The sequence below is a fragment of the Corvus cornix genome, chromosome 14 (assembly GCF_000738735.6).
Source record: "Corvus cornix cornix isolate S_Up_H32 chromosome 14, ASM73873v5, whole genome shotgun sequence".
Lineage (NCBI taxonomy): Eukaryota > Metazoa > Chordata > Aves > Passeriformes > Corvidae > Corvus > Corvus cornix.
Window position 1 is genome coordinate 9,092,575 of NC_046344.1, and position 576,716 is coordinate 9,669,290.

Consider the following 576,716-nt stretch of genomic DNA (forward strand, 5'->3'; position numbering starts at 1 on the left):
CCCATTTAAATAGACACTATGGCACATGAAAACTTCCATTAGATGCAGTCCACATTTAAAATCTAACAAGCATTTAATCCATCTACATAGTTAGAATTCAGGTGGTTGGCATTTTTCCTTTAGCGGAATGTAGGATGACATTTTGAGCTAGTTTTAAGGCTTAACTAGATGCAAAAGACTCCTGTACCCACACTTCTGGAACTAGTCTGGTTCTTTGTGGTTTTGGCTAAGTTTTTAAACAGCATGCATGGGACTGTCATGAATGTCTAAAGGAATTCCAGTTTTAGCTGTACAACTCTGTTCACATAACAGCAAGCAGTCCTAAACATGTCCAAGAGCTTCCTTCCAGTCAACAACACAAAAGTTCTTTGACTGGACTTTGTGCTGCATTGAACACAGCTGATAAGAATATCATGAAACTAAAATAGTGTTAAATATTTGTTAATGTTTAACTGCAGATGATTCCCAGTTTCTATTTAGTATTAGCCTTCCTGATTTAGAAGGCAAATTTATTTCATGGAACAGCAACTGGATTTTCAAAAAGAAAATAGTTACAATACTTACAACAGGTATCATTGCTCCACAGCAAGCACTGTTTCTCTCCTTGTTTGGACACAACATCCCAGTAACCTTCTAGTGCTTTAGTGCTTCTCTGTGCTTAACATCCTCCTTCACTGATGGATCAGCTCCTATATCTAATTTTTAAAACACATATACTATTCATACGAGTAAACTAGTTGGAACTCCACCTAACTTTTAGTGAAGTTGCATTCTAGCTACCATCTTATGCAACAATCATTAAGTACTGATATTGGAATTAAGATTAATTACATTGTAATATACAATGAATGCAAAGCCCTGCTCAGTTCACTCTAGCAATTATTGCAACACTTAAATAGAAAATTTTGTTTTTTCACAGGCTAAGTATGTGAACTACAGATAAAAGTTTTGGCTTAATTTATAGCTGCTACTAATCATTCCACTTATTAAACACCATCTCATAATTCAGTTTATAAGCAAAACTATGGGAAATCAGAAAAAGCAGCTCTCTCTGTTACGAACAATGAAATGGAAAAAAATTCTTGTGAATGAAAATTGATCTACAGGTTTTAAGGGAGGAGCTTGTTTGGTTTGTTTGGGTTTTTTAATCAGACCACTGTAACACCACAGTGGTGTCACATTGCAGCTCCATTAAAAGGAGGAAACAAATTGCATATCCCTCCTAAAAACTGCAGTTAGTAAAGGAGAAATCACATACAGACCTTCAAGTTTAGTGTTCTTCTGATTTGGTTAAAAGAGAGCATTTGGAAAGCATTTAAAAATGAGAATATGCATAGAAAAGAAGTTACTCCAGCAATTTACAAGAAAACACTGAAAGACATTTCAAGAGTTCACAAGGAAGTACAGTCACAGTGTTCTTAGTAAATATTTTCCTTAATTCCACCTCTAGTATTCAATAAGGTGTGGCATAGAACAATTGTGCATTGAAATTTTAAGACCTACCAGTATTTGCTGATGGTGGGATCAAACAGTTCAAAAACAGAGGAACTCATGAGGAATTTCTCCACACAATTTTAGGTTTCATTAGCAATAATATGAATCTTTTGCCAGGTAGTTTGTTAGTATTTTATAAAGCCTTGAAGTACTTGTTAATCAACAGGGTTTCTTTTGGTCATGTTCCCTCCCTCAAATGCTTCAGCATTAGGAAAATAATTTCCAACATCACTGGACTAAAAATGCCTCTTGCAAGAGTCACCATATTACATCATTTGTACCTACGAAGAATGTACTGGTATGCCAACATCACTGGTGTTGTCTACTTATAAAATCTCAGATTCCAGGTTATTTCAAAATAACAATGAAACTTTACAAGAGACACCGTAAATTGTGTATTTACACTATAAATAACTTCTACTACATTTGCAGCTTTGCGTCAATACTTTAATACAGACATCTTAAAAGCACCCTTACAAACAAAAGTATTGCACTGGCATTATAAAAATTCACAGTAAGTTTAACTTCCAGACCTTGGTAAAAAACAGTGCAAGAGCTTTTCATTGTGCAAGAGCTTTTTATCCAAACCTTCCAGGTTATTAAAAATAATAATAATTAAAACAAAACAAAACCAACTATATGACAAGCTGCAGTGATTTTTCAGCAAAGCAGGTTAAATTCTTTTTTAGTTCTCACTTCTTAAAGAGATTTTGTGGGATCTTTCTTTGCCATTTCAAAGTATATCCAGTCCAACACTGAAGTAGGTGTGTTTGGCAGAGATACAGCTCCACATGTCCATTTTATGGAGAGTCCACAATGCTTGCAGAGATTATTCCACAATAAGAGAATCCTATTGCTTTGAGTAGGGAATCTCTTTTCATCATTTGCAGCACTTCCCCCCACTTTTTGGGGCAGTAACGTCAGTAGTTGTGTCTTCAACAGATCCTGAAGATAAAACATTAAGAAAATGTTACTCCAAAATAGTCTTAGAACAGCCATATAACTCTAAAGTGTTACTTAAGATCAATCTTAAAAGTACTTTTCCTCATGTTTAACAGCCAGTTGGGAACCAAAGGAAAGATCCGTCAAGTCACCAGCCCATCTCCAACAGTGGCCAAGTGTGATGTCTCAATAAAGACATAAGAATATGGCACACAAGTAATAACTCCTCAGGATATCATCTCAACTGCCACTTACTGCCCCAGGACTTCCTGAGCCAAACATATTATCTTTACATCTCTTCTGCTTTTTCCTTTGGATTTTTGAATCAGTAAATTTTTACCTGTCCCACTGTCCCATGTCAAATAATCCCACACTTCAATTGCATAGCCTGTGACAGTTTGTTTTTTCCTGCTTTGCCTTGGGAGGCATGCACTTCATACCTTTCCCATACTGACCGTATAGACTTCTAGAACACTTTATACTCTGCGTCTCTTTTCAGGCTTGAGGATCCTAATCTACTTGTTATTCCTTTAATAGAAGCATTCCATATCCTGAGAATTCTCACCTTTCTCAACTATATAATTTTTATGATAGGAAATCAGAACAAAATGCAGCGTTCCTTTAATAACTTGAGGAAGTTACTGCTCAAGAAGGTTTCCAAATGGCCAGTACAGTGAAGGGGGTTGGGGTTTTTTTGGTTTGGTTTTTTCATTTGTTTATTTTTGAATGTATGTGTGTGTGTGGTGGTGGTGGTATTTTTCCTCCTTGTCCAGACAATATCTGCCCAAACATGTTTAACCTGTTTGGTTAAGTTCATAAATATCTCCAGATGGGGAGAGGATTTGGTCTATCAGCAAGGAATGATCTGATTCAGACAGTTGTTTACGAGAAACTCCGAAGTACTTTAGATGAACATACTTCAAAAGGGAACTCTGAATTGTCTTTGAAGGTGAAACCTTCAAAGGTTTGTTTGATTTGTTATGCTTTGTTTCACCTTGCAAGTAAAATCATAGAGAGTTTATGTTACAATATGTAACATAACTGCTATTCACTCTCTCTGTTCTGGTTCCTTCTGAATTACCATTACTGAAGTTTGTTTACTGTAGCAACTGAAGCTGCTATTTACTTGGGATATCTTGTCCTAAATCATTTTATCAATTTATGTATATATGTATATGTGTGTATATATATATATATCCCTATAGGACATATAAATCTAATTACTTAGAATAAATCTTAGAAATAAGACTTGAAATATTTCAAAATAATGAGTAACTTTCACTGCTAGAAGTTCATTACAACAGAATACAGATCCATGTGCACATATTGCATCTACAGAGAGAGCAGATTATCTACTGAGCTCAATACCTGCAATTACCATGATCTTTAGATGAAAATGTTATGCATAGTCATTTATAAATATGAATCTTTCCCTGCAAATACAGACCTGTCAATTTTAGAGCCATTTCAGAAAAAAAAGTCTGAAAATAGAATGACTAATTTTCAACAGCCTGTTTTCTAATTGCAGGCATAGTTAATAATAAACTAAAGAGCAGTAACTAATCTTTGGAAGTTGTATTGCTGCTTTTCTTTCCTGCCTTCTGCAAGTTTTTTATTAAGCAATAATTACCTATACTCAATCTCCCTGCCGTTAAAACTTCCTTTCATGAAAAATTTCATGGCTTTCATGCAAGAAGGCGATTTCCACATGAACTTTTCTGTAAATCAACAGTGTCTTCAGATTTTAATTTCAAGGAGCAGCAGAAAAAGCTGATCTTGCACATAGTGAATCAGAACACTGTTTAGAATCCTCGAACAGTTCGAACACTTGGTACAAAACAGTGTTTAAAGTTGCTTCAGTAGAGGATTTTACATAGTGAAGTGAAAGCTTGACTTTTTTCCTCACACACATTTTCAAGGCATTAAGCATGCTTTTCTTCCTAAATGAACATGCCATATAAATGAACCCACTGGGGATATTTTGAAAAGCTTGATGTTCTTCAACCGTGCTTTGAAATAGGACCTAGATAGTTCCTTTACACATCAGATATTATCACATCTTTTCTAGATGACTGAGGTTCAAGACAAGTAGTTTAACTGATTTATGAATTTATGGGTTTCAACCTCTTACCTACAACTCTGCCCCCAAGTTAAATACAAGTTAGCATTTCACCTTTCTTGTTCTCTAAGGAAGCAACATTTCATGGTGCTAAAGAGGAGGCTTCCCTTCCCAAGAGTTTATGTGGGGTAGTAGTTAATGGCCATTTCTGGCAGCATTTGATTACTGTGAGGACCAGTTCAGAGTGCCACGGCTCCTGTGCTGCTCTCTGACAGCAGCTCTCTGCATGCCAGCTCCACCACACTCCCCGGGCTTTATTCCTGCTCTCCTTTTCCCTTCTTAGACGGCTACAGGAAGCGTCTTCCCTGCCTAATCACATTTGTGCAATCTTTACCATTCCTTTTTTTTCCCGCCTGAGCTGAGAAAGATTCCACACTTTTCTCTTAAGAAGCGTCAGCTGCGAGCAGGCGGTGTAACACAGCAAGTGTTAAACTGAATCTCGGGCAGGAGAGCTCTCCCAAGCTCTAGCCAAAGTTAAAACTCACAGCCGGATTCGCCTCGCTGTCCGTCCCGGGGCCCGTCGCGGCTCTCACCTACCGGGGTCGGCGTGGCGGCCGCGGGGGCCCCCGGCGCGCTGCAGCTCCAGGTCCGCGGGGCGGGCGGGGGCGAGCGCGGCGGTGAGGCGGAGGCTGAGGCCGTGCACCAGCCGCCGAAGCAGCGTGTCCTCGCGGCCCTTGGGCGCCGACAGCCCCACGTCGTCCCGCAGCTCCTCGGGCGGCACCTCCAGGTTGCCCGCGTACCAGAACACCCACCAGACGAGGCTGAGGAAGATGCCGATGCCGCCCGCGTAGATGAGCAGGTCGGAGAAGAACACGTCGGCGAACACGCCGGCCAGCAGCACCGCCAGCCCCAGCGCGTCGAAGGCCAGCGCCAGCCAGAAGGCGGCCACGCAGCGGCCCAGCCCGCCCGGGGCCGCCATCGGGAGCGGCGCCACCGCCGCCTCGGGCCGCGCGCACCTGAGGGCAGGGCCGGGCCGCGCCCTCCCACCCGAGGGCAGGTGAAGGGCACGCCCCCCGCACCTGAGGGCCGCCCAGGCCGCGCCCCCCGCACACCTCAGAGCAAGCCCGGGCCGCGCCTTGTCCCCTCCCGCACCTGCGCGCAGGGGAAGGCGGGCACACGCCGCCCCCACCGGCCCCGCAGAGCCCCCAGACCGCCGCGGTGGGACTCGAAGGCTGATCTGTAGCGACCGATGGTATTTGGGAGCTGAGGGCTCCTTGGGAGTGGTGCACACTGACCTCTTTTTACATTCCCAAGTCCTCAGGCACAAGAACTGTGTTTAGATGTAGGATCTCCTGTGCCTGCTCTCACAAGAGCCTTATATCTAACACCCTATTTAACGATGGCTTAGCCACTGTTCCAGTAACTAGAAATATCAAGCCAACAGGAACTATGACCAGGCCTAATAGCATAGGCACTTTCCACATTTTTGTGGAGGGACAGAGTGCCAAGAATGATGCTGCTGAGGAAGACTCCTCCTCCAGTGACAGTGAGTGCTGTTGGTTTACTGGGATTACAGATTCAATTCCTATAATAGCATTTGGTTCACAAAATAGTTGAAAAGTTTCAAAAAGTTAGGGTTGCAAAAGGGTCAAAAAAAGTTGCCACCACAGATGAAGCAGAATATTTTCATATTCATTAGTGTTTATCACATTTTATTCAGCACCCGCTTGCTTTGTAGGTAGCCAGTACCTTGATATGAGGATGTCCTAAAAAGGAGATGTGGTAGGGTTTTTTGAATGACAAATGAGGCTGGTTACCTCCTATTGATTAATACTGTCTCCTACCACCTTTTTCCTACTTGGAGTTTTTAGCACTAGGACTTTTCAACACAAATCTGCCTTGTATTCTCACTCTGTGGAGGGCAGACAAGTGATCATACAGAGAACAACTGGGCAGTTCTGTAAAATTGCAAATGTATCACCTTTCAGTCCTAAGTATGTATTTTTCATGCCTTTACTGGATGAGTTCACTTGGCTGGCACAACTGGAATTCACATAGCCTTTGGCTTTTCTCAGATGGAAGAACAACGGTTCTGTGACCATCATGCAGGAATACTCTCAACAGTTCTGATAGCAAGAATAAAGCCCAAAACTGAAGGTAAGATTTTCCCTGATGTTGCAAAGTATATATGGTTAAAGGAAAATTGTCTTGTGCCTTTTTAACTCAGCAATACCCTAGGTAAAAACAGCTAAAAATTACAATGTTTGGCTTGGTACCAGGCTGCTAACTTGAATATCTACAGTAAGACCAATAGCTGCCAACCTGTCTTTATTATACTGAACAATTTTTTAAACGATAGCAGCTATTTCACTTTTAAAAGCACACGTAAATTGATGCTCTTGGCATCCATGCTTCTTGCTTCAGAAAGATGGCACTTATTAAAGTATTTTTCAGCCTTTTTTCCCCTAAGATAGCCCCATCTCTGCCCTTTGACACTTGAAAAATTTGAGTGTTTTTGGTTTGGGCCAGGAAAAGATAAAAGGTGATGGGGCCTTTAAGACAGTGAGTATATTTGTACAAGCTTGTACATTAGAAGGAAACCACTGAATCATTACAGATCTTGGTGGAAAAAAAAGCTCTTGGGATGAGATTTCTTAAGAAGGCATTTTACTTCATCAATAAATTCGTTTACTGAAAATACACCACTGAATGATGATATAAAATGTGTTACAACAGACAACGTTCATGCTGACTGTGGCACGCGCACCTTTTTGGGTGCCTGCTTCGGTGATTTTGAAGACTTCCTGGCTGACTGCATTGACTTGCCAGCTTTGGGTGTTGCAAAATACTTTGCTTCAGGCTTTTTTGGAGTCTTTTTCATGTCTTTTTCTTTTATTGTTTCCTTTGGTTTGCTGATCTGCTTGGCCTTTTTGTCTTTTAATGACGTTTGCAAGTCTGCACACTCTTCTGTAACCTCAGGTTTTGATTTTGGAGTCTCCACCACTAGAGACTGTCTCTTTCTCTTACCAAGGGCTGTTTTGGTTTTCTTGCCCAAATTGTCACCTTTTTCTGGACTTGGTTCCATTTTCTGTATTTAACACAAACAAAAAAATTACCATTCCACCCAAAAAACATATTTCCTGTTTTTCAGGAAGAAGGATCAGTGAAAACCATTACAAAATGACAAACACTTTCAGCTGAATTGCGCCCTAATCTACTTGAAGAGTGCTAACAGATACTGTTCCCTAAGGAGCAATGAACAATTTAAACTCTTCAAAATGTCTAGTTTTAACTGAAATGTGAGTTTCTCAATATTACTTAATAATTACCTTCAGGTCAGCTGAACTTGTTGTTTGTATAGGCACTAGTTGTGGAATTTCTTCATCATCATGATCACCTGGTTCTTGGACTATTTCTACTTTTTCTTTTATCACAGGCTCCTGGGTACCAGCAGCAGCTTTACTTTCTGTTGTCACAGTGACTTGACTTGAATTCAGTTTTTTAGCTGTCTTCTTTGCTTTTTTGGGTTTTGCCTTCTAGAAGTAATCAGAAGTACATCTCAGACAAATCCCCATACCATCTCTAAATGTATAATAATTGTTTTAATGTGGTTAAAAATTAGATGGTATAGCAACATTAAAGAGTCTTGTTCAATAGACCTGGACTAATCAACCATATGTAAAATATGAAAAAATGCATTGCAAGCAGAAGGTTATTATAAATAACTCACAACTATATTAATGTCAGATTACAGTCCCTAAGTTAAATATTCATGGTCCAAATTCATTTCAGACAAATGAACACAAGCAGAACTCATTACAAAGGAGTAGCCAACTATTATATTTTTAATGAGTATGAGCTCCCCCTACATATACAAATATACGAGCTTGAGAATTATTCAGATGCCACTGATTAACCAATAAATAACAGATGCATGATCTGAATCCACATATACGTTAATGAGTGTACTTTTGGAAGGCAAATAGGGATAAACAATACCGGCAAAGTTCTAAGAATGAATCTCAGCTCCCTTCAGTTTACGTCTAGAAACACTTTATTTATTTCCAGTTTGCTTTAAAACCTATAAGGGAGTTTTCATAATTTCATTATTATTACTGAGTATTTGAAGCACTGAGACAGGAATGTCTAACCAGTTTTAGCCATAGAAGCCTGGGATCAATTGCTATTACAGTTAAATGCCACATTACAATGCAAAGAAGGAAGACAAAGAACTAGCTGCACCAATTTAATTTATGCAAAGTTTGAAGAAATTTCATTTACCTTTACTTCACTTTTCTTGAGAGATGGCTGTTTGTCAAGCTCATCCAGGTTGGAGATATTTGCAGTATATATTGGGAGTGCAACTGACTTAAGTGTTTTGAGGTGAAGAATTTTTACATTTTTCCATTTCTGCAAAAACAAAATCAGTATATTACGTAAAAATAAGGCAGAAGTATGAACCTATTTGTCTGTAAGTCAGTCAATCAGCAGTACCTTTGGTAACTTGTTATCAATCACTTTTGCTGCTGCAAGGATATTCTCAAGTATCTCATCCACTTTCATCCCAGTGTGACCTATACGTGCTGTACTGAAAGAAGAGAAGGATAATCTGTATATATGGGCAAATAAACTTATTTCAAGTTGCTTGTTTAGTTTAGGCATACCCAGAAATGCAAAAAGCCCAGTCATCTGCAATTAGCTTAATGTTCCTAAAGGAAGGATGGCTATTGCAGAAATCTTCTGTGATAACAGAATAGATTCACATGTATTCATCTTCCCATATTTGGATATGCAACTTCTGCCTTACATTACAAAGCATTACTAACAATTTAGATCATTTTAGATATACAATACATGAAAAAAAATCTTATTAGAACGGAGTATTTTGGAAATAGAAAAGTATTACTAAATTAGATTAAGATTGTACATGCTCTTTGACAGTGACAGGTGCCTAGAAATTCCTTAGGTAAAAGGAAAAAGAGACAAAAAGCCCCAGCTTAACAGTAAAACTTTAATAGAACTACTAAATTAATTATACAGGTTAAGATTCAAAACATGCCCTATTTGGAATGGTGACCCTTAACATCTTTTATTCACATATTAAAGGAATAAAAATAACTCACTTGAAATTCCTACAGTTAAGGTAGAACCACCCTTCAAGTTATGTATTAATCGATTTGTACTTACTAACAGCACCCTTTGCTGTTAACTGGAAGTGTAGTCCCTTGGATATGTTTTTCTAGTTCCTTGGCAAGATTTTTGGCTTTCAGGTTTACAGATAAAGGTGCCCTAAAACAGAAAGGGAGAGGAGTAAAAAAAGGAAACAATTAGAATACCTGAAACAATACCAATTTCCCTGTTACTAAGAAGAATTTGACCTTAAAAAAGATAATGCAAAAATAGATTTACAAAGTTTAAAGACCTACTTTTTCTTTTCATAGAAGTGTTTTCCTAGATGTGAGGGCAAAAGCCTTCTAATTCGGTCATCAGACAGAAAGAGATCAAATCTGTTCAGGAGGCGCCGCTTCGCTTCGAACATTTTATACTCCTTTTTGAGGGTTTTGTAGGAGATGATCTGCAATGCAAGCACCAGTTTAGTCCCCACTGCTGAAAATGCAACCAGAAATGCTTCTCAGAACTGCACAGATTAAGGCTGCATAACTGATAGTCTATCACACTGCATTATTTTAGAATGCTGAAGACAATCAAAAAGTATCCATTTCCTACTGTTTTTAGAATCAAACAATATGGATCTCTTGCATAGAAGCTGAACATCACCAAACAGAACTTCAGTACATGAATAACATCTAAAGGAAGACTAAATATAACAGTAAGTTGTTTTACAATTTTGTTGCTGGTGGCATAAACAATCCAATCCAGCTGCAAAGGGTATAAATATTCAAACACTGTGAGTTTTTCCAGTTGGTTACTCAAACTAAATATTGAACATTTATCTAGAAATTTTATCTGATTATTAAAAATCCTGTTTCAAACTGAAGAAATTGTTCTGAGTAAACTTTGCATTTTAGAAACACCACAGTTTGAGTAGTCATAAAAATCTTACTAGAGAATGTGAATGAGAATTAGAATATTAAACAGCAGAAGGTAACAACTCTTTCTATTCTTTTTGGTGGTATAAAAGGAAAGAAATGACAGTACTGTATTATACCATCAAGGGCCTCTCTTACCTGGCTAATACTTCTGATCCCATTCTGGATTAAAAGTTTCTTGTACAGATTTTCAGTCTGTTCTGCTGATAAATTTGGTTCATCCTTTGTGAACAGGCAAATGTCAGCTGTTTCTGGTCGAATGCCATGGGGCAGTGGTCTACAATGAGAATATGAGATGCATAAAGAATGTCTAATAAGAGAAAGAAGTTTTCTCCAGAACTAGGACTACAACTGAGAGATCAGTACCCTTTAATAACACAGAGAAGTGCCTGTATTTAGACTCTGTTAACTACTAAATATTCGCAGTGGAACCTATACTTGATAAACATACAAAACTGGAAAAGTGAAACCATGGAATACCACGGCTCCAGACACAAGGCGGAATACCTTGTCCTGCCAACAGCCCTTACCACACGGGTCCCAGGAGGAGGACCCTCCATGCTCCTCACCTTATGCCATGGCTACATCCAGTCATTAGACAAAACTTTGTAACACTCGGGCCCTGATAAATGGATGTAAACTTTCTCAATGTAGCACAGCTACAGTTTAAAAGGAGACTTCTAATTCATATTCAGGTTTGCTTACCACACGAAAGAAGTCTTACTAATGATTTGGTGGTGGTGGGTCAAGACACAGAAATTGATCTATTTTCTCAAGCTTAAGGACTGAGAGGCACATATCCTGTAACTGGCAACCCACAGAATCAGTATTCTCCGTGCAAAAAGCTGGCACAGCCCAGCTTCCCGTTATACCGAAAGTACGGATAAAGCAGCGTTCTGACCCCGCAGTTCTTAGTCACGGCACGGGAACTGCCAGGACAGGGCTGCGACAGTCAAATTCCTTACGCTCCGAATCTGCAAAGTGCTCTTTTCCAAGCCAAAGGACACGAGCAACCCCTGTAACCACGCGGCCGGGTATCAATGCCTTACATTCGGATAACTTTTGCCACCTGCGGGACCTTCCAGACCGTCACCAAGAGATGGACGCTCTCGCTCTCGTTGAGGAGCAGCGCGTCTCCCTTGGCCTTGCGTCTGGAGAAAGCCACGAGAGCCTCCACCGCCTTCTTCACCTGCAACGGCACCACAGCGGCAGCAGCCGCACGTCAGGTCAAGCAAGTCAAGCCCGGCCCGGCCGCGCTCCCGCCCGCCCGGCTCCCCGCAGCCCCCGGCCGCAGGAGTTCCCGCCCGGCTCCCCGCAGCCCCCGGCCGCAGGAGTTCCCGCCCGGCTCCCCGCAGCCCCCGGCCGCAGGAGTTCCCGCCCGGCTCCCCGCAGTACCTGGGCACGGTCCAGGCGCTCCTTCCCGCTCGCCATGGTGCCGCCGCTGCCACGTGCGGCCTCCGCGCCTGCGTGCGCGTCGCTTTCCGGGGCACGACGGAGCTCGTCCGGGGCGGGGGAAGTCGGAGGGGCGGGTGCTGGAGTTCGCGGTGCTATTGGTGCTTTCCGCTCTTGCGCTCGGCCGCAGGCGTGCATCGGGGGCGGTGGTGCCCCGCGTGTGCGGGATGTGGCGGGCCCGTCCAGTCCTTGCAGGCACCTTTGCCCCAGCAGGGTCACGGACTAACGGGGCTTGGAGCAGAGCGCCGGAGGCCGTCAGTCCATCCCGCTTCGGCGCCAAGGCCAGCCAGAGGTCAGGCCAAGTTGCTCAGGGCTGTATCCACCGTGTCCTCACGGTGAAAAAAGTTTTGTCGTACTCACCTTGTTTTATTGATGGTGCTGTCCTGGTGCAACCCCGGATGCTGCTGGCCTTCTTTGCCTCCAGGGGTGGCTCATGTTTATCTGGCTGGCCCCCGGGCACTTTCCAGTGTTGCCGCAAGGGGCTGCTCCTTCCCAAATGCAGGTTTGCATTTGCGTTTCTTGAGTATTCACAGGTTTGTGTTGCCAGATCTTTCCAGCCTGTGCAGGTCCCTTTGTTCATGAGGATAGTGATTGGTCCCCTGCAAACTTTATGTGACCATGCTTCACGTCACCGATAGAGATATTAAATAGAACATGTGCCAGGATAAATCTCCATTTGTTACTGGCCTTCGGGTGGAGTATGAGCCATTATTTCTGCCCTCCGAGCGAGCCCTGTTATCCAAACAGTCATTACCCATCTAGTTGGCCACCCATCACACCATTATGTTTAGGAAGAACTGAGCGTTGTCTTCAGATTCCTTCTCTGAAGACTCTCCCTGATCGTACTTCATGTATTACTGTCCTTTTGCACTGGAGTGCTGTCATAAGTTGCCTGCTTAGCCAGGCCAGTCTTCTGATAGATCTACTTGTCCTGAGTATCAGGAGGAACTTTTGTGTGATTGGAGGAGGTTGTCCTTAAAGACCTGCTGCCAGCTTTCCTGAGCTCCTTTGCCCTTCAGAGCTGTGCCCCATGGGATCCTGTCCACTGGTTCTCTGAATAAACCAGTGTCTGTCTCATGGAGTCCAAGGACTGTATTCTGCTGCTCATTTTCCTCATACACTGTCTTGAACATGGCTGTTTCCAGGTTACTACCATTGGGGCAACTGCTGATTATCACGTCAAACCATTTCTTCCTCATGTGTGACTAATAAAGGCAGAACTGCTGCTCTCCTGTTCAGTTTAGAAATGCATTGAATGACTACATGGAAGTAGCTTAATTTTGGAATGCTTATTCCATTGAGTTCCATGCTGGATAAATACATTGTTCTGAGATAAAATCTAGCCTGGAATTATTTGGTCTCATTCTCATAGTGCTGTGCGTGCCCTGGCAGCTTTGGGTTGTCTGCATTCATCACACAGGTAAACTGCTGTCTGGGTAACACAGCTATGCATAACCAGGGCTTAAATACGCATGAAATTAGGAGTCTTAGTCATTCACTCTTCTCTAGATTTTTTTCCTGCTCTTTGCCTTTCTATTTATGGTTTTATTCCTTCTCATCAGATGCCATCCAACAAAATTTGTTGCTCCATCAATGCGGCCAGTGCAAAGAGAAACTAAAATACCCTAGTTTCTTGACAAGCTGCTTTATGTAGTGATTTATATTTTCTTTCTGCTGTTAGTGTCCTTGGAGCAATAGTGGAATAGTGGAATAGTTGATGGCATCAAGACTTGTCCATACTTAGTAAAGAACTATATGGACATACACTGATTTTAAAGAGTGAAAAAAAAAAATCCTGTAAGATGGAAGTTTTCCTTTTCTGTTGTGTTATTTGAACAAAACCAAAACTAAACCAAAACAAAAAAGAAACCGGCTAAGAAAAAGAAAAGCTGTCCTTTGTTGCCATGTTGTTTGAAGTACTGATTAGAAAAATTATTGAAGGTGAGGAACACGCAGGGTAGCCAAAGAGGGCAGACTCATTAAATCCTTTTCAGTACTGGTGGAATTTCTGGATGTGATACTAGCTCTGGTGCTGTAGGTTCTGATAATTGTATTAGCTTTGCTTCTATCTTTGCACATTTTAGGGCAGTTATATTTTAATAAAACATCAACATATTAGTGTGACATGTTAAAACAAAATAGAAGAAGTCAGATGACTGGAACATCTCTCTGAAAATGAGCCACGCTAGTCTTGTAAGATATGATTGAACAGCAAGTTTGAAGACTGACTTTACTGGGTCAGTATAGCATTAATAGGATAAAAATAAAGGGACTATTATTAGTGACTCAAATTCGAATTTTTCACATACCAGTCTCATCCAAGTACTTTTTTCTGAACAATTTTAGGTCTGACATGACTAAATTTTACTAGATGTGGTTTAACTGACTCAGTCTAATAATTTTTTCTTGAAAGGTACTTGGCAAAGCTAACAGAGCTGTCTTGCAAAAATTAAGTTAATCTCTGAATAAGAAATATTTCAGTTTAATATAGCATGCAATGAATATAAACTACAAAAGAGTGCATTTTTAATTTAGCAATGTCATAAATTTACAGTTACTCCTACAAGGAAATCAGGTTTGTTACTTTGATCGGTGTTATTGCTGTACACTGTCCTGCTGTAGCTCTCAATTTAACTTTTTGGATCATGAAAGTATGTGTTTTTCTTTAAGTCATTTGTGTCACTTATTTAAATGCTAAGATTGAAAATAATTGCAAGACGTTCTAGCTCATTACTTATTTAAGATGTTTCTTTCTAAGCCTAATTTTATACTTTCACACAGCAAAAGGGATGTACAAGTAGCAGTTGTTTCTGCTGTAAAGACATCTTTGAGGTCTAAGATTATTCAGGTTTCAGTTTCAGTCTTGTGGTCCTCCAGACTGTTTGATGGCAATGCCAAAATCCCAGGTCTCTGTAAGTGTACTTGCAACAAAAACAGCACAAAGAATATGCAGAGATTAAAACAGGACTAAGAAGTGCCTTACTAAGAGAGCTCAGAAGAGAATCTCCCCTCTAGACCCAGAGTTCAAGCACTGTTTTCTTTAGACTGCATTCCTTTGCAATCCTAGAGTCAGCCTCCAGCTCTAACCTGACACAAGGCTTTGGTGCAAGTAATTCACATATAGCAAGAGGACTGTTCCAAAGGACAGAGGCCCCTGGCACTGAACAAAGTGCAAAGCTTTTGTATTATAATGCTTTGCCTCACATCCCTTCTAGAGGCTTAACAGACAACAGGAACACTGCCTCAAGTACCTTTTAGTCACCCAACATCTATCATGTCTCTTATTACTCTTATTCAGAAGTAATGTGGACTTTTTTGGGTGTATGGAACTGACAGGAGATATAGAAAAATTTACATTGGAAGTTGACACTTTTCAAGAAGGAAGGCCAATGAAAGGATATGTATTATCAAAATAGTTATATATACACAAGACAACAGATTTTGGGTTTGTTAGCATAAATTTCCATTTTATAGTAAGACTAGAATCCTTTCTAGTATTTCTTCAGAGGAAAAGTAGTATCTTGTCAGGTTTATAGTGCGATAAAATAAACACAAGGAAAGAAACAGGTTCACAATATAAAATCTTCAGTAGTAACTCCAGTTTTGTTGGTATATTTTTCTGTACCAAATCCTCTATAGGGTATACAAAAACAGCAGAGTAAGTAAGAGCCTTTAAGTACCAGTTCAGGAGGAAAACAGTCTTGTGTGGAGTACATGTCATCTGCTTTAACAGCGTCATTTCAACAGTCTGCAGTACGAACCGAAAAGCCAGAGGAATACAGAATCAAATACCTGGGACATTGAAACAATCTTTTTTTCATAGGTAATATTCAGTAATAAACACTTATAAAAACACATTTCTCATAATTAACATAATTTTTAATATATGGTGCCATAAGTAGTCTAAAATAGAGGTTCTTCATTGAGCAATTTTCACTGGGCTTTTTATGCCACTGAAAACAATCTGTAGAGGGGCATAAAAGTCATGACCAGCAAATAATCCCCGTGGATAAACCTCTTTCAAGCAGCTATTTTTCTTACAACACTATTACACCATCATCAATAGCTTGCTGTTCAGGAATACAATTTACTACCAGAGTAAGTGTCTCAGGAAACTGGTGTCATCACGTTTGTGGATCAGTTCCTGATTGTCTGCTAAGATGATCAAGGTAGCTGGAATGGTTTCAATAGACAGTTGATGGCAATGTTATTCAACTGATTGCTGTACCTCCCACTACTGTGCTTTACTTCTTGTAGCTTGCAGAAACAAGGAATTATTTTCCTGTTGCCAAATAATTAGTACTGCTGCACGTTCAGATTTTTTTTTCATTTAATTTTTGTTACATATACCAGGGTTTTCAGTTCAAGGACATAAAAGGTCTTAATTTATAGAATAATAACTTATGTTTTTATAAGTTACATCATGGCTAAACACTTAAGCCGTATCTACACTACTAACTTTGGCTGACAATCAGAGAGAAAGGTGTGATCCTCACCAGTACCACACTGCAAATGCCATTATACTGAGGGAAAAAACTCAACTCAGTCCCTCCTTTCTGCAGAAACAGAGTTTTGCTGGTATGAGTTAAAGCTACACCAGGACCCAGGAATACCCTGCCAGTATCCCATGCAAGCACAGTTACCCTGGCAGTACTCCTAGGGGTACTGTATCTTCAATCCAACTTTTATTTCCTCTTTTTTTTTTTCCTCCCTTCCTTTCAACTGTTGTGGTTACATAGCTCCTTTATTTTTGTTTCATCTTCAAAGCAGCATGCCACATTTTCACAAAAGGAAGTATTCAAAATGGTCATTTAAAAAAGTTTATTACATCAGTGAATCAGCAAATAGTATTTATTTCCAACAAAGCCACATTACCTTTTTGTCTTCTTTCATCTAGATTTAGCTGTATTTAATAGTAGCAAAAATGGGACTATAAAATGTAGAATGGAGATGAAATGAAAAAGTTGAGATGTAATCTGAGGACTATTCAAATACAATGTACTTCCAGCTCTTCTACCCAAAATGCAGCCAATTTGTGTAGATTTTTGCTTTACATTTTCATGTATTTGCTATAGAATGCAAATATTTTATACCCAAATAAAAACCTCCTACAGGATAGGAATATCTTTAATTGCATAATGTGGATTCTGTTAATGAATTTGTAATAATACAGCCTCTCCCTTTACAGACAAGGTGACATTAACTGGAATTATGGAAATGGTAATCAAATGCACTAGATGGGATGAATAATGGAAATACTCAGACTTTCTATCTACTGCTATTCCAACCCACCAGATGATTATTCAGTTTAATAATAAATACTCAGTCCAGCCTCAATAATGAAGTTTTAAAATCCCACATTAAGTTTGCTCAACAGTGGAAAACTGATGCTGGAGCATCATGTGGTCTTCAGATGCATTTCAATGCCTTAGAAAAAAAGTTTTAAAGGACCTAACAATTTAGGAATCTAACTAAGTATTCTCCAGTAATGGTCTTTGCCAATTTCAAATCCATGAGCTTACTTCAAGAAAGCAGTCAGATATCTGGAAATCTTGTCGGTCCAGAATATGAACAAGACAGTAAGTGTCCTTGGCTTTTAATTTCTTCATTAGTTTAAGATCCAAGGAACTGTGGGTTTTGTTCACTTGGTAGGGAAAAAAAAAAAGTTACTTTTTAAACCCTGATTTACCAAAAAAATAAAAGCCCAGAGATTTGCAGACATAATAAAATTTATTTAAATTCCATGCATTACGGTAGCTACAAGTGTAGTCATATGAAACTGAAGGACAATAACTTCTTCTGTCCATACAATGTAGCTGTAAGTGAAATGAATGGGAGTTCCACAGTTACAAAGAAACAAACAAAACAAACAAAAAATAATCCCAAAAAAGGTAAATCTGTTTCAGTTTTGAGTTATCTGTCAATTCAGATACAGTCACTAGACTGTAAACTTTTGGGGGAGAAGATGGGCTCACCGATTTTACAGCTGAGAATGTTCAGTTTAAGATATTCTGAAGAAGCTCGGAAGATACCTTTTAATAATTACTACTAATACTCTGGGAAATGAAAAAAATCCCTTAGCCTTCATCCTAATTGTTAGAATCAGGACAGCAATTGCAGACAGTCCATTTTCAAAGTGCAGCTAAATAGGGTTTTATTATGCAGCTCCTTCAAGTTGTACTGAGTAAGCTTTACTTTGAACCAGTATTGCTTTAATTTCTCAAGAAAAACTTCACTGGTCCTCATAAGCTTACACTGCTTTTTGATATGCAAAAATTTACAGACTGTGCTTGATTCTGACCCTCCCATATTTCAGTATGTGCAAACTCTTAGGGATTTAAATAGTCTTTCTCCCTCTCAGTTCAGACTGATCTTTAAAACAGCAAGGATTATCCAGCCCTCTAAATTAAAGACAGGGTGAACTGAGTAATTTATGTAACTGGCACTTTTTAATTGGCCCAGTTCTCCCACAAAATGTAGCTCTTATAAATACTAATAGGCACTATTGCCACAGATTCTCTTATTTTTGCAAATTTCACTGCTTTACTGGTTGTTAGCATTTTCTGCAGTTAAGAATTTAATAATGCTGAATTTTTATAAAGACACAATATGTAGTTCTAGCCTTCAAAATGGACTTACTGTGTCTAGTAATGATGTTAAGTCAACCTAAATTTGCTGAAGATATTAACAAATGTAAAGCTCATGAAGGTGCCACATTTGCATGAATGTTTTTTAATTTTCAGAATGCATTCAAGAAAGGGAAGGGGCAAACCTAATTATTTGAATACAAACTTGGTTGAGTGCCCAATTGCCTCATTTAAAACTGTGTGTGTGGGGAGGCTGAGGAGTTTAGAAAAGTCCAAGTAACCAAATATCTGGGTTACTGGGAAGTTAAAAAGCTAATGCAACTGCGTTACATCTGGATAAAAAACATTATTCAAAAGCAATTCCAATACCGAAAAAGATTTCAAATTGAATAGTTTATTAACATGGTAGTCATCTTTGTAACATGTGCACACACACTCGCACACTCTGAATGATCTGCCTGGAAAAAAGAGGTCTTATTATATTTGCTGGGGGAAATTAAACATTAAAAATCCTTTAGATTTTCATAATTATAGGCAATTATGTCCACATCACTTACAAAGCTATTGCCCAATCTTTCCAAGGAAGCAGAATTTGGGAGAAAAAAAAATTCTTTTTGGGAAAATTCAACAGTGGCATAGCAGAGCTCTCAATATGAGAAAGCTGACATAATGTGGACCTTTGCTGTGAAATTTGTCTTTGCAAAATATGGGGAGAAGTTTATCAATGGGCAGAAAATAAGACGGCGGTGTGAAGTAGGCTTTTGCTGAGTCGATTTTCCTCACAGTATTGTGCGGGGTCATTGAGAAAAATGCTTAGTCCTTCTCTGGAACCAGTTTCAGAACTTTTCCGATTGCAATGGTCTTACCTAAACCAAGGAGACAAACAGCAGAGTTGTATTAACTGTGAAAGGAATGTAGAAGTCTCCAAGAACATGAAAACTTTCCCCAAAATACAGGCTCTCAAGTATTAGAAATCATAGAGAATAAATTATGTTGTAGCATCAGTGTATTTTAAAAGCACGATAAAATCTTTAAAATAGTAAGCCTGCTATTCTGACAGCAAAGAACACAATGTGGATTGTGGAAAGCCTGCTTGTACACTCATCTAAGGAGAAGGCAAGGCAGAGTCACTACCAGATCTGTTCACTGCTTTTCAAGGTAATTTATTTTAAATGCATCCCACAAATCTGGGAGTTTTACCAGGGTGTGCATGAGTTAAAGCCCAACATACAACCCCCCTGATATTTTCTAATTTTAAATAGTGAGACTATGGTATTCATATTGTAGATGGGCATTCCAGGACACATTAAAAAAGCACTGCTGGTAATTTTTCAAATCCAGTCTTTTGTTTCACAGTGCACATTTCTGTACATTATTCAAATAAAACTGGCTCTCTGTTACTAGCAAGGACTCTGCACAATGACAACAATTTGCTTAGATTTACTTTTCCATTGTTACTCAGAGAGTGGCTTTTAATACCTCACTGCCATGCATGAGCTCCAATTTCAAAGCAGTTGTTGCAGCAGTCAGTAACTGCTGCTGAAGCAGCCTTACCCTCATCCCTTAAGGTGAAGCGACCCATCTGAGGGAAATCTTTGAATGTCTCAAGGCAGATCGTTCCTGCTGTCCTTAAACGGGCGATGCAGACTTGATCTTGTTTCACAAAACGGGGCCGTGTCTTACTTTTTTCTCCTGTTTTTTTGTCTACCAAGCAGATTAAGGCCTGTATAAGAAAAAAATTAATAGCTGTGAGTGCTAAAATAAGGACTATTTTTCTTAACAAACAAACGGAATTGGTCTAAGAAAGAATATACAAACAAACAAATATATGAAAAAACTTCCACGATTTATTCCGTCATCACTTACACCACTTTTCAGAAGGCCTATGCTAAAAGTTACAGCCATTTTTGTGTTAGGGCACTGACATTCAAGGCTGGAGCTTTGTTGCATTAGTTGCTCTACAAATGTATGATATGACACAACGCTTCATCCCAACAACTGGATTGTTTGTATTCACATCACAACTTAAAATGACACTTACTGTTATCTCAACTTCTTCAATACAGGTGTGGATGTGCAGCACTGCATTATAACCTGGGCAGATAATGGATTTGTGCTCAATTATCACTATCTGTAAAACAATTCAAAATAAGTGCATTTTTCCTAATTTCAATTATAAAAGAACAGAGAATAATCAATGCAGAACTATATTAAAAAGTCAATTGAACAATATACACACAAATTTTTGTCAAAATTTAGGAGTCACTAACTTGTTTATAATATGAAAGGAAGAAACTGAAGAACTGGCCTGATGAGGTCTTGTTTTCACCATTTTAAGTATCTGAAACTTCACTGAGAAGTTACATTCAAAACAACTTGTATTTTAAAAACTCAAATTAATGATGTAAGTGTTAAGTATATTAAGTTATTGCCAATTTAGAGATAAGAGTAGTGAATAAGAAATCTGAACTGAAACTTCAAACTACTGAAGTTTTAGATTTGGTGGAACAAAATATTTCCATGGTTTTTACCCCTCTATACAGAAATTAAATGTAGTTATTCTACCTGGGCATCAAACGTGCGTCCAGAATGACAAAGGTTGTTGAGATCACAGAGAATAAATCCTGGAAGGATCTCTTCCTCTTCAATTCCCTTCAGTCTGATCTTTAGATTTTCACCTGGGGCTACTGAGTCAGTTTCTACATCATCAGAAAGGATTCCAAGAACTTCCACGTTGTGCTTAAAGAAAACAAAACGTAGTTTTGCATTGTGAATAATTTAGTCTGGTACAAAACTGTAATATAACAGTATTTCAATAAATAACTCCATTACAGTTTAAATTCATTATATTTGGTTCTGTTAAGCTTCAGAACATTTAAAATATTTGAATGATGAGTTACTAATACTTGAATTTTTTAGTTCTTTTTCAAGTTATTTTTCCTGTTTCCTTTGGGGGGGGGGAAGGAAAAAAAAAAAAAAAAGGAAAAGGGGGAAGAAGTAAACCTTTGAGCAATATTAACCCACAGCATGTAAAAGGCTTAGTGGGCCAACTGTACAAACAGAAAATATAACCCAGCTCAAGTGTGATGATTTGTAGTCCAGCAACTGAGTTTACTAAGGCAGGACAACCCAAGTTCTGAATGCTAAGGAGCTACACACACCCCCTGTCCCCAGAAACATCACCCATGCAAAACATGAGAGCTTAGTTGTGTTCAACAGAGCAACAGAACATTTTCTGATTTTAAGTAATGAGTATCTTTAAGAACCAAGCTCTTTTTTTATGGTAGTAAATTTTCTTAGTATCTAAACCTTCCCATACCTTGTTTGGCATCATCACAAGCTGTTGTCCTTTGCAAATAGAGCCTGACTCCAGCTTCCCAAGGACCACAGTGCCCATATCCTTCACAGAAAGAAATCATTACATAGCAGTTGAAAACATTTTCCTAAAGAGTCCGCTCTATTTATGATTTACCTCTAAGTTTGATTACCTAACTCTATGAAGTTATCTAGCACTGCTAGACTTAGTATTTTGGAAATTGTTCTCATGAAAGATTCCAGATTTTAGGAGTTTAATATAATGCCAAAATTATTTAATTCCCCCTCCTGCCTCTGTTCTACAGTTGGAAATGTAACATTAGCAAAGGAAAAAAGATACCCTCTAAAAGTACAGTAAACAGTCCATTTACTACTTTCTGAAAGCAGCCTCTTTATACTTTCTATGTTATTATTTTAATTTGTACCTTATATTTATCCACAATTGGCAGCCTGATTGGTCCATCAACTGAACGGTTGAAGTTTGGCAAATTATCCAGGTATGGAATAAATGGTAATCCACTAAAAGAGCAGAAGGCATTTGTTTCAATTTTGTGAGCACCCTTCCATTTAAAAAAATTACTCAGAACGGATAAATGCAGTCCAACAAAAGGAATAATATTCATCTTGTCATTATTTAGAACAATGACCTCTAAGACAGCTAAATCTATTATAACATCCCATCTGTAGTGTCCACTTCACCCCAGCCAACGTTTAATGCCCAGGAAATGCATGTTTTTAAGTTACATTACAGACATATTTTACACAAATTAATTATTCCTTTGAGAATCGTGACAGATTTGTAATGTATTTTGGAAATACAAAACCATAAGCTAGGTCCAAATGTGATTTCCATTAATACTTTTTAAAGTACACTGAACAACCCCTTCAAACATCACATCCACTGAGAGACATGGCTCGTCCCTAATTACAATACAGCTTCAAGCAAACTGTTCACGTCAAACAACTGCTCATTCTAGCAATGTCAACTGCAGCATCACTGGCAAATTCAAGTGCTCGTAAGGCACTGAACTCACACAGCCAGAACTCTGCTAATATTTTACTAATAATCTTCTGCAATTAGCAAATGCTTTTCATTGGCACATTGCATGGCTGTGTTCTTGTTGCTCTGGCTGTATTTCCTCAAGCACTTTGGCACACAACTACAACATATCACACTCTGCTACTTCCCAGCTTCACTGAAGCATTTACTTTTATTGAAATATAGCAAATATTCAGGTTGCTCAATTTAAGATACATACATATACCAAGGACAGAATTCTGACTGTTCTTTAAGGTTTGCTCCAGTCAGTCCTGAGCAGGGCATGAAATGAATGTCCTTTTTGGGATTGAAGCCAACTTTCTTCAAAAATGGCACCAGTTTCTCTTTACATTCCTCATATCTATTAAAATGACAAGCAGATCAAGGTAAGTTCCACTTATTCCAGCACAACATAATACTGTACTTTAAAAAACCCACAGACATTTCAGTTTCATCAGTTAAGTTACTGTGTGAGCAGCAAGCAAACCTAATAAAGCCTGGAGGCCTATTTGCATCTTTTCCCCAATCTTCCAGCACAGCTCGGTATTGCCTATTCTCCTATTCCCCCTCATTCCTCTGCTCCACAAAGCATCGTCAGTGGTCTCCACACACTTCAATGACAGGGCTGAGTGAGCAGCAGCCCATGCTGGAACTGCTTAAAGCAAGAGATGCAGGCCAGCACAGGAGGACAGAGCACGCAGACACCTACTGAGGTCATGCTGCAGGCTGGCACTTTAGTGCTGGCTTGGTCTCCTCCAATCTCCTATTCAGTTTCTCAGTGTTTCATGCTATTTATTTCTGTCACACTGCCTCCTCTCAGTCAGGGGCGAATTCAATATTGTCAGAAGGTTGCAGCAGGACCAAGACAGAGCAATTGGGCTTGCCTTAGTCTCTTAGTAAAGTAAGCTGACATTCCAAGGTTGCACAGGCCCTCATGGCTTCCCACAAAAACTTCCACAATTCTGGGCACAACACACAGCAGGTTCTCTGACAACTCTAGCAAACTTGACTACTGAAAACACAACCACTTCCTTTTTTAGATTCAGTATAAAGTTTCCAAATCAACAATTAAACTATGCCAGAATGCATGGATTTGTTAGGTAAGTCTGCATGGATCCAAGCAGTTGAAAGTGAATGTTGGAGAGCAGAACTTGCAGCTTAGTACAGAGGCACTGTCCTAGGCACTATGCTTCTGGTTTTCCTGCCAGTTTTATAACCTCTATCTTTAGTCCACCAGTCAACCATTCTTTCAGCAGTAATGGGATACAAAATTACTTTACTGAGGAATTACTTTATTTCAGTATCTGTCAATGAAGATTAGTTTTTTTAATATTAAACTCACCTTTCATTACTCCAGTTTACAGTTGGATCATCCATTTTATTAATAAGAACTATTAAATGCTTTACACCTGCTGTTTTTGCTAGCATGGCATGTTCTCTTGTTTGTCCACCTTTCTCAAATCCAGTTTCAAACTCTCCTTTTCTTGCAGAAATAACCTAATTAAAGATAGTATTTTAATGAAAGTTCTACAAATCTTTCAACAGAACCAGAAACAATCGATAATACTGCCTTATTCAAAAAACTTTGGGTAGTCAGACCTAGTAAAAGCTTTCAAAATGCACTGGTATATCCTCAATATTACCCATTAGTTCTGCACTGACATGTAAAAAAAAAAAAAAAAAAAAAAAAAAATCACATGATAGCTTTAAGAAGCTGTTAAGTTACTCCAAAACCCACTCATCTCAGTAAACTTAACCTTTGAAAATTCTGCCTGCTGTAAGTAACCAAAAGAATAAAGAAACAAACAAAAAATAAAAACCAGAAGCTTAATTCCACAGTACATGCAAAATAAAAGTATCTGATTTGTCCTTACCAGCACAGCAAGATCAGCTTGAGAAGCCCCACCAATCATATTTGGAACAAAGCTCTTGTGTCCAGGAGCATCTAAAATAGTGAAGTGTTTCTTCTCCGTTTCAAAATAGGCACGACCCACTTCTACTGTTTTACCTTTGTCTCGTTCTTCTTGGTTTGTGTCTAAGGCCCATGAAAGGTACCTAAAAAAATCCCAACCCAAATACTCTATTTTTGTATTAATTTTTATTAAATTTTGTATTAATTTTTATTAAATTTATATACAATTTGTTAGTCACAAGACGCCTTTTTTTTTGCTTAATTATTTTAACTACCTCGGCATTGCTAAACTGAAGTATTTTCAAGACCAACAGTCACTTTAACTGACTGTTTTGTGTATACAGTGAGCTGCAGAGCCCATTGCCAGCTCACCTTCACACACCTAGACGGATTCAATTCTAAAAATTCTAGAAACAATTTTCAGTTTCTAAGTTCCTCAGGTATGATCTAACCTCAAATAATTCAAGCTTTGCCTCAGTCTCAAAAACAAAACAATTCCTCCTTCTCAGAATAATTAACTAAAAAATTAGTTCTGATTTGCATATATCATTATTGAGATCTATAATTATTAGTTCTCATTTATTTACACTTATTAAACAGAAGTTGGCTATGAAATAAACACCATCTTTATTCACACTATCTTTGATATTTTTATTATACTGACTCTTGTCCCCTCCTAATTATTTTTCCTACTGGCCACTGACAAAAGTTAGCTTTCAGTTAGATAGATATTTCAAAAAAAAATGTTACTTAGCTCCTTCAGGTTTTTTGAAAATTGGTGAACATAAAGGAGAGAAAAAAAATACTAAGGATAAAAAAAGTGGTAATAACTCCAGTGAACTGGTTTAACATAGCAATATTTTTCACCATTAACAGCAGCTTGTAGACATCTTTAGCTTTTGTTTTGTACTGACTGGGTGATGTCTGAAAAGATGCTGCTGAGCAGGGATCACGGAGGGAGCATCAGGGATTATTAAACATAAAGATGTCCTTTCCAGCTAAAGAGGTTCCCAAGTCAGAGAAAGCACTAAACATTGGGAATTATGGATATATAATCACAGTGTTCCCCTGGCAGCAGCTCTTTGTCACTGACTGAGGTCTGGGTAACCTGCTAGATGGCTTTTGGTGTGTGCCAGGATGTGTGCTCTCAAGTGTTGTGGTCTTTTCCATGGCCTGGGTTTCTGAAAGATTTCAGCCAAGCCAAAGGTCAGGCTTTACTTGGCTAACAAGAGTCAAGTGGGAATTTATGTGTGGCAGCTGGATGGGAAGTCTGTTTGGCACATACAATTTTTAGGGAAAGACACATTTCTGACTGAAATATCAATTCTGCACTACAGCATAGATCTTCCTGAATCACAAAGTGAAACCACTCAAATTTAAAGACTCTGAATATATGAAGTGACCTAGCAATATCTTTGATAATGACAGAGGTACATCATACTTTGTTGCTCATCATGACACATTTTAAAGAATAAAAATAGCATTCATGGAGGTACTTCCTGCAACTCAGTCTCTAAAAGAGAAGAGGGGAAAAGGAAAACTGTTTCTCAAGTGTCCATAGTTTCTGAGGAAAGTCCTGATACATTTATTACTACAGTGAGCTCCATAGTGGGACAATGGTTGCTTGGTGAAAAGAACTATGTCACCCTTTCTATTCCCCTCTCTTACACATGGTACAGTGAGTTCAGGGCAATGCCCATCCCCTGAGAGTTCCACCATTGCTCCACCCCTACGCAAGTCTTTAGGCTGCTCTTTTTCCAGAGCCCTTTGAACTCCTATTATCCTCCAGCCAAAAAGAGACAGCTTTCAAAAGGGAAACCAATTTTGCAGGAGTAGTTTGAAGGAGAAATCAGGCTGCTGCATGTGCTGTATATACACACGCTGCTCCCCCAAAACCCAGCCGACCAAAAGACAACAACAAAACCCAAACCAAACAAGAGACCCGCAAAAAGTCCACCCAGGACAAGAGCATTGTATTGCCTGGAGGAAGCCAGGGCTACTGGGACAGAGACTACAACCAGTTTCATTGCAGTGAAAGAGCAGAGTGTGCTACTATCTTCAGTAAGTTCATACCATGTTTCTCTGTTTTTTTCTTTAGCTTCTCTTTCATATTTTTCAAGTGTTCTTTTGTCAACCATTCCCGTCAAATACCTAAGAGGAGGCAAAATAAAAGTGCAATTTTACATAAAGCAGAAAGATATTTCCAAATAGTTAAATACTTACACAATCCCTACAGATTATTATAATTGGGGAATAAAGATATTAATTTTTTTTAATCTTCACAAAAAGGACAAAGTTTAACCAATAGTATAAAGCAGTTTCAAACTGCATTTTAAAATACAAAGAAAAACAGCCACCTTCTAAGAAAGTGATTAATTTTTAAAATTTGGTAATGTTTGCTTTCGCATAGTTACTTCCATTAAGTGAAAATCCTATAGCAATAAAATTAATCTGCTGGAATTAAGAAATTCCAAAGAATTTCTCAACTGACTGGGATAGTAACATTCTGTTATAAAAGTATTAACATATGCTGATTAAAGCCACAAAGAAAATATTACTCATTTTAATTGATGTTTTTTAATTCACAAGAAGAGGAAATCTAAAAATTTAAGAGTTTCCTTACATTATTTGTCCTCCAATAGTTGACTTGCCAGCATCTAAAAAAAATAAATCCAAGTCATCAACAATTTACAATTCTAGAAAAAGCAAACCATTACAAACTAAGTAATCTTATTTCCAAGAGATTTATTTTTTTAACCATAATCTAAGTTTTTGGAAGCACCTTGCACCTTCCCTTGTTCCTATAATAATTTGTTGCCAATTAAATTACACTTAAATTTGAATATGCTGTTTTCATATTTATAAATTCAGCATTATCCATAACAAAAACCTCTCACCAAGTAGTGATCCAGCTAAAGCAAGGGTCAAGAGCGTGGGAAGCTCTTGCAAAATCCCCTTCCCTGCTTCCTTTATCCCTTGTCCCTAACTAGTGTGCGCTGCTCTTCAATACTGGGATGTACCTCTGCCCACGGCCCCTTTACTTTGTGTGACTCCATTCTGAATTTACCTAAGGACTAAATTACAGTAGTTCTAAGTTGATAAGTAACTACAGAAATGAAAGGACAGAATTTACTGTGTAACTTGTGATTCAATAATTCTTCTCTACTTTTGACACCACCCAAGTTTTTCTGAAGCTTGTCGAAACTATTAAATGAGGATATTTTGCTATAAATACTTCTTTTAACGATGAATTATGTTAACCTATTGTTTGTAATCCTACAAATTTTAGTATTTAGAATAATAATCTAATCTAATAGCAAGAACCCTTTTTATTTAAAATAAGCAGAAAAGAAGCACCGCTTTCTGATTTTGTTCTTTAGATCATGAACACAGATGTGTCACTTCAGCACTCAACAGAGCAGGTACTTGAGAAATCATGAACACACGCACGGTTGTGTCCAAGAGAACACACTCTACCCTTGGCACTCTACCCCAAAAGACCTTTAAATTTTTCATTTTCCAGAGCAGCTTCATTAGAATGAGTGCTTCTGTGAGCCTGAAGACATGGTGAATACGAAGAACAGCATTCGTTTCTAATCCTCTGAGTTCTAGATAATACACAACAGATAGATCCAATTACTTCACCTTCACTTACAACTTACCTACGTGTCCAATGAATACTACATTTACGTGCTCTTTTTTAGGAGCACCTGGAGGTGCTACAACAGATTTCGGTTTTGGTATTTCCTCCTCCTCTTCCATCATTTCCTGAGCGCTCTCTTCAGAAGGCCCTGCATCCCCTGTGGGACCACTTCCTAGCTCTGCTTCACTTGGTTCTTCTTTGTGGTCCCATGACTCTTCCGGGGACATTTCTGTCTCTCCATTTTCCACTAAAAATGAACCAGTTAGATATATTCAAATTGATAAAGAAATTAAAAAGAATTACTCTGGGGAAAAGCCCCTGCCCCACAGATGCAATCACAAGGCTTTAATTACTAGGTCTGTTAACATTTTCCTATAGAAAAAGGGACAACTGCTGCTTGTTTCTGAAATTTTTAATACCAGGAGCTTTCAAGCTAGCTGTGTGCTGACATAAGAAATCTAGAATTCAGAGGGAGTAAGAAACTTCTCTTTTAACAAGGTAACAATTTTACAAAGAAAAAGCAAATCTGAAGATCCACTAAGACCAGCACCGTGGTCTGAATCCACAGACACACACTACCAGATGTTTAAAAAGCAAAGGACAGGGATTACAGTTTAAGTTCACTCAGAAGCCATACAAAAACAATGAGAAAGATACAATTTCCATGTTCTGATTGTTCACATTACTGACCACTTCAAAGTTTTTTGTTAATCACCATTCCACACATTAATGGGGCTATTTTGTAATACAAAATTATTTTTTAATAAAGCAGTGATCATTTTACGGTGTCCAAGTAATCAAATTGCACCTCTTGATGTATACTAGTTTTCAATTACCTCTTTCTTCATCCAAATATAATGAGACAACAAAAACCAGTAAGGACTATTTGTAAGTATGAGGCTCTACTACTTTGTTTGCAGTGATTCAGCAAAAGCACTGCAGTACTACATTATAGTACTATCACAGTGAAAAGGAACAGGTCTCATCTTACCAACAGATTCTGAAATTTCCATGTTAACAGCAGCATTTGAACCTAGGAGAAAAAAAGGGGGAAAAAATGAATCATTAAAGACACATTTTTACCATGATAGTAATCAAGAACAAAGAAAAATGAGTGACTAAATTAATAAAAGGATAGTTCAGTGTTTTGGCACTTGCCAAAGCTTTTCAATATAGAAGTTCATTTTGAAAAGTCTGCTTCACGCTAGTTTTATGATCTTCCATAAGCCACTTTATGAGCCTTTCTCAACTGACCATAAAACTGTAAATAAACACAGATAATCACACTGCCTTACAAGAATAGTATCAGGATAATGAAGAGTGGAAAGGTTCACAGAGATGTTAAAGAGGAGATTATTTGCAATATTTTTTTAAAAATCATGTGTAATGAAGATCACAAAAGCAACTACCTTCACAAGAGGCTGTCTGCTCCTCTGGAGAAGGCTCTACAGGTGCACCTGCAGAGAAAAAAAAGTTTATCTTTTAAAATACAGTGATGTAACCAATTTCCAAACTTTGTTATAAAAGACCATCTCCCAACTTTATCACAAGAAGTATATGGAAAGAAAAACCACTTCCCTCCCCACCAAGCAGTACTAAACACAGCCTCTAAGCAGAAATACTGCTAAAGAACACTGCCCAAATGTGGTGAAATATACCTCTTCTAAAAACAGCCCGTTTTCCCCCCCTGCATGGAAAGATACACTTAGAGCAAGCAATTTTTCTATACATAGTATTTTACCTGCCCATCCTTTTTGAGCATGAGGGTTATTTTTAAGTGTCAGTGTCTAACTGGTGTTTAAAAACATCAAAGCAGTTTCATTGTATCCAAAGACACAATGCCTGTGTGGTGTCAGGCACACAGCTCCTGCTTACAGGCATGTCTATACTGCTCTTGTTCCTCACTTCCACTAAATGTTGAGTAGGAAATAGAAACAAGCTATTAAGAACAAATTCTTAACATCTTCTGTAGTTATCAGGGTCAAGAGATGATAAACTCATTCAGATGTCCGGTAAGTTTGCCAGTCCTCTTAAACACCACAGCACAGTCCCATTACTTGGCGGGCAATCTCAACAGTCATGTGCATGTATCAAAGCCACAAGTATGGGGTTTGGATAAATCACTCAACCCTCTCATGCACTAAACTATGCCACTACGTTTTATACTGAGGTACAAGTAATTATTAAATCTGCTAGGAGTGATACATTCCAATTAACACTTACACCACTCAATGTTTTGGGACATTATTTCACACGATCAAGGGGCCTTCATTAACTATCCCTAAAACCTTAACCTATTTAGTTTTATCTTGGTATAAGTTCAACTTCATAATGCTTTCATTATCTCTTTTTTCAACCACCTACAAAATTCATACCCTCTGTTTAGCTGTACTCCAGCTCTCCTTCAACTGAATTCTAAACACAGATCTTAGAGCATCACTTGCTCTATACGCATGATGGGACCTAAAGATGAAACAAATCCCCTCAAAAGAACAAAACCATACAGAGAAGGACCTGATTCTAAGCCTCTTTGCTTTCGCACTGTTTGCGTATTTGCTGTAGACTTCTCTAAAGTGGAGCAGCGCCGGGAGAGCTGGCAGAGGGCCAGAGGACAGGGCTTTGCAGGCAGGGTGAATGTGGGTCACAGCACAACATCCAGTGGCCAGCAGCAAACTGTGGAGGGGGCACAGCAATGCCTGCCAGGAAACCATTCCCTGCACTCCTGTGTTGGATCAAACATGAGCTACACTCCCAAAAACAAGCCAACAAGACTTTAAGAGAATGATTTAATATAGTCAGTAAAAGCATGAGAATAGAATACCCTTAGATCTTTTTTAAGAAATGATATATTACTCCTATTTGGCAGCTGGAAAACCCTCAAATCAGCCCATTCGTGAGTGTGGTAAGCAGGTGGCAGAAAATCTAGGCATGAACCTAAAGCCTCCATTTTGTAGCACATCAGAAGATTGTTGGTTATTTCACATGTACTGTGGTTGGGATGCATAAATATTTTAATTATAAGATCATTTCAACAAGCTTTTGATTTCACTCCAGAAGTTTGTGTATAATGAAAAATGTATCAAATGGCAGTATTAATGCACTTGCCTTGAAACAAAAGTTCTACAAGTGGTCGGAGAATTAGTTAATTTCTTAGAAATATATTGTCAATCAACAGCATTCATATAAACTCAGTTTTTACTTTCTGGCCTGCAATACAGCAGGTATGCAGTCAGAAAAAAATGTTTCTTTACAACAAACAGAGGAGGTTGAAAAAAGATCCCTCTGTAAATTTAGCACAAGTCTAGCACATGAGAGTCAGTAAGACGGTTTGTGCATGGATGCTCAAGAGTACTAGTGTCACAAAAGCAGGGGTGTAACAGATATTCAGCTATAACCAGAGTCATTTATTAAACTCTGGTCACTTTGGTACACAAGTTGCAGACATGCTTTGGAAGAGGACTCTGAATTATATCAAACATATACTGTTTCTTCAAAGCAGAAAGAAACATAAACCACTCTCTAAAAAAATTATTGTTAAGAAATCAAGTAAATACAGAACCTTAATTTCAAAACTAACATGCTCTAAGTGACAAAAATAAACACTCTCCTCAGTAACTGTTTACTTCTGATAAACAATTTCAGGTTATGTCAGGTTATTTCAGACAAAGGCTCAGATTTACCATTTACTCTGTGTGAGAGTGAACAGACTGCCTGAAATGTGCCTTGAGACCATCACCTGAAAAGAAGGATACAATCCTACTGCTTCCTTAGACCACAGGGCTGGCACATTTTGGTCTGTCACTCCTTCTCATTTGTGAAGGTCATTCAGATAGGAATCTTCCATATGAGAGGGTTTCAAAATGTACTTTGTAGGAAATCTGGTTTTAAAGTCAGGACACGCTTTAAGTGACGCCAATTTTTTATGTAATGCCTCAGATTACTGGATTTACATGTGATAAGCAACTGTTAGATTTTACACAGCATCCTCCATACTCCATCTCTCTATCAAGCTCTAAGTCAAGAACTGCTGTTGCAACCTCATCCATGCTATGACATGGAGTGAGTGGTTTATCTTTAGTCCTGCTCAGCATCAAAGCCTTAGGACATTTTTTGGAATATCTTTGTTGTCAATGCCAAAGGCAAAAATGGATACACAAGCTGCACTTATCTACTAGTGCCATTAGACAACGACATTATGTAACTCAGAGTCTTGTCTGGATAAGGTAATTGTGGGTTTTTTTTAATGTAAAAGTCACAGGAAGAATATGGACACTACCAACACAGAGTCCAAAACTCCACAACTTTTAAAACATGGTGATCAATCCCTTTAAAATACAGTTCACGTCCTAAAGAAATTCCTAAATAATCCACTCTGCCTAGTTCATGCACACAGCATTCTACTGCAGCTGATGAGTTTGTTGCATATCACACCAAGTTTTGTACTTGTATGCATTTTTGTTGTACAATAACTAAAGCTGCACAGGTAGAACAAATTTGAAGTTATCATCCAACCTCTGAAAATATTGTTTTAAAAGAGTATAAGCCAGGAACTTTGCAGCATTAACATATTAGAATGCTTGTAAATAAATTATAGAAAATTGCTTTTTAAATAAATTTATATTAGAATGTAGCAAGTTTTTAATATATAGAACAGGTACAGCTGGCAAAGTAGGAATCAGTATTAGAACTCTGGTTAAAATACAGTATTAAAGTCAAACTCAACCTCTAAGCCATAGTGACAATCTCCATCTTTACACAAACTTCAGTGTTTACCAGATGCACAGAAGAAGGTGATAAAGGTCTCCACACAACAAGAACTGCTCAGTGGTTAACTGGTAATTAATTCCTCAGCAGCAGTTACCTGAGCCACAATGCAAATGCATAGAGCTGATGTGAGCCATAAATTTGGTGCAATACACAGCAGCACTCACAGCTCCAAGCCCGCTCTGCTGCTGGAGTGATAAGAACCCAGCCAGGACTGGAACCTGACAACTGGGGTAGACTACAGGGTTAATGAAACTCTGCACCACGGAGCAGAGAAATTAAAAAAAAAAAAAAAAAAGGCAAAAAAGAAAAAAAAGGCAAATTCAGCCTGAAATAAACATCTTATCTGCAAAACTTAGATGGTCTGTATAGTGGATTTGTTATTCCTTCTCTAATATAGGCATCAAGTTCCTTCACAGGAATTCCTGAAAGGCTGAAGAGTGAAGAAACACATGACACCCACCTTAGGATTCCCATCACCTTTTTGTAGGTGTGATTCCAATACCTGAGTTCAGCACATATTTACACAACAATCATGCAGTCTCAGTGGTTTTCATGCATTACATAACAGATGTTTGCCCCCCCCCCTTTTTTTTTAAAATGAAAGCATAAAGGGAATTACATCAGAGTAAAGAAATAAAAGTTTGCATCAAACACACACAGCATGAGAAGCAGAATAAAAAAATCTCCAAGAGATTCTTAGTTAACAAAAACACACAAAAATGACTTCAAATACAAATAAGTTCTACAGCTAAACGAAGTGTTTTATATTCAATAGTTAAAAATATACAGAAAGAAAAGGTTTTCAGGAGTTCACTGTAAGGTAGTTGTTTTGAAAGTTAAACCCAAAATTATGTTGTTCTCCTCTCTACCCTGCTTCATATTCTATGCCCCAGCTTCACCAGTGGACACACCAGTTTTTAAAATGCACCAATGCAAGAGCAGCTTTAATAGTTTAACATGACTGTAAAATTCACAAAAAAAAAATAGCACTTGTTCCATATTCATAGGGTTTTATTACATGTTAGCCTAGTAAAAGACCCACCTTCTTCTTTCCCCCCTGAGGACACACCTTAAGTTTATCTTATCTAAACTTGACATGCTTCTTAACAACTAAGTTTAAGAAAGCTTATAGGGATTTTCAGGGACTATATTGAAACCTCCTTTTACTTAAGGCCAAGTATTTGTGCTCAGTTGATAACTGGATTTTTAAGACAGATAATCAAGAAATCAAGCTCAGTATTTCAACAGTTCAGGATTCCATTCTGACAGAGATCTCTCATAACCCAATAATTTTAGAATAACCCCTATTTTTAGTATTGCATCACCTGTCCTAAACTAACTTTTGTACCAAAATTCAATCAGTCATTTTCCTACAGACCTCTTCAAAACATCATCATTAATTTAATAGATTAAATTATAACTCCTTTATTCATTCATAATAAAAAACAAAATAAAACCATCTTTCTATCTTAGCTTCATACAATCAGCTGCTTCTTTTGCTTGCATGTCTCTCATTACAAAACAGGAGAAAAATTCCAAAATTCCTTAAGTGGAACTGTAAAACCAGATTATAAATAGAATCCAAGAATTATCCCAATTTATTTTTGTGTTCATTTTGATAGAGCAATCAAGTTTTAGGATAACATCATGTTTTCAGACACATTCAAGCAGTAGCCCAAAGCAGAGTGCCAAACACATGGTCAGCAGGCTGCCTGTAGCCTCCACGACAGTTCATGCAGTCCACAGCCAACTCCCAGTGGTCTGTGTGTCTTTTACTGGAGTCATGCGAGGCCACAAGGGTGATGAATTATTCTAACAGCAGCAACACAATCCTGGACACCTTCCTGGGGACATTTTAGATGTACACAAAGGACATCTGTGTAACACATTGGCACCTTGAGTACATCACACAAGTATTCTATATCTGATTACCTGTCAGTGCCAAGACATCCAGCTCTGCACTAACTGCTCTAAAAGCGGTTGTGCAGCTCATCTGTCTAGAGAAGCTGATACAGAAGACTGGTCTAGATAGTCAAGTGACAACTCAAATCAAGATTTTCAGATAAGAAGAATTTATCCCATACACTGGCACTCACAATACAACGCTGATTTGCTGCCATGTGAGCAGTTCAAGTTTGCAGTTCTGAAGGATTAACAGTAGCACTACCAACACGTGTGAGGAAATCATCACCACATGGCTGTTTCAAGGCTGACATGGATGAACCATGTAACCCTTTAACACAACAGCTTCTTGAATGGTGGGCTACTAGTTTTAGACAAGGCTTTCTCAGCAAGTTCATATGCAAAGTCTCTTGAGGACTGAGATGTTGAAGAGTCTTACAGTGTAAAATGAGATAACAGGCTTTGGGGAACGCAGTGGTACAGATAACTCATCATCTTGCTCTGGAAACTACAGGTCTCAGAACCGAAATAGAAGATACTGAAACTCTGCCTCCCATGTCTGACTGACACATGGACATCCCAGCGCTACAAGGTCAGAAAAAATGAGGGCAGGGAAAAGCAGGAAGAAAAATGCTCTATCCATTTATTTACAGCGCTTGAGGGCTGAAGATGTCCAGCTGCTTGAATGCAACTGTTTCAGAAGTGACTACTGCAGGCAAGTGAAGATATTTAGGGAGTGAAGCAAACAGGGGCACTGAATCTTAAACCAGATGTTTGCTTGGCTCAGGACTGTAGGTGCAAGTTGTTTAAATTGCAGTCATTAACAAAGACATTCAGAAATTTACTTGAAGTCACTAAGAGAACTACTAAATGAAACAGTAGCCCTAATACCACCAAAAGGATAAAAGCTCTTTCCTTACACCAGCTGCTATGTGTCACACATTTTATTCTTGTTACTTTTGTACTAATGATGCTTTTTCTCTTGCTACTACCACTGCATACTTCAAATCAGTGAACAATTCAGGTTGGAAGGGATCCCAGGAGTTAGCTAGTTTAGTCTCCTGCTCCAAGCAGTTGACAATGAATACTTAAAAATTATTTCTGAAAGTAAAACTAACATAAAATATAGTAAAAGACCATACAAAGAAGCTGTGATCAATTTTACCAAGAATCCTGTGAGTAATCAAGAACTATGACAAAAATTGAACCATAAAAATTGATTGACACTGCATTTTCAGAAATGTGTCAATTCTTTCACACCCAATTAAAAAAAAAAAATAGAAATCTTGTTAATCAGGAGTTGGTGTTAACTATTCCCTCTGAAGCATGCCTTGATACAGAAACAAAGAAAAAGCCACCCAAATGTAATTATCTTTTACATACAACTACAAAATTAATAAAACACAATACAAAAAGAAGTCATAGATGCTAAAGAAGAGTGAAGTGACAAGGCACAGTTGTGACTATGAACGTTTAGAGGCCCTAACACAATCTACTATAATTTCATTAAGTATCACACCTGGCCTCAATTTAGTTGAGTTTGCTAGTTCGGCAACTCCCAGAAACTCTCCCTAGAGTACAACCTGTCTGTGACACCCTCCCAGTTCACCTGTCAGACAGAAAACTAAAAAGTCTTCATTTCACATTTCCAATAGAATCCAACAATGAGATTTTACACAAACAAGTGTGACTTGGACACAATTTGATAAAAGCTAGACCCCACAGCTACAACACTTGGAACATACCAGTTTTCATATATTCCTTAGGTTCAAAAATGTAAATAATATGCTTTCCCCATATAATCAAATGATAATTTAATTTGAAATTAATTCTGAAACTATCTGCGATCAAAAATTGTATTGGTGGCAAACATGAGGCAGCTTTTTTCCTACTATACAATTTCCAATCAAAAGAAAGCATGTGTAAACCAGAAGTTTTAAAGTAAGCTATTAGGAATGCAGGTCTCAGGAGTTTCCCAGTTTTAGAAAGTTAACATCTTATTCCATAAATGGCTTCTGAGAGTGTTCCTTCTGTGCTCCAAACATAAGTGACAGGAATTTTATTCAAATTACTAGGAACATTAAGTTAGTGTGCATAAAAGGAAACCCTATTACACACTACAGGCACACAACTGAATCAATCCTGTGGAATTTTTTATATGCCATGCTGCTACTACACATTTATGCTGATCTATAATGTCCTCTGAATTACTGAGGAATTATGACTTCAACAAAACCTCACCAAGAGAAAGTTCCAAGAAGAAAAGCATTACTAGAACTTAACTTTAGGCCAGTGAAACTCCTTTAGTGATACCCAACTTCTTAGATTTCTCAAGGTTTAGATTTTTAGATTTCTCAAGGTTTAGATTTAGCTTCTTCCCACTACAAACCACATAATGAAGAATGAGTGCCACAGAGCACCTAATTCCCTATGGGAACAAAAGCAAACTGGGTTGCTGAAAAGTAACCTATTCAGCACCACTGTCTAATCACATGTTGTTCTGACTTATTTTCAGAGCAAGCTCCACCTAGTTCCTCCAGCCAGGAAAGTAGCTGTCACCTTATACAAATATCTGCAAAGAGAAGACTGTCAATTACCTTCTGTAACCAAGTACATCAGACCTGGAAGAGTATCTAACAGGTACAGTATTCCAGTTAGGAAAGAAATTTAATTTTTATTAACTGCAGATTTTTGTCTGCCTAATCTCAGGGATATTGAAGCTACTTAGAGAAACTCAAAATCCTAAACCTTAAAGAAGATATAGCAATCAAGGTGAATTCAAACCAGGCAGATTATAGCACTATATAGGAAATGTACTCAGCAACTAAGATGCAAAGCAAAGCTGTCCTGATCACTCCAGATGACCAGACATCTTTCAGTAAAGTCAACCCTAATTTCTGGAAAGAAAAAGCTCATCACAGGCCTCAGAAGTAGCAAAAGAGTGGAGAAAAGGAGAGTGAAGAAATAAATATAATGAGTAGGTGAGGAGATGTATTTTAAATTCCTACCAAAAAAATTAACTACAGGAAGCCTTACATGAAACCTTACAATAGCAGCCAGGGAAAAAAAAAATCAAAATTATTCTAATAATATTCAAAACACCAAGAAAGCTTTCAGTCATAGTATTGATTACACAGTTAAAAACCCCAAACCTTCGATTCAGATTGCAGTATCTGAAAAATACAGGAGTGGATTTTGAAGATTAGTCACAGGTGCACCACTTGTTCATCATAGGCCCAAGCTACCCAGTCTACCTCTACACCTGTGAACTTTAACATATACATTTATTCTAAATGGAATTCAAGAGTCTGCCCATGGCTTCTCTGAAATTTATTTTAATGCACTTAGACACTGCTTGCCTGCACAGTACATGAGTTACAGTTTCTGCTAAAAATCAGGAGTGCTGAACAGCTGTAGAGAACATATAATCGAACATAAGGAACAGGTTAATATTTTGTTACAAAAATATTAAAGCTTCATATATAAAAGTTAGAGATTTTAGTTATTAACAACTATTAACTTTAGATACTAGGGAGAGCAAGTAATATATTAAGGCAAAGCACAATAAATAAGCCAAAACCAACAGGAAATCATGCCAAATACAATGTAACAAGTAGTGTCTTTAGTGAAATTAAATTACTAGATAAATACCTGAAACACTAATTTCTTTCATGTTATATCAATAGGGATACAGAAAATTCTCGGAAAAATTAGGAAGATCTCAAATTCCCTAGCTGCAGAAGTGACATTAAAACACTACCACCAAGTTAACCAGCATGTCTGATGTTTGGGAGAACCTTCAGTTTGGAGCTGGAAATGAAAAAGTAGCTCCCCTTTAATTTCCCATATGCAAAGTAAATCTAGTATAAACACTGGTTGCGTACACAAAGAACCTTTGAAATTAAAAGCAGGGTAAATTTCAAGTTATTCCATCAGCTGAGGCCAGCTGGACAAAACTCCCTTCCCTACTAATCCTTTATCGGCATTATGTTAGAAAAAAAAAAAAATTACTTGATATAATCTTCAAAAAGACACTTAAGATACATCTGAGCCACTGGTGGCTGAAGCAGTGCTTTTCTCCCCAGCAACACTAAATTTATTATCTCCAAAATATTCAACAACTCCTATAGTGTTATATGTTATATATTATATATGTTATATTTATTTTATATATTATAGGAAGAGCAGAGCTATGTGGTTTTTTCTCATCATGGGTGACCCTTTGCGAGCAGACGTCCCAGAGAAACGCACACGAGATCCACACTGAGCCAGAGCACCCCAGTTACTGCTGCTCCCTGGGCACAGCACCCGCACCCTGCGCGGCCCCGCAGCCCAGCCCGCAGAGAGCCCGCACCCCCGGGCCTCACCCCAGCGGGGGCCCCCAAGAACTCGGGGGCTGCCTCGGGCACCGACACCCGCTCCCCTCCGGTGTTCCACGGCCCCCAACGCCCCTTCCCCAACCCCTCTCTGCGCAGAGCTTCCCCGGCCGTGCTCCCCCCTCCCCCCGCCCGCCGGCGAGACCCTCCCGCGGTCGGACCCTGCTCCTGCCCCGTGCCGTGACCCACGCCCCTGACCCCTCGGGCCGCCCCCCAGCCCGGTTCCTCGCCCGCCCCGCGTGGCCCTTACCCCGGCCCCGGCGGGCCAGGCACCCTCGCCCCGCGCCTTCCCAACATGGCCCCCATCCCTCCCTGCCTCCCTCGCCCTCCGCGGTGCCAGCCCCGCGGTTACCGAGCGGCGGCGGGGGCGGGAGGCCAGGCGGGGGCGAGGGCGGCGGCAGGCCGGGCGCCGGGCCGCCCCGCAGGAAGGACGGCACGAACTCGGCGGCGTGGACGTTGGGCACGAAGGGCTTGGCGTTGACGTTCAGCTGCCGGCTGAAGGCCGCCCCGAGCAGCTCCTGCTGCGCCTCGGCCTCCGCGGCCGGCGGGGCGCAGCCCGGGCCGGCGCCGCTGCCCGGCTCGATGTCCGCCTGGTCCCAGCAGTCGGGAGCCGAGTCGCTGCTGCTCCCGCTGCCGCTCCCGTTCGCCTCCATTTTGTGGCGGCCCCACAAGGCTCCGCGGCCCCGAAGCGTCTCCCGGGTGAGGGGGGAGCCGGCGGCGGCACCGACTCAGCACTCGCTCCGCCGATTCCGCGTGTGCTCCGCCGCTCCGACGCGAGCGCAGTTGGCCTCCCGGGCCGCCGTACCCCCTCCCGGCAGCCTCTCCTACCGCCATTTTAGTAGTTTTTATCTCCCCCGGCCCGCATTCTGTCGCACGTCCGAGGCGCGGCGTAAGAACTACAATACCCGTCACACCCCGCGCGCGCACCCGCGGCCGTCCTCCCGAGGACAGACGGGAAATGGAGTTGCCTGCGTTCCTTGCGCGCTCAGGAACTGCAACTCCCGGCGGCCTCCGCGCGCGCCGTGTGTCCCTGCCGGCCCCGCCCCCTTTTCCAGGGGGATGCGGGACACGGAGTTGGCGCGAGCGCCTGAGGCGGGACGGGAAGTGCCCGGGTCAGCTCCCATCGGTGCAAAACTGCACCGAGCCCGACCTGGAGAGCGGAGGTACAGGGCAGTGGCGGCATCCGCGCTGGCTCAGCAGAGCTCCCAGTGAAGCTGTGGGAGCACACGCCCTCCCACGGGATGCAAGAGGGAACGCTGCCGTACCTGTTCAGCCAAAAGTGGACAGGATGCATGGAAAATTCCAATTTTGGTAATTCTACAGGACACTTTGACTTGGTTGTTATAATTTTAAAAACCCATCCAGTTAAGCCAGAGGCAGTAGGACTTTCTAAATACTGAGGCTGCTCTACTTGTATGACTTAGAAGTTTTTAAAACAAAACCTCAACAAACGAGCCCAAAAAAAAATTGCTTGAAATTACATATCTTTGGAGGAAACAGCAAGGAACAGAGGGGAAACAAGTAGATTTTGGTTACTGGGCTTGCACGAGGCTGTGGCAGCATTTTGTAAGTTAAAGTGTGTTTATAAGTACACAAAGCAAATACTTGGGAGAAAGGAGTTCTTGGAGTGCTGACATGCGAGGACCGAGTCATCTACAGCATTATTCACATTAGAACACTGTAGGACAGCTTACAGAGTTGTTTTGAAAACAGCTGGGCTTTCGAACTAGAGATGAAAGATTTCTGTTTGGTACAGAATCCAGTGCAGTTTTGGTTGAACAAAAACTCTCCTGAAGGGGCATTTGTGTAACGTAACCCTGACACAAGAACCAGAGGGTTTCTGGCTGCACACCAGCAGCAACATGTGGGCCTTTACAAGTGAAAACTTCTACATATGTTAATGGATATAGGGACTTCCAACTGATCACATCCAGGGAATACACTAGTGTGCAGGGTAGCTCTTCGAAAAAAAACCAAAAATAATAATAATAAAAAAATCCCCACTAACTTTGGAAGAAAAAGTATCACTTATAATGAGAGACTAAAAGCCTCTGCTAAGTGGAAACCTTTCCTTCAAGTACCACCAAGAGCTTACCTTCACCACAGCCTAAGAATGAGTTTTAAAGAACTTGTGAAAGCTACTCTCTTTCTGCCACAGAGTTACTTTCCAGTTTTCAGACAATGTCAGTCTCTATTTTTCAAACTGAATGTAATTAAGGAAGAGTTTCACCTGTGCTACTATTTTAATGTTTGGAATTCTGTCAAACTACAAGTAAGTCCCAGCTGTGTGTGGCAATCATGTTTCTGTTTAACAAAAAGAAAAGTAGTATGCAGTGCATTGTTTGGGTTTGTTTTCTTTTAGTTCTAACCTTGCTTGTAGGTGACATTTATTAACCAGGAGGTGTCTGATACGCTTCATACAGTATGGAAACAAGATAACACCATTTCAAACAATGAAGCTCATGGGTTACTAGTGTTGAATAATATATAAAACTCTGGTGGAAAGCAAGCTGCATGCGTTCTGCTGACAGAGTGACTTGTTACTGAACACTTTTTACTGTCACTATGAGCGTTTAACAGCTCAGGTTTATAATGACTGCAACGCTGTACTGCAAGCTTGTGTTTTGCTTGAGCCCTGACACAGGTCAGGAAAGCCTTAACTGGAGGCAGGTGCTGCATTTTCAGAGCAATTAAGACTTACCTTAAGATGACCAGCACACAAAACACAGAGACAGCAGTTCTTGCACACATTTTGGCATTCCTTAAAAAAACTTTTTGAAGGTTCTTTCTGATGGCTCCTGAAGCACTGAGTTGTGACAATTTTTTTTTTTTTTTTTTGTGTGTGTGTGTGTGGGGAGTAAGGCCAAATATGCATTTGATCAGAGGTGCAGAAGTGCATATTACTACTGATTTCAGGGGAAAAGAATTAGTTGTATTTCACAACCTTTCTTCCTTCCTTGACAGGTACTTATTTCCTAGGTACTTGCTAGGATATAAACAATTAGTCCACAGAATTTCGGAAGATGCCAGATGTCCTTCAGAGTGTACAAACCTGTTTTGCAGGCTGTCACGCATAGGAATTGTGTAAACTCAAACACTAAATTTTTAACAGGGTTAGCAGTTTGTTTTTCCACTGAGGAACAGCTGGTACTTGAAACAAAACCTAAGTGGAACTATGATAATTTTACTGGCAAAATATCTACTGGAGTGTAAATGGTCCTGTTTGCTTGAGGTTATAAAGCATTATAAAAGCTTTTCGTGTTTAAATCTCTTCTGCATCAAATGTTTAGAATAAATATACTAGCTCTTAATTTAATAAATAATAAAATGCTTTTCTTATTGAGAACCACCCATATAAATCCATCCTCGTATTGTGACTGACTTAAGTGATCAAAACTGCTTAGAAAATAGGAGTCTGGCCCAGTTTAGGGTTAACATGTGAGGACTGGGGTGCAGAGATTGTTCCCCACACAGCTGCAGTTCTACCATCCTTGTGCTGCCTCTGAGCTGTGTTAGACCCTGTGCCGAGTCTGTCCAACTCATTAAATTTAGTGACAGGACAATCCACTTTCTTTTTCCTCCTGGGCTGCTCAGATGAATCAAATAAGAGGCACTTGACACATGCCAGGGCTGGTGTAAAGTAAGAATGGGGAACAGGACTTATTTTTTGGTGAGAGCAAGTTATGCATACCATAAACTATCCCAAGGCAGCTTCACCACTAATTTGCAGCCTGTGGTGAGTCAGTCCTGTAGCAGTGAAATGGAGGGCCCCATTCCTATGATATGAGGAATAGTGGCCTGTACTTTGGTGGTAATTTCCACCCGAGCTCCCACAAGCACTTTACAGCCTGGCAGGTACACCTATGAAACACCAATGCTTTAGCCACGTGAACTGAAGCAGAAGAGAAAGATGTATTTCATTGAAGGCTCCAAACAGTTTAACAGCTTCAAGCAGTTACTTGCTCAGCACCAACAGGTAAGTTTATTAAATTCCATAAACTACCAACAGCCTTAAAATGGAAGAAGAGTTGTTTTAGGGTGCTGGGTTATGATTGAATTGACTCAGTTTACCTTGACATCAGGTATCTTCCTGAGCTACTGCAACATGGGAAAGAAACATTTTGGCTGAGACTGGGAGGAGCAGGAAAGGAATGCAACTTCCCTTTCTGGTGTGGCAGCAAGCTGGGATTTGAGTGACACACTGTGAGCCATGCCCTGAAATTTAAAGGTATTCAAATATGTACAGTAGTTACTCACCTAAATGAGTAGCCTGATATTTAGAATTGCTTTGAAGTCAGAAAGAGCCTTTACAAACAAAGCCAAAGGAACAAGTTATTTGCTTAGGAGAAAAAAAAGACGAGGTAAATTATTAGAAGTTTGACTAGGTGCCAGGAGTTTATAAACCAATTTTCTTAAACTCTGGCAAATTCTAGGTAGTCTGTGGAGATGTAGCTGAAAACTAGAGAATAGAAAACACAACTATGTTTCAGCATGATGGCTTCATTAAGAACCAAGTCTGTCTAAGCTTTACTGGTGCTCCTGGAAGTGTAAGTGAATAAAGAGGCTTTTATATTTACACAAGACCATGTCTAATCCAAGCTAAGATATCTTGCCCTGGAAACATCTTTTTACTGATTTGTTGTTCCAACACTGCTATTTAACAAATACTCTTTCTGGCCCATTCTCTCCCTGTGCTGGACACTGGCAGAACTGCAGTCCATGAATTCTCTCACAGAAATGTATTCGAAGCTATTTCATTGGAAGAGTTTCAAATAAAAGTCTTCTTTGGTTTTCCCAATGTAGCACCAGAGCATAAGCTCTATTTCACAGTCCAGTTGTAGAATGACTCCAAGTCTGCAAAGGAATTTAGAACTTGCCTAACACACATTTCATTGTGGGTTGGCAATGAGTACTCTGGAGCTGGATTCTTCTTTTTGAGGGCTCCAATCTAGAGTTAAAGCCTTTTTTAATCACTCCTTTTGGAGCAATTAAACACATACTGCAGGCTTCAAAAAGGGCATAAAATTAATTGGTTTTGCTTTAGATAGCAAAAGAAATACATGGATTGCTATACTAAAATGCCAGTTTATAATTCTCTGTGTCCATCTCCTCAGCTCTCAAACACTTCACATGCTCAGCTCATTATTTTTGAAAATAGTCATGTGTGTCTCTCACTTCTATGTGTATACACAACCTTTATTCCCTTTGATTGTGTATTTCTAAAAATAAAGACTGAAAGGTTTTTTTTGCAAGTGCCATCCCTTTTTTTCAGGTGACTCTAACTGGAGGCTCAGAGTTCTCAGCTGAGTGATCTATTGCGTAGTTACCCTGGATTTTTCAGATATCAGAGATCTGTAGGTTGGGTTCTCATTGGATCTTTGTTCACGGTGCCTCTCTTTGAATGCACAGGCAGAGCAGTTCCTCCTTAGACAGAATTTATTCTGTGGTTTTGATACCATGAGACTCCAGACAGAAAAATAGGAGGAGGAGAGTAGTTTAGGTAAGTAGTTTCCCCGTCAAAACTGTTACGTGTGTGGGTTTCTTGCTATCAAAGCTCAAATTAAACAAAGATGGGGATTTAGATCTGCACATTGTGAAGAACCTATGCATAGTTTATAAACCTTATGACAGTTAAAAATGTTGTAAATAACAGAGGGATTGCTTAATGTGGAAGGAATATGCTGAGCAAAGAATGGGCATCCAAGGAAGGGAAGAATGAGATCACTGTAATGATGCAAACAGTGACTGAGTTAGGACTAGGAAGGTTAGAGAGGAGGGAATCTAGTTTGAAGAAAGGCAGACACTGTGTGGTTTCAGAGATCTGAAAGCCAGGTGGATTGGTGGGAGGAGGCATCATGTCAATCAAAATACTGAAGCAGCTGAAAATAACTCTTGTTAAGTACAATCCAGACCTCTGTTTATCTGTTCTTATGCTTTCTTCTAGATTAGCAATATTTTGATTAGAAAATTAACCTTTTGCTTCCTTAGAAGCAGCATGGCCAGCAGGATCAGGGCAGTGACTGTCACTGCTGAGGCCACACCTCGAGTGCTGTGTCCAGTTCTGGGCCCCCTCATGACCAGAAGGACATGATGTGCTGGATCATGTCCTGAGAAAGGCAGTGGAGCTGGGGAAGGGGCTGGAGCACAAGTCTGATGAGGAGTGGCTGAGTATTAACACACAGTTTATTCACACCCTTTCTTATTGCAGTGGCTCCCTGACATGGAGAAGCTCTGAGCTGACATGCCTACTGCTGGATACCATAATAAATCTAGGCCAGATCTCCTGCCTTATAAACACGGTAAGAGTTTTATAACACTTAAGTTTTATATGGAAAGTTTTACATGCTGACTGTCTGTCTCAAGGGAGGGGGGGAATAGAAAACTGGTTCCATGTGGGATTTTCATGTTCTTTCTTTTCACCTTTTTAATTCTCTGGAATTCCAGTTGAGGGAGCATGTTGTCCATTAGAGATCCCTTAAGATTTTAGTTTCAGTAATGACTAAAGCAGAATGGCATTATTGTTATGAAGAAAGAATAACAGTGTCATGGGATTTTTAAAGCTGTTCTTCTATGGCTAGTTAACATGTTAACATTGTTGCAGAAAATAATTACTTCATTATGGAATTGTGAGAATGAAATAGTGAGCTTGTTTCTAAATAGGCTTAATTACTCTAGAAGTATTCTGTGCCAGTATTCTTATTCCAGAGACAGCAATTTGCATGGGGAATTATTCTGGAGCAGTGGTGACTAAATCAATTACAATTTCCCTCCTGTCTTGAGAGAGAGCACACATTGGCTCTGTGATGCTGTACATGAGAATTTGAAAAAAGTGAATGTGTGCTACTCAAACCTCTGAATAGCTAGAGAATTCGGCTAAAATTACCAGAAGAAAAATTCTTGTTAGACTTTAGCATATGCCAAACACTTCACATCATTCATAGTTGTTCATGCACATTTATTTTTCTTGTAACTTCATTACTCCTGTTGGAATTACACCACTGATGATTTTTAGTTTTTGTCCACCTGCAAAGCTACTAAAATAGTAGCATGTAGGAGATTATTTTTCCAACAAAAAATGTAAGTACTTACATTAAGAAATTTAGAAATAAATTATGTTTGCATTCTGTAAAAACTATTGTACCAACATAAAAATGTCACTGGCATTCTAACAACATTGGCTTAATCCAAACTCGCTTGCTCGATTACTGTTTTATGCATTGCCCTTAGTAGTTACATAACTATTTTGGCACATGTGGAATGTCAGAAAAATGAAAGGTATCTTCTTTCCCCCAAGGGTTTGTAGTCTACTAGCACTGCTTTCCTGGGCTATGCACTTCCTCTGTTCCATAAGCTGGTTCCTAGCTAAGTTAGCTTTGAATACAGTAGGGGATACAGAAGCTGTCTGTCATTTAATTGACTGTGTTTATACCATTGTTATTTTAATCACTATTTTAAAGGAACATTTTTCTCTTCTGTTGTTTTGCTCCTTAATCCATTTTGGAAATACGTGATGTAGCACCAGCAACATCACTCTTTTCAAAGCTGCGGTCTAATTAAAACGTGCTGAACCAAACAGGCAAAATCCACATTGTTCTTGTTTTTGCTCTCTGTGCAAATGACATTAAACAATATTTTGTCTAAGAGCAGCATTGTTCTGTGCAGCTTGTAAAAGTTAATGAACATGATGAACTCTTTATAGCTCCATTTTGTTATTTACTAGCAGTGTGTACCCCATTCCTAGAACAGCTTATCTCCTTCCAGCCGTACAGTTAAAGCATGCGCTTCACAAAACGTGGATTTCTGAAAATAACTGTTTCAGAAAGTTTTAACACTTTTTTAGGAGATGACTCTCTGTAAAACTGCTGTTCCTTAAAGTGCAATAACTTCTGAGAAGAAAGAGTGGAGTTTTTTGGTATGTACATCGATCTCACAGATTCGTAGGATTGTTGAGGTGAGGTGATTTATAAGAGACTTTTTGGGGGGAATTTATTCTGTAAATAGCTTTAGAGAATTGGACAGAACTCAGATCAAGCCTGTACTATAAGATTTGACAGTGTAGGTCAGTTGCCTTAGTGAGTGGGAAAAAAAGAGCTGTGCTAGCACAAAACCATCAATGTAGAAGCAACTATACAACCAGAAGAATTCCTTTGTCAGCCTCGCTAATGTTGTTTGTGAAGGGAACGTTACAGTCCTAGCAGAAAACCCTCTTTCTCTTGCTAAGTGCTATGTAATTATGCCAGCAGAATTTCTGAAGTACAGTCAGGCAAAAAAGCTGGCATGAGCACGAACAGAGAAACCCTGAAGCAGTGCCAGAACAAAACTTTGTTGCTGAAGTTATGTGTGGTAAATAGACCTCAAGTTATTGTTCTGTGACAGATGAATTTCAATCTTTATGTTTAATAATTGACATGATGATAATACTTACTTTGATTTTCCATTCAGAGTTTTCATTTTGTTATTTTGGCTTAGACACTCACAACAGCTTTTTTCAAATTAAATAGTGAAAGATAAAATTTTTCTTACCTTTTCCAGGTGACTGATTTCTGTCACATAATATCAATTCAACATGTTAGAAATAAGAACTGACTAGGATTTCTGGAAGTCTTTGGTTTCTCCAGATGTTTAAGGAAACCAACAGTCAAATTTGGGTTCATGGCAGGGAAATGCTCTGGCTGGATGTTCAGTGCTTAGTGTGCCCATATTCTGCCAGAGCAGCATGGAACTGGAGGTGTTCTGCTCGCATGGGAGAAGGCTGTAAGTCTGAAACGTGTGTGTATGTGTACAACTCCAAAGAACCACCTCCTGGTCTGTGCTGGGCTGTACTCCCTTCACCTGTACTCCCTTCACCAGTAAAAATGATTTGATTTCTTGAAATCCTGTTCAGCAATTTGATACCCTACTAGAACTGACAGTGTGTTTAAACCATTCTTCTAAACAACAAACAGATGTTTTACTGCTTCCCAATGTAGATTTGAAGTTCAGAGAGTTGTCAGTGGTTGACAATCACATTAGGAGAGCAAAGAAACACAGTTCATACAGTTCTTTACAAATTGTCTCCAGGTGTCACTCCTGAGTCAGACAGAAACATTTTAGAAACAAATCTGAGAATTGGTTTTCCTTTTCTTTTTTTCCTTCCTGTTGTTTCTGCTGTTGATACTTCTCTTCTTGCATTTCTTTCCCATTGTTCTCTGTAATGATGCCAACTCCAGCAGGCCAACTTAACTTGTCTGAATTATTCTTAGAGGATATCTTGGGAAGTTTTTGAACTTCAGTTACAGTAATATAACTGCAGAAATACCTCCCTGGCAATACTTAATGATTTACAGTTAAATGATTATTGTAGTTGATAAATAATTTCTTATTTTGTACAACTCTGCTAATTTCTGCCTTTTGAAGCAAAATCAAATGACAAGAAGAGAGCATTTAATAGCATCAACACATAACTATTTGGAAAGCCAGTGAAAACTCTGTAAATCCCATAACTGAAAAATAGCTGAAATGTAACTTTACTGGTAAAGCCATATATTTATTATTCCCTAAAGGTAAATATCACTGTAGGAGAACCATCATTCCAGTCATCTCATTTTTTTTGGTGTGTTTGCACAGTCTACATAAAACAGTGTTCTGCTTAGAGGATTTAATGTGTATTATACAAGGCAATGGATCAATTATTAACATAACTACAGTTTCTAAGTAACAGTATCCTTTTTATAATGTCACTTAATAATGTATTTATTCTTAATGCTTCTGGGTTTTGTTTCATTCGTTGGCTGAATACAATATTTTACTTTATAAACAGCTTCTCAATTCAGGTATAAAACATCTCATATTAAAGCCACTTGATATCATACACTTCTCCCAAAAAAGTTCTTAAAGGGTTGTTTGTTTGGTTTTTTTTTTTTAATATTTACTTCCTTCTATCAAAATTACTCAAAAATGAAGGTTGCACAAGAACCTTGTTAAGCTAGAAAATGTCTTCCTTACTCCTGGACATAGATTTTGAAATAATGTGTGCTTTAGATCCGTCAGTGGGAACTACTGCTTATCAAGATCTATTGATTACAGTCTTGCTTTCACACCCTTGAGGAGAGGAACTTTTGAATGTTAGGATGTGCAAAAAACAGTGGCAACAGGCCATGACAACTGTAATTCCTCATGGTTTTTTAAACCATTTGCTGCCTGTGTTTTGTCATTACATAGATCACTGGCACTGTATATAGCTAAGGGAAAAGGCCTGGGACTTGTATGGTGGTTGCTTAAAGGAATGAGACATTAGAGACCCTTTACTGTCATTGCTCCCCAGTTTCCAATGTGTGAAAAATGTATTGCTTAATAATCAAGGATTTGTGTTTTGAGGCACATCTATCAAAAAAATTAGTTTATCCTTAAAGGCTGTAAGCTTTAGGAAACAGTAGTCCAACTGTAGAAGGAGAATTACTGCTGCAAGAGATAGCATCATTCTCCAGCGCTCCGATGAAATGAACTGCATTGTGCCTTTTACCTGGGGGGAAGTTTCCTAGGGTTTGATTGAAAATATGAGACTACTTTGTATTTACTTTGTGTCTCACGAGAAATATGTTTGAACTCTAACCAGCCACACAGGAAAACTGTTTCTGGCCAACTGGGAGGGAAAGCATTTCTGCCACAATATCTTATGATCCCATATATACAATCTCAAATAATTAGGCATAAATTAATTTCTACTGTACTTAGAGTTTGACAGGACTTTTCAAATGAAGACATTGGTTCATCAAATGGGGATTCCTGTGGTGGACTTAAGTTTCACATCCCCAGTAGGTAATCAGCTGTTTATCTTTTTTTCTTTTCTGTTTTGTTTCTGGCCTTTTTTCCAGGCCCTAGGAAGTAAAACTCCATTAACTGACTGGATTAATGAATTAAAGCTGCTTGCCATGTGGTCAGGTAAGCCCTCCAGCCCTTTCTTGTGCTTCAGAGTACACAGAGTGAAGAGCAGGACCATCTCTTTCACTAACACCAAGACATTTAATCAGCTTTTCTGTATATAATCTAACCACATATTTGGTGACCTCCATACATAGGCATATTTCCTTGCTTTTAAATCAACATTTCTCTTATTAAGTCCCTTTACAGTTTTTATGAGTAGTACCAATATCATATCAAGTAAGTATCAGTTGCAGGATACATCACAGTAACAAGTAGAGCAGGAGTGCATAACAAAGTCCAACAAAGACAAATGTAGGGTGTTGCACCCATGAAAAAGTAATCCAGAAGTACAGCAAAGGCTGGGATCTTTCACTGAAGTCAATGGATAAAAGCTTAAAGAATTGGATCCAGCTTGTCTGTCCTGAAATTCACTGACTGTACCTGTGGATACCATGAATATACTTTCATGAGTCTCTGCTTTCTTGAGATCACTGTTGAGAATGTGATTGTCCTCTCCATGATTGAAAAGGCTAAAGAGAACCTTAAAAGCAAAACCTGAAATGACTCTGTACATAAAGTACCAAATGGTGCTTCATCAGAAACATGGATGATATTGCAGCCATAACTGAGGCTTCTTCCCCCAGACTATGAACGTATGGAGCAAGTCACAAACAGTTTTATGACTTCAGCACCAGCACTGACTTCCTAGTGATACTTTTGGCATAACCCACAGTCTCTACCCTTATTTTCTTCTGTCACACCTTAATCAGATTTCATCAATTCCTATTTATCCACTAATCTTGAAGAGGGAGAAAAGCCTGTGATAGAAAGCCTTCAGCTGTGCACCTGGCCCATAGAAACAAGTTCAGAAGCCACAGTAAGCATTCCCATCTGATAGAGACTAGAATACAGATCTGTTAGACTGCTCCACTAAAAACAGTTTGTGTATTCCCACATGGTGCATTTTGTGGGAAAATAAGTCTCACAGATAGCAATGTGGTATGAAATTACAGCTCCTTACACAATGTTTTTCTTTTATATTTCTGTTGTCAAAAAGGCAATTAACTTAAATATGATAGAGAGCCTGTAATTCTGATCTGTCTGTGGCAGTGATACTGGATAGAGGCAGTTATTGCTACTTGCTAAAAATTACTGGTTAACTTTGTATTTAAAATAAATTCTATTAGAATAAAACATCAAGATATAAGTTAGATGTGTAAACTATTTTCATTGTGACAATCTGTAGTCAAAGATTTTTATTTTTCCTGTGAGGAAACCAAATACATTTTCAGAAATGTTACATTCACTATGTATACATCTACCTGGCTGGGAAGGAGATGTCCTATAAACCTATTTTTCCAAGATGAATACTGCAGTTTTAGCCCAGTGACAGTTCTGTATTATGGAAAAATAAGTGAAAAATGCAGATAATGTTTTGAATCAAAATTGTAAAATATTAATATAGCTCTTCTTTCATTATTAGAATGTAATCTTATTAAATTTCTCATAGAAATATGGTTATAAGCAAAAAAATAGTTAAAACCCCCAAAATGAACTAAGCAAAAAGGCTAACCAAACCCTAATAGATGATAAATGAGGCTAATTTGGAATTGAGAAGCAATCACCATGAAAAAAACCCATTAAGTTTTAGAGACAAGAACAATTATTATGAACTCCTGTTTGAAGATCTTTCTTTTCTACAGTTTGTAGTATTTAGCACCTGCTCCAGAAATGTCTTCTAAAAATAACCATTTTCTGTTTCAGACAAAATTTACATTGAAAATTATCTCGGTGCAGCTGCTCAGTTTTTCTACAATTGTGAATTGCCAAAAAAGGAACAGCAATTCCTTGGGGACCTCAGAGTTATGTCCTTTTTCTGTAACATGATCCCATGTAGTGGAGCTGTGATGGAAGTCCATTATTACTGCTAACTGTTCTTAGAGCTGCTCAAACTGAGAACTGAGAAGTCCTTTGTAGATGATCCTTGCTCTTTTACACTTTCTGTGGCTTTGTAGTTCCATAATTACTGCCCCTGATGTCACAGTGCCCCAAAAATGAATACTTTGATAATTTGCTGCTCTCTTGTACTCCTTGTCACCTCCGGTGTTCCAGTGCACCACCACCCTCATGTGAAAACTACTGTGAGAAGAGTAAGTAGATTTCTGCAATACTCTGGCTGTGCTGGGCATCTTCATGTTGTATTTTATATTCAAGTTTTATGTGTTGGGTGTTTTCTGTACATTAGTTATTGCTTATGATTAATGTAATGCATCTCTTTTATTTCACAAGGTACCGATTCCAGTGGAATTCTTTGGATTTGTTTGGGCTTAGGTGTGATTTTAATACTCACTCTGTTCACCTTAATGGTCTTGTTTAAATGGAAGCACCTAAAGCAACTAAAAGAAAAACTGGAAAACACAGGTGAATAAATAAGATTATTCAACAAATAATCTTAGATCCTTGTACATTTTAGCTACTCTTACCATGTAAAAACTTGCATATAATTTATATTCCAGATTCTGATGACTGTCTTTGTTGGATTGTTTGGTATTCCTCAAATAGTCTCCATGAAGTTATCATAGTTATTAGGGAATAACTATCCTGATGGTGACTTGCAAAAGCACCAATCTCTCTTTGTTGGTTCTGGATCCAGTCAGGCTTGTTCATACCTGTTGTTCCTACCTGGCTTACTTGCTGCTGTTTGAGAAATCATTTATTAATCCTCAAAAGCAAAATCTTTGTAAGGGTTTCACCCTTTTCTCATTGAATGCAAGAGGAATTCTACCCAGGCAGAGGATACACATTTAATATTAGCTTTTCATTTAATAAGACTTTAAATAATTTTATTTAATATTGTAGTCTGTGAGAAGCATATGTGGTATATTTTGTGAAGGTGAAAAAAAGTATGTTTTTTTTCCATTTTACAAATACTATATTTGTGAGTGTTCAGACAATAAATAACAATTGGTGAGAAAATGTGTTGGATTACTTCAATGCTTATTCTGAATTATAGCAGTTGTATTGTCATAGAACAAAAGATTATCATCTGTAACTACACCTTAAAACTTTCACTATATCTTAAAACTTTCACTAAGGTTAGAACATAGTTGCACCATAATGAAATTTGGATCTTTAATAGATCTTTGTTTGGTATAGCATGATGTATGTACTAAATTAACTTCTGTATATTTACAGACTCCTCTGCGGAGCCGAATAATAGTCTCAAGGATAATACTGAAAGCAGTGTGAATACAGAAGAAATTAGACACACAATTCCAAGTGAAACATTAATGTATTCAGTGGAAGAATGCACTTGCAGTGACTGTGGCTTGGTAAAACCTCAGACTGGCTGTGAAACTTCATTTCCATTACCAGCTACTGAAGAACGAGCTACTGTTCTAGTTACCACCAAATCTTTTGATTATTACAACTACGTTCTGGGTGTTGGATGACTGGGAGAGAAGTGTATTTGTACTGAGTAATAATAAATGAGTTATTCCAGTATAGCTGTTAACCTTAATACTTGCAGTCAGTGGAGAAGGCAGCATGTCATCCTTACCGATCTCCCATCACGCTTTGATTAATATTGTTATATTATTTCTAATTATAGTATTTCATTAGTCAAGCATTTCTACATTATTCTCAAGCACTCAACTAGTTACTGGAATTTTTAATTTCTGAAAGTCCTTACACAGGACAGCTTTATCTGCCTTTAGAGGATGTATCTACTCACACCAGATATATACAAAATAAACAATATGTTTATGTTAGACTCAGATCTTGTGCCAAAAATTACTTGATGGTACACAAGGACTGTTACAAGAGGCAGATGTGAAGACCCACAATACATGCCCAGTCTTGAAAAGAATAATTTCAACACTTGAAATAGGAATGTTCTAAAGATGGATACCTTGTACAGTATGGAAGCCCCAGCGTTCAGCAGGTATCACTGGGTCACCCTTAGAGAGGTTGTGGTGCTGGGGAGCACAGATCATAGAATCACAGAATATCCTGAGTTGGAAGAAACCCTCAAGGATCACTGAAGTCCAGCTCCTGGCCTTCACTGCAATCCCTGCAATCCTGTGTATTTCCTAGTGGTACAAGCTTTCCTTTCAGTGCTAAGTGTTTTCAGACTGAGATTTATTTCTCTTTTACTCATTTCTTTACTTACCATTATTATATTTACAAGCATGGGTGATTAGTCATGCTAGACTACTCTGTGGCCTAAAATTAGAAATATACTTCTGTCACCTTGACTTCCAAGCATTAATGTTGCTTTCCTAATATTAGGCTACAATTTTATTCCTGGAAAACTGCAACAACAGAAGAAACAATCACACAAGCAACCGAAACAACAATCGTCTTTATTTGCAGCTAACTTTCTACTTCAGATTCCTGCATGAATGATGAATTAAAACATTTTACTGCACAAAATCTACGAATGATTACAGTTACAGCATCTTTAAGAGGCTGACACAAAGTTTGGGGCCAGTTGGGAGTTAGGTGGTCTGCATGGTTTTGGCCACACAGAGCCAACACCTTTCAGATAGGCTTAGAGACCTATTAAATTATCATCACTTTGGTTTTTGTTTTTATTTAATGACCCTTTCCGAGCTTTCACCTTGCACAGCACATGCGACAGCAGAGGACACTTTATCTCCACTTTGCTCACCCTTCCTTTCCCGGTGTGCCGTCCCTGTCCCGCAGGATGCCTGTGCCGGGGGGGCTCCGGACGCGCAGCAGCTGCGACAGCTCCGGGGCCGGGCGGCTCCGCGCCGGGGCGCGCTGAGGGCGCGCTGAGCAGCCCCGGGCCGGGAAGCGCTCCGCCGCGCTCCCGGGGCCGTGTTTACCTTCCGGGGCGCCGGGCGGGTTCCGGGGCGGGAGGTGGCTGCCGGCCCGGCCGTGGCTGTGCGGGAGAGCGGTGGCTCCGGCGGACGGAGCCCCGCGGGCACCATGAGCGGTGAGTGCGGCCGGGACAGGCCGGGCCCGGCCCTCCGGGCGCTGTGGGGACTGGCGCGGGCAGAGCGTGCCCGGGGGCCCGAGCGGGAGTGGCCCTGCCCTTGTCCCCCCCCCCCCCGCTTCTCGCTGAGGCACGGAACATTTGGGTCTCTTATAACCACACCCCGTTCCTTATTCCGGCTCCCCAAGTCCCCCCGAAGTGGTGTTTTACCCCGTTTTAAATCCTCTATTCTGCCCTTGAGCGTGGCACTGGCTCACAGCACAAGTGATGCTGGGCTCGGGCATCTGTGTTGTCTCAGCTGTGCAAAATCATAGGAAATAGTCCGGAGGAAATAAATGACCAGGAGAAAATAAGAATTGAAAAAATTTAAAAACATGAACTCAGGAGCATGCAGTCGGTGGGAGAGGTGAGAACCACGACTTGAGGAAAAAGGGTCCCTGTTGCTGTGTCCCTAACTGAGTCCCGGTGAGGATGTGTCTGTTTGGATGCGGTAATTTCTGTGTTAGAGGGAAGTGGTGCGGGGATGTGCTAAATCCTGAGGGTAAATGTGTGTTTAATCCTGAGCTTTCTGAAGTATTTGTCAAGGAAATACTTAAAGCTTTGCATGAGAATTGTGACCTATAAACTACAGGACTGGAGGAAGCAGATCCACTTGAACGGGCTGGCATGGAGAGTTATTTGTTAGGATAGAGAAAGAAAATCTTTAGACTTTTCTTGTAGAGGTAAAGGATAAGTCATACTTAATATGGATTAAAACACATTGGCAAGGGTTTGTTTGGGGCTTTTTGAGAATGGGGGTGCTTTAGTAAAAACTTTGATGGGTCTTTCTGTACAGCTTCAGCAGTGGAAGTTGCAGGCAACGCTCTGCACCTGAGAATTGGATCACGCATTGATCTCCCACCCTGATTTAATACATGTTGATCTTTGTTGCCAAAGGGAGTAAGAAAAAAAACCTGAGGACTTAACTGGAGTAACTAAATGCTACATGTTTATGGAGAGCAGTCATTTCTGAAAGTGAATTGAAAAATAAAACCACTTCACTTGTATTTTTCTTTGTTTTGTTCTCACCTTTATGGAGGGAAGAAAATAGAAGATTTTTTTGGAAGAGATGAGGCAAAAAAGAAGATTATTGTGGGGAAACCTATTGTGAAAAATGCAAGTAACAGTGAAATCTTTCAAAGCATGGGAAAAGAAAGTTCCTCAAATGTTTCAGATCTTGACACAATATAAACTAAATCCTAATTACAAAATTTGTAAGAGTCATCATTTTCATATGGAAAACCTCAGCCCTTCAATGATGAATTCAGACTGGGACTAGCCGTGTGCAAATTAATGCAAATTAGAGCCTAAATCTTCCTAGGAGACTAATCTTTGAGAGCTCTATTTGGATTCTGTCACTCAAAATGCAAGGTAACACTGCATGTGGCCTAAAGCTTCCTTGTGTACTTATTTTTATTACCTTTAATCTTTTTTTTTTTTTTTAAGACGATGAAGAGATACATGTTTATGAGAAGAGAAACATTTAATTAGTTAAAACAGGGTAATACCTAGGGTGACATTAACAGTAGTGTTCAATTGCATGGTAACCACTCATGTATAGCCCCTACCAAGAATTACAAGGTTTTTCCAACAATTTTGCAAGGTAACAAAAAACCCCACTAATGTTGTACTTTGCCAAACATGACTGTTATACAATGTTGTACCGTACTTTTCTAGAATAATATAAGTCAAACTGATCAGAACAGAGAAATATCTGTCATTATCATGCTTGTTTCAGATAAGGGAGATGGCTCATGTTAACATCTCATCAGTTTTAACCATATCCTTCTTTAAGTGCCTGTAACAGCACTGTCTGCACTTATTTCTATGCCCAGTTTTAGCCCTTTTAAGTACAGAGCTGTTCTTAAAATACAGATGGAAGAACTTATTTTCTTAATGGCTATTAGTATGTTTAATGTTTATTTTCTTTAGCTACCGTGTATTTCTAGTGGATGTGCAGGTAACTTCCTGTTGATGTAAGCATTACCTTAATATTACTAATGCTACTTACTAATTACATGCTCATATTTTATTGTACAGTGCTGAATAGGCTAATTTTAAAGGCAAGTAATACAAGGAAACAAGATTTATGTGCTTGTCAGTAATTGGGGGTGTTGTCATTTGTTTAATGACAGTTTCAAAAACTAAAAAATGCAACTCATGGTGGGGCTGAGGCATAGAATCATAATAAAGTAGTATAAGGTAGCATTTAAATTAGGTCTGTGTTTGTTTTATCTTAAACTTGCGCCCTCAGAATGTGTACTAGAGCAAGCAAAAGGGATTGCAGTCTGAAATTTTGCATTCAGGACATAAACGCAAGTTATATAAGAGCAATATGAGATTTATTTATTTTACTTATATGCTGCGTGTAGTGCTGAAGAGAGCTTTACCTAGGAATAACTGGATGAAAATCCTGCTTTCCTTTACTTACACGTCAGTTTGCTGCTGCTGGAGGTGTGGATGTTTGTGTCAGGGTATGGAGAGAAGTTTGTTTTAAAAATAGGAAAGCATGACCTTGAGCAACAGAAAATGAGGAGGGTCACAGAGGCAGGTGCAGTACCTGAGCCTATTTTAAACCCTTTTTGGCTGAGTAGATGGTGGGAGGAGTCCCTTTAAGTTTCTTAGTTTTTGCAACCTTATACTTATGTTTTCACAATTATTTTTAGAGTCATGTATGAACTTCCTTTTTTATTGCAATAGTCTAAATACAGCCTTTTTCTGAGTAACGCTGTTTTTATGCATTCTATGTTTTGTATTTGTATGTGTGTTGCTGCAGTTTTTACTGCTGTTCTGAATAACAAAAAGGTTATTTTAGTCAGTTTGTAATACACTGTTAGTCTTTACATCAGCTGGAGTAGATCACCCTTAATTTGTGCTCTTATCTGAAAAAATGCGCTTTTTTTTCCATAAAGACTTAGTTTAGAAAATGAAGATGTGAAAGAACTAAATTTAGTAGTTAGTTAAATTTGGAGTTAGTAGAGATTTATTTTTACCTTCCACCTCCTTGAAACAAAACCATCACTAAATATACCATATTTTCTAGGCTTGTTACAAAGAAAAATACACCCTCAGCATGAAAAGAGACACAACTTAATCTTTCAGTTAAAAAAAAAAGTTAGACTTTGTGAATGTTCTTTTTCTTCTCCTGTAAAATTTGTGTTAAGCAACAGCAGTCGAGCAATTTTAGATGTTCATTGAAAAGAAACCTCAGCCCAGCCCTCATTAGAGATGGCCTTATAGCCCTGTTAATGGTGAGGGTGATCTGAACTGCTTCAGAAATTATTGGTTGTAATCTCCTGCAGTTGTGATTGTTAGTAGTGCTAATTTACAAGTAAAATGAAGAGAAAATACACATTGCACTCAGTCTGGGTACAGTTAAGGTTGTTTGGTATCATGTGCTTTAGTGGCTTAGAACATCAGTTGGTATAGTGAACATCTGTAGGTATTCTGTATTTAAGCATTTTCTAGTATTGATCACAGTTTGGAATCTAGTTGCAAACCATTTCTGTTACCAAACAGATAAAAAGAGATGTGAATTTAAAAACTTAACATGTATTGCATTTGGAAGACAAACTTGGCCTTCCCACCTACTAATCTTTTCATTTGATAGATGTTTGTCTGGTCATGAAATTATTAATTGCATGCATTTGTTCTGATGTTATCTCAAGCTATCAATATGAAGAGCAATACTGTGTTATACCTCTTCTTGTAGGTATGTGGGTAGTATAAGACTGTAAGGGTAATGAGTTTTGAAACAACAGAGAAAATCTGCAGAGTTGTGTATATTCAGTGTCACTGAACATCCAAGGGCTTGCACTAAAAGTTGGGATTGTTTTCCTTATTTTACAGTTATGTGATTTATTATAAAGCATATGGATACATAGTCATGTATACATCTCCATTTTGGCAATGTATGTGTAGTAAGAACATTGAAAATACTTTAATAAATTGCAATCTCTGAAGCAGCACAAAGTGGAATGGTAGGGATTATATGAATTTAGCCTTATCTTCACACTGGCATAACTGGCATAGTTGTTAGGAAGTTAAAACTCATTTGGTGTGGGGTTTGTTCCTAGAGTCCTGGACTGGCACTGAACATTGTTTGTGTGCACTGGAGTGCTTGACTAACAGTCCCAGACCTCACACATCACATGTCTGCACAGTTTGAGTCAGAGTTCAAAATGGGAAGCACAACTTCTTGAAAACGCACTGTAATCAGCAAAATCAGCATTGTGAAGCTTAGTTAGCAACTATGCATGTTTTTCCTCTTGTTTTCATTATTCTGGCATACTGTGGGGGTTTTCTTCTATTAAATGACTACATGAAACTATATGGAATGTGAATTATATTAATATATTTAGAGATGAATGTATATAATACACTGTATCGGTATAATGTGTATTTGTAGATTATATGAGTATATATACTTAAACAAAGGCAGAATCATTTCAACCAGACAAATTCTGTCTGGTCCTGCTGGTTTAAGAACAAACTGTTTTGAATGGGATTATGAAGATAGGAAATTCTGGGATTTGGACCTCATACTGCCAGATAGCAAGAGGAAGCACATATCTTTGATGTCATCTGTCTTTACTACAGGGCTTAGTGTGTGATGTTTGATTTTCAGTGTCAGGAGGAATTTGCTTGTGCAGAGTTTGGATAATTGGCTTTCAGTCCATATGTACATTGGTTGTATGTTCTTTGAGAGAGAAAGGAGAATAGAATGACCTTAACTCCAGAGATGTCACTGAGGTTTCTGATGGATGTGTTGAACTTAAGCTCAGAATAAAGAAATTACAGAGGAAATGCCGGTTATCTAAAAGATAAATTTTACCATATTCATGGGAGTTTATAAAGGATATTGCAACAAGCAGAGTATTATGCTGTTGTTGAAATAGCTTGAGAAGTTAGAGGTTGTCTTGCATAGTTCCTTATATAGTAACAAAATAGATTTTATAGGTGTTAATCAGAAGAACTATGCTGGTAGTTAAATTTTAAGGGATTTATTGTTAACAGTTGCTCTCTGTTCACCTGACTTAAAACTTTCTGCAGTGAGGTTGTTTGACAGTAAGAAGATACTCCTGCTGTCTCTTCCTTGTTTTCCATTCTTTTCTAGTACTGTGACACTGGTAGTTGTGCAAAGAAGCTCAGGGCATCAGCTGTGCATCAGCTTGAATAATTATGCTGTATTTGATACTGCTGAAATATATATTCAAAATATTACTAAAATAAGAATTTAGATGATATTTGAAACAGTATTGCTGCCTGTTAGGAAAAGGCTGCTTGAAACCTCAAAGCGTAGTTTACACTGTGTCATTTTACTTAGAGAAAATACATTAGTTAATTTAGTGGAATAATTGGCATGGGAAGAATGTTTTCAGGGCCCAAAAGAAAGAAGTTTGTGTTGGCCCAAGTGTATTTATAAACCAATTTATTTTAAAATGATATGATTTTGTTGGATTTCAGGTTCACAGACCAATGACACCAAAAGACAATTTCTTCTAGAACGGCTACTGGATGCAGTTAAACAGGTGAGAAATCCAACACACATTTCTGCAGTGGCTTGCTCAGAGTTGTCACTACTAGAAGGGACTGTCTTTGGTCTTTTTCCTTTTCTTTAACAAAGAAGGAAAAAGAAGAAAAGGAAACAAAGAAGAAACTGTGGCTTTCACATAGTAATACTGAGCATTTTTCTGCTAGCAAACAACTACTATACAGTATTTATTTAAAATTCTTGTTCTGGACAGGTGATATTTGTAATAGATCTATTTTAAATATACATAATACTGTAGAGTATATATTAGGAATATATGTTCTTGTAATCCTGATATGACTGAACTAAATTGCAGTGTACTGCAAAGTGCAATTTAGTTTATGTTTTAGAGTAGCAGGTTCTTTTCTTTGCACGAGATTTTTAGTGAATAGTTAAAATACATGTAAAGATGTGATGTATATATGTATGTCTGTATTTGTGTCAACGGGAAGTTCAGCAAGTAGAATTTCATAGACTGGATTCAATTGGGGAGAGCTTGGGAGGCAAAAGAATGCCTCAGAAGTAAGCCAGTGAAATGTTTTATACAGAGCGGTTCTTCCGTAATTGTAGCGCTGAGCTGGGTAGGAGCAGTGTTTGGTTTTGTGGGTGCACATTTAAAACTCAAAAGTGGTAATTTCCACTCAGTTTTCAATTTATTGAAGGACCTGCAGGTGTGTTGCTCTGGCTAGCAAGGATATATTTGAACTGCAAGAGTAGCCCATTAGTGTAACATAATGCTCTGGAGCACTTTTTGGTTGCAGGTTGTATTTGCCAATGCTTTATTTTGTGCTGCTTCCTTTTTTGATATGACTTTGTTTCTTATATAGAAATACCTCAGAAAACTGAATTTATTTAGTCTAACAAAAAGTTCTTAAAATTTCCTAAAATCTGTTTATTGCAGTGTCAAATACGGTTTGGAGGAAGAAAAGAAATTGCTTCAGACTCTGACAGCAGGTAAAATAGTCTAGGATTAACATGCTTAGAATTTGTATCTTAACGACATAAAATATATGGCACAAAATATTTGACAAGCTCAAAAAATTCCATTGCACAAAAGCTAGGTGATCTGAAACTGAAATAACTTGACTAACAGCCCCTCTAGCAGGTGAGGGTGATTTTTCGAATTGATTGCCAATTCTTCTGAATGTAATCTGTGCCTCAACTTTCAGTCATGATGAGACTGTGGGTATAATCAGATTATACTGCTTGCAAATAATGAAATTACTGCATAGAAGGGATCTTTCGCTGGTTATAAGATAATGGTTCACTTTCCATTCCCTATTCAGAGATCTGGAATAAAGTTGCTCTATAGAAACATAGTTGACTGTTCTTTTCACATGTGTTCATTAAAAATTCTCTTGCAGGGTGACCTGTCTGTGTGCTCAGTTTGAAGCTGTGTTCCAGCATGGCCTGAGGAGGAGCCGGGGATTAGCACTGACAGCAGCAGCAATCAAACAGGCAGCAGGTTTCTCCAGCAAAACTGAAACAGGTAAGTTGCTAATTGTAACTATCCTATTTTAAGTAGTTCATATGTTCAGTCAAGTGATACAATTTCTAGTAGAAGTTTTAAGCATTGCACCAAACTGCAGATGTTGGTAGGATACTTTACACTTGGTGTGTTGTAGAAGTAGCAGTGAAAATGACTGTTGCCTCTTAGTCTAGTTTAACTTGCATTCCAAGTTTCTCTGGAAATGCTGCTGTTAGGAAATCTGCACTTCCTGCTGTTGCATCATGTATAGTGGCAAATTTATTTTGAATTCTGGCAGGGATAAATGTTGTGTAACTCTGCTGTTAAGTTTTTAGAACAGTGTTTTCATTCTTGACCTTGTCTTACTCAGTTCTTTAAATGCCATATTTTATATAGGTCATACATAACTTCTAATTATTGATGTAATTTTAGAAAGTTATATTGCTTTTATTGGTTGGGTTGGTTTTTATTACTTTCTCCACATTTAAAGAAGATTCCTTTATTTTTCTCTTCACCATATTTCTCTCTTTTTAAATCAGAACTATATGAAGACACTGATCAGTTTTTATCAGTATTTGGGAACACCACAAGGAAAGTGTTTCACTGGAAAGAGATATTGTTGCCTTTTAAATGCAACACTTCTGTTTTCTAAAGTAACATGAATTTGTCATTTGCATGTCTCCAAATTATGGAGCTACCTGTTCCTTTGGACCTACCTTCTAACATTTCACATCTGCAGTAACATGGAGTCCTAAAGAAATCTTTTCCTTTCCATAATATGTTTCCAGTTGAACATACGAACCTGTGGATAAAATACTAGCTTAAATGTGCTTTTAAATGTGAATTCTATGTAAAAGTGTCAGATTGAATCCTTTAATTTGTGTGGCTGTTTCAATGAGGTGAAAAATTCTAAGTGCTTAAATAGCCCGAGTTCTGTAGGAATAAATAACCTATTTAACTGGTGGGTTGCACGAAGAGGGTAAATGATTCACCTTTGTTCAAAGTTATATTGTTACCTGTTTGTTTTATAAGTTTGCATGTAAATGCATTCAGGTAGGAACTTAGTGGTTTTCTTAGTGGGGTAGTTGTCATAATTATTATTATAATTATTGTTGTTGTTATTGTTATTATATTTCAGAGCCAGTGTTCTGGTATTATGTGAAAGAAGTCCTGAACAAACACGAGCTGCAGCGCTTCTACTCTCTGAGGGCCATCACTACAGACATTGGCAGAGGCCGGGCTTGGCTGCGCTGTGCATTGAATGAACATTCCCTGGAAAGATATGTTCATATGCTGCTTGCAGATAAGAATCGCCTCAGGTACTGTGTCTGATACCTTTGTAATGCAGGAAATGTATTGACAAATGAAGCACTGTCTGAAACCCCAGGCAGTCAACCAAAAGCCACAGCTGTAGTAGTCCCCCGTATTAATTGCTATGCTCGTCAAGTCACTTAACATCATTTTTTTAAATTTTTGTGGGCCATTAAGATTGTGGCTTGTGCCTATATCAACATGTGACCTCTTCCCTAAATCCCTTACCTATTCTTTCAACAGTTTTGCTCACTGCAGCCTCGACACCGTGCTTTAAGGTGCCTCTCTCATTCCACTAAAATAGTACACAATTGTAGCCTTGTCTGATCAATCCATCACTGGTAATTGCCTGTTGCCTTTTGGAGATGCTCATCCTGCAATTGCAAAGCTCCAGCAGTGCAGCAGCGGGGAGCTGCTGCTGCAGATCCCTGGGAAGTGGTTTGGCAGCGGTTTGTGAACCTTTTGTTACAGTTACTGAGAATAACTTACTAGGCATTGTGAAATCCTAATGTACTTTGGAAGTGCAAAATGCACTTAAGTTCATAAACTGAGTCCTGCCTTTTTCTCATACGTCTTCAACTCCTTTTCTTTATGAAAATTTGAGGTGTTTTCCTTTTTTTTATCAGTAACTCTTGAGCTTGCTCAAACCACTTGATCAAGTCCAGTGGATGCAGCAGAAAGGCATTTTTTCCATTTGCATTGATTAATGGATCTACTGGATAAGATTATTGCCAGAAATGAGTTCATTAGTACCTCCTTTTCATTTCTAGTTTGTTCCAGTCATCTGTAGCTTTCTTGCAAAACAGATTTTGATGAAGTCAAATAAAGACAAATGGAACAATAAAGAAGAAGGTCTGAAAACCATTGTGAGGGAATTAGTGGCTTGGATTGTTATGTCGCTAGTTACTCTCATGCTTGTAGCAATCTTCGCACAGTATCAGGATTATCAGCACACTGTATTGTAATGCTATTTCTAAAAAGCTTTATTCCAGAATATTGGAGATTTAAATGTTACCCAAATTCAAATGGGATTTACAGAATCAGTTTACATCCCCAATTATATGTTTTGGAAACTCGTAAATGAATCTGTCAAAATTATTTAATATATGGATTGAGGGTTTTCTTGCTATATATTTTGTTGTTTAATTACCTGAATGCTGATAGTAAAAATACAGCATTCTGCTACTAGAAAGAACCAACCTTAGAACAACTAAATTTATGTGTTGACAGTGATAAAAGTGGGGTTTTTTTTACATCTGTATTCACAGTTTACTATACCCTAACTATTTAGGGTAATTGGTGTGGGTTTGGGTATTGAAACAGGTCACAGAATAATAGAATATTAGAATTTGGGTTAGAAGGGACCCTTAAAGATTGTGTAGTCCAACCCTCCTGCCATGGGCAGGGACCCCTTTCACCAGACCAGGTTGCTCAAGATAAAGGGAACCTTTTTGTTTGTGTTCATGGGTTCTAAGCTTATATAAAACATCTATACCAGTAGATACAGAGAGATGCTGTGACTGCTAATGCAGTGTGAACCTCCAGGATCTGAGTGGGTTTTTTTCCCCCTAAAAAAGTGCAGAGCTAAAACTAAAGAAAAAAATACTCTTTAGCATGTCTTCTATAGAACTGGCTGAACAGTTATCAATTTCAGAACTGCAGGGAGTTACTGTGACATAAGATTTAATCCTTTGTGATACTACTACTTATTCTTCAGAGTTTTCTTGTCTTTCAGAAGTGAAATATATGTTAGTATAGGACTGCATGTTTTTTTTTTTTCCCTTAAATTACAGTGTCTTCTATGAAGACTGGTCTTTTATGATGGATGAAGAACGTTCTAGTATGATCCCTACAATGGCAGCTGGTAAGACTTTTTCTTCAGCATTACTGCTCTTGGAAAACTACTGCATTTTGGGATGTTACATCTGTTTCTGGTTGTGAGGAACTTCTCTAATACACTGTTTATGTGGACCATGTGTGTCAGAGGCACAGCCAGGGTGAATAGTCAAGGTATTATGCCAATTTATTGCTATGAATTGATGGATTGTTAAAATCCTGGATCTGGCCTTCCTACAATTAAAAAATCTTTCACATAAATATTTTAACTCTTCAGCAGTCAAGGCTAACTTAAAACCAGTGCAATTTAGAGAAAACAAAGTGGGTTATTCCTGACTAGAAAAGAGTAATGATGGAATTTTATAGTAAGATCCAAATTACAGGTAAATACAGGTAAGGAGAGTAAGAATAAGGAATGGTAACAAATAATTTACTTTCCTAGAGTTCAGCCACAGAAGTGATGTATTATTTTATACCCCTTTTCTCAGATACATGGTCACATGCTTCATTCTGCAAGACAAGGTTCATGGGCATTTTTGCTAATAGAATATAGGAACCAACAAATACTAAAGTTGCAGTAAATGGGTTTAAATAAAAGATTATAAATAAATGAGTTCACAGTACTTTTTGATTATTTAATGTGCAGCTGAAGAGCCATCAAGATGAATTCAGAACTGATTGCATCAGCTTGAACATAATCTAGAAAGGAATGAATGGCACATGAGAGAATAAGACTTCATGACTTGGGAACTGTGGGAAATTTTTGGGAAAAATATTTTACATGTCATAGCTTCGTTAATCCTTAGGTTCTATGTTCATAACTTCTGTGTGAAGTATATGGTGCATTTTTGGTCTCTTTTTCCCTCTTTTTTTATCTGAAGGTCTGAACTCCATTCTTTTTGCTATCAACATTGATAATAAGGATTTAAATGGACAGAGCAAATGCACACCCACTGTGTCAGATTTGTTAAAGGAATCCACACAAAATGTAACATCCTTATTGAAAGAGTCCACTCAGGGTGTCAGCAGCCTCCTCCGGGAGATCACTGCCTCATCTGCGGTCTCGATTCTCATAAAACCCGACCAGGACTCTGACCCGCTGCCTGTTCTGTCAAGGAATGTAAATGCTGGTAAGCTTTTATGCAATGTTAGTGCTGTTCAGAAACTTAGAAAATATTCAAGTGTGTTTAAATAACTTTTTAGTTTACTTTTAATGCACTATTATAGAACAGAAGTCTTAAAAATAAATGCACTACACATACAAAGCAGTTGAGTGTGTAAGTAAAAAGCATGAAATTGGAAATACTGGGTGTGAATGCTGGATGGTAACTGTGTATTTCAGCATTCTTGTATCACTGTGAGAGGGAGGCTAAACTGTTTTATTGGTAGTACTTTGCTTGTGACCTGAATTTCAATTTCTTATTCATAAAATTATGCTTGGGAGTTTGTGATGTAATGATTTTTCATTTTAATGTTTTCTTTTGGCATCTTGCCAGTCACACGTACACTGATGTACCTCTGTTGTTATATATCAGATACAAATCTTAGCTTGTAATCTTCAAATAGTGACTGTGTTTACAGTCTGAATTCCTCTGCAAAGCAGATAATTGCTAAAATGAAAATTTACTCATACACTCTTTACCTTTAGAGGTCTTAGTGTTACAACCAGCTTGTATGATGTTAGTTACTAACAAAGACCCAAAATCTTACTCTCTTATAATTTGAAATCAGTCCGTCAAAATGTGATTTTCATTATATGTTTCTGTTCCAAAAATAACAAAGGAATATTTTATTATCTTTGTTTCTGGAAGTTGAGTTAGAAGTTTGTTTTGCTTTGTAAAAGTACAAAACTGCAGGAAGATTTATGTGCTTTTTAATTAAGAAACAAGCTTTGAGTTTAGGCATTAAATTGTTTTGGTTTTGAGAAAAAGGCACAAACTCCACATGTGAATCTGGTCGGAATAGAAGTTGAGATAAATCTGTTTTTTATTGGCATTTAAAACAGACTTCGTCTTAAAAGACAGTTTTTAAAACAAACTCATAGTAAAGCTTTTGTTGTATAGCACTTAAATGAGATTAAAATCGTAGGTGATACTTGACTTGGGATAACTTTGTTAGTATAGAATAGGCTTGCAAGATGAAATAAGATAGTAATTGACCATATGGTGCATATGACTCCACAGCGTGGTGTACTGATGTGTACAGTACATGTGTATACCCAACATGAATGGTACAACTTCCAATAAAATGTCACTTTAAAAAAAATTGAGTTTGTTCAAATGCAATTGTATGTGGAATGTTAGAGCAAGTCAGATGTTTTCATTAAAGTCTGTGTTCTTTGTTGGAATTCTATTTGCAACCAGAATGGGTTTTAACAGCTTCTTTAAAGTATGTTAGTGTGTTTTGTGGATATATAACAGCTGGACTTGAATTAAACAAAGCAATTTAGTCCCAGTGTGAGGTGTCTCGGTGAGTAAATTTCTGATGTTTCTTAGAGTGCTTCAACTTTGCATTTAGCTTCATGTGCACATCAGATTCAGTGAGAATAGGTAATAGTTTAAAAATAAGTGCTGTCACTGAATACATCTGGTGCAATCAGAGAGATTTCATTGTATTTCTAGACCAAGAGCTAATTAGCTGAAAACTGACTGTTCAATTTTTAGAGTACAGGCAAAACTATTTGATTGGGTTGTGGATTTTGTTCGTGTTGTGAGTTTCTTTCTAGTTTTTCCTCTTAAAGTGCTTCATGTTTTCTCTGTTGTGCAGACCTGCTCTGCATTATACACTAGGTGTAGTCCATGGGAGAAAGTGACGGGAAGGCTAACTTATTATTTTAAATTTAATTTCATGAGTTTATAGAACTTTTTTTCCAGTTTCAATTGAATCATGTTATGAATGCATCTCCAAAATATCTTCTAAAAACTGAATTATGTAAGGCATATAAAAGAAAGCTGGTAATTAGAGATTTAAAAGCTCATGTGTATGGAAAGATAATGAATGCCATGTAGATCTAAGTGTTTTTTTAACTAGAGTAATTTAGTACATGAGCTCTTTTAAGGAAAAAACAAGTTTCTTATATTATTTCTCTTTTATAAACTGTGTAAAACTTTGTATTCCTACTAGATGTGAAATGCAAAAAAGATCGAAAAAAGAAGAAGAGAGTGACTAATATTATCTCATTTGATGAAGAGGAAGATGAGCAAAACTTGGGAGATGGCACAAAGACTCTGATTACAGGAGAAAGTTCAGAAGAGAGTGTAGACAAATCTTCAGTTCTTGCATTATCCTCTTCTGAGAGCACTCTTGGTAAAAATCTGAATGGGAGTGAAAGTAACCATTCGTGGAAGAGCAATTCAGTATTCATGAATGGAGAGTATGAATACCAGAAACTGGATGTGAAGAGCATTGATGATGAAGATGCAGATGAGGATGAGCTGTATGGAAAAACATTAGGAAATAAAGGCACAGAAGGTGAAACTGAAGCTTCTGGAAAGTAAGTATTAGTGCAGGAGATAGTGGTGTAAACTTTCCGTGCTTCCTCTCCACCTCTCCCTTTCCTTCATGGCTACTGGCAAATTGATGTGTTGAACTGAACTATAGATCTTCTCTTTTTGTTCCTATCCCGCCTCCCTCACCTTTTTTCCCCCCCTTTTTTTTTTAATCCCTTTTTTTCCCCCTTTTTCCTGCTTAAACAATATGGGCCACTGCAGTGGTGGTATTTTTCTTCTAAGTTTCACTGAAATCCCAAATTTTGAGGTTTCAGACTTCTTGTTCTCCTTGAAGTTCTCAGTTGTTAAAATTGTTGCATGATACAGCCAGGCTATAATTCTGGCCAGCTTGGTATTTCTTTGTTCTTAGTATGATAACAATTCTATTTTGGCTTCACAGTAAAAATGTGTATTTTAAACAGAGTAAGCTTGTTACATCAGAGTAGATAGTTAAACAAGGCAGGACAAAACTGAGAGAGAAAGAATAATTTTAGATACTAATATGCCATCTTTCTTTCTGACACAGAAATTTGTTTAGAGAACAAGGCAAGCACTGCTTGTCTCATCTACTTTGGAATGTCTGATCTTTAATGAATTAATGTATGGCTGACCAAGAAATTGGCAGGCAGATTGAAATAAAGATTTTTCTTGCAGTGGTGTCTCTGAAAGAAATATAAGCATTATGAACGTTAATACTGACTGTATAAATAGATTGTTTTGTTTGTTTGTTTGTTCTAAATAGACCTCATGAAATAGTCACATGCAATTCTCAGATATGCAGTTGGACTCCTCTGCAGGTCCTGAATGATGACTCAGATGTTCTATTTCCTGTCAGTGCTGTTGGCTCTTACTCCCAGACAGGTGGGCATTTGAATTCACAGAATTCCTGCAACCTTTATTCTAACTCAGGCCAATGGTAAGAAATAACGGGATTGTAAAGACATAGGAGATACTGCACAACTGGGATAAAAAGTTCAATTAAAATTTATTCTAGTTCTGAGTCAGAGTTCTCCATCTGAGTAGTCATTTAGTTAAGGAGGATTTATCACTGTCAAAATAAAACAGAGTTTCACTGGGATTAAGCTGTGGTCTTGTATTTTATTAAAGTTTAGGAAAATTGTATAGAAAGTATCCATGTCTGTTTTGTAGATTCCACTAAGCTGCAAGAAGCTCCAAGTATGTTTGAGAACTTGAATTCAAATTAATCTTGACGGATTGGAGAGCAGCTGGAAGCAGTTCAATAGAAGCTGTTAACTTGAAATACAGGATAAGGAATGATTGACTAGGAAATACTTGCTCAGAAAAGGATATGGGAATCATAGAATGGTTTGGGTTGGAAGGGATCTTCAGACATCATTTATTCTAAGACTGGCTTTCTGAGCTCTGAGCACCTGTTGCCAGCTCACATCTAATTTTTCATGTGCTAGTATACTCAGTTTTCTGCAGGTTACAAGCTGATAGCGAATTAACAGAGCCGTACATAAATGAAAGTGTCATTTGTAAATGCAGGCTCCATTGGCTCTGTTGTGGCCTCAGCTGCAGTATTATATGCAGTGAGGGGTACTGCGCTTCAAGGATGATGTGAACCATTTGAAGCAAGCAATAAAAGTGGTCAAGGGAATGGAAAAGAAGACCTGGTGCTTTTACAGTATCTGTATTAGTACCAAAAACAAACAAAAAAATTCCACCAGCCCTCCCCTTCACCCTGTTGATATTTTTCTAGCTGTTCATAAAACATTGCTTCTACAGAACTTTGTGTATACTCATTTCAGTGACCATTTAAAAACTTCTCAGTGGTATTCAAATAATATTTTCATTGTAGAATATTTAATACTTTTTTCATACTCATTATATGTCCAAGAGTTTAAATGGGTTGTTGATTGAAGGCCTGTGAAAAACTGTAATTCAGTTCTGTAAGTTCAGTGATAAAAATGTGAATCATAAAATAATGCTGCACTGCCCTCTGCTGTATTTTAAAATATGTACCTCATAAGAAATGCCAGTGGTTCAAAAAAAAAAAAAAAGTACATTTTAAATTTTTTCTTGTGCTGCCACATTTTTCAGTTTACGAAGGAATGGATTTAGAAAACATTGAGTAGTTTGTGGAATTGTGGTCTCTTAAATGTAATACAGAAACTGTTGGGGAACATCCACAGGTTGAAATCTGGAATACAAGGAAATATTCCTGTTTATGGGGTGTGGTGTGTGGAATGGGAACTCACAGTTGCTGTCAGTAGATGTCATGAGGCATCAGGAACATGAGCTGGGGGTTTTTATCTGAAATCAAAAATCAAGAGTGCAAGCCAAGGCTTGGTTCAGGAGGCAGATGACCAAAGAGGACGTCTGTATATATCGGTGTACATCTGTATGCATAACTGTCACAGGGACTTACTCTTACTAAGAAGGTACCAAAGCCCCTTGTTTCATGTTGCTTCATCTCAGAACTGTTTTGAATGCAATGCTCAGCCTACTGGAGATGGTTAACAGGCCCAGTCAGATCCCTGCTGGGCACAGGACAGATATTTTCTGTCCTCCTTCTGTCCCTCTTTGTGGTCTGTCATGCAAGTCAGAGTGATACAACGTTGGGCTGGTGAAAGGAGTCAGTCCATCAGTGCTAGGAGAAAACCCCACAGACCCTGCTGCCTGCTCTCCTGCTCTCACCTCTCTGAACAGGGAGGAGCTGATGGGGTGTAGGGGAGGCCTGCACTAAGTGCCCGTTGTTCAACCCAAGGCAGTCAGGGAGAGGGATACACATGGATCCAGGCACCCTCTCCTCAGCCACACTGACAATTTGCTGAGATGGAAAGCTGCCTTTGACACTTGTTTGCTTGACTTTGGAAGTTGCACTTGTGCTGGATGAATGATGTTGGAAGGAATGTGCATTAGCTTATTCTGAGGGCAGTCCAGCCCAGTAACTGGCAAGCTCATTAATATCATGATATTTTTGTTCAAACATGCTTAATAAGTTCCTCTAAAATACATAGTTTAACCCAATATTTTGGTATATAGGTCTTAATACTGATAAATAACTTTTTTTTTTTTTTTTTGAAATAGCATAATTTATAGTGTTGTATGTTAATACGTGTTTTCAGTATTAATCTGTTGCAGTGCTCCAGGGATGTGTCAGGGCATATCATATCTCCATGTAACTAGAAATGAGAAAGCCTCCATCAAAATGCAGTTGCTTGGAACAAAAATGGAGTATGTATTTTAGGAACTGAGCTTCAGTAAACTCTACAACTTCAAAAATAAATTTTTTCCTCCATAGACTTTCTGACATAACTCTATTCCCCATTAACTTATTTTCTAGAATTTCTGCTTTTAAAATTTGTGTTATTTAGGATTGTCTTATAGTAACTTTGTAGCCCTTATAGTGAGATGCAGAATACATCAATAAAATATGATTTTTGTTTGTTTCTGTCTGAGCTTCCTTAATGACAGGCTCAGTGATGTGGATGTTTTGCTGCCGACAGTTGTAGATCTGTGGACAGATGCGCATTATTCATGCTTTTTAAACAATATCTCATCTGTCTGATTCCTGATGGTTGGTACAGGGATGTAAGGAGAAGCCATGGTGCTCTCTTAGGAATACAGAAAGCACTGGTGTTTTTGCAAGGTTTCATGTGCTGGGGACTAACCACAAATTCTTCTCCTGCAAGTCACAACCAGATTCGTAGTGAGCATCAGGTGCCATGTGTTGTTTCAGCTCCAGGGGCTTGTGAAAGTGACTTCAGGAAGAAGTCTCCTCATAGCTTTGCAACTCTGTACATATAAAATATAATTTAGGAATTGTGCAATACTCTTTTTTTTTTTTTTTATGATGGCTATGTTCCTAAGAGGCTTGACAATCCTGCTGGCATTTAGGGTGAATTTGCAGAAGCCTATTTTGGAGACAATTAGAAGTGTTTAAAAGCTATAGCAAGTTGAGTGTTTCTGTTTAAAAATGTAACTACCTTACCTCTGGATTTATGTTTTTATTTTATTTTTTTGAGGACTGTAACCCAAAGAAAGTTAATGCTTGTGCATTCTGCTTTAGATAACTTGGAGAATGGAGAGGGGCATGAACATGCTGTTCATCCGGTAGAACTGGTTCCAAGAAGATCTGATCTTCCTTACAGGTATGTGCCAAATATGTTTTTCTTGAAAGAAAAAAGCTTCACCCTATAGCTGCCAACTTATTGTTACCTAATGCACTTAGTACTGGAAAACCAACTACTCATCAGGGTACTTCTGCATATGTTTGGAAAGACAAATGCAAAAAACCTACAATTCCTTTTTTGCAGTTTCAAGTACTGAACTTTTCCTAATTATGTGGAAGAAGTCACACAGAGATGTCAAATAAGAGATGGAGTTGGCCTCCTGGTTTTGAAAATAGGTTTTAAGTTGGTTTTTATGTTATTTTTTTACTATATTCTCCATGGCCTTTTAATTTGGAATTTTTGTGTGTCTTCTTAAATCAGACTCCCAGAAGATACATTAAAGGATTGTTCAACATATTTTGATTAAATATGAGTGAATAGGATAACAATTGTAGTTTCTGGAATGCTTTTTTCTTAAGTTTTGAATTCAGGATTTTGTTTTCTTACATTGATTATCCTGTACTTTTGTGACTAGAGTGGAAGTCAGTCCTCCAGCTCAAGTGAATACTTTAAGCAGTATGTTGCCTTCAGCCACTGTGCCAGAATCCATGACAATTAGTAAGTACTTCCTTGATGTATCTAGATTGATGGAAAGAACTTTGAAGGTCCTGTAACTCTTTCTATTTTTGTTTCAATAAGAGCTGCTTAGAGAGTCATAGAGCACTTAATTTCTGATGTGCTGGTCATGTTAGTAATAACTGCTCTAAAATGATGTTTGTATTGGCAGGTTATGCTTCATTGCAGCTGGATATCCTTATATTAAATGTGGCTTCAGTAGTTAAACGAAAAATAATGATTTGATTAACATCTTTAAATTTCTACAAGCTCTGAAAGCACTGAGGGTTGGTTCTGATGTAGTCTTACTTCTTTTGCCTGTTTTCATTAATGCCTAGTCAGAAACAAGCAAACAAACCCCCCTCTTTCTGTGGTTTTGATATGAAAGTCTGCTCCAAACATAAACACAGGCTTTAATACCTTTAGTTAATATTAAGGGGGAGGACAGTCATGTTTCAGTGGTATTAAGAGTAGAACTAGACAAGATAAAATAGTATTTTCTGCAGAGACAGATTAATAGAAGCACAGGCAGTTTGTTTATCACATATTTATCTTTTTTCTTTGCATAAACTTGTAGAACAAAGACTTAGTTCTTAAACTGTGTCTAAACATGTAAGCCAGTATGTGTTTATATTCCTCACTGTACAGAATGTTCTGTAACTGAACTGGCTTTGTTCCTAAAGCTCTCGGGTGTGTGTTTGTTTCTTCTTATAAATTTCAATATGTACAAGTTTTAAATTATGACATTTGGGAAGTTACAAGTGATGCAGCCAAGATTCTTTTCTGCAATTGATTCATGGAATAATCAAAATGAATGAAATCTTAAGATACTCTAATCTCATTTTCTAAAGTCATATTCAAGTGCTGTGTCAACCTGTGTTAAAGGAGATAAAACAAGCATTTTCACTGGGCAGTGTTTCAGGGTCTGGCACTGGTCTGCTGACTGAGCTTTGCAAAGCTGAAAAATTGTTTCTTGCAAAGTATTTCATGAAGTGGCAAACTAGTTTGAGACTTCTAAGTGCCATAATTGAAGTGTAGAATGGACTTACTGTTATTAGCTACAGTGATACTTTTGTCACTAGATATTCTCTGCTAATATTATTCCTACAATATCCTTTTGTTCTTATTTATTTCTCAGAGAATTGCACAGGGCAATTTTCTGGTGCCTCTGCACTCTGTTGATTCTGCTGTTTGTAGGGGTGTCAGGTACCAGCAGGGGCCGCAGTTGGTCTCCTTCCGTTGCTCAGTTATTTCCCAGTATAGGTAGGAAAGCTATAAAATAGAAAGAAAATCTGGAGATTTTAAATTCTCAATACTTAGCAATTTGTAAATGAAGTGAAAACACAGCATCAACAGAAGCATGCACACTATCATTAGTTTCCCAGGTCAGAGAAGGCTTTGGTGAAAGGAAGGGTGGGAAGCATGTCAAACCCATCTATAAAGCCAGTAGAACACCTAGTAAATAATCTAATCATAATTGTAATTAAAATTCAGCTGACTATAAATTTATAGAATTAGTCAATACCTTTGTAATAGCTGATCCTGGGTATGTTGAATAAAAATGCTTTTTTCAAGTTTGTTATTATTGGTTGTAGATCCTCTGCAGGAGGAATTCAGTGCTATGACAAAGTCTCTCTATTGCAATTAGCAGAAGAATTATTAAATGCTGAGGCTTATAGCTTGGTTGCATAGCAACTGATTCTAACACATCAGGCAGGAAGAATGGAATGCAGTAGTGCAGTGAGAAAAGCTGGGAGGTCTCCAGTGACTGGATTTTTGTCTTTCCTACTTCTGAAGACAAAGCCTGAAATGAATTTTTTAAAATTATATTCTTTTCCTGCTTTCTTGCCAACCTATTAGTATAGTACTAAACTTTTATTACTTCTTTTGATATGCAGGCTAGAAAGGTATGTTATGAGAAGCTGTAATTTAAAATTTCTGCCATTTAAAATAATTTTCCTGAATTGTGTCCTGTGCATTTGTAAGGTATAGGTTAACTTAGCAGCAGATACCTCTCAAAAAATACTAATACCACTCAAGAGAAATCCTAATCCACAGAGCTTTGCTGTTTCTGTTAGGCATAATTTAAGAACTTGCCCTGCTTTGCAGATTGTTTTGTCATAACCAAGTTTATAAAGAGTTAGGTTGGTCAGAAGTTTTCTATTTATGCATCTACTCTACTATGTAATTTTCAGTTTTTAAAAAAGTTGTATTTATCTTATTGAACTTGAATCACAAACAACACTGTGTCAAGAGCTGCCACTGGAAGATTGTATTTTCAGCATTATTTTTCACCAGAACAAGCTGTCCCACCAGCACAAGTCTCCCCATTTTGTTTTTGCCGTAGGAAAAAAAGAAGTTCCAAAGCTTTCATTTTAAAAGGACGCTACTTGTGTTCTTCTTTACAAGGTTCTTTTATTATAGTACTATTTTTAGGAAATAATTGGTAATTTAGTTTTTTCACTATCATTTTCTTCAGTTTTTAAAATTGGGCTTAACCACAAAGGTTAGGAAAGGTTGGAACATTGTACATAATTCCATATTTTTTCATATATTCTTGAGAAATCCCCAAGCTTTTCACAATCACTGAAGAACTTTACTGAATAATCAAACCTCCCTGTTATATTTTTATCCTGGTTGTGTAAGTGAATAAGGTGTATGTTTTTGTACTTTGTGTTTTCTCAATAGCTTCTGGCCTGTTCTGTAACCCAGTTGCCAGAGGTCACTGGCAGATACTAAATTCTTGTGTCTTCTTTGAAAGCAGAGCTGTGGAGGGAGGGTGTTTGTATTTCATCAGGGAGAGGAAAGCTGCAGTTCACTTTACAAGCTTGGTTTTCACCGGGACTCTTCCGTACAGTAGAAGGCCAACACAATTTGTTTCCTACTAAAATTTGCCTTGCGAATAGTGACATGACAGGATAATATTTACAAGATTTTTGAGCACTAAATTAAGCCTTAAAAGGCTGTGTTCATGTAGGTAGCTTAGGGAGCATCAAGCGCTTCATGTCTTTAAAGGTCAGACTTCTGATTTAAGATGTAACTAGTCTGGTGGAAGTTTTATTTGTCTCTGAAAATATCTGTGTAAATTTTCACTCATGAAAATAAAATAAAAAAAAGATTCCTGCAAACTGCTCCCAGCCCACCCTGATATTCTATCTGCAGGATTGCAGAGGAGGCTGCATGACCTTGTGTACTCTGAGGGATGATTTCACTTACAGCTCATTCTTCACAACAGGTGATTGCAAATCATACTTCTCCAATCTTTGGCTAAACAGCAGAAGAGTTGTGAAACTTACGACTTTTCTGGAGGTTGCTGGAAACTGGCAGGTGTTTCTTAAAGCATTATATATTTCATGCTCTGAGTTTGACCTTATGAAAGCTTTCTAGAAGCTAGATTTTGCATGAAGTATGGAATTTAATTAAAAAATGTTTCAGAGCAAATATTCAGTTCATGACTAATTAGGCACCACAGGTTATTTTCAGCAGTAAAAAAAGATTTTCAATGTTTGAAAAAGTGAGGCTTAATATGAAAAAGTTAATTAGTACGTTCCTTGATTTTCATGTTATCTTTTTTTTTTTTTTGCTGATGAAGAAGGGTTTGGAATTATTGGTTTGTACATGGGAATTCCTTTTTCAAGAAGTTGTTGCAAAACTATCTATTAGGAAAAACTTCACAAGTTATCATCTTATCTGTGTCTTTATGGAACTCTGATTATCACTTCACTTTTAGATATGTTGGTGTTGAATGCTGATCCTTAATAACAGTAGTTTACTGCCTTTCATTAATAATACTTTACAGAACATAAATGTCATCAAGCACAAAACAGCTCAGAAGTAGGACATAAAGTCTAACATCAAACACTTCTCTGAAGTAGGAATACTTGGCCACCCTCCCACTGTTTTATTAAAAAAAAAAAAAAAAATAGAAAGGAGGAAGAAAAATTGAGGTTGTATAGTCCAGAAGTCAGAAAATGCCAAATTTATGGTTGCTGCTACAACCCTGACTTTTTTTTTCTAATTTATTCCCTTTTCTAACCCTCACAATGTATGAGACATAAGTCTGCTGGAAAAATTAGGTTATGATCATACACTCATCTTGGAGGCAAGTGTAACAGACAGACAAAAGCTCATGAACTGGGGATATTCTGGCAGGTTTGAAGGGAACCTGCTGCAGTGTATGATACTGGATTTCCTTTGCATTCAGCTGACTGCTCTGACATGCTGCTGAAATTTTTCAGGAAACATAAGTGAAAGTAAGAAATTACAATTTTTGAAAGTTTTAAATATTATACCTGAATTAAATAGGATGGTTTCCTTTTGGTTCTACACAGTTCCTTGCTTCAAAAGATCGTGAAATTAAGGTTTCTGATGTTTTTATTCTTGGTAAATTTTTACTCAATTATACTAATACTGTTTTACTCTTTGTGTTTACTATGGATAGAGAGGTTGAAGAAGCATTGTTGATAAACTGTGTAGTTCTCGTGTTTGTTTTGAGTAATTTATAGAAAATATGACTCCTTAACACTCATCACTTCAAGAAGAGCCAGCATAGCTATAGCCATGGAGCAGTCTCGCTGCTCAGGTAGGCATGGCCTGGACCAGCCTTCTTGGAATTCTGGTCTCTTAGCCCAGACTGGTGGTTTGTGTTGATGCTTTCATCCACACCCACAGTGGTATCTGTAATTGAGCTAAATTAGCAAGAAATATCGAGTATGAAATGTGTTTGCATTTGTGGTCTTAAATTAAGCATTGATTTTTGACCTATATGTGATAATGAAATTTGGAGTTTCTGCTTTGTTGTGTGTCTATAGTATTGTCACTTCCATGGCTCTCAGAAAAATGAGGCAAATGGAAATAAATAAGCAATTTAAAGTCTTCTATTTCAAGAGGCTTTTTTTCTTCTTCTTTTGTGCTAACCATGGTCTTTAGCAGAATCTTGCTTTTGTGCTTCTGCTTGTGTATGTGTGTGGGAGAGGGGAGTGAGAAAAGATGGGATTTCAGGTCTCTACTCATGCAGAAGATTCTGGATGGAATAAGGAAAAGGAGATTAAGTTATTATGCAAGTTAAGGTTACAATTTGAATAGGCTGGTAAAATTGAAATAATGAAGACAATTTACAATAGCTTAGCTGTATAAATGTTAATAAATCAGTACACATTAAGACACTGGGTACACACACAGGCAATTACTGCAGAGTGGGCACCCCAGTGCAAGTGCAGAGCCAGGGCTACAGTAACGTGTCTGAGCAGCAACAGCTTTAATTTATTCAGAGTTAGAGACATAATAGCAACTACTTGTCGATCATGCACTATCATATTTTAATGGCACACTTAAAATATTTCAAATGCCATTGGCTTGATGCGTCCTTGAGGAGGATTCTGAATTCAACATTATAGTTCAAGATCTTTATTTTGTTATGTAAAGCTTAGTGTTGATCCTTTTGCTTGTGTTGTTTATTTGTATGATGCGCTAACATTTACTGGATTATTCTATTTTCCTCATCCATAGAGCAATTGTTTATTTCACAGATAGGCTGATGGATTATCGTCCCTTGTGCTAGGATTTAATACTCAGAAATGTCACTATTTCAGTTTTTCTACAAGATTTGGATTTGTTTTATGGTTTTTTTCCTTTTCTTTTTTTTTAAGGGTTACATGGAGAACCCATAAAAGAGGCCAAGTTACTGTAGAAGAGTAATTATTCTTTCTATGTTGAATTAATGAAGGGCAAACTCCCTCTAATGACCTACTGAAGTGTTTCTTGCTAATATCAGTTAGCTCTTAAGCTGTAATATGGGTATTATGGAATGGGCAGAAAAATGATCATTTACTTTCTTCATGGCCAAAGATGCAGGAATGTTTTGGAAAAAATCTGCCATGAAGAAATTTGGGTTGGCTGATTTCAAATGATACAAAAACTCTGCTGAACCCTGCAGTCCTGCAAGGGTGGGATTAATCTGCAGATTACCAAGGCCAGGCTGGAATTGTGATGTCTGCAGCACTGACTGATACATTTGGTTGACATAATAAAATCTTTTACATTTTATCCACTACTGGAGTTTGTCAAACTCCATCTGGCCCATAGGACAATGTTAAGTTTCTGTTAAATTAGCGAAAAATTCTGTAACTGAAGAAAATATTAAGAAAGATATGGGTAAATCTGGGAACTGAATGTAAAGGGGGAAAAAAGTTGTCCAATGGCTTTGTTTGTTCGAAGAAATCAAGTAATACCAGCTCTAAAAACTGAAAACATACTGAAAACATACCAGTCAGTATTTTTTCAGTAAAAGCACACGAAATTTACTGACATCTGCATTGAATACTTGCAGAACAGAGTTGGCTGATTTATTTATATATAAACATTTCACTTAACTGTTGGGAGGGATGGTTTAATATAATTGTGTCCCTGTAGCACTCATAAAGTTATTGGTTACAATACGTGAAATTGTTAATGAAATTGAGCTGACACTTTTCTGTATGGTATTTGACTGTTCTGGTATCATGTTAAACCTAACCTGAAGGAAATCTTTAAAATTCTAAAATTCTGTCAGTTGGGTTTTTTAAATTTTTATTCTTGATTTAATGGCGGAAAGTATTTTTAAGGTATTTGTAAAAAATAGGATTTTCTAGGAAATGACAAGGTTCAGAAAACCCATCATCTTTAGAGTTGAGCTTGGGAAACAATGCCATGAAGAAGCAATGACATTATCTCTACTCCCATCTCCCTGTAGCAGTTACATTTCCTGTGTCAGGATTTATAGCCAGGGGAAGAAGCAATTTGGAGAAGCTGAACAAGTGACAGTGTGTCTCATTAATATGCATGTAGTGAAAAGGTGCATTCTGCCCTGCATCTGTGGTGAAAACAAAACAGCTGCAACCACAGGCACACTTATAAATATTTGTATTAAAGCCAGATGCAGACTAATTTGATTTGATCAATACTTCTGATGCGGTGTAAAATAACACCGCTTTTGAAAGACTGCTCGAATTAGTGATGAGATTAACAGCATTTTTATGTGCTCTGCTGAATAGCAAATGGTGTTGGCATCATCTTAAGTGTGCTGCCTGTGTACATGACTTCTAGATCTGAAATGAGTGAAAATACACACAGAAATGAATCCTTTTTGTTCTTTCTTCTTAGATGAACTTCGTCAAGCTATCGTGGCCATGATGAATAGAAAGGATGAACTGGAAGAGCAGAATAGGTAGTTTGCTTTTTTTAGTCAAGAGGGACAGTAATTTAAAAAAATACCTGTTCTCTAATACAAGCTGTCCTTTCTGTAAAGCTATAAATAATATTTATGTAACCTTTTTGATGTATATATTATTTTTCTGTGAAAGGTTAATGTAATAATTCAGTATTTAAATGTTGATACTGAAGAATAGTGTTTTTAGGGCAACTTTTTGCTTTTAGTTTGAATCAGATAACTCTTTGTATCTTGTGAGCTTTTGCAGTTGTATTTTTTTCAAAACCAAACCTTACAGCCAAAATTCTGAAACTCTCTTAAGATAGCTTTCCAAATGAGCAAAAGTTTCTCCTAATGCAAATATTCAGAAAGTTTCTGGTTTTCCCCTTCTGGTGAAGCAGTGATGTAGGACGGCTGACAATGTAATGCTGAAAGTGGCTTTCATTTCTGACTATCTTAATGTTCACTTGGGGAAAAATGATGATGTACACGTAGAAATGATCAGCTGCTTATATAAAATGCCATCAAACCTACTTTGTATTTATTTAGTTTATTGAAACACATAGTTAGATGAATGAAAATACAAATGTATTCAATGCTTTAGTAGGACTATTTTGGTAATTTGTATTTTCCTGTAGATATTTTTTATGCTGAGCCTACCAACTGATCCTATTTTCCTGCCTCCTATTCTTCCCACTCCCATAATTGTAAGTTACTGCCTCATTCAGCTTTGTGGGGTTTTTTGGCAGAAGGACCAGGATGCTATGGGTTTTACCATTACGCATCATGCTGACCTTTTCTATCTCATCAAGAGTTTTTACACAGAGGTCTGTGGCAGTGCTCTTGGCAGAGACAAGAGCCCTGCCTGTCTTGCTATAAATATATTGCTTATGGATTATTCCCAAGATGTATGGACTTGCACTGAAGTACTGAAAACAGCTTATGAGCTTTTTTTAAAAAGCAAATTCTTTCTGCGTGATAGCACAGTAGATCCCATAATAGGCTGTACTATGGGCTTGTTGACAAGATAGTAATACAAATTAATAGTAAGCATTTGCAACTGCTTTTTCCTTGTAGCTTTTCATATCTTTGTATAATCAAATCAGGTGAATTTATTACATTGAATAATGAAATTTTAGGATGACATTAATGGTATCATTCAGGCAACCTCCTCTGTGATTCCTAGAGTATACTCTAATTGCCAGGTAGCGTATGCAGTGTTCTAGGAGAGATTCTTGCCTTCTTGCAGGTCCCTGCGAAATCTGCTGGATGCAGAGATGGAGCATTCTGCAGCACTGAGGCAGGAGATGGAGAACTGCAGAAGGAAGGTGGCAGAACAGGAGGAGCGACATGCCACAAAAGTCCAAGCCTTGGCACGGTAAGAAGTGCTGAAAATGTCTCAAAAAGTAACTGCAAGGGAACAAGGGAATAACAGAGTCTGTATACAAGAGAAGTCATTTTCAAAAAGCTAAGTTTGCAGAAGAACGTAAGTGATTTAGGACTAAAAATCCTATTTTAAGCAATAGCTGTTGCTAAACATTATCAGCAAGCAAGTACCAAGTTCTGAAGCGGTGCAGCTGTTTTTCCCATAGCTCTAGGAAGATCAGCTGGAACAGGTTTCTCAGGACCATTTCCAGTCAGGTTTTGGGGAGTGTTATTGGCAGTGACTTGTTGGCAATGCTGTTCCTAGTGGGGTCCAGGCTGCTCATGGCTTTCTTTGCCATGGAGGGGGTGTTGCATGCTCGTGCTCAGCTGCTTGTCCCCCAGGGCTCCCAGATCCTCCTCCACAGAGCTGTTTTACAGCCCTCTAGCATTGTCTGGGTGTCCAGGCTACTTCTCCCCAAATGCAGGACTCTGCATTTACGCTTGTTGAACTTCACAGACATTTTCTGAGTCCAGTTCTCCAGCCTGTCTCAGTCCCCCTGGATGGCAGCACAACCACGCAGTGTCTCTCTGCTCCTCAGTTTGTGTTGTCTATGACCTTGCTGAGGGTGTGCTCTGGCCCAGCATCCAGGTCAGTAATGAAGGTGTTAAACAGCATTGGCCCCAATATTGAGTTGCCTCCAGCTTGACTTTGTGCTACAGTGAAATTGAAAGAATTTTAACGCTCCCCTTGTCTAAACGTGATTCAGCTTAAGAAAGACTTTTGAAGGTAAATGCTGCTGTTACAGTGTGACTTTCTTCTCAAAATTCAAAACAAGCTCTGGAGTAACCATGATGTGTAAGATCTTTACTATATGTGTATAGTAAACAACAAACAATCCAAGAGTTAAATAATCTGCTTTACCCAGAGAGAGGTGTTTGTTTTCTGCATGCACAGGCAGAGTGTTTAGTGTCAGTCACAAAGTACCACAGCTGAGATTCCTATAAGCTTTTTATTACCTATTTGAAATTGTAAATATAAAGCTTTCTTAAAAAAAAGGTATTTAGGATGCTACTAATTCAGCTTTTGATGACACATCAAACCAAACTACTTGCTTTGAGGGAGGGAGAGATATGAATAAGTGGGTTTGACATGCATGTGCTGTAAGGCAATAGAGACAATGCAAATACTTCAGCATTTAATATTCATGTTTCAGGTTATAGGAGTTGTATATTCATATTTCTTTGACTCACCTCCCCCACAATTTTAGAATTTGCAGTGACATATGGGTGAATCAGATATTTGTCATGCACATAGCTCTTTAAAGAATAGATAAGAAGCTTGTATAACAAGACCTGAAGAGATGCTCGCTTAGACTAACGAGGTATTTTTGAACAACCCTGTGTAATTTCTCTTATTGCTATATGGGTGTGTTGTGTTGATTGCTCTTCTGAAAGTCAGTTTGCATTGTCATGTGATAAAAACAGTGTTGGGAGCTGCTTGGGCATGATAAATTCATGTGTCACGGGTTGCTTTGGACTTGGGAGGCATTTCTTTAATGATTCATTGGAACTCGTTTTCTGACATCCTAACATAAGAAACTTCGTATGTAGTTTTTTTGGAATATAGGTTTTTCTTCTAAATTTTTTATTGGTTTACTTTGTATGCTGTAGGTGATGCTGCTGCAATAATGAGAATAGTAAATTTTTAAAATAAATAATATTTTAAATATTATGCTCAAGAAGTTGAGCAAGCTGAATGATCTAAAGAATTTGAAGCAACAAAAAGTTTGGAATTTCTTTGTGAGTGCTGCATAATGCACTAGGTGAGTACGAGGAAACTAAGTTTCAGATATTTTGAAGTAGTGAAATCTTACTGCTTCCCTTGAAAACAATTGATCACATGACCAGAATAGAAAATTTTCCTCAGTTGTAATGTTCTGAATATTTTAAGGCAAGGGAAATCATTCAGTAACAATCTGACTGTTGTGATTTGATGAATGAATGTTTTTCAGATTATGAGAGCTGATAATTTATGTGTGTCCCCAAAGCTCTTTTGAAGAATTTGACATAAATAGCTTCCTGAAGGCTTTGATAACACAAATTTCAGTGACACATCAGTCAGTGCTGAAATGATGGCTTCTGGAAGTCGTCAGTTACTCAGCTGGTCTCCTGGACTCTCCCAAGAGTCTGTGGCCTCCCAGACAAAATGGTAGTTTACTGAGAGACATTTTCCCAAGTTTCCCAATTTCTCTTTGAAAAATGGAAGAAGTCTTACGTCAGTTTAATTTCAAGTAGTGGTAATCTCATTGTTCCATGGGAAATATTTGAATAGTTCTTTCATAACAGTTGTTACATTGTTCCAAAAAGGAGCAGGCTCAGGCTCAGCCTATTTGCCGGTCTTCTGATAGGATACACTAACAGTCTCTCTAATATAATGTTGTCAGCTGGTCTTTTTTTTTTTTTTGTTTTGTTTTGATTTTGGTTTTTTTTGTTCTCATCAATGAACCTTTCTGAAATTGCATGGACGTATTGTGCCAGTGGCTTCTTGGCAATACTAAAGTTTTTTAATTGAGATTCTTTTTTTCTGTGTGGAATACTATTACATCCCTTTGGAGGGCAAAGAAATTTATTGAAGTTGACTGTGAAATTGAATAATCTCAGATTGCATATTCTCAGACTATGTTCAGCAATGTTGGAGGAAAGCATATTACAAAGGGCAGGCTTTGCAGCAAGAAAAGCAGATAGAGAATATGAAAATGCACTCTGTGGGGAAACTGGGGATGAGAATTTGGCTCTACTTCATCTTACACTTCTACATACGTCCTGTTTGCTGTAGATTCTGTAACCTAATCTGCCTCCTCTGTCTACTGTCTGTATTACTTACATCACATTGTGTTTTGATTTGGCATTTTCTGTTATTCTGTTTTACAACACTTCTTTCACAGCCATAGCCCTTCAGTGATGGGTGAAATGATGTGTGGTGCCTCTTGAAATGATTCCATCACTTCCCTTAAGCAGCTTCTTAGAGAGAAGAAAAAATACGTCTTGTTCCTGCTTGTGAAAACTAATTTGAATATTCCTATATTAAAGGACTTTTTCTTCCTGCTTAGTTAGTTGGTGACATGTCACAAGTCATCAGTAGTTGCTATACACGAAAAAAATACTGGAAGTCAGCACATTTAGTGAGGGACAAAGGAGCTTCCTAGAGAGAGCAGGAGGAAGATTATTTGGTAGCAGGGCATCAGCGAGGGCAGGAAGAAGAGAAGTAGCAGTAGCATGGAGAGGAGGAAGAGAAAGAACTCCTAAACAAGGTGATATGATAACCTCCCAGCCTCCGTCTCTGAGTGAGCCCCCAGACAGGGAAAAGGTTTCAGTGATGGCCCTGCTTCAGCTGCAAGCCCCAGCCCATGACAAGCAGTTAAGTTTATCACATTATTCCTCATTGCAGCTTTTTCTGGAGATTGGTTTTATTGTATAATCTCATTATGTTGTATGCAGTTCAACTTCTACTTCAATGAGTAATAACAGTTCTCATTTTCTTTATTTAATTTAGGGTGTATTTGATGACGATTAACTGTGATCTTGCATCTCCTAATAGTAGAATCATTCAGGTTGGAAGACATCTCTGGAAATCCTCTAGCTCAACCTCTGCTTTATATTCTACATATTGTTGCAGGACATTGTTTATTTTAATTCATTCTTAATGCCTACAGGTTTTTTTATTGTTTGGATATTTATTACCTTTATAGTATTTCCTAAAAACCTAAACTTTTTTATCAAAACATAGACATCTGTTGGATTCTTGTAGCTTGTTGATTTGTTTTGTTTTATTTTGTTTTATTTCATTTTTCCCAGTGTTGAATTTAGGAATAAGACACTTTTCTGACATAAGCTTCACAGAAAGCACTTGCTAGAATCTGATATATGTGCCAGAAACTTAATTACATTATTCTTCAGGCCACTATATAACTTGAGATGCATGAGAAATTACTCTTTTTCAAATTCTTTTCTTACCATGCTCATTTTGCAGAAGCCCTAGAGAATTTTTTCAGGCAGCAGATATGTGGTGGAGTTTTGTTTGGGTTTGTTTCTTTCTTTTTTTTCTATTAAGATATAAGAAAATAAATCCTATAATGCCTCTTAATCTGGAACAAAAACTGTATGCTCTATGTTCATTCACTGGACACAAAAAAAGGCAAGTATATGTTTCCTAAATGCAATCTTGTTTTATGCTGCTAAAAGAAATTACCATTTTGACAGAAGTTTTGATTTTCTTTTAGACAAGGTTTCCTTAAATGCTAATTTTTAAATAATGAAATAGAGAGGAAGTGTCATTATTTTTGATTCAAAATTAGGCAGGGAATTGAAGGTATTTGACAACTTACATTTATTATATAATTGATCATTCCTACATATAAGCTATAAAGCTTAATCAACAACGTTCACTAGACCTGCGCTAGTTGAACAAAAGGAGTAACTTGTAGGAATACTTGATTGTCATCCTCTGTCATTGTCATTTTCCCCTATATCAGCTCATATTACCATCTATCTTTCAGCTTATTAAATGGAAGAAGTGATCAGGCAGGGAAGTTTGTTACAACAAATTTGGAGAAGGGTGTGCTTTTAGTGGTGCTGTTCTTCCTTTGTTTTCCTGGCTATTTCAGCCTGATTTTTTTTTTTCTCCCTCTCTATCCCCTTCAACTTGTACTTAGTCTTGTTGCTTATTCTACAGCACAAAATGTGGAACTCTTTGGAGCACTTTAAAGATGCTGAAAACGTGTTGATGTCTGGGCTCATAACAGGTGAACAGTTCTGCTTCAGGTTAGGTGGTATAGTTTGGATACATTGCAGAAGTACAGCTGGGGCCTGCACATAGAAACATTTAACATCCTTCAATGTGCAGATCTGACCTTTAACTCCTGTACAGGAATTTCTCCTCCTGTGAAATGCTCGTTAGGAATATATCTCATTAAATGCCTCTTGAAGTCATTAAAGCCTTTTTAATGAGTGCTTACTAATTCAGATTAAAAGAACTATATAAATTCATATACATCAGGATGGGCCCTCTTTGGAATCCAGCTAAACAGTAGTAATGAGAAAGAGATGTCAAAGAATGAGAAATAATAACCTGATAAAGAGGAATATTAGAAAATTGTGACTGGGCCATAGTATCCTGCTTTGAATTTCAGTCTTTTATCAAAAACCTTAAGTAAATTAAAGTCTTTCTCAACTTCATCTGTACTGTATCAATTTTAAGGCACAGTCGTAAAAAATGGATTTTTTCAATGGCTGTCACAGTACAGACAGAAGGTACTGAATCTATTCTCATATGTAGAAATGGGGTGATAGATGGTTATTTCATGAGAATCCTTAATACTCAACATATTGTAACTGTACACAGTTACTTTCATGCAGACATTTTTACAGTTCTGGTAAGAAACCTTTTTGTTTAGTTGTCACAGAATTTTTTTTCATGAATGAATTATTTAGGTTTGTTTTAATGTAGTATATAGGATTAAAATGTGTTTTTAATGGTTTTTTTTCCCTTACCCTGAGTATCAACATCTACCTCTGGTGGAAAAACTGATTTGTTCTTTGTAGTCTCAGAAATGAAAAATATCATCAAATGCATAAAATCATCAAGGACTTAAAATTCGATTGTTGAGCAATCAATAGTTTCTCAAATATTTAGCAACCTCCTACTAAAATGCGGAATAAAACTGAGGTTACAAAGTTCAGCCAACTGACTTGAAATCCATAGGAATGGGAATATAGTGCCAGTCAAGGCTTCTTATAGGAGCAGTATAGCACTGCTCACAGCAGCAGTTTGTGTGTGTATATATAACATATGTAGATTTTATGTGTGTGTGTATATATAGTATGATAAGGACCATCAAACATACTTGCATGTTTTTTTGAATACTTCTAATTCTTAAATAAATTCCCATAAGTAAAATGCCATTTTTTTTTGTGTATCACCTGTTTACAGCTTTCTGTGCTGTGTTACACGTCCAGGTTCCATCGTGCCTGGAGCACGGCCTTGGCTGGCCCAAATTCCCTCCTCTCTCTAAATACTTGTGGGGTTCCATGCATGTTGTGCTGCATTTGTGGCACCTGCGTATTTCTACCTTGATATTTTCTTAAAGAAGAATAAAAGTTGTTTGAATTCACAGTCTGGAAACACGTTTTAGTTATGTTTCTTCGGTATAAACGTTTCTGTCGTACTCGCTTAACTGAATGGGCTTAGACAGATAATTGAATTTTCAGGTATGTGATTTGTCAGCTTCGTTTAAAATCCAGTTTGAGCCTTTTCTATTTCCCGCCCCCCCCCAAATATAGGCTAAGGTGCTTAATTTTGTTAAGTGGAGCCATGGTAGTGCCTGGTTTGAATACTTGTACACTCCAAAGAGAAATGAGATGGGCACAGGCACTGAAATATGACAGCCGAAGGGATTACCTAAATTTCTTGTCTTATGGTTTTCATTTAGGAATGGTTTGTGGAAAACTTTTGCCTTGAATGTTGTTGCTGAAGTGCTGGCATTTTCTTACAATGATGAAGCCTGTTTCTAGAGCTGAATTATTACTTGCTTGGAATTAGATAGTTGCAAACTACTAAAATAATGATCTCATTTTACATTGGCCTTTCTGAATTTCCTTATGTAGTATCCTATCCTTATGTTTTAGTTGATTGTTGATTTAGATGTTTGTTTGCCATCAATATAGCATATTATAGAAAATTTAAATTAAACAATTAATGGAAAGTTTTTGATTATGAGATAATCTGTTTCACTGATGTGTTTATGTGGTCCTGGAAAACTAATTTTCCTGGTACTCTGCTGTTGATTTAATATTTAAGGTGTAAGTTTTATTTTTTTTCCTTCCATCGTGGTGACACAACTTAGGTAAAGCTCACTATAACAGTCTGTTTGTTTCCATTGAAAGGAACTTTTAATCTATTTTGAGAAAACAATAATATTTATTTATTCTGGTTTTTTTATCAATAGAGAAAATGAGGTGCTAAAAGTGCAACTTAAGAAGTACGTAGGAGCTGTCCAGATGCTCAGAAGAGAAGGTCAAACAGTGGAAGGTAAGGATAAAATTAAGCAGGGGAAGAATCCATGCACAGGGTTTATTTTTCTGTATGCTGCCTTTGAGGGAGTAATATCTCTCAATAGTGAAAATAACATATTTGATATATTTTCCTTTTGAGAAAAATACTGATGTACATTTTTGTACTATTTTTACAGAGCGTTTTCTGGTAGATGAGGTGGTCTTACTTTATTCAATAAGAAATTTTCCAGAAAAAGCTGCCAGATGAAAATTTAGCTTAAATAAAAATCTGTGAATTCATGTGATATTGGAATATAAAAATAAATGTAGTATCTCTAGATTATACTGTTGTTTTGGAGATCAGTATTTGCAGACTGTTTGAAATAGACTCTGTACTGAGTAGTAATGAGCAGATTTTATATCTGAAAGAAAATGAGTAAAGTTATCAGCACTTTTACCTGTTTGTCTTCTGTGGTCTGTGCTAGAAGTATCCATGAGGGGATGAATTGATGTCTTGATTCTGAATCCTTTCCTAGTGGGACCTGCATTTCCACTGGTTACAGAAAGTGTTTAGAGAGCTGAGAGGGGTTTTCAGAAATTGGCACCATCTGTCTAATTTTTTTAATTGTGAATATTTTGGTCATAAAAATGGCTGTATGAATGAATACTACTGCTCTTAGGGTCTAGTCACTGTCCTTATCTGGAATTTCAAAGCTTCATTCATCCCTACAAGGGTATTTGTTAGTGAGAACACATGTTTTTACTTCCGACTTTGCTGGAGTGTAGTGATTCATATTAAGAATTATTCACGAAAACCATGGCTTAAGCTTCCTATAATAGCAGAAATTATCCTTCATTAGGTAGTGACAGTTTCCATGATGAGTATAATTATAGGAAAAGAAAAAAAAATATTCCTAGGCTAGCTATATTCCACCATGTTAAAATTATGCAGATTAGTGAGCGATAAGAATAGAAACTGAGTAGGATGGTCAGATTTTATAGATGAAAAAGGGGGATGGAACAGTACCAACATTTCTAAAAATGAGCACATGTATGCTTTATGCTGGAAGGATATTTAATCAATGCACAGTAATTTTCTATAATATTTATCACTAGTGACCAGAATAAATTTCAGCTACATGCAATATTTGTAATAATTTTTTCTTACATTCTAACTTCACATGTTGTATTTTTATAAAACTAAATTTTTTTCCTCAGCTGCCATTTGAAAATTTAGGTGAAATTTTAGTAGTACTGGGGCCTCTAACTCAAAGTACATAAGCATGTAAATAATCCCTGAGAAGTAGCTGCAAAGAAGGAGTGAAACAAAAAGAGTTGTTTCTTTTACCAGATTTATATAAACTATTGCACCCCTGGTTTGTATACATAATGAGTGATTTTAATGATAATTAATCTTCTGAATGGCATGAAAACAAAAGTCTTAAATGCATTGTAGATTTTAGAACACAGATTTTCTGTGACTATTTTGAAAGAGAATAAATTGGGCTTCTGCTGTTATTTTTATCACTATAAATAATGAAGGCTCTATATGTTTGCTACAATAATCAGATCAAATGCTATTGAGTATGGCTTTTAAATAGTTTCCTAAAATAATAAATGAAACTCAGCTTGATACTTTGCTTTGTGGTGACTTAAAAAGGCCGAAAAACCCCACTCAGCAAATGTGATTATAAATAAATTACCCAAAAGTCAGAATTATCAGCTTTCAAAATGAGTGATCACTGCTGTAGCCTGAGCAGTTGGATATTGGTATTTAAATATTTAATAAATGAGCATCTTGATTTTTCAGCCATCAGCAGGAGTTGGCTCTGTACCATTTTTCAAACCTGCTTAGATAGAATATTTATATAAAAATGCTGATCTTAGAAGTCTGGCTGAAGAACTTGAAGCAACATTTATAAGAAAAAGATCTTAAAATAGCTTTCAAATTCACTTAATAATAAACTTCTAAATTTTTCCTCAAAGCAAGAGTCAGTTCCCAGGCTCAAGAATATTTAGTCAGATAAATTATGGTCTCTCCTATCTACCTTAGAGTTGCTGTGTATATAGTTCAGATTTTGAAGAATGGTGAAAGCATTTGTTCAACTTCTCTTTTATTAGTGCTTTACTTTTATGTGTTAGCTTGTTTTCTTAGAAATTCATGAGCTATGAGGAAAAGTTGAATTAGATTTTGTGTAACTTGGAGGAGATTTACTTAGAATAGGCCTTAAAGTGATCTTCAAATACATAAATGATAGCTGGGAACAGGAATAGAGTAAACTGTAGTTTTCATTCACTACAGATAAAAGAAGTAATGGGCTGACATGGCAGGTGAAGGGAGTTTGATTAACTATCAGGAAAACCTTTGTGAGAAGAATATTTAACTTTAAATAGGTTGTGCAGGGAAGCATGATATCTCCCTTCTTGGAAGTTTCTAGGAATAAATTAGACAATTAACTCTCAGGAATGGAATAACTCCAGCTGATTCTGCTTGATGCAAAATCATGAAATACTGGATGAAGTATGGAATGTTCATTCTCAGCCCTATTTTCTGTAATTTCTATGATATGTAAGCGGTCTATGTAAGTAATACAAAATGATATTTTGGAAGCCCAGTAAAAAAAAGGCTTAAAAGAGAAGCATAAGCTTAATTTTAAAAGACTTTGGGCAGGAATTGCAGGTACTACATACATATATTAGACAGCTGTAGTCACAGAACAGCCAAATGCTTTTAGTTTACGTTTTTTTCTGCTAAGATTCCAGTCTAAATATTTCTTACAAAAAAAGGTCCCTGCAGAATCTGTATTTTAGTACTTGTAATATTGTTTAATATTATGGTCTGTTTCGATATTTTAATAACTGTTTCTTATAGAGCTATTGTTTCTAAACAGGATGTCTTGGATGTTTATGGAATTTAATATTTTAATTTGAGGTATCTCTTTGTTATAGTTCTGCCAAACATTTGGAGCACTGATGGTGAATTTACAATTCCAGAGCAAAAGCAAGTAGAAAACAATGAGGAACTGGCCAGCTCTTACGAAAGGAAATTGATTGAGGTAAAGTTTGTACTGCACAGATTTTATGGAATCATAATTGTAAAACAAGGTTTGAAGCTTAAATAGTTTCTTTGCTTAGTTGGTTTCCCCTCCCCCCCATCCCCCTCCCGGAATGTAAAAGATAAATCTGAATTTTTTTTCTTCAAAAATGAAAAGCCTCAGATATTTAAAAGTACTTTTCCTAACGGGGGTATACTTTTATAAGCTGATATTAAAATGAAGGTTTTAATAAATAAGCAAGTTGCTTAAGGTTATAACTGATGGTGGTGAAGTTGAAAGAATCAGAGACACTAGGTTTGAGGCTTTGTGTAAATTACAGTGCATAATTACAGGTATGGCTGTGTTGGCAGTTGAGCTTTATTTAAAAGAAGGGCATAGTGAATTGTGTAGCTTTTTCTATGCTTTCGTGCTGGTTTCTGATTGCAAACCGTGTTTCATTTTTGTATCGGTTATTGAATACTGCAGTAAGGAAATGTGTGATAGAAGCTACTACTTCTGTTGATATGGCCACGTTAGAAAAAGTTCCTAAGGCAAGATTTACTTTTAAGATTAATGTAAAATTCATTAAAGGAGAAAAAAAGATAGATTAGGGTTTCATCCTAAGTTTAAATACAAATTATTTTCAAGACAAAAGTAATGAAATTTAATATCTAACACCCATATCTCCTATTAAATATTAAAAGAACATTTTTATAGAAAGTAAAACAATTCTATATGTCTTTCCCTTGCCCAAAATACCCTGAAATTTGATATCCACATTAACTGATTAACATGAGATGACTAAAAATGCAGGTCATGGATCAAAGTGCTTAATACAGTTCTTCTAAAACATTCATACTTGGTTATCCTTTTCTCATAGGGCCATGTAAAACTAATGCTCTCCCTGACACTTACCTTTAGTTGAGTTCTTCTGACTCCTTTCCTCTGTTCTGTACCTATCAAAAGATTATCTTAAATAAGAACACACCTAAAATCTCCCTCAGCTTTAAAAGTCTCCTTAGTTGTACCAAGTTTGTTCTGCATGCTCAGGAGTTTGTTGCTGATGCTTCTGAGTTTGTGGCAGAGTCAGGGGTGACACAGCTCCGGATGTCGCCACAGGAGAAGCCTTTTTGGCTTGGTCCTTTGCTGTGAAACATGAAGTGATATTTTCTTTGTCATTTCTCTGGAGACTGCTCTCAAAGGTGGTCGTGCTGGGCAGTGGAACTGCAGTGGTCTCAGGCCCTTAGGTTTTCTTTTGACAGCAGGTGTTTAGAGTTCTCTTAGCGTGGAGCCTCAAGTGTTAGCCTCACTTGACTTTTATTTGGGTTTGTGTTCTTTAAACTGTTTTCTTGTATAGGAAGGAACAAATTTAAATGATCCTCTGTCCAAGGGAAACTTAGCTTATTTATACTTTATTTTTTTGCTTCAAGCATATTGTTATGGAGAAAAACAACTGTGAAGATGATTAAAGTCCCAGTAGGGAAATTTATTGCTTAAGCTTCATTGTGGATTGAGTAAAGGAACAAATGACACAAAATGTAACTGAAAGGGTATAATTATGAGGAGACTTCTTCATTGTTTTAGCAGACTTTGATGCAGGAAAAATTAAAGGAACTTAATATTGTTATTCATCGCTCCTTTTGATTTGCTGTGATGGTAATGCATTTTTCTTTGGCAAGAAAAAATATTGAAGTAACTTAGTTGCTAATAAGTGATATCTGCCGGTTGTCCTTTTGATAATACATAACAAGTGATTTGCTGTTTTATTTGTTGTTAAATTTCCTTTTTATTATTTAACTTTGCTAGGGACACTTATAAATTTTTGCATTACTTGTAGTGTTTTGAGAGAGTTGTTGAACTTACATTTTAATCGAGTCTCCAAGTAGAAAGTTATTTCAAGGACATCCAAATTAGAGGGAGAGAAAATAGTCACATCAGTCTGGATTTGGTTCTTCTAAGAGACAGGCACTGAAAAATCAAACATGATTTCAAATATGTAAACTACTGAGCTTTGTATCAATTCATAAATTTTTATATTGCTTTTGATAACCAATCAACAGCAGTATTGCAGCTTTTCCCTGTGAATTTGCAACTAGTTATGTGCTGTATCTCTGTACCTGAAATGCAAGGAAATTCTGCCTTCCAGCCCACACTCTGTGTAATTAACAGTGACCTGTTAATATTAACCTGATATTCTTAAATGTTACATCACCTAGTTTAAATTGGAATTAGTGGTTAAGCTAGTATGGAAAATAATTTTTCTGAAGTTAATAGTATTATATTACTGTTTGCTCTAGTATATCGTTGGTGGTGTTTAGCTTTTTTTTGCATATGTGTTACAGTGATGAATTACTGGATTTGAAGGACTCCCTCTAATATAAAAAGAAATTGGAAAAGAACACTTGAAGTTCACCTCAAGAAAATTATTTTTATTTTTTACTTATAATCAATGATGTCAGATCCTGGCTTGTCAAATTGAAGCTGTTTTTTTTCTGTTTGCTTTGATTCTGTGAAGGATGCAGGTTTGTGTAGAACAAAGCACAAAATTAAAAGCAGGCACTAAATTAAACTGAATTCAACTGCTTTATTTTGGGGAACTTCCCTGAGGAAGAGGGAGAAGGCAGAGTAATTCAAGAGAAGGAAATAATGAAATTCACAGATAGTAATGAACTGCTTCCAGAAGGGAAATTATGAACTCTTAAGAGATTTGGCAGTAGTTCAAGTCCCTGTGCTGTTGAGGTGCCTGGATTGAAATTCATGTCGTTCAGCTGTGCTTTCGTGCTGTTACTCCGTTGCCTCTACTGTTCTCTACCTTTGGATGGGGGGTATGAGGAGGAGGGAGGCATTCCAAGAGTTGCTGAAACTGAGGAACAGGTTCTTTCTGCTGGGTCAGCCCACTGGAAGGGGCCCAGCAGTGCCCTCTGCGTTCATCTGACTGCTGGAACTTTGCATTCTCGTCATTCCCCAGCCCTGGCACTCTCAGAACATCCTGTATCACCTGATGCTCTCTTGACTTAAAATGCAGAGCACAACCACAGCCACACTTGGTGCCCAAAGAGGCCACTGTTTACCTTTGAGAACAACCTGTGCCACAGCCTAACTCTGGCATTTAGACTCCTCTGACCTCTCACAGATTTGCCTGGAGTGATTGACTTCTAGCTCCAATCCTATTAAAATCCCAATTAAGAGTGAAGAATACACCACTTAAGAATTATTGACAAAGTCTAATGCAGTTTGTGCATTTTGCATTATTCCCAGTTCAAAATATTGTGATTAGTTTGTACCTGTTGAGTGCTGCATTCATCAAAGAATTAAACTGAGAACAGGAGTTAATGAGTGTTTTATTAGAATCAGTTGTCATATGATCTCAACTGACGGGAATAAAATTTGACATGAAGTTGTATTTTGTCCTGTTGAATTCGATATCAGAACTGCATTTCAAGGCATGAGTCAAAATTATAGCAAGGCCTGTTCTTAATGATCAGTTCATACTAATGTATTAGCAGTACTTGGAGAGTATGGTAAAAGAAATTGATATACATTTAAGAAATTACATAGTGTGATTTTTTTTTTTTTTTTTTCCAATTCAGAACATAATTATCCCTTGGCTTTGCTTTCAGGTGGCTGAAATGCATGGGGAGCTGATTGAATTCAATGAGAGGCTGCATCGTGCTTTGATGGCCAAGGAAGCTCTGGTGTCCCAGATGAGACAAGAACTAATTGATCTGAGAGGGCCGGTGAGTATTTGTCTATTGCACTGTAGAATATCCCTCTGGAATAGGCTCAAACCTTACTCATGATGAAATATCTATTAGCTTGTAAGAAGTAACAGACCTGTGAAGAATTGGCTTTGCACAATTCCTTTCCTAACTATCGTAGATTATGCTTCGCATTTTACATTTTCCTTTTAAAGCAAAGATGTCCTTTGATGTTTGTTCTAGCTATAAAATAAGGTAAAAAGCTATTGCTGCTTCAGTTCTAAATGCTCTTGCATTCCAGTTTTCTAGCAACTGCTACTTCCTTTGATTCTACAGGCATTAGTCCATCATGGCATTTTTATGAACTTTTGTACTTATATAATGTTTTGTAAGAGCACAGCTAAAATAAAATGCTCATGTGTCCTTCCCTTAATGGAATTTGGTTGTAAAAGAGGTTCTATGTGCTTTGTATTTTCCTGTAAGTTGCTTATACACACAAAGTACTTTGTTTTAGCATCTTTTGCTTGTAAAGGCCTAATAATGATGTTCTTTCCTGGGTTTTCTATATCTTTCAAACCCTTTTACAAACCCCAACTTGTTTCTTTACAAAACTGTAGCAAATTCTAACATAAAGGACTCACAAAGGTGATACGTTCACAATCCATTTGCAGGATTTTGTTTTTCTCTTATTGTTCGTCAGTAATAGTTGTTATTGGCATTTATAAAATTGAATGTTGAATTGTAATTTCCTTATAATATTATGCTTTCTTAATTGAAAGCATAATAACCAGTGTGTGGAAATTATTTCTGTTTTGTAAATATAGGTCCCTGGAGATCTGAGTCAAACATCTGAAGATCAGAGTTTGTCAGATTTTGAAATGTAAGTTTCATAATTCACAATTTTTCTCTTCATACTGTCTTTATGAGAAAGGAGAATAAGCAAACAGATTCAATAATTTGCTTTTCCTATATTATTTCCAATAACTCCATTCTTAGCTGTGGTGTTCCATTGTTAAAAAGTATGGAGAGCTGCACAGACCATGCCCCAGTGTAGTTAAGAATGCTGAACTCAAGGATTTAGATTTAGGAAGATTCCCTTGGAGTGCTTTTTAAGTGTCCTAGATCTTGGTATTCTGCTGCACCAACAAGTTACTGGTTTTAGTGCTTTGGGTTTGATGGGTGCTGGTTGCTGTTCATCATGTGATGGACTTTCTCATTTTTACAGAATAGCTCCTAATCAATGCTTACAAAAAACCCCAATCCCCAAAACCCCCACAAACAACCCACCCCAGATCATTCTAGACTGTTGTGATTTGGAATTTTGCCTTTAGCAGTCAAACTAATGAATCTTGCTTTTGTGGATGGGGGGGGTGAAAATGTAGCTGATGCGTTTGAATCATAGAAATTTGGAGCTGGGTGACAAAGAGTGGATGGAAATGCCTTCTGCATAATTGTGCAGTGCTCTTCTGTTAGTTAGTGAACTTTAGCTGAGGTTTGTGGCCGAAAATGTTGAATTTGTTGAAGTGAATAATTTTTGTTTCATGTGTATAATCAAATGTTGTCAAATGCATGCTGTGAAAATAAACCCAAACCCCAGAAAACCTGCAGAAGGAATTGTTTCAGCTGGGTTAATTTTAGGGACCATTTTTAGTCCCTGCACGTATAAAAAGTTCAGGCAGAACTCCAATTTTTCTGCTTTCAGATTTTCATTTGAAATGTTGCTCTGTTGATCACTTTGATCATTATCTAAATCATTGCATGTAGTTGCTTTGCAATTCTTATACATAAATATGATTCCCTATTTTAAGTTTTTCCCTCTCCTCCTCAGATCAAATCGTGCTCTTATTAATGTTTGGATTCCCTCAGTCTTTCTGCGTGGAAAAGCTGCCAATGCATTCCATGTTTATCAGGTAAGTGAGACAGCTTAACAGGGATTTTGTGTGAAAGTTTCTGACTGAAGTAGCACATTTTAATAATTTAAAGCTCTTCATGTAATTTCATTAGAGATCAGCTAATGAGCAGCAGCAGTAACTTCATATATATTCATCCATAGGATTGTGTTGATTATTCAAAGAGCATATTTTGAGGGTTGACTGTTAGTAGTTTAATACTTTAAAAGCATGCTAATAAGATGACTCCATTGGTCAGGGAGTGCAACAATTCAATATTAATGAGTAACGCCTTCTTCAATGTGCATGTACATGTTTTACTTCAGTTTTGGGGATAACAATGACCAGAAATGTTGCTTGACAGACAGATGTGGTTTACTGTAGTAGCTCACTTGAAAACAACTTGAATAATGAAACAGTTCTTCACTGTGTGTTATTGAACATGTTCACATTGTGTTCTGCCTTGGGCAGGTCTGAATTTAGGGGTTTGTGCTCCAGCCCAGCTTGTAGTTGAAGCGCTGAAATTTTATACAGTTCCTTGATTCCTGGATTCTTGGTTTCAGAGCAGTGACACCCTCCATGGATAGAATGGCAGGGTGGACTTCAGACACTCTCTAATGTGCTGTCCCAGGTTGTTTGTATTTCTTTATTTGTGGATTGTTAGCAGCTGCAAAATTTCTCCACTTTTGTTTCAGCCACATGTACTTCTCAACAAGATTGCTGAAGCTTGTTAACATTCCTCTCACTCTGAGTGATGTTTTTTTTGTAGAATTTTGAATCATTTATGAAGTGTTGGCAGATAGTTGAAAAATACAGGAAAACACCCACCTTTCGGCCAGTAAAAGACAATGAAAAATAAGACTTGAGGTAATGGAAAGAAAAGCCACCAGGATGGGAACAGTTAGTAATTTGTTCAAAAGCACTGAATAATCAATCAAATTGAGATGCACAGGTGTGTGGAAATCTAACTTGTTGACAAGTGTAATTATTTCTGTCTTCCTGGCTTTCACATATTTCTCCACTCTGCTGTCACTGGCTACACATTCGCAAACCCAGACACAAGTCTGCCATCACAGAAATTCTTAAAAGCATCCATATCTCACCCCACCTGTTACTCTAATGATGTTGCAGATCCATGACCACTAGAAGAGCTCTGCTTTCTACTGCTTCTTTCCTAAGTTGCTCTGTGTTGTTTTTCATCCTGCTTGAGCAGGGAGAGTGGACCAGATGGCCCACTGTGGTCCCTTCCTTACCCATTCTGTAAATTCTTTGGAGAATTTAATGTATTTTTAATTTTACTTGTAACTTGGTATCAAATTAGATTACTAAAGAGTCCGATATTTGTCATGCAGTTTCACTGAACATCACTGTACAAGTGTCGTTGTGAAAGCCTGCAAAGTATGCAGAATTCACATATGCTATAGGTGTTCTGAACATTCAAAAGGAAAAATGTTGAGATAAGCCAAGCTTCCCAATTTGTAAGAGATTCAGAACTTTACCCAAAATCTGCTGATGTGAGTAGATGTTGCTTGTCTTTAATGGAAAACAAAGAACTTGTATTGAAGGCTAAGCCTCTTGAGAACAGGAAAAAAGGAAGCAAAATATTTCTGAAAGATTGGAAATTCTGAATCTACAAAAAGACAATCTTGAGAATTTTATTAGGTTTTTTATGTCTGCAGTATAAAGTCATAATATTGGGCATTCATAGTGTGCAAAACTTTATTTGTGTATTTGAAAAATGTACAAGTTCTTCTGAATATGCTTCATTCATTATCTTTTCACACTTGCAATTCACAATTTTTTTTTAATGTGAAAAGTTAAATATAACTATGTATAACAGAGTGTACTCAGACTAGTTTGTCTTCAGTTACAGAACAGCACAGGATATCATAGAATTTTTCCAACTTTGTCTTTTAATAGTTAAGAGAAAAAGCAACCAAGAATTACCTGTAGAAGTGGCCTAAAACTTCTATAATTCTTGTTAAACTTTGATCATGGCACCTCTTGAGATCTTTCCTTATTAAAGAATTTGTGAATATCATTCCTGCCAGTTTTTGGTCTCAATAACAGGAGTGTCACTGGTTTTCTTCCACTGTGCATCTGAAAGAGAAGCATTTTCCCAAACAGACATATACAATACTGTGATGAAACATTTGAAGTGAGTGCCACATCTCTGATCAGTTATATAGTCATGTGCTTGCTGAATATATATTTTATGTTTTATAGCGACCAGGAAAGCATTAATTTAGAAAACTTCAGAATAGCTTCAGTAACAGCACTGTGCATTTATCTTATTAAATCTCTGCCAAAACACATGCTCCTGATTACAGAGAATTCGATTCAATGTTGAAATTGTGGAAGAGGATATTTACCAGGCTACCAGTATGTCCTGAACAGACCCAGACTGGGAGTGCAATTAGGATAAATGAGTAAGCTCATTTCTGAGAGTCCTTTTATTCATAATAAACATCATTTTTACTGCCTTATCATTTATTTCTCCAGTGGCAGAAAATTAAAATGTATGTATAACTCTTTGTATCAGCTACATGAGAAATGACTTGTGGTATATCAATCTAAAGGAAAGTAGCAATATTACAGAATATTGGTGTGGGTGAGATCATTACCAACACCTTTAGGAGTTCACATTTCTCTTGGGAGTACTTGAGTAAACAGATGTAAAAACTGACTCTTGGTTGTGCTGATTAATTCTGAGAAAAATACATCAAATGAACTTTGGAGAAAGGTAAAGTGTGCCAGCTGGAACAGGCAAAGTTTGAAATTTTGATTTGGTTAAGCATGATTTTTTGATATGCTAAATACTTATGACTGTACTTAAAGCTAATTGGTAATCAGCCCTAAAGTGCTTAACCTGACTGAAAATCAGATCATATGTGTGATACTATCAGGGTAAGATGTTGCTACTAAATGAAGGTGCTACAAAAGGGCATGAGCCTTGACAGTTGGTATTCCAAATGCAGTTCATGTGAGTGTATTTCTGATAGGGCTTTATTTCTTCTGCATTTTCTATTATTAGAAAGCTAAAGAGATTGTCCTTCTCTCCCCTCCTCTAGTGAGCCACCTTGTTAACCTTTGCTGATTTGGAATTGTGTGTTTCTGGAGCACTTCACGTGAAGGAGAGAGCAGGACTATGCCAGGGGAGACTTGCTATGTCACAATTATTGTTGATACACTTTAGAATTGTTGTGCCTCTTCTGTCCCTTTTTGCTTATAAATAGGTATTTTATAGCAGAAAATAAACTGTGTACATATCACTTGCCTTGGAAATAGCCAAAAGAGGGTGGAAAGAATTGCAGAGCATCTTAAGTAGTTTGGAAAACTCAGTTCTACAGTATCTGTCATCTGTTTTCATGGACTTATAAATGCTTCTGAAGAATGTAAGAATTAGGAGAAATTAATATGGGTTGCTGTGCCTCTTCGAAATCAATGCAAATTTTGCACTTGCGCTTCTTGAACCAGGAAAAGAAATGAATGACAAGTTAATTTGTGTATCAGGAGGGTCTGACCGGGACAGGATAAGCATAGACTCCTGCAGGAGTTTTGTTATTGTGCTTGCTTTTAAAAATATAATTTTATTTTTTTAACTTTAATGCAGATTTGTAATGCTGTTTTGAAGGACATTTCAAAGCATTTATTTTTGTGTCATGTTAACATCTGTTTCGGATGTTCAAAATCAGTGCATTTTTCAGTCTTAAAAAAACCCAGATGTTGCTCTTCAGTAAATATAGCAGGAAAAGTTTCCAGCACCAGCATAATTGTCACATAGTTAGAACCATCAAATAGTTTCTTTAATTTTTGTTAAGGATTAAGGATTCTGGACAAGCTCAGAAATAAGGCTGTGGACTACAAAAGCAAGCAGCATTTTATAATGAATCCTATTAGATGTGGAAATTTCAATCAGACCTCTGTATTTGCAGAGTTACAGTGCACTCTTGCAGTAATGTTAAACTGGCAGAATTAACTTAATCTTAAGGATTTAAAAACAAGCTCTGGAAATGTAGCCAAATTTTATGCTCAATTTGAATGGTTGAGTTCAAGGGGACAGTTGTGAGCAGCAGATAATTCAGTGCCCTAGTTTAGCACTGTTACTGTCTTAAAAATTAACAGAGCTGTAGATCTGTATCATTCAACTGTGGATGTTTCAACAATTAGAGGTTGTATAAATTTTAGTGGAAAATATATTTAGAATTGGATGTGCACTTCAGTGCAGTTACTGAGTTCAATTAAAAATATTTTTTCACTTGTTTTCTCAGAACATAAAATAGTAACAGAAAAATGCATATTTTATAATCTCTGTTCACCATGAAGTTGTTATGGGTTGTTCTCATTCTGGATTATTCCTTGTGGAGAATAGCAGATTGTCTGTTTTAAATGAAATGCCAGTAGCAGATCTTATTGAATAAATAAAGAATAAATCTCCACATGCAGTGCACCAGGAATTCAAAAGTGAAAGAGCTGAAAAGTGACTGGTAAATAGCTTCTGGCTTGCATACCAGAGATTTTAAAGTAGCTAATCTGACATAATTTTTAAAAGGATTTAAGGAGGTCTAAAAACCAAGTTGTTACAAATAATTAGGAAAGGGATAAACAAATAGAAAATGCTGTTATGCTGTGTATAATCTCTGGTTTATCTGTGTGCAGTTCTACTCCTCTCTAAAGAAATATATCAACTGCAAATAATATGGATGAGGAAAAAAAATCTTTGTCACTGGAGGAGCATATTAGAAATTCTCAGCTTGCATGAAAGGCAACTGAGAGGGGAGTACAATAACAGTCTTTCAAATCATTAAGGAAATGGAGAGATTTTTAACTGTTTCAAAATGCGAGTTAGAGCATTGATTGAAACTGTTGCATTGCAATTTCAAAACAACTGCATGACAGTGGTTTTCTCCACAATGTATAATTGAGGTGAATACTGAAAGTTTGTGGGTCTAGAAAATAATTGAGCTAATTAAATTGAAGAAAAATCAATCCAAACACAAAGATGTGACTTCTTTCTAAGGAAATCCCTGGATAATGATATTTTGGAATAAAAAATACCACTATACCTTTTGTTCATATTTAAATGTTCTGGATAAAATATATTTCATAATTCTCCAAGGAATTTTCTGAACTGTTGAAATCCATGTCCCTTACTGTAAGAGCACAGTGCAAGAAACTTGGAGGTCATGGTATAACTAAAAATGACTTGCCCTTGCAATGTTATGCTAATAATGACTAATTTAGACCTAAAATGGAAATATTAGGTATGATGATGAAATATCTTTCCTTCCAACTAATGTTTATCTTCCGTGCATGGCAAGCTCATTCTAAATGTCTTCAGAGCACATCCTCTCTTTTTGTACTTGCTCAAGTTTGTTTTGCTTCAGGTTTAGATCTTGACTCCTGTCTTGCCATTCATTAGCACTGACAGATTGCTAGTACAATTAATTTTGCACCTGAGTAGAAAAATTAATTAGATGACCAATTGATGTCTTTATTGCCAATCAACAAATCATAAGGATTGTTTAGACTACACTGGATGAAATTATCCAGGCTGTGACAGGAGCTCAGCCTAGACACTCGTAACCATGTCTTTTAGCAAAAACTTTAGAACAACTGCAGTTAACCAAAAGAAGATTCGGAGGCTTATTCTCTTACAGAGTTTCTGATGGTATTACTGAGTGGCAGACTGATTAGTTATACGCACTACAGGACACAGCCACATATGGACAAACTAATATATTTTGTACAAAGTCACACTTAAGGAAGCCTAGTCTATTAAATTTAAATATTAAGCCACTTTGGAAAGCCAGGGTCATGCTGGCAAAAGTCTTCTCTTCCAAACAACCTGCCTTCTCTAGTTAACTGGTTGCTTTCTGGTGACTGCTATTTGTGATCTCTCCAGTTTGTTGCTCATCTTTTTTGTGTGGCAGGCATTGCTCAGTCAGCCTACCATTAGAAAATAATTTCTTGTCTAAAATATTCATGGGCGTACAGACAGAATCCAGATCAGAATTTTTAAAAAATTGCATTTTCATTTTACCTCTAGATGGTGATAGTTAGATGCATTTTCTTTAGTGTCTGTGAAGCAAGTTGATTATTGCAATAATATTATTTAGTCATATTTCTCCACTGTAGAGTGTCTTATTTTCCGTATACATACGGATTCCACTTTCCTGTGAAGTGTACAGCAAATGCCATTAGTCATGCCTTTTGTAGCTATAATTACCAATGCCTGACACTTAAGATAATGAAACTGAGATTTTATGATTCCTAAGTGATATCAATATTTAAATGGCTTCTTGCAAATCCGCCTTGTTTGCAGAGCAGTGAACACATTATAAACCAAATAAGTTTAAAGATTAATATGCTAATCAGACAGGGCTGTTACCATTTGCATATGAATAGGATGCCCTAAGGCTATAATCAATAAACATTTCTTAAAATTTTTTTGTTCCTTTGACTATCTTTAGTCTTGCTCTTTAGTATTGACTGACATATTTGCTCATAGTATTTCTTTTTATATTACTTTAAATGATGTTTTCAAACCTGATGTTTTCCTCTGCACTTCTCTGTAAAGGAAGAGCAATACGCTTTCCTATGAAAGGGCTTTTGTCAGGATTATTTAGGTTGGAAAACACCTCTAAGATCATTGAGTCTAACTGTTCCCCAGAACTGCCAAGGCCACCACTAACCCATGTCCCCAGAACCCACATCCTCATGGCTTTTAAATTCCTCCAGGAATGGTGACTCCACTTCTGGTGTGGGCAGCCTGTTCCAGTGCTGCACAGCCCTTTCCATGAAGAAGTTTTCCCTAATATTCAGTGTAAACCTCCCCTGGCACAGCCTGAGGCCTTTTGCCCTTGTCCTGTCTCTGTTCCCTGGGGGCAGAACCTGAACCCCACCTAGCTCCAAGCTCCTGTCAGGGAGTTGCAGAGAGCAAGAAGGTCTCCCCTGAGCCCTCTTTTCTCCAGGCTGAGCCCCCCCCAGCTCCCTCAGCTGCTCCCCACAGGACTTGTGCTCCAGACCCTTCCCCAGCTCCATTCCCTTCTCTGGACATGCTCCAGCCCCTCAGTGTCCTTTTTGCAGTGGAGAGGGAAGAATTTTCACAGAAACACAGTATAAAAGAGATGGAGGAGAACAGTATCTGACACCCAAAAATTTTTGAGGGGGAGAGCGCCCAGCAAATTCTTTGGGTGAGAGATGAAACAGGGAAAGCACAGTCCAGGATCTGCCAGCTGGGCCTGTTGACCTTGAATTTAATCACAGGCAAGCATGGCCTTGGTATTTCCTTGAAGGTTGAAAATGGAAGACAATGGACTGGCAGTTAAGAGTTGAAAGGTAAGCAATAAACTGCAAAAATTAAACCCAAATTTGCATTTTATTTTCCTGATACATGATGAATTGGATGACTTCAGCAGCTGCAGCACTAAGCAGGCAAAAAGGAGAAATAAATAGTCTTCTAATCATATTCCATTTCAGTGCAACTCAGGGCAAGTAGAGAAGAAAATGAACTGGAATGATTGGGAGAATTTGAAAGAAAGATGTGGCTCATGGCATTCTGAGAGTGATTTGAGAGTGCATGAGCCAAAAAGGTTGAATATCCCACTTTTTCTGGAGTGGGACCCAAGGATGTATCAAGGAAGCATAAGAGAAAGCATAAAGCAGAAAAAACTTTAAGTAACTGGGGTGGAGGGAGTATACAAAGATAAGATCAGTCTTCAGAGACTTCTATAATTATTTATTTTTCTAAAGGAAACCGTTGTACAGCTTACTACATTGATTTGTTTATTGAAGTGCTGGATGCAAAAATAGTGGGAAATTAGAATTAGAATTTCTGCTTTCAGATTACAACTACTGCAGAAAGAAGCAAATAATTTATAATTTATAATCAATAAATATTTAAAACAAATACGAGTTATGTTATGTGTTGTAGAAACTGATTGATGAGAGAGCCTCCTTCCCCTTGCCTGAGCACCCAAAATATTTCATTTGGAGAAAAAGGCAGCACTATTGTAATTTTACCTATTTTCTTTTCTGCAGAAACTTCTTTCACTGCAGGGGTTGTCATGCATTACAATGACTGTATGGGTTCAAAGTGCATGTTTGTGAAATGACGTTAATTATCTTGGGTTATTATAAGTTGTATTTTGCTGCCAAAAGGAACTTATTATGCTATTGAATGATTTTTTTTTTGGGGGGGTGCTGATTTGATTTGTATATAAAAAGGCAAAAAATACTGATTCAATGCAGCAAAAGTGGAGGCAGTGCTGCCTTTGTTCTTTACTGGCCAGTCACTTTAGTGCTGTTTTGGTAAATAGAAGCAGAACTGTGACTGCAGAAGCACAGTGATCGTTACTCTACATGTCTGTAGTTGAGTGGATAAGCCTAAAATGTGTGACATTTTTTTATTTAGTGGAACAATACTGGCTGTTCTTAAGGTTCATGCTTTGGTATCCATTGTGTCATGTATTTGATACTGTATTGTTCATTTTTATGAACTAGGTAACAGAAACTTGAAGATTTAATGTAAAATATATTCTAGTATTTGTAGTCTTTGTGCAAGTGGATAAAATGGTCATATTGAAATAAAAGCTTATTCACTCTAATTCCTGTTATGTCTCTATGGCACACAAAAAGCTGCTCCTATCACAGCTGAAAAGTTTCATTGTTCCATTTGTTTTTCATTATGCAGAAAATTCTTAAATTGGATCGTTTTGAAAGGGGGAACTTAACCATAAATGCAGGCCTGCAGCTGTCTCAAAATATAACTTGCATTTGTATTCATTTCTCACAATTCAGAGGTAACTTTGGAGAATTGAGCTTGAATTTATATTCCTAACAGAATACCATTGTCCTGAAGTGAAGTCAAATGAAACTGGTTCTTATTTTTTTTTGATTAATACTTTTTACTTCTTCTATAAGTTTTGAGTGCAGAAGTACATAATTTTGATAAAATGTAAGTAGATTGAAATACATCACTCCCATTTCATAGTGTGCTTTTCTAACAGGAAAAAAGATAGTTCCAATCCCCTGAAAACAATTATTTCTTAAATGGTAAACTTTGATGAAAATCTCTTTAACTTCATATTCCTGAATATTTGAGAAGTACTTTAAAGTTGAACCAGAGTTTTAAGAATTAAAAAAACTATATCATCTGAAGTGTAAAACTATGGACCAATGGTTCTCTAAGATTTACAGTGTTATTTAAAAGCAAGTGTAAGGGGAAAACTCACCAGTCAAGCTTAGCTGAGTTAACATTAAAAAATAGTGGTGCCAATTATCATGTTCTGGTTTTGTGTTCATGCTGATTGGGCTGTCCCTACCAAACCAGTTGCTAATTTTCCCTTTTGTTATCACATGCGTGGGCATTACTTTGAAAGGATGTTACAGACAGGAGGATCTCCAAAAAACCCTTTTTTATTAGTGAGGGAAAGGAAGTTAGAATTACAGTAATACAGTAGAATTACAGTAATACAGAAGTAATACTTTTTCTCTCACCCTTTTTTTATCCCCTTGTAATGCTTACTTAGCTGGTAAATGTCACAGTAGCTTCCTTAGTGTGGATCGGTCTCTTTTGCATTCCTTATGCTGTCCAGCACTTTTCTCCTTGCTCAAAACTATGACCTCGTCCAGCCTAGGACTGGTTCTTTACAAATATTCTCAGTATTCTCTATGTCCTTTGAAGTGTTCTGCTGCTGAAATGTCCTGAGTTCTCTTGCATCTTGTGCCATTTTTATATGTGGTTTAGTAGAGTTTTCACTGCTCACCTTCCCTTAACGTTATTCCCTTCCCCCTGGGATGGGCCATGGACTCACAAGGACTTTGACTTCAGCATTTTTGTATTTGTGGAGCTCCCATCAATAGAGTTCTCTATCCTAGAATTCCTTTTTCATTACATATTCAGTCCATCCTTCCAGGAAATGTGAGCCACATTTGCAGGGAAGATTCAGGAGTAACTTCATTTAGGGAATATCCTTCCTGGTGCTTAATCTGGAATTCTACAGCCATGAATGTCATTGCAGCAGAAGAAGGTTCGGTAGTATCTCAGTCAGTATCTCTTGCTGCTGACTGTACTGGAGGGAAAGACACAAAAGTGAATCCTCAATATACCAATCTATATTTTACATCAAAAAAGAAAAGCACCCACGTGGGACTTCTGCAGATCAGAAGGATGAGTGTTGATACAGGCATTTGGTCTGTGTACACTGGAACTGGAGCAAGTTGGAATTTTGGCATTTGGCCTTTATTTTCCTCAGGCTTTTATATGTAAGTGGTAATGACCTGTGTCAATTGGTACCAGTCTGTTACCAGAACTTGCTAACAGCATTTTGGACTCAGAACTGCTTAAAGATTCTTAACCTATTACGAAACTTCTGGCTCAAAATCCAGTACCATGGGAGTAGGATTTTTCATTTCAGTATGCAATCATTAAACTCATGCTTTCACATTGATTCTCAGAAGATTTTTGGCATTTCAGTAATATTAAGTTAGCAGGTAGTAGACTGACAAACACAATATTAAATTACTACTATTACTGCTATTGCTCTCCAAATCTCTGATTTCAGACATGTTTGTGATGAGAAAATCACAGACTAATTCATTAAACATACTTATTAACTAATTTTTTTTCTTAGAGCTTCTGTAAATCAGAGCTACGGAAAGGTTACCAATTGATCTTTACATGGGAGACCCAAGTGGAAAGTGCTCCTAAATTACAAACAGAAGCTACTTAATTAATTTTTTTATATTAAAGACAGTATTAAAGTGAAATCTTTTGTCTACAAATAGATATTCCAGTGGTGATTTTGATTTAGTCCGTACATTTTCATTACTCTGAAAATTATTTAAGTAGGTTAGGAAGTGGATGATATCAGGAAAACAGGGGCATCAGAAAGGAAATGTAATGATCTAAAATTGATCTTTTAAATTGATCTGAAAATAAGCCCAAGAGTAGTCCTTTCAACTTTCTATAACATGACCCTAAGATGACTATATGCCTTCAGTGACTAGACTAGGATAAGTTTATCCAAGTAATTTTATATTTAGTACTTAGTTTGATTTCCTAACAGAATTTGCATTAAGTGTGTAGCAATCCCTTGTCTTGGGAACAGTATTCCCCTCTGAGATAATAAAAGTTTAAATGTGTGCTGCATCATGAGCTTTAATATATTTCATAGTCTATTAGTTGATTTTCAATAAATTCAATATGGCACAGGGCTCCAAATGTTGCATTTGCATGTCTTGCTGTCTAAATGAAATCAGTATCTATGTACATAGAAGAATAGTAAGAAATTTTCCAATGGTTTTATCTAAGAAATTAATCTATGTTTTTGCAGTCCTGAAAAATTTCAATTACAGTGTACAAGATTTCTTAATTAGCTAACTATGGGTTACATCTTAACAGGTAATGTGGAACTGCCTGATTCACCAAATCACATGTGCAAAGATAAGTGCTTAGTTAAGTTAGGATTTCCATATTAAATAACTTAGTTAAAAATAATTTAAGCTTTTTTTTTTTGGTCATCCTTACCCCCCACATGGATCTTGGGAATGTATACAAAATTCTAAACAATATACTGGTTGAAGTGAGAATAGGCAGGGAGAGAGCTTAGAGCTGGGTGAATAAAGATTTTAATATAGTGTTTACTACATTAAATAAATTTGATTAGAATTACGCAGTGTAGTTGCATTTCATTTTTCCTTCATTTGCCTTCAAAGATGTACTCAATGGTTAAAACAGATGGTCCTGTAGGTGCTTAATTATCCTGGCTTTATTTTCAAAGTGGAAAAGAAATCTGAATACTTCTTGCAGACTTACTGCTGTGGTTCCATCATGACACTAGCTGAATTCTTGTTACCAAAACTAGTTGAATTTTTGTTTACATATGCGTATGTAATTCACAATACACTGAATCTTTTAAATTCTCAGATGTGCTAATTTTGGAATTATAGTATTCCTTTTTTGGAGTTATAGTATCCTGTAGAAAATGTATTAGTATTTTCTACACTGAAATATTCTAACTTGACAGAATTTGCATGGTATCTGCATAATATATTGTATTTTGTTGCAAAGAGGCCTCCTATAAATTTGAGAAACTCTAGGCATCTGGAGAGAGAACTTCCAAAAGACCAAGGCATGGGCTGCTTTGGTGGGAGATGTTCACTTCATCTCTGAAATACCACCAGTCCTTAGAAAAATTGAATCTTTTCTCCTAAGGACTTGCAATATCTTGAGGCGAAGGACCATGCTTCAGTCACCAGGAAAAACTGCAATTTAGTGTTGAAATTGGCCACATCAAAATCCAAATTTTATTTTTATCTAGTTTCCACAAAAATACAGCTGTTACTGCCCACTCTGTGTGACAGTGGTTGGTGCTGCTTTTTTACATAAGTGTTTGCCTTACAATTTACTACTAAATTACTGTGGGGTTTTGGAGCAGCAAGGCAAGGCAATGTCATCAGTCCTGTTCCAGCTTAATTTCTGATGTAAAATACTGAGATTATTGACACACACACGCACACACACACACACACACACACGAAAAAAAAAAAAGAATGAATAAGTTACAGATTCCATTGAAGAAGCAAAGGGAAAGGTCACTCTGGATCTTGAGTTCTGATGCTTGGTTTATAGTTTTTGACTTGTGCTGTTTCAGCATTCTTTTAAACTGTGTCATTCCCTAGAAAAGAGTGAAATCTCAGTTTTCTGTAAGTGTATTTCACTTCTGCATGACATTTTCCTAGAGAAAGCGAATGTTTAGCATGTAATTGGTAATAGGCTCATGAAATAATGAGCAGCAAACAAAAACAGAATCACAAAAACTACAGCTGTGTTAAATTATACTTAATGTCCTATACAAGCAGAAAGAATGAACTGTTTTTATTTTCCAAACAATAAAATTTCTAGTTTAGTTTTCAATGTAATTTTGTTAGGAAGTAAATTAAGTTTAATACTTTGGATAAAATTAGGTTTTGCAATTCTGATGCTACAAAGCTAATTTACAAAGTTGAAAAACTGTATTGAGGACATAGAAATCAATTTTATAGTGGTATTAAATTATTTTTTCCTTTGGTCACTGGATGGTGGAATATGCTGGAAACCATGGTAACGAGAAGTGCTGCCATGGTTGCCCCAGAGTCATGTTAAAATGAGCAAGCTGTGTTTGTCTTGATTAGAATAAGAGAAAGAGAGAGAAAGAGGAGGAAAAGGAAGAAGAGAGAGAATGAGGTTAATGACCTGTACAACAGCAAATGCAGAGCCAGACATGGATCTGTGGCTACAGGATCCTGGAACTTGTGGTGCCTCACATGAAAGTGCTGAGCCAGGAGGCTTTAAAGAGTGGAGGACATACATCAGCTCTGTTTGTCTTTACATTATTCCCTTCCCTGTCTGTGTTTTGCAGGTTTATATCAGGATAAAGGATGATGAGTGGAATGTCTATCGAAGGTACGCAGAGTTCAGGAGCTTGCATCATAAATTACAGAATAAATACCAGCAAGTGAGGACTTTTAACTTCCCACCAAAAAAGGCCATTGGAAACAAGGTACTTGAAAGAACTGACAGTATCAGTAAAAGTTGGGGGAAAAACCTCTCTTATCCATACACAAAAAATGAGGTGACTAATAAATGTTTTCACACCTGCTAGACAATACCTGGTATTTTTATAGACTTTCCCCCTACCAGCTGGAGATTCACTGACAGAGGTAATGCACTGGTTTTTCCACTTACTGAAAAGTTTTATTGAATGAAATATTGATGACATACACAAATGTACAAACCCTCAAAAACTGTACTGGACAGCCCTATATGTAAAATGAAGTCTCTACTCCATTTCTCTCCAAAAAATGCCAGCAATTAACATTGGTGAGTAATTCATTAACTATTTCTGTAAATTTCAAAAAGTATCAATCTAAATTCCTTAAATTTCCTTCACTCTTCATCAACAGTTTTAAGTTCTTTTAACCAGCTTTTTAAAGACATTTAGGTGCTTAATTCCTAGAATCTGTGTCTTTGTTTCTTAGCCCTGCCATTTTAAAATGGGAATTTGTGTTTTCCTATCATATAGGGATTTTGAAATGAAACAGTAAATATTGTAGTATGTATATAGTAAATATGTAGTACCATGTAATTAAAACCTTAGTCATCAAAACTTTAAACTGATCAAGAGCTTAAATACACATTGCAATGTACACCACAAGTCCAGGAAGGACTGAGGAGTAATTGAAGTAATTTTCTTTGCAGCATAGGAATTATCTGAAAATTTTATTTAGCTATCACAAGTAAAATCCTGGAGATTTAAATTGTGCCTATGACTAAAACCATCCTTACTAAACTGCTGGGTTCTTAAATTAGAGTTCTTAAGGTTAACAAATTTCTTAGCTTTTACATAGGATTTTCTGGTTTTACTATTTTTTTGCCTTTGTATCACTGAGTTCTTGTATTCAATATTTAAGAAGCTCCAACCGCAGTCATCTGTGTAATCATCATAACACAGCTGACGTAATGACTGCAAAACTCAGATCTTCCTGACATTGTTTTTGGTCTAAGACCACAGTAATACATATATCATTAAAATGCCACAGTCATCCTAATTATATCTGTCATAACTTTGTCTGTATTAGAAAAATCATCTTTGCTAATTTGTATGAAGTAATATAAATTTTCAGAAAGAAATAGAAAAAAAATTAGAAATTCCTTACTGACATTCAGATGTCAGGGAACGTGGATTCTGAATGTTTAAAGGGAGTAACTTTGATTGACTTCCAACGATTTCCCAGCTATTCTGTAAAACCAAATAGGTAAATTTGGCACATGTGAAATGGCAGTGTTGCACATAATCTGGAATGGGTGGTGGTGATACAAATATATACGAAATTTATCAATAAAATCCATAGGTCTGTTTGCTTGGCTTAAGGTCCAGTTAATGTAGTTCACTGCCTGCTGACTGAGGAAATGGAAGTACTTATGAGAGCTTTTCTGCTTTTTTTTTAATCTATTAGAAGATCCTGCATTTTTCATTTAAATTTTAGTGGATGGTTTTGTAATGGAAACCAGGCATTTTCTTCTTTGTTACATAACTAATTCTCCTTTTTTGAAGTGATGGAGTATCACTTCAGTACATTACAAAAGCTGCCTTTTAAGCTTTTTTGATACTCTTTCACCCTTAATTACTTTAAATACTAATTGAATTACAACTTCAGTTGCACAATTGATGCATACAAAATTATCAGTTGAGCAACTCATTAAAAATTTTGCATTGCTTTTTCTTTCAGTGCTTTAGCTTTGAGCCAAAATTCTACCTTAATCTTGCGTAAACTCACAACCACTTATCAGACCTCAGAAAAAGGGTCTTTTCTTTACAGTAAGGAGTGGGTGCCATCCCTTTCACTCCTGAGAGACTCCTATGATGAGGCGTGGGGCAGTGGTGTGGCTGTGAACTTGCAAGTCAGAGAGTGATGCTTTCACCTCAGCTGCACAAGGCTCAGTTTGGCACACAAGAGCTTATTTGCACAGCACATTGTGCAGGCAGATTTTTGTCCTTTTAGTGGCGCTATTTTCTCTGTGTGTCACAGAATGTATTGCCCTTAGGAATTTGTATCATTTTGTGCAGTAGTCCTTGGGAAATAATTGTGCTGTGTGACTGAGATGGTTAAAGGCCCTGAGATGGCCCTGCTTTCCACGGCCAGTTGAAGGTTTAAAATGAAGGTTTAAAAATTCAGTATAAGATTAACTAATTCATGTGGAAATTTCTGTCTCGGAATTCTGCAGAACTTTCAGTTTAGGATGAGAATTTGTGCAGGATATTACACACGGAAATGCTTGGTAATAAACATTAGAAGAGATATTTCCAATACTACTTTTTTCAATAGTGCTTTTTAAATTTAGTTGCTACCAAAGCACATTCACCTTTAGATATGAACTTAGGTTTCAAAAGATATTTTTTCTCTCTGATATTAGTTTTGCTGCTTTTGATAGAATTGGAGCTGTCTTCCCGTTCCTAGATTAATCAATACAATTTTAAATCAGTGCCTAAAGAACAGTTTCAGTAGCTGAATTCTGCTAACAAAAGTATCTCTTACATTAATCTATGGTTTTCATATCCTTTGCAACTCCTCAGTGTTACTAGATTCCCAAATAACATATTGGTAAAAAACAGCCCTCCATGTGTAAATGGCTAAAATTTATTATTTTACAGCTTTTGGAAAAGGGCACTGATGCTTTTATATCCTTCAGGTCACTACCTGGATGAGTTTATTCACTGCATCACTCAATGCACTCTGTACTGTGGGGCTAATGAAGGTGATGTGCTTATTGTAAATGTCAGAGGCATCCAAAGATCTTGCTGTAATTGATACCAGCACTAAATTCCATGTTCAGTTACGTGTCCCAGATTTAGGGAACCTCCAGGATCAGGAGAGGACACCATATTCCTCAGAATGACCTGGAATCACTCCTGCAGACCGACAAAATACTGTCCAGTGCCTTGCTATGCAAAATATTGGAGCTCAGAGGAGGGAACTGAACTAGAAGAGAGTAATGTAGAATAAAATACAGAGAAGTATTAATTTTCATGCATATTTTTCCTGTTTACTGCAATAGAAGTCAAGGAGGTGAGGTTCAAATGCAAAGTTGCAGAGTTTGACATTGGGAAAACGCAAAAAGAAAGCAGAATTTCAGCTGAATGAGGATTTTAAAAAGTCAGAATATCAAATATTATTGCATTTTAGTATTACATTCATCAAGTAGCAGTAGAATTTGAAAATATTTAACAATTATAAACCATTATTATATACCTTAATTTTGATAATTATGTTTTTAATGCACTTTTGCCTTTCCATTGTTTGCCTTCAGTTGGGACATTTATCTTAAAAGTTCATATTCATGCTCTTTCAACAAATTATGTACGTAGGAATAAAAACTAGCTTTAATGCTTGAGGAAACATAAATTTAATATACAGAAAACCAATTAGTTGAAAAATAACTGAAAAGAAGAAAGAATACTGCTTTGGACAAGTAACCTTTTTACAATTACAAAGAAGAGTGTGTATTTGCCTTTCAGTTTGGTAACCTCATTTTCAGCATATTAGTTTAACATTTGAATTTAGTAAGTTAGAACTAAAATAAAGCGGGAAAGAGAATAATTTGTTTTGTATATGTTGCTTTGAATCAAGTTAGATATTTACTGAAGGAAAATAATAATGCTTGCAAGAGTCCATGTATTAATTTTCATATATACTAGGCCCCATGCTGTATATGTTCTACTAAAGATCTTTCAGTTCTGGTGGCAAATATAGTTGTCAAAATCTTTATGAGTAATCCTGGCAAGAATAAGTGTTCTTTCTTCAGTTCATCAATGCTTTTGTTTGAGTAAAACAAGAAATATATTTGTTCCCTTGTGGTGTGTGTATAAGAGAAATGTCATATACTCATCATATATTTTAATTATTTTTAAACTGCAGATCAATTTCTTTAAAACTTACAAATTTTAACTGTATTGTTAATACTTGAAGGGTTCAGTTTTTGTAATTTTAAAACATGCTCACTGTGTATCAGCCTGGTTTGTGATTTGCTCAGTATTTTATATGTAGTTGTATATACCAATATTTGTAATTTCGAACTGATTTTTCTTGCAATAAACAGATTTTTGCCTTTTAGCAAGCCTTCAAGTACTTTGGATGCTTTGAACTCATCCTTCCATTCTCACTGTTTGTCTTTGTGACTGCTGCCTTCCTGTCAGGAATGCCCCAGGACAGGCTGGGTTCCATTGGGCAGCACTCCAGGTCTGCAGTGTGCCCAGTTATGGGAAGCTCATGAGGAGGAGCTTTATCCAGTCACAGCACTTGATTGTAAAGGGTTCCCTGTATGTTTTTGCATAGAAATACGATTTTTTTTCATTTAAGATAACATTTAGCTAAGGAACCTTTGCTGGTGCTGTGTTGGTATCTCTCAAAATAAAGATTAAGTATTAATACATGAATATTTACTGGACTTATTAGTCTAATTTTTTGAATATTGCAGCATCCTTAAAATATCAGTTGCAGCTTCTACATTGGGCAGATTATAGTAATCAAGTAAAGATTTAATTAAGAATCCTCTTGCAATAGTGTTGTCCCAATAGAGGGCATAGCAAAATAGAAATGGTTCTTTAATTCCACTGAAGACCTGAATTCAGTGATTGTCTAAGTGAGGAGAAATTGAATCAGGTAGCTTTGCACTGAGTGCTGACTTGACTGCATGATATCCTCTGCTTTCCTTTAAAACATTGGATACCCCATATGGAAAGAATACACAGCACTTTCCTGAGATCAGAAGAGTGACTTTGCTGTGACTTCTCAGCTGCATTGAGGGAACAATACAGAACTCTAAAATAAGTTTCTGTCTCGGAGAAAACATTGAGAGCAACATAATTCATCATCTTTAGCCCATGCAACTGAAGTCTGTGAGCTATATCTCCGGCCATAGCTTGTTTCATGCCCAAATGTTAGTTCAACAAAATGAATATGTACTTTTCACCTGTCAGTGACTAACCTAAATTGTAGATTAATTTGTATATGTCCCTATTTTAAAAAGTTCAAGAATATTATGTGCATGTATTTTAAAAGATATCTATTTGTATATACACATATATACGAGTATGTACATGGCAGCATCATTTAGGATATATATGAAGCATTTAGGATATATAGGAAGTTGGCTTCTGGAATGTATCTTGTGATTCTGCAAGTTCTGTTCCCCAGGGGCTCTATCCTTCTCTATTTATGTCAGTGGAAATCCTGCCTTTGCTCACAGAGTGCAGATGAATTTCTTTTCTTTTGTTCCCAGCAGCAAAGTTGCCTTTTATCAGTGTTTGGTCTGTTTGCCTGTTGCTGAAGATAGTGAAGAGTTTAAGATAGGATGCAGGATAACTATTTTAGGATTAAAAAGCAGAGAACATAAAGATTTTATTGCAAGTAAAAGAAAACAAGAGAGCTTGCTCTTGTGCTTATAATGTTTATTGGTTTTTAAAGAAGTTTGTCAAGTAAGGAGTTGTCTGGCTCTATGTGTGTATATATATATATATATATATATGTATATATATATATATGAAGTAATTTGAAGCCATTCAAATTAGAGTTTGAGTGTTAATAATTTTGCTCTTATGGGTTTCACATGGCATCATTGATGTGTAACCCCTGTTATGCATTTCCTTCCTGTAAAAGTTAATTGCCATTTTTGGCAAGCAGGACCTGTCTATTCAGAGGCGGTACCCCCTTAAAGCTGCTTTTTAGACCAGGTGATGGAGGAAAGAAAGTCCCTTTGGAAAGGGATGAAAGGAGAAGCAGCAAGATAGGAACAAGACTTCTTAAGGAACACACACACCCCTTCCCTGCAAAATATGTATTTGAAAATAGGAAGTACAACAATTCCTGTTTAACTAGTACATAGACAATAACAGAAGACATATGGAATGTTTGAAAGAGGATGGTGCAGGAAGAATCTTAGGGGAGGAAGTAATTTCATTTTAGATTTCGATGTTTTTCTTTCCAAATTCAGCAAAGCAATTCAGGACATCCTAAAATTTAAGTATGTGTTTGGCTTGCGTTGGAATCAGAAGTACAGATATATGTGCTTTTGTCCTCTGTGGGATGTAGGAGCTCATAGAAACTATCTTTCATCAGATTAATTTGTCAAAGTCAGACTGCCAGGGGGAGCTGAGAAGAAAGCAAAACTTCTGGTTAATGCACTTGGGACAGGGGGCTAAATAATGTTTCTTGGTACTAAGCTTTCATATCCAGTGTCTTCATATGGAATTGGTAGAAAATTATGACTCTCTGATGTTTTGGAATTGGAATACATTTATTAAAGGAGAAAAACTTTGAAAATATAAATCCTCAAGTTATATATTATAAATTTGAAGATTGCTTTCATTAAAGATTGCTTTCATTAATGCTACCTAGGTTGATTTTTGGATGATGTAATATAGAAGCTTAAATTCCATATTATTCTTGATTTTCAAAGTAAGTAGATTTTAATTTTCAACCCTCTTAGTGGTCTTAACTAGCATATTGAGTTATTTTCATACAGTCTTTTGCCTTGTGGGTTACAGGAAAAACTGTAGCTAATATAAATTTGATAGATATGCTTGTGCTGTAGTGTGGGTAAAAGGAAAAGAAATGGATCCATTGTGTTCAAACCAGGAAAGGAACTCAAATTAATCTCATATTTAGCTGAATGTAATAATTCTGTAACATAACACTGGTTTTTATGCCATTTTAAAGCCACAAAAGAAACTTTGTCCTGTAAGTTCACTGTATTACTTTGTAGCTGAAAAGTTCAATTCTCAAAGAACCTTTAAATAGCCTTTGGGATTAAATGAATATGATCTGGTTTTCACATATGTAACTTAACTGTAGTGCCATACAAATAGAAATAAAAATAATGTGACTCCTGGCATAGTCATTAAGATTTCTAGTCACAGCCCACCTGTTTCCTGGCACTGTCACCTGCACACTAAGGGGGAATACAGAGTATTTCAGATTTTGAATCCAGATCCTCTGGGTTTTCTACTGCATAAGACTGCAGTTGATATTTTATGTATACAGCACTTAGAAAAGAGCATTCAGTTCTTCTTCATTTCCATTTTTTTGTCATATCAGTATCTGAGAGAAGAGAAATAAGTCAGCAGGAAATGGTTGGCTTTTATATGACAAATACTTTATAGTAAATGCTTCCCATTGTGTGGTATGAAATGTCTGAGTTACCTGAAACTCGGCATGAAGGTTAAATCGAGCAGAGTGCAGAGCAGCATATTTCATTTTCAGGGCTTTAATTTAAAAGGTAAACAGTTCTCCAGCTCGTGCTTCTCCATCTCCATCAGAATGTCTCACTGAATTAATCTGTTCATTTGGTGCTCAAGGGCACCATTTCAATGAAATAGTGAATTGAGTCGTTTTCTTTTCGAGTTACAAAAATTCCTTGCTAATTGCTGTTGAAGTTTAGGAAGAAGGAATACAGACTATTTAGGGTCTACAAAACAAAACTTTGCCTGTCAAGTGATGTTTTTATTCTTGCTGTCTTGTAATGCTATAATTAAGAGAAGCGATTTATTCTAACAAATTATTGAATATAGAGCCCATAGAAACAGTTCAGATGGTGTTGCTTTGCATCATGACATTATGGGGAAAAAAAGGAAAGTAATTTACATGCTGCTTGGACAACTGCTCGATAAAAATATGGCAGTTTTATAACAACTCATGCGTCATTTAGATATTCTAGTAGCCTCCTGGTATAAAATGAAAACATAAAAATAAATTTTCTAAATTTGTTTCTTATTGTGATGGTGATGCTAAATTACCAAGTTACTTGGATTAATAAACTTCCTTTCAGAGAGATCTTAACAGGGACACCTAATTACAAAAATAAAAGTAAACCCTTCTTGTTTTAAATTTGAAATTTTACCCACATTTTTCCCTTTCCTTACATATCAGTGTGCTTGATTTCACCTCTCTTCTTCTCCCAAAATATATTGTCTTAGAAATATTGGCAAATTTTAATCTTACTTGCTCTACAGCTTTTTGGGCAATTGCATTTACTAAAGATATTCAGTGTTAATTTTTTAAAAAAGAAAACTAAATATTGAATACGTCAGATCGTGTGAAATGCTGGATCCACTTCCTGCATGGAAAATCTGATTTCCTTCATTGCACTGTGTAAAATATCTTTGCCTGAAGGCACAATAAGTAATGGGCAGTTAATATCAATATTCCTCATTAATTAAATTTTTATTTTAGAAAACAGTCATACCATCAGATTGTATCCAAATAAATTTTTTGTTAAAGGAGAATCTAGTCTTTTACCTGGGAGTAAAGTTTTTATTTCCTTATTAATGATTTTTTAAGGGAAAGCATCACTGTAAGGTTATTGTACATATAAGCTTGTATTGTAAGCACTGTATGTACCATGTTTCTAAAGGGTTTTGAGGTGGGGTTTTTTTGTTGTTATTTTAAATTTAGAGTCTGTCTTTATTGGTCTTCAGGGCATTTTCAACCAGATTAAAGAAAGAAATTAAGAAAGAAAACTGCAGTGCTGGAGAGAAGCACTGAACTGAGACACATTTTAACTAATATTGTTGATAGTTATTACTGTAATATAGCCTAGTGAAAAAATGGATCTCAATTTCATGAACTGTTGTGTTGTAGTTTGCAGAATCTCCTGAATAAAATTACAGGGTAGACGGATAATGCTTTATCTGAGGAGAAGACAGAAACCGTGTTTCCCTATTCAATAGCTGAGCAAAAGACTAGCCCTAGGGGTCTTGCTGCAGTTTTTTATTGATGCTTTTTAATTAACAGTTGATTCCTGACCAGTTGACAAATTAACACATGGTTGGCATGTGTCTTTATATAGCAAAATATTTAGATGACACTGGATTTTATTAGCATAACATTACTGAGTTATTTTTCTAGCAGTGGCATTAAGCACAACACTAAAAAGAGATCCATTTTAGATTTATTCTCAAGCTTTCTTTTTTCTGTTGGCATATTTACTGATTTAAATGTTGCTTTGATTAAACTGGTGCTTGACTGAGGGCATTGCAGGACTGTAGCTCACCCTCAGCATGTCTGCTACTGCATGGGTTTGCAGCAATGCCTTTTTCCAGCTACTTTATCTGAAAGCATTGCTTTTCTGGTACCATTGAAATGAACCCAGAGCAGGAGATGGAAATGCATCAGCTATTTGAGTGGAAACACAGAATAATAATTACAATTATGTAGTAAATCTCTGTTTAAAGGAAAATAGATTTCTTTTCAAAACTGACATTTCCTTGATTTCTTCTTTGTATCTCATCCTCTTAAATTCCTGTTTGTTCCACTGAACAGTAGATGTACAAAAAAATCTCATGCTGGGAAGGGGAAAATGGCAATTTCATGTATTGTATACCCCTGTTATGTTGTATAATGCTGGCCTGGTTCTGCCATACAGAAACTGGCAATACAAGTAAGATGGAAATTTTAAGCTTATGTAGTTTCAATAATTTTGAGATGATTTTTGTGTAATATGGTGGTATCTGGTATATTTAGGATTGGAAACTGTACCTTCCTAAAAGTTTTATGATGCAATAGTTACTGAAGGACAGAAGTTATATTTTACTGTGACCTGTGCAAAGGCGTCAATTAACCTGTAAAATGAATATTTGCTATAAAACTTTTAATTACAAACTGGTGAGAATGACTCAGCAATTGAATATTTCATTAGCTCCCATCTCAGCTTCTGATTTCCAGCTTCGTTTTGAGGTTAGCATTTGGTGCCTCATAAATAGATAAAGACTGGTTTGATAATTTTGCTGAGACTGGTTGCCAAGACGGTGGAAAATAATGGGCTACATTAGAATAACCTGAGTTTATTTCTGCATTTGCAAGTTGAACTTTGAATAGCACTATTGTCAGCTTTATTTGGGATAGGATGCGTTGTGTAGTATCAGAGGCTGATTAAAGTCCTAAAGCCATATTTCCTTTTATTTCATATTTCCTTTTATCTTAATTGAGTTACATTGAGCCTTCAGCTGTTTGGTTGTTTGGTTTTGTTTGAGTTATTTTTTCCCTGGTGCTACCAACAGGAGGTTGGTTAAATGATAAGTAATGGTTAGAACCTCAGTGAGTTTGATGTTGATGGCAACAGCACCAAGCCCAGAATCTAAAAGTGTTTTATCTGTCCCTAAATCATGGCAGGTAACCATGGCAATCATAGCATTTCCAAAAGCTCCTGGAAAATATTTGAAACATCTTAAGTGAGCTGTCCCATTAATAATGAAGAATATCAGTGTTTTACCATCTGTTCCATACTAGCAGTGTGTATAAAAGACCAGCAGTTGTGTGAAACAATTTAAACTGCAAGTGGGAATGAACTTGGCTTGTAATGAAAAACTGCAAAACAGCATGACATAAAATATTACCATATAATCAAGCCTCTGCTTCTTAGTTTTACACCTTAACATCATCTTCTAATATATGTTGAGAGTCTCTAAGTTTTCCATTATCAATTACAATTTTCAGAGATTTGTAATTTGATATTAGCATTTTGCTGTGGGCAGAAGAAACGTGGCAAATTGTCAGTCAAAAAAAAATCTCATACAACATTTTGGGAGACATGAATTTCAGATTAAAAATATTTTCCCAGATGTGTTTTGATGCTTCTGTAATCTGAAGGAGGTTTGCTTGTTAACTGAACTTTTGTGGTCTCTTAATCAAAACTGTGTGCTCTTGACCTGTGGGCTAGGAAATTACTTTTACTGTAGTTAGTGCAGAAACAGCAGTAGTTTTATTTTTTTAGAAAATATGCCTAAGAAACTTCAGTGAAATCTTAAAAGTGGGTCTTTATTTAAGTACTGTTACTTTATCTTGCTGTGTATTTGTTTCCCTAAAAATGAAACTATGTAATCTAACCTTTAATAATGTGAAAATGCAAGGGTTTTTTGCAAAATATATGTATTTGTAATTTTAACAGAATTACTTTTTCCTCAAAGTACATTCACATCAAGTGTACATAAATGTGTATCTTGAACCTTAGGGGAAGATCTTTGCTGTTTTCTGTGTGAGTACATATGCAAATGTAGGCTTGTATTGACTCATACAGTCACCAGAGACATGTACTAAAAGTAAGGGGTGGGTGTCACTGATACAAATCCAAATCAAAAAAATTTCTCTTCATTTTTTGCTTGTAAATAGAAGTAGGTGTTTGTTTACGGGTTGGAATGCAAAGTACTACCTAGATTTCTGCTGTGGATAATTGGGCCCAACCAAAAGAAGGTTATAGGTATCTTTTTATAATTTAAGACTGAAAAAATTGGCCAGGCTTTGAGTCAGTTGTGTTTTTCTGTTACCAATTGTTTTGTTTACTATATTGTGACAAAAACTCTTTATTGCTGCAACAGCTTGGCAGTAACCACTTTGTGCTAAAATTGTCGCTCTGAGTAGCCAAAGCACACGTTTCATGATAAAGTGCCGACCTGGAGCTGAATCATTTTGACCTTGGTTTACATTGCTTCTGGTGAGGACAACGAGCCTTAATACATGGTGCAGAATTTCATGGTAGATTGCTTGTTGTTTGTTCTACAGATCAAATTCATGTCAGACTAAAAGAACATTTTTAACTGTTTTCAGGCTGAGTTTTAATTTCTGGGATGTTCTGCCTTTTTCTTGGACAAATGGCAGAAAAATAGCCATATTATAAGCACTAATATGATCAGCTGTAAACAGCAAAAAGTGCATTCCCTAAGCATGTTCTGGCAGTCTTAATTAGAAAAGTTCTTTGTGCCATTGTTTTCTGTAGTCAAGGAGACTCTTTACAGTAACATAAGGGATAGAAAGTACCTACATTCAGCATTTGGCTCCTGTGTCTATAACAGAAGTCCTTTCTATGAAAGGAGGTGTTTTTAGTTAAATACATTGAATACATATGCAGTACAGAAGTCATACTAAAAGAATGCAGCTTCTGCTTAAGAGAAAATTTAAACATAATTGAAATTATTTCACAGAAAATATTGCTGCTGAAGATTTGTGACCAAACAAACTTCAGAACTGAAAAAGTTGATGAATGTGGTATTTAAAAATGGAGGTTCTCTTGTGAGCTTGAAAACATAACTGACAAAAGTGATGAAAGTAGAAGGAAGGAAGTGCAGTGAGGGTGAGGCAGTTCTTGGAAGGGCTCTGAGCTGAGGCTGGGCCTGCCCTGGAACTGGGTCATGGAGCAAAGCAGGATTATTCTTCCCCGATGGCACAGCGCAGCAGGAGCTGGGGAGAGGATGGCTCCAATGGAAATGGGCTCAGGTGCCAAATGTCACCACTGCTCATGTGGGTAAAGCTTCCAGAACCAAAGCTCTTCCACAAACTTTTTCTTCTTCCCAGACATCTCCCATGCATCCCTTTCTTGTCTTCTGCCTCATTCAGCTGGTGGCAGCAAATTAGTGTCCCTCCAATGGGATGATGTGATACTTTAAATCCTTGGAGACGGAAGAGGGGAACACAAGGCTGTTCCTTGACCTTCACCAAAGAATCCAGTGGGAACAAAAATCTTAGTGAAAAGGAAAAAAATAGTAACATAGGTGTTACTCAGTTGTTTAATTAGCGTTGAACAGCACGTTAATTTATTATTATAGTTCCATTTTATGGTAATATTATGTGTCATCACAAATTAAAATGTTTGCTTTAATGTTCCCAACAGCTTGTATAGGCTTCTGTTCCATACATTTGTCCTCCTGCAGCAGGGCAGGGAGAAAGCTCTGCTCTGTTCCAGCAGTAGCTGCTCTCAGCTGTGGGAACTGGGCAAGTGACTCTGCAGAGGGGGTTGGGTGAAGTTCCAACGCAGCAGCTTTGTTGGTTTAGTACAGGATGAGTTTCAAATCACTTGCAACACAACTGGTGTGTGGAGTGTGTGTATGTTGCTGAAAAGCCATGTGACTGATAAAAATGAAATAGCAAACTATGTAATATGTAGGGTACTCGGATCTTAATTGAATTAATTTATTTGATTAATGAATACATTAATCAATTTTGCATTACTTTACTGCATTGAATGAAATGTATTAATCTAGAACTGGAATGTTGAAACAGGACTGGACATCTGTGTAAGTTCATATGTAGAAAACAAAAATAAAATGAATCTGTATATATTTTGGAATTTTGTGAATTTAATTAAACAAGCCCTGCTTAAGTTTTTGGAGTCTGTAAGTATGGATGTCTTCAGCAATTTCTTATGTCTTACTCTGTTATGTCCCTACAATTATGTATAATTTGTTATTCCTAAAAATATTCCTGTTCTTGGTAACCTCTAATGAGAGGGAAGAACGGAACAGCATGTCAGAGAAGGTTCTAGGAATGCTACAGCGAATTCCTCCTGAACTCGAAGGAGCATCCCTGCTTTGATGATGATGTTCTGTTCTGTTTAGGGAAGCAATAACCTTCAGATTTGCATGGCAGCATGGGCTGAACCTTTTCCATACAATGAATTTATTCAGTGTTGTCAAAAGTATTTATGGTGTTTTGTTGGTGGGTTGGTTTTTTTTCCTCCCCCCAAGAAACAAGAATTAATTTCAATGCCTTTTCGTACAGACATAAATAATACAGGTTGAATAGACACATCTTTTAGATAACGGTCATTTTTGAGAGCTGTAATTGTCTAATAATGGGTTTGGCTTTGTGCCTAAAGAACATACTGTGACATTTAAACAGTGCCAGCACTCCTGAGATGGAGTGAGAGAGCAGTGCCAGCACTCCTGAGATGGAACACTCTGGCTGTAGCATAAAGCATCCAGCGCCTGATGTCACTGCAAACCTGTTAGAGCTCCCTGGTACTGGGAAGTGTGTCACCTTTAGATTATAGTTCCCTGCAATTGTGATCCCTCACAGGGAAAGGGTTTAAACTTGATGTAAGTTACAGGATTCATGGCATCTTGCTGGATGTGATAGACTTTTAACTTCTAAGTCCATCAGTGGAATGTGGAGTTTATAGAACTATTTGTCTTATTTGAGCCAACATAGTATAAAATCCTGGATCTGAAATGCTACAGAAACTTCAATAAAACATTTTAATGAGAGTTTTGATATAATGCTTTAAAAAAATCTACTATATGAAGACATAATCAAAATAATAATTTAATAACAGAAAAATGCTGGACTCATCCATTGTGGAGTTTGTGTACCCAAGAGCTGAAAAGTATGAACTGGGGCGACATTGGGGGAGTAAGTCAGCATTTCCTCCTGCAAAGACTGGTAATTCTGGATTTCAAAAAAATTGCATAAATTGTTTTGCCACAGCCTCTGTGCTACTGTTTTGCTCTGCCTCTCTCAGATTGCAGTGGTTTATGGTCCAGAAAAGACAGATTCTGCCAGGGAGAGGATCTGGCATCCTGTCAGTGGATGTTTTTGTAAAACAGGTTTTATTAGGATTCATGATTTTCCTTTATCTCTAAGGACAGAGTCAAGGGGGTTTTGCATATTGCCAACGTATTTATATAGCCATAACAACAGAGATCATCAAAATACCGATTTTTATGCTTACTAGGACTGTTTAGTTACATTATAAAGTTGAGAGACATGTTCTTTGTGCAATTTATATTTTTGCCTCTCTATTTTTAGGATGCAAAGTTTGTAGAAGAGAGACGCAAGCAGCTACAAAATTACCTAAGGAATGTAATGAACAAAATTATTCAAACTGTGCCAGAATTCACAGCCAATCCCAAAAAAGAGACACTTATTCAGCTGATGCCCTTTTTTGTGTAAGTATCCATCAAGTACTCAAGAAAATATTAAGGTTTTTTCATCACAGATTAATTTAAAATATAATGCCAGCATCTCCAAAATCTTTAAAATATTTTGTTTTGGTTTTTTGGGTTTTTTTAATAGAAGGCTCCTGTTCAGATTGCAGATGCTTTTGTTGTATTTAGGAATTTATGACATATAGAGTATTTTTTTGTTTATTTAAAGGGTGACTTTGAATGAAAATCACAGTGTAAAGCTTTCAGAAATACCTAAGTGACTTCAAAATCTGCATCTATACATGCTCTTCAAACATTAGGTGTTTTCAATTTCTTTTATTTGGTCTTTTTTAGTTTTGTTTTGTTTTTGCTTGTGTGGGCTTTGTATTGTTTTTTAATATTTATTTTGGGGGGTGACGGTAGAGCACTGTTAGGGTCCTCACTAACCAAATAAAAAAGCCAAGCTGTTGAACTCTGTCTAGGTGAGTTTTGCAGTCTGCTGATGCATGTTTTGGTTTCATTATGTTAAAGTTGAATATGTTCAAAAATAATTGAACAGTTGCCTGTTAAGCATCTCAAACCCTTTGACATACCATCCTACAAGGGATATAATCTGGTAAAACTGTCCCTTTCTCCTTTAAACTTCATTCTTTATGTATTTGTAAATGATATTTTAAATTATTTAAGAAATAGTATTAATGAAAACTGGTTTTTGAAAGTTCTGTTGTTTCTTTCACTAGTAATTTTTCACTGGAATGGTTTTTTAGTACCATACCTGGGCAAATTATGGATAGATTGAGAACTCATTTACAGTCAGTCCTCATGTTAAATTTGCTGTCCACAAGTCTCTGCACAGGGATTGTGCATCCACGTCTGTGAATCCACAGATAGATTCATTTGCAGCTTCAAGACCAATTTCAAATGAATATATTTCATAGCAGCACACATATTTAGTTGTATTATTGCCTGGTCTTTTGCAGAGTGTGTCAGATTTTCAAGTTGAAATTGCATTTCAAGAAAGCTCTATTTATTAGAAAATGTAATAGATGAGTGGAAGAATGCCAAGATGCATTTTGTGGCATTCATGAATTTCCAATTTTTCTGTGGATTTGAAATCAATTTGATGAGACGTTTTGATGATGGTGTTATAAATGGTGAAGTGATGTTTGTGGGGACAAACTTCTTCAGAGACTTGCCTTTTGCTCCCTAAGAACTTACTGTTGGAGAATTTGACTTAGGGCTGTAAAGATGGAAATGGTTTAAAGTTCCAGTTGAGGGGCCCATGTGTTGCTTTTTGTTGAGTCATTTTAAAGAAGTTATCCTTTATGTTACTTTGGTTTTGTTTTTTAAAGAAGAGGGAGGCAAATACAAAATACATTTGCAATTGTAAAATTTAGTTGTAAATGCAATTATACTCCTTTTCCTGTGGTTTTTTTTTTTTTTTTTAATACACTGTTGTTACAGAAGTAATTTATTACAATATTTTTTGGTTCTACTTTGAGAAATGATATTTCAAGAATAGTGTATTTATAATCTCCTGGCCACTTATGTCAAAAACAGGAGGGGAGAAAAAGCTTCATCTTATACCTCAGCCCTAAACAATTGCTTTCTGATACTTAATAATATTTCTTTTCTAAGGATGTAAGTAGAATTTAAATCTCATATTTTTTGTTTCTTAAAAGAAGTGCCAAGTATGGGGACCTGCACAGGACAAGATTAAAATCACAATCCATGTAATGCATTCTACCACTGCTGCACAAGTCTGAGTGAACACCATTTCCCTCTCATAAAACCCTCCAACTCTATTTCTTCTAATAAATGTAATGTAGGGAGAGATTCAGTTAATTTCAGAAAGAGCAAAGTTTTATTGAGAAGACAGCATGTTTAAGTTCCAATATTCAATGGGTACAATTTAGTTAGTAAAGCATTGTGATACAAAATAATGCAGTTATCTCTAAGGAGAGAGATTTGCTGAAGGAAATTGGCCAACACCATTTATGATCTGTTCCTAAACAGCACTGTGATGCACTGCACTGGTGCTAACCCTGCTTTGGGTGTGCCACAGGTGGCAAAAAATCTGCTTATTTTTAGAGGGGTTTTTTTTGCATTTGGCAATTTCATAACTCTTAACACATTGCATGAGACAATGGACTGGAATGTTCTGTGATATCTGGACATTATGGCAAAGAGATTCTGTTCATATATGTACCTGTGAATTATTTCCTGAGAACTTTTTGTTATATAACAGATGTATCAGCTTTCTCTCTTGGCTAGAGTAGATAGTTCTCTCTGGGAATACTAGTGAGATTCTGGAAAAATTCAGCTGTTGAGCAAAATAACTATATTCCTCACAGACAGCAGCAGACAAAATAGCTTTTTAATGCATTTTACTACTGACATATCAGACTCTTCTGCAGCTAAAGCAGCAGCATTAAATTAATAAAAAGAACTTTTCTAGAATGTGCTCCTTCTATCAGTGTCTGAAAGTGCCATCATTTCTAGGCTATCATTTGAACTCTCTATGGCCTTTATTATTTGAGAGTCATGACCTGGCACTGTTGGTGATTTAAAAAGCATCTGAAAGAAAATGCATTTCAGTTCCACTTCAGATTGCCAACTTCTCCAGTATTATCCTTCCATAATGGATTTTGAGCTTCATCAACAGGAGACCTTAAATATCTTGGAGTCTGTGAATTGTGTATTGCATTCATCAGTTGTAACCTTTGTACTGTACCTTCAATTCTTCTGTTCTGTTAAGTTTAATAATATTTTACTATAAAACACTGTAAATACACGCAAAAATTCTGATATATTTAATTTTTCCTCTGTAGCACAAATGTATGTACAGTTGGTTGCATCTTTATCAATGAAAGAGTATTTGCAAAACATTGAGGTATTAGTCCTAGGACTGTGCAATAGAGAGTAGTGATATTTCAGTGTAGGGGAAAAATTACAGTCTTGATATGCATAAAAAATCTCCAGAGCATTAGATCTGTCTGTTTAGGAAGCAATGAAATATATAAAAAAAAATCTTGAAAGGGTTTCTTCTCACTGCAAAATTAAGTGACCAGGCTTCAGTGTGAAAATGAAAAATCCCATAAAGCTTATGTCTGATTATGCATCCTGTAGATAGAAATTCCAGGGTCAGTCTTAATTAAACACTTTAAAGACCTGGTTGTGGTCCTAGAATATGGTTATGGTGAACAGAACATATGATTAATATCTCTAAGACTGAATCCACTGTTAATTTAATGCCAGAATGAATATTGCCTAAAATTTTTATCGTGAGTTTGTTCCTTTGGGAATTCCTCCCTTCCAAGTGCTGTGGTTCCATACAATCAGGCACAGATCTGACGAGGCAAAACATTTAAATTGATCTGTATGAAACCGCCTGCTACTCTTACAGAGGAAGAAATTGCTTTTATTTTGAAACTCATCTAACAGTTTACAGTACAACAGTGTGAATGAGTTTGCTACATTTCTTCCCATTATGGTATCAAATGCTAGTGGTTACTTGTGGACGTGAATCTTGTTCTGAATCCTTGTGCTGTGAACTGTCATGAATGTATTTTTTCTTTCATCGGTCTCCACCACTTGTAATCTCAGTTTGTATCTTTTTCAGTTTTGATACGGCATTAGCTCAGTCACAGGATTGGTCAAAGAGTTTCCTTTATAGTCCACTTTCATGTCTTAATGTAAAAAATAGATTCTGGCTCTGCTAATTTGTCTGTTTACATGCTGAATAAAAAATTCTTTGCAGTAATAAAATTGACATCACAAGATCAATTTTCCAGTCCATGTGGAGCAGAACCTAAATCAAGAATTGGCACTGCTGAATTAGATTGCTACATCTGCTAACTGGTGAAGGCCTGGCTGCTAATACTTACTTAAATGAACATTTATTTGCATTTATGACTGGTTCATTATGGATAAACAAAGCTTGTTATAACAAGTACACTTGTGGTTTAATCACAATTTTATCAATATGAAAAATGATCACACACACTTAGCTCTTTGTAAATATATACGTATGAAACCAGGAGGGATCTTTGGCAACAAGAATCACAATTTTTTGGACCATATAATTGAGACTTTCAATATAAATCAACATATAGGTTATATGATTTCAAGTATGTAAGAAGCAAAAAGAGCAGTAAATAGTTGTGAAAAGAAACTCTAAAATGCTGTGATGGTCCAACTTTCTGTCTCTGGTTTCTGTTTCAATTGTCCTCATTTTTAAAAAGAGATTTTCTTTCCATCATCCTCATAATGAGCACAAAGTGAAATGCAAAGGACAAACTGAAATGCAAGAAAAATAATAACCCCCCTTTTTTTTCCACTGGGAGGGTGATGGAACCCTCTAACAGTTTGCCCAGAGGTTGCTGACACTCCATGCTTGGATTTGACAGGACACAGCCATGGGCAGCCTTGTGGGGATTGATTCACTTATCTCTGGAGGCGCCTTCCAACCTCTAATAGTCTGTAAATCTGGAATATAATCTCGAGTTGTGTTTTATATCCACCCCACACAAAGAAGTGTTGGCTAAGTTACAGCTGGTCACACAATGTTACCTGTGAGCAAAACAAAGTCTGAGCATGGGAAACTCCTACAACACGGACTCCAGTTTGTAGCTATGCAGAGCTGTTCAGTAAGAATAGTGCCACTTCGTTGGTTCCTTTGCATTGGCAGTGCAAATGTTTGGATTAAAATACATGCAGGAATGATATAAACACAATTTTGTGAATATTTTCGCAGACTGCTCTTCTAAGTACTTTTCTATCTCATATTTTAGGCCACAGGTACGTGCTACAATAGTTCCTAGGTAACAATTTTATGTTCTGCTGAGCTGCAAAGCTGGACATTTATTCTCTTGTGGGAGCTGCTCAAATATATGCTTTAACAAAAGCAGGGAATCTGCTCAGTAAATCATCAGCAGGTTCTGTTGTCTGCGGGATGTGTTTGAACACCAAAGGAGTCATCAGTTCTTCATGATGATTAGAGGATTGTAATTTTCAAAAAATATGTTGTCTTCATTTCCCGTGGCTGACATTACTGGCAGTATATTTGATAGCAGAAGTTGTGTTCTTAGGTGTTTTGTGTCAGTTGTCTTTGAGTCACCAAGTTAAATTGTAATAAAAAAAAATCACTATTTCTACATCTTTCTCATTTTGTAAAATACTTCCACCCTCCTGGAAGGTAAAGTTATGAGAAATGTGATAGAGAGAGACAGATAGGCAAATTTCAGTGCCAACCAATCAGCCACTCAAAAAAGGAATGTCATCCTGGGGATACTCTCAGATTTATTTAGCACTGAACAGCGTTTAAAGCCAAGTATCTGCTTCTGGTCTTGCAGACAACAAAGTTAAAATACTGTGGGAGAATAGATGTTTGTTCTCAAAGAATTGAAGAATTTTGGTTTAGTTTGTATTTGGCAGTTTTCTCATCTCTGATTCAGTTGCAGTGTGGCATTGAGAACTTCTAAACGTGTATATTAGAGGTATGAGAGGCAAAAAGAATATTAACTTCTCTACAATAACATTGCTAGTATTAAAATGTTGCTGTCATGTAGAAATGAAATAAATCTTCTAGGAAAGTTACTGTGATGTACCTGTAAGTGTATTTCTGCATTCATTTTAAAGAAATTGACAATTAACCCTTTCAAAGTTAGTTCTGAGATACTTTAGAAGGATAAAAACATTTTCTCAGACTCAACGTTAACTACAGATTGATGCAACAATGATATTTCATTCAGTAACTGCATCCCCATAAGGGATAGGTCCATATACAGCAGATATGGCACAGAACCAAAACCTTCTCACAGAAACATGAATATTATTTAAAATAAGATTCTTGAATGCAGACATGAATATATTTGCATATGAAGATAGAGGTGCCACCATTCTGCTGTTATTACATCTTCAGATAAACAATAAAATGAAAAACAAACAAGCAATCCCTGAAATGCTGTAAAACAATATTGAAGCAAAGTAAGGAAGTTTTAAATACAATTTTGAATCATTTGATTTCTCAAAAACTGCATTGGTGATGACATGGCACTTCTTAAAGCTGTCAGGGAGCATATCTGTGCCTTCTACTAGAATAAATGGCAGCACTCAGCTAAAGCACCTAAAGTGTTGTGGCCAGGTTTGTGCTGGATTGCACCCCTGAGGTGGCAGCCTGTGTCATCAACTTGGCACTGCATGGCTTCAGGATCTCCTTACCAGATCCCAGGTATGTTGTGTACCAGGAATAAGCACTCTGATAGAATATAGTAAGCACTCCGGAATAAAATTTAAATGAACAAACTGGAAATAGCATTTGCTTAAATATGGGACTTTTAATTAGTAAAGCACCTTCTAATGCCCGAAACATGCTAATGAAACTAATTTATTGCTATGTCAATTGATTGGTCTAATGTGGAGACATTACACAATATTTATCTTTCAGAAGAACTGTGTTGCCAAGCACTGATGATTGTTGAAGTAAAAATATCTTAGATATCTACAATTTCATTATCATGTTCAGTTAATGCAGGAAGTTTCAGTGCAAAAATGTGAAAGTCTTTTGTGGAATTTTTGTTGATGATAGAATTAAAATACTTGAATTTGAGTGGATTGTTTTTAACAAACATGGAGTTGTCTCACTGTTATTCTTGGGTTCTGCATTCCTCACTTTGTTACTGACAGTTTTGGTTTTAGTCTTTCATAACCTATGATGCTTGACATCAGACTTAAAAAAAGCATCATGCTTGTTTTGATCTAAGTGAAATGTGAAGAAGTAGGACAAAAATCGTTTGGTCAAAGTATATGAAAATTCAAACTTTCATCTCTTTCCCTTCTGCAAGAATTGCCTGTTACATTGTGTTTTATGTTTTTGCACATACTGACATTGAAGATGTGTATTACATGGCATTCTTCAAATGTCTTAAATTTTTCCTTTCCCTGCTCTGGGTAGTTGAAAGGGTTTATGAATGTTAGAGGGAAAAGAAGAAAGAAAACAATACATCAGGAGGAATAGAAACAGTGGTAAAGTGGGCAAGAAAATGCAGGAAGAAAGAGACATGGGATGCTTCATGTTAAAAGCAAGATGGGTTGAATACAGTAAGGAACTATGGATAATACTGGTACTTTAGGCTTACTAGATGCACTTGGCTTTATATGGCTGCTTTTACCCAAACATATGAAGATGTTATGATTGTAGGTTTTCATTTTACATCTGGGCTTTGACAGGTGATTTGTGAAATAATTAAAGCTTTGTATAGGACATCAAAGTCTGACACACATTCCCATTGATTATTCAAATCTGTCAGGGAGCACTTATTGCAACTCTGTTGCTCCTTTGCACAGGGTAAAGAGCTGTCCTGCATCCTCTGATTTCATTCAGACCAAAGGTTTGCAAAATTATTTCTTAATTTCTGTTGTTTCTTGATTTCTTACCAGTGGTTTGTCTTTTTAAATGGTCAGAATAGGTGCTAAAATCTATGACCTGAGCTAGGGAAGGATAGTTATCATGGCAATACCATTAGCAGCATTCACAGGCTTCAGACAGTTGCTGTAGATGGAACTATATTCCAAATACCCATCAGCACTTAAGATATTTGCTGATTTCAACTTGGTTCTGCTGTTAGTAGTTTTATGGACCTTAGCAGTCAACTAATTGCTCACTGGAGTTTAAATGACATTTTAAAATCAGGAAGAATATTCTGCAGAGTCCCTAATGATTTACACATATATATATAATTACCAACAAGAAACACCTTTTGTGCAAAAACATTGTAATCCTTTACATGTCAGATAAAAATTAAATAAAGTGAAAATTTGGAATCAGAATATATGTTTTGATATATTTAAAACTATTTTTGTAATTGCTAGCCATCTTCTCAATTGTTAAAGTAAAAAGGATTAGAAAATCTGTTTGGTGTTTTTAGTTCTTTATTTCTCTCCGCTTCATTTCTATAGGTTGTTTCTCTTCCAGCAGTTCGTCTTATTAAATTTGCCAGCAGTGCCCAATGTAAATAAGTTTTATTCAGGCAAAAGGATCTTTTTATGTCTCTTGACTCCAGTTTTCTTCCTTTTGCTCCCCATTTCTTGCTCTCATTTGCATTTTCTCAGTCTTTCAGTTCTAAGGCACTACTGAGTCAAAAGTGTTTGAGTATTCAGAAGTACAATTGAAAGAACTTTGTCCTGCAGGTATGGGTAATAGTGAAGCTATTACAGAAACATGTCCCTCTAAGCTCATCCTAATGAAACACCTCAGCTTCGCAGTGTTCCAGGACAGAAACACCTCAGAGAAAAGGAGTTTTTCATTTTTGTCTTGGTGTGATGCTCAGTAAAGCTGGTGTATCATACAGCAACTCCATAATGCTGAAGGGATTTCTGTATTATATTTATGCCTCACTGTTGAGTCTTACCATTGAAAAAAAAGAATCGACTTCACTTTCAAGTAGTGTGACTTACACCAATTATCATCTCAATAAAGACAGTGAGACTTGCTTTGCTGAGTTAATTGCTATGAATTGTTCATCAGGCATCACAAATAGGTGTTTATGAGCATATTTCCATCAATTAGATTTTTATCATGCTTCTTTATATTCAGAGTGACCTTTACAGTGCTTAAGAGAAGAATAATTTAGTGCATACTGTACAAGGATTGAATACTCTCCAGCCACCATTGGAAACATTTGAGGCCTTGTGATCTTTACAGTTGCCTTGGAATAAACTCTTGTTTCATGCTGCCTGAGAAAATAAGAATTATGTTTAAAATTACTGAAACAAATGAGAGAGAGGCTATGGTATGATATTTCTTTTGCATGTGTAGAAATGTGCAGGAAATGCTCTCCATTGCATTGGTTGAAAAAATGGGGCAAAAGTAGAAAGCAAGTAGATGGACAGCAGCAGTTACAAAGCACCTTTTGTGTTGCTGCTGGTAGCTAACTGGTATATATTGGTTTCCTTTATAACCACAGAATTTATCAAGCTCCAAAACAAGTAGAGATTATGTTGAAAACAGCCATGGTCAATGTTACAGCAAACTTCAGTGCTGTACAAAAGGAGCTTTTAACTGCGCTGTGCATTTTGTGATGTTCGATTCCCATCTGTCTTGTGCAAGGAACTGGCTGGATCAGGATGCTTTTGAATGGCTTTTGTTTTTCATTGGGCTGCATGAATTCTATCATCACCTTCCATCCTTTTTCATCTGAGTTAACAACAGGCTTTGTAATGAAAGATCATTCAGAGGGACGAGTTGTGATTCTCAGCATCCTTCTTCCTTGCTCCTTTGCTGCTTGCCAACAAACTCAGCAAGTCCTTAGCGATAGACAGGGTTTCTAAACTCTGGCGTTTGTGTCTCTAACACATTGAACTTGTAGCAGTGCAAGAAGAGGTTAAGATTTTTCTCATAAAAGAACACAGAGCCAGTTAAAGTTTTGTGTCATTACAGCAGTGATCCTGTTTCCTTGGTTACAAGTCACATGCACTCCCTTGTTAAAAAGTGAATTCTTTATATATTCAGGCATTTCTGTACTGAGCAGGTGTTTCTGAAATTGGTAGAAGAAACGGGCTCTAGAGCCAGGAAAGAAACTTTTAATTCTGAGGTTGGGCACACCATTCCTGTCAGCATATTTACTGCACACTCATGTCTGGCAGGGATTTGCCAAGGTGGATTTGGTTAGCTAAATCAGAAACTATTTCTCATTTTAAACACACACAGGAATTCTGCTTCTATTTTGTCCATACCTAACTCATAAACAATGGATCCAGTATTTTTTTAAAGCTCCTTATGCCATTTTTGGTTCTGGAACAAATTTTTGCATCAGGGCTATGAAAAGTGGAATGCTAGAAATGCTAATATAGTTAAGTGTGCAGGACTTCAAAGTCTTGTCCTCATTCTTGATAGCATATCCCACTTTACTGTGGGATAAGGTATGGAACAATCAGTTTACATTTTTTTTTGTTTTCAGCAATGTTGACAGCCATCTTGAGACCTTTTCTTTGTAGTGTGGTGTGGTTTTCCTAAGTGAATAAAAGAATAAAGATGTTCTTGTCAGACGAGCTGTATGACAGCTGTACCTGACATTCAAATATAGAATTACTGCACCTTTCTTGTAAGCATTGTAGTTTTCTACCAATATTCTCACTTTTTTCCCTTCTGATTATCAGCACTGGTTAATATATTGAGTAAGTGACATGCAGGAATAGAATTAAACCCAAGAAGATGTCATTATCATTACATGTTAGAGTGCACAGCACAGTGTCAAAGTGTTAGTTTAAATTAATTTAACAGCAGTGCATAAAACCAGAAAAGTCCAGATTGCAGCAGTCTTGTAGTTGTTCACTGGAGTCATTCTTTTAATGAGTGACTTGTTCAGTAAGAACTTTCAAGTGAGGTTTTCCGCCAGGAGGAGTGTACTGAAAATACTGGAATTTTTCACGAACTATATTTGGGAAGGTAGAGCAATAGAATAAAAATTTGTCAAATACTGAGTAAGATTTGCTCACTGAGCTTGGGCAGTCCAGTGTCACCCTGCGATTGTGGTCTGGGTGGCTGAAAACCAGAGTGAGTCAACAGGGACTTGAGGCCTATATTGTAATAAAGGAAATGTGAAATGAGGGCAAACTGAAATATGAAACGGGTGAATTGATTTGAAAGAGATAACTTGATGTTAATGGTGGAGGGAATTGGTTTACATGGGGACCTGTGGGAATGATGATTTCTGGACAACAGAGGTTTGACTCACCTATGTAGAATCAACTTAGCACAGGAGTTTGTTGAGAGAATTGGGCATGAACAGGAGCAAACAATAGCTGGGGTTTAGTGAGTGACAGTGTTGTGGCTGTCAATGTGCATTATTATAGAAAGAAAACTGGAGAAGGTAGGGAATACAAGAATAAATGGAGTAAGAGTAGATGAGTGCTGTAAAATGTAATAGCAGCAAGAGAGTGAATGAGACAGTTTGGACTGATTGAAGAGAATGTACATTAAAATGAGGTGAAAAAGGGAAAATGGTAGAAAGGAATGTGAAGAACACTTACACAGGATTTATTTTTCTTTACTGCATTTTATGCACACACAGAAGAAGCCATTTCATTGGAAGTGTATTGGGATTTTCTTTCATTTTTTGAAATGGCCACGGTAGCTGAACTAGCAATGAAAGGTATTCACCATAGGCACAGAATTTTTATTTAAACACTGTGTAGAAGGTATTTTGCCTTCTGAAAACAAGCCTTGAAAAAACATGCATGGGTGATTCTGGTACTTTAGAACATTCTTACTGTGTGTAAAGATTCAACTCCATGTAGGATCTTGGGGTGAGAAGGTCTGGTGCAATGAACATTCTGCATTCAGGTGTTATTCCATGTACAGAGCAAAGTAAATGCCTGGCAAGAGGAGATCCCTCTGCTTTAGTTGTCTGACCAGCTTGGTGGGCATTCAGTGGACCTGTTCTCTGTGTGCTTCAGTGAAACTGCCTCATCCTTTAATCCTCCGCTCTGTAAGCTCCCATTGTCTCCTTTTCATTCCCTGAATATATTTTTGTGAAGTACCTTCAGCATAATTCAGGATGATTTTTTTTTAAGTGCTGGAAATTTGGAAAATGCACAAGCAATCATCATCTATCTTCAACTTCATTGTCTACATACTTTAAAATCAATTTTTGCTCATGTAAACATTTAGTAGATTCTAAAGTAATTTATATGTTGGTCCTCTCCATTCAGCAGTGTATGTACTCTACTCATCCTGAAACTCTAGAATTTGTATTTCCTTAGTAGGAAACAATTTCTTTGTGCAGTTCTAAAGCTCTGCTGTCACTGTTCATTGGTACCAGGATACTGTAAGTGGATATATGAAAGTATGAAATGTGCATGTGTGGGGCATATGCAAATACTCACAAAATTAAATCTAGGTGGCACTTTTAATAATATTTAAAATGCAGGTATTTGTGATATCATCTGTGTCAGTTTACTGTGCTCATTCTTCAGGCCTAAGGTATGAACTCTATGGAATATAGGAACAAGATCCATGTGCCTTGGAGACCCAACCCCGAGGGGACAGGGGACCCTGTTTGGGCAGGGCTGTGGTTGGCTCGGAGCACAGTGGCACCTCGGGCTCATTGTGGCTTTGCCTTTAGCTGTGGGTGCTGCTCAGTCTGGGATAAAGCCCAGCTCAGCCAGGCCTGCCCAGAGTTCAGCCTGCTTGGCAGCCCCACTTCCCAGTCTGTCTCTGTGAAATTCCGTCTCACTGAGAGCTGGGATAGGTGCATTCTGGATTCTCTGTTCAGCAGCTCTGTGCTGGGTTAATGGGCTCTTTGTGCTGTGTTTGTCTCCAGAAGCAATGCCATGGTGTTGTACTTAAATCTTGGATAAAACAAATGTATGTTTTAGTTCTCATGCAAAATGATGAATCAAGAGTTGCAAAGTGTAACCATGAAAACAGTAAAATACAAACCAATGTCTATAAACCTGCTCTCCATTAAACTCATAGCCTGCACCTGATTACTGACAACTGTAAAACATTGACATCGAAATTTTCACATTTGAAAGAGTGTAACATCTCTACAAGATTGATAAAAACTTTTCTAGTAAGCACATAGAACATATTTCTACTTGGATAGCTAAGAAATATAACAGGACATTTCCCTTCTTGCCTTCAAATAATAGTACTTATCAAAGATTCAAATTTTTTTTGTTCATTAACAGAATTACATAATTTGTAAAGGAAACTAAGTCTAATTATTTCTTTTTACTATCTTTGCAATTGTTTAGTTATTTCTTTTTACTATGTAAATCAGTTTCTGGCATGATTGTCTGAGTAGAATTCTTTTTAAAACATCGCTTCAATAACACACCTAATGTAATGAAAAAGTTTTATTTTCTCTGTGTTATCCTACTTTTCCTAGTCAAGGGGACTACATCTGTCTGGACACCTTATTTCCTAGTTATCCTCTCTGTCTGTAACAATTTGCTCCATTATTCTGCTGGAATTGACTTTTTCAGAGGAGGAGAGCACAGAGGAGTTTGCAACTCAGTGAATCAATAGTTGAGATGTGCTAAAATGCTGGGAGTGTAAGCAAGTGCAGATACCTACATGTACTTGCTGTATGACCATGTCTACCTTCCACTGTGTGGGAGCTCTCATACTTGGAACTACCAAAGCTGTGTCTTTTTGTCCCTTTTCAATCAAAGCCCCAAATATTAATACAACTGGGCACATAATTTTCAATATAAAAAGCCCACAAATATATAGAATTATGTTGCATCCTAATGCATATTTTTATGTAGCATCCAAGTCATCAAAGAGCTCCAGACTGGCAAAAAAAAAAAAAGAAATCAAAGTGAATATTTGATGTGAAGATAATTTTCTTCTCAGTGTAATTTTTTAAGCTGAGCAGATGAGAGTACACTAAACTGCCTCTATAGTGACTGGAATGAATGCATAATGGGACATGTGGATGATAAGAGCCATTTACTGCATGGTTGATCAGGACTCGCTCAGGTACCTCACTGTCCTGTGCACACCCCACAGATACCTCTGATGGAGCTGTGTAATGTTCTTTTCACAAAATTTGTCCTTCTTGAGCCTATTTCTTGGCCTTGCCCAAACCTACATGAGTTCCCTGTAATGAAATTGTGATTTTTAAAGCTTACTTTTTGGCCTACTAAATCCTACAAAACAGTTTGTAATATTTATTCTACAGCTGCATTTAAACTAGCTGATCTATAATTGCTTGTTAAGTTTCTCTTTCTGGAGCTTATTTTAAGAAAATTGCCAGCTTTAGATATTCACAGTCAAATCTCAGCATATGAAGATTGCATAACAGCCAGTTCAGGAGATGTATTTTGGAGAGCTCACAGGTAGGGGAAGGGAACCATCTGCAGGTCCTTGACAGAAAACAAGTTTCCAGCAGAAAGTGTTTTGAGCACTGTTGATGTGAACACGTTGTTTTGTAAGAAGCCATCTGGTCAGTCAGAGTGCGAGTGCAGATGGATCCAGGAGCTCGGGGATCCAGAACCCCAAGTTCCTCTCCTGGTCCTCGGGACAAGGCCTTGGGGACTCTCCCTGTGAGGATGTGCTGATGCACTGCAGCCAGCGAGCCTGGATCCCACATCTGAGCTCCTTGTGGGAATGGCACAGTGCTGGAAGGAGGAGAAATTCCCCAAGTTCCATTCTCCATCCAGCTGAAAGCAGGGTGCAGGTAGGTGGGATGGCGTGAGGGCTTGGGGCAGATGGGATGGGCAGATGCTTCCCCTATGGACAAGTTCTCATAACCCACAACTCTTCTAGTGATGTTTTTATAGATTAGAATTTGAAATGTACAACTGAAGAGGGAATTAATTCTTTAAATATATGTTCACAGAATGAACAGAAACTGATTAATGGGACTGAAAGAAACCAAACGAAATAATATCTTATTTATCATATATATTGTAGTTGTAATACATTTAGAGGAGTTGCATAGCATGCAACTGTGGCACTTAAAGATGTTTTTGAAGCCATACTATTGTCACAAAGAGTGAGGTTATTTGTACTCCTGATTTTCTTTGATGTGTTGAAAGGAACTTAAGGGCTTCTCACTCACTTAACCAATCTGCATGCAAAATATATTACATAAATTACACAAGTGTGGCCTGGGTGATGTGACCTGCACAAAACCCCGTCTGGAGTGTTTAATTCTTTACTTAGTAAAATCTTACATAGAATCATGAAACTGACAGACAGAGTTTATGAGATAACTCCTGGTGCAAACAAGTTGCTGAAATTCAGAGTGTATGTTCAAGAGAAGGACTTCAATTTGCCATTTTCAGCTTGAATTCTATTAATAGGGGAAGCTTAATAGAGATACTTGCCAACAATGCAGGCCATCTAAAAATCACTTTTCTTCTACGAGTTTCTAAAATGTGGAAGAACTGAAGAACTTCCAGACCAGCACATGTGCTTTGGATGTACAAAGGCAGCATCTCCAGTAAGAACCGGATTTAGGGGATTTGTTGTTTGGGAAGCCAGGTCTAATTTATATGACCTACCAGGCTGGCTCTGTCTCCTTCAAGTCAGGCATAGAGCACTGTTCTCTCTTCAGTTCCCAAACACCCATTGTCTTATCACCAAACTGCCTTTCTGATACTCTGTGAAATGGAAAATGGCATTTTTCAAGGTATCTGATGCAGAAAAACAATGAATGGCCCCTGTAAGTCCCTGCCTGCTTTCATTCCTGCCTGATGCCTGTCCCAGTGGGACACTGCTGGTGTTTGCACCCTGCACATGAGGCCTTGATGCACAAGGAGCTGCTCTACATTCAGCCAAGGGCCCTTTTCATATTGGGTGGTTCTCTGTGACATCTGCAAACACTTTTGTCACAGGATGGCATTTGCAAACAGTTTTGGTGTGGTGTATTTCTGTAATGCATTGTCAGAGATATTGCAAGCTGAGCTCTCAGACATGAGTTTATGATGTTTGCTCCAGATCCCCTGAAACCTCAATATCTCAGTGCAATTACCCTTGAGAAATCTGTTATGGAGGGGAAAAAAGGGGAATAATTATGGAAAATACATTGTTCTTTAAATCAGAATGAGTGTGTGCAAATGTATTCCCATATGTAAATTTTACATAATTGCTTGAATGGCAGAATTAGTAGAATGGTTTTTAAAAAAATAATTTGCTAATGAAACAACATTATTTTTTTATCTATTAATGTAACTGTTAGATTTAGAGTATTGCAACAAAATACTATAATGCTTATTTCACTGGGAGTAAAACCAAAGATTAAGTTTAATTACTTTTCCGCAGTAGAAGAGACTTTGAGGAATGAAAAAAGCTATGCTGAGAGATGGAAAATAAACTTTATTCCTTCATCTTAGCATATGAAGCAGTAAGGAATACTCATGAAACTGTGGTTTAGAACAATCTGTTTATACATCTTATATTGCAGTCTTCCAGTGCTTATTCATACTCCTTTCTGTGCAACACTGACAGTAATGGAAAAATGGATGCATCCATTCAAATACATAAAGCAAATAATCTTCATAAGAGAGGTATCTTTGTACTTGTGCATGTATTTGGCTTTAATCCAGACCATAACAAGTTTGTTTATGCCCAACTGCACAGTTTTTCAAAAGGAGGTGGGTTATTTCTTTTCCTCATTTGAACTTGTACTGAAAAATATTGCAGCAGCCATCAGTTTCTCATGTGAAAACAGCAGGAATTAGCTACAGGCCATCACTGAAATTCAAAACATCCTACAGAAGCTTTGTTCCTTGGTTTTGCTTATCTGCCAGCTGTAAACATAATCCATTCAATTCTGTTGCTTTTTGGGTTCTATTTTTGTGGTGTATTTTTAATATGTTCGGCACTGCTGTGGTGGTAGCAGAATCCATGAACAGTTAGCTGAATTATCGTAGAATAACTTGGTGTAATTATAGGTACTTGTCTATTAATAACAAAAATTCATACTCTGCAGGCTTTCTTCCCTGCCATAGCCCTTCACATCATTAACCAATGAGTAAAGGAAGTGATTTAGGGTGATTTTTTTTTTACTTTAGACTGTTTCAGACTTCTCCAAATACATCCTCTGTAGGTACAAATTAGGCCAAATGTCAGTTCAGAAATGCCAAATGACCTGAACTCTTGAGGTCTGTGCAGAAATAACAGAGGCAGCTTTCTCACCCAGTGCTGGTTGGTGTGCAGCAGCAGGGATGGCACAGATACTCATCCTCTCCATGCTTCCACTCCCTGTTCCTGCATGGCCCTCACCCCGGGACAACACCCAGCGAGAACGTTGCATATTTACAGCATTGGTCTGACATCAGGCCCTGCTGGTCTGTGAGGATGGAGTCAGAATAGCTGCACATAATACAGATCTGCTTTATAGCTAAACAAGCTTCTTCAGTTTACTCTTGCTCAAATAACCCAATTTTAAACAAAAATTCCAGGAAGGATTGGTACTGGGGTGGCTGGGGTCACCACCTCCAAGAGCAGACCAGAGTAATTTTTCTTCAGATCTTTATGTATTAATTACACAGTGCTCCACAGTTTGATTATATCAACAGCAGTATGAAGGTTTATTTTTAGATTAATATTTTAGAAGTGTAATACAATTACACTTAAGAGTTTAGTAAAAGTTATGATATGTGGTAGAAAGAGACCTGTTAATCTTTAGGTCTGAAAGTTAGAAATATGGGCCTTGCAAACAGCAGAGCCCATTTCTTGCTATTCCATGTGTATCTGGCCTCTGGAATCTTGTTTCTCAAATTTTATTCTTAAGAACTCATAAATTAATTCTTTGTAAGAGATTTAATTTATTAGTCTTAGTACAGTAAATCTGGTAAATCATATATATACACTGAACAGCTCTAAATGTCTGAGTCTGTTAGAAATCTTTCAGTAGAAGACTCCTACATATTAAAAGAGATAAATCCTAAAGCATCAGCTATTGAGAATAGCCAGGTATGACCAAAGGGAAAGAAAATGGGGTTGGTTTGCATTGTCAGGCAGACTGAATATTTTATCATATTTTTACTGCTAGTGCTACAGCAGAGTCAAAATGCATCTAAATCCTCAAGGCTCCAAGAAAATCCAGTGCCCAGCATTTCTAAGTACAGGGCAGGGATAAGATGAAAAGGCTTCCTGTCTGCCTGTGGAGCTGTCACTGCAGTCAGGTTCTGTGTGTAACCTGAGCAGGGCACAAACAGCCTCTCCTCCCTGCTTCTCAGGCCAGCACAGCACCACTGCAGGGGGAACTGCAGGCACACGCTTCACCTCCTGTCTGCTAAGGCTGTTCTCCTGCTGGCAAAGCAGAACTACCCCAACAAAGATAAAATTCTGCATGATCTCACAGCCTTCTGGTACCGTACATGTGCACGTGTGATACTGACCTCTGCACACGGGTGCTTCAGTGAGCTTCTAAACCAGGGACAGGGATTTACTATTTAGTTCAAAGTTTACTTGGAGCCATAAAATGTCCTCTATCAAAGTTGACTGTTCTTCCTAACAGCAAAATCTTCATGTGGCCAAAAGCCACAAAACTCAAAGAAACAAGAAAGGGATTTCATAGGTAAATGAAGAAAGTGCCTGTCTTGTGATCCTGTGATCTTGTGATAGCTTCCTTGTGGGACAAAACTCAGCTGGCCTCCAGAAGCAGATTCTTTGGGCAGCAGTAGCCATTTACAGGCTTCTCCAGGGGCTGAGAACTGAGAAGGCTCAGCAGCTCCTAGCTGCCAGGAATGTCACTCCAGCCCTGGAGCTACACTGCAGTGGCTGCCAGCAGTGGGAGAGTCACGGCTGCTCACTGGTGTCCTGATTTGATTCTTCTCTAATATTCTGGCACAGGAGCAAGCTTATTGCAAATCTGTTTTATTTTTATTTTGAACTCATTGGCAAAGTTCTGAGTTATAGATGGACCAAGATGATATACTTTTTAAAGACTCTGATGATACCTGGAGAGCTGACCCTAGATTTCAGGAGCTCCTGGCCAGCAATGCACCGTGCATTGAACTCCCGCTGGAGTCAGTAGCAGATTTTGCTGCCTGTTAACCTAATTTGGAGTCAGAGAGAAAAAAAAGGATGATCTGCATTTATCATGGACATTTTCTTTTTTTACAGAGAAAATAATTAAAATATGATTAAACAGAAAATGTTATTTTGGTTGCTGATTACTGTGGTCATCTTTTTGCTGGCCAGCCTGATGCTTGTTTAGTTTCTGTCTAATCCATCAAGATTGTTGCATCCCAAGTTGGCTCCCTCAGTCATTTACCAGGCAATGTCATTCTTCCATGAGCTTCCTTTTCTGTCTTGGATTAAATGTAAACATTAGTCCCTGTCTCCATTACCAAGAACAAAGTCAGCATTTCCCTTGTTATTCTGTTGATGGTACTCATTTATTTACATATTTCCCCATCTTGATTACTTTTGTTTATTTAGAGAGTACAGCTCTAATTCCACTATGCCAAGTCTCAACCCTCTCCCTGTGATTATGTTGCCAGGTGCAGATCTACTATTTTCTACGAGCTTATCCAACTCAGTGGAAATTTCTTTTTTATCTTAGGAAAACTAAATAATGGACTAAAATGAAGAACAGTTTAAAAGCTCCCAGGGGTTGAGATTATGGCCTATATTTTTGAGGTTTTTAGGTCATGGATCACTATTTGTATCAAGCTTACAGTTGAAGTGCAATACAATGCCCATAGTATTTAAAAACTAAAACCCAGAAAGAGTGATTGCTGTAGAGCAGTGTTCTTCACATTATCACTGCCACCATATTTTTTAGAAAAGTTGTGATTATAATTCTAGGAGCAGTTTTTAAGTTCGTTCATTTTTTTTATATTCATAGCTGTTATTTTGAATGTGACATTGATTCAAATCTGGATCTGACCCTGAGAATGGTCCCATCAGCTCTCTCTTGCCTTTTGCACATGTTAATATCATGTGTAATCTTCATGAGAAATGAAGATACTTGAGAGAAGCAGCTGATACCTCTTAACTTGATGGAGCAATTAAAACTCAAGCACTTCCTTGGAAGATCAAAACAACATGTTTTGGTTACAACTTTTCTCTCTCATTCCATTGGCTTCTATGGTAATTTTAAAAGAAGGGGCTTGTTCTTAAAAATAAAATAATGATGGTAATTGCTTGTGCAGGTTGGTTTTTATGACGGCAGTTTACTGGCAAAACTCAAAGCAAAGAGAGCTAAGTTTCATTATTCCCTTGGAGATTTTTAAACTCACTGAAAGCTGCACATGGCAGTGCTTTGGGGCAAATATTCCAAATATTGGATCAAAGAAGAGTCAGGGAGCATGGAGGGGACAGAGCCCCTCAGCAGGGACACAGCAGCCAGCTCACTGCACCAGGGCCATTGCCCAGCTCAGAGCTGAAGCACCAGGAGCTGTTTGCTCCCGAGCCCATGGAAAAACAGGAGACTGGTAACTGTGCTGCCTTTCCCAGGTGGTGAAATTAGGTGGAGTTGAAGGCTGAAAGTCTGACATGGTAAAGTAAAGCAGGAATATGAACCAAGTTTTTTATTGCCGTTAATCTCAGTGCTTTAGTGAGCTCAGGATCAGGTAAATGATAGGGAACAGCCAAACTTCCTGCCTTTCAACTGAGCACAGGAATACAAAACCAAAATATATAAATTATAAATACATGTAATTCTGTATTTGGTGATTTCTGTCTTCCTAGTTAGCTGTGCAGGGATTGTTTGCCGGAGCACAGTGTTCGTGCATTCTGTTATTCTGTCTGGGGCATCACATGGACAGTAACCATTCCCAAACACAAGAGGTCATTGTGCAGGAGAAAGCCAAGGAATGAGAATATTAAGTATAAGTATTGCTTAGATGGAAACTGATGAAAGGTCACCTTTGCAGGGTTCTGAGAATTTCCTGAGTGAATGTATAACATAGATATTATTCAGTTATATAACTATGAGATACAGTAACCATCTTGTTATGCCAACTTCAAAGTGAAGTTAGTGGGGAAAAAACATTGCGTCATCAGAGTTATGTACAGTGTCATGGTTTACAGAAAAATTCAAATAACAATGCAGATGTTGATGAAGAAAGTCTTCATGCTGTTATGGAAACTGAATTACAGCATGTGAATGTTCAAGTCAGGGTACTTTGAATTATAACAAATGGAAACACGATTATGTGTCATTATTTCACTGCAAGAAGAGATCAAATACATCATGGGTCTAGAAGTGTGTATGTGGAAGTAGAAGGAGCTGTACATTAACCAACTGGTTGGACAGAATATCAGAATTAATGCTTTTCATTTCTTGAAATTTCATTTCAGATCTAATCTTGATGGGAAATGATTATTCAGTTTGTAACCTGACAACTTTGCTCTACAGGATTTTCAGTGTCAGAGTGTACTATAGAGGGATTCTCTTTCTATTTCTTCTGTTAATAACTGACTCTTTAAACATCCAAATCAGACATTTATATTAACAAATGGAGATCACAGTTTCTCATTAATAATTATATTTTAATTTCTACAAAATTGGGATCAGTGGCAGGAAATGTGTCTCTAATTATTTTTACACTACAACAACTGGAAACAAGGATTTTACCCAGCTGACTGCAAAGCAGGAGTTACTACAGTATGTGAAATTGGTGAATTCAGAATCAGTTAATAATGCCACTAAAGAGGTGTCTTACCTGATTTTAATTGGCAGAAGGTGCTGAGATATGTTGCACTGTCAAGTCAGAATTAGTTCTCAATTGTCTAATAAGGATCTCCTGATATATAGTCTGGGCATTGCTTAACAGTACCGTTTTGAGGAGCTGCCTGCCTGAGCACCACATTAAACATTGAGGTTATAACCAGAATTAGATTAATATAATGACTAACAAAGTATTAATAACACAAGAAGCTGGCAAAAGTCACCAAATTTATCTGGAAGCAAATGCCTTTTTTCATAAGGTGTGTTTAATATAACTCAAGTGAAACTAGAATGTCTCCAGAGAGGCATTTACATGGGAGATAGATCTATAGATAGATACATGAAATGCCTGATCCTGAGCTTTGCTACACTTCCAAGATGTGCTTATTACTTCTGTTCTCTGATCTCTCTCTGATACAAAATTATTTCCAATTGCAGACATGTTATACTATTTTTATCAGAAACTTCTCTCTCTAATTTTATCCTGAAGAATAGGCAGTGAGCTGGGAAATAAATTTCTTCATGTAAACGCTCACAACATCAGCCAAGAGAATACTGAAGTTCCATATGCTGAGTATGTAAAGAAAACCCCACAAAATACAGTTTACATTTGGATACAGGAAGAGCGATAAATCAAAGGTATGAATAAACCAGCAGCTGATGAAAAGGACCGGTTATTTTAAGCTATTTTCTATAGAGGCACCTCAGGCAGAACTTGACACCAAGACAAAATCAATGAAACTGAATCATTTGCCAAACAAACGCTGGGCAGATCAATCAGGAATGCTTAAAAGCTAAACAATGACCCGGTGGGAAGGAGGAATTGATTGCCTCATCAGGTTGCTTTTTTCTTCAGAATGGGCCAAGGTGAGAATGTAGAAAAGAACTTGAGCCTTTAATACGTGGACATTCCACTGCTGAACAGGGCAGTGCTTGGCAAGCCTCTCTGCCTGCCAGGCTCTGCCTAGAAAATTGGACGCTGCTCAGGCTTCTGTGGCTCAGAAGGCAATAGAATGAAAAGCAGAATGTTGTATTAAAGCCAAACAGGGAAAGGTGTAGGCTTAGAGTAAGTGCTTACTTACCTCAGGGACTTGGGGCAGCTGGGCTGGGAGAGTTACTGCAGCACAGCTACTCCCTGGTTTAAAATTTGTATCTTAATCTGAGTAAAACCATCAACTATAGGTGAACCCTAACTCAGCCCCCCCTCCCCCCCCCAACTAACCTAGGGACTATTTTTACTGAATGTGACAAATGAGAGGAATTGCAAACCTTGTAGGTAATGGTGTATTCTTTCTTCTCCATCCCAAACACAGGGTGGCAAAAATAGATTTGTCTCAATTCCACCTTCATGTGCATTTGCCAGAAATACAGACAGGATCATTTTAAGGTCTTCATGCCACTGCCCAAGAGTTCATGGAATATTTGACCAGTTGAACTGTCAGTACATTCTAGAAGCGTCTTGTTTTGTGCCAGAGACTTTATAGGTATCATTCAACCTCAAGGCCACAGCTAAATTATTAAATCTAATAACAGGAGACAGAAAAGATGGGAGAGGAATCTTTTCCTCCTATTTGATTACTGTATGTTTTGGGGGGTTGGTCATTTTGGTAAAAAAGCCAGAGCTGAAGCAGGCAAGTGAGATGGCTGGTTCTCCCATCAGGTTTGGAAAAAAGGAGGACGAAAAGGGGCTGAAAGACTTAAATTTATGACTCCTTTTTAATACTTGAAACTTCTTCCCCCATAGAACATCTGTTTCCATGGAAGTTGATCAATTAAATTTCAGCTCCAGTTCTCATTTCATGCTGAATGCATGAAGATGTAATTCCTCAGATATACATTGATTTCTGTAAACCTGCATTAGATAATGATGTGTCTTAGATTATCATTATAAAAATTAGCTAAGACATTTAAGATAAATTAACCTCTAATTTAGTTATTAGACATATCATGTTGTGGAGTAGCATCATTTACATTAGCAGAATTATTTGCAATTTCTGTCCTTTGCTCACAGACGTTGGTGTTCATGTAATTGCCCTAAATGACCTGATTACCTCAGCCGTGCCTGGTAAGGCAGACTGGTATTAATTCATCTCTCTTCATTTTAGGGGAACTCCTTCTGCCCCTTTTGCCCTTTTCCCTCTGAATAGCTTTGCTCCATGGGCTGGCACTGATGTCGTTTTGGGGACATGCCAGCAGGAGGAGCTTGTGCATTAAAATGTGCTTTCTGTAAAGCAATCACCAAATTACAGTAATTGCGCTTAACTCATGCTCTCTTCTGCAAGGTAAAGCACCTTGTACCTGCCAGGAAGCTCCGTGTGCCTCAGAAAGCCAAAGCTCTGTCAGCACTGGCCATCGTGCTGGTGAATTAACCTATTTTAGATTGAGCAAAGCCCAATGAGGCGAACATTTAAATTTATTCCATTTTATATTTGATATTTAGATTATTTTACGTTTACATTTTCTGAAAAATACATATCTTAAAACAAAATCACAACCCTCTGAAGCCAATGCCACATGCTCTCTTTTACAAGCATTACAGTATCAACACTGCATTGCTCAATTTTATAAATAGTATAAAAATTATGAGTAATAATATTCATGTTACTAAAAGAAATCCATGGTAATGAGCACAGCTGAAATTGGATTCACATGATCAGAATTCTCTACAGCAACTTAGATAGCATTGCTGAGTTTCAGAATCAGAAATCATAGGGCCATGGTTGGAAGTCCAATTATCCTTGGCTACCACGAATTAATAATGTAGGCTAAACTAATTTTTAGACTTTTTATTTTCGTGACAAGACAAACAAGGAACTAAAGATCTAACTTGTTAATCTGGTTATTGAAAAAGAGGAGGATGTATGCCACAAGTATTTTATGCATTTTTTCACACAAAGGACTTCATAGTTACCTTGGAAGACTAAATACTGTAATAGGAATGTGGTAAATCTTGATTTAGGAAAATCCTTTATTATTTTCAATAAAGCTATTTCAGAGTTTTCTGCTTAGAAACTTAGACCAGTTAAATACTCTGCCATTAAAAAAAACCCCACAAAACTTTATTTTCTGTTGCTTAGCATCTGAATTGAACATAACTTTTCTGTAGTTTTTTTCTCTTACCGTTGTGGGAGCGGCTGTGTGTGCACGGTACTTCCAAAGCCAATGGCCAGGGCAGGACAGCTGCCCTTCCTTGCAGAAGTGCTCTGCTGCCTGCAGGTGAATTTTCCACTCAGTCCCAGGACTAGTTAAAGGCTTTTGCTGTGCTAACATCTCTCCCATGTGGGTGCTCAAAACACCTCAGTGGGGCCTGAGTGTGCCTGTGGCTCTGGCAGGAGTGTCTCACCTCTGTGTGAGGAAGGTCACTGCAGGAAAAGGAACTGCAGAGAGAACTTTGGGGATTGTTTTAAAATATATCTGTGTTTGTTTAATATGGCCAGAAGTGCAGATGAGCAATTTTTCCCTCTTGGACTTGTTATCACACTCTGAAGATCGGTATTATAAGGTTTGGGTTTTTCACTTACGAAAATAAGCTTGGCTTTGTATGCTGTGTAATTTTATTGCTTAGTTGAGTTGCTAAATGCAAAAATTAGTTTTATTTTTATTGATGTGTGTGTAAGCAGTTTAATTAAAAACCATGTGGAGTCCTGTAAAAGAATGGCAAAAGTACAATGCTATCCCTTTATACTGTAGTTTTCCGAGGAGTCTATAGCCTGAATATCACCTAGGTAAGCTGGAATTTTCTGTTACTGCTTGTTTTTGAACTTAATGTACTTCTTCTCAGAGTCTTTTCCAAAAGGCTCATTCATGTAAGACTGTAGTCTGTTGTGGGTCAGGAGAGACTGAAGAATTCAGGGATGTATTACCAGTGTACTTCATCATGTAATGATACATCCATCCATGATTAGAGGATTGTTAATTGAGCATCATCCAAGCTCATGTCTATTTTGCTTGTACTTTTATCACTTCAAAATGCTTTTCCCACCATTTCTGAACTGCAACTCATAGAGATCTGCTTTTATCCTGTAACTTACAATCTTCCATAAAGTATTGAAAGTTCTACTAGTTTTCATTTCTGAAAGAGCCCATTTTGTAATTCACACTTGAGATACCAGTAGAAAGAATGCAATTCCGTGATGTTGAAGATGTGTGCTGTACTTTGCAGTCATGTGCCAGGCTCTCATAACATCTGCTTTTTTCATGTTGGAAATACTACACAACAATTTACATATAACATAAATTAGCTGTTCTGTGTTTATTTTTTGTCTCCCTAGTGATATCCCGCCCTCTGGAGAGCCAGTAAGCAAAAGCAATCGCTCAAGAGTGACCACCCGCTTCCCCAAACTGTCCCGCAGCCACCCAAGGGAGCCCCGGAGCCTGGAGCCTCAGAGTGGTGATCTCTGACCCTTCTCCTTAATTGTCACTGTGGGCAGCACGTACTTTAAATTGTTCTGTGATTCCTTCCTAGCCTATATTTATAATTTAAGCTCCTGAAGAGACTACAGCTGCATCAACTTAAATCCTGAAAAGAGACATTCATTACCAAGGGTCATATCCTGATTAACTACTTTGGAAGGCAGTAATCACTTTCTCAAAAGAATACGAGGGCTCTTCACGAGAGCTCAGCAAACTGATCGGCATTTCCTTTGTTTTGTAAAGCGGCACTGCACAAATTCTCCTTTGTTCCTCTGAAGTCCTTCTATCACAATGAATTCCTTGTTTGTATTATGTTGTCCCTTTTTCCATGTACAGTTTTCTGTTCCAGAGAGACATGGGCTTCATGTCAAGACAATTTTTTTTTTCTTAGTAGAACCTTTATGATTATCACTACTTAGTATGTCAGAAGGATGTGCTTAAAAGAACCTCACTAATTTATTACCTTTTGTAAATAGAAAGGCTGGGTTGTTTTGGGTTTTTTTTAATTGTAAACCTCTGACACACAAAGATTTTTAAAAAACTTGACAATGTAGATGATGAGAAAAACATTGCAGGTGAAAAAATAGCTTTTGTACATTTCTAGTTGTATATTCTCAATAGCATTCATTTGTGGGAAGTAAGTCTTTAAAATCAGAGAATGTAATAATTTTTTAGTGAAATTTCAGTCTTGCTATAAGGCAGGTGCAATATTACTCATTTCTACAAACCACCAGAAGGATACACAAAATTAGAATGGTGCAAAACAGTGCTTTTAAGTCTTGGATTATATTTTGTTATTAATTTGTTGTTTATGTTACAGAACAGTCCATCATTAACAGGGCAGGGTGGAATTCTTAATCTGACTTTGTAAAACCCTTCACATGGTGATACTTAAAAATTGCCTGTAATGAAAGTGCCTGTTACCCATCACCTCTTATTGAAAAGTAATTGGTAATGCTACTACTGTAAGAGTAACTAAAGAAGTGACAAGAATTGTTACAAGTGATGGAAGTCCTGACATGGATTAACTGGAATCCAGTTCAGTATCCATTAGCTGCACTGCCGTAGGCAGTTAATTATGTTTTAGCTATCTTCTTCTCTTCATTAAGTTTAAGCAGTATATGTTCAAATTTTCTATCAATTGCATTCTGGTTTTCCTTTATGTAAGAACATCTTTCCTCTCAGAAGTTTTTTGGGATGTTACTTAAATTGATGTATCTTGTCGTTTTATTATCCATTCATTATATTAAATTTTCACATCTTATATTATTCTCCAGGAAAAAAAACCAAGCTGATGATTAATAACAGACTTCATACCTCAGTGCTTTACTAAAGTTTCAGCAAACTGGAACTTGTGTTCTGCAAACCTGTGAGCAGTGTGTGTTGTTCAGGGAGGTCAGTGGTCCAGTCATTTCCAGTGGCATCTCTCAAGTGAGAAGGGCTTTGTTACCCACAGTGAGTGGCATCAGTGGACCAGAGTGCCTGAGTGTGAGCCCCACGTGCTGGATTCCCACCACTGAAATATGCAGCTTTTAGATTGCAGTCAACAGCAAAATGTGGCAGAGAGGAGTGGGATTCACTCTCCAGGTCAGAAATTTCAGTAGGTGAAATCATGTCACAGAAATGAAACCATATTTCTCAGTCAGTAAGAGATCTCAGTTACCACACAGATAAACAGAAAAGCCCAAAGGCCAGCCTGGGAGCTCGCTGCTGTGTGTTCATGAACAGATGAATTACTGTTGGTGTTTTGTGTTAGTTACAGTGGGACACTTACTAAGAAGAAAGGAAAGTGAGTAGATTGACAGTTAAGTAGCTTCTCCAAACTCTTCAGTCTGATGCACTGCTGATGGTTTAGTATGTCTTTTTTGGAAAGAAAAGTAGCTATAGTAATGGTCCCACTTTGAAACAATTTTAACTTATTTTTCAGAAAGTGGAGACTTGGTTAATAAAAATATGGCACATGTACTAACACTGAATCGCAAGTAAATTTGAAAGAAAACACTGTGTGGAAACCTTGGTGATGTATCTGTTACATGAAGCTGTATTCATTTTCAAGAAATAATTCAAAGATTCAAGTACTTCTTATTCAGCAAGTTGCAAATGTAAGAAATTTCATTTACTGCAGACTGAATTTCTTTTTAGTTGTTTAAAAGGAATTTTTTGTATTTGCATTTAGCTCTTAAAATTATTTCATTCCTGATTATCTTGCTTCTTGTAATTTTTTATGTATGTATGTAAATCACATAAAAATACTAAACTTGTTTACCGTATACAAATTGCTCTTTGTTAACTTTAGCTGAATTGTGTATCAGCTCCTAAGATTACAGTCTGCAAACAATGTTCACTTGGTGATACAAGATACCATAATGGGTGCATTACTAATCCATTTAAAAGCTCAGCTGTCATTTCTCTAAAATCCCAGGAAATAATCAAATGAAAGCCTTTCTTCACAAGGTGGCATTCCCACTTTATACCCCTGGTTTTTTTGAAGACTACTGAGGTACTTGCATGAGTGCAAGTAGGTGCCTACTGACAGGAATGCCCAAATTTCTACCACCTCAAGACATTCTGAAAGGCCCTTGCAATCCTATGTATCTGTTAGAAATCCCACTTCTTGTGTTCATTCACCAGAACCAGCAAAGCCTCTTGAAGAAGGTTGGCCCATTGGTATTAAGAATCCTAAGTAGTTATATTATTCTTCTGAAATACCTGTAAGTGTAACCATGATTCTGTCAGTGGAATGATTTTATCAGTTTATCCTGTTCACCCAATTCCATGCAGTTGCAATTTTTGTACATCTCTAAACTTCCTTTGGCTGACTCACATCTTTTAAACCCCCGTCCATGCTCAGTGGGTGGCTCACAAGGAGGTACTGGGTTCATTACTAATGAATTATTAATTAATTCATTACTGACCGTTCCTGCTGGCACCAGTGACCAGTGCTGTATTTGCAGGACAGGGGACTCGTGGCAGGCTGGGTGCTGGAGCTGTTCCTGGGAGCCCTGGGTTGTGGGCTGGTAGAGCCAGCCTAGAGCAGTTTGTGGTCTTGTTTGCATTTCATTCCTGCTTTGTCTTTAGATCCAGGGCTTCTCCTCTGGATCCTTTAGTGACTGTTCAAAATAAACTGTAAAGAAGTGGCACAACTTTTACTGTAATGCTGTTGTCCAGTCACATCCACCATGAACACTTCCCTAAGACACCCAGAGCAGGCAGAACTCTTCCAGCTTTTGCAGATGTGACCATCAGTGTTCCTAGATCGACTGTGGTTTTTCAGAATCTCATTTATTTCGAGATTCTCTCATTCATTATAGAGAGTGCAGTGTGTTGACTTGGCTTTTGCAAATTAAAGTTCTCAATAATAATAATAATAAATCTCCAAGATTTATATGAGGCAAGATATTGACAAACTTATAAAGGCTTAAATTGATATGTCCATTAAGTCACATATTCTTAGGAAGATCATTTTAAAGCCAGTCTTTTTAATGGAATATATTGTTGATGTATTGTTGATGTTGAGTTGTAATCAAATTATACTACCTTAAAGAATCTACTGCAAGTCATAAACCACTGTGATTGAATTAATATGAGTATTTAGAGAAAGAACAGAATGGTACTAAAGATTACTGGCTCAAAATTGTGACCTATTGCTAAGGTGGTTTTTTTTTTTTTTTTTTGACAGTCATGTTTTATTGTACAAAGTAATGTCTACATGGTAGCTGTCAAATTAATTAATAAGAACCTACTAACAAATGCAGTTGACTGACTCAGAGTAGCAAGCTAGTAATAAATGAGACTTGGGGAACCCCCAGTGAACTAATGATGCTTCTGCCAGGACATATTAATGTTTAAGAACCTGGTATTTTGTTACCAGCATTAGTAATTGGTGCTTTTTGGTATTGATGTCATTCTTTTTCCTTCAAAGAATGCAAGGATCTCAGTTCTGCTAGAAGTTTCATGCCATTTCAAAGGTTCAACTCCCCCACCCCAAAATGTTTCTCATCTAATGGCTTGGAATTCTGAGAACAGATAATATATACCTGTGGATAAAAATACAGTTACCTATTTGAAATTGCTATGAGACACCTGTGGAACAGCTGTTTAAAAGAAAAAACCACCACTTTTTGACCTAATCCTGCTGCTATACACCCTTGCAAATCTGGGCTCTTCCAGCTGGAACTCTAGGATATATGAAAAGAAACCTGTTCCACACAAAACCACATTTTATTCCTTGGAAACAACAGTAATGCTTCAGTATTGGATCTTGAGTCAAAAAAAGTGATTAAACAATTCAAGAAAGTAAAGGATTTCTCTCCTTCACTTTCTTTAGGTCGGAGTATTTCAGTCAGCACCCTGTATCACATGGACTATTAACTTGATTATTATTTTGTACGTTTGGTAGTTTCATAGCATTCTGTATTCAAAGAAACACTTTACTATAGGAAAATATCTATATGAAATATAAAATATGTTTAAAAATATCAATTAACCTGCTTCGTGTTTCACATATTGAATGGAAGATAAACCACTTGTTCTACAGTGGTGTGACACTGTACATTTCATTTATTTCTCACTCTGCACTAACTGTGCTTTTATGATCCAGTTATAGAGAACTTAGATTATTTATAAATTCCTTCTACCAAAATAATGAGAGCATACTTCTAATCAATATTAATGGCTTAATTTTTCGTTCATAATGGCATGACTTTATTCTAGACAACAGCATTGAAATGTTTAGAAAGGAATGGCTTTTCCAGATTTACAAATTGCTGCAGATGACCAGACTTAAAAAAGAATATTGATTTTATTGCATCAAAACAGAATTTATTGCACTTCCCTCTAGGGGAATCAGTTCCTTTAACAAGATTTCAGAAATTATCTCCATGCCATGACTGTAGTTAAACTGCGATAAGTGGCTTTTTGAGTATTAATCATTTAAGACACTAAAAATTATAAAAATGTAAGTGTGGTTAAAAATGCAGTTCTGAAAGGCTGTGCTTTCCTTCTTAGTTAACACTGAGATAAAGAACTAAGTGTCTTGGATGTGGGACCACACCTGTTGACAACTGAAGAAGCCGAATTTCCCTTTTGACTTAGGGGAGGGATTTTTTTTGTTGTTGTTACTATTAAACTGTAGAAAAGACATTATTAATTAAGCATATATATGTACAGTATTCAAATAAGTATTAATAAACTGTAATATTATTTTAACTTGCTATGCTAATGTTTACATTATAGAATTTTTAAGCAAATGTATGTATATAAAATTTTCTAAATACTTTCTTCTTGTTTTGGTTTTTTTTGGTTGGTCGGTTGGTTGGTTGGTTTTTTTTTAATATCCTGTGGTAATTTTATTGTAACCTGGTTAAATATGCTACTTTACCAAGAAGAAAATAAAAAATGACATCTTTTCTTTGAAGTAGAGTGTTTATACATCCTGTTTGTCCTATTCAGGTGTTTTGTAATTGCTTCTTTGATTTATGTTCATTTTTTCAATGTGTTTCTAGAGTGATGTATGTACATAACAGACTTTAATTTGTTAAAATCTTACTTCTTCATATGAGAAGTAGTATTTATTGAAAGCCATCCTGAACATTTCAGTTTATAATCACATTAGATAAGCAGGAAGGCAAACAATGCCAGGCAATGCCACTACATTTGTGGTGTTTGGCATTTTTACATTCAGAGTCCACATATGATTGTTTTATTTCCTTTTATTGAGATATGATACAGTTGGCAATTCATATCCAGTTCATAACTGAATGCTTCCATATCATGTGGAAAAGGAAGTTTTAAAAAGGAAGCATCACATGCATTTAATCAATTTCCACCAGACAAAGCTGTAGTTTAACAAAAATAATTTAGTTAGTAGATTCCTCATACTCACAGAATAATCTGCTGGTTAATTCAGTTAAAATTCTTCAAGCCACTACCTTTACAGAGCGATCTAATTAGTTGAACTGTTCATGTTAAAAACAGACACTTATTGTAAAATTTACAGTGATGTTTATCTGCATCTTTTAAAACCCATGGCAGGTTAGGGTTCATTACAGGAGTTAGATAAGAGAACTTTACTTTTAATTAGTCTTGGCAGTCCTTAGGATTTTGTTTTTGCTTGTCATATCTCAGTTATTTAAGATCATAAAGCAAAATTATGCTTATAAACTTTAAATTAATAGTTTCAAGCAATGTGGTTTTTTTCCTTTTCTGTCTGCTTGAGGTACTAGACCACAAATAGCCCCAGGCTGTTGATTGGGACTGTATGGACTCGAGATCTCCCTGCACCAGGGGCAGAGTTTCAGCCTTGCAGAACAAGTGTCTGTTCTGAGTGGGTGTTTCTTGGCCACTTGAGCTTTATTTCCTGCCTAGCAGGGAAAGGTCTGAGCCTTTGAACTGCATGGGAAGGGTAAAATCTGATCATTCGGGGAAAGACAACCAGATTCCCAACCCTGGGCTGGAGAAGGCTGGAAAGAACAGGGTTGATGCTGTAACCCTTTATGTCCTGTACCCCACTGCCTTGTCCAGATGCTGGGATGCTGCTGCTTAATTGCTACTTTTAAAATCCTGGGAAGAACAAGATAATTTAAAGGGACTACTGATTTTTCTGTGCATCCAGGCAAAGATTCAGGTTGCACTTGGGAAATTGTAACAGCTTGGCATTTCTACATGGGCCTACAGAGTTTTTTCTTTTCAGCAAAGGACCTGCAGAGGATTTACTGATTTTTTTTTTTTTTTTTTAATTTCCCTAGAAACTTTAAGGAAATAAGGAAAAAGCTTTGTACAAATGATCTGTCAGAAGAAAGAGCATGTTTAGAGTAAGATTTTTGCTACTGCAGTTTTTCTGAATGACCTTTTAAGTATTGTGAGTGAACTTACTGTATTCCCAAAATTAAAATAGATAGCTGACATTTTGATATATTGCAAGTCGTGCTTGATTTTGTTCTAGAAAATCATCATGCAGATTGTGTGTGTGTGTCATGCCTATTTTCTGAATTATTCTTGCCATTTTTTGACCTGCACTGGGACAGCAGGCTTTTATGATGTGCAATTTCTAAGAATCATGATGATAACTTGCTTTTTATTTCCAATTCAACAATATCCATCCTATTTCCTACATTTTTTAATTTCCCAGTATTTTAAAGATGCTCAGCAAGTGCATATACCTTATTCCATACACTGCATTTGTCATTGCTAAATGTCTTTATTTTTAATGTCACCTTCTAGCCTTACTCATATGCAGCTCATAATTGTTTCAGTCACGTGAGCCCCTCATTAACAGATGTCCTGCCTTCAGAGCTTTGTGCTGAGCAAACTGTTGTGCTCTGGGTGAACCTCTGCACTTGTACTTTGTTCCAAATACCAAGCTTGTGGGGCCTTGGGCTTGGTCATTCTGTGGGAAGCTTTCCATGCTCTTTGTATGCTTGGAGATTCACTCTTTATTTCACACTCACCTGCTTGTGTTGAGCTTTTGCTATTTTTGGGGTCTCTTCTGAATCACTAAGATCTGCCCTTCCCCAGTTTTCTAGAGTTCGTGGCTGACAAATTCACCTTTGCATAGTGCTTCAGCTCTGACTTTAACTACTCCATTTTCCTGTTAAGACTATGTAGGAACCCAGAGTGCCGAGAATATTTCTCTGTTTTGAAGGGTTTTTACCCCCCTGAACAACAGTGTTTTGACTTTCGTCCATGGAAAAAGATTGCCAACTATCAGACAAGAACTAGAAAATACAATGGTGTGAATTAGGTGATAGACTACTATGTAAGATTGTCACAGGGTGAAAAATTCAGAGGTTTTGGGCTTCTCTTTGTAGTGAATAGATAAGAGCAAAAAATATCAAAATGGAGGATTGTTGTTGTCCTCCAAACCTTCTTCTTCTTCTTCTTCTACTACTCCATATTCTGCAGTAAAAGTAATTTGGGATGACTGGACAAAAAATTCCGCAGTTCCTGGCTGTGTTACTGAATAATTGGTAGGAAAGTGAAAATAATATACATTTTTAGTAACCATTGGTTAAATTATCTTTAAAAGGCTGTGTAAATCTTGATAATTAGGCCTTCTCCTGCATTCTCTGCTCTGTGCTGTGTCTGGGTCATGCTAGTGACTCTGTTTCTCTGATAAGACTTAATAAACAACTATCTAGCAGCAGTGAAAGCTGAAAGTCTCCATTTGTCTCTCGAAGTAACTCCTGGCAAGGACTTTAAAAACTCTCTCCCATCAGGAGAGATTTGATTTACAGCACGGATCTGTGTCAAGACTGTTTTCATGATTAATTTTATTCCTGGTGCTGCATATTGTTCAGAAACAGCTGAGGTACATCGAAGGTTTGTTTTAGTCAGTGTGAGTTCTACACTATCAACTTTTTGTGGTCTTGATCCCTGTATGGGCCGTTCACTTAAGAGTTGGACTCCATGATCCTTGTGGGTTCCTTCCAGCTCAGAATATTCTGTGATTCTGTAGATTCTGCATGACAAAAGCCTTAATTATTCCAACTAACATCTTCCAGAGCTGTCAAAAAACAAGGCCTTTCTTTGGGAATTATTGCTATTATAAAATAGATTTCATATTGCTATTACATAGCTTCAGTCTGTGAAAAATATTTACAGGTTAAGTGAATATAGCAAGAAAAGATTTTATCAGGTTAAAACTAATTTTAAATGCCTAATTTTTGTCAGTATTTTGCTTTTTCTTTATTTTATTCCTTATTTTTTCAAGTGCTACTTCATCCATGAAGGAAGACGCTTTAACATGTGCCAATTACACTGACAGTTTCTACATTTCAGTTTCTAGTTGGAAATTAAATTATGTTTATTAACATTCCCAATTTTATATAGAATCATTGGATTATTTAGGTTGGAAAACACCTCTAAGATCATCAGATCCAACTGTTCCCCCAGCACTGCCAAGTCCCTCATTACACCATGTCCTCAAGTGCCATATGCACACAACTTTTAAACCCCTCCAGGGATAGTGATTCTGCCCCTTCCCTGGGCAGCCTGTGCCAGGACTTGACAACCTTTTTGGTTAAGCAATTATTCCTAATATCCAATCTAAATCTTCCTTGGGACAACTTGAGGCCATTTCCCCTCGTTCTGTCACTTGGGAGACTGACACCCCCCCCGGCTGCCCCCTCCTGTCAGGGAGTTGTGCAGAGCCACAAGGTCCCTCCTGAGCCTCCTTTTCTCCAGGCTGAACCCCTTTCCCAGCTCCCTCAGCTGCTCCTGGTGCTCCAGCCCCTTCCCCAGCTCTGTTCCTTTCTCTGGACATGATCCAGCACCTCCATGTCCAGTTCTTGTCATGAAGAGGGGCTCAGAACTGAACACAGGACTTGAGGTGTGGCCTCAGTGCCCAGGACAGGGGGATAGTCACTGCCCTTGTCCTGCTGGCCATGCTGTTCCTAAGAAAATTATCAGCAGTAGCAATCCCCAGGTGCTTTCCAAAGACGGAAGATAGATTTATAAAAAGTAGAAAATCAAATACAATTTAATATAGTTAAGTATCATTCTAGCTACAAATCAAAGCAGGTAACACCTCAGACATCTGTCATTAGAAATATATCTTATCTCCACTGACGTACACAAGGAAGTGTATTTCTTAACTGTAAGACTAAATAAAAAAATAATGTCTTTTATATTTAAGCTGCTGAGCAGTTTGAAGGATCTGCTTTTCAGATCTGAGTTTTAGATACACACTAGGACTTTGTAGCATACAATTTGGCTACTTGCTCAGCTTTATCTTGAAGCAGCTCAAATTCTCAGTGGGCTTTTATTTAATACAGTGATGGAACACACAGTTCTTTGTGCACCCAAAGTGATACGTATGACTTCAAGCAGTTAAAAAGATGAGAGGCATTTTTGCAGTGGTGCTTTAATTTCAAACAATGCGTTAGATATAATTGTCATTTTTGGAAACCATCTGGTTGATATTTTTTAAAGGTGAAAAAAAAAAAGAATTGGCAGATAAGATATATCAGTAACTCTGAGCAGTTGTACTGTATTGGAAAATACAGGGTAATTGGATACCAGGAAAAAGGAAAATAAAAGAAAGCACATGTTCTGACCCATCAAGAAGCAACAGAAAAAGTGATTGAGGAATTCAGTGTAGGAATACATTAAAAAAAGTGTTTAAAATTGTACTACATCAAACTGCCACCATATGTTCCATAATGAGATAAAACAAAGTGGGTAATGGATCTGTTACCGAGTCTGTCAAGCCATAGGACCCTTTGGATATGTCAGTAATTAACAAATAACATCTGCTGTCAACTGCTGTACTTAATCAGCACGGGAAGGGTTCTCCTCGCTGCATGACAGAGGGTACAGTATGATAGTCTGCTTTTCCTTAGGGATTGAAAATGTCTTTGACCACACTGCTGTATGCAGAACTCCTGCTGAGATGTAATTAATGGGAAATCTGGATGTGCAGAAACAGCAGAACACAGCTAGATTGGCACTATCAGTGTGGATGGAGAGCTTTGACTACCTTTGATAATTTTTCTGTCAGATAATTCCTGACGGCTGTAATGCCCTACTGTGTTTACAGATTGCACCTTCAGAGTGGCTGAGCAGCCTTTTCAGATATGCAGAGAGACTGATGATAACCCACTACCTCGTTTAAAGATGCAGAACAGGGATGTTCTTGTTTTGCTGATAACAGGGACACGAAAATGTGTTAAGGCAGACCTCATTAATTGACTCCTTGGTTACAGAGAAACTGTCAAATGCAATGCACCAAGGCACCTTGAGAACCACCATCAATATATGGGAAATTAAAACAATTAAGATTTAAAGATCCCGAATGTCTCAAAGAAGTGAGTTTCAAAACTTCTCTGAGTTGCAGTAGTAGTGGAAGTCTGCAGGAGTTGATCTATTTATCCTACCCATTTCTGAATCCATCCTGTTGTGAGAATTCACAAGGTTCCTCCAGACCAGAGGAATATTGGATGCATTGAAGTAGCTCTGTGCCCTTTAAGTACAGCTGGTACAGAGAAATGGGGATTTGCAAAGCAAAGAGCTGACCTTTCATTCATATCCACATGTTCAAGAATGGATTTAAATACAAATCTTAGAAATCTTATGTCAGAACAACAATTTGAAATAATGAGATTTTCCTTTAATCTTCATCAGGGTTCATTACACAAATAATATAGGATTCATTACATAGATAATGAATATCTAATTAGCTAAAATAATACTCAGAAATATCTAATAGGAGGTGCTTAAGTTGATAAATAATTTTTGTAGATTTAAGTAAATTTGTTTAATCACAATTGGTTGCTGATGCAGCTGTCACTGTGTTGATGTGAGTTTTAAGCATCCCCTCTGCTCTGATCAGACTGGTCTGGGTTGCACAGAATAATTCAGTTTCCGTGATTATCCCTTTGCTCTCCCATGAATTGTGATAAAAAAATAACTGTTTTAACTAAGACAACATAGTATCAAGACAATCATGAAGCTGGACAGCGTGCACAGTCCCATTCTGAGGAGCAGTGTTCCTTTGTCCCTGACTGCTCTGCTTTGCCAACACAGGGAGTTATCTCCCTTCTCTGTCCCATTCAGGTGCGTTAGGAAACATGGAGTCAAACGCCTGTCTTAATTCTTAACCCACCACTGAGAGTAAGTTAAGGCTGAGAATCCTTACTCCAGTTTGTCTTTGCACATTGACTGTTCTGATACCATTTAAAGATCAGAGACCCCTTACGAGTTGCACTTTGGTTGATCAAAAAGAAGGCATTTAAAATATGAAAAATATGCCTGACCTGACAATGTAATTCTATTTAAGAAACAGAAAGTGTGCTGTATAATATATGCAGACACCTCTGTCATGAAGCCTCATGGGGTTTCACACCCAATTATCTGTGACCACCTCTGGTTACCATAGCAATTCTCTCTTAATTAGAAATTCACCCTCAGCTCATGGCCTATCTGTGCTAAAGCATGAAATTCTGCTACACACTTGGGTATTTTATTTATTTGTTTATATATTGACTGTAATTTACTGTGTCAAATGACTCTATATGCAGTAGTACTCTGGATTTTTGACTCGAACATTGATTACAATTGTAATTCTTCAGTGTGTTCTTGACCCACTTTCAGTCTGTGTATAAGGGGCAGGCCACACCAGGAGAGAGGGCAGTGATGCTGAAGGTGTTAATATATGAAATAATATGGTCAGTAAGGTGGAAGCAGCTCTCTGTCTGCTGCTCAAGAGGAAGGACACTGTGAAACTTTCCGCCCGCATTCAGGCTCAAGTTAGTTTTACAACATTTTCAAAAGGAAGGCGTCTCAGCCCATATAGAAGTATTTGATAATGTGTGAAGCTGGCTAGATTTGTGATCATAAGGTGGACAAAAACCACCACAGGGTGTTTTGGTGACAGATGTAAGAGATTTATTCCTGCTCTTAGAAAAGTAAGATGAGGGGAATGAGAATAACTTACATGCAATGTAAGAGGGCAATTCTAAAAGTTGGGCATCGTATCAATGCTTGGGGCACAAGCTCAAAAGCAAAGGGTATGATCCTAAACACTCCCTCCTGTAATCCTGAGGAGAGCAGAGACTCATAATTCTTGGAGTCCAGACCAAAACCATAGTATCAAAAATCTCTGTGGTTTCTAATGTAAGTATAGAGCCTCAAAGTACAAACAACTCTTTCTGAAATAAACAAATCCCCAAACAAAATGCTACAGCACAGATCAGTTCCTTCAAGGGAACAGGACAAGAATAGAACATGATTCAGAAATGTACTCAGATAGTACATTTGTAGGACCAATATAAGAACTTCTGAAGCAGAATAGAACAGAAAAGTAAAGGAGAAACCAGAAGGGACTCATGCATTGCAAGGTCCAGAGAGATTGGTTTCGAATGTTTGTTGCAACATCCAAGGACTACAGGCTTTTAGTCTTTAATCTGGAGTTCTTGGGCTGCAAGAGGTTTAGGACTGTACTTTGAAAATTTGACATAAAATATGAGAGAACTGAGAGAAAGAACATGAAACATTCAGCTTAAAACAGAAGGTTACCCCATCTGCTATCTTTCACAAAGATCTCTATTGCAGGCCCTGAGACATGAGAGAGGCTTTAGCATTTATGTAAACTCATCAGCCAGGTTGGAGGGCAATGCCATGTGGAGAAATTGCCACTTACTGTGTTCTATGAAGCTCATATAAATTCTAATATATCTTACTAATATGTATCATGCTGAGGAGCACAAGCAAAAGTAGTCTTACCTTCTGCCATATATTGCACCATGTCTCCAGATTCTCATGTAATACAGTTTTTTGGTTACTGCTCACAAATGCCAATGTTACATATGAGCAGGACCAGACAAAACACAGCAGAAGAAATCCAAACCAATTTCAGCTTCGTGGTCATGATGTGGATGTTAGGAGATGTCAGCCAGGTGACAGCTGAGCTCTGTCAACTTTTATTTTTTTATTTAGTGCTTCTCCCAGCTTAGTCAAATACTAGATTCTGAACTGATATGCAGTTGTTATTTTTTTCCTGAACATGCCTGGCATAGACAGAAATGGTGTTTTTAATTTAATCTGTCTGAAAACGTTCTTTAAATGAGTAATAAATAGTTCTTAAGAAGCACAAGTAAGTTGGGCAATTGGCATGTATCTTTAATTACAATTTTAGCCTTAATAATTATTCTTGAGTCAGCTGTACAGCATTATTACCATAATCAAACCTGCCCATTTTAAAATCCAATGTCATAGTGCAATTGATTAAGGTAAAATGAATCCAGCAGTAAAGGTAAAATTGATTAAGGTAAAAAAAATCCAGCAGTAAAAGCTTCAGTGACTGCTCAGGAGAGCAGTCAGCATGCATACATATACGTTTGCCAACATTCTCAATATAAACTAAATGACTCGTTATATGGTATCTTTGTTGTGCCTGGATTCTGATTTTCTATGAGTCATGCCTTAATTTACTGAAATAGAATAAGATGAGTAAGAGAGTCAAATCATAGGGAAAAAAGTCTGCAAGCTTCGTAAGGTCCAACACAGTTACAGAGGAGGATTATTCAACTTTTCTGTGCTCTTTATTCACTCTGAATTCAATATCAGAACCCTCCTGCCACTGGATATCTTCTGCAGGCAGGAGTTTTATAAAAACCTCATGAAGAACCAAGGTCAACCTTTATTACAGCATAGACCATAACAGTTTTCTTTCTGATTAACATTTTCTATTGAATTTGGATTCATCCGTAACTGCAAAATTGCATCCCATGTAACACTGTAAAGGCACATAGCACGTCTATGTAATGAAGGGGATAAAAGCAGTTTTCTATTACCACCACATTAAGTTGGGATTGGATTTTGCATTATGAGTTATCATCTTATTTTACATATTGCTAAAGAGAATGTAATGTTCCATTTAGATGTAACTGAGCTGGAATGTGAGAGAATTTCAAGCATTTGTATAAGGAAAAGAGGAGGGAGCACATCTGACATGTTTAGATTTTTAGGTTGCCTTCAATGTATAGCATCCTACAATTATCATACAGATGTTTTTCACTCAGAGGTAAAAACTGTGCAGTACATTTGACTATAGCTGCCATCAGGAATAGTTTGAAAAATCCTTAATTGCAGCATTAAGAAAATGAAATAGCAACAATGTCCTGCAGAGAAGTGTCAAACCTGATAATTCTCTGGCTGTGCAAGGGGCGACCACATACTGATACAGTTCTAAAAGTATAAAGCCATACTAGAGTGATATATTCTTAAGGCTGAAGCTTTTCCTCGAGACTCATTCTTTTTAAATTATTTAGAGTAAAAGGATACTAAAGAATTTATCTACTCAATATCAGAACTAATGGATAAATGGCAATGCTGAAGTTGTAGTTTTATAGCATTTAGTTCAAGATAAGCTACAGTGAAAAGTAATATTTTTAAAATAACAGTTAACAATTTACCTTTGCTCTGATTTGTAAAATCTTTGTCTATTTGTGTTTCAACTATTCATTGTTATACAACTGTTCCCCATGGCCCATGGAAATCAGGTTCAGTCTGAGGTTAAATGGTACCTTGTCAAAGCAGGGATGTGACCCAGGATGAACGAATCGTATGACTCCATTTGTTTTCCCGCTTTGTAAATTTTTTGCCTCTGCATACATGGATACGTAGGAAGAGGAGAGCAGATGTGAGGGAAAGGTCAGGGATGCTGTGAAGTCTTTGAGGCTTTACTTTTACTTCTGAGATTTAGATGCCTCCTTAGTGCAGATACATGAAAACATTCCTCAGTGAACATTGGTGATGTTTATTTTTAGCAAAGTATACGCCAGGAAAGAAGGGAAAGTACAGACCAGGTAGCACGCACATATCAAATGCAAATGCATCCAAATCCAGTGTTGACCCACTGTCAGTGTAATATTCAACTAACAAGAAGATTCCCTCACATATAGACATATTTTCTATATCCATATCAAAGAACTGAATATCTGAAGCTGCTAAACTGAAACAATTTGTGTTTCTGTGTGGGTATGCAGTTTTAGTAAATCCAAATTACAAAGTTTTGCCAGCACACTGGAGAACAGAGAATTGCTTCTTTGTGGCTGCACATCTTTTGTTAGATTTTAGTGTAGAAAATGGTTACAAGTTTGACATTATAACAAAGAATAATCCTATGAACAGTTCAAGTTATTATGTTCTATTAGCTATAAACAAGGGATAAACTGTGATAATTTTCCCATTAGAGGTGGTTAGTTGAGGCTGTAATGGAGTACACAGTATTTTAGAATCAATGCCACCATAGATAACTGTACCTTCTATTGAGAGACATTGAGAAGGATTCCCAGAACTTGGTTTCTCCACATATGCCACATTCCGATGACAAACACCCAGGAAACTCTATCCACGGGCTGAGCTTACAGCTCTTCCCCACAGGTAAAGGAAACCAGCCAGAGTTGCTTTGTCTAACCTGTAGGTTAGAGCTTTACAAGGACATCCAATTAAAGGAAGAAAGTAAAAAAAGCCATGCAATTGGTTACCTTTATTCTGATGTTCAAAATGTTTCCCAGAGTCAAAGTTTATTTTCCTGTTTCCATGTGTGTGTTTTAGACTTGTTTTTCTATGTCTGGCAAACACAGGTGCCAACTGATCATTTTGGAACTGGATCTTGTCTAATGCTTTTCTCGCTCTGGTGTCAGGTTTGTACTTACTGTACTCACATTTTCTTCTGTTTCAGCCTGGCGTTACACAGCTTGGAAAGCAATTTGTCTGGGCTGCTGGCTGGCTGAGCAGTGCATGTGGTGCGTGCTTGATGGCTGGCAAGTTGGCAAGTCATCTCAAGGATACCTGTTCTGCAAGGAAACAGAAAAAGTTGTTGTTAGTGTATCCTTTGAAAGGAAGGCTGGTACCAGCCAGATGTTTGCATGGTGCTGTCTCTTTGTGGTAGTGCAAGAACTCAAAATGGGGCTCACTCCTGTACAGTGAGTAAGAGAGACACTGCCATGGACTACAGCTGCACATAGGCAGTTGGGCAGACACTGTTTAGGAAGGAAGAGGAAAAGGATATTAGGTGGGTAAGGCATGGAACAGATGACATAGAGCTCAAAGTTCATAAAATAAGGTAATTCCAAACCCATCCCTTCAAGAGTATGTTAATTATCTTATAAGCCAATTTTCCTTCTTACTCTCAAGGAAACAGCACATTTTTATGGATGGAGAGGAGTCTAGTTGTGACCTAATGTAAGCTGAAATACACATGAGAGTAAGCTTGAACAATCCAGAAACATTTAAATGGAGATGGTTAAGTGGGGAAGAGCCACATTTGTTGCTCAGGTGATGTTCCCTTGTTTGCAGATCAGAGATCTCATTACAGTCAATTAGTAAAAGGATGGAAATGAGAACAAACAACTTTCACTATTCTTTTTTGTAACAAAGTTGTGCCTGAGAAAAAAGAAATTGACTTCCACGGGTGAAACCTGTGCAAACATATTTCTCCTTCATTAGGCCACTGGTAGAAAGGAATTCCAAGGTATTTCCAAGGAGTTTTTAAGAATCAGCTCATGTTCTGAGGCAAAGCACACCTCACTTTGAGTGGTTACATACACCCTGTACTGCATGGCAGCAGACATGAATGGCATGAAAAAATGTAATTCAGGGAGAAAAGGTGTTTATTCAGCAGTCATACAATTCCAGCGTGGAAGCCACTGGCATAAACAAATGAAAGCAATTTATGTATGTACATAAAGAACATAGTCTGAAATTCCCATTTGTTAAGTGGTATAATATACTACAGAGGCTTTTTTGTGTGAAAGAAAGGCATCAGGAGCAATTCTGAAACATATAAAGCTGACTGATTGTCTATAATGTTCCCCCAAAAAGAGCCATGTGAGAAAACAAGGCATCAGTAAAGGGTATTGTAAAATATATTAAAGCAGCATTCTAACAGAAAACCTGTTGTGTGTTTAGTCCAGTATTTACAAAAGAACTTATGCTCCAGAATTACATTCAAGCAGTAAAACTTTGGGACTTCATTGTTTCCCACTATTCTTAAAGAAGTAATCTTTCTAATTTAAGATACATTAAACCCCTTCAAAATAAAGTTATTCAAGCAGTGATTATTCAGATAGTGAGTTATACTCGAAAGCATTTGTAAGCAGTTGCTCACTGTGTGAAGCAAACACTTTCATTCAGCATGAGAAATGGATGCTTTCCCTCAAGAACTACGTAAAGATAAAATCAGGAAGTGCCACCTACCTTTCATCTATTTTTTGTATTCCCCAGGTCACCTTATTAACATAAATAAAACAGGACTAGTTCTTGGTGGAGATTTATAAAAGTAAGCCTCATTATTTATTTCTTAAGGTATTGGTGAACAGCACAGATAATGTTTCTGCTTGAGACCCTTGCATTTTCGTATTAAACAAAATGGCCTATTTAATTTTGAGACAAGTTTTCAGCAAGTAAAATAAATGCATTCACCATTGTGTAAATTCTGTAAGACTCAAACTTCTCACAGAAATAAAAGTCCATATTGTAAAATACAAAATAGATATGTAATAGAAATAGCATAGCTTAAAGTGTTTAGTTTTTAATGTATTGTGAAACACAAATCAGATATATATTGTCCAAGATGTAAGATTTTGTAACTATATTAAGAACTCTAGCTTCATGCCAATAAAGCCTAAATAATAATAAATAATTAATTTTTAGTAAAGCAACATAATCTGTGTATTAATGTTTTACTATAGTAAATGCTTGGAGAGACAAAGGAATGAACTTTTGGTAGGCAAAGATATGGAGACATTACACTTGCTGGCCAGATCTTAGGTCCCCTTGGAGTTCTGATTTTGTAGCCCATTAAGCACATTCTTGGTTTTCACTTTTCCTAAAGAGCAAGGCACATAAACTCAGCCTGAACTTTGAGGTAACACTTTTGTGGTTTCTTCTTCTTTAATTGAGTCATTTCAGTATGGGCTTATCTGGCTGGTGAAGTAATGGATCTGTTTTCAGGCAGGAAGTGAGTAGCTCATGAGTCAGGTTTACCCAGACCCATGTTAGTGCAGTGCTGCCCCTCCTTCCCTCACCCCAAACTGATTTCACATTGTGTGGAGTGAAAGTTGGCCACAGCTGAAAATTAATCACCTACCAGAGACTAAGCCAAGACAAGATGCCAGATTTGATGGCTTTTGTACTGTCAAAAAAAATCCTGCAAGGGTCTGGAAGCAGCAGGAGTAGCCAAAGTAGAGGAGCCACATCCCTGCCATTTATACTTGAGTTACAACTTGAGTGACAAACTCAGAAAATGCCATGGTTGGGTGACTGAAAAGTGAGCACTAGGAATGCACAGAACAAGAGGAGCATGTTATAATTATGGCTGGTCTGCATAAAAACTGAGAAAAACTACACTGTAGAAGTCAATCAGTCTGTTGTGTAAACCAGAAATCGCCTTGAGCAAGAAAACCTGGAGTAACTTCCACATTAGGAAGCTTAAGCTATAATTTAGCAAAGTTAAAATTCATGTAATCCTATCATCCTTTATAAAACACTGGAATTAATATTGTTTGAGAAAATAAAAAGTTAATCAATATCACACCTACGAAAATTAATACTGTTCACACAAATAAGATCAGCCAAAGGCAGCATGTACATCTTAATCAGGGAACACAAAAGCAAGAGCTCAGGGGGAACCTGGAGTGGTTGTCAAGGAAACAGCTACAAAAACCCCAGTATATGAATTCTGCTGTTAACAAGCAATCAAGGTTCATTAAGACAATACAACTTTTCAAGAGGCAAATTCTGAAAATTAGAACCTCTTCTGAGAATTCCCAGACAACATAAAATTTCGGAAATGTCACATAATTTAGACAAACAGGTGTGATGCAATAAGCAAAAAAACCCTGCAGCATTCTAGATAGCCTGAGCCAGTTGCCACACCTTGCACACAAATTCTGCATATGAGTGGTTGATTTTCCTGAAACAATCTTCACATCCACATGTAAATAAGCACCGATAAGAGTCTGACAGGGACATATTTACTGTAGGTGTTAAATCTGTGCACGGTGCTTGTAAGACAATGTTGAGAGCCAGCACAAGTATTGTACTTTCCCAGTTGTAACAGGCTGGTGGGATGAGGAACTGGCAAAACATTATCAATGTGTATATATTTGCTTGGTTTTTGATTTCACGCACATCTTAACTTTCTGCAGATCAATCTGGAATGTCAGACAACTGCCACACATCATATCCTTTTATATCAGATGCCCTTGGGTTTTGGTCCAATCAATTATTGGTTTCACTTGTGAAAAGCAAATTGAGAGTTCATGAACAAAAATTGAATCTTCAAATTATGTTACTGTCCTGGATATCTGCAGTGTCCAGGGGTCAGCATTAAAGGATGAACTTTGTAAATTGCCCAGTCTAACAAGAAAAAAAGGAAAGTGTCTGGGTTTTTTTTCTTCCCCTCCAATTTGCAGCAGGGCAGTATTACAGCAAGTTGAGAAATTCAAAGTGTTATTGATTGCAACATTTTTTTTCTGCCATCTTCTTTGACAGGTATTTTGGAGCAAGGATATTGGTACCTGAAAAGAGTCTTTTAACTGTAGTCAAAAAACAGTTACCTGGGTAATATTACAGCCCCTGAGTGGCCTCCTCTCGGAGCAGCACATGCGTGCGTTATCTCCGTGGCACAGGAGGAAAGGCTGATATGATAAGGAGTAATGCCAGTTTCCCTGACACATTTTGTGTCATCATCCTGAATTTCACTTCCTCTCGGATACCTGTCAACCACCCCACCTCACCTCACGGAGACAGGGCTGAAACCTGAATAGAGCAACAGGAACACAGACCAATCCTGTGCCCGGAGAGAGCACACAGGAGCGGTGTTTAGAAGTCCCTGTTATCAGGCACTCGGATGAGCTCGGAGGCGGTGGCACAGGTGGCATTTGGCTGCAGGGAAGTGACAGAAAGCACAGACAGGTGAGCGCCTTCCAGCGCCGCTCCGCAGGGACCCGAGCACCCTCAGGTGCCTGGAGCAGTCTCACGTGCCCTTCAGCCGCTCTCTTTGCCAGCTGAAATCAAAGTTTTAGGCTTTGCCACAAGCTTTCCTCCCTGCACAAAGCATCTGCCTCCTTTTTGGCAGCGGAGGGGTTTTCTCCTCTGAAAGGTCACCTCCAGCTCCCAGCCGCTACCGCTGGCTGCCGATCAGCTCTGCTGCGGCTTTTCCCTATTCATCAATATAAAGTTTTCCCATACTCTCTTCCCGTGGGGTGCCCTCCTCCAGCAACCTTCTGTAAATTAAAACCAGGATGATTTTCCCGTGCTCACCCTGCCGCAGTGAACAGTGAGGGGCAGCGGCTGCCCCCGGCACCCCCGCCTCAGCCGCGACTTCCCCGCCTCAGCCCGAGCCGCGGGAGCCGGCGGCCTCCGCAGGGGATGGGAGCTGCGGCGTCTGCGGTGCCAGAACCTCCAGAAAACACAGGTTGCAGCAGATTCCGAGGCTCCCTCCTCGCAGTGCCTCACAGACGTCGTGGGAGTGTAGGGGTGTGCTCGCGTTTCCGTCACAACCGGCCGGGTGCCGGGCCCGGGTTTGTTTCTCACGAGCGGCCCGGCGTTGTCCCGGGGTGCCCGGGTTTGTTTGTCTCACGAGCGGCCCGGCGTTGTCCCGGGGTGCCCGGGTTTGTTTCTCACGAGCGGCCCGGCGTTGTCCCGGGGTGCCCGGGTTTCTCTCAGGAAGGTGTTCCCAGCCTTGGTGGCGGCTGGGTGCGTGTGGACCCCCGGGCCCATCAGTTTCTAGAACCGCCTGAGGGCTCAGCCCTGAGGCCCTGCCCTGACGTGCCCTGCCCGCCTCCCCTGACCTTCCCTGGCACGGAGGATCGTAGTAGGAATAATATTTTAAACCACAGCTTTTAGCCCTAACTTTTGTGCTGCCCGCGGGTGACCCCACCAAGGTTACAGGGCTCTCCGGGGAGAACACGCTGTGGGCAGCAGTGAGCTGCCTTGTCGCCAGCGTGCCGCGGCTGGCCGGGGTGGCTGACGGCTGAGCAGAAAGGCAGCAGATGTTTAATGTCTGTCTGCGAAATGCGAAATGCCACGAGGCTCTTCATTGCTCAGCCCTTTACGGTATTTCCCTTATGGCTGCCTCGCTTCTTTTGTTCTTCCTTGGCAAGCAAAACGAGGAAAGAACTCGTGAATTAATAGAGGAGGAGGTGTCAAAATTTAAATGATTTTTTTCTTGCTAGTATTTACTCAGATTGCAACACTTGTCAGTGAGGAAAGTAATATAGTTACTCATAAAAGAGAAATCCGGAGACTTTTAATGTGAGAATCGGTGAGGCAGAAGGTTCTGGAGGAAACCTGCCTTTTCCCCCACCTCAGGAAGGTCAATAATTAACCTTTGTCCCAAGGGGTGTGAGTCCTTTGCTCTCACCATTAATGTCATTAGCTCATTTGGCAAATGGTTCACTTCTTTTTACAAAATATATAACAAAAATACTTGAATTAACTTCATAATTGATTTTTGAAACTTAAAATCACAGCTCATTTCTAAGCAGGTATTTGTGCTATAGATGAAAACCCTCAAAAAGCCTGGAGACCAGAAACTTTTTAGCTCTTCAAAATTAAGCTAGAAACCTTTGTACTTTCTCTGTTCAGTTCATGTTATAGACTTGATGATCTTTTGTCTTTGAGTATATTCGTTTCTCCCTTGGTACTTTACTTCAGCAGCACTCACCAGGCAAATTAATCTAAAATGAAGTTTACAACCATGTATCTGAAGTTTCCAGGCCTCAGAAGGACTTGATTTGTGTAATGGGAGAGGATTTAATTCAGCTGTAATTTTTCATGCAAGTTTGAGTAGCAGTCCTTCATAATTCTTTAGCCAATTACATCTAACTGCTCACAGATTATGTACTGTATGTGGTTTCAGCTAATTGTACAGCCCCCCATCAAACTGGTGAATACAATTGTCCTCAACTTTTGATAGACTATAGAAGGACAAACAGATATGAATAACTTTCCTGGAATGACAGATGGGACTGCAGCAAGAGACTGCCCATTATATTTCAGTTGCACTGATATGTTATGGATCAGCATTACAAAATAAGCCCATTAACTCTGTGGAGAAAGAGGAAGTCATTGGCAGAGCAAGGAAAAGAATTTATGAATACCATTTCCTAATCCTTCAGTCTAAACACTAAACCCTGTTGTCATTAAGAACTCAAAAATAGAGAATATTGTAATTCCTAAACTGTGATTGTGCATTTTTATTCAAGGTTTACCTCACATATTGTAATGTATTATGGAAGGTGTCAACAAAGCAGAATTTCTTAAAGGAATGACAATCTATCATGCAAAGGCTGCTTTATTTACAGTGCTTGTGACTCAGTGGACTGATGATACTGTCACTTCTTGGAAATTCTAACTGGAAGAAGCTACGAATAAACCAAGTCTCCATCTTGCCATTCATATGCAAGGAATGTGCTATCTGATAAGGGGAAATTATATAACTTTGTAAGCACAGCATTTTTTATGCATCCCTGGAAGCAGTTTTGCCCCCTATTGTTCTCTTTACGGGGCAAGTGAAATGTGCATCAGATACAGGTGCATGTTTAGGCTATACTTTTCTATAGGAGAAACATGAGCCTGACCATCTTTCATTGTGAAGGGTTTTGGACAAGCTCTGCATTTGAAAAAAGAACAGGTGTGAAGTGAATGAAAAATAATGTCTAGACTATGAGGAGTTAATTCATTAGTTCTCAAAACATGGAATAGAAATTGATTCTCAAAACATGGAGCAGAACTCTCCAGCATGTGCTGCAAAGTGGTCTAGAAAGTCTTTCATGGCTTGATCTGCAGCATAATAGCTGTAGAGCAAGAAAATCCTGTGTGGTTCAGGTTCATGGTGTCTGTTATAATTGGTGATTAAAAAACCCCAAACAAACAAACAAACAAACAAGAATACTCAATTATTGTGCTAATTAGTGTAGGGCATACTGCAAACCACCAAGATAACTATGGCTGGTTTAGTTAAGAAAAATGTGGTAAGCATATAGAAAAATTAGATAGAGAGAGAACCTTGCAAAACCCTAAATACTGCATTAAAAATATATAAAGTGAGTCCAGTATTGGCATTCACTGCTTTTAGAGGTGGGAGGATAATTCATCCATTAGGATTCAAGGAGCAGAGGCAGTCACAGGCCATATTTTCTCATTGAGTATTGATGGGCTGTATTTGTACACATTGGTTGGGAGTGTTTTGGATCATTATAGCTATGCCTCTTGTGAAGTGTAGGTGTTTGCATTCCTGACTCGCACAGAGCTGCGAGGGCTTGGAAAAAACTGTCTCTGAGCTGGTGTTGAATGTGCGTGTGTGGGGCTTTCTTTAGCAGAACCAGGAATCTTTGCCAAGCGCTCGGGTAATGAATGAACTTGCTGAAAGCAGAGGATGTAAAGGTTAAATAGAAGAAGGAAGGTAGATCAGGGCATCTTTCTTGAAGGTTAACTGTAGGGGAGTTCAGGGATTCAAGCATTAATCATTGGGTTCTGAGCATGTTTATCATAGGCAGTTATTGGGTACATCACTGCTACCTTTGAAGTGCTATGTCTTCTCTCCTCCTTCACAATAACCCAGGACTGGATGCCAGTTCTCTTCCTTGTTCTCCTGTTTGAAAAGAAAGATTGTGCCTTTCCTCTGAAGAGCATGAAAAGGGTAATTTTCCCCTCTGGCTTTCCTTCTGTACCATTAAAGTAGAGATACTGGGATGACTCCTCTAGAAGACACAGCTCCACCTCTTATTGCCATTCTTTCTATACATAGAAAATCTACTTTTCTGTTTCTCTGGGAGCTTGGGGAGATTTCTTTAGCATTTGAAAATGAAGCATCATTTTCTTTTCCACGTGAGAGTGCCCAACCTGATCTGGCTACAGTAGGAAGGAGGAAGTGCTATAAAACGCTCAGACATGGCATCATAGCCTCTTGATGGATGTTTCCCATGTCAACAACACAATTTGAGACCATTGCCTGAACCCCAGGTATGAATGATTTCATACTTTCAGAGTGACTTGTGAGATTAGTTCTAAAGTCACTTGGTATGAATTTTAAAAAGATAGGGCATGAACAGAAGCAGACTTGCTGTCCTTTGTCTTTTTATATCAGAAAAACCTCTATAAGTAGACCATGGAGAACAGGAATTGTAATGAAATTTGGTGGGTTTTCCAGTTTCTTTAGCTTTTATATTTATTGAGGTGATTCTTATTGGATAAGTCTCTACATAATCATCCTTTTGTAGGGTTTATCTTCCATGTGTTTGGAGTCAGTGTGAGTGGTTTCACAAATATGTCTGGTGTTACCTTTGGACACCACATTTCTTAGACTTTTCATTCTTGCTGTGGTTACTTGGTCATTTTGATGTCTCCTTACACTGGCAATATTTCCAAGCAGTTCTGGAATAGCTAAAGCTAGTGATTTAATTCTGACACTGTTGGTAATGGACACTTAGTTTAGATATATGATTTAATAATAAAGCTGCAGAACAGAGAAGTTCACATATGATTTCTTTTAAAAGAAGCTCTGGTCTTTATAGGGTTTTTGCAAAACATGTACACACTTCCAAATATTAGGTTTTCAGCTGTACAGGGTAGCAGGCTTGCCATTAGCTCTGTTTTCTTGTTTTGCAACAGTAAATAGCAAACTAACTATTAAACTGGAAATGGCAAACAAAAATTGTAAAGGGAGAATATGTGGTGCCAACTCTGGCTTCTGGGGCAGTAGAAGGAAAAAGGGAAAGAAATAAAATATCCAGATTTCCCAGATTTTTATTTCCCCTTCTTGTCCATATGAATGTATTGTAGGATGTAAATCTATTGCTATTATTCCTTTGTCTTTCCAGCTGCCTTGCTTTTTATGACATATGCTGGATTCAAATTTAGACTAAGTTTTGTGACTTCTCTAATCTTTTATTTCAGATTTGCATAAAAACGGTAAATATACAGCCCCAAAAGGAATGCAAATATTACATCTATGTCATAATTAGCATTAAGACATTTAAGAAAAATGGAAAAGGGATTTACGGTTTTGCTATATGAAAAAGCTATTTATCATTATAGATCTTCATTGAAAGTTGTTGTCAGCTGAGTGGTGTTTTTGGAAATTGCACATTAGCGATGAAAGGAAATACACCTCCCTTTTGTCATAAGCTTTCCTTATGACAACAGTGAATTGTCTTGCTCTGTACTGTAGTCTGCTAAGATATCAAATTGGATTTGCTTATTCATCTGTGTGGCAGTTACACTGTGAAGTGTTTCCATCCATTTCACAGAGCCATTAGTAATAACAAAGTGTTGATATATTCAATACTACAAGACAGACTGTCTTACAGTTCCTGTTCTCAGGATGGTGTAGGGTCTGGGAGACTCTTGAAGTGTTCTTAACATTATTTCCATATTCTTTAAATGCGTTGCAAGACTTACTTGGGTTTTAAAAATAAAGAATCTCATCCTCAAGAAACTTAATGTTTTCTTGCAAATTTATTTTAAGATGAAGTGATAAAAATTAGGTGCCTCCTTCAACGAATTTCATTTCAGTTAAAAAAAAAAAAATCTTACAAGAATTATCTTTTGATAGGCTTTTCCCCTGTGCTTGCTGGCTTACAGAAATCTGAGTAGATCTGGTTATCCTATGAGGATTGTGTTTCATGTCTTAGATTTTCCGAGCTGCTTACTGCCTGCAATGGACCTTTCAGACTTTGCATCTTGTAGTATTTTTGTGGTGAAACTGTACTGGAAGAATATTCCTGCAAGATACATTTCTTTTATGCAACTTCAGTACGTGCCCAGTGGTGAGCATGCTAAATTAATTTGGTTGCTTAGATCCACCACCTGGGGTGGATAATGAAACCCTACTGTGTGGAAGAGAGGCAATAACAGTGCACTGTTTGTCAGTCCTCTGTCCATTCCTTAGGAGTTCTGGTGTTGATCATAACACCAATAACAGTAAAAATGCGCAGACAATCTTGTTGGGTGACTGCACAGTAGCATCCCTGTAGTCCTTGTTTTCTGTTTGTGCCGTTGAAATCTCTTTTCTCATGGCATTGTGTTGGGTTTTGAATGCGAGACTCTTATGCTGTACTGTCCCTGTGTTTTTCTAAAGCATCTGCATGCAGTCCCCCTCTGCTAAGTGAATTCTTATGGGGGAAATGGCTCCACTGTTTACTGAACTCCAACTGTTGAATTTTTCTGGAAAATGTCTTTGATATGTAGCAGGGTTTTCCTATAGCAGCTACACAAGCTCTGCCTCGGTGCAAGGGTAGGGAGAGAAGCTTTCCATTGGTATCTTTGTGTTACCTGCAAGCTTCCTGTTGACCTTTTTCTCCTCTGGGGTGGAAAGGGACCAGCTGCATCTGTTAGGTTGATGACACATCTTGGCTGCTGTAGATGGGGGAACAGGATCTGCCCTAGGAGCATATGTGTGAAAGGTGATACAGTCTCGTGCCCAATCTTTGTGCAGACTGCTTTGCCATTCGATGAACATCCAGCCAGTCACTCTTGATAAGTATTGCTGTAAGTGACCTAGAATTTTGGTTTTTTTCATTTCTTTTCCTTTTATAATCAGGCAGGCAGAAACATTTGCTTTGATCAGCCATCTTTCTATTTTCTTATTCCTTTACCCGCAGGTACCAGCTTTTATCATTTCCCACAGCTCTGCGCATACAAACACTATAAACAAGTAGTAAAGTGTCTGAGTCATCAGATATAGTTCCTCAGGGAGTCTTGCAGAAGAGAAGTAGATCCTGATTTTTGCTGCTGTTGCTGTGCTTCTGTTAAGAGCCCCATGACACTGGTCTGGTACTCATTTATAAGGAAAAAAATTCATAACCAGTTGAAGAAATCAGGAAAATCAGAATATTTGTAATCTTCTGGTGGGTCTTATGTGCCTACTAAACAACAGATACATATATAGCAGTAACTCTTTCCCACTGGGTTTTAAAGCAAAAGTGGGAAATAACTGATGTCATTAACAACTACTAAATTTGCATATTTATTATGTTATGCCAATGAAGAGCAGGACTGTGAATAAAGTAATGTTATAACTGGCAAGGGATATTTTTTGGCTGGTGCCCTATGTGGAATCTTATTGCTTTGACAATTGTTGATTTGATGCCTTCCCAAATGCTGCATTTTCAAATAGCTCCTTCCAGGGCAGCCTCCTTAAAGAATTCCCTCGAGATTTGATAGCTCCTGCCATAACACAAATAATGTTTTTGCATCCATTTCTACACAGTGTTCTTTGTATTTGAGAAAGTATCTGAAGTCATACATGGATGAAATATGGAAACATTCAATGAAGGTCCATAAAATTTGTATAGACAATCCTTCTTCCAATCTATTTCTTAAGGTAGCCTTGCAAACTTGTAATGCCTATGTATTCCAGATATTATTTATTATTTCTATTGTTGAAAGAGAATTATTGAGGAGTGAAAAAGAAATCCAGCATTAACCCAATATAATCTTAAAAAAAGTACTTTCTATCTCCAGAAAGCATGGAGACAGATATAGCACGTTGATAAGCACACTAGTGCAGGTGAAATCAGATTTAGCATCAATATCATATGGTCATCAGAATCTGGTGTACTGTAAATTATTAAACGTAATTTTGACAGTTGCTCCCTGCAGCTTGTGGTCTTAAGATGATAAGAGCCTTTAGACAGAAGTCCTTGGCTTGTAATAATTTTATAATGGTGCTGGATGTGCACTGCCTGTGGCAAGGGCACTAACTTAAAAAGAAATCTAGTGAAGTCCAGGACAGAGCAATGAGGAAAGAGTAATTAATATATCATAACTGAGATATTTCTGATGTTAGCTGAAATTTATATGTGACAAATGGAGCAAGAACTGAGAGATCTGCTACAGATTTCAAAAGCTGCCAGTACTGATATTGCTGTTTCTGGGAGATGCCTACCAAAGGATATGGATTCTACGGTCACCCATTTGTAGTGAACTGATTTTCAAAGGTCAGCACTAATGTGACATCTCCCTGTTTTCAGACTGTTGTGTTGTCCAGGTGGTGTAAAAATTAAAATTCTGGTTTGTGTTAGGGAGTTTTAGCAGTACCCTACATGGGACTTTGTAGATTACATGAAGCAAACAAATAATTAAGAAAAAAGACCCTCAGAGCTCTTTCATTTATCTTTTTGCATGTGTGTTTTTTGTTTCTGCAAAATTTATTGGAGAAGAAAGCAAGTCAGAATTTCTTAAGGTTGGCTTAAGGTGTACTCTCAGCAGAGTGTGGTTCTAGCTGTAGGAACTTAATATATATAAATTACTTTTTCCCTTGTCTTGACAAAAAGAATTAGCAGACAAATTTTGTTTGTCTATAATATAAGGCTTTCAGAAGATGAAATACATCTCTTTTTTAAATCCATGGATTCATGCATTCTAGAAGTTTAAAACCGTGGATATTCAAAAGCTGTGATCAGTAGATCAGATTGGCATTCTCTTTGAACAAATAAGAAAGATGAGTTTTAATGATATGAATAAAAATAACTTTCTAACAGGTAGATTCTTACAAAATAACCTTGTCCTCATTTGCTACAAAGGACTTCAAGATCTGTTTCAAGTGGAATGGAATTTTTGGAGTAAAATTCCAGGTAGTTGTAGATGTCGGGACTTCTGTTTTTTGTGGGACATTGTGTTCCAGTTTGCCAACTTAAAGACCAGCAAGAAAATGTCTGCAAAATAACATGGCTACCCAGAGTGTGAAACCAGGTCACTGAACTTCTAATATCATTGTATTTAATAAAAATGGAACAGTGAGTGGAACTGCAATTAGAGGGTGCCAAAGTAAGATTTTATTTTTCATAAATATTTTATGCTGGGTGTCAAGGGAAGAAGAGGTTATGTGTTTATTTCAGCTTAAGTGCATGCTCTGAGCTGGGTCTGGGTAAATGACATCCAGAGGTCTCTTTCAAAATAAAATTTTCTCTGTTTCAGTGGCTGATATATTAACAAGAGCGTCTATATGTATGACGTGTCTGTATGTATGAAACAAAGTGAAATCATGTTTGTTGTATCTTTGCAGACAACAATATGCACAAGTAGGGATTTTGCAGGAATGTTTGTTGCCTCCAGAACATTTCTGTACTTGCACACTGATGTATGAGAACTCATTACTATGGCAGACCAGTTCACGGAGCTCCAGAGAGAACACAGGTAGGCCACACTCCTTGATATAGTTCCCAACAGCTGTGGTAAGTTGTGCTGACTTTCATTCCTTGGTTCATTTAACCTTCTCAGGGTATTCTCAGGCCATCAGCTCTTTAACAAAGCACATTATTGACATTCATCTGCTTTATTATTCCTTGACCATGAAAGACACTGTCTCGGGCACTTCTGCTCAACTTGCTGATGGGCTTTGCTAAACCCTTCCCTTGTGAGTTGATGTCCATTACAATCCTTGCTTACAGAAGGACTTGTCACAGAGTAGGTGAGTCTGGAATCAAAGTTTTAAGATCACTTATCCTGGACTGAAGCCAGGATCTTGGAGCCTTAGGATTTCTTTTTGTTTCTTTCTATTGAAATTAAGCAAACTGAAGTGGCTTTACTGACTTGAGACTTGCATGCATATGAATATGCTACCCAGCAGCAATGTGAAGGACAGTATAACCAGCTACCACATGACATAGCTCTAAAGGTGATATATGAATATGAAATTATTTCAATGATCTAAGGTTTCTTCTTTTTTCCAGCATATCAAAAAGTAGAAGTATTACATGTGCTTAGAGCTCTAATGTGATTATGTCTCCACAGGATACCAGGATTTAATGTATTGCATAGAAACTTTCATGTATAGTATTATGCTCTTGCTTACTGTATTTGCAGTCACGGCTGGGTTGAAAACTTGAACTGACTCTAAAAATAGCACACATTTCCTTTGCATTTTAAAAAAGAGAAAAGTGTTAATTGATCATCATGAAAGAGGTATCACAGTCAATGAGGCACATTGTAGAAGCATAATTAGTCAGAGGATGATCTGGCATGTGCAGGAAGAATCTAACAAATTTATCAGTGTGTCTGAAGCAAGTTAATTTGGCTGCCTTAATCTATGTTTCATATAATCTTTATGACAAAGAGAGTAACCCATTTTAATTTTAATGTTCAAAAAGCCAAGAGAAATTGGCATTAGTTAAAATTAAGAATAGTGGAAATCAGTGAGATAATATCAAAACAGGGCCCTGAAATATTATTCTAGCCTCATTTTTCCAGAAGCCAAAGTAGTAAAAATTCCCAGTAATTCTGTAATTTAGTTATGATCATAAGCACTCTTTAAGTTGGATTAGAAGTGGAGTTCCAGATTAATGTTTCTGATTGCACCCCTTAGGCTGCTTCTTTTTTGCAATATTCAGTTCTGATAGCCCTATATATTGACAGCTCTTGTATATACAAAGGAGAAAGCTATTTGGAGGGCAATGGTTAGGTTCATCCTAATGGATGGTTGTCAAAATTACTTTTCCCTGAGTTCTTGGCCTGTAATTCTCAGTGAACTCAGTGATACTACAGGTCAGTCTCTATTCAAATGAAAACCTCAGTGTCTAAACCTGGACATTTAAAAGCAGAAATGTATAAATATTTTTGAAACATTTAAGTCTCTAAGCCAGAATTTGCTTTCAGGAGTGTCACCTTTCATATGCAGATCTGTTTTCTTCTCTCCTTGCAAAGTAAAAATAACCAATCTTAAGTAACTGCAGATACTACATTGTAGGACTTAAGTAACTGTAATCAGCAGACAAAATAACTTGAAGTTACTCACTTCGATTCTGTTCCTTTGCTCCACAGCACAACGTGGTTGTTGCAGTTCCTGACCATCTTAAAGACACCATTCTGACCCTGTGCAGCTGTCCTGGTCCTTTTAGTGGAGCACTGAGGCTGCCAGAGCTTTCCAAGCCTGGCTCAGGCCGGCAGCTGTCAGGATTTGTAGGTCAGTATCTCCGTCTGCCATAACATCCTCATTGTTTGCCAGGACTTTTCCCTTCTTTGACTGAAGAACTCAAATAGGATGGAATCACAGAGACAAGGAGGGATGGCTGGTGCGTAGCTGACTTTGAAAACCCAGTTATTGACTGGGGCAGCGTGAAGAAAATCAAGCATTTGTTACAGAAATTTTTAAAAATCATTGTAAAAATACCTGGGAAATTTCCTTCTCCCTAAGACAGGCAACTATCTTCTACCACTGGTCATCCCTAAATCTGCTACTAGGTAACTGATGTAGAGGACTAAAAGTGAGGGTAGTCTGTTTGTGTGTTTGAGAAATACTGCAACAGACACAGAGCTTGAAAAACATTTACTGTAAACGTTCTGGACCAGCCAAATGGTTCTGCTGTCCTTTCTGAAACCACACATACACACTGTCCTCCAGAGGTGCTGCTCTATTTTCTCTCTTCAGACCTCAGAGGGATGGAATTTGGGGAGACTGAGAGTGCATTTCCTATTGGCACAGAAATAAATGTCAGGCTGAAAATTCTTCCATTCTATTGAAGAAAACCTATTTTTCACCACAATGGTGGAACAAAGCTTGTACAATTCCTCTTGTATGACTGAGATGTACTCTGTAACATAGAAATCTCAATGCTTCCTGCTGCTTTTAAAATCTGTGCCTCATTTTGACTGTGGGTTTCAGTCTTTTGAACAAATGCTTTATTTTTTTTTCAACTCACTCAATCATCCAGATTTTTTTTGTTGTGTTATACCACCTGGAATGGAAGGAAAGGAAATGTTGACTGAAAACTGCTGTCTGCTAGAGGTGAATTATCAGATCTACGTTTCTTGAGACAAATGTTAAAAAGAGCTTCATAAAGATTTTTACAATTTGTAGCTCAGTGACAAGTTTAATCAATAATAGTGTGAAGGCTTCCAGCTGGGCCTGTCTGCAAAGATCATGGTAGCTGAACGAGGTGTCCCTGGGGTGTGTTGGGCTGGATGACAATGTTGAAGAGGCTGGCTGTACCTTAAAGCACACTCTGGTGTGGTTAAAAAAGTGCATGTGTTGAACACAGATATGAAAAGGCCTTTTTCTCATGTTTCCTCCCTCCATGTGCACACATTTTCAAAAGAAATCTCCACTGCTCTTTGGACAGAGAGTGCTCTGTGCAGCTGGAAGTGCCATCAGGACCACTGATCAGCCTCACACTTAACAATCTGATCAATGTGCTTTATCAACTGTGTTCAGCTCTGGAGCGCTTTCAGGGGCGGGGACTCCTTTGTCAGGATTTCAGCCTGTTATCCCAACAGACCATCTTTGTTTTCAGCAGAAGGCAGTAGGGGATCTGTAGTGTTTCTGGTATCTCAAAGCAGTATTTTGCTTGCTTTCTCCCAGTTTCCCTTAAACAGCATCATCCAGCAGAAAGTGGAAAACCTGCTGCTGAAAATGAAGTCAAAGGCATGAGTGCAACTGTAGTTGGAAGCATCCCTCACTGGGAGTTTCTCTTTGTTAACACCCATGCAGTTATGTGTAAAGATGAGGGGGAGTTCTAATTATGCATTTTCTGAGCATAAGATCATTGACAGCTAATCAGAAATTTCCAAACTTGTTCAGCATTCAAAGACACTTTGTAATGAAATATAAACTTCAAATTTATACCTTTATATCAAACCCTATGTAGCTTCTGTTTTCAGTGGTCTTTAATGAAAAACACACCAGCACTTCAGAGGATTTGAAATGCTGACTAGTTAGTTCCCTCTTGCTCTAATTCCTTCAGAGTAAGCACAAGAGCTTTTAAAGAAAGTTCAACAGTTCAACAATTTAATTCACTAATTAGACCTATGTACATAAATATGTTCCTAGCATTTGATTTGCCTTAGTTCAAAGTAGTAAAGTTCTAATTTAGAAGCAGGGTAAGGAAATACAATTACTTCCATATGTTTTGGTTGAGGCTAAATATTAGGTAATAAATTTCCCAGTACCTTTGCTACTTTTACAATGTGCTTAGTGAAATGTAATGTCCAGGAGCAGAGATGATGACAGGCTGACATTTCTGAATATACCCCTTCCAAATATTTTGATACCAGGTAAAGTAATGAAATTAGGGTATTTTGGAGGATTATGAAGATTTTAATTTCCTTCTCCTTTGATGTCACCTAGAAAGGGGCTAACAATTCCAGCACATCAAAATGTTTTTGAATAAGGTTTCTGAAGGCTTTTAGATTCTTAATTTGAGTGAAATTTGGTTCTACTTTGCAAACGCTGTAAGACTATTCAAACACATAAGGCTTTTTTAACTAAAAAGCTTTCTTTGCTAAATAGTTATTTTTATCAAGACTTTTAATGCATTAAAATGCATTAGTCACATGTCTTGTTCAGAACTCAACACTGAAATATTACCTGCTCAGGGCTGAGGTGATAAAAAGGTGCAATGCACATATTCAGTAGTACATTATGTGCTGTCATGGTACCAGTTTTCAGGCAGAGTTCAGTCAAGGAAAGTTCTGTTTCAGGAATAAAATCTACCTGTTTATCCTTTTTTCTTCCTGCTTCTTTGTTAAGCCTCTGAATGTGGAGAGCTAGCTGGACAATTTCCTTAACAGCTTACCCTGTTCTCTCTGTGATGCTTCAGTGTCTCACCCCATCAAAACCCTATGCACAGTTGGAGGCCCCATTTCTGCAGTGAAAATGCTGGATATAATTTAGTTTTCTGGTAGTATTAAAGTAATGAGTCAAAGATGAGCATAAATGTTGAAGAAAAGGTACTGTGAGTTCCCCAGCTGGGAAATAAATGGTACTGATGGATGTGCTCTATATTTGCAAGGGTTTTATTGTGTTGAGGAATGCAGTTTCTAAGTTGTTTGGTTTTAGCTTGACTGATGTTGTTAGCTGAGAGATTTCACAATAAAGCCATTTTTCACCTCAACCTGGCAAACACTGATGTTTTTAAGAAAATGAGTAGTTACAATTTGTTTAGGTGAACTCTTTCCTATGGCCTCGTACCAGGCCACTGCAGTATTTTCCTACAGAGAAGACAGCTCGTGTCTACAGCCCCAGGTGAGCAGATGGGTCAGTGCAGAATAATAAAGATGTAATTGTAGTCATCCATGCATTCAACATAATAATTAAAAACCCTCAACTTTTGGATTTTTTTAAATTAATAGCGTTTGGAAGTACTTTGCTTAAATGTTTAGAGTAACTTCTACAAATACATTCTTTGTTGCACTAGTATAGAAACTTCTTGCAATGGAGTATTTCTAGCATTGATTTAAAGAAGAAAAAGAGAGAAATATCTGAGAAGAAAGCTATAAAACTGTATTGAGACACCCCAGAAACAGGTACATAAGATATTATATACTTACACAATATAAGTATGTTGCAGCAATTCATGTTCTACTTGTTTCATGTATATAAAGAACTTCAAAAGAAAATTGCAAACTTTTCTCTTGGCCCACAAGGCTGTAAGTTCAGAAGGTAAGAAATAAACCTTATTATTAATTAAGTATTATGTTAAGAATTTGTATACTTAATAACACTTCCAGAACTATCAGGGTACAGTCCTAGTTATAGTCTATATTTTTCAGGGTAAGAAGTGATTTATTGATCTTAAAATATATTAAATGAAAAATTGATCAGACTTGCCAAATCATTCCCTTTATGTATGTTTATTAGTTTGTAATAGGCATAATATTCACCAGCTAGTCTGTGGTGTGTTGGAAGTACTAATGCCACTACTGAGAGTGAACTATGAACTGGATCATTTTTTAATATTATGCTGAAAAATTCTGAGTGTTGCCGTCAAGCATCAGTTTGATCTCTGTCTCATTAGCAGACCTTACTTAAGATGTCATTCATTCAGAGTTCATGGGAGAAATAATTATATATCCTTTGTGTAGTGGCAGTTGGAATGGTAAGAAACCACAAGTGAGCTGAGTGGGAAGATCAGTAAAAATTTACAGCGTACCTGGTAGATGAAGGCATGCACTGAATGTGTGCCTGAAGCTCTGGGTTTGCTCATCTTTGAGACAGAGAGTGACAACAGCCAGAGAAGAATGAGAGAAGTCATCAGTAGTAATGAAAGGATTATCTCCCCAGGAGAAATGGGGATCTTTCCAGTGTAAATAGACAATTTTACTGCAAAGAAATGGTTGGGTTGAACAGTTTCTCATGCTTAAGGACCCAACTAATTCCAGTACTGGCTTGAACTTTACTTAAAAATCAAGAGGTCAACTTCTGTGGCCATGGTTAAGGGAGATTTAATTAATAGAGCTGGAGTCTGAGTCTCTGTCAGATCTCTGTGTCTTAACTATGTTGCCTGGTTTACAGCCAACTACAGTTTTTCTGTTCAGCCTCTGCAGGCTGTGTCCTAATTTCAAAACAATATCTTCACTACATTTCAGTCCCCAAGGGCATGAGCTACACCAGATTTAATTAAAACTGGTAATGCTAATCAGCAGGTCTTCCTGAAACTGAGAGATTTCTCACTGTCCCAAAGTTAAGTGGCTTTTGCCTTCTACCATTGTGGGAAGCACTGAAATAATGCTCCTGGGTGACAGATCCCAGAGTCTGTAGTGCCAGTGTTCTTTACCTGAAATTTGGGAATAGCAGCAAGTTCATTCAGGGATAGTTTGCCTTCAGATACATCAGAGAGGTCGCATAATTGAATTCTGTAACAAATACCCTTTCTACATTTGCATATCATAAAACAACATCAAGACTTTTACTAATGAATATGTGTAAGGAAATAAAAAGAACCTTGAGTAACTTAATGCCCTTCTCTGCACTGAACTGGACAACAATTATCCATTACTGCAGATTTCTGTTCAAGGCTCCGAGACCTTGATTAGCTAGACTGTCCTAACCAGGGCAGGCACCTCTCTGGCACTTATGGTCTGTGCAACTGGATTTTCTTCCCAGGGTGTGCAATATAGGAGGAGAGGTGGAAGTAGAAGCACACTCAAAAGGAAGTAGGAAATGTCCTGAAGTTCAGCAGTTGCAACTAACAATTGAAATCAACAAGGTGACCGAATATTTACTTTGCTGCTTTAAAGAAAGAAGGGGGGGGGGGGAGTGAGGAAGAGGGAAGCAAGTGGAAATAGTAAGCAATAAATGTACATGCTTAAATTTTCACTGCTGTAGTGTTGTGTAAGAGTACAGAAATTTCATGGGTTTTACTTTACTTCCACAGGAAGTTTCATGTTTGTATTTAATTTCTGGGAACCCAAGGGCAAAGCAAAGCAATTAACATGTTGAAGACTTAAAAATAAACTTCAGAAGCTTCAAGTAAAATACCTTTAGCTGATTAGTGTTACAATGCATCTTTAATGAGAAATAAATGAGGATTGCATTGTTTCTTTGGATAAGGAGAGGCATTAGATATCTGCATTGATAATAGAGAGCTTAGAAATAATCTATGAGCTGCTTTTCTAGAAGAAAAATAGGAAACTTCTACATGGCCCAGTGCACAGATAAGAAAAAGAGTGAAACAAATGAACTTGTACAAGTCCTTTCAGTAAAAAGCTCATTGCAAGGTGAATTTTAACATAGTCCCATTGCTCTTTGGATTGTTTAGACTCACTCCTTGATATGTATCCATGTTTCTCTATTTTTGTCCAACTGGTTTTTCTTAAACTCTGATTTTACTAAGAAACTAATTTGTATAAAAAGTGCAGGCTGTAAAATGTAGAATTAATTTTGAATGACCCACATATAAAATACTATCTCCTCTTGTACCCACAGCAAACAAAATTCTATGGAAAACAAGGCTCAGAAATAGACTTTACAAAATATTTATTTATTCTGTCATGGCTGTGCACCAAATAAAGGGAATACAAAAAGTCCTTTGAGTGGGAAGACTGGCAGCATCTATGTTTTAAAATCAAATTAATTTTAAATATGCATGAATTTATTGTCTTGGTTAAGTTGCTGCACAGTAAAAAGGAATGCTGTTCTCTGAACAATAATTCATCTGAGCTCTCAAATTGGGTCACAGTGAACACACAGAATGCTCTGGTATCTTTCTCTTTTACCTTGCTTTCTTGGAAAAGTGATTGAAACTGTAATCATTACTATGTTGAGGCAGTGCACTGATAAAAACCAGTGTTTTTCATAAATGATAGATCCTCTTCTTTAGTCCTGTTTTTGATGGTAATGTATTGTAGAACACCTTAAAGGACAATGTAATAATCTGCAGTCTCAAGAAAATATTCTGAAATGCACTGAATGAGTACAGCAGTCCCAGTTATTGCTCGAGTTTATTTTTGGTAATAAACACTTCACCTTCTCTATACGACTGTGGTAAAATGAAATAAATTTGAATTATTAATATTACAGTATTTTACAGTCATCATATTCCTAAATATGCCAAATAACATTCTAAATATCCCCAAAATGAAGGACTGGGGGTGGGGTGGAGGCAATAATACTGCTCTAAAATCTCATGTGCTACATCACTTCTCTCCAGTTGTATCTCCAATTGCTCCAACAATTGAATAGGTTGGGAAGAGCTTTGTAGAAGGTCATAGCTGTGACCTTGTGAGCCAGAGCAGGAATGCTGTGAATCAGCCAGACCTTTTTATTGGAATATATGCACACTGAAAAAGGTACCATGGGAACTCTGAAGGATCCTCTGCCTGGTGTGAATACGGTGACCACCAGGGCAGCTGGGAAATCTTCCTCTGTGGTGCACGTAAGTGCATAACGTTAACAATATTATACACAGTTGGTGTTTATGTTTTGGGAACAGTGAAAATGTATTGATGTTGAGTTGCTGTGAGTACCCAGCATAGACAAAGGAGTAAATAGTCTGCAGGAGTGTTCCCTTCTCCTAGAGTGTCAGGAGAGGATGGTGCCAGCTTCAGCCAAGGAGGGGACCCAGTAGCACCTGATGGGTTGTTTCCCACTCCTGCTTCATTTCTCACCCGTATCTTCGTGTTCTGATTTCCTGGGGTGACAGCTCAGGCCCTGACCTCTTGCCTTCTGCTCCAAGCTAACTGCACTGAGTTACCTTAGGAATCTTGGTAAAGGAATTCCATGGATTATCACAGTCCTTCTGGCTTCTGCATCAGTTGCAGGACAGAATGAATCCCCTGCTGGAGCTACCTGTCTCAAACTGCAGTCTCTGGTTGTGCATAGTGGGAAAGCAGCTTTTATACAGCTGAAGCAAAGTAAGGTGGCCCTACCTTCTCCTCATTGGCTGAGACAGAGCAAGACTTAGAATTAATAAAAGGGTAAGACTAAGTTCAGCTCAGGCTTTGTAAAAAAGTGGCAGAAGATTCATTATCTTTGTGCTGTGTTCTGTTAGCAGCTTCCTGGCTTCAGTGCTTGCCGGGTTCTGCAAGAACCACATTCTGCTGTGGTAATTTTGTCTCACATGTATCCAAATACAGTCACTGGTGTCCTACCCAGAGTGCTTCTGACCCATTATTCAGGAAATCCCTGGGCAGGCAGGCTGGCCTGTGTAGGGCTGTGGATCTGGGTTTGTTAGAGCAGTATGAGCTACCTTTCTGTATTGCTGTGTCTTTTTTATGTGGAAAAATGTGAGAAAGACTTGAATACAGATAATGCCATTACCAGTTAATTTAAAAGGCCAAATGGTAGTTTCTAACAATGCTATACCTTTCTAAGCAATGTTTGAAAAAGATAAGGATATATTTAGAAGATAGATGTTTCAATTTCTGGCTGCCCAAAAGTGACATAACAACATTATAAATTTAAATAGGCTAAGGCCTTAATGGGTCTCCTAGAGGAAAAGAAAAGGTGTTTATTAGTAGAAATGTACTAAACTATCTGCATTTGACAAAGTGCTAATGGAGGAAATTACTTCTAGAGAAACAAATGAAAATGTCAATTAAAAAAAAGTAATGGCTCTCTGAGTTGTGGGTTGTGGTTTTTGCCTATGGAGTCTTTTAGGGTGTTTTTTCTGAAGAGAAGTGCTGGGTATTTCTGTATTGCTTGAAATGCTTTTGATTTGTCTGTGTTGCCTTAGTTCTGTGAGTTGGGGGTTTTCTGGGGATCCCCCCCACCCCCCCCTTTCTGTATCTGCTGCTGCAGAGTTGTATTTCATTTAGACTCGAAGCTAATTTAATATTCTGGTCTAATGCTTTTTCTCTATGGTATGTTTTGTATGGACCACTTTCCAATGAAGTCCAAGAGCACAGCACCTGCAGCCTAAACCACCTGGCTTTGCACTTCCATACGTGCCAGGGATGTGATGTCAGCAGAGGGCAGGACGAGACATTCCCAGTAACTGCAGAATACTAGTGAAGTGGAAATTCCCTCTTTACAATTCTCTGATGCCAGTCAGCTTCTCTCCCTGGCGACTGGGTATCCTGAGGTGTCAGGTATGTCAGGGTTTGCTTGGCAGGCACACTGGGAACTACTGTGTGAAGGTTGCCCTTGCTTTAAAGGATATTGCTGTGTTCAGCTGGAGTCTGCACAGAAAGGCTCAGGAAGGGCATGAAGAGAAGCAGCCTTTTCCCAGCATTAAGCACAGTGATACGATGAGTGTGAGCCTGCAGTGACACACACACACTTGTGCTGTGACACACAGGGGGAACTGAGCCTTCTAAGCAGTGAAATGTTTAGGTTTTACTGCTGCTGTTTGATTTACTTATGATAGATGTGTCTTCAATTATTTGTCTCATAGCAGAATAAACCCAGTTATCTGAGGATAACGTCTGGAAAAACCAGACACTAGGAACCAAGTTGCTGAGCTGAGGTAAGAAGGGAATCACTGAGCAGTGACCACGGCACAGACTGTCTGCAAATAGGGGTGGCAGGGGAAACTTCACTTCTGCCAGTGTAAAATGTGATTAAGTTCTAACAAGACATCAAGTGTTTAATTTCTGTGTGTAATCTCCAGGAGCTGAATACTGTAGCCCTATAAAAATATTACCTCTATTAAAACCTGCAAGAGGAGATGCTGGGCCCAAATGCACTAAAGGAGAGCATTAGGCAAACAAAAAGTGTACTTATGTCTTAATGACTTTTTGGAAAGGTTCATAAATAGTGTGTTCTTAAATTTGTTGCTTGAAGTGAAGCTGGCAAACCAGGATTTCTCTCAAGGACTTAGTTTTCAGTCATTTCCTCATGTTCATAGGTCTCCACCTCAGGCTGTACTTTATTATGTAGTATTAGGTTACTTTCACAGGTTTCTCTGGTGTTCTAATGTGTTCCACACTTAATAAGAGCCATCAAGGTTCATCTCATCCTTTTACCAGCCTAAGAGAAACCAAAATGAACTGTGGTCACTTGGTGTTTTTTAATCTCTGCCCAGCCTCTCGAGCCCACAGCAACATGAGGACTTCCTTGCTCTCTTGTTTCATCAGCACTTTGAACTGTTAGTGATGTCTTGCTTTAAAGGCAGTCAGATACTGACACTGACAGAGAGTTACAATTACCAGCCCTGCTGGACGTACCGAAATAATGTCCTAAACATCAAAAGATGTTGTTTTAAATTATAATTTAAATAAGGTCTCCATGGGTGAATTGTTTCATAACTTAACATATTTTATTTTTCTTGACATAAACAAGATGAGGCACAGTGACAACAAGGACCTCTGCCACTTCAAATTAGTTAAGGCATCAGTATTAATTCTAAATTAGCTAATTACACTAAGAAAAGTGAGGAAACACAATTTGTCATTTATGCTGGTAAAAACCCACATTCCCAGCTTATTTTTGTAACTTTTTACTACATACAGTAATGTCCAGCCACATACTACAGTTAAATATCCTTCCCATGACTGTGTTATATGACTGGTATGTATGAGACTGTGAAAATGTTCTCTCATTTTCCACATTCTACAGAAAGTGAGATTGAAAACGTTCAACTAAGCAAAGCCAGGTGGAGAATAAAAGCAAAATAATCTCCTTTCTCTCTGAATCCAACATTACCTCTGCTCAAGCTGCTGCCATGGGGCTGCAGTCCCCAGGTAGCCCTGTCCAGCTGCAGGTACAGCCACTTCACTGCTGCAAGGCAATGCTGCAGAGGTGATTTTAGAGTCTCAGCAGTTCCACAAATCAGGCTTGAAGGAGCCTCCTTGATAAACTATTGTGACTAAAATGTAATTAAACTGACTCTTCAGCACAGCATTTCATACCTCTCACCATATTTAAATACCTGTAATACCCTCTAGGGAACACTACTGTATGTGAATACATACATAAAACATGATAGGAGGCATTAATGATACTCACTGTGTTCCTCCCTCCTCAGGTGCCAAAGCTGCACCAGGCTCCAGTTCCAGATAACCAATGGCATGGACTGTAATGTGTTCAACTAAATACTTAAAAACCCAACAGGTATGACTTAATTACATGAAGACTTTATTTTCAACAAATTAGATACACTTGCAAAAAAAGAGGTGGATTGCAGCACATAAACAAATTTATGAATTTGTTTTTAAAGACTTGTTGCAGTGAAGAAAACATACTTTTTAGGGTTTTCAATATTCTGTATATTACAGTAAGGCACTCTACATTGCATTTGGAAATCAAAGCTCTCCCCTTGTCTAGGAATCAATGAAGTGACTTCTGATTACAGTATTCTGTACAGAATATTCTGCCCATGCAATTATTCCAACTTCCATAGCTAGAGCCAGGATATATGTTAACTGAATGGTAGTGAAATTTCAAAACTAAAATAGTTGTTTCACCTTTAGTTTGTCAGTGACATTTATATCAGCCTCATTTACAGACTTTTCATTATATAAAACTATATAATGGAAACTATAAAACTATATAACATTATATAAAACTTTATAACAGATAAAACAGAAACCCAAGCTGTGACTGCAAACCAGAATGTGTCTGCTCTCCTATTGCTCCTGGCTCTGAAGAGCTAAGAAAATAAAGTGTGGGGAATGGGATAAAATATGACACCAAGGGAACAGGATATGATCCAAAAGTTGCTAAAAGTCAGCAGGAGTCTGCTGATTTCAAATGTTTTGAGATTTTTTTCTGTAAAAATGTGCCCCATTCATATTGTCCAGAAGGTAACAGAAATTACTAAATTTATTGATTTTGAAATACCTTCTCCAGTTAAAGGGTTATGCAGACACCAGTTTCTCTGTAATAAGAAAGTATTATCTAGGAGCAAAGTGAAAATTCTCAGAACTGCACTTTTCAATGACACATTACCATATTAGCTCTGCTCTTCTCCCATAGGACCTTCCTCATAGGTCTCATTTTCAAAAAGAAAAACATGTCAACAACTTCCTTGTTATTTAGGATGATAACAAACTGGGAGCTGTTCTGGGACACTGCAGTCAGAAATCTGTAGTTCTGCTTGGGGAAACCTTATGAAACTGTTTATATTTATCTAATATGGAAAAACATCTTTTGACACAGCCTACTTTTGCTTAGCAAGCATATCCAGCAGCTCCTTCTCTATGCCGTGGCTACCCAGTTCAGTTAAGCTGTAGTATCTGTGCACCACCTTCTCCTCTGTCACAACCACCACTCGAAGCCCGTGTGTATCCTGTCCCAGCTGACATCCTATAGCTGATGACACCACCATTTCCAGGCCTTTGTAGGATCCTCCAGCATTCCTATGGTAATGTCCAGAAAATACAGCTCTAATGCCTGTTTAAAAAAAAAAAGACAGAGTATGTATTTAGTTAGCACCTTACAGGTCCCACATTTACCCTCATTCTTTAATGGCTCTTCAAGGATAAAATTACAACTAAACCATTCACACAAACTTGCATTTTAAACAAATAATTAGTAAAGAGTAGCAAATAATTCTAATACTAATAACTAACCAAACTTTATTGTGCTCCACCAGCTGTGTTTAGGGTTACTGGACTCTGAGTTCTTTATGCCCACTAAAAGGTGTGTTTGCTGTCTCCCCACTCCTTTGCCCAGAAAGAAGGGACAGTCCAGAGGTAGCTGATTAAAATTAGATACCTGCCTAGAGAATGATGGTACTGAAACACAGGTTGGAAGACAAAGAGAGTAGAGCTGTATTTGTCAATTAGCATGAAGAAAATTTACTAAGGAGAGCTTAAACTGTACACCAAGGCCAGTGACCTTAAAAAAATAGAAAGGGCAAGACAAACAAAGAAAAGACGTACATGAGAAGGTAAGTTGTAATCATTTCACAAGACACTGAGGGTATCACAGAGGGAACAGAGCCAGGTACATCAAAGAAATCTAATAAAGCAAAAGAAGTTGTGAGTTTTGAAGAGGGAAAGAAGGAGGAGCAGCCAGGAAAGGAAAGGTTCACACCTGCAAGAGTCAGGCTTGGAATGACATGAATTAACATTTATCTGGTATGGTGACAAACAAGGCAGGTTGACTCTGATTCCTTCTATTTTTAATGACTTAAGGCTGTTCTGTTTCATTTTCTTAAAAAAAATAGATTAATTATATTTTGGACTTTATTGGAGTAAAAAAATATGGAATTTTTACAGAAATTTTGATACAATTTGAAATTAAATTAATTGTGTCATCCTCACCTCCAAACCAGTAATTTCCACTTTTTGTTTCTCCTGTCTTGCAAGCATAAACAAACAAATGCTGTATTTGTTTGCATAAACAATACAAAAGCTGTATTTGTTACTCTAAGTGGCCGTTTTGATTGTCTTTACAAGTCAAATTCTTGCTGCCAAATAGATTACTTTCCCCTCCCCATATTTTATAAATTTTAATAAAATGTTTCTATTACTACAAAATAATGAAATCTTGAGTCTGAGTAAAAAAAAAGAGTAATTTTGTTGTTTAGTACTTTCTTTCCTGTCAAAGTTTGCAAAGCTCCTCACAAGAGACTTGGGAATGCAGCTTCCTCTCCAAGAGAGACTGTTCTGCCCTAGACAAAGCTTTTCATTCCCAGCTTATTCCAGCCTCCTTTGCCATTTTGCCTTTCCATGCTCTGCCCATAGGTACATCTGAGCACCACAGTGAACAGCATTCAGAGTTTGGTAAAAAAAATATTAATCAGTTTTCTTGCTAATTTAAGCTAGTACATGTTTTATTTTGAATGAAAATGTGGAGTTAGTATAAATAGCTAATTTTACAAACAGGTTTTGGGATTATGTTTTGGCATGCTTAGTCTAAGGTCCTTGGACCTTTGGTCCAGACTCCTACAGCTTCCTGAAGCTGCATCTAATACTACTTTATACTGTTGTGAAAGAGAAAAATTACTGGACCAGACAGCTAAAAATACTGGAAATTTTGTCGGCACTACAACCTTAAATGACGTTTAAAAAATAAAAAGCTAGCAACAACTGATTTTGCCTTCAGACTGCAGAATTTCTGGAAGATAGCAGAGACAATTCAAAGCCAGAGAGCTGTAATGAGGAACATGCTATAACTTCACATGGAAACCCTTATTTCTCTAGCCAGAAAAAACTTTCCACATTTTCTCCTGCAGTAGACTTAGACCTCTTTCACAGAGATAAAATGAAAAGGGAAGTAGGTGAACCCATCTTAAGACAGCTGGCTAACATCAATCCTTTGCTCTTGTGCGAGTGATCTGAAGACTGATATAAAATATATAAACTTGGTTCAAAGTATAGTTAAAAATTAAGCAGCTTCGAAAGCAAAATATAAATTATTCTGCTGTGTCTCTGGTAAGAGCTATATGGGCTTTCATATTTCAGATCCAAGCCCTTCTCAAACAGCAAATGAGTCAAGGTAGAAAACAGAGAACGAAGCCACCTTGTCACCGAGCAGTGATACATGGGCCTTGTCAGCTCCAGCCTGTCTGTTCCCCTGTTTTAGTGTATCAGGGCTGATTACCCTGCTGCTGGAACCATCCTCTGGCTGCAGCATGAGGTACACTTGTGAGTAAGGCAGCAGGGCAACTTTGGGAGCTTGCTGTGACTCAGCTGTACAAACCCAGCAAAACCGGTGAAGTGTTTTTACATCTTGGGAGAAAGCCAGTTAGAGTCCCTCAAAAGGCAATGGTGGAATATAAAAGTCAGCTGCTACTGTAACAAGGTAACAAGGCCTTTTCAGTATATTCAGTATTCTTCAGGTAAGCAGAACTACTTTAGTCTATGAAAAAGTTAAGAACAAGTAAGAATCATAAACCCATAGTGAGGTCCAAACCCATGTAACACACTTTTAGTACCAGAAATAAGTATTTTAGAAAGGAATTAAGTTCTCTCTTTTTACTGGAAGCATCTGTGTCCTAAAGTAGCATCTTCCCACCATCCAGAGAATTTAACATTTGGGTTTCAAAGAGGAAAAGAACCCAAGACTTTGTGTCATCATATATGTAAACCAAACTCTAAGTGTGATTAGAAGGACAGAGGATACAAAAGTCATAAAGGAACTGTAGTTATGCTAAAGAAAAAAAAATTCCACTTGTCTAATAATTCAAGGGAAAATTTTGAGAAACCCATCCTAGACAGAGACAGACGCAAGTAAAACATTTTGTTTTCAAGACTTCAGTTTTCAGATACCCCTTAGTGCCAGTATAAACTCTTCTTATTGCTGGGTTACAGTATGTTACATCTTGAAGAAGGAAACAAACAGGTCACTGCTGTGTATGGACAGGAGGCTCACTGATGGTGTTTTTCTGCAAGAGCACATTTGTGTTCACTCAACTGTACTGCACCCACTTTGTGGCTTAGCACAAGGAGGAAAGCTGAACCAGTCACTGCAATAATACTAAGATGACAAGCAGGCAATTTACTTTGCTCTTGCTTTTGATCTTTAACATAAAAAGAATCTTAGAGATGTATGCACTCAAATTTAATTTACTAATGTCAGATGTTTTTCTGAAGTAATAATGTCAAGTTGCTAGCAACAGACACCCCTCACCCCCTTGTTTTTCCCCCTAACTCTGTGAGGAAAGAACAGTACCCCAGCAGACCTCAATTTTATAGCCCACTTTAATGCACCCCCAGGTCAGTTAAATGCATCCAGCTATACATGAAAACATACAGTCCCTTCCCACTACAACAAAAGAAAAAAAGTGATTTGTTTTTAATCGCTGGTTTTGTTAAACAGCAGCTGGAAAAAGCATTAATATAAAAGCTGTATGAAATACTGAAAAACTACTGTGTAAATAAATGTCCAAAGAACAGCACCTTCACAAGCATTCATTATTTCATTTTTTATGAAATACACAGTTATTTGAACTGAAATGTGACTGGAGGTTTCACAGTATCCATTTACTAAAAAAAAGCTGGATCCATTACTGCAAGACCCTATTCATACCTAATGGATTATTCATTAAAGAAAAAAGGGATTAAAATCAGAATAAAGTAAAAAGCTGTGCAGACAGTTACTCTAAAACAAAAGCAAAACAATCCACACATCCTTGTCTCCGTGATCATCACCATCATCTAATGTCAGACTGCATAACAACACAACACAGATTACAGAGTATCTGCTAAGGAAGAAAGGTCTAACCTGCCAAATTAATTTTTGATCAGAAAAGGGCAGGCACCACCCAGTGCTGGGTACCAGGTCCTGTTCTGTCTGTGCTAAAACTGTACTTGGATCATGAAAACACCTAAATCCACTGAGTTTCATGCCTGCTACCAAATACGAGTTTTATGAATCAGTCAATATGCAAAAAAAATCAGGGTCTTTGTAAAAAATGGTTTAGATACAGGAATTGCTTTTGATTTTAGTAAACAAAAGCTGTTCTGCTATGCAATTTACCATCATTTTCTTATCAAACACAAAATGTCCTTTTTAGTTCTGATCTGAAAAAGCTGAATCTGAAAGACAAAATGTTTTCCTTTTCCAAAGACCTGATCATAACTCTTTTTCCCTTTAGAAAAATGCATCCCTACTAAAGAATGAAATACCTATTTTGGTAGAAGTTCTTTGACCCTAGAGCAGCCTACTTAGCAAAAATAATTCATGATGTAACAACCAACCCAAACAAGCATTGTTCAAGAGTCATCTGATGAGATGTAATACTTGCATATGCTGATATGCCTTAGACTTTTCATCAGTTCAACCATGAAAGAAGTTAATAAACACTTCGGTTTGATGCTAATTCACACACTGCATTATGGCTCTTGGGGCTGTAAGGCCACACAGTGGCTGTGGCAAGGCAAGAGGGGAGTTCTGGGGAAGGGAATTACCAGCTCAAGCAGTTCAGCATGCTGCCTCTGATGCTACCTGTTTCATAAGCAGAATCTTTAAAGCACAACTCAATTTTGAGAAAATTTCAAACAAAGTTCGTATTTTAATTTGGATACTTTTTCCCAAGTCAAAAACACAGTATGAACACTTGACTCATAGTTTCTGTTGCGGACATTTTTCAACAGGAAATTCAAAAGCACCTCTGAAGACTTTCCTCCCCGCTCTCCTTTCCAGTGTCTGCTTTCTAAAGCCAGCTCATCAAATAAGTAGTGGAGCTTCAGCAAGTTCTTGTTGATTTGCATCTTCCTCACTTTAACAGCTTTGGGAATTTGGACAATTTCTTCCAGCATTTCCCATCTTCTCTTTTTCTGCTGGTTCTCTCTCCAAGCTTTGTAACCCACACCAGCACATCGTATTAAAGGTGTTTTTCTTACAGAAAAGATGCAATGGGTACTGTTCAACTTCCTCACTGGCCTAACAGGAAAAGGTATCACAAGTGTCTGAGACCTGCTCTGGATGCTGCACAGAAAAGGCTGATACAGAAAGGGACCAGGAGGCTCTAGGGGATCCAAGCAAGCTCAGAAGCAGCTGCCTATGTACAACCATCATATCCTCACAGGCTGCAGCAGCTCTGATTTTAAAGAGATTATTCTCTGTAACTGTGGCCATCTTACAGCACTTCTGAGCTCCAAGCAATCCAAAGCAGAGAAATGTTCTGAAAGAAACCAAGTCCTAAATTAAATATTCACCACCTTTTTCAACCCTGGAGATACTGAAGAAAATGAGAAGAAAACTTTAGCTATCCCAGTGCTGTTAGCACACTGTTGACTTTATTTCTGACAAGAATCAGGTGAGAAAATACTTCATTACACAAAAAGAAACTACAACTGAGTATCGTGCAGGAGGCAGTTTGTCTGTCAGCAGAAAATGGCGAGGAATTTTACAGAATTTTAAAAGTGCAGCAGATTCCTTCTACAAATTACCATTTATCACTCAGAAAAACCCTTCCGTGGCACCAGAGGAAAGGGTCAGCATGATTTTGATACAATTGCACTGTAAGAGAACAAAGGCATTTAGCTGTGTCTCATGGATGATTCACCTGGGGGCAACAACATCCCTGTCTTACCATATTGTGCAAGCGTAGTCCTGTAATTCCCAGACTCCTTTCCCTTACTTGGGACTCTACTGCTGTCTTCTGTAGTGTAGAAAAATGTAAGGACATGGAAGACTGGGCATGGTCTCAACTCCATTTGGGCAGGAAAGAAAGGGGACTCTGGTCTGCCTTCACTGTGTGGCCCAACAACAAATCTTTTCTACTCGATGTTTTGACCAGCCTTTCTATTTCAGTAGTTAAATCATGTTCAAGTCTCAATTTAAACATGAAATGCTAGACAAATCATCTTTTTGATTTATTAAACAAACAGGTATATTCTGTAACCATGCAACAGTTAAGATTTTGTGAAATAGGTAACATCTCTTTTCATAAGTTCTTGAAAAATTTACTGTTTTCTAGTTTAATTCAAGAAATACAGACTGAGCCCCAGTCTCCAGGGAAAACTGAGTTGCAATGGCACAGACAGGATGGAAAATAATGCACCCATGTTTACCCTGAAATATAAAAAAAATAACAAAGAAACATGCACCTGGAAAACAATTTTTTCTCACATAATCAGATAATATTGGGTTGTAGTTCACACTTGAACTGGTTTAAATTCCAGGGATGTCTGACTCCAGTGTCTGTAATTACACTCACTTCTATGGCTTGATTCCAAACCCCCCTGAGTTCAGAAGAAGCTGTTTTCCAACTCTAGTTCCAAATGTACAAACCCCATTTTTGAGGCAGGTTTGCTGTGTCCAAAATGTGACTGGCCTTAGCTGGAAATCAAACTGCTCAACCCAGCACTATGGACAGAGTAAAAATATAGGAAAAAAATTACCAATATAAAAATAAACCAAGAAAAGCAAGCAGATTTTCCAAATTAGGAGGAGAATGCCTGGAATAATCAGCATAGGCAATCAGTGGCATGCTTTATTTAGACTGAGCCTTCAATTAAATAAATGCTTTTCTCAGCAAAAGCAAATGAGACTGTAAAAGAAGGAGAAGGCTAAATTAGTGCAATATGAATGACATAATAAATATGTAATGGGTACAGTACAGACCTTGCCTCTCTTCCCATGCTCTCAGTAGAGAATTTTGATGAAAAAAAAGTGGTTCTGACTGAACAATGAAATTTATCACATGGTTCAGATTATCACCTTTTAAGTGCTGATTAGTAAACTGAAGACATGAATCAATGTTCACTGCATTTCATGTACAGATTAATGGCTCTCCACCCAGACTGCAGGTGAAGTTCAAAGCAAACTAAAGAAGGCATTTCTTCACAGAGCTGTGAAACATGAAATTCCCTCCTGCAGACCATTGTGAAAGCTGGCAGTTTTCACAAATCAACTGAACAAATCTAGAGAGGAACCACTAAATTGCATTATGTTGATAACATTAGTATGACACAATAAGTCCTTGAAAGAAAAATTGTTGGAGGTGGGAAGAGGCCTGGAAAGAAATACCATTATGCACTTTTCTATCCTGTGCCCTTCACAAGGGTTTGGGGAGTAGGAGCAGCAGGAGACTGGGCTACTGGGACCCTCATTCTGGTCCTATTACTCTGCTTTTCTGTTAGCTGTCCAAATTTAATGATAAAATTAGATTTTAAACATAATTATGTTTATCCAAAACTCCCTGATTCACCAGACAAACCTCTTGCTTGGTCAAGGACTGAAGAAAGAGGACAGACTGGAAAAAGCTGATCCTAGATACATTTGTCCCCAAAAATTAAGAGAGCTAGAGAGGAGCAGCAGTAGAGCCAAAGTGGAAGTAAACAGGTGGAGAAGCAGTTCTGTAAAGACATGGAATTGTATTGGAGGATCTGAATGTTATCAACACTCTTGTACCCTTTCATACTTTTCAAAGACAGAACCAAACAGCCAGGCACAGGGAGATGCTACCATGAGATGTGTGTGTATACCTCCGCACAGGTAAGAGTACACAGGTGTTTTGTAAAAGGCAGTGTTTCTGGCAAATACAACCATTTGAGTCATATTGGTAAATTGATCTTGAACATTTTCCCTGGAGTATCAGGCACAAACTGGCTTCTCTTTCTTCCTTTCACTTGCAGAGTACAGCTCTGTCTGAAGTGCTGAACAATGTGGTCGGTTCAAGAGCAGTACCTGTTCTCACAACAATTCTGCACTCCAAAATTATATTCTTTCAGCTTCCCTACAAGAGCCACATTAACCATAGGCATTTTTTACTGCACATTTTGTCTCCCCCTGGGCACGTGGTGTACCTCATCTTTCCAAGACTCCAGTGCTACACAACGAATGACAATATTTAGAAGTCTTTGAAAACAAAATCTCTTCAGTGGAATGGAATTGATTTTATCTCATTGCATTTCAGAGTGCTTGCATTGCCTCATCTGCCAAGCAGGTGTTACAGCAGCAAAGATGTGAAAGCACCAGTCACAGCACTGTTAGCAGAACTGCTTGGTGCTCAGGCAGTTCTCAGATCTTGTTATCCAAAAAAAAACCCCAATAATTTCCCGCCAACAGAGCTCCAGTAGAAGGAAATAGTCCCACTGTTAAGCATTGGGGATCAGCACCCTCCCTTTCATAAGCTCTTTGGTCAGCCCTCAGTAACATACAGAATTATTTTGTGTAGCCCTTTTGAAGCTCTCTGTTACCCTTTCTCCTCAGAAGAGCTGTATGAATAAAATAGAACAGAGTAATTACATTGCACAGTTCTTTAAGCATCTCAATAAAAATATCCCATGCAGTCCTGTTTCCAAACATTATCCTGCAAACGTGCAGGAAACCTCTGCCTTAAATTTGCTTTGTGCACTAAAAAATCAGGAGTTTAATGCAGCCGGTGGTCAGTGGGTCTGTGTAAGTGGGAGACAAGATATTATTTTGCACAGTGTATTTATGTCGAAGCTTCTTTCTATAGGACAATACTAAATAGAGCTATATACAAAAGGATTTTAGTGTCACTTGGGTTTCCTGTATAATCAGAGAAACAACAGGCACAGCCAGAGGGTGATTCCAGATCACCTAATTAGAGCACTGATCTAAATAAGCCTTTAGAGGTGCTGTCTCTAGAAGGTCACTCTGTCTTTGAGGTTCATTTTTGTGAATGTCTCTTGTGACCTTTCAGTGGAATTTACTTCCTGGTTTTGTTACTTTTTTCCATTTGAAAGCGATGCTTTCTCAGAGAGCTGACACAAACCCCAAACAGTCCTGGATTGCTGTGTGCTCTAAGGATCAAGAAGAAGCTTTAGCCCAGTGGATAAAACTGATTTCAAAAATTTATCCAAGAAGAAATATTACTTAATGTCCTTACAGATTATACGTATTTTGTACTTGCTGCTGAACTTCTGGAAAAAAAATTTTTAAAGATCTATGTATAAGTGTATCTCCATGCAAGATTTACACTACCATACCTAGGGAACTGTTCTTACACAGAATGTATCAGATGTTGTCACTCTACCTGTGCCATAAGTAAATAATTGCAACCTTGAAAGAGGTTGATCTAAATCACTGAAGTTGAGAGTATTTAAATTATCTTAAATACTGACACATAAGCGCTTACTCACTCAATGTATGGGCTTTGCCAAAATCAAGGTCTCAATGGCAGGAAGATGAAAATATTACTCCCCTGTCAACTCTGATTACACAACAAAGAAAATAATGAAACATAGCATATGTTGTCTGGTAAATTTTAGAAACAACAGCTTTCAACACTCCATGCTTTAATTTTGTGCTCAAATATATCTCAGCTGTGGATGTTCTGAAAGCTGCTTCTTCCTTTAACACTACTCTCCTGTCACAACATTTCTAAGAGGAGAATGTAGATATCACACTCTTTTAATGAGTAAAGGTGTTAGAAGTTATAGCACCTCCAGTCACAAATATAATGAAAAAATACACCATTTAATGAAGTTAGGTTGTTATTTTTGCCCCATGTACATATTAAGTACTTTTAACCACACCTGAAAAATTGCTTTGAAGACACTTAGATGAATTTAAAACTTTTTAATTAAAAGAAGCTGAAGACTGAAGGGAATTTCCTTCTGTATATTTCTATCTCTGGTCTAGTTATTTTCTCTAAGATGCAACATCTCTCAGCTACATAAACCACCTATACTCTTCATCTAACTCTGAAACAAGGTCTTTTTTAACTCTGTTGGTGAAAAAACAGCTATTAATTGAGGTTTTATTCAATAGAGCTCTTAAACAAGTTCACACATTTACTTAAATGCTTTATCTCATTTGTGCCATTAAGAAATGTTTATTACTATATTGTATTAAGTAATGTAAGTAATGTTCAGTGTGTCAGTGATGGTTCTCAGGACAAAAAGTCTTTAAAAGATTGTTTATAGCTCACCAAAAATATCCATACTTTTCAGGTCATAGAAAAAAAAAAATTAACAGCCTAAGAAAATTTTACTGGAATGAGATATGTAGAAAAAAGTAGGTCTTCTATTACATAAACTGCCTAATTTGAAAACTAATTTGCTGCTTATGTTTATCAAAGACACATGACTTGCAGACCAGATTTTTGGCCAGACCATTACTACTTCTTTATTTTCCCTACAATGCTATGAGGAAACCTATTTATATCAGCGCTGTAAAATCCTTAAAAGCTGAATATGCATTTCATGCAGCAGAGTTGAGTGACTGCAGCAGATCTTACAGATGAGAATGTCAGGTCAGCTTTTTCACAGTTCTTGCACATAGGTTTTTTCTGTACTTAACTTCTGCACATAGAAGAGACAAAGCTTTGACAACTTAGGCTAAACTTGCAGAAGTTATACCAATATACCTTCAGAAAGGTATTTCTGCTTAAATTCTAAACTCTGTTCTCAACTGATCTGGTTTTCACTGTGGCCAAAATCACATTTTCAAGGACAATAGTTGTTATAATACATTTAAAAAAAAAAGGTCTAGCTGGATTTCTTAGATATGCAGCTCACAAGTATGGTTTAACTTTGCACAGTAGTAATACATATTTACAAGTGCCAGATTTTCAATTATAAATATTTATCATAAGGACATGATTTTATCTTTAATTAGCCCAACTGTTAAGGACACTTCTAATGTGGGAAATGTAATTCAGTACTTCATACCAGATGTAGCCTCTGCAGCTAGTCTTTTATCTCTGCTTGTAATGAGCAGATACTTACACCAAAACCATTATGTAACATGGGAGTGATTACAAGAGAATAACTACAAAAGATCTGGGCTTTGGAATTAAAATAAGAATGTTCTGAAGTTGCTTACCTCACTTTAACTCACCTGTGCAATATGACCATACTTTAAGCATCTGATTATTTCCTACACATATCCATATGAATTTCTTTGTTCTTGGAAAGACCTGAATTACTAGATTGTCCTTCTTTTCTATCCCTCTCTACCCAGCTGAGTTATAGCTCCGTGTTTGACACTTCCAGAAAAAGTATAAACATGAGAACTGGGATAATTACAGGTTTGATCCTGGGTTATAAACAACTGAAATATGATGTCCATCTAATAATGCCAAACACAGCAACCCCTAAACCATGCATGGTACTGACATAATGACACAACAAACCTTTGGCGTGGTTACAAACACTGAAACAGCAAGAGGCAGAAGGAAGGAAGGAAGGACTGCTGACAGGCTGGAGGAAGAATAGTGGCAGCCTGGTGGTCTCCTAAAAAGGCAGACTGACTTTCTTTTTCCAGAATAAATAGCTATACCTAATATATAAATTTAAAAAAAGCAAAGTAGATTGGGATTTCATTAGCAATATTCTGTGTTTTAATCCTCCAAGAATGTATGAAGTGAACTGGGGGAAAACCAATTTTGTGTCTAATGATGTGCTAAAATTCATTATTCTTTGGCAAAGCAGAGCTTCAGAAAGCAAGTGGTGTCCTTGCATCTCTGTGCTTCTACCCCACCATGCCAACAGCCTCTCTGCAACCCGCTGAGACCTCTGTGGTCTCACAAAGGCTGCTCTTCAACAGAATAATAAAATGGAACAGCACCCGTTACTAAGGAAACTCTGAGCCAACTTTTGATTCAGCTCATTTTTCTCAGCAGTCTGAGTTACTGAGCTGCCTGTTCTCTGTATTCATTTCATTAGCAAAATGTTTGATTATTGGCTTGTGAACGTTACCTATTGAGTCAGTGTATAGTAATAAGCATGCCAAAGATCAGTGTTTAAACAGACTCATTAGGGAACCAAACAACTTATTAGAGATAAGGAACACAAGGAGAAATGATGGAGGGAACAGAAAGGTGGCACAAAGGAGTTTGGGAATTTCTTGCCTGGAGCTGTATTGCTCACTTCCCATTCTGCTCCCTTCCCCCATCATTTGGAGCCTTCCCAACTTTTGGTTAAGCCTCTGGACACCCTTCTAAGAAACACTACAATGTAACAACAGTGTTACAATGAAAGTGTTTTGCATAATTTCTTTTACCTCTTGATTCCCAGTGTTGTCAAATGTTAGTAAACCTACTAGGCAACAGAAAATCCTAATACAGAACTGCTTTAGTTCCCACATTAATGCCAATTTCCTGGGATATGCCCATGAACTAGGATGTGCTGTAGTCCATGGTACACAGGCAGTCACAGCTTCCCAGCTCTCCAAGAGCAACTCTTCCCACTATACTAACACTGACACAAAAATGAAAAAAGATATGAGGTATCTCAGCGTGTCTCCTTATGGGGAAAAAACCCCAGCTGTAAATCTTGAATCTGGAAATATATCTGTGCCCTGGAGAGCCCAGAGAGCTGTGAATTTTGGCCCCACTGATTGGAAACAGTAGGAGATTGAGAGCTTGGAAATTAGGCTGAGTTGGATGAGGCCAGGCTTAACAATTATATGGTAAATTAGGAACATAAAAATTTTGCATTGTTCAGTAATCCAAATAATGTGCTCTCTTACAGATACAGAGACAATGACATTCTGATGCAGCAATGGCAGGATGGCAGGAAATTTTGAGGGACTGGCACACTCCAGGAACATGAAGGCAATTACCAGAAAACAATGGGAACAGCATGGAGGAGTAGCTGTGTACTGTGTCTGTCTCCATGGCGCTCAAGTGGCATCACACAAAGCTGAGGGATTTGGTACAATTACTCATTTAGCACATGCTCCACCTGCCCTTCATCCCAGACGTGGCCCCTATTAGAAACGGATGGGCAAAGCACTGATTTTAGCAGAGCAAGACTTGTTTTAACACTGAATAAATCTGGGGTGCATTACACTCTTGATTTAAAATTGGCTCAGTGTGGGAGAAAGCAACCTCCAAGGTAATTGTGAATTCTGTTTCCATGTTTTATGTAAAACATAAATTCTGTATTTTTCTCCTATGGCAATACCTGATTTTCCACTCTGTAGGCAGGATAAACTCAGGTTGTCTTGTATCTGTCAGTACTTGCAAATGGAACCCTTGCTATTTATGTTAAGGAACTTTTCATGTTTAGCTTTTTACTTTTCAAAGTTTTAGATTTTGTTTAGTACTTTTTACAGGTGACTAGATTCAGTTGATAATTTTGATCTATGGGAAACAATGAGGCTTATAAACTATATTCAAAATTCCTTGAAAACAGTACCATTTAAGTGAAATGTATTTTGTCTGACAGCAGAGCCATTAACAATTTGAAACAAAAATTCAAGAGTGGGAAAGTTTGAGCAAATACCTGCTTTATGAAACTTTTCCATTATCTCCTGACGAACCGATTTATCCAAGTTGAAATAATCATGGTCTTCATCAGGTTTGCTCAGAAATAGAGGGATGTGCTGAAATACAATTATATGCTTGCATTTCTGGTTTGCAGCAACAGCCAGCTGCTCATCAAGCCACGCATCCTGGGCTTGCCTTAACTCAGGGCACTTGGAAGAATCAAAGTATAGCTGAGAATTCAGCACAAGAAAGAAAACACCTCCAACCCAAAAGCTGAAGTAATCATCTCCCCAGTTCTTGCAATAATCATCTATTGTTTCTCTTGTTGGAGTATTGCCAATATCATGATTCCCACTGACGAATACCAGTGGTATGTCCTGGCCAGTGTTTTTCAGAACATCCTTTAAATCTTGCTCTTGGTTTTTCTTCCATCGGCTTCCTAAAGAAAAAAAAAAACACAAAACATTTGAGTGTTTATACTTTCTTTTCCCACCTTCATCGTTAGCTTTTGTTTATGGTGCATAGTAAGAAGATATCCTGTATTAGATGTGATCATGAAAACATCTTCACTTTATCCCTGTACATCCACCCAGCCCTGTCCCTTCCTTACCAAGGCCTCAGCCATTTTCAGTAGCTGGCCTGAAGGCAGGCTCTGGACAGGACCCAGCAGAGAGCACAGCAGTGGGTGATGCCATGGTCACTGCTGTGCACCAAGAGCTTCAGCTGATTCTTTTCATCTATAGACTGATGTTGTGGTGAAAAAATGCAGCAGCCTTGGATGGTGTAACGGCACAAGGGTAAAAACCACGTCAACTTCTGTCTTATATTTTATGGCTGTGCAACAGTTAAAGGTTGTTGGGTTTGAGGGTTTTTTTTTTCATTACAAGAACTATTTTAACAGCAAAAATTTAATCTGTGTCTTGTGGTGACTTATTTATATGATAAGTCTCTTTTAATAATAAGCATGCCAATAATTTAAAAAAAAGGTAATTGTGTACTTTGCTAATTTTCTGCATCTCTGCCTTTATATTAATATGCATATCCATACAGGTACTCTTCAGAAGTCAGGAATTTGTCCCTGCCTAGGAAGATTTATCTTATGGACAGACTTATTTACAATCACTGAAAAAAATTAGAAAGGAAATTTTAAAAGGGAAGTACTTTTCTTCTAATGATGACAGAGGTTTTCCTAGGTTTTCTGAAGACTAATCTTTAACTAGAGGCCATTGATACGATTATTATTAATGAACTAAATGAACATGTGTAAATTGTTTTTGTCCTGCAATACATAACACAGATCTAGCATGGGCCCATTTCACAAATAACAACTCCATTTTTTAAGCAAGAAGCTGTAACAGGATATTTACAAAAACTCTGAATTCACGTTTCTAACATACACTTGCACACAGGTTGATGCCAATCAATCATGTCCTTTTAAACTGTGTTCTACTTTCCTAACTACACACATACCTTATACACAGAAATGCATAAAGGGGTTCCTGTATTGCAACTATGAGATAAAAGGGGTTTTTACCATTTCTTCAAAATACTTACGATGAATATGTTGACAAACACTCACCCTAACAAGTATTTTGTTTTACATACCCTACAGTTACAGGCTTTAGCACCACCTTATTGCTGTTACTAGAATTCTACAGCTTTAGAAAAATACTGAGAAAAAAACCGGTATTAGGTCTAAATTACAACTAAATGTAAAAATATTGATATGAGGCGCATAAAGTCAAACCCCACAACTCTCTTGGGTTTAACTGCTGCAGAGGGTAGAAAGTTATTGTAGGAAAATCTTTGAGCAACTTGACAAATACTGGACATATGTTACCCAGGGGAGTTTAAAAAGTAGTGGAGAGCAGATCACTTTTTGGGGTATATTAATGGTCAATTTAGGCTGTTCTTGTTAAACCCAGAAAAAAACAGGGCAAATAACATCTATATTACTCGGAGAAGCTGAATTTTAAAAAATAAACCCAAAAGTTCAAATGAACTTGGCACACTGCTGTCCATGGGGTAAGGAACCTGGCTGAGAGCACTGCTCTTCCTGCCATTCCCCATTTTCCTATGGAAAGAGTTGGAAATTTCAAGCTCTAAATATGAAAGTGTATGGGAGGGTGGGGAAATGCAAGGGGGAAGGCTCTATTCAGATCTATGTAAACACATTACATCATGTTAAACTCCATGCTATCACTTTGGGAAATTTAGCTAACAGTTGCAGAGTATAAAGACATTTATGCAAAAGTTACAGAAATAATTTGCAGAATTATGTATACCTCTTCCCAGCTGTGAAATTCAAGCTCTAGAGACTAACACTTAGATTGGATTTGTCGACAGCAGGGCACTGATTCCCTCATTTAATGAAATATTATTTCTATAGCAACAGAGAAACATATTCAGTGTTTATTGCAGAAAACAGATTGCTCAAAATGGAAAACAAAGTCTCTGCCCGAGAGCCTAGGAAATCATACTAAGGAAAGACCGGTTTAGAACAACTGCACCTTGGCTTGACCTTTTCTTGGTAGACAGTCAAAACAACTTCAAAAGAAGAGAATCCCACAGAGATAAAGGTGGGAAAAGGTGGAGGAATGTCTCAGGACCCCTTGGTGTAGTGCTGGAGAGGAAGGGCTCAGATGTACCACTGACCCTGAGCTGCACACAATATGTGCCACAAGGAGCCCTCCTGAGGCACCTTCCCCTGACTTTACATCTGAGGTAAGTAACAGGTAAAGAAGATAAAGACAGTGGTAAAGAAGGAAGCCACTTGAAAATTAGTGGTCACTGACACAGCAGAAAAAATATCCTTTTAATCTCTCTCAGGCAGAGAGCTGTAATATTTAATTATTCCAGTTATTATGAAGAACATTTCTATTTGATGACATGTATTTCTTTGGCTTAGAGGGAGCTTTGTTGTAGGTGAATAGGGAAATAATATAGCGCCAAAAGGCAGTGCAAAAAAACTATTTGTGAAGTGCCAGGGTAGGTGCAACTGAAATGAATTTCTGTGATGTTTATCCTGGCATCATGTGCAGTGACATTTTTAAATCCCGGGCCACAATTTTCTGCCTTTATGTTAGGTTGTGTAAATAAAATCTTGCCCTGAGATAAACGACTTCACAAATTAATAGCCCATAAAGGGCAGCATGGCTTTTATGAAAAACATGAAAGTGAGAACTGTTGCTGGTGCAGTTGTGTGCAGTTTTCCACAGCTTCCCAGTCTATCATTTTTGAAAGCTGAGCGATGTGAACAGGAGCATGAAGGTGCAATGCCACCGTGCCTGTTGCATGGCAGCTTTCTGTTGTGTATCACTGCTTGCCTCAACACCTCCGGCGTTGTCCTGCACTGCTTAAAGGAACCAAGACAACCAGCCTTCTTCACACATTGAAAGAGAAGATTTCAAGACAGTATTTTTACAGCATTTTTGCTGAAGCTGGCTTCAGTCAGCAGAATTCACAGATTATTCTGCCAAAGAAATAATCCTTTAGCTACTAATCCTCAGTTACAGTTTCCTTTGGTATTCCACAGAAGGGTGCACCTCTCTAAGAACAGGCTGGGTTTAGTCTTTGTAAGGCACCAGCTATGAAAAACAACTAAAAGCATGGTTTCCCCCACACTGTATCTCCGCAATGCTGATGGCAATTTTTGTATAACACAATCCTTCCCATACAGTAACCTCCACCAACACTGTAACTTTCCCTCCAGAAGTATTCCACATGAAAAATTATCAATAAATAACAACAGCACTGGTTCTTCTACTGATATGAATCAGGAGGGGGAAAGGAGGAGGTTATGATGGCATTATGAGGTGGTACCCCCGGGCATTCCTGGGTTGGTGTTAGAAGTCTAAGTACTCCCCCCAAGGCAGGAGAATCCTTTAGCCCAGACATCTTCAGCCAATTTAGCAATATGCAAAAATGTGGCACAATCATTTCCTGGATTTCTCATTACTTGTTCTCAGTATTTTAATGTATCTTAAGTGTCCCAAACTTAGAGGAGCTACAAACACATTGCTTTTTAACAGAAAGCACAAATTTTCAGTTTGAAGAAGAAAAAAAGAAAAATTAAGTTTTATGCCAGCAACACTCTTGAAAGGCCCTGATATGACAACTGCAATCTGTTTAACATTTAACCCAAGAGACTGACTATCAAAGAACAAGTAAGAGCTAGATTGCAGACAAAAATACTATACAAAATATCAAATAGAAATAGTACCTACATTTGATAAAAGCAAAATAGAAAATGTCAAAACACCACTGATGAAAACAAGATTTAGAAAAACACTGGGCCCATTCCTTCTGTAATTTATGGTATCAGGAGAAGTACTCTGACATCAAAAGACAACTAATTGTTGTTGAAAGCAACCACATGACTGTTTAAAACCAACAACAGACAGATTTATGTATTTTCCTGGGCCTTACAGAGCATCACAACTGCTTAAATTAAAGAGTCTAATTATTTTGAATACTTCCTGTTCTTGAGACATTTGTGCTGTTTTGTATGTTTTCATGACCGTCTGCAGTTGCCCTACTCCTCCTGCATGCCATTTCGTGGACCTCCTCTAGCACTATTCCCTAAATTTCTAGGGAAGAGGGGGGTCCAAGGCTATACTCAAACATGCTTTTTTTTTAGCTGCACTGGAGGAAATGTAATTTCTACCCCCATCTCTGTGGGAAAGCAGCCTCCTCCTCCTGTCAAACCAGGACTGCCTTTCACCTCTGCTCTTGTCTTGGATACCTGGCTGTTGGCTCCAGATTAACAGGGCTACAAGCAAGATCCTACATTGTCCCTGTCTGCTGACCCCTCCCCAGGGGCAGCCCCACTGGTGCCCTGGTCACTTGGAAGACACCACAGGTCCAAACCCAGTGGTATCATCAACACCACATTGTACCTTCCAGGCTCCTTCTGCAGTTGCATCTGATTGCTATGCACTAACATAAACATAAATCTGAGCTCTAATCTTGACACATCTCAAAATACCAATCCACAGCATCCCGTCAGAGCACGGATGCAGATGGAGCTTCCCTACCCCAGAGCTCTGACACTGCTCTTCACTGTGCCACCCCTCTTCTTTCCTGCCCTTCCCCATCAATATGGGTGACCCCTCTTGACTGCCAGGGTCAAACTCTTCCCTCTACTCATCTGTTTACAATTGATCATCCCATAATAGCAGTGATTCTCTTATGGACCATGAGTAGAATGACACACTACGGTCTCCACATTCTTTTTGTCCTAGGATGCTAAAACGTGATAATAGACAGGGCACTGCATAGAAAGGAAAGACCTCTCTGGCCACCGAGTTCAGTCTTACTGGTACTCTTCACCATTTCTTGTTTTAAACTTAAAAGCTTCCCCTCTGGTGTCTGCTGGAATGAACTAATGCAACACACTGCATCATTCCAAATTATTACATGCAAGAATAAGCGGATTCATTTTAATAAATCCATTATGGTCATGTTCTGAAATAGGTTTTTTGTTTTAGTCTGTGCTGTAATAGCTAAAATGACCCCTCTCTCTTCTTTAGACATATATATTTCTAATCTTCAAATAGCCTAAAGACAACTTTATGATGAACAAAAAATTATGCCATTAAAAATAATGTAAATATGACTATATTCATTGCTGAACAAACTGACTGACTACTCAGTCTAACTTACAAAGAACCGCATTTCATTAGTTCCAGTGAAAAGCAGAATCTGGAATACTCATTTGTCTACAGCTGTAAGTGACTTTTTCAGTAAATTTGAAACAAGTAATAATCTACACTGAGACTCAAAAAGTGATCACACGAAAATTTCCCTGCACGAAACCACAAATTAAATCTATAATATAACTTTGGGCATTAAAACAAGAAGAAATTTTAACTCTAGTTTAAGCTAATAATGAAAAATTATTACATTAAAGCAATGACAAAACCCCAAACTGAACAAGGAAGCCTATTAGGGGATCAACTGCTCCTGGTTTCAGTGCACAACATTAAATATAATGACTGCAAATGCTGACATTTTTCTGAGTGCCAGCTACACAGGTGCCCACTTAACAACCTAATTCATGGCATTTACTGCTCCATGTTCTGCTGTGAAAATAAGTATTTGTTGCAGCGGTATAAAGCTGAAAAGATACCTTCCACAAGTATTATCCTTCACTTAAGCTCAACTCTGCTCTTATCCTTACGCATCTCCCAGCAACACAGAGCTGTCACAGCAAGCACAGGCCATCACTGCCTTTGGGTCTGTGCTTCTGATGAAGTCATCACAAACAGGAAAAAACCTCTCAGTGCTACAGTACAAAACCAAACTTGATTAAAAAAACTTAATACAAAGATCTAGTACTTGTACTAGATTTTTAGTACTGATTCTAGTACTTGTATCATAAAATATAAGATCTGAGAAAATTGTGTAACTCATTACGTCTCCAAGATTTTAGTATCTAGAGATATCGATCTGCCAATCAGATTTCTAAGTTTAAGTATAGATGTCATCTAAAATACAAATAAATATATACTTGCTGAAGACGAAACTTTTGCTTCTGCCAGCCCAGTGGTTTCTCTGCAATATGACCCTGTCGGGCGTGCATGGAGATCTCTGATGCTTCCCTACTCTGGGCCGATTAGAGCAAATTTAATTTCACAGTAAGCTGTTTGAGGCTTTGAATGCTCCATTAGGTTTTACTAGAATCAGATAATTACTACAAAATGTTTATTTATGCAACCACAGTGACATTTCTTTAAACAGTTATTATTAGATGTTTAACATATAACGTGCTACTTACTCAAATTCTTAGACATTATTAATTAACATTGGCGTAAGAGTTTGGAGAAGAAAATAGTCAAGAGTCATTTTGGTTTGGATTCCATCCTACCAGGCATATCAGAGTTAGCTTACAATCGCGGAAGAAATGGATGCAGTGAGTTTATTTAGATTAAGCTAGTTTATTGTCAGGAAATTAGGTCACACCTAAGCACTGCCCTATTGATCAGGGAGTGACATATTAATAGACGTTATCTTGCATTCAAATAAATAGAACTTTCACCTATACTTTGATTCAGTATAAACATTTTAAAGCCTCTGCTTCTGCCTTGCACCTAAAAAGTCGATCTGTGTCTTTTCTACTTCATGCTCTATTACAAATCTCCACTGACAAAGATTCAGGAATTTGGATTTAGCTGACAATTTTGCTGAAACTGCAAGCGACACTGGAATACAGCTGCCTCCTCCCCAGCTGTCCCACGCTGCTGGGAGTTAAAAAAATACCTTTTGTTAGTCAAACAAGCAGCCAGTTCAAATGGCAAGAAAAGCAAATATAGTAAAGGTGAAATGCTTACAGCCATTTTTAAAGCTGGAACCATATTTTGAGACACTATTTTTTAACCTGCTCATATGCCTGTTATACAGACAAACCAAACAGCAGCATTCATGCTCTTGCCTTCTAGATATGAAAGGGAATTTTTTGAGAATTAATACATTTTTAGTTAAAATTAAAACTTTAAAAAATATCTCCTTATGTACTTGCCTCACTTAAGGACTAGGAGAGCAGCCTAATTTTATCTGGCCATTTTTTTTTTTAAATTAATGATCCTTTGTTTTAGCAAAATTGGTTATTTAATGGTAGTTTAAAAGCAATATTAAAAGCAGTTCACAGATTTTTTTCCTTTATGGAATGGCTTACAAGATCACTGTATATAGCATTAAGAACTTGAATTGGACCTGACATTTCTCTGTAATTTATTCAGTTCACAAATGTATAAATGGCAGCTTGTGCATTTGCATGCAGATTTCAACATTACATTTGTATCCCATCCTGTGTGCAAAATCCACCAGCAGCAGATCTCCAGCTCCCAACACCTCGGTCCCTGCAGTGTGACCACGCCAGTCCCGTGTGACGCAATAAAGCACGAGTGCAGCACCCACCTTGCCAAGGACAGTGCTCAGCTGGCTGCAAAGTGGCTGAAAATGACAACTCTGTACAGCAAAGGGCTGGGAAATATTTCCTAACAAGGAAGAACACAGATGGGCAAATGACTGTGGACTTTATCAAGCGCAATAAAACTGGGCATTTCCTCAATGTTCATTTTTAGTGGATCCCGGACCATAAGACTACCATAAGGTCAGACTTCTTGGGAGGTACCAACTTCAGCTCTTACACAAACCAAGTATACACTGACCTTTCTTGACCAGCCCAAGATGGTTTTTTAAGTAAGAGAATTCAGAACATTCACAAACAGATTTTAAACAATAATGCTTTGACTAGGAACATTTGCTATGGTGTGTGCTTTCCTCAATTTAGAAAATTAAGCAAATTAAAGACTTTTTTTCAGAGTTACCCTGTAAGATGTTTGCAATATACACTGAAGCCTATGCCTTAAGATTTAGTGTCTATAAAAACTACACTTTTGGAGGGAGTCACGTTAAGGCACTTCATACTTAACAGAAACAAGGGACAAGTATTTTGGACCATGGCAGTTGCACATCAAATTTGGGCATGGGTAAGAAGTTCACAGTAAGTCAGTTAGTGATTCTCCCAGGAGAGAGGATGGCTTCAAATGCTACAGTGATTATAAACAGAAATGAAGCCATACTGCTGTCTGGTCACCGGAACCATCAGCTCTGATGTTGCTCAGCTCTGCAGCTTGTCTATTCTGAACATAAATAACTTCACTCCCCTCTGCAGACGTGTCACAGGGCATAAGAGGGACTAATTGTGTAAGAGCCAGTATGCCCATCTCATCTTGTATTCTGATCACCAAATTGTCAAGCAGGAGTCAAATGGAGAAGTACTGATTTGAAAACCTGTCACTTAATTGCTGTCTAAATGTGAACTCAGAATCCCAACATTTGGCACCTACTTTTAAAAAGCTTGATGCACATCATTGCCTGTTTTATTATATGAAGAAACACTGCATGGGACACAGGATAGGATATATAATTTTGAGGAGACATGCAGCCAGCAGTTTTGCTTTTCACATAAAGAACATACTGTTGCCCAAAATTGTAATTAGCTGAACTGAGCTTTATGGAGGAGTTAGGAGCGTTAGCGGAACGTGCGAATTCGCAGGGGAAAACGCAAAGCAGTGATGCACACACACACACAGAGATACACACAGAGATACACAGAGCACAGCATGCAGGCAGGGGGAGCTGGCTGGCACCAGAGAATGTCCCAGAAGAGCTGGGGCCCCTGGAAGCAGCAGGACAGCCACAAATCCCAGCTGTAGGCAGGGGCCCTCAGTGCTTGAAGCAGAGAAAGCAGGCAGAGAGAAAGAAGAAGGACACCGGGGCAGGGAGAGCACTTGCATCTCCTGCAGTCTCACAGTGATTCTGTCAGTGACAATTCTTTCCCAAATTCATGACTCTGCTTTTTACAGGATGCCAGACATCAAAGGTAAGTCTGTACCTTTCAGCACCCCAAGCTGCTGCAGCTCTGGGGCCTTGCATGGCTGCCTGGCTGCTTTTTCCCCCCATTACACAAAGTAATCTTCTGGCAGCTCTCAAGGCTGCAGTGCTTCAATGACCACGAACACACCAGCAATGAGCTGTGTATAGCTTGGGCACCTCTGTTTTCAGCTGTTCTATTGTCAGGGCCTTTTCTGTCACCTCCTGTTTAAACTATTCACAGTAACAACACATGCCTGGGCTCACAGCCTGAAACAGACATTAGATGGCACAGCAAAAACATAAAAATATGTAACAGACACAATCCTGGAAGATTTTACAATCCAAGTATGGCCCAACAAAGAGCGTGAGAGACACAGACAGCAAGCACATCAAGAAACAGTAAGAAAACATTATTAAATATGACTGCAGCTCTGTAAAGCTGATTGAAACAATCAGATGTTTTAGCTTGTTCCATTTAGAAAAGATACATTTATAAAAGCAAAAATGCTGAAACATGTTATAAGTAATGATTTGAAACCCCTTGATAAAAAAATTTAACAATATAAAACAAAGGTAGAAAAAAAATAGAAATATGTCACTACTTGGGTTGAATTGACAGGAAAGGCTGATGTGAGATTAGAGAGCACTGCATGACCTGGGTAGGGAATGTGTATATTAGAGATTATTATACCTTCACATTAACTAAAGGAATTAGTGCAAGTGTTCACAGTGTATTTCAAGTACCATAATAGTCAATTCCAGTGATTTTGATTTCTTGTAATTTACATATACACACAAATGAATTTAAAACTGCAAGCATAAACATTACTTGCTCACTGATCCATTAGCACACTGCTAACAGATCAAGTTTAATCAAGTTTTAGCAGGTTTTTTGTGATTGTACACATTATAAGACAAGTCTCGTTTCATTTAGTCTCTAAACAGTTACATTTTATTACAGTCAGGGCTAGGTAAGTTTGCAAGAGACTTGCTGTCTTACTTGCTCTTCTACCATGTAGCCAGAACAATGAATGAAAAATAATTAAACACCTGGTCTAAATACATCACATAAATAACTTTCCTGGCTAGAACTATCAAGTTACTGACAGCAGTAGTGTCATTAAAAAAAATGCAGTTAAACAATTTCCCCTGAAGGAATTCAGCCACTTAAAAATAACTGCTGGATTCTCAGCTTCACAGTCTGTGTTTCTTAGTGGCTTCAGCAGGGTGACCTTGGCTGCCAACAGTTGAATTCTCTGCTGCTGTAACAAAAGGTGTTGAAATGCTGACGCTGTTTCCTGGACACCAATCTGCACTCCAGGTATGGGATGGAGAAGGAAGCACAATGTTCATGTTAAACTGGAACAGGAAGGGCAGACAAGAAAGAAGGTGAGGGAGTTTGCCCCACCTTTGGAGGGCACTATTCTGTGGAACAGACACCAGCCTCATTGAACCTGAGTTAGGATCAGGGAAGAGCTCAGCCACTAAAGGTGGGATTTTGCTACAGACCACCCAAAAAGGGCAAAAGAATGGATTAATTCTCCTATGAGCAACTTGCCCTAGCTCTTATGGGATACTAACCTCCCTGACGCCTGCTGACAGCAATCCAGGAGGTCTGGAACCCAGGAGGCAGTCTGCGACAATCCCTTGACACAGACAGGCCAACCAGGGCCTGCTCTCCTGGTCCTACTACTCACAAACACAGGAGTGCTGGGGGACATGTTAATCCTGGCAGCCTTGGCTGTAGCAGTCTCCACGGTGGAGTTCAAGATCCCAAGGGGAGTAGGAAAGGCAGAGAGCACATCTGGGGCCTCAGGACAGCAGACTGGCTTATTCAGGGATCAGCCACACGATCCTGTGTGAGGCTGTTCTGAAAGGTGAAGAGTTCGAGAGAGTTGACAAGTCTTCAAAGACAAGCTCCTCCTAACTCAAGAATGGTCCTTCTGGATACTCAGGGAAGGCAGGGGGAGAGAGAAAAATGTAGACTATAACAAGAATGATCTGGCTAAATGAAGAACTCATGCCTGAGAACCAATGAAAAAAGGACATTAAAGGGAGTTGAAACCAAAGACATACTTGAAAGGAAGAGTACTGAAAAAGTACCTGGGTATGCAGGGCTGCTGTCAGGAAAAGCGCTCTGAGGGCTGAAACTAGCAAAGGGCAGCAAAAGCTTCTACTGCTACTTTAGCAATAAAATAATAAAGAAAATACAGCCCACTGCTGCATGAGGCAGTGACAAGCCACAGGTACTCAGAGCTTCCTTTGCCTGCCAGCACTGAAATGTTCTCCCAGAGCTAAAGGAGCAGAGGAAACGCTGGTGACAGAGCGAGTATCTCCTGGAAAGTTTCAAGCCAAGCCATCCTGTGGGACTGATGAATCCAAGAGTACTGAGAGCGCTGACTGATGTCACTGTGAGGCACTGCTCTATAATCATCAAAGGGCTGTGGAGCTGAGATGTTGCAGTCCGGATGAGTGGAGAACAAGATGGGTGAGGAACTGGCCGTTGGACTGGAACAGGACTGTTGGGCTCGGAGTGTATTAGTAATGGAACAATATGGGAAGCTTTCATAAAACAAAGCAGAAGGTTCCAACTTGATATGAGAAAAATAACACTTTTAGAAATAGATTTCCAGAGTTTTAGAAAAATGCAGTGAAATAAACACATTATCTGATCAACAATATTTTACAGATTACCATTTTTGTCATACTAAATTATATTATACTTGATGCACAAATTATATTATACTAAATGCCTTCAGAAGGAAGTCCTTCACTGTCATGGTGTAGCCAAGCATAAGCATCTATTTCATAGAAATTGTATTCAGTGACATAGCTGCACTATAAGGTATTGCTTGAAATTCCTGATGTGATTGTACCACAATATTAGTGTTACCAAGAATAGATATCCTATTCTTGATTATGTAATCAAGAAAAACTTCTGGAAATAATATTCAGAGTACAAACTACTTTTAATCAGCAGCTAAATACCAAGGTATGATTACTTCGTTGCTCTAATGACATCTGTAATGGATTCCAAGTGCTGTGCCTGATTGCTTCCCAGCTGATCAGGATTCTGTTCATCACTTCTAGCTGCTGGAATTCTAAGATTTCTTGGAGTTCCTCTACAAAAGGCTTCAACACTGGTTAAGCTAAATGACTACAGTATGTGCTTTAAAACAGCCCATCAAAAACTTTACTGTCCATGATAAAATGTTTTAAGAGAAGAGAGGAAGATCTGTGTTGCCCACTCCCTTTTTACTGACAGGCATTGATTAAAAAGCTGTCCTTCTAGGCAACTAATCCAAGACTGTTAAGCCACAGGTATCTGCACCACAGAGCAATTCACTGTTTGCTCTGTCATCCGTTTAGACAGAAAGAAAAAGGGCTGTAAAATTGTACTTTTATGTACAACTTAATGGTTAAATTGTACTTGTATGTTTATCAACACATGGCAGAGCAAGCCATTTGTATAAACACAAAGGCAATAATGAAATAAGTAATTGTTCCAGCTGAATATTCTACAATTCCTTTTAATAGTGCATTTCCTGAACCACTTTATATAACTACATGATAACACAGGCTTGAAAACTATTAACATAATTTCAATCAACAAGAAATTATTAGAGAAGTTAAAATATGGTGGCTCAAGTGAGGTAATCATAGAATCATTTAGCCTGGAAAAGACCCTTAAGTTTACTGAGTAATGAACTGCTCTTTCTTTCAATTTCTTGGAAATTGCACAAGGCAGCTTCAAATATTTATACAAGGCACAGCACATCTATCACACAATGTAGGTGATCTCACCAGTACAATCCACTCCGTTTCTTTCACAAGTGTGTTAGCAAAATGAATAATGCTAATGTTTTGCAAAGCCCTAATTTAAAACATTACCAAGTCTGAGACATACACTGGCAAAAGGGACAATAATGACTACAGAGAACCACCGCTAGAAAAAAAACCCCAACCAAATACAAAAAGTGCCACACAAGACTTATTTACTTCATCCAGCCATTGAGTGCCCAGTGCAAGTCAGAAGATTTGCTGGCTCTTTAGTTCACACTTTAGCTCTGCCAACAGAGAACCCTTAGAATAATGTTGTTTCAAGTCAAAAGATACAAAACTACTCAGAACTTCGACCTGTTTTATGTGTATTTGAGAAATATCTAGGTAAAATAAAACTAACTCAGCTTCCTGGATTACTTAAATTTTTTGAGTGAAAGATCCTTTTCAATAGGATGTATAACACCCATTAATTGTCTTGAATTTTCTTCCTCTTACAAGGGATACTGAAACCAAAATATTTGGAATGCCTACACAAATTAAAAGTCCTAATCAAAATATTTATTAAAACTCTGCTATAGGAAGGACAGATGATTCCCAAATAATGGAAGCGCAGAAGCCAATAAAACTGCATCATGGCATACTTTATGATCAAGCTACTGAGGTGTTACACAGTAGATTCAAACAAGCTTAAATCTGTTGGTTTTTACACTTTCCCACTCTTTCAGTAAAACTGTGTTCTGATCAAAAGAAAGCCTATAAATACTGTCAATCAATTTGACAGCTAAAGTCTTAAAATTAACATTGTGGGACACTGAAGGAATTAGGGAAAGGTCTCCAACGTCCTCAAACCCCTGCTGTGTGAGCAAGGGCTGGGAAGCAGCTCCTCAGGTGCAGGTGGCGTGTGAAGCAGAGTGGAGCACAAGACACAGGATGTTTTCAGGCTCCCTGGGTGGATTGTGGTGCTGGCAGTGAACAGCCAGGGCTGTCTGCAGCTCTGCTGCTTATGAGGGCTAACAAATGTGAGACACTGTGCTTAGATCCGCTTTCCAGACCACTTGTAAGCAGGTAACACCACTTACTTCACTTCCAAGAGAAGTACTTATCTTTCTTGTAACTCACCTTTCTGGATGGTTTGCTGTTCTTCCTCTCAGTGTACACAGAAACACACTGAGCTCAGAGTCCCACAGCCACAGGACAGAATTGCTAAAGCTTGAACTCGCTTACCTTTAGCATTTTAAAAACTTAAATATTTGAATTTATTAAGCACTAGAAAGCTAGAGAATTTTCTGAGCTTTACTCACTTTAGGTACTCAAAAAGCCGTATCTATTTTTTGCTATCTTCTTGGCATTATTTTTCCCCAATGGCTAGAGCCCTTCTTTGCCATCTCAAAGCAATTTGTTTAGGAGAAAGACTTTTATTTCAAAGAAAATTTCCTACTGAAAAGAAAGCAATTAACTAATGAGAGTACAGCCTTAAGATGAATGCTACAGGAAGTCAGATGAAGAAATCAGAATAATATCTCAAGAATCATCTACAAATCACACTTTTTTTCCCCCAAAACAGGAACTAATACTAATGATACTTATGAAAGACTATTCTGAAGTAAAGTCAAGTAAATTAGCCTGACTGCCAATCTGAAATATAAAAAAAAAAAGGAGTTACTACCTCAATTTGGCAGTTTTAATTGCTTTACCTGGCATTCCATGGACAAGGTCCCCACACAGCACAAAGAACTTGGGTTTAGGGTTTAGTTTGTTAACAGCTTGCACTGCTTGCTCTGCTAATTTAATCTCCTCTCCCCATTCATCATCTCCATTATTAGTGTCTCCATGTGTCCAAGCTTTCATCAGTCCAAACTGAGGATCTGCTCCCTGGATGAAGTAGAAGGGCCCCTTCCATTGGTACTCAGCATCTAAGAAGACAAAAGAGGAAAAAAAAACCCAGTAGAGACACTTAAAAGAGAATGAAAGCTTCCACGCATCATTAAATTGATTGTTCTTCACCTCAGTAGGTTGATGCTGCTTTAACGTAAGTACAGAATTCTGTACTCATTCATACAGGACAAATATAAAGGCATAAGTACAAAATTTTCCTCTAATGTGTAGTTGTAATAAATGAAAGTATATTAATCTAATTATGCGACATAGTAATTACAGACTGATTAGAGGAAAAGTATGTGAAGAACTCAGCAAATACTGCTGGAAATTACAAGACTACAACACAGCACAAGTGTGTAACATTAGATTTCAGTTGATTCTTTTAAGACTCCAATTATTGCTTCTTTAATTAACAAGTTAAAACATACACAAGTTTCACATTTTATGGTTCCAGTAGACTTTTTCTTTTCATATTAAGGAGTTATATGCTTTTTGGTGTTATCGTTTTAGAGAAAAGTTGGATGTAGCACATTCAGTTAGAACTGAAGCCACTCAACAGGACCAAGGTCAGCAAACACTAAACCCAGCAACACCAGAATTAGCAGCAACAATGAAAATCCAAATTTATTGCTGCCACAATTGCTCCAAAGACCTATGGCAGAAAGGTGAGAACTCAGAAACAAATTTCCATTGGTAGAGTCAGTGTAGGCAGAGAGTGTGACAGAAACTGTGCTGATACCATTTTACATATACTTCTTTCTCCAATATTGTATTACCAAGTACAACAAACAAAGGGTGATATATGTAAGACTATATATATACGTTTGGAAGAAATGTATATATGTATATACATATATACATTTGGAAGAAAAAATCTCAACACTGGGCAAATAAAATAACAGCTGGCTACAAATTTAAAACAGAAATGGGTAGCCTGTTTCCTAGACTTATGTCCCAAGCTGGAATTGAAGTACAAACATGAGTATGCTGTGGTTGCTCCAGCTGTCTATATGCATTCATTTGCAACCTGAATATTTCAGTTTTGACAGCTGTATTTGGCTTAATACTGTTACTGTCATTGGAGGTATTTTAAACAGAATTTAAGCTGTTAAAAACTCACTGACTACATCCATCTATAGTTGACTCGAAAAAGAAAAGATACAGCAAATTATTTAAAATTAAAATATAATCCACAAATATACTCTCATATCATGTCAGTCTAATCTGAAATTCATTTTGAGGCAAAACTGGTCTTCCAGTAACAGTAGAGAAGTAGCATGTCCACCACATGGATGTACTTTTGACTTCCTTCCACAAGCTCCAGAACTGGAGCTTCACACTTGGCAAAAAGGGGAGTGTGTTTCTTTCAAGGAAGGTTAGAAAACAGAGCTCAGAATTCATCTCTTGCACCATGGATATGGATAGACTGGAGTGAGGGATAAGGAATGTAGGCAACTCCCAAAAGCTGCTTGTAATTGTCATCTGTTGCTATGGCATCAGATCATTTTGCCAAATGAAAGCTTCTGCACTTTAGTTAAACTAACATTTCATTTCTAAACAAAATTATTTATATACCAGCACTGACTTATTCTAAATAATAATCACGTATTTTATAGGCAGAAACTTCCAGCCACTCATCGGCTTTTAATTCTGAAAAAAAATTTACTCTTCCAGTTACACAACTATTCAGGGAAGTGAAATGATCCATCTATCCATGAGTTTGCAGTAGAAACCTTATGGAACTAGTTGAATGCCACAAAGTAATTTAGGTTTTTCTTTTATGACTTCCATGAAAAAATACAACTGCCATAAAAGCAGCTTGCATGATGCAGCAAAGGCACTGTTTGTGCAACTTACAGTTTTTATAAGTGGAAAGCTATAGGAACAATATCAGTCAAGGAAGCTTGCATCAGAAACCCTTTATGACCTCTACAAAACAAAACTGTAAAAAGGGAAATTCTGAAACAGGAACTTGGTTTGGAGGAGTGGCACAATTTATTCATTAAATAGGGAAAAAAGATCAAATCTTTGAACAATATGGCAGGACTTCTAACACCTGCCCTTTTTCCAGCAACTTTATAGACAGTACTGATAAATCAACGCTGAGCAAAATATACTTGTTTTGTATTGTTTAATCCGAAGCTAGTATTTTTACCATAGTAACCTAAGTAAAATGTATTTACATTTATTTATTTTTATAGAAACTACTTTAACAAAAGAGCTAGCAGTTGTTTTTAAAGACTGTGTCTCAAGTATGGACAGACTGTGTTACCCTTTCAGAGCCCCAGGAATGGTGAGTGGTGGCCATAGGCAGCTGGAGCACCTGGAGCAGTCCTGGCTGGTTGGCACAGGCAGCAGGGCTGAACCAGGTCCCAGGGAACAGGGAGCTTTATATAATACTTGAACATAGAAAGATCTGGCAAGCAGACAATGCACTGTCGGGGAGCAGGCAGAGCTGATGCAGAACTGGTGGGAAAGCCAGACTAGGGGTTATTCTAATACATGTTTCATGGATATTTTATTTTCCTTACTTATATTCATGCCAATACAGGAACTCTCTAGGTTTTAAGTACCTGAATGTTTCTAAGACTGTGCACAGATGCTCTGGTTTGAGTGGGTGAGTGATGGTCATGTGAGGCAGAGAGAGAGACTGATAAGATGAATTTCAAAAGAGAAGTTCAGTACACAGACAGAATCAAGAAATGGCAGAAGAAAGGAGAAACAGAAGATGCAGGGGTGGAGGTGGTGAAGAGTGGGGAGAAAAGGAAGGAGATAGGAGGTGAAAAAAGAAAGGAACTGAAAATGATGCAAAGGTATATGCTATATTCTCCTTTAGGAAAGAAAAAGATAAAATGAAGAAAGTGAAGCAGGGACATCAGAAGAGAGCCAGGAATCAGGGCTACATAAATAACATTTACTTAAAATGTTAGTTTAATTAACTGGTTTTAGTCAAATAATTCAGTCAATAGCTGTTTCTGTGGTATTCAATAACTCATCAAATAGCTACAAAAGTAACAGTAAGGTTGAATAAATATTTTCTACCTTTGTCTTGTTATTTGGTAACTCCAACCAAAAACACTAAAAACAAATAATCCTAGTACTTAAACCAAATTCCATTAGCTTATTACTGATCAATTGGTATTCACTGATTTTGTTTCCCATGAAACAAAAGTATATGGGAACAAAATAATGCAAGGACACTGTTTAAACTTACAACTTAACTTTTTCTTTAAAATCAGGGATGTGCTTTAATTACTATAAAGTATTATAAATATAAAAACTGAGTCTCATGATGAGAGTTGTATTAATACAACACCACGAGTGCAAACTTGCACCTGGCACCAATCTTAAGCCTGTTCTGAATTCAGCTGATCCAGGAGGTACTCTAAAGTGCCCTCACTGGTCTGTCTTCAGAGTTGTTTTTGCAAGTTTTTCCTTATCTGTGTAAGCCATAACACCAGTCCAGCTAAAGTTTCAAGTGTTGCTACTAGTGCAATTTCACTAATTCTGCTGAAAACCACAGGACTAGGCCTGCACGAATGCTCTTCCAACAAACCAATATGGTAAGAGGGTAGCAACGAGAAACAGATAGGAAAAGCATCTTCCGCTACCACAGACGGATCCATAAGTCTCCTGCCTTACAATTAAATGGTTTCTCAATGGACCCTGTTCAGATCATTATTCTATACCCTCCTTTTCTCCCTCACCAGCTGCTTGTTGGCAACCACAAAACAGGTACAGTGGCTGTGCAAACAAACCCCGTCTGCCCCGTAAGACAGGCACCACAAACCCCTGTTTGAACCCTTTGGTCTTTGCACTGGATCTCAAGAACAGTGCTCAGCAAAATCATTCTGCTCCCATGCTGGGGGTCTGCCAAAGTCTGGCAGAGGGGAACTAACAAACACCACTGGGCACAAGTGGTGGGAGGGCCAACAGCTGCTTTTGCAGCAATCCCCTAGTCATGATCCAGGTCCCAGATGCTACTTCATAAGGTTTCAATTAAATAACATGTACAATGGCTATCATCCCTTCAACTGTAGCAAATGACTTCTGTGGGAACAACAATAAAAGCATCCTTCTCACTAGGAGCTTCAATTTTCAAGCCTTTAGATGAGCTATGTAGTTGTATCAGACGAAGTGCATGCTAGGTAAAGCAACAGAACATTAGGATTCCATTAATAATTTTTTCTGCCTTCTCCCATCACAAAATCGAATGAAGCTGAGAATGCCCGAAAACTGGCTCTTCATCCCTATAGACATTGAAGCTGTTTGCAACTTTCAGAATTTACCGTAACAAAAAGAAAACACAATTGCAGAACAAAGTTGACAGACTTCTCCAATAACTGACGTACATGCAGTTTCCATTTCTGAAGGACAAACTATGTCTGTGGAGCTGCTTTTACACACCAAGCAACAGAAAACTATTTCAAATCAGTATTGCTTCCAGATCTCCTTAAAAGCACAGCTGATCGCCACAGAAGAAGTCCAACTTCTGAACATGTTGTTATGCCTCAGTTTCAATACCTTCCTACTCTTTTTCTGCTCCCATGCATATCAAAGTACAGATAGAGGATCAATGCAATGTATTTTTAGCAGCATTGGCTGAAAAATGGTGCCAGCTTCTAATTTTATCTAAGGATTAATTCTGTGAAGGACCGAAGTAGTCAGCAGCAATTCACCAGAGAAAACCTCAGCCATGTATTGTGATCACAGGCAAAAAGACACCTCAAGGACTTAGGTGGGATTTCAGCCGAATATCCCAACTTCTAAAGGACAATAGCTAATGTCTTGCTGTGCCTTTATTTCTCCCCTTTTTTCTTTTCCTAGTTTCTCCTTTCTTTTCTTTCCCCATCTCCAAGGACCACAAACACACATCTATTGAGATTGCTCAAAAAAACCACTGGCCTCTGTCAGGCACGTGGTACGGGTGAGATTTCCAGTATTTCCGTGGTGGGATTTTTTTGTAAGTACACTGATTGGGTTCAACAGTATATCGGTGTTTTTCTTCCTCTACACTCTGCAGCATTTAATGGAAACAATTTAGTTATGGAAAGTTACTCCTGTCCATAGTCCCTCTTTAGACACTACTGTGTCAGAGGAGTTTGGACATGGACACATCTCCAAGTGCCTGCTCAGTCCACCATGGGCAGTAACAAACACAAAAATGCCCTCATTGTCACATTGGGTTTGACAGGAGAATCCATATCACTTCTCTGAAAATCAGAGCACAGCAGAAATAGGAACATGGTTCCCTGCCCCGAGTTATCTTTGCCTACAAAGTGTGCCTGTGACTTTTTCTGGGTGAAAGTGAAAGGGAAGCACAACCTTGGTTGTGCTTCCAAAGAAGCTCTATGCAGGAAGGAAAATGGAATCTCTTAAGTGAAGTCAGTATGTATACATCATAGACAACACAAACAGCAACAATTTGTTTTCATTACTCTCAGTCCTGAAATAGCTTCAAAACCAATAAAGGAATTGCACTACATTCTTAATAATTCTTTGTTATATATTAAAATATTATCAATAGATACAGCTTGGAAAACTCATTATTTCTGTATGTCTAAATACAAAAGATTTCAGTCTGAAGAAATGTGCATTTCTTTCAGCTCCTTTTCCATGTGTACCCAAGAGTCTACCAAAGATATGACTACTGAAGGTTCTGCTGAATGACCAAGGCAACCCGCCGTGAAAGGTGCAATTTTATGCGCCAGGGGAAAAACCCCTTCAAAACAGGTATCAAAGTACATTTTCAGAGAGAAAATAAAACCTTTTAAAGAGTAATTATTCCAGAATTATGTACTACAGAAATACTGTCAGTAGAAACACTAAATGACAGAATATGGTTTCTCAAATAAATGAGACAGTGCTACTGTTTTCAAGACATACTTCTAAACTTCTTAGATAACTATCAAGGTAAGAAATGCCCCCTCAGACACAGTTTATTTGTACTGAGGGCTACAGAATCTAAATTCTAGTCATGCCTTATGCCCACCCCCAAATTTAACATGTAAACTCATTACAAAAACTTTACAGCCCAGAACTGTAGGTGTGAAGGGGGGTGGTTTGCATAATGACAAGGTGAAGTCACAGAAAGTTTCTCAAAACCCACGTAAAAATTTCCCTAATTCATATGAGAGTTGGAGACAGTATTGGGAATGGAATATGCAAACTGGGAAGCAGTTCTGATCAGTGCTCAAAAATATTACTGTTGAAGAGCTCTAGAACAGTAATCATAATGTGCCAAGATCCAACACTCCTCTGAAAGCAAGAAATCAACTGCGGTTGTATTTAATTTCAAAGGGAGGCGAATTATATATAATTATGATGCTTTTAAAAAGTGCAAAAATCCTTGAAGGCAGCACGAAAACTATTCAAAGACACTATCCCAGAGGCTCAGACCATATGCACAGCATTTACTAAGAACTTCAGAAAGATCAGAAAGAATCCAGATTGTCTAAACTACTTAAGTAACAGCCATAAGGAGGCTAGTAAGAGCAGGACAGCATCCTTTGAGAAGCTAAAGCATCCAAATAAGAAGAACAGGAAAGATTTTATACGCTGGATGGTTAGATACTAAAGTCCAAGAAGTCAAGCTAAAAAAAGTTAAGAACTGGAAACAGCAAAAATCTGACAACTAAAAAAGCACTTTGTAGGGGAATTAGGAGCAGGTAGCCTGCCAGATGCTCACTAGGGTTAACAGATGTTCCAGACATGCAAGATGCATCCAAAAATAAAGGCTGAAAAGAAGAAAAATAAGGTACATTTTTGCATCTACAGGTATTGTGAGGGAACTTGTGAAGATCTAATGTGAGAATTCTTCCTGACAGCACATCAGATCTGTCTCAAAGCAAAATACCAGTAGATGATTCAACAAATAGACATAGCACTAAAAAACCACTCAGGTGGTTTAGTGCTATGTGGTGGGATTCTATGGATGCAATTAGGTGGCATCCATAGAACTCCTCAAAAGTGAAAACCAGTGAACCCCTGGGGAGTTACTTCATCCTTAAAACTGCCCTTGCTCCAAAGGAACACGGAGGTGGTCACTATTACACCAACATTTAAAAGGGTTTCCTGAGCAAAAGTAGCATCTGTACAGACAAGTGATGGAAATGCTAACCAAGACAGCAGCCACTGTGTTTACTGATTCTTCAGAAAGAGAAATCAACAGCTTTTACAGGGACAAGGGAAATCCACTTGATCCCATCTCCAAGACACATCTAACAGTTACTTGCCAAAGATTCTTAATGAAGCCAAGCTGTCTGGAAATATGAAAGGAAGTCCTTGTATGCACAGAAAACTAGTAAGAGAAACAGAAATGGACAAGACACACAGGCCCCCCCTGGATCTGCACTGGGACCTATATACTGTTCAACAAACTCAAAACAATCTGTCACAGCAACTGAACAGAGAGGAAGTGGAATTTGCTAAAATTAAGCCATTTGGCAGCATGAGAATCAGGCCTGGTTGTGAAGAACTGAGGAGAGACTTCCTATTCAGGGACTGTTCAAAAAAGGATGAACTTCATGCAAAAAAGTACAGGATAGTGCACATGGGTAAAACACCACCAACTTCATGTGAGTTCTAGCAAGTACTACCAAGAAGTCACCTCGACATTCAAAAATGGCAAAAGATCAGAGATTGGAAAGGAATACAGAACAGAGCAAAATGAAAATATGAGAAACAACTGAATAAACTTTGAGAATATGTAAAAGATTGGTGAGGGAGGCATGACAGAGAAACGTAAAATCACACATGGAACTGAGATTGTGAGGATGCAATACTGGTGATTCGCCTGTACCAGACAAAGGTTTTGGAACCATCACCTAAAACTAGCAAAAGACAGGTTCAAACAGACACTTCTCAACCAGTTAAACTGACAGGAGTATCACTTGTTTAGTTACTTGAAAAAAGTGTTCTTCCACTTTCACAGAAATTCTTTGCACAGCATGCTACTGACATACTTGGGACCAAAAAAAATATATATAATAAACCAAAACAAAATAACCCCCTGACTTCTGGAGAGAAGTGGTGAAGACAGCACTCACCCAAACATATGGTCCTGTTTCTTCACTAAAATACAAATAGAAGGAGTAGACAGCTGAAGCAAAATTTCACATGAGTAGAAAAGGGAGCTAATTGATTTTAAAAAGTAAAGCCAAAGCATATAAAGGCCTCTTGCCAATAAGGTAGGGTATTTATACACTGTTTACTACTGTGCTTCATTGATTATATGGATAATTTCAATCCCTCACCTCCAGATTCTCATTCACATGTTCCATACCAAGGGCAGATTACAGCAGGTTACAGGTAAAACCTCCTCATTAAGCAAAAAGCAGACTGAACAAATTACTATTAGGGGAGAGGGTGTGGAAGAGGGACTTTGCAGAAAGGGTAGTAAGAAAAAAAGGAAATTTAGCTCTCAATAGTGGCTTTCAAATTTTAAAAAGAAACAGTGTGACAAGCCATAGCAGTGGCAGTAAATGCTTTATGTGGATACATGTTTAACAGAAGTGAAACCCAAAGACTGAGGAAAGCAATAAAACACAGAGAACTGATGTTCATCTTACACTGCATGAACATTTGCCTCAGTTTTAACAGCCCTTGGTTCTCTTTTCCCCCAATTATTCAGTTATTAAAATGTTGTGTTGCACTTTAGCCTCTTGAGAAAAGGCCAAGTAAATTATTTACAAAAAGTATTGCACCCGAAGATGGTAGCTGGACTATGATAGCCTAACGAATCCTGAACAAGATTAAAAACAACCAACTGGTAGAAAAGTGTTAATTAATATTTAAAGAATTCCAAACAAGGACACTTCAGGAGAAAGAAGCACACCTGGAAAACAGATTCCCAAATGCCATGTTTAAGTAAATGTTCAAGAAGTACTTAGATAAAGCTTTTATTCAGAAAATTTTACACTGCTGTTGAACACTCTTTTTGTCAAAATTTCACTATACAGTTGATGTAACTAGATGGTTTGTCTGCCATCTGTCCCCTCAGCAAATGCTAGGCATTCTGTTCCAAACCAACCAAACCATCTGCAATTAATAGGTTGCCAGAATGACTGTATACATATACTTCACATGCTCTGAGTTGGTGATTTTTCTTTATTTGGCAACAAGCAAAGCCAAATATTTCCAGTGCAACCCAAGAAAAGACCACAGAATTGCTGGGACTTAATAGCCTTGCTGACCTCACCAAACCAATACAATTTGAAATTCATAAATACAGATAAATAAAAGACCTTCCACGCGTGGCCACAGGAAATGATTTCTTAACACAGAGCTCGCTGTGCTGCTGAACACCTTCAGCACACTGTAGAACCTTCATCCTTGGAGGAATTTTACAAACAGGTGCATACACTGAGATGTTCAACGCGTTCAATACGCTCCTCTGTGTCCAGCCACTGGCAAAAACCAGCAGTCACAGGCGGCCGCCGCCTTCGCTTTGGCCTCGTTCCCTTACCCACCTGGCAGGTGTGGAAGCACGTCCGCCTTGGCTGGCTGCAGCCCAGGGTTTGCAGTGCTGCTTCTGCACAGCGGGGCAGGGCCAGGGGAGCACCTGCGCTGCTGACCCTCACCCTGAGCGAGGCTGAGCACCCCAGGGAAAGCAGCATCCTACCTACTTGTGAACCACCCTACGGCTGCCTTTCGTTTGAGCACCATGAACAGTGACCCAGCGGTAACCTGTTAGGTCACCCTACAGGTACCAACACAGGACAGCACAGTGCTGGCGCCAACAGTTTCACAGGCTATGGACACCAGGTTCAGCAGCACGGACAAGCATTTTAAAACGAATCCAGTGTTGGACACTGCTGGCATCTTTATGGGAGCCCGAGCGTGGGGATAAACTTGGGTGGCTCCGGGCGCGCCCCGGCACAGCGGAGGCAGCGGGGCGGCCACAGCCCCGCACCCGTCTGCGCTGCGGCCGCCCAGTGCCTCCAGAGCCCCGCTCCCCACCACGGGCTCCCCGGCGCCAGCAGACGGCCCAGGCCCCGGCACTCCACGCCTCCCCCTCCCCGGCAGCAGCTCCTCCCGCCGCCGGGGAAGCCCCGGGCCTCCCTCCGGACGCCCCTCCCGCCCGGCAGCGCGGGGGGGAAGAGCCCGCAGGCGATGGCGCGGCTCGGCCAGCGCCCCCCATACCTGGGCGGAAGGCGGTCAGAGTCCTGCCGCGAGCTCTCAGGAACACATTCCCCGCCGCCGCCATCGTCCCGGCCCCGCGCGGCCGCTGCCACCGCCGGGCCCGGCCGCCGAGGGGGCGGCACCGCCTCCGCCGGGGGCGGCGCCTGGCGCAGGCGGGAGGCCCCGCGGGCCCGGCCGCTGCGGCCGCGGTGGGGGCTGGGGGCTGGTGTGAGGGCGGCGGGGGTCGGGCAGCGGGGGTCGGCCGGCTCTGGGGCGAGCGGCTCCCCTGGGGCAGCCCTGGGAACGGGGGGTGCTGCGGGGCGGCTCCCGGTCCCGCCATGTGCGGGGGGCGGCTTCGGGTGGAACCTGCCTCGAAGATGTGCTGGCTTTTAAATGAATTATAATAAAGTAATAGATTACGTCATTTTCAGCTCGTTCCTGACCTGCGAACTGAAGCGACCCGGTGTCGTCTAAAAGCATTGGCAGCCTTCCTCTGTTCCTTCATGGGTTGTTCCTCTGGTCAGGTTTCCTCAGCGTTTAAACGTGCTCCCGAATTTAGGTGTCACCAGCAACTACTAGCTGAAAAAAGAAAAGGCAAAATTATGCAGAAAAAGCAAAGGCCCAGCGTCTCCCTGCTGTCAGTGTCCCCAGCCCGGTCTGTCCTGCCCATGGCTGGGCACTGTGGCGGGCACAGACCGGGGCCCATGTGGCTCCTGTTTCTGTCAGAAGCAAGCGACACAGTGAGGTGATGACTGAAATATATGGGTGACCCTTACAAGGCACTGTTTTCTTCATCTCTTCTGACCTAGAATCTCTTTTTGACCCAGCCATACAGGAACAACAATACGGTTGCAGTTTCCCAGTTGAACAGCCAGGACCCCGCTATTCTGAATGGTGCAACATGCAGAGCTCTGAGTGCTCCTATTCATCGTGTGAAATCTGCAGCAAAGTGCTAGATGAGGTTAATACTGTCAACTAAAATGCATTCCTATGGCTAGATGGTTTTTCCATCTGTAAAATGTGGGTATTGTTATCCACAAGTGAAAACAGCTTCTGCAGTCCTCCTTGTAAACTGCTTGATGATCATTAGATGGAAAGTGCTAGGGGAAGTCTTTTTTATTAAGTAGTTTTTGTCAATTCCCCTCTTTTGAGGCAGCATGTGGTATATTAAGCAAATAAAAACTAAAGTGCATTTTTAAGTCTCAGGTGCAGCCTATCTAAATATCCCAACACCATCATAGGAAGAGGTGATCACAGTCTCGTGGTAGAACTGCTCATGCTAATATAAAAACAATTGGCTCAGTCATGCAAAGACATTTTTTACCTTTTATTTTTCTTTTCCATTTTCTTCTCATCTGCTTAATAGGGCTGAGCAGCTATAAACCAGAATATATGACTGCTGCATGACTTCAGCTAAACTCAGGATTAATTTTGCAAGTGAAATAACATCAAGAGCAGACCAAAAAATGTAGATTGTTTTGGCAAGGCAGCATAGTGTGGTTCTGGAGCACAAAGACATGAGATTGTTACCAGCAGCTGAATTACCTTTGTCTTACTTAACCTGGATGTGTTGCTAAAGGCAACCATGTTTCTTGTCAAGTTATGCATGTCTGAAAGATTGAATCAGACCTGGCAGAGATGTGGATCGTAAGATCTTCTAGATTCATCTAAATCTGTAATTTCATAGCTCTTTTTTTCTAGACATGTATAGGGTGCTCTCCTCTACAAAACTCTGTTGTCAGTACTGTATTTGGTGTCTTTGCAGAATGGGTCACGGATGAGCCTCAGGGTGCTCAGCTCTTTCTAGGTGATTATGATGGTGAGTGCAGCCTGCCTATGTTGCCTCCTCTTCAAATGAAATCCCTTCATCTTAGATCACCTTGAGCATTACTTACTGTAATGAGGAGGCCATGAGAAATTTTAATTTTGTAATTTAAACACATTTTCTTGTGATTTTACAGCCTGAGTGCAGAAGTGTTTTCATCTGCAGAAATAAAGGAACATTTGCTTATAAACGTGAGAACTGAGAATCAGGACTGTGTGTTCAGGAGAGGGAATTCAGCTCTCTCCTGCTTCCTTTACTCTGCCAAATTTGAAGTATGCATTTTTGAAGCCAAGCTCATGGACCAAACGCTATACAGCTAAACTCATTTTACTATGACTAAGTCGTTCAAAGTTACTACTGATCTATGTTGGTTTAATTATAGATTTTCATGGACTCATTCCAAATGAGACCTAGATACAGCATCAGAATTTTGTCATAGGACTTGATTTGTTATAAAAAGTGTCATGAATATAATGGCACTGAATAAATATTTTACAGTAGCACGTGTCTCCTCTTATTTATAGAGTGTGAATTGAGATTTTTACTAATTTTATAAAGTTAATGTGAGCATACAGAGGGAAATGTACCATTCTGGGAGGGCATGCAGTATATTGAAAATAAGAGATTAAAAGTGGGAAATGCAGGCATTGAAAATAAAATTCTTATATAAGGTTTAGCTTAGTAAGGACTGTGAATAGAATAGTGCAGATCTGTGGAGTCCAGATCTTGTAAGACTTAACTCGAGCGTGCTTTAGATCATGCTGCCAACACTTACAGTTCTTGGAAGTTCCGAAAAATCCAGTAATAGACATGCTACTTTATTTTTTACTGCAGTTTAAAGTAAGACTCTATGCACCTTGAGAAATCCAGATATAATACTAATAAAACAAGTAAATTATTCTAAAATTTACTACCTCTATTGAGCAATTCAAATAAAGAGCAAAATAGTCAAAGCAGTGGTTGAAGAAGGGGAATCTTTTTTCTAATCTCAGCAAATGACAGCAAAACTTGAAGAGTACAAAAGGTGAAAAGGACATAACAAGGTTACTCTAGACATTGGAATTAAAATTACAAAGCACAGACAGATATGCAGATTTGAAACGAAACCATTTTAATCTTATATATAGAATAGAATGACTGTGTGCCATCTGGAATTCAGGGAATCCAATGAAAGTTGGAGGTGTAAACAACATACACAGCAGTATCAACATCTGTTTTCAGTGCCTGCTGATAGATATGAGTCCTTGAGGGATAAGTTAGACAAAATAATGGAAATTGATAAAACCTGGTGATAGAAAAAGGATCACACATAATTGTATTTGTTTAGAAAGAATATCAATTTACTCATGCTGAAAATAAATGGTGCATACAATGTATTGTCTGTTTTTCATGAATCTCTTCTCCCTTTAAGTCCTTGAACAGGACACCATTCACAGCAGATGCAACATTTTGGAAGGTTTGGCATAGGATACAGCTCCTCTCCTTCCCCAAGAACAGCTAATGGATAAAAATCAGTAGGTTCTGCAAACTTACAGTAGTATCTCATACGAGTACACTCTTATGTCCTGCTCCATTGCTGAGAGTGAGACTCCAGGATGGCTACACCATTATAGGTAAATTTAGCAATCTGAGCCTAAAACATTACAGAATATGATAAAACTTAAGGTCTGATGGATGTTCAATACAAACAAAAAATAATTACTACAATAAAAATGAATTACTGCACTGAAGAGTGCTAGAAATGTTAAAAAAAAGGCTCTGATAATATTCGGCCTTGATACCAAATGGCTTTCAATTTTCAAAGGGCCCACAAAATAATACCAAAAATGTTAAAAATGTTTAGCACAAACCAGCTTAAAAGGATAGGTTGATCAGGACCAATATTTTGTTGCTAGGAAGGGAACAATGATGACATTGATTATTTCCACAGCTAAAAATCCACAGTGTAATTGATTTTTATCTGACTCATTTAGTGTGGGCAGGCTTCATTTGTTCAAGAAACCTGTAATATATTCCTTGAATCACTGTAACTATGAGAGATATAAAAGTTGATGTAATGAGTTAAATACACTATTTAACTCAATTTGTTTTGCACACTGAATTCCAGTTTCTGACACAGATACAGGTTCTATCTGGAGCTACTGCTCATTTTTTAAGATGTCTTGTTCATTTTCTGTGCTCCCAAATATTGAAGAATTCTACTTTATTCAGGGTGCCTCTGACTTTAGAATTCCCTGTCCTGAGATTTCATTTTCAGTTACGCTGAGAACTTGCACCTTTCATTGAATGATTGAGAGCTGGGCTACCAGCAAATTTGAAAGTCGTGACTAGTAAAGACTCCAGTGAATGAGAGAGCCAGACTAGGAGGAATTCTTTGATCTGGTGCTTATCTTTGATACATTCAGTGTCTATTCCTGAAAAATCATGGATATTTGGGTCATGGGTTTGTATTGAAACTGCTAGACACAGAAAAATTGCCTAGGAGTCCATCAGGGCTGGAGCTGAGTGAAAAAAATCAGGGTTTTAGTTGAAGTGTGCATTTCCAAAATGATGCAGAATATTTGTGATTGACTGCCACCTCATCTTGAACTAAGAACTTCCTGACTTAACTGTTCTCCAGAATTTTTCTGTCAGAATTGTGCAGCATTTGCCCTCTGTCTAAAGATTATGATTCCTGCTGCTCATCAAGACCTGTCCAGTTACAAATGGAAAGGAATTAGGAATATAAATAGATTTGAAGAAACTATTTAGTATATATATACACATATATATCTGCATGCTTTTAGAGTACTATGGGTTTCAGGTATACACTGACCTGGTCTAAGAAGAAAATCTAGGTTTAAAAGCTTTTATTTCACAACTTGGTCTCAAATTTGGACTTGTTGGACTTTTCTATTTTAAACAAATAGATTTTCCATTAATGTATAAGCAAAACCTGGAACCTGGAAGAAAAATTAATATTTAGTTTATGTATCTGTATGCATGACTCTGAGATTCCTTTCTCCTTTGCTGATAAATGACATTTTACTAAGAAAAAATACAACCCCTGATGATCATTAACCACACTTGCTATTTCTGCCAAAAAAATCAAAGAAGCAGCAATCTTTCAAGTATTAAAATTCAATAAACAATCAGAGCACTTCGATATTTTTCAACTAGACATACAACAAGGGCACTTGTCTTTTCCTGTTACATTGGTTAACCCAAAAGGTGTTGCAAATGTACTGGATGAATCTCTTTGTTTCCTTACTGAAAGCATACATTTTTTTTTTTTTCCAGACTGGAAAAACTCCTTTTTACATTTCAGCTGACATACAAGCAATTTGGGTGTTTTGAAAAAAACTGATACCTTTTTCTTTCCTTCTATAAAGAGATTTCATCCTCTTTCAGAAAAGGGAAATTTTTGTTTTTTAACCTAAATTTTAACCAAATACATTTTTCAGAAGCACATGTACATCACCATCTGACAGGATATAACAAACTGATATAAAGAAACAGTGGCGTCAGATGACTTTGAGAAAAAAAAGAGTGACTACAAGAAAACTGTGAAAGAGAAACCATTGTCATACCACTTTGCAAAGATGTAGCTTCTGCTAGAGTGGAGTTTGACACCACAGAAATGACAAGGTTCCACATAGGTTTTCTGAAGTGCAAAAGGTAGTTGTACATCAATCAGGCAAATAAATCCTCTTGTGGATTGGCCTTCCTGAGTCCCATTCTGCCACTACTTTCCCCTCAAATACAGCCTAATAAATTGCATCGGTGGTTCAGAGAATCTTTGCTGCTTTGGAGAATGATTTGTTCCCTAAACTCTTCACAGAACTCTTCTACACATTAGGATTCACTCATATTGTGTGCCAGGTTTTGCATGTGAAGTAGATCTTAAAATTGACTTTACCATCTGTGATGTCACTAATATAGCAGTCACTGAACTTCCTGAAATAGGATGACTATGAAGGATGCATCTATTTTGCCACAGATTTCTATAAAACAAAATGTTTTTCAGTAATTAAAGCTGGAGATGAACAAAGGAGGTACTCTGGGAAAAGCGCAGATTAATTTAACCATAAGTGACCCATTTAAGGGTTTTTTCACTCAAGTAATGACTGAAGAAAATGAGTTCAGAGACTGATGAAGGATGTTGAATAGGTAATTATCGCTATTACAAACCTCTTATTTTAATTTGCAGGAAATGTGATTTGAAAATTAAATATTACTTGATTTTTTTTTAGGTTTCAGTATGGACTCTCTTTCAGCTGTGTCTAGCACTTTTGTTTCTCCAAATTTCAAGGACCTTTCTTTTCCCATTAATGATTGTATTAGATAACCAGAAGGGTCCATTTTTCAACAGTATTATCTCAGCAATAAATTACATTTTCCACTTCCCTCAGATTCCTGGTCTAAAAATCTGTAAGTGTTTTACAGGCCTTGGATAAAAACAGATAACGAAAAATCTGGACACAGGTAGAGGCACGCAGAGGCTGATTTATGAGTGAAGACATAACATGCACCACAAAGCTCCTACTTTTAAAATTAATAATAGATGAGGACAAGACTGCATGCCCTACAAGGCAAATGTAATCCACCTGTTCTGTACTACCCTTCACTTCAACTACCAGCTTCCTTCACCGTGTTTGCAATGATTTTTTCAGATTCCTTCCAGTAGTACTTATTTATAACAACCAAGTCAATGACAGCAAACACTGTCTGTATTCCCAGTGTTCTTACAAATTTTTAATGCTCCAGTATTTTTCAAATCTCTGTTACAAATGTAACAGAGTCCAATGTCCCAGCATAAAAATCCAGAATAATTGACACTAGAGAAGTGGCTTTCCCACTCTTTGAATTTCTTCTGGTTTTGAAACAATTGAGAAGTAAAATTTTATTCACGGAAATATTGCTTGGTTTTATTGATCCATTCCTACATTTGCTGCAGGATGATCACAATAAAGATATGTCCCCTGTACATCAAGCAAAATATAGAAATTAACTCAAGTGCCTTTTCTGCAGATGACTTGGAACCATTAAAGATCATTTTGATGTTTGCCAGTTGGTTGCAGGAATACACAGTAAGGAATTGCAGAAGGCTGTGTACAACAGTAGGCTACGAATGAGAAGATGCTACATCCAACCCTTCCAAATATGCTCTGTGGCAAATTAACCCAGTGTCCTTGCAAAATGAACTGTGCCACCCTTTTCTGCTTCAGACTCTAGCTTTAAAATCACACAGAACTAAGACCTTCCTGCTATGAAGCCTTGTCAGGCTCATTCAAAAAGCATGGTGGAGACATTGCACAGTGTCCCAGAGGGGGCCTGAGAGTGAGCAAATGGCACAATGCCAGTCCCACCAAGCAGAGACACTGGGAGGCCATTTGCCTGTAGGGGTGCCCTCACCACGCAGAGATGTAACAAACCCTCTCTAGCCATGACATCTTCACAACACCCACTTGACAACACAGAGTCTGGCCCATGATCCTGAATTTATGCTGTGGTCTTACTTTATAGACCATGGTACTGGAATGAGTGGTAAACCAGAAACAGCTCAAAAATAGTGAAGTGTGATTAGCATTTTTGTTGAATGCAATTGGATGGGTTTGTCAACCATAACAATTTTTTGGAATAATTAACTGTGCTGAATTTTTTGTTAAAATAAAAGCACAACATTCATATGGAGTAATTACTGCAGTGTGAAACATGTTTGAATTAGAACAAGATAACTTTGTCATTGGGTAGGTAAATTCATAGTGCCAGGAAACGTTCTCCTCCCCAGGTTCTAGGAATCATGTTAGGAATAATGTGCCTAACAGTCTTCTGCAGCACACAGTACAAGCTACTATTAATAATATATCTAGAGCTGAACATAAGGTATGGAGGGAGTATTTAAAATGTTTAATTATTCAAATGAAGGAATTAATTGACTGTGCCTTTTTTGCAGTTCCACAGTATTTCTAAACATCATAAGAGCTCAACATGCTAGGAATATAATAATGTATCTGAATCTGCACTTCAGTTTATTCTCCAAGACAAGCACTAAGGAAAAACATTTTAAAATCAGACATTTGGAACAGAGCAACTGACTTTAGGGAAAAAGCATATCTATGTATATATAATGTATATATATACAAAATATGTATATAATATATAAAAACGTGATTGATGAATCTGATTCAATGGGTGAAGATCTTACTATGCCTATTTGATGTACAAAATGTGATGTAATACTGTATCAACAAGCTGCACTTCACTACAATATTTATGACAGTTCCTTTTAAACTCATCAGTTCTCAAGCAATTGTAATCTAGTCTTATCTGCCAGCATATTCTATGATAATTTCTGCAAAAAGTATTAAAGAATTCTGAACTGGTGAGAATTTGCCAGTGCTGAACTTCTAGCAAAATAGCATTCATTATTATATTTCCAGGCTTACCTAGATGGAGATCATTACATTCCTTGCTGGAACAGGCAGGTGGGAAAGCAAATATTCCATTTGCTTCTCTAGAAACCTTCAAGACTAATTTGTCTCCAGAGAAGGTCAAACTTAACTGAAAACCAGGTTGATTTACATATTTATTTTCAGGCAAACTATAGTAAACTATAACTTTTGTCTGCCCTAAGCTTTCTCCAACAAAATTTTTTGGGGCTGAGTAAACTGTTCATATAATGCTAAATTTCTTTCCTGTGCAGGTGCAGTTTTGTAAGCCAGTATTGTTAAACTGGAGTAGGGACCCTCCCACTATGCATTTTAAAGGATTGAGAGATCTGCACGTGGTCTGTTCATGCGCTTGATGTGCCACAATAATTGAAGTCCACCTAGTGTGAAAAAGAATGGAAAGCTTGCCTAGGAACAGGTTGGGAAGCCTTGACCTGAAGAAGTATCTGTTACCTCCCTGTCAGTCAGAAATAATTATGTTATAAACAGGCTGGTACTAGAATTTCCAGTCTTTTCTCAGTCAGAAGAAGTCTGTGTAGTTCTCGTGTTACACTGTCTTTTTCTCCTTCAACTCCTCATTGGGCAAACAGGTAAACTTTCTCTTAAAAAAAGAGGGATCAATTCTTTACTAACAACCAGCAGAGAATACTTTTAAGGTTTCTGCCAGGTTTGCTTAATTGGACTCTTTGGATAAAAAAAAAGCCAGCATAGGGCTATGATAGTAGTCTCAAAGCTCTGATGTTCACACTTCAGCACTAATTTGCTTCTGGATAAACTTTGGTCAATCAAATTTCTGCAACTCAAGCAAATAAAGAATGAAATTCACCCTGGCTGAAAGGAGCCCTGGTCTCATTTAGATCCATTAGAATTTCATCTACTAATATTCTCCCGGTACCTAGTGCTTCATCTTTTGAAATGTAAATGTTTTGGAAGCGTCCAGGTATGTAAATATTTCAGTTGCTCAAGTACTTTCAAAATTAATTTCGCAGTGAAAAATGTTTAATGTTTAATTTTAATACACTCAATGACAGATTTTTAAACCTTTGTTTATAAATGTCTGCTTTCCTTGCGACAAAAATTCTTCTACTTACTCCTAAGAATACTTTGTTCTACTGCACCTGAAAGATTTGCACCTGGTCCATACCCACTCAGCCTTTGACTTATAATGAAGCTATCAGAAAGGGCACAAAGTAGTGTAAAGCACAATGGCATTCTTGTACAGTGGAACTGGAATAAACTGTAAATTTAAAATAGCAGTGTTTACTATTAAAAACTTAGTAAATATCTTGAGAAAGATTTAGTGAATCAATGAGACTGCTATTTTTTTCACACTTTTCCTGTAAGAAAAGAGAATTGTAGTATTTCTGGGTTCTTACATAATCTAGTCTAGCAACAATTTATCTCATCTTCTAGATAAAAAATCAAACCCCTCATTCTTAAATAAACCCTATGTAAACAGAAGAAGTACAAGATAGAAGTTAACTTAGAGGATTTTCTGTTTGAGCTTCTGAACAACGAATCTCACCTGAACAAATATAATAATACTATCCTGGGTAAAACTTTCCTAAACTGACTGACCAGACAGGTAAATAATTTTTTCCCAAGGAGAGCTCACATTTATTTATCAGATAGGGTTTTAGAGGAGTTGGGGTTTTTTCAAGAGAATGATCTATCATATGGGTGTCATTTCTGAAAAAAATCATGCACCTCTTATGCAGTCTAGACTAAACCAAAGTAAAGAGAGCATTTTGTGATTTCTGCAAGTAAATTCCTAAAGACCAACAGGACTCAACAGATTTTTAGGACAAAATCATAAACTTGTTGTGGTGAACACCATGAATGTGGGGGAGGAGGGAGAGGTGCCAGCTGGATCCATCGTCTATCTTGGCATTTATGCTGTGTTCATCACCATGGTATCAAAACACCTTTACAAGTTCTCAGTGTAACCACAGTAAAGGATCTGTAGTTTCTCCTTGTGTCCTAGGAGGGATGGCTTTGTTGTTGCTGCTATTGTTATTATTATTGAACGAGCAGATGAAAATAAGGGATTTTACAGTTTATTCTTAAGGAGTTGAGATTCCTCAGGGAATCAGCTCCACAGCTGTATGTCAGTTGCCAAGAAAATTGTATCTGTACGTGGTATAGAGATGACCCTTCTCTTGTCCCAGAAAATTCCAGCTGTATTTAGTGAAAGGTCATGAAGTCAGTGAGAAGGAGCCCTCATCCTCTTACACAGGGCACAGAGAAGATGCTTAGGATGGATGGAGGCAGGAAGGTGGAAACAAGAGTTGTTGAATACACAGCTGATTTTTCTTGCTTTCCCTAGCAGTGCAGGCAGCTTCCCTGAGCATATGTGCCAAAGAGCTCTCCTTACCCCTGTGCCAGCAGAACGTGCCTCCCTTGGGCTTCCATGGACTGATGCAAAGAGAGACTGAGAGCTGGCCGAATACATTTTCAGGAACATGATGCACAGGAGTTTAAAGCTGTATTGTATGTGGAAACATTATTTGCTTAAATATTTCTACATTTTCTCATAAAATAAGTATCAGAATATGGCCTTTGTATTTTTGTCTTTAACTTTTCCTGTTTTCTTCTTTAGCCTTTAATGTTAGATTTTGGGTTTTCTTTCATTATGAAGAACACTTGCATTATAAAATTACCCCATTGAAAAAAATGGAATATTATGTCCTATAAAGAACATCTCAATGAGAAGAAACTTATAAAATCTTGAGCCTTAGAGTGAAATCTTCTCTCCACTGACTTCAATGGTAATATTCCTGTTAATAATAAGGAGTCAAGACTACGCATACAGCAATCAATAACTAATTAATGATAGTCAACAGACCTAATACTAAAAAAATCCTGTGCAATGAGATAAAAAGACTGAAAACTGGACCCAGGCTGAGGCTTTACATGGATCTATTTCTGATCTTGCTGTGCAAATGTTTTTGTGTTGTCTTTTTTTTTTGTTAACTTGAGCTAAACATTATGACAGAAACAAGTGAGATAATTGGGTATTATGAGATATCTGCTCTTTTTCACTTATGGTCATTTTATGTGTTGAAATATTTGCATTGTTTATGTAGGAAAGTGATCCTATTGTTCAGACATCTAAATTATCTCTTTGTTCATCATATTATCAAGGCTCACTTCAATTGTTCTAGTTTGCATAGAAATTATGAGCAATTTCCTTCTAAATTTTGTTATTTTTTCTTTTTAAAGAAGATCAATCCCTAAATTCACAGGGAGAATTTGTTAAACTGGAAAATCCTATTTAAGCGTTCAAGGTGTATAGAAATGACAAAATTGACTTTAAAGAGGCCAGCTTTTTGTTGGGTGTGTGGGAGTGAATGACAGACTAATTCACACACACACACAAGAAAATTGTGAGTTGTCCTTTTACCAAGTATTCTGTTACAACTGGCCCTATATATGTGTGTGTATCATTTCCATATTACACTGAAATATTCCTTTTAGAGCTTCTTTACATTTTACTCCTAAATTACTTGCCTATATCAATTACGGATTAAACAATCCATTCTGAAACTGTACTCTCAGATACCAGCATCTTGTGATAAAACTTACTGTACTCTGCAATAATCTCCAAAATACGTTTTAGGGAACAGATATCCTAAATATGTTATTAGCATTAGATTATATTTAGCAGGTTAGAGATAATCTGCTGATTTAAGTAAACACTACAACAAAAAGATACCACAAGAGTCTGCTGTCAGCATCTTTTTGCATCACTTCCTAAAACTCCCTGATGTGCATTTCACATTGCAGTTAAAATCCTTTTATTTGTCCTATTATTTGTCCAGCTGTGGGATCACTGCACTTTCACAATAATAAAAAAACCTTTATGCAAATATATGTTATAAAACCACAAAAAATATTAAAAATGTTCTGCTACACATTATTTACTCAAAGCATTAACTTTTCAGTTTAATATTGGCTTTATGCAAAGAGCAATGAAATTAGATTGACACCCTTTCATTCAAGATAGTATAACAGAATACCTAGACAGATGTTCTAGATAGATACTGCATTTATGTAGGTGTAACAGAGTTGCATTGTGATCAGAAATACCAATGATGAATGCTGTTAGCATCAGAATGCTGTCTAGAAAGAAAACATAAATAATGGCATTTGCTCTTCCACCTTGAAATCTTCATGGATTTTTGACCCATCTGTCAGCATACATGATAGGTTATTTCTCCTCGCTGGCTATCATGCTCAAGGACAGAGAAGCAAATCCCTTTGGAGCCAGCTTTAGCACTGCTCTTTACAGTTGGCTGTCAAGTGCAGTCAAGAAGGGACAGTTGCTACCATCTGCCTAAAAGCGCGGTCTGGAACCTGTGTGTGTATTTGTGCACGTCAACAGCTTTCCAACATATGGGCCTAAATTTAGTTTCTGAATTCATTATTGGGCTTTCAAATATGTGACCTGGTTTTCAGATGTACTGACCACTCAGACATCTGGTGGTTTCATGTAAGCTGTGATTATTCAGCATCTCTTGAGCAAAATCACTCAGTACCACTTTCATTTTAAATCAGTGAGAAGACAGTTGCTGAATTTAGTAGATACTCAGTTGGTCTGTGGATGTTTAACCTTTGGCAAGCACATCTGATCCTCTTGGCCAGGCATACAGTCACATAAGTGAATCTGATAGCCACCTGACAACTGGTGACAGTATCACCTGACACTGATAACAGGTGATTTTTAGAAGTAAAAAGGTATCACAGAACTCTGACCGTTATTACTCTTATTTCATCAGTCTCGTGACTTAGCCATTTAAAATCCTGAGGGTCTTTTTAACAGTTAGTATCCTTTAAAAATGGAACTGCCAAGTGAAATTTTCTTATTCATAAATCCGAAAGTTCCTGCATCTATATATTAGTACTATATGTAAGACTCAAAATACATCAAGCTCCTGATGGGCATGTTGTGACAGTGATACAGGGAGACATCATTAAAGCTTATTATCAGGGAAGCACACTAAAAAGGTCTAATTTTCAGCAAGAACTTTCGATTTTGGTTGCTTGACAGAACATTTTGGAAGACATGCAAAATACATGGTGGCTAAAATATTTTGTTAGTTAAGTAATACAGCGAATTTACATTTCTGTGAAGAGCAAATTCTTCACTTCTGAGGTTTACAGCTCACTTCTATAGCCCTTGAGGGTTATTAGTGCTGAAACTGTCAGACTTTGACTCATCAATTTGATTTCTTATTCTGCCTTCCATCCATGGATGTTCTGGGCCTGAAGAATGCACATTGTAGGCTAAACTTGTCTACCTCTTTATCTCAGTTGCTGAGGAGTTTTAGAAGAGGTATTGGTTAGATCAGCTCCTCAGCTGGTCTAACGTATGCCAGAATCAAACAGCAGAAGATCAGAAAATTTTCTCTCCTATGTGTCCTCTTCTGTATCTAAGCACAGCTTCTCTACGTTCAGGCAGAGTATACAGCCTATTATACTCACTTTAACCTTGACAATTTTTAATGCTATTTTAGGCCTGTTTAGAAAGGCTTCCTTTCTGCCTTGAAAAGTTGAACTCATGGGAACAAAGGTGGTTTGCTTTTCAGCTGGAAGGATACAAAAGCAGTTCCAATTTTTTGATCCTGTGTAGCCTTTTTTTTTTTCTTTTTCTTTTTTTTAGTTTTCTTCACAAGATAAAGATTTTGTTGGCACAAGTTTGCAATGATCTGCAGAGCCTACTTTGTCAGCTGCAGTAATCCTCAGACACCCAGTCAATCATTCCAGATCTAAATTCCGTGTCAGTCTAATTTATAACAAGCAGAAACATACCTTGTTCACAGGTACTTACAATACTGCTACAATTCAAAAGTAACATCAGTTTTGCCAAAGAGAAACTGGCTGTCATCTTTCCTTGTTCAGGATCAGAACAGTAGCTGTGCAACAAAACCCGAGGGCACAGCTCATTTTTTAGCTACACTGCTGGAAGCCGCTTTAGACATGTCGACACTATTTTCCAGTGCTGTATACTGAAGACATTTGCACTATACATGTATTTCCTCTTGTATATTTATTTGCAAGTACTCTATTTACCTGCTACATTTATCTGATTTTTTTTCTGGATGTCCTTTGAATTAAGCTGAAGCTACAAGAACTCTCTGGATTTCATGAAATCCACTCCAAATGTGGTTGCTGTTACTGCCTGCCTCAAACCCAAACCATGTAATTACTACAGTTTTGGTTTTACAAGAAGACTGAAGAGAAAAATATTAGGTTATAAAGGTAATTTCTACATTATAGAACTGCAATAAATTATATTCCTTCTCAGTAAGCCATAAAACCAAGTCTCTCGTTGTTTTTCATTCATGCAGCACCTCTCGGCTCACTAAAATCTCTTGATGGTGATCCCTTTGCTATGTGCAAAGTGTATTTTTTGAGACCTGATGACAATAACAAAGAAGTGCTCAATATTTGTGAGATGTTCCCGTTAAAATTGCTATGAATCCATGAAATTATAAGAACAAGCTGCTTCTGTCCTAGTCTGTATGTGCATCTTTTTTAATGAAAAGGGACAGGTTAGTTAGAAGATGTGTGCTCACTATTTATAAAAACAGAAGTATATTTAGTGTCAACACAATGCAGGTTGGGATGTCACACATTGCTGCATTGATATACTAATGATTGCAGTTCTTGGTTAAAAGAGCAAAGGCTTATGAAGTGTTTGCTGTGTAACTAAAACCAAATGCATTTTAACCATCCAGCAAGACAATACCACTGGGGAAGGACACTGCTCACAGAGGAGCAACAGAACTTGGTAGATGCAAATGGGGCTGTCTGATCTATGCTAATTCAAGAACGTAGAGCTATTCAAAACAAACTTCTGTGTTGTGTGATTCAGGGTGTTTACAATATTTGTGAACCATAGGACTTTTTTCAGTATCTATAAACATTATGTCACTTGTAGCCTCTAAAACACACTTCTTTAACTCTTTTTTTAAAGAGTTCTTCAACTCACATCTGCTAAGATACTTCTTTCAGGCCTCAAGCTTCCCTAGTGCTGCCCAGCAGACATCTTCCACCACTGAACTGTTCTTTTAAAGACAGTGATTGCAAACCTGCTGCCACTTGGCCTGGCACAGAACAATCATCACCTCCTCCGTTCTCCAGCCACGATACAGTTTGTATCTACATCCAGACACCCCACTGCAGCATGAAATGACTACCAAGGAAATGGACATTGACTGCCTCATTCCAGTTTCCACATGACATTTCTTATCACAAAATACCTTTCACATCAATACTGCCTGAGATCAGGCCCGTCTAGCTGCTTTTTTTGACAGATATTCACACCTTTGGAATGTCTGTTAATAATGGTGATTGAGCTATAGGGCATTTCTTGGGACTTAATGATTGGCTAGAAAGCTCCATTGACTCAGTGCTCAACAGAAGACTATTCTCTCTGGCAGGTAATCAGTCCCAGGGAAATACTCAAAGGCTGCATCAACATTGTTATTATAAAAAAAAAATTAAATATAGAATTTTGAACATAATAATTGCAATTGCTCCATATGTTCTAGTTGTTCTATACTCTTCATATTTGCCACCACCTCAACATTCAGGTTAACTTACTGACTTTCTCTCCTAATTTTACTCTTCTTTCAAACTCTCTTATTCACATAAAAAACCCTGAAAGAATCAGTTCTATGTACAATTCCACACAGAAATCAATATACAGAGTATGGGTGTATATGCAGCTTCCATGTGACATGAGTATACATTGCTACTGAATTTACCAGAAGAGGAGCCTATTTTCTAGGTTAAAGTTGAACAACAAGCATTTCCATTGATTCACATTGTCTTGGTGAAAACAAGTCAAAGAAATTAGAGGGAAAATATAACAAGAATTTTGTATAAGGTTGCTGCCTAAAATAAGAATTCCACTTAATTAAATGGATATGCACTTGAGTAAAGAGAAGTCTGTAGGTTCAGGTTGAAACATTCATCCTCTCAGTTATTTCAGAGGCAAAGAGCATTCCTTATGGGATAGATCTGTGGAAAAGAAGGTAATTATTACTTGCCTTAAAGCAATGTCAAAAAGAGAAGTCTTGAAATTCTTGAAGTCTTGAAAGTGGAAGATGATGGTGCTAAACTGGGAAATCTTTCATGTTTCTCAACTTGTTAAGCACAACAAATAAATAGACATTTATTGGCTGACTTTATTGAGAAAAGCTGTATAAAATCACAGGATGACCCAAGATGTGCCTCAGTACTGTCTGTAATACTCATTTCTCTCAACTAGTTTTATTTCCATTATAGTATTTAATGGGTTTATATTTTGGTCATACAGGTGTTAGAACTACATGCTATGAAGCCATTAAAGCACACTGCTAGAGGTCTAGTAAAAAGGGCTTGTACCCCAGTCTAGAACAACTCCAGTTCACTATTGGCATTCTAAGACATGGTACAGCTGGAATAACTTCACTGCTAATACAACTAACAGGCAGAGAGAGCATAACAACTAAAGTAACTTATAATTAATTAAGGATAGCATGATTTATGGGTTCTGGGTTCCATGGGTCTGATCCAAAGTCCCTTGGTGCTATACGAAACATTTTTCTCCAGGAGGTTTGATCACCTTGCTGCTTTTCCCAAGCACATGCCACTTAGGTTTGAGTTCTGATCTCATGAACCTGAATCCCACAGATGTCAGGTTCTAGCCTAAATCCCTCTGGCTTCTTTTTTTGTAGGGGAATTCTTAAGGAAAGCCCTAGGAACTCAGCAAAACAAGAAACTTGTACCATATTTAGTCAGGATTAATAACCCCTAAAATAAATCGGGTTTGGATGTTATTATTTCCGCACATGTATAGCACTAATCATGCAAAATATTTAAGCAGCTTTTTAGCCGTCAAATCAACAGGGAAACTTGCATAATCTTAAGTGCTTGACAGACTGGACCTTAAATGTCTCTAGATGCAATAATAAGTATGGAAAAGATTCATTTTGTGCAGTATTTTCAGCACAAACTGCATCACAAAGTGTTAAATAATAAATAATAGCAGAGAGAAGTATACACAAGGGAGGAATTATATGATTTCAGAGGAGACTTGAAAGGGGATGTTGATGAGGTGGAGGTTTTAAGAATTAAATATTAAAACCCCGAAAGGCTTGTTTTTGGCTGGGAATGATTGTCTTTCTCTGCTGAGAAATAAAGGGGCTTTCTAACCTACCTCCTGGACAAAGATGCCAGGCTTACTGTCAAACTGTTCAGTGGAATCATCACTGTACTTAGAGTCTATTTTTAAGAGAAGGCAAAGGATTGCAATTAGCTAACTACAGCCCTCTCCGATTCCAAACGTCTGCTTTGTCCTCTGCCTCACCTTTCTGTTTATTTACCGCGTAACAACTCCACACGGACTTGGCCCAAGTTCCTGAAGAGTGCGAGGGATGCAGAGGGAGAAGGAGGGCAGCCTGGCGTGGCAGAGCCTCAGCACACAGCCTTCCCCAGAGCCAAGGGCAGCCCGCAGGGCCACGGCAAGGCACTCACAGACATGCCCCGAGGAAAAGGGAAGCGGCTTTCAGCACCAACCCACACTGTTAAACCACGCCATAGTGGGCTTATTTCCTACATTTGGTGGCAGCAAAGTATTCAGGATAATGTTATTGCTACTTGCACAGGTTACTGCCGAAACAAACGACAGAGATGAGAGAGTTAAGTAACAGGGATGGAGAGTGAATCATTAAAAAGTCTTTCCCAGAGTCAGTTCTCTGTTTGGGGGAAGTTATTTCAATTCTGTATCTCGCAAACAACGCGCTGCCTCACTGTGTCCTCTGGAGCCAACTGACTGACATTGTAAGGAGATTTTTAAATAAATGATGTGCAAGAGCAGCTCATGTTTAGCAGACAAAGCCCCGGTCGGCAGCACCCTCTGCGAGCACCGCTGTACCTGTGCTCGGTGCGCCGGGGCCAGGGCAGCGCCCGCTCCTGCCCGGCCTTAGCGGAGGTGCGGCCCCATGGACGCCGCTCCGCCCGCGGCACCTGCCTCTGCCGCGCAGGTGAGTGCATCTCCGGAGACCGCTCGGAGAGGAGTTCCCGGGAGAAGGAGCGCTCTACTTAGCGGCAGAGGGGCTCTCCTGCTGCGGAGCTGCCCCCGGCCCGGCTGCCCCTTACCCCGCTCGGCGCGGGGCGGGCTGAGGGAGGGAGGGGACGAGGAGGCGCTCCCGCGCTTTTGGAGACGCACCTGTGGGGAGCGCCCGCCGGGGCGGGAAGTCTCTTATGTAAGGGATGGCGGGGAGCGGGTGAGGGGGGCGAGGTGGGGATTGGCTCTGCGGCGGGGCTGATGCGAGGGAGGCAGGAAGGGAGAAAGGGAGAAGTCGCCGGCCCCTCAGCAGGACTGCCGGGGTGAACAGGCAGACCGGCAGCCCCGTCTCTGGCGCGCAGCTTCCCGTGGGCGCCTCAGAGGACGGGCTGGGCTCTCCGCGCTGCCGCCGCGCTCGCCCGCCCGCCACGGCACATCTCCCATCCCCGCCGGCTGGATGCCGCGGCGGGTCCGTCCAGCCTCCCGCGCCCTGCCCTGGCAGCCCGGCCCCGGCCGGGGCTCGGCGGGCGCCGCGGGTGTCTGAGGGAGTTGTGCGAGAGACCGCGCCGGGCTCCGTGGAGGAGCGGAAGGTGGGTGCCCCCGGCGCCCCACGCTGGCACCAGGCTGAGCGGGGAGGCTCCTCTCTCGCCCTCTCTCCTCCTCCCCGCCCCTGCAGCGCCCTCGCCTCAGCCCTCCCGCTGGCGGCCCCTCCACGCCCCTGTCGCCAGCCCGGCGCGGTGCCCCGCACGCCGCCGCCGCCACCTCCACCCCTCGGTCCTCCTCCTCCTCCTCTTCCTCCTCCTCCTCCTCCTCCCGCGTTCCCTCTCACGCGCACTCCGCTCCACAAGTGCCGCGCGCTCGCTGCTCCGGAGCGGAGCGGGGCCGGGCTGCGGACCCTGCGCGGGGGCTGCGGACCCTGCCCGGCCCGTTCGGGGCTGTCCGTGGTGCTGGAGGCGAGAGCGGGCTGAGCGGACGCCCGGCCCCTGACGGAGCCCCTTTATGTTCAGCTCCTGGCGCAGCGCAGCATCCAGCAGCTCGAGCGGCGGCGGCAGCAGCATCGCTGAGCTGGGGCTGGGAGGCAGAATGGAAGGCTTTATTCGGCTGCTCTTCGGCTACTTGGTGGCGGACCTTCTCACGCTGGTGTGTCGGGCTCAGGAGAAAGCTGGCCAGCAGCTGGGGAGCTTTGTGGTGCTCTCGGGAGGAAACCACTCCAGCCTCGGGGAACAGATAGACCCCTCCGAGCCCCCTCCCACCCCAGACTTCTGCAGGGGCTACTTTGACGTGATGGGGCAGTGGGACCCCCCCTTTAACTGCAGCTCGGGGGAGTTCATCTTCTGCTGTGGCACTTGTGGCTTCAGGTTTTGCTGCAAGTTCAGGAAGACAAGGTTGGATCAAAACACCTGCACAAACTATGAGACGCCGTTGTGGATGAACACTGGGAAGCCTCCTTCCCGCATAGACGACCCTCTACATGACCCTACCAGGGATAAAACCAACCTTATTGTCTACATCATCTGTGGGGTTGTAGCAGTCATGGTGCTGGTGGGGATCTTCACCAAACTAGGGCTGGAGAAGGCACACAGACCCCAGCGGGAGCACATGTCCAGGTAAGGCTGAGTGCCAGGCAGCAGGGTCCCCTTCTCCCCTACCTCCTGCCCAGCCCCTAGAGAGGAGAGAGGAGCCCATGTGTCCCTGCCAAACAAACAACTCCTGCCAGGCAGGCTGCATTCCCCTGCAAGGCGGCTGAGAGAGACCAACTTTGCTGAGCAGAGCTCCTGTGGTGCCCCCAGCCCGGGTTATCACAGAACATGCATATTGAGGAAGACCAGGGATAATTGTGGAGTCTGCTCAGACAGTAGTCCATTTTTATCTGCAGTGCCTGACCCTCTCCCTAACAAGATCCAGCAAGTGTTCCCAGATATACTGTGCATAAATAGAAGAACAAAAAAATTCTGAAACCAGCAACACTGAATTATAGAAAGCCTGATGCGTTCCCTCTTCCAACTGTTTCAAAGATTGGAAAATGTTTTTACTTCTCAACTGAAGGATGTAAACAAATGCCATCTCACCCTCCCTCTCCAGCTGCAAAATGGTTTTGGCAGGACCTTCCCTACTCCCCCAGCCCTTGCAAGTGTGTGAGCTATTTGTAAAATTTCTAAGCTGTGAAAATGAGTCAGGGTGGAAGGGAAGAGGAAGATACAAAAAGGAAAAGCTATTGTAGAATTTCTTAACATTTTTTCAGTTACTGTCGAGAGGTAAAAAATGGAATGTGAAAGTCTTGTCTCATCCATGCATGTGTGTGTTCTAACTCTGTCTCCACGGTGTAATGGCTGAGTTATATCAAAGAGAACCTCCCCCACCTAGAGTTAGCCATGCTGTGTACCATCTACTCCAGATCCTGGCTGCCTAGTGGTGGATAGGCAGGTGGGCAACTCGGGACAGAGCCCAATGGCTTTAACAACATATTCCAAACCCAGATTGTCACAGCAGTTCAAAATCAAGGCATAACACATTTGTCAACTTTGCAGCCTGTCTGATTCTTTATGCTAATCCCAGGCACATGAAAGTAAAGCAGATGGGGGAAAGGCATTAAAAAAGGCAAACAGATCCATTAAAAAGTCTAAATAGATCCCAGCATATTGGGCAACTTAAGTGATGAAATTCAATGAAAGGATACCTTCTACTGGACATGCAGTGTGGCAGAAAGCTTCCTCTTGCCCTGACTGCTAATGGTGTAGCTCACAATCTTTAAAGCTTAGATAAGAATCATCCTTTGAAAGACAGTCCTTTGAAAGACAGTCCAAGAGATCAACTCAACACCTGGAGCCTAATTTTTTACTGAAGTTTCTGCATGACTTTTTGATTAACTGCTTATCCTGAAATGAACAGAGAAAGTCACAGAAATACTACTGCAAATGCATCACCAGTCCATGAGCTATTATTTGCTATTTATAAACTGGCTGATATAGATACGCTTTTACTACTGAGGAAAAAAGCACATTGCAGAAATTTTAGTCAACAGTGTGTGTCAGTGATACTTCTGCAAAGATGGTTTTTGTTGAGCAAGGTATGATAATCCTTTACACGTTTTGAATATAAGTTGAGAAAAATAATACATGGGTCCCAATTTATTTTTTAAATCTTAATCTACTGAGCTAGTTTGGAAAAAGCTCTCTCTTGCTTCAGTCTCTATAGCGTCTTTGTGCAGGCAAAAAAGAAGGGCTCGTAACAGTCACAAAGCCCAGAACACAGTGAAGTTATAGCCATCCCTGCAAATTATGGTATAAATAGGTCCTGTTTCTGTGAGTAGAAATATTTGCTATCTAAAGTACAGGTGTGAAGTATTCTGAAAGGATATTCTGTCTCAGTTTATGGAAATAGAATTATGGGGGATTGGAAAATCATTCTGATATCCTTCAGTTGTGTATGCATAAAGATTAGGTTTCTGAAGTGGATCTTAGCAAAGGTCGTCTGCTACCTTGATTACTTAACAGTGTCTGTGCTTGTACATGAAACTGCTCAAGGCAGGATTATATAGAAACTTGGAAAGTCATGATCACATGGAAAAACAGTCGCCCACTCAGTACACATAATAGCTAGTCATGTTCTGAAAAAGCAGATCTACAGATTTTTTTTTTTTAAAAACCCCAACATTCTCACCCTCCTATTCCAGTTGTGGGATGGGTTTACCATTAATTTGAAAAGGAATTAGATTTGTAAATCCCTTTGGCAATCTAAAAATATATTCATTGAGTGAAGAATTGAAGTAACCTCTTAGTCCTCAAGTGAGTGTTTAACTGAAATATTCAATTCTAGCTCATTTTACACTACTAATGTTCTGAAAAAAGGCTGAAATGCTTAAGAAATAATTTATCTGCTCAAACAGTTAATAGCACCAACAATTAATATAATATGGAGGCTATGTTCATAGTCACCTTCTTTTATAACATTCATCACAATATCAGAGAAACAAAACAAGAAGAACACCTCCTACGTTTTTTTTCTGTACTGAACCTTATTAATAAGCAGAAGTTTAATGCATCGAGAGTGTTAGGTAGGCCAAATCAAAAGTACTAAGTGTTACTCCATTTTGGCTGCCAGAAAGAAACCCAGAGAATTATTTGTCATCTATTTCCTTAGCTAAGATTGTCTCCTTTCCCTTGCCTAGCCAATGGCTACATGAAACATATGAATGCCCTTCATTTCTATGAACACATTCACCTAGGAAAGGGATGGTACTGCTTGTCAAAAAAGACAGTGCCTAATGGAAACAGATTTTTTTAATGGGGGCTGATTTTTTAAGAAAAATGAACAACTGAGTACAACTGGTGTAAATGATATATTTCCATATTTTTCCATTTACTAAAAATATTTAAAAATATGAACAGAGACTTGACACGTGGGAATAAGAACATTGACTTCTAAATAGGAAGCAAAACTGTGCCACACTTTTTAATTCCTTGCATTATTTCATCTTGCAGTCAGTAGATCTTCTGTTCAAGTAAGACAACTTCTTACATACTGGTGTGTTTAAGAGTGGTACAATGTTAATAAAGAAAAGTTTCTTTATTAACTGAGCATAGTTTCTATACAACTGCCTTTCATTAAATTTTGTTTACTACTATACCAAAACAAACCAAGAACACTCCATTAACTTCACTGAATTTTCCTGAAATATTTGACAATGAAAAAAGCATTGTGGAAATGTATTTAATTAGTGAAAACAATCCATAGGAAAAAATTCTGTATTGGGCAAGTCCCTTTAGAAAAGAAGTCAAGACTTGTCCTTTTTTAGAGAGCTTGTTACTTCCTTTTATTTTGAGGAAACTGGCCAGGTATGGCACTGTTGACATTTTCTTTCTGTTGGCACGGAACTCTAAATCTCGAAGATGAAAATTGAGAGGGGAGTACAGTATTAACTCTGCATGGTGTATTTCCTTTTAGACCTCTTATGTTTTGTTTCTCCTCATTTTCAAATTTGTCCCTTGATGTTAAAAGGAGGTAAGTATTCCCTTCAGCTACAGTGTCCAAGACCAAGCAGTAGTAGCAGTACCCAGAGTAGCTCTTCCTTTACGCTCCTGTTTTTGAGGAGAATGGGGAAATCAGATGGTGTAGGAGGGAGCTCTGGCAAAGGGAGGGAACGTGGCAGTGTTGTGCATGAGAGGACACAGATTTGATCTGCCTGCTGAAGCAGACCAGGAGCTTTGTTAGGCATATGAGGGCAGCATGTTCTTGCTGCTTGAGACTACACCAATGGGCCTTCCAGGCTCCATCAGTTCAAGTGGAGAATTCCCTCTCAAAAATGAATAGAATATGAAAAAGCTTTCTTCTCTGTTGCATGGAGGATATTATTCTGTAAATACAACTGCACTTTTGTCTTCTTCTTTAATCCTTGTAAAGAATGTGCAAACAAACCAAGAACTGAAAGGACAATATTTAGAGTCATGCTCTTATGATGTAACTCCTGTTTTTTGAAACAGTGCTTCTGACAGTGTGTTAGCAGCCTTCCAAATATTGTGAACCATCTGAGCTCTTCTTTCTTCCTTCACAAGGAAGAAAGTGCCCAGTGCTGAGCTCAGGAGTGAAGTCTTTTGTTGATCATTCAAGAGACATGTAGTTGGGGCCAAAAATAGCCTGACTTGCCAAAATCCTGAATCCTATGTGTGAAATTATTTCCCTTATGGGTTTTGACCCAGTTTTGGAGGCAAAATATGACAAGTGACCTTTCATGAAATAACCTGTGTTTCAGCTTCTTTCAGCTTGTACCCACAAGGGAAATGCCTGGCTCCACATGCTTTATAACACCTCAAACCAGTATTACATACCCAAAGAGAAAAATCTTATGGCAAGAGAAATGCTGAAGTGTGATACTTGGATAGTTCTGGGCCATGAACTTCTACGTAGGTAACACTTCTCTGCTTTTGTAATATGACAGTCAATATCACTGCACAGGTCTTAATGATACTTTTCCCTGATTAGAAGGTTATCTTGCACTTTGCATTTCCTTAAAAAATCATTCAGTATAACATAGGTGTAGGTAATGACCCTCTGTGTAAGTTTAACATCTCAATGGCACTGACTATAACAATTTCTTCAGATAATTGACAAAATCTAAATGACTCTATTTAGGTGAGACAAATGCATGAAGGTATTATAAAAGTCTCCTGGCCTATGTGGAATTTTTCAAAGCAAACATCTGTTCGAGGATTTTGTCCTGTACTGGGGAACAAGCCTCCCTTTATCCATTTCATTATATGGGCAAATCCCTAAAAGAACAAAATGCAGGTACAGCATTTCCTTTGTACTTCAGTGATACTGAAGCTGCTACACATTTTTAACTTTCTCTGACATCAGTGGAGAATAAGGACATGCTCTAAGTTATATGAGCTATTCTGCCCTGAGAAGATTGTACAGCTTTGGCTAACACAGTATAAACATAGGTGCTGTGTTATTAAAAATAGAACTTGATGGTGAGTAGTTCATCTCTTCTTAATACAGAAGGAGTTGGACAGGTAATTCCTTAAAAACCATTTGAAAAAAGCCATCCTAAAAGATAGCTTAACATTTTTATAGACAGGCAGTAGTTAATCTGCCATCATACACAGTGTTATTTAAAGTCTACAGCAAACAATATTTATCATCAGATTAAGAGCAATGAGGAAAGGATTTCTGAAAATCCACTCTCACAAAGTTGGGAAATACTTAGATCTCACAGTTTTAACTCCCACACTGGAGTAGGATCTTTCATTTACTTTTCTTCCCTTCTCAGAAATGTGTCCAGCTGCCTCTGGAATTAGAATTAATATTTATGTCAATAATTTTCTCTGTATAGAGACGTATTTGCATAAATTGACTGGATATTAATGGTTTTGGTCCCCACTGATTTTAAATTGTTTTGTAATATAATGCTTTCCTTTTGCATAATTTCTACATGTCTTTGTGAGATCTCTTCTGTTGAATTCTTATTATTCTGCTATGTAGGCCAGCTCTGCTATTTCTGCTGTATAAGCACTGCTTCAAATGGGAGCATTACTCTGATACCATTAATCATTTGGTTACTGTCTTCTGACCTTTTACAGGATCAACAGAGTATTCTCTAACATGTTGATAACAACTGTAACTAATATTTTAATAACATAATGTTAGCCATAAACACAAGAAAACATCAGTATTGTTCAGCTGTGTACCCCAGCAATGTTCCAGCAACCTGAAAGCAAGATCCAGCTCAGGATTTCTCTCTGTAACGTAAATGAAGCTTGCTACTTTTTAATATTTAAAAGTATAGTGCTGCTTGATTGAGAAATCATCATGTCACAGAAGTACAGGAGGAGCTAGATGGCACTTGGCATGGCTTTCACCAATGAGTGTGCTTATTTTTATTTATTTATTAGTTTATAAGCTAGTATTTCTTGATGTAGTATCTGGGACACTGTATATAATTTTGCAGAAAATTAAACTAAACTGGGCATAGTGCCCAGAAAATATGTCTGTACCCTCAAAAAATTGCTCAAGAGGTCTAAAAATTAAAAACAATAAAACAAAAAGGAGGTAAATAATGGTCCATGATGCATTGACCTGAATAGAAAAGATTTGCATTGAACCCTGAAGACACTGGTAACACATACTACAGCCTTCCTTTGCCTAAGGCAACAGTTTCTGCAGGTGGGCCAATTATTTCCTAGCGCACAGTAGTTCAGCAGGTATGTTGGCACATAGCTAAGGGCTAATCCTGCTCCTATGGAACTCTGGCAAAATAGCACAGACTCACAGACAGAGTTAGATGTTGCCATGCTGGGAGTTTCAGAGCTTAAAACTTCCTCAGTAACTCTGGATCCACAGAGCTGATCCAGGTGTATGTGTTTATCCGTGTACCTAAGGAGGGACTTACACTCAGCAGGACACTTGACAGTGAAACTGGTCCTTAAACAGTACACCTGTGCAGAATAGGTCTGTCAGACTGCCTGGAGCTCTGCAGAGCAAGCCCACAACCAGCATCAGGCTGGGCCTGGCCTAACTTAGGAACCTTTTGCTTACTCCCTCTTTGCTAGCACAAAGCTTTCATCCTGTTTCTGAACTGGCTTCAAAGGAGCAGCGAGTGTTCCTGTGCAATCTTTGCTCCATGTTAAAGACTAGGACACTCACAGAAATTAGAAAAAGACCTTTTTGATCTCCCCATCTGGATGAGAAATCCTTAAACCCCTGCCCACTGGATTTCTGCATGGAAGATATATGACTTTTCAACTTGAGTGACATTTTTGAATGAAAATTGTGAAGACCACTGTGTTGTGTGTGTTAGTTGCAAATGCATGTGTTAGAATTTCCTTTGTCAGGCCCTGTTGGTAATCTTGGTGTGAAGATAAGCAGTTTGTGAAAGGTGTAGACATGGGCTAGGTGCTGAGCTGCTCAGCTTAACCAAGATGGCAGTAATGTTACTGAGCACATGCAGTGGCAGAACTCTACAAGTCTCAAGGAGATTAAATTATGTTTCTCCAAAGCCAAGACACCTAAAGAACTTAATGTGTTTGTGTGTTTTACTTCTAGCACACTAGACAACCTAAAAAGAGCCTTAGGTGTGAAGTCTCACAATGAATTTACTTCCCTGCATTTACTGTGAAGGGAGCTGGTTTCTCCAGCAGACATTATGATCGACTGCATCTCAAACTGAAATAGATCTTGGCACATATTGTTAACGTCTTAGAGACTTTGCAGATTCATTCTGGTTTTGTTTGGTTTTCAGGGCTCTTGCTGATGTTATGCGACCTCAAGGTCCTTGTACAACAGACCATATGGAAAGAGATCTAAACATTGTAGTACACGTACAACATTATGAAAACATGGAGACGAGACCTCCTCCAAATAACTTACGTAAGTTGCGTTTTAACTTTATCAATATCTGGAATGCTGGCACTGAAATGAGCACTATGAAACTAATATTGTTGAATGTCAAATGAAGATCAACAGTACCTGGGTTCTTGCAAATTATAAATACTCGTTATCTCAGAATCAGAAATATTTATTTTCCTAGTACAGATTATTGCAACACAAAGAGAAATAAATTTTGAATAGGAAAATTGAAAATTAGCTATTACATTTAGTTTTAATTAATTTTCTTGGTTGACTAATATTGGGTTTGTATCTTTGTCTTCTTCTACCTGTTGTTTTTGCTCAGCTAATCAACCTTTGCCTTATTCTGTGTTTTGTTATACCAAAACACAAACTGTTGTGGTTACAGCAAACTTAACATGTTTCATAGGGCTGTAACATCCAGTAGCAAAGTGGTCTCATTAGGCTGTTAGATCATATCCACTAGTAAAATAATTAAATACTTCGCTGGATAGCATCAAGTTGTATGTGGTTTTCATTTTCTCAAGGGAAAGATGAGGAGATTATTATTTTAAGTTTTTCATAATATTTTTATTGTGTACCTGCTATTACATGTTTATGTTATTGAAGGCAAGAAAAAAGTCCACCTTGGAGCTTCAGAGGAGATATGGTGACATTTCAAGTGGTTCTGAAGTCCTAGACAACCTATTTCTCAGTCTGTATTAGAGCACAGTACAGATCTTTCTCATGCTCAGATACATATTCCTCTTGTGATGAACAATGCCACTGCAAATTTAATTTGAATGTATCTTTATGTAACTTATATTCAACCATATCTTAAAAAGATATATATCTACATGCTTTAATTATAGATATATTTACAAAATCAAGTTCAATATATTTATAAAATAAAAAGGTATTGTTCCGGAAAGTTTAGATTGTTAGGCAGCAGGTGGCTTTATTCAGTGCTGAAGATCAGTGTAGATGTGCATTTTACTGCAAATATACTTTTAGTGCATCGGTATTTGCATTTTGAAACATTTAACGTATGTGCACTCCTCTTTTCCTTACTATAGAAAGAAAATTTGCTTATATTTGGAGATTTATCTGGACTGCATTGTGCAGTTGTTGGTACTTTCTTTTTGTGGAAGGGTGTGAAGACAATGGGAGAAGGAGCAGATCCACATGCTGCCTGCACTCCTGCTTTGTGGGAGATGCTGATGGCCTTTCCTTATGTGCATCCTTACAGAGTAATGGGAGAGAATTAAAGCTGTGCCCTGGAATAAAGGTACCACATACAGGGAGATGTGACTCCTCATCTGTCTGCCCTGCTCTCCAGCAAAGTGTTTCCACCTGGGTCTGTGCAGATGTACAGTGCAGAGAGGGAAGCACACACCCTACCTGTGTAAAAACACCACTTCTGGAGGGGAACCTAGGCTGCTCCCTCAGACAGAGGTGCTCTAACACCCTGCAGCTGAGGTGCTTGACTTCTGAAGGGAGGATGGGAATATGCACTGCATCTCTTTGCTCTGTGTATCAGCTCCTTGCTGATGTCTGATCCTTCCCATGGCCACGTTTGCAAGAATGGTACCAAATAGTAATGAAGTTTGGTTCCATTATTTTCTTTCACATGTGAAGTGTTTATTCAGAATCCCAGTTAATGAAGGAGCCAGAAAGTAAAGAGGTTCTTGCTGCATTGATTTTATCTAGATTTTTGTAATGATCACACTGATATTTTGCTTAAAACTCTTTGTATATACTACAATATACAACATAACACAGGAAGCCTTTAAACTCATTGTTTCTTGGATTTGAATTCAGATTTAAACCTTGCTTCTAGGAACTCTTGCATATAAATGCTACTCAGGGCCTCATAGTTACTACATCAAGGAAGAAAAAATTCATACATTTAATAGGATGTTGGTTTGTGCTGACCCCAGACATCCAAACCACCTCTGTCTCAGAATATGGCCCTCTGGCACAGATGGAAGAATGATATGGGAAGCAGTTCTTGCACCACTGCAATTTACAACACCGAAGCATTGCTGCTACTTTTGTGCTGTCCTAATCCTTTGGGTCATGTATAGGGGTAGTCCCAACAATGCTTCATATGCTTCTCAGGCATTCCTGCTACAGAAGGAAACCTCAGAAGCCAGCAGCTCTGATGGTAATTGTTTCAGCCTTTAATCAACTTTATGCATTAAGTCAATAATTTTAGATTGTTCAGCTCAAGGCTTCAAGTGGTGAAATTACTCAAGGCATTCTATAACCAATATTGTGTACATTTACTTCATAGCAAGTGGATTGTTGTTCCGTATTTGTTGACATTTTATTCTCATAAATTCATGTAAAACATGACTAAATGACCAGCTAGAATTAGCCAGAACATCAAAAGTGATTGAAATCTGTTGAAAACATGCATTTGTGGCGTAGGAAAAAGATCTTTATATAAAGACAAAATTATTAAGACAAATTTTCAAAGGTCAGTATCTTAGCAAATCATAATTTTATAGTGAAGTTCTGAAACACTGCAAGAGTGGATATTACACACAGAAACTTTGGCAGTGACGCATTACCTACTACCAATGCTGGAAAAGTGACCGGCTTTTTCGGGGTACTTTTAAATAAGCAAATAAACCTGACTGAATCACAGGTTTCACAGAAATTCTATTCCAGATCTTTACTTATAATTAAATAGTGTAAAATTATTGCATCATAAACTTTAATATGCATTTTTAAAGTTTTTTAAGTTACCACTTTCTATCTACTTGCCATCTCATAATGAGACAAATATTTGAGACTGATGTACTTTTCACATTGCTCCATAAATATGAAGATGGGAGCAAGAATTTCTTAGGCATTACATACCCCTTCCATACTGTGTCTTTCAGAATACTGAAGACAAGCTCTTGAAGGCCAGACACTATTAAAAGTGTTCTAATTTCAATGTTCATTTGCTCTTTCTGTCCTCCCGAAAACATTTTGCTGATGTTGCCAACATGCTCTGAAAGTATTTTGTGAAGGGAAGCTCTTTTGTCAAAATGACAAACTTCACGTGATCTCTCTGACACTGAAAATGAGTGTGTTTCTGTTTCTGGACTGTTTGTTACCAGAGGACAAGGATTTTCTCTGATGCCTGCAGCTATTTGCCAAAACTCTCAGGCCAGTGGAAGGCCAAAAGCTCTTTTCAGAGTCTTGCAGTTTACTTTGTTTCTCGTCCCTGTGTTTTTGATATTCAGAAAAGAACAGGCATTTTGGACGTTCCTGAAAAACACAGGTTTTTTCTTTGTGAATCCATGTGAATCCAGACAACCTAGATGATTTTTAGTAAAAGCTGTTTTGTCCTTAGTGGTTGTTGTCATAATTTCCTTCCAGTACTGTGCTTTCCTTAGGACTGCTTTTCTGTTATTCCCCTTCATTCATACACATTAGAATGCAGGGGTGCTTTGTAAACAAGCAGCGGATTTCTATTACAAAGTGTAGCATTCAAGTCTTCTAGCATGAGATGTTAAATAAAATAAAGTAAAAAAGTTATGTTAAAAACAACAAACCAAAAGCAAACCTTACTGCAGAATTTGAGTTCTTGTGTTCATCTCTGACTTTCAGGAAACTTAAGAGAGCAGCAGCATTCCAGGTATTCTTTTCTCTTCTTGTTTTGGGTTTTTTTTTGGTTGTGTTTTTTTTTTTTCCTACTTATTGTGTTAGACGTAAGGGATTTATTTAACTTGTTGGGATTATAACAGTGATGGAGTGGGAGTTAGGAGGCTTCATAGCTACATCCTCATTTCTGAAACGTGATTACTGCTATTATTTCTGATTCATGAGCTATGATAACACAGTGAAAAAGTACTTCAGTTGGTGCAATTCACAGTCACTTTTCCCTAATGATCAGTAAAAGCTCTGTTACTCTTTCCCAATAACCAGCCTTGCACTAGTAAATTTAAACAATTTATGCAGGCTCCCAAGATAAAGGTGACTTTAAAAGAAAGCCAGTTATGTAAGATTAAGGAGGTTTTAAGATGAAAAGTGCTAGCTTTTAGTTAGTTTGACATGTATGAATTATTTCTTTATTTTGCATTTAACTATTAAAAAATGGATTTTAAACACACGATTTAAAGAAGGAAATGTTTCACTGTTTCAAATGGCCAGCTTTAATACTGGCTAAAGATTTGCAGCACGTTATTAAAATGACCTTTTAAAAAATACATTCAATGTTGTGTTTGCTGCTGCATTTGATTGTCAGTTGTCCTGGATACTGACTCACAACAAATGCTAATGCTGAAAACAAAGCTATGCTATCTCCATAACTGGTGCCTTATGATAAGTTAACTTTTGTTTTTTCTTTATTTCTGTGTTGAGACAGTAGGCATTTAAATAGGAGGGTATTTTTTTAAGTCCTTGTACATTAGAATAAAAATTCTGTATTGCCTATCCCTGTTCATCTCCCCATTCCTGCACATAGCTCAGCCTGTGTTTTCCAGTGACAGGAACTGTCACTAGTTTGACACTGTGAAAATAGTTAGAATTTGCAAGAATATTTTGCAGTCTTTCATCACTAGTGAATAAGCTTCTTTTGTTGTTGTTGCCTTTGGCAAACTAATTATTTTTATTTTTAACATACATAACATGTTTAAATCAGATGATTCATTGTCTTGCATTGCCTAAATGTAATTCCTACCACTGGTCATTGGAAATAAGCACAGAGGCTTACTAAGAAACATTAGTAAAGAGAAGTACTGTTCAAAATGTAAAGCTCATGGAGCATATCAAAACATGAGAACTAATTTGCGTACACAGTAACTGTTGGACAATTAATTGCATGATATTGAAGAAGTGGTCGTTGGGGGTGTGCAGCATTACTGTAACATTGTGTTTCTGGTGACCAGAGCCTTGAAATTCCATCAAACCCTTGTTTGGACAGAGGGCTGCAAAATCCAAAGCACTGAGCAAACGGCATTGTTCAGCCCCTTTGGTGTCTGGATTGTTTTATTACAGTGAAATGCTTTTTTAGGCCTGGCTTTGTGCATGGGTCTAGCCCAGAGGAATTGCACTATTTTCTTCATAAACTTTAATTGGCTGTTAATCTGCTCGCTTAGAAGGGCAAGAGACTGAAAAGTTGAGCTGTGTAGACAGGGCCTTGTTCTATGAGTAGAAAGATAAACAACACTAATAAGTTTTCAGCCAAGAAAAAGATAGTTTGAGCAGATTGACAGAAGGAATGAAGAAGTCCTGTGGATGGAGTGCTCCAAGACAGTGAAGAATGAGGGAGAATAAACTGGCCATCTTAACTGGAGGATGTCCTTAGTTCACAAGAGTCTACAGTGCTGTGACAGAGGGGACTGTAGCCAGCAATACTGGGAACTTGCTTCCATTCAAAACCTTATTCTTCACTGCCAGTGTGCAAAAACCCATTTTACTGAGGTTTCTGTGATCTATACAGGAAGCACCTGAACACTATTTAAAAAAATCTGATAATTTAGATTACATTCCAGAGCTAAACACAAGTTAACTTTCAGTTAACCCTGGGAAAGAGCTACTTATGGCATTCTGATTGTAATATACAACTAAGAGGACAAAGTCCACGTTTAAGTGATACATCTTACAAACTAATCATCCAAGTAAGAGCCCACATTACTATCACCAGCCATGTCAAAAGAAATATTGTATAACAAAATATAAGTTCTGTTTGAGGTTAGAAGCTGCAAGCTGCTTTGTCACAGCTATGTTGAGACCTTTTTAAACCTTTAAATTAATTCCTACATACTGACTTAAACTGAAATCTTACTACAAGTAGAACTTCAAAGCATTAACAAATTAGTGATAGAATTTTTGTTAATATAACTACAGCTATAGCAATGCATTCCAGATATCCAGAGCTCCCATGCTGGAAAAATAATTTCCTGTATAAATGTAGAGTCTGAAAAGCCATTCCTCTTGCTACTCAGGCACTGGAAGACAGTAACATTTAATCAATTCTGAATATGTGTTTAGCCTCACAATCATTAATATAAAATGTTTCTAATTTACATTCAGATTTTAATTCAGATGCATGATGGCTGATTTAGGAGAAGATGCTCTGCAACTTCTTGAAACACCAAAGAATATTTTCAAAGAAGTTATTTACAACCTGAGAATGAGAGACTCTGGGGTTGTTGAGGAAAGACAAAAAGTAAAACAAATGAAATATCTCATTTGTCATTGACTGTTGGTAGATTTCATCAATTAAATTTTTAAAAATCAGGATGATTTAGAAAATGTTACTCTATATCATACGCAACATCTATTTATTTATAACTACGCCAGTCTTCACTAAGTGTGCTATGTCAGAACTCTAGCAGTGCTCCCACCAAACAGTTAATTCCATGCCTTTGGAATCATCCTGTTTGCTTAAGCTGGCAAATGAAAAAAAAAATGGAAAGCAAAAGCAACAGTAAACATAAAATTTTGCGTGAACAGGACTAAGGAATTGGGTTTGTAATCAAATCAAACTGTGAACTTAACATCATTCCATATGTTCAGTGGGTCTCTTCTTTGTTCTAAAATATTTCTTGTTAAGAGTTTATTGGATACTCTGTGAGACTATTACGGATCCTGCATGCAATTTTAGGTTTGAGTTGTATTGGCTAGGCATATAAGGATTTCCATTAGAACTGCACAGTGAAGTTTTTGCTCCATCTTTCTTCATTTATTGTACAATAAGAACAATGAGATTGGATTACTGCCTTGCATCCTATAATTTACTTCTATTCAGCTTTTAATTCAGAGAAATCATTTGACATATCTTAATAAACATATTCCTCAATGTAAAATGTATTTGGGAGAAATACAGTCAGTCACTGACATTATCCTTTAGTGGCAAGAATTAACATTATGGTAATCAAAATATTAAGAATATATTTTTGCATTTTATACTGCAGTTAAAAGGCGGAATGATTATTTAATAAAATAAAAGTATTGGTATGACAGAAGAGAGCATTGCTGTACCAGACTATTATATAGCAGCTTTGAGTCACACACCAGCAGACTTCAATAGCACATCTGAAGGATGAGAATCATTTTGCTGTCATTGGGGTGCAGAGTTGTACTTTGAAATGTTGCCCAATGGTACAGGGATGTATTTACCATCTACAAGATGAAAAGTTCAGTATCTTTGGAAAACAGTGAGGTGTTTCCCTTGTGATTTCAATTTTGCTTTGCAATCTAAATTTTACTTAATGAATTTGATTAATGAGGTGCTATTTCTATCATATACTACTGACTTTAATATCTAAGATTGTATTTTGTCTTTGGACAGGCGCACCAAATAACAGTATTCTCAATCCTGAATAACTTTCAGTGCCAAATATTCCCACTATTAACCACAACTGTCAGCAATATCAATCATCAGTGCTTCAAGCCTGTTGTAATCTTTCATGTCACTGGGATTCTTGATGTTAAAAACTAGTACAGAAAACACTGCCAAACTAATAGGAATCATGTTTTGGAAAAAACCCACAAGCCATCAACACAACCTTTTTATGATTATATTCTGCCGGATTTGTGCTCATCAAAATGAAGAAGGATAGAGTCTGATACACCTTATTTTTTAATATGGTAAGAGTCACCTCACTGAAAGGCAAACAAAAAGTACCTTTTGCTTTTGTTGGTTTACCTTCACACAAGCTCTGCTTGCCTTTTTCATGCCAAAACAATATTGTTTTTCACTGTTGACTTAGAGCTTAATAATCTCTCTAAATCCTTGAACTCCCACCCTCATTTTGTCTCAAAAGTCACAGATTTGTAACAAAAATGACAAAAACGTAAATTCACAAATAGATCAGTTCTGTCCACATATTCAGGTGCAAGCATTAACCATTATTAACTGGTATATTCACAGCTATAAAGACATTTTTTATCACTCTGGCTGTACAAAACTTTGATACCGTATTTTAGATGTTAAAATACTCTCATCAGAAATGGAACATTCTGTAAAATCAATTCCCTCCTAATTTTTCAATCAGTTATCCCAGCTTTGCCAAGCAGAATCTGTGCAGTGGTTACACAATAAAGAAGAAGAGGTTGGCTGCATACATTAAAAAGCTTATGAATACACATCCCAATATTATGAGGCAATTGTGAGATGCTACTCAGGGAGAGACTTGCCCCAACTTCAATCTATAGTTTCTATCATAAATGATTTTCAGTACTTTGTTCTATGTCCTCTGCTTTACATTATAAATTTCCTTGAAATGTACATATTGGCTCTGATTCCAGTTTTATTATCATAAGATAAAGTCAAGAAGGGAACTGAGTGTGTTGAATATTTATGAACTTTTTTGTTGATTTTTATAATAGAAAAAATAGTTGGAAAAGTCTCTGGAACCATGCTACAAAACTGCATTGATAATCATTCCCAGATGATTCCAATGTGGATTTTAATTTAATCTTGGATTTTTAGTTATCACATCTAAATAGCTTTTAAGATTCCTTCAGTAACGTAATTTTGGTTTCAGCTCATACATTTAAGCGACATGTCTGTACACCCAAGCTTAAGGCTGCAACTACACTTCTGAATCTGTAATGAATTTGCAACATAATCCAAAATAATCCAATTGCCTTTTACCATTCACTCCTTGTCAATTAGAGGAAATGCACATTTGAGAAGCAGCTATCTATACACACCCATGAGCATACACAAAAGAGAATGTACATAACAAAGTTTGGACATTATTGGAGTCAGCGCTTGTTTAGCTGGAAGTGTCCACAATAAACTCTCAAAACCAGCAGTTTTTACCCTTTTCATTGTTAGTTCACACACCAGCCAAGAGAAAAAAACCCCAGCCTTTGCCATGTAGACACTTTCTCTTCAAGGGCTAATTTGATCACTTTTGAACTGCTTTATTATTTTCTCTCACCACATTCTCCACACATACTAAACCTTGTGCTTCCTATTGCTGTCCCTTTTGCTGGCTGTAATGAGCTGGTCCTCTGTGCCTACAAACCCTGTTTGATGATGCTGGACTGGATTGTTTTAGGAAGCCTGCAGTCAGCCATTCTGGACAGCACAGCAAAGAATGCCACGACACAGAGAGGTGCAGTGAATGCCCGCCAGCATTTCATTTATCAGCAGGGCACTGCGACCAACAATTCCAGCCCTGGAGTACAGAATGGTCATGGGTGTGTGGGTGTGACTCTGAGGCAAGGGTAGGAGCAGTTTCTGAGCCTTGCAACAAAAACAGGATCTTGGCAGTTCTTGAGTAATGGCCAGTTTAAGCCAATTAGATGAAATTCTGATTGGTCAAAAGTCCTAGCAAAGCTCTCAGCTTTAATGGCTCAAGTATTTTACCCAGGGGCGCTGCAATTCACTTAGGACCTCATATATACTTTATTGAGGGGAACTGTGTTTTTGTTGTTAATCTGGAGTAAGAGAGATAAAGGGATATGCAGGAAGTTTATCTTACAGCTTTGCAAAAAAAAAAAAGCACAGCTTGAAGCGGCTGTAGTTGAACAACTGTTGTCACCCCTAGCGGGCAGAACAGGCCATCTTGTACTGATACTGAATCCACAACCACTGAACCCTGGCACAAAACAGAATCACAGGTGACAGCTTTCACTTATGTAAATGGTAGGAAATTTTTCTGCAATGTTGTGCGAGTAGGGCACTGAGCACAGTGGATTTGTTTCACAAAGGCCACTCCAACTATTGAGGGGTCCAAGTGAACATGTTTGCAATGGGGTGTTGGCCAAGAACAGCCTAACTGATTCTGCTGCTCTGGCATGGGGGGTTTGGCCATGTTAAACAAAGTGCTCATATCTTCAGAAGCAAATTAATAGATGAATTCTTGTGTTAAAAAGAATGAGATGGTATTTTATAAAAAGCTTCCAAAAGTAAATGTGCTTTTTTTCTAAAAGCTGTGCTCTGTCTCATCAAATGACTAACTCTAGTTTAAAGAGTACCTTTTGCATTTATAATAATGGTTTAAACTATTTCTCATTTTTTCAAAGCTGTAAGTTTGGAAAACTGCATTCCTCCCATAGTAATCCAGATTCTTGTTAAATTTTCAAGTTAATTTCTGAACAGACACTGATTTTATGAGGAAACATTCCTTATCATTCATGAAAAACAAACCTGACCATCACTTTGGTTAGAACAGTTTCAAGTTTCTAGTCATAGCTCTGTAATGAAATTGCCATTAAATGCTTGACATAGTTAAATGAACTCCTATAAGATTTTTTTTAATCCAAATTACTTACATTAATGATTAATAACTTATTTCCCACCATTTTAACACCTTTTTTTCTTGGATTCTTGTTTTTCCTCTTTGCTAAAGGACCTCCACTTAAGAAAAGAGGTCTGTGAAAAGGAATGATTTCTCTCAGAAACAATTGGCCCCAGAAAAGATCTTCAAGAGTCCATAGAAAATCAGAAGGAATAAGATATTTGCAGAGGATTTCTTCCTAAATGTTTAAGTAAAATAAAGGTCTCTTTAAGACCTATAATGGCAAAATTCACTCATAAAGCCATCTCTTTAGTATGTTTCTGGAATTAATCTTGTGTCTACAGGTTTTTGCATCAAAGTCAGTAAACTCAAATTTTACCTTAACCATGCATAGGTATGATTGTGGTGATAGAGAAACCAGGCACTAAGTCAGGATAAAAATGTTTATAGCAAAACCAGTAGCAGATACCACAAACTTCTGAATCTTTAAGAATATTAAAAGTAAAATTATTTATGCTTCTTTGAAAATGTCCAAATTTTTGCAGGTACAGAGGATAAGCATATAAAATACAATTTATACTATTAACCTGTCTCTTTCTACAATTTTTTCATTATAGTAATAATTTTATGCACTCATGTAATAATTAGATAACTATTTTTTTTTCTGACTGTGATCCTATGCCTCTTATAACAAGGTCTAAATAACTATGCAAATATATTAGGCTTATTTCCTCTCAGAGTAAGAAAATTACAGTAAAGAACAGCAGTGTTGCAGGGTTCCTTTCAAACATATACAAATGACACACTTTATAACATGATGATCTTGTATTGTCTTAATCTAGCATTTTAGAGCCATTAACATTTACTTGTGAAAATCTGCTTTGAAATATTTATTTGCAAGCTACACTTTATTTCCTAGGTGACACCTTTTCTATCATTTCTACTAGCATAGAGAGATAGATGAAGATGTTTCTGGAACCAGAGACACAGAACTAGAGCTAAGCTGCAAAGTGTGAATCACCTACCTGCCCTATGCATAAGAAAAGATTTTCAGTTTTTATAAGCATCAAAATCACCCAAACATTTTTAGAAAGGAAGACAAGTGGTCCATGAAAATCTGGTCTCTGTATCTTAGTGCTTTACTCTGCTGAAATTGTCCACTGGAATAACATTAAAGTTTCCCTTTCCTCTTTACCACCTCTCTTGTCTGCTCATCAGGAAGAGGGAGGATTGCACCTTGTCCCTCCAGCCCCTCTGCATCTTAATAACCCACATGCAGTACCTTAGGTTCCTCCTGTGTTCCTTGATTTTGTTTGGCCAAAGAATAATCTCTGACTTTTTCAGAGTTGCCCATCCTGGGATACATATCCTGACTGATCAGCAAGCAGAACAAACCAAGCAAATGACTATAAAGTTTGTGGTTCAGCCTTTTGTCTCCATTCAGCCATTTGTTTTCCTAACACCTGTAGAAACATCTCATCCCTGAGATCTCAATAACACCAAAAAGGGCAAAGGAGTTAAAAGCTGCTAGAGGGAGTAACAGATAGCTAGACAAAATAAAAATTCCATTACCCTTGTTCTCTTTTAAGAAAAATAAACCTTGAGTTATTTACTGAGTCCAATAAAATGCTGCAGGGCATTGTTAGCACAAAGTTTGGATCCATAAATCACATAAGTATTGAGATGCTGCTCTGAGAGTCTGTAATCATAAAATAGTGAGATCCAGTCATCAAAGGTTGGGAATGCCAGGAAAACAAGAAAAGAAGGGTAGAATAATCTACAGCACATCCTATTCCCCAGGGATCAAAGAACTTTCTTCTCAGAAACAGACCAGCCTGGTTTGTAGTGTCTAGATTAATTGTCTAGGAAAGTCTGAAAGAAGTCAGTATATGTCAGAAGGACAGATCATGGCGGAAAATACAAGCTCAAAACTTGGCAGATGGTTTATTAGCTGCTAATTATTCCTATTTCTACTTTACATGATATTAAGTGTGTGCTAGAAGCTTCCAAGTGGAAAATCCACACAATAGTTAATGGAGTTCAAAAGCTGCATTAATCGTCCTTTATGGCTTGTGACACTCTTGGGAAGGAAGGTACTGCACAGCTTTAAGGATGCAAAGGTGTTAAGCAACCTGAGGCTAACTAGAAAATAACAAAGGGCAAAGCCCTAAGTGCGTATTTTCCTGTGGGAAATCTGTGTTTGTAGAAATGGATTAACTTCCCCCATATACCTGTAGTCTATTTAGAGTTTGAGATCAGTGCCCCCTGCAAGTTGGTGACCATGAGCTGGTAACTTTCAGAATACTCTTCTCAAAGAGAACCTGACAAGACTTGTCAACTTGGAAGGAATTAACCGAAGAGGAATAATTTAATCTAAATTATCACCCTAGTAAATTAAAACTAGAACATATGAATGTCATAGTCCAACATCACATGCATGACTGAATCCTGGCAGTCAGTATGTCATGATCAATACTCCATCTGAAGAATCTTTCTGAACTATTCTCATAGTAACTTGCAGCCATGGATTTCCCTAGACTTGACCTGTGTGAGTTAATTGTGAGCAGCATGCAGGCTGCTTGCTCTGTCCTGTGGATTTGCTATCAGTGAAAGCTCTTAACTCTCATTCTCACCAGCTGTCCCCTGACTAAGATGTGGAGAGCTTTTTTATGTTGTGCACAGGACTAAAAAAGGTACATCATTCTTAGGTTGAAACAGTTCCTGACACCCCCTCCATATAAGATATGACAAGGCCTTACAGAGCTGTAGCCATTTAAGCAAACCTGAGCTTTTTTCCACTCTGCCTGCCTGCAAGCTGAATACCTCTGAGCATCAGATTATCTTTGTGCTTCGTATTGTAGAACAGTGTTACAGAAGCCAGTGCAGAGCTGGCTGTGGTCCAGCATTACAGCATTATCATATTTATGCTCAGATATCTACAACTGGCTTGCACAGATTGCTGCTGCCACTGCTGTCTGAAGTGGTGCGCACTGCTATCACTACCAGTCAGAGCAAACGAGGGTTGGCAAACTGCAGGATCCAGTATCAGCAAGCCTGGCAGATCCAATTCACAAATGAGGATCAGCACAGCCTTAACATAAAGAAATGCCAGATGAAAAGGTAAATTGCTCAGAGCGGATGTATTGAACATATGAGATGAGAGAAGCTGTCAAAGGAAGATGACAATGAAGAGCCACGTTTCACAAAGATGATGTCAGAAGGCACACACAGAGAGTGGGTTCTATTTAAGATGTTCCAGAGACTGTTTTTAAAAAAGGATTCAAAATTTCAGAACCTGGTAGTGTGGAACACCTGGAGCCGCCTACATAGCCCACTGAACTTTCAGAACAGAGAGCTGTATCTGCAGAATGCTCATTGTCCACACGGGTAAAATTACCTGGACTGGATTCTGACCCTGTATCAACTTAACTCATTCAGTAGAGGTTAGGATAATAACCACATTATAGTTTTCATTTTAAGCCACAGTTCGATAATATCAGAAAATGAGTAAGCAAAACTAAGCCTGAAGAGCAGTGTCATCATACATACAATGTAATGATAACTTAATGACTTACCCAGCAGGCCAGGCAAAGTCATTCTCTGCACCCCACAGAGTATCTCGTGGATGATACCATTGTTTCAACACTCTCTCTCGCAGTCTCTTTCTTGCCCATCAAAGCTTTTCTTGCCTTCATGTTTGGGATTCTGCCTTTTCTGTGCCTGACAGTTGTAATGAAGATATGCCACAGTTGGTGACAAGGCAAGTATTCTAGAGAAATACTGCCAGAAGAGATGAAATGAAGTAGTTAACATCTGACATTGGGTTCTGGATGTAAATTTATGTAATGCTCTGTAACTTACAGAAAAATGTCATACTTGTTTAGAGGTCACCATTAATTTAAAAATAAATGAAAACACTTACAAGTGCATGGAAGAAAACAAGTTCCTATTAAAATGTCATTGCAGCATAAGGATGCATAAAGGTGATATGGGAAAAGACAGCATATGTTTGTCTCAGCTTCAACACCAACTCTAGCTGGAAAAGTGTTATGAATTTTTAAAAGCTTGAAGTTGTGCAACTTGACTTAGAATAACAAATATGGGGTTTTTAAACAAATAATTTTGTTTTCTTACCTACTTTAATGTTCTTACCACTTCAGGATAGCTGCAAGTCTATGTGTTCTACAATAAAATATGACATTCCACTCCAAATTTCTGAATTTAGGCCACTTCCACACAAAGTGTGTTTAAGCTGCCACAGTTTACATAGCAGCATACATTGATCTATATCCCCTACATGTGCTGTGCAATATGTAACATGCATAGCACATTGTATTCTCAGTGCAGCATTGACATTAGAGGATTTTTCCTCAGCTATGTAAGCAATCCTCATCTTGCTATCAACTTGCCTTAAAGTACTAGTGGGGAAAGAACCTTCTTATGAATATATAAACAAAAAGTGCCTTCTGAGAGATACATTTTCTATTATATTCTGCAGCTACAATCACAAGAGGCCCTGGATGAACTCATTGCATATTTTGAAGCAAACAAATGTATTTTAGCAGCAGCAGCATGATCTTTTGACCCATTATTTACAATGCTTTATAATTATGGTAACTATTATCTCTACAGGCACAGAAAAGTCAAGAAATTTGTATCTTCTGATTTTAGGATTTGGTGCAACATAATGTGAAGGTTACAATAGCATTCTCATCCTGACACAAAACCAGGGACTGTCAGGTATTGTCTTTCACTGCCTTTGACAGTCTTTGAATTCCATTGGCTGTATTTTAAAAAAATATGCTTGATGTACAGCAGTATAATTTGTATCAGCATAATACTATCATAATTTCAGAACTATAATACAATAAAAACTATAATTGTTTAGAAAGTCAAGATATTCCCTTCTCATAATCCAAGGATGCTTGTAACAATCTGTTGTATAACTCACATTAACATTATTACCTACCCTGGAGACACTGAGATGTAATTTAAAACAGAAACAACGGAGTATTGGGGATAAGGAAATGCTAATCAAAACCTTAAGGATTTCTAGAGGTCACAAACATCCTGGCAGTCTGCCATGATCATGGTTACTAACTAGAGAACACTTTCCAGTTTCCTTGCAACTCCAGGTTCACACAGTTATTAAACACTTTGAAAAAATTAGGAATTGGTACTAATCACGAGCTTATTTTAGGGGAAGGATGGGAGAACCTTAAGTTTTCTAATATCCATAAAGCTTCAAATAAGAGTATTATAGTATTTTAAAAATGTAAAATGATTTCCCAGGCTTATTTATTAATTTTTATGCAATTCATTGAAGAAATCAGCTTAGTTAGCATTGGTGGTTCAAAAATCAGGTAAAAAATCTGATGGTATGAAAAAACTCCTACTACTGAAATAGATGTAGGCATTGCCTTACTACTGTAGAGGAAAAAAAAAGCCTTAAGAGACTGGATGATGAAATAGAACATGGCGCCTGTGGATCCCCAGTTTAAATACAGTCGTAGTGAGTATAACAGTGGCCAGTTTGTAAGTTTGCAGCCTAAACTATGTGTCACTAGATTTCCAATCCTTTGAGCATTAAATAATCTGGAAAGTAACAAATTTCCCAGTTTCTTAATAGTGTCAGTAACCTGCTCTCTTAAGCAGACAGACTTGCTAAAACAGGGGTGAGAGTGTTTATTAGCAAATGTTGAATTTATGAGTACACTCAGCCTAACTGAAGAAAATAGAGGGTTTTTAAACAGAAGCATCTTACCTTTACTGACTGACTGCATTTCAGGTGGAATTGTTACTTGGGGGAAGTGGTTCTGTGACAGACTGACAGAGCCCCTGGGCTCTTGGGCAAGGTGGAGTCCTGGTGCTTTCTCTTCTCCCTATTGTTACAATAGGTTTTAGGTTAAAGTGATCTCACTGCTAAATTCCCTTGCAGGGGGAGGAAAAAAGGGAAAAGTGAATGGGTAGAGCTGTGATCCACACCGGTGTGTTCACACTGGCCAACCTCCATCTCTGACCACCTCCTAGTGGCATGGACTGGGTGGGTTCACAGATGTAAAGGAGAAATTAGTTCCATTAGATCTATGATCTATCCGGATACCCTCTGTAATATCCAAGTCCTATAATTTTACCCAGCAGCTCCTATAATCAGCATGTGGGCTGTGAAGCCAAAACACTGCTATGTTTCTGGACTAGGAGTCAGATTTTAGTGACAATTGTTGGGGGTTTTTTTCATAAATACTTATTTTATTTTTTCTTTACTTGCTTTGGTATCACATAATAATACAAACTAGAAGTGTAAAATATGCTTATAATCCTGAGAGTTCTGTTAAACCCTAACTCATAGTAGGAAAAAGGAGAAGAATACTAATGGAAAGAGCATATACTGAAGATTTTGCTTTCATGTGAATGCAATTAGAGCTTTTCCCTTAAGCTAATAGGATAAGTAACTATATGAAGAAATCCACAGACACTGCAAATGTGCAGGAGGGAGAGAGTAGTGTTTGCTTGGTGTTCAATGGTCCATGTGTAATAAGCTGGCAGTTCCATCTAGTTCCTACTAGACAAATGTGTACATCAGAAATTCCTGTTTCTCCCTTCCCCCAGCTGCACATTTGGAAGTTTCAGCAGTGAAGCCACAAGGTGAATTAAGAGAGACATGGCTACATTTTCCAAGCTATTTTATTTTTCTGTATTTCTTTTTTTTTTTTCAGGTAAATATATGCACACAACAAATACATTCCTATTGCATATATGGCTGTGAGATTCAGGATATCAGTTGATTTCCTGAATATCTGTGCATGCATGATCTACTCATATGCCTTTGTCAAATTATTCTAGGAGATCTATTCTGATATTCCTAAACTTTGATCTTTTCCTAAAAGCATTTGCCAACCTGATACAATAATACTCTGTCTCTTGAGAATAAAGTAATGTTCTAGAGTTTTCAGTAATTAGCCTGATTCCTGGAAGATAGAGAATAAATGATACACAGATTGGATCACAGAACTAATTAATTTTTTAAAAAATGTTGAAGTAATTCCTTAATGCTGGTAATTCCACAGAAAATGTAGCATATATATAGCATAACACAAACAGTGAATCTGTGGTAGTTTGGTATGACACAATTATTGTTTGCCTTAATTTGGGGTGCCTTATATTTGGATTTTGCCTACATAAATGTACTTCAAAAACCATGTTGACATATCCACTGCAGCAAACCACTTACATCAGGCTCTCACAATTCTATACACAACCAGCAGGAGACTGGCAGTTTTATTTTGCTCTGTAATATTTTAGCTTGCTCCTGGCCAGGATGTGGACCAGTTTCTGGTAATGTACGATATCCAAACTACGGAAAAGATTGTCAGGCCCATTTCTACCCAGCTGCACAGCTTGGGGTGAAAAGGGCCAGGAACTTGGGTGCAGTTAGCCTGAAGTTCCCTTAAATAGCTGGAGCTGTGCCACCCTTTTTAGGAACAGTAGTGGGCACCAGAGATTGCAGCCCTTTTCCAGGGAAGAACAACAGGGCGTCACTGACACTGTCCTTGGAACAGCAACCCCAGGAAGTGCTTTAACTCTAGGAGCCAGGATGGCATATCTTCGAGGCTGCTAAAAAGCACACTGTGGAAATACAAAAGTCTCCAGCTTTTCCTTTAGTTATGGACAGTTTTTAATGACAAGGAACTGTAAATATTGCATACACACGATAGGGATTTACAACTCAGCCAAAAAAAAAGCTATCGGCAGTCTTTAATGCCTTTTTAAAAAAAAATCTTGATGTATTGGTAAAACCATACAGTTTCTGAAAAAATTCTTAATGGAAAGATTCTTTTCATATAAAAATGTTTCAAGCACTACATATGTTCTTCTTTCTCATGATGCAATGGCTGCTGACTTGCCAATGCATTCTGCTGCAGCAAAAGAGTCACAGTTCTCTCTTCAGTCTGTAAACAGGTTCATGCTTGTTATATCATTGTTTTGTCCTCCAATGTTCTTTTTAGGGCCTACATGACATCCCTGTGTGCATCTGATATTACTGATCTAACCCAGAATTTATGCTTTTTGCCCTCAGTACTTGCAGGTTTGAAACAACATTTGGCATATTTGAAATGGGGGACATTAACATAATTGACCCTTTTTTTAATGGGTCATTGACCCTATAAATGGTCCTACTCTATGGAATGTGTTCTAATTTGCAGGCAAAATCTTGCTAACCTAACTGACTCCCACTTTCCTATGGAATTTCACAAACTTGAACCCCACTCTGTGGAGTGTCTCTAATTGTTTAGATGCAGAATGACTTGTCATTTGCATCCCATAACAACTTCAATTAAACTATGCCACATGGCTTCATCATACTTCCCCCAAAATACCTTTGCCATCAACATTTCTCAGAGTGGCAATTCTCCTGAGCTTTCCAGAATTTATAGGTCACAGGTAAAACTGCATGTTCTCTGCAAATGTTAATGAGTTTACAAACTGCTGAGTATTGTAATGATAAATTTGATCATATTTCTCTACTGACTTTGCACAGTCTTGGTGCTGCAATATTTTTAGCTTATATCTGCTCTCAAAGGGCCCAATCCAAAGCTCATTGAAGTCAAGGAAAAGAGGTGTATTAAGATTAGCAGCTTTTGATCAGGCCTGAGACAGTCAGTGCCATAAAACATTATCTGTGCACATCCCTTATATGCCACTGACATCTCCTTGCACCACTGTGACTTACCAAATCTCATTTTCTTTGTAGCTTTCTGCCTGATCAGGGAATCTATTAAGTCCAAGCAGTCAAGGCAGCTGTCTTGAGTCAGATAATTTTCAGCTTCCTACACAAAGGGAACTAATATAATATCTACTTTCTGCCCACATCACTGTCATAACTCACGTGGTATGGTGGAGGGCTTTCAGGGAGAAGGGCAGAATGCGAGCAGTGATTTCTAAAACCCTAGCCCTGGTCAATCCTCTGCTTCTGCAATAGACTCCCTGTCCTGCTTTTACAGGTACTTTCACCAAGCTTCTTGGGCACAAGGTAGTTGCTATAGCTCTTTAAATGCATCCTTTCACACCTGAAAGGGCATGGCATGGACTGGGAACAGGAGACAAGGTTGCATTTCTGTTTAGTGTCTCTGTTGATACAGGTACGAACAGGGACCTGTAGTCTGATGTCTTCCCCAGGCATTTTAATATCTTTACAGATAGAAAGTGACCTGTTTATTTCAGGAGGGTGCAGTTTTCTTATTATGGTATATGATGGCATTAATATAAATCATTTGAAGTTCTAGTAACCAGACCTAGCACTACTTTTAGGGAGAAACAAAACTGTTTACAGCTGCTTTGGTGAACAATCTTCAAGTGCACTTAAAAATACAGATGACAAAAATAACATTTTTCAGATGAGAATCTTCATGAAATACAAACCAAATACTGAAAATGCCTAGTGGTAATGTACCAACTATCCTTGTCACTGAAAAATGTGTCTTAAATGCCCAGGCCCCTTAGGTTAGTCTTCTATCACAAGGCCAATAACAAAATCACTAAACCTGTAAAGAATTGTTCACTGTTGCTTGGAGTTATTAGTACACGTGTGAAAAATAGTTTTATTCAATAGTTCTGTCAGATGCTCTCAATTATGTCAAAATTTCAAAATCTTGTGGCCTTTTTTGTATAGAAAGTGATTTAAAATATGCCTTGTCTGTGACATTTAAAAATGGGGAAACTATACCATTCATTTTTACCAAGATAAATAGAAATTAATGGAAGATGAGCAAAGTAAAGCACAGTCTTATGGGAACAAATCAAATCTTTGGAAAGGAATGCATATATAGGACTACTTCTGGATTATTTTTTCTTTTCTTGATTTTGCAAGTCATTAACTTTACTTCTACATAGCTTGTGGACTTGTAAGTTGATACAAATTACTGGAAGCACCTGTCACCCCTGCAAAAACTCTTCCCTGTTAATGAAATGGAGTTTTGTGATGGTTTCAGTATCATAATGCTGGATGTCACCTGTGGCAAAGGTCATTATCTAACAACACCAAAGGTTACACATAGACTAAGTCTTATGCAAGTATCAGAAACTTCCCTTCATGTTACCAAAGAGCAATATAGTTGATGTTTGGTTTAGGCACTAGATGGACTTCTTCAGAGGTCTACACAGCATTTAAATAACAGATTTTATCTTTATGATGAAACTGGTTTTGAAGTACTTTAGTTTACAAGCCCCAGGTGTTTCTGAAATGCAATTCAATGAGTACTTTACAGTTTCCTAAGAGCCTCCTCTCCTAGTAAGAGAAAGGCAAGAAGATGACTGTTTCCATTTTCTGTTTTCCAGTTTTAGTAACACTCTTGGTATAAAAGGTAACAAAAGCAGTAGTCCTTTCTATGCAAAAATAATAAAAGACTCTCTTCAAAGGACAACGTTAGTCCTTCCCTCTTCCATTCCACTTAGTTACAGTGAAAAAATACAAAATTAAACAACTACTCAGTAATGGAAAAATTAAAATTACATTTTCTGATCTCTTGTATTTTCTTTCCTCCAACGCCTGTGCTCTGGTCAGTGTAAACACAATGTACACACTCCACGTACTTTCAAAATACCTGGTGAAATGGCTTTTTGATTTTTCAGGGCATAGGATGAATGTGCAGTGAATTAATAGGAAAAGCTCTATATAGGATCTCTTGATAGGTGTAACTTATTTTTTATTTACAATTTCTATGGCCCCTAGTTTTATTTTCTCTTCTCCTCCACTGTCTGAATTCAATATCAAATAAATTTGCAATCCCACAATGTTGCTTCAAGCTTTAAAAAAATGGACTACAGCCAGTGCCAATTTTGGGCAACTATCCAAAATTATACACCAGCCCCAGAGTGCAAAGTAGGTTTTTTTTTTTAACCTTTGTATCATGTAGCCACAAATTTCTTTTTTTTGTCACCATTCCCTGGAGGAATGACATCCTTGTCTGGGTTGCCCCATCTAGGAAATGTACTAATTATTATTACTTAGTTTCCTGACATGAATTGTGTTTAGTCCTATGCCTGTTGAAGGCCTGAACAGCAGTTTCATGCACATCACGTAATGTTTGGAAATGTAAAGCATAAGGGCTGATCTAGGCAGCATATGGCTCATGGTCCTTTTAGCTCTTTGTTTTGATGGTGAACTTTAGGAGAATGGTATTCATTATTTTCTATTTCAGTGTATCAGAAATTTCTGTCCTAGTTTTGGAGAGATACTAGAGCCTGCTTCCACAGTTCTGACATCTTTAAACACAACTTCATCAGGGAACTAAACAAGTCAGCAACATACACAGCAACAGCAATACTGCTGTTTCAGTAACAATAGGAAGTGTGTTATGAGTCTCAAAATCTTACCATTTGCACTATACCAATCTTGATTTTGTAAGCACAAATAAATACAACAAATATAGTCTATTATTTCAACATATACTTAAAATGTAATGCATTTTATAATGTATTGTTTGAGTTAAAAAGAGCAAATAATTGCATTTAATGTATGATCAGTGGATTTAAAAATATTTTGAAAACAATTTTTTTTATACCAACTTTATATACCAGGATAATTATGTAAGTGGGAACATCAAATAAGCAGCTTAAAGTCATATTCCTTGCACTTCTGAACAATTTTATGGCTATAGTTTACTACATCTGTGACATTACTATCAGTTAGTTGTTTCTTTCTATGGTGGTCATGTTAGTGTTTTCAGTATGAAATATCAGAAGTGTTAGAAAAGTGAACTGGCACAAATGCTTCTCAAATGCTTAAGAGACATTTCAGAAGGTCTATAGCACATCCATATCTAATAAAATCAATAATCAAGTGAACTTCAGACATACAACTCTAAGTTTAGCTAACAGATCTTCTGCTTCACAGTAATTGATACTTGATAGCTTAAAAAAAAAGTCAATCCATGGACTACTAACATTTCAGCAGAACTTTGTTGTGAGCTAACTTAATGTAACTGAAAATATTTCAGCATGTTTAATTCCATATCATGTGGCAACATATTCCCCAAGCTGAATATCCCCACCCAAAGCACATACATTTATGTCCAGTGCTTTTCAATAAATAAACAGTTTGGCCAGTGGTTCATAGAGAACTGCTGCTGGTTCCCATGGGAATATGCAGGTACCCTGTCCAGCAGGTGCCAGTGATGCCCATACCAAAAAGCTGTTCAGTCTGAGGCAGGTCAGGTTAGGAGAGAAGTTGAGCTGGAAGTATAAAACACAGCTTTTGGAGTAAAAAGAATGTGTTTAAGCTGGGTCTAAGAACGCCATCCTGCCGACAGTGAAACACCAGTGCTTCTCCCCCAGCTCCTCCTGCAAAGCTAAGCAGAACTTTATTTTTGGTGTAGATTTTGTTGAGGACTGTGAGGGGGTAGTGTGCCTTCCATTTATAGTACACCCACAGGTTTTGTTATTGCTCTTTTATTAAAGGCATGATGGACAGAATCATTAACTGTGCAGATTATTTCCTTACATAAGGAGAAGAGAACATCATGCTGTGCTGGTTCAGGGATGACCAGCAGTCCTGGTACTGCTCTGCTTCTCTCTGGGTACTCCCTGCAGCTGCCAGGCCCTGCTGCTTCTACTGGGTCATTTCACCTTTATTCTGGATCACAGGGCTTTGCAATTACCAGTTTCCATCATCCTGCCGTGAGCCTGCAGCAGTGTGGGGTGCAGTGGGTCTGATAGCTCCCCCAAAGCTGCCCTCTCGTACATCCTGCAGTACCATTGCTTTCTGGACAGGCAAAACTCCAGGCTTTTCCACCTGCTCCAGCTGTCTCCCGACTCCCATGCCTGCCATCACCACCCTCTCCCCTACAACCCTGTGAGTACAACAATCCACAGTAGCTCCTTTGAAATAATGCACCATCCCTTAACACAGAGAAAGAGAAACCTGGCAAAAATATTAAAATTATGTGTGCCTGGCTCATTTTTCTTAAAAGCTCAGTGATTCCCATGCCTCAGGTACATGCCAGAAAGCCTCTGGTTTGGGCAGGTTGTATCCTTCTGTTCTTCATGACTGTAGTGTCACCAGACTGCATTTTCAACAGTGGCACCACTCAAGAGTTGCCATTTCCACCCCTGGCCGTTTGCCTTTCCCTGCCTCCCTATTGAAGTGTCACTCTCCTCCTTCCCCCACTGCAATCTCATCACTGCTTCACTGCTCTATTCAGAGTCAGACTGTAATGACTTCAAATAACTTTTCAAACCTTCCCTGCGTATGAATTAGAGCCAGATCTGTTCCCCTCACAGAGTCCTCAGTGTGGCTTCCCCAAGTGGGGCTGGAAGACCACTGGGGCAGCCAGCTACAGCCTGGGGCCATGAACCAGCTCTTTTGTTGGCATCCCTCCACTCTTAGCTGCAGGCAGCTCATATTTCTTCTGCAGACACAAGCTTTGCTTTCAACAATTTAGTGTCCTTTTGAGTTAGAAATACAAGAGAAATAAGCTTTCTAATGTATTTGAGGCAGGAAGTGGACAGCCCTAAAGCAATGGCTATTTCCTAAAGGATTCCTTTAAGGATCTCTGATTTCCTTTCTTACTGATTTCTCAATATCTCAGAATTAAACAGAAGCAAATCCATTCCCATATTTCAATATACCAACAGAAGTTGCCTAGGAATAAAGAAATTGTATATTAATCCGATGTTCTTCAAGTATGTATACAGACATAATAGACTAAGCAAGTAATTCCTCCTAGAAGAGATAATCAAAGGTTCTAATTTAAACAGTTCATTTCACAATCATCTTTTCTGTTTTGTCAGCCTAATACACCTATTAAAAATTTAATCTCTTCATTGTTTTAGTAATGTGAACCACTATTTTACAAGTATTTGATTGATGGACATAGCCAAATGAAACAAGTTTGCTTGCCCTCACAGGGATTTTAAATAACTGTTTTCATTCTATGCCTTGAATAAAATAGTTTCTTTCCTCAACAACACCAGGGACAAACAAGAAAAATGTGATGCCTGTGTTTTTTTCTCCCTTAATTTTCTGATATTGGCTTAGAAACCTTACGATATAAAGAACTCCCAGTATATGCATAAATTGTTTACCATGCTGTGGTTTTGTTGAGTCTCCTAGGAGCTCTGCGAGGAAGGTTTGGGAAAAGCACTGCTATAAACCCCCCAAATAACTGTGTTTTTCTAATTGAAAAACATGAACAATCATACAAAGAGTGATCAATAGAAATAAGGCTTCAATCCAAAAGGCATAACTGACTGGGAAACAAAGTGGTGTTTCTTTCACGGGCAATGACCTTTTTTTTATGGCCAGCAGAGCACCAGCAATGGTGATGCAGGCCTGAGGAGGGACTGCAAGGGCTGGACAGCCCAGAGTGACAACACTTTGTCCATCAGGAGTTTTCACAGAACACAAAGTAAATAGTGCCCTTGCTGTGGAGCCCGTGCATAAAGGGAACTGTTAGCCTCGCTTCCTTTTATCTTGGAAGATGCACATTTGGTCTTTTTCATTATTTTTGTCTTTTCTTTCAGCCTTGCAGGCAATCAGATCAGGCAATCATGGAAGGAACTGAGCATCTCAATGACCACACTGTGGAAAGCAGATATTCATCTTTCCTTTATAATGATTTGCACAATGATGTTTTCTAAACAAAAAACAACAGGTTCCTTTCCCCGTTTTTTTGGTTTTTTTGTTCTTTTTTTTTTTGTCTGTCAGACAAGCCTTTCTAATGGCATTTTTAGAAGTGTTGGTAACTTTTGAACTTATCTCTTTACCATCATTCACAGCATGGCCATTATTACCAAGGAACATACTTGTGACAGAGGATCTTTTTTCCATTATATTTTTCTCATAGGAAATTTCGTAAAGATATTGATTTTAATTTATTGAGAAGATTAATAGCGGAGCATTAAATACAATCATCTGATGAACAGAGAAAGCCCAATAAGCCACTCAAGACTTATGCCAGGATTCAGACCAATTTAAAGAGCCAGAGAACTGAAAGCCTCCTTTGTTCTGCACAGTCAGGCTACAAGATGCATCACCTTGACAGAACCAAAACTTCAGACATGCAGCATTTGCTGCCTGCAATTAAGGTCTTTTGGCACCAACAGTGACAATAAGAGTAGAAGCAGGATTATATTCAATGACCACGAAATGTAGTCAGGTATAATTTTCCCTCACATTTTATATACTGGTATAAAATAATTAGATCAGCTTCTCTCAAGAAAAGTTCTTGAATATTATACTAATCTTTAATATTATATGTGGCTATTTGATACTGTTTTTATCAGCTGTGCAAAATATATTAAATCACTAAATATGGTATTTTAATATGTGTACACACACATAGATTTATGCATAAATTTATATGAAAATAATCCAACTTAGATGTCAGTAGATGGACTTAACTAGATTTCAGAAAAGTTACCAATCCATGGTCAAAACACGCATTTTAGAAAAGATTTTTCACAGTGTGAAAAGTGCACATTGAAAGTAGATACATATATTTAAAAATAAGACTCTTCTGTTATTACTACTAAGAGATTCTCTGCTATCTTTTAGTGGTGATGTAACACTACATGCCTGTCCTGTGAATACAAAATTCTATCTTTTGCAGTGTTCTTAAAGTCATTGTAACTAAACCAAATCAGTTTTAAGACGTATTTTCAATTATCCCTTTTTCACAGGCTCTCCTTGTTACAGAAAATGCCCATAATACCAGTAAAAAGTCCAATTCAGGCACATTAGGTAGCTGAGAAGACTGAAACCACTGATTGTTACTTAACAATCTTTGCAGAGCTGCTGCGTAAAATTAATAAATGATTTAATAGCTTATAGGAAAAAGTTAGAATGCTCGACTTCAGTTCCTAAAATTTTTATCACTGACCTTATGCTTTCTAGTAATGCTGAACTTCTAATCCTATTAGTCAGCTCTCTTTTTCAAGGTACACTAATTTGAACACTTTCATTATTTTTCCTTGAATATGCAGATTCTGTGGACACAGTTTCAGGTCTGTTCCCATTGGTTCCCTGTGCTCCTGCAGCTGGAGATGGCATTTCTGGGAAAACGGGTGTGTGACCGAACATCCCCGTGACTCAGTAATCTCTGGCTGCCAGAACCACCTCCTAGGACTTTTGGCTGCCAGTTGTCATTATATTTAAATCCGCTATTCTTCTGTGAGGAAAAGATCCAAACCTTCCCAGGCTGGGCTGAAGATACATCTGGATGAGCAGATCATGTTTGCACAGCACATGGAAGGGAAGTGGATGTTGGCTGTATTAGAAAGGTTGCTCAGTATCAATTTAGAATATTCGCAGGCGAGTTTCAAAAACCACTGCAAGTGGGGGTTGAGTATTACCAGAGATGAAAGGAGAGTAGTGAACAGTTTGCTACTTGCTTCAAGAAGACCTTTACTTCTACACTGTGGTACAGAGTTAACACCTGGAGGGTCATAGTACCAACCCTGGCCATGTAGTCAGTTATTTCAGGATTTCATTACTTATTATTTTAAAAGAGGATCTTTAAATTGGTATAGCTCATTCTTTAAAGTGAGAAGCCCATTTTTAAAGGCTGTGGCTTTTAGAGACTTTTCATATCTCTTTCACATACTTCTCATATAGTTAAAGTTATATTGCAGTATTATTGCATAGAAGGTGCACAAAAGCACTGATCAGCGTTTTACTAAGAAATTAGAGAAGTTATAAAAAATATTTGTGCCACTATCCTGGAGATAAAGTCAGTTAAATGGTCCTTTTTCAGAGTGGGAAGAGTTTTCTAACTCACAGAAAAAAAAGAAATAATATGATATTGTAGTAGGCATACTATAGATCTGTGCATAATAAGTATCTAAACTAAGTTTTTTAAATGCTGCATTCTTCAAAGTCTTCATGCACACATAATGCCCTATACAACAAGAAACAGAGGCATAGAACCAAAATTTAGCGTGGAAGGGACCTTCAGAGGATAACTGGCTTGATCCTTTGCTAAAAACAAGTCCAAATAGATCAGGTTGCAAAGAGCCATGTCCAGCTGAGTCTTGGGCACCTCAGGGGACAGAGATTCTCTAACCTTGGTGGGAACCCTGTTGCAGTATTTAACACTTTTCTGCAGAGCAGCATCTGCAGCTTGCACTGCTGCATGAGATCCCTTCAGAGATGCAAGGTATCATACTCGCTCTTGCTGAATTGAGTGAGGTTCTGCTCAATTCATTTCTCCAGCCTGTCCAGGTCTCTCTGAAGAGAGGCCCCCTCCTCCAGTGTGTTCACTGCTGCTCCCAATTTGGGGCCATGCACATCTTTGATGAGAGGGCACTCCATCCCATTCTCCTGCTCACTGCTGAAGACATTAAATGGCATTGATCCCACTGCTAATCCCTGAGGAACCCCACCAGCTACTAGTTGCCTGCTGGACTCAGCACCATTGGTCACAATGTTTTGGTTGTAGCACTGCAGCCAGTTTTTCACCCATCCCTATCTCATCCTTACCTCATGAATTTTGTTTTAAGGACACCATGACAGACTGGGTCAAGGGCCTTGCTGGAAAATAAATTTTACAACATCCACTGTCCTCCCCTTCTCTACATGGTTGGTAACTTCATCTGAGAAAGAGACAATCCCCTTAAAAATGGTAACTTTACCAAGATGAGGCAAATCATGATTTTGTTGCAATAAGTTGAATTGTTACTGTTTCACTTGCATTCAGTAAAAAGAAAAAAAATAAATCTGACGCAGAATAAATTCCTAGTAAGTTCAATGTACTTTAGTACTACAAGTCAGTGGCTTCGAGTATATAAAAAAGCTACAGACAGGTTTGTAGTGAGAAACATCTCTCTGACTGAAGACAGACAGGAGCAGCATACTATCAAATATACAAGATAACCATGAGTCAGTTAATTTCACAGACTGTTACAATGGAGGTATTTTGCTACTAGCATGCAAAAATTACTGAGGTACTTTATTAAAAGGCAGATAAATAACATGTATACTTTCTGAGGATGTGTAAATAGGAAACTCAGTAAAAACAATCAACCTAAATCACTGTTAGTCTTTGGGACTCATTCTGTAAAGTGCTGAGCAAACACTTACTGAATGAAATGTGCCTCAGTGAATAAAATTCTCATTAGAGTAATTGAGCTTTGATAACTGCTATGTCATTAAACATAGATTGGCTTTAAACTAATTGTATTTGCATTGTATTATGATTTCTATTAATTAATGCATTAATGTTTATATTCTGCAAACTCTTTTCAAGTAAAACATTGAAGTGTGTACCACTTAATCTAAAGAGAAATGCCCTCTGAATACAAAACTGGCATGGCACTAGTCGAAAAGGTTCTTTAAAGGAATGTGGTGCATCTCTTCCCTGTTTGTGGTTAAGAACAGCTGAGGGCAGGTGACTGTGGGCTCTTTGGATTCCCTCCCTCCTACTGCTCTCTGCAGCACAAGGCAAGGCTGGGATGGGGGTTTGTGCCTGCAGTGCTCCCTAACCTGCAGTGCTCCCTAACCTGCCTCCTCTAACTACAGCAGAGCCACCTGCCAGCCCAAACAGTCCCAAACAAAGTGGTGAGAGACCTGCAGTGGTACTGAACATGCCCTGATGAGTTCCTGATGTTCGTTTTGGGGCACTGGTGGTGCATGCCATGGAGTCAGTGGTGGCAACAGAACTCTCCTGTTGGGGAAATTATGAATGCTCTTTTCCTTAGTGATGCCAGGTCCCATTGCCAAGTTGTACTGCCCTTGGCTAGGAAAAACCCGTAAACAACAAACAAAAAGCACACTAAACCCCAAATGAGCCTTATGCAGTTTTAACCTGATGGGGAACCTGAGGCTGTGCTCATTGGTGTGTTCAGAATGGCTGTCAGCAACTCTTTGCTGTGGGAATTCCACTTTACACAGAAAGCCTTCTTTTGTGGAATTGTTCTGGCCTCATTTCACCTCAGTTCTATCAACAGACAATAGTCAACAAATAATTTCTTAAAGCCTACTTTCAGGAGTTGGAATTTCAAAATTCAAGTAGACTAAAACAATATAATTAAGTATATGTCAGCTGGCCATTAATTTTATTTAATAAACAGAATAATCCAGTCTTCTGATTCATATACATTGACTATTCAGTGGCTTCCCATAATTCTAGAATGGAAGGCAAGGATATAAAGATTGCTTTTTTCCTAAATAATTCCTAACAGCTGGAGTATCTGAAACTCCATTTGCCAGACAACAGCACATGTCCAAGAGCTTGCAAGGCCTGACATACTACAGGACAGATCTCACTGGTTGTGTCCTGAACGCTTGCTGGTGTTCAAGTATTTCTATTGAGCCTTTCAGGATAATTCTAATTTAATTCTCTAACTGATACCACACTAATACTGATATTTGGACTTCTAGAAATCTGGAGTCTTTTTTGCCTAGTCATCTACTGCAAATTTTCTACACAATGTGAATAGATCTCTGTAAACTCAGACCAAAAATGATCCTCTGTGATCTTTATCTCCAGGGCTTGGATCAAAGCTGAATGTGAACTTCTCTGGAACTCGGGGCTTGCAGGGAGGTTTTGATTTATATTTACCTTATCACTCTATTGATATTCTCAACCATGTTTGAGGAGATAAGGATGGTTATTACTGTCACAAATGATAAAACCAAAGGTAGACAAGGGAATGTCTTGAAAAATCAGTGATGTACATTTTTAACTTTTAGATGGGAAAAAACCCCAAGCAATTAACATATTTTATTTATTTGCTATACTCATTTTACTTGCGTAGTTTGATCTTCTGTCTCAATATTTTTGACTTTGGAGTTTTTTACACTTTTATAGTGAAGTCTCACTTATTCAAGCCACTGCATAAAGTGGCGAAGAATTGAGGGGCACCCATACCCCATCTCCCTCTGACTGATGCATTGCACTTTAGGGATGCAGGGAGCTGTCTTGGAAACCTCAGGAGAAAAGTAGAAGTGGACATTCTGCTTAGCAGGTCTGATGCCTTTAAGATATGTTGAAGTCACAGTGCAATTTACTGCTCTGCGCTTGCACCTGTGTTCCTTTCAGCATGAGTTGGATTTACTGTAGATTGGACTTCTTACTTGACTTCCAGCGATCTGAAAATCTAGGATGATAGGATAAATCCCTCTTTTTCTTGGACAATATTTGCCTGCATCTCTAGGAACCTCACTGGGTGAACTGCCGGATGGGTATTTGTGTATAGATGGAGCTAAAGTGGTGGAACCACCAAGTCTCCCAGCATTTAAAAAATTACATGTCCAGTGGTATAAGCATACCTTTCATACCTACTGAAAACTCCGGTTGCCTTCATAACAAGAATTCCTTTTCCAGAATTATGCTGTACAATCCACTAGATAGCTTTGTATAATTACATATTGGCTATTTTAAATGTAAAATAACATAACCAAACATCATAATGTAGTTTAGGTGTAATGACTTATTTTTACTTTTTCCACTTTTGACATCTAGCAATTTTTTTAAGTGCTATTTGTCTAAGTGCCAAGAAGTTCTTTTTCAAATGAATCTCTCTCCTATGCCAGAAACACAAGGTGTTTATTTAGTTCATTACAGTACGGATGTCTATCTAAGTGATCCTTCATGTGTTCCTCAAATATGCAAATAGCATAATCCTGATACTTAAAGAAATACCTGCATATCCTATTTCAAGCTAGAAATGTATTCTTACTGCAGCCTCATGAAAAAATCAAGACTGCCTCCCTACAGTGCTCAGAGTAACAACTGTTGATTTTACACAATTGAAGTCGCGATCAAAGCAGTGCAGGAAAAACTGCGACAAACAGGGCTTATACACCATAGATGTAAGAATTTATCACTTTTTCATCATGAACAAGGCTGAACGCTACATATACTTCACACACAATAACAGAGACAAAACTAGTTATTGCCATTCGCAAAGTGGCCACAGTCGGGCAAAGGATTCTTAAAATTTACAAGGGGACCAACTGAATGAAGGAATTCAGGGTGAAAAATGTGCTGTGATCAGAACTCTAGGGATGAGAGAGTGCAGGAGGTAAAGTGCTGCCCTGGTGTCCTGTCAGCCATCCCATTCCACAGTCACATCCAGAGTCCTTATGCAAAACCACAGGAATTCCACTTTCTGGAGTGTAAATATCTATTATTTAGATGAACAGAATTCTTCATAACAAATAAAAACCTTCTATTTTGAATGATAGTTTTAACAACAAAATGGGAAATGTAAATGGTCTGCACAATATTGTAAGAAGATTAAAGGTGACAGAAATATATTCAAGTTCAACAGATTTTCTCGTGGTGAAAAAAACTCCGTACAATACTTCAAGTGCTGAATAAAATGTTTTGTGACAGAAATTTCCCACAAAGGAAAAATTGGAGGAGGCATGTTTCCAGTGTAGGGTGCATATATTTGACATACTGTAAAATCCACAAGTATTTAATTGTGTTAGTAAAATATATGCAGTGAGCTCCCTGTGGCTTTCAGCCAGTGTCCTGTCTGATTAGGCTATTGTGAGGTAAATGTTTCAAAGTCGCAGGCAGCCTTTGCTAAATGGTTATAATCAGCCATACCTGGTGATTCTCAGTGACTTCCCTGGCTAGAGCACTGCATGGCTTTGGAATATGGAGCCCTTGGGGCTTTGCTCACACCGTAGCTACCCCACAGGACTGTTTGCTCATTGCAAAGGCACATGAGGATCCCACAGCTTGGGGGGGGTGGGTCTCAGCTCTTGCCTCACAGTTGAAATTTGGCATTAATTGGGGGGGGAACTGTAGCTTGTCAAACAAAGCTGATTGGAGGGTAATTTAGTTTGGTTCACAAGCTGGATCATCCAGCTAAATTTCATGTAATCTTTGGGCATTGCATGTACTTTGTGCATGCCTGGGAGGAAACAAGAGCATAACAGGTTATAAAGAAACTAATGTTCCTGCCCATAGATTTCCTGTCTTTTATTAAATATGTCTTGACTGGTGGATTTAGATATATTGCTTTGTAAATGTAATTATTTTTTCCTATCGGTATTAGGAAAGGAAAACAAGCAGGATTTATGAGACACTTTAGAAGAGGATTTGAAGCAGACTGATTAGTGTATTAGTCTTAATTACAATGTAAACTAAATAATATGAAATATTAATCTGTTGTTTTCAGACCAAAGAATCAATACACAGACTGGAAGTTAATTTTTTTCCATGCACTTATGTCAAGAAATGAAGACAGCTTTATGTATTTTAGGATAGTTCTAGAATTTGTCAATTAAATTAAAGCAACCAAAATACCATTCCTCCAAAATAAAAGCAAGAAACTTCAGATAAGCACTTGACTGCTTTTTTTAGTTGAATTTTTAAATATAATCTGTTTTCCCCTTGCTTCTTGCAATGCTATATAAGAAGCATAAATAATTTAACTGAAAATTTAAATGTAGGAGAATCAATTTGTGACAGATTTATGAATGCATATAATGGCTCTTAACAAAATATTCAGCAGCCATACTTAATTAAAACCAGATTTCCTATATGATCAAAATGGACAAGTCCAGAAATATTACGTTGGTTTGTTTTTTTTTTTTTTTACTTCTCTGGTTCTGGATTCCCTTTTCTTACTGACGCCCTGGAACCATATCCAGAAATCTCAGCCCTGCAGAAGATTCTGATTCAAGTGAGGAACTTCTTGGCACATAAAGGAGGATACCCTCCACACCTTAGTTCTTAGACTTGCAGCTGAATTTTTCCTCTAAGTTCAGGAATTAAATTCTTTTCACTTGTATTTCTCCTGGGCACTGAATACAAGTTTCAGTCCTTTGTCTCTAGGATCATAAGACTTGAAGCCGTGCCCCAAATATGTTGTGGTGCTCTTCTGGTGCACACCAGTGAAACAGGGAGCACCACCCTACCTGTGCTACAGAGTGATTAGTCTCAATGTGCAGCAGAATTTTGCACAGAGAGCTCTATGTTCTCTAGAAGATAGTGTGTGAACCAGGAACTGATGACAGGATTTCACTGTGGGTTACAGTGGTAGAGAAAGTGAGGCAGAATAATGTAGGCGAGCTGCCAAACAGGAAAGTAAAAATTTTCAGCTCAGACAAGACCCTTAAGCCTACAGCTCTACCAGTAACGGAATGAACTGAGAATAATTTTCTGGTTTGAGGTTTTATGGGATGGCCAAGCCCACACCCACGGAGCTCTGTTCTCACATCCCAGCATGAGTGGTACCATCCAAACTGCTCGTGGGAGCAGCGTGTGGCCTGTGCTCTCCCCCAAGCTGCGCCCAGACATGAGGGCTGGTGCTGCCGCCCACGGCAGGTCTGTGCAAGCTGTGACCACTATGGACAGAGGATTCACACTTAAGGAAAGGAAGGAAATCCAAGCAGATTTTCACAACTAAGTGTAACTACACTAGCCTAATATTAACCCAAGCTAATTTTAACCTCTTTAAAATTTTGTGTGGAAATTTTGTTGCTTTGTGGTAAATGGTATCTCAGGGCACACACACAGAGGGATCCAAATTAAGAGCCAGGGCCAGCACAGGTCCTGTTTGGGAGCAGCTGGTAGATTATTCTACCAGCGTCAGGGGATTGTGTGGCTCCCGCTGCCCTCTGGGGCTGGCTCAGGACAAGTCACAGAGACCACAGTGCTGAGGGTGCCTCCTCCCTCCTGCTCCAGCCCTTCCCTCCTCCCATCCCTGTACTGTGTCGCAGCTGCTCTCAAGGTCAGCCATCCAGCCTCTGGAGCACTAAGGTTTTGTGACTAGGATTTGGCATTTAAATGGCTTTTATTTTATTTTCAAGGCACCATTTTTTGCTTTTTCTCTTTGAGTATCAGTTATTTGAAAATGTCAGAGACTATTTCCAAGGAAAAATATAATCTTTTTTTCCTCTCCCCATCTCTCTGTATACACGGTCAGAGAACCATTTTTCTCTGTATTCTTTTCTTATACAGGTTGGGGTTATTGGTTCATTTGTTCAGCCAATTTTGCAGAACTGTCCTTGGCATTCAGGGACGAATGATTCTTTCCAATCAGCAAAAGGGAGACAAAAGAGATAATCCAATACAGCACTAGATTGGCAAGCAGTTCAAGGTCTTACGAGGCTTAAAGATCTTTTTGATTTTTTTCAGAGAGATGTAGAGCTTTCTCAAAGAAATATATAGAACATTCCAAATTTGAAATAATAAGTTGTAAGTGTGGACACAGCAGAGCAGAGGCAGTATATGATTTCCTTTCAGATTCCGATGACCTTGTCACAGTAATTATGAGCAAACAGTCCATTATTAATATGTATTATGAGCAAACAGTCCATTATTAATATGTATTTAAAAAGACAAAAATTGCCTCTACGTTTCTTGAGTGCCAAACAAAGGGAGTTTGATATTCTTTTATAAAGTACTTGGAAACACCTGATAAAGCTCCAAATTCTGAGTTCAAGTTGCTGGAAGAAAATATGTCAGTAAATTTTCACGCTACCAGCCTTGGGCCAAGATAGATCTTATGATAGGCCTTAAAAAAATCCCTAAAACAAACAAAGAAAAGCCTCTGCAGATGCCATTACTCCTGTACCAATAGATGCAGTCTATTTTCTTTTTTTTATCTTTTGCATAGCAAAGAATTTCCCTCAATTAAGAGTAAAATACACCACTGAGTTAATATGAAAAGCAGGAAGGAATTGCTTAGGAAAAGATACAGGGAGTAGGCCTGAAAGTGTCAACTATCCTTTCTTTCCATTGGTTTTTGGTGCTCAGCATTTCAGAAAGTTTGACCAGGACCAAATTAGTCACTTGGATGCACATGCCTGCATTATGTCACTCCAGTTAATAGATGTCATTCTTTAGCATGAAGGAAAGCCTGAAAAGAATTGCATCATGTAGCGTGAAAGTGAAAAAAGTAGCCTGAACCCCAATCAGATCTTGAACTTAAATACTTTCTCCCTCTCTCTCCTGCCTGCTAGTATCTGCAAAATTTTCTTTGAACTTCTAAACATAGAAGAAATCAATTTAAAGGCAACATAAACAGAGGTGGCAGTCAGTACCTGATCTTAATCTACTGGAGTAGCTGTAGCTCACTCAGAAAAACCTCCTATTAATCTCAAATTTGGTGTGAAAAAGAAAAATTGGCTTTGAGATGGCATTGGCTGCTGGCTTGTGCTGGTGGCCAGTGTGGGGTCTGTGCATCAGTGATGTCTAAAGGCAGGTTCAGCCGGAGCTGGACCCCTTCCCTCATGGCAACACAAACTGTCCAGACACAAATCAAGCCCTGTCAGGACGCTGTGTAGACCATGAGCCCTTGTCTACTACAGCAAGGTCCCCCTGCCACACACACTTTTTTTTTTTAACACTATAAAATGTTCACCCTTCTCAATATTTTTTAGGGCAAGAACATTAAAATAAAACAAATTAAAGGAAAGCACAAGGCAGGAGGTTTTACCTCCCCTTGTATGACTCCGTGTAGTTTCCACTCCCTTTATGAATGAATCTTGCTCTTTTTCATACATTTATTGGCATAGTATAAACCAACAATAAACCTGCTTAACAAAAATCTCAGGCTTCATACCAAGCAGCTGGATGCAACTGTTTTGGTGGAAAAGAGGGAAATCAGCTAAATGCATTTATGAAGTTTCACTTTTTTTTGAGAATTATAAACAGAGAGAGGTGCAGTGATGAAATGTGTGTAAAAGTCTTCCACCTTTTTCAGGGCCACATGTTTGAAACACTGAAATATACATGTATGAAAATTTTCTAATTATTTGAATTATATATTTGAATGCTTTTACCAAAATACTGAAATATTAGAAAAATATAGAAATAATTCTTTAGCATACATTTTGTGAGGTGGACGCACATTTGCAGCATTTTGAGGTCTTCAGTTTCTTTCATTCCAATAGCCTGACTCCAACACTTTGTGTTAGCTGTGTGTTTAAATTTCTTTGTTAAAGGTAGACCTAAACTGGAATTCTTTGTCTAAGAAAGACTCATCCAACCTTCCATTTATGAATTAAAATAGATCTTACCTCAGCCCTTTCTCTTCTGAGTGATAGAAAATTCCTGTTTCTGCTTGTGAAGAGACTGGTGTCAGAGAAGTTTACAGGGAAATGAAATGGTGAGCTGTAAAAAAAACAAATGCCTTGTGAGATAAAATTCATAGTCAAGAGAACAATACAATTTCCAGGTCTCCTGTATTATCCTTTCCAGGTGAAAACAAATCTTCTAATACCAAAAATAAGATTTAGCTACTGATCCTGAAAAGAAATATGACAATCAGGGTGCTTTCAAGGATCCATAATCCATTCTATAAAGTTGCTTTGCAAGCATTTGAAGATGTGACTAAGGTTTTAAAATCCCCATCCTTTTAATGAAAAACTACTTATTTTAAATTTTCTAAATATTAGATGTAATAAGGATTTAGCTTTATTTAAGAAGAGGGCTTAATATACAAATGAATACTTTTAGCTAAGTTTTCAAAAGCAAGCAACTTGATGGAAACACAGCTTTCCCTCAGGCTCTGGATCAGGCTTGACTGCCAGTTTGGTAGCAAGGTGTTTTTACTGAGGGACTCTATTGCTACCTTACTGCAAACAGCTACAGTTGTAAAAATAAAGAGTTAGAACTCTCTGCAATGAGGAGTAAACCCTCAAAAGAGTGCATTAAAATTGTCTTTCTGAGCAGATATGTGTTGGCATGCATTCCTTTCATTTGGAGATACCTGGATCCAGCAGGATTTGTGTGCTGTATGAAATCCAGTTTTGATCTCAATAACCTCAGAGATTTATCAGAGCATGTAATACTAAACTGTATCTTTTATTAGGCAAATCTAGAGTTAAAACACCAAGGTTTTGCACCTTCAACATTTGGTTGGACCATCCAGGATCATGCCTAGGCTTTTAGCAGGCTCTTTGTTTCATCTGATCCTGCAAGTTGCTACTTCCTTCAATGAAATTGTTTGTTTTCACCAAAATCTAAGTGTAGCAGTTACATTATATCACAAAATACCATTTAGCTCTTCATAAAAAGGATAAGCAACAGAACCTCTGCTGAAGATCTGATTCTTCCTGACTTTTTTTTCAGCTGGCTGTAACTGTGGGCAGCTCAGGGAGGCCACTTGCCTCAAGGGCTTCCAAAACTTTTGCCTCCTCTGGGCAACAAGACACACTTTTTCTTAATGGCTCCAGATGGTTACTAGAGATGAGTAAGGCTCAGCTATAGTGCATTGATGATCATTCTCAGAGCAGGCAAGCAGTACTTAATTGATTCCATCTGTATCTACATTTGGGCAGAAAGTGATTTATAATGACCGTTACTACAAAGCAGCAGAGGGCATATGATTAACAAGGCAGCCCTGATAGGCCACAGGGATGTGGAGAGACTGACACAGCTTTCCATAAGAACTTTCATATCTACAAGTTAAGCTACTGCAGAGAACTTACTGTAGCTTGGAGTTTGAATCCAGAACACACATGTAACCTTGCTGTGCTATTCAAGTGTAAGAATCACTTCATGACAAAATTTGTCCAAATTCAGAGTCCCTGAAAATAGTATCTGAAACTACTCTTGAGTAATTTTCAGTTAGAAGTTCACATCCCCTCAAAGAAGTGAAGTACTTTCTATCAAGGTTTACCATTTCATATCAAACCAGAGATTCTCTGTCTGTGACCTATTTTAGGAGACACAGAGTACAAGTATTACAGTGCATATACTGAAGTTGTCTTTCATTACTATTTTTGGAGTACTTATTATCCTGATAGGTTATTACAATTACATATTCATGAAAGAACAATGTAACTTTTTCTGATTGCTACAAAAGTTCCAGTATTTACTGTAAGTAAGGATATTCTAGAGATCAAAGTTCAGATTGTTCAAAACTTGGTCTCATAACTGTCTCTATAGATGGTCAGAGTTATGATCCATATCACATAACGTTCTTATTTTGAATCATTCAGGTGATTTAAGAGCATTATGCAGTTTACAGAGTTTTGGTGCATTTCATAATTTGTTTCCAAATGCAAAACTCTTCTCATTACTGATGACAGTTTTTCCTCAAAGAAAAATTTGCTGGGATTAGTATTTGAGTAGTCAGTGGTTCTAGACTGATGGGCGAATTTTGCCTTGTGAAGGTTGAAATTTGTTTAATCATATTTTAAATGTGTTTTTTCTGAATAGTCTGTACATTTTGAATAGAAGCCTAACCAACTCTGTATGTAGATTCACTTGATCAGAAACCTGCTAAGAAGAGCCAGGTGACAATTTGATGTTTGAACACAAGTTACCTATGTGAAGGCCAGGACTCTATCTTTTACACAGGCAAACAGAGCTCATTCTATTGTTTACCACTATTTTGCAGCCCTGGTACAGGATAGATGACTATAGTATTTCAGTGTAGGCCTATCTATAATTAAAATAAACTTGCAAGTAATCTACTCTGACTGTGCTGTAGTAACAGCTGTCAGATTGAGCAGCACTTTGTAAATCACCTTCTGTTTAACGGGCAAGTGTTAGAGTTATTTATAACTATGCCATAAAAACATCACAAAGGATGTTTGGTGATTCACAGATGATAACAAAGAACGTACTGTGGGACAGACAGAGAAGAGAAAGCAGCATTTTTTTGTTGTTTAGACAGAACCATTTGGAGTTCTTCACACTATTCTAGAGCAGTCCCTTAGGGTATCAGCATTGCCACTGGATTGGATTTCTACTCTGCCTGAAAACCCAGCTCCGCTGAAGCCATCGAGAATTTTGTCCTCGTTTTTCCAAGGGCCAAACTTTCACTGATGGCTTTATGTGACAATTAATACATATTAATACACAAAACCACGGAGTGAAAATTTAAGTCTGGTGGGTTTGCATCGAGTCCAGTACTTCCCCAGGTTTTATGTACCTCTGACATCAGGCACTGCTCATACAAATGACTAAGTGACACATATGCTATTTTGCTAAATACGTTGTAGATGACAGCAAAAACTGGCCCAGGGGTTCCACCAGCCTGAGGGGGAAAAAGGCAGGTTCTGGCAAACTCACCTGAAACTGCGCAAAGCAAATATTTCTAATTTGACAACTGAGATCTCTTTAATGTCAGGATTGTTATAAAGTTAGCAAAGATTAAAAAAAAAAAAAAAAGTCAGCATATACTAGGAAAGAAAGTCCCACTCTGTTCAAATCTTGATAAAGCCCAGCTTTCCTCCTTTCAGCTTTTCGACCAGAAAAAGCATTTGCTCTACGACCTTGACACCACTACCTAGAGAGCCAACCTTTAAATATATAGGATAACTCAGGGCAGGTGTTTCCTCAGACTTTCAAAATGTGTATGTCACTGGCTCTATGATGATATGTTGCTGATTGTCAGGGAAGGGAATTTACAAATATATTTCATTTTTAATCTAAAGGCCTTTGGTTACGATCTTGTGCCTGGTGACCTTAAACCTCTCTCCTGACTGTGACTTGTGCTTTGTGATTGATGATCATCATATGCAGCTAAAACATAGTATTTTTAAAAGCATTGGTAGGTCTAAATCAGCATTGGCTATATTGAACTAATTGCTGGAGATTTGTGTTCTGATGAACATGGAAAAGCTTTCTTCCTGGTTCCAGGGGGCTCTCTCCCCTTCAGCTGTTTGTGATAGTTGATCAATTGCCTCACTCAGGAATGACTGAATCTGTCAAAACTGGTAGAAATTAGACTTGTCCAGAAGTTTATTCTACAACCTTGGCAATGAGCTGGATTACCTAGATCCATGGACCAAAATTTTGTGCTGGGCCTTTTAGGGAAGAAAGCTTGTGGACTGGTTTTCCAGTACTATAATATTAAATATATCTGTGTGAGACCCTCAACCACCAGCTCGGAGCAGATAAGTAACTCAGCATCCTAAATCCCTGACCTGATAAGCTTTCCACCAAATCTGCAATAAAAGGTAATAGCTAGAACCATATATGCATGTGCTGCTTTTTCAGATATGAAAGCTTTTCTAGTGACAACTAAACCTGGTCAGCTCATTTAGAACAATGAATAATTATTACAGAAATGAGCAATTTTTGCTTATTGGTCAATTTTATACAAATGATCATAGAGAGAAACATCATTTCAGTTTCCAGGATCCTTGTCATGCTTCAGTCTTGTATAGCCTACATACTCCAAAAATGTACAGCAGGCCTACAGAGAGGGGCTAAGGAAGTATAGCAAATGCAAAAGGAACAGAAAGAAGATTTTGTTTGAAAAAGTAAATATTTATCAGTTAAAAACGTTTCTAACCAGTAGCACATTAATATTTGCACTACTTTAAACTCAGTAGGGCTACAACATTTTGTCACAAGCATTGAAAACAATTGCAATTCCTAGTCATTGAATGACCTTAATTCTCTGTGGTTCACAGTGGTAATTTCGACTGTAGTTACTCGGGATCGCACTGTGAATGATTCCAGTGGCAAAAAAAAATACTTAAGACAAAAATTGCAGGTGAAAAACAAACTTAATATTAGACCTACAATTCATTGATAGACATTAAAATTTTCTTTATAATTGTTATGTAACAGAAAAGCTACTGCTTCATCCAGACCTTTTTTCTTTATTTCTTTTCGACTTCAGGGGTTCTTTTTTTCTATTTACCCTTCTGGTTTACTCCTGTTATGTAGCAGCTCTCAGAGAAATCATATTACAATAAATTTGTCCTTTCAGAACACCTCGAAATGTTGTACTATTACCTGATAGCTGATACAAATCTGTTCAGCTCATGTGGCATAAGTTTTAACTGCTTGTTGAAATAATAGCTTGTAGTTGGCCTTGACCAGCATAACTACTGCCTAAAAACTGCAAGCTCAAAAACCACCTATAAAACAAGTAAAAGTCCCATAGGCTTTATAAAGGCAGAAACAGTCAATCAGATCCTCATAAAGCAGGCCATCTAAATGTTATGTTTATTTAAATTCTTCACACTCTTTCTTTGAAATGAAGAGGCAGTGTCCACATATCCTTCACAGTTCATTAATCTTTCAGGATCCAGTAGCATATTAATCAAAGATCCTGAAAGGAATGCTGTCTGCAGCTGATTGTAGTATACACAAGTTGTCTCATTGCATTTCTTTGGAGAAGCATGTTTATCCAGCACAGTATCCTTAAGGATTTAATTGCAAACATAGGCATCCCCCACATTTGCCTAAATAAAAACACAAAGGATCTTTTGTCAAGAATTCTTTTGTTTACTGAAGGTAACTTTGTTCTTGAAGAAGAAAACCAAACCAAACCAAAATTAAAATTCTCTGTTGCATCTCTTTAAATTTCACCCAGGAATTTATTTATACCTTCAGTGGGCTGGTGAAAAAGAGATGAGCTAGAGACACCAGCTGATCAGGTGTCTCACAATTAAAGAAGACAAAAATGACTATTAGAAAATAAAGTTCTTTGTACAGCTTGACAATTGAAGGGTGTATATTAAAATATGCAACTTTGGAGTGTACCCTGGAGCTGACAGACTAACTATGATATAGAGGTTCAGGAAGAATAATGATAACAGATGCTTTGGCTTTGCTTTCACCACTTTGACTGATGGCTGGAAATCAATACCACAGCTGCCATAGGAAGTAATAGCGTTGACTGGGTGTTCACTGCTTTTTCCATCTTCAGGAAATAGACTTTTGAAGTTGCATGTTATCAATCATACTTTAATCACTGTTTTGTGTTTTGTCAAGCGACAGATATTGATGTTGGAGGTTCTGAATTTTTAATGCCGTTTTAATTCCTTAGAGTTCTCTGCACTAATCATAATAACCATACCTTAGAACTAGGCTTTAAAGAAACCATATGCACAATTTTAATTCTTGCAGCATGCTGCAGGTTGCACCTACTTTACTGTATTTGTTTGGTTTCAGAAGTGTGCCTTTCTTGTCTCTTCTCCCCATTTGGAAGGTTTCACTTTGCTGCTGTGTGCATCTTTCTCAGGACACCACAGTAGCAGTCTTTAGCTAAAGTCCTAACACCAGGCATTCCTCGAACTGATTTTCTATACATTAAGATCACAGTTAATGTGCTTATGTTGATAAGACTTTTCCAGTGTCTTGTAAATCTCAAACAACCAGTATGAGAAGTACAAGTAGTTTTCTAGACTTTTCAGAATTAAATATAGGTGTAAAATTCAGAATCTGCTTGGATACAAGGATAGCATTTTGGCACAGGTGTTGCAGTACTGAACTACTAAAGTAAAAACAAATGCAAAATAAGAAAATACCCCACTAGAGATGAATTTTAATGAGAGCTGCTTCTTTGACTTTGAGCTTCCATGAACTGCTACAGACTGAGGGAGCCCCACACCCAGACCTTGCAAAAAGTGGCCTCCTCACCCTCTCCTCATGATCCACCTCCCAGACACCTGGGGCCATGGCTTTGAATTACACTCAGCCAAAACCCCTTGAATGGGAGGACTATGAAGTCTGTAGGCAGTAATTAAATCAAAATAGCACTGGGCTTCCTCTCATTTTATTGAGATTTGAGAGATAGTGGAAGAGAGTCACAAAACTGATATACAATAGGATAAAACGCAGTATAGAAGTTATATGAAAACAAATTTGCACTGTAGAAATAAGGTAATATCCAAGGTGTTTGGGCTCTTTTATCTGATCTTTAGAGGCTTTATTCAAAGAACATTTTGCAAGCACCAAGGCTCCATACCCCTGTTCTAAGTAATGGGGATATTCGGAAACTGAGAACTTATGTTTAAAACATACATATTTTTAAAAAATAGAGCATATATAGGTGCAATTCTTTTATAATTTCTCAAAATTTTAAAGAATCTCTAAATTGATATCTGCAGGCATATGTTATATTTTAAATATTTTCTGTGGTTTTCCCTTTAAGAACAAAAACAAAAAGGGAAAAATGTTTTTAATTTTGATATCTGTGTTGCTGGGATTAAAGTTTAACTGGTTCAAAGGATGTACAGGCCAGAGAAGACTGGTTTATGGTGGGAATAACTGAACATGTTTTCATGTTCAATATAACTGAAGAACAACTCCTTCTGAAGGCAGCTCTTGCTGACAAACTGTTCTTAAATCCAGTTCCTCTGGAAGGAGAATTAGTAGAGCAGGAGCCTGCAGCTGTTCTGAAAGGCAGCTCATGGGCTGCATTACGTTGGACTTGTTTGCAGAAAGACAAGTAACAGGATCCCTTACACTTTTTGCTACTCTGCTGCTTTGCATCTTTAGCATAATAATGGGTGTATATATCTCACCTCTTGTAGATTATGTAAGTACCAGGGAGTGCTATTCAGTAAGTGCAGTAACGCAAGAGTGCAGGGAATCTGGACGAGATCAACTCATGTTTTAGTCATATGAATGAATCAGTGTTTTATGAGTACGGAATTGTTAATCAGAATTGTATTACAGAATTGTTTGGTGTTAATCTGCAGCTTGGTGAAGAGACAGACTTGTTTTACCTGCAGGACAGATGAAGGGATGGGATCAAGCAACCCTTTCCTTGCCTAGCTTGTGTCTTTGAAGAGCTCTTACAGCCCTCGCACAGCTCTGCTGCTTCTCACCCTCATGCTCAGGATTCTTCTTCCTCCTGCATCCTTCCAGATGAGGCAGACAGGAGAGGTATCTGGTACCAAGGAAGGACATGCTGTGCCCTTTCTCAGTGTCCCAGTGAGCCACAGCTGAACCACAGTGTTTCTGCCTCCCCAGCTCAGCCCTGTGCTCATGTCCCCTCCATGGGGCTGGGGCTGTGGGAGCCCCTGAAGTGACCACGGGGGTTTGGATCCAGCCCTGGGGAGGAGTTACAGCTTCACTCATCAGCCTAAAGAAAGGCTGGAAAACCTGGGGAGCAACACCATTGCTTTGAAATATTTATTCATTAAATTCTCATAGAAGGGACTCAGTCAGCCAAACATGGTTGAAAGGAAAGAAGACACTATTTTCCAACTCATGAATCATCTAATGAGTGCTGGCATTTAACTATTGGGAAATAATCAACCAATCCCCCAATCAACAAAAAAGGTAAGTAAATAGCAAACATTATTTAAAAATCACAACAAATTTAGGCATGTTGAATGAAGAAATCTATGTTTATGTATTACTGTATTTTGTTTACCTGTGTTATATATCTTTAGCATATGTTTTTAAATGGCAACGCACTTGTAAATCAGAGTACAGATTTTAGCCAACTAGTACATAGAGACTCCCATTAATTCATGCTAAAATTTTTTTCAAAAATCTTTATTTCAACAGGATGAATTTTTTATATAGCTAGCAAAGGCCATATCATATAACATTTTTTTTTTGTTCATTACCTCTAAGGTTTTCTGCTTTTCAACCCTGCAGTTTATTTATAGTTACTAAATTTATCTGCTATAAAACTTACCCTTAGGTCCTCTGCACAACAAATGTCTTGGGGTAATAATAAAAAATAACCTGATTCCCTTATCTGAAATGTAAAATATTGATGTTGCTCTACTGTTGCCTCAAAAAAAGAGGAAAAAATAATGAAGGTTAGTCATTTAATGGAAACAAATATTCAAAAGAGATAAGTGCTATGTTATGCCAAGGATTTAATCACTGAAAAACTTCAGTTGCTAACTTTTAAAAGTAAAAATGACTGGGGAAGTATTCCTAATACGTAAGCAGTGAAGTTTTACTGTTTCTCTTCCACATTATAAGAAAATAGTTTTGCGGTTTTAAGTTGTCCCTTTGCTTTCAAGTATCAAACAAATCAAATGCAACACACAGAGCCTCGTACTCGGTCTGAAACAAATATCATTACAGAGGCCTGGAGATAATAAATATCTGTTTAGGAATTAGGACACCAGAAACTGCTTGCCAGAGATAAAATGATCTGCCACAGACAAGGAAGATTTAAACATGAGTTTAAATTACTCACAGAGGCAGCCTTGGACTCTTGTTTTTGACTTTCCTTGTGTTGTCCAAACATGAACACTGGAACTCAAATGAGAGTTGATCTCAGCTCAACCTTGTACTGCCAGATTTTTTAATTGTATCCTTACTGGCTTTTTTCCTCCATTTATCTAAAAAAAATGTTTCAAAGAATTAAATTAGAAATATCTTAATTTATAAATTGATATTATAAAAATATTCTTTCCTCCACAAAAAATCCTCTAGAACTTATCCTCGGCATATTTTGGCCAAGGTATCTTTTTAGCCGGTACAAGTAATACCAGTGGAGGAAGGATCTGCTCTTCCTCACAAGCAGGCTGACATGTTTCACAAAGTGAAAGCCGGTAGAAAGAGCACACAACTCAAACTTTCCAGATTTTAGTCAGTATTGAGCTTTTTGTGCTCTTTTATTTGAGGTGAAAAATTTTTAGAAAACTATTAAGAAGTTGCCTGGATACCTCTTCCAGAAGCTTTTCATCAGAGCTGGCTATCAGGTGGTTCTCCCATGGAAAAGCCAAAGCAGGCAGTTGTCCAAGGCAGCAAACTGGGACAAGAGGAGAGCTGTGTCCCTCCCAGAGCTCTGACAGCCAGGTGGGCTCTGCTCACAACGATGTGATAAAGATTTGACAAGCTGATGTGTGGGCCACAGCAGCCACCACACAGAAAGCCTTTCCCTTCCCAGGGGAGAGGACTAAGACCATTAGAAGGAGGCAATGAGCTGGGGTTTGAAAGGGAATTCCCTGCTGGACTGACTGGAGCTTGCCTGGATAGAGGCCACTCCGCAGTGCTCCTGGGCTTGGTGGGAGCAGTGGACACTCTGAAAAACTCACCTTGGCGTGAAAGACCACGGGCTATTTCTGGCAGTGGATTCCAGATGTGTGGAGGGAGACATGGGGCTTCATGGGGGCCCTGTACATGAAGGACCAGAGACAGGACTTTGGGGTCTGATTGAGAGCAGAGGCCAAAGGAGGAGACATTTACAGCAGCCCAGTGCAGTTCCCAGGAGAGGTGACTGCAGCAGTGGTTGGGTTGGGAACCTGTTGAGGACATTCATTCACAGCTGGTGCTATTAACTCAGCCTACCAGCACAGCCTTTCTGGCTCCTTCTCTGGTACCAGACGCCACAGAGTAGGAGCAGACATATTTCCTCCTGATGTCATTTCCAATTCTAATTTCATAGAGCTGCAAAGGGAAAATGTATCAGGAAGGCTCCTCCTGTTACCTCCCACCCCAGTGTGTGGGTTGGGACGTCATCCTTCAGTTTCTTGGGAAGGAAAGAGGACTATGCTGGAGATGTGCAACGCTTGCTCTCGTATTTTAATTTTCTTTTCCATGTTATGCCTCTGTATGTCTCAGGGGATCACTGAGTGATTAGCCACAAACTCTGGTTGATGATCCTTTTAAAAGCCGTTTGCTGTGCTCCTCTAGAAAACCAGACTATCCTTCAGGCAAAAGCAGCATATACAAAATATGATGTATTTGCAAAAAATGTGCCTTTCCCTCTTTGAAGCTGCCTGTAATTACATATCCAGGGAATAGTTTGATGTTTACATTTTCAAATATACGACTGCTTGTATTTAGCATAATATTTTTCATTTTTTCCCTTTCTTGTTTCATTTTTTTGTGGTCATAAATTAAATTACATTATATTGCAAAAAGAATGAGGATTAAGAGCGAGTCACAGCAGCCCTGAAACAAGAGGCCAATAACCAGGAAGGCACTTTTAGGTGGTGGCCATGTCCCCTGAGCCCTCCGAAGGAGATGCCAGCTGGCTTGCTCTAGCAGCTCCCAGAAGAGAGCTTGGCTATTTCCCGTGATGTCTGATGCCCAAAGGGATCTACTGACTAGTCTGACATCACTTCTTGGGGAGAAAACTGGCCAGCTGCCACAGCCTCTCCCCCCTGCAGCCAGACCAAATGTCTCCTGCTCAATAAAGCTGGCTTTAGGCCCTTGGGTTAAATTCTTCTCTTGGATTTAGGAACGTGGATTCTGAATACCTTAGTTGGTTTCAAAGGAGATATTACGAATTTACACCAGTTTTCTTGTGATCAGAAGCCAAAGTGAAGTCTACAGTACATAAAATACATCCAGGCTTTTAGTCTAAATTTATAAGGTTGCTTTAGAAAGCCTTCAAACAAGATTTATCCTCTGGTTCAAAATACATTTCAGTTGACTTCATCCTTGTCAGCCATTGAACAACATCCTAAAAATCTTCTTCTGCCCCTAACACAACATTTATTATTTATATAATATATGTGTATATGTGTAAACAGTACCGTGGAAATAATTTCTACTATAAATTTACTGTCTTCTTCAAAAAAATTATTGTGGCTTTCTGACTATTCTTGAACTTGTTTATTGCTCTCACAAACATTCTATAAAAATTTTAATAGAGCAGTTTATACTCTTTAGGTTGGGAGTTAATTTTCTTCACACAAATAGACTGTTAATGCAACTTTATGGTTGCAGGCATGAGCCCTAAATAATGGACTCTAGGAACTATGTACTGACATCAGTGGGATTTGGGTGTTTCTGCAGGCAGAATTATGTTGTTAATTTTTGAGCAATATTTGTTTGTACGTTTTCCTTGTCAATATCTTGGACATAAGAATTAGAGAAGCTTAATGATGCTTGTTATAATTTGAGCCTTTGAAAACTTAAAATACTCTGTAACTATTTTCATGTATTGTCTGGAACAATTCCTGGTTTTTTATCAGATGCTTTAACAGATGGTCATTATATGTACTGTCTTGTGCTATGGTGGGCATCAGCTGCTTGGGACAACATTTAGGACTCCTGGACATTTTTGAAGAGATGCTATTGGCATGTTAGTGGGTTTGTCTCTTGTTAGGGTTGTTTAATTCTGCTTTGTGAGTGTGTTCTCAACTGCAAACACTGAGAAACTTCAACCACGTGAGTTATGTTTACCCTACCCTACTTCAGGAGACTTATTTTTAGCTAGAGAAGGCTTTAGACAGAGTCTAGCTCAGCAAAAAGGTGGGAGAAAGGCATAGGAAGTGCCAGTGGGGATGGGGAAAAGTGGGAGCTCGAGGGAAGGAAACTAATTTGGGAGATGTTACTGGGAAGGGGAAAGGCAGCTCAGAGGAGTGTGGAGAAAGGTATACTGACCAGTGAAGTCTGTGTTAAAGTGAATGACTTTAAACTAGAGTCCTGGAAAGTGAGCTGACAGAAATAGAATAGAACTGGATAAGGAAGCAGAACCCATGGAAAAAAGTTTTTGGAGGGATAGGGCAAGCCTTGGAAGTGGTTTCTAGGAGTTTGCTGCAATACCTTTCCATGGATTGCAGTGAGCCTTACTTGCCTGTAATTCCCTGGATCCTCCTTCTTGAAGAGTGAAAAGTCCCAGTGGTAGGGAAGCTCTCCTGCCCACCACAGTGTTTCCAGGCTAACAGGCAGTGCCTGCCATGACCTCCATGCTCCCTCGGCACTCGTGGGCACAGCCTGTCCTGTCCCCTGGGGCTTGCGCACTTGTGCTTGCGTTTGTTTCAATGCTCCCTAACCTGACCTTCTTCCACCAAGGGTGAGTCTTGCTCCAAACTTCCCCAGTGGTCTCAGAAACCTGGGATTCCTGAGGGAAGGTCTCAGCAGTAAAGGTAAGAGGCAAAGAAAGTTACTGAGTATAACAGGTTTTTCCATGTCCTTTGGCACCAGGGCCCCAGCCCCATTCTGTGCTGTTCTCCCATTCCATGCTGATGTACTTGTATCTGCCTTTCTGGCTACACTTCATATAGCTCAACAGATTGAACTCTAGGTGACCTTTAGCTTTCCTAAGCCCAACCCTACACACTTGGACAGAATCTCTTTGAGTCAGCTGTCTCTGCTTCCATTTCTTGCATGCCTCTCCTTTATGGCTGTGTTTATCAGGAGCTCCTTGTCCATTGACGTAGGCCTCCTGCTGCCTTTGCTTGGTTTTCTGCTCACAGAATTTGGAGGTGGTCTTTGAAAATGAGGGGGGGAGTTGCTGGAAAAGAACACAGATCCTAAATGTTAAATGCTGCCTCAGAAAATGACATAGCTCTGTCAAAGGTTTCCTGTCCTCCTCTCATTAAGCGAGGCACTTTAACCAAATTTTTCAGTGCCATTCATTTATTTTCTAGGTGTCTGTCCTGAGCTTAGGTTCTGATTGACAAAAATGCTGAGCAATACTTATTGCAACCGAGATAAATAATTTCTAATTTGAACATTAAAAGCTTTATTGTTTTAAACACCGTGTTCAGAGCATCTCAGCAGCATCTCCAAGTTAGAGGGTACTTTTGACCTTCATCTCTGTGTGCCTCAATTAAATGCCACCCCTTATCTCACAAGACTTTGTGAAGTTAAACTAATTAGTCATTCTGAAGCCCTCAGAGACAGCAGTGATAAATGAGACAGAAAAGTCTATGCAGGAACTATTGCTCTTCAGAGATGGTTTGAATGAGAAACAAACAAGACTGGTGGCACACACAGCACAGAAAATGTGTCAGAAGGTGGTGAGGAGCTTTCTGTGAGAAATGTTCACCCTTGGCACTTACATAGGCCAGGGTCCTATGGAAAAGATGCTGAGAGATTATGAAAAGTGTATGCATAACAAATACAGCTATGCAGATAATCTTAAATGTTGGCATTTCCCAAATTTTAAATGATGATTTTGCAAACTTTGAAGCATACGCATAGTTATGGCAGTGTATTCAATACCTCAGCAGAACAGGTGGTGACATCAGAAGGGTTTGTTGTATGTCACAACCCTTCAGTTTTTCTTTAATTTGTGACTCATATTTTCATTAGTATGCTCTTGTAATTAACACTCAGAAGTTTTTTCACTAAGGAAACTACAAGAGTGACTCTGGTAGAATAAGAAATGATCTCATTAGGAATAACACATTTCTTAGACACAATACAGAACTCAGTATATAGTTAATTATCTGTGTTTTTCTCTGAAGTGAAATATATATCTTAAATGGTCTCTAATCACACATTTCACTCAGATCTTTCACTGTGTGCATATCTTGATTACTGACAAAAAACATGATGGAAAACATCTATATTACAAGGAAAAATTCATATTTTCATTAACATAATGGAAAGGGCTTTCTATAAAATTATGGTTCTGAAACCACTGTGCCCTTGTCACATATTTTGTTATGTTCCTTTATTTCCATGGGTTTAGAGCTTGGCTATAAGCCTAAACTAGAAAATTAAAATGTGAACACTCTCCCCTGTTATCTTTCAAAAAAATCAGATTTTCTAGTGCCAACTTTGGAAGTTGCAACCACACAAAGTGATCCTCTTTCTAAAAGATGGAACATGCCCTTCTAATCCAGTACTTGCCATTCCAACAGCAAAGAGTATTTTCTTCTGTTCACTTCAAAGAGATTTAAAATTAATGAACTTCACAACTGAGAATACAAGATATTTGAAATTTTGCTGTGGTTAAAACCCAGCTGAAACCATGGAGTCAGCATGGTTTTACAGAAAGCTGAAGCTGAAACAAATGGGATGAGACAGTGCCCACATGTTGCCAGACCTTTGGCACCTCTTATGTCCATTGAAACTTGTGTCTGACACTACTGTGAGCTTGTTCCACAACCAACCTGCTCTGCTAACTAGAAAACTGCCTCTAATCTATCTGTTGCCACAATTCTTCTCTGTTGTCCCTTCTTCCTCTGTGGTATTTACTTTGTGGTATGTTTTCCAAGAGTAATCATACCAACTCCCAGCTCTCTTTTTTGGAGCTTAAACTGTTAAAACTCTCACAGACTAGACTTGGTGTGCCTTTTCTTTTGGGAATGCACTCTCTGCACGTCCCCTGTTTTGAATTCAAGATTTTGACATGGATTTCCACAACAATGGTGTAGTGAAAGTCTTTCAAATACTTTTCATAGCAACACTGATATTTCCCCTTTTTCAACTGCAAAACAATTCATCTGTACTTGCAAACACTCTACTACCTAATAAAAGGTAGTTTTCGACAACAGTGACATGTGAGGGTTTACAGGTATCCTAAATTTGACACATCTTTTTCCTCATCTGCTACTCCGGCAGAGAAGAGAACACTGGGACAGTACCTTAAAGCAGAACTTTCAGGAACACAAACTGTATGCAGTGAAACTCTGAACCAGACCTAGATTGTTCTCACCAAAGTTAAAGCAATTCATTCTTTACTGCAAAAAGAGCAGGAAAGAGGACATGATCACATAATATATAGGTTTATTCTGTAATATTTAAAATTCCTCTGAAAATTTATGCTTGATGTCTAGTAATGGTAAAGGCAAAATTGTAGAAAGGAGCCCACAGAAAGCCAGGCTAATACTGCCAAATGCATTGGAGAGGTGGGGAATGCTGGGGATGGGAGAAGGATTCAAGTTCCATTGCTTCTGTTGAATCTTGGGACATCAGAAATACATGTAGCACAGCTCCTCGGGCAGCCTGGCCATGGTCCAGGTCCCAGTCCCCAGCAGCACCGGCCCCTGCCCCGCTGGCAGCAGCCCTGGGTGGGGCTCTGTGAGTTCCTTGTGCCTGAGGAGGCTGCACGACTGGCTGCACCTTTTCCCTGTGACCTGGCAATCGCCACCATGGGAAGTTTACACTTTTCTGTCATTTACACACTGAAAACTATTATTCGGAATTATGACAACTGTCAATTTTCACATAATTAAAGAGGGCTCGATGTAGCAGGAAAAATGAATGTTTGCACTTGTGTTTGCTCGTATCTGCCCCCTCCTGAGAAGCGAATATTTAATCTCACCATATTCGTTATGAGAGAAAAAGTGGTACTCAGAGGCAGCTGGAATCTGAACCTTCAAGTTTAGCATGACAGCATGAAAAATAATTTTTCATTAAAGACAATAAGTATCTGGTTGATGTGTCAGGCACTTCATAGTCTGAGATATTGTTAAAAATCTAACCAGCCATGGAGGTTTCAAGATGAATCTGTATATATGGTATGCTTCAGTTGATGACAGAAATAAATCTTTTGCATACAATGTCAAAGGCAGAATTCTGCAGCCTACACAGACACAATGAAAAGCAAGATGATCCTAGATGATATTTTTAAGTCTGTACCACTATTCAGGATTACACAATCATTCATTTGACTAACGAATTACTGAGAGGTGCAGAGATGAGAAGACCAAAGAAAGGGATGAGGTCTTCACAGCTGTCTGGTTTATTAAAAGTACCAAAATATTGTTTGAAAAGGCCATACAAGTAAGAGAACCAGAGAACAGTGAATTTAGTGAAAATATTGATTGGTTTTTACAAGCCCCATAGGTCCTTTTTAACAGTTGTATGAAACAATTTTCCTTTGTGGGGGCTTTTAAGAATTATTAATTAATGGTTACCATTATTTTTACTCATGACAAAAACTACCTATCTTGTGGGCAGCAAGGGCACAGTCCTATCTTCAGGAAAAAATTCTAAATGTTCACACATTTCTTCCGTGGAAAAAAAATACAACCCTCCTTTGCAAAAACATTTTGTTGCTGTCAACAGGTTTTAGTGAATTTTGTTGAAGTCAGTGAGGATTTTGCAGAAATGCACTTTAGTTTGGTCAGTGCCATCTTTCAGGAAGTGATGGGCAGCTGTGGGTGCTGGAGAATATGGACTGGGCACTGCCACGTGGTGTGGGGGTGGCCCCATGGCAGCCCAGGAGGACACACTGCTTGCCTTGCTCTCAGGGGTGCAGAAACAGGATTTGCTTGTGTCAGATGGTCAGAGGGAAGGTTTGATTTATTGTCTTGATCCAGTGGTAAAGTGCAGGGCTATCCCAGATGGTGCCAATCCTGTGGTTTGTACTTTAATATCCCTTTTTTGTTTCCCAGTCTTTCCACCACCCACTTCCTCTGCCCTGGTCTCCTCTACAACACCCACCTAATTACTTCTTTCCCCATTGGTCCCAGTTTTGCTACATCCATCCCAAATTTGTCAGTTCTGACACCATTACCTAGGTCTTTTGTGGTCTTAGTGATGCAGTTACCTTGGTGCCTTGCAAGATGTTACTCCCCCAAAGGTCAGCAGAACACCTCCCCAGTTATCTGTGAAGTTGGGCCTTCTGTTCCATTTCTCACAAAACTCCCCCTTCACCACCTGTGAAACAGCCCTCCTGCATGGTGCTATCTGTAACTTTAGTCATTTTCTCACATGCTTATCAATCATGTTCAGCACTTTCTCATGTAATGTCCAGTAATTTTCCACATCTTGTTCCCTCACCTAACCTCAGGCCAGGGCTTAGTCAGTGACCCAGTTATTTGATCTAATGCTGATACCCCAAAATAGGTTTTCCATATTTCTTTTTCCAGTCCTTCACTCAATCCAGATTGATCCTCTTCACTTTCAAACCCCACTGCTTTATTTACCTACAAGCTTCTTCCTTATCTTTACTCCTGCTCAGCTGATCCACTTGTTCCATTGATTAGATATTTTACAGAATGAATATTTCTTTCTTTTTACCCCCTTCTATCAGTCTGTTATAATCTAAAGACACTTGCTGGCCTGAAAGAAGTGTAGTTAACCATGGAAAGACTCCAGCAAAGAGAGCAGTCCTACTGTCAGGGGGAAGCAAATGCAAGTGCTGATCTTGAGAACAGTGACATAACCCTAGTTCTTCCTAGTGCCCCTGATGTCCTTGAGAACAGAAGTACAGACTCTGTGGCAGGGGAAGAGATAATATTCATTTAAGACTAAAATTCAGGTGTCCATCACCTGAAAGCACTTTGAACCCCCCTTTTTTTTCCCATAAATTTCTAAAATTCATGGCACTTGAGAAGATTTTGAGTTAGGAATCAAAAAATGGACATATCCGAGATAATTTGGGCTTTAAAGATTTTGTTAATAACAGCGAAGTATTACAGACTATTGTCATGTACTCCCAGCACACTGCAGGGCTGGGACACCATAGCACTCCACATTCCAGCTTTTTGTATTTACTGTCAAAGCTGGATCCAGCCAGAGCTGCAAGCCTGTGCTGTGCTGAGTTGAACACAGCACTCCAGCAGCAAGGAGAGGATCTGCAGAGTAGGAGGAGGCAACACAATGTGCTTGGAAGTAGATGTCATCCTGATGGGACTGCTTGGGTAATTAAAGTGAGCAGGGAAGCTGAAGTGATAATACAGGCATCAGGATGACTCCAGTGAATCTGAGATTGTTATATGGTATTGGGATCCATCTTGCAATTTTTTCCTTTTCAGTGTTCCCGCTCCAATTTAGACAGTGCAACAAAGATTTGAGAAATTAGTTATTCATTTTTCATTAATTTCTTTTGGCTAAAAGTACACAGCTTGAAAGAAAAAATTGTAACTTTTGGATGGTCTGTAATGTTGTGGGTTTTGATGATTCATAACTTTGAGTTGGTTCCATACAACTTAAATCTCAACATTTCATGTACAACCACATATTTCATTTTTCCACCCTGCACAGATATTATTTTCTTGGGCTTTTAGCAACCAGTGCATTTTTTTCCATTAGGTGTGGATTTACCACTGCAGCACATACTTCTTTATGTCATGTCAAAGTGGAGTAGCCATGAGGTGGTTCTGCCTCTTATTCAGATGAGCCTGCATCCTACTCTGTCATTAATTATCCAGAGCTATGAGAATATCCTCTTTTTAACTGCAGTGTTAATTTTTGTTATATTCTGAACAAAAATACATTAAAACCCCCACTGAAAATGCAAAGTAACAATGCTCTATCTTAAATGTGCTTGGAATTTCACTACCATGAACTTTATATATTTTAAGGTCTCTTATTACTATCCTTTATTTACATTGGGCTGGGAGATAAGAATGGAATTGAAAAAGAAGAATAAAATAATTTTTATCATCTTATCCTCAGATTCACCAGCCCAAATCTGCCTCTCAGTTCTCTCAGCCTGCTCAAGGGAAGGTGGCTGGTATAGGAAGGGAAATCTCCTGAATAGCAGGGCTTCAATGTGAACAAATCCAGAGGCACATAAGGCTTTCAAATTTCATGACAGCACAGTGTTCTGAGACACCTTTCATAGGGGTAACCACGGCATGGAAATGGGGATGGTTGTAGCTTTGACCGCAGCAATGCTGTTTCTTGTCTGAAGTCAGCTGAAAGCTAGATCAGAAAACTCCAAAAAGTGGTTCATTGGTGCGTAGGAAAACTGACATTAGCATTGAGTTAGGGGCCTTGGATGAAACAATCTGCCACCAGAGGTTAGAGCGGCCAGGAAGCTTTGATGTAGCTGGAGCAGGGATCCTTTGTTTTCTGTTTGTAAAAAGCTCCCCTGTGGACTTTTTGTTTGGGTTGTTAAAATCTGTTTAACTCAAAGAACTGACAATAAGCACTTGGGAGCATAACTGTCTCTTTGAAAGTCTTTTTGCTGTTCAAGTGCGTTGGCCAGCCCTGCCAATTTATAGCTCTGTTGGCTCTCATGGCTCTGAAGGCTGCTTAAGCACAGTAAGCTTTGCCGAACACTCTGAGCACCCCAGTGGCAAAATGTGCACTTTTTTTACAGCCTAGAAGATACCCAGAACAAAAACATTTTTTATAGTCACTGTTTTCCAAGCCATGGCATTAGGCGGCTCGAGGTTTAGTAGTCAAGGGCAGCCTATGCTCAGCAAAGACTTAATTTCAGGTGTAGCAGGGCCCTGAACTGAGAGCAAAGCAATTACAGCAAGTATCAAAGATAGGTGTCATTTTACACTTGGTGTTCCTTGAGGAAGGCCATGTCTGCTCAATGCCTAATACAGTTTGTTTTGATCTCTAATCAAGGTTGTTACACCCCCACAGCAACTGATTTGATCAGTGTTACTCATTATTTCCAAAATAAACTACTGGGGTCCCTGCCTCATGCTTGCAGCCAATGCAGGCTGCCTCTTCCTTTTGCCAGGGCCTATATGATGGGCACAAATGACTGGGTCACCACTGGCTACATCTTGTGGCTTTAAACCTGAAGCAGGAGAAAGGTGTAAATGCAGCACTGTGCCAGAGAATATTTGATAAAGTAGTCTGTGCAGTCCAGGTGCCCTGTGTGGTAGGATACCTGTGTGCCACATCAGCTCTCACATTGGGCACCTCCAGCATAGGACTCAACCTACACGCATATGCCTGTGCCACCCCATTCCTGCCTAAGGCAGCCTCAGAGAACAAGATTTGGATATCTGTACAAGCAGAAAAAAAAATTGCTCCAAGGGGTATGCCACAGTGTGTATTATCCAAGCTTACTGTATTGAAATAGTCCACGGTTGTGCCAGGTTCAATGTAACAATATTAACAATACAGAATTAATAGATGGTCTCAAAAGTTTACTGTTTGTTCTATTCTGAAAAGTCTTCTGGGGAGCTGGTGAAATTTTACCTCTGTAAAACCAAAACAAGATATGCTATAAGAGCACCCAATTTTACATGGGAAAACATCTTTGGAAGAAAAGAAGCCAAACTTTGACAAGTTTTTCAACCATTTTTAAACAACATGAATTTAATAAATTCAATCTCTGTTAGATTTTAGGCTGGCTTTTTCTCTCAGCCTGAGTTATGTAGTATAGTACCACTTCAGCCCAGTCTTGCAGCCTCTTCTCCACACTCTTCCCTGCTCCAATTTACTCAGGGTGTCATGGCTAGAAAAAAGGGGCACAGTGTAAAGAATGAATATGTCCTACTTGCCTTGGTACTAAGGCCACTTTTCCTCTATAAACAGGAACAGAAAGGAGTGATTGAGAGTGAACTTTCTATGCTGTAATTCTCATGTAAACGAGCAAAGGGCCCTTGGAGTTTGTGCTCAAGTTCCTGTACAGATTTGTAAGCAGCACTGACTGCTTTTACTCTCCTCATGGTTAAGGAACCTATTCCCACTGCAGAAGACGCTGGATGGAAAGTGACTACATACCAGTTGTTTGAAAAAGAAACAAAGAAGGAATTTTGCTTAATAATTTTATACTGCTTTTATCTACCAAGAATGGCAGCTCTTTTTAGAACATTTGGAGAAGGCAGGAGGTGTTTTGTGGGAAGTAGTAATGAAAAATTCATGAAGGATTAAAAATAGTTGGATTTTTTGGGTTTAATTCAGAATCTCTTTATATTTCCCTTCATTTCCTTCCCTATTTTTATTGAATATAAACAAAGAACTTGTTCTAAAAAAGTTAGATGAATGGGAATGAACTAGAGTGAGATAAGATATAAATCCAATAATTTCTGAAGTAGGTGGTTAAACTCTAGACCCTATATCTGTACCCAAGTGTTGAAGTGGTTTGGTTTGTTCAGATGTTCAGACCATCCAGAGATTTATCTACAGTTGCAAGGAATTTGTAGGTGAAAAATTCCCTGACAATCTATTTTCATTTTTTACCTGAGGAATGGTGGCCTGAGACAGTGCAGTTGCATTTAGCTTTATCCAAGCCTTTCACTGAGCCTACACACCTTCCCTTTCACACTGCTCAAATAAAGTGTTCCTATAACACAGGGCTGTGGAGACTATAGGGAAAGGGATAGAGAAATGCAAGAACAGAGATAATTGATGGTATTCTGAATCATGTTATCTGGAAGATCTCTTCAACTGTAGCCCACTAGATAATACCAAGAGGAGCACTTAAAGTGCCATTCTCTAGTGCAGGCACCCTCACACATTCTTACAATTATTCCTCCCAATTTACTCAGACAATTCCAAGCCTTCATAAAAACTGCAGAATTGAGGTAGCAAGGGGATGGAGAACACACTGCCACTCCTTAGAGGCGTGTAAAGCCCCTGCAAGAAGCGTGCCAGTCCATGCTGAGCCAGGTTTACATAACACCAGAGCACAGGGTGACAGGAAGATGTTGGAGGGGTAATTTCCGAACTGGAACCTCTTTCTATGACTATACCTGGGTTTCTGCATCATGCCCACTGAGGTTAGATCTTAGAGGTAAGCAAATATGCCATCTTTTTTCTAATTTTCTTCTATTAAAATAAAATTCTATTTGGTCACACTGACCCAAACAAAAACTAGGTATTTGATAATTTAAAGTTGAAGTTAAAAGCCTACCTTCAATTACTATTTTCCCAGTAACATATTCAAGGATTTTTACAGAAAGCTACAAAAAAAAACCCCAAAAAACCCTGACTTAGGTGACTCTTTCAACCTGTAAATTTCAGAAAGGTTTCAGGGTTAATATTATTTTTGCTTGTTTTCTTTTTCTCACTATAAATACGATGAGCAGAAAGATGTTGCCATGGTGAGATTTTATAACGTACTTAAAAGCACTTGTTACAGTTATGCACCATAGAGCCACCTTCACTTATGTGTGAATTGTAAAGACACATGGAAAACCACCCAAAGTAGAGAGTCTACTGTCTCAGATGTTTGCAATACTTTCTTAAAGCACAGATGTCACAAACATTTTAGCAGCTGCTATATTATTTGGAAACCTATTCCTTTACAGCAAGAAATGGGGAAGATGGTTGAACCAAATGAATACACCTTACACTTAAAGTGTCATCATTATCTGTAGTCCAGCTTTGTAGTAAGCTGATGAGAAATTGCAAATCAAAATCAACACAGAGCTTGTGCAATTTAAGTTGCCCATTCCTAAAACATGTGCTGGAGGAATCTTTGCACAGAGCTGTGTGAGATGCTTTGAGCACTCTTGTGCGACTGTAAAAGGCAGAGCTCTGATGAATTACTGAAATATAACATCATAGATCTTTCTCCCAGGAAAGCAGGAGCCTGGGGGCCTGGGCTGCACTTTAGCTGAGTCCATGCTGCTCTGAAAATAGCAGGCTCTGGAGCAGACACAGCACACCAGGCTCTGCCTCCTGCCCATTTGACTTTCTTACTGACATCTGGAAGCAAACCTGTGGGCACTGTGCCCAGGCACTGCTGGTGGCTTCCTTGTTCTCTTGGCATGCTCAAGCATTTCCCTTGAGTCTGAACTTGAAGGTTCACTGTCTGTATAGCTTTTAAGTCAGAGAAAATTCTGGTGCTCATCTTAAACAGATAACATGGGCATGTGCCCTAGAATATTCCCAAGAATTTTAGAACACGTAAACCTCTGGCATACCTGTAGCATGTCCATACTGCTGCATCGTCTGGGGTAGAGCTGAATAGCTCCCACCAGAGAAGATAAACTTTAATTAACGTCTCTTTTAAACAAGCATTTTAAGCAGACACAGTAATGCTTTTTCACTAACCCCAGAAAGAATTGTCACCCATCCTGAGCATATCACTGGCTAAAATGGAATATCACAACAGTCTGAGTCCAGTTGAGAAAGGGGAAACAAAGCTCAAAACAGTCTTCAGAGCTGGATACAGTTATTGTCTGAAGAAGGCTGTGCAATTGCTTGCTTGTTACATGAGTGCAAATGTGTGCCAAGCAGTGCCATTGGAAAGAATTAATTCCCTGAGTTTCCAAAGAAGTGCCTCTTCTCAGTTATGGACTCAGTTGCATCCATGTGAGCAGGGCAGCAGCAGAAGGCAGCAGTTCTTGCACAGGGTACCTTCACCTGGGATTTTGCATAGGCCAAAGCAAAAGGAGTCACATCGATTCCCTTCCTTTCACCAGCACTAACTCTTGGCTCCACACTGTCACCAAGAGTCAGTCAGCTCAAAAGGTCCAAGTACTGAAGGAAAAACCCAGCAGAACCCACAGCCATTCACTGTCAGAATCAGGGGCTTCAGAAGTTCCAGCAGAATTATGGCCATTTGTACAGTATTTGTGGATGATGCCCAGTGGCCTCCTGTATCAAACTAAAATCATATACACACACGTGTAACACATTGTTATCTACTTTATGATCTAGCATATTGTATATATATTTCTGGAATTTACTCAGTTTTCAAAAGGTTTCATCGATTTTTGAAACCAGCATTTCAAATGTAAACACTGCTTTGGAAAAGGGAGAAAGGTGCTAAACTTAGAGTACCAACCTAAAACTGTAGCACTTTGCTGATAACATTTCTAAGGTTGCCTAGTCTATATGCTGTATTTTAGAGTTTGGAAATAGTTGAATTAAAGACAAAATAAATCAAATCACTGGTTACATGAATCATTTAGTTCAAAAGCAGGTACTCATTTAATGACTGTATGAGATATACCTCCTGTGAAGATAAAACCTAAATACCAATTATTGTTAGTAAGTGGTGTTGCATAGTAAGGTTAAACATCCACCAAAGGCTTACCAGCAGGTGTAAACACCCCTGGATGCCTATGCTCAGATCTAGTTTCAGTCTGAGAATGACAGGGACTGTACTGTTACTGCAGTCCATTGACACGACACAAAAATGTGCCCAAAAGTTAATAGCTGAAAAGAACAAAACTATCATTTTAGAGGTAGGGATTGCTTTACTTGTAATGCTGGCTCTGTACAGATACAATGAAGTCATCACACATGAGTGCAACCATCCATCCAAAGACAGCCACTGCTACAGCTCCAGCCTCAGGGAATGCAGCTCTGCTGCCACAGTTCACTGGCACTCCCATACAAGAGGAGTGCTTCTTTGCTTGGGTAGAACTTTGGACTTGACTTGCTATTTAGCATTTGGAATCTGGCTAATTACAAAATATTTCTATAGTCATAAACCATGGTCTTTGACCTTCCTTCTGCTGGAATCAGGGAGACTTGTGTGGAACAGTCCTAAGAGATCAGTTCAGATTCTACTACCAGACAAATACAAAATGTTGCATTTAATAACAGACTTCTTCTGACAAAAATGAGAGTGCCAAACATGCCTAGAAAAATGAGAATTACAAATCCTTTTAGCTTTCAGAGTATATGCATATACCATTAATATACATTACCACACCAAATGTGTTCTAAAATATTGCCAAGACCTGCCCAATTTGAGACAAACTTCTGGTGTTTTACTGATGATAATGGAGTGGCAATTTCTGCATAGTGAGTGAAAGACATTACCTATGGCAGATATGTATAGCAATTATTTGTTAAAAAACTGGCATATCCAAATAAACTCTTTTGAACATTCAGTATAAAAATGGAGTACAAAAATTTTGAGGAATAAAGGAGTTTCCTGTCACACTGAAGTCAAGAGTAGTATCTGATAACCTGCAGAGAGACCACAATAGGAAGAATATCAATCACACTTCCCTCAATTGTCCTAATTCACCCAAATGTACTAAAATTCTGATTAAAAATTAAATGTCTTATAGCTGTACATTGTTGAGTAATATTTTCAGATCCAAACATCCTGTAACTTGATTATCTGCAAATCTTTCTGATATTGTGCAATCTATGTTTGGTCTGAATAAGTCAATTTCCACAAGTTACAGTAAAAACAATAAAAATTGGATCATGTGTCTTGAAAGAAGCAGGAAAATGCTTCAAAAATTCTATTTGAACACATAAATGCCAGCTAACAAGAAAAAAACCCCACAGATGAATAAATTAAAAAAAAAGAGGAAAGATAGAGACAACGCTTGTGTAGAAGAAAACTATGCTTTGGAGAGTAGGAAGTTTTCAAAAGTTCCGAGCTTTGTATTTCTTTATGAAATATGTATAAGCTGTAACAGCCCCTTCCTAGCTACATGCAGCTGTATTTCAAGTATTAAACCAAGGACACTTCTATTCTCTACAGGAGAATAGGAACTGAACAGATCTTCAAAAGTGTGAGTTGACATATTTTATTTATGGCCATGATTCTCAGAAATGGCTACATTGGTTTTTTATTTCCTTAAACTTTTAAAATAAGTCACTTTTGAAAGGGAGCCTTCCATCCAGCAGCAGAGTTCAGCAGTCCCAGCGGGCTGAAGGAGGGTTGGTCCCATTGCTGTCCCGGCCCAGCTGCACTGGGTGGGGCTCCTGCAGCTCTCAGTCAGCTGCAGAGCTGCGTGGTGTGGCAGTGTAAAACTGACTCTCCTTTACAAACCACCTGCAAATCACGCCTTTACTTCTGACGTATGGTGGAATTCAATTACAGGTTAGGATTTAAATAGTCTGTAATTTTAGTCTTCTATTTCCAACTTCCTACATAATCCCTCTATCATGTACTTGGCAATATATCTTTGTCTAACTGGCCATGTATCCAGCTCCTTGGGAACAGAAATCTTTGTTTGGCACAAGTGACAGCAGATGAGAGGATATTTCTCTCTATTGTGCTCAACAGACCCTATTTTTCATCCATGCCCTCAGTCCTTCTGGAGGAGACATGAAAGTGATACTCCTTCATTCGTTCAAGATCATAGAATCACAGAATCAAGGAGTTTTTAGGTTTGGAAGGGTCCTCTGGAGATCATCCAGTCTAATCCCATGCCAAGGCAGGGTTACCTGGAGCAGGTGACACAGGAATGTGTCCAGGTGGGTTTGGGATGTCTCCAGAGAGAGAGACTCCACAGCCTCCCCGGGCACCTCTGCTACCCTCAGGAGAGGAAGTTCTTCCTTACCAGATCCTTACTAATCCGCTGTCTGTGAAAGCCTTTCCTTCTGCCCCGTGTGATAGACTCTTTAATTTCCCTTTTTCCTCTGTTTTGGAAGAACAGCTCCTCTACAAGGACATAAAGACAGGGAATAGCCTTGTGGAAATTATAATAATAATAATAGCAAAATGGAATATAAATATGTCCCCCATTGCAAAATGCAAATTCTATTTTAAGGTTACTACACTGTTGTTTTAAATCAATAACCTCTTTCAAGCAGACCAGTGTAATAACCACACATAGACATGCATTCAAACAGATGCAGAAACAGACAGAAATGAGAATCACAATATATATAAAGAAAGAAACCACTATCTTATGCATTCACTTCTTTCAACTGCTCAGACTGAATCCAAAGCATGAGACCAGGCACGTTATACATCAGTATTTATGGGTGCACTATCTATTCTCACTGTGACGTACATGCACAGTTTTGTACTCGTAATTTCAACACATATGCATTAGATATGTGCCCTATTTTTATCCTGTCGTACAAGCAAAGGAAAAGATAAACACGGAGCCATTTCCCTGACAAACCAAACAGTGGAGACAAGACCATTATCTCTGCGCCATCCATCTCGAACGCTGTTTGGCACAAATGGCAATGGCTTTCAATATTGCGTTTTTTGCTTTTTCCCCCCTGTGTTTTAGCAATTTGAAAGTATTTTCACAAGTGGAAGAGCCGCACTGTTTCCCCAGCCCCCTCGTTTCCATGGATGCGCTCTGTGCAGTTGCCGTGGGGACGTGGCGCTGGGGGGGTTGGTCTCGCTTGGAGGGGCAGCGCGGGAGGGCTGACACTTGTAACGGGCAAGAAGTTTAATTGAAAATTAAGTGGGTGCTTCTTTTGAAGTGAGTTACGTGCTAGTGGATTTATTTTGCAGAGGCAGAAGAGTCCTGACCGCAGGGAGCAGGAGGTACAGGGAGATGAATTGCACAGAAGTGTTGTGATGATTCAGACTTGGTGCAGGTTTCTGTGTTGAAAGCCTTGCCCGTTTCTGTAGTAGTGCTTGAAAGGATTACAATGGGATGCTGCTACCAGAATTGGGCAAGTGAGCAGAAGTGTGTTGAAAAGTGTATCAAAAAGCAATACTCGAGCGTAGGTTGCACTGCAGCAGCCCTGGGAAACAAAAAGGCTGTGGCTCACGCTCTGCCACTTCTGCAGACCTCATCAGGATTAATCTGCAAGGCAGCGACGCTCCCCCTGAGATCACCTCCAGGTTAGTACAGAAGTACACCAGGCAGGCTAGCTGTGCTTTTGTACAATGCACTAAATATGTGGTATCTTCAAGAAATACCATCTTACCAAATAGCTGCATAGAGGATCACGTGATCCTTTCTTTGCCCTGAGGTCTCTTTGTGAGCAGTTCCATTTCTTCCACTAAGTTTTAGTGGAGAGCAAAGTGTAGCCGGATAGCAAACTCTTGGGGAAGACATTACAAAATCAAATGCAATGAGCCTTCAAAATGGCTTGGGACTCCTAATTGCTCTGACAGTACTTCTTCTGGTATCAGGATAAGTAATAACAACAGATTGGAAATGCTTTTGAGCAGAGCAAGGTAAGATAACTTCTACAAAGGAAATGGATAATGAGGGCTGCACTTAGGGTATCTCAGCTGCCACTTCTTGTGAAAAAAACTACTATACAATTTGTCCTCAAATAGGCTGATTCAAATAAGAATTTGCATTGGCTGACAACAGTCAATATTTGTATTCCCAGCCTCTTTACAGATATCCCAGAATAAATTGGGTAGATAATTTAACTCTTACTAAGATTTATAAAAAAATTCCACAAAATCATTGCAAGCCATTGCCAATCAGGATTTTGCCAGCCTCCCAGCCACCTCCACTAAGCCCACCCTGAGTCCTGACACAGCTGCATGCTGTTGGAGAAGCATTAGAATACTTATCTGTTTTTTAATTCTTGCAAGCACCTCCTCAGTGGAATTTCTGGCATCTTCTCAATAATTTTATTTCCACTTTTAATTCAAACTGCTCCCTAGGTGGTTTCCAAAACACACAAAAACACTGTCCCTATTTGTGGAACTTGCAAGACATCTCATTTAATCAATTTTAGAGGAATCAACAGTGGACAGTTTATGTACAGTTTGAGTTTAATGCAATCCAGTATAAAATAAGAGTCAAATGAATTCCTCATCAATAGAAAGTCCAGCACTACCATTTTATCTGTGTTCTAAAGTTGTTTTTATATCGCATATTTTGGTTTGACAAGTCAGCACAGTTCTTAGAGGAATATTGCAGGTGTCCTTTGAGGCAACATGACCAGCCTCAAACCCTTGCACTGCCTTTGGCAATCAACAGGGAAATAAATATACACATGTGACTCAGTACTGTACCAGTGCCTAGTGCTAACCTCACTCGCTGTGTCTGTCTGTCTCTCGGCATTATTTCTAGGGCACCACACTATGGGAATGCTAAAAATTGTCCTTGACAGGAGCCGAACCCACACATGCTCCATTTCTGAAGGAGCAGTGTAATTTCTGGTACCAGAATGTCACTTCTAATTCTGGAAGAATAAATCCTGCTAGATAAAATAATTGACCAGCATGGTAGCCCCACACTTGAAGTGAGATTAAGCCAAAACTCGGTTGTAGTCTTCAAATTCTGGTGGTTGATCCAAATTTTTAATTTTTTCTCCCACCCCCTACAACTCATTTTTCCACTTTAGGATCAGGGAAGGGACCTAAAATACCACCAAATACACATTTCTTAGGAGTAGTGGGCTGCAACCCAGATCCTCTAAATTTTACGTAACACTGCACAAGACTGGGTACATCTCTGGACATTTTTTAGATCCTCACATTAGTATTTCTTAGCAGTATATGCTCAGAAGCCTATATGAGGATAGCAACTACAGGAAAATAAAGCAAATACCATGCTTGGCAATAAAAACAATTGGCACTTTATATTCCATAGTCCCCTAAGTTCAGATATGTTCATATTTTGATGATAATGGAAACATGAATGGAAAATGGGCAGAGGCTTGTGCTCTTATAATTTTAGTATACTCTAAAAACAGTTACGTGAGTGTCATTACAGAGAAGAATAACTTGGCTTCACAGACCATGTCTACACTCAAAATTTGATTTTTTTTTTCATTGCAGGGTTAACAAATTAAGGATTTTATGTGTTACAACATTTCTAGAGAAGCAGACATTCTAAGTCACTTGAAGGAAAGCTAATCCTCGTGTTCACATTTTAAAACCAGTGTACAGCTTCCAATCCTCAGCTTGGCTGGAGGTATGGGCTGTTTCCCTAGACAACAGAGAGGGATGGAATCCTTAAAAAAAACTCTGTTTAGGAACTGGAGCCTTTTGTGGAACATATGTGCTAGATGTCTAAAGTGATTGTTTTGAAACCAGCCCAGATTTTAACCTGTGTTGCATGTGTTGGTATTTTGTAATTTGTTAATTCCTGCCAGTATGTTACAATAACAGCAACATAATCACTTAAGAAACCATAGTTACTATATTCTAATAAAATTTGTGAGAGTAAGCAGGGAAATTTTGAGTTAATGATGTATACAAGTATAGCCTATGGAAAGAAAATTCAGATTTTGAGGTCAGGGCTAATAAACATGCAAATGTGAATATTAGAGGAGAAGAAGCTTTTCTATATACACCACAATGTATTGCCTGACAATGGTCTGAATTTTGGGAGAAATTAGCTTCCTGGGCAATCTTTGCATGAAACCCACACAATATCCTATTGCTACTGCACTGGTAAAGTGCCCGTGTGCTACTTCATGTACACGCAGAGGCTGAAACAGGTCCCCCTTACCTTCATAAGTTACCTACTTTTCTTTCAGTTACATACTATAAACCTCCTAAAAATTAACAAAATATTTTTCCATTTCTCTTGGGGAAAAAAAAATAGTAAAAATAACCAAAATAAATAAACATTGCCAGTCAACAATGAATGTGGTCAGACTTCAGGCAGCACTCTTAAGCCCTGTGGGCCAGATTCCTATCAGGACCCATTCTAGGGGGAATATTACCAGCTGGCAGATCAGAGGAAACTGAAAGAGATAACAGAACATATTCTGGCACTAAATTTAAATGTCAGTCATACTGGCATTCAAATACATCAAACATCCTTACTTGTACAAAGGTTCGACTGCTTAATATCTTATTGTGGAAATAAAATCAATTTCACCATTATCCAAACTAATATATAGAATGACTCCAAACCCATTGGTCACAGGAATGGAATTAAAATCCCTGGTGTTGACACAGTAGTGTAAAATGCTGTGCTATATTTTACATTTCTATGAACAGTAATGGAAAACATATAGAAAGAAAATATATTTAGCGATTCTGATTCATGTATACACCATATTATGCCTGGCTTGGAAGTCTGGATGCTACAGGAAGAGCAGCTAAGCCATGTTAGTCAGGTCTATCCCACCCAGGTCTCCAGGCAAAGATCAGAGGCAGCAGCTCATGCAAATGTTGCTTTTCCAAAGAGGCTGCATAGATAGTAAAATGAAAATCAACTTGAAACAACTACAGCAGTAAAATATATCTATATTATTCACAGGTCCCACTCTCTCAACCGCAGTTAAAAGGCAATCTGTGAAATAATGAGCAATAAAGTAGCCAGTATTTTTTTCCGCTGGAAGCAATCGCTCCATGTGGTTCTGAGTCCCTTTCAGCAATTCTGCTCCATATATTTAAAATTTCTTTTTTTCAAAACTCTGCAGCTTCCCCTGTTCTTTGCCAATGGAGACTGAATGATTAATAAAATCATTGCTGATAAAACAGTCTCAGCTATTACTTAATTAGTAGAAATTTGCCAATGTAATTCTCTACTTGCATAACCATTACATAAATGTGGACTTCTGACTTTCTCCTTCTAAAAATTTATTTTCAATTTACCTATATTCTGTATAAATGTGACAGTTAATTACTAACAATCTTGAAATTGAAACAGCAGGCGATGAGGAATCAAAGAATCATATAGAAGGGTGAGATGGCTGGAGAAAGGTAGAAAGATACTTTATACAAATATTACTCAAAGGAAAAAAGACATCCAACAAAATTACTAAGCAAGGTGCTTCCACATTTGAATGATGTACAGAGAAGAATTAGCAACAATCCCCTTAATTTTTATGCCCATTACGTCACTTTATAAGCAATAGGGTTTTTTCAGAGAACTTACAGTCTTCAGTCAATATTTATTTCAGTTGATATTAGACTGATCTACTTAACAGTGAATGACATGATAGATCAAAGGAAAAGATAAAAAACCCAATCCCCAAGACGACCAAACTAAATCAACCTCAAATTGATCAAAGAACGGTTCTAGCAATGGCAAGTGTCTTGCACCAGGCTGTCAGGAAGGGATGCAGCCAAGTCCTGCCTGAGCACAGCAGAGGTGTGGGTTCAAACTTCCCCAGGCTGGCAGCTGGAGCATGGACTCAGGGGTGCCCTGGGTTGGTGAGCACTGGTTTGTGAACCCAGGGAGCTGCTGCAGGCTCAGCCTGGCTGCAGTGGAACAGGCTGGTCTTGCATGGCACTCAGCAGCCTCCTGGCCTCCAAGAGGGGGTGAGTGTTGGAATCTCTTATTTGCCTACTGGTGAGGAATGACTCCTCTCGGGATGTAACCCCTACAGGGAATTCTGCTGCAGCAGCTGAGCAATAAATAGATGGGAAATTTTTCAGTGTTTAAATGAGAAGACCTGAAGTGAACACTCTTCTTCTGGTTAAATAATGATCTGTTTTCCAGTTCATACAGGCGGTTTTGAAACAATAGTAAGAACCTTGTAGAAGTGACGGATTCAGTAACATAGAGCAACGTTTAACTGAGCAGTTCCCAGAAATTCCCAATGCCATGAGTACAATACCTCCCTTGTAAAGAATCATATTGTATTTTACAAAAAACCCACTTAGGTGTGGAAAAGGAAGAAAAATGCATGTTTTTACTAGAGAAACACTCCTTTTTCCCCCTGAAAGCATCCAAAATCTCTTAGAATTAGCCACACATCTGGCACTGACACACCAGGTTAGAAGAGACTACTGAAAGGAGCTGGCTGGAGTTCCAATGAACAATAACCAGACAAGGGGCTGACAAAAAGACAGAAGCTGACTTCCTGAGCTGCATCTCTTGAGATGCAACCACAGCAGCAGTGGCTGAACCTGAGCAGCAGCCACAACAGCTGTGAGAGCCTGTCCAGCCTCGAGAGGCTGGAGGGAGAAGCAGCTGGCAGGGCTTGGTGGAGCCTGGACAACAGCAGCCTCTGGCTTTTGAGTCACTGCTCTGCACTGAGATCCACAGGGAGCACCAAGCACACGAGGGAAGTTGGGAAGACTGGGAGCTAAATCTTTGGGGCAGTTAGCATATTATAGGCAGGTTATTGGGAAAGGAAAATTTGTGTGGTGGAAGGAAAGGACAAGAAGTGTAAAGTAAAAAGTGTCAATGGTCCAATTCCTCAGATTAAGTCTTTGTGGAAACAGCACTTGATGATTTGCCTGTGGTAGGTGGTGGGTCAGGCCTGCAGCGAGCTCTGTGTGGCATTCCCACACAGGCTGACTTTATACAATTCCTCTCCTCTCAGTGACAATGTCACAGGTCTTCTCTCAAATGTACACTTTACAAAAATGAGCACGAATCCCACAGTTCATAATTGATTACAATTCCATTAGGAAACAGCAATATCTGGAAGTCTTACATAATCTAAAGATGAATCAATTCAAAGTATATTAGTGCTTTTAACAATTCCAAATTCTGAGTTAAATGCTTTACAAATTATGAAATCCTCATTTAATTACTTTAATAAATCTTGTTTACAGATTACTGTGAAAATCAGTGAAAACTAATTCACTTCGACTGTTCTGTGTGCAGTGCTGACAAAAATAGAATAACTTTTCTTTTTACTATGGTCTGGAAAGTGGAGAAAAAAATCTTTAATTGAATATAATCACAATATGCTAGCAGCACATGTTATTTTCCCACTATTATAACTTGATATTTTTAAGTTTGAGGAAGGAGTGCTTTTTTTGGGAAAGGACTTTAGTCTCATTTATTATGGAAAACAAACGTTGACTATAAGCTTAGTAACATATTTTATTTTAGCTTAAAAGATTTGAGTTTTGAACACTCTTATCTGTCTTAACAGTATGTGTCCAAGACATTTACTGCATGAGTTCTTTCGTTGCAATCATTTATTGATGGTTAGTGAACAAAATACAGAAGAATTTGGCCCAGTATGTTTACAAAGCTCTGGCAGCCCCCTGGGCCACACAAACCAATTAAACATTTTGATCCTGGCTCTCCAGAACCAATCTAGCACAAAGGCAAGGATGCCACTGAAGCATAGAGGAAACACAGTACATGGTTGAGAGTTGTTAGCGACAGTCAGAAATCAGGAAGTTCCCTACTTCACCATTTCTGTCTTGTCCATATTCTTAATTGTCAATAGGCTTTTGAGAAAACCATCAATTTCTACACTTTTAAGTAAACAAACATGCAGGATAGGAGGCTTTTTCTTCATGGAGATGTGACTGATTCTGAGCCTTTGGGTGAGGTTTTCTTCCCTTCCAGGGTCTCATCTAGAGCTCACCTCACTCTATACAGGGATTCTCATGGACATCGTTGGAACAAATGCAGCCATGTAATCCTTAGAGGAATACAGCACCAGGTTAAATGTTGGTTAGAAAGCACACCAAAATTCTCCATTTTGGATCACTAGTGATTTTCATCCTGGAACCCAGTGAAGCTGAAACAAGCCACACATAATATAACACAGAGGTAATAAAAAGAGATTTGGACCATATGCATGTCCATAAAACACGAGGATGAAACCAAGAAAAACCAAACTCCATTAACATTCTTTTCAACTTCCTGATACATGAATCAACAGCTTGCCCAGGAACCCAAAGGATACACAAGCCCCTCTCAAATGGGTAGAAAACAGGCTTAATCAAAATTAACATGCACTACCTCTCTAGTAAACACCGGTATAAATCTCATGGGGTGTGAGGTATGCCTAAGGACAGGGAGCTTAGTCATCTGTTTATAGTGACACCCATCCAGAAAATACCCTCCAAATCTCTCTCTCTTTCAAAGGGTATAATTTCTGTTGTCATATCTTTCAGCAAGGAGATCTCCACTGTAATAGCCTTTTTCGTTTCATAGTCACATAGACGCTCTTAGAGTGCATAGATTCAGAAGGCTGAACCTTTCAATTATTGTCTTCTGATTTAAGCTATTCAATTATTTCAACTATCTATTTACAATTTCTTACTGACCTAGTTCCACCTGAAACAGATCTGTTGCCAGCACTGTCTTTATCAGAAGTGCTCCTTTGGACAGCTTAATAAGAATAGTTATGAGTACAGTTGTTTTCTTTCAATGTATTTGGAGATTGTTTCAGCACCCAGAAGATTGCTTCTATAAATGAAAACAGTATTCAGTTAATAGCTGACACATTACTGTATGTAGCAGGACACAACATACACACACAGTAGGTTTCCTAATTACTGCACAGTACTATTATCATCATATTGCATGCACAGTATTACAATTCAAAAGCATTTTAAGCAGTTTCATTTTCTTCTGGGTTGGCACAGCTCTTTTCTTTTGATTCCTGAAATCTGAACCCTGATGTGAGGAAGTGAGGGCTGTGGACATTTCCATTGTTCAGCAGCAGGAACAGGATTTGCATTCAAATGAACCAAAAAAGGAAGAGAAGAGGTCTGTAATTAAGACAGTGCACACAGAATTTCGTTGATAAAAACTCTAAAAGCTGATGATATTTTAAAGGAATACATAGCCAAAGATGGAGTTCAAGCACACTAGAGCTTCACACACAGTGAAGCATTTGACAGGATGTCCATTTTAAATGACCCAGCTGGAACCAGTAGGCCAAACCAGGCTGACTCACGTGGAGTAGATGAGGATGAGAGCTGGATTCAGTTAACATGATACAAAAAGTACCTGCACTGACCTGACAGCAGCCTCTGTGAGAGCTGCCCCTGGTGCTTTGCTGCTAAAATGAAAAATTGGGCTCTGCAAATTAAGCAATATTCTGGTATTTAAAACATCTGGCAATGATAGATATCTTTTTAGAGGAAGAGAAGATGGAGCTTTGGGAAATAAAGGAAATAAAGTTCTGAAACTTGATGTGAAAGGTCATTCTCTTAAAAAAATGTTAAACTGGAAAAAAGAACTCCATGAGGACTCTAGATGCAGGGGGTCTCATTATCACAAGCCTGAGTGATCAAAAGTGTCCACAAAATGATATTTCTTGAATATGTTATATAAACCCCCCATATTTATGGGAACAAACAGTTTGTTCCACCAGAACTCCTGCCAGTCACACAAGCTGAGGAGAGGAGACCATTATTTTTAAAACTGAAATTTGTCCTGAGAAACTGTAAGTCTGTTTTGCATCTGGGAGGATGAAGAGTTGCTACTGGTCTGCAATCAGTCGTATATCAACATATTACCTGGTGCTGTGAAGAACATTGTGCCAAACTAGGACTGACATTCAAGGAACTAAGAATGTAACAAGAGTGTTTAAGTGTTGCTATTTTATAATTTTTAGTCCTTTTCTTTCCTAGGAAGACACTGTTTTCTGCAATAGGTGGTGTAGCATATGTTTACATATGAGGTTTTGGTGTTGGTCTGTGAGAATGAATTTTATTGCATCAGCCAGAGGCTATTAAACTCATGTCATGAAGTCATGATAGAAAATCAGAACATAATCTTTGAAAGAGCATTATTCAGCCATTACTCAGGTATTTTTCTTCTCCTTGCCATCACCAGAAATACAGGATTCTCACATTTAATCTGGAATTTCCTGTGGAGTGGACCTGAGTAACTGAAATGCCCTGATGCATTTCAATGATGGGCTACAAGACTTTGCAATAGTATTTTCCTTCTATTCATGGATTATGTTGGCTTGTTTGACCTTCTCATGGAGACAGAGTTGAAAAGCTTTAGATATTATTAAGAGCCATTATCTCTAATTTCAGAATCTGCAATACAGATAATACTAGCTGTATTTCTTAGTGATTGCACGGTTTGTGCACTGGGTCTCTGAGCTTAGTTTGTCTGTGTGTGGTGGATGAGAATTTGGTATTTTAGCCCTCAAATAAAATCCTCTAGACCTGCCTGAATTCCATATATTGTTAGCTGGAAGCCCACGGGGTAGAGCCCAGTTCCCATCAGGCTTTGTGAAGCCCAACAGAAAGAGCATTTTCCAAGATGTTTGGAAGTGCAGGGATATTGATCATCATGGTTTGCACAGCGATGCTCTGTCACCTGCTTGAGGGCAAATCTGACCCCACTGACTGAAGCCCACAGACCACAGTCCTGCCTTTATCTTGCTCTACCTAATAAATAAAAAATACTACTTTCAAGAAAAATGTATGAAGGAAACGATTAACACATTCTTTGACAACTGCGAAAGTTCTCGGTCCTCCAGCAATCTTACTTGGAATAATGCTTGTAGAAACTCTCCTGTATTTCAGCTGGATCAGATTATCCTATTCCCAGTCTGTAATTTCCCCAAACAATAGCACATTTGTGCTTTTTTTCACTTTGAGACTCTGGATGAAAATATTGCAGTGTTATAAATTACATGTTTGCAATTGGAGAAGAGCATTATTTGCACCCCATGTATAAACCAAAGAGTTACTCCATCCAAGTAAATCTCAATTGTCAGTGTTTCCTGAAAAACAGTATTGGGGACCTCTGTGTGAATTGTCTCTATGATCTCCTAATTTCAGTTACAAGCTGGTTTTCTATCTTTCTGTGCTTTAAATTCAGGCTGTGATATGTCTGTTAGGTTCTTTAACTTGATCCAAACTCTAAAAGCAAAAAGTTGCTTTAAACATAACATAATGTTTCTACTGAAAATGCATTAGCCAAAATAGCACTCAATTCTTTCTTACGGAGACATGTTATTCTGCTAGGACTGAAACAAATAACATGTGGAAACAAATCTATTTAAAAAGTTCTCGGCTTTGCTTGGTTCTGCAAATACCTTTGACTGTACTCTAAATTCCAAGAGTTTTATTTTATATACAAACTGATCTGCAGAAAATTTGGATTCAGGTGAACTTGTGTAAGCTGAGACATCAGGGTTCCTGCTTTCTCCAGAGTACCCTGGAATGGGTCTCAGCCCAGGTCTGGTCAGCACCACCAGGGAAAACAATGACCATGACAAAGCTTTCCTTGGAGTGATGTGTTTGCAGTGTGCAGGAGAGGAGAAGGACCTCTGTGGTACATAAATGGTCCTGCTAAGGATTAATATTCCCTTGTCTGAATTGAAGCAGCAGTTCTGACTGTTTTGTGCTGCTCTGTAAATTGCTCAAGTGCTCTCCAGCTTGGGCACTAACTCAGCCCCCCACAGCCAGACTGGCATTTGTCATGCCCATCTACAGCACATACTTGGGTCACATTTGAGCACACTGAGTATATCAAAACATATATTTAATATATTCAACAAGCCTGTAATCATTTCCACTTGCTAAAGAAACAAGTGCTTTCAAGCAAATGTTATTTACAAATTAGTGTTGGGAAATCTGGATGTAGGAACACTAAGTGAATAGTCTGTTCCCATTAAGTGTACAGCAAAGACAGCAAAGAAAGTGGTCTGATGTTTTGATCACAAAACCATCCATCTGTTCTCATAGAATACCATCATTTACTCCTCTAAATTTGGCTATCACTGTTAAGAAAGAGTAATTCCTGAACTTCAAATGCTTCTTGCTGAACTCAAACCTAACTCCCCATTAAAGAGCAGTGGAAAACACTGAGACAGTTTGCTCCTTTAAATCCTTTCCTAATACATGCTTATATCTGAATTATCCTACTTTTCATTTCATTCAGCAGCTCTCACAGATACTACCTGTTGGTGGATTCATGATAATCCCATACATTATTAACAACTCAAGAATTTTTCAGCAAATGAGATAGCAAGTACTGTGGTATTTGGAATAATGCAGTGCGGTGTGTTGGAACATCCACGTCTTAGGAGCTGTTGGTCTTTCCATGTGACATTGTTTATTCCATTTATATTGGACAAATGGTACACAGACATTATTTGCATTTAGTTGATGTGAACACTGTGTATTTCAATAGCACTGTGACACTCAATCCACTCACATGAGGAACACATACGGAATTAGCAGCCGTCCTGTACTCATCACAAGCAAGTGCACAGAAAGTGCATCCTACAGATTCCCTAAAAATCGAGCAGACCTTCATCTTTATCTCTGTCATCATTCCCTCTTGCTTGGTGTCCTGGTGGTTTATATCAGTAAGTTTCTTTGTGCATTTTTCCCTCAATGTGGAATATTTCCTAAATGGCTATGAGATTGTCCTTAGCAAATAACTGCAGGTATACTTTTAAAGGGAAAGGGAATTATTTTTCTAACTAAAAACCTAGAGCTGAAGGTAACTTATCAGTTCATGTAAATCAGTCAAGCTTCATTAATCTCAGAGGAATTGCATCACATTAGCCAAGGTAAGGACCAGACACTTGTTATGCTCTCAGTAATAGACTTTGACCCTCTACCTTAAAACTACAGCCACCAGACAGTTTTTAAACCTCAGCTGTTCATAAGCAACTGGGATTTCACTCAGAGGAACTCAGATATTAAATGAAAATTAAAATGTGCATTGGGGATTCTCACTGTACACTTTAAGCATTTAATGCCACATTTAGACTTTCCATTCTTACTTAGTTGAAAATTATTTCTTTTCTTACCTGTATAGTTTAATTGAGGGTGCTTCTTTAACCTTAATATTTCTAATTGCAAGAAACAGTAATGGTTTTGGTGTATATAGATTTAAAATACCTGTTTACAAAGAAACAAATGCTTTAGTCTGGAATTTAAAAAAAATTATTGTGGTCCTGTTTACTTTTCGGGAATAAATGTCTCCTTGTATTCCTTAGACAAAATACCCAATGCAGAAAATGTAGGTAGCTAGCACGGGATGAATGACTAAGTAGTTCCCAAAGGATTATATTTAAGATACTTTTTTCAAGATCTAAAACTGTAATGGAATCAGATTAGCTTCCAAATCACCAAGCTGGTTTGGTTTCATCAAATTAGAGATTACAGAGTGTTCAAGTGTTCCAGACATCTTCTATCCTGGGACACGTGTGTGGGAAATGGTGCAGGCACTGTCTCCTCTGCACTGCCAGGTTCCCTGTCTCCCTCCTTGATCCGGGACCGGGTCCCTGAGCAGCCACACCACCCTCATGATAATTCAATCCCAGCTTCCTTTCTGAAGTCACCAACTGGCTTTCTCTGGGAGGACACCCCAGCGCAGCTGCTACGGTATTTTTCTCTATCCTCCACCAAACAGGGACTGTGGATACTGATCCTGCCCTGTTCGGTTCAGTCCTCCAAGGACAACTCAGGAATAGTCCTTGTGCCCTCAGGTGCCCTCACAGCTGAGTGAACATGTAATACACACCTGGCATCACACAATAAGAGCACAATCTTAAGAGCTTTTTAGGCACTTTGAATGCAAAAGACATATTAAACAGTAATTATGTCCCCAGGTCTTAAGGGAAGTTGCACAGCAAGCACTTGATCTACTTCTGCTGAATAAATGAGGTCTGAGGACTGATCCCTGGAGCCAGAGCCGGCGGCACTCAGCAGCTCCCAGCTACTCTGTGGAGAGCGGAGGAGTCAAAGAAAACTCTCTGGGATGGAATGGCCTCTGAACCAGGGAGCAACATGATTGCTAGGAAATAGAGCAATCATGGACTAATGCCCTGACTCTGTTTTCAAGTACTATCCAGGCTAGATAGTGTTAGTTTAACCTAGTGCTTACTAGTGCTGAGCGTGGGGATGGAATTCAGCAGCAATGGTCCAAAAGAACAATCCAGGAACAGCTTGTAAAGGATCAGGGATGTGACACATCCCCCAGAACCACGACTTACACTAATCTAGGGCACATAAACCATGAGCTTCTACTGTGCCCATGAAAGCAGTTACTCACTCTACGAAGAATAGCGTGCACTAAAAACTAATTAGTGGCATGACGCATTTTAAACCAAAGTAGTCATTGGTGTTATGGAGGAGCACAGGAAAGCTGTTTCTTTTGCAAGCTGTAAACATGATTTGTCTCTTTTTCAGTTTGGTAAGGCAAGAAATAAGACTATAAAAAATGCTTTCAAGAGCTGCCCACTAAATTCAACTAACGTTTCTAAGAAAGGATAATTCATGTTTTAGAAAAAAGAAACTGGACTTCAGCAGGCCACTCTAAAGTTTCCGTACTTGCAACTACTATTTAAGATGGACAAGTCAGGACCTGTTAGAAATGTAGAGTGGATAAGAACTGCAGGTTATCCTGAAAGCAGCTATTGGGCTGCAGGGACTTTACATTGACAATTCCCCAAGAATCTGTGTGAAGGCTGAGTTTATTTGATCTACTCATGGACAAAAATATAAAACATCTAGGGCTGCTAATTGAATCTAAAGGTGACAAAAGGTGAGAAACAGATGCTGTATGGAAGAGAGCAGTATCATTCAGGAAGTGTGATCTTCAGGATTGAAATTAGAAAAATCAGACAGATTCTGCCAGTATTAAAGAGAATGCCAGTACCTGGGGACTTACATAAAATTCTGCTGAAATCTACATGCTAGTAATGACATATGATGCATTCATGCTGTGGCCCAAGGCACCGAAAAGGCTTCTTGGTTACTTCTGATGCAGCTCTGTTCATCTGGTCCTGAGCAAGCAAGATACACCAATATAAAGTGCAGCAAGTGAGGAGAAGGACTATGAGAGAGGGCAAGGAAAATACAAATCTTTACAGAATAAGATTAAAAGGAGCTGGTGTGGCAACACAAGCAAGAGGACAGCTGAACAAGAGACAAAGCTGCTTTTGCATAGGTACATTGGAAGGAAACCCCAAGCAGAAGTGCTGTTAGGGCTAATGAACAAACTGGTGCAAGTACAAATGGTACAGACTGGCTTTGCATATACAGAGGTTGCAAATAATAGATTTCTAATCATTAAAGGAGTGAGTTTCCAAACCGATTTATCTATCGGAGTAAGGAAATCAATTAGCCTCAAAGCAAATGTGAGCCATTTATCCCATAGTTGCCTTAGAAAGTAAACTAAAGGATTTGATAATCCAGAAAGTCCTGTCCAATCTTATTTTCATTTTCCTGCCATGGAGATGCAGTGATGAGAAAGATGGCTTCATTTCAGTGCCATAGAGTATTTGTGATATATAAATGTCTAAGTTCATGTTTAAAGATTAGGTTACTGGAAAGAAAATGTGAAACACCTCCAGTTAAAAGATGGAGCTCTCTTGTATATACGCACTTGGATCAGTCCAAGGATATTTTACCCTAAACCAAACTGAACAGCAGCAACTTGTTGTCAGGACAAATTAAACAGCAACAAAGATCTTCTAGTTTGTGCATCAGCTGTATACGTGTTTCTTACTGACTCTATACTTATTAAAAGCTAAAATAGCCCAATGTGAAATGGAAGCTGTCAGGTGGTTTATGCCCAAAATTCAAATCAACCTTGAAGTTTGTACAGAATGTCCTCCACATTTAAGCTCTATGTATTTTAAGTTCATAGCCTGCTTATTGAGGGAGAACACCAACTGGCAATAAGCACTGCTTTTATTTTTATTCTACTACTGCAATAGCTGCAGAAGATACCTTGATTAACTATAAAAAATTACACTGACATCATCAGTGTAAACAGGAAAGCAAAGAGAAATTACATGCGTTTCTAAACAGCATCTGACACCACGAATTCTCTGTATGGGAAAAAACCCCAAGGGATGTCTGTGGCACAAATCAGTACTGAATCAGTACTGACAACACAAGCCCTGGAACTAGGAGGAGTTGTGGCACACTGACGTTGTGAGCCAATTCTCCACAAAACCAGACAGAATTATACACCTCTACACAGTGCCACACTAATACAGAGCCACGCTGGGTTAGTGTGAGCTGAAACTCAGAGGTACCTCTGAGGATGTGGGGATTTTGAACCTGAGCTTCAGTTGGTGAGGGAAATGTGCCTACTAAGCTCAAAAAAGGGAAGTTCTGCACTTGGATTCACCTTCTGTTCTTCATTTGAAATATATAGTCTAAGTTATCATCCACAGGATCTATTAGTCTGATTAGGAAAAAACACTTTCTTGAAATATTGCTCAATCACTGTCCACAATAGAGGAAGTGGAAGTGTCATTCGTGACTTGCCAGGCAAACCAGTCCCTTTTTCATACTGCAAACATTTCTTAGGAAAGTTGTTACCATCAGACTTCAATTTTACCTTCTTTCTGCTAAAAAAGCACTTTTCTGTACTTGCTTTGTGAGCTTTGGGAAGGTATGGATTCAGTTAAGCTGCTAGTGAGAAGCAGAAACAAATTCCTACTGTCCCTACAGCAAAGAGTCCTAGGTCAGGGCAGAGGCAGACCGCAAAGAAAATTTCTAGCATAGTGCTTTTCATGTTGTGTTTAAAACAGCAATATTATTTTCTCTCTTGCTTCAGACTTGCTGAGGAAACTGAGAAAAAGAGAGAACGAAAAAAACCACCAACCCCCCCAAAGTTTTACCAAGGGAAAGCCATTCTTGACAGATAAATTTAGGGACAAACTAAATGAAGAACAGAGGTACCCAGAGGGGAACTTATGCAGAATTTCAGCAATTAAAGCTGAAGGCAAGAGCAGAAAATACAAACAGAAGAACTGAGCATTTTTCAAATGGAAATCTTTTTTTATCACCCATATTCTGAGACAAATTAACAGACACTTGGTTTTTACTTCATTGCAATGCTGAGTTAATCAACTGTACCTAAGTCACCTTCAGCAATTCAGAGTACACAGATCAGGAGAGGAACAGTTGTCCTCCTTCCTCTTGGAACTGTGCACTCTAAATAGGAAATGCGGATTCAGAGGGAAATCATGACAGTGATTAAATGCGTAAGTTCCGCACGTTGCAGTAGGGAGCTGTTGATGTAAATGGTGTTGGGGAGCAATGCTGGATTTCTTATATAAAAGGCTCAGTGCAGATGTCCATGTATGAAGTTAAACCAGAACAGGTCCTGCACTGCCTGTTCACAGTGTAAGGTTGGGAACATTCACTGAACGAGCCAGCATCAAGAATAACAAGGATAAGGAAGCATTAACATTCCTAAGAATCCAATTTACAACTATTTTAAAGCGATTTTATGTTAACAGAGCAGTCCAAGGGACCTTTAATATAAACAAGGCCCTGTATCTTAGACACTATTTCAGCTTATGCATCTGTACAGTAATAAATACTTAATTACCTCCAGGGTTGTTTTGGGGCCTAATTAATAATGTGAGTAAAGTGCTCTGAGATCCCTTGGATGAAAGATAGCACAGAAGAGCAAAGTACAAAATATGTTTTGTGAAACATAATGTTTTAGAAACCAAAATAAAGCAAAGCCAAGGATACCAAACCAGCCATGACTTCCTTGCCAGTTTTCATATCCTGTTGCCTTCACAACTGTGTTCTCCTGTTAACTCAGACTTACACGGCTGAACAACCATGTCTAGCACGGTTGGACGTTGTCACCTCAGAGGACAGAGCAACAGAGGTGTAGCCAAGCCTGCAAGCACTGCATGGGAAGCTCACCCTTCAGCACTGCACAAGGCTTTGGCGTTGTTGCTCTGCATGTTCTCACATACTTGTGCAGAGTCTCCAAGAGAAAGAGCCCAGTGCCCTGTGCTGACACCTGCCTTGGCCCTCCTGCTGCACTCAGAGGAGGAGAGACGTGCTCTCTCTCCACTGGAATCTGTTGGAGGGGAAGTGCCCTCCCTAACCTATAGCAGAACAGCAGAAAGTCTCCTTTTCATATCCAAGTATGGTTTGCTTTCCCAATTTGAATTGTTCTCCCAATTTGAATTAGTAACTATTTTAATGACCTCTTTTCTCATAAATGTAGCAACCTTAAGATATTTTCCAAACATTCTTAAAATTAAAAGATGATTTAACTTTAAGAAACAAACTATATCACAGGAACATAGAAAGACAGACAATTCTGGGTCGCTAAGGCCGGGATGTCTATCTAGCTAGCAATCCATCATTCAAAAAATTACAGCTCCATAGAAGAGTGAATAGTAAATTAAAAAGAACAAAACCAAAACCAACATAAAAATCCCTCACCTATTTTTTTTTCATTTTAATAAATGTACATATCTTACAGTCTTATGTGTATAAAAACAGTCCCAGTTATAAATGATCCCTATCAGCTCCTGTTACAAAGTATATCACTGTGATTCAGCAGAGGTGAAGGGAACAGGGAGTACCAGGCAAGAGACTGTGCAGGGAGGTTTTACATCACACTGCCAAGGTCAGCCCCGCCGGGTTCTGTTCTGGCATCGCTGATGCCATGTCTACATGGGGAAAGATAAGCAGGAAAGCAAACCAGAATTAATTAAAGAGTGTATTTTTAAGTATCTTCAGTATAGCCTGGAGTTCACATAGATACTGTAATTCAGAAATAAAGCTTTAGTTTAAGTAAGGTGAAACGACACTTACTTGAAGATAATTTGTTTCTGTTGAGAATATCGTAGAAAGGGATACTTAAAATAAATGTATGAATATTGCAGTAAATTAATTCGGCTTAATTTTGCTTAAGTGCCCCTGTCTAGACATGGTTTTAACTTACACCCCTGGAGTAAACTTGTAGAACAAAATGTCTTTTTAAATCTTTCTATGTATTTCTTCACCTTTGAATAACAGCAGAAAAAGACAGAAGTACAGTCGTGTTCAATGACCATTGGGGAGGCCAGATTTTTAACAGAGGCCTGTAACTTTGTAGGTGAAATTCTCCGTTGCCAATTGTATTAAAGTATTGTGACTCTTCAACTGAGTGTGGATTTAACTAACCAGAAAAAAGCACAGCTGCCCAGGCAGTAAAACCTGAGTCACTGAAAAAGGCAGCTTGTAAGTCTGCTCTGTATCTCTGTATATCAGAATAACTGCAGCGCTTCTGCTAAACAAGATGCTCTTTTGTGAGAATGGACAGAGCTCACCAGCCATCAACACAACAGCACATCTTGAGATAAAGTTGTGTTAAAGATTTCACACTGGGCTGGTGTTTAAATTATATGGGCTTGGCCACTTAATGGCTTTGTGACCCTTTTTGTAAGGCAAATCTTCTTTTTTGCCAATAAGTATTGATTTGTGGTGGTATAAAATAAGGCAGGAGCTCGGAAGGGTGAAGAGTGAGAAGGGTGGAGGAGCAGGACTTGCAGGGGGCAGAGGCCCCAGCAAGCCCAGGAACCCCCCTGGAGGCAAAGGCTGCTGCCAGACTGATGATGCCATACATTTAAGACCAACCTCAGCCAGACACACCTTTTGGAAGCTAACACAACACAGAGAAACTTTTTGGAGCCATTTCCGAATGTTGAAGAAACTGTTTCACAATGCAGAGCAGGTGCAGGAAACTTTAAGAAGCAATGATGAAGTGATAAGCTTTGCTAGCCTTAAAAGATTAAGTATTCTTAGGTTTTTTTGTATGGGCTGAGTAGGAAAGCTTTTCTCTTGCCAGCAGTCTGATCCCATGCTTAGTAAGGTTCACTGGGCAGTTTATTACTCATACAGAATGATCCTTTATAAAGAAAAACTCTTGTGTTCTCATTTACATTGATTTGAATGAGAAATAAATGTATCACGAAGTTAATGCAGAACTCTGGACAAGTGTGTGGAATATAAATTATTTTCTTTTAAGACAAAAATGTTTAAGACACATGTAGTGCTAGGGGACCGAATCTTAATGTAATATACTGTAGGTTGGCTAGACAACCAAAGAGAAAAATGGAAGGAAAGGAATAAAGAGAATGATCCTTGTGGAAGCAAGGTCATTATGTATAATCAATGTCCATTCGGATAACTCACAGATGCCCCAGTGCTCGTATGAATTCATCTGAGTGGTTTAAAAGACACTTGAAAATCAATACCTGAACACTCTGTTAAGTGCTTAAGTGGATGTAAGGAGTGTGCATGCTGTTCTCAAGCATTTGACATGGTAAACAGGCAAAAAATTGCTTCACTAATGTCACCAGGAAGTGGTGGACAGTTATTTTACACATGGTTTGTTTTGGCTATTGAGTGGAAATGATTAAACCTGTAAGATCGGAGATCAAGAAATGGCACAGGATTACATCACCTGCTACAGAGGGTGTTAAATTATTGAGCAGTGGCGTCAGAGAGGTTTTGCATTAACTGCAAGGGAGCCATGCTATTACTATTTTGTGAAAAATTTTGACTAAAATCTGGTCTGTGTATTTCTTTACCTTAAGCTATTTCTGTGACTTACCACAACTGCTGTGACATGAATTTTGTTTTCATCAGAAAAAGAAAGCAAACTCACAACATAGCAATTTGTTGACAAGCTTAACCAACTACAAGGGAAGCTTTTCTTGTCACATTTCCAGGTCTTTCTGTAGTGTTATCTGTATAGTAGATGATAACAGCATGTGGCACATACAGCTGCATCATACAAACAAAAGTACACGCAATAGGAATTGTATGCTGAAAATTTTCAGTGGAAAGCTCTTTCTATTCAATTAGGCTGTGACAAATAAGCTGCTTGCATTTCCAGCTTCACACAGGTATAACTGTAATATCTGTAGAGATCGGAACTAAATTTATAGTGAGGAACATTACCTGTAACACACCTCGCAGGCACCATTGATTCTTGTTGCAGCAAGACTCTCACTAACTCTATGTTACATTGTAAACGTTAAACAAATTGAAATGGAATCCCCAAATTATTTCTTTTGGTAACAGAAAACTAAATATTTTTGCCAGTCAGTGCACAGGCTCTGAGTTTAGCTTGGCTGTACTACTCCTTGAAGAAGTGTAAGTCGAATGATGAAGAATTTTCTCTTGCAGTTGTAATTCAGACATGAATGTGCCTGGGTGTTTGCTGTGCATGTGAGTGTGCAAGCAGTGCCCCTCCACAAGGGATGCTCTTCAGGTGCTTCTGGCTTCAAGTGTTTGCCCCACTGGGGGCTTAGATGTGGACGAAGGTGAGGCTTTCCCTGCCTATCACACAGCCCTGCCCAGTGAAATTGTTGTGGTATTTCAGGTGCTGCTGCTGAAGGGGTCCTTAATGCAGGTTCTAGTGGCTATTATGGTGTCTGCTGGTAAGACACAGACACTTGTCACTGATTCCTGCCCCAAACTTTAAATACAACTGTATTTAAAATATACCACATTCTGACAGGAAGCATATCTCTTAGACATCTTGATGGGCTGTGTTTTAAGATCATGTCTTTCACTTTTGGTATAGAAGCAAATATTCTTAAAAGTAAATCTTATAAATTTAAAAAACCTTGATGAAAAGAATAACAAGCAAAAAAGAGAAAAAACAAAAAATCCTAAACCTTATACTCCTAGAAAAACTCACAGCTAAAGTATTATAAACATTTACAAAAAATAAATTCAACATCATCTTCTTAGGATGAACATTTCATTGCACATAAAAATGAAGAAGTCTCATCTGTCATACAAAGAAGACACCAAAAGAAGCTGATCCCATGCAAGGTTAACTGAGGGGGCTTGTGGATTCTCTGGGCATTAAGCACATGAAAGTGAACTTGTGCAAGATTTTACAGTACAATAATTAATTGACAAACTAATGCAAAAGATTCCCAAGGGCACAGAAGGGCTGCCAGCACTGGGTTGTATATCATGAGCACTTCCATATTTCAGTATGAAGCTTCATCGTATTTCTCTCCTCCGTTTTTGCAGGCTATTGTAGATGTTCCCTAGAGGTGTCAAATAGAGCTCCACTCCACTGCCAGCTTCCATGTATATAGTATGCCACTTCTGCCACATGATTAATGTTCAAATTCTTAAAAGTAAATGCATTTCTCTACTTCAAATTCTATAGCAGGAGATAATATTTTAAAGGATGGCATTCCTAGTTGTTTGCAGTTACTAAATGCATTAATCTTTATTTTTAAGGAAGGATTGAAATATAATAATGGTGCATAGTGGGAACTGAGAGATTTATTTACCTTGTTAGAAATGATTTATGAAAGTCTTGTTATGGGAGAGAAACTGACTGCAGCTGAAGGTGAGTTATTGTTCACGGTTTAACCACATAACATCTTAAGCACATGTTAAAATATAAATGACGGCTTTAAGGTTCTGATGGAAAGAAACATAGTTGAGATTGTCAAATCAGCTGGGAACATGTCAGTAATGTAAGCCTCTCCTGAAGCTCAGATTAGAGCAAGACTTTTCTTTAGCACTAATTCAATGACCGTTCTTTCTTTTCTCCATCTGTTATAACATGGGAAACTTCTCATCTAAATTTCTAACCAGGACTTTAGGACAGATATATTTAGATGAAATATTTCAAAAGAATTCTAGATCCATGGTTGCTGGAGCAAGCCAGCACTTGGTGCTGAAATTCAGACCTGAGAAGATTATCTCTGGGGCTACATTCTATACACCTCAAGGATTAAAGACAGTTCTGTTACCATTTCTTATTAATTAAAGACTGAAACCGGAGAAACTCATAAAAGTGGAATGCACACAAACAGAGCACAATGTCAGAGGTAGCAGGTACCTAAGAACATCCCAAGCACCAGCAGTCCCGAAGACTGGCAGTCTGTACCTCTGGGAAGCAAGCATTAGGGTTGCCAGCGAGGTGAAGTGACAAAGGGGAATCTCCAAGAGTTGGAGCAGATCACAGTGGGACAGCTGTGGGCTGTTATGCAACAGGAAAAGAGGAGAGTGGTGCAATGCAGACATTGCTGAGCAAGGCATTAATCTGGGAATTTACAGGGATTTCACTTGTTTCCTGGCATTTGCTTATAGAACTTCATGTTGCTTCCTGATTAATTAAGGTCTTAAATAATTAATTACCTTTCCATGTAATTATTATTACCTTATAATAGTATCTCAGCTATGCTTCTGAGTGAGAACAGGTACGGCAGAAAGTCCAGGAATCCTCATTCTCGCCATTTGCAGCTGAAAACAGCAGTGCTCCTGATCGAGAGCAGCTTGATGCCATCCCTTGTCACTCTTGGAGGGAAGGACCCCACCCCTTTCCTTTCAGTGGGAAATGGGAATTTATTGCAACACAGTGCTTCCTAGCAATGTGCCAGGTAAAGCAAGGCTCCACACAGCATATGAGCCTTTGCTTCTGCTCTTTTACTTATAGAGATTGTTCTCAGGTGCTGAAAAGCGGCAGAAAGGCAGAAAGGTGAGCAAAGCTGTTGTTGCCATTATTGTTCAATGACTTGGAAAGGACAGCAGAGGGAGTTTTGTCATCTTAAAGTGTACTCGTGCTATCTGTCCTGCTGATATGTGGTTTAGATTAGCTGCTTGTAAGGGTGAAGAAATCCTTAACTGAACATGTTTTTCAGGGAATGTAAGTATTAAGAGATGTAGGTGCTGGAACATGGGAGGCAAAGAAAAAAAATTTAGACGAGCCTCTGTAATGTATGTGAAGTTTGCAAGTCAAGAGCACAGATTGTGTTTTGAATAATGCATTTTGTATAGAAAGTGCTCTAAATAACTCAGCAGAGAACAGAGTGTGTAAGTAAGACAATTAAGCAATTTTACCAATTAAGCTATGGTCTACCTAAAGATGAGAGTCATTATTTACAGCTGAGATTGAACACTGGTAATATTTCTGAAACAACAAGTTTAAAGGGGACTGGAAGGAACCTACTTCCTTTAGTGCATGTAAAAAGTAGATCAGCCTTGGTTATGAAATAAACAATAGGCCAAAATAGTCTAACCTAGATAAATACAATATGTTCACATCCAAGGATCCTTCTGTGTGAGCGGCCTAATTACATTTTATGAATCCCAGGGAAATCAAACGGGAGCTGCACTCAGCCTCTTTGAAAGTTGTATCGTTTTTATTTAGGGTACCTAAGATGATATTTCTACACTATGAAGAGAGCTTCAGGATTGGCATCTGGAGGGAGTGGGGCCAGGCCAACCAATAGCAATGGAGCTGGGACAGGACTTCAGAAAGACACTATTTCTGTCTTCTTGTGACTGCAAAGGTGTGATTTGGAAATCAAAGATATCTTCTACTTTTATTGCTAAATATAGAAAGCTTAGAGAGACAAAGTCTCAGATATTTACTAACTTAAGTGATAGTCAGAAGGGGTAAACATGCTCTGGCAGAGCTTAGCCAAAGTGTAAGGGAATAGTAAAACAGAACTGCAAAGGAATTCTTAGAGAGAGTGGGGGTCTGCCTCTTATAACTTTAGATGGAGAAGAAACAGTGCTGAAGACAAGTTAGGAAGAAAGGCTGAGATATTTTATCAGTCAGTACTAAGTATCTGCTGAGTTTAATGGTTTGAAAAACATAACTTGATATTTGCCATATAACTATCATATGACTGCACACAGCTGGGCACATTATACCCCACACCACTACCATTGACATGTCTTTTAAATAGAGATGATGAAGCACTGAACAATTCATATAAAACGTAAAATTATGAAATTAAATAATGAACTATCACTTTTCAAAGTATATACTTCATAATTTGCTGGACTTCTTCCATTTTCTATTTTGTTTTCTTGTCAAAGCTAACTCAGTTTTGGAGATCTTTGGATTTTGACACAAAACTCTCTTAAAGAAAAAGAGTTCCAACCAAGTTCATAATCAGGATACCAGAAAGATAGATGAAATTCACCAAATATTGAGATTTAGAGAGACACACAGTTTCAGAAAATGTAAACTATCATATGCCCAGACTACCTTTCATGGTTTACATTGTGGCAAAAACTAGAAATAAACTAGTGAAAATACCCTCGTTTGAAATGCTTGAGAGCACCTGCCCTGGGACTCTTCCTGAGCTATAATTATTGTTTTGAGATTGATTAACTTGGAGTCCCAGATATAGGAGTCCTTATTGTCTTATTGACCTTTTGTCCTATTCTGCCAATCCAGAATAGAAAATCCATGTAACCAAAAGGAGGAAGATTGTTTCTGCTGAGAAATTATTGCTTCTTTCTTCCTGTGACTGTGGAGGAATATAGTGGAAGAAGAGGAATATCCACAGTGTCCCTGTGGCCTATGGATTACAGACTGCCTCTCAAAGGATGTTGACAGAAACTTCAAGTTATAATTACTGTTGGGTTGCCAAGACACTGAAGGGCTTCACTGACAGTAGCAAACATCTGTTGGCACTATCTGAAATTTCAGTGGAATTAAGAAAATAGTATTCTCAATATCAGAAGGGGGCTGAGTCCTTCTTTTGTTCCGATCCTTGTTTTATATAGTATTTTTGTAAATATTTACTATTCATAGGTTAATAGCTACCTTACTAAAACATGCCTCTCTGTTAAAGAGACATACAGGAATTTTTCATACAGCAAATATCACAGAATCATAGAATGGTTTGGGCTGGGACCTCTAAGTTGCAAGTTCCCTGTTGTGGGGGATCTTTCATTCTTGATGGAGGGACCCTGGTGAAATACAAAAAATGTATTCCAGTGGAATTTACTTAAACACTCCTTGAATGGAGGATGTAAATCCTTTTAGCCAGCTCACAATTTAAGAGACTTCAAAAGGTAGTCTTTGAAGTTCAGAAAAGACCTTTGAAGTGGCTGAATATGCAAAAAAGAAATTAGTGTATAGCACAAAGTACTGAACTTCATTAAGTGCTTTTGTCAATTAGAAAATACAGCAGATTTTGCATAGCAAAAGAAGAAAATTAGGGCATCCCGTTAACAAAGGCTTTAGCTTTGTCTGGACAGAGGCTCTGAAGTTACCTAATGGTTACAAACTAACAGGCGCCCCCAGGGGGACACACAGACTGGACACATCTCTTCCCTTTGGAGATGACCATAGCTCTCAGATAAGGATAATAATTTGTGTTCTAACTTAGGAGAGTTGGATGTGCTCCTGCCCAAGGGACGGAGCTGCAGCTTCACAGTGCCCTGTGTGGTTCCCTTTTCTGCATTTGCTTAGATCAGGGCAGCATCTGCAGCATCTGACACAAACACTTTGAGCCATGAGCTGTATCTGTGGTCATGCTCTGATAAATCTGAAAGCCTGAGCTGATTTCACTTTCGTTAACTCCCTCTTTAGGCAGATGTACTTGGAAGTGCATTATGTTTTGCATTTCATTAGATACGTCTTTTTTCTCCTTTGTAAATTTGAACCAGTAGGTTCAAAGGCCCTTTATCCTTTAGGTTCCAATAAATGCATTGGTGAAGGAGCACTGGTCACATCCGAGATGGAAACTGCTCCCTGCCATGGCACAGATACACGGATAGCAGGAGTGGATGTGTCAAGGAGCAATCGTAGGGACAGATACTGGGATAAGTCTGTACACAAACATGTTCCATCTGCTCATCCTGGTCAGTAAAGTCCCTGTCAGCTCTCAGTACGTGAGGGATATCACCCTGCCTGACACGGGCTTGGTGAAAGCCCAAGCCCCAATAAATACTCTTGCAGTGAGCTTTATGTCCCTTGCAGAGGGCACCTGACAGTCCTTGCTCTTCTCACTCCTTCAGTCATAATAACCCCGGGGGAAGAGGCAGAACAACCCTCCTTCAGGAAACCTTAAAAACAGAACACAATTTGCATCAACAGTTTCCGTCTATAACTCATTGGTAGCTATGAATGCACAAGTAGCTGGTGAATATGTTATGTTGAAGTGGTTTCCCAACCTGGTATTTCTGTCTGCTCGATCAAAGCACTGAAGTTTTGTGTTTGTGCTGCTTTGGTCTGCTGGCTTTAATCCTTTCTCCCTTAAGACAGAGTAACTAAACAAGGCACGTTTTTTGATGAAACTGCTTCTATCAAAAAAGAGATAAGAATGCTTTTACTGTTGATGTCTACATTGTATTCCTCTAGCACCTACGTAATCATGGTCGGGAGCTGTCACGGGGAATATAACCCAGGCATAAGAAAGAGGCAACAGATGGATTCAGGAAACAAATGGGGAGTCAAATATCACAGTGAGACAACATTTGATGAAAAGAAAAGAAGAGGTCAAAGCGTTCCAGCTGCATAATCATGAAAATTTTCTGTCATCATATGGGAAAATGGCTTTAGGAAGGGATATGAAGGCAGACAACAATTAGCTCTGTGAATGCTGAAAGGAAGCTCATGTTGTGCATAAAGATCTGAGTTTGAAAACATAACAGATGAGTTATCAGGCTGATGTCACTGGAACAGGAGAGGTTGGGAGCTGATGTATTAAGAACATCAGTGATGACAGGTGAGACAAGGATACAGGATAAAAATTATGTGTTACCTGTTGGAACATTTTAAGGTTTTCCCAGCTAGGATCCCTTGATAAATGAAGAAAAAAGTATGAAACATCAGTTCTAAACAGGGTAAAACAACAACATGGACAGGAATAATACCTTGTTCTAGCACTGAAAATGCCCCTGATAAAATGAATACAGATACTTCAAATTAATTTCTTGCCCAGATAAGAAATATCTTTTAGAGGGTAGCCAACATCTATGGAACACATGTTTTCTTCTCTGTCATAATACTTTAGGTTACAGCTAAGAACAGAATTGGCAGCCCAAAAGGAAACAATAAAACAAATGGTATTTTTTTGGTATTTTAGTGCAGACAAGAGCAAAAGACACTAAATGCTCACACAATAAAAACCAATGCCAACAATGTCAAACTGGTAGCTCAGATTAGTCTATGCAGATTTGAGTCCATGACAGAACCAGAACTTGGAAAGGTCAGATACAGAGGTCTAAAAATCTGAAGCTGGAAACTGAGATGGTAGAGGGTCCTCTCATCATAGGAACATCTTCATCCCTGCTAGTTAGAGATGAAATCCAAAACCCATGAAATCATCAAGCTACGAGGTTGTGCAACAGCCAGCAGAGGCTTTTAGGCAATTACCTACCACATAAGCCTTAACATCACCCACAATTAAACACTGTCTTATAAAGCTAAATAAAGATCCAATAAAGAAGATATTTGAAAGTAAAAAGAAAATAAATTTGTATTAATTTTTAAATCTTTCAACACTTTTACATCTAGAAGGAATACACATGTAACTTTGGACAGTATAGTTTCATGGATAATTTTGTAGAAAATAAGAAGCTAGCCTGCCCAATGAAAAAGGGATTTAGATATGACTTATATAAATTTAGACTTATAGGGCCAGAATTTCAGTTAATATAAATAATTTCAGATTTGGTGACTTCATACATCCTGTGCTCCTTTGCCAATGGAGCAAAAATGAGTTACACTTGCTGAAGATCTCACCTGCACTGTTCCAAACTATTTGGAGGAGTCAGGAGTGTATTTACACTCTCAGGAGTGTATTTACACGCTCAGCATTTAAATTTGCCCAATGGCGACAAATGGGTATTTAGATCTTTCCAGGCACTTGGATCACAGAGAACATCATTTGAAGGACATGGATGATATGTTTTCAGTAATTGCCATCTAATTTCAATCTGTCTCTCTCCATTTAGTTCTTTTTTATTACTTTCTCCTCCTCCTGTCAATCCCACCCTCAGCCTCAGGGACCTTTATATTTCTCTCCTTGGCTGGCCCCCTTTAATAAGGCCACGCCTGGCTATTTTATTACTCCCTAAGCAGTCCCCTGTGTTTGGGAGCATCTACTCTGCAGATCTGACTGCATCTTCCAAAGCTGAAAGTCGCTGGACAGGATTTGTTCTGAAGGAGGTTAAGAGGCACAGTTGGACTGACCATCAGTTGACTGTCTGAAAAGCAGCCATTCCTGATGTCACCCAGTGGCAACCAGAAAGGATTTTCTGTGCAAAATCTCCATTTTCATCCTGTGGATTTTTATAAGCTTTTGCTTGTAGATGTCTCCATTCTTGAGATATATCAGTTGTAGCTGTTCTTATTCAACATTTGGAAAATTATAAGAAGTTAAAGTCACGTCCTACTTGCATTTAAGTCATAGCAGATATGTCATTGATTTAATAACTGCAATATCAGACCCTGCAATATTATTTTTGGTCAACCTGTATGCACTTTTTTTGTAAATGTACACAATGCGTAACAGTTTCATTGAAATGGCTTTATGTTTTATGCAGTCAAATTATGTATCTCTGCTCAGTGTCTCCAATTTTCAAGTCAGCTATGTCTACTTTTTGACTTTTTAAGCTTGCTGAATCATTGCAATGCCTGAATGACGCTTGGCATTACTGTGTTATATTGTCAGATGTGATAAAAGAAAAATACCATTTATCATAAACATCTATCATAAACAAAGATTTTTAAATCTATCACATACAAGCAATGATTATTTATTCTCAGTAATATTGCTTTAGACAAGAAACAAAAAGATTTCCTGATTCTTATAAAAGGGTGTAAACTCAAACCAAATAATTGATACATTGTAGGCACTAATCCCCCATTTATCCTTCCACATCATAGACAGGAACATTTGAGATCCCATGTGCTTTATGAGGAAGTGAGAGTGTGACTTGGTATCCTGGGGCACACCTTTTCCAGCTCTTATAGAACTATGTATGTTTAAGGTCACCTTTTATCCTAAAGATGACTGCCTAAATGCAGTGAGGCAAGAGAGTATGACATCTCTAGAAACCCAAAAAATAAATGAGATTATTTTACACAATTGTCATACCTGAAATATGGCATTTCCTTTTGACAGGACAGAAAAAACAGCCCTTAAGAGAGAAAAGGGAAACGTAAAAAAAACTTACTATGCACTGGATGGTTCCCATGTCTTTAACTCCTTCCAGTTCAACTTTGATTTCAATCCCTTATTATTTTTTGAATTTTGTCTATTCAGACTGATATGAAAATCTGGCACAAATCAAGCCAGTTCTTTAATTCATATCAGAGTCAGGACAACTCTTGTAGAATTTAAAAATTCCACTGAAGAAATACATTCATCCACTTCTAAGAAAGAGACACAGGAACAACTGCTTGCATCCTAAGTGAAGTCCAGTATGGGAGAGAGATATTATGTCTTAGGAGGACCCCTAAATGGGGCTTGTGTCAAATACCCCAGCCCCATTTGCATTACTCAGCAATATTTCCCCAGCCATCAGCGCTGTTGATCTGTACAGTCTGTGCCAAAGCCTCTGCCACAGCTCTGCCGTGCCAGCCTTGCAGCGGGGGCTGGAAATGTAGGAGTCACTGCACCTACCTCAGCCTCCCGACAGGCACACTCAGACTTCTCCCACCCCATTTCCCCTCCCAGCCTTCAACAGGCTGCTGCACTTCTCAAGCATTATGTATGACACAAGAGGGGTGAAAAGAACCTGTGTAATGAGATTACTCAGGAACAAGAGAAAAAGAGAATTCACTTTCCTCCCAGCAGTCAGATGGGTTGAACTCAGGCTTACTGGGACAACACAGCACTGAATGGGTTAAAACTTTCCTTCCTGCACCCCCAGATTCTCTACTATTGACTCAGCAGACGTATTTACACACCCTCACCTGAAAAGCTGAATGAATTGTTAGTGCTAGGAAAACACAGAAAACAAAACACGTGGCTGTATGATTAAATATCATCTTATAATGCATTCAGTGAGCTAACTAGATAAAGAGTACTTCTTCATTTCTGCATGCCTGGTTTTTCAATCTTAATAATTTTTTAACATCTTTGCCTGTAGCCTTTTCTGAAGCAAAAATGTCCTATTGAGTGATAATTGTCAAAGTGAGGATGGTATTATAAACATTTATAAGGTGAGCTCGTAGGACTGTGTCCTATACTTGCTGGTCACAGTCAGTGCTTCCCTATTACGCCAAAAAGAGCTTGATATTTATGCTATTCCTAAATTGTTCTTGCCTTTCCACCAATAGACAATCAATTATTATGAACCAGGAGAATGTTTTCAGCCTCATGCTTCTAAGAAGTATTTCCAAGAAAGACATTTAGTCACAGCCTTGTGTGCAGCCCCGAGTGATGGTTGTAGCAGAAATCCTGAGCAAGCTTCTCAGACTTTGACTAATTGCTGACTGCTGACTGCTCACTTTGTGAAGCCAGAGCTGAGCTACAAACACACACACAGCTCTGCAGGTATATGAATCAGAGCAGGAGCAATTAGTAAAAAAAAAATAATCGTAAGCGGATAAAAATAAAACACGTGATATTTTTTGAACTTAATTGTCCAAAATTATGCATCTTCAATCTTTGCCCTGTATTTAGTCACTCATAGAATGAAACATGCATCAATTTTCTTTGTGATAATAGGCACTTGTGTCTAGATTTGCACGTTAGTTAAGGTTTCTATGTAGAAAATAGAACATGTCATGTGAATACTTGGGGTACAGACTGTGATTTTTTGCTACCATTACGATTATGAATTACTGAAGTTGAACATAAGACATGATAAAGAGCACAAAAATAAACACCAAAATATCCATGAAAAAGTACTCATCTCTATTGGAAAAGAGAGAGGATAAGGACACAAGAAGTCCAAGTGACATTTCAGTACAGGATCACAAAGAAAACAGGGCACCTCATCAACAGAAACACAGTTAAAGCCTGTTTAAATGGCAGCTGAACCCTTTGCTGCTACACACAAACCCAAATAATATTAACAAGGCCCCAACAGACGTTTGTTCTCTGTAGTTCAGGGAAGCCCTTGCAGAGTAATAGGGTGAAGTCAGGCTGCCTGAGGGCACCGCAGAGAATTGGGCTGGAGGACTGAATCGCAGCCAGGACACCAGTGAGGCTGTGCACCTGCAGCCAAGGCCCCTGGAAAGCTGTGCTGGGAGGACCTGGGAGTGCTGGGGGACAGGAGGCAGAGTGGGAGCAGCAGGCAGGCCCCAGTGCCCCAGCCCCTATGGGCAGGGTGTCACCAGTGGGTCCAGAGCAGTGACTTGTGTCCTTGGCTCAGCGCTTGGCAGCCCCCAGCGAGAACAGCACCCACCAATGGACCAAACACTGCACTATGAGCAACAAATCTGCTGTTCCCAGAACAAAAAAAGAAAAAGAGAAAACAAACCAGAAAGCTTGAAAGCTGCAAAATATGAAAGTGTTATTTGAGACACAAACATTAATCCCTCAAGGTATTTTCCAACTTCATCCTCCTTTCCCCTACTTTTCCTCAGACTTTCAGATGCTTTATGAAAAGGATGGAAAAAAATCTTAAAAGTTCTATTTTGGACTAAAAACTCCTTTCTTTCTCACTGCCCCAGGATATATTTGATTCCAATAAGCTACATGAAAAATCTATTTGGGATTTTCTGGTATTCTCACTGTCCTGACCTATTATTGTATCCTCTTTCAACACTTTGTGAGGACAGCAATGTAATAAGTGGGTATTTGGAGGCTCCCTATACACGTGGAGCTCAGATGCAGCTGGTGACCAATAAAAATCAGGTTGTTGCTCACAGCAAGGGATGAAGGTTTTTTGGTTTGTTGGTTTTTTAGTTACATAAGGAGTATTCACACAAGGATAAAAATTGTTTAGCGAACATCAAGACTTCAGTTTATAAACTGAGATCTTGTCTGATTGGGGGACAGAACAGAAGCAGCCAGAAATTCTCAACTTTTTAAACTGGAAGTTGGCGAATAAACCCATTACTAGAAGGTCTCCCAGCTACCTGGATTCTCATCCCAAGGATTGTTCTAGGCTCTTGTCAGGGAATCTTGTTGTTAATTCTTTGGGGGTTTTTCCTCACAGTATTATTCATACAGTGCCTCTTCCCAAGTGAAGGTCAGGAGTTAGTTTTGTTATCTTCCAAAAGTGTTTGTCCTTAAACAAATACTCCTTGCCACCATCTCCAGTTATCATGAATAAAGATAATTTAAGCTGGCATGAGAGTGTAAGGAAGGATGAAAGTAATAAATAATAGAGCAGAAAATAAATATATTTAAGCACTTCAGTATGCAATAGGGTGGGGAGGATTTATCATATTTTCTTAAAAAATATGCAGCTTTCTTAAAATAGCTAGGTGGCTGTCATCTGATTTTTCTATGCATTTCCAAATTAACAAATACAAGTTTTGTGTCACTTGATACAAAAAAAATAAAATTTCCATCTTAAAATGTCTATTTGTTTATTGAAATTGACTTTTCTAGCTCGTTCTGTTCTTTGAAGCCTTCAAAATTAAAAAAAAAAAGAAAAAAAATATTTATTCTCCAAAGATCAACATTTGGAATGAAAGTGCTTTGTATATGGATAAAACTGTTTTGCTGCATTTAGTTCTCCCAGCTAAGTGCAGGTCTGTCTGTGCTCTTGGCACTTCATTTCTCAGTGGCAGAGTTCTGCAGAAGGTCCATTCAAATCTCTCTGCAGGAAATTCCCTGACCACACTAGAGCACCACAGGAATTCTATGCATAAAGGTTTTAAAGTTCACATGTTGGTATAGTTCTGTTTTGCAATTTTTAAAATAACTTTTTTTTTTTTAAGATCTATTTGAAGTCTTTGTAAGGCTAAATAAGAAATCTCCATTAACATTGTGATTATTGCAGATCAGCTCATTCAGTTCTTGTCATATATATATATATATAAATGTAAAATATGTATTACATAAACATGTATACACACCCATTCACACAAATCCTTTCTAGAAATACTTTTGGGGAAACAACAGATCTCTTTAAGTTTTAACCCCTTTCAATTTTCTTTGCATTTTCATAGGCATTTGAAATGTTCCATTTTTCAAAAACCCTCTTTGAAGTCACACAAGGGGATTAGCTCTTTAAATTGAAATCACACATTAGGTGCCTGTGAATTAATTAGCAATGAAGGGCGTACGTTTCAAAGGGAATTAATTCCTTTCGACAGAAATCAAACTCCTTTAGAACAGGGTTGGGGTTTTGGGTCTTTTTTAATTTCTTCATATAATTTTTCTCTCTGGCTCTTGCAAGTACTCAGCTATGACTTTTCCTAGTCAGCACACCCCAGTGGGGCAGGAAAGTCCTTTGCAGAGAGACTCGACAATTTATTATACTGCACCAAGACAAGCTTCTGTTTGCAGAGGTGTTACACATCCCCATGTAAGAGTCCCACAGTTTTGAGAATATGTCTCTATACGTATAGAGATTTTAGCCTATATTTTGAAGAAAACATTGTGGCTTAATGCACTTTGAAAACCCTCTTATTTCTAGAATTTGCAGTAGAGATTAATGTCTTATGAATTCAATTAAAATTCAGTTATTTTATTATCAAGTATTCAACGCTCAGTATATTACCACTTGGAAAGTGAAGTATTTCAGCTAAAGTCACAGAACATGCAGGCACCAACTGCTGAGAATTGAACAAGCTTGATCTGTTACATGCATGATTCAAAAACCTTTTTCCTTTCCCTCCAAACACCAAGTTTGGCTTCCACCAAGAACAGAGCCCTAAGTCTATGTCCCACTTCATTCCTTTTTCCCTCAACGTCCCACAGAAATTCACTGACCAGAGTTTAGGGGCTTTTCCTTCCATGTACTTTCTAATCCATTCCACACTTCTGATTTCACTGTGGAGACCTGCAGGAAAGCAGTTTATCTAGACAGTGACATAACAGTCTCTCCAGACTAGTCGTAATAGCTCATACTAATTTACATTAAAATGCACATATGTATTTTAAATTACTTTTGACTCATCTCTCATGTCCTCAAATATTATTTTTATTATTAATTTAGATATAAAATATTAATGGACTTTTTTTCCCAAAGTGGCTATACTCAGAGCATCTCTTCTCAGGTAAGGGATGACAGTAAGAAAAAAGTGTTAGTTCGAATTTACTGAGTCTGGGGGGTTTACAGGTCAAAGCAAGCACTTTTAAACTCAGTTAGAGACAGAGCTTTCAGGATCCATGATTGCTGCTAAGCTATAAACCCAGGAAAAGACTGACTTTACTTTCAGCATTTCTGTGTAGCTGCTTCTTTAAACCCACTCTGGGTCCCCTGATCTTTCCTGACCAGGACACTGGGGAGCTCACTCCAGTATTTACTGAATGGTGTCTGAGCTGCTGAGCTTTCTCACCAGTGCTAGATCAGCTGAAGCTAAATCTTCACTGCACAGCTTCCCAGCACTTTTCCAGCTGGGAGTAAAACCCAAGTGTAAGGCAGGTCCATCATGACCATGCCCAGGCAATTCCCCCTCGTGTGCGCTCCTGACATGATCATGCACCAGGCAGGGCTGAAAATACGTGAATCCTCCCTCCAAAATCCCATAGGAGAAATGAAAACTTGCACCAGTCACAAAGCTCTTTGGAAAGACAAGTATAAAAATGTTCCAAAAAACCCTTCAGGTCAAATAAAAAATTTACATTCAAAATACTGGTAAAAGAGAAGGCATTTGTGTGGGGAGTTTGCCAGATAAACAAAACTGTTGAGAAGGATGACATGGCATTATTACCAAAGTCCTCATCCAAATTGGAGCATAAATAAGAATAATCCAGCCTGCTTTCTCTTAGCCCTCTTGTAAGTTTGCTTACCACTAAGAAGTTTCCTGGTTTGAGAGAAAGCCTTGTTTTGATACTTCATCCTAGATTAATGTCACTTTGCCGGTCAGTCATATTGTTTCTATGACATGCTGTGATAAAATGTGTTGGGAAGACATGAATTTTTTAAATGGAAGCAGAAAAACATCTCCCAAAACTGGTCCTCTTCAAATTCTGAGGAATCTTGAATAACAAGAAACTTGATTTTTCTGAGGGACAACTTATGCTGGCTTTGCTGATAGGGGATTTATAAGACTTATATTTGATTTGTGGCAAATGCAGGTGCCTGCTATGGTTCAGTAGAAGTTATTTAATGCCCTCAGCATCAGTGCCTCATCTGACGGAAGGGAAGCCTCACTCAGGCAAGTTTAGAAACTGCACTGAGCAGAGTGCAGCACTGAGATAAATGAGGATGCAAACCAAACAGCCTCCTATGCAGTTTTGCCCTGATTTGGTAGTATTGCTTTTGACCTAAATAGACAAATACTTCAAAAATCTGTTGTTGTACAGGAGATAATTCTAAGATGCCTTGGTAATGGTCTTTTGTGGGAGCAAATCTAAGCTGTGCCATTGGAAACATTGCAGACAGTGCTCCGTGTCAGAACAGGACCCTGTATTAGAGACAGGGCCTTTTTCTTAAGTGGAAGCAGCCATCAGCCTCCAGGATGTGAAGAAAGATCCACGACCCCAAAGTAAACCAGACTGAAGGTAGAGGGATAACAGCTCTGTAGCCAGGAACAAGCAAGGGTTGAGTGCAAATACATCAATTTTTTATTAGCCAGATTAATATTGTGAAGAGCAAGGTGAGTAAATGCTTTTCCACAGTGGAAGGATTCCATGGACATTGCTTTAAGGACAGCTGGTGGCAGGAACCCACCACTCTCAGTGGATCCCTACTGGTTGAAAATTCAAACAAAAATTTGAAGCAGAAAAAGGAAGCACTGAAAAGTTATAGCATTTATGAAAAAAAATAAAATAAAGAGACATTCAGGAAAAGTTGGTGTCCTGCTTAATTCAGGGACAGCGAATCCACTCATGCTTATAACAAGAGAAGATTTTCAGAGACTGAATGGATAAAGTAGGACTATATGAACAAATTGATAAAATGGAAATTAAAAAATAATAGTGATGGAGCCAGTGACCTTTGCTGTTCCAGTAATTACAGTTATTATGTTCCTAAGTTATGCAATTCTCTCGGTTGTGGCTTGGATTCTATGAATAGGACCCTTAGTGTTAAAGTAAGTCAGGACTTGCACTATTTTTGGTTCTAAGCTAATAATTAAACAAACCAAAATAATCCCCCAACACTCTACATTCAAGTCCTGCCCCCATGCTTGAATAATAGAATGAGATGCAAGCTGCCAAAAATGGAGATACTCAGACATGGAGCTGCTACTTCTGTAGCTGTGCTAAAATCTTCCCTTGTCTGTATATACCTCAGCAGGAGGGTAATGATTCAGCCCTGGTATTTATTTAAGAACAAAGCCAAGGTTTCAAAAATTAGTTAGACCTCAAAAAAATCCAAAGAATGGCACTCGATCAATTTAAAGTAAGAAATTTTTTTAAAGCTTACATTTTGTAGGGTTTTTTCCTATTTTTAATCTTTAGGATATACTTCTGTAAAACTTGCAATGTCTTTGTGTAAGTAAGACCCAAAAATCTGTGCAACTGATCCCTCTTCTTCATCATTCATCTTTAGATGAGTTTCTCCTGGACAACAGCTGGAATTCTGTTACAAATGCAATTTTAGAAACTGAAGCTTTAGAGTTGAGATTTTTAAAGATATTTGGCACCTAAATACAAAGCCCAAAATGTAGTGTGATTTTCTGCCTCTCTGGGCACTTCAATACTTTTAAAAACCTGTCCCTGCTGCTTGTTTGCTCCTATCTGAGATGCTACAGCTACAGTGAAAAGACAAGGGCACATCAGACCAAACCAAATAATTCCTGACACAAAAGTGTGAGCAGAACCGGGTGGTATCTGCATTCAGCAGAAGGCTGAAACACTAGGACAGTAATCTGTCTTCTGAAATCCTGTCAGTCAGTGTTGGAAGCAATCCGTGTCCGAAGCCCCCTGTGAGGCTCTGCTACCACAGCCAGGGTTGGGAACTTGTGCTACAGGGCAGCAGGGGCAGAACAGCACCTCTGGCACCCTGTGGGGAAGGACCAAGTCACCATGCAGGATGAGGAGGGGCTGGAAGGGACATCACTCAGATGGAAAAAAGAAATTTGGGTATTTTAGTTGAAGAGAAGACAGATGGGCAGGTACCTCTGCTGCTCAGCTGTACCTCTCCTGCTCAGCTTGCTGCCTCTCTCTGCTCCTCACAACAGACAGCTGAAAACATTTTAGTACATACACTTTATCCCTGAGTGGTTCACTCACTATTCTTTCTTGACTTTGGTTAAGGCAGCAAACTTAGGTTCCTGGGCTTAGGCCACATAATAAAAAATTCATTTTAAATAACAATAAAGTTAATTAGTGATTTTAATCTGTATCAGAATGCTGCAACTCCTGCTTCATTTCAGCCTTGTAGAAAGCTGTAGGTTTCCCATTGCACCATTCCCACCTCAAACATGTGACAAAGTGCCTGAGGCCAAGACTTTAGTGGGAGAAGGATTAATTGCCGAAGGAGCTTTGAATAGTTACAAAATATGGGCTCTGCTGAGCCATGTGTAACACACAAACAACCTATTTTTCTTACTACAGTGTCTTTTTGCTATTATTATATATTCTTCCTGCAACATAAAATGGTTTTGAAATCAATGGTGCAAAAGCTCTGTTCATTTCAATGGGAATGAGTAAAAGATTGAAAGCAGTATGTAGGGTGATACCTGCTCATGGAAGGGTTGAAGGATCCTCCCATTGAAGAAAGATTATCCCATGAGATCCATCAGTACCACCATTTCATGCCAAGTTCATATTCTACAGTTTCCTTGATATATATTGATGCATTCCTTATAACTGTAGGACAGGTTCTCCTTGAGTGTCTCCAAAGGCTTTTCTTTAACACAACCAGCTGCTATTTGATATTTACTTTACTAGTTATTTGCAAATGGAGTTCTGATGCCTACAGAAGATCCCAGACCTGATCCCCCACCAGTATCTTTCTCCCTTCCTATCAGCAAATACAGCACTTGCTAAAAGCACAGCAGATGCTTTGTCTGTAGAAATTGGATTAGTTAAGGGAATTGACAGTCTGGAGAATTTCCATGTTGACAGAGCTTTTTAGTTTCACATGAATGACAGGGTCTGTGGAACAGGGCTTATGCATTTAGGTGAGTTGAGAGGAAGGGAGAAAATGGAACAAGCACTTCATAACTTCTGTTTCCATGCAGTTTAAAAGCATTTTGATGGATTTCAGGACTTGTATGATCCATATGGAGAACTCTTTTAGGCAGCAAGTTTAAAATGCAAACAATATGCTGTATAGTGTTTGTTACTATTCTGCAAAGTCCTACTGAAAAGCAGCAAACTTTCCATTAATTTCAATTACAGCTTTCCATTTACTACCAATCATTTTGAAAGCCACTGTGACAAGATGTCTTGTACAGTCACAGAGGCTGGCAATTATATAATGTTACACATTAAACCCATTTCATCAAATAGACAGAGTCTTTCAGGTGACAGAAAGAGGCACAGATAGTCTGTGAGATAGGCTGAAACAGCAATTGTGAAAGCACCATGCTCCTCTGAAGTATCACAGTTTATTTTGCAAAGTTCTTTGGTGTTACTGGAATACGTGTTCCAAAACCCAGGAGGGCAAAACTCACCCCCATTGCTAACTATCTCACACAATATAATTCTTTATTGCTTTGATTTTAGCTTATCTGGAAAGCACAAAGATCTGCATTCCTGAGAATTCTGTTTTGAAATCAAGCAGTACATCAAAAATGACTGCTTTAACATTTCTGTTAAAAGTTGAATGCAAATTGCATCGCAGTGACAATCTGCACAGAAATTTCAAGCCAACATGACACATTCCAGCTATGATATTATTCTACTTCCACTGTCACAAGAGATACCATATAATATAATGCCATATTAACTGACTCCTTAGTGCAGCAGCATTTACAGTGGGTGGCACTGTAAAAGAAAAAAAGGTTGTAAACTTTATACCATGGCATTTTCAAATTGACAGAAGTGATGATTTAAAAGAACTGCTACAAATATTACAGCTGTCCAAAGACGTCCCAGTCCGTGAAACATTAACACTGGGAGATTGTGTATCTGGATAAAGCTTGACATTAACTTCCTTTGGCTGGAAAAACCAAAATCTCTTGAGATGCTTTTCTTCAAACCAGGATCCAGACTTTCCAAATAGTTTGGCTTTTATCTGGACTTCCAAATAAACTAACCAGATACTAAGGACTAATTGAGAAAAATGTAGGCATGTAGCAAAAGAAGACAAGGTGCCTCCCCTCAAAAGATCCTTTAGTCTGTGTTAGGAAAACTTAAGAACCAAGAACAGAAGTAAAGAGGATTGCACCTTTGTGCAAAAAAATGTTTATAATGACACTGAAAATTTTCCTACTATTGACTTTTTTTCAACTCATATTGTTTTCTTGGGTTCAGGCTGGATTCAAAAGCACATTTTGGTATCGCAGATGAACTGCACTGTGCAGCTGCTAAATGCTCTGGGATGAAGATTAGGCCCTGATTTCTCTTTTCCCACAGCCAAAGAAAAAAAAAGCAAGCAGTAAAGGTCAGCAAAAATTTATCATGTGTCATGAATGAGATTTTTCCATAATTTCTTAATTTTGCCAGCTCTGATTGTGGAACAGAATGAGAGATTCAAGGAGAGGCAAGAGTTAAAAGAGGCAGCAGTTCTGCCAAGAACAGCAAGCCCACCCATGTTTGGGGAAAGTAGGGTAATATTCCAATTATACCCATTTATTTTCTAACTGAACGTTACACTGAGGATGAGGGGGTTTAGCTCAGGTGCACATAGCAGGTGTAATCTCATTCCTAAACTCACAACTACAGAAAATAGCCATGACCCACGATTGCACATCACAAGACATTTCTCCCCATCTTTCCCTTACTTCAATAGGACATCTCTGGATCACCTATCATGAAATCACATAAAATAAACAGATGAAGCCTTTACCTTTAATAGTATATTCTGCTGCTCTGTGAGAGTGCATTGGTAGTAAGAGGAAAACAGCTGGGAATTGTCAGTTCCTGCAAATACAGAATTCATCAGGATTTCAGCTTAATTTTCCAGAAGATTTCTTAGGACTGTGCACTGCTCTGTGTCAGAGACTTTCCAGGACAGAGCAGAGCTTTGAGAAGATGCCAATGCACTGAAGGACTTTAGAAGCAAGAAATCAAAACATTACAGTAACTGTAGTACAGTGGTTCCCGTGCAACAAATAAATAATTAAAATATTGAAGCCAGCATTTTCCAAGCCAGGGGAGCTGACCAGATCCTTTTTTTTCTTAGTGCTGGAAGAGACCCAAGAAGGACCAAATGTATTTCTTCCATATTCTACACTGGAGCATCGTATTTGAAATTCACAGGGTGGGAAAAAGGAACGGATTTATTTTAGAAATTGGCATAGGAGAAAAATACTTTGGGGAAGTTCTTTCAGTACCATGACCGCATCACCTTTCTGAGCTCAATGACCAACATGTGATCAAAACTCCTTCTTTGTCCTCTGTCTCCCATTCAAATAAACAACCTCCTCCCCACCATAAAGTTTGGACAGAAGCTACCACTGAGCTGCTGAGCTGCACATAACTGCAAGACCGGTTCAGCCAAAACTCCAAAACCAGACCCCAAATTCCCAGAATCACAGAATGGGTCAGGTTGGAAGGGACCACAGTGGGTCATCTGGTCCCACCTCCTGCTCAAGCAGGAGCAGGAAATAAGGTACATAAAAGTGTGACTTGAAGTTACCAGTTAATTTTAAAAGGAAAATGCTTGAAATACCAATGCAAGCATAATCTGCTCTGGGAAGCCAGAGTAATGTGATCGATTTTTTGTTGCTATCTGATGATAAGATTTTATTTCCATCATTTCTTATATTTATCCTATAGGACTTCTACAGGATTTAATATTAGTGCTTGTTCAGATACAGCAAATGGTTGCAAAAGATTTATTTCAAAATACTCTTGTACCACTTAAAGAACCTTAATAATTTCTGCAACATGAGCTGAGTTGGCCATGCTGCTGAAACTCATAATGGAAGAGTATCAGCAGAGTTTGGTGTATATGGTGCGACGACAGCTGAAGTTAAACCAGAACCATCTGAGCTGCTCCTGGGGACTGTGAAATGAAGCTGGCCACCACAGGACAGGAATATTTATGTCCTTTGAAGACTAGCTGGTGTTGCTCTCTTGAATGTCTTCTACTCAAAAAAAGAAGCTTTTTCTGGGAGGAGATCAAAATGCTGCCATGAAATGATGAACGGTTGAAATGATGGCATTTTTCCCAGAGAGTGTGATTATTCATGGATTTGTCCAAGCAAAGGACAAATAAATTATTTCCAAAATCTCTGTGAAAAACTCAGTCTGATCAGAAATCTCAGGATTCAGTTTTTCCTTTGTAAATGACACATTTTAAAATAAGAAACAAAGGTCTCTTTGTCAAAATCTGAGTGATTGCACTTAAAATGTTTAAAAAATGTGGAGGCAATATAGCTAATGAACCATGCAAAAGCATTTGACAGATCTCAGTTACTTACTGCTGTTTCTTTTGACGAAAAAAAGAGAGGTGTTGTCAGGACCCATATACTTGAATAATAGTGGTATTTGTATAGATTTCCTTTTGCATTTCTCAAGCTGCGTTCTATTTTTTAATCTAATGTTATAGAAAAATTATCAAATTTTCTGGGTTTATGTCAAATTAGGTACCATGGAGAAAACCACTGATTGGACGTTCCTTCATATAAATAATGTGGCCAACTTATCCCATACACTGAAATTATGGCCTCCTACTATTTTTGTGATTTGAAAAATTACCCTCAGAATTGTGAGTTCAAGATTAGAGCTTTTAAGAGATTGTGTCAGTTTTCTTTAAAATTAAATGCTATCAAAGGTACTTGTTCAAAATGTTTTGGAATAAGAAAAATGGGACAAAATTAAGATTTTGCCCAGAGAGGGTTAAAGCAATGGTATAAGAAAACAATCAGGAGTGTTCCTTGACAACATCCACCAAGGAAATGAACAACAAATCCCACCTTTATAAAATGATTTGAAACTACAGTTTATAACACAGGATAAGAACAGTACAAGATCACTATAATGGGCAAAGGCTGCAGTTCAACAATTACACAAAACATTTTTGCTCTTAGTTCTTTAGGATTTTAACTGGAACAGGAATGTTTTTGTTGAACAAGACAGGACTAAATTGTATGAAGCACAAACATTCATTAAAACTTCACAGAAACATTGCAAAAAGCTTAGCAAACACCCATGGAAAGATAGCAGCTGCTTAAAACTGTGAAGTCCACTTAATGCAAGTCCTGAGGTTTGTATTTCTGATTCACCCCAAAACTTTGAGTCCAAGGATCACACATGAAGGTACTACGTAACATAATGCCCCTCTGAGAGTCTCTGAAGGAATTAAAGTAGATTTACTGGACCAATACATACATCACAGTTACAGTTATTTAATTTCCCAAGTGAGCTTGAGCAGAGTGTTCTTATTTGAATAACACTGACAACTTGGAGCTCCAAAAGCTTAATAGTCCTGCAGTGATTTACCTGGGAAACTCAGTTAAAGAGTGATTGCAATTTATAGTCAAAATAGTACTGCAGCCAGTTCTGATAGATCCTGAAGGTGTATTGCATTGTGCTTGGAGCTCAGATTTGGTAAAAAAAAGGAAGTGTGCTCATAGGCCTATTCTTATTCAGGTCAGTGATTAGAATTACAGAGTAATTCAGGTTAGAATGACCTTGAGAGCTCTAACCCTGTGCTCAAAGCAGGGTGAACTTGAATCCCATTGCTCAAGACCTTGTCCAGTCAAATTCTGAGCTACCTCCAATGACGGAGTTTCCAGAGTTTCTCTGGAAATCCTCCTACATGACAATCCCTCACAGTGATTTTTTTTCATAACCAGAATATCTCATGTTACAACTTGTGCTCATTACCTCTTGCTCTTTTTCTCCCCTGAAGAATCTGGCTTTACCTTCTCTCCACCATCAGGGAGCTGAAGATCTCCTCTTAGACTCCTTAAACTGAACAAGCCCAGTGCATCCCCCCAGGCTCTCTTCACAATCCATGTGCTCTGGTCAATCTGGTGGCCCACACTGCGTTCACTGGCAGCATCTTTTGTGTACTGGGGAGCCTCCAACTCTACATGGTAGTCCAGCTATATTTTACAAAGTGTGAAACAGAGAGGAATAACTGCTTTTAAAACACATTTAAGTCACTGCATCTGTCACAGATTTGCAGGAATTTGCAGATTTTGAATCCAGGCCTGTGGTGTTTCCTGAGCAAGAGAGCGGGTGCAGCAAATTTTGCATTTTGTCAGAGAGCAATGGAAGGATGAGACTCTGCAATAGGAGAAAAAAGGCTCAAGGTGTGACTTCTGAAACTGATTCCTTTACAAGAAAACTGGAAGGTCAGAGCTATAACTGAGTAGCTACAACAGCTATGACACCTCAGTGGAATGCATTTTCCTGAACACATGCATCTATAATTTTAGATAACTTACAGTGGCTGCCACACCTTCATGAGCCTGGCAGGTAGACAACAGCTTACAAGACCTTAGTGTTTTTAGGGAGGCAGCTGGAGGCAAGGCAGGAAATCCTTAATGTCAGAGATGGTGCCTGCAATGGCAGCAGTATTACTGTGACCAGCTGTGGAGGCAGAGTGGCCGCACAGACCCCTTAGTGAGGACCTCTCTGACTTGTACCATGTGCAGCACCACAGCTGCTCCCAGGCACGTCTGCCTTTGGCACATCCACAGTGCTTGGAGCTGGTGTGGAACACAGACAGCACATGGCAGTAACTCCAGGCACTGTTATGTGAGAAATAGCACAGCTGAATAAACGATATCAGATGCACAACCCAACAATTCCCTGGTCACAACAAATATCACAGCTACTCAACAGAAGAGGGGAAAAGAAGGGGAATGGCTCAACCCTAATGTAGCTGTTTGACTTCTCTCCTGTTGCCTTGGAAGGGCTGGTGTAACAGGGTTACTGTCAGCTTGGGAATTCACTTATCTGAGCTGACTTTACCACACCAAGCCAGACCTGTGTGTCCTGCACGTTCAACCACTGCTCCAAAATCACATCCGGAAGACAGGAGCTCATAAGTGCCTTTGACATTTGCCTTTCACAGCAATGTGAGTACTCTGACTGTTTGAGTTGCTGCTTTTCATGCTGCTTTAAATGACAGTAGTATCAGAACTGTTGCTCTGAATACATCCACTTACAAGAGAATGGTACCTTAGTAGAATGTTTCAAAGGGCTTACAGCAATCTAAAAATAGTTATTTATCCTGTATATTTACTCTGTGTAACTTATTATGCTCAGTTCAATAAACAGTTTACAAATGGTGACTCATACTAAGTAGTTCAGACAACGTGATGTCTCACAATCTACACACTCATGAATAAAGCCCCACCAATTGAAAAGCTAAGCAGTGAGTATAAACTCAGAGACAAAAAATAAAAGCCCACCTCCTTTCCTCCACCTCCAACCAGGTAGCTGCACCTGAGAAACTGCTCTATAACAAGGAAATGGAATGCAGAAATCACAAAGATGAGAACACAAAAGGTATATTACAGACTTATCTGATTGCCCCATGAATAACATTTTCATGAGTACACCTCAAGGAAACATTTGCATTTTTGAAGTCTTAATTCCTTTTGTACAATACCTACACTGATCTTGTTTTTTTCAATTTCCCAAAACCCAATGATTTGTAAGCATTTTAATTTCAGAGTTTTAGTACCTTTGAAAAAGACTTTTAATCAGCTTAAGTCACTTCCTGAATATGTTTTTAGGATAGTAAAAATGAGCAGAAAGATGTACCACAGAGCAGAAGACAGGAATATGACCGTAAGCACTTTCCAGGATTAATGATGCAGCCTATAATGAGCATTATATGGCTCCGGTGCTCTGTCCTTCCTGGAGGGACACACTGGTTGAATTCTAAAGGCACTGAATTCTAGATGGTTCTAGACCAATATTGAAACTCTGATAGGTTTGATGTTAATTTCTTACTCCAGCAGGCATTCCTGCAGTGACAATCTTTCACCAGTCAATGCCTCTCTCCAGAAGGGATCAGGTAGAAATAGTGATTTTTCCCTTAGCTAGAAACACTTGCTAAGTGTAACTATCTGTTTTAGGTGAAGCTCCAAATATTTTGGTTTCCCTGTCAAGATTGTATTTAGAGCCAGCATCTTTTTAAGACAAAACATTCAACAAACCAAACATGAAGGCTGTGACACCATTTTAAAAAGACAAGGATCAATGAAACTCCTGAGAGTTTTGCTCACTTCACTTACAAAGTTAATAGGTTTATTAAAAACTCTTCCATCTGAAAAGTTGTCTCTCTGAGGTTTCTAGTAATTACTGAGTCACATCATATTAGAGCTTACAAAACGCTTAGGAAAGGATTTTAAAACTTTATTAATCTCCTGGTCCCATCTCTGCTATATTACAGAGATGTTTAGGGGCTGGCAGACTCCAACAAAATAGGGAATTCTGAAACAAGGTACAGTTGCTAAATCTTGTCTTATGCATTTTGTAACATGCTAGAACACAATAATGACAAAGCAATTAGAGAAGTTACATTCAACCTAATGAGTGTCCTATCCACTCCAATCCTTCAGGAAATTCAGTGGGATGCACAGGTAGAACTGCTTTTCAGGACACATGAACACCAGCCAAAGAGAAAAACGAGTTCTTGAGCTCAGACTTGGAGCTGGGACCAAGCTGCTATCAGAGCAGTGAAAAAACCAGGAGGTATTTCTCCTGGCTTTCCTTCCTCATGTCTCAACTCTTTGTTCCCTTTGTCAACAAAATGCCTCCAACATATTTAAGTGGCGTATGTAGAGAAGCACATGGATACAAAAAGTGCAAAGAATCCCTTCTCCCTCTTCCTGTCTATCACAGGGGAACTAATACCAGCAATAAACCCAATAAATCTTTGTCTACTATATGTCTCTTGAACTACTGGGCAGGAATGCTTTTTCTTTTTTCCTTTTCTTCCAATCTATATCTGAGGTTCAGACAGCACGCAGCCTTATGTTTTCAAATGAATACTGTGTGAAAGCTCACAACAGAGCTAGAAGCAAAATGCATGAGCTTTTATTTTCCTAGCCCCATGTCTTATTCCAAATTTTAATGTTTTTCTTCTCTTTCCCCAACATAAGATGGACACAGTCGACTTTTAGCTGTGAATGAGTTATAAACATCAAACAGACAGATTAGGCTGCTATTCTCTAAACAGATGCACTTACAAACTCTACTGACCTTTGACAGGGAAACGGATTTTGCTAAGCCACCAGTGACTACACTGCTTGTGCTCAGAGACACAATGAAGCTGCAATTTGCCTCCTTGAGTTCTGTCAGGAACTGCTGCAGAATGTAAAGCTGCAGGGCTGTGGTCAATGAACTCAAACCTATCCTCCCCTTGGTTTGTTACAGGAGCTGCAGATCTTGCAGAAATGCATTTTGTTGAACCTAAATAGTGGGAGGTTAGTCAAGCACATAATGCTTCCCAAGTAGCACAGTGACTATCACAGCAGCAGTGCTACAGGAAACACAAAGTGATTTCCAGGCAAGGAAAGTAAAAGAAGTGTTTGAAACTTTGCTCAAACCATGGCAAGTTGGAATGACTGCTGGCACTGACTGCAAAGGCATGGAAAATGTGCACAGAGATTTTTTTTCCCTACTTAAGAAACCTTCCATTTCATAGCAAATGTAGAGTGGCTTGGACTTTCCTGCTACTTGAACAGTTCTTTTTTTATATCTATGAGACTCATTCAGTTAAATACTGGCAAAAAGAAGAGTAACAGAAAAGCAGAAGACTAAATTAAATAGACTTGGTACAAGGGTGCTTGACCTCTCCTCCCTTATGGCTCTGTCCTTTTGCTTAATGCTATCCCATACCTCTCATACCACCTTGCATCTTCCCAGTATTTCCAGCGACCCCACAGATATTTCCACTAACACCTGTCAATCCTGATCTCAAACTCAGACCCCTTTTCAGTGACTCTTCAGTTCCAGTTCTGGTGCCAACTTTTCTATTACATCTTTAAGCCTGTGCAACTATTTTTAACATTCAAGAAATAAAAGAACACGGGAGGAACATTGGTTAGGTTTGCTAGTACCAGATGAGATCTGTCGTTAGTTACATCTATTTTACTTTTTCCTGTAGGTTTCTCATCCTATTATTTAAACATTGCACAGACAAATTAGCTCTGCACAGTGAACTTGGGGCTTTCAGCTTCCTGCGCTTTTTTGTTCTCCAGTTCATCTGTCTCAGAGTTCTCCACCAGCATCCGTCACCATAGAAACTGAGCACGTTTCAGTGATTATGTTGGGAGTATTATATAAACTTCAGATATAGAAAGACAGCTTTATGAAAGGGTTGTAAAGTGGGCCTCAAAGACAATCAGCATCTGAAAGTCCATTCCCCAGTGAGCCCAATCCTCTGTGTACTGTTACCTCAGGCTTGGCAGCCTCTGGGACTGGCTCAAGCCTGGCTGACATGGTAAAACGAGATCTGCTGCAGTAGCTTAACCTGCTGGTCACTGACAAGATTAATATCAGAGACAGGAGAAGTGGCTGGAAGCCAGGAGCTGGATCAGAACTCAAAGTGGGATGCATATGGAAAACTATCTTAAGAAGACATCAGGCCCCTACCAGCTCTTGAAAACACTGTAGCATGAGCACAAAGGTCTTGGTCAAAGTGAGTAGTGCTGTGACTGTCATCAGCATGTTGACAATCCTAGAAAAAAGATATTTTCCTTGTGAACATGGGGGAAAGCAGCCACCCAAGCAGCATTTCTGCTGTTACTGGTGTCACCATGGATCTCAGTATGAAAAAGGATCTGAGTCACTAAAATACAGCACTATCTCAGTTAGCAGCAGCTCGTTGTTGCTAATACAGAAGCTGTCCAAAGGTCAGGTAGTCTGTGCTGGTATTCAGACTCTTATCTGCAATCAGGAGGACTTTATGGTGGTCTACATGCCACAGCTTCAGTTTAGTAAGGTGTTTAGGCACAAGCTTGACTAAGGAGATGATTAATACCACCAGCTTCAGGCTCTTCAATAACAAAAAACAGCACAAAGGACCCAGCTCTGCTAGTCTTACCAACCTGCCCAAAGTATTTGCTTGCAGTGTAACAGTGGAACAATAAAACAAATACTAATATGAATATTAATTGTGCAATCAGGCCCCAGGCAGGCGAAAGAACTGCATGAAGAGCAATTGAATGTGCTCTCACAGGACCCTGGTGCTGCACATAGGTGCAGCATTCCTGCAACTTGCCAAAAGCTGTAGGAGTAACACAGCTGCTCATATATTTCAGCTTAACAAAACAGATAATCTCAAGACTATTATTAAAGTAATTTGAAGTGGATGTAAAAGCAATCCTTAATTAATGAGAATGATTCAGTGTGTACTTTTGTGGAATACCAGTCTATACTTATTTTTTAACCATAAGAAGAAAAATGTCAGAGATGAGAAGTATGTTGCTTAACTCATCTTGTATGGAACATATTACTTAGAACAATAGGCAGATGGAGACAGAAAAATATATTTAAATAGAAATGTATGCCAGTGTTTTCTGGTCAGACACATGAAACTCTCCCATTATGGCAAAACAGGTGTAGGAACACCAAGCTGATGTGCTCCAAATTTTTTATTTGGAACATTTTAACATTTTTAAGAAATATTTTGTATTGCACTAGCAGCTTTGATATTTTTTAATATTATTTCTACATAGAAAGTTTTCCTCAGACCACTATTGAGTGAGCCAAGAAGATGCTTCACAAGCATTAAGTAAAACCAAAGGAAAGAAAAACGTATTATTTTTTTCTCAGCTACTAATTCCCAACAAGTTCCACAGAAGTTCCATTTCACATGGGATGGCAATCGTGTCATCAGCATTTATGTTATTCTGTGGGCCAGATTCTGACATCTGACTGGCTGCAAGTGGGAAATAGGATTCTTAGTGCAGTATTGAAATAATTAAACAAAGAGTGGAAACACAGTATTTTAGTGCAGAAAATAAATTATACTGAGGTAAACAAACCTCTTTGTGACCACTAAACATGCATCTGAAATGTCATAGGTAGTTAGTGACATTACACACACTATAACCATTTTTCAAAATAAAATATCTCGAGCAATTACACCTTTTGATCATTCGTATTAGTGAAAGAAGGTAATGTTCTAAGCAGTTGAATTTAAATATCTGTCTCCAGGGAAGAAGGTACTTTAGATATAGGTTGATAAATTGTCCCACCACTCAGTAAAACAAGCCCTGGGTACAAAATGCTGCCAGATCAGTGTGTGAGGTGTGTTCTGTCCTGGCAGACTTTACAGGATTTACGGCAAGGACAAATGATGGCCAGCATGTGCACCTAACACATCCTGCTCAGCAGGCCAGCCCACAGCACCCAGCACAGCAAACACAGCATTGGGATGGCCCAGGCTGGGGGTGACTGTTCTGGTGGCAGCAGTACCCGGGGCTGAAGAGCCCTCAGAGACACCCATGGGCCAGCACAGCCCTGCTGTGGCTCCCTGGGCAGAGCCTGAGCCTGGGCTCAGGGGCAGCAGCTTCTGCTCTGGGGCACAAAGTGGGGCTGGGACAGGCCAGGGATGGGAGAAAGGCCTCCCCGGCATAGGGAACCACCCCAACAAAGCCAGGGAGGGCTCCCTGCAGCTGTTCTCTCCCAGTTCCTGGGGGAAACTCCTGCACTGTTGTGCACAGTTCTGGCTCTGGCTGTGCCTGCCCCCCGTGCTGGAACAGTGGGGTGGTGTCCATAGTTAGAGCTGTGTGAGCTGATCCTTTCGGTTGCTTTTCCAAATGAGAGGTGAAACAATACCTGGGGAACTGCCCACCTTCCCTTCTAGAGATGGAGGAAACAGAAGGAAACCTCTCCTTTTTTTGCTTCCCTCATATCCCTTCTTCTCCAGTTTGTGACATGGGGTGAGGGTGAAGCCATTTCAACTTAAATTGGACCTTACACTGAAGCCCAATGCAATTGTCAGTGAACATGAAAATAAATTCCTTCTAACAGAATAAGTAGGCTTCAGATGCCTGTTTGAGTGCAACGAGCCCCTAAACCTGCCTGCAGGAGCTATCACTGCAGAAGTTACAGTGACGTGGACTCCGGTCTGCCACAACAAACTACTGCAACCATTGAGGCAGATAAAACCAGCTTGTTTACAGTTTGTAGAGGTCTAGCGGATAAAAAAACCTCCAACAACCTCTGATTTATACTGCAAGTTGGATACCATATACTTGATATAAAAATTGAGGCAAGAATATTGGATGTTGTAGCACCAGCTTTCCAAATACAACCAACTATGAAGTACTTTTAGTAATTCAGTTAAGAATTCAGAACAGATATGGACTTTTACAAGAGATCTGTATCTCTGAGTGCTATTGCTACTGTTACCTTAAAAAACTTATAGGGCCTGAAAAAGGATCAAGAGAAAATAAAAAGTTGAAGCAGGATGAAGACTAAATAGGAGAGAGCCTCAATCTCTTTTTCTCTGTGTAAGGGAAGATGTAGGTCACTACACAAAACTCAGGTAGAAAATTAGCCCCTTGCCTTCTGAAAAAGAGTAAGGAATAAAAAGAATGGAAATTCAAGGCACTGAGACTGGGTGCTGGCCATGCAAATCACCTGTGAATTAAATGAAGTTGAATTTCCTGTAATGACCCAGAGAATCATCTGCATTATGCATTGGGAGACAGAGGGAAGCACAGGGCATGATTCAATTGTACTGTCCAAAGCAGAGTAAAGCAACTAGAGTGAGTTTATTGATCTAAGGAGAAAGATAAAACAATAAGGCTAGATAGGAACATTTCTTTTTGTTGGTGTCATGAATCCAACACATTTAGTGATCATCCAACTTAAAGACAGTCTTCATTATCTCCCTAACACCATTCTACTCACACTCCTTACTTACTTTGATGGAATGCACTCTAGATGCACAAAACACAAGGAAATATAAATATCACTTCCATGCAGCCATTTCATTTGTCTGGCTAATGGGAGCAACAGATTCTCCATTCCTTCTGGTGGAGGAAAGGAACAGTAAATGCACAGCAGTAAATTTGGCACTTGTTGTTACAAGTCTGGATGCAATAGGGGTATTTATGAGTCCCTCTGGGTTTAGAAATCTTTTAGACCCTCCCTTTTTGAGCATAACAGCTTAAAACACAACATAGTCTCTCACCAGACATTTTATCAGCATTTAAGTGCAAGTCCACCTGTGACAGCATTTTGTCTGCCAAGAGTGCCCGTGTCATATGATTCACTAGACAAAAGACAAAAGAAAGTTATCAAAGGACAGTGTCAGTATTTTCTGAGCAATAAAACTCAGTGTCCTCAATAACCTGCACCCAGAGCTCCCAAAACTCTTCCAGGAAACAAATAAAAAATCATTGGCTGTTAAATCAAAGCTTGATGGGATTGCCAGAGAGAGCACTGCAAAGTAGAGAAGCTAAAGAAAATCAGAAGTTCACAATTACAAGGATGAACAGAGCTCACTGGGGTGGGGCTGATTTGCTGCTGTGATCCTTATCATAGCAGGATTCTCATCACAAAAAATAACCTCATTAGATAGAGCTCTGTGAAAGAAAAAAATTAAAGCAATATTCTATTTTTAAAAAGGGAAATGACTCAACAAAGCAGAATAAATCAATGACAGCATGATGGACTCAGTTCTGCAGGTATTTTGTGTGAGAATTTGTGATGGTATGCAGTACATAAAGCACTCCTGGGAACGCACAGTGTTTACATATACTGGAAAGCGAGAAAGAAAATGACAAAATAGCAAAAGTGAAAGACTGGAAGCAGTGCTGGAAGGTGCAGTTCTTGTGGACACCTTTTGATTGGACTTCTCCGGAGGCCAAAACCAGGCCCAGAGTTAATCTGTCATCCCCAGTCTCGTTTTTCCCTGGGCTGTACAACTGCAGTGGCTCTTCCCTGATAAAGTGGGGGTCCAGTTTCTGCCACTGAAAGGTACCTGCTTAGCACAGAGGTGAAACCTAACAGAGAGCTGCTGCTCCCCTAACCCCTGGATCTTTGGAGTGCAGATGTGCTCCAAATGATGAGTGCTTGGCTGGGAGCTCTCAGGAAGGAGTGACTCTACCATCAATATACAAGATTTTGTCATGCCATTATTTTATGACACTCTACTAGCCCTTGTAGCATTGTCTGTACTGTGGAGCACAAGAGGAGGGTTATAACTGATAAGAATGGAGCTTCATAAATAATTTTGCCTTCAGAAGCACAGCTGACCTGCCCTCATCCTCATCACTTTCTCCTCTCTCTACTATCACTCTTTAAAAAGCAAAGCAAAGCAAACCAAAACCAAATCCAAAAAAACCCAAACAAACCTAGAATGTCATGACTCATTTTACTGTGTGGACCCATAAACAGTTGCATCTGTGCAACTGAATGGCTGATAAGCTGCACCATGGCAGGACAAATAGGAGACTGGCCAAGAGTGGGAGCATTTGAAATAGGCTTTGGTGGCAATAAGAATTGCAAGAAAACATACTAAAGATGTGAGCAGAATTTTACTTTGTCTTTTTTCCTTTCTACTGAGATGAATTATAATAGAAGTGAAAAGATGAATAGGTGTGAACTTCCAACTATGCTAAATGCAAGTATTTGAAAATTGAACCCAGGAAAACAGTTAATTACAGTCCTTGTGCATTGGCTGTGACAGCATGTTAAATCCCAACACACAGCTCAGGGTGAATAAACAAGTGCAGAGAACCCAGATATGAATATTACTATAGGAAGAAATGCTTAAGAAACTGAAAATGTATGAGTTCATTATTTGCTCAGAGCAGGTATAGGAGAGAACTTGCTTTCTCAGAAAATGATGTGAAACTGGAACATTTTGTTTCATAAGTTCTGTGAAGGCGAAACAAACTTTTCTGAGTGATACTGAGGATCACTGCTAGAACTGTTACACATGCTGATATTTCTGTTTGCTAAGATGCACTGACCTCTCTCAGGGAGCACACTGATTATCTAATGTATCTTTCAAAAAACCACAGGTCTTTGGAAATTAATATACAGTTTCAGACTGAAGGGGTTATAGCCCACTAGGTAAACGTCATCCTCAAATGGGCATCAAAAACAAATCTGAGAAATTTTCCATTTATTTCTGTTGCCTATCAAATACATGGCCTTGGTAATTTATGTTGATTAAGTTTTCTACCACCGCTTATGATAGATACGCTTGGCAACTGACAGTGTTTGGGGAGCAGTTTGTGCATATTCCTTATCAGTGCTATGAAATTTGTAAAGCAGATGGACTCTCTCTGCTGCTGCAACTTCAACACCCCTGTGGCCCTTATTTGTCAAAGACACACATTGCACGAACATCCTGATTGCCTCTGTCATCAGGGAAATCAATAATATCCCGAGTGCTTGGCCAGAGCCCTTCTCAATCTCATTTCTGTGACGGAGGCATATGAGCAGAGATGCTCACAGGGACACTGGCCAGGCACTCCAGCATCCTATGGATGAACAAATCTGCTTGATGGAAGATTTGTCAAGGAACATTTTCAATAACAAGATCATATGAACAAAGAGAAGAAACACTGTGGCTCTACTGTAAGTTTGGGTAGCTGAGCAAATGAGATAAAGGTCCTATAGGTGAGTGTATTGCCATTTTATATGCACAGCTCTGTTGCTTCTTAATGGCTCTGCTCTCCACAGCGGAGCTTAAGATTTCCCAGTTGACTCTATTGCTATATTTATCCTACTAAATATAGAGAATACTTGACTCAGATTTGTAGACTGCCAGTGCACTGTTTCTCACAAGACATCCGTGCTAGCAAATACAATTTATGCCCTGGAGTAAAGCCATGCAAAGTGTCTGGGGATGTAACCCTGGGAATGCCCTTGGGCTTCTTCCAGCAAAGTTCTGAGGGACACAGAGGTACGGACAGGGCATTTCCCTGCCCATCCAGATACCCACAGCCACCGTCACCAGGGACACTCTTATTCTATTAAGTGAAATTTCCCTAATCTAATTCTAGTAATGACATTTCCAACATTTCTAATTGTATAATTATCCACTAGACTGGTGACAGGGGAGGGTTATTTTTAATTGGATGGTAGCTTTTGGTGTATTTATTTAATTCTGATAAATATTCTCAGTATAGTAAACACAGGTTTACTGAAACAGTTGGTTCTCCCTTCCCTGTAGAGCTGAGTGTTCTGCCTCCCTAATTCCAACCCCTAAAGATCCCTAGTAGATCTTTGTCCTTTTAGGGTGGAACACCAGGCAAGCTGTTCTGCTTTACATGTCCCTTTAGGGACGTAACAGAACAGACTGGTCAAGAAGGCAATTTCTTCTCCTTGGTAATACTGAGGAGATTTTGTTCCTTTGCCTTGCTTGGGTTGGAGCAGCACACAAAGGAGTAGCACTGCAATTACTCTCTTTGATACAGATTTCCTAGAAGAAACCCTTATTGTGGTAAAGTGAAATGCATGGCAAGTACTCTAAGCAACAAGACTTTGTAGGATTACAAATTTGCTTTCATCATCAGGCCCTTGAACTCTGGCCTGCTTCATGTCTTTGGACCCATGCAGCCAGTAAAACTACTCTAGAACTGTGAGAATTAAATGCCATTCTTCACTGAAATAAATTTTGTCTTTCAAAAAAGAAAAAAACTTATTAAAAGCTCTTACAACCTGTAACAGTTTTCCCTTAATTATAAATTCAGGCTTTTTTTTTTTTCCTTTTTTGCTTTTTTTTTGTGAGGAACTTAGAATGAAAAAAGCATTATATCTAAGCTTCTTTTGCTTTTCAGCTGTGGTAGTTTCAAACACACTAAAACACTGGGGCATCTTTAACACATTGCAGCACCTTGCTGTTCTGTACTTTTCTTTAAAAATGAGATTAAAAAGAAAATATTAATGTCTTACCTGAAGCATGTACTATCCATCAACATTAGCACAATTCCAAAGGTCTCCTTTGTTAACACCCTTAGGGAGTGCACATGGTTAACGAGGTTAAGAGACTTTCCACACTCGGGCTCTATGGGAGCAGGAGTGTTGATTCTTTTAGCTGGAAAAACACTACATATATATGGCTAAAATGACAACAATTTACAAGAGACACCCATAAAGTCCTATATGTGATGTTTTTGTGTTTTTTCTAATTCAACTGATAAAAATAGAGGCAGTCATAAAATACCGTGAAACCATTAATTCAAGCACATAAGCATAAAACTCTGCAAGCACTGAAGCATAAAAATTCGGCAAAAGAAAGCATTAGCTCTTACAATACTGTTCCTCCTGTCCATCTGTTTGTCCAGTAAAGAAGGAAAACTGCTTTATAATTTGAGACACAACTGTCATACTGTAGGCTGTTATATTAATTGCTGTTTCTTTGTAAAAGTCCAGGTACTTGAGGGCATTTGTAGAGTTAAGTTATATATCAAAGGGTAACGTGAACATTACTCAAAAATAAGTTCTGCTAGAAAGTGTAAATGCCAATATTCACTTAGACAACAAAACATTACAGTGTGGTTAAGGGTAGGATATTTACTCATAGGAGCACAGAGCTTGAGGAATTCCAGGACACTTGGAGGTGATAGAGCCACACTGAATTTGAAGGAGAGCTCAGGAGAGCAAACACACTGCAGAAAAATCCCTCTCCCACAGAATCACTGCCTCATCAAAACTGTGAATCAGCCTCTGACCACACCCTTTTTTTTTTTTTTTTTTTTTTTTTTTTGGTATGTTCCTATTTGCTTTTTTTTTATTCCACTTAGAGAAACTGAATATTTCTCCCAAAGGGAATTTTTCTAAAAATAATTGTAAGTCCACAAAAATCTGTTCATAACTCAGGGAACTAATCCTCAATGTCCAACTGTAGATGCTTTGATACTAAGATACACCTCTCCAATATAAATATACGTTTTTCAAGAACAGATTTCGTAAGAAGAGCAGGGCTTTCCTCTCAACCTGTACCACTATGGTAATTTCCAGTTAGTCACAGAATAGGTGGGGATGGCTCACCAATTCCTGATCTGGTCAAGTACTTCTTAAGCACTTAGGAATTATTTAGCAGTGGTTTAGAAGTCAAAGCGTGTTTGCTTTTTTAGACTAGCAGATACCTGAGTGTAGTGTGGCACTTGTATGTAGGAATTGAAGCAGAGCTGAAGTGGCTGCACTTCAGGAGGAGACCACAATGTTCAGCAGCGGCTGCCAAGCAGGAGAATGGCACCAGTGTGTGGCACCCTCCCTGCTGGGTGGACCGGGGCCATAACCCACTTGTGCCTGCAGCACTTTGTGTGCTCTGTGTTTTCATCTTCACAGCTTCCCTTACCGCTCTCTAGAGATCAGCAGTAGTGACTGGGAAGTTTGCAAAACTGACACGCTTTTCTCCTCTCCTGGTAGGAACAGAAAAGATTCACCTGGAGCAAAGGTCAGTCACTGGGGCACTTTTGCTTTTAATCAGCAAGTATTTTCACATCCTTCCATCCGAGTACATAAAGCAGCAGCCAGACTTAAGCAATTAAGCTTCATTTCAGAAGTAGTTACATGATTCAGAAGGAAAGAGCTTTTCTGAAGGAGCTCATGTGGACCTGCCTTCAGAACATGCCCACAGACTGTCACACAAAGGAGAATGGTCACAATCCAGGCATTTCTGACACAGAACCTCCCTTTTGACATGTAGTTAAGTGAAATTAGGTAAATATATTACAAAGAAAACAAATTTAAGAAAAATCAGTGGAAGAATAAAGAATAAAAAAATCACCCTACTAAGTTTACACACTGCCTGTTTCGAAAAAGAATCAAACAATTGTATTCTTTTTAAATCTGCTTTGGTTAAAGCATGTTGCCATCATCCTGCCCCTCTGCAGTCTGTGAATAAGCACACACATAACCTGCAGTTCTCACTCACCCCTTTTCTGACAGCTAAGAGGGTTTGTTTTCTATTTAAGGAAAGGTAGAAGATTGTCTAATGCTGAATCTTATTAAATACTTTGTTAGAAAAAAACAAAGTTTGAAGTTGAAAAGATATTTTCCTTTTCAGGACTCTCACATAAATTCTCTGTCCCCTCATAGTCCATCCTATGCCTAAAAGATAATGAATCAGATAGTAGGACAAGGAAAAGAGAGGGAGTTATGCCAAAGGAGAGGGACACTCAGTTATCCAGATAGGGTAGCTGCCTGTGTCTGTGAAGGTGTTCACTTTAAGAAATTCTAAGAAGTCTCTAATAAAGATATTATATAAATTCCAATATTTACTGTGGCCAAAAAAAGTCAAGTGCTGATATAAAAGAGCAGTTATAGGCCAAATTTTAGTGTTTCTATACTGCGTCTTTCACATGCGATTTTTTGCTATTTATTTATACTCTGAGACAGCTGTCCCACTCACTTAGAGATATGCCAAGCCCCATATAATGCTCTTCTGCTATGTGTCAATTTATACACAGATGTGAAGTTAATCTCAGTTCACTGTGTCCCTTTTTAGATACTGTAATTCCCCTTTTGGATGTTTTTCTTGGCTTGCTACATCACACATACCTGTACCTACCAACTCCTCTCAAGGGAGTGTAAGGGCTGAATATGCTACTATATATACTGAGGAAAGGGTATACAGAAATAATAATTATTTTTCTAGAGAATACAGATAAGGGATTAAATATACACATTTATAGGTATTAACCACCTTTTACAAAATGTTATTATGTTTGGGCAGCTGCATTTCAAAGCTAGAAGTGACAGTGGAAAACAGGGTTATCTTACCAAGAACTACATTTTTTTATCAGGTCATGATGCTGCACATAGATGCAGAACTCTCTTATCTTTCCAGTTACAAGGATTTAGCAATTCCACATGAAACTTCTCCTTAGATGGACTATTCAAAGATTCTATTCTGCTATCATTATATTAATTATCAATAAATTGAAATTTTAGACAAAATGTGGGTTTTACACAAAATGTATTAATGGGGAGGGGAATGGTTGGTCACACATTGACATACCAAGTTTTACAACCACTGATCTTAGCTGAAGGGACACTGTGCTAGAACACATCCATAGAATTCCAGAGAATATATCTTTTCAGTTTGGCTAGGACCAAGAGATGTATACAAGTAAGCATAATGATATGAGCCTAACAGCCTTTCCCAATGGAAAAAGTCACAGAACACCTCCCCCATATACTCACTCATCCTACCAAGAAAAATTAAAAACTCTTGTTGAGCACATCTTTTTCGTCATTCTGCAATATTTCTGTACATAGTATCAAGAATCAAGGTTGCTATTTTTTCCTTTATGACGCCACCAGCTCAGAAACTCTTGTGCTCAAGTTAACACTCTGCAGGGATGTGCGTAAGCGACTCCTCTCGGGTGATACAACAGATCCCAGCAGTGACAAAGAACCTGTTCAAGCTGTTACTGGGGAACTGATACCTAGCTATGCCAAAAGGAGAGCAGCATGGTCCAGAATGAATATGGGAAGAAAATTTGAAATCCCTTGGGCTGCTGCCTGTGTGCTGAGCCCACTCCATGTGAGCACTGAGTGGGTTGTGCTGGGAGAGTCCCCACTGCCAGGGCTCAACAGGCTCAGGTAGAAAAGGGAAATTTCACACCATTTAACCAGTCACGAATGCAGGAAACCAAATCTTGCACTCTGGATCCTGGTTCATGTGAAGGAACTGTAGAAGTCAACAGAGCTGTACCTGATAGAGGAGATGGGAGGATTTGGCCCTGAACACTTTAAACCCCAGGAGCAGCAGGAGCACAGAAAACAGCTTTGTGAGAGAGCACTATTCAGAGAGCATTTTTAATATTTAAGAACATTTCTTTCCTGGAATAATTTTTCAGGACTTCCATTTTTCAGTTTATGCAGTTTCTTATCTCCTTCAAGCCTCAAACTTTTCCTAATCTTCTGCTGTGGGCCGGGCAGTGCAAGAAAAATGGAAAAACTTTTTTGTGTTGCTTTAAGTACGGGTGTGTATAGGGAAGAATATCTATATTTTTCTCCAAAAGGCCTTTCTGCTCTAAGACAAGGAATCCATGCCACCTCCATGTCCAATGGCAGCAGTGATGGGGCAGTCAGAACATCTACCCAAGGATTAAAGCTGGGTAAAACTTCCAGGCACATCCATATGCTATCATTGTTTGCCCTCTTTTAACTTCAGCAAATTATAGGTGTTATGGGGGAACATTTTCCAAGGAGCAAGTGAGTTGTGCTGATGAATCTCATTTATTTGCTAATGAGCTGTGTAATTCCTAAGTACCATTTTGAAAATGTACCTCATACTGTTTAAAAGTATCCCTGTGTTCTCTAAGGGTGAGGCAGTTCCCCTGAACCTTGAAATGAGCTGGTAGAAGAAATCAGGACTTCATGCTTTCTGGGAAAAACCTAAATCGCACAGAACTATATCAAAGTAACAACTGGTGTAGGCAGGGAATGATTATAATGGTGTGAGGCTGAAAACTTTATTTTAGATTCCTGAATAATTGCAACAAAAAGAAAATCTCACTGACATGAGGCTGAGAAAAGGCAAAAGTGAATATGCTGCCATTTATGTATTTTTAAATGGAACAGACAGTTTAGAAATTGAATGGTTGTGCACAGCTGGCAAAGTGTACCCAGAAAAATAATCAAAGAAAAGAGGAAAGAGAGGGGAAAGTGAGGGACAGAGAAAGAGAGGAAGATTACAAGTGAAATCACCACAATGGAAATACAGGGGTACTGACATGGAAGAAGCACGACCTCATAAAAGATAACTAAAGGAGCTAGAAATAGAATCAAACAAAAATAAAGTAATATTATGAAGCAATCTGACAGTAGTTATTACTTTGCTTATTGGTTAAGGGGGTTTGCATAGTAAATATAATTTTACATGTAAAGCAAATTGAAACATTTTAGTTTGGTAGTGTAAGAAAAAGACAGTAACGCCTGAAAGCTGAATTTGACATGTGCACTATACACTTCATTCAAAGTGTCTTCTCTTCTGATGTGCCACTGCTGCTAAAACAGCTTCCCAAAAATGGCAGCAATCGCAGGAGAAGTGAGAAGTCTAATAATTAATAGCAGTGATGTAATTACATGATGTCTGATTCTTTAGTAAGAACAAAAATGTCAGTAGGAACAAAGGCTTTAAAATAGCTGTTTAAACGAGTTAAACAAGTTGAATTAAGAGTGCTTAGAAAGAAACTTCTGAATACGAGTATTATGGGTAACTATATGTGGCCCGAATGACTTCTTCAGTTCCTGCAGTAGCCCAATGATTCAAACCTCTGAGCATGGCCTCTCTCCTGGAGACCTTGAGCTGGCTTTGGAGGTTACCCTGGAAAACCATCCAGAGAGATTCCAGAACCATCAAGAGAGATTTAGGAAAGTGGAGATCAAGTACTAGCAGATTTGAAGCTATTTCGGGGATAAGGCCAAGACACTTGAATGAATCTGTCTCTCTGAAATCAGAGCTTCCTTTCAGACTCTGGTACCATCATCATCATCTGTCAGTCTTACATGAGTTCCCCCCATAAAATTGGTCTAGAGCACTGTAACCATCTTAGAGAAACAGAATTGCTGAGAAAGTCGTCTCCTCTAATTCACATTAGTCCAAGTCTGCCCACACAGTAAAATTAAGTAATAATATGTTTTTAAATTGCATAAAAGGAAAAAAAATAATCAAAACTGTACTTGTGAATCTGTAGATGATAAATGCAGTAGATTGAAATGAAAATACATTTTCCCCCTTCTATTTGCCATTTGCTGGGTGTTCTCATACATGTAACTTACCCTGATGGAAATCTGCAAAACCAAAGTCAGGCATATTTTCTCACAGCACACTTTTTACAAAGAACTGGATGGAGGGTTAGTCTTTCCCTAGGGCTAATTAGAAGTTAAACTATGCTGAGAAGTTAGCTTTGTAAATTATAGCTATTGTATGCTATCAAATACCAATTGCTAGGGTAAGCTGATTCCTACCATGTATTTATTAAGGTTAATTTACAAGGTGTATTGAAGGAATTATTGAACATTTTTAAAAATAGTAATAGCTGCCAATCTTAATAAATTATTCTGACAATGAAGAAATCCCTCCTGTTCTTCACTAAGGCCATGAAGTTCATTAAATCTTTCCAATGAGACTATGACTCTTCTGGCAGAGACAGCAGTAGTGTTTTCAGCTATTGCACTGGCACAGAAGGGTCTCAATTGTACAGGGATGCTGGACAGGGGCAGTGGGGCAGTTTTCCTATACAATGTGTGGAAAGGTCTCTTCACTCTCTCTGGCTGCCACTTCTGCTTGCATTTGGTGATATTTTGCTGCCTTCAAAAGTCTCAGTTCGTAATTCTGCAACAGGGGACACCAGCCTGAAGGAAATGCCTCTAGAAGTTAGCTGACAAGTAAGGGCTTAGGAAATTCCAATGTCAAAGATAGAAACTAATGTCCAAAGTCCATTGTCAGAGCAGATTTTCAGTATTTATTCAATTTACACATGATGATTTGAGGACAAGATGACTCTGCCATTTTGTCACTTACAAGCAGCTCCCAACACGTACGATAGCTGTTCACAAGAAAACACAACTTCAGGGAGCTGATTTTTTCATTTATTGTGCATTTTATTCTTCTTTTGTTGTTACGCCCTTTAAAAAATGTTATTTGTGTAGTTTTCATTTGCTTCTTCATGAGTTGTCCTCTCATTTGCTTTTCTTTCCTTCCTACATCCTTCTCAGTCTCTACACAACATTGCCAGTGGGTGCATTCCTCTCATTTTTCTGTTGGTCTTCTCTTGAAACATATTTTCCTAACATTTGGTTTTCTATTAGCCTATGTCCCTGAAAACACCGGCAACATGATTAATCAGCTACTGATCTTTTTCTCCTGCTCCCTTTACTAAAACATTTGGAAAACTATTCTCTGCTGCCCTGGTGACTCCTCTACAGCTTGGAGCTGGCAGCTCCAGTTGTTTTTCCAAGAGTAATTCATCTCCTTGCTTTCTATGTGCAGTTACTAACAAATCAATCAAACTCCTACATCTGAATTTAGGAGAGGCCTCAGACAGCAGGCGACTATTTCAACTTGTATCAAAAAGGGCCATGCAAAAAAGAGACAGAACTGCTCCCTCATTTTGTTTGAATGGAAAGAGCTATTTATTTAAGTCTACAACTGCCTGGAAATCCGACACATACTTAATAGAAATACCACAATTTCTTTGGTGTAGTAATACCTAAATTTACCACTACATTTTTGGAGGGCCTGGGTAGAAGGATGAATCCCTGGGATGAAAGCTTGGTAATGATAAACTTGTTAAACAACTGGTTATAAACATCAGTACAATTAGGGGGCATGCCTGTCTACCTGCACATTACGTAAATATAGAAAGATAATTATATTTTAGCTGGGATGATTACTGTAGGTGACAGAATATGTTTCCTTTTTTGTCATCAGTCAAGTCAAAGTTGCAGGGAACTTAACATATTTCACTACAATATTGGTACACTAGCATTAAGAAACCATTAAATAAAAACATTTCTCTGAGGTATTAATTAAAAAGGCTTTGATTCCTGCTCCTAAACCCTTTCATTTATATTTTTTTTATAAAGGTCATTTTGTGAAGAGCCAGATGTTTGCAATTCTGGGTGTAAAAACCAGCAGCTAAGTGGAAAAAGAAACAAAATGGAAAAAAAAAAAGTATTTTTCAGCAGCATTTATACAATGCTTCTTCAAATATACAACATGTGGGATAAATAAATGTAATTCCTCCCTGCCTCCTATCAGCTACTTCTAAGGGCAAAAAATATGATCTCTGACAAACTTAGGAGCCTTTTGCTCTTTGCAGGTATTTCAGTACCCCAGCAGACCTAGAAAAAGCTGCATTTTTCTCCTTCCCACAGCAGCCATTGGAGCTGGGCAGGCAGGCAGGGTCAGTGCCAGGAGCGGGGGCCAGGAACCCCAGAGGGCTCAGCAGCCTCTGCTGCTGTGCAGAAGCCCTGCTGGGGCCCCTTCACACCAGTGCCCAGCTACGGCAGTGGTGCTGCTGATGCTTTTTCCTGGTCTTAAAATCAAGAGTCAAATATAGTTAGAAGGGGAAAAGAGGTTTAACCATGGTATTTATTTTAAGGATCCTTAAGTGCACATGTCCAGGTCATATGCATCGAAATGCACCCCGCCAAAATGCCCTCCCCAAAAGATCTGGTATAACATTATAAGTTTTACTAATTAGCAGATCTATCAAAGATTCCCCAATGAGAGGCTCAAGTGAGCCCCCCTACCCCAGGATCCTTCCCCTGGATGGTTCTATCTCAGTTTACAGAATGTGTTCTGGAGAGGACCTTGGGGTCTGGGGCACACTGATCCCTAGCTACAAAGCTTCTAAAATGTTTAGTCTCTTAGCTTGACAAACAAATCCAAGAATGTAGACAAAAAGCACTAAGAATACAGAAGTTGTAAAAAAAGGTATAACGGGTATAAAAGAAAAGGCAAAAAATCTTCATGGCATCACTGCTGGGCTCTCTGTCCTTCCAATCCTCTCCTTACTCCTTTCAGAGAGAACTTGAGGGAGGAAATTGGGCAAAATGTAGCTCCACTTCACTGGGACAGGCATAATACCTGGTACTGTGCCTGTGACCCCATCGAAATCCCTCTCACACTCATGTTCTGGTGCATGCCAGTTGAAAAGAGAGCCCAGCTGGCTCCTTTCCCACTCAGCCTCTGCAGCAGTGAGACAACTTTCTCCAGCAGAATGAATCACCCTCCCAGTGCTCCGTGCCAACCTCCGACAGCACTTCTGCCACTGCTGGCCTCATGCTGCGACACAGGGATCCACTGGCTCTGGAGCCACATGGCCCAGGGCTCTGGGAACCTGGCAATCCCCTGCTCTGCTCCCAGAACTCTGGCTCTGGGGTGCAGAGTTCTCCCAAAATGCAACACAAACCCCACGGGCTACCCTGTGTGTGAGGGCTGAGCTCATATGCAGCCAGCCGTGCAAACACAGCCACACTGCAAAGTGCACGAGCCCGGGTCTGAACAGGGCTCCTGTGGGCCTGGGGAGGAAAAGGTGCTCTGGCTTAGGGCATGCCAGTCAAAATATACTGAGAACACTTAAACTGTGTAAAAGTAAATCCCCCTCACCATAAACACTGCCTGTTTGCTCTATTCACAAGAGAGAATCTCACCCCTGGTGCATGATCTTTGGTGCATTTTTACACTAAGGACCAGGAGAAGAGAGAGAAGCTACCTACAAAGTGCAGCATTTTGGAGTCAGTGCCTCTCCTCTGTCGCAGCAGGCCCCATCTCTGAGTGTAACAGCACGTGGCAGAGGAGCAGGTTTCAGAACAGCACATTTCAGAGCAACTACCTGCAGGATATGCAAGTCCAGCTGTAAACAACCTTTGCTACCACTGCAGTGTGGCCACCATAAAGGGAGCACTACATTAGCTCTAGAAAAGTAATGAAGTTTAATGGTCCAATTATGCCTTTGTCTTTAAGAAATACAGAAACAGGGTTTTTATATGTTTGCACCTACATAAACATTCTTTAGAGAAGAGCCGGTAATAAGTAGAACTAGGAAATTACAAATTCAGTTCAGAAAGTCAGTTCCTAGTTTAGAATACTCTCCATGACGTTTTTTTCTGCTGATTATTGTCATTATTTGTTTCTAATAACAACAGGGCCCTTACATGTCCTCTCACACATTTTCAGTAAAATTTGATTTGAAATATTTAGTTTCTTTTATATTTATCTTTGTCATTCCCTGCTTGGAGAAGGCCTGGCTGGTCTGAGGGCTTGCAGTAACAGACAGTCTGTCACTCCTCATGTTTCCTTTCTCTGTCACAATTTAATATATTTTGTCCTGCTAGCTGCTATGAATCAGGAGCTCAATTTGATTCAAAAGGAATCCAAATGGGTAAGCAAGTGGCATTACATAATGACCAGCTACAGCTGGAGTCTGGTTTGCTGTTGTTACTGAGCTCTCTGGGTCATAAATGTTTTCTCATTATGTTTCATACCTTGGCTGTGCAGCAGCTCTCTGCACTGCTGCTGCCTATCAGCACATGGATCAAAGGCATTCCTCTCCCTCCTGAATCTATGGATGTGCATGTGAGCAGCATTCTGTATCCTTCCTCCTTCACCCACCAGCTTGGCACTGTAGGATTCCTGGAAATGAGACAGGGTCTGTTTTTCGGTGTGTAAGCCACAGTAATTGCCAAGATTACTTTCCATTATCATCCTCATTATCTCAGTCACATACATAATTTTTTCAAGCAGCCTTTTGTTTGTGAGGAAATAGATGTGATCAGGCAGCTGAGAACTATGGGAGATAGCATAAGACCAAACTTGGTGCTTGTGAAAAATCAAAATGAAGCCTCTGCTCATGAAACCGATCAACCACATTCTGGTGCCTGTTTGTGACAACTGAATTAGAGATATTTTTCAAACAGTTCATTCCCATATAAAGGCTAAACTTGCAAAGGTCAGCAGAATACTGAGTTATTTCCTATTAAAACGTCGGTTGCTGAAGGATGCTTTCCTAGTGTAACTAGATTTTCAAGGGATTTTGCAACTTTGTTTATATGATTTTATTTTTTTTCCTGCTTATGCATTTTCCAAGAGAATATGTCCTACACTTTGGGTTTGTTTTGGAGATAGTAGTTCAAGACAGAGAAATCAAGGATCTATATTATTGCTCACTAACAGCTGAATATGCTTCCCTTTTCTTTTTGTTTACTACCAGAAGAAAACATTATGATAGGTACAACCCAGAGCAATTAAGCAAGGGAAGCAGATTATGCTTTGTGCTTGAAAGGGTTTTGAAATTTCAAAATCTGTTTTTTTTCTTGGTTTGGATGAAAACTAAGTATTCCAGCACTCCCTGCAAAAGGCCAGTCCAGCACTGGCTGTCCTGCACCTCATGGACACAGCTGCGGAGCTGGACAGCCAACTCCTGCGGAGCTGCAGACTGGAAAGCCAAAATCCCAGTGCCACATGGGCACCCTGCATGGCAGCCAGGAGCTGGAGCCATCCCCCCAGCAGCTTTTCAGATGTGTGGCAGAGGCTGAGGGAGCTGGGGAGCAGCTCTGAACGCTGGGCAGGGAACAGAGGTGCTCGGCTGAGCAGCTGCCAGAGCCCAACAGAACTTCCAATCCATGGCCATTCTTCATTAGCCTTTGGTTAAAACCACATTGCCCCTGAGTGCTGCTTTGATCTGTGCAAATCAGCACTCTCCACTCAAAGCATTTCTGACCAGCTTTAGCTGAGGCTCTGAATCACAGATTCCACGAAAGCTGGAGGCTTGTCTCCATCAGTCTCTCTTGCAAATCCATGGTTCTGAGAGTTCCATTGTTGGGACGCAGGCCTGATGCCACAGGCTTTAATGTGCTCAGGATTAGAGCCCAGTGGATTTCACACTAAGAACAACCAAGAGATAAACAACAGCATTCTGTGAGACTTGTGAAATAGTCTGTTTCTGAAGACTTGGGACAAGAGAAAAACATATTTAAACAAATTTACAATATTTAAATTTTTAGTCCTCATTTTATACTTCTTAAAGAACAAAAAAAATATTCATAATTCTATGCTATCTAGGAGTGGGGAAAAAACACATGAATAATAAATGTCATTAATGCCAGCAGCAATTATAATTTAATTGCCCACAGACATTTATTTCTGCTTATTTTTCCTCTCACTGATACCACCACAGGAAAACAAACTCACAAACTGAATTTGATAATTTTACATAGCTAGAATATTTTTCTTGCCATGGGAATTATGATACTTGTAGTTAGTTGTCATTCAAGAGGCTGTTCTAGTTGTACTTTGTTTTGAAATCTGAACTATTCATTTGAGACTCATTAGAGTTAAGCAATGGGCCTCAAGTTTTACTACAGGGCTTCAGGTCTCTGCACAGACTCCTTTAGCTTCAAGTGTTTTAGGGAATAAAAGTGAATTCATAATTTAACAAAACATAAATTATAGTTCTTTGTATTTTCTCTGAATTATTACATTTTAGTAACACTTCTAGCTTTGGTGCTTTCAAAAAAAAAAAAGAAAAAAAAAAGAAAAGAAAAAAATTACACCCTGAATCAAGGATTCAGCTGGCTTTTCTTGAGAGGGTGGCTGATCTTCCCAAGCAACCAGTTGTTTTACCTTAATTCTTTTCCAGGCTGTGTGTTTTTAATTATTTCTACAAGGTTTTTTTAAAATTCTTTCAATGATTATAACATTACATGGTAAAAATAGAGATTTCCTGTGAAGCAGACACATATATAATCACTGGCTGGAAGATATCAACACATTTATGCCCGTTTAGTCTTACACAGCTCTGCGTGTAGGAGTGGGTGGTTGTCCTGGCTTACACGGAACTGCTGCTGACGTAAAATAATTACCCAAACTTTAGAGCTTTAGCACATCTCTCTTCTCTCTGTTCTTGGGAACAATCACCCCAACAGCATACAGGAGGGATATAACGATTTAGGTTATTAACAGGTGCTGCTTCTTACGGCTATGTGCAGCTATATCATTCTGTGCTGTTGATATTGGCTCTGATAATCCTTAGTTGAATTCCACCTAAAAGTGGGTATGAAGGAAAGCTATTTGGAGGAGGATATATTAAAATTTTATGACATGTTTTCCAGTGCCTCATGCAATTCTTGGCTATTTCCCTGCATAATCAGCTTGCGTGGTTGAAGGTTGAACTGCAAAGGGCTGAATCCTGAAAACAGCAATTCCTGTAAACCATATTGCTGGAACCTGGGGTTTTCTCCAAACCCCACACACAGTGAAAATGATCCACCATCAGGGACTAGACTGAGGATATGTGGTCTTTAGCCAGAAAAAGACTAAGGTGCCTGCAGAGTGCCATTGTGTGGGATGGCTTTAGATGTTTAATACAGTGCGCTCAAGCACTTTTATCAAATGGGTCCCATATAGAAAATAAAATAACACGGGTGAAAGTCTGCTCTTATCCCTTCTTGCCCTCAACTGGTCTAGGAGTCCACATGAGAGATGTGTCTAAAGGCACGAGATGATTATATGTAGTACCTGGGCTAGCTGGGAACAGGCTGGTTTGCCTTTAGAAGCACCAGAGCTGGGCTCTCCCAGACACAGCTGTCCTGCTGAGGCATCTGTGTGCAGAGACTCCTCTCACTCACGTGATTTTACAAGTTCAGATTTAAAATACGAAGTAGTGCTTTTTTCCCTCCTTTTACACTGTCTGTGTTATTGTGTCATACACAAAATGACATCAGAGGCTGAGCAATGTGGCTCCCCAAGCAAACTGGTAAAAAGCGAACAAAAAGTCAGCAGCCTGCTGCTGGCAGAATAGCTCACTCATTATGAACTACAGCACCTGTTGGCACCTTTACTCCCCAGGAAAGCTTCTTATTTTAATATCCTGAAGCATAGAATGTGTAGTTTACTTACAGAAAAAAAACACTTCTGAAAAAACAGAATTTGTTTAATTCATTATCTCTTTCTCAACTTCCAGCATAAAATAATAGGACAGAATAGACTGTTCCAGTTGGAAGGGAAGTGCAGTGATCAGTGCAGTGCCTGACCAGGTTAAAGCAGGTTAAAGACATTGTCCACATGCCCTTAAACACTGACAGCCCTGGGGCACTGATCACCCCTCTAGGGAGGTTGTTCCAGTGTCTGACCACCCTCTTGGTAAAGAAATACTTCCTAATGACCTGCCTAAACCTCCCCTGGTGCAGAGTTGAACCATTCCCACACATCCTCACTGGATACCAGGGAGAAGGGATCAGCACCTCCCTCTCCATGTCCCCTCCTCAGGATCCTCCCTCGGCCTTCTCTCCAAAGCCGACCTGCCCCAAGCCCTTATCTGCCTGTCACAGGATGCCTCCCAGCCCTTTTGGCAGCTTCATTGCCCACCCCTGGGCACGTTTAAGCAGATCTGCCTTTAGCTACGCAAAATCTCTCAAGCCTTTGTTTTAAATGCACAGGAGGAAGTCCAAGTATCAGTATGAACAAGGATTATTTTCTAAGGAAACCTTGCCAGGAAGCGACAACAGTTATCGTTCCAAAACAAATACATGCTCATATGCAGCTACAAGACAGAGTGCCTACAACATCGAAATTGTTCCTCACTTACATTCCCTTTATCATGATAAAGGTCAGGTTTTTTTCACCAATCTCTTATCAAGTGGACTGATGCATGTATAATAAATTACAGAAATGCCCTTGGAGCTCCTATTATTTGTGAAAAGAAATAGCTAAGCAAAGGGTGCTCATCCACCCATAAGGAAAAAAACCCACCCAAAACATAATAGAAAAATCTTTCTTCTTTTCTTACTGAATTTCAAACAGAGAGACAGAAAAGTCCCATTACATTTTTTAGTCCTGCCAAGGCCAAACAGATTCGTGATTGGCAGTTGAGTACATATCTATCTGCCTTCTGGGTCTGTCTCCAATCTGAAAAGAGAAAGATCTGACAATCTATTTCAATAAATGCAATAACTGTTGACACACAGGGAGAAATTCTTACAGTATTTATCTGTGGGAAAGTAGTGTCAGAGTGGAACAGCTTTCTCCAGCTTATGCTGATCGCAGGCAAAGCACAGAATTTTGCTGTGGCTTGGAAACACACCTGAGTCGCAAACATTGAAACAAAACCTAATAAAAGCATGGGGAGAAGCTGGACATACTTGAATTTCCACGTTCTGTGTGGAACATGGAAATATTGCATCATTAATATCCAGAACAAGCAATGAAATATGTACAGCATATAAGTAAGTAATCCTTTTTCTCCTACAATTTCCTGAAAGAAATTAGGATTGTTGAGCATTTCTTAACCCCAACGTAAATCAGATAGAGTGTTCAGAAGAGAAGCTGTTCTGACACCTGATCCTGTGTCTCTGTATATAATGCTCTCTTACCTCTTATACTCAGTTGCTCGCTCTGAACTGCCAGGACAACTGGTGTTTAACGAAAGACAAACTCCGTTTCAAAGTTTTTTTCCATTTATTTGGGGCTTTTTGATGTGAATTCCTGCAAGCACTAGAAGAGATAACCAAACATTAGTAGTTCTCTGTGGATATAAGTGATTCTGCCAGATACAGAATTTAATCAAAAAGATCTTGCTGCTGAAATAAAAAAAGGGTTACTTGTCCATATGCTTTCTGTGCATTAAGATCACAAGTTCTAATGCAGACATCTGAGTTTCTGGCTACAAAACTACATTTTGTGTGGATTGTACTGGATGTGGAAAGGTTCCACGCTGGATGTGCTGTACTAGAATGGCAGATCCATCTCTCTTGGAGATATTATTGCCATTTCCTTTATTATAGTGCTTCACCTATCTTGATTTTTGTTTCCAACTATTTGGTAAAACAAGGCTGTAGGATATCATCATATACACTTCAACCGTTTTTTCCTGATTTGAAAACTAAACCATTCCTACTAAGCTGCCTCATACTAATCCTTAGTTTTCCAAACATACGTTAATCCATTCTGCCAAGCCAGTGCAACGAGCAAGCACAAACTCCCGCAAAGTCTGTACAACACCTACAGTTTAAATGAAAAAACTTTGTTATGTTATAACAGTTCTCTAATTGAAATGCAAAAAAATCCACTGGCAAAAGTATATGAACTGTTTCCAAAAACCAGTCTAGGTGTACTGTTAACAGTGCAAGTCTTTTGGTGACTTCCCCATGAGCACACAAAGTCACTGTGGTGGGACTGGACTCTGAGTCCACGGCTACTGTCGAACTAAGCACCTACTCACTTCCTCCTAGGAAAGATGGAGAAAGAGAGGCAGGTTACTCTACCAATCAAGCAAGAACCACCCCTGGGTGAAACATGACTGTTGTTTAATAGGTCATAGAAATTCTACATAAAATATTAGAACATGGTCCAAAAATCCATAATTAAGATACAGAAGACTAAATGATTGCTACATGATTTATCTGTAATTATACCGGAAAGGAACTATTAACCACAGTATTTCTGGCTGTAAATATATAATACAGGGAGAATTTTCCTGAGGTAGCATTGATTAACGTTGGAGGTAAATTATAATAAATACAAAGGGAAAACCACTTACAGCATATTGAGTTTCTGTGGGAAGTTTGAGTAATGATCCATTATTGTAAACAGAAATTATTTACAGTATCACGCTGTGAGAAGCAATAGTTCTGACAGAATTAATACATTAATACAAGGACATTGCCTTTGGTCACAGAGAAGTTCACAGGCATGCAATTATCAGAGCTTCAAGCAGGCTCCCCTTTGGGCAGGGACTGTGCCTTTTTCTGCCTGGCAAATTCTTAGCACATCAGGAATAAATAAATAAAAACAAGACTGCATGGGAAAGTGTTCATATTAATCTGTGTAACACTGAAAGAGTACATTGCTGCAGTCAGCTGAGCAGGAAAGTTCTTGCCCAAGAGCAAAAGCCCTTCAGGCAGGTAACAGTCCCAGGGATGAAAACCTGACCCCACGATTAGCTCCTGTTGATAATGTTGTGCCCAGAATTTCAGTTTTCAGGGACTGGTAATTTAACCTGTCATAAATGAAAGTTCACAGAAAACAGGGCCCTGAGCACCTGCCTGTATTTGACACTAAGGCAGAGAAGGTCGAGACTTTGGCTTCTACGAGTTCTAGAGCAAGACAAGATTGAAGGAAGAGTAGCAAAGCTGCTGCCAAGACAGTTTTGCTCCCAACAATAAAAGAAAAGGACAGCATACAAATCATACGTGTGTGCGCCTGGCAGGAGTCCACAAAGCCTTGTTCTTGGAAGACATTCTGAGAAAACGAAAGAGGCATTTTGCAATCCATTAAAAATAATGTATGCAGAGTAATGGGTTATAACTAGAAATGTCTGGGAATAGAAGCATCAATTTTACTTTTCCTTCTGGGTTTGCCCGTAGTTTTTGAGGTGAAGGACTGCACTGTGAAAGACCAGTGGGTGACAACAGTCCAGCTAATAAAGAGACAGACATGACAAAAGAGGCTGTATTATAAAGGGCTATAAACTGTGTCCCCTATTCAGCCTGCCTTCTGACATTTTACTTCAGGCAGGTACCATTGGGCAGAGACTCAAAATCTGTCCTGGGTGTTGTGCTCATGCCAAGATGCACTTGGGTTCAACAGCACTGTTAATTAACATTGTTAGTAATCCTGCATGTATCATTTTGTACCAGCTACTCAGGGTTCTTAGAGGAACTTAAATTTGATGCAGTGGCAGGGTAACAAATTATTGAAACCCAACACCCAGTATTTCTGTTTAAGTATCAATTCATCAAGAGGGAAAAGGTTCAGTTTTGAAAGGTTCCTCATATCCTGTAAACCCATCCAACTTACCTTGCTGAGAGGTAAAGGACTGCAAGACAACAGCTTCTTGTTTGCATAGTAACTAAATAAACAAAGAAGAATCCCCAAGACAGAGAAGTCAGTCCTTAGTACATTGCCTCTTTTAGGCATGGTACAGACACTAATGAGAGTGGTTATATTTCAGACTGGAAGTAAAGTTCCTGTGGTTTAATAAAAGGCAGAGCTGAGGGAAATGTCATGTGATAACAACCACCCCACCTTCAAGTCTTCAGTGCAAAAGCAACCCAATGTTCATTTGCAAGGCACTGAGAGTTAATTTAACAACTCAATTTTATACAGTGGCTTTTGTGAAAAGCATTGTTGATCTCAGTCACTTCCTAGTGACATTATAAAACACAGCTCTGAAAGGAAACTGATAAGTTTGTCGTGTCAGGAGGGTGGCAAGGAGATGGGTGGGGTGAGATGTGCTCACTGGGGTACAGGGTGTCTGTGTGAGGCCAGGGCACACTGGACGTGAGAAATGCAAATAAACACAGGCAGTGCACTGTGCTGAGGAGGGAAAAGGTACTGTGAATTTAATTCATTAGCAGCACATTTGTAAATTCAGCAGCGCTGAGGTACCACTACTGAAGATGTGCTGAACTACTGAAATTCATTTTATAAATATTGGCCTAACTCTACATTAAAGTAGGTGTTCATAAAACACGTTCAGGCAGAGCTTTGGAGATGTTCTAAATTTCTGATTCTGCCATTCTCAAAAAGTGTCAGTTCCACCAAGAGCAAAGTAAAGCCTGAGCACTGATCAAAACTTCACACTAAATAAGATAGTTTTCAAAACATCAGATCTATATTTTTATACTTTTGCCTCAGCTTACAAATTATACAATACATCAGTGTGTAATGAAGAAGAGAAAAGAATTAAGAGAATGAAGAGAATAGTAAGCAAATGGAGGCTACAATAGGAATAACCTACTAGCAGAGAGACTTCATGAATGAGTATTTTTTTAATTCCAGAAAAAAAGAAAAGAAACTGTCCAACAAGTAGTTTATGGAGGCAACTTTCTTTGCTGTAGACACACACTAATGTGGAAACAAAATGTTAGGCTAGAGACACTTTCCTGGATGTGTATCCTATTCCTGCCTCTCTGACACAGCACAGACACCTGTATGCAGAGGTTTTTGAGGGAAATGTAGCACAGGCAGCTGTAAACTCAAGAGACGGCTGAAGATGCCCCCCAGCCAAGCAGTCATTCCCTGCACGCATTATAGGGAGGAGGAAGACACAGAAAAAGGTCTAGCTTAGGCCAATGTAGAACAGAAATAAACAGTACAAGCAGAAAAGGCTCTGAGAGAAACCTGACACCAGTACAATTCCCTGGCATGAAGAACTGTGGGTGTCAGGCACAGCAGGATGAGAGAGGAGGAAGCACAAGGCAGAAACTCACACCCTTGGGACACTGATCCAACAGAACTGTCCCAGCTGCAATCCTTGTGGCACTGCTAACTGCAGTGCTCCTGTACACACACCCCACAAAGGACACCTGTAGTACCTCTCAGCTCACAGCAGGGCAGTCCCCACAGGCTCACCTGCTCAGCCTAACAGGACTAATCCATCCTGATTCCACCACTGGACAGGAGAAGGCTCTTCCACAGCCTTCTCCTCCTGTCAGTTCAGTGTTGTTATTCTTGCCTATGCAACATGCCCATGATAATGTAGCCCATTAAGCCTCATTCCCAGAGGAACAGGGACCTGTGTCTGGACTACTGCAGTTATTTTGATAGCTGTTTCCAGTAAAGGCTACTTAGAAGAAAATATTTGCATTTTGGCAAAAAGATTGCAATTAGGTGGACAGTTTCAACCTCTGTTCAGGTGGGGGAAGTCTTTAAAAAGCTGCTGAAATTTGCTTCTCCAAAGCAGTAAGATTTTCTCATTTATTGAGACATATATTCATCATTGTTCTTTAAGAGTAGAGGTGTCACTCTGCAAAAAGCCATTAAAATGCAAAAATAGAACTAGGCCATCTTTTTGCTGCACATCAGGGTGTGTGCAGGGACGTTATTGATCACAGAAATTACATGTAAGAGGTTCCTAAAATAACATGGGGAGTGAGGCAGCAGCTCTCACAGTTGTCTTTTAAGTCTGCAAGTTCAAAATAAAATGAGATCATTACTGAAATGTTAAATAGGAATATAAAGTTCCCGTTGATACAGGATTGCCTGTGTCCTAATTATGGAAAGATTTTCTGTCCTCCTTTTTCTCCTTTCTCCTACCTACTTGGCACTTCCTTCAAAAGGATATGTACATCATCAGTAGAGAAAATCAAATAATCTGAAGGCTGAAGTCACTTATTATATGTTTGAATGATCCCTAAGATTATTTATAATAATAAAATTAAACGGTATCTTTTAATATGATCTTAATTTCCTTTAAAAATTGCAATGCAAAATCAAGTAAAAAAAATAAAGTTAGTCCCCTCCCCTAGTAGATGCCTGGGTGGTAATTCCAAGGGGGAAAACAGACAGGTATTTGTTCCCTCTTCCTCAGGATAGGTTCTGAAATCCACAATTTAAGGTGCAAAAGGGAAAATGTATTTTAAAACCTGTTTCTTCATTTTCTATTACTCCTTGTCGCCAGTGCCTAAGCATGAAACAGTTATTTTACCTCTTGCTGAAATGTCATCAGTGGCTACACTAGGAAACATCTGTGAGTAAATGAGAGTGTTACAGCCAAGGAACTGGTGTGTGGTGAGTTCCCAGCAGGAGCTCTGAGCTGACCACCTGCACCCCCCCAGCACCACCAGGGAGCTCTGAGCTGACCTCCTGCACCCCCAGCACCACCGCTGGCCTGGAGGGACTGGGGAGCCTCCTGCATTGCCTGAGCTGAGTCAGTGGGACAGTGTCAGGTTCTGGAAACAGGAGATGTGACTTTGAGTCAGACACGTCTCCACAAGGTGCCTTGATAAGACATTCCACTGCCATAGGGTTGGAAGTGATTTACTTTAAAAAACAGGAGATGGACACGGATCAGCTCTGTATTTACTCACATAGGATACACCCGGTCTGCTTTGCTTGCAGTATTAGATTTGAAGATTCACCTCAGTGGCCAAAAGCAAATGAGATGGGCTAAATCTCAGACAGATGTTAGGAATACACCATTCCCCCACCAAGGACTGAATTTTCTTTTCCAAAGGAGTTATTTGTCTGATGCTGTCTCGCCTAATTATTTTCCCCTGAAACTCTTGTGCATATATTTGAATAAGATAACATGATGGAAATAGAAAATAATTCAGCTCTAGAAATTATTGCAATAACAATGTGGAACACATCATAACTAAGCAGCTAAATGTTAGGATATTATTCTACATAAAGGGCCAATCCAAATTACTGTGGCTCGTATAAATGCCTGCTTAGATAAGGGGTCGATTAAAAGACGACCATACATGGGGCTCCAAAATACTACTTTAAAAAAGTTTATTTATTTTTAGCTATTAGAAGTTAACATCTAAATATTCAAAGAATCAAATTGTCCCTTTTGGAAGACAGGACATCACTATTCACAAAAAAAAAAAGCGCCAATTTCAAGAAACTAACAAAAAACAACATCAGAAAACAGAGAAGGGGTCACACCTGAGGAAAAAAGGGGCAGGTTTGAAGAGCACTTGGAAAAGTTATATTCTGTTTCTGTTTGATGGCCCAGAAAGATTCATCTGCACACTGGGAAAAGGACTTGGGCCTTCCACGTGCCATCTCTGAGAATTCACCCAGTGGATGAAATTCTGTAAAGCACTCAAAACCAAGGTGTGCTGTCGAGCCTTAGAACAGAACACAATGAAAATCATTTACTATTCATTTAATTCATGAATTAAGGAACAAGGGAAAGGAAGGGAGAAAGGAATAGAAATGGTCATGAATAACCACTAATGCAGATTTCTCAGGAACAAATGGAGCTTAACCTGAGCAATTCCCTTTCATGTCAATGTAACAGGCGTTGAATGGGGGAATGCTGTAGATGTAAAAAATTCTGATTTTTTAATAGGCCTTCAGAAGCTGTTTCTAAAAGGTTGGTGCAAAATTGTCTGAAAACTGCTTTCAGAGAATAATCCCAAATGATTCCTATTTTTTAATGGAAGGATGCAGTGAACAGAGTTCTGTAGTGATTTATTCTGCCTCCAGTATTTTCAGTAATGAGATGGACAATGGGACAGTGTACATAAACTTATTAAATTTGTGAACATCATCAAGCTGGAAGGTGTTTCAAAGGTTTTGGAGGACAGAATTAGAATTCAAAAGATTGTAAAAAGCTGAAATGTGGAGTGAAAAACAAGATACATGCCTATTAAATGAGACACAAGGTTCTGTGTTTAAGAACAATCATTGTGAAGAGCAGTCTGGCATAAAAGGATTTCTGGGCTTTAGGGGATTGAAGGCAAAAATGGATCAACAACACTGCTGATGCCAGAGAAGAAATTGCATATTAGGGGGCATAATTAAGTTGACATCCTGCAAGATATGAGACATATGAGAAGACATGAGATGCCAAACCTCAAGAAAGATGTGTTCAGAAAGGGTGGATTTCTGAAACCTCTAATCATTTTATGTGAGAAGAATTGAAACATTTATTTTGTGGCGCCGAGAGTTCAAAATACATAAAATGCTGCAGCACAAGGAATAGTCATCATCCTTTGAAAAGCCAGTCATTTGTATTTCCTGTGAGTCTGTGCAACAGGAGAACATGCAACCTACTTCATAAGCAATAAATTTTGTTCTCTGCTGTTTTAAAAGGTAACAAATTAGGACTGTTTATCTGAGAACAGAACTCTAATTCTTCCCTGATCTTCTATCTTCTTTCTCTGAGCTTTTGATTGCTTGGCACAGACTAACAACCTGACATTAACAAGACTTGTGTATGCATGTTGGGAAAGGACAGATCCATAACTGGATGTTACAGCTTCACTGTAGTCCCTGATATAATTTCCTCTTTAGACAGACTCTAAAAGAATAAATCAGATCATGTCAGAAAATAAAAAGCACACACATACCCATTGCTGGGCCAGGTATGTCAGGACAGAAGATGCCACTGGGATGTGCTTCAGGTGAGATAAATATTGAAGCAAAGTATTTCTTAAGCCTCATGTTAACCAGACAATTCACTAGAGAATTGTCCTCCAACCTTTGCTGGCTGAATAGAAACAACAGTGAGCAACTTCCTCCCAATTTTAACTCTCTCTCTCTGCCTTAAGTCTTGCTCTTAATTGCCTTTGCCCTTGAGTGATGTGAGAATCCTGCAGGGAATTTGTTACCCACAAGCTACAGGTGAGGGACTGCTGACTTACTGCTCAGACATAACAGTAAATAACAAAGGCATGAAGTTGGCTTCTGTAATTTTATTCTGTCCGGTTTTTTCCTTCTAAACTGTTAGTACGTGGTATATGGGTAGCTAATAGACAAATTAACGGGATGCCTGAAACAAGGCAATTTTTAATGTATTCAAACCATTGCAGTGAAAGAAAACTATAAACAAGGCTTACAAATATTTAGAGTAACATTACAAAGGCATATTCCCATTGTGTAAAAGTATATTAATTGCTGCAAAGAAAGTCATTTAATTGAAAGAAAAAGAAGTCAAAACAATGGATTTGAACTAGTTAGTACATCTCAGCAGACTGTTTCTGGGGAAAGTTACAGGAGTGGTTGATTTGTAAAACAACTGCTACCTTATGGGAAAGTATAAAGGACATTCTTCTGGGGAAAAAAAAAATTCTGTTGTGTAAGCCAAATTTGCTGAATTTATCTTCTCTTAATTTGCATAACTAAGGATATTTGCAGTGCTCAAAGTGTGTATAACTGGTGGGTTTAATTAATGTCTCAACTCTGCTACTTGAGGCAAAAGAAGAAGAAGAAAACCAGAAACGTGGGCAGGAGTGAGAACACAGCACTGCTCCCTGCCCTCCCACAACTCAACCACTGGAAATTGATATGAAAGCAGGGTCCTGATATCTCTGGAGTTCATCTGCTTATTGCCTTCTTAGACGTTATAATCCTCTGTTTGTGAAGCCACAATGGGTAGCTGTAGAGAAGATTACAATGTCACAAATCCTATCAGAGGATTATAAGTCTGTCAGGTTGTGAGTAATTATGATGGAAAAGCAAACCTCCAGAGGACATAAAAATAACCTTCATAAAAGGAGATCGGGTGTCACATAATAAAAGTCTACATGGAAAACCAACCTCAGACTGCAGCTCTTATTCAAAGCAAGAGCCCAAAAATTATTACAAGAATGCGAGTGTGATGGCACAGCATGAAGCCCAAGGGAAATGAAAAGCAGAAGAGAGAAGCTTCCAGCCAGTTTAGTCACAAGGCCAGTGATATTCCACTCCCACCCTCCTTGGATGGCAGTAAAACAGCCAACTGATTGCACAGAACTCTGCTCCTACACACTTGGAACCTAACTAGACACAAGGAGCCCAAACCTGAAATATGATGAAGGCCCCATCTCCTAAATCCCTGTGACCATAGAGAATTCAGCACCTTACAGCATCAGAGACTTCATCTACAAGACTGTGGGAAGCTTCAGTCTACAGGTCTTGATTTTAACTTACAAAGATGCAGTTGTCTCTTTCTTCATTTGCAAGCTGTCACGAAGAGTTCAGAAGAGCTCAGAGGCATAAGATTCTTATATATGTATATATATACATATATAATTCCCATGGATTTAAACATAAAGTGATAGAGCACATTCAGTAAGAAAAAGGCCCATTTAGAGGACCACTGAGAGTTCTTCCTGACTGGACACAGATAGCAATGGAGTCTCATACCTCTTTGGCCACATTGCTTTTGTTTTTCCTTCTCTTATGTTTTGACTCCACCCATTCACCCACCCCTTATATCATTATTAAAAGAAATACAGTCTCTGACTTTCACATAGGTAAGTGCCTGAAGGATGTAGATAGAAAATTAAAGGGGTGGAAGAGGGAGGATTTGTATTGTAAAATTAGTGCTGTGCTCATCTTCAGATAAAAGTGTTCCTAATGAAGAGTCCATCTGGTTTTGAGTGTGTGTAGATAGCATTGCCTTCACCTGCCAGCAGCAGAGAATTCCACTGCACTGGAAGGAAACTTGGGAATTTTGACATTTAAAAACAGGCATGGGGCATGGTTTGAGCAGCAGCAGCACCGTCACTACACAGCTCACTGATATGTCTCTGGACTTCAGTCTCCTGCCAGAGGAAAATCAGCTCCTACTAAGATAAGCACCAAAGGCACAGCAGCATGGATTTTATGACCTGGCCCCTTGACCTCCTTTCCCATGTCCAGATGAAAGACACTGTCTCTGAATATCAGCTCATAAATCTCCCTACCATAATTCTTTCTTATGAAGACTGCACCCACAATAACCTTGTTCATCAGTGTCTCAAAGGAGATCAGCCAGGTGCCAAGAGCTGCCATCCTGTCTATCCTTGGTGTCAATGAGCACTGTGCACCCTGCTGGTGCATAGCCACTCACAGCAGGAATGGGTGTCCTCCACTTGCCTGTGCTCTGAGCTGTCAGCACAGCCCCAGAACCACGGGGCCAGAGGGAATTCAGTGCCTCCACTCTGCCTGTGTAATGGGAGATGTTCCTGCATCTTCTGCACTAGGAAGGAAAGCTCATCCTCAGAGATCCACTGAGGTTATCTGTCTGTGAAAGACCGCACAACCTTTATCATGGGAGACGGCAGCAGAGCAAGAGGTTAGCTGTGCAGGAAATGAATATAAAAGATGAAGCATCAGAGGTCAGTGTGCTGAGAGACTCCCACACTCAGTGGCAGCACAGAGAACCCCAGCATGTAGCATGGGACTGATTCCTACAATGACTTGCTAGGACAGCAAAAGGCATAAGACAGGATTTTGATGACATGTGTTTACAGTGTCGACTGTCACTTCCATTAAATAGAAACTTTTTTTTTTTTTGCTGGATGAAATGCCATCCCACTCATCTCAGATCTTTTCTGTGATTGTGATTAGATGGGTAGGTTGTCTGTGTTATAAGGATGTTTTTGTGATATGGTGCAGAGACAGAACAGATCACTGACTAGCATAAATTGTCATGAAAAATATGTATTGTCTCAGAGCTATCACATTTAGGGCCAAGGCAACTACTCACATGACTTGTGCATCATTGGTGAGAAAACAAAAAAGTCTGCAGATATAAGGGACAAAGATATAGAGATGACTTACAACAGCATTATATACAGAACAACACAGCTCTGTGCATTACTGAGTATAGAACCTCATCCCAGAAGTTGCATTGCAAAGCTACAAGTGTTGAGAAAAGGCAGCAGTAATGGTCAAAGATTGGAAGGATTGAAAGGAGTGAAATTATTATTTCAGAGAAGAGAAAAATATTTGAAAAGTGGTAAAAAAGTATTTACAACAATGAATGATAAAGAAGTCGGATTGCAAGCATCTGGTCTTGCAAAAATACAAAATCTGTTAAATTGCAAGGCAGAGAAATTAAGATTAGATAAGAGGAACAATTTTCAGTTTAGGACTTATACTAGACTGTGGAAAATGTTGCAGCAGAATGCCGTTAATTTGATAAGAGCTGAAATACCATTTCTCAGCTATGGGGAAAATAAGGCCATGGATATTTATAACAGCAAATGCAAACAAAAAGGTTCAGGTTTCTAAGTTTTGGGGCATAACCTGTTTTGCTGTTTCTGGGAATAACCCCTAGAGTAAGGGATAAGCACACAGCTCTCATGGACTATTTTGCATGTCAGTACCACCAGGGCTCCTGCACCCTCATGTCACACATTTGGCATGGGCAGAGAGTGGCTGTTCAGCTGCAGTGACCACACATGTCAGGTGTGTCTGTATGTGCACGAACATGGCACTGTCTCATGGTGCTGATTTTGATGCACCAGCTTCTGCAGAACAAGCCCCTGTATGCGCTGGGTGTGAATAAGAATGTCCTTTAAAATACAACATTTAATGCAAATCTGAAGGAAGGGGTAAAGAATGTAAATAAAGACAAGGGCAACTGCATCACAATACCTACAAAGACACAAAAAACTCAAGTTATAAAGGTGTAAGAACATGCCCAAACACAAAATCTCCATGAGGGTCAGTTCAACTGCAGTGTGATAACCTACAGAGAGGCAAGAACAAATACACAGGGCAAAGGTTTGAGTGTGACCCCAACAGGAGGCTCAGTCCTCAGTCCTGAATGGAGAACAGTCTTATTATCCAGGAAGAAACTGAAAAGAATTACTTTACAGCCATAGCCAAGTTGTTGAAATCCTACAGTCTCCATCATATGTGGGATTTTTCAGAAACAGTCCCTGCAGCTTCTCTTGGTGAGGCTTGTGCGAACATGAGTATGGATTCACAATGCTGGTTGAGCTTGTCTGATAATTAAGTAATTTACACTCAAGAACAAAGAAGTAAATATGCATCTTGTGTCAGTGTAGTTTTGGATGGGATGGGAACAATTTTACACTGATACTCTCTAATCACTCAGATCTCTCCTGTTTTCATAGCTGTTATTTTCAATTTTAGTTAGTTCAGGGCATATCTTTTTCTCCTGAGTATCTGAAAATGCTCAGCTATTATTATATTTTGCTCTGAATTTTCTCTTTTTTCCCCCTTTGACTTCCCAGACTTCTTTTGTCTGTCTTGCTCTCATTTCTTTTGTATGTCTGTCTGCAGGTGGCTTTTATAGCAAAATCTCATTCTGCTTTCCTGGCCTCCCCCCACCCTCTCCTGTTTTGTTACTGCATTGCCTGTCTCATTTGTGCTTTTCCTAATGCCTGTAACCACTCATTTCCTAATAGATTCCATTCTGCGCCTATGGAGTTTGTTCATTTTCCCTGTCTTCAAGCACTGAATCATTGACTTCATTGTACAGAAAGGAATGAATCCCCAGGCCACTCTGCAGAGCGGGTTTCACTCTCCCGTGGCTGAAGAGGAGGAGGGAAGTGGCTGAGCTCAAGGGATGCCCATGGCAGGCTCTTGGCTCTGAAGCAGTGAACAAGCTCATTACTGCTGCAGCCTCCTCACAGCCTTTCCTCTAACCCTGAGCCTCCCATAGCTCTGGCAGCTTCTTGAAAAGATTAATCGAACTAGGTGAATACACAGTGTATTCTATAAAAAGTAGAAAGCAGAAATCAAACCAGTCAGCTTTGAGGCTTTTGCCTTATCTTACCCTGTTTGTACATGGGACTATGGTTGGTGTCGTGTGTTTTACATTGAGTTCTTATTTGTATTTAATAATTGCTGATATGCCCATTGCTTGGTTCCTGAATGAAGTGCATAAATCAGATATAACACCATCTTAATTGGACAGAGTGCAGAATAATTACAGTGACCTCTAACACTAGTGTCATGTGATTCACACTAACGCCAAAATTTGCAATCAGAGGTGTGGAAACACTCCCAAAAAACATTTTCATTTGAAAAATGCAGTAAACAGTTAACTGTAACAGCTTCAATTGCATAGGCTGAGTTATAGGTCAAGGTAGTAAAAAGATAAGGTAATGATCAATCTTCATCAGCTACTGGGAATGAGACCAGAAGCCAATGGCTCAGTCATTTCTAAAGGCTCACTGTTAGTGGCTGGGATATAAACCCCACTTTCTCTAGCTATAAACTGGTTTTGGTGCAGCTTCCTCCCACTCCTTATTTTCTTCTCCATGTGTCTCCCAGCAGCTTTTCTATACCTAGACGTCTTAGGGTAGTTACAGTCAAAAACTGAAGAAGAACTTCGTTCTTCTTTCCCTGCCCCTGTCATTTTCTGCCCATCAGACATCCAGTTTGTGTGTGATGAGCTCCAGCATATTTCAAAATCTTCCTTTTGGGCTGATAGTAGGAAGACAGAGAGCAAACCACAAACACTTCATCCACAATAACTCCCCAAAGTCTCGGAAGGTTAGGGAGCAGGCTGGCATCGCATTTCCTCACTTCAGCAGAAAGTAAGATAGGTTGGGAATATTGCAGGTTTTTTACAATAGCACCATTGCTAATCAGGTCTGATTATTCATGCTAGAAGCTGTGGCACAAACAGTTTTTTGAGTCTTTGTGATGTTCATACTCTCTGCTTTTTAAAAATAAGTACATAAATTGGCAGTGGCACAGTGCAGCTGGCTATACGGAATACTGTGGTGGACAATACCAGTGTCACATTGCCAAAAATAATTTCTGAGCACAGTCACAGCTTTCGGGTTAAAGTTGTCCCCATTCAGTGAAGCAGCTATTTGCAAATACCAGTCACAGACTATCTGGTTTCTAAGTATGAAGGATTTCACTTGGCATGAGAGGTCACTGGTAAAGCTGGTATGGATTTTCTGGTTAAACTTTCTTCCAATCGAAACCAATCCCTTGTATCACAGGACACTTTGAAGAATCCAAATGATTATTATTTCTTCCCTGAAATGTAACACTTAATATTTTTTCTAACTTTAGGAAAAAATTTTAAAATTTCACATGAACACTTTGTGAAGTAGTTGTAGACAAATGTCTTATTTCCTGAAAGAATCCCTAGTCAGTATTGCTGAGACTGAAGTGGTGTTAAGTATAAGACGACACTGCTGAGGCCAATCCCTTTTTTAGTTACAAATGCGGATTGCCCCAAGGTAGGCAGTGCTGCTGAAAACCTCCCTGTTGTTCACAGCTTACTGGGCTCCTGCAGTGGTTAGACTGACACTGCCCATTGCCCAGACTGCTGCAGAATTTACATTGCACCATTGCTGCTTCAATTATGAACATTTCCTAAAGAGCTTCCAAATACAGGTGAATTTACCCCCATCATGTTAACTGCATGGGGAGAAAATGACAAAAGTGTCCTGTTTGCTCACTTCCTAGAAAAAAAAGATAAGGAATCAGATCACACACTTTAGTGAGCTTGTGAACCACAGTGTGCAACATTCACCAGGAATGGCCAGTTAAACTCAAATTTAGTTTGATTTAGATTTAGACAGATGTATATATCAAGCTGAGATACCTCTTGTAGGCCCTAGGAGTTCATTCCAATGGGAGCCTCTTTATAAATAGGAATCATTCTTCAGATGGCTCAATGCACTTTGCCAGAGGTGGCCTTTTGCTTAATTTACTTTGTGCAAATGGCCAATTGAATGAGTAATTTGAGCTATCTTCTATGTGATGACTTAGTCTTGTGTAAGCATCTGGCTCTGAGTGAGGGGCACTGTGTTAGTCTGTGTGGCAGTGTAAGAATGACTGTCTTTAATTCACTTGAAATTCATAATTCAGAAGAGTTCTGGGCTTTTACCAAGACAGGAGAGAAGTCAAAGAAGATATAGAAATTGAAAACGTATTTCTTTACATCTTTGTAAATTCAAGGGAGCAAACCCCAGCACCATCAGTAACCCAGCAACAGAGAAGGAACACAGTCTGTCACTGAACACCTGGACAGAGCCCAAGCTCACCTAATTCATCTTCCCCAGTACATTCCTGGGGTGACTTTCTTCATGGTGTTTAAAGAAATGACTGAAAAAACCCGATATGTCTAAGTAAGAAACACATACAGAAAACAGTCCTGGTTAGATACACCTTATCTACATTAGTTTTACAAGTCTCCATGGCCGGAAGTCATTTCAGCAGTGAGCATGGCAATACTGGTGCTCATAATATTTTTATTAAAGTGAAATCATGATGTTTTGACAGGTTGAATAATGAGAATTGCCACAAGGGAACTTCATAATAGTAGCATCCATAAGGTACTGATTTAGCTCTACTCAAAAAAAAATATTGACTGTAGGGGTACAAGGTTGACACTTGCCTCACAGTGAGGGTGCCAAGAGATATTTGGAAAGTATAGATGATTTAGAAAGACTGGTCAACTATTCACTGGTTCAAACCATTCTAGTAAGAGGCTTTCCTCAGCTGTGCTCTAGAGATGGAATGGGAATGGTATAGGATTTCAGAAACTCCTGCTCCAAGAGTCACTCAGTTGCCTCAGACATGCAAGTACTAAAGCTGAACAAAAACATACTAAGAGTTTTTATTTACTACAAAATAAAAATACCTTAAAATAACAACTGTTTCTGTGAAATTGTGACTTAACCAACTTACCCTTTCAAGTTAGAACTTTAAAAAAGATTCAAAAGGTGTTCCAATAGTTTTTGAGGAATTCTGAAACAGAAAAGTTTCTCATTTTCAATTCTTCCTTGTTAAGAACCAGTAACAGCAAGAAGAATCATCCTGTTATTAGATGATAGCACTGGTACTGTTTTTATCCCACTGCCTCAAGGTGCCCTCCCACCTTGGGTATGGGATGGGCAGAGCTCTGCACAGGCTGAGGCAGCCCCAGTGTGAACAGCAGAGGCCAGAGAGAGGGAAGAAAGTTTAAAAACACCTTTGTTTTCTTTTATCTCCCAGCAGGAAATCTGTTAACTGACTTCAGAGCTCCTGCTTATTAATGAGCTGTGGAAAGCCAGGTGGCTCAATTCCCTTAAAATCCTGGCCAACAGCAGGGATATTTGGCTCCTGCCAGATCCTGTGGGCACTTGAAGGATGGTCCAATCAATCCATCACAATAAATTGCCTTTCCCATAACTGACCAGCTTTCTGTCTACATGATCTCTACGCTGTGCTTGATGCCGCCGTGGGAGTTACTGTATTGTCACATAGACAGCACCATGGTCTCATTGCAGGAGAAACATGTGCTTGTCTGTGATTGCAGAAGCCATCAGAAGGTTCTAGAATTGCCAATCAGCTCCAAATATGTCAATATACAGCCTAGAGAAAGGCTCAGCAAAAAAGATACACTGATCATGTTTAAATCTGTTGAAATTTTGGGTTGCAAATTGAGTGCAGAATACAATTATGACCAAATGTTTTAGAGGCTGGAATTGAACACTAAAAAAAACAATCTTAGAGAGAAAAGTATACAGGCTGTATTCTCTGCTATAAAGGAACAAATAAATCTCAGAAAAGATACAGGGTGAGTGCTGGCATAAAGCTGGATGTAAGCAGTGATTAGCTCCTGTTTTTATATGTGTCTGCTACAGAAAACATTATCTTGGTATGATGTTATGATGCCCATCGCCAGGGAAGAGGAGAAAACAGAAGGACAAAGTGTGTGCTTTGAAGAAATCACCTTTTGATAGTCATGAAGCAAAAAAGCACATTTTTCACTGTGATGCTTATCTTCAGAATACAACATAACGCCATGCAAATAACCAAGCTGCTCCTGGTTTTAAAAGCAATGTAACTGTGTATGTGCAGTAGCCTGAGCCAATTTAAATGAGTCTGGCTCTTTTACTGCACAGAGCAACTCTACTGCCCTGTATTCAGTCTAACTTGGAACAAACTCTGTGTTTTGCTTTGTGTCTTAGTGCTGCAGCAAATTCAGTATTGTCAGTGTTCAATTGTTTTGAAAACCTATTTTTTAGTTCAAAGATCTCTTTATACAAAAGTTATTGTGTGTTGCTATAATCACTTGTCAGCTTTTAATCATGCCATTAACTGTTTGAAGTACAGGTCTGCTGTACTCAAACTCCCACTTTTGCAGTAAATACTGTTTTGTTGCATTAAATCTCAGGATATATTCTGTCTAATCTGTACTCAATAATGATGTGAAAACCTTAAGACTAATTCACTTTTTACTTAATGATTTTCTTCAATACAGATCCACCACAGATGAATAATGTCATGCCAACATCTCCCCTCCTTCCTCAGATGGCACATCAACATTCATATCCCAGCCTGGGACAGATCACAAACCCATATGAGCAGCAGCCCCCAGGCAAAGAACTCAACAAGTACGCGTCTCTAAAGGCAGTGGGTAAGTAAGCAACGTGATGCGTGACTTCTCCTTTAGCTCAGCATGCTGCACTTGCTACTGGCAGCTGACATTCTGCCTCCAAGTTGAAAACAAGGTCTTGCTCATCTGGACTATTTCATGACAGAATTTCATATTGAATATCCCATGGTAGAATTTAATATGGAATATCATGTTAGTTGAAAATACAATGAAAATTAAGCCAAGGAGTGCAATTAAGGGATAAGAAAACTACATGCAAGAACTGGTGATCATATGATGTGATCTCATACATGCACACAAAACCAGGCTGTGCCCCTGCAAGTCATTTTTCAGCAAGTTTCACCTGTATCGTACACAGCGATCAGCCCCAAGTTCTTTATGCCCCAAACCTGTAAGAGCAGGGTTGGACTTGATGGTCCCTCTGGGTCCCTTCTAACCTGAGATATTCTATAATATGCCTACATATGATTGTGGTGTTTATTTCCCATAGCTTTCTACACAAATGAGAGAGAAAAACATCACCTGCTAAATACTTCCAAAAAGAGAAGGCACTCACACAGTTCTGAAGTAAGAGCTTTCATATTTCCTGCAAGATGTACATTAGTAGGTCACTGGAAGAATGCTCTGAGATGTTATGATTACAAACAATTAGTGCATGATAAAACTCCTAATAAAGATCCCAGTGGTGGCTATTTTCTGTGCCTGATTAAGTAAATGAGAGAACATCCTCAAAGAAACAGTCATGGGGAGGGAAAAGGACAGTAGTAAAACATTCAAAAGAATTTTCATATTGAATGTCTAAGCTTATAATAGTTTTCAGGGACTGTAAATACCTACTGCACCCCCTGTGATGACAAAAGGCCCCTTCTAGACAATAATACATTAAGAACTTGGGGGTCTTCCCACTAACCCTCGCTTAGCTTTGACATATGGATGTTGACATAGTTTCCCCAAAAATTTAGAGTAATGCCACACTCCCTATTTCCCGACAGAGATACTTATCTAGAAAAACAGCAGAACAGCTAAGAGCTTTCTGACCTAAGAATTGACTATTCACCATGCCAGAAAAAACTTTCATCACAAACTGACATTCCTTTAGCTGCACTTCAGGATACCAGACCTCTAACAAAGTGTACATCAAAGTCCCATCTCAAATAGTTCAGTTTTACTTTAGCTTGTTGGTTTTGTATCTTACAAGTGGCATTTTAAGTCTGTTTATAAAAACAAGGGTTAATAGGTTTCTGCTGGGTTTTGAATACCAAGCAGCTTTATAATTCCTTCTTCAAAAGGTGCTACTGTGTAATGATGTGGTGACTATGACAGATTTATGCCCTGATATTGAGCTTCTTTTTCAGATGTCAATTTAGGACAAGCCAATCATCAAAGCTAAAAGGTATTTAACCATAACAAAATGAGAGATGAAACACTCTAAGAAATTTTTCTCATCTGCCCAAGAGCCACTGAATGTACCTTTCAAAAAAATTATTAAATTAGAACTTAGGTATTTCTTGTGTGTCTGAGTACAAGTTTTTAAAACAGCTAGATTATAACCATACAGTTAAATCAACCTTGAATGATTGTGCACTTCAGCTCCAGAAGTTGTATAATGCCTCTCAGAATCTTAAACTAAATCAAACATAACTTTCAGGGACATTTTCTTCCAGGTGGATTGTACCATCTTCCCATGCTTTTCCCCTATCCTTCCTATGCCTTCTCTTTTTTCCTCCTACAGATCTACTGGTCTCAGACCACATTAACCAAGTTCTAGATGCAGGTGAATTTTCACAAAGTGAAAAAGTGCTGCATTGTGATCCAAACTTCTCAGCAGAAAAGAAGAGAGGTTTTGAAACTGTTACACATTCACACCTTCTGTCTGGACTTACAGAACAAGAACTAAATTACACTCGGTTTTCAACCCTCTTTAGACTCTCAAGGCCCTGGTTCCTCCCAAGAGTACCTCTTGAATACATCCCAAGGTCACAAAGAGGTTTTTCCATGACACCAGCCAGGCCCAGGTCTGTGACCACGCTGACATGCAGCTCTCCAGACTGCACATTGTAGGGATCATGCTGGCTTTCAGAGAGCTCTGACAGGAAACAGGAGCTGGCCTACATCAAGCCCACCAATACAAATTTAACCTGACAACATCTTTGGAACAACCAGATATAGACTGAGTTCACCCTGACCTCAAATCACAGGGCAAAACATTCAGACTTGTATTTATGGATCCCCATAGCCGGTTAATGAGTGTGTATAGTCCATTTCCTTTTGCATTCATTGATAGTGGCTTGGGGGTGTATTCATTTGCCACAACAGAAACTTCATAAGGGATGTGTTCTACATCTCTCCATGCATTTGAGGCAAACCATATTCATTTAAGTGCCCCTTACTCTGCGTGATCCCATTGTTCAGGTGTAGTCCACTGTGCTTAACCTTTTTCTTTAATAAGGGTTTGGAGGAAGAGGCATTTCCAGTGCTTTGTAGCAACTGTAGCTATGGTACATTAATATCCCTCATCAGAATGTGGCCATAAGTGGTAAGAAGTTTAGATAACTGAAAAAGTGAAGCTTTACCAGAGGCAGTATTAAATTAATTTCTACACAGCTGCTTTCTTCTGAACTACAGATGTCCTAAAAATTTGGCTAATTTTAGAAGTGAGCTACTCATTCCTCAGTGACTGTCTGCTGTAAAAATTCAGTTTATGGAAAAGCAGTGAGACACATTAATCTCTGTTTTGATCATGTTCAGGTTCTCCATTAAATTCAATAAAAATTCAAGTGCTTGTGAAAACAAGAGACAGAAGTACCCTTGCTATTAATTTGCGTTGTGCTGCTGAGTGAGAATGACCCATACCTTGGTAGTGAGACCAAGCTGATCCCTAGGAAGCAATTTTAAAGCTACACCTCATACTCCATGTGACAGTGCTTAGCAGAGTGTGGTTGGACATTGGACTGTTCATGCATGTGTGCACTGCAACGTGTGCATTGCAGTGTCTGATTCAGCACTGCAGGGGAGAAGAAAGTTGAAAAGGTTGCTGTGGATGTATTTTATTTAAAAAGCTAAATATTTTTACTTGAACAAGCTCAAACTGCACAATCAAACCCTTTTACACACAATGGGAGAGGATGTTTTCCTCATTTCTTGTTAGGAATTCCTTTATTTGTTGCAGCTTCCAGAATTCCTTAAGTACTGACCATGGCTTCTGACCACATTCACCTTTTCCCCTTACTGCCTGCTGGCATTTCCATCTCTGAATGATGTGAGGACATTCTGTGCCTATTTAAATTCTCAGATGAGTGCTTGGAATACAGCACCAGTGAGCTGAGATGTGCTTACTGTTTTCTTCACTGCACTAGAATTTTACTCTCCTTCTATCTTAGCACACACACGACCAGGGAATAATCAGCAGAAGGCAGAAGACCACTTTGAAACGAGATAGGAAACACATATTTCCTGAACAAATAGATAAGAAATCTACCTTCTAGCCTACCTGGCTGATTGATCTGACTTACTAATAGGTACACTCGGTTCATCCATTATTTTTCCATTTTCAAGCCAAGAATCTCTTTTCAACAATGCCAAATTTTTCCCATCTCAGAATGTGAGATACTATCTGAGTTGATACTATCTGAGGGTTAATGAGCTCCAAGACCAGTCCCAGCAGGTGTGGCCATTGAATGTTGTGTGGCAATAAACAGCCAGTGCTTAGAAATTTCAATTTTTTGGTCACCTGAGATGACATGATCCTGGTTTCCTTCAGTGCTTTTGGAGTATTTGATTATTTATGTGAAAAGTGCAGAAAGAGGTTTTTCTGCATAAATTATTCTTATTTCCAGTTCATCAACCGTGTTTTTACTCCATGCTTAAATGGTTATTGCTCACTTAACAATACTGAGATGCCTAAAGCTACAAGTGGATGGAGATCTTGTAGCTGAACACCTTCATGAAATTCAAATCCCAGGACATGCAAAGGTAGCTCATCACAAATTTTTATGTACATCATTTGGACATTCATTTGGAAAGCATGAACAATCCAACTTCAAATTCCACGCTGCTAAGGTGGAAGGGTTATAGTTCATCCTGTTGATTAAGAGTTTCCTAGAGCTCCAACTGGCCTCATTACCCTGAGTTATTAGTTACCTATTCAGTCACACTGTTCCATGAGCCCAGCTCAGTAACAGTTAATTTTCTTTCCTGAGTTTAAGGGAGCACAAAGTCACTAAATAATTTTAGACCTTCTTGCAGAAGTTAAAAAATACCCCCAAACCCAGCTTCTAAATCCCCAGAGGACTGGGAAAACGATCACTCAGCTGCTGGGGACATGCACAGACATGCAAGTAAAATATTTCTAATTTTTCTACAGTTTAACACGATTTTATATTTCTTCGATAAACTTTCTTCTTCCCTTCTCTCTCACACACACAAACATTTGAGGAACTGAGTGGACATTGCCAAAAAAAAGAAACAAAAATGCAATGGACAGAATTCCTCCCTGAAACACAGACCCAGAAAGCCTTCTCTTATGCTGGGAGTTGTTAGTCTCCTGTGGGATTAAATCAGATCTAATTGATTTGATATAGTGGAGCTAGGAGGATATAATTGGCAGCAGACCCACCACCACATCTCTGAGTCTACAGCTCCCAGCATTTCTTGAAGCTGCACAGTTCTTTGATCCCAGAGGAAACATTAGACAGTGAACCAGCTCTGCTTGCAGTTGCAAAACTGCAAAGTGAGATTCTGCAAATATGGCACTCAGAGAATAAATATCCCCTGGTTAGGTCCCTGCAGAAAGGAGTGTGGCCACAAGTGTGCCAAGGCACCAGGCAACAACTCCCCCAGAAAGGTGAAGCATATGAGAAAACTGACCTGGTCCTGTGTCCTCTGCACACACAGAAGGATCCAAGGGGAAAATCACCCCAAGGTTAGCCATGGGCTATTATCTTTGAACCATCTTCCTGTCTGATGGGAAATGTGTGGCTGCCTTCTCCTAAGCTTCAGCCCTTCAATTTCCATAGAAATGACCGTAACTCTTTGCTGGTACAAGATCTGTCTGTTGAGAATAGAAGTGACTTCACAACGACCTCCTAAGAATTTGATTCCTATCTCACCATGAGACTGCACCATTCCCTGTAGTTCACTGTGCTCTGGCCTGGAAAGTAACACTGTAATTGGAAAAATGGAAACACACAGCATGCCTACCCATGCATTCACAGGGTGAATACATCCCACTTTTAGAAAAAGCAGAACTACAAAATTATTAGACACAATATGTTTGTAGTAATTTACTTTCCTATACCAACCACACTGTTCCACTGAGGAGTAAATATTCATGTTCCTTTGGAAGGCTTAAAAAGGACTTGTGCTTTCTTTTCAAAGACTAAAGAAATTTTCAGTTACCTCTTCTATAAGCAATTACACAAAGACGGATCAAAAAAAAAATCTGGGACATGGGAGTATCTCACTAGATTTAACACCATGAAAAACTGACATGGAAGCACAGATTAATGTATCACTTGTAATATCCAGAGCGTGATTCAGATAGTGATTTCACATATCCAGAGGTATGTGCTGTGTCATAAATAATGCTCAACTGTGATCTGCCCAACTCAACACTGGAACTACAGATTTGGCTCAAGGAAGTGTGACATAAAAGCTTGGTATCTTTTTATTATTATTATTTACCCAGCCCAGCATGGCTGGAGAATTTGAAGCTTTTGAGTGTTCATTTGTTAAGGAAGTTTTACATATTTTTATCCTTGCTTCTTCTTCAGGCATAAGAGAAAAGCCAAGCAGCACTCAGAAGCAAGGCTTGCTTTACCAATCCCCCTGCCAGGACCTTCCCTCAGCCTTCCCATTCCCCAGCCACAGGAAGTGAAGCATTACTTATTTCACTCTTATGATGAGACCCAGCAAATTTTGCATCCTGCCCAGTGCATGCAGATGAAATTAGAAGACCTTTTCTTGCTTCCACTAAATCATTTAATTATTTTCTCTGTTATTTACCCAACTACCTACAGGCACATTGTCATAGGTAAATATCAAATGCTTGGAGAGTCTTGATCAAAATATTTTCCTGTTTTATCATCCAGCACACTCATTTCTTCTTCCAGTAAAGTACTCATATTTTAATTATAAATGTGTTGTTTGTGCAGACCCTCAGTATCTTGAGCAAAATCATCTGCTTTGCTGACATTCTTTTTTGGCCTTTTAAAAACCAACATCTTACTGTAAAATCTACAAGAGGATATTCTTTCTGAAGATGGGGAATCCTGCTCTAAGCAGTCAGACTTCCAAGCAGCCATTGCACATTCCATCCTTTAGCAAACAGACAGATTTGTGAACTTTGGGGATATGTTGGTCTTGGCAGAAGCAACATCATGATAGGTGGAAGGAAACTGCAAATACTCCTTCTTTTACAAGAAACAGTTTTAACACTAAAGTAAGATGTTCTTAAACACTGCCATCTATGTTGTCTCATTTCTTAGACTTTAACAACACACTGAACTTGGGGAAGAAAGGAAATCTGACCTTGAGGTACATTTAGTTTAGGTTTAAACTTTAAACTTTTAGTTTTCTGGGTAGGACTCATACCTAGTGAATTTTTTTTTCTGAATTTGGTCCACTAGCTGGTTTTATGGTGGCTGAAGAATATTTATAAAAATTTATTAAATCTTAACCCATTTTTCATGCCAAAATAGCAAATTTAAATTTGTGCATCCTAATTCTTGTTCTTGACATTGATATTCTTTGCACACATGCTCCCTACCACAAAGAAACAGCCTTTTTTTTATCAGCACATTAAAATAGTGAAAATTAAATCTTCACCATTCATAAAAGTTCAGCTTATAAACACCACTCCACATTCCATCAGTTACCCACCATTGTAGAACTCACCCTCTTCCACTGAAAATTAGGTTGGTTCTCTAGAAACAAATTAATTTTAAAAATCCTTATTATGTGATAATGAATCAAAATTAAACAAAAAGTTATTTTCTCCTTTTTTTGAGACATAACAGCAGATCTAAAATAAGAGTACCAGGAACCCAGCTGACCACTAGAGAATCCTGTCTTTTGCTTATCTTTTGTCCTTGAAGATAGAGCCTTCAGAAGTAACAAGCTTACAGTGACCAGGTTTATTTCCATCTATTGAGATCAGTGGCAGTCCCAGGAAGAAAACAAGTAAATCTAAATCAAGCATGGGTTATTCCAACCTATTTGTAGGAAATGCTGATGAATTATGCATGAGATTTTTTTTACACATTAAGTGAAGACACGAGTAAAGCTTTATGCTCAGGCAATAAGTGAGCCAGTAGAAACAAGGCTCAGCTCACGCGATGACAAGGTCCAGCAGTGCTGAGCATTTTCACTTGCAGCCCTTCCTAAACATCCCTCTCTGTAACTCTTTTATTTTGCAATATAAACATACTTCTCATTCCGCAATGCAAATTTTTTAATCAATTATTTAAGCATAGAGGTTGATCTTAAACATGCAAAAACAACTGTGAATACTTGCAGATAAACAGCAACACTGTGGGATCCCAGCTCAAATCTAGATTTTATCTGAAGTGTGGCTTTCAGTAGTTCCCACCATGGAGCCTACACATTGCACTGCTTGCTCTTAACATACTCCACCCATTTTCCCCTCTGAACTATTAGCATTGTAGGTAATGTATGGCGATATTTTTACAAGAGTTTCATACATGTGTTCAACATGTGATATCATGTTTTAAGACTTTTCATCTTTGTACATGGATACATGTCAAAAGCAGAGTGCAAAATTCTTCAGGATTACCCATGAACACAAAAGATAGTAAGATAACTGATAGGAATGAATCCCTTATTAACAATATCACATAAATAGCAGCAATTATCTGTCTGCTATTTTGGTTCTGCCAAGGAGGCTCTGAAGACAGTAAATGTGTTTTTAAGAAATTGCACAGATAAAAGTCACAGAGAATTGCTTTATTCCTACACATTCATACTATAACAACAAAGGGCTTGAGCCATGGAGGAAGAGCAGTAACATGATTTGTAATGCACAGTTAATTTTTGCAAAAATCCTTCCCCCTAACAGCTTATTTGAAGAAGAAAAGAGAAGCTGAAAAAAAAAATCTGATATGTACTAGTTATGATACTACAGCATCAAAAAAAAATTACCACAAAGATGGTAATTTTTGGTCCCAGTCTAAGGGAAATATTAAGTACAACAGGTAGTTTTTGTAGTGGGAAAGCCTGCAAAGCTTTCTAAGCTACGGAAGGTGCTAGTGTGGAAAGCAGCCGGGGCCCTGCCACAGGGGAGGAGGAAGAGCTGCAGCTCAGCACTGCTGCTGCTCATTTTTGCCAGCAATTGATACGATTGTAATTCCTGGGAAAAAAGGGAGAGAGGAGCTGTACACTCCTCTGTGGCTGCAGTCTGGTGTGTGCACTATTAACTATTCATGGCAGACAGCTGCATTTCCAGTTCTTCCTGGGCTGTCAGTCACTGATGCTGCTGCCTTACACGAGGGCTCTGTTCAGAGCAGGCACCACTTCTGCTCTGCCTTGGACTTGGCCCAAGCTGCATGAAAACCTGAAGAAACTAATTTTCTTCTGACAGGGCAAGTTTGGGAATTGCCAGGGAACGCTAGTTCCTTTCAGTTTGACACACATCTCTGGTTTGGAAACCTCTGGCAACCATGCTCAAGACTTTAACAATACAAATGACATAGAATCTAAAAAGAGGGAGACAGGAAAAGAAGAAAAGGAGAAGAAAAATCCAGAACTCAATGTGTATGAGTATAGCTACGAAATTACTACCTTTTTTATTTTTTTCAATTTTTTCCTCCTGAGAAAAGAGTAGAAAAAGATAACTTTCTAATAGGAACAACTTATGCCAGAACTATTTTGGAAAAAAAAAAATCAACTTCACTCCAGAACAATTACTAATAATTATTTTAAATTAAAGCAGTTAAGAAACAGATCAAATAAAACTAAATTAGGCAAAAAATAGCTATTACATCACTGGGACTTTTTTTTTTCATTTAACCAGTACAATTCAAAAAGCCTTTAAGGCCTTTCTTCATGTTGAGAAATAATAGTGTAAATCTGGTATGATTCCATTTTAAAGGCAGAAAAATGTAGGTTTATTTCAAAACTAAAAACACATCTTAATTACATGTTCACACTCTGAAATTGGGTTCTGTGTGTTCTCATGCAGCTTCCTATATCATCACATCTGGTATTTGCAGCTTATCTGTAGCTGATTCAGACATATGTGTGAGAGTTATAACCAGCAGTATACTAAAAGAAACAAACAATCAAAAGTATTAAAACTGAAAACAAAATTGAGCACACAGAAGAATGCCAACAGCAACGCGTGAAAAGAAAATTAGATTATGTTCATGCTAAGAACAATTATTACCAATAAATGTGGTCAGGAATAGCAGAGCTTTTTCAGTCAGTGTTAGATAAGGTAAATTGACAAGTGAAGGAAAACCAGACAGGCTTGTTTAGATGCCAAACCCTGCTGCAGAACTCTGCGAGCTCTTTCCTGCAGTGCCCCACGTCCCCTCTGTGTGCAGCCGGCCAGGGCAGCCCCTGCCTGCAGCGCCCCAGGAGCAAGGCACCCCTGAGCAGCTGCTGGAACCCCTGGCTGCAGGAGCAAGGCTCCAACTGCTCAGCACTGCACACTGCTCCTGCACATGCAGAGCCAGCACTGCCCCTGCAATCCTGAGGAGGCTCTGCCCTTAAACAAACTGAAGGTCCTCACCAACCAGAAAGGTTAAAAACAATTTCATATTATTGTTGCTGTATGAAAGTATTGCTGCAAACTTCTGACACAATCAGATTTATCCTGAGAAGCACTGAAAACCACCCAGTGAAAAAGCAAGCAAGATTACCGAAGGAAGAAGTGGAAGAACCCTTTTAAGCAAATCCCCTAAGTGCTAACCTCTTTGGCTTTGGACAGCATTTTTAGAAAGCAAACCAAACCCTCCTTTCCTAAATCAGTTTATGTTGCAGTCATGCTTTATTCAGAAGTTAAGCATGACAGCATGACTCCTTAGATAGTTTCTATTTCAAAAGGCAAGTTTTCATAGCATATATAAGGTTTCCAGTAAAACTCAAACTGATAAATATGCTTAAATGAGATAAAATGAAATAAATATTTCACAGTAGAACTTTTCATATGTATTTGCCATTGTAGATTCCATGAAAGCCACAAGCTTAGAGGCCTTTAGGAAAAAAAATAATGAAAATACAGATTTACAGTTACAGGACAGCCACTGGCTGCATTTTCAAAGAAAAGTCAGAGATTTTAGTACATAATTCTCTTAGACTTCTTTTACAATTTCATCCCTTGGATCAAGAATAGAACTGGCACTCTTACTTCCTTCTTAAGTTTATCATTCATTGCATGATACTGAACCAGCAGTTTAGCATGTTGGTTCTTGAATTTAAAATGTTAAATCACTTGAGAATACAACCAAGTACTGTGATCTTCATCTATCTGCACGCAACAGATTTCAGGTTTCCTGAAAATATTTAAAATTCTAATGTTAATTTAATATAAATCAGCCACCATTTGTTTCCAGGTTAACAGAGCCTATTGGTTTTGGTTAATCAGAAAAAAATCTTGGTTTTTTTATACTGGTTAAATTCAAGTATTCTGCATGCCACTGGTCCCTAGGTTAGGTAGAATGTGTGTGTGTGTGGAGTATTTTGATCAAAACCAAATCACAGTATCACTGCAGCACTTTGCAAAATTGAATCATAAATATTGCAATTTAATACTATGTAAATCAATGCAGGCAAATATACAAAGCCCAGCTGGAAAATCTGTTTTACGTGTGCAAGGAGAAACCTGCCTAAACTCACACAGTAAATAAACATTTGGAAAAAGAGAAAGAAAAAAGCCAAACTTTGCAGTGCTGTGTCTGGCACGTTGTCAGAAGAGGGATGCTTCTAGACATGTGGCTACTCTTGTATTCCAGGGAATGGTGACCCTGCTTCTGGTGAACCACACATCATGTCTGATGCCTGAGGAGTTCATCAGAATCTGTCTCAGCGTTCCCAGCCAGGCAGCAGACTTTGCTGTCGGGGTTAAAGAACATTGCTGAGACCAGAGGCTGCCCTTACCCAGTCTAATTACATTCCTATCCTAAACCATTCCTAATGTGTCTCAAAACCCAGAAATATTCTGGCCTCTTCAGCCTTTCCATAAACTGTCATTAAAATAATCAAAAGAAGAGAAGAAATGTTTGGGGCTACATATTTGTCTTTTTCCATATCTCGTATCTTGAAATAATTTTATTTCACTGGGAAACAAAATGTAGTCTTGTGTCTGGAGGTGGACAAGCTCTTTTCAAACAATGTCTGAGAAGAAGAGGTTGATATGGTTTGTCTTTTTGTGCTTGGTCTCTCTCCAGATCACTGTAAGAAATCAGTAAATAGATGAAGTGGTAAAGGGGGCCAGGAGAGGAATAACACTGAGCCACAAAAAGTAGGTTCTACAAAACTTACGCAGGGTTCTATGCACTACATATTTTTCTTTACCTCTGTCAGTAAAAAACCATGGGAAAGAATCCAAAGACATAAAATAGTCTTCATTTTCAGAATGTCTTGAATAAAGGCAAAATAGTATTAGAAGAAAACCAAATATTTAGGACAGAAATCAATGCAGGCCACAGGCTGATCTCTGAATTTTCAAAATAGAAGGAGGGCTGCAAAAATGAATATAAATGCCCTTTGCCCTTTCTTGCAACTTAGTAGGGCTTAAAATTGCCCCAACTCGTATAGAGCCACCCCAGTGCCTATGAGATGAGAACAGCCAGTGATCAGCCATGGAGTAACCACACTCCTTCCTCTTGGCTGCAGACAGATCTCTCATCATCCTGCCCATTCCCCACTCTACCAACAGAATGCTGTCTAGCTCAAACTTCCCCACGCAGTCTGTTTTCCAACACACTTCATGTATGCAGAGCAAATTCTTCTGTGGTCCATGGTAGTGAGTGAGCCCCTTAATGCAAAACACAGGTCATTAGTTATTTATTTTACTGTATGGAACACATTTTTCTGTGAATTTATTGGATCCAATTCATATCTGGGGCAGCTAATAAAACTCTGTCCCTGTGAGTTTTTTCCCCTCACCCAAGAATAAACTTGTGCTAGTGTACAAATGATACTTCTTTGATTTTCAGTTGAAATCCTGCAAGAACTCTCACACAGAGCTGGTTTATATCCTGGAAGCCTTTGAACCTATTGTCTTAGATGCCAGCTTGGAAAGGCAAATGAATAAGCAATCACACATTTAGACAGGATCAACAGCACCACCAAAGGCAGCAGCGCAGTATTTCCCTGGGCAAAATTCTCATGTTGTCTCTGAGTCAGGATTCATTACCCTTCTGTCTTTCCTTGAGTTTTCACTTCCATTACTTAGAGAAGTATAAGTTTCCCATAGCTTCAGGTAATGACACCGTCATCTCAGCAAACTCACGGCTGTAGAAACAAAGCCTTGTTACAAACTGCTATAAATTACATAGGGACAGCCTTACAGAGAAACCACCCCCAAAAGGCACTTCCTTCATTTCAGCTGTTGTCTGGTGTGTCATTGGAGCAATTCCATTGCTCTCCTGTCCTCAGCACTTTCCACTGGCTTGCTTTCTGCATTTCTAGCCCTTCATTTGAAACACAGACTTTTTGGCTGGAATAAAGCTCTGCATTTCACATAGTTCTTAAAATATATTCAGATAACAAACAATTCTGTAAACATCTAGTGAGAAACAATGTCCCTATGTATTTTCATAGCTTCTGACTGTGACAGTAAGCTTGCACAAAAGTTTGGACTTGGGGATTTGTTTTTGGTTTTTTACTGTCTTTAGAGCTTTTGTAAGGGCTCACTCCTTTGTGGATTCTCTTCTCTCACTTCAGAGGCTTCTTCCCACTCCTGGATGCCTGTTTTCACAAAAACTGTAGGACAGAATTGTCATTCAGGAATCTATATTTTCCCACAGCTGTATGAAGTGGTGTGAATATTCAGAGCCATGTTATGGACCCACAGAGTTAAGAGCATTGTCAATAAGGAAAAGAAATAAAAACCCCTGCAGTATTTTACAAGAAAAAGAAAGCATTCACAATGCTAATGCATGTCCACGTGACTCTATGCCACACAGTGACCTTGAAGACTACTTAAGCTGGGGAAGAGAACAACATTACATAGTTTCAGGGTCACCTCTCAAGTAAGGCTTATATTCAAATAAGCTCACTGAGAAATTCTGAACCTACTGCAGCCACAAAGATTTTTGCCACTGATATTCAAGAAAACACATTTTCAGCCATGGTATTTATTTGGTAAGAGGCTCATTGGTTTCCGTGCTTTTGTTACACAACTATGGATTATGAAGAAAGATGTGAAACTTCCACATTTGGTCATGAGCAATTTTCAATCAGCAAAAGAACAAAGCTTGTCTCTCTTAGTGACAGATTTAGGCAGAAAGGTGAACCTTAAACAACAACATACCATGAAAAGCCCATTTCTTTCTGATCACTTCATCTGGATGAGCCTAAAGTCACTGAAGTTTTCCTAGGCATTTCCATAGTCTTGCTATCCCAAGCATCTTGGTAGCTATCTCCTTTCAAAATCAAAATCCAAGGAATAAGTCAATGGTTCCAATCTGAAACATTTGACAGCAGTATCAGCAAAGTCAAGATCAAAACAATTGTGGTCACTCTCTCTAAAGCATTGCTGCATTCACATAAGAGCGAGAAGCGCTCTGCATTTTACATCATAAGCTCATGGTTATACCACTGCTCCAACGGAGTGGGATTTCAATTTAAATTCCCTACCCAGAAAGATGCATCCCTTCTGCTAGGATGGTCCCCACCCAGATTCACATCCTCATGAACTTGTGCTGTGGAGCAGAAGAAAATTCAATATTTACTATTCTAGAAAGACAAAGGAACAGGAAGCATCTCTTCAGCTTAATAGTTAAGGCATCCGGCTGGGAGAGAGAAGTTCTCCTTTTGATCCTTACACTGTTTCTGTATTTTTTCAGTTATTCATTTCATGAACAGCAGGAATAAAGCCCAAGCTCTCCCTGATGTCAGACTCACCCTTAAGGTTGGAAAAAACCTCATATTTCAACATTTCTTCCGGATGAACAGCTACAACAGTAACTAAATTTGTAGGTGCATTACCTTAAAGAAGTAAAAACCTTACAGAAATATTGAAACTGAGAGCATTTTTTTAGTTAGCTATCAAAAGGAAGGAACACAAATAATAACACATGGAATTAAAGCCCTTCTTCTATTATTATTTGGCAGTGTTGCAATTCTAATTCTTTACTCCTTTTGCAAATACAACAGTAATATCTTTAAATCATACTTTTATTGATCAAGATACAGAAGTCAATGCAAAAGGAATTTCTATAGCACCTTTCATCCAAAATCTCAGAATACTCTACAAATAGCAATTCAACTTCCTAACACAATTACCTCCTCCAATGTGCTAACAGCTCATTTTACAGCGGGTGAAACCAAGGCAGAGGGAAGTTGAGTCATGTACCTAAGGTCACATAACAAATCCATCCTCTAACTCCAAAATATCTCTTTGGATGTTTAAAGTCCACAAAATATTTATAGGGTCTGCTTAAGAGGAAAAACAAACTCCCTCAGATTCACAGTTGATTTTTAAAGTAGTTGGCTTCAGGATACTATTAATATACTTTTCTTGGTAAAACATTTGTTACAAAACTGTGCTCAATATTACTGTTCTGAATCTTTTCTTCTTTGAAAACGAGAAGTAAAAAACCCTGTTTCTACACTGTAGTAGCATCAGGTCACTCAAACAGGGCACAGCCCACTGATATTATGAAACCTGCATGAAAGAACAAGGACTGCTGTAAGAGTTGCCAAAAGCCCTCTTGAACAACTGAAAAGTTTTATCAATGCTGATTTTGCTCATAATTGCTGCAAGGGTATCCCCTCCCCCTATTTCTGGTACCTAGGCCTGAGTGCACACTTGAGTGTGCAAGCAGAAAGAAAACAGGATTGAGGGAGGTCAAAACGTTCGATGCAGGGGTTGCCTCTCACTGCCAGCACTGAACTCTGAAGCACAGGGAAGAATCCTTAGGCAAAACCTGCAAAATCTTACTGGATCAGGACAAACACAAAGAGCAGCTCTCCCACACTGGCACTGCCACACAGACAGGTAATCAGCCACTCAGCAGCTGTTCACCAGCTTTCTACTTGACTTTGCTGATGAAGATTTAAAGTTCAAGTCCTGGTTTGTTCTCTTCAAGCCCAGTTTCCAGAGAACAGTTGAGAAGTTCCTAGAAAGGGACTATGGACTATACCAGTATAAGCAACTTTAATGGAACCAAATTTACAGAATTAATCATTTCGCTTTCTGTGTGGTTTGCCATAAGAGACAAAGAGTTAAAAAGTTGACATTATAACATGGCATAAGGAAGAGCAAAACCAGCTCCAGACATGTCATAGGCAACAGTCCTTGTGAGGCTGATTTCTTCCTCTCTGTTTCAATAGTAAAGGTGTTCCTTATGTACAGCAGAAATAAAATTTACTCTTCTGTAGGACATCAGCCTTGCTGTGATTGGAGGTCTGAGTAATTATCTAATGTCTGATCAAATTCAGAGACCCAGGACCATTGCTGGCAGATGGAAAAGGTGCAAGAGAAAAAAATTAAAAGAAACCAAGGACATAGCTTGAGCTTGTTGTGGCCTCAAAGAGAAAAATGGCATGAAAAGCCAGGCAATAAAAATATCTGCAATTTTTGGTCATTATTTACATAGCTGCATCACCACTGCTATTTCTAAAAAGAGAAGTCATTATTTACCTTGCAGCTGATTAAAGATCTTGGCTACAGAAGACAAATTGCTGCAGCATAACTAAGATAAAATTAAAACTACAAACTTACGAATGTACTCTATTCTTACATTAGATTAGCTAAGTTTTTAATTTTTGTATGCAAATTAAACACATTTAAATGTGAAACAGGCATACAAATGTATCTTCATTAAAAGCTGGACATAATTAATTGTGCTGAATTTAAATTATATGAGCTAGTGTAACTTTTCATAAATAGCCAAGGTCTAAGTCATGTGACATAGAAACTCGCTCCCCTAACAGCTGGCCTGCAGTGCCTTTGATGTAAAAATTTATAAAAATGAATACTTGTATGAATATTCACAGTGCCTTTTCTGCAACCACTTTTTCAATTATTGATAACAGATTAATGAGATAATAGCAATGCAAATGCATTTCCACCCCATTTTCATTCAGCTTTTATATAATGGTCCTGTGACATTCAGGGAATATTAACAAATTAAAAAGACAAACCACATGTAGAACTGGAAACAGCTCTTTCAGGGAGAAACAGGTACCACTTCTTGATTATTCAGATTACAGCTCTCTAAATGAAACAACTCGCTCCAAAATCCAAGCAGAACTTCACAGACTCTCTTTGTAACACATGACAGGTCTGTCATGCAACTGCACACCCTGGGCTGAAATGAGAGCAGGCCATTATCTCCATTCTGTGATTTGTTTTAAGCAGAAGACACCTGTATGCTATAGAAAAGCATTCACTCAATGACTGAAAAAGGAAACAGATGGAGTTGAGTAAAACACACAAAGCCCAATGTGACTGCACAGAAAGGAGCAATTTCAGTCCATTGGAGAGGAAACACCTCTTTAATGACCAAATTTAATGACAAAATTAAGGATTTAAGAGCAGAGTCCAGTTTCACAGTCATTATAGAAAAAATGTCATGAGATAATAAATAGCAACTGCCTTTGGCAATATTCCTCCCTTTTGAGGGGCCAAGACAAGGGGGATGCACAAGTGAAGCCTGATCTTGAAGATTAATGTGGTGCTCCTAGGAATTTCCCCACCTTGCATAAAGATCCAGTTCAGAACTAGAGACAGGGAGAAAATTCAAAGTGCAACAAAAGCCTCCTAGAAATACTTGGGTGACAGCAAAAGAGGGAAGCTACACATAAAACAGTGCAGGGAATTCAAAACCTCATGAAGACAAGAGGAGCTGAGCTGTACAGACAGCTACATGTACCAGACTTCTGCAGAGAAGCCTTACGTGGCATGGCTTCAAGGGAAATGGATGGATCCAGCCAGGGCACAGCAGAAGTCAAATCCAGGCTGACAAAATTATATATTCCAACTACACCACAGCTGATTAATGCAGTGCCAGTTGATCTACGTATTTGGCACTATCTTAAGTGAACGTCTAAATTTTTGAGGGGGGAAAATAAACACTATTTACATAAAAAGGATAGATCTTAAAAAATGAAATTCAGTTAAGCTTCCCTTAAACCTCAGTCTCAAAACTGAAATGAGTTGCTGGATTGCTGCAGAATGCCTTTAACTTCCCGAGCATGGTTCATACTTTCAAGCAAGGCCAAATAAATGCCAGCAATAAAAACAATCAAACTTGAGCAAAAAGCATGCACTGGAAGACACTTGCCTAGGAAATCACAGAGGGCAAAATCCTGACTTGAGAACTGCAATGCAGTATTTGTTGGCAGGGCTGTTGCTGTATTTCTTAGTGGCACTGAACCCAGAAAATGATGTCAGAACCTGGAATTTAGGATTTTCATGGTGTGTAAAATCACAGGGTAAATACCCAACCTTCAACAACCCAAAGTATTTTCAGCCCCATAAAGTATTAGTGAACTTCCAACCATTTAGGAGAACAGATCCCATTCTTAATATTGCCCTGAGGCATTATTGAACAAAAATAGGTCCACCTCATCACACATCACCAGACCTTACAGCTGGCTGGGTTAAACACCCACGTGTCACTTTGATTTTAAAGGGCTGTGCTCTTATACAGCAATACAACCCAAGATGCCGCAGAACTCCCAAGAAAGCCCATGTACTTCTGTAGACTTCCCTAATTTCCTGTGCTATGTGACATGAAGAGTGATGAGATTCATAGGACCTCTCCCCATAAATGTAAATGTCAGCACAGTCTGAGTGATTTGGGGCAGGGACAGTCTTTTGTTCAAGGGCAACAGGGTTCAAGGTCTGCATGTATGAAAGCCTGGCACAATGGCATCCAAAACTCTGAGAGAGAACATAAGGACCAGGAGGTGGCATGGAATTCTTCCACTGATGTACCTGTAAATGTTCTGGTCTGCAGACAGAACTGTGTATGACCGACTGCAAACTGTCCACCATTTTTCTTGTGTCCAACTGATTCTTTTTATCCCCTTCCCCTTTAACCCCAAATAGCTGACAAGGTCAACGATGACTTCTACACCAAACGCCGACACCTGGCCGAGCTGGCTGCCAAGGGGAGCCTGCCCCTCCACCCAGTGCGCCTGGACGAAGAGAGGGCCTACACCATCGACAGCGGGCTCACCAGGCAGAACGGGAAATCCAGGATGGGGAAGATACACACTCACCCCCTGGGCTACAATTCTCACTACAAGACCTGGGATCCCAATGACCCATCCCTGAGGCGGCAAGTGTTCACAAACAAGGGCAAGCATGGCATGGGAGACCCGACGCTAAGTGACCCACTGACCACCCGGAGCCAGCACTACTTGGGCCCACAGCCATACTTCATAACCAACAGCAAGACAGAAGTAACTGTTTGAGTTTGTTTTCTTTCTCTTTTTTGGTTTGGTTTTTTTTTTTTTTCTAATGAAATCCTTTAAAAACCACACGCAAATGTATACACAACACAAACACTCAACTGAAAGGCAAAAAAAAATTGAATTAAAAATATGAAATAAAACAACAAAAAAAAAGGAAACGGAAGGAAGGAATTTCCACCTGGACAGTCTTGGTATCCAGCCAGCTGTAGGCCGAAGAGTGGGTTAATACCATTCAGCAATACACACTGAAGGTTGAATTATAAACTCCATTTGTATTTCACAATGGAACACAAACCCTTGTGACTAAATTTTTTTACTTGAAACTAAAATCCATGATGAGAAGTAGCACAATCTAGAGAAACTTTATGTCTGCTTAAACATTTACACTATGTTCCTGCCTTGAGACAGAGGAAGAGAGAGAGAACAATATACTGTAATATATTATTTCAGAGAGGAATTTTGTATAAAACCTATTAATAATCACTAGACCTGTGAAAAACCAAGAGCAAACATCTTGGTACAATCCCTAACATCTATTATTGTATTTTCACACCATCCTATAGAGAACGCAAAAAATATATATACAATAAGGGACAAAGACACTTTCACAAGGAAGTTACGAAGACTGTTACGATTAAGAGCATATGGGACCGTTCTGGCTGGTAGAGAATTCTGCAGGATGATAACAACAGCAGAAGATTTCATTTCAGTTTACTTCACTTGATTTGAAATTTTTGGGAACCTCCAAAATAAGAAGAGACACATCATATGACACAGAAAGCTGCTGGGGGAAAAAGGGCATCAGAATATTCCCTCTCAGTCCTCCTGTTTTCGGGCAGATGGTAACAATTCTCACTTTGCAGACTGTCAGGATTTTTTCTTCACCTAAATGTTTTGCCTATTTTCAACTGCTTCAGACTGAAATTAAGCGTGGGTGGTGCCTTTACTGTATTACTATTGTTCAATGACAGTCTTGTTCTTCAAAGTGACCCCTCTGTTCCTTTAAGCTATTTCCTCATGTTTTGCTAAGGATGACAAGGGTTCTGCCCTGCTCAGCCTCCTTTGTTTGTTCCAAAAGGAAACTGGACTACATCTCCATGCAGTGGTTGCACAGTCAAGACTATTTAGTTAGCCCCTTCATTTTCCCAGTTTCAACTTTTCCCCTCTAGTCTCTCATTTTGTATTTGCTTTTAGCCATGGTAGTTCTCTGTAGTTCAACTAAATGTTATATGGTATATTGTCTCTATCGTTTGGCTTTCTCTAGTGGCATTCCCTCTTGGTGGGCTGTGTGGTGGAAGAGGCTGGTCCAGCCTCAAACATCAGAGTTCTGGGGTTAAACTAAACAAACAATTGGACTCATGGTCTTGGCCGTGGTTCTGATGAGCAGGATGCCTTGTTCATATGAGTAAAACCACTCTTAAACTGGGCACTGGTAGCAAATTCACAGTCCTGGGCCTGTAAAGGCTTCAGCACATCCACAAAGAGACAGTTTGGGATGGGATGGCAGGCAATGCATTCAGTCTTTCAGTAAATTCCTGCCCTTCACCCAACACAAGTCACTTGGCTAAATCCCAACTAGCTGTCCTGCTACAGTTGCATTCTCACCAGCTGTCAATTCTTTGGGAGATTAGGTCTGGAAGAGTATTCAGGAAGGAGTGAGAACTGTTAATGTTGTAAGAAGAATTGGAAGTGGCATTTCTTACTGTACTCAACAGACTATCAGTGCTTCTGCTTAGTCGAGGATGCAAGGGCTAAGATTTTGAAATCTGGTTAAATGGAGATACCATTTTTTTAGCTTTATCAAGATTGATTTGCATCCTGAGAGCACCGGTATCTCTCCATAAGCGTGCTGCTAAATTTTATGATCATATGTTTTAAGACTATCAGAAATGGACAAAACCCACAAGACAAATACTTTTCACACAACCCAGACTCTCCACTATCTTACTTTTATTCCTTTAATCTTTACTGCCTTCACAACTGGCTGACTTAATTTGACCCTTTATGGAATGTTGCTGTTAATCCATATGCTTTAGATACACATTACAGCTGCACTCTAATTCACACAGGTTTCGTGTAACTTGAGCATATTTTATGTGGAAATATTTTAGTAACTGTATGTTCTGTAAGTAAATCCGTGTTAATACTTGTTAACTACAGAGTTTATGATACCAATAATACTTCCTACAATAAAATGTTTGTTTGTTTTTTAAGAATGTTTATTTGTAAACATATGTATTCACTATATTACTATGAATTTCTTACCTGGCAATAAAATTGATTCTAAGTGAATCCAACTTGCTGGCTCATTCCTAAACTTGTATCACTGGGCCAATTTTTGAGTATGAACTGAGATTTTGGAGCATCTCACTGCAGCCAGCGGGGTTCTTATCAACCCAAATGATGGTTAGCCTCTGCCAGTGGGAACAAGGGATTTTTTGGAAAGAAACTGCATGTTATCTGCATTACAGAGAAGCTGGGTGATGTTTGAGGTTCCTTCCAGCCCTAAGCAGTGTGTGATTCTATGACTGCCTGTTACATGCAATGCAGGACAAGAAACACAGGGATTGCCAGCCTTGCAAAGCTTCATGTACCCTGTAAGCCTCCAGGCACCACACACACCTTATGCCGCTTGATCAGTTAATTAATGTTTAGAGGAACAAAAACAAAAAAAGATAAGCATGCCCAAGGGCAGAGCCTGATCCTCATGAATGCATGGGAGTTTTGCAATAAGCTTCAGCCACGTCTAAGGATTGCAACTACCCAGTGAGAGCAAATGAAACACCTATGTATATTGCTTCAAAAATGTTATATATTCATTACAGAAAATCCTGTACACAACATCTGTGTACCAAGTCTGCTGGAACAGAAAGTCCTTACAGGGTTTTAGTAGTGCTAATATCTCGTAAAGCTGACAGAACCTTGGTAGAGGGCTTGGGTAGCTTCTTCTCTGTGCTTTGCTAAAATGATAGTGAATAAATTTCAGAAGAAGAAACAGGGAGTCAGGATACCCAGCTTCAGAATCCGCTTAGCATACAACCTGGTGCAAATTCTTTAGACAGTTTATGAGCTTTTGGAATCCATTACACATTATCAGAGGGAAAACAGCAGTTCAAAAGTCTCCAGAGTTAGCCTTTTTAAACAGTAGAAAAATCTCATTGTCAATAGACACCTTTATGGATGTCAGGAAATCGTTCATAAAAGCCCCATTTTTGGTTACAGAAGAATTTCCCTGCCTCTGGTGCAACTACAGAACAACCCTTTTCTACCAGAGGGCTCAGGAGAGACACACAGAGTTTGGTCAGTGCCAGGAAAATTCTGGGCAGCCCTGTGACCCACAGGGAAACCTGGGGAGCCCAGTGGAACACAAGCCTAACCTACAGCAGACACAGCTCCACCACCAGCCCATCTATGCACATGTTTCTTGCAGCAAAATTCCTAACTGGAATCACGGATGGCAAAAGGGCCAACTGCTTGGCTAGTAGAAGTGTCTCAGCATAACTTTTGTTCTTTCAGGTACATGAAAACCTCCAAAAAAACCCTCTTGAACGTGATTTTTTGTGTTTCCACATTTTTTCCTCTTATGACAGCCTGACCCCTTTGACACCACAAGCAAGAACTGCATTGGGCTCCCATCAGCATTTCCCACAAGGTTCTTTGATACTAAATGCAGATGCACTGAGTACAAACAGAAAAGTGCACTGTCAGGAAAGGATGATGTTCCTATACAGAGCTGCAGAGGCTAAAAGCCCAAAGGTTTCTGGTTTAGAGCCCTTTACCCTGGAAACAACTGTTCTCATGACTGAATCTTTAGAGCATGATCCTAAGCTTACACAAACTGAAGATGTGATGGCTTATATAAATAGAGGATCAGGTCTCATGAGATTTCACACTACGAGGTGTCTCCAGGACTCACAACTTTAGATTTTAATAGATTTGGGAAAAGATTCATGCTTTGCTCTGTTCTTATAGAATGGTTATTGAATTTTGGGTACTAAATAAATAACCCTAGTCCACAAATCCCTTTTGCACACAATCCTGTGCACTTTATTTAATCCTGGTCTCTATACTTGAATACATGAAGGACTTCCAGTGATAAATATAGTCTTCACTGTGATTATATCATCTTTCTATTTGGCATAGATAATTTTATTTTGCTAAAAACAGTTATGACAGGAAACATTATTGTATTAAACTATGTGACCTCATATATCATCCACAGCTGAAAATGTGATCATAGGATGAGCACATTACCAAAAAAGTGAACATTGTTTTTACAGACACTTTTCAAAATAGAGCTGTATGACTTCCCCATTGATAAAAATAACAATCTTGGAATTCATACTTCACACTTTAGAGAACTCCAGACTCAAATTTTGCTCAGCCTGCAAATTAGATGAGTCCTCAAACCTGCCAACTTATTCAGTAACATTAGCATTAAACCGGGCCTTTCTTCCCCATCCAGGGACACTAATGAAAGTCAGGACCAAATTAGAGTACTGGTTATACCCCATTTCTGCACAAAAGCTGCTGTCATACAAATGCAGCTGAGCAATGCAGCAGACACTTCTGCAGAAGATGCACCATGAAGAGTTTGACACACCTCATTCAGCTGTACAGGCCCTATCACGTTAGCAAAGCATAAGAGAGATGTATTTGTCCCCAGTGACAGCCCTTTGTGACAGCCTGATCCTAGTTCTGGGCACTCTTCCTATGTCAGAATCTGCCAAATAAACAATCCTGAACAGGCCATGCTTTCTGAATAGGCCCTTCTCATCCCACAGCCACTCTTCTAACAAGATAAGTGTTGTTCAATAGCAAGGTGTTCTCCCTTAAATTTCATTTTTCACCTTCAGAGCTAAGGGACCCATTCAGGAAGGGGAAGCTATAGATTCAGGCTAACCTGAGGCTGAGATAAGTTCAGAACCTCCATCTATTACTGCTGCTCCCGTTTCACATAAAAGAAAAGAATAATATGCTATTTGTACCTAAGTGCATGAAGCAGGGCTCTACTAAGTCAGGTCCTTCATGGATGCATGAAGAAGATCTGTATCTTTCTCTGCAGGGAACTTGAAGACAATTTTTCATTCCCAAGCAATCATTCTGTAAAAGGCTTTTTTTTTTAATAAAGCTAGAATTCAGAGTTGGAATTCAGTTTTTGTCTATGCATTTTGTAATACACTGCTACACAAAGTTGCACCTTGTCTATTTCAACTTCACCTGCATTTACATGGTAAGAGGCATTGCTGCTCATTAATAGGGGTTGATGTTGTGCTGGCAGAGTTCAACTTCTGAACCTGCACACCAAGCCTTATGTGCAAACCTCACAATAAATTAGGCTGGGAGAACAATATGTTATTAGAAGGGATGACTTCAAGAGAGATCAGGCAGTATTGCTGCTGTTTAATCTGAGGTTGAGCTACAAACAAGAACTGAAAATCAGTAATAATCGCAAGCTTTTCAGCGGTCATTGACAGCATTATTTGATAAGGAAACAAGTCCTCCCAAACATCAGGAGTGTCAGTGAAGCCACTGACACTGCCTGAGCACAAGCAGGTTCTTCATTTTACTGCATGCAGCTGTTGGCCTCAAGTTATTCTCTGGGATTTGGGCTTACACTAACATTTCGATCACAGTAGTTGTTATCAGAGAGACTTTGACCAATTTTAGTGAATGTATTCCTTGAAGTAATTGATCCTCAGAAGAAAGAGTGCTTTACCTGCTACTTATTATTTCTTTAAGCAACAGAAACATTGCAAAAACTTGGATGGGAAGTTGGAACTAGATGATCCTTAAGGCCCCTTCCAATCCAAACCATTTTATGATTCTATGATAGACTGTGTTCTTTTTATTTTCCTACCACAGGTGAAGAGAAGCTAGGTTTTTCTTTTTTTTCCCCTTACAAGGGTGAGAGAGAGCTCAAGGATGGCTGCTTTTCTTCCTTTTTTCAAGACAGTGTTACAATTCAGCAGGAGTTTTTCATACACATCCTGCAGGAGACTGCTCTGGCTACTGAGCACAGAGGCAGCCTGTTGACTCCCTCATATACAAGGAGTGAAAAAATCATGCAGTTGAAAGACATAAAGGTATACTGGACTACTGGGGCATCAGTACTGGCTTTGCAAGTCAGCAGCTACTTTCTACCATCCCTTTGGAGAAGTCAGAAGAACTGTATGGTATTTTCACAACTAATGCTCTTCAGTGAACTCCTGCAGCCTTCCTGAGCACCCTCACACACAGCACCTCATTTGGGCTCTCACTTCCCATGCCAAAGCAGCACTCTTGGGGAACAACCCCCCTTTCTGTACACCTGTATGCACAGACACATTTTACATCACTTGAGCTTTGGAGTTTGACTCCCTAATTTGTGTTTGCAACACTGTCGAAGGGTAACACTAATTTGGAAAATCCACCTAACTGCCTCACTATATTTTAGGGGCCTTATTTCAGTTTTGAAGATGAGTTCTGTATCCCTAATTTACTGTACTGCTTTTGAAAATTAAACACTAAAGAATGTGACATTCTAAAGAAGAGACAGTCTAAAGTTTAGGGATGAAAAGTGTCCTTTAGGGCTGTAATGTATTTTGCCATTACTGCTTGGGGAATAATACTAAGGATGATAGAGAGCAACTTGACAGGATTCATTAAGGCAGAGACAGCATGTGTATGCTGTGATGCACAGGACTCTGCACAAGTCTGCCTGTGCAGAGCAAAATGTTCTGGTTTTTACTAACACTGATTTATGAGCTCGTTTTTGTGGTTTTGTCTTTTTTTTTTCTGTTTTAAAAGATGAATCTAAAAAGCACAACGCTGAGAGTACTCATAACAAAGGTGCCCTGTTGAACACAGCAAGTGGCACAACACTGTACAGCATGACTGTGACAGCAAAGGCCCTGAGCCTGCACTGCTGAGTTAGTGGCAGGATTGTCAGCGTGTGGACAACCAAAACCCACAGACAACACACATTCACTCTTTGAAATGCAGAACTTTTAGACTCCACTACAAGTGATTTTTCTCCACCTGACACCAACTAAATGGTATAGAAAAGGAAATGCAGCAGATACACCACAGGATTGCACAGATCTTCTAGACTGAGTCACAGCTGAGACTGCAGTTCAACAAAATAATGGCTGCAACACTGCCTTGTAGCAAACCACAATTATCCTGCCAGCATCTCATCTCCCTGGATGTCTCGTACCTTTGACACAGCCCATAACAAGTAGGGAAGACTCCACTCTCAGGCTGTTGCTTGGCTTCAATGTGCATGTTCAAAGTCCTTCTGAAAAACAGCTACTCCAGCCATTAGAATACTGAAGTCTGCCTAAAGTCAAAGTGCGGGTATAAATCTTATCACTTTCTACAAACAGCAGCAAAAAACCACTGAGTTTTGAGTGCCAAATCCAATTTCTTCATGAATTTCTGCCTAGCTTCTTCAAATCCCAGTCTTATACTCTTTAGTTTCTTCCACTTTTAGTTAATATTTAGCTGCTTGTTTACTCAGCAGCTATGTTTTTTTGTGTTTCTACACAAAATGAGCATCACACTAAATACTGGTATACCTCAGGTTGTTACTTCACTGTGTACAATGTGTTTTATTATTAACTGATGATTTTATTAGATGAGATATCATTCTCCAAAGACAGCAGTATTGGAGAAAATTTTCCTATCAAACCCAGATCTACTGATAATCACTGTTCAGTTATCTTTGGGGCTGCATGTTTTTGACAGATAAGTAATATAAAAACTTACTTTTTTAAAAGCTCCTATATAAACTATAAAAATCTCTTCTCCCATTTTAAACACGTTTCTTTTCATAATAGGAAGAGAATACACATATATTTCCAAAAAGATTGTATCTTTATGGACTGTGAGTAAACAGGTAGAAGAGAGGAGATGCTACACTTCAGTAAAGGGAAAATATTGAATGTTTTATCAGCTCAAATCCCATTCCCCATATCTACAGTATTCCAGCCACAACCACTGTATAATACACTTTCTCATACAAGAATACTATGGAGGTTGAATGTAGCCAATGCATTTAATCAACTTCAGGGAAAGATGAAGTCAACTTTCCAATAATGATTTCCAGTGTGTTCTATTACATTTGTTCATTCTTCAGCAGTGACCTTTGAGGATGGGTCAAGCTTTGGAAAAAAAAAACGAGCTACAAAACTGCATAGCTATTCTGTGTAAAATATTACAGTAACAGCCTTAAAAACTCTTTTCTGTTGTCTTATCTGACAATGGGACGGATACGTATTGTATCCCATATACATATATGTGTGTAAATGCATATACAAGAAAAGAAGAACCAAAAAAAGGGGAAAATGTGGACAGGACATCCTGGTGTGTGCCTCCTCCTGTTAACACTGTCAGCATCACAGAACACTCCCCAGCGAGCAGCTTACCAACACCAGCAGAAGTAAGCTTGCACTAATATGGTTAAACAGACAGAGGACGTTACTTGATAAAGATGTAATGTTTTTTCCTTTCGCCTCTGCACTGCCTCTGGGGTTTGGCTGGTCGATTCTGTTTGGCTGGTAAATTTTGGGTTTGTTAATGTCAGAATTGGCTTATTCTTACCATCAAACCGAAAGTAGAGGAAAAAACAGATTATCAAAAGAAATCCACTAGATGAAGAGAAAGGTTACAAAACCTCAGAAGTGACTAGGCTGCAGTATGGAAAAACATATAGACTTAATAGTGCTGCCTGCTAATAACTAGAGATGTTTTACACCATCTGCTAATTTCCCCTTTGTCAGCTGCACAAGGGAACCACATGAGAGACACCATAATAAACAGAGGTATTTTTTCTCTCTTTGAGATCATAAGTCTCCAGAACCTGTGGCATATATGTTCACTTACACCCAAGCTGTTAATATATACAAGTGAGAAGAGAACCAGTATTTTTATCAATGTGGAATAGCAGCTGAGACAGACAACACAACCTCCGCAGAGGGACGTATCCATATGTTCCACAAGAATGAATGCCAGAAAAATAATAGCGTTGGGGCTTTTCTTGGAGAAAGGCATTTTAACTAGAGGTCACAAAACTATTGTCCATAAAGACTCTGCAAAAACTGACATAGCATGAGATCTTAAAAAAAAACCCAAAGCAGAACATCTGGAAAGTGCATGCTTTACATTAAGCCCCTGCTTCTATTATCCAGTTAGGACATACACTTAATTCTGCCAAAAGCCCTGCTATGCATATACTATATTTCTTGATCTTTTCTGTTGCCTAGTAAAGGTTTTTGAATTTGCTGCCAATTCAACCCCTGAAGCACAGATGGGAATAAAAATCATCTTATCTCCTAGCATGCAATTCCATATCATGTTTTCTACTATTTTCAAGCTGTACAATCTCTCAAGATGCATGACATGCCTCTTTCCCTTGGGAGACTATTTCATATACACCCAGAATCCTAATTCCTCTGTGCATATCTGTATGTAAGACTTTAAAGCTGTGATAGAGGAACTCTATGCTCTCTTCTCTTTTTGTCTCATTCTTTCAGCAGCAGGAGAAGAATTGACAGAAAGCTGTTTCATAAGGTTCTCATCCAAAACTTTGGACTAGCTGGAGTGTTAGCAGGAAAGGCACTTCTGGTGCTTTGTTGGTAAGCAGAGAAAATTTCTCCTGAGCATCCCGATAGAGGTGCAGATTTCTGCTCTGAGTTCACCCAGTGACATCTTAAAAGTCAATGGCTCTTTTCTAATGGTAAGGTCTCCAATCCAAAAGATGGCAAGTAGCAGTAGATATCATATAATTTATCAATATTTCTTATTCTGGCTTGTGTAATTTTCATAATAAATGAGGGTAATGTGAGTTAAATTGGCCTACTGTAAAATAGGACCCTAATGGAAGAACACAGTTATCAGTAAGCTTCTAATAAACCACAAAGAGGATTCAAGCAACATTATTCAAAAGTTTGCTTTAAACTATCAAAATGTATTTGTGTTTCATTGTCTAAGTCAGTGAGGAAAAGTACTACATTTACATGTAACTCCTGTCAGCTTAAAGAAAAGGAAAACAATATAGGAATCAAAAAGTGTTCACCAAATAGCATGGAAGAGGTATGAATTAAACAGGATGGAGCACTGAGGACTATTGCACAGTATCATGCACACACAGTGTACATACACATTCTGTATGAAAGGTAGGAATAAGAGCATAGACGAAGAAGTTTCAGAATAACAGTTGAGGCAGCAGAACTGTAAAACAAATCACAGCTTGGAATTATAACACTGTAAAAGCTGCCTGTGAGTCAAGAAATTCTGGCAGGTCAAATAGTAAAATCATATAATCTTCCCACTCTGCTCAGATGTAATAAAGCCTCTGCCAGAATATTGTGCCAAGCCTTGGCTATCATTATGCCAGAGATACAAGGGTCAACTGGAAAGTACCAGGGAGGAAAAAAAAACAGTAAGGTTACTATAATCAGTGATTACTTAAAAAATCAGTATGAATAAGCAAAGGTGTAGAGAAAAACTGTGAGGTAAACAATGAAAAAAATGCGGTTGTTTATGCTGCAGAACAGGTAACTGAAGAGAGATATTACACAAAGATTACGTATTTTGCAAGAGTCACTGAAAAAAGGATAAAACTGTTCATGTCTAGAATATGGAAAGAGATAGGTCTCATCCTTCCCTGAAAAGGAAAGGCTCATGAAGAACCTAATCCTATTATTCCAGTACTTTAAAGGATGGCTAAAAAGGGATGGATGCTCTCTTTTCACAAGGAGCCACATGGAGAAGACAAGGTGCAGCAGGGTGCAAGTTGCACTGGGAAAGATTTCATCTTAGTAAGAAAAACTTTTTTTTTTTTTTCCAGTGAGAACTATCAAACACTGCAGCAGCCTTGCCAGGGATGTGGCAGAGTCCCCATCACTGGATTTTCAAGACCTGAGTGAACAGGGTGCTGGATCATTTCATCTAGGCTCCCTTTCCCATTAAATGTTGGGCCAGATGTCCTCTCAAAGTTTCTTCTAGCCTGGGTTATTCAGAGAGTCTTCAGCTTCTCTGCTGATACCACTGGCAGTACAAGTAAGGAGTGACTTATATAAACATTGAGGCTGACACTGGTCCCTTGATATTTAAAAAACACATTGGGGTTTTTTTAAGAAGACAAAATATAGCCATCAACTGACAATAAATCATGTTTTAGATGACATTATTATATCTATGTAAAGAGTTGCTGAAAAGAAGAAAATAATGTACACCACCAGATACAGGAAAAAACTACTCATTGATGTAAGCACAATTTGGTCAAGTATTAGAAAAAAACCCTTTTGAATGGCGTGGAATGACAAGCAATGAAATGCATTATATACAGAAGCTGTAGAGTTTCCATTGCTAAATGATTTTAAAGAAACATTGAACTGATTCTGTCAAGAATGATTAGGTATTTTTGAACCCTTCTTGAATAAAGATGGACCATTCAAAGGCCATTACAGCTCTCCTATTACTGTCTCTTCCAGGCCCAAAGCAAAGATGGGGCAGAAATTCTTTTCCCCTAGGAATGAGTTTTTTCTCACATTCTTTTATCAGCTATCAGCAGATGAAAGCTGTAATTAGAAGCATAAAGGTATCTGCTGTTTCCCCCAAATTCAGTGTTGTTACACTGCAATTGCAAATCAGTGCATAATGTTGCCTAGACAGATTTACACAGCAGCTAAAAGCACATATATTCAGCCACACTACAGACTGTCTGGGAACAAAGAATCCTGAGGCACAAACTACTCTGTCTTATTCTACATTACCAATATCAACTTCATTTTTACGTTTAACAGTAGTTCTTTCATTGCATGGCCTTCCCTGGCAGCCAGCCACCGTTTTTAAAAGGTCAGAATCCTGATCTTCAATATAACATCCCACACAGACGACGTGATCTCAGAGGTAAGGACAGAACCTGCCTCTGCAAGTCAGCTTAGAGCTACAATCTGAATAAATCATGACTCTGAATTTAATGAAAGAATTTGAAAGGGCAGAAGAGTAGAGAGGGGGGGTAGGGCAGGCTTTGAACCAAGAAGCAAGATCAGGCTTCCAAAAACCACAGGTTCCATTTCTTGGTCTGAAATGTATTTCCTCCATCATTTAGGATGAAACAGTTCATTTTCTGAGGTAACAGTTCAGTTGAAAAGTTTATTATTTCAGTTTAAAAGATCAGTTATTTGTATAAAATAACCTGTCATTTGACTATCTGTGTCCTGGGACAAACAGTCTAGTCCATACTATTTAATGGGAAAAGGTAGGGAAAGGAATATGTTCCCAACTGCTCCCAGCAGAGTTCATAGACAAACTCTAGGCAGTCCTGGGAAGCACATGGAGGGTTAAAGCTCCAAACAGATAAATTCACTGAGAATTTAGGCTATGATATCACTGTGACCAGAGTTGGCCTTAAGATAAATAAATGGGCTTTCACTATTCCCTTCAGGCATTTGCTGTCCCTTGGCACCAAGATGAAATCATAATGCTTTGTAATTACAGATAAAAGGGATTTGACATGAGAGCTCTCCAAACAAGCCAAACATCCTGGAAAGTGAAAAAAAAAAGAACAAAAAACCCCAACAACTTGCTTGCATGCTCATTCTCCAGAGTCGAGAATAACCATCAAGACAATTTTCTTATTATTAGCAGCTGTTCAGAAATCAGTACTGGATTCATTAGTTAAATCAGTGGGCTTTCCCAGAAAAAAAAAAAGAAAATTATGGAAAGAGGAGGATTTGAGAATAAATTAGTCAGACTGCAACAATGTCAAAAACATGAAAATCTGTAGCTGTGGCATGCAGAAATTACACAAACCCAAATCCCACTAACAAAAGATATATTCCAATCATAACTGAATAACTTAAAAGTATAATCACCCATTTTTTAGTCAGCATAGAGGACGGACTAATCTACAAAGATTCCTCTGAGAAAGATTCCAGAGATAAGGAAAATGTATAAGGAAAAAAAAAAAAGGAAACATTATGCACTGTTACACCTGTAATTTGAAAACAACTCTAAATTATATTTCACGAAACGTTGCCATCACCCTACAAAGGACAGCATTAAAAAATCTTTCTATTATCCTATGACAAGTTCATAAGACATATGAATAAATTCTTCTAAATTACCTCTGTAACCACTGGTACAACCAGTGTGTGTCAGTAATATCTTTAAAACTCCTGCTATGGCACTGGTTAGTTGCCCATGTTCTCTGTGGGGAGCCCCTTGAGGATTCATTCTGCAAATATTCACTTTTTTGACCTGGTTTGGAGCTGTGGGCTGCTGCCTACATCCGACTCTTGACTGCAGAGAGGCATTTCTAAAAGCCAGTAGCACTGACAAAAGAGACTTCTTTCCCCTGTCAGGAAACTCAGCAATCCAGGTTATTGGTGTTAACCCACTACATAGGAAAAGCACTACAAAACAAATGCAAGTTGAATTTATATAAAGAGTGCAGATGTACACGTAAAGAACATAGCCCAAAACCATACTTAAAAAGCCTGTACACAATTTTATTGATGAAGTAGAAAAACTCTTTAAAAATTTAATTGCAAGAATCTCACATTTGCAATAGAAAAACCCCAAGCACATTAATTCTTTCCTCAGTGAGTTCACCATTAGCAAATGAAGACCACGCTAGGAAACTCAAATTAGCAGCAGCAGTGATTATTTTAATTTTATCCCTTTCATCCCTTAAAGACTTTTCTAAAAAACTAAAACAAAAACTACTCTTTCTTAGGATGAAGTGTTTCCTCCAAGGTACTTTATCTTTAAAATGTGATACACTTTGGCCTAAATAACAGAAACTACAGATGTGACTGCAAACATGCATCTAAAAAAATAGTAATTATTACCAAGTATAGAACTTCATATAAGTTTTGGCCACTAATTTTCTATCTGTTGTCAGTACTTACTTTGCTATTGTTTTGCCCTGCTGGTGCTGTTGGTATGAGAATCACCGTCTTCAGTTTTGTAAACCCCTATCATAGTCTTTATTGGTAAAGTGTGGGGTGTGTTGGAAGAAGAACATTAAACAGGATTTTTATTTTCACTTGTCTTGGAGAGGATCCCTCTCCCTTGACAGACAGTGCCAAAGAAATGCCACATAGTTCTTTATTTGGCGCTAGTATCACCATCCACAGACAACCATACTCTGTAAACACTCCAGAGCTCGTTCAATAAAATTATATAAAAAATCTAAAAGACACCCCTTCAATTTAGTCTGCAATGCTTGTTGATCTCATTAAAGTATAGAATAGGTCATTTAGTATTTATAAATGTAAATGCAAAACAATTATTCAGCTATTTCACAGGGAAATTGGTGATATTTGTTGAATAATGCTGGCAATCGTAATTTTTAATGTTTATATACACAAGCTTCGTTCTTGAAGAGAAACAGAAATTGCTAGAAGGTTTGGATCAACAGTCTAAAAATCATTGTAAATTCTAGAAAAAGCTAGTCAAATGTTTCACCACAGGTACCAGCAGGATCCCTCCAGAGGGATTTAATTCCAAACAAGGCAGCATTACAGGCAAATGCAATCCTCCCAGGCACTCCGTCAGTGACCTGCCCAGGATCAGTTCCTCCCTGCTGGCTCCTGCCCAGCAGGGCACTGGAAATGCTCTGTCCATATCTGACAGGCAGCTGACACCTGGGGCAGGCCTCTGGGCTGAGAGCTGAACTTGCTCTGAGCATCTTATGGCACGGGGCTCTGGGCCCAGGTATCTTATTGAAACCCATGGGGATATTTAAATCCAAAGGATAACATCTGAATGTGCTGCCTTAGCCAGCCCAACACCACAAGCTGCTGAGCTCTTCCCGCTAGAGTTGTTCTGCCCAACATTGGCTTCTGTAGCAAGTTTCTTCTCTTGCAGCAACAGTTCTAAATTCAACAAAAAGAAGAATTACCTAAAATCTTTTATTCTGTGGTCTAACATACTATCTGTTGTTGCATTAATTTTATTCGTTATTTACATAAATTGATATATTTATAATCTGAAGTAGTATATAGTAGGCAATCCTATCTTGCAGATGAATTTATCTCCACTTCTAATGTATCATTTCCCTTTTCCAGTGCATTCTACCTTCTAAGCAAATGAAGTTACCAAGTGGTAAGACAGTTACAGAATTATTACTAAATATTTTCTCCTTTTTTTGTAAATAAAATGCCATTCCTTAAACATTCTGAAAAGGTAGAACAAAACAATAACAAAAAAACCCCAAACAAATAACAAACCAACCAAAGAATAAAAGGAGAGCAAGTCTCTGACTGCAAAAATAGACAGCGAAGAGTGTTTTTTTCAAGCTCTAGCAATAGCTAATCCCAGTTTTTGGGACAAAACCAGTCCCTGGTAGCAAATGGTGGGTTCTGAAAGGCCTGAGCAACGTAAGGTGACCTGGGATCCCTTAGTAGGTCTTGATAGATTTTCATTATTTTTTAACATATTGTTCTCTTTTCTGTATAATTTTCAATTTGTATGAATTTTTCTTTTTGGTAATAGCAATTTAATCTAAACAAACCTATTTTGAGATTGAAATTGCACATCTTTACTTCTTTACTGGAGAAAATTGTCACTATAGCATTAATTAGTCTCCATTCTCTGTTAAACTGCTGCATAGGAAGGGGTTTATTGCAAAAAAAATATGTGGGGAAGGGATTTTATTTTAGCATGAGATTTTTCTAAAATTGTTTTTTGGCTACTGAACTGAAAGAAAACCTGTAGTCTGCTGCTGGAGGGAGCTGCCTCAAGCAAAAGTCATAAAATCATGTTCACTCAGGTCATAAAAAATAAAAAAAATTTTTATTTGTTTTTCCTCTGTAACTAATAATAAAGGTTAACAGCTTGTTTTAACAGTCCCCTAAGAATGACTTGGAGCCATCTGAAGCTTGTGAGCTTTTAGATACAAGATTCCTCTTGATTTCAGTATTGGTTCTATGTTTTAAAAGGATGAAAGGTTACCTTTGATAACATGTTTTCACTTCTACAATTTATCTAGAGATGAGCTCTTCATGATTTTCCCCCTGTACTTTAGTTTTCTGTAAGTGACTTTGTGCATCTTGCATGCACCTTCAGCTTTGTAAGCAGTAGCAGAATACAAGGGTGGATAAAACATGATCGTCAGCTTTAATGGAAGGTTGCAATGAAAAGGGATATTTCATAAATGTCTAAAAAGATGGATAGCATGGATAGAAAAAAAAAATAGGCAGTATCAATCTATATAATATCATTCCCTGTCATGGAATTGGCTATCTTAAGTGTGTGTAAACAGCAGTATTATTCATGGTTACACCACAGGGTAATTGCTAGCTGGATTTGAATGAGGTTTCTCTGAATATAAATGAAGAGACTAAGCGAAGATAAAAGAAGCATCTGAAGCTAGAAACAAAAAAACCCTAAAATGAAAATGATGAAGTCAGATGCACTTCCTTTTATTGTGTGTATGAATACAAATGATTGTTAAGCCAATATATTTATAACAGTAGCCAAAGTCCAATGCAGGGAGAAAAGGGTTTTCCAATTCCATTCTGCCGATGTGCTTCAGCCTTGACACCCAGTGTTATTGCCAGTGGAACCCTAAGCCTCTTTTAAACAGAGTCTTGAAATTGCTTCAAACTGTATCAGAAAAACTGGTGATTTTTAGGGAGATAAATAATTGCAGAACCCTCACAAATCCATATCCCTTTATGCCAAGGGAAATCTAATACCGAGGTAACCGGTGCTAAGAAGCATCAACCAGGCCTGCCACATCTCCAGCATGTTGATTATTAACTGAAAATTGTAACAAGGAACAGAAGGCAATTTAATCTGCCATTGTCAGCGTGTTGCCATGACTTGGAGCAAACCCAAGTGAGCAGCAACATTCAATGTGTAATTCCCTGGTGCCAAAAGCAGAGCGTGAGGATCAGGCCTAAACCCTTTGAGAAATCAGCTGTTGAAAATGCAAAATACCAATACGTGGTGTAATCCACCTGAACTCCACACCCCTGTCAGACTGGGACCTGATCCACCACTGGCAAGGCAGGCAGGAACCAGGCAGAAACTGTCAGAGAACCCTGACAACAGAAATCCGGCCTGAGGCAGCTTGGAATGAGAAGGGAGCCTGCTGCAGTACCCAGTACAGAGGTGATGGGAGACTCCACATGACAAAAACAACAGAGCAGCCCAGAATAGGTGTAGCAAACCACTACCGACAAAAACAAGCCACAAAAAGACAATGTTTATCTTCTTCCAAATAGGCATCTCTATGTGGAGCAGACAGAGTTTGGATTCCTGGGCTAATCCAGGCTGCCTTCCTCCAATATGGCCATTAGGACAATGTTAATAACAAAAGACATCAGCAAAGTCTAAGGTGCAGGAGTCAGAAAAACCTTAGTCCATCCCCAGAAAATCATAGTGGAGTTTGTTTGCAGTGGCAGGCCCAGAACAGTGGGTATATTGGCTGCCTTGTCAGTCCACACCACAGCTACATTTCTAGAGATTAACTGAGCTGGACACAACTTTCTCCCTACTCTCCCACCTCCACACAAAAAAAACCCCCTGAATTCAGATTTAAAAAAAAAAAAGCAGACTCAAACATTTGGTTTATGGAATATAATTACTTTTGATTCAAAATGTTAGAAAACTTTTAAGATAATTTTGAAATATTTCTGCTCCAGGCATTTAAACTTTCAAAGTATTTAAATTTTCTAAATTTAAGAATGAAAAGTTATATGATTAAATTAGATGTTCCTCTCTCTGCTTAATTGAGACTGATGAATCTGAAATTTAAAAAAAAAAAAACCTGAGTTGAAAAATTATTCTCAAACAGCATTTCCCCATGAATGTTTTCTTTTGATATCCAGGCAACATTTGGCTATAGTTTTTTCTTGATAAATGTACACTTAACTCCAGCTCCTAACATAACAGTATTAACATCTGAAACCATGATGTCTCCATGGGCATGCTTAGTACCTAAGCAGGGCACCCATTTCATAAAGAGTAAAGCAGTTCATACCCATCTCACCTTCCTTCAACCCTTCTGAGATACAAGCAAACTTTTGAAAAGAATCAAAGAATTCCAAAAGCTTTCATTTACAGTACAATATATATTGGGCTCAACTTAAAATTCTGTTTTTCTACTTTTTAAACTCCAGCTGTAGTTGCCTCCCTCTTTATTTGTATGGCAATCTGGAACCACTCACATTGTTAGATGTCAGCTGAGGTAACATTTTGTATTATTCAAATCTCCTTCTGCAATTACAAAAATACTTATTTAGAAGATCCTGAGAACCTGTTTCACAACATGCTCAAATATAGTGGGGGAAAAAGGAAGCCAAAGATTTTTACATCAATATTTGCAGGAATTATTCAGTGTATTTCAGACTCTTCATCTTACAATTTGATCACAGCAGATTATTTGCATAATGTCATCTTCCAAAAGTATAAATACAGCTACAGTCAGAGCTTAAAAACATCTAAGATCAGTAAAAGAAAAGAAAGGAATTGACGCCAATCTTACGGAGCAAAGTCATAATTTTGGCATTTCAATGCTTTCAAAACTTGCTGTGCTTGAAAAAACTTTATGGCAGATGGGATTCCCAAACTTAGTTTTCAAATGCTGAGGTTCATTTTAATTTTATTCACTCAAATGTTAAATCTTGGACAAACATTGTTAAAAAGATTAAATCAAATGAGGCATAGAAATTTCAACAGAAGCACCTGGGCCATCTAGAGTAGTAACGTTTGAATGAATACATCCAGAGTAAAACCTATTATTAAAGCATCATAGATAGCAAATGTTTAACCAAGGAGATAATTCTGAAGAAGTCCAACAGAAAGATAGGGTCAAGGGGAAAAACACTTAGATAGGAAAATAAGAATAATACAGGATCACCCTGAATCTCCTCTGTCACAATGGATAGAAATCTCAGAAGCAGCAGCAAGTCTGAGAACAGAATAAGAACAGGTAAAATGAACTTGTACTTTCCTGGCTTCCAGCAGTTTGCAGTTCAGGATTTTCTGAGCCAGGTATGGCATCTTCCTATTTAAAGATCCCCACTGGATTATTTTTCTTTCATTATATTTCTCAGTCACTTCTAACACATGTAAAGTTTTAGGACCCTCAACACCTGCAGACAGACATTTTGTACCATATTGTATTGTATGAAGAAAAAGCTCCTTTGCATCTACCTCCTGCTAATTTCATTTGGTGCCCTCTGAGTATTTTGAAAGATCAGTTAGATTTAGGCTAAAATGAAGTTGTGAACACAAGATTACCTGTTCTTTATGGGGCTTTTACATCCATTTATTCATGTGTTATCCTAACATCTAACACTCAGTAAATGAAAATTTGTGTATTTTGTAGGGTGATTTAATTAAAGCTTAAGGTTACAGAAAGAGGAATAAAGAAACACTAGTGAAGAAATGCTGAAGAAAGCCACAGAGAAATGGAGACATGGACATGCTGTCTCCTGCACCACTCCTGCTTAGTCCTGTAGGATCCTAGTCTAGAACTTTTCCTCTCATGGCTTGCAGACATCTAAGAGCCTATAGGCTGCTTCTACAGCCTTGGGAAGAGCTAATTAAGAGGAGCATGTCTCATCAATAGATTTAAATCTATTATGCAGAGGCTCATTTCTCTTAGAAAATCTAACCTATGACTTGAAAAAGACTAAAAACCCCATTCCAGCAAAAGCAGAGCAGACAACTCTGTAAACAGACATTAATCTTGTTGAGTTACTAATGAGAAATATTGTACAGCATTGTTTTAAATAAATAATAGCTAAAAGACTTCTTTTTATTCTGAACAAGACAAATGTTCACAAATCAGGCTGCACAGTGGATCTTCCCCAATGTCAGGAAATTCACAGGGATGGTAAGGATTTCCTCTTCATTTTGCTGCAGGTCCCCTTTTGCTCTGACAGATGGTCAGCCCATGGACAGCATTTGAGAACCAATGTGAATTTAAGCTTCAAAGCAAGGTAGGCAGAGCAAGAGAAACAAGTTTAAGGCTGAAGGTAGTGGCAGTTCCACTGGATACCTTCTCAACTTCACCATTACAAGCAGAGTCAAGTGGCTCTTTTAGAAGAATTTCTTTTCCAAAGCAACACTGACACGAATGAAAGGAGAAATAAGAATGTCCGAGTCAATCTAAGTTAATTACCTTCTAAAGAGCTTCAGGATATTTAAACTATTAAGATAAATTTTATCCCTTTTCATTAAAAATAAAAATCGAATGTCCTTGTTTCCAAGGATCTCTGATTGGAATGGGAGTTTGGCAGTAGTTGTGTAGCTGTCAGCCAAATTGTCAGGCGTAGAATGTTACTTTAATAAAGGATAAATGGCAACAGATTTAAAGTCAGCAGGTATGTAACCTGGGGACAGAGACGTATAATTAAATCAGTAAAGGCAGGCAGAAGCTCAAGAGGAAAAACCTGAACAAGACTTTGGAAAGCACTGATAAAACTTGGTTTTCTCTCTGCATAGCTTTTGCCTCCAGAAATTCAGCCCTTAAGATGCAAAAAATCTGTGAAACAAGCTATCAGAACCCTTGTCAATCACTGGACAAGCTGTATCATGGTCAAAAGGTACTTCCTGAGCCTGCAGGAAAATAACAGAATTAATCTACGATGTGTGTTTACCAGTGACTAACTGCAGACTTGATTATTGTAGCAAAGAGGCTTAAACAGAACGGGGAGAGTGATAATGGATCAGTTAAGGATTATAATTCTTACTCCATTTTCATTTCAAAGACCATTTTATTGTTTCAATGGCATTTGTTAATTTGCATGGTATGGGAGACTTTCTGTGTTATGGGGGAAAGGGAGACAATTCTGCAAATTGTTTATTGAAACCGTATCAGGTGATGCTCTTTCTAATTTCAGATTCAGGGGATTGAAAGTTCCATTGGCAGAGGTGCACATTTATCCCTGGAGATGCCTGTTCCTCTTTGAGGAAGATGCAATACAGAATGAGAGAATAATAGCCTAGACTCAAAAGAAATCTGACAGTTGTATATCTTATTAGATTTTTTGTAAAAATAAAGCTAAAGTCTTAGGAGTGCAAAAAGTGTGTGTGTATGATTATAACATTTATGCACTTTGTGTGGAAAATACTTGTTTTACCTGTGGAAATAATATTTAAAATCCACCAAACTATCAGTTGTTGGGGATCTTTGTTATTGGTCTGAGCAAGAAGAACTCATACACAAGAATTAACTTCCAGCTTCAGTCTATGTAGTCTACACCTAATCAGTTCAATTTGGAGACAAATTAAACACATCAGTACTCATTCTCTGGACGTAAATCTGTCACCTTACTATCAGGTGAGGAAGTGTTTTCTGTTTGATTAATCAATATGGAAGATTAATGCTGTCACCTCCTTTGCTAAAGTGAAATTAAATTAAGGTGATAGTTAAATGGAAAATACATGGTTGATGTTAACAATGGTTGATGTTAACATGTGCTCTACAGATCCAAAAATACAGCCTGGAGCAGGAGTTTGTGTTTCTATTTCTACATATTTTTATTATATGAATGTAACTCTTTGAAAGGATCTGGCTTCATATCAACTTTCAGCAAAGCAAGAGCAACCCAAGATTGTTCCACTCTTTAGAAATTAGGTGGAACACAAAGAACATGGAATGTAGTGCTCTAGTACTCAGAGAAATGTAACATTAGAGAAAAAGTAAATAGAGATTTATAACACAGCAGCTGAAAATACAATCTGGTTTTCAAAGGTTACTATGGCAGATTTGTTTAATTACTAATAATAGATAAAATATACCACCAGTTTTCAAAACGTTGTCTGACATTGTTAGTAGGTGACCATGTCCTAATCTGCATTCTTGGTGAAACTGAAGCCAGTCCAGAGCCCTGATCAAGGAAGGGGTCCTGTTCCCCAGTTTTTTGAAGAGTTGGAATAAGGTGCAATGGGCAGATCAGCAAAGGAAAGAGCTACCTCAGAGTGGCTACTGCAACCACCTCAAAATACCAGAAACAAATGACAGATTTCCACAAGAAACATTTTCTTAGATGTTTGCAGCTGTTCAAATGAGATATTTTCCATTTGCTTCTCCTAATCTTAATGTGCAGTCAAAAGAAGATTTTTTGCAGCATGTCACTTTTCTATAAAGCCCTTGAACTGAGGGGCAACTTCTGTGCTTCAGTTATTTAATTTCTTCATGAAATATTTTGCATTTCATAACTTCCCCTCCCCCTTACCCCCCACCTCCCAAATTACCCCAAGCAAAATCAGCATAAAAAGTCATGTTTGGGAAAGGTATTTCAAATTATTTGCACTGCTCTGAAAACCTAGCTGAATAATGACATTCATTTAGTTAGGCTTTGATGCCAGGAGTCTAAAAGAGCTTTCTCACCAGTAGAAACCTTCTATTAGTGAAGAGTTTACCTAGAGAAAACTAGATCAAAACAACTCCAAGTGCTAATTATGTTCTGCATATGAAGGCACTCCACCTTCATAAGCACAAATAATGAATGGACAGATTTTTTAATAAACAACTTCTCTAACAGGAAATTAGAAATGTACACCCCTACTGAAGAGAAAATAGCAGCAGAGCTCATTTTTAATTCACTGAAAACAATGCAGCAGTTTAGTCAGAATGGAAGGACAGATCAGTTACAGGGGACCTGCGCATTAGTGGCAAAACTGATCTGCATAGGCTTGTTGTACAGATCTCTCCAGAGCCCAAGTCAGAGAAAACAAGATGTGACAAAATAGAAGGGCTTCAAATGAAAAAACTGAAAACATTTGTGAAAAGGCTCAGTACACTTGCAGCAGACTAATCAATCACCTGGTAAGTATGTGATCAACACACATGGGAATTCCCAGTGCAGTAATAATAACAACAGGTAGATAAATTGTGTGATACAATTTTGCTAGTTCTGCTGCTACCAGTGGAAAGCAGCCATTCATTCTGACAGTTATACCCTCTGGCCATTACCACTAATTAAATCCCAATCTTTCCTATTCCATTTTTCCCCAGATATAGATGCGATCAAAGACAGAACAACATAAGGAAGGAACAGGAAAATAGATTTAAGTAATAATTTTAAAAGCAAAGTAAGATAGTCTGAGATATTAATTCACTCCCCCTGGAACACAAAGCACACTTCTGGCAGGAAGGCAGGTGCAGCAGTTTGTGAGGTGATGTGTGTATGGCCATAATGTTGTAATCAAAATCTTGTGCCTTTCACAACTCCTAAAACTGCTAGAAAAACACAGAGCACACATACCAATAGTTTATGGATATGCTCATGTTTTCTACAATATGGTTACAGCACTGGTGGGTAAGGAAAGAGCATCTGATGTCAACTACCAGGACTTGTGCCAAGCATTTGACATTGTCCCACAAGACAGCCTAGTCTGTGGAGTGGGCAGATTTGATGGGGGGTCATTTGGATAAGGAAGTGGCTGGATGGTCTCGCTCAGACTTGAGGACAACAGCTCACTGTCCAAGTGGAGGGCAGGGACAGCAACTTTCCTCAGGATCAGTGCTGGGACTGGAACTGTTTAACACCTCTGTTGGTGACATGGACAGTGGGGCTAAGTGTACCTTCAGTGGAAGGTGTCAGAAGGAAAAATACTGGAAGGGGTTGGAACAAGATTATTTTTAGGGTCCCTTCCAACCCAAACCATTCTATGAACCAGTAATTATGGCATTTCTCTATGATTTACTCATTTTTCTGAAAGATATTTCAGATTTTACCTCCTCATTAATGAACTTTGCCAAACCAATGGCTCAGCAGATCTTTGTGTCAGGGTCCAACAGGGAATCTGTCCATGATGAAGACAATCTGTTTGCTTTAGACTCATGGGTCTGATCCAGTACAATTAGTGAGGCTTAAGGAAAAGGGGCAGTCTTCGACTCCTGAAGCATTTTATAATGGCTCATTACCTTTTATAACCTGCAATACTACGTTATATTTTAATGTGGAGACCTATCTTGCTGCCTACTCCTGTGAGGAAGAGAATGATGGCTTCTATCCATTCTTAACACATTTTTTTCTCTAAAAACAAAATTAAGAAAAATATGCAAAAGCTCCTCACTGCACAAGCATGCAAAATGTAGAAAATTAATGTAAGAAAGCAGAGCTCCAAATTAAAAGTGGGGCTGCAGATCACCAGTGCAACTTAAAAAGGGAAATAAAACATCCAGTTCTTAAGGAATAATCGAATCCCACACCTTAGTCATATGAACTAGCATCCTAATGTCCTGGCACACTTTGTTCAGCTAGATCCTGGAGCCCAGATTTAGCAGAATACACTTCCTTGAGCCTAAGCAAAATGACAAGGTACATTCTAACTGCTAATGCTTGTTGCTGTGCTGGGTGTCAAAAAGCAGGGTCTGAAAAATAGGAAAAGGCCTTCCTTACACAACAGTCCTCTGTCTGCAGCTCTTTGATCACTCATATCTTTCCTTAGTCGTTCTCTAAGTCCTGACATATCCTTGGAGGAATTTTGCAGCTTAAGACATTACTGCCCCAAGCTGTCAACCTTGACCATTCCACAGAGGTCACTCACAAGCACAGCTTAAGAGGAGATGCCAACCTGTCACCAGGGAAAGGCAAGATGTGCACACACACCCTGCCCTGTCAATGCTTGCATGGGCACATTAACCTATGGCACGGGAGATGGGGGCACAGTGCCAGAAACTACTGCAGAAACATTCCTCAGAGGATCTCTGCATCCTAAACAGCAGCCTTATCATCAAAGGGGATTTAAAGCATTTTAGCTTCGGTACAGCAAATTATTATACCTACAAGCAATGTGGCTGAAATGAGAGTGACTACATATATATATATAAAAAAAAGATACTTGCATAAGTACTTTACTGAATTGGGGTTTAATACCTTATATATTGGTATTTCTGCAGCAATCAATGAGAAAAAAGCTAGAACATACCAGCACAGCTCCCCTGGGAGCCCACATTAGCTGAAACAATCATGGAGTTGACGCATGGTTTCTGTTTCTAACGAGGCATGCCAACTAAACAGAGAATAAAGGGATGCAAACCCTGATACTTCCAGATACAAAATAATTAGTCTCGGGACTGAAAGCAGAATTATCCTGAGAGATGAACACCCAATGGCTCTCAAGAGGTGTCTTGTACTTGGTGACAGCTATGGCCACAGGGGACACATGTACAGCAGGTCTGACCCACTACAGCAGCTCCTGTGGTCTGTTTCTGTAAGGGACATGTTTAATAGATGGTTTCATAACTCCTATTAGAGTGATTAATGCTGGGGAGAGTTCAGACTGCTGGAAGACAGAAGGTTTGTCTAGATGCAGCTATTAATAATCACCCTTTGCTAACTTGGTGCAACACTCCCAGGGCAGAAACGCCTGAAAACAGGGCTCAGGAGCTGGCCAGAGACATTCCCACAGGATGGGCAAAAACTGGGCAGGTGAGTGTGGCACTGGCACAGGGAGCTATCCCAGACTCAATTCCCTGCTGCAAGGGAATACATTCCAGTATTTCCAGGAGTAGTTACAATACTTATAGCTTTTAAGTCATCCATTTAGTATTTTTTATTACCCTGCAGTGACAGCAGCAATAATTAATTCTGAAAGAAATAATGCCTGAGGAGCTGTAAAACTACACTGAGGTTTCATCGATGCTCAGCATGCGTGTTATGATACATATCTATATAGGTACATATCTATGCATATATTCAAAAAGATCAATCTGCAATGCAGATTTCAGAAAATGCAGAACTGAAAGATAAATTAAAGTGCACCTAAATTTACTCCCATCCTGAAAGAAGTAAAATGTAAACATATTATTAAAGGATGGATTAGCATGCCTAATTCCATGGAAATTAGAATATAGATAAAAATTTAAAACTGTAATTAAAAGAATGAAGAGAGAACATTAATAGGATGAATTATACACTCTAATGCAAAATGGTATGTAAAATTGTAGGCCTGTTTTCAAAATTAGGCAATGAGGAAAAAAGATACAGTCTGTTCCTAGCAAAAGATTGGTAATAAGCAGTTAAAGAGTTATCATACAAAAACTGTTGATAGGTCCTAAAACTTGCTAGATGTCTTTATTATTCACAGGTACGTAGAAGAAGGTTTTTCCTTCTGAGTTTTACAAAAGGAATGAAAGGGAGTTAATTTTTTTTGTCACAAACACAGCTGAATAGATTGAAAATTATGGTTTTTGTATTTCTCTGGCTACAGATTAGAACTGCAGTTTTTTATTACCCATTTTAGTCAAAGCATCTCACAGGATTTCCATCTCTACCTACAAAAGAAAACAGTTTTCAGTTTCAAGTTAGAAGTAACAGATATTCCTTTGTTTCTTCATGCAGTATTTTTTGGCTGAATTTCAATTTCAGTTTAGATTATGATAAAATATTGTCATGTTATAGAATAGTTTGGTTAAGAGCTGTCTAAATCAATCAAAGGTGAATAAAAAAATACCAAGGACTTTTCTGTCCCCAATGCTGATGTAGAAGGTCACCTCCTGAGCAGAATCATCAGCTACAGTCCTAAAATAATTAAATCTTTTTATCTTAAACTGATGTATAAACTCATTTCCATGGTAACTTTGTTTGGCATTTCACAAAGCTCTAGCCCTGGAATTTCTCTGTTGTACCCAGCATATGATGAAAACCTGCCTCTGAAGTCACTGTCTACACAATGAGTTGCAAGAGTTGTATTTTGTGTATTTACAGTTGCAAGAGCTATGAGATTTATATCCTTTCTCTACTTTGTAATTCTCTGCTTTCTTCAGTTTTGTTTCTCTGCTGATTGCTTTTAATCAAGATTTCATTCTTAAATAAACACAGACATAGTCAAATGATTCCTACAATAATTGAACTCTCTGCAGTACAATAAAATTCCTTCTGTGTGTCAGGTTGGTTTTCTTGCTGCTGAGCAAAGAAAACAGGTTCTGATCATTATCTAGTTAACTCCACTTAACTCCAGTTAAAAGAGCACCCTGCTCATATAGACAGGTATATTCACAGCTATGTCTATAATCTCAATTTTGGAATCACTTTTGGGAATCATTAGAAAGTACAAACCCAACAGAAATGTACATGGTCTTACACACCCAAGCCACAGACAGGAGGGAGGCAGGAAACAAGCTATGATTTCAACCACTGCAACCAAATCATATTCACTTGCCATGCTCAGGAAGCAGAACCCATTTTGTGATTTGATAACTCTTTACTTTATGGAGAAAAATGACTGTTTTACTGTACAAACTAAAAATAAAATATTTATAAAAATAAAAGTGTTTGGTTTATTTTTAACCCACTGAAGAAATAACTTCTGGTAAATCTTTTACTCTTTACTACTTTCTTCCTAATAGATTTTTCTAGCAAGAACAGTTCACATGGATGATTCACAGAGGTATTTCAAAGATAAAATACAGCTGATACCTCATAATTTAGAGGTCATAACTAGATCTCATCAACTTGAATCAAAGTTCTTATCACTGCATGTTCACTGTCCTCCAAGGCATGTTATTTAAACAGCGATTTCCTAGGTACAACTTCTTCCAACAGATTGTGGAAATCACTGGATTTATTAGCCCAAAACCCAAGTAATTTTTCTTGGATGTAAGACAGTTTTGGGTGAGGTGTCCTGACACACAACCCACTAACAGTGAAATCCTCAGTAACAGCCTTAGGGTCAGAGAGAAGCTCCAGGCGAAGGGAGTGCAGAAACTCCCACGGCTGGGTGCCAGGATTGCCGTGGCTGCAGGGGGGGACTGGTGTCATTTGGAGATGCTCAGGGGATGACGACCTCAGCACAGGAGCTGCAGGATCAAAGCTGTGCCTTCAGGCCAGGACCAATGAATCCATCTCATGGATGACTTACGTCAAACTTTGATGCAGAAGTGAATCATTAGCTCAGTCTCCCTGTGGTACCAGGATTTGTCAGCCACCTCAGATAGACCACAGGACAATTCAGGCTGGGACTTCGAGAGGATCTAGTCCAACTTCCTGTTCCAAACTTCCTTCTACTCCTCTTTCCACACCTTATATATATCATACAAACACATTTCATAACTGTATGTTCTAAGCAGAACCAGGTCAAAAAGGAGATCGCATTTAAGGACACTATTTTGCTCTGAGTTAAGGAAAAAGCAGACCTGCTGTCTTATGAAAAAAAAGAAACAAAAAAAAAAAAAAAAAAAAAAAAAAAAGAAAAAAAAAAGAAAAAAAACCAACCCAACATCCGAGGGAAAATAACGTGGAGCATAAAGCATTAACTTTAAAGCCATGCTGGCTTTTCTGCTAGCAATGAAAATGCACATAAGAGTTAACATTAAAAATTAAAATGAAATAAATAGGCCCTCTAATGAACTAATATACGTGGGTAAGGTAACATCTGCTACTTTGTTTATAACAAATGTGTCAAGCATTAGATATGCCAGCATTCATGCACATGTTCTGATGGAAGTTGGAGAATTTGCTTTATTTGCCCATAGATAATGGAAGATTTTATGTCATGGCAAAGTAATGTCAGACCTGAGAGCACTGAGAGAAAAAGGCAGAATTTTCTCCTACAAAGCAAAGAGAAGAGCCCATCCAGTGACTGTGGTTAGCTGGGTACCACAGAACAGGCGTCTTAACTGATTTGGGAACAAGAAAAGAAAATATTTTTCAAGAAGTTCTACTAATGACCTACTTTCTATCTCTAAACAAGATTCTAAGTAAGGCGTGATTAGTAAACTGCACTAGGTCAGGATAATCCTGGGAGATTCTGTGACCCTGCTGCTTCCTTTGTATCTGTCTTCCCTTACGAGGTAATGCTAACAGGGAAGTCCCAGCCTTTCCCAAGGCAGTCCAGACCTGCTCACAGAGAACATGGCAGATATTCCCTACTGCTTCACAAGCATCCTCTATTCCTTTACAGAAAGTCTTGGCACTGATGATTTCTTAGTGCCCACCTTAGACAGTAAGCAAGAAGATTCTACAGCACAGATCCCTATTTCCCTACAGAGGCAAGTGAGATGTAGAGCCTAAAACCTGAAAGGTGCCCTCAAAAGGAGTCACAGGTTGATCTAATGTCCCATTCCTTCTGTAACTATGCAAACCGTTCACAGACATTTCTTTGGTGCAATGGCTAACAAACCTTGAAAGCTACAACCTAAAATTACTACACCTAAATTAAACATTTAACAAGAAACTAGACTAATTTATCCATTTTGTAAAGTTCAACAGTTCATGTTAACTGAAAAGTACTTTTAATTTGCCTACAGTCCACAAAACAGAAGGTCATTAAATAATAGAAACCCAGAACCCTAGGAACCAATCAAACCCTCGAGATTTCCATCCACTTGTTTGGATTCTTTTTATGATAAGTCATGTCTCAGGATTACACATATGGAGTAATTTTTGTTTCTTTGTTTAAGCTGTTTTCACACTAAATGTTTCAGCTGTTTTACTGTTAAAACTTGGTAAAGTTTTTTTGGTTGGTTGGTTTTTTAACACTGTTGTCTCACTTCGGGTAGTCACAAAAACATTACTCACTGTAATAACCTATCATAATATCACATTTACTTATTATTGAAGCACTTTTCTATGAAAATATAGTATTAAAATATGTAAACGTGCTACAATTGCTGTGTCTATAGCATATTCCAAGGGTATTGAAAGCTCTTTGGTGGCAGGAGAATGAGGGGGTTACAGGCACTATAAATTTCTATTTAAGAAGTTTCTTATACCAGCTCTGAATATTACCCGGGATAGGTGATTTCCACTCATCAACCCTATTCTCACTTCTTGGGAACTTGACCCTCCACTGCTTTACTGACAGTCTTTTCAAGTTAATACTGGAAATGCCTACAAGCTCCCAGTCACTGCCATTATGCTGTACTTCAGCTCAGCTTCTTCAGGGAATTTTGTAACCAGTGGTGTTTTCAGAGCACCGAATAGAAATTTTTCTGACGAAATATACCTAAGGAAAGGTTACTCAAATTATTTCAAATGTGCTGACAGTACTAGAATACAGGCTTTCCTCTACATCTGAGCTGCACATGGAAACTATTTTCATATGAAAATATGTTTTCTTGATTAAGGTTTAACTGAATATTTGTTGTTTTCCAAGCTCTATTTTGACCCCAGAAAGTAACAAAAATAGTTCAGATAAAAAAATTACTTCCATTTTACATAGTGTATGCATTATATGTTCTTAATTTTTATTATATATTAAAGTGGTTAAAATTCATTACCATTCTTTTTCCTTGTGCTTCCCTCGCACCATGCTTTTAGTAATTAAACTCACCAGCTTCTCTTCCTTTTGACTTCAAGCTGTCTGAGAGACCAATAGGATGTAACAGAGCACCACATTCCTCCCCCTGTCCTGCTAATTTGACAGGAGCACCCTATGAGTTGTTTATAACCTTCTGTACAAGTACATCCCTATTGTAAAAGCTTTTCTTATTTTCTGAAGATTTTCAGATATGAACAAATATTTCATTTTAAATATCTGGGCTTGGCAGGTCTGTTCATTTCTTCTGATTTTTGTTGGTGTTCACTGGAACTTCCCATAGGATTCTCACGAACCATCAGCAACATTAAATTGTTTGAATTTAAATACCTATATTAGAGTACGATTTCTGAATGCTTTCAAGTATACTTCAGATGTAGCAAATCCCCCCTCTCCCTTTATAATAATTCAATTTATTGTTAATATCCTTTTCTACTTAGAATGTTTATCTCTTATCTGCCACTTATGAAGTCCCAGCCCCACAGCTCCCACCAATGTATTTTGTGTAGGCTTCCATAATCATACATAACCCCATCGTAGCTATTAATACTGAAAGCTCTTTAATAGTCTTAACAGTTCTGCAGATATCACCATTCTTCTAATCTCCAAACATCTAATAAAAACTTAAACAACATGAAATAAAAAAAAAATGTTGATTATAGGAGAAAGCCTGTAGTAATAGGAATTTATCACATATCTCCAGGAATCTTATTTAATAATTTATGCTGCTGTCCATAGCAATTTAACATCAAATTGTACCCAAATAAACTAGTCCAGGAAGTTTGTTACAACATGAGGACTTTCAGGCAGCACTTCCCTTGCATTCAAAGCAACTTTGCAAACAAATAGCATTGGATTTTTACTTTGCATATTAAGATAATCCATAACAAGGGTGAGGAAAAGGAAACATAATTACAGCTATAGTCACCCCTTTCTTTCCTGTGTTGTCAAAGGCAGAGAGATTCCACAACACTCCTGTCTTTGTTGCTCAAGTAAATCAGAGTATGTTAGCTCTGTGATCATTACCTTCCAAGGTCAGTAAACAGGAGTTAAAGGGACAAGGCTAAATTTCACAGATAGCAGAATAATTTGATGAGTTTTCAAGGTGCAGGTGGAATGGCTGTCCAGATGTCACCTTCCCTCTACTTCCACACAACGAAATGGAAACTAATTTCTAAAATCTTTTCCAACACTACAGATCACATACAGACAGAACTTGGTTCACAAACTATTTCAAAGGAGAAACACAAAATGTCTCATGCATCCTAGGCGCAAACACTGCATTAATACTCAAGAAAGCTACCACAAAGTTGCTCAAAAGTTTAAGTGAAATCATTTAACACAAGATATTTAGATGTTAAAATGAAATCAGGCTGCTGTGGATCATCCATAAACTGAATTTTGAAAATACTAGATCAGAATGAATTAAAATATTATTACATACAATAAAAACATGATAATAAATAGTATTTTTATAGTTTTATGTTATAGTTTTAGAAATTATCCACTAATTCTCCTCCTCAATTTGAAAAGGAGAATGTATCAATGAGAAAATTGTAGGAGTGATAGACTATGGCTTTAAAACAATTATCTAACTATAGATGTCTCTCTATATGCCATCAGAGACTCTCATTATTATTATAAAACCATTCAAAAAGACATTTTAAGTTCTGATTCAGGAAAATTCTCTGATATTCAGCATATCATTTCGTAGATTCCAAATATTTAATGGGGATGCCTTTCCCAATCCTCTGCTGCATTTTCACTTAAATTTCTCAGAATAACATGCTTAACCCATATTTTCTGTGAATGTCTCCATCAATATCTGATAGGCTTGGGTGATCTGCAGCTGGTTGGCCAAACAAGTTTTCATTACCATATGGCAGAAACAGAAATTTGCTGGTTTATGCTAGGGCTGCTGCGTTAAAATCATTTTTAGACTCACTTCAGTGATCATTTGAAAGGACGAAAAATACCAAAGGGCTGTGGTGAGTGTCCATGCTCTTCTCTAGTGAATTATTTCATGAAATCTGGAAGGGATGGAGGGGTGTCCATCAGGTTGTCACTGGAATGAATGATCCTTGGACAGCTCTGAGGACACTTGCAAATATTCCAATACACTGGACTGTAGTGAGGAATGTGCTTGTTTAATTTGTACTGCCTCGAAGATCGCAGATGTAATCTGGCATTGTAACTGCAGATTCAACAGAGACACTGAAGTTTACTGCATCAACACAATGCTTGTGAAATGTTAGGTAAAAACACAACGAAAAAATATGCATAGAAGTACATCACAGACTCAACTGGCAGTCAAGTCTGGCAGAAGTCTATCACCTAGTGACAGCTTCCTTTTCTCTCAGCTGTTAGGATGATATAAAGAGAAATGAGAGAAACAAGTCCTGGGCTTCATTACTCTAAGAAGAAAATGGTTCCCAAGAGAAAAATTATCAGCACACTGAAGTATTTTGATATAATTATCAAAAAGTCATAAACACTTTACAATGTTTTGAGGCCATTCGAGTCAGCTATGTCCATATTTGATTAAAAACCAAACTTGCTGATGTACAAAAAACGCCTCAGTATTAGGGACAGAGAGTATTTGCTGGAAGTGTAAAAGAAAGAGGTGGGAGTTAGATTTCAGTCCTAAATCAGCCACTGCCAAGTTAGAGGAAGTGAGATTTGCCTGGTGTAAGAGAGCTGTAATTGCAATGTCCTCCTTGGAGTTTGGTGTTTATGTCCCTAAAACACACCCAGTGACTAAGATATCCAAGCATGATAGTTATTTGGGAACACTGCCGATGTCAAAAGAAAATGTCACTGTTAGGAACAACATAGCATATGAACATCATTACTTGGAGGTAACAGGCACAGTGGGAAATCTTAACTATTGGGAATCAGAACTGTGCAAAGACTTGAGAAATGAATCACTCTTACCAATGCTTTCTATTGTCTAGGAAAAAAACCTCATATCTCTTCTTTATAGTTTAATTTCTCTTTTGTTGACTTCCACTTACTGATGCAGCTGAAAAAAGCTACACAAACCAGTGGCTTAATGCCTTCACTGTACAGCGTTTGCTAAGGTAAGGAAACCAGAACCAAAAAAACCCTGACTGAGCAGTTAGCAGGTAATACCTTATGATAGGAGATGTCCTTGCAGGAGATCTAGTGGCTTTTATAAACCAGCCAGGCAGCTGCACAGTGTGGGCCCCTTAAGACTGTATAATGATGTTTAGATGAGCTACAATATGGAGAGCTCCAGGTAGTTTTGAATTTATTTCCAACATGAGATGGGTGAAACTAGCAAAAAAGAGAAAAAGATTACACAGAACATAGTGGGTTTGCTGTTTAATTTATGAATTCCTTCTGAGAACAAACATGTAAGCACTGAAGAATTCTCCGTTCTGTTCTGAATCTTGTAATGACTGAACTCTACTGTGAAGAACTGGTATGAACTCTAGCCTGCAAAACAGTGATGTAAACATTCTGCAGGTGTAAAATCCTCCAAAAGGTTTCCATGTGAAGCTTACAGTTCAGATAACCTCTCAAAACAAAGGGCTTGGGAAAATACTTTCTCAAAAGGAATTTCTTGCTTGGGAAACTGAAAACGTTTTCACAAAATAAAGCTAAGTAGGACTTCTGTGATAACAGAGAGAGTCTACAAAGGTTCAGTTATTAGTCACCGGTTTGAGCAAATTCTTGCTTAAAAAACCCCCAATGTCTCCACACATTTCATTACTCACAGGAACATTGTGAGGACACTTTGGGAGTGATACTCAAAAATATGCATTTCCAGTTTATAATTCAATCTAAGTGAGATTTCTGTACACTGCAAGTGATTTCAGTAGTAACTGACTACCCACACTTGCCCTACTCCAACGCTCCAGCATGGAACAAGGTGCCATAGCAGAAGAATTAAGTAATAACTTGGGTTTGAATCCTTTAAAATAACACTTGTCAAAGCATTCAAGTTGTTTTTACCATAATTTACCTTGTTCTCACTTAAATTATCTTCCCTTGGTGTTTTCTAGTAAGACAGACATCATAATGACATTGTTCTGACCTTAGCAAGGTTCTCTCAAGCAAGAAGAACATGAGGAGAAAAATCAGTTTCGTGCATGGGCGAATTCCTGAAGAGTCCCCCTGGAACCTTGCATCACAGACTTAATTCCTTTTTTTTCCCTTCACCTTGTTAAGTACATGCCCTACAACTGCTTGAATACATTCGGGGAAGAAGGGGAAAGAAAGAAGAAATTATGACAATGCAGAGGCAATCAGTTTCTGATTACCATGTATAATAGGTGAGGGAAGGAGGCAAGGGTCAGGCAGGCAATATTGGAAGTAATTTAGAACTTGCTACGTTATAAAAAAATCAGAAAACCTATCTGGTTAAATCAAAGCCCTATATCAAAGGGAAACTGTATAATAGCATACATTTGAAATAATTTTTTATTATAGAAATCCTCACACTTCTGAAAACAGAGTTCTCTACATTTCTTGAGGACATAACTAAATGACAGACCTTTCTTTTAAATCTAAAACCAAAGTGTAAATTCAGTTTAGTTCCAATGAAAGAATCAAAACATTTTTAATTTTTTACTTCATTATCTTGATCTCTTAGCCTTGCCCTGAAGCTTTGCCAAAATATATTCAGCCTTGGTAACAGAATTCTATTCACTCTAAACTATGATAAAATTCATCAGCAAGCTTTTCTCTTGGTGTGGACACAAAAACTTCTACTGGTCATTTTCTCTGGGTGCATAAAAACACTTTCTGTCAGCTCACAGCACATTCATTCAGCCTTGTTCAATATGACATTTGTCTATAAAGACAATATATGAACTATTTAAATTTAGCCAATGTGATTTTAGAAAGATTACCTTTGTACTCCCCAAATGTACTTTGTACTGCACCCCACGAGAGTTTTCAGACTGAAATTTCCACAGCACTTGAAGATCGTAGAAAAGCTAACTACTTTAAGTGTCTGAATATGAAGGACATTGATTAAATTGCATAAAATGATGTAGTTGGTTTAATTCAGAATTTAAGTAACTCATTTCATGTGTCTTAATTCACCTTGACTGTAATTTAGATCAAACCAAATTGAGACCACTTTAATAATGAGTAAGGTTGTCTATACAGAGATTAAGTATTGTTTAAGCTGCTGCAAAGAACTCAGTGCTTGCATCGCCATTCTTGCAGGATGTGCTGACATAGCAGATGCTCATCAGTGGCAAAACCACTCTCAGAAATGGCCATGTCCCTCTGACATCTTTTGCCCAAGCCACTGTACTTGTCCCCCACGCTGCAGTTTGTCACAGGGTTGAAATGATTCAAAGTGAAAATAACTTTCTGAAGCGAAGTTGCTGCCAAGAGCAAGACATGACACCACCTCAGAGCTGGCAGCCGCACAGCACAGCCCAGCCAGACCAGCTCGGCTGACCATCCACTGCACTTCCTTCTCTGTACTGACTGGCCTTTTCCAGTTTATGTTATCCCCTTCCCTTCTGCTGACAGCTTTCTCATTTCACTCAGTGCATCTCTGAGACATATTGGGAAACAGAGGAAATGCTACCCTGTTGGGCTCACCTGTGTTTAGTCATAGCTACACCACAAGCTGCTGTGCTGCAGATTTGTGACATTTTTAGTGCATGTTATGACTGGAAAAAGCATCCAGGGTATGATGCACTTGAAACATACTGAATTGTCTGAACAAAACCACCTGTGGTTGCTGTTAGTGTTACACTTCTTTGGTGCTTTCAAATCTACACAGTTGAGGACCCTTTTACATATAAAATACTCATTACAACATGTAACTGCCAAAGATGCTGCAAAGGTCTGTACAAACCCATTTTTCTTTGAACTGGGGTGCCTGCTAAAGTACATGCAAATTTCACTGAAGTTACATCTGATTTTTGCTCACAGCTTCATGTGGAGGACAAAATATATAAACGACATCATGCTTGCCAGATCATGGGCTCCTGACTAGCTAAAGGAGTTGGCTCAAAAACAGATGGGAAATACAAATGCTAAGCTATGATTTCTGTTGGAATAGGTACAGGAACTGATCTACACTCATAGTAACCTCTTCAGTTTCATTTCACAATGTATTCTACTATGCAGGAAGATTCTATATTCTGCCTCATTGTGTTTTCATATTTGAAATCTGATTAAGAGCAGTGAGATTATGCTGATACTTCTGGTCCATGTTGGATGAACTTCAGGGATTTGTGTGTTATATATATTGCTAGAGTTGCCTTTACACCTAAATTGAAAAGATTATTTTCATACAAACTTGGAGGTAAAAGTAACTCTAGTAATACACAGAGCAACTCTAGAAATATTCACATGAATGCCTGAACATTTATCCCACACAATTTTAGACCAGACACAAAAGTACTTACTTTATGGGAAGCTACAAGTTTGCATCAAGGCCGAGTGTTTTCTTTAGGTTTAAATGAGTACCAAACTCTGCCTGTGCTATGCAGAGGCACAGAAGGTGTTTATAGGCTGAATATGAGAGATCCTACTTTAAGCAGAGAGTTGGAATTACCTGCCAAGCCCTTTGCAGCCTATACTGCTCTGCAATTCTACAAATAGCCATAACTGATGGCAGTATGTAATTAGAAATCAGAAATGACATCTGTCAAAGAGCAACCGCTCTGAGCTCATGATCATTCTGTTAATGCTAGTTCAAAACTTCAGGTAAAACACCACCTGTAGCTGCTCGTGCCCTTTTTCCCCCTGATGGATTCCGCCACATTCACTGTGACACTGGGGATGGTCCAGTGATCCAGGAGCCTGTTCATTCCACCATGTAAAGGAAGCCTTGTGGCTTGTCACAGATAACAGTGTCAGGTATAGAAATACAAATACAAATATTTACAAACACAAAGAAAAAACATCCAATATTGCTACATTAGGTCTCTCCTTGTGCATACCTAACATCAAAGAGTCAAACAGTATGCAAAGAACAGCACCACAATAAAAAGAATCTTTAGTATTTTCTGTATCAAAGTCACCATGATGCTGTATCTACATTTAATTATAGCTTTTAAAACAAAGCGGTTATTAAATCTGACACCCTATTTTGGCACCCTGCTCATGGAAAAGGAATTTTTACTCAAGCCCCTTTTTCAGGTGGATTTATTCCTCAGCAAGTATGTGAAGATGGATATACAAGAGCTGCACTCAGACTGTAATGCCAAAACCCAGTAAGACTGTCTGGTATGAGTTTAAATGTAGACCCATGAAGAAGGCTCATTACATCTTTGGGGGTTTTCAGTTTGTTTGGTGAGGTTTCTTTCTCCTGGGGGGTGGTTGGTTTGGGGTTTTTTTTGCAGGCATTGTCACATACATGTCCACAGTTCACATTTTCCAGGTATATAAGTGTTTCCCTTTTCATTAGAACTTTTATTTTATTAGAGAACACACCTGAGAATAAAAGGGCAATAAGAAGTTTTGAGATTTTGACATCTCTGCCAATACTGGTTCTTTATAAAGTAGTAATAGTGCTCTCTAAATACTTAATGTGCAATAAGCATCAGAGGAAACATTATGTTGCTCAAGTTCTCTGGGGTTTCTTTAGTTATTTTTGCTATATACTTCAGACAAGTTGGGTTTGAGAATCTGTTTCCTAATCAGAAATCCAGACATATTTATAACAAAATAATAATGAGAATAAAACAATTTAACTGTAAGAGAAAGATTTTGAAATTCAGCTGAATTGTCTATTTCACATACTTTTATATGAGCTCATTTCCAAACAACAGTGTACCAGTTTTTCCTGCTTGTTCCTCATTTCTCTATCACCCATCAGAGTGAAATCATTAACAGATCAAAATTTAATCACATTGAAATTAAGGTCACTAGGAGGCATACAAAAGGAGACACTCCTTCAAGTGAATACAGAGGCCTCTCATTTGCTAGGTTACCATGTTTGATAAAGCTTATCACTTGCTCACAGAAAAAGTCAAAATTTGCATGAAAGAAGGATCTCAGCATGCAGTGTTGGTAGCAAGGTTCCACAGCTGATCTCAAAACCTGCCACACAAGACCAGGATAAAATTTTATTTTGGCTGAGAGCTAAATAAACCTAACTGCAAACCTGATTATCTTACTTTATAAGAGCACACAATTCATTAACATCAAGATTCAGCAAATAACAGGAGACTTTGCTGCTCTCCTTGTGCTGAAACGCCTCAACAGCAATGGGTTTCATCAGGAAAAACCCTGATTCCCAAAGTCTGAGAATTCGTGTGTGGCTGTAATGTGCTTCAATTACCACTACTGCACATCTGGAGTAGTTTCACTGCAGTACAAAGTGGGTTCTTATTACTAGGAAGGTACAATTCTTGGTGCTGTTGTGTAGGGCTACATAAGAGGCAGTGAAATGAAAGGTCTGATAGTTAAGTTTAAAGTATTTTTAGTAAATTCAATAAAAATACTTTCCAATCATGATACATTAAAAAAAAAAAAAATATATATATATATATAGCCTGCTTGGAAACAGAGATGGCAAATATCATATGCCAAGCTGAGAAAGTTTCTAATCTAGATGTATTGACTTATCCTTCCTGAACATGGCAGGTCACTAGAAGTTCTGGAGAAGTTTTGGAGAAGGTCCATGCAAAAAACAGTTTGGCTTGTTCCTCAAGGCTACACCTCAAACTGAGCCTTCTTATTTTGTACACCACCAGGAAATAGGAACAGACAAAACAACTGTATATTCTATAAAAGATAATTAACAAAACGGCACATTTACTGAGTGAGCTCAATTATAAAAGTAAGTCCCTTTCAGCAACAGGTTTCTCTTTCCTTCCCAAATAATCAGATTTGTAGATTAAGGCTGCTAGAAAATAAAGTTTCAGTACACAGCATTCAAATACCAAAACTGACATCATCCAAAAGAAACCTCAAGAGACATTGCCCTCTCCACCTGCAGAAATGACTGTAGCACAATTCAGGGTGTTGCCAGTGTAGGCCATCATGAAACTGGCAGAGAAGTGGCAGATCCTGACATTTTAAATGAGTTGAAAACAGAGAATGAGACTAATGAAGAGGTGGAATGTGGGCAATAAAAATGTACCCACATCACATATGCCAAGTAAACAGAAGAATGCCTGGTACCTCAAGCTTTGGTCCCGAGAATAAGGAAAATTTGTGAAAAATTAGCTGGTGTATTCATTGCAATATGCAGCCTTAAGCCAGCAGCCAGTTTCCTGAGATCAGAGGTTACTTACTGCTAAACCTAATTTAAAACAAACCAAACCATATCTGGAACAGAACTAGATACGCACGTGCATAAGGGAAGTAGTTACAGACAAAAAAGTGCAGTATACTTGATGCTTACAGCGTGGAGTCTGAGCAAGTGAAACATCCCCCAGGAAACTCAGAGCACCCCTGACTCAGAAATTTGAGATTGAGTTTAGCCAATCTCCTTAAAATGGAGAAAATACAGTAGCAGGACATCAGGGTGTAAAAACAAACCAACACACAGCTACATCAACCACCACTGCCCCACCCCTCCCCCACGCAAGCCCACAACCAACATGTTATCTGTGAGGCCAGTCCTCCCTCAGTGAGGGAAAAAACGACAGGAAATGCAATTGTATCACTGCTTGGGGAATGCAGAGCACCTTAATAACACAGGGACAATCCCAGCTCCACATCCTTTTTGCTCTCAAGCAAATGTGCTCTTCACTGAACTGCTGGAGAGGTGAGTCTGTCAGAGCACACTCAACCCGGGGAATTCTTTTCTCTCACTCTGACCAGGAGTAGACTGAGACCATCCAAACAATTGAGGTGTGATTTTCATCCAGATTGCAACACTCCTGTTCTCCTCGAGGGCCTGCAACAGTGATTAGGCAGAAGCCTTCCTTATAGCAGAGTCCTATTTCTCTAAGGAAAACAAGTGGGTTTGGGTTCTGGTTGTTTGCTTGGCTTGGCATTTTAATTTGGGTTGGTTTTTTTTTTTTTTTAATTGCTCCAGGTTCATCTGGCTGTACAATAGTTTATGTTTTCAACTTTGGAAATGCATTGAACCTTCGTAGCATGTAACTTCTGGCAAAATAAGATGCCTTATCACCTCTCGGAAACAGGATTTTTGAATGCACCTGATGGAGTTCTTTGGGGTTGCTTGTGTTTCTTTTTTTAAACTTGCATGCACATAAAAACTCTGAGAAAGTCACTCTATTGCTATGGAACCTTACTTTCTTCTCTCTACCCTAAAGCGAATCAGCAAATTGCTTTCACATAGGGAGCTCCTATAAAGGAGAATAGTCTTTGTTTGCTGACCCAGTTCCATAAAATATTAACAGAAGGGAGGTTATTGCCTAACAACATCAACACTGAGTTACAACCAAAGTTACATTGTTCTTGTTGATGACTTTCAGTACTCTGATTAATTTCACCCATTTCTCTGCAATGCATGAAATTCTTACACATTAGTTCATTCGGATAATCCAAAATGTCTTCTATATGGAAGTCTTCATGTGAAAATTATTATTTATGAGGTGTCAAGTGAACAGTATTACATCTGTAAGAGTATTTGGTAGAGGCATGGGACACATTAAATTTTTAAAAACTGACATGCCTTGTTAATTAGAAATGCCAACATTTGACATTTTTATTCCCAAGAAAATTAACTTATTATAGATTCATTTAATTTTTGGGAGAAAGCTGATGCTGGGAATTCTAATTCACAGCAGATTTCCAACCACAGGTTTCAGATCACCTTCTGTAGCACAAATAGATATAAATGAAATGCACTGAGCCCTCTATATCTAAAACTCTGAGTAAGCACAGCTGTGCCAAAGAACTGATTTCCATCCACCTCCTGATTCCTCATTTCCCACCTGAGACCGTGCAAAGCACTTTTTAAGCAGTCTTCCCAGTAGCTGGAAGAAAATTAATGATTGCACTGCTCAGTAGACAGAGCTCCACCAGTGACCAGCCGTGGCTTTTTTTGTTTGTTTCTTTTTGTAAAAGTAAAGAAGATGACATAAGAATACAGACAGAATAGACATGCTCCTGATTCTCAAAATTATTTTTATACCTGGCAGGTCTATGTAATGAGGGCTGTTCATACACAGTAGGCAGATTTCCTTCTACAGCTGTGTAATACCATCCCAAACCTCCTGGCTTAGGATTTGGTTTTTTCCCAGAAAAAACAAATTATTTCCCTACACTGGGACACTTCCAACATCAGAGAAAACTGCCTTCAGCATCACTGTACAGAACTGGAATTTATTTTCTTCACTAACCCAGATATTTAACAGTGACATGCGATCAACTTACAGCTTCACAGTAAATTAGTCATAGTGGTTGATAAATTCACACAACACAGTAGTTGAGCTAATAGTGCCCCACATGTCAACATGGACTTACACTAGGGAGGAGACAGTGAGGTACACAACTTGCCACACTCCAGACCACACACTACAACTAAGAGGCTAAATTCTTAACTTTTCAGGGCAGCATTCATAGGGTTTCAGGCCAAAGCCCATCAGCAGTGACCCTTTTAGCCTGAGTAAAACAACTGCTGGCTTAGCCACACAACTGTGTCAAAAACTTCATGCTAACTTACAGTAAGGTTGTGTGTTTGAGCTTCTTTGTTACTTATGCGAAACATGAATCCTTCTGCAAAACAAACACAGCAAAACCTGCATACCAAAGGGAATTCTCCTTTTCAGCTCTTTGTAGCAGCTGGTTGAATAGAACAGGATAATTAGATTCCAGTACTCAGACGGCTGAGATTTACTGACTGTGAAAACTAATGTTGCCCCCAGTGAAGAAAGCAACATAAATAGCTCTGGCCCAAGGGGTACCTTGGACATATTGGCATCGGCTTCATGAGATATCAGTATGTCAAGTTTTCCCTGTGTGGAATGCACAGGCAAACCTGCTGGGGTGGGGTTAATGTGCCAAGAGAGTCATGGAGAGGCTATTTGAAGCATCTGGAGCATCTCTCAGTTTGAATATAACACAAAAGAAAAGAAGGTTCAAAGGAAAGATGCAGTAAGAAAGAGCAAAAACAAACAAAAAAGTCAAGGAAAAAAAGAAAACAATAAAGAAACCAAGCTTGAAGAACCTTCTAGAATTAGAAGCAAAGAACTAGTCTACAATTTTTTAAAATCCAAATCATTGCAGACTATTGTATATAAAGAACTGCTGTGCTATGGCAGTGTCTAGGCTTTAGGTGTCACCTGTGTCCCTACAATATTTTTGCCCGGGTTACCTACAATCCCTGAGTTTATTCTTCTAGGGCTTGTTGTCATTGGAAGGCAGGAGTTGTTAAATGTCCTTCTGTATTTGGAAGGAACATTCTCCCACAGCTTCCTGAGGGGGAAAATAATCCTTGGACGTTTGGCACAGAGAATGCTGCAATCCATCCACAGACACAGGTGAGAACAGCCCAACTGCCAGGATGCCAACAGGAGGGGATCTGCTCAGACTCCATGCCAATCCCATGGCCTAATTGTGCAGCAAACTTACCTTCAGCTGTGTCACCACGGTTATTTCCCAGCAGTTCATTTTGCAAAAAGGGCAGGAAAATATTACAGAAATAAAGCTTTGCAAGAGTCTTTCTAGACATCACTAGTAAGTATCAAAAACTGCTGAAGGTAAGTGAAAGATAAAGGCAACAGAAAGAACAAAAGGCGTAGCTTGTCTATTTTCCTACTGATGTTGAGATGCTGTTTCAAAAGGGGTTATCTCAAAGAATGCGGGCACGTGCTAGAGGCTGGGCATAATTATTTAGACTCACTGACTCACAGATGTCACCTTTAACTGGTTTGTCAGTTGTCAAGCACTGCCTGACAATCCTGCTCAGAGATGAAGTACAAGCAAGACTGCACATGTACTGTCTAACAACAGTGCTGCATATTGCACCAAAGGAACTGTCAAAGACAAATCTAAAGAGCAGCTCTTCAGATAGAGTCTCACACAGTAACACATGAACAGAAGTGCCACATAAATCACCTGTGACACACTGGCCTTCTGGTTTATGTACCAGGGTCCAAGATCAGAGACATGCAGAGCTGAGGTGCCAAAGCTATGAAGCATTCAGAACCACTAAGAATATTTTGCTCTCAGGGTATGAGGTCAACTCAAAGAAAATTTTGCACAAGTCTGACCTCAACAGACAGTTAATCTAATCTTAACAATGTGGACATTTCAAGTCATGATGCATTTATAAAGCTGTAGATGTCACTAATCTAAAAGAGTTTGCAGTCAGTCTGAAGGGACAGAATAAAAATTGTTTTGAAAGCTGTTCACTGGAGAACTGTATTCTTTCCATGTGTTCTGTGACAAAAGCAATCAAGACTGACCGACTGGAAAATCTCTGCCTTTAATGCAAAAATATTGATGCCCTGTATGTGCTAAATTAAGCCCATCTCTGCAGGTGTTTGTTTTGCCCACTAGCAGGAGATAAAACAGTCATTGTCATGTTCTAGGTAGCACTGAACTGTATCTCAGTGTATGCTTAGTAAATACGAAGTAATTAACTAATTATTCTCTTTTACAGTTGATATAAATTTTTATAGTGACAAATCAGAGGCTTGTTAGAAAGCACAGCAATGAAGCATCACTGCCTGTGACAAACAAGGAGAGTTGAATAGTGCAATATCCTTAGTTCCATGTGGTGAACTTGATCATTATAAAACAGCACAATATGGACACTTACACAGCTATGTTTGGTCATGGTTTCTAAGCCACCTCAAAGAATTTCAGACCAAATACCTCCGTTAAAGAGACAAAGGAAAATCCTAGCTATACAAATTATATTTACAATCAAGACTTACGCTGCTACTCCCATTGTTCAGACTTGAAATGACAAGGAGTAGAATTAAGTGAAGCTTTAAAGAACTCGCATGTAATCCAAATATAATTCCTTGCTTCTCACATATTTCCTGAAAGAGGCTCTTGAAATGTTCTTAACCACTTACTTAACACTGCAGCTATGCCTAGTCACTATCATTAAGGGAGATAAACATATTCAGAATAATTCAGCTCCACTAATTCCCTTAAGGAAAAGAAAATGAAATTTAAAAAAAAAAACCTGCATTTTGAGTGCATCAGCCCCTAACATATGCTAGAAACTACAAAGCAATTACAGTTGCTTAGAATGTCTTAAATACTGGCTGAAATATTTTAACTTCTTTTAAGACACAAAATAATTGAAACCAAATTCTGTGCTGAGGAAAAAATCTCTCTCTCCTTGAAAACAGGGCTTGAAGATGATAAAGAAAAGCACCATTTTATCCGAACAGTTATGCTCCTAAGTAATTTTTGTTGAAGAAAGAGAAGAAAAAGTTTCTGAAATTGTGGCTGAGGTAGACATCAGCTATGATAGGCTGATTAGACACAGCTAGTTTTTTTTAAAAGCTTTGAAATGTGTTGATTGAATCAAACTTGATTCCTTATTATTTGACTAGATTTTAGCTTTTCCTGTGTCAAATTAGGAAACATTTCTAAAAGCTACATTTTTTTCATAGAGTGGTCTATGATGCCTGAGATTTACATCTGCACAGAGGACACACACAGGGCAGTATCCCACAGAGAATTCCTGCTAAAAACGAAAGCAAACACAATGACATTACTGGAGCTGATAGAAGAAAACAGGGACACTGAGGTTCAAAACTAAGTTTAAAAGTAGACATATCAAATGCACAAACAAAAGTATGGGAAGTCTTGGCACAGCCCCAGATTAAATCTATGAAATGCTACAGACACTTCAGAATATGCACGTGAAGAGGTGCAATACATAAAAGTGCTGCTCTATGGCACAAGGTCACATTCCTTAAAACCGTGACTGGATCAGGAGGAACCTTCTGATAAGAAGAAAATTGTTCTTCCTCTGCAAGCTACCTCATTTTCAGGGAGGGAAGCTTCAGTCTAGTATAAAGGCAGGCAGAGAAAGAGCTAGAGAACAAAAAACTCAGCAAGATCTGTGAGCCTGTAGTTTATTCAAAGACCAGGAGACAACTGAGAAAATAGAGCTATTAAAGGTAACAGCAGAATACCAACTCTGAGACTGACCAGCAACAGTGGATACCAAGAGCTATGAAGGAAATTTGAAATTACAAACCCCTGTAACAAATCTGGAGAGAGATAGAACATAGAATTAAACCAGAAAGCATCCAAAGATACAAAGGGATTGCAAAGTATCAGATTCTCACTGAAAATGCGTTGGTGTCTGTTTCCAAAGGTTCACTGAGAACCCCTTGTCAGCCTGTAGTTTCAAATTAACACCTAAAACAATTTCTCCTCAGGACCATCTCAGATTAAAATAAGGTCCATCCTATTTCAGATTGCTTCCTATCCCCACCTTCCTTCTATTTAATGAAATGAATGTTGCCATATTTCTGATGTAACACAGTCAAGAAAGGAAAACAGAACTTGTAACCTTTTATTTTACTTTAGGCTAAAATTTCCCACTCACCAGTGATTTCACCTGCTTTGTCCCAGAAAGTATTTAATGAAAGGGAAAAGCCTTTCTGGTGGCATCTGTGACAATAAAATGTTGGTATGCATTAGAGAAGCAACAGGACAGGAAGAACGTGAGCCAGAGGCTGATTCCCCCTCCCTGCCACCGGTATCAGCTATTCCTATAGCAGAGCTTAAGCCAGGCTACAACAGTACCAAGCTTTAAATTCAGTCGAACTACTTCCAATATGTTTTTCAGTGGATTTTCTAGACTTATTTTACATTTTTATTGCAAACTCAATTCCCAGAGGAGCTCAAGCATTTTGGAAACTGTGTGAAGGGCTGAACTTCAACAGACTATTAATTTTGGAGTAAGAGGCAAGGAAATACTCATTAGCAGGTGGCTCCAGATATGGGTGAAGGTAACCTGGAACCAGGACTGCAGGGAGGGGACTCCAATAGATGCAACTTCATTAAAATAGGATTCAGTACCACCAGGATACAAATAATGGATTTTTTGGGTATCATACTTCAGCACTACTTGTCAGACATTTTGTAACCACAATGAAGATCCACAGTATGAGTTGTGAAGTTTAATATGTTGAACACATACACCACATGTCTTAGCTTACATTGCCACCCTTTGCCATAGAAGCCTGCCAGGTTCATAAACAAAGAATCATTTAAGAAGGGTAAGAAATTTACCATATTTAAATATAATTACACATTCTTAAGAAATACTTAGCACATCCAGTCTCCTCCTGGGAGGCAGATCTTCCTCTAGCTTTCAGTGGAGACCAGCTCCAAGTAAGAATCTCAGCCAGTTGATACATGATTGCTCTTTTAATATGAGCTTTGGCCTTTCTCTGCAGCAAGACATTCAATGCACCCAACCATACTGGATGCACCTCACAGATATTATTAACACCTGAATCATCACAAGGTATCTTTGGATGGTGTATAAAGACACACTGCATGAAAATTCACAAGCTGTTTTCAAATTTAAGGAGTAACAAAGTGTCTTGCAAAACAACAAGTTAAACAAGCAGATTCTTCTAGTTACATACATAAAATAATAGTTCATCCTATGAGTCTCATCCTAGTTGGAGATTATTTTTTTTACCTGGGAATTCATTTTGTGTTGTTCTGCATTACTTCTAATGCCACTGCCTCTTGTGGGCTTCTTTTTTGTGAGAAACTTCCAGTTCTAGGAAGTACAAAGTCCTCATGATAAAGTAAATAACTTAATCATTTTATTATTTAAGGTAAAGAATTAATGCTATATTCTGATTATGTATTTTAAAAAACCAAGGGAAAAGTATCCTGGAGGGTACTTGAAATGTCATGTCAAATTAAATCGAAATGCAAAAACTCTCCTTCTGCTTTCTAAACACAGAACGATTCCGTGCTAAAAGAAAAAAAGCTGACACAAGAGACCTGTGTTAGGAACAGATAGAGAGAGCAGCCAGTTAAAGACTTACATGTAATTTGGATGATAGAGTATCTTTGGGCTTTTCATGAAAAGGAACATAAGGAGAACCAGTATCAGATTAACATCGACGTGATGGGATCACTGGTTATTCCTGCACCTTTCAATACAGTTTCATCACACTATGCCCAAGAGGTAGGTACCATCCCAATAATTCCTATTAGAGAATGAACTAATCAACTGAGCAGAAAGACTTTCACAAACTCCTGTCAGTCTAAGTCAGTGATTAAATCCAGCAACTCGGCTTTTAATGTTTTTGAAAAATGGTTAGGTAGGATTTTCAATTATTGTAGATCAAGAAGAGATTTAGAGATTTTAAAGGCTTTCTAGCACTTCAACAACTGTTTCAAATCTTCAATAAAGCATTATTTGATAACAGATGTTAGTGTCCTTTGTTTCTAAATCCAAAGGCAAGGAAGAATACCTTCCAAAACAAACTGAAAAAGTATTTCAATGAAAAGCGATAAAATAAAAGAGCTTCCTATTCACAGGAGCTGACTGATGATTACATTGATTTAAAAAAGAATTGGAAAAATAAAAAAAGGAAGAAAAATCTTGAAATTACTCCCAGTAATTTCAAATAGTAGCAGCAAGAGATAAATAAAAACGCAGTAGAATTGGTTTTCAGAGACTGAGAATGGAAAAAGAATTTTAAAAAGTTGCTTTCCATTAACACAGAAATGGTATTATTACAACTACCCAATCAAGAGAGGCAGAAAATGTGTAACTAGAGGAGAGTGGCATAACCAGATTTTAGTGACACAGTGATAAAAAGGAGATTAAAAAGCAGCAGAAAACATGGATGCAAACAAGCATTTGTAAGTAGCAGATAAAGAACAGCTGAAGGCAGTAACTCAGGCTATAACATGGCTGATAAAGCAGCCTTGCAACTCTCTAATCACCTAAGTCCCAGGAGTCCTGGTTTTGTGAGGAGCAAATAACTCATTGTTTTCATAGAGCAGTAAATTTCATGAATAATTCTGAAGTACTGAAACATGATGCATCCCTTAGGAAAGCAAACAGTTTGCAAGTAATTGAGAAATGGACACTAGAAATGGAATAACATTGCAGTTTGGATAGAACAATTCCCACATGGAGAGATTCCTGCAGAGCAGGGTGTCCTTATTATCAGACTCCTCTTGGTGCCCAGAAGCAGCGTCACTTCTACTGTTTGACTGTGCAGTGGAAATTTCTGATCATCCCACCTCTGTCAGGGAAGAGGGGATACAACATCACCAAAGAGCAATCAGGAACAGGTTGTAAGAAAGGATGTAGAGAAGCCTCCCACAGTTATTTATGGATGCACAGAAATTTCAGCAGAGGATTTCCAGAAGGGATTTTATATGCCTTTTGGTGTTATAAAAACCAGGCAAGTCTCAAATAGGTTTTGCATCTAACTGGGCTACTACCCATTCCCTTTGCCAAATAAGCCCCTCAGAACCCACATAAGGGCACATAGATCTGACTAATAAGAGTATGGCCAAAGCCCAGAATGAAATGTCACTCCAGTGCTATTAAAAACTGTAAGTATTTTGTTCATTGTGTTTAAGTGATCCTGAAGTACAGAAAAATATCTGGATGGACCTTAGTCCAGTAATAAATCCAACAGCAATGAAGCCTAAGAATGCAAATGGATGACAAATGTGTGGGAAACAAATTAGACACAATAAAATAATTGAACATTAGTCTTTGTATAATTGATTTGTTACTGACTGGCATTGATTGTACCTTTCCTTTTGGATTTCTGTGAAGCTATTCTCATTCACACAGTTTCTAATTTGACTGAAGCCTTGAGGAAGCAGCATGTGCAATAACACAGGGGCAATACTTCCTGTAGTTCCCTGCTGTTGCATTCTAAATGATTCCTCTTTGCACAAATTAATCCCTGTTTTCTATACATCTGTATTAGAAACAGAACCTTTAGACTTGCTAAAGGCTTTGGAAATCTACATACTGTCTACAGCAGATTAAAGTTTGCATTTGGAAAGAATCAGAATTCAAAGCTTTGAGAAGGCATTCTAGATTTTGCTGTACATAAAAATATCCCTGCATCCTCCTATTAATGATAACAAAAAATACAAGTGTCCTCTTGAGCCTTCAGCTCTAAGTTTGTCCCAGATTCTGACAAACAGCATGCAATTAAAGATCAGAGCAAGAACAGAAAAGGAATCAGATTTCTAAATCTCTCTGGAGGGTGCCATATCTGCACAAATGTTGATAGGATCATTCCCTTTACTTTGGTGCTTATACTGCAAAAAGTTTATAACTCTGTCCTAGAGAGTTAAAACCACACCTGAATAGAGCTTCACCCACTGAACACCTTTAAGTCCTTTATTCACAAACTTTCCCTTTCAAAAAACGATTCCTGTTTCCCCTGGCCTGATTGACTGGGACCTTTTGTGGGGTTTTTGAAGTATATATGACAGTAATATAGTTTAGTCTACATCTGACTGAAGGGCATCAAACGTTAAAGATGGCACAAGATGAAGTTTTTTACCAGCTAGAGCTATGTGATATTTTGGTCACCCAAAAACTCTTTATAAGTTGACAATCACACTCAACCTTATGAATTCAGCCTTTTGCTCCCTGAGCTGTAATTAATTCTAAGAGAAGTCAAGTAAAACACAATTAGACAGCAATAAGTAAATTTTAGGGACTCATTAACTTTTTTTTTCATGTGAATTTTGATTCTTGACTGCACCTAGGAAAACTGAGGAAAAAACACAACCCATAGGGGTGCAAATATAGGCCTTATTAAGCATCAATCACTTATTAGGAGAAGCTCTAAAATACAGCAGCAGAATTTCCTCGTCTTGAACCATTTGGACGATAGAAAGACTTGGACATGGTGTCTGCTGTTGTTCAACAAGTAAAAAGTATTGTTTTATAGGGTGCTGTGTATGATTAAGTGTACTTTGTTACCTTGGGTATTTTTCTGTAAGAATTGTGCCAATCTAATGTGGTAACAAATCTCCTGCAGAAACTGTAAATGGAAAAATATCTGTACCCTTTTTCCCCACTGGTACTTGTTAGGCTCTAACAGAAGAAAAGTCAGTTGAGAGAACCTAAAACAACCCTCAAATTCAAAAGCCAAACCTGAAAATTTGGTAGATGTCAAGTCTTAACCTGCTGAGCCTTACACTGCATGTTTTAAGGTACAAGTGTGGGGGCAGAAACCTTCCCCAGTTCTTTTTGAAAACCATTCAATTCAAATATTTTCATTGGTTATCCCCCATTCGATCTGAGTAATAATTTTTGCTGTTTCATTTGAAGTTACATTTTCCACAATGTCTTGAGAAGTGAAGATCTGAACACAGCTGGGGCCACAAATCATTCGGCCTTAGTTACAGTTTAGTTGTGGCTTAATTTATTTGTGGAGGATTTATTGGAATGAGAGGTACACAGTAAATATGTCTATACCCACTGGAGCTGGGTTCTGCCACAATATTTAAATCTTTGGCACATTCTTCAAGTATGTATACACACAAGTTCAATAAATTTACATACATAGTCAAGAATTTAGAGGCCCAGCTCAAAATTACCAGATATTAAGTGCTAGATTTTTTAATCTAGTATTTGTAAAACCTCCAGTTTCTTCTTGCTATCTAATCATCACAGCCTGAAAGAGACAGAGAAAAATAAACCACATATCACTTGTTTGATAGCAAGCTACTTCATCATTGGATGCACACATTTCTTCATCCTGTTTTGGAACACACAGACCAAAACAATGTTGTTTTCCTACTGGTTTCTTATTGATCTAACCCATGTGGGCTTGTTTCTAGAGGCATTCTCTTAATCTTTATGTACAGCAATGGTAAAAGAATATCTAAAGCAAAACAGAAAAGCAACTTGAAGTAGTAGGCTGAAATCATAGAACAGGTGATAGAAAAATCTTGATAGAAAAACAAAAACTCTCTTCTAACATCTGCTACACTTGGGGGCAAAAAAAATCAAAAACTCCAAGCTATGAAGTACTGAATGCTTTTGAAGTCATAACACAGCTGAACACAAGACCATTGTTCTCTGATTGCACCTGAGTGTCTGTGGGGTTTCTCCTCAGCAACCGCAGTTGTCCCACACCCTGGTAATGAAGTTAGTTTTTAGGTCTTTTACCCCTACAGATACTTGCAAAGTTTACCAACAGATACTTGTGAAGTATATAATTACACTAAAATTTCACCTAGTATTAGGCTAGCAATACTAAAATATTAATTGCTTGTAAAATACATTAATCTAAAAAAATAAGCTTCTGACATTCATTCTCATCACCTGTGCTTCACAGGTATTTGTTAAAAAAATGAAATCAAATTTTATCACAAGGACATCACTGAAAAGAAAGAACTATGATTACTGAGTCACTAAAAGATGCTTGAATGTTTTCAGAGACCTAGGCCTGAGTCACTTAAGCATTTAATTCCTATTGATCTTAACAAAACTCAGGCATCCTTATACTTTCATGCTTCTGAGACTTGAATTCTTGAGACCTTTCTATCATGATGAAAAAATGTACCCTATCATTTGCTAAATAAGTTCACTCTAGGTTGTATTTATGTCAGCTTTCATATGGACAAAGAGAACAGCAATCATTTTCATGTAGCTTGGGGCTTGAAACAAGCTCTCACTTATACAGGAGTAAATTCGGGGTAATTCCATTTACTTCATTTGATTGGATCTGGCCTCTTGCTTCTGACACTGCCTGTGGTAACAAAAATCTGTACTGTAACATTTATTCCCCTCCAAAATAAGACTGCATTTTAAGGAGAATGCTTACTAAGAGGAATGTCAAGGCTTTGCACTAAACTTAGAGAGATTGCTGGCCTCTCTACATGGGTATTTGAGCACAAGCAACCAAGATTATTTTTTGTAAAGTGACATAGGAAAGTCATACACAGAGATAGCACCTGCTACAAAATACCTTCCCCTTACACACACAATTACTTTCCAATCCCCACTACCCAAAAAATAAAATGGAACTGTAAACACACAAGTTATGGCACCACATAAACTGTATTCAAAGGGCAGAACATCCATGCTTTGGATTAGTACTGCAGTAGTTAAGAGAAGAAGATAAGTCAGCTACCTATACTTCTTTCCTGGCACAGTAAATTATTTTTACTTTTTTGTTTGTTCTGGCATAACTATTCCTAGCAGTCACCTGCCAGGCAGGAGCAGGTGTACAGCTGCTACTGTGCCAGGTAACACATCACTGAAAAGGGGAGCCAATTTTCAGCACATGCAGACCACCTTCTATCATCTCTGCAACAGAGTTCCAAGTCTGGCATATCCTTGCATCATTACTCTTGAAAATTTTAGCTTTTCTATTTAAATACACAAGTAGTCCATAATAACTTACTTACAGTTCCCTGTGATCATTATTCTTTCCATTGGAAATTATGGCAACTGGAATCCTCTGCACTGCAGCACATAGTGTGCACACCCAAAGAGAAATCAAAATGTGTCATCTTTGTTGATAGAAAGATAAATATAGTTGAAGTCAGATTAATATTTCCAAGATTACTCATTTCTTCTTCAAAAGAGAAGCAAAGATCATGTGCAAAATGACAGCTACCCATCTGGGACTGGAAAAGTCACCATATGGATGCCTTTTGCTAATTATAGATAAATTTTTGATCTAAGGGATTTAAAAGAAGGGATCTGTCAGTTCAAAAATATACTTCCTCTCCTCCCTCATTCAGGCAATGCCTTGGTGCTGGCTAATCAATTAAGCAGAGCACTCGATCACACAGATTTGCTTCACCTTTAAGGCGGCAATTTTCTCCCACTTAATGCAATATGCAATCCCACGTGTAGCTCAATTACAGAAATATGTTACAATGATTTCTTTTTCTGTTTCCAGATCAGAGTAGCCTCTATAATCTTTTAGCCCAAGGGCCCCCACACTCAGAGGCCATGAGACTGCCTTATATTACGGCGCCGCATATGATATCTCCACTTAAACTACAGTATACACTCCTGAAAATCATCCTAAGTGGGCTACAAGATGTTTCAATAACATAATTATCACCCAAGATATGTTCTTCCAGGAGCAATTAATTTACATAAATTATTAAGTATGTATTCCTAACTTTGTGCAAGTTGCTTTCTAATAGACTATAAAATTAATTTTTTCTTGCATTTTTTTGTCTGCTGAATTGACTGATTAATTCTCTATCAAATTAGTGAACTGGCTGGATATATTTACAGACCACATTGTTCTTCAGCCTTTACTTTGATACACTATTAGAGTGAGTTTGTCCTTGGGACAAAAAAAAGGGTTCCTCTAAAGCCTCCAATTTTTGGCCTCCTTCTAGAACTGCAAGCTGATACTCCAGTGGCAATTATATCCCTGCCAAATGCAGAGGCTGCAGTCTTTTCATGCCTGCTTAGGCATTTTATAGCATTTATACATGAACTGCATTAGCCTTTTTTTCACTACAGTAGAAATTCACTTCTGCATGTAAAGGTAGCTGAGGTGAAGAAAACTACACCCCTAGTAACTGGGAGAGACAGGCTTTTCTATAAGACCACTGAGGACACTTACCTGCTTACTATAAAGCTTCATTATCCTCCCCTCTGCTGAGTTCATTGAAAGTTAGATAGGGCACATATGTTGGATGTTACCCCTCTGCCTCTGAGGGGTTAGGGGTGGGGAAGAGATAAAGAAGTGCAATTAAGTTGAACTCAGACCAACTGTTGTGCATTCACTCCTCTCCAGAGGTGTTTTAGACATGTCGTAGCATCTTCAACTGTACTTTAGCCAGACAAACCCAGTATGAGTTCATGCCAGAGACATTTTTTCACACTCTTCCTGTCCTGTCCCAGTAGAGTCTCACATTCTGTCCATAATTAAACCAAGCACCTGCCACTGTGATGCACAGAATTAGTCCCCATACCTGCCCTTGACACACCTGAGGACTTCATGAAGGTCACCAACATTCACCTTTGGCATGTACACCTCAGTGAGGCAGAGAACGAAGAGGCAGATAGAAATGGTAATTACACCCAATCCATTTCATTTCCTAACTAAAATACAGCAAATTTGCTTTGTGGAAACCCCAGTTTTCTCAAGAGCTATTGCTCCCACAAAAGCAGGCTGCCAGCAAGGTCAGGTATGGTACCTTCAGTACCTAGTGAGCAAGAGCCTATATTCCACCTTCTCCCACTACCTTCTCTCACAGCCCAAGGGGAAAACAAAATACAAAGAGATAATCACAAGAAATCAACTCCTTTACTTACATGACTTTTAATACAGATGGCAATTATCTAGCACAATGACCATCTATTGAGTAATCTAATTCTCAACTTGAGCATTAGTTAATTAATCCTTTATGCTGCGTAGCTCTTATCCCATCAAGGAGCTTGCTTAACACAGCACTTACTCCTACAACTCTAAAGCTACACCATTTAACAGCAAGAGGTCCTCATCACCGAAGCCTTATTTCTAATCACATTTCTAGAAATTACTCAGTAGCTTATATTTTATCCATGCCATGAAAACTTTAACCACACATAAAAACCTCTTGCCTGCTGCAGTCACAGTCCCAAAAGAAGCGTATCAATTCCCACACAGACCAAAACCTGCAAAACCATCTTACACCATTGCAGTCCCTGTTAGCTCCGAGTTTTCCTCATCTTATCATGGAATTTTCCACCTTTGCTTTCAAAAAGTAAAATTGCAGCACACAAAAGATTTAATCCTTCAGCTAACCCAAAGATCCTATGCTTTCCTAGAGAAAATGCAGGCAGTTAGTCAGGCTTCTAAGGATCATCTAAAGTTCAGCTTTAAACTCAATATAACATCCCATAGACAAGAACTGTAGTTCTCCTCATCATAAGAAAGGTAAGACAAGGCACTAAAACTCTATGCCAACGCTCTGAGTTATTTGCTTTTAAACAGAACGAAGCTGCATCTGCCCCAGGCGCTCCCGTCTCTCTGCCCGACGGCCGCCGGAGGTCACAAGCGCCTCCTGTGCTCATACTGACACCCATGAAAGGGCTTTTCCCTCCCCTCATACCCTCGGAAAACATGGAGGAGTCCTTCCAGTAGAGCCCTCTGTTAACCCAAGTCCCAAGTGTGGCAGCACGCCCGTGTTTCAGTGTTTCCACAGCCACTCACCGCCAGCAGCAGCCGCCCCCTCACTCTGTGCCCGAGCGGCCGCAGGCGAGCCCCGCACCGCAGCTCACACGGCAGCCCACAGACACCTTCTTTTAAAACTTTCTCCTGAGCCAGGCTCCTGCTTTTCTGGGCTGACCTGTCCCGTGCCCTTGGGCAGTCTCCCCGACCTGCCACTTCACCTCAACTGCCCGCAGGTGCCCCCAGAGCCCCCTCCCAGGGACCGGCCCCGCCTTCCCCACCTGCTCATCAGCATCATCCCTCTCAGCTGCGGCTGCTAACGGGTTCTTTGAGCACTCTAATTAAACGGAGGCCTCCCTATTTGTACAAGAAGCTTTACTTTAACAAAAACCCAAAACAACAACAAAAAGCCAAAACCAAACAAATAAAAAAAAAAATGTAAGGGAGTAGATTCAGAAATTTTAACACATCAACTTTCTAAGCTTCTAAATACACTTTTCTGAATTTGTGAGACACAGAAAGGCACAAGGAGTCGCAGGCCTCACAACAATATCCTTAACTTTCATAATCAAAGAGTTGCCCAAAGGCAGCATGAACAGAAACATTCAGATTAAGCTCCTGAAAAACTTACCTTTTGTGAGATTCAATAGTTCACATGGTACTGAAAGGCAGCATCTACTTCCACTTGAAGTTTGCAAGGCCAGACTTGAAAGAATTTAAAGGTTTGTTTCGGCTTTAAAAAAAAATCTGTGGCTGTGCCCTGTTGTGCTCAGGAGAGCACTAAGCTGGGAAAAGGGAACCAAAGTCAAGTCCCTTGCTTATCTGAGGCAGTAATAGTAAAAACTTTCTTTTGTCACATTTCTGAAGAACAAATTATTTTCACAACTAACCTAGGCCTTTCTCTACCCCTTCCACCAAAGCCCTACCTCTCTACAGAGAGGAAACAGCTGATTTATGGGGCTGGAGAAAAGCAGAACTCGGCCCTAGTGATGCAGAGAGTGTTCAAGGTCAGAGGGGATGGTAAGGCAGAAACTGCTTCAAACAGCTGAAACCTCTGTGTCCCCCGCTCTGGGTTTTTGCTCTCCTAGGCTGGATTTTTTAACCTGATAACCATACAGTGGGATCATGATTTAAGAAATTACCTCCAAAAGGTACAAGCATTGTAGTAGAATATCTAATACTCTTTCCAGCTGATTCACATCGTGAGCTAACTTGTGAGATGTTAAGCTCCCATGTACAAGTTTTCCAGAGATGTCAATGTGTTTAAAGCAGGTTCAGTTCTTTGCTGCTTTCACAGGCTTAGTTGCTTAGGATGGCTTCATTTGCATTTAGCTGAAGGAAAATTAGGACTAAGGAAAAAATTTCATGTGGAATATCTACTAAAGATAATAATTCTCCTAATTCCCCAGTGTTGTTCATTGGCTGAAGGGAAAGTCAGGGGAAGAAAGAAGAAAATCCCTTAGCAAAATGAACAGCAAGAGAACCTAGCCTGTCTGCTGATAAAAACATTGATATTGATGGACTTAAGGGATTGGCACAATCAGGTTATCTGATGAAAATATGAAGAACAATGTGAATCATGACAATTTCAAGGAAAAGACGTATTTGAAAGTGAACAAGAAGAAGATATGTTTTAAAATGAGCAACAGCACATGTTTATGCTTTCTTAAAAACAGCTTCAGGCCTTTTGTCAGTATCCCATGATAATACCAAGCATGAAACAACAGAAGAAAGTTTCTATATTTTAAATTTCCTTGAGAAGTGAGTCTAAAAGTGCATGGGAATGCAGTGAGCACTGCTTGGGAGAAAACATATCCAAGGTTCTCTTCTACCAGAGCTGCTTGTAATGCATTAACTAGAAGGTTTGGTGGATTAAATGTAGATTTTCCCCATGTAAGGAACCAGCAGTGTGAACCTAGGTCCTTTTGATAAAATGCTAACTTTCTAAATATATATGGATATATTTAGGAGAACCAGATGTAAGGTAATGATCTGTGTCCCTTCAGAGGGTTTAACAAACAGGTACTTCAGAACAAATGAACATTTGTGTTGTGGGGAGCTGTTTTTGTTTATTAAAAGCCCACAAAATTTTACTCATAGAAAAAATCATGCATTTTGATGTACTGACCCAAACTAAAGCAATTAAAATGTACCCTAACAGCATGTTATTCTACGACAGAGGTAATGCTATTATACATACCTATATCTAAGGCAAAAACCATTTGTAAGCAGCTACAGACTGAAATCATCCAATCCTGAACAGAATGTTGGAAAATCAGCCCAGATGAAAATCAAAATACATTATCTGGAAATATTTTAATAAAGTCATTCATGAATTCATGGCATATTTATTTGCCTTAGCACCAACCAACTATTATCAAAGTACAGAAGTATTCGTTTCTCTGCTCACTATAACTTAGACTTTGGTAAGTTTTACAAAAGGGAAGGTTTTCTCTTTTCCTTAGTTGGACATTTCTTCTCTAGGCAATATTCTCAAGTTTTATGTTTATACTAAGTAAAAGAATTCTTATGTGACATCATAAATGTCTCATGTGCTTTGCAGACCTGTAAAGTCACAAAATGGAAAGTAATGTCCCTGTCTAACAGTACTGGCTGAACAACAGGAATTACCTTCAGGCATTCTGACTCAGCACAGCAAAGAAAAAATAACAAATCAGGGCAAGCTGGTAGCTCAGCAGCCCATTTACTCTCTGTGGGGACTCGGCTGGCACTGATCAAGAAAAGATGGCCTAAGACCTGTCCCTTGTGTAGAGCCAACATAAGCAGAGCTGCTGAAGAGGTGATAAAGCTTCCAATGTGGCACTACCTTGGAAATGCATTGACTACAGCTGCCACAGGAAATATCAGTCAGGAAGTGTAAGGTGCTTGTAGGAGGGCTGGCAAATCAAGGCCTCTCATTAATCTCTTACAGATGAATGATGCCTCTGCTACAATCTCACACAGGTCTTTAAGGAGCCAACTTGTCTTAGGTTTATTATCCAGAGTACAAGAACTGCACTGAACTCAGAGAAGCTACCACTGGAGATGCAGTCCCTCTCTTCTTAGTGGAAGATGTCTTGATCTTCTCTAGCATAGCAAGAGGACAGGAGGAAACACCACCACAGAGGGAACGTGCTTCTCCTATGCAGTAACCTTGAGTTTTATAGTTCAAATAAATATTCACCCCAGCTGTTTGTATGGAAAACATGTAAGTGCTAGTGTCAGTAAGTACTAATCGAGCTTTTAAGAACTATGAGAGCTTTACTTGTGTATTTTGTGTGTGTAGATGTATTATTACAGCAATTAACAATGGCTTCAAGCCATGGCTGTATACAGCAATTTCTCTGAAAAATCCATGCCAGTGCAGCGGTCTTCATGCTGCCCACTGAACAGAGAGACCACTTCTGGAGTAAGGTACTGCCAGGGCTTTGCCATGGGATCAGAAAATCTCTTGCACCCATTAAAAAATATTTGGAAATATGTGGGTTCACTTATGATCTTTGCTTTCACCTGAAACTCATGACACTCATAACAGGTGAACACAGTTCCAATGTCATTACAACAATACATCTTGAAAAAAATCACTTGTGCTGCTTAGTATTGTACCAAGGAACTAAGAAATATTGGCCCTGAGGCTGACAGCAGTTGACCCTTTCAGTTTCCTTTGGTTTTGTTTCCTGTCGTTGCTACTATTTACACAAATGGAAATGCAATTGCATCAGCAAATCAAGATTATGAATTTTTTAGAAATAATCATGCTCAAACATTTAGTAGTATTTTAAATTTAAATAATTAATTCTTTAATTTTTTTTTTTTTACCTGCATACACAAATCTAACCGCGGGTGTATTGTTGCTGTTTCCTGGGTAATTGTTGGAAGTGATATGTGCTCATGTGATAGAAAGTTACACAATGCACAATCTTGTGTAGCAGCAGCTCCAGACTGTGGAACAATTTTTAGCCTGAGATGGCACTATTATACCATGAGATGTTACTCCATAGTAACACAGTATGACCTGGAAAAAAAGTGCTGTTTGACCCGGTATTCCTGTTCCTGCTGTGTATGGATTATGGCACAGAGAGCTGCAGGCCTTGCCCCTTTGTTTACGTGTATAGCCCAAGTGTGGATTTCTATAAGAAGCTCAGAGAAAGCTCAGCACAGTTTTGCAGCTTCCTAGAGCCAAGGCCATAGTTCAGAAGATATGTTGTTTTGACAATTTATTCAAAATGCATTTCCAAACCCTTTGTTTCATTGAGGGCAGTGAAACGTTAAGACTGCCATTCAATACTTACACCTCACAGAACAGTCCCTACAAAATTATCCACTTTTTTGACATCCATACAATGTTTAACATCAGTGGGTTAAACCACAATTCCATTTTTCATGATAATTTTAATAAAGAATTATTCATGGGTGTGTTTCCATGATGGTCTCAGAAAGGGAAGCCAAGGGCTGCTATTAAAAATGTAAAGCATGGTGACTGTGCTTTAATACACAATGCTTCAAGCTTCCCATGAAAATTTAATAATTTTTGATGTTTCAAAGAAACATCTGACTTAACAAGTGCTTGTGCCATTACTCACATGTATTTAAGTGTGTGACATTGTTGTCATCTCTTCTTCCGTTTCCACCCTCTGGAGAACATAGCAGAGAAACAGGAAAATTCTCCAAAAATGTGTTCTAGTCCCTGCAGGCTGAGGACAAAACAAAGATAAACACACACTTCATGACATGAAGTTACTCAAGAAAAGCTGTACTTTAAACCTCCTTCTGTCTCTACTTCAGTTGTTACACATCAGCCCAAGATCAGAAGCAAATGGGAAACAGAGCCTGAGCCAGGCCACGCACGTGGCTTAGCAAAGCGGGTTTGAGTTCAAAAGTAGATAAACTCCTCAGACCTAAATAATGTATAAAAAAGTCTCAACACCCCAGAAAATTATCAGGGAACCAAGAAGCACGTAATAGGATTCTGTACATTCTGACAGTAGCCTTTTCTCACAGAATATAAGAAATGAGCTTTTCTAGCAGATGGAGAGAAAGGAGGGGCACAGTACATTCTCTTTTTAAGGAACCTTCTCCTAGAAAAGTAGTTTGACAGGTGGGTACCAGTTAACAATTTACACATTTCTATAGCTTGGATAAGTGTAGGCTATTAGTGCAGGCTGATGTAACCTATGTGACAAGAGGCTGCAAACTGAGAAAAGATGAAAGAAGTTTCAAGATGAAAGACCTACAGTATATGATGTGCAATTGACACCATTATTTCTATCACCTCTGTCCCCCAGCTCTTATAGATTAGGAGTGAAACACAACCTGCATGTAAGTATGAATATATTGAAAGAGCCATAGGCAGGAACCAGGGGAGCACTGAAATTGGACAAGTATCTGGAGGACGCTTCAAAGAGTTACCCTACCTAAAGAAGAAAATTTGATATTTTTTAGCTTGATATTTTTCCTCTTATGGTGCATTTGCACTATAATAAAGAACTATTTCACCTTCCTTCTGTGCACTCACTTTATGAGGAACAACAGCAGCAAATTTGGGAGATCACCTACTATATCTTGGGTTTTACTACTCATTATAAAAAAAGTGAAATTAAGATTTCATCCCAATTTCCATCAAAAATCATTACAACAAGTTATTTTATTTTCCAGTTCTCTTAGAATGACTGAATCATTCCATTGGCCTGACTGGGTTTTTTATTCATTAACTTTAATACAGGCCTGGTTGGAAGCCCTCCTTTCCAAATATATGTTTAGATTAAGTCAAAAATAATAACATTAACCCCACTGTAATTACTGTATTTCTATGTTCCTTTACCTATACACCGGTATCAACTTCATAAAAACTCCAATAAGTGTTTTTTTCTCCAGCCTACCTGTCATTCTCTGATACATGGTGCTTATCCCCTCTGCACTCCCCTCTCCTCGTGGTGCCTTACACCTGGCTCTGTTGGGAGCTCTTCCTTCCTCAAACAAAGCCCCAGCAGTGTGTGTAGCTGCGTAATATCCTCCTTGTTTCTAAATATTTTTAAAGATCTCCAGGATCATGTCACTGAACAGCTTAGGCAGTCACAGAAACAAAAAAAGAGCCAAAATCTTCTGCCTCTTTAGGAATCACTAAGCTATAGCTTTTGAGAATATTAATTTGTTTTGAGGAACACTTTTTAAAACTTTTTCATTAGCTTGTTCTGATTTTTTTCCCTGCATGTTACAATATTTAAAGGAAGTTAAAACTTTTATAACAGTTGGGGTCTCACATCAAGGCAAAAATAATATACTTACAGCTGTCTTGCTTTGCATGAAGATTTTAAAGAAGTTTTATTTTCTGCAAACAATAGTTGACAACTCAAGACAAAATCTCTATGTGTGTTTTTCCCAAAGAGTAAAGAGATTTCTTTCTTTTGTTTTGTCATTCTTTTTTCTATCAGTATATTTTGTCCTTCTCACTTGGGTAGTCTCCAAAGCTCTGATTTTACATTCCCATATATACATACTAAGAAACCCACAGCTGAAATCAATAAAGTAATTCAGATTGGAAGGGATCTCTGGAAGTCATCCCATCCAACCCCACTCACACCAAGGACAACTTCAATTTTAGATCAAGTTGTTCAGGGTCTTGTTTGATTTTCTCCCTGGAAGGAGATGCCACAACATCTCTGGGCACCTTGTGCCAGTGCTGGACTGCCCTCACCATGAAAAATCCTTCCCATTACATCTGGTTGGAATTGTCCTTGTTGCATCTTGCCTCTGTTGGCCTTATTCCATTTGCTGTGCACCTCTAGAAGACTCGGGCTCTGCCTCTGCTATACCCTCTCATTAGGAAATTGAAGTCAGCAATTAGACATTCCCCTCCCTGGCCTTCTCTTCCTGAGACTGAGCATGAGCAGGTCTCAGCCTCCTGGTACATCATCCTCCACCTCCCTCATCTCCTCCATGCTTTTGGCCAGAGTGGCTCCAGTATCTCAATATTTGTCTTGTACTGTGAGTCAAAAAGGACCCTACTCATACTCCAGAGGTGAGTGAAATTTAGCTTTGCCTCCATTTATTATTCAGCTTCATTTAGCAGTAAGCCAGGTATATAATTTGCAGTTTTCCCTCAATATCTGCAAGCCAAAAGGAATTCTTCCCAGTTCCATGGCTGGATAGTTTTTAGGGAAAGGCCTTAAACAAGATGAGTTGCATATGCCTTTGGAGTAAGAGTAGCAGTAGTTTTCTGCAATGATCTCAAGAATCAAATAATAATCTTCTCCCTTTGTGGATGAATGTAAAAATAATCCTAGACCAAATCTATCAAAAGTAGTATATTTAAAGCAGTATATGTTATTTGAGAAAAACATAGGTCATGAAGGCAAATAACTCTCTCTCTCTCTGAAGGTGAGATACCAATCTACACTTTGTCTCTGTTTCTACCAGAAGTTAACTGGGCCTCACAGCAAATCTATTTCCACAGCAGGCATTCCATCAAACTTGTGCATTACACATCTGAAAGTGCTTGTGAAGATCACCAAACAGAACTCTGGCTCAGAGCTGAGAGGACATCCCTAGTTAGTATTCTGTTTATAAACTGTTCTTTGAGTACAGATTGATTTTAAAGAAATGAGAAAAAGCCCAAATGAAAAATAGCAACGATTTCAAGCCAGATCAATTGAAAGTAAATGTTGAAAAATTCCTTTACCAGTCTGTTCACATATTTGTTGTCTGAAACAGCTCTCAAAGGAAAGGGCCAAATAAATAACTTTCTACCATAGATTCAGGATTCCTATACAGAAAAGAATTAGTACAAAAAACAGGGACAGAAATGTTGGTCACAGAGGGTCAAATATATCCCTGTTCTAATTCTAGTGGAACTATAACCTTGAATTAGATCCACAGAATACAAACTTGTACAGATATTTCAGTAACAATTCAGTAGAAGATTTCATGAAAGAATAGTTGTTTAATAACATCAAGTGCAAGCAGTAACAACAGGGTTCAAACTGCCTCCAGGCTGCTTCTGCGAAATAAATAAAACTATGTTAAGTCCCTGTTCAGAAGTAAATTCCCGTATCTAGCTTCAGGAAATGAAAATCAAACTTCTCTGATTAGTCTGTTAAGTAGTTTTTCACACTTGAAAATTCTCAGGAGCTTTTGTTTCATGGATCTGTCTGCACCTCTGGAAGCCAATGTGCAAAACAATTACATGAGCATAGCCCAGATCACCTAATCTGGTGTTCTGTAACGCCTTCAGCTCCAAGCACTAATTGTTCACTGTTCTCTTCTCCAGAATATATTCACAAACAATTCCCCTGAGCCTGGAATTCCTTGCTAATTACCCCAATGATATCCAATCCTGCTCTCTTATCATCTAGTTCTGTGATTCACCTCTATTACTCCTATATGGCCAGTCTTTGCTGAAGACTGCTACCCTCTTGATCTAATCCAGACCCCACCCTTTCCTTCCCCAGGAGTCCAAACCACCATAATCTTTATTCCAGAAAGTAGTAAGTCTCTTGAGGGGAAAGAAAGCAGCTCCCTGCAACAGAATTGTAGGCTGCCAAATATCTGCCAGAATGCATGAATTGTGTTCCATAACACCCAGGTGTGAAGGCAAGGTGACCCAATTACTCCAGGAAATATTTTACCCAGTTGTTGGGGCTTTCATAGGTGCAGTCACAACCTCAACCATTTATATAATCCAAACACAACCCTTCAACCCAAATAATGTTATCTCGTGGAACACAAACAGGAGAGTATCATCTGTCCTAGGGGTGAAACAAAGCAAGTATGAAGTTCATACCACACACTCTGGCTGATTTATACATCTGCTCTGGACCATGGCTCTTGATCCGGGTGAATCTGCAGCACTGAGGAAAGGTATTAATGATCACCTGATAAAGCTGTAGCTCAACTCTGCAGAAAGATGTGTTGATAATTTTGTGATGCCCTTGCAATAGGCAAGAGTGACTCTATAACTATGGCAAGCTCTTACAATACAGTGCCTTTTAGAAAAGCACTGCTGATGTCTAGGCTGGTATATTTAAAAAGAAGATTGACTGCAGGCTATTTATAAATACTTGTGCTTGTGCACACTAAAACTGAGTGTTTAAACAATGAAAATACTGACTTCATATCATTTGTTTTTCCTTTGACAGAAAATTGACCAACCCCTCTGAAATTCCCAATAACTAGGCAGAGGGAAAAGAAAAACAAAAGCAGTGACATGCAAATTTAGCTAAAAGAAAATTGTATTTTTTTGAACTTGCTTTCTGTCTTGGAGAGATTTTAAGAAGAGCAAATTTGTTTCCTGATTAACAGATTCCTTAATAGATAAAATCCTTTAGTATATTAGATAGTGGAAAATGGTCTGGCAATACTTCCTTTTTATCCTGACTTGAAGCTCTATTTATTGCTGATGCACTAAAGTGATAGTTGTCTTAAAAATCTCTACTGCATGGGAAGAATTAGAAGTACAAAATTTATTTTTCACACAGTGAAAATAAACTCAAGCACAAAAGAGTGATGGAAAATGCTCAGGAATTTCAGACCAGAACATCAGAGATCTTTGAGAAAAGACAATATATACAAAGAGCAATAATTAAAACTTTTTCTGACAGGTGGAGCTTTCTCGAGTTAAGATTCAACTTATCTTGGTGTTGTGATATTTAATCTCCCTGGGTGTTCTGTAGTTTTTCAGCTTTCTTGACAGCTACTTTGCAGGAAACCTCTGTGGCCTGAGGTTGGCTCCAGAATATGCTGCTGTACATAAGAGTTTGATAATATGATAATACTTGCTTCTTTTATTGTGCTGTGAAAAAAGTCCTGGGTGTTTATTAGAAGTCGTCACAAGCTGAGTGACATGGTTTGGAGTCAGACAGAAGGAAAAAGTACCATAAAAAAACCAGAATGTTTGGAAGTTTCAGTGGAGTTGGAGCAGTAATGACAGATCAGCCCCTCACGAAACTCTTCTCACCTTTTACTGCCATTTTTGATTGTTGTACTTTAATTTTTGTAGTGAAAAACTGTTTGTGAATTAGGCCATCAGTCTGACTGTGGTTTTTAAAGCACACTAGTGCAGCCCAAGATTGCCTACTGAACTGTTAGAATCACAGATACCACTTTTCAGTCCTTACTAGACTTGGAACATTGTTGTTACCATTCACAGTATTCTAAAACAAAAACAGGAGGTGTTCTACAGACAGCCTGTCAGTAGGGGCTGACTGATTCAAATAATATGAAGTTTCCATCTCAAACATGCTTCTAAAATATTGGATGAGGTCTTAATCCCAGTGTTACCAGGCAACATGTTTACAAAATCAAACGTGATTTCTATTCTCTGTGAATGTTGTGAATATTCTGAATTCCAGTTTGTTTGTCTCTTCCATTATTTGCTTGCTGTAATTACACTCTATGTTTGTGCTCTGTACAGTTTAACAAAGTTTATTTCTGTCAGAGTTTCCTTTAGTACAAAGTTGAATCTACAATGAGAATTAAAGTCTTTGAATAAACATCTGCCTGGAAAGACTGGGTGATAAATCAGCCCACTGATCCCATTTGGTACCAAGACCAACAGCTTAAAAAGAATCCCAATCACATCACATTTTTATAAAGGTAGAGCCCCCAGTCCCAAGAAAGGCAAAGCCCACCTGGCCTAGTTGATGTACACACATTGCATAAAGAGCGAGCCTAGGCCCCTCCTATACAAGGGCTTTTTTCTTTTGTTTGTTTTTTTTTTTTAATACCTATTGCAGATGAGGGATGAGTAGAAGATGAGGTTACATGTGTTTCCCACAACAATACAAGACATTGGTGAAAATTCTAGAGACTGAAAGTAGACAATACCCTCAATTTCAGAGCTGGGTAAATATTTCACTTAGAATTTTACTAGTTTTCTCCTGAAAAGACCATGTGTATGTCAGCCAATCCTACAGTTTTGCTGACCCAAAGTTGTTTCCATTTCTTTCAAAACATTTCGTAATTGGAATCAAGACTTACACTCCTGCACAGTTTTTTCCCCACCCTACGAATAAACTGAGAAATAAATAAGCATCAGGTTTTCCTCAGTTTCAGTCTACTGCATTAGTCACAAGCCTAGTCTTGATGTCTTGTTCAATAACCACTTGTATTTCTACTTTTACTTAGGCCTGGCATACCAGCATGCCTGATTTGGCTTATTTTTAAGAAAAATCTTCCCTTTAAATGTGATTTTAAAGGAAAATCAGTCATCCCTGCATGTATGTAATGGTTCACAGCTTTTGTGGCTCTCTTTGAGAATGTATCACACTGGAATAGTCCATGTAATATTCACTCTTTGTTCCCATTGTTCCTTTCAAACATGTCATGCGAATGAGAATAGTTTATTATTGATGTTAGCCCATTAAGGAGTCTGTTTTAAGTTTCCACTGGCAGTGGTATATCGAGGCCATGGAAAAAATGTCAAGAGACCCTGTATTTTCCTGTATTTATACATTTATATACATTATTTATTTATACATTTTCCTGTATTTGAGCTGCAGACAGTACCCATTTTCTGAGCATCAGACAATACCCCATCAGATCTCTGTGCTTTGCTTTCAATATCCCACACCTGTAGTCAGTGTATGAAAAAGTAATGCTTAGTTAATAATGGGGGCTTAAGCCACCAGTCAGAAGGAGATTGAATGACTACAGTGCAATATAGATTTTAATCAGATGGGGACGTTAAACAAAGTATCTGATTTGTGAATATGCTCCTGTCCAAGGAAACTTCACAGCATTCTATGCCTGAATTTCATTTTTGCTGCCAAATCCACCTCAGTGTACTTGTCTTAATTTCTATTGAAGGAAATGGAAGTATAATAGATAGAAGTTGGCACATCATTTTTTTTCCTTCTGTTTTAGTCATGACTACATATTTTAAACATTTAGGCCAAAATATAGGGTTTCTGCTTACTTCTAAGGGGCAGAGACCTCTGCCATTTAAAGAACTAAATTGTGAGATTCAAACAAATTGAACTAGAATTCCATTTGTCTGCACTAAATCCAAACCTTTTTAAAATTTATTTTCACAAAAAAACACTGACAATCTTTCCTCCTTTTTTTTTTTCTATTGCTGTCAGTTTAACATCACCACAGAACCTATGTGCTTAGAAAACAAGGAACCAAAAAATCTAACAGTTCTTTTAAAAAAATCTGATGGACTATTTTCAAAGCATAGAAATCACATTAAAAAAATTACAGATGTCTCATCTGTTTTATGCTTAAGTGAAAATCAAAAACGTTGTTGCAATTATGATTTTATATTTTAACTATGAAACATAAATGAGTAGGCTTAAAAAAAAATAAACTGCCTGAGTTATTAGAGTCTTTGAATTGCCTGCTGAGCCCAGACAGTAATGTTTTCTAATGTGTGTGTCTGTATCAATATAATGACAGCAACACACTTCAGATCAACTGGATACTAATTACAGATTTACCTGATAGACTGGAATGGCTCCCAAGGAGCTGCTGCACTCTACTTAGCAAGTAAGTTATTCTTCTAAAAGCTGCATAAGGACTTGCAATGTTAAATAATCTCATCTGGATACCATTTTGTAATACACCTTCTATAACCAAAAGTTTTGAGGAGGTTCAGCTGCCTCTGCAAAGAGGTGGCAGGGCCCTGGCAGGGGCTCAGAGCTCCAGACACTGGGTTTACTTTGAATCCATGAGGCCCTTTCACACAGAAGAAGAGATTACAGCACTTGAAGTAGCTCCTCAGTTGTCAGCTCTTATGTCTCCTTTAACACTGAGAAAAGCAAGAATTCTCCATTTCAGGCACTATGAGACGTAGGATACATCCATTAAAATTATGAAGCAGATTATTCGAAAAATTAAAAAAACCCACCTCATTCTTCAAACAACACAGGATTAAATTGTGGGCCTCATGACCGTAAGAAATTGTGAAAGTAAAAGGAAGAAGTAGATTCAAACAGATGAGCACAGGGAATGCAGCTAACATACCTTTAATGGGGCTGGGATACAATCTTACACTCACGAGCAATCTAAAGCTCTCCGTTTTTGAAAGAAGGAGGATGGGTTGATAGAATAATTGTCTTAAATACCCTTGGTACTCTCTAGCCATTTGTCACCTGCTTGCAGCAGCCCAGGCTGGTGCAGAGCCCACAGCCTCCCCCTGCACAGCATTCTGTGGGAAGCTCCTCGGCACTGCTGTGGGAAGCTGTTACTCCATGGGAGCAGAGGATCAGGGTTGGAGCTGCAATCATTGTTTACACAAACTTAAAAAGCCTTAGAGAAACACTAAAAAAGACAATTTTTAATGAACGCTCTCTGAAGAGGTAATTAATTTGTTCATGAGCTGTTACTAAAAATGTAATCAGTAAAGAGTAAAAAAGGTTTCATACTCAATGTAATTGCTTGCCTATAATGTAATAGTAATAATGAAAACACCTACAGTAAAGGCTTGTTAACTCAGTGTGGGATATATGATCCTGTTTGCAGTTTAAAGCACAAGAACTAGACGCTTGTGCTCAGTACATCTTTTTGATTCAAAAGCACAGTAGCTTAATCAATTGTTCCCATTCCTTCTGGAAAATCAACACTTACAGTTCCTCTTATGAATCATCACTCTCCTTGTCTATCATTTAAAATAAATATGTTTTGCTGTTCTTCGATTGTTCTTGTCTTTCAGGTTTTCACTTCGGGATAATAAAAAGCACATCCCTAATGACACTAAGTAGTTTCATAATTTCTGGCGTATGTAACCTGGGCAAAGAAAGGAAAATTACACCAAAACAAATAAAAATGTAATATGAAATATACTACAGTTTATAAACGCTGTGTTCAGATTGCATTGTGGACAAATTCTTGTAATTCTCCTAGGCTGTTTAATACCTTGCTCTACAGATAAATCTGACGTTTGCTTTTACATAATTTACATTGCATCCAACAGAGTAGCAAAAGCCATTGTGCTCTTCTGGATCTGAATTAAAATCACCAGATACTGGGAGGAAAAAACATGAGAACAACTGAAAAATTCTTAAAATGTGAAAGAATTTTCATAAGTATATGGTACTTCTTACTTTTTACAAAGTAGTGTGTTTTCCTGATATGTTACTCAGGAAAAAAAATAAAATTTACGATTGGCTAGTGGTCTATAACTCATCACTACAGATCAGATTCAAAGTGCTAAGGAGGATGTTATACCTCCACGTGGAGATTTATTCAACAGAATTAATGTGAAAATGAGGTACCATTCAACATCAGTAATTACAGGTCTGCTTGCTCATTTCCCCAGATCCTTCCTGGGTCTGCTGCAGTGATTTTTCACTTTTGTTTTAAAAATGCATAGTAAAATGTGCTAATAAACATATGATAGTGAGGTGAGTCCAGACAAAAGGTCATAAATGAGACAATCTATGAATGGAGAAAGTAAAGGCAAGGAATAGCCTTTGCTGCTAGGAAGAATTCCCAGGGAGTATAAAGTCTAAAAGATCCAGTAGGAATTAAGATTTATCAAGTCACAATCACTTACCCTGTGACAAGAATGACAGTTCTACATAGTAATTTTCTTAGAAGTCTGTATTTTGTACTTATCTTCTGGTTTGCTACTTATTTTGTAGAGGGAATAGGTGTGTAGTTTGCTAAGCTTTCAAGGTTCAGATCTTTCTAATTTTCTCACAAATAATCACATCAATAATAGCTCAAGAAATTATCAATAGGAAGCTCCAGTTTCTTGTTATTGCTGACTTTATCTAATTACTGTGAGTGGTTTACACCCAGATAGCCACACATGCAGAGAAAAGCATTACACCTCCCCTCAGAAAAAATAAAATTACAGTAACTCCTGCAGTCAGATTGAACATAATAGGATTATCTTTTCAATCTATTCACTGAGTGCCTCCATGCAGGCTTCTTCAAATCAATAGCTATACTTACAAAAGAACTGGAAAATGCATAGTAATTAAGAAAAAGAAAAAAAAACTTAAAACACTATGCTTTTGAAGTTTATTTTCAGTAAACAAAGTCTTCCCTTATTCTGGGGGAAAAAAAAAAAAAGGAAGAACACATTATATTTTAATGCTACAAAAGCTTATAAAATGGGATTTTCTAAGGAATCCAAGGAGATCAGGCACCTACTCCCTCAAGCTCTTTTGAAAATTGTAGCATTTATCTTCAGAAGTGCTTCAGTGCCAGCTGGAGAGAGGCTGGCTGAGAGGATCCCATCAGGATTTCACAACCCTGAAGTCATGTAAATTGCATCACCCTCTTGACTTGCTGGAGCTTTTAAGTGACAGAGCAACATTTCTGCCGCAGCAATCACAAGTGTACCCCAGCATGCCTTGAGTGGTGGGGGGTGAGGAAAGCACATTCTGAGCTTAGAAAGGGGAGGGAAGCGGAGCACAGGTTCCCAGGGGAGGCACTTTCCTTGCGAGGACACCACGGGAATCTCCATCCCGAGGGGGACAGCCAAGGCTGGGCTCAGGAGCAGGGCACTGCTTCCTTGGCCTCCCTGCCCCGAGTCTACACAGGGAAACCAAGGAGAGAAAAATTGAGAAGGGCCCTGTGCTGGCTTCTGCCAAGCTGAGAGGATTCACCACGAGGCTTAACCATGTACTCCTGGGACCTGAAACCAGCTAGCACCGAGGACAGACCTGCCTCAACCCCCGCCAGCCTGGGCATCGCTGCTGGGAAGGACACTTGGAGCTGTTGGGAACCGTGCAAGTGGCAGCTGCTGGACAGGCCTGAGGAAGCTGGAGACAAGACAGTCTGAATCTGTTCCTTTCAATGTTAATGATGTGTTAACAGAGAATAGAGCTGAGGTTGGGACTTTCAGACAACTCACAGTAATACTGCTGGGGAAAAACTGTCCCAAGCATCAGTTGGTTCATGTCCACTGAAAGATGGGAAGCAGAAATGAAGGCAGCAGCCCAGACAGCTGTGAGGAAAAACATGCAAGAGGAAAATCATAAACCATGGTCTGTGAGAGACTCTTCTGCCTAAGTCTTATTCCTAGTGATAAGCTGATTGCAGTTCTTTCCTGAGTGCAATACTACTGCACCAGAAGTCAGAAGCAAATGTTCTGGTTTTTCCTTAGAAATTTGAATGAAATATATTAAAACAGAACCTCTTGCTTAGACACAATCTCATCGTTACTGAACAGACTCACACTCAGGCTTTTAAAAATTATAGTTTGAAAGAGTCACAGTAAATGCTATTAATACAGTTTTGTTAAACAAGTGGAGATGTGTGAAACCTCTGACTAATTAAAATTGATTCTTGTACAGAAATGCTATATGTTTGTAAAGGTTTATGAACACTGATTGAATTTGTTTTTATAGATCAGTAGTCACCAGCTGTTCATCTCAAAGTCTGGGTATCTTTGTTCAGTGTCTGCATGGATAGAAAAATGAATTTTCCAATACATGACTTGTATTGTAGCATTAAAGAAAACATCTAAATGGTATGTATATATATAATACAGTATAGAAATATATACACTTTCAAAACTGAAGAAGTGTATCGAGCATATGTCTCAAAAGGTAAGGACACTAACTGATCTTATTTTTAAGGTGTGATCCTTCTGCCAAACAGGCTGCATTCAATCCCCAAAGAAACCAATTCAATAAACAATTATATATCACTGCATGCTAAAAACAGACAAGTCAAGCACAGAGAGCTCCTTTCATGCATCGTTTTTGATTGTCCTACTTTGCTCTGTTAGGAACAGCAGTGACAGCTTAGTGTTAAAGCTTTTTGACATTGCAACAAACCAAATAAAGCCTAGTTGTGCATTTTGGAATTTATTTCATACCACATCTAAACTATAAACAATATAGGGAGTTTTCATTGTTCTCAAACAATAGCAGCCACTGGAGACTGTTTCCAGAGCTGATGTTTTCCTCACTAGCTAAGGATTCTCACTAGCTGAGTAGCAAAAGCATGTTTGATAGCCAGCTCCAGGAGCCAGGCTGGCCAACACAATTATTGCACATTCTGTCAGCACATTTCCTCCCTTCAGCTTTACTTCTACAATCTTTTTCAATATTGTTAAAATGAGCAATCATTCGTGATTCACACTCCCAAAAAAGGCAGAAACCAACAATTCCCAATGGCTATAAATTATTAATGCAATTGTGCCAATCACACAGAGCTTAGTGCTTTTAAAAATGGAATGAGATTATCTGCACAGTTATTTTCAATCAGATTCATCTCTTATTAGGGGGCATTATGCATACGGCTTGCTTTCAGAAAGCCATCTTCTTCAAAGAAGATTGTTGCACAGTCATTTCTTGTGAAATACTATGCAAGCTCTATATTAGACACCAAATCAATTTTTTGTTTCAGGAAATAATTATGTGTAATGGGTATTTTACTTTGTAGATAGACTGATTCTTTCCAATGTAAAAGTGTGTTCTGTTCTCAGTTGTTATTCCCATTCAAACCATCCCTGCTTTGAGTTGGCCCTCACTGATTTACACCAATCTAGCAAATATATAGGCAGAACTGGAGGTTGTGGCAAAGCATTTTTTGCTGTGATAGCTTTAACAGGCTGTAATAGAAAAGTTTGTAAGAGTTACTGTACAATGTATCTGTTAAAACAGCTGGGCCATACAGCTGTCTCAAAAAATACAAGCTAGAAAATCTTCCTCTCTAGTATACAAAAAATCTAAAAACTATTTTAGAGCAGTAGAGATTCAAAGGATGTAAGTATCAAGGTCAGTTTTGGGGAATCCAGAAGGTTGTCTTTCCTTGTAGGTTCTCTCTGTTTCAATGTTTGTTAGAGTTTGGACTCTGTGTTGCCAGTGCCTGCACTAGAGACCATGTGGAACAGCCTAAATGAACTGGAGACACAGGATGATTTTATATTTACTTTTGCACTTCGTGAGAGGATTGGAAAATTGTCTTTGTGCTCCCAACTCCCTATGACTTATTCAAATTATCCCAACATCATGCCATGGTGTCTGGCAAGATGCCAAAGAAACTAGAACCAAATTCAGGGGTGCCTCAAGCTGCAGGAGTAGGAATATTCCCTTGGGAATGACAGGCTAGCAAGGTGGAATCAAACCTGCCTTAAATGTGGATAGTTTGAGAGCTGAAATACTGAAATCACAAGGATAGAGACTCAGAGCACATAAGCATGTTCCATGTAAAGGAACTTAAATATATTGAGTCAACAAAAACATCAGTAGCAGACTCTTAGCACATGCTTAACTACCCTACTTAATCTAGGCCAAGAAGCAGCTCTCAGTTTCTAAGACCCTTGCTTTTTGCTGCAAGCATTGCATTATTTTATCTTCTGTATTGATGGGAAAAGTGATCTTTAAAGCACTGAGCTGTCAAAATGCTGTACCAGGATTTTGCTATATTATTTTACATATTTCAGCTCTGTAATTCAGGTACTGGCAATCCTCAGATCGAACACATCTTCTCCAATATGGAGAACTGTCTGGTTCTCACGGTCATATGCCATGGTGCCATTTAACAACCTGTATTCCCATCTGTGAATCTGCTTCCTGGCATTTGCCTTGCACTTTATTTTTCCCATCCAGAAATCTGGCAATAGTTTCTTGCTATTATTCTGATAAGAGTGTGGGTCAAACTCATTCCACTGTGAATGTACATTTGTGCTAGCAGAGAGTGGGTGATTGATTGGTATCAGGCAGAAGTGACGTCTCCTGTTACATTTCTGGCATGTTATTCTGTGGTTAATCAGCGCTACTAAGTGTCAGTCAAACCTACCAGATGTGACTCTAATGGATAGCTGCTGGTTGCCTGATGTCTGTTTTGTCACTGATGTGACTGGAGTGCTCCTAAAAGTTATTTTAAAAAAAGGGAAAAAAAGAGAAGATAGCTTAGCAAGTATGAGGAAACTGTATTTAGAAAGTAGCTGTATTTGTATACCTCTGCTTTTAAATATTTGTTCAACTGATTATTTTCAATATTAGTTATCACAGGGCTATCCACCCTTGTTTAATCAGGGAAGATTCATGCAAAAGAGTACTTCGGATTTTTTTTGTGTGTTTTGTGGGGGGTAAAAGTGTGTTATTCTTAATTTAGTCATTTAAATTCTTAGCAGTTCTGGAACACATGCATTATGAATAATCTTCACCAAAAACACCACAGAAATTTCTATCATGACTATGCCTTTTAGGCTGAAGCAGAGTCCTGTTGAAGTAAACACTGTCATGAAGACAGAAAGGAAGATTGTTCTCTCCCAAAAGGAGCTTAAAAATCAGTCATAGTGAAGGACTGAAATGATTTTCGTTTAATTACAAACCACAAATCCAGCCAGCTTTAGATCCAGTATGAATCAAAAACTGAAACTTGAAATATCCCAAGACTCTTTGCCATTCTGGTTTATACCTGAGACTGGCTCTAGAACTACCAGATATTTGACAAGCAGCAGACTGGAACTCACAGCTCATGTTAATGACTTAGATAAATCAGATTGCAGACATTTAAGTATAGGTATATTTATTCAAATACCATCTTTAGCAATTGCTCATCCATTTCCACTGGATCGAGACTTTATTTATGGATCCAAACAGAGCCGATACAAATTTTTTAACAAAAGACCAATTACTTCATTGTTTAAGATGGTGCTATGGTTTACCTACCATGTAAACAAACTTTTATTGTGTATTTGCCAAGACTTTCACAAGTAGTGAAACCTGCTGCCTGCATGTTTTGATTTTCCTCCTCACCTTTTAAATTCAGCAGTATTATTTCTTTCAGCAGGATGTGGATTCAGAAAGCCTGACTGGCATCTGAAAATAAAAGTAAAACATGTAACACTCACAGCCAAACTCTGCTTATCCTACTCAGTTTTACCAGAATCAACAAGGTAAGCAAAGGAGGTGCTTGGTAGGGACTAGAACTGAGAAGGGGATGACTTACATGTCTTGAGGCCTGTCAGAAAGCAAATTTCAAAAACACCTCCACATCTGAGATTTTTAGAATATGATAAATGTATTTGGAATGTATAAATCTCTCAGTTCAGGGTAAACGGGAGGTGAACCTGATTCATGAATTGCCATTTTTGTTTTCCAGCTTCATTTTATTTTCGGACCTGAATTTTAGTATGGTAGAATTGATAAATGGTACTTTCTGAAACAGAAATGGAATCTAAAATTGAATTATCTTGAAAATTCTGGGGTATGTTCTTGTCCTAATGCAAATCTATAGCTGCTGATGGCTGTCAAAATTTATCTTCAAATGTATTCCCAATCTGGAGATTTAAAAAGTGCACATGATGTCTAATGGGGAGCATCAGGAAGGCAGTTTTTCTAAGGAACGACATCAAAGATTTTGTAATTTTATTTTTAAGCAAACTGTAATTTAAATAAAGCATGAATTATAAATCTTGCAATGAGAATGGAGACAGTAATTGTACTTCATTTTGGTCTCGCAGTGAACGTGACCCTTTCTCTTCTGATGTCTCAGAAAATACTGATATATATTTAATGCAAAGCCCAAACTGACCTTAATTCACTGACCTAAAACATTGATATGCCTCTGTTGCTTTTAATTTTCAGTGAAAAGGACATAGTATCTTAAACACACTCCCAAACAGCACTGTGGTGGTTTTACATTTTATTACTAGGGCAAGATCAAGATCACATTCATTAGTTCTAAAGCTAGTGTTCTATTGAATAAAACAGAAGGGAAGTTGGGGATTTGGCACTTTTCTGATGGGTCCTGATGGGCTTTTTGCATTACCCATATATCATGTAAAAATAATATGTTAAAGAAGAATTCTGAAGAAGAAAATCTAACCTTACCACCATATCTCCCTGCAGCTGAATTAATACTGAGAAATGTAGAGAAACTATGAATTATTCTAAGGACTCAGAATTCTGCAGATAATATGTTTTACAGTTCCTTACTTAATATGTGTAAATGTATGCATGTGTCTCTCTATAATTTTACACAACCCAGTCCACAGTTTTTCACATGTGACTTCCTTGCACCATAAACAGACAATGCACCATGAGCTGCAGCTTTAATAACCCCTTGCAAGCAAGTATAGAACAGAAACTCAGCCAGGAGGGCACTGGATATGGATAACGTTGGTAACACCAAGAAAAAGGATCTATCTAGATGTGATTTTAGAAAATAGAGCCATTTAGCAGTAGGGATATTTATAGTACTGAAGAACAGAAGAAACATGAAGCTAAACTTAAAAAGTCAAAGAGACCAGTCAAGAAGAGGTAAAGGAAATATGGTTATAACTGAGTCACACAAATGCACTGATCACCTCTGTGATGTGCATTACAATCCTCTCTTGTACATGCTAGAAAAATAGAACACTGAACAGGAGAATTTTAAATTGCATAAACCTCTATAAAGGGACTAAAAAAATCATCACAGGGCTGGCCTCACCCCATTATGAATTTAAGTAAACCATGCTTTGACTCTGTTTATCAATTCACCTGTCCCTGCCTATGCTGTAACAGCAGTTCTACAGAACTTAATTAACTGGTACCTATAAAGTACTGCAAAGTTAATATTAAAGTGGAAAGGCAAGTGCAAACTATTACTAGTTTTAATATGGGCACCTGTTCCTTAGAAAGAGATAAAGTGTTACTGAACACGCATGAATAGGTTAGGCCCTAAAAAAAGAAGTGAAGAAAAAACAAAGAGAAGCAAACCCAATAGTTTTAATTGGGGTCTCTCTCAATTTAAAAACTATGAGGAAAAAATAGGTGAAGAGATGAAGCACAAAAAAAGAGTAGTAATGGTTTTGTACTGTAGATAATACTTCTTGGGTGCAACTAAAATACGAAGTAGAAAAATAGCAAATTCTAGAAAAAAAATATAAAGTGTTTGTTGCAAGTATTTGTCTATCAAACCAATTCCCTTCACATCAGTGTTTTGAAACCTTTGTTATGCTCCCAAATGTGGTCATTATTGGTGAACAAGTTGGCACAAGTGACAGAAACTTGCTGTGGGGAACTGCATGGTGTCAGTTCCTCCTCTCTGGGCAAAGCTGGCCCTGCCAGGATACAGATCCTTCACTGCAGTATCTCACTTATTCCACAGATCTACTGATTTTCAGCAGGCTCTGGTCCTCACAGCAGAAGGGACCATTACTGCAGAGTACATAGTGAACATATGAGGCTGCTAACAACACATATCCGTGGGAGAAGAGGAAAGCCCCTCTGCAGTAACACCATCTGAGCCAGTGACAGAATGAACACAGGTTCCCAGCAACATTCACAGGGACACAGGGACCTTCTGCACTGCAGCTGGGTTAAGCCTCAGCCCTTAATAGCTTTCTGACAAACCTTTTGTTGTAGCTCCAGTAGCCAGCAGATGTGCCCTTTCAAATTCCCACTTTCTTTTTAACATCTTCATCACAAGCTACTAGCAGGATGCTGTTTGCACACACTTTTGCTAGGTCTACACTCACATCACGCAAACAAGAGCCTGCTCTAATAAATACCTTTGAGCACCTTCAAACCACTTGTCTGCTGCATCTTTTTCTCTTTCTTGGGCAGTCCATCAAGTACAGGAACATAAGCTCTTTTTTTCAGACAAATAATATTAATAACAAGATTTCAAAACGTGTCTAACAATGGTACTGAGGAAATGTATTACTGAGTTGGACTTCACAAACCTGTCAAGTGATTTGGTCACTGCATTTATCTCTATTTCCAGAAAGTTGGTGATCTCTTATGTCAGAGAAGATGCAGATGCTTTTATGGATCTATAACTATTTTGTTCCTTGGGATGCTCTGAGTTTATCACCAGGCCAGGGAGACTTGATGGAAACCTTCCTCAACACAAGAAAGCTGTGAGGCTGTGTAGAAACGCCACCAACACAGTGTCACTGTGGCAGTGCCTTTGAAATGTTTTTTTATGCTTGTTAAGCACTCTGTGTTTGTCTGCACTCTGATAATCTCACCAGCCACAGCTGGTTGTTCACTTTCTCACAATCTCTCTAAATTATACACACAAGGTACTGGGAGCTGGGGGACTGTGTGTGTTAAACTGCTGGCCTTGAATACTGCACAGCAGAGCCTGTTGAGTGAGCTACAGTCACAAAGTGGGAATGTTGAAAAGGTGCCTGGCAAGTAGAAGGTATGGGCAAGGAATTTCTTAATCAAAATTCTCCAGCCCCATCATGTTTATAGCCAAAAGTTCTTTCAGGTCTACCAGTCTAACCAATGAATCAGACAGAAGGTTTGCTGAGTAATTCCAGGTACTGGTAGGTGCACATCACAAACCTGCTTCAAGCTGTGTCTTGTAATAAAATGCAATGAAATTATAACAATTTTTTTATTATTATTATGTTCTTACCACAGTTAAGGACCTGAATGAAAGCATTGACCTTAGAAGTGGTGTGTTTTTCATTCATTATCTTGTGGAGAAATTGAAGTGGCTTATAAGCCTCCTGATCTGGCTGTTTGGCACTAGTTTTTATGTCATTTGCTTTTCAACAGCACACTCCTAGAAAACTGATAGCTATAGTTACATACATACTGGCCCCTTCAAATCATTCAGTTCATCTCCACATGCCATTTCCATCATACATGAGCATGAGTAGAAATTCTAAATGTCATCTGGCTTAGCATGAGGGTCTACTAATAAGGAGATGGCCCTTAAAAAAAAAAAGTCCCTCAAAATACCCAAAACACATACACTTGTCATCGCTTTACCTACACCTGAAATTAATTAGATGGTCTGAAAAACCAAACTCCAACAGAAGATGAAAAGTGAAAAACAACCACACAAGATTTTCTCCCACTCCTAGGACCAGTATTTTTTAGATTTGTTGATTGTCAGACTAGACAAATAAAATAGAAATGAAAAACAATGCAGGAAAAATACACATCAGCCACATCTTTGGAAGTGTTCAGGCACAGAAAAAAGCATCCAGATGCTCTTGCTCTGTTAACAACTTAATTAGCGATGATTAGTCAGTAATCTGAAATCTTAAAAGTATCACATTTGACAAAAGGTTATTTCCACTTTTGACTGGTCTCTAACTGCTTACTTAGATTGATTAAAAAAATCCCCTTCAGCTGCCTAGGTAACACAGTTTCCGATGTTCTTTGCTAATTTTTTAGATAATATTTCTCAAGAGGCCTTATGTAATTAAAGCGGTTTTAATCACTAGGATCCTGTAGTGAAGGAAGGCAGCTAATGATGTGCCAGAGAGTGCTTAGTACGAGACAGAACGTAAAGGAAGCTACAGATCTTCCTCAGGGGTGCTCCCCCCTGCACACTGACTGTCTAACCTGGCAGAGCAGGCAGTGTTGGTAAACTGCAGAACTGATATCCCAGGCTAGAAGTTCTCCAGGTTTAATCAAACAATGCTGGGTCACATCTCCTGCTGGGTCACATCTCCTGCTGTCTGTTCAGCTCTGCGTTAGTACACGATGTCTCTGAGCACCTGGCCAGCCCTGCCACAGCACCAGGCTGCTTCACAGTCATCTGTGGACTCCTTTCTCCAGCTTGCACTCCATTTAGCAAGACATTATTGACTATTTTCAGTTGGAGAATTGAAGTGACAAAAAGTCTGAGGTGAAATTGGAGATTTAATCCTGCCCCACTGCTCAATTCACAGTGCTGGTCCCTGCTCCAGCCCCACCTGGTTTCCCATGTGCTGTAAGGAGAGGACAGCAATGCAGGACTGCTCCACGGCTGGGATGAACTAGAAAGGGCTGCTCCAAAACATCCTGCAGTGAGGTTTTTCCACAGCTCTGCCACCTCCTAAGTCATGTCAATGCACAGAAGGTTTTGTGAACCTTCTGTTTCAGGAAGAATTTGCAATCACCTGCAATATATGAACACAGAAACATAATTTATTTCATCTGTTAGAAATGATGGTAACGTCTTAATTCCTCAACTAAATACCACAAACTAAAGCATCAATTAATCCTAAGTGGAGACCACAAAGCTGAAGTCTATCCCGTGCACCCACAGCTACACAGGATCAAAGGAAAACAACACATACTCCAGACAAGTCCTGGACAGGGGAGGAGCACAGTCTAACACCCCTACACTAGGTGCAGCTTGCACTGCAATCAGAGTTGCACTTTCAAATCAGCATGTAATATGTAACCCACCTGGAAATTAACTGACAGCATATTAAACAGAGCTTAGAGGAAAAAAGCAGTGATTGTTGATAATTCCCAAGAGGCCTTGCCCTCTGCAAAGCTGGAAGGGATCTAAATGTGGTGCTAGAATAAGAGCAGAGAGCAGTTTGTCTGGGATCTAAACCTTTATTAATTGAAAAACTCCTTCCATTTTAAGTGCTCTCCAGCAAAACTGATTCCTAGTTTGTGGTTTTACCAATTGTATTTTTTAGTTTGTATCCATTACTTATATTCTAAGTTATTTTACAGCCCCCTTCTTGGCTGAAGGCAGTGTGCCTTGTGATCTTTGCAAGAGACAACCTGGCCTGCTTTAATGCATATAATATAAATATACTATTATTGAGTCAAGGGCTTCCATTACCTTTCTTGGACACAAAACTTGTGAATTATAAGATATGAAACAAACCCAAAAAGTTCATTATCTCTTGCAGAAGACAGGTAATGGCATGCATAGCTACAGTTCTCTTTGGTTCTGGAACGGAGTTTTATCACTATTTAAGTCCTTGGCCTTTGCACTTCAGATAGGTACATTCTGCCACCCACACAAATTTCCAACCAAAGCCTGAGTTCAGTATGTGTGCAATTTTTCTGAGTCCCAAAAGACACTGCAACATTTGGTACAGCCAAACATCTTGCTTAATTCATTATTCACTATTTTAAATTTTGTCAGAAATCCAGGCATGAAGTGAAAGAATAAAAAAAAGTCAGATAAAGAAGTTAAGCAATCACACCTTCATCAACAACATAAATAAATCAGAAAGCCCATATGCTGGGATTCAGGAATCCAAGTTACATGACGAAAAGCTTACACATAACAGAAATAGCACCAAACCCAGGATAAAAGGGGCACATTTCCAGTGAGTAATTGCCACAACCAGTACTGCATGTTTTTTCTCTGAACATGGAGCTTTATTAAATGTGACAGTAAACATCCCTTCCTGATGTTTCCTATAAACTTTCACATCTTCCTGGAAATACAGTGGTGACCAGGGATACATAAAAAGCTTTGCTGTCAGAGCTCCCCACCAAACCCTACAATTTATGTAGCAAACCACACCATTTTCCCCTCCCAAGACTGCACTGCACTGAACCAAGAGAAAATGCAGTCTTTGCCATAAGTCATTTACTCCAGGAACTGCGGAATGGCACTGGCAGAGCAAGGCTCTGGTGCTTCAACCTGGGGATAAGGGCTGCACTCTCCCTTGGTCAAAAGCTCTTGGAAAAGTCTCTTGCGACCTACACAAAGAATGAAGCAGCTTTGTAGCTTTGGCAACCCAGCTTCAGTCTTTCTATTACATCACCGGTGGAAAAGCGTCACTCTTGCTTTTTCTTTTAGCAGATTTGATTCACTTAAAGTTACAAACCTGATTTTAGCTGCACAAGTGTCTTTAGCAGGTATTACAGGAGTCTGAGAAGAAGCCTGAGCCTGCAGACGGCAGATCAAAAGTCTCTGCTTGGAGGCAATAGAAAGACATGAAATCTGGAGGGATGAGTCTGGTTCGGGGTTACTGCAGAAGGTGCCCCTGGAGAGATGGGCTGTAGCTACCAAAGGAACAGGCACTACTGTCAGACTTTAAAAATGAAACTAGAAGGCTTTCTTAGCGAAGATGTGTCCCCTGATTTGATCAAAGTACAAAGGATTCCAATTTTTCACATTCAAAATACAGGTGACTGCAAACAATGAAAGTGCATTTTGCTATAAAAGAGTTTGTACAAATCTGCTCTGAAAGGATACAGAATTCGATAAGGAAGTATCCTCCTCTGAAAGGATACAAACCCCTGATAGTGGGTCTCGGTATATTTATTTTATTTTTTCTGTGGGAAACCCTAATTATTAATTGCTCTACGCTGTCACTGAATAAGGTTTTAGCATAATAATCCATGGGAAATAAGATGTTACTAATAAATTGGTTATATAATACAGAGGATTTATATATTGGAAAATATCCTCTATCATAAAAGTTAGGTTTTGTTGTTATCTGAAGAGACAGGCTAAAATTATTGATGGAATATTAATAGTGCCACAAAGTTGGAAACTGTAGGTAGGAAAAATACAAGAGAAAATAGGATGTTATCAGAGACCTTCAGGCTAGAAACCTGCCTTTGAATTCCTAAATGTGTGATAAGAGGAGTTATATAACACGTTTAAAACTCAATAAACAAAGCCTGTCTGCTCAGGAAGCCAGAATTAGACCATTTGTTTCCTATAAGGAAGAATGTTTAAAGTTATTTCTCTGTCATTGGCAAAACTATGAATAAACCTAATGAAAAATATAGAATGTGTGGGAGTAAAGAATATGCTTGGCTATAACTCCACTTTTGTTCAACTATAGAAGTATTGCTAGTTAAGTGTTCCTCTATCTGACAATATCGCATCTGGTAAGATAGCTCTGTATTCTGATCACCCACTGAGTAGGGAAAAAAGAAATGGGGCACTGGAAACAACCAACATCTTCCTGGTAGTCTAACCCCCTTCATTTGATGAAAATCTCCAGAAAAGAAAATCCTGCTTAGCCAGGTTAGCAGTACCCTGGTTAGCTGCTAATGTCTGTTGTAAGCCTACCTGTGTCATGGGGAAAGTGGAGAGCTTTTTAAAAAATTATCAGAGGTCATAACTTGGGTTTACAGCACCTTTTTTTTTTTTAAAGTGAGTGAGAATAAGGGTCACAGATAGCTCAGACAATCAGCATTCAGTATTTCAAACACTTCTTTATACTGCAGCAAGTGGCCACTTTTGTTGTTCAAACACCACTCGAGTGTTCAAAGGCCCTGTGTGTTTTGGATGAAAGGTACTCTTTTGTTTCCACCTCCTCCTTCTGCTACGAACGTAATCTGAACAAGCCCAAGAGCACACTCTCATCGCTCACTCTGGAAGTGAGCTTTTCAGAGATCCCAGCCACCCTGACAGTGGAGGGAGGATAAGAGGCGTAACAAGCCTGGTCCCTCTGGGTTAGCGCTCCTTCCAAGAAGGGGGAGAAGCTGCCGCTAGGGCTGAGCGAGGGAAGGACGAACATGAACCAGCAGTGCACCCTTGGGGCAGTGGATGCAAACTACAGAGCCAGCGGGAGCTCGGACCGGGAATGCCGAGCCCTTCCTTTCCTGGGACACGGGAAGGGCTCCGCCGCACTTCTGCCGCCAGCCCTGTGTCCTCCAGGACGGAAGAGACAAGGAGATCCTGGAGCCAGCCGTGGCTGGAGCACACAGCCCGCTTGGAGATGGGCGAGTCACAGCCAGGCTGTTCTCAGAGAGAGACTGGCCAAAGGTCAACGGCGACTAGACACAGCAGAGCCAGGTACAGCCAGACACACACAAAAAGAATTTTTATGGGAAGGCCAGCCAAACATCGGCACAGGCCTTGCAGGTATTTAAGACTTGTCAGAACTAGACCCAAACCAGCCTGATCAAACTCCCCAGTCAGGTAACTTTCCGAGGTCCCTGTAAATTGAAGTTTCCTGGGGAGCGTGTCCAGGCACCGTGTGGGGGGAGCTGTGGGTGCCGCACTGGCACACACCATCACCCATCACCCCTCTCTGAGCAGCACCTGGGCAAACACAGACAAGCCTGGCAAGGGAAATACCTACGAGGTCCTTGTCTGTCCATGACTTCCTATCACTTGGTTTTAACAAGGACTTACAGCCGAGGTCAGGTCAGCTCTCAGTAGACCTGAGTTAATGATGGGGTTACTCTTCCCAATGAATTGATAACCTGTGGTTTGAGGGCAACTGTTAAGCTTTAAGAAATAATTCTATTAAATTAACTCCAATTTTGTGTAAGATACATGCCACTTTAGTCCTAGCTTACACATACTCGTTAAACAGGAAAAAAAAATCCACTCATTGCTTAAAATTTCCTACAGAATAATAATTGTTAGTCAAAAGCAAGATTTAACTTTGTTTCCGATACTAAATGGTATTTATAGAAATGCAGCAGGGATATGCAGGGATATGCAGCAGGAACACAGTAAGAGACTTTTATCTACAATGATTTGTTTCAGAATTTATTTAAATATTTTACCACTATCCGTACTCTGACAACTGGAAAATAAACAAGAGGATGATGCATTACTTACTTCGCTGTCAGTAAATTAGAGTATTATCAACACAAGAATTTGTAAAGATCTGATAAAAGATGGTTCATGCCAGAATTCAACTTTTGTGTGTTTCAAGTTTGATGATGATTTTATGACTGAGCCCTTAGAAATGCCTTAATGAAATTTAAAAACAAAAGAAGTTTTGCCCCAACATTTTTTGATCCATTTGAGACTGCTTCTAACTCTGATTTTTTTACAGCAAGATCCACTTCCTCCTGGAACTACTGTTATTTAGGATGTTTAAAATGGATCTTAGTAGAGTTCTTACAGAATGTGAGTATTACAATCTTACCTACCCATGCTTTCTTACAACAGACAAAATCCCATGCAGAGTTTGATGATTAACAGTAAGTTAGCTGAAAATTCTTATTTGCCCTGAAATTACTTTTGAATCAATAATAAGCTAAAGAGATTTAGCTTGAAAAGTATGTTGCAGAGAGAGATTCAAACTCTCAAAAGATAGGAGCAGTCTTCAACCCAACAGCTCTGTGGGTGAGCTCTGATCTCTTACTTCTGCCTGTGGGCCCTTAACCTACTGTTGTACAGGGTGTTCCTCTGAGCATGAGCACAGCAGCGAGGCTGGAACACAAGAAGGAATTGTCAGTCCTTCTCAGCAGCACTGCTCCCCTTTGGCTTAATGGTGAAATGTTCCCTGCAACCAAAACTGGAATTCAGGTGCCATATATAGAGGAGTCCAGGCTGCATTTGCCTCTTCCTTCACCAGCACCCAGTAAGCCACGGCAGAAACCAGCTTTTCCAAAGTCAGCTCCCCTACCTGGGCTGCACTGAGACAGTGCCCCCATTCACTATTGAAGTTACTCAGCCCTGTCCTGTGTGTGCAGGAACAAAATGGCACAACCAGCCACAGCCTCTTGGAGGGAAAGTCTTCTCCCACCCTGAAGCCATTTCATTGTTCCCAGCCTCTTCTCTCTCCCCACCCCCTCATTTAATCTTACCCGCTCTTGGGCTCAAGCTGGAACTGTGCAACATATCTAATACATAAATCAGCAATAAACATTCCACTGTGATACCAGATCAAAGTTATAAAGACCTTATTGATTTCAGGGCCCACTGCACCCCTCAGCCAGTTCCACAGGTACTGCACCTCATCCTTGTGCATCTTCCCTCTCCACAGCTACACGGGTTTCCCCTGGATAATCACTGCAGAGACCTAAATACTGAGACTTCAACATGTCAGGAAGTATTAGATCAAAAGAAGAGAGTAAGAAATAAACTGACATTTTCCACACAATAAATAGCTTATCCATTAGCATTATATAAAGTGTATGACAAACTTAATTTTGGAACTATTGACAAGAGCCTCAAAGTTAGTCTTTAATCATGAACATTTTCAAAGTGGCTTTGAAACGGAAAGTCTCTAGTCTTGCTCTGGCACATATGTTCTCAGTTTTGGATTTATTGGCACAGAAATTAACAAGATCACAAAGCTGATCTTCAGTCATAACCGGGGGGCTTTTTGTATCTGTTTGGGCTGTTCAGACTTCAGAGTTACTTTGATTCATATCATGGAAAATCATTACTCAAATCCTTCCAATAATGGCCCCTACTTCAAATGACACGTTCCATTGGATCCCAAGTTAGACAAGGCTATGAGATGAATCTGCTTTCTTTTAGTGTAACACACTACATTGTAAAAATATAGAATTGAATGTTATTTGAAAATAGATTAAAACAGGCTAGAGTTCCTGAGTAGAGAAGCTTTGAGGCTGGAAAACCAGCTTAAAATGAAAGGATTTTTTACAGATCTACTCTCCAGCTAAATCATTGCTGGATGAAGCCTGGGCCTCAGTCATCCTGTCTAGTCCAACACATTTCCATGGATTCTTGGTTTCCTGCAAGCTCTATCTGTTCTTTTGTGATTGCTGTACATGGAAAGTGCCCTCTGCCATCACCTCTAAGGCTTGTCTGTGACCTGCACTCAGCTTTTCTGACAGATGCTCCCAGTCGTCTTCTACACTCCCCTCCTCTTTGTAGCTCTCTCCCAGTGCCTTCTGCTGGATGCTGCAGAAAGCTCTCTGAGCTGAGAATGCACAGCTACTCTTCTGCAGGAGGTTCCACTTTCCCACTCTGCTAGCCAGTTCCTCTGGAGCAGGGCAGGACCAGGATTTGTCCTCTGAACCCTCCGGACCCTGCTACACACGACACTGTGAACACCCAAACCAGATAGAGCATTAGTCCATCACACATACATAATATTATATACTTCTACGTAGTATCAAGCATGCTATGAAGAAAAAGACATTAAAAGGGCTTAAATACCTTCTCAAATAGGGCCATCCCTAATCAGATCTGAGGCCAACAGGACTTTCTTCACCTTTCCCAGTAAGACCAATTCATGCTGACTGGAGCTGTTAGAAGCCCAGACTGCCAGTCTCTTGTGCAGAGACACTGCCACTGTGCTTTAGCTCTCAATTATAATGATTTGAATATTTACTTTTATTTGAAGATGCGATCAAGCATTTAACAGAATGGGATCACTCTCCAATCTAAGTCTTCCTTTCTAACAAGTTTTATCTGTTTCCTGACTTTAAAACAAACCCTAAGATCTGCAGACCACAGCTGTGTAGTTTAAAATACCAAAATAATACCCAAATCCTCTGAGCCTAAGGCTGAGAGATCCAGAAATGGTTCCAAGGTAATGCAGCAACCAAGAACCCAGTTTTCTGAAATTAATTGACAAGATCAAACCAGTATTTCTGACGTTTCAGAAATCAACATCCATATATAGCGCTTACTAAAAGTCAGAAGAGGCATGTACAGTGAAAGGTTCATGTCTTAAATGTAATCTTCTCTGGTTTTGAAAAATAGTCTGTAACTAACATGCATTTACTCATAGAATATAAACCTCTTATCAGTTGCCTCTGAAACTAAGCTCACTGCACCCACTCAATATAAACTTCAGCATTTATAAAGGCTTACAAGATCAAAATCAATTGTTCATACCTATGTTCCAAATTGTGGGAAAAAAGAGTTTTCACTTCTAAAATTTTCACACTTTCAGTGTGATAATCAAGATTATTAATATGCTCCTGCTGGAATATTTTTTTTTTTACTCCTCTCCACAATTTTTGAGGGACATTTCAATGGGGATAAATGCAGTTTTACATAAACTGATATCCAGGGAAAGAAATGAAACACACATAGCACGTGTACTGCATTGTTTTGCTTAACCTATAGATTATGCTTAGCTACTGTGAAAGCCTCATTTCATTTCATTTACTCAGTGAAGGAGTAATACATGATTCCTTCATTATTCCTAGCTGATCATCGAGTTCTCAAGGAGCAAGCAGGCGCTCAAAATTACTGCAAAAATAATTAAGTACAAAGAAAATATAATCACTTAGCAAATATAGACATATCTGTTCTCCTCATATAGTTTATAACACTTTGTATTATGTCTCAAACCAGAAAGACCCCCACACCTGTTCCACACCCCAGGCAGGGGCAGAGCCCTCTCCCCACCTCCTGTGCCCTCCACCCTGGCATGAGCCAAGGCCACCACAGCTTGGCCAGCAGCTGCCTCTCCATGAGCCCTTCATCCTTGCCCAAAGGCTGCCACTGTGGACACTTATATAACTCTCACCCCACTCTCACTCTGTCCTGTCTGTGTGTCCCTAAGATACTGTTGGTATGTCTGAACTTGCGGAAGCTCCATGGTTTGCTGGAAGCTCAGAGCTGTGCTTCTCACACCACAACACCCACAGAAGGCGCTGGCAGAGGAACACAAGCAAAGAGCTGGATTTTCATTTCAGTGGTCACCAATAGAGAAGAAAACCCCATTAATAAAAATTTCACACATGTAGTGACATGCAACTGAATCTAGAGTGCCATTAATATCTGTAACTATGTATTTAGGGCAAAGTAATTTATTCTTATACTGAAGATAATGAGTCCTCCAATCATTTTACTTTTCCATTGCTACCAAACAGTAGAAATTCTCAATTCAGCACAAAATTGCTTATCATCTGGACAAACTACTGAACATAAAGTGTCTCTTGGACAGAAGTTGGCTCCTTCATCACCTCTTTCTCTCTTTCAAGAGGAAAGAGTTACTGAAAACATTTTCTAATAAATGTCACCACTTTAACATGTCAGAGCAGAGCTGAGAAGTTTTATTAATTCCTCTACACTGTGGTTGGCCTCGTCCCTGTGTAACATTTCAATGCTGAATGCATTGCAACAAAGGCTAACTATTTAAGGGAAAGAAATTGTATCACTGACAAATTCACCCCTTACTCATCCCCTTCAGTTCCCACCCCTTCATGGTTTTTTCCTTTGACTTGATGAAATCCCTTTCCAAAAAACTCAACAGTGCCAATGTACATGAAGCAAATTATATTGAGAAGACGGTATAAGAACATAAACACAGTTTTCAAACCCCAAGACTCCTTTCTGAGCTCTTTAAAGTTTACAGGTCTTTCCAAACTCTACTGACATTGCCTGAAATGGTACATAAATCCAGCCATATGGAGTTGCTGCCGGGACACAGTGGGGCATGTGAACTCTCCAGCATGTTATGGTGGCCTTCAACAACAGGAAAGCATCTCTGGATGTGGGGAAGACAATATTGTGACACCATGTGAGTGCATGAAAGACTCTTTTCTGAATGCGAGATGTTCTTGTATTCTTAATCAAGTCACTTATCATCAAGCTGACTTGAACATCTCTTTACAGGAACGCTGTTAGAGTCAGCTAAAGCAAAGGAGCTATGATGAAGCATTATCAAAAGAACAGCAAAAGTGCTCTGTAAAAGCTGCTTAATCTTAGGAAATCAAATCAAAGAACAGATCAGCAAATGAAACACCTTTGGTGCTTGCTACTAGAAAAATTCATTATAAGCATCAGGTGAAGGAGGCAGAGTTTAATGGTCTTTTATTCTCCAGAAGAATAGAATCTCAGTTCCTTAATTTCCAGGCTGCTGGGGTTCATTGGCAGATAAGAGATAAGTTTAGCAAAAGAGGAATATTTCAATAGTTTTCCTTCTACACCAAGAGAAACAAACCTAGCAAAACTCAAAAACATTCAATACTTTCAGGGAGAGCATAGGAAACTTCTTTGCCTCTTCAAACATAAAATCAAACACTCTGCCTCTAAATGTGTCTTGTTTGAGTTCTCACTTCCTGCAAATATTTAACATTATTTACCCTAAAGCCATCCCTGTACATTGTGATGCAGTACAAAAACCCAGATACCCATTCCTTCTGCCCTAGGTAATACAAAATGTATTTCTTCTTATATGTCACATTTTTCCCTCCTACTCTAAAAAAATGATTTTCTGAAGAACTGGAGAGACTGCTCCTTTCCATTAGCCCTTAAAATAATATCCAGGGCTTTGTGCAAGTGCAATTTAAAAAAAGATGAGTTCTGACACAAGCCTTATTTTTCATAATAGCAAGAGAAAATCTGAAACTCAGATGGGTCTTGTTAGTGCTAAATGCACTCCTACTGACTCCAATTTGTTTTGTTCTATTAATTTATCATCTTACATTTGGAATGATTTCATAGTCTGCTAGGAAAAGGTCTCAGAAGGATGAAGCAGTGAGATAATAGAATGAAGATGCAGCTAACTGTGATATTTCAGAGCTGAGTACTATTTGTGAACACACTATTATTCTAAACACAACCCTGCAGCTTTTTCTGCCTACACCACACACAACATTGTTTAGTAATAACAAATCTGACAGTCTCGGTGGGAGAACTCAGTGAACCCCACACACACAGGCTTCCAACTTTTACTACAATTCAGCTGGAGAAGGCCTGTAATTTATTCATCTGTAAATGCTGTGTCTGCATTGATCAACTTTCTCAAGTCTATTCAAATCAATCATTGAACAGAACATGCAGCAAAATAATAAAATCAGAACTGTACAAAATGGCAAAGATATTTGCTGATACTGTAATTCAGACCTGGAACTGTGACTTAAGCTACAGCATGATGCCTTGTTATTTAGATTGAAAGCCATGATTGTTGAGACCTTTAGTGTGCTTGACTGATTTCAGGATTCTCAGGACTTGTGGCTTTCTTTTCATTGAAAGAGCAATAATGTCTTGCCTCATGCTTTTCTTATTTTATCTGCTTAGAATTCCTGCCAGCTACCAGTAAACAAAGGCCACGTGAGGGATACTCTGATATGTGGGTACTTCTGCTTTCCAAGATAACAAACAAGTGTTCAATAGCACTATGAAAAATGTGCATTTACCAGTAGTCAGCGAGAGACACACAGGTTGAATATTGAATATTCTTCATGAACTTCTGCAGTGCTCACAAAAGAATCAATAACTACAAACCCAGTTACACCTTACTGAGCAGAGCTATAAAATTAAAAGCCCAAAGAAAAGAGCAGAACTGGTTTTCCAGGCAGTTTGGGGGTTTTTTTTCCCTTTATTGACACCAGTGGTCAGCAAAGGCAATTCACTGGATGGCACAACTCCTTCTGAATTAGTAACACACTGAATAAGCAACATTTCCACAATGCTCACAGGCTCTGGATGCCAGAGACACTGCACCAGAATGACATTCAGCTGTGGGTTTAGTGAAATTCCAGGCACTGATAGAAAATCTATGCTATTTACTGGTATTTTTGCAACACTTCAATTGGGATTGTCATGCTCTTTACCCTCCCTTTTTGTTTAACTATGATTTTTGTCTCTTTCTTGGCACTGCTTTAACCCAGTAAAGGACACATGAGGTTAACAGAGGCTCCATGTCTGTGCACAAAGCTCCAGTGAGTGAGTAATATGTGTAATGAGTTCCCTTCATTTCTGCAGAAAATACTACCAAGTCTGCAAATATCTGCCTGTGCTATGATACGTAGAGACTCATAAACTACTTTATCTGAACACAGTCTTTATATTGTTGTGAAAAATACAGGAATAAGAAAGTTGAAACCCAACATGCGACCTGAGAAACACAACTGGGAAGTGCCAGGAGGCATGATCATTGCTGAAAATTATTTCTATTTGGTGATAATTATGATGAAAATTACTTACCCAAAGATCATGCCTGACAAAAAAAAAATCTGGAAAAGAGAAGAATTTAAACTCTTTTCATCAGAAAAAAGTATTTCCAATTTCTTTGAAGTGTTTAAAACCAAAAATCAATGCAGAAATTCATTCTTTGGAGGAATGCCAGTCCAAGTAACACATGGAGGAGGCCAAAGCATATTATTGATTAATACCAGCATCCAACTTCAGTCCAAAAAGTTGAAAATGCCCATGAACATCTCAGCTGTGTGCCAAGGACCCAGCAACACAGACTCTCTAGGGTGCTGTGCTGAACCTTGAGGAAAAGCGACCTGAGCAAACTTCTGTCCTCCCACACCACCAGATTCTTCCCTGGTAACCCCCTGAGGAATCTCAGGGCATGAATTCCCATCAGGCTGAATGACACAAATGTACCATGAAGTGAGATGAACTCACCTTTACCAAGACATTGCTGTGAGCAGAAATGGATTTGCCTGAGTCACTGTGCTTTACCTTGGCTGAGGTAAATACTTCTGAACTCAGTACATTCCTCAGGATCCTTCCTGTAAGTCTTGTGGAATCACCATGGCAATATTCTCCACTTACAGTAATGATGCTTATATATCCTCTCTGAATACCTAAGGTAGTTATAATCTGCAGAAATAAAAGTAATTATACAGCAGTCAGTGTAATACAGCTGTCCACAGCTGTAAATAAAGTGTTTACATGGGGATGGAGACATTGCAGAGCTTTAGAAAAGTGTGTTATGAAAGACAAAAAAAATAACCCTGTTCCAGTTTGGGAGAATATGCAATTTAATCCATATAGAAATCTTGTTCATCAGTAATTACAGAAGGAGATAAGAGTCTCCTCAATTAAGATCAGGCGTAAAATGGTTTTATTTTATGTGTCCTGAGAAGTATCACATCAAAAATAATTAGAGAGAGAGATGTAAAAACTTTCAGATGTTTTAAATATATTACCTCCTTTGAAATTTAGAAAAGCTTCAAAGAAATGTCAGGTTCTGGCATGCTCTGGAAAGAGCACTTGTATGTAAAAACAACAAGACATTTCCCCTAGTTTTATATATATTTGATGGAGTCACTCAAAAAATAACAACTGAAAAACTAATTTAAATTCAGACATGATCCTTTGGATAACAGTTTTAGCTCAATGGTTGGAATTATTAGGAATGAGCCTGTGGCAAACCCAAGATTGGGAACATGACACAAAGGAGTTTCTGTCAGCTTTTCCAATTATTAGTCTTCTCTTCCTAGTTATTTATATTTCCTTTCTACTCACATGTCTAAGTCACAGAGCAGTAATACAGTAGCTCTATCTCTGAGGAACAGGAGCAACCTGTGCTAGAAAGCCTCTTTGCATTTGCATGGCTTTAAGATTTTCTAAGGGAGGCAAGAATGCACCATCAAACTTTTGCTTTATTGTTACATTTTTTGTCTGTAATCATTCCTCATGTCTTTGGTAACCAGTCTTCAGGGCCCACTCTTACTAATTAACTAATCAATTACACACTTGCTAATCTGTTTTATCCAAAGATAACAAAGCAGAAGGAAAAGGCAGACATAGATTTCTTTTTTCTGCTTAGACACATTTTCTTAAAACTCTGGTTACACAAAACCATTCTGATCTGTCAGTCCACAGCCTTCCATATGGATTTTCCAAGCATCAGTGTGAATTAATTTTGATTTGAGTCACTTATTGTACTCACTCAGTTATGTACGATATGGATTGGCTTAGCATTGTCATCAACTCATTTGAAATCAATTCATTCATTGTTCACACCCAGTACACCATTTTGGACAGAAATAAAGTGCAATGAAACAAGAAGAAAGACCCACTGGAAGGCAAATGATAGCATGGAAAAAAAAGGAAAAATATAATAGTCATAGACTGGAGACAAAAGAATAGAATAGACAGAACCATGGAGATCAAAGACAAACGTTGATCAAAGATAGAAAAGGAACTGCACACAAACCAGAACCTGTGATCAAAACCTGATGGAAAGGAGCATTGTGTGATGTGAAAAAAAGAGAGAGGAGTAAAAAACCCGAGGTTCACTGCTTCAGGATATCCTGAATGTGCTTTTGATTCTCTCCTAGTCTCTAATCCAGCCATATTAAAGAAAGAAGTATATGAATTTCTCTACAACCCCTAGAGATAAAAGATTTTTGCCTGGATGTCTTGTCATTAACTCTCCCTTGCCCACTTTGCTGTAGTGTTCATCTTCCCAACACTGTTTTCAACCTGCTTTGCTGGTTCCAAGAAAGAATTTTCTCATATTTCTGTGACAAATTTCTCAATAAAGAACATTGTTAATTCTTACCAGCTAAACTCTGCCACCAGTCTAATTTCTGCAGAGTTCCTCCTGCAGATAGCTCCGTCTCTCGTTGTGGGCCTCCTGCCTGACGACAGCTGTTCATGCCCTTCCTGGCTGGGGTGCCAGTACCTGCTTCCCAGGAAGAGAGAGAGGCCTTGGGGTCACTGGACACCTGGGGTTGAGATCATGTCCTGTCAGATCTAGATATGGTTTGTGGTCCCTTTTTCCCACTGCAGGTTTTGGCCCAAAATAGGGTCATATCACAGGTTCCTGCCCCTGTGGTGATGGACAGTCTCAGAATCCCTAGGCTAATATAAATAATTCCTTTTGGTTTTCACTGTGTTTGTGAGAGCTGAACCCTGCGCAGGTTATTGCTGACAGCTCTCAGGACAGCTCTTTGGTGAAATTCCCCATTGGCACTCACACATTTGGGGGTTGGTGGTGCTTTAGCAAATCCCTTCTGAGGCACCACAGGGATATCCAATTTTCTTACTTTGTCTTAATGCTGGGAAACAGGAAAGTTACAGTTGGAAGTGATTGCAAGTCTGTTTTACTATTTAAGAGGAAATTTTCAGCTTTGTTTCAGTAACTATTTTCAAAAAATAAAAATTATTATGGTTTTCAGATGATTTACCAGATAACCTTTATTGCTCAAACAATGCTATGACCTGAATATCTTCAGGATATTACTCAAAAAATGGGTCAGTTAAAGCAGCCACATGGCTTTGCAAACATTTTAGAAAATCTGAAGCACTGACACAAGACTAATTTTCGTTCTCAGAACCACAGACTGCTTGACATTGGCAGGGACCTCCAGAGCTCATCTGGTCCCAACCTCCCCACTGAAGGCAGGCCAGCTAAAACTCAGGACCATGTCCAGATGGATTTGGAATACCTCCAAGGAGGAAGACTTCCTTGGTAAACTGTGCCAGTGCTCAGTGACCCTCACACTGAAAAAGTGTTTCCTGATGTTCCAAGGGAATCTCCTGTGTTTGAGTTTGCGCCCATGGCCTGTGGTCCTGGCAGGGGCACCACTGAGAGGAGCCTGGCTCTGTCCACTTGGCACCCTCCCTTCCAGTACCTCTATACATTGAGAAGGTCCCCCTGAGCCTTCACTTCTTCAGGCTGAACAGCCCCAGCTCTTTCAGCCTTTCCTGAGAGGAGAGATGCTCCAGTTCCCTCCTCATCTTCCTGACCTTTCACTGGATGCCCTCCAGTGTGTCTGTGTCTCTTGTATTGGGGAGCCCTGAACCGGGCACAGAGCTCCAGCTGTGGCCTGAGCAGAGGGAGGATCATGCCCCTCAGACTCCTGGAAATGCTTCTCTGATGCAGCCTGGAGTCCATGCACTGCCTTTGCCCCAGGGACACTTTGCTGGCTCATGTAGGTTTCCAGAACCACTGGATGCTTATTAAAACTGGGAAGCACTGGCTTGGTTTGCACAGGCTCAGACAGAAACAATCGCCTATTTTCGAAGAGCTGGCAAACCAACATTTTTCTCATGAGGACATCTTGTGGCTAATATTTCACATTATTGGCAATTAGCCACACAGAGAAGAGACTGGAGCATCAGGACTTTTAAATCACCTCTTATGCCAAATGTACCCCCTCATTTCCTGTTTAGTCCTAGTTCATAAAGATAGGATCAGAATCCAAAGTTATATTTGTAAATGCCACTATAAATTATATTTAAATAACCAGACGTGGTTTTGTGAGATCATTTCTCCTATGGTAGCATTCAAAATACTCAGTTTTGATGGAGATATTTTCAACCCTCTTTATTGCAATTAATGGCTTGTTAAGAATGACATTGGCATCTACTGGATAAAGGACTGTTAATACTGCACCACTTATGGGCTCTATAAATTGCTGTATGTTTGGGAGACAGTACTGTAACATCTGTTCTAGGACACGTGCCTCTAGCAGGAAGATAGTGGATATCTTTCCAAGACTTTCCAAGAACTACAGAGTGCCACTCTGTGAAGGTGGCAGTAGCTTTTTAACGTTCCCAAAACACTGCTGGCTTAAGATTATTTAAGAAAATAAAATTTGTGAACACAGCACTGCTTTCTACTGGCTTCATCACACTTCACAAGGTCACTTAGATGCTTTCCATTAGAATATTACAATGTAAAGGTGCTGAGACAATTATTGAAATAGATGGACCTAGAGGACAAAAATTTTAAAACTTCAGACTTTCAGCAACTGGGATAGAAAAACAAGAAAAAAAATCTACAAAGTAATTTCCAGTGAGACTGACTTTAACACTGCCACCATCCTGACAGCAGCTGTATGAAAGCAAGGACATTTCCCATTTTATTTCAGTAAATCTCTAATCTCTGCACTTGGCACCTCAAAGAAGTTCAGTTTAATATGCTTCAAAAGAATTAAAAATTCATCCTTGCCTTTATTCCAGATATCCTTATGATGAATTTTCTAGCACTGTCAGACATGAGGAGGCAATTATCTCAGATAAATTTGTTTGTATCATTTCTTGATCACAAATGATACCAGAACAGAAAATATTTGCCTCCATAAATCAAAATTTTATAGCTATCCTAGCAATGGGTTACAGTACATTAGGATCTCAATCTACAAGCTGCTGATGAAAGATGAACTGTACAATTAATGATTTAATCAGTATACTGTGTTAATTACAAATGAAGCTGAACTCAAGATGGAAATGAAATATAGAAATAGCACATACAGGACCAATCCTGCCTGCTTTATTCACTGTGGCATTCCTGTTTAAATGCACTGGGACTAGCTGCATGACTGAGGCAAGCAGGATTTGATCCTACTTATATTACTTCATATAAAATATTTACACACTCCTGACAGTAGTGTATTTTACAATATTCTCATTATAGAGAAGATTATATCAAAGGAACAATATTAGAAGTTTCTAATGGAATCCAGAATAGTTGCAAAAGTCACTTTTTTGGAAATGTTCTCATTTGGGCTGCCTCATTAATCCCTTTAACCATGGAACTCACATTTTAATTTCAGATAAGACCCAGGCTCCCACGTATCCAGAAACACACCTGTTCCTCCAGTGCAAAGAGTCTACAGATTCCCACCTTTTGTGGCCCCAGCTGTGGAAACAAGTCCTGGGGGAGGCTGGTGGAAGGGCAAGACAGCCCCGTGGCCGAGATGCTGGCCAAGCTCCAGGCAAGATCAGCTGCCTGGGTGAGGCACACGGGCTCTCCAAAGCACTGCTGACAGCACTTCCCCCACAGGACTGCAACAGCAGATCAATCAAAACAAGAAAGGGAAACTCATGTTCATTCCAATAACTGATTAGTGATAGCTTCATACAACCATTTCATCCTTACACCTCACTTTAAACCAACTCCCTTTTGCTCCATACTTTCTGCTTTGCAGAGGAGCAGCACCCAGAGGGAAGGCAACACTGGCTTTTTTAGCTGATGCAGTAGGGACTGCTTCAGGTAAAGTAATTTAAATAAGCCTTCTGATTTCTTCATGGTGTCAGAGTTTGTTTCATTTTTCACGTGGCTTCAGGACCAGAATTACTTCAATTTACTTTACTTTTCTCTCTTGCCTCGATCCTGTACCTAGGGCTGTCTCAGTGTGTACCTTGCAGCTGGCTCCCAGCTTTAACACTAACTGCGATTTTGTTAAATACATCTGGCACTGTTTTGAAGTAGTAATGTAATGATTGGCAAACTTTTGTGGATAAAACAAACCCCAGTACTTCATTTAATTGTGCCCCAGGGATCTTTTCCTGCCCATATGTGCAGTGCACACAAGGAACCACCTCTTGATGGTGGTCTGATCATGAGCTTCTTAAATGCATGACACCAGCTTGCTTAAAAAATTTTAAAAATAGAGGAGTTTGAACAAGAACTCCAAAATCTTCACATCAAACTCCAGTCAGATACAAAAAAATAAATAAAACCCTGCACATACATACACACACACACACTTTCCTTCTGCCTTGTTTAATTCTTGTCTCCAGTAGATGCAGAAATGGATGAACACAGACTGTGAACCTGGATTCTAAATGCAGGTATTTCTTAGATAATTTGAGTATTTTTCATTTTGAAAAATCGAATCTAAATGAAGCATTTACCATCCTTACGAAGTGGCCTGCATTTATCCATATGTATAAAGGAGGTGTATGTGTATCTTGCCACAAGCATGTAGTACAAGCAATTAAGCCCTTGATAATAAATGGTTCATCAGTCCGCAGGTGATGTACAATAAGTGATTGCTCCTGCAGGTAGTAATCATCTGCTGCAATTGCTGAATTATAAATTCCCTCTGGGCTGATTGGATTTTATCAGGAAGCCACAAAGTAAAAAAGGGCTTAGGGTGAGGTTTTTTATAGTCTGAAACCTAATATTAGAAATTTGCCAGTTGGAAAGGAGGGCCTTTCCTTTGAAGACATGCTCACAGTGTCTGAACAGCTGTCAGAAAAATGTAACCATGTTCAGAATGGCCTCTGGGACCAGAGTATATTCCAAGGCAAAGATTAAATTAAAAGGGTTTCTCCCACCTCCACAAAAATATATGCAACTCTCATGCACACAGAAACTGTTTTCCCATTGGCAGAGAAACATTCCATAAATCTATATAGGGACTAAAATAACATGATCACACTTAAATTCAAACACAAGAGCTAGTTACTATTATCATTTGGACATTCTGTCAGTAAAATTTATGGAATATATATGGAAATACTATTTGTGAGACCACCAGTTCCCCTTTTAGGAACCTGAAGGACTTCTATGTATATTAAATTTAGACCACTGTTGAAAATGGAAAAGAAGTTTTAAGTTTTAATAAAAGCCTTACCTGTTAAATATACCCTCCTTTTTTCTGTTTTACTTTATTTCATTTTGTCACATTAGTTTTCTTTTATCAAATATCAAAGCAGTAAATAAAGCTGTGAAAAATACTACCCATCAAAAATAAATCTAATCCACAAAATCAAAAAGCTCTCTAAACCATCTAACATGTATTTCTATGTCATACAGTTTCAAGTTTTTTTGGGGGGGAAAAAATCTATTTTTTGCTAACCTCTAAATGTTTGTTACTAATATTGTTACTTTCCAAAATATACTTAATGGAAAAAGAATACCCCAAAGAACATAAGCAGAGTTAATTTAAAATTGATGTTTAACAGCAGTACTGTGATTCTTTGCTTTTATTTTCTTATTTTTCCCATAATGTTTCCTGTGAACACAAGGGGTGTGTCAGCCATTTCAGCTTCGCTTTGGCAACAGAATTACAGCCCAGATTAAAAAATGAAGCAGAAGACTGTTTAGTCTTTTATGAGCGTGCATCAGAATCCCAATTTGGACATGGAATGTCATTATTTTCTAAAGTTATGCCAAGCCCAAATTCTCCCTGCAGCTATTCCAACTCAGTAAACCAGGGAGACTTTCCTTTTTCTTTTCCTTATAGCCTAAATGAAAACTTTGGGATGTGGGTTATTTTATAACATACTCAATACACATCTAGATGTTTTAGCATAATGAACAGCAACAAGAACTTGACATATTTAAGACAAATTAAAAAATGAAACCTTTGAAAACACAACAGAGGCATCAATGAACAGTTGAAGGGTCATCCCTGTTAATTTGATTATTCTGACACTGAAAATCTATTTGCAGTGCAAACTAACAATGACAGTGTACTCAAATTGGACAAGAACCAATTTATAGCAATAACCCCATAATCCAAGAGTCAGCTTAACTGAAATTTCAAACCATTGACCTGCCTGCCTTGTGGGAACTTCAGGAAAGAGGGTGGTGGCTGTTTTGACATAAGCAGAGAACTTACTGTAAAAGACAACTACACAGCTGGCTTAAAATCCTTTCATTTGAAGGTATGATGTGATTTTATTTCCAGTGTAGAGTTATGCAAGAAAAAGTATGGGATGGTGACAGTTATAAACAGAAACCCTGCTATTTTAGAAAGAACTTCTGCAGTACCATTCATTCTCTTGAGGAAAGGCACTGATTAGCTTTAGAGCCAGGTATTGAGAGCCAAACTAATGAAGTGAGGGAGAAAAAACCCAAAATCTATGAAAAAGGATTTTCTAAGGCCTATATTGCTAAGTTAGCAGCCACGAGTGGTTCTTCTCGGCTTCTTTGGAAATTGCCAGACATTGCTCATAACATTTTCAATGACACAGGGACACTACAGCTCTCTGGAAAAATAGTGTGTAGGCACTTGAGTGCCTTTGAAATGTGAGAGGCAGAAGAATAAAGAGGGGGAAATAAGAAAAAATCAGAAAGCAGCCCGAGTCTGTCACTGTGTCCCTTCTTTAAGCACAAACTGAGGAAAAGTTACAGCCAGTTTTAGTTAATCTTTAATACATTTCTAATTTTCCCATCTATCAGTTACAATTTTAAGAATCCAGATGTTAAAAGAGACAGGAATATCAAAGGGGAAAAGACAGAAGAAGGAAACCACATTTCCATTGCCTGTCTGACTGGCAGTAAGGAGAAGGTACATAAAATTTACTTGTTTCAGCCTCTAGCAAAAACATTCTCCTGAAACAGATTTTGTCTTTGGGCATCTTGATATTTGCTCCGTAACTTGAAGCATGGATCTAAGGAGATCCTTGCAAGTTTGTTTTTATGAAGTTCTGCTGCAAATCCTCATCTGTGCCTGGAAGACACAGAGACCTCTCAAAGCCGTCAGGGTGCTGGAGAGGCAAAGGGCACCTGCAGCCCAATGCAAGACTTGCTGAGTGCAGATAGGCTCCAGTTGTTCCCCAGATGGCACCAGGTCCTGTTGGCTTAGTGATTTAGGCCTTTTTTCCACTAGGTACAATTCCTCCACTAGGAATCATAAAACCATTATGCTCTGGAAGGCTGTTATGAGGTATCCTAAGCCATTTTTTCCCCAGGCTAAACAAGCCCACTTCCCTCAGCATCACCTCACAGAGAGCTCCACCTCCCTCACCCTCCACTGGGCTTGCTCACCTTCACCCATATCTTCCTTGTAATGGGAACCCTGTACTTGCAACACTGAACACTGGAGTTAATTCCAGAAGTCTTCAAGCTCCTTGGGCTTAGTTTTATGGAACAATCTAGCACAGAGACCAACACCTCGTGGTTCAGGTAATGGACATCACGTGTTGTAAATAGAGAATTCTGTCCATTTAATTCATCCCATGCAATCCTACTACCCAAAACCACAATGAGATTTGTAGTACACAGCCATCTGCCCAGGAAGAGTGGTCAGTAGCAGAGGGCAATGACAGGATCTAGTGGGGGGGAACCCAAACCAAAGAAAAAAAAGAAAAAAAAAGGCAACAGAAATTTCTTCCAGCTTTGATATCCACTACTTATTTTAATATGCTAGTGTACAAATGGTTAATCTAATTAATTAGCATACATAAGTCTTCTTCACTGACAAGCTTCCTTAGTGATCATTTTACATGTGACATTCCTATATCATCAAGGGGATGAGCTGGAAGCTCTTTTATTCTTTTGTTTGAATGGAATCTAAGAGTTCAGCAATCATTTGATATCTTCCATCGATCTTGTCACACCACACTATTCAGAGCAGCATTTCTGTCTGCAATATTAATGTACTTTTCTGGGTCTGATTGTTATCAGCTGTCTTAAGAGCATCCCCCCAGATTTCATTTTGAAGTGACAATACATAATATGCTGTTTCTATTCCTTTTTATTTTCTGTATTTTTAACTCTCACAAATGGTCACATAGTTGAGAGTGTTTTCAGGGCTCTGAAGGGCACCTGGATTTGTGGATCTAACATCTACAAACTTCTGCATAACAAATTTCAAATACAGCTGAAAAAAAGCCATTTTGATCCCAGACCAACCTTCCCACTTGGAAATCAACTGTGGAAGAATCACCCTCACTCAGTTACAACAATTTCTGTAAGAGTCTGCTCTGCTCAATGCCAGCACCTCCTGACTCTGCTGATGTCCCTGATCCTCCTAGATCATCCTTCTTTCCCATAAGTAAATGGCTAATGGAATGTTCACAACAATGCAAGATGCATGGCTATGGATTTAGTATTTCCAAAGCTTAGAGGCATTCAGATTAGGCTGATTTAGGCTATCTGTATTAAAAATATACCTACTTCTGCAGAATTACCCTTTGAACAAAATGCTCAGTTGTATCCTGTAGGATGTTAATTAACATGGCAAGGTACCATGACAAGATACCCAGATACTAAAATATTTTTAAGGAGTTTGAATTCTGGATATTTACTTTCTTTTGCAGTAAGCAGCACAAGCTGTATCCAGCAAAACTGGGGAACTTTTGTTTGAAGCAGTATAATTTTTAAAACCACTTCAACAGAAGAGCAGAATCAGGACATTTTTAAGGGAGTAGGAGGAGAGAGCCAATATGAAAGAGAAAATATTCTCACTCTCTTAACTCAAACATGAGTGAAATGAAAAAAACCCAACAAATATTTAAATTAACATTTTAAAATTTATTATGTATTTGGAAGAGCAGACTTAAAAGCTTGCACTAACCGATGAAGAGGATAAGATGACATTACCTTTTTGGATTTATAACAGTGTTTGAAAATTCAAGCTCAGAGGGATCCAAATGGAAAAACAAGAAAGTACATCAAGAGGATGGGTCAATTAAAAAACTGTGAGAGCTTTATGGAATTAGTGAAGAGAGCCACACACTGTTCCCTTTCAGGAAGCACTCTAATTCTTTAAATCAGATTAGGGTCAGTCCTAATTGTTTCAAGCACAAAGATGTGTGGTATTTATTTGCTGGTTGCCTTTTTTTCTGACTGATTAGCATTATGAAGATTGGCTGCCAGTTATTTCTGAATTGGCTAATATAAGGTAATTAGCTCACAGTGTGCTGCAGTTTGCACTGCCCAGGAGAAGAGTTTGCTCATCTCAGCCATGAGAAAGATTGCAGAAGACATTGCAGAGAAAGAAACAGAAAGTTAGCAGAGTTCCTGCAAAATTTGATTCAGCTTTTTTCAAGATATGTTATATAAATAGAGTATGAAGAACTCCCAGGTATGGCCTGAACTAGACTAGAAAAGACTTTAAAAATCAGTACAAAATGCTTCCAGAATAGCTTCCTTAAAAATCGTGTGGTGTCTTTCTCAACCTTCCTTCTCTGTGGTATTGCATTTAATCTTTTTGTGATGTTCATAGAGAAAGAGCAGTGATGCCTCCAATGAGAAAATGGCTCTTTTAAGGAAGTCTTACAGTATGATTCATAGAACTTTCTTCTGAAAGCAGTTTTGAGAAAAAACAGCCTGGAATCAGAAATGCTAACTAGGGTATTGGAGAGATTCTAATCATAAAGCCATAACAAGAAAGGGAGGAACTATGATTTTCTACAGAACTACATGATACCTTGGCTCTCAGTGTCAGGAGATAAGGGGAAAGTAAACAGGGACAAAGGGAAAAGCAGGACTTAACACCTGAGGTTGAAGGAAGGCCAGTTGCAAACACCAGCTCCTCTCAATAGGTCCAACCACAGCTTATGGAAAAGGCAGCAGTGAAAATCTCCTATAAACTCTCCAAAGCAGGTGACTACAGGAGCAGATGAAGAAGCTTAGCAGCTATCACAAAAAATCAGCTAAACACCCCAATCTAATAATTATATTTTTTATGTTAAAAATGCTGTTAATATATTTCCTTTTTTTTTTCTCTAGCTGTATTCTATTATTTAAACCAAAAGGTTTTTGATAAATCTCCCAAGTGAAGCAAAGCATTTGATTACTCTTAGCACCAAGATTCTCATGGTGTAGTGCACACCATGAAAACTCAAAAAGATTTTAGCTAAAAGTTTTTAGGGTGTTCTTTCCATGAGGAGGGTTAACACAGGTATTTGCTCAAAGCAATGTTTTCCATTAACCAACTTCACCCTGGCATTCAGCAAGGCCTTGACTGACGTCTGCACAGAGCCAAGTGCACACGAGGCTCTGCAAAGCACTGTGAGCCTTTCGCCCAGCCAGGGATCTGCAGCACGAAGTCAGGATCTCTGACTTTAAAGGATTTATGCACTATTGAATTACAATAGGCAAGTAACTAACATCTTCACCCAATTTGTATCCAATTTGCTTTTTCCCTAGAGCTACCTGTAGGCAGTGTTCAGGAAATATTTACAGGAATAGCTTACAAAAGTGGCTCATTTAAATACAGGAAGTTAAATATATTCCCCACTGTTAAGAGCCATGAGGTTTTAGCTACGGTTCTCTTGTTCCAGCATACCCTGGAGTGTATACTAGTGTAAACTAGAGTGGAAGACTTGTAGCATTTTAAGAGAAATTTTTTTTTTCCATAAATTTAATTTCAATCCTTATTTTACTACACATAAAACTTTTGGTTCTTCTTACATAAAACCCATTGCACAATACGTGTCAACATCCAGTGACTCAGTTAATGGGTAGGTGGGAATATATGACAGATAAAATTTGTTAATGGAAAACTTAATGAGAGTATCAAACAAAATACCTATTAGCATTCGGAAGGACTGAAATATTTTTAAATTATTACAAAAAAGAAAAAAACAAGCAACATATTTAAATGTGAGGTGAGGAGTGAAAAAGAGTATTAAAAGTTACTTCACCATAGAAACATACGATGTCATTGGTACACAAGAATAGTATGGTTGCCTTAAGCTATACCCAGCTACAAGTCTTCAAGCTGCTATAAATAATGTTTGGCAAAGTTCTGGGACTGAAAGATAAAATTAACAGAGTTTTTAATCTCAGGAGAAAACATGGTTAAACATTATAATTACCGAGACCAGGTATTTTAATATTGTGTTAATTTTAATGACCTTATTCATCAAAAGACTTATGAAAAGGATGACTAAACCCTAAGTGGGGAGAGTAACATGTATTCTGCACAAACAACAAAGAATTTCAGGGATTCATGGCTCGTGTTTAAAACTCAACACACAAAGTGATCTGACTCATAATTCTCTTCTCTTCTCTGTAATGTTAGAAATCTAGAAGATACTAAAAATCATTAAGCAATGTTAGGGAGAGCAAAGGATTTAATTATACCAGAGTGTAATCCTTTTAAGGAATTTCAAAGCTAGATCAGTGTCACTGTACATATTCATTTGATCAGTTTTCTTTACCACCTCTCTTCCCCTTTTTTAATTGTAATATCACTACATTAAACATTAATCACTTTAAATACACACATGCCAAACTCTTGTCAAGAATCTCATTATCTCATGTCTTAAATTGCAATATCTCCTCTGGCCTACTTCTATCCATTCAGATTGCTGCTGCAAAAACAGGTGGCTTACCATGACCTCAACAAGTGTCCACAATGGATAGGAACAGAGAAAAACAGGACTTCTTCTCACTTGGAATGTATCTTCCCTCTTGGAATGTTCATTTGAGGATGTTATCCCATATCTGCCAAGTTGAGTTAATGCTTTACCATCCCCAGAAATGCAAGGAGCCCTCTGGACACGGACCACAGGCTGGTCCATGGTACAACAGGCTGAACTGCAGAGCTTCCTGACAAAGATGGCACGCACTGTCCCTGAGTGCCTGTCAGCTGCATGGACAGGGTTTTGTATGTCTGCAGGGGAAGGTGGCATTTTCCCAAGCAGACCAGACATGTGTGACTACTAGTCAGAGGGATGAGTGGATGTTAAGAAAGGCATAACATAAAATTTATAGCTTCCAGAGAAGTTACCTTTCTCTTCTGCTATCATGACTTTTGAGAGAAATTGGAAGGACAAAACACATTCAAGGAAAAGGAAAGAAAAAACTGAAGAAGTGGACTAAGCACTAAAATCATCAGTACTGACCTGTAAACAAAATGAAATTATGGTTATGAACTTCCGGGAAAAAATTCACAAAATTTTATCCATCTTTTCCTTTAGTTTTCTCTTTTTCTATTCTGCAGCTTTTAAGGTGTTTAGAAGCCACCAAGAGAAATATTTCTTCATGTTCTTACAGTGCAGGGTGTAGGTGAGTTTTCATTAGCTTTTCACATTGATCTTCTCTGTGTTCCCTGTAATTTAATTGTCTGCTTAGGCTCTATGAGCTCCATCTACACCACCACATGCAGACCCATCGCTCCACTAGCCAGATCCACAGGGGAGCTTCTTGGCACCTCTCTGTGATGAATAGAACACAAATGTGCTTCAGTTAAGTGGTTGGTAACTGTGCAGAAACACACCTTTCCCTGCAAATTGAGAGAACAAAAACCAAAAATCCCTGCAGAGCAGTGAATGCAGAGGCAGCCTGACAAAGGGACTCCCTGTCCCAGAATCTGGGGCGAGTTTTATGACGATTAATAGAAATGTGGAATGATTGAAAACACAAATGAAGAACTCTCTCTTTTCCTATAATTGCTGCACTGGATCATGAAATTAAAGTCATCAAGTAGGAAAGATCCTGTACAGATTTCCAGAGATACTGCTTGTTCTGGCTAATTGTGTCAGCCTGGATTAGCTGATTAGCATAATTAATCTAAACTTCTGATTACCCTAAGGAAAAAGATGTTCCTGGATGCACAGGTGAAATATAACGATTGAGACTTCAATAAGCTAATATACAGTAGCTAGGAAGTATTTCAGAGTCCTGTTTGCTTGTCTCTTGCATTCTTAAAAGGTTTGAGGGGAATGAGGAGAGCACACTGTGCTCTTTGCTGGGGAGGGTGTTTTAAATCTGACTCAAGGATGACAAAAGAGCTGTGCCAGTAATCTGTACTGTGGTACATTAACAAGTGTTTATGGTGCCACAGCACTCGATATCAAATCTGACCTCAGACCTAACCTAATCCTATCCTAAACAAAAGCAACCAAAAGCAAGGACTATATCTAGAAAAGAAGCCTAACAACAGCCTAAAAGGAGGACCTGTGATGATGTTCCAGTAGAGTTCTGTAAAGTCACTCAAAAATTATTTTAAAAGTTCCAGATCAGAAGTTGATGGATACATTTAGAATTTTTTTATTGAAAGTCTGAGTCATGTGTTTTGTTGTCCCCAATTATAAATCTGTAAATTTTCAGCAATTGCAACAGCTAAAAATCAAATTTGATCATTTTACTATTTTTTAGTGTCTCAGGAAGGACAGTTACATAAGTCATAATGGCAATGTAAAATATTTTTTAATTATTACATAGAAAATATTTCTTAAGAAAATATTATAAAGAATTTTAATTGAGTGAAAGCTGCATTACTGGAAACCTTCTGTTTGTTCTCAGTATGGGCGCTGATGATAAACATTGCTTATTCCACTCCTCATCTCTCATCTGCAGAGAATAATTATGGGATTTTCACTTAAAACTCCCTGCTAACTCAATCCTTTGTTCTCTGTTAATACTGCCAGAAAAGAGGAGGCTCATCAACCACAAATTGCACTGAAATAGCAATTTTATGGCCACATAAGCCACCATGCAGCTAATGCCAAGAAAACCCCACTTATTATACTCTGTTAGGAGTTCAGATCACAGGGGAAAAGCCAAGTTTGAGTGGTCATAAAATACACTGGTTACCTTTCCAAGGTCCTTGCATGCTTAGTTCCCACAGTCCTTTCAAACAGGCTTATCAGTCAGAGAGAGTTTTCTCTTTTCATTGTCATTTAAAAAAAAAATTCAAATGCTCACAAAATGTTGTCAGTGAGCATGAATTTTAGACAATTAAAATGAGGTTCATTCCACTAGAATGAACAGCAAAGGAAAAAGATAAAAGAGACTCCTCCAACAGGGAGGAGTAACACAGCCTGCATGTGTGTAACAGCCTGGATGGACACATGAAATAGTCTCATTCATGTTTGCTGCTGCCTTATCCTGTTCCTATACAAGGACCAGGCCATCGGCCCTTTGAGGAGACAAACCTCAAAGATATTTAGCCAAAAACTAGTCAAAAACCCAAATACAAGTGTTTTGTCAAGATGTGCCCAAATGCTGCACAGCCTTTCAGGGGAAAAAAGCCAGTGACTGACAGAGTAGATGGAACACGAGACACTTCTTCAAACTGAAATCCAGTTGCTCTGGGTGGGGGAAGATACTGGAAACATAGACATGAACATGTCACTCTGCAATAAAATCTGTCAGCACATTTGAGAAGTTCATTAAAATGTGAAAATGTTCTCCCCAAACCAAGTTTCATAAAACCTTTGGCACTTTCTGAGTGAAAGAACAAGGAGCTTGACCTAAAATTTGTCAGAATCATAAGAAAACTTCAAAAGAACATACTTTAGAGTCTAATGTCCAGGGGCTCAACAGGCACAGCTGTTTCATTAATACTACAGTGGTTGCCAGCCCTCACTGTATCTGCTGTTATTTTGCTATTGACTTGTCTCTAAACCTTAACACTATGGATAAATAAATCAATAATTGCATTACAGCAGCCATTTATGATTCTCTTGAGCAGAAAAGCAGTTGTCTTTTCAGATGCACAGCTGTCCCCTGCTCCCAGGGAAGAAGGCACATTTCAATCCCTCAGAGTTTCATTTTGTCTTGCAATTGCTGCACACTGACAAAGCAGTTCTGTGGCAACCTGAGAATGTAACTGAGAAACAAGGGAAATCAAATGGCACAGCATTTCCAAAAGGGCCCTCACTTTGCCTCAGGGAGACAAGGCATCCTGTTGCTCAGGACATGTCTCAGAAAAGTATTGAGAAACAGATGTCTTGTCCTTAAGCTGGAAGGTTTGAGTGCTTTCAAACACCTGCTTAACTCCTTGCAAGAGGTTTGTTAAGTTATTCTGTGCTGGGAAGATCTGCTTGATGCTGTAAGTATTATGCTGAATGAAAGGGAGACATGCGAAGGAGGAGAAGCTCACATTGTCATGTGTTGCCAGGACGTGGTTTAATTTTGAAAACCTCACAACACTGTACCATTTTCCATGTTAAATGGAGCTGCTTTACTTTAGATGCTCACAAGAGTTCTAATCAGAAGACGACGTTCCTCCAGGCTAACATACTAACCTTCAAAGTATGAGGTCTCTGAAGTCAAGCACTAGCTGCCTTCCTGGGGCTGAGAGGAGAATGCTTTCATGCTCATCCAGAGCTGGATGTCCAACAAATTCACTGCTGTCAGTCAAACATGAGCCACACACAGCCCTTGGCTTCCAGAGGAACTATACCTTCTATAATTCCCAAGAAAACCAAGGACTCCAAATACTCAGTCACACAGCCAGCCCTATCAGCTCCAGGGAGGTCACCCATCCTGGGCTTCCCATCCCACAAGCCAAGTGCTGCTTTCTGGGTCCCAGCTTGTCTCACAATTAGTTTGGCTGTAGGAGAGAGACAATAGCACTTTTCTAAACATGTAATTACTTATCTCAATGCTTATTTCAAATGAAGTCAGCTATTTATGAAATACATGCAGATGCTTTAGCCGAGCCACAAAAAGATATGGATGGAAAGGCAGAGTGGCATTAATAGAGGAACTGTGCTGTTCATATGAATTTGACTTTAATTTTTCAGGGAACAGATCACCTCTCTCTCTCTATGTTGGTGAGGCTGTGGAATATTACAAGAAATAGCACATTCCATTCCAGAAAAGCAATTCCATTTTCAAAAGCTAGAACACTTGGGTTAATTAGAGTGGCTCAGATACTTTGATCAGAGATAAATTAGTGCTTTGTACGAGATCCTGCTCTTAGTTAGCTTCTTTTACTAAATTCCCTCACTAATGCTTTCTAATTTCACATGGGACGGAATGGGAGAAGATGAAAGGAAATTTTTTTAATCAACTTGCTGCAAATTTAAGAATAGTTTGCTAAGTTTTTGTTTGGCTTCATGGAACTATATTATGTTTTTGTCTTATTAACACCTTGTTTTATTTATACCACAATTTATTAAGCCATTGCATGGTATACAAAGCAGGAGAACCACAATGCAGCGCGTATTTTACGCCCCATTCCACATTTGTTATTTTCTCCTTGCAGTGGTGAGGGCAGGGGCCAAAGCTCTGGTGAAAACATGAGAATTTATACTGGTAATAACCTGTAGCAGTCAATACTCACTCTCCAGCTGCATTTCACATGAGTAACTCCATGAAGTTTAGTGGCACAATTTTGTACCTAAGGAAGCCTTCCTCCTGTGTAAGGTTTTAGGCATCTTCACATTCATTTGCTCTGTTGTTTAATGTGCTTGCTCACTCTCCTAGGTCTTTACCACTATTAGCACTGTCCAGTTAGAAAAGCCAGGGCTTATGGGTGAAATGATTTAGGAAAGACTGAGGAATATCATGGCAGAGAAAGAAGTAAATTAATTCAACCTTACTTCCAAACTGCCTTGGATCATATTTACACAACGGCGTCTTTTGTGATAATAAAACAAGAAAACCAACCCACCACACAAACAAACAGAAACAACAGCAACAAAAATTAAAATAAGAGTCATTGGTTAAAAATTTAGCAACAGCAGAAAAAGCTTGAAAACTCAAATTTTGATGCATATTCCCTTTTCCCATATGAACGCTTAACTAGTTGTGAATCTATCAGAGGCTTTTGGTTCACATTTCTTCCATTCCCTTGTTTACAGCAAATTCCCCCTGAATACCAAGGAAAAGACTATCTTAACTACTGTGATATAGTAATGGAATTTTCAAAATTGGAACTTGGGGCCTGCTTAAAGCCTAGGTGATTCATATAATTATATAAAGCCTACAAGAATTCCCCAGGAGAGCTTCAGACAGCATGTCTGCTCCTTAGAGAGCCCACACCTGGCTCTTTTTCATGTACTCAAAACCTTACTGGCAGAGGACATCTCCAGGATTTCTTTATTGTCAGTCAAATGCCCTGTAACAGCGTGACTCCTTCAGCCATACTGACAGTGGGGCTGGTGGCACACAAACACAGCTAATTACTGATAAAGGCAAACCTTGCTGCTCTCAGAACAGAGCCCGTTTCAGGCCCCAAACAATCACAGCAAGAACAAAATTACATCCATCATAATTTAAATAATTTTTTAAAGTATACAAAACTAATTTGCAATTTTTCATGGAAAGTTTTTTCATCTGGAATTTTAGGGTCTCATACTTGTTAGACACATAAAATGGCAGAAGCAATTATAGAGATCTGATGCAATTGTAACAGGTACCAGCTCAACAGACACTCAACAGATACATTAAGAAAAAATACAGTTGACACTTATACGTAAGACTTGAAACTTAACAGTCACAGCTCACAAACATCAATTACCTCAGGCGGTTGCAGATAGGCTGGAGAAAGAGACAGGAGGAAGAACAAGCTGAGACCCAATTCCCACCTCTCAACAGATGGTTAAAAGCTGTGGGTAATTTTGATCCACTGTCATCACTGTGTCTAGCAGACTTGAGCTATTCGCCTGCTATAAAACCTGCAATGTGTTCCTCCTCACACTTCCTGTTTCTTCACTTGGATATCAGAGCCATGAAGTACAGGTTTGGGTTTTTTCCTTTCTTTCCTGCATTGGGACACCCATATTTTCTTAACCTGGCATATGAAAGTGCAGGAAGGGCCAGCTCGCTGTTTCCATTGGAGACAAAGGCTGATTTCACTATGGCACACAGTGGATATCTCTTACAGATGAGCAGGGAGGCAGCACAGCATGGATGCAACAATTCAGAGAAATTCACTGCATTAAAAGTAAATCAGTCACCAACATCCCCAGCTGTTATTGTCACTGGATTTAATAAAGCAGCTTGCTATAATTTTCATTGTCATGCCTTTAGCACAGAGTAGTTTACCTTGCCTAAAACTAGGAGCAAGTGTGTTTCCTGGGGTAAGAACCGCAGAATGACAGAATCCCACACTGGTTAAGAGTGGCAGGGCCGGATCTCTGGAAGCTCAGCTGGTCCAACCTACCTACTCCACCAGGGCCACCTAGAGCCTAGGACAGTGTCCAGACAGCTTCTGAATATCTCTAAGGAGGAAGACTCCACAAAATCCTTTGGAAATTGTGCCAATTCTTAGTCATCCTCACATCAAACAAGTGTTCCCTGATGTTGATCTTTAAAGATCCCTTCCAACCAAAACCATTTTATGATTCTGTGGTGTTCATAAGAACCGCCAGTGCTTTATTTTGTGTCCATTGCCTCTGGTCCTGTCTCTGGGCACCACAAAGAAAAGTATGGCTCTGTCCTCTTTGCATTCTCTCTTCAGGTATTTAGATTCATTGATAAGACCCTCCTTCTCTTCTCCAGGCTGAACAGCCTCAGCTCTTTCAGCCTTTCCTCACAGGAGAAATACTATAGTCCCTTTATTACCTTTATACTCTAGTCCCTTTATCACCTTTGTAGCTCTTTGCTGGATTCTTTCCAGTAGTTCTGTGTCTCCCTCTTGCTGGGGAGCCCACAACTGGACCCAGTGCTTCAAATGTGTCCTAGCTCACATAGATCATCCAGATGAAGATGCAAGGTCATAGCTAATAATATAAGAAAAACATTAATGTTAAGACTGAATAATTGTTGTAGCTCGTAGGAGGCATTCCTAAAGAACAGTGGAAGTACTGAGTGTCTACTGGCTCAACCACAGCGTATTTGGGTTCATATTTCAAGTTCTCAGACTCACAGTTTTCCAGCAGTTGCAGTAAAATATCTTGTCCACACAAATATTGCTGTCTTGTTCACACAGACTTGTTTTCTTGTGACTTTCTGCATGAAAACCCCTCCCTGACAACCCCTCTGTTAGCCTGGCTTCGCAGATCTTGCAGGCTTTGAGCAGCAGCGATTCAAATGGAATTCCCGGAGTTCAGCATGGCCCGTAACACTGGAGATTTCCAGTGCTGGGTGCTCACAGTTCAGCTGGAGTTAAACAGACCTGACAGGCTGTAGCACAGCCAACGTTGCTGGCAGTGCCCAGCAATGCAAGAAGCTGATGCAAAAGTAATTTTCTTCCATTCTGTCAGCCACACTAATCATGTCCTTCCAGTTGTGTCCTCATGCCACAAGCTGCTTTCCAAAGCCTCCCCTGACACCACGGCACCAGGACACCTCGTGCAGGGCTCCTGGGAGCCCTCAGCCCCTCTCTCTCTGGCTGCAGACACTGAGCAAGTCAGGCCCTGCATCAGCCAAGCTCAGGCAAACCCAGGCCATGCCCAGAACACAGCAATGTTTATACATAAGATCAGCTTTGGCTCCAGTTATGAGCAAAGCCTAAGAATGAAGCAGTAATAATCCTTCAGGTCACCTGGAAAGTTATTGCATATATGTTTAATATTCACATAATTCAAATAAAAAGGAAGGTGCATGTCCATGCAAAGAGGTATCTCTATTTAATGAATAACATGGTGTTCAGCAAAGCATAATATGCATATTGTCTGTCACTGGGGTTTGTTTGCAGTCCATGACAGGTTACAGTCAGGAAGGAATGCTGTCAGCTGCAGGCACATGCATATGGGAATACCTTATATTTGTCTCCCTGGCAGAACATTGTGATCATTTGAGAAAACTGAGGTATAAAAGAGGATACTTCAAGATTTAAGGATGATCAGGAATAAAATCCTTGCTGTTAGAAGATGTGTATTGCCATCTTCCACATAACATTCAGAAGTCTATTCTAAAATAGAACTGATTTAAAAAAAAAATACAAATGCATATACTTGAAACAGAAACCTTCTAAAACAGGATTTCTGAAACATTTCTTGATCTCAATGCACTCAGTGATGCCATGCTAATCAGATGACTCTATAAATTTTATATATGGTAACAAAAATTACAGGTAATATCCTAAAATAATAAACAATTCTTCACCATGTAATTATGTTACAATTGATAGCAAATGCTTTTTATCTTTTTTAATTTTTTAGTATAACATGTGTCCTTCAACTTGCCCAGTGTAACAGCAAGCAAATTTCCTTGTTGGAGCTAAGGCACAAGATCACTTAGCTGAATATCTTTCTCCTGCTTCTGTCTCTCTCTCACTATACTTTTCCCCCAGTGTAAAAACAGTAACAATGAAATCTAAGTTTGAAGTCTAGAGACTGAAGTTAAAATGAGTGCATGAGTCAATTCTCAAGAATTAAAGAAATAGATAGTGGTTTTCTTAAGCAGCCTCTAATATGTTTACCTTTCCCTGAATATAGGATTGGGAAAAAACTCATTTTTTACTTAGCCTGGCACACCTTTTCATTGCAAGCATCAATGCTGCATACTCCATAATCTCACTGGGGGCAACCTTAAAACTCATTCCATTTTGTGTCCACTTCTCCTGTCAGCCTATTCCAGAACAAGACACTCATCAGGGCAAGAAACTATCTGATAATTTCAACTTTAAATTTATTTATAATCAGTTTATTACAATTTGACCTTGTGTTTTCTTTTAGCTCAAATCTGCCTTTTTCCCCACTGGTACATAGTTTCGTGATATAGTAGAGATAGCAATGCATTACATGTCATACTTTTATAGTTTCTTGTAAGATTGAATTTTCTTTCATAGTTGGCTTGGCAGTTTTTCCTTGAAACTGCTGACCAGGACAGTTTAGAATATCCCAGATTCAGTCCACTACTGTCTTTTATGAAGGCATTAATTTCTGCTGTAAAACCCTGCCATGCAACAGCTCCTCAAATCTCATGCACATTTTTGGCACTTTTACATCTCACTGCAGCTAAAAGTTTCCTTCTGATCAGCAAGAAACCTTTGCACAGTGGTGGCCTTCTGACTCTTGATTATAATTGCTGAGTCTCCAACTTAAGCAGATTTCCCTGATCACACAGGCTGTATTCCTATACTTTCATCTGATTTCTATCATTACAGTCCTTAATAGCATTCGTTCATCCCTGTTTAGTATTCTACTACTTCTCCAAATTGATGTCATCTTCAAGTCTGAGTTATAAGCAAGTTAATTAGCACATTTGTACTTGTTATGCCAAGATCACAAGAAAAAGTTTCCTGGGAATTCTAAATGCATTAGTTCGGCACTTTCTCCTCCACTGCAAACCACCACTGTATGTTGTTTACTAACTTCCACTGACCTTTGAATTTTTGCATGAAGATGTGCACAGATCATTAGGTCTGCACCTGAATTAATAAATTTCTATTTACCTCTATGTTCCTGAAATCCACATTGATTAAATTCTGCCTCAGTTATCTTCTCAAAAAGAGTAACTTAAGATTACCTGATTTATCACTGGTAAAGAACAGCATGTCATATTCCACTTCCTACTAAAAACTTATTTATTCACTCTTACTGTTAAAAAGCATTCTAACTACTTATATTTTATTGAGAGCAGAGTCAAGATGCCTTTAGTAAGTAAACCACAATGCCTGGTTTACTTTCTTCCACTCCTGAAATTTTTACAGCTTCAGCTTTTGTAACACAGTCTAGTCCTTTTTTATTTCAGTTTCATATAGGAACATTTTAACTACTGATTTCCTGATCTATTGTATTTTCTACTTCCATAAAATCCTCATTAATAATCAAAAGCTGAGCTAAAATAGAAAGTTTTTCACAAATTCAGCAATTGCTTTGAGGAGAAATGTGTCACCTATCCCACTCCAGAAAATGTAGACACTAGCATTGATAGAAAAAATTGTTCTTAAATCTACATTTAGGAAATCAGGCTTTTTCATAGAGAACACAAATCCCAGTAGGATAAGTCAATTTTTGACTTGTCACCCCATCACACTATACTGCACTAAAAATACTAAAGGACTAATGCTATCACATCACATCTCTGAAAAGAAAATTACTAGAAATAGACAGGGAAATGTCCCAGAAAGCCTTTATAGGAACAGTAATTTTTTGGTCATGACCTATTCTCACCACAAGTGAGCAAAATACCATAGTTCCTTCACTAGCCCTGCTTGGCTGTGGAATATGATGAGAGTTAGATCTCAGCTCTATACATCCTGCTATCACGAGCACAGATGTTTTGGTTTTCATTCCCAGCCTTCAGAGTGTCTGTGTATATTTCAGCGTCTCTGACTACCCAAGGATGGGAGAGACAGACTGAAGAAATACCCAGTTTATACTCAGGACACATGAATTATAAACTATCCCATACAACCCATATTATTAAAGTACTGGGCATCATTTCTCAACACGCTGAACTTATTTCCCTCTCCTTTCATGCATGATTTGCTTCCAATTCCTTGACTGGCACAGGGCAATTGTGATGGCAGCACAGCAAACAGTCTGATCCAGCTGCGGGAGGCTGATGGAAAGCCTGGAGAATGTGGCTGAGCTATGGCCATCACTAAATATGGGCTTGTCACCCATATGATTGCAGAGAATAATTTTGATAAATGCCTATGACAATAAAGAATGGCTGCTGTTTCCAAATAAAACTGCCCCTAAAATCAACCTTTTTCTCAAAGAATTTAAGAGTTTTTAGATATACAAACAAAAGAATGTACAAATAATGACAGGAGCAGGTAATGAGGTTGAGCATCATGGTAGGGTGGGTGTCCTAAAAAACAGCTGTGTAATTAATGTTCCAGCAGTCACGGCATTCATCTGTGTTATACGAAGTAGATTCTTGGCTATTTCGAGCAATTTTCTTATCTTTGGGAAGCCATCCTCTTTCTGCACAGGAAATACATTCATTCCTCACCTGAAGTTATGCAGATGTTGTACAAGGCCTGGCAGAATGTTGTTAACACACCTTTTTCCCAGAGATTTTACAAATTAATTTTAAATAACAGAGGAACTGCCCAAATATTTTTCTCACATGATACAGGCTTGAAGGACTAAGAAGATTAGAAATAATTTAATTAACTTGAACTATATTGGTCATTGACCTTTGGCCATTTTTGCTCTTCCTTGCAAACATATTTATTGGAAACTCACAAAATTAACTTTTGTTTCCACGAATATCTACACAATCACATATCCAATTAAGAAGACAATCTGACATCTCCAAATGTTAGGATTTATGGTAAAATTAACACAAAATTTCAAAAGCAAATAGCATGAATAATTAGGAATTTTCCTTTACAGAAATTTTCCTTCAAAATATTTTGATAGTTTTTGAAACTGCAAATTATTCAGCATTTTTTTGCGGGTGATATGTCTTTCCAGGATAGTTTCATTGCTTTGTAGGTACTTTATTGAACTGTGCTGAAACACTCTCTTTGGAGTCAATTCAGTGATGAACTGGACTTCCCCAGTTGTGACTCACTGGCTTATGGCAACACTGATACAAAAGCTTACAATTTCAAACTTAAGTACTGATGTCCCAAGACAGATGTAATGATTTGCAAAAAGTTGTAGAGACCAACGATTTGTGTGATTTGTTAAAAAAGTATTGTAAGTCCTGAAAATCCCCCCTTCTCCATGCTTAGTGATAGGCATTTTGCTAAACAAATTCAAGTTTCTAAAAGGCTTTAGTGGAGCTTCCTAAGTTTTGCAAAAAAATAACTACAGAAAAATTTATGGGGATAAGATTGGACAGGAAAGATTTATGGAGAAAAGACTGGACAAGAATAAGGGCACTATTTTAGAAAAAGCTCATCCTGGATCTCAGCAGTGGCCTTTGAATCATGATCAGACATCCTGAAGCTTTGCTGGATGTGCACAGCTGCTGGCTGAAGGAGGCCTGGGAATCCATCCACAATTGCTGTTATTTTTGAAACCACTAAACACATCTTTTGAAAAGACAAGTCCTAAATAGTCCTAAAGTCCTAAACAGATTTAAGGACAGAGAATTATGATTGAAGTTAAGGTTTACCAATTCACTGTACGTTGTTCTTAAATGAACAGAGTGACACACTACTGAACTGTTTGGATTTTTGTGGGGCTTTTTTCTTTCTCCTAGTTAATCCCAAGATACAGGGAGAAATTCTGGCCACACACACAAGAAAGTGTCATGGCTTTTTCTAGTAAGGAGATTATGAGCAATTATACAGTTGTGAATCTAAAAGCTCAGCAGAAGGACTTACAGCCCCACTTGCCTCACTCCCCCATGTCCTCTGTCCTTTGCACTGCTCTGTGCTGGAACCGGCATAGGGAAAATGAGGCTGGAGTATGGCAAGAAGTTACAGCAGCCAGACAATGAGTCAAAGCAATCAAAAGAATCTGATGTCAGAGCAGGGGCACAAAGGCCTTCTGGTTCTGAGCTGTAGTTTCCAATACTGGGAAGCATTCACAGAAGTGGTTTTCTCTAAAGCACAATAAATCTCTTCCTCTGCCCTTTCAAACTTGAAGTTTTGATCAAAGTACAAAGTATGTGGCCTGTAACCTTAGATGAGAAAGCAAACTCGTCTTGTCCCAGGGGAATTATGGCAACTGACTCTATCTCTAAATCCCAAACACAGCTCTGCACACAGTTCTGCCTCTGAAGAGATTAAGAGATGTAAGTATATATGACAAATTAGAATCATTTGGTTCAATGTGCTACCAGAAGATCCTAAAATACTACAGTAATGAAGATTTAAGAGACATGAATAGAATAGCATTTTTACCTGCATATTGCTGACCTGCTATCAAGTAGCAATTAAGAAACTAGAAAATAGGTGACCAAAAAAAAGAAAGTAAATAGGGCAGCAACTTTTAGTTTTAAGGCTCATTCTCTGATATCCCTACTAGGTAGTACCAGGAATTGGACCTAATCTTTAGAATAAAATCGAATCTGGCAAAAAAGTAGGAAAACAGCTTCTGTCAGCCCCAGCATGTAAACAAATTTAGCGTCATTCCCAGGTTTTATAATTGCCCTGCTTTCAGCAATACACTCCAACAGGCACCACTCAGTTGCTATACTGCAAAAGCACAAAAATAAAAGCAACAGCTAAGTACATTGACAGAAGGATTGCAATGTTTATCTGCTGTAGGGCAGGTATGTATTTTTTTTATAGTAACACCATGGAATATAGTCTACTCTGCCTCCTGAACTGTAATAAAAAAAAAATGCATTTGTATCTTCAGATACCCTTAAAACTATTGGGTTTAAAACAAGTCTGCTGCAATAACACTGCCAAAATATACCACAAAGCTTTTGAAAGTTTAACTTTTGGCGTCAGAGACCTTCTTACACATCCTTTTGCATCGAGCACCAGGAGCCCATCTATACGCTGCAGCAGATCACCTTCAAGGTTTGCAACACTCTGAGCTGCTGATATTAAAATCACCTTCTGCAGTGTAAACTCAATTCGTGTCAAATGCCTGGGACTGAAAAAAGAGATATCTTGTATGATGAGAGTGGCAGTAAAGATTTATTCATATTTTAGGGATCAAATTTCTTACACAGTGCACTTCAAGTAAGGAAAATTATTGTCTGCATAAATGAGAGCATGACACTGGACCAGGAATGTGGGAATCAATCAGTGAGATGCAACATTTTACAAAATCATCAGAAAGCCTTGGAAGTCTGCAGCCCTGTGCTCAGTGTGTATGACTGCTTTCCTCCAGCAGATCTGCTTTTCACATTCCACCTGGTCTGAAATCCAACTACTAAATGAGGACATTAAAACCAAAAAGGAAAAGTAGTGGAGAGGATGAGCTCCTTGGAGAGAGGAGCAGTCCTCCAAAACATCTTGTTCCAGGAATGTGAACTTCATTTTCCTAAGAGGAAGTGGTATGGTACAGTGAATTCCACGGATGTGAATAGCAGGTTCCTCTAGAATCTGTTCTAGAAGCAGTTAAGCAAAATTTACTGATCAAAATAGGTTTAACAAAAATCAGCCATTTTCTAAACCAAACCTTCATCAAAACAGAAAATTTCCAATTTAATTTGCCTCTTTTCTTTTTTTGCCTTCCTTTTTCCTCTTTTTTCAGCTGCTTGGGTCTGGATTTTTAAGGAAAAGGGTGTATTAATACTCATATTTACCTTTTTTCTTCTACTTTGTTTCTAATTAATCGTCAAGTTTGTATGATTTTTGGAGCTCTAAAATGAAAAAAATTAAAATAAAAAACCCCAACCAAAATCTAAAATCCCAACATGTCTGTCTTCATTCCTTCTTCATTAATCACTGGTGCACTCACCTTGAAAATGGGACGAAACAGAGAAGAGAAAAATGGAAAAGGGAAAAAAACAGTTCCTTACAAAAATTTGTATTCTAATATTCTTCTACCTCTACATTGATTTAAATATCAAAAATAATACTTTTAAATTCCTACCAATATTTGGGGGAACACACATACAGAAGACAAACCAGGAAAACTTGCAAAACACATCAGCACATCTGGAACAGCACTGGAGTGTCACCACAGCTGTTTCTGCTGGCCTTCTCGGCACTTACACATTGTGATAATCCCAACCATTCAACCACCAGAGCTGCAATGCAGTAGAAGGTGCATTTACACAGTGGTATGTATGGAGTACTATGGAGCTTACAAACTCCAGGGTTTCATTTATCTTCTTATCATCCTAGGAGAAATTCTGTGTCTGGAAAACATCGTTTCTGGTCCACAATATAGGGAGAAGCTTTAGAACCACCGGGGTCCTCAACGGTTTCTAGACTGTTCAATATAAATGTTACAGACATTTCTGGTTCTAAATCTACAGTCTGCTTTTTAAATGAAAGCTTGTCAAATGATACTTGGGCCCCAATGTATCTGTAAAATACTGAGTGAGTGACAGCTTTTATATTGGCTTCAGAGGTACAACAGCTCCTGGAGAACCTGGAGTTCTCCAGCTGAGGAAATATGTAGTAATTTATACATTCTCTTGAACCCTTTATCTGAAGACTCTCCTGAATCAATCCCATTTGAAAAACTTCAGGGGTTTTTGTCTTATTTGATCTTTGATCCTTTTTCCCTCTTCTTTTTCTGTCTTTAAAAAAAAAAAAATCGAAGCCACACAAAAACCCCTAAACCAAAACCAAACCAACACACAAAAAATGAACACACACACAAAACAAACCCCAACAAACAGGATCTCTCATATAATCTTTCCAATACATTAGCATTAGGCATTTTCACTAAAATTTATGTCAGCTTGGAGGGTGGAATTACATACAAAATCCCATGAAATCTGCAGCTCTAACTTCTCTGAGTTTCCATTTTTGCTTTCTCACAAGGTGTTAAAACTCTTCTTGTAACACAGATCAACTATACTCCGTCATTATTAGTGGAACCACAATCCATCTGTTGCCAATTCTTCACCAAACACCTCCTGACTAACCTTAAACTGCATATCAAGCTGAAGGAATGTCACGTATCCGACCATTTATCGGCAGTAACAATCCATCTGTTGTGCATTATTACTTCCATGAATCATAAACTTAATTTGAAATTAGGTGAATAAATAGTAGCATAATTCACTTAGATGTTAAAGGGATAATGTTTTGTTTGTGGTTCCAGCTGTTTACCTGGAATTACATTAGCTGAAGCTTAGGGCATAACTGTGTGAAAGTCAGTTAACGACTGGAAACCAACACCAGATTTTGTGTTTAAAAGTCAGAGGAGCAATGGAGTTTGGGAGATAATAATCTTGAGGCAACAAACACAAGTTAATGCCCTCATTCTATGCGATGCACACGTTTGAGTGATAAGGGAGAAAAGGACAATGATTGGGTTTTCCATTGTTTTTCTACTAGCAAAGCACCCTAGTCTTTCCCTTGTAACCTAATATTGGGTATGGGTACCGTAGGCCTGAGTGGTGGGATGGTACCACCACCTTACCAAAAACTATTTCACCTTCATTGCAGAGATTTCTTTCTTTTCTCACTTCACTGATTAAGCCATAAGGGATATTTTCTATTGATAACTCAAGCAGAGAAATAAACATGCTTTTTCAAATAAAAGCAGAAAACAATGCTTATGGAGCACTCACAGAGATTCAATCTTTTTCCAAATATTGAACTATTTTATGTTTGGCAGAGATATGCCATGAAATAGGATAAATTGCAAACACTCGTTACCTTTTGGTTCCACTAGGCTGATATCCTTCACATTTATTTTGCTAGGGCTCTGCATTTATAGGTGAAATAATCTGTGTGGGGAATGTCCCCGTGCAACTTCTTCTGTCAGAGAACTTCTCACATCTGTCCTTTTGCATCAAGCTACTACATAACTATGAAGCCCCCTGCAGAAGCAGGAAGAAGTGAAAGGACCCATGCTGGGTGACCAGGAGATTCATAGGAGGGTCAAAGTATATAAGGGCTGAGCTCTCTTTACTTCTGACTGCTGCGGTGAGAGGCGAATACGTAATTTAAGTCATGCTCAAGCCTAAAGTATTAAATAATAAACACAACTTAAATATCTCCAACTATCAGCAAGTGGTATCAATGTTTTTATCACTTCACCTATCTAGTCTATGATGTTTCTTCCTAACTTTAAATGTAAGTAAAAATATTATGTGGGGTCAAAGCCAAGTTCAAAAGGTAAGAAGGCAACAGGAATGTTCTCATTGACTGCAGCAGGCCACAGGATACTTAAGCACCTTGTACCTGCACAAAAATGGGGCTTTAATTCACCACTACATTGTTCCAAAACATTACTTTAAAAAATATTAAGAAGAAACCGAAGAATGGGGACACATAACATTTGGTTGCAGTGATTTAAGTGTAGACTGTAAATGGTATCTACTCACAGTGCAGAAAACCTGTGCTATCAGAAACACAAAAAGGTTGAAAAAAAGGGATGAAGAAGGCGTGAAGTAATAATGTCCTCCCTCTGCTCAGCTGCAGAGAGTTGGAAGGGTGCCTGTTCCTTAGCACTTGCTATGATTTTGTGCCTGTTACGCTTTCTGATGCTTAATTTTACTCTGACAAGGAAAGTATAATCTTTCCTGAGATAGCATGGATATTATCTTCCCTACGTGAAGGATCTGTTCTCTGCTTTATGGGAGTGGCGAGAACAGAGAGGCAGCTTAGCTAACCAGTGGCTGGAGCTTCAACCACTTTGGTCTAAGTATTGCAGGGTTTTATTACAAGGAATTCACAATATTGCCTTTGAGCTTCTTGTTTTTACTCTCTGGTTTTGCAAATTTTATTTGCTGCTAGAAAACCATAGTTCCCATTCCATTTGCTGTAGGCAATGTCAGAATGTCCCCATCCAAATGGCTCATCAGCCTCATTCAGATCACTGTCACTCATGCCACGGGCAGATCAGTAAGACAAGACATCCTGAAACGTTCTCATAGCTACATAACTGCTCTAATAATGACATGCAGCTCCTGTAGCAGAGTGCCTGCAGCAGCTGATAAATTCAGAGTCTACTTGCTGACCAGTTCTCACTGTGCTGTAATAAAATGCTATTGGCAGGTGTAGATAAAGGGGGGAACAAGGTTCTGCTTCAAATTTCTGCCCTTAGAATTGCTTATCTTTTAAAAACAAAATGAGAATGCAGAACTGGCGAGTAGAGCAGTACTTTAACGAAATTTATAACAAAACACTACTGATGTGCAGAGGAGCAGGCTCTGCAGAATGAGCTATTCAGCCCAAGGAAATTACTGCACAGTGTATGTTTGGGAACTATGGATTACAACTGACCTGCCATCTGGCACTAAAAGAAACAGTGTCACCCTTCCAGCACAGAGCAGGCACTAGGGAGCCCTCTGATTACTCTGCCAGACAATACTTTGCTTGAATGAAATATATTATACAGTCTCATTAATTGCGTATTTTACCTCCACATCACTGTAATAGCTTGCCATAAAAATAAGATTTATTTACCAGCACAACAGAAAAAGAGACAGGAAACACAAAACGGAGGGACTCATTAATTCTTGAATTTTTCCATCACAAAAATGTAGGACATTGCCAGTCTTAAGCTCAGTCCAATAGATAATAATTTAGAGAGAAATTTATGTACACCCTGAACTTCCAAACAGAAAATTGTACATTACATGGACAGCAGGAAGACTCAGAGAGCCATACTGCCAGGAAAATCTATTTTCAAGGACATGGCCTTAGGAATAGAATACAGAGAAACACAACAAAACTTATCAAAAGAGCAAAATTTATCAATAGAAATGATGCTATTATCTCATGAAATCTCAAAAAAAGCCACATTCCTACAGATCTGAGTCAAGGCTGGGTATACTTCTTACAGTTTTGTCAAATTAGTTCTTCTATCACCTTGTCTGAGCACTGCTGTATTGTACTGCTCAAAAAAAGGATGAACTGTATCCAGCTCTGAGTTCTTTGTTCAGGCTAATCTCCTCGTATGTTTCCTGACTGATATGGTGTCATAAGCAATTATCCCTAATGGTCAAAAAATTGTACTAAGTCACAAAGAAAGTACTCATGCCAAAAATACTTTGGGTAGGTTGTTAGAAAAAGTTTCAAATAGGTATTTGAAGAATAATGTAAACTCCCAGTTGGAAGTCACAGCAGGGAACCTTCTATCCTGCATGGGATTCTTCTAAAAATCAAGAGCAATAAAGAGGAGACAGAAGATAAAATTTATCTTTAGTTCTTGTGCTTTAATTAAACTGCATAAGAAATAGCAGCAAGTAACTTGTTTGCTTACATTTCAAACAGATCTGTCCAACTCCTTAGGTCCCCTGTATAAAATGCAGATGATTAGAACCAACCATGGCAGGAGTTGTTTCTTAACTGGAATGTCAGTTCAAAGGCAAGCACTGACATCCTCAGCACCCCCACACCAGTCCAGCCATTGCCACTGAAGGAGTGCAGAACTTTTAGTGGCTGCTTCTGGCAGAAGTACAGCAATTTTTAGTAAAGAATCCTGAAAAAAAATCAATAAAAGTATGCTACAGAATCTGCCTCTCAGTCTTTCCACAATCTGCCAAGTACGTAATCCAGACATGTATCTCATTTTTTCCCCCAACTTAAAACCTTTGGCTCTAAATAGCTTTCTACTTCACTGTAGATTAAGAAAAAACAGTCACTTCCAATTTGTAAGTGAAAGCCTTTCTCCTGTTTAAGAATTCTAAACTTATTCTTAAGACAATGAAGAAAAGATCAAGGAAAAACTCCTACAAGTAACTTTCCTGCTTACCATTTCTACTGTAAAGATAACTAAGGAAAACATAGGCATAGCTCTTTTTCATAGTTCTATCCATTAAAACTGTGCACAAAGCTAACAAAGAGAACACACAGCTGCAAGGATTATGCTCTTTAAGGGTAACAAACCTTTAGCCTGAAGTTCTCACCACCACTTTGAGTTTGGCTTTTCCTCTGCAAACAGTAATTTAAAGATGAACTAGCAAAAAGCTAAATCACTAACTAATACCCTCCTCAAAAGCTCTCATGGAAACAGAAGTAGCTATTTTTACATAAAATCTCTTCAATTAACCTTTTTAATGTAATACAAATTTTCAAGATAATAAAGAAAATTTTGTACAAGCATGACAGATCAGTACCAACAAAATTATTAAACAATACAAGAAATAAACATGCACATTACCATTAAAAATAGATATTATTGGAGAAGAATGTATGTCTCTCAGCAATAATATGCATATATAGAAATATTAATTGTTGTAAATGAGCTATCATCTGCAGTCCATTTTCATGAAAAAGGCTGGAGAAAAAAAGAAGGCTGCTTGCTGCTACCATACCCTGTGTATACTAAAACATCTGGAAAACTTACAGTACCATGGGATCAACGAGCCATTTAGGCTGAAAAACCCTCCAAATCATTGAGTCCAACTGCAACCCCAGCACTGCCAAGCCCATCACAGTCCCTCAGTGCCACATCTCCACATTTTTGAACGCTTTTAGGGAAGGTGACTCCACCCCCCACTTGGGCAGCCCGTTCCAATGCGTGAAAATACTTCAGTGAAGGAATTTCCCCTCATATCCAATCTAAACCTCCCCTGGAGCAACATGAGGCCATTTCCTCTGGTTGTGTCCCTTGTTAGCTACAAGTAAATGGAAAATCTGAATAAGAGAAGCAATAAACCAGATTTCACAAAAGAATGTACAACTTCTTTACACAACTGACACCTGGGAGAGCCACCTTGAAAGGACTTCCTTGAAGAAAAAATTAAAATGAGGCCCAAGGCACTGGATACATGAGCACTGTTTTTTTTCTGTGTCTATAGCTGAGCAAAGATGGCTACCACAGCAATATTAACACATCTTATGTTTGTTTACACCAAATACTTGCTGTCCTTAGCCTTCTGCCCCTCTGTCCATGACTGCAGCCCCTGCTACTGGTTATACCTGCGAGCTTTGCCCATTCAAACTCAAAGCTTCAGCTGACGCTCTCCCTTGCTCTGAAAATAACACACCAGTTACTGCCTGTTTGTCAGCCCTCACAGATTATTTTTTTTTCTTCTGAGGAGACAGAACTACTTCATTTTGGGCATGAAATAGTAAGCAGCTTTCAGCATTTTTCAAAGTTATCTACATAATATTCTAATAAGCAAAGGTATTTATTATAATTTCCTGAATCAATTATAATAATTAAAGCTATTACTTCTGAAATGAGTTATGGTTCTTTCATAAGAGATGTTGTTACCAAATAATTTATTTGTCAAACCATCCAATACAATGTAAAAGAGAATAAATTTAGTTCTCAGAATAAATACAGATTATTTTTCCCATCCCTGTGTTAAGCTTGTTAATCTTGACTTTCCCTTTATACTGCATATTCCTCTTAAGACCATTCACTTTTCTGGCAAATAGTATCCTCTCTCCTATTTACCTCCGTTCCTTGAGCTCTACTTTATCTCTTCTGATCATAATCTCATTCAATAAATCTTTTATGCACTGGAACTGAAATTTTAGGTTTGTGAGAAGTAGGCATTCCCTACTAGAAGCAGTCATCCTCCTGGAGGAAAAGCTTGCAAACCAATGCTTCAGAACACATCTAACTGTATTTATTTTCAAATGTTAGTGGGTCTAATTTCAACTAGATTATTCACTTTGATCAACAAATATCACCTCCAGTACTGAATTACCCAAATGAAGCAGCAACAATTCCACTCAGCATCTCCAGGTTACTGCTGGAGCACCTGATACTCTACATATGTGGTTTGGCCACGGCAATCCATTGTACCCTGGGACCATTTGACACTTTCCTTCCTTACAGCCCTTCCTGTTCTCAACAATTCAAGTTGGGTTTTAGCATAGAGAACCTCCTTGTGGTCAGCAAAGAATTCAATTATTAATTCCCTTGCTTTTCCACAGTGAATTGCTGTGTACAATAGCAAACAATGTGTTTAATGCTCCTAATTTCTACAACAGCTTTAGGTTTTCATTAATTCAATGTATCAGCAGTGGTTTCATCGTCTGATCTCAACAGCTTTCTCCTTCCTTGAGTGCTTAACTCAAGCAGCAAAGTAGAAAACATCTACATTTGATGGATGTTTCTGTCATAGTCCTGCAGCCCTGCACTCCCGCACTGGTGTCATCCCAGCTTGCAGCACATCAGAACATCCCAACCCTTGCTGCCACTCCTCCCTCACAGCAACACAGGACTCTGCAATGGCCCCAAGGCCAAGCAGCTGGATAAGGTTTTGCCAGGCTCTGTCACCTTTGATAATGGATATTCTCCTTTCTACTTCCACCAGTCAATTTTCTATCACTGACAGCTTTCATTTTACATGTAGAGGTATTGAAAAATTGAGAAGTTTTAACTCACAAATGTCTTAATTAAATAAGTATAACAAGATGGCTAGGGCACAATCATTCTGAAAGATAACTACAGACCTAGGCAGAAGGAGAAAATGTGAGAAAACCAGGAATAACCCATGTTGGATTTGGTTAGAGAGTTCACAGTGCCTACAGCTGGATGTTATTTGAATAGCTTTTACTCCAGTCCTCAGCAATTATAACCACTTAGGAGTCTGATTATAATTTTCTTCTAGGGGTTCATTTTATTACTAGACTGAATTTAATTCATATCCTCCATCAGCATCAGGAGACTAGAAATTAGCCATCATTATCATCTCACTTGCATTTTAGAGAAAAAGAAAAAAGGCACCAATGAGATTCTTTTTGAATTGTCAGATCACGGCCTTCCTTAGAGCCCAATAGGGCTCATCAGTGAGCTCTGGGGTTGGTTTAACCCTTATTTCTCTGTACCACTCACACCTGCCAGTGGAAGTATCAATTTTGTAAACATTTGCTTGATTTTCTAAAAAGGAAAAAAATATCTATAACTGAATAAGGGAAGCTAAGTATAAGGATAGCTGGTTTTGTTCTGTTCTATTTAGAGCTTAATACTCAAACATAAATCTATATGATACCATATACCTATTCCAGGATGCCAGTGTTAGCATTCTGGTGGAAAAAAAACAGCTACAGTCAAAAAAATTTTTCCCTTAAGAATTAACAGAAAAGATGTACTTAAAAAATAACTTTTAAAATGTATCCATTAATATTATGCATGCCTTTGTTCTCATGTCACACTTCAAGTTCTTTATTTGCAGACTTTCATTTAGATAATTTTCTTTTTTCATTTGTTTGTTTCTTCTGCTACTCTTGATTAATTAGAAAAGAATCTGATAAAGACATCACAGTGTGTTTCACTGCTTTTTCAAAGGCCTGTAAACAAAAAGACTGAAGCACTTTTTAAAAACATAAATGAGTAAATCAAACACAATCATCTGGGTTTCAAAATGAGAGAAACTTGCTGTTTAATGATCACTTGGGTGGCAAAAAAAATCACACTGGAATCTTAAGCAGCACTTAGTAAAAGATGGAGGAATGAGATTTTTAGTTCTCAATTCGTTTTCAAATCAGTAAAAATGTAATATCATCAGGATCCTACAGAGGTTCAGTATCTTGTGGGACAGAAGCAGAGACATGAAACAGGAAAAAATACCTAACCTGCAGAATAAACAAATGCAACTGGCTTTTGGAGTGCACAAATGGAAAGCAAAAGCTTATTTAAGATTAAACCAGAGGTGTCATCCAAAGTTTACAGGCCTGTAAAAACACAGCCTCTCCCTCTTCCAGCTCATTTTCCTGGATTCTGCCTTCTTACAAAAAGCTCTCCAAGGATACACTGTTTTCTCCCGATTCCCTTTGCTTTTTCCTAGTCCCTCTATTTCCAGAAAATGAGCTGACCTACCTGACACTTCCCTCTTCAGCACAGTCTTACAGATATATATCTGTTTGTATTCCTACTGACTTAAGTGACTTTGGGATTTTTACTGTATCACTTCTAGAGTGGAGTCAGTGGCACATCCAGGCCACCTCTGACAGCTCCATGGAAGCACTCTAGGGAGGGCAACCTTCACCTGCCTCAGGACTAATGGGCATTCTGACACATCTGCACCTCTGCAGACTCACAGGTCCTGCTGGAATGAAGAGCCAGGGGCACTGGGACAGACACTGAGGGACAGAGCTCTGCTGCATCCCACTGCTACTTAAATGCCTGTTTGCCTCCTAGGCCCTTGAGTGGTCTGCAACCTTTGGCATTTTGACGTTGAAATTTTACTCATAGAGGAAAAAATCAGAAATTATTACATGCCTTCTCCTTAAAAGAAAAAAGTCAAGAGGATGCTTGACGTGAGATCAACTGAACTGGATGCTCAAACGACTGAATTTTCAATGAGAATTTTATATGCTCCAAGTGTTTCAGTTCTCCTCCCTCCCACTCCATCATCCCAGCAGCTCCCAGGCATGTGCTGTGGGCAGAGCCCAAGCACCCTGGGGTCAGGTGCCACCTCCAGGCAGAAATCCTGGGAAGGTGCTCAGTTTGTGGTACAGCTTTTGAACTCAGCCTGTGGAGCAAGCCAACTACTGTTAATGTCTGTGCTGCACTTAAATGGAGCAATATGTACCACCTTTGATTTCAAACCAGTTCAACCTTTGCTATAGAGATTCAGATTTAGAATTAGTTTTGCCCCATAAATTGCTCAAGTCAGTGTAGTAGTCAATGCCAATTTGAAGTTGAAGTAATCAGACATGGAAGGTTCAAAACAAGACAAGGAGATACTGCTCCCAAAAGCCAAAGCCTTAACAGGGGGGAGTAAAGAGGCCTGTGAGCAAACATGAGCTTTGCCATTACTATTTTTCCATTTTGTTTTTCTGCTATTAGAGAAGTGCCATTTACAAAGATAAAAAACAGAATATTGAAAAAAAATTATCTTTAGATTTGTTCTTTGAACTGAAAGGCATCACCAACAGCATCAAAACCATCCCTGGCTGGTTCTAGTAACACAGGCTTTAATGTGCCTGCTAGAACCAGCGTGCCACGACGGCTCAGTGGGAACTGAACCGGGCAGGGCAGCAGCAGGTAGGGCAAGAAGCACCTTCATCTCTAATGACCACACACATCTGGAAATTGGAAACTCTGTCAAGATTTACCCCTGAGTTTAAGCCATTCAAAGCAAAGAAAAATTGCCTTGAAATTGCCCATTTCGATCTATGATTATAAAATAGCATTTTTAAAGCTACATCTACATAACACTCTAACTGCTTTAATTGATTTCACGGAGATTTCGTCCATATTCCAGAGGAGGCTGGAGAGGATGAGACAAAAAAAAAGAAACATGAACAACCATTTCCCCTTTACATTATCTACTCTCTACCAGTCTGTTTTTAAACCACTCATCTCTGTTCATATTTTCAGGAATAAATAAAAAAGAACCAATGACACCTCCCAGCTGGCAAGGATAAAGTTTTCTCTTTGGCATCTTAGGAGATCAGGAAGTTCAACAGAGGAGTCCGAGCCCAAGATGCTGACCAGACCTGAGTGCCATTGTATTCCAGCTGGAGAATGCCTGGGGACTACCCCAACTCAATCCATTACAGTGCACTACCAAACACTCAAATTTTATGCTAAGTAAGTCTGATTTTGCTCTATAAAATTAATATCTATTCTATCCCATTAATATCAACTTTAACAAGCATAATGACTACAGAGCGTTTCCAAAAACTTCTCAGGTCTGAAGTTACAAATAATTCCTATTTGTTCAAAATTGGCAGCACTTACAAGTCTTTCTGCACACAATGTAAATTATGAGTTTTATAGACAAGGATAGAGTAATGGAAAACCAAGTTTCAGGTTAAAACAGGCATGTGGGAGCTTCTTCTGTGTGTCCTAGAAATATGCCATACTGCTCATGACATTTGAAATCTTTTCATATAAAGCCTGGAGTTTTGGTTTGCTTGTTATGTAATCCAGTTCAATACAAAAATCAGAACATTTTATTATGGAAGTGCAGCAGTCGTATTTTTATATGATTCCTCAATATTTTCTAAACCAAATGTTGACAATTTTAAAGTATGTAGAATTTAATAAAAATTACGTCTGTAAGGAAAACTATTTTACTTTAAAAATCGTGATTTACTTATTCTAGCAGACTGAGGATTCAGCTTTGTGTGGAACTTGGGAGTTTGAATTTATTGGTTTAGAAATAGAGCTCACTTTTTTAGGTGTTCAAGACCTTGAGAGGTCAGGTGTTGCTGTGCTGATAGAAACAGTCCCTGGCCACAGTGCCGAGGCACTGCCGTCCCTGCAGCTGGAGAGCCCCTGCCATGCACAGCCCCAAACAGGGCTGCACAGCAGTTTAAACCATCTCACACAGAGCAGTGCATTTTGCAGTTTGCAGCAGCTGTATTTGGTAGCCCCTCTGGAACAGCTGAAAGCAGGACAGGCAACCTCACAACCTTGCTTTATTGCTACGTGAGTTGCTTTAAAATACTGTGCTGTGAATCCATACTCAATTTACTTCCCATCAGCTCTCCATGCAAAACCGTGTGTGTCCATCCAGACACTTAGTACAAAATAGCCATCAGGATGGAAATTTATAGCATAACCTACAGGGCATTAACTTCTCGATGTCAGAGTACTCTCAGAATTAACAACTGCCTTGCTCACTAATCCAAGCTGTTGAAGTGTTTGCCAACTTTCTGCTCTGTGTTCCATATCTAAGCGGGTCTCAGAGACAACTTGCGCACAGCATAAAACACAGAGGTTGTAATAACAGATCAGTGCCCTTCCTCAGAGTTGTGATCTAACCCAGAACCTTAGCCAAGCTGTACAGACTAGTCCCAATACAGGTTTTTTTTCTCTTCAAGATGTTTAAACATCTTGTGTGTCCTACTATGAATGGATTTCTACATTAGTATCTCATTACATTTTTATGGACAATAATAGCATCAAGCAAATACCTGTGTAAATGTGATGTAGAAAGCACAAATATTTGTGCAATTCCCGCATTCAATTTTTTGTGAGGTCTGAAATTGCTTCAGAAAGAGTCCGACTATAATGGAAAAAGTTTTATTCCTCTATCTGTTGTTCTGAAGTAATAGACAGAATAGCCTGTTGAAAATATTTGTACTTCTACCATACATATTATTTTAAGAAGAGAAGCTGATAAATGTATAAGTCATTTTCCAGAGGAAGGTGAAAGAACTTCTCATTTCCTCTATAAATAGTTGATCAAAACCCTACAGCAATACCAGCAACAGGAAGAATCTGTACCCCATAGGCACATTTTTCTTTGTACAGTGTCTGCTGAAGACCTTTATAGATTGTCTTTGCACAGAAAATTCAAAGATAACTCAGATGTTTCTTACTAAATATAAAAGAAATCTCGAGTAACGCTGTAATAAGAATGTGTGCTGGACTGACTCACTGCTGACATTAGGATGAAAAAATAACCAGTTTCTACAAGAACATTCTTGAACTCACAGCACAATAAGAACAGACTAAGGAGGCATTAAAAAAACAACATTACCATTAGAGGAAGGAAAAAAAAAAAAAGATGGTTTTAATAGAAAATCTACGGAGAAAAAAATGAACAAGTTACCTTTCTTTGACAGAGGTTAACACATCAATACTTCTAAACTCAACCCATACAAACATCAGGGGAGAGAAAGGTATCCAGTTGCACAACAAAAGGAAAGGTCATTTACCAAAGTAAAAAGAAAATACCCTGCAAAATAGTGATTTGAGAAGACAGAATCATTGTTGGTGGTTTGCCATCTAAGATGTAAACAAACACTTTATAATCAATATACTGTTCTCAGGTATGAACAAACAGAAAAGGATTGGGTCTTTGTGTCAACTAAGGAAACACTAAAAGGATGAGGCTATACTTCTAGTTTTCTTTTGCTAACTTTGCACATTAAACATCACATTGCATAAACTGCATATTTTTCCCATTTAATCTGTTAATGTTCAGCAATTACAATAAATTTCTTAATTACTTTTGTCTCCCTAGCTTTTCTTGCTTCCATCATACAGCAATCAGAAATGCAGATCTCTGCTGGAAACTTCTTCTGTCACAAGTCCCATTTTCTTCCTCCTTTTGAAAACCACTGCCAGAGACCTTTTCCCCTCAGGCCAGCTGGACACTCAACGCTGAAATAGGAAGATGCCTTGGGTTGTGTTATAGTCGCCTCTGTGAATGGTACAGTGTGTCTTTTCCTATCCTGGAGTGCCCCCAGTCTCTGCTTTGAAGTCCCCACCACAGGTGAGGAATACCCAAATGGATTATCCTGACCTCACAGACATCTCCAGGGATGGACAGAAGATGGAGAGGTGATGCTACAGATCCTCAAGGTACTGAAGCACCCATTGCCTGTTTGAACCATGACAAACATCTCTGACATTCCCCTTCCTCCAAAATGGACTCTAAATCCATCAAATTCTCAGTCCAACTCATGTAAAAGACAGTGCAACAAACAGCATTACCTGTCACACCCCATGGGTGTTCTGTTCTCTTCTCACAGGGTATAAATGCACTGTGTACTTGAAATGCACCCCAGAACACTGCACAGATGAACCCATAACACACTCAAATGTCCTACAGACTCCCTGTACCCCAACACCTGCTAAAAGGCACAGCCAAGATGAGCTGCTGAGTTACCTGAGTGATCACAGCTCTTGCTTTGTGTCTGACTAGTTCCATTCACTCCCTTTGTGCACAGGAAGCACCAGCCTTTCGTTAGCCTTTCCACATGCCCATCTGTCAGTAAATTCTAATTCCTAAAGAGAGGGTGTTATTAGAGCTTGGTGTTTTGCTGTGATTGCTCCCCTCACAACGGAAGATGCAATCAGAGAAAGAATTTACGTCCTGTAATTCAATGAATGGATGTGTTCCTACAGCAATATCTTTAGTAGTTACTTGTGTAAAGTATGTTTTTGTCTGTAATTGCAATTCTGCAGTGTACAGTTATTTATAAAAATACATTATTTATAATGGCATTTTCCATCTTAATTTCATTACTTTCTTTCAATACAATGCTTTCATAGTCACATTTTAATTCTATGTATTGGTCTGAAGATACTGAATGTTTTAGGGCAACTTATAAGCAGTCAAACAGAAGAGCATGCTGTAAACAGAATAAAACGAGAGGAGAGGGCATAGCAGGGCTCTTACTAATAGAAATACAGACTAAACTTTTTACCTCTCTAGAGGTAAAAAGTAGTCCATATGTAAACCAAACAAAATATTTTCTAATATTTCCCTACTTTATTAAGTCATTCAGCTGTAAAGAACACTTGAACATTTCTAAATAACATTCTTGCCCTCTGACAAGTATTCCCAAGGGAACAGGAAAAAGAAGGACAATGTGTCTGGAGGAAAAAATTAAAAGGAGGTCCTGAAGGACCCAGAAAGCACTGAAGACATCATCTTTGTTAGTCACACAAGCACTTTTTACTGACCAAATAATGTTGCTAGGTATTAAAAAACCTTATAATAAAATTACTTCAAATAGGTCTGTAGAGGATAATACCCCACAGGAAGCCTACAGATTAGACTGCTAATCAATCTCTTACTAGAAAAACTAAATTTTACAAATTAACTGTCTTAAGGTGCTAACCTCAAAGCCCAGGTAGAAATTTATTCTAGTTCTCAAGGAGCAGCACATAATCAAAGAACCACTTCTGGCAGTGTCTGTCTGTGTGCAGCCTCTGGGTGCCCTCTGCCAGGATCCCTCCAGTAACCAGGAGAGCACAACTCTGGCAAGGAGTAGTGGCTACTGGCAGGGAAAAGTAAGGGGGAGAGGCAAAAGGAAGAAGACAAAAATAGGAGATGAGTCTCCTAATGCTGTGCTTTCCATGGGACAGAAGGAGAAGCCACCAGCTTTTGAGGAGGGCCTCCAAAAAAGCTCAAAAGGGACTTTTGACAAGAGCTTATAGCGATAGGATGAAGGTAATGGCTTTAAACTGAGAGAAGACAGGTTTAGATTGGATGATAGGATGATAGGATGATAGGAAGAAATTCTCGACTGTGAGGGTGCTGAGGTCCTGGCAATGGGGTGCTCAGAGTGAGGGTCAGGGTGACCCATCCCTGGAAATATTCAAGACCAGGATGGATGGGGCTTTTAGCAACCTGATCTAGTGAAAGGTGTCCCTGGCCAAGGCAGTGGGGTGGAACTGGATGATTTTTAAGGTCTGTTCCAACACAGGCCATTCTAGAATTCCCTGGGGAGGACAGAAAGGAAACACAAAGATGCACCACCGTGGAAGCACTGTTCATCAATGTGAAACCCGTGGTGTGCTGCTGACACAGTTTGCATCACAAATGCAAAGCAATGGCTCAACACCAGCTAATGTGGAGAGAAATAATTCCATCCCTGGCAGCCCCAGTACAGTGGGATCCCACACTCCCTCAGCCTGGAACCTCACAGCTCTCCTGCAGGCTCTCTGCCCTCATCCATCAAATCCCAATAAAGGCTGTCAGAGATCCATGCCTAAGGAGAGAGAGTTTGATTTTAGTGAGAGTAGACAACAGAGTTTAGAAATGAATAATGTTATGCTTGTAATAAGAAAAGAGCATCTTGAAGGTTATGTTTTCTGCTGTTTCTGCCGTTGTAGGTCAGCTGAAAAGATTGCTCAGAGCTGCTGAAACCAGAGAGCGTTGCTAGGATTTTGTGCAAAGTCCCTGTGACTTACAGCTGGAGCTGTGAGACATTAAGTATTTAACAGACTCCTTTGTATTTCCTGCAAAATAGTTAGAAGACATCTTTTAAGTACCACTTATGAAAATAGAAGCATATATATTTGATAGTGTGTTTTTGTTTTCAGTTTTATTTTTCTTCGTATCAAATCCTGACAACTGTGAGAAAGATTTGGCTAAAAATATATTATCTGCTCTCCAGAAAGAAAAACCTTTCTCCTCTTTTATTGTAAATGATTTTCATAATTGCAGCTGAGTCTCTCATTTTTTCTTGAACATGACCTGCTCTGTGAAAATCAATATCTCATTACCCAAGCCATAAGGTGAAGCTATTCCAGATCAGACTGCACAGCCAGTGTGTCCTCCCTGCTTGTCTGGAATCATTTGAACACAGTGAACCTTGATTCAGTGGGAATTTTACCAACTGACTTAATGTAGTTATTTAATAACACTGTGTGTTTCATTCAAGGGGGACATAAATAATCCAAACTATCTTTAATGAAAATATCCTATTCTCTTAGCTTGTGCCACATTTATGGGGACTTTTTGCTTCTTTAAAATAACTGCTGGGGTAAGTTATTGCATAAATTATTTCAAAATAAACATCGCTCCAAGATACAGCTTCATCATCAGAAATAAAACTTTACTTGCAAGGTGTTTTAGAACATGAACCAATGGCAGATATACCATGCATTTTGCTCCCTTCTAAAACATTTCAAACTCCAGACCATCTCCTTAGAGGTAACCAGGAGATTTGGCAATGGAAGCCAGCACTTCCTATCAGTTTACTTAAAATTTTACCTTGCGAATACAGAACAGAGGAAAAAAATATAGCCAAGGGAACTGAAGGCACTCCTGTCTCCTATTAGCACAGACTTGGACACCCTTCCCTTCATCTCTCCAACAACCACACAGTCGCACTTAGTGCCATGATTAATTCTGCTTAGAAATTGACCTGAATTCCCAGATACTGTGCCACTGACTTTAAGTTAATTAATTTCAATTTCTTGAACCCCTTTTTATTTTAGGCTCTTGTCACAGTCTTCTCCCACACACTTGGTTACCTTCAAACAAGCTGGCCATCTTGATTCTTTTTGAAGTCCATGAAGACGAGCCTGGTACTCACTTCAGCTGTTTTAGATGTCAGCTGTCTGACAAGATGAAAGGAGGCCTGCCCATGATTTATAAAGGGAATCAAGATGCCTAGATTAAATGTAGATACTTATGCTTAAAGATGCCAGAGACTAACCCAAATCTCACTTTTCCTCACAGGACTGAAGTTCGTAGCAAAGGCTCATCTTCCAAGGCCATTGGAGCCCGGACTTGCTCAGCGTAAGTTCATCCTGAAATTTTGAGACTCTTGGCTGGGCACCTGGTGGCTGCTGCAACCCTTACAGACAAACTCACACAGCTACTAAAACTCCAAGCTCAAACAGCAAATCATTTCATTTTACTAAATGTTTACTCTGGGCTTTTTTCACATACATTTGTTTCTAAATGTTTTAGGTTTAGTGTACCATCAGTTTACAGCAGTACAGTAAAAGCGATGGCAAAAGGTTCTGTGCTGAGATCATGTGTAAATATCAATAAAAATTAATTTCCTTTGGTAGAGGATATTATCCAAGCACTGCAATCACCTGACCACAGCTAGACTTGATCCACTTAGACTTATCTATTTACCTCCCTTGTCTCTACAGCCTCCATGAATATTTTTAGAACAGCAAAAAATGAGAAGAAACACAAGCTCAGTGATGACATGATTAGTCTTATTTGCTCGAGGAATACACATTTTCTCTTTACAATGGGATTTCCAAGAGCCTTTTAGTAGACATTAGCTCTTTATTCAGCATAAAATACAGGACAAAATGCACAGTTTAGTGTAGGATGTATAAACAATCCTGCAGACCCCATTTTCCTAGTGAACAGGATACCCAGGAGAGGTCTTGAAGAAGCCTAACTCCTATCCTTCTGAATTTTTTTTTTCCAAAGAATCACCTCCATTTTCTGCCTTTCAGTAACTTTTCTACTGAGGCAGTGTGCTCAAAGGCCAACAACAAGAACCAAAGTTTGACTACTGAGTGCATATTGAAAGAAAGAAAGAGGCGGGGGGGGAAAAATAGAAACCAAACCAAACAAAAAAATTTCTGCCATAGTGAAGCACTGCAAATACAGGGCCCTATAGGGCACCAAGGGCAAGAGTTAACTACAACAGACATAATGGGCAACAAAGAAACCTGGCACTGAAAAACTGCACAAAGTAAACAGAAATGAGAATACCATCTTCATTTAGGGAGGAAGCAAAAGCAGGAAATAAAAGAAGAGTTAGTGAATAATCTTGGACTTTCCTTATTGAGAATATGATAAAATATTTCAAATAACTATCAAATTCAATGGGAGAACTTGACTCATGACCATTTTCAGCACGAAGACAAAATCAGCACTAAGTGGGGAGAAAGAACAACTGAGTAGGTTGTATTCAGACATTTTACCACTAAAACCTCTGTTCAGCATGACTGTATCCATGACAGGTGTGTCACTGATACTCAAGGACTTCTGTAAAATTAACTTGAACTTGATAGTTCACCGGTATTGAGCTTTACCTGTGTGTCAGCAAAATTACCGCCTATTGGATACTTCCTTGCAGCTTCAAATTGATTGCCAGAGGGCAGGCATAAAGCAAGCACTCTCAGTGCACCAAAAGGGCTCATATTTATGGACTGCCAAACTAACACCTTTCTAGAACTCAAAAATATATCACAAGACACTCTAAAGCAACTTTTTCTGGAAAGGGAAGGTGAAAAACTAGGACTACATTTTATTATATCTGTCCTGTGACTCCCTTGCTCATTTAGAGTTCTTCCAAAGCCCACCCCCAAAGCCACATTCCTCTCGACAGACAGGATACTGAAGTGGAAAATTGGTATTTTCAGCTTACCCCATCTCGGGAAGTAACGATGTGCAATTAAGACAGGAAATTGAGTTATCACAAGATATGTACTCTAAATTGCTTGAGAAGGTTAAAAGGGTATCTAAAGAGAAAATATCATAAAAATATTTCCTACTTCAACAAACTCAATAACACAAAGTTTCTGCAAGTTGAAAGATGTCATTCAAGGGCATTAAAGCACTAATGTGATTAAGTGGTGTCATTAAGCAAGTTCTAATAGTTCACAGAGCAGTGACAACCTCTGTACGTACTGCTGTGCTCAGCAGACAGGGTCAACCAACCTCACACAAGCCAAAGCTGGGGTTGTCGATACTTGATTCTTTAATCCTCTAGTTTATAATAGAAAATGTAATTAGTATCTATCATTTATTGGACATTCCTGGGAACACCTGACTGTATCTGGGATGGTTTTTTAACTCTGGAATTTATTTCAAAAGCTTGTTTTCAAGCGTCAAATCTCAAATTTCCCAAAAACTGTGAAAACACAAAGGAAATTTAATCAAAAGCACAGCAGCTTCAGCTCTTCTGAAAACCTTTCTAATTTTCTTTATATCAGGTTTTTCTGCTGCTAAAGTACTTCCCCTTGGACAAGAACAGGAAGACAGCTTAAACCAAGCAGATGTTTGGGTTGAGAGTTAATATACAAACAAAAATCAGTATCATGATGGACTACACGGTTGCTGCTTGCCTCCAAGTGTAGAAGAATCTAATTTGGAGACCTAGTTTGGTTCCTTTTGTCAATTTGTTTTTCAGGAACAGTTCAGGAAGAAAAGAGCAACTGGAATGGAAAGGATGAGTAAATTCACTTGTTGACCACAAAGAAAAGAAATTAAAATAAATCTAAAGAATGAGAGGCAGGTTTCTTTAAAAAGGTAGAAAGTTAAATATCCTGTGATTTACTCTCTTGGGCTTAGACTAATAGGTATTCAGAATTTAGTTCTGGGCCAGCTTCATCTCACATTTTTAAGAATATTGGACCTGTTCTACCCTGTAAAGAGTGAACTGTTCTTGACATGTTTGGAGCCAGTAACTCTTTACCATGTGACATGAACTTAATGATAACCTTCTCCATTAATATTGATAATGAAGTATTCTTTATAATAATTTTTTTAAAATTTATCTAAACGTTTCCAAATTTAAACTGTCTTCTCATTTTGGTGTAGAGCTCCGGCCTCCAATGTATGAACACTCCTGTATGAACTCTTGCTATCACTTTCAACACTGAACATATCCAGCTACTTCCCTTTTCTCAGTGCCTCCTGGAAAGAACTATATACAGGAAGCTTCCTGTGCCCCCCCAGCACTCCACCAGCTACTAGGAAGAAAATTAACTCTGATCCAGTCAGAACCAGGACACATTTCTCTCCAATTCAGTACTCAGAAAGACACACACATCCTGTGTTGGAGCAGCAGGACGGCAGGTAGTGTGGTCCAGCAGCTTACAAGATCTTCTGATTTAATATTACTCTGATCATCTTAATCTTTTTATTATGTAGCAAGAAAAATGAACCAGTGTGCCACAGAATTATTAAACAAAACAATTTAAACCTTACGTGTTCAAGGCCCTTGAAAAACCTCAGACTATACCCCAGCATAACTCTGAGAGGAGGGATTCCTGTGAAGTGGGGAAGAAAACCTACAAATATTCCCAGCTCCACTTTAGTCTCTGCAGGTTATTCTGCTTCTGGAGCTAGCTGAGTTCTGAAAGCCTGTGCAGCACCTATCTAGATATCCACAAATGCTGACCATTGAAGGGGGAGGAGAAATAGGTCAGAATGTTATTTTCTTTGGTAACTGAAAGATTTATTTTCAGGTAGACCTTGAAGTAATTAAAAAAAAAAAGAAAGAAAGGAGAATGACCATTTCATCTGACTTGAAGGCAAAGCTGTAGCTGTGGCTTATACCACCTGTACCTGCAAAATGTGAATTTAGCAAGGAATGTAACTCCTGCCTCTGTATTTAGGGACAGATTAGAATGACAATTAACACTATCTCCAGTTACCGTCTATAACCTGTCATATTTAAAATGAAATCCAGATTTTTCCCAAAGATCACAGAATATTAATTACTATCTGGCACTACTTACTTTCTTAAAAGAAAAGAAAAAAAAACAAGAAATTTTCAGTAATACTTTAGGACTTATTGGTATCAAGAATCACAACAAAAAAGCCACTACTCTTGTCACTGTCACTGTTTTTTCTTCTGCAACCTAGAAAATAATTCCCAAGTTGAACATCTCTGAAGTAATCCTGTTCAGTTTCAGAGCCTAAATTTGCAGCTTCATTTTCTCTAACAAAGGATGAAAATTGCTTTCCCCTGCACATTTCTAGCAATCATCAAGATGAAAGTTCCCTGTACACCACACTTTTTATCATTATGTTTTCTCAGCACATTGAGCATCTCTGTTTCAGTTTGCCCAATTGTTTATTGCTGAGCAAATCCCAGCACTGCACACACTGTAAATCTGAAATACAATAGGTCTTAGAGCAATCCTCCCCCTATTCTCAGTGCTGCTCTAGAAGACGTATGAGCAAAAAGGTCACACATAAATGTTCACATACAGCAAATTTCAGCCATAACTTAGATTCATTCCAACCACTAAATGTGTCTCACTGAACAACAACTCAAAGTGAAATTACCTGACAGCGAACATGTGTCCTCCCAAAACATGAGCTCTCACCACAGATTACATATTTCAGGTGTCGACTCCCTGGATAGGGAATATTTCATGCATTTGTTAGAGCACACAGTTTCTGAGAATCCATGGTTTTATATCTCCTCTTTAGAAAATAATAGTGTTGAATTTCAAGTCGTGGCCAAGTTGTCTGAGGAGACGGCACAGGGCAATATGTGCAGTGAGGGCTGCATTGTCTGACAGCACTGACTGCTATAAGCTGTTGGCCTTCCTCTGATAATATGGGGAGGATATAAGATTGAAGTTCATCCAGCGTTTAGAAGGAAGGTGGAAAAAAAGAGCAAAACACATTATTTTCAGTTCAGTCCTACTAGATCCACACCCTTCCTGAGGACCCTTGAAATGCCCATGTGTTCTGACACTCTCTGTAAGCTTCAGTCCCACTTATTAACTGATGCAAAAACATAAAAGTTAGTACAGTTTCAGGTAACATATTGCTCATTGTATGCTGCATTTGTCTTCATGTCCTCACTGTAGAGCTGTAGACACACAGCTTTGCTCTGAATGGGGAGAAAAAGTATTTGATTGATGTCAGTAGTGAAAAAATTATTTCTGCCCTAGTCACCAGCACCCAGAACACCCCTGCTGGCAGGATATACTATTTCTTATACTGCAACAGTTTTTAAATCAAATCTGTTCAGTTTCAATTTCAGAATTATTTCAGAACTCTTTTAAAAAACATTTCAAATAGGACATTTCTGCTAAGTGGAATTTTCCTCTATTTTTGTTCCATTGAAAGCCCCAAAACAGAGTGCAGAGCAGTGTGTATTCTCAGTCAACTTCTGGCAGAATTAATGCCAATCCTTCATTCTGTCTGCCATGGCCATGAATAAATTATCAGTCTTCATAATTATGCAAATCTATTACATTTCATTAGCTTACTTTGAGAACACTATTAATAATAAAAAAATTCATTAAAAATAAATAGAAATAAAATCTATTAGACATTGGTTAAAAATTTGGATACATAGTCCAGTGGGACATAGCTTCTGTTCCATATCTAAATTCCCATTGATGCAGAGAATATGTAATATTAATAATCCTGAGCAAGCATGGAAAAGAAATCAGGTAAGCTTGATTAGGCTTAAGGAATTTTTAAAACTCTGGTGAATTAGATGCAGAAATTGGTAGTTGACTACTTTCAGTTAGTAGTTTGTTCATGTTTAGTTTGTAATTTTGCAACCCCATCTTTCTTCATTATGTTTCTGGCAAGGGAATATTCTGTCACCAGAGCACAGCGTTTCTGTTTGTCACAGGAGGGTAAAAACTGTAAACCAAAGTGAGGCAAGGATCATGCATTTAAATAACAAATTTTACATTTTGGTGGGTTTGGTTTGGGATCGCAAAGGTTGTCTCTAATAATTTTAATGGGACTTCTTTGATCAAGTGTTCCAAAAGGTCACTGTATCAGTCAGCTAACACCACTGTCAGAAGTAATTACAGGTAAGTTTTATAGTCAGCCAACTGTCAAGAAGGGCATAATGTCAAGTTAACTGGAATTTACACTGTAAACATAACTACTGAGATTTGGTAATATGTTCCAGAATTTCACAGTTTTCTGAGAATGTCTTGGAGCAGCACTGAAAGTTAGCATGCAAGTGTGCTGCTAGACTTGTACTCAGAAAAACATCTAATCAATCTTGTTTCATCTTTATATGTTTGGAGGAGAATGTAGGTGGATGTAGATCTCTAACATGAAACAACACTGCCCATATAAAACGTGACATTTGCTTTTCAAAGATATTTTTCTATCCCTATTTCACAACTATTAGACTTTTGTTACTAGTTCAGATATTTAACCTTATGATACATGCTGCGATAGTCCTAACAATTAACAATTAAAAGGTTGGAATGTTATCATCTCCCATGCTTCATACACAGAGCATGAAAGAGCTTCTGAGTGAAAACCATGAATCCCGTTCCTTGACTTGCAGTACTCCAGCACAGCACAGAAATGAGTGCCTAGGGAGGGGTATGTAAGTGCTAAACACACTAAAAGATCTATTTGCTTTGACTCACCCTTCATGATGTCACTGCTTTCAGCCTCCACACTTCAAGCAGAGCTACATCAGGCCCCTCTTTTATAGGTGCATGAATTACATTTCTGATGAGCTAAGCACTAAGAATGGTTTGGAGTGATGCAGGGACAGGTTTCAACTTACAAACTTATGTACAACTGTTATTCCATCTGGGAGTTTTGCAAATGAACAGGAAAACAGGGCAGGAATACAAACATATTCTATTTGAAAAGGCAACACCTTTGCATATGTTTGGGTTCTTTTAAATGAAGAAAAAAATTTATCATCATACTCTTACATCTTTTATATGACTTTTATACTCAGCTTTCCATCAGCCATGCAGCACATTTCAGAAACTCACATCAAGTCACAAGGTTCCTCAAAAATTTCATTGTAGCTAAACATAAATTTTATCCTGCAGAAAAACTAAAGTGAGTTACTTTCTGTTACGCTAATGTCAAACGACCTCTCAAATATAAAATATTAACAATTTCAAAACAACCAAGCAACTCACACCAAGCACAGGTTGGTGTGACAGCTGCCACAATGAATAAATGAGCTGGGTTTCTGCTAAATGCCTTAGGGATTTTCATGTACAGTTTATATGTTATAGGTTTGGGGTTTGCTGCACAATTCCATGCTCAGCTAGAGATAATCAGAGGTTCAGTCAGTGGTGTTTCAAAATCTCTGCAAAGAAATCCATTACTTATCACCTGCAGAGGTTCCTTTCTTTCTTACTGCTGGTCAGAGGTGGCCCTTTGTTCTGTGTGGCCTGTGACAATTGACAGCACTGCAAAGGGCTCCCCTCACACTCAGAGACTTGCAGTGACTTTAGTATTTAATACTTCAGTGGTTCTGTATTGCACTCAGAAAGCCAGAAAACTCATTTTAATGTCAACCACTCATCTGGAGGCCTCTTTTTGTTTTTGCTGTTTTCTCTAGAAAAAGCTTTCTGTTGAAGACCAAAAACTTTCTGTTTTCTTCCCAACACAATTTCCATGGCCTTTTATTTACCCCTAGCACTCTCCCTCTTCCATGCTTGATTTTAAAGAACAAAGTGAGACTTGAGCAGCTCAGAATTTAGTCACACAGCTCAACTGGAGAACATAGTAGATTTATAAGGATATCTCATCTTCCTTTCCATTTGCAAACTGCCTGTCATAGACTGAATCAGCAAGATTTGACAGCTCTCATCGTAGTTTCTCTTCTACTACAGCATTCTGTTCCAAAAACTCTTCATCACATTGAATGAGATACACAGCTTGCCTAAGTTGACAACTAGGCAGTCTAGTGTTCAGGCAGACAACTCATTTTTAACTCCATCTGGTAATGTACAGATCCAAATGGTGCCTCATGTAACGGCACCGTGAGACTTGCTGCCTTCAGGTGCAAGGACACTGGTCCTGCCTTATGCCATTGAGTCACAGGCATTTCAGGTTCTCTTTACCCAAACACTTCAAAATGACCACACCAAACTTGCAACATTATTTGGCATTTTATGAAATTTCCAAAGCAACTTAAGATGCCTTCAAGCTTGTCAACTTTATTTTCTTGCTTTTGATCAGTAATACCACTGAAATTACGCCAAGTCAAACAGTATTAACTCAAAATTATCTGCTTTTTTCTGGCCTGATTGTATCTTTTCCTATTTGTTATTTAGTCAACCACTTATCTACATGAATGCAAGAACAAAACTAAAAGTTTCTGTTCTGCCTGTTCATCTAGCTCCTTCTTGTGGCTTTTCTTTTGACTGTCAAGAGAAGCTAACAGCTCACCCGAACATGCACCAATATCCCTTTTAAATGAGTATTTATAATGTCCCACTTGGCTTAGGATGTCCTGCTATCTTCTGCAGCATTGTGCATCACTACAAAAGAGATTATCTTCACATGATGGCCAAGCTTCTGTCTCACCAGCACAGCTCAGACTGAGGCAAATGGAGTGATAACTGTGTCTCTGGGAACACCCATTCCCTGAGGATACAGGGAAACCTAGCCTCAGAGGAGCTGGGTTGCTTGGGAACAGTGCATGTGAAGCCAATTTACCCATCACAAAAGAGATTGCAGCAAACCTGACAGGAAAGTCATGAAAATCTCATACTACAGGGACAAGACAGTGCAAATATCAAGATGGGTAACTGTTGTACTTGTAAGACAAATAGATGAAAATTAGCTTTCTGTGATAAACTGTGGAAAAAGGAAGAAATCATCGCTAAGAAGACTGAGAGTACACTGTACATGAGCATCTACCATTTTACCAAGTAAAACATCCTAATTAGATTTCTCACAGGAGAACAGCAGTAAACCTTTTATGTTGGAGCACCTGGCTTAATTTATTGTTGACATTTTAAACCCTAATACAATTTTACATATAAGCACAGATGGTGCTCAGTACTATTCCATAAACTTTCTCCCCATGGCCCTGACTAAGAACCAGCTATGCTCCATTCAACTCACAGATCCAGAATAAAGTTCAGGAGGTTTGCACATGCCCTGGCATGTCATGAAGGAGAAAAACACCTGGAAAATAATGGGAGCCATGAGACAAATGAGAAAGTTTTCTGGTCTTACAGGCCCAGTGTTCAATGTCAGAAGCACTACTAAACCTGCTGCGAAGTATTAGCTGGGTAAATGTTGGCTGCAGTTCTGCTACAAGTGAGGGTCAGGATGTTGGCATGTTGTTGAGGAATACAGTGGATAGTGTAAGGTTAACGTCTCACTTGGGCTGAAATACGCACAGCTATCAGGGAGCACGAGAGTTTTCAGCAAGAGCAGAAAGAAGAAAAAACCTGCACTTTCTCTAAAGCCAGTACCCTATCCCAGTGAATTCACATGCACCTCACAGACCAGAGTTCTATAAGACAGGTAGACATAAACTTTTAACTGAAACTCTCTATATACTCATAACCTGTTGAGCTCACTAAACTAAGCAAGGTTTGAGGTTGCGAGACAAACTTTTGCTCCAAGCATAGGGACAGGCTGAAGTTTGCTGGTTCCAAATTGCCATTTTTTCCTGACACTTCCCAAATTCCACCCCTTGCAAAGTAACACGTGCGGTAAATTACAGGGAATCAGAGCACCAGCAAAGGCAGGCCATCCTACCTTCCCAGGTGTTAATGGGAGTAGGAAGACTTTTTAGAAATTACTTTATAATAGAAGAGTTTGGTTCGTGCTGTTATTTCTAGAGAGCTTGCTGGGTAATATGGCCAGGATGCACCCAGAAGAGGCTGCAAAATTCAAAGTGAGCTGCTCTTAGAGATCTAAATTGTTTGAATCTGAGCTGCCTCATGTGGAAAGAAATGCAACAGAGACAGGAGTTCACAGTCCAGCCTTCACAGTGTCAATCAATAGCCTAAAGCAAATGGTGAAGATATTATTGATTAGCTTCATGGGATATATTTCAACACAAATTTCCAGAGAGGGTTTTCCTAAAATCCATTCTGGTGCATCAGCTCCACCTCACATGGCTGCCACTCACTCCCTGAGCTCTCTGTGCCCCACCCAGAGATCCAGAACAACTGGCACTTCCCTCTGCGAAGCACGACTACGCCTGTTCTCCTGACCGTTGCAGTTTTTATTTTCAATGTTTTCTACAGCTACCTGTGTCCCTTTCCTCGAGGGATACACTACCACTGAATTCCAAGTTGCCTTTCACTGGGTCACTAGATTGTTAAACTTTGTAGCCACACACACAGCCTTCAAATACAACTCAGTTCTTTTTCCTCTTCATTACCCACAGACCCCAGAACCAGCCCCAGCAGCTCGGCTGCAGAGCACTGCACACAACTCCTCCCACTTTGGAACCACTAGAGTGCACCACAGCTCATTCCCAGCAGTTCTCTCTCCCAAGTATTTCAGAGGTGAGTACTTGACTGGATGAGACTTTTGGCAGAGGCCGTTTATGGTAACTCGCTCTCTGTGTAGGACATTGTCCTTTTCCATGTGCCTCTGTCAGGCTCAGAAGAGCTTCTTGAGACTTTGAATCTCCACTACACAAGACCCTGAAGAACCAGATCTCATTTTAAAGCTAGTCCTGCTCTGCTTTAAGCCGGGACTAGACTAGATGACCTCCAGAGATTCTTTCAAGCCTATGTTATTCTATATAACAAACAAATCCTCTTTAGATAGAAGAGGAGGGGCCAAGAATCCGCTTAAACGGTGTGCTGCAGAGAAAGGAATGTCTGCCTGCAGCCGGCACTCTATGGCAGCACATTCCACTTCCATCCCTGACAAGAAGACAGACAGGACTGTGCTGAGCTACTGGCAGGAGCTGCCTGCCCTCCACAGTCCAACAGCTTGGCCAGCCCAGCTCCAAAGGCTTTCAGGGACCACCAAAGAAAACCTAGGTAAAGCGTATGGATTTTCAGTGTTACTTTTCTAATTTACAGGCCAGCTAAGAAATACAAAATTTTTTAAACACAAGCATCACTAGAAAAAATTACTAGCTTAACTATTTGACAGCTGTCTTTGAAAAATAAATGTCTTCATGAATACAGACAGCCTTCAAGACTGGATAGGAAGAGGTGTCGGCTGTGACTGCCCACGGTGCAACAAACCCCTAAGAAACCTTGTTTAAAACCTTTGATCAATTCCTTTTCCTTAATGGCCGTACAGAGACTCATGAGACTCCCTTTCATGGCAAGAGAATTTGACTTTTTTAAGGGTGTGGCCGAAGACATTCAAGGTTCTACCTCTCTCATTTCTGCTCTGGCAATTAACAGCCAGTGGTAATACACTATTCAGTTTGGTGCCAGCATTTTCAGAGTCTAATGTTATCTAGCAACAGGAATGAGGTCAGAAAACTAGTTCAGATACATTACTTTCTAGTCTCTTTTCTTGATCCTTAAACTTACTGATGACAATTAGCAAAGTACTAATGAACCTCTATCTGTATTGAATGGCTGCTGCAATTCAATTGCAAAACAAGCCTCTTCCAATCCTCTCTCTAAGAAAATGTGAATTGGATCATGATATGCAT

At 38.7% G+C, this 576,716-nt stretch overlaps 7 protein-coding genes across 15 annotated transcripts; 3 read left to right on the forward strand and 4 right to left on the reverse strand.

Moving 5' to 3' along the window:
- Positions 1-291: 291 nt before the first annotated feature.
- Positions 292-7,014, reverse strand: LOC109143581 (putative transmembrane protein). Of its 3 annotated transcripts, none has more exons than XM_039560513.1 (2): positions 5,093-7,014; positions 292-2,439 (listed from the first exon to the last, which is right to left on the reverse strand). In XM_039560513.1, the coding sequence occupies exons 1-2, from the start codon at positions 5,472-5,474 to the stop codon at positions 2,375-2,377; spliced, it is 447 nt and encodes a 148-aa protein (XP_039416447.1). In that variant the 5' UTR covers positions 5,475-7,014; the 3' UTR covers positions 292-2,374. The 3 variants fall into 3 exon arrangements, with proteins under 3 accessions (XP_039416447.1, XP_039416448.1, XP_039416449.1); XM_039560514.1 differs by having other exon boundaries at positions 5,089-7,014; XM_039560515.1 differs by having other exon boundaries at positions 5,041-7,014.
- A 126-nt stretch (positions 7,015-7,140) lies between these two features.
- Positions 7,141-12,048, reverse strand: RSL1D1 (ribosomal L1 domain containing 1). Its single transcript, XM_039560512.1, has 9 exons — positions 11,941-12,048; positions 11,595-11,734; positions 10,684-10,822; positions 9,922-10,070; positions 9,683-9,784; positions 8,990-9,083; positions 8,777-8,905; positions 7,825-8,031; positions 7,141-7,583 (listed from the first exon to the last, which is right to left on the reverse strand). The coding sequence occupies exons 1-9, from the start codon at positions 11,974-11,976 to the stop codon at positions 7,239-7,241; spliced, it is 1,341 nt and encodes a 446-aa protein (XP_039416446.1). The 5' UTR covers positions 11,977-12,048; the 3' UTR covers positions 7,141-7,238.
- A 5,660-nt stretch (positions 12,049-17,708) lies between these two features.
- Positions 17,709-40,331, reverse strand: GSPT1 (G1 to S phase transition 1). 2 transcript variants are annotated; one of them, XM_039560663.1, is made up of 15 exons: positions 39,891-40,329; positions 29,903-29,950; positions 29,485-29,526; positions 28,513-28,740; positions 27,474-27,507; positions 26,924-27,001; positions 24,813-24,993; positions 24,281-24,435; positions 23,159-23,299; positions 22,325-22,418; positions 21,904-21,984; positions 21,150-21,323; positions 20,626-20,715; positions 20,139-20,307; positions 17,709-19,450 (listed from the first exon to the last, which is right to left on the reverse strand). In XM_039560663.1, exons 1-15 carry the CDS (start codon positions 40,189-40,191, stop codon positions 19,398-19,400), a joined length of 1,869 nt encoding a protein of 622 aa, XP_039416597.1. In that variant the 5' UTR covers positions 40,192-40,329; the 3' UTR covers positions 17,709-19,397. The 2 variants fall into 2 exon arrangements, with proteins under 2 accessions (XP_039416597.1, XP_039416596.1); XM_039560662.1 differs by lacking the exon at positions 17,709-19,450 and having other exon boundaries at positions 20,050-20,307; positions 39,891-40,331.
- A 5,285-nt stretch (positions 40,332-45,616) lies between these two features.
- On the forward strand, positions 45,617-54,205 carry TNFRSF17 (TNF receptor superfamily member 17). Its single transcript, XM_010392240.4, has 4 exons — positions 45,617-45,837; positions 50,392-50,458; positions 52,730-52,861; positions 53,636-54,205. The coding sequence occupies exons 2-4, from the start codon at positions 50,449-50,451 to the stop codon at positions 53,890-53,892; spliced, it is 399 nt and encodes a 132-aa protein (XP_010390542.4). The 5' UTR covers positions 45,617-45,837; positions 50,392-50,448; the 3' UTR covers positions 53,893-54,205.
- A 1,103-nt stretch (positions 54,206-55,308) lies between these two features.
- On the forward strand, positions 55,309-169,872 carry SNX29 (sorting nexin 29). Of its 4 annotated transcripts, XM_010392238.4 has the most exons (22): positions 55,309-55,400; positions 60,906-60,970; positions 61,874-61,926; positions 62,337-62,461; positions 63,579-63,759; positions 65,545-65,615; positions 66,469-66,717; positions 68,711-69,080; positions 69,818-69,936; positions 73,112-73,193; positions 73,690-73,772; positions 80,910-80,973; positions 82,205-82,333; positions 89,325-89,407; positions 92,320-92,426; positions 96,026-96,142; positions 96,928-96,983; positions 97,932-98,013; positions 111,399-111,539; positions 126,109-126,248; positions 151,061-151,095; positions 151,642-151,701. In XM_010392238.4, exons 1-21 carry the CDS (start codon positions 55,394-55,396, stop codon positions 151,077-151,079), a joined length of 2,343 nt encoding a protein of 780 aa, XP_010390540.1. In that variant the 5' UTR covers positions 55,309-55,393; the 3' UTR covers positions 151,080-151,095; positions 151,642-151,701. The 4 variants fall into 4 exon arrangements, with proteins under 4 accessions (XP_010390540.1, XP_010390539.3, XP_010390536.1 ...); XM_010392237.4 differs by lacking the exons at positions 151,061-151,095; positions 151,642-151,701 and adding an exon at positions 167,967-169,872; XM_010392234.4 differs by lacking the exon at positions 151,061-151,095 and having other exon boundaries at positions 151,642-157,199.
- Positions 169,873-193,503: 23,631 nt separating this feature from the next.
- CPPED1 (calcineurin like phosphoesterase domain containing 1) lies at positions 193,504-233,271 on the reverse strand. Its single transcript, XM_039560516.1, has 4 exons — positions 233,158-233,271; positions 222,831-223,049; positions 207,989-208,411; positions 193,504-194,783 (listed from the first exon to the last, which is right to left on the reverse strand). Exons 1-4 carry the CDS (start codon positions 233,219-233,221, stop codon positions 194,551-194,553), a joined length of 939 nt encoding a protein of 312 aa, XP_039416450.1. The 5' UTR covers positions 233,222-233,271; the 3' UTR covers positions 193,504-194,550.
- An 18,021-nt stretch (positions 233,272-251,292) lies between these two features.
- SHISA9 (shisa family member 9) lies at positions 251,293-431,127 on the forward strand. Of its 3 annotated transcripts, none has more exons than XM_039560568.1 (5): positions 251,293-251,426; positions 252,457-253,056; positions 260,187-260,314; positions 410,084-410,239; positions 428,463-431,127. In XM_039560568.1, exons 2-5 carry the CDS (start codon positions 252,533-252,535, stop codon positions 428,828-428,830), a joined length of 1,176 nt encoding a protein of 391 aa, XP_039416502.1. In that variant the 5' UTR covers positions 251,293-251,426; positions 252,457-252,532; the 3' UTR covers positions 428,831-431,127. The 3 variants fall into 3 exon arrangements, with proteins under 3 accessions (XP_039416502.1, XP_039416501.1, XP_010390533.2); XM_039560567.1 differs by lacking the exon at positions 251,293-251,426 and adding an exon at positions 251,781-252,039; XM_010392231.2 differs by lacking the exon at positions 251,293-251,426 and having other exon boundaries at positions 252,053-253,056.
- The last annotated feature ends 145,589 nt before the right edge of the window (positions 431,128-576,716 follow it).

Excerpts from the sequence above, each read along its gene's own strand:
- RSL1D1 (XM_039560512.1), bottom strand. The coding sequence starts at position 11,976 with ATGGCGAGCGGGAAGGAGCGCCTGGACCGTGCCCAG. Across the intron at positions 9,785-9,921 it reads CACTTCTATGAAAAGAAAAA|GGCACCTTTATCTGTAAACC; the intron begins GTAGGTCTTTAA and ends TTTCTGTTTTAG. Across the intron at positions 9,084-9,682 it reads AACAGCAAAGGGTGCTGTTA|TACAGCACGTATAGGTCACA; the intron begins GTAAGTACAAAT and ends CTCTTCTTTCAG.
- GSPT1 (XM_039560662.1), bottom strand. The coding sequence starts at position 40,191 with ATGGAGGCGAACGGGAGCGGCAGCGGGAGCAGCAGCGACTCGGCTCCC. Across the intron at positions 29,951-39,890 it reads CCCGCCCCCGCCGCCGCTCG|GTGCACCTGTAGAGCCTTCT; the intron begins GTAACCGCGGGG and ends TTTTCTCTGCAG. Across the intron at positions 21,324-21,903 it reads TTGTGATGATGCCAAACAAG|CACAACGTGGAAGTTCTTGG; the intron begins GTATGGGAAGGT and ends GTTTTCTTTAAG.
- TNFRSF17 (XM_010392240.4), top strand. Across the intron at positions 52,862-53,635 it reads AGAAAAACTGGAAAACACAG|ACTCCTCTGCGGAGCCGAAT; the intron begins GTGAATAAATAA and ends GTATATTTACAG.
- LOC109143581 (XM_039560513.1), bottom strand. The coding sequence starts at position 5,474 with ATGGCGGCCCCGGGCGGGCTGGGCCGCTGCGTGGCCGCCTTCTGGCTG. Across the intron at positions 2,440-5,092 it reads CGGCCGCCACGCCGACCCCG|GATCTGTTGAAGACACAACT; the intron begins GTAGGTGAGAGC and ends TTTTATCTTCAG.
- SHISA9 (XM_010392231.2), top strand. The coding sequence starts at position 252,449 with ATGTTCAGCTCCTGGCGCAGCGCAGCATCCAGCAGCTCGAGCGGCGGC. Across the intron at positions 260,315-410,083 it reads ACCTCCTCCAAATAACTTAC|ATCCACCACAGATGAATAAT; the intron begins GTAAGTTGCGTT and ends TCTTCAATACAG. Across the intron at positions 410,240-428,462 it reads CGCGTCTCTAAAGGCAGTGG|CTGACAAGGTCAACGATGAC; the intron begins GTAAGTAAGCAA and ends AACCCCAAATAG.
- SNX29 (XM_010392234.4), top strand. Across the intron at positions 69,081-69,817 it reads GAAACTGAAGCTTCTGGAAA|ACCTCATGAAATAGTCACAT; the intron begins GTAAGTATTAGT and ends TGTTCTAAATAG. Across the intron at positions 82,334-89,324 it reads AAAGTCCAAGCCTTGGCACG|AGAAAATGAGGTGCTAAAAG; the intron begins GTAAGAAGTGCT and ends TTTTATCAATAG.
- CPPED1 (XM_039560516.1), bottom strand. The coding sequence starts at position 233,221 with ATGGCGGCGGCGGGGAATGTGTTCCTGAGAGCTCGCGGCAGGACTCTG. Across the intron at positions 208,412-222,830 it reads CCTTGTCCATGGAATGCCAG|GAAGCCGATGGAAGAAAAAC; the intron begins GTAAAGCAATTA and ends TTTTTTCTTTAG. Across the intron at positions 194,784-207,988 it reads GGAAAAGTTTCATAAAGCAG|GCATTAGAGCTGTATTTTCT; the intron begins GTATTTGCTCAA and ends TTTTTTAAACAG.